The sequence below is a fragment of the Cydia fagiglandana genome, chromosome 7 (assembly GCF_963556715.1).
Source record: "Cydia fagiglandana chromosome 7, ilCydFagi1.1, whole genome shotgun sequence".
NCBI lineage: Eukaryota > Metazoa > Arthropoda > Insecta > Lepidoptera > Tortricidae > Cydia > Cydia fagiglandana.
The window spans coordinates 10250470-10687117 of NC_085938.1; the positions used below are offsets into that span (position 1 = coordinate 10250470).

Below are 436648 nucleotides of genomic sequence, written 5' to 3' on the forward strand. Positions count from 1 at the left end.
TTTACATTTACGCTAGTAACTTATTTTTATTCTATGTAAGTACGTAAAAAATAGTTTTACTAGAAATAAAATTTCTTCTTCTTTGTTTTCTAAGAGTAAAAAATCTTTTGTTGTTACTTACATACTCATATGTAGTAACATATGAGTATGTAAGTAACAACAGAAGTTTTTTAACTAAACTTAATATTTAAATTACGTTCTCCTCATACCAAATAGACTCTCTTAAAAAAATAGACTGGTCTCGAATAGATACAATATAAAAATAAATAATAGAAAATAAAAATTTAATAAATAATAAAACATCAAAGCTTTAACAAGCTGTGATTTCGCGACTAAAGCCTCGCTCGAACCGGTTACTCTTAAGGTCAGGTTCCGAGATCTAGCTAGATAATAACATTATACCTATCCACTTATGCGTATATATATTGTAATACGTTAGGCTATAAAATATTTTGAGCTTAGAATTTACTCTTTAGGCTATAAAACTCGTTATGTTGAACCAAATTGGGCTTAAGTATATTTCCACAAACGATGACGGTGGAACTACGTACCTAATAAAGAAGTAGGTATAAGTAACCTAGAAATCAACAAGAATATGCAATGATCGACAATGATAGAAAGAAGAGATAAGATATACCTACATTAAACGCACCTACTGAAAGATAGTTTATTATTCAAGTAGGCAATTACTAGGCATATTACAATGCGCTTATGAACGTCAAATAAAACTACACTGGCTCCAACCCAACACCTCTGCCTCGAGAAGATTTAAATCCCCCCTCAATTGGAGGAGGGTATCCCAATAAGGAACCGGCAACAAACTCGGCGGGACACATCTTTTCATAGCATTACAACGAGTAAATAAGAAAAAATACAATTTAAATTACTATAAAACTCATGATACATTAGACATTTATTAGGTCAACACCAGAGGGCTAGTTCTGTTTTTGTACGCTACAAATTACAACAAAATAGATCAGATCTCGACACGTAACGCCACAGGGCCAACTGCCTTAGCAGTGACATGACAATGTGTTTTTTGTCCATGACATTATTGCCTAAACGACCCATTATTCTATCATTCGCCAAAATTACTCGAACCGTGTGACCAGTCTGTAACTAAGTGTATGATTAGTACTTGTATTATTATTCATTATTTGGTAACAATTGCAGGTAGAGTAGAGCAGATCACTATGATGAATTAAAAAAAAGTCTTTTCGCTTTTTTTACATTAAGTTCATATCCGTTTTATAAGAGAAATAATAATAAATATAACGGCAATGCTTTTTTTAAGGTTTCTTTGGTTTAATATTGCTAGAAATATAGCGTAATTTAATAACCATTGTATTATGAATATTATGATTTATGATACTACCTAATAGGTCTGCAGTCTAATATATAGTGCAAAATTGATAGAACAGTGATGGAAATTCACTAAAACAAAAAATTAAAATTTTGTAATCATAACCGTGCACTAAAGTTAAATATGACCTAATCACTGATGAAATCTAAACCGGCCGTAAGTAAATACATTAGTCATCCATCTTAAACCTCAATAAGTTTTTGGCAAAAATTTCATTTTTGGTACTTACAAGCTTTTATCGCTGACTGTACTTTTCTTACGACAGACAACTATATAATACTCATCGAGACATTTCTAAAAACCCCTAACACAATTAGGTTACATTGTTTCATCACAGAGTTCCTATGGCCACCTCCTGTCTACATCATCAGATCAGCTCGATGGTACCATAATTTTGCATTGTCATCCGATTTATACATGCATGCAAAATTTCAGCTCAATCGGAAACCGGGAAGTGGATCAAATTTAACTTGCAAGTTTTGATTACACATAGACAGACAGACAACGGTCAGGTGAAACTAAATAAAAGCTTGTAAAAAGTATGTAAGTACGTGTAGCTTCATTGCGACTAGAAACAAGTGAAACTTAAGAAAATTGTAAACTCATTATTCCCTAACACAATCATTAAGGTAAAATGTTAGTACACGTATTGTGGTCTATAGAAAGGCTACCGACGTGGCTGCTGCAGACCGCAACAAGGAGAAAAGCGCAAGTGACCAATAGGTGCCCCTCTAGGTACAGTCGCCATCAGATATATCGGAGCAGCCAAGGTGTTCACAAATATCTGAATACGCCTCTATTGTCAAGGCATTAGAGTGCGCGTTCAGATATTGTGAACACCTTGGCCGCTCCGATATATCTGATGGCGACTGTACTAGCGCAATCTGTAAATTGTATTATTCAAATCTGCAGCAAAGTTCATAGATATGTACTTACAGTACAGTTTTCACTATTCCAAAGTCATATATACATATACCTATATTTTGTTGTACAAAATTTAAAAAAAAAACAACTGGTTGCACTCCGGGAGTGCCGGCAGAAGTGAAAACTCAACGACATTGTTAGAATTCAAAATAATCATAACAGCGCCATCTAGTGCAAAATGTCTGCAGCACTATGTACAATTGAGGTTCACGCCATCTAGCGTTATTTCGTCGCATTACTTGAAACCCCTAAGCACATCACTGTGAGTACTACAGTTATATTAATACCAGTTTGAGGGAAACTCACTAGATGGCATTAAAATAAAAAACAATGACATTGTCTGTCATACATGATGTCACGCAAGCGCCCTACGCCGCCTAAACGGAATAGCAGGCACAGCATACATTTTCGCCGCGCGGTAGAAAGAGAGGGTTACGCCTTACGCCTTACGCTGCTGTCTCGAGTTTAATATTTTTTCCCCACCCCAAAAAGTGCAGTAAAGAAGATTTCTCTTCAAAAGTTTTAGTTATTTGGATTTTAATTTTTCTAGACACCTTCCTTTAACAATCATAGTTGCCTGTTAGTTTTTTTTGTTACAAAATGTGACAAAGTAGCAGCATGTCGCAGTAACACCCGTCAGATTATGATTAGAGTGTTTTGTTTTTTGTTCAAGTTTTTACAGAGTTCACACATCATGGCACCTCATTAGTCACACGAATGACGCCCGAACCAGGCACACATATTTATGTTGTTAAATTTGTTTTCACACATGGCTGTTGTATTCTCCACTCTGTCTTATTATAGAACTGAGATGAGATGATATTTATCATATTACTAAGTGTCTGTTGGTTTAAAAGATACTATTTATACTTACTTAACATGTGATTTCAGTTCTTTTTTTTTTCAATAAAAGTGAACAGGGGTAGGGTAGGTGCCTCTATCTATCAAAGTGCAAAATAGGTATAGGTAAATATGTTATAACATATTTTTTCTATATTTACAAAATATCTGCCTCCTGATATACCGACCGATAGCTAAAACATTAACCAAAGTACTTCTTTTTATTTTATTGAGGAACTCGACTATCGTTACATTACACCTCTCGACGCGCAACCCAAATTTGAGTTAACTTGATTACAAGCATTTTGAATAGCGAGCATATCCGTTATTCGGCTAATGTGAAATAACCATTAACCCGACACAAATCTAAAACTAGTGCAGACATGAATGATTACCCCTCGAGACATGCCTTCCTATAGCTGCATCAATCAGCTACTTGCCCAAATGTACAGATGCTTATCTGTTACGTGATTTTATGATTTATAAGTGAATGTTTGCAGTTACCGTTTGCCAGCATATGACAGTCATACATGCAGGTTACGTTACGATTGCAACATTCAGTACGAAAAGTAATCATCAATTTGTCAATGATTTGTTAAGGTCTGAAAAAGTCTTGCGACGTGGTTCTTTATTTTCAATAGAGTCACGAGCGCGCTCTCTAAAAGGAGCCAGTAAAGGAAAATGTGCCTTGGTGCATTGTAATAGATGTGTAAGAAAGTAAAGCACGTCTGGGGCACGGGTCTCAGTGAAGTAATAGGCCCACGCTTGGCTTGGCGGCTTGGATTTCGGCTTGACATATTAGGTTACTGTGTTGATAAGATGTTTACAATAGGGTATCATTAGCCTTCTCTAATAGATAATTATGCTTTAAATATCGTCTTTAGACCAAGAAGGAGAGATTTGAAAGCTTATATGGAAGTTTGTGATAATTTATTCTTTTGTGAAAACATATGTATAATTACATATTATATTATATATACTAATACACTAAGTAAAGAATACAAACTTTTTATTATAGTGGTGAAGATAAATCAGTACGTAGACCGGTATATTGAATATAAATAGGTAGGTGCTTAAATGAGCTTCGCGTCGTTAGGAATCTTTGGTGTCAGAACGGTAACTAAGATATTGTACATTTTGAAATACATACTAATTATATCGTGTAAGTACCTACTCACATATAAAGTAATCGTCATCTTGAAAAGGCATAATCCGAATAATGTACCTACCTACCGGCAAATGCGGTTAATGCATAATATTAGCTGCAACTTCGCGACTCTGTGTCGCCCACGGAGTGTCGCCACCGTTTAACGGGGTTTGTATTGTACTGTAAGCAAATAAAAACAGTAGGTACCTACTTAATAAACTTACATATTCGGTAAAAACGTACAATTTTTTTTTGGCACACACTACGTGAACAAGATGCACTGACATTAAAAATTTTTTGGTACCACATTTAATAAATCTAAATATTTTTCAGAAGTACATTCAGGTTAAGGTCTTTGATTTCGCTTAGATCATCAATTTATCACAAGTAAATTCTGATCATCTGTTGTAGTGACTTTACAGATAATTCTGCATTATTTTTCTGGTTTTCGTGCTGTGGTAACAGAGGGGGAGTTAAAATGAAATTAAATTAATAAATACGAGTAGCACCCTAATGTTAAATAAATAGCCAATTAAGACCCTTTATTGTGTCTCCGGGACGCATCAAATAATTACTTTACCACACGCAACAAAAAATTACAAAATAAACTTAGTAACGCGGCGGCTACAGTCATATAAATTGAATGTACTCGTACTATTCCGCAGAACAGCCAATTAATTATTTTTTTCCACGGCCATTTCCAAATTAAATAAGTATTCAGAAGTAAGTAATTACTAATTATTTAGATAGATTCCATCTGAGGTCGAATCGTGTCCATAAATTATGTGTGTACAAAAAAACAGTAGCGTAAGACTTACACGCGAAACTAATTATTACTACCCATATACGTACGTTCAGTATCTTCTGCGATCTATTCTATTAGTGTAATGACTTTTATCTGTGGTGATCTAGTTTAAAAGTAAATATTTCGGTCAGTTCGTGTGGGATGCTCATTCTGGTTCAATGAGAGTTAAGGATAACGGATTAATTAAAAAGTTTATTCAGTACTCGTGTTTGCTATGTAAATAATTTTTGATACAATTATATTTTATGCATGTGTGATATCTGTAAGAATTATAAACACGCATCAAAATCAGTCAAATTACTCTTCTTGCGTAAAGAACGTACCTTAATCTGCTTTTCACGTTGATCAATTAAAATTGTATGTATTTATAAACTCTTTATTGTACAAAACACAAATTTATGGCACAGGATAGGCAGTAGGTACAAAGGCGAACTTATCCCTTTAAGGGATTTCTTCCAGTTAACCTTTGAGTAGATGAGAATTGAAGAAGAACGGTAGACAAATATAGCACTGAGTACAATAGACTAGAGGAAAGTCAATCAAATTATAAGAGGGCGAAAATAAATAATATAAGATAAAAATTAGAATTAACAATATAACAAATATATAGAATACCTACGTTAAATACGTTACATTGATTTCCGATCACTGTAGATAGTATCAAAAACGTTTATATATTCAGTTTATAGATACACTCGTACGTTTATATGAGTACTCTTATAAAGGTACCTACAATACCTACATGTTATATTTCTCTCCGCTAACCGCACTCAATAAATGCTAGATATTAGCCACTCTAGAAATCTGCAAAAACCAAACGTCTGCACGTCGCATAATGGAAGTGAAAATAGCTCAAACTTTCACTGAAATAGTTTTTTTATCCCGTTTCTTGTGAATGGATAATGCCTCCTTGTTTGGTAAGATCTAGATAGTGCTTGCAGCATTATAACAGACTATAGGACGTTAATTGTGTCTGATTCGGTCGATAGTGTGCAATAATGCGCCTTTGTATGAAAGCGGTATGATTGCTGGTTGATTTAGTGTACTGGATCGTCTTGTTTGTTAGTGAACTGCTAATAATCACGCTCTGATAGGTAAATCAATCTAAGGTTAAATGGTTAATATTTATGTAATTAGGATTTAATGTTATAATTGAAACGTAAAATTTCGCATTACTTCGTTTTAATGTTTGGTATGTCTGTATATATTATATGCTTTATTGTGCTTAGAAAATGAAACACCGTTACAGAGTTAATTGAATACAATAAAGGCGAATTTATTCGTGAATGGGATCTCTTCCAATTAACTTTAGAAGAAACGAAAGTTTTATACGAAAGGACACGCAAAAAATATACACAATTCAGATCACCGCAACATTGTTTAACTAAAAACTTTTTCTATGTAACATAAAAAAGGGCTCTTACGCTCCTAATTCTTTTTAAAAGTCGAAAATAAGGATTAAATTACCCACAAGCCTCTAAAGGGGATTCGTAAAAGGTAATCCCTTAAGGATTCCCTTTTACTCAGTCGCTTACCAACCGTAAATAACGAAACTGTATTTAAAAACCATATGAGGTTTATGGCTACATCTTCAGATATTGTTATATGGCGGGCCTTGTCGTGCCATTACGTACCAATCATGCGATTAAAGGGTTATCTTATTTCAATCACGTTTACGCAATTAATTTAAATCATTCGAATCGTTAGCCCGCGGAAGCTAACTAACCACTTTCGCGGTTGAAATGCTTAACAGCACGACATAGGAAGGATACGTATGTTTGTGAGTAACATAAAATTACCAAGATTTTACATACGTATGAGACTTCCCAACACCGAAGAGCCAATTGAGGAGAAAGTCTACGAGAATTTCAATTACTGAGGCAATTCTATCGATCTTGAGAATCTGGAATTCCGCGCTAACCACGCCGTAAATCAGTCGCGGACTGGGAAGCAATCAATACGATAAATCACGGGTCTAGTTGGCAATCATGCTCATCAGGACCATGACTGTCTACCGAGTCATACTATACGACTTACGAGAATAACCGTCGAGTCCGACCGAGTCCTTCCGGTCTATAATATATAAATACGTAGCAAATACGTAATTTTTTTTTGACCGGTAGGTACTGACATTTTATTTAACAATTAATTTTAATAGGTAACTAATTTATTAGATAAGTATCATTTAAATCCAAAAACATCGAATTAGCTCAAATACTGCTTGTCATAACGAAGCAGGTTTCGTCAATTCGTCAAGTGGTGATGCGGCTCAAGTATTAATTACTCCGTATAAATCAAGAGTTCAACATCCATAGACTAGGAATCCTCTAGACCGAGTTTAGAGCAATTATTTCATGCAAACGATGATGCCAAAAATGCGGGGGTGCGCGGGACGAGGTGAGCGAAATCCCGTGCCGTAATTGGTCCGTTCAAAGACACGGAGGTCACACAAAGACACTTTCGACTCGAACATGGAGTAAAATTACCATATGCGTGACAGAGGGGGTAGTGCGACTGTGCTCAGTCTGGAGGATGTTTTGTCTGTGTCAACATCAAAGGAGTTGCAAATCCTCAACGGCGTTGAGATCCTCAAGAGAGCTCATCTGTTAATAGGTTTGATAGCTATCACATATAGCCCATATAGGTATCACAAGTACCTCGATATATCGCCATCAGATATATCGGAGCTGCCAAGGTGATCACAAATATCTGAACAATGCCTCTATTATCAAGACGCCCAGTCCGATAAGTATATCTTCAATTCTTCAGGCGTATTATGAATGACTTTATCCACGTGATAAAATAAGTGTCACTTTTTAACATCATGCGATTGAAAGAGACAAGCACTGTCATGTCATATTCATACTGACTGTATAAACAACTATGAAACTATACACATTACATGTATAAAGGGTGACTAAAAAATAAGTGCATTTGACGACCGGCCTGGCCTAGTGGGTAGTGACCCTGCCTATGAAGCCGATGGTCCCGGGTTCGAATCCTGGTAAGGGCATTTATTTGTATGATGATACAGATATTTGTTCCTGAGTCATGGTTGTTTTCTATGTATTTAAGTATGTGTATACTCGTATTATATATATCGTAGTCTGAGTACCCACAACACAAGCCTTCTTGAGCTTACCGTGGTGGGGCTTTTAGTCAATTTGTGTAAAAAAGTCCTATAATATTTATTTATTTATTTATTTATTCCCGTTGCCAGGGAGGTTTTAATGGGACCAACCCCGAAATCCTCCCCGAAAATATTGAAGTTAGTACTCGTACCTAGTAGGAATAGGAATAGGGACGGACCAAGCTAACTCGACCTGCCATTAGGATTTACAGTCACCGTCAGATATATCCGACCGGCCAAGGTGTTCACATTATCTGAACACGCACTCTAACGCCTTGACAATAGAGGCGTGCTCAGATATTTGTGAGCACCTTGACCGCTCCGATATATCTGATGACGACTGTACAAAGTGTGGCAATGTCATCATTAAGTCATCAATATCAAATTTCTATGAAAATATGACGTTTTTAATGACACGTCCTCACTGATCTATTCAAATCGCTGCAAAGTTAGCTTAGACGGACTCTAACAGCATATTATCTTGATTAAGTAACTCACAATCACATCCTTACATAAGCAAGGATTGCTCGTTTAAGGCCCATTTGCTCCATTCCACTAACCCGGGGTTAAGCGGTTAAACTATTAACGTAGTGTCAAATTGTATGGCTAACCATGGCAACTCCTGGTTTAACCGGTTAGTGGAATGGTTGCAATTGGGCCTTAAGGAAACGAGCAATTCTTGTTTATGTATAATATATTTCGATGATCTCGGAAACGGCTCTAACGATTTCGATGAAATTTGCTATATGGGGGTGTTCGGGGGCGATAAATCAATCTAGCTAGGCTTTATCTCTGAGAAAAAGCGTATTTATGAGTTTTTATATATTTTTCGAGCAAAGCTCGGTCTCCCAGATATTTCTACCTCCTTCAATCTTTAATTGAATATTTACGCTCGACGCGTCTAATCATCATAGTGACCATTCAGGCATAAATAGTGATGTGTCATAGAGGAAGTGAGAGGCATGACACTGCGATGTGCAGGATGGCTTGATGGATTGGATGGCTTTGAATGCATGTAAAAAGCCTATGAATGTTTGAACGTGGACTTAGTTAGGTAGATTGCGTTGAAGCGGAGTGATTCAGCAAATGGATTGCCGTTTTATTATACATGTATTGCTTTTTTACCTTGGTGCTGGTACATCTTTGTGCAAAACATATTTAGTATACTTAGGTGAAATTCTAAAGGACTTTCCTGGAGCCTGTTGCAGCAGCTGTCTTTAGTTAAAATTATTTATTTGCTTAAAGATCTCATATATAATCTCAAATAAGAGTTAATAGTGATTTCTGAAATTGACCAAATGGTTCTTCTGAGAAATTGTAACAGATTTAGGTTTAAAATATCTATTGTTGCTTAATTATATAGTACCTAATGAAGTAATGAGAATTTCTGACTATGTCTAAGTAGTATTTTGCATGTAAATCCGTAGGTATCTATTAATTGGTTTGCCGTATTAAAATTACACTATATTTAATAAAATTACGTTATTGGTGTCAAAATTCATTATAACAATAAATTGTTACATCCCACTTTGTTCCGCTCCGTTTGCCGTGGCCAAAACACACTTTCGCTCTCGGCTGTTGTGTGTTAATTAGGTACCCACGCCGCACTCATTAATTGAAACTAAAGCTGTTTATTTGATTATGACATCACTCTCGGATGACAGAAAGGTACTTAACATAAAACAGACACTATTGATCAAACGAGACACGTATATATATACTACTTACATCAAAATCATCAAATACTCACTTAGTCAAGGTATAGCAAAATTACATTACACATGATTAAAAAAATGCTTTCGCATAAGAGTAAGAACTTACATATTTAATTGTTTTTCTAGTGCTGCAATCAAAATGTATATATGATGTTATCGATTACCATAGAAGAACGTAGTTTTACATAGTTTAGAGGTTCAAAACACTTATCATAAAATAGAATAGGTACCCCTAAAAATGAAATATTAAAAATTAACTTCGTCCTAAATTGTCAAAAAGGGTCACTGAAATAAGTTACGTGTGTTGATGAATATACTTACCTAAGTATACTTGGAACAAAAACAAAACATATCTTTATTACCTACATTAAAACACAGGACAAAGTTAGGAAAAATAAATCGACGTTAAAAACCTTTTTTTCGCTAAGTAACATAGATTAAAGCAGATGGGAGAATTTTATTAGGTTAAAACAATGGCGTGTCAGAGGCGTCGGGTCGTTTACTACTGTAGCTACATTGGTCTTATGGACATAAGAACTTCACGGTTCATACGCTGTTTAAACCCGAATCGAGCAATGGGGACGGATGGGCAGGACTACACTCGTATTTAGGTTAAATACGGTTGTAAATTTGGTGCGTGAGAACGGGAGGGATTTTAAGTATGCTAATATTTAAATCAGAGTGTGTTTGAAAAAAAAAAATACCGAAATAAACTGTCATAAAACACCATTTACTTCACAAATTGAATATTAAGTAAGTTAGCCAAACATATTTTAGAATTTTGATTTTTTTCATATTTTATTGATTTTCAGCAAATAAGGATAAGTAATCCAGGAGTCCAAAAGATCTACACACGGTTTGAAATATTGTGTTCATTAAAACATAGTTGTGTTCAGAATGTTCAGATTATTTTGGGCAACTCGTCCGCTTAGCTACAACTGCTACTGACTGCATGTTAATTGTGTTGATAGTCCTCATAGACCGCAATACTAATTGACGAAGCGCAGTTAAATATTCATAATTTTACCCGCGCTGCCCGCAATCTGCACGTCAACTGTAAATGCAACGCTTATCTACTGACTCGGTAACGATGCATTTCACATCGACCCACTTGCAATATTTGCAACATTGATTTTATTTTTATAATAATATCAGGATTACGAAGAAGTCGAAGAACACACTGGTAAAAGTTAACTGTAGATGTCGCGCTGGATGGAAACGTTTCTTCTTAAAAATTATACTCTCATAGTTTTAAGCAAAATCCTGGACCTATTCAGAGAGATGACGGCACCTGGAGGATCCGGAAAAATGCCGAGATCGAGGAGTTAGTGGCCGAACCCAATATCATCGGCGAAAAGAAAGCGCACAGACTTCGCTGGTTCGGTCACCTACTCAGAATGGAAGAGGATCGGGCTGTCAAGAAGGCGTTCTTGGGACGACCGACTGGTAGCCGTCCAGTGGGTCGGCCCAGGTATCGCTGGGAAGACAGTGTGGCGGCGGATCTGCTTCAGCTTCGCTTCAGTAACTGGCAGGAAGTTGCGCAGGATCGGGACAGGTGGCACGCTCTCGTTTCGGAGGCCAAGATTCTCTTTGGATCGCTGAGCCAAAATAGTTAGTTAGTTAGTTTTAAGCACGAATAGATAATAGAATCCAATACCATCCGTAACAGTATTATTGATATGGTGTATTCACTATTTAATACCTATCTATCTTCTCATTTCTATTGAGCGCTTCTACATTTATATATGTAGTTAAAATGTACAACTCAAATAGTTGTAGGAAGAAGTCAACACGCGGTACTCATAGCTATTCTGCACAATTTTAACGGGGCAACTCGCTCCTAGAAAACCAGAATACGTGTGAACCCTACTCCTAGGTAATTGTTACAATTATCGAGGTCTAGTTATATTTAAAGCGATCCAGGTTCCACAAGAGGTGTGAAAACAATAACCTGATTGCTGTAAACTTTTTCAACGGTGAATCACCTTTCAGGTCAACGGATTACCTGGTTCGTTTTAGTTCGGTTCGCACTCAATTATTAACCACTGTTTTGGTCTGAAGTCTTAGTAGGTAACCTCGATAGATATATCCTATGTCAGGGCTCGGCAAACTTTTTTAGAAGTTCATTCGGGTTCACAGACCTCTTTACAAATTACAAGCCAACTTTCCATTTATTTAAATTGTAATATATATTAACAAGTACAAATATAGATTTTATTTCAAAGCAAACATTTCTCCTAATTTTTTTCTTTAGGATAATTATTATGTGATAATTGAATTAAATATTACGGCACCTAAACCTTATATATATAATTTCCCATTTTAAATTTAAACAATACGAAATTTCTCTCTAATTTCTATAATTTACACCGTCCCGGTTCATGATAACCTCGAATCGTACGTGAAACTAGTAATTTCGCGTAATGCCCACAATTACCATCGTTTTGAACTCTTACCTTCGCCCTTCTTCGCGTCACGACCCAAACAAAACTACGCTCCAAATTGTGCTCGTGACCGCAGCGCCCTACTTTTTCTACCACCCTTCCGAAACACTTATCTCAATACAAATAAAAGCTAAAATCAAACAAACACATCTATAGAATTCCACAAAAATGTTATGCAGTTGTTTAAGTGGAATCGTAAAGGTAATCTTCAGGCCACAGTGGTCGGTGGAGTGTAATGGTAAAATGGTTCTCGGAGGTTCGGTACACCTGATCCTACCACGTAATGGTGCTTACATAAGTAATTTACATTGTTTCCGGGAGTTCGGGTGCAATGGGATTGTTATTTAGAAAGTGGAAAGAGAATGGATTAGATTTATGTGATGGAATGGAAGATGTCCGCAGGTCCCTGGTTTTAAGTTCCTTATGTAGGTAATTATCCCACCAGGCGAGAAATTCAGGTCATCGGCATCGGATACGCATACCATGTTGGGGACACAGTGTCAATATGATACCATAAATGAATTCACCCCCGATTTATACGATAATGATACCAAACACGGCCTAGCAGCTTCACTGATGTAGATATCAAGATAAAATTAAGATCTCTAAATAATCTTTCAAGAGCGGATATCTGAAAAACTATTCAAGATATCGAAAAAGTTGAGTAAATAAAACTTTTAACAAATTTTATCACCTTTCGGTTTGTCTAAGTAGTCATGTCGCTAAGGCGCAGAGTTTTCAAGATATAAGTGAAAAACCGAAAAATTAGACCTTCTTACCCCGCTTTACCCCCCAGCACCGGGGCTACGGCCGGGGACTTTTGATATGTTCACCTCCTAACCAGTCCAAACAAAGTTACGGAGTCAAAAATTGTGTGCCTAGCCTAGTGCGGGAAAATAGGGAAATCCCTCTACAACATTTTTTGAACATTCATTTCCTGACCTAATAAATAAAATACGGAAATACAAAACTTGGATGCGTTTTTGCGCCTAAATCGTGATCTTTTTTTAATCCACAGCCGCTGCCGTGAATATTAGAAAGCGTTAAATTGAACCTTTTTCAATATCCTTTGTCGCATTAGCTGCCATCCCATCGCCTGCCTACTACGCGTGAGCAACCTTACTAAGGTTACTTACCTTAGTCAAACCATTAGAAATTTGATCTCCAGATATACATATGTAGCTCTTACGGTTACGGGACTTCCCCAGTTATTCTAGTAACCCTTAGGAAATCGACAATGCTCGGTAAACTAATAATAAAGGTACAGAAAATTCTTATTCGGGCTATATTGTATCCATTTACATTTTACATTATACAGAGTTTACATTTACAACAAATATAACTTGCCTGAATCGGAAACCACTATTGGTTTTTGACGCGTATTTTATTGTTAAAGCGATTATAATAATTATAATAAAATATGTAGAATTTGAAAAAGATTCTTACCTTTATTTTAAATAGCAAGGATTTTTTTTAATAAAAAGGATATTGCCCTACTTTACAAACCTGTAACGTTTGTTTGTCAATTGTTCTCGCTAATAATGCTTAAAACACATAATATTATATTTCCAGTAAAGGCACAAATTGTACAAACTAAAATTGTGTAAGTAGGTAAGTGAATGGTGTCAAAATGCCATTGAAAAAATGGAAATAATGGTATCGTACGTAAAATTGCGGTTATTGACTACAAAGTTTTAAGGTTTACCGGTCTACATTTAAAAACGGCATTAGCTTGTAATGCTCAGGTTTCCAAACTGAAAAAGTGTTTAACAATAACAGCCGGACTGTGACCATTTTGCAAGCTGTCTGTTCAAACATTGCATAACGAAGAGAATTAAGTAAAAGGTAACCGTTTTGTTATCGATTTTATGCCGGTGTGCCTGGATTTACATTACAACAGCTCTTTTCATGATTATAATAAAATACCTAAATCTTTCAAATCATATACCTACCAAGTAAAATAATATCTGATATAATACAGTGTTCGTCAACTCTTTGTAGCGTCTCGTTATACACTACATCTTGCTTTTTAGGATCCCCAAGTACCCAAAGGGTAAAAACGGGACCCTATTACTAAGGCTCCGCTGTCCGTCTGCCTGTCTATCCGTCCGTCCGTCTGTCTGTCCACAGTCAGTCCACCGTGTTACTAGGTAGTTGAAATTTTCACATATGATCTATTTCTGTTGCCGCTATTATAACAACAAATACTCAAAACAAAATAAAATAAATATTTAAGTGGGGCTCCCATACAACAAGAGTGATTTTATTTGCCGTTTTTTTGCGTAATAGTACGGAACCCTTCGTACGCGAGTCCGACTCGCACTTAGCCGGGTTTTTTATTTCCTTTTTGCTAACGAGAGCAGACTAATTAACAAGAATAAATTTTCTTCTTTCAGCAAGGCTTCGAATTATTTTTTGGCAATACGAGAACCAAAGTCATTTTAATCAGGGCAGTGTTTCATAAAATATAAGGGCGAAACTAAATTAAATTGGAAAGTTATTGACTTTGGCTTAAATTACAGGCTCCGATCCAGTAACGGTTATTGTAATTTTAATGGTTATAAATTGCAAACTTGTTCAACAAACTTTGTAGGTACATTTTGTACTTAATACGTGAAGTATTTTCATGATGAAATATTTAATTTAATTTAAAGGACGGTCTACCGATAGCTAAATGTTTTAATTATAGAGTTGTGCCAAATGTTTGAAGTTTTTGAGTTACATACTTTTGTAATTTTGGTTTAACAAAGTTAATAGTCGATAAATTCGTTTAACAATATTAAAATGTAATGAATAACAAGAATAATAGAATGGGTAATAATTCGGCGAAGAAACCAAATAAAAATAACCGTTCCAAGTTGAACTAGGGCTACGTCGTTTGAGATTAGAAAAGGAAACTTAACTCTGAGGGAATGTGCAACGTGAGCCGCGTGTGTCGAGAACGAATTACAGCAACCCGACACGCGGGCGCAGCCGCCCCTCTCGTTTCTCTGTCTTTTATAATTACTTAAATCTAATAACTTCCTTAGAGTTAGACCCAGAAAAGTTTGCAGCGATTTTGATAGCCAACGCAGGGCAAGAGTTATTTATAAGTCATAATTTCATAGACGTTTGACGTTTAAAATGAAACTTACACTGCGTGGGCTACCAAAATCGCTGCAGACTTTTCTCGGTCTAACTCTATTTCATCTGTCACTGGAAAAGATGAGGGGTATAAAAGGGGGGAGCAGGCATAATAAACCTGAGCAAACTAAACTAACCCAAAAAACTACAAAAAACTGAAGATTGATAGGGTATCTACGATCTACGCAAAGAGGGGTTAAAGTAACCTGAATGGCGAAATTAAATAGAAATAGCCGTTATAGAACTGCAGACTCAATTTTTTTTCTACACATTATTTACATGAGGATTAATATTACGGATATCCTGTAGGTCACACGACTAATCATCGTCATCTATATTATCCAACACAACACTGATTGTTCTTCTGAAATGGCCTCCGACTGACCTTTGCAAGTGAAATGTGATGCGTTCAAAACGTTTGACCATGGACAAAATGTCACCAATTTGCCTGCGCGAGGTTACCTACACAGAAATCTAAATCGGGCTAAATTGACAGATGTCATAAAGCTACAGCGGAAAACACTTAGCTTGGATGTTTTTGCTTTGTAGTAATAAACGAATAAGTGTAAAATGAAGGGGTTATTCGAACATACGAGTAGCTAATTGTAATGGACGTATAGGTAATGCAATTTGGCGCAAAGTTAGGGTGATAATTTTGTTTATGCTACACTGTACCTTCACGGTACGGGCACTGTAGTGTATAATCACTTAATTAATGGTAGATATTGTTAGGTACCTATTTAAAGACCATTAATCAAGGTAAGGGATTAAAAAATGTCATCATAAATGTGGATTTTCGTGGGGAAGTATAAAAAAGACAAGTGTTTTCATAAGTTTCGTATCATAAACCCCTATGATAGATAGTGCGGGTAGCTTGCGTAAAAAAATATAATATTAATCGAACATAGCAGCAACACAACCATTAGTAACCCTGTCAGCCTGTCACATGTCACGAGAAATGGGTCAAGTGTACGAGGGTATGATAACAACCCTATAATAAACAGATAACTGAGGCCCTTATCTATATGCCAGGGGAATCAGGGCGAGCAGCGTAAAAGTTTAATAGGTTATGGTGGAATTGCCATCTCATGAATGTCGTGACAATAGAAAAACAGAGATTGAATTTTTTGATGTTGGTGGTAGGCCCTCGGGTTTTTTGGCAGGTGCGGTAAATGGTTATCTATTTCCCAAATAGGTTCAAGTCATAGTGTATTGTTTGTCCGAATTTTCGTTTGTCATAATTGTTTTTCCTCAGTAACGCGTAACTTTTCAGGATTGCCATATAACAAACCTAACCTAACCTATCTATAGAATAACCTTACGAAAATCCTGAAAAGTTAACGGTTTCAGTTTTATGACTAACGATAATATGACAAACAATACATATGACTTAATACTTTATGGGAAACAAAGGGACCCCGCGGTAAATGAGCAAGGCCGATAAATTGGGTTTTCTGCAGTACGGATATGATGGTCGTTCTTCTCTACGTGACAGCGTGATAAAACGGTGTCCCTCCCTTTCTATCCTACGGTGTTAAAAAGTGACAGTTATTTTATCACGTGGATAAAGATGGATAATCCTATCCATAATACGCCGGCAGGCCATATTTTTTACAGTGTGTTAAGCAACATTAACTAGTCCAAAAATAAAAGGCACTAAATAGCCGTCATTCCGTTGCAAGTGGAGAGCGAGCTAATTCCAACCTAGGTTATTGTTAGTAGGTATTCCTACTTGCTCGATTTCACTAGCACTAGCATGCTAATCGTAGATAGGTATCGGGTATTCTGAAGTAAAATTTCTATTTGTTACAGCAACAGAGACACGGGGCCCGATTCGGATTTTGAATTAGACATCTTTTAGACATCACCAAGATACGATAACGATAAGATCTAACCTGTCAAATTTGACATTTGCGCGATACTGGAGATACTCTTGAACGATTTCCACAGGATATGACTTAGATATCCAATTCACATCTAATAGATATCTTACTCTATCTAACGTAAAAGTGACATTGGTTGCCCGAATTGCGCTGCAAACTATACCGTATCTAGAATGGATCTAGTACGTGTCGTCTCTCGTGAATATATTGAAGTTCGAATACGGCAGACGGTCTTGGTGATTATTAGATAGATATATTTCAGATCACTTATTTTTATTGGCGTTAAATTATCTAGTACCTCTAATTAGTTATTTATTCATTAGAGAAAGGTTTTCGCTATATATATCCTTCAATGCTAATAGGACTACTCGCTTACGAAAAATACAGTAGGTACCACGATAAATGGGAAAACAAATTGTCTGATCAGGTACATATATATACCTATCAGTGCACCTATTCTATTCATGCCCCCCCCCCTCCTAAAATCATCCAAAAACCATGCTTCGAGTGACCCCGTTTCCTCCTACGTCCTGCTACAATCATCCGATGTCCAGACCCCCCCCTAATTTGAAATGACGTAATTTATGAATAGCCCCTAAGGGTTGTATAACCCACAGTTTAGTACATAAGTACCTATACAGACGTGTCTATACAACTCAATAAGGATAAAAGAAAACGCATTGACAAACGCAGCTTCCTAGCACAGTTATATAGCCTCACAAATGAGATAAGTAAAAAGCGAGTGGAACCTGATTGTGAGTCACCATGGCTCGATCGCCGGTCTAGCAATAGACTATAAGGCCACTTCGAACTTACATTCCGATATCTACTTAAATGATTTTATTTCGTTATCATGCGTCTCGCTCGACCCAATACACGTACGAACAAGAACGAGCGAGTGATAACACCTTGATATCGGAATGTTAGTTTCTAATTGCGGTCTATAGCTAAGTGCATCATGCGCGGGAGTAACGTCGCCGTGTCGCCGGGTGACTCATTGTGAAAAGGAGCTATTTACTCTAGTGCATTCCGGATTCTTTACGGTCTTTTTTTACAGCTGAAAGTCTTAAGCCAACAGGAGTGGTCATTTCTCCATACAAACGTACTCGACTGTTTCCTCCGTGGGTTTTGATGCTAGAGCAATGATTTTTTCAATACAGATTAATATTGTTAATATCTGTGTCGGACCGTTTTGCTTTTTTTTATATTTTTGTTTTTTAAGGCGCTAGAGCCCTTCAAAAACGGCCAAAATGGCCTCATTGACTATGCCGCAATGAGAGGCGTAGTATTTAAAACTGATATCAATTAGCCAAAAAGCAAAACGGTCCGACACAGATAATTTCATAATCATTTAGATTTCCAAATTTGGTTACGATTGGTTAAGTTTTGGAGGAGGAATCAGTCGAGTACGAAACCTCGATTTTTGAAATTTTTACGCAGAATTTTTCGCCTTGTCCTTATCGCACTAGTTTTAGGAGCCGCTTCCGTTAGCGAGACGGGTATATTTACCTAAAATATTGAAAACTCAGCTCCTGTTTCGTCTTAAGGAAGGCCCTGAGACTTAATAGAGCACTTACTAAACTAAAACGTTTTATTATGAACATAATGGAACATCTTAGCACTATTTATACTCCGTACATACCTATAGAAGTTTTTATTTTGTTTAACATTATTAATTTGGTCGATAGGAACATTAAGAACCTACTGTACCTACCTGCCTATTTAATATATTTTTGTGGACATTTCCCGCTACCAACGCTTTTTAGGCAATTCGTAACTATTCAGATTTTAAATAAATAATATATCTATAATTTTAATCTTATATTAATCTCCATAATAGGTAGGTACAATGTATCTGATACACCTCCGTTGCACTCATATACCTATCGGTACCAGAAGGACACATAAATAATAGTATTTTCAAAATTGGAATGCGTCTCCGGGTGACTCGCCTCGCCAACCGGTTACATTCTCTGCAACACATATTATACCATACAATACAGCATACACTAAAACTGCACTAAGATACCAACCAGGCTTTACCATCTAAGGCTTGCGGGCGGTCAAATCTCAAATTAAGATAACCAATACATATTTCGAATGTGTTTAGTAACTAGAGTCAAATTTGACTGTATGGTTATGTTTGTAAATGTTGGTGCAATCGTTTCCTTTTTGGGTGCTATTGTTTGGATTTTGTGATAAAGTGAGAATTTCTCTGCCGCCTTTGGGTATTAAAATGCTTTGTGTTGTAAGATACAATTTTACGACTTTAGTCGTTTCAATCGCAGAAAGTATGATTCTGCTCCCAAAATGGCTTGTAGGTCACTGATCGACCACATCGTAGTTCGACAATTAGATTGCACCATGGGGAAAGTAAATCAGTTCTTACCCTTATCTATCCGGGTGCTATTTAGTACTCCCTAGAGCACAATTAGGTATCCCTTCCTCGACGATACACAGTGTAGAAAATGATTCACAAGCGTGAAATTTCCTCGGATTTGTTACTCGTAATCAAATTGCAAAAATTGCCAATAAAATAAAGGTAGTAATTTCAAACATTCAACCAAATTGATAACCTCTTCCTTTTAAGTTTTATATAGTGGGTTAAAAACAAAGACTAATGTTAGTTATTCCTTTTTACAGTTCCGTGCCCGAAGGCAGTTAAATAAACACTACTAGCACTACTCAATAACAAAACAATATTTTGTATTTTCCTATTCTACTTGGTAATCTTGGTATCGATCGATATCAAACCTAATGTAAAAAAATACCCTTTCATGTACCTATTACAAATAATGAGATATAATTAAAAAAATGGTTATGGAGACTACGTAGATACGTAATACGGAACCCTTAGTGCAATTATACTGGCACTTAACCCAGGTTTTTTAAACGTTCTCGACCAATGTTTGTGTATCAAACAAGGCAAAATGCATTGCGAAGGCGGCGTGGGAGCAGAAAATAACACGATCCTTTTATAACACACAACATCCACCCAATATGGCTCATGACATAATATAATGCTGACTGCAGGAAGATTCACGAGAAAAACTCGTCTTTTCATTAAAAGCTAAAATCGGTTGCGTGAAGACCATAACAGTTAGGATAATATTAAATGATTATAGAGATGAAGTATTCAGGGATATTTTATAGATTCAATGACAGTCAATAAGTTATTGAAGTATGTAAGAAAAAAACAAATAGGTGGTAATTGTTTGTCGCAAAAGCAAGGTAATAAGGGGGTAAGCGACATGATATCTTCCCTTATTCATGAAAATAGTGATAATTGATAAATAGTTACTTATTTAATTTATTACATTACATTCATTAAAATCAATTACATACCTGCATCACATTACATGGTACGTATATTCAATTAGTTAATTGATACGAGTATTAATATATAGGTGCATTAAAATAATATGAGTCAAGGTATGCGACTTTCCCCTGGACAACATGAAATAAATGGACCCTAAAAGGCACGTCCCAACCTTTTACTTCTCTAAAGCTTTAATTATAAATACAAAACCTCAATAAAATATCCCCATTTCTCGTTAAATTATTGTCAACACGCCGGTTTTCCCGAACGTTTTCACTCAAATTAATTAAAATCAATTGCATTGACAAAACTAGAATGCAAGGGAAACGTCCGAGTTCTCATTACTGTCACAAATCGTCACTACTTTGAAAAAAAATGTATCTCGCACTGCTACTCAAAGTTAAAATGCAATAAATCTGTATGCATCCCATACGTAGTTACCACATTTTACTTTTGATTGACAGAACAGTCTTTTTTCAAAGTAGTTACGAAATGTCCCAATACGTGTCATCTTAAACTAAAAGATGTTCAGTTGTTCACCACTGACCTAACTCTCTTACTCCATATTTATCAAGCCTTATCAAGATAAACATCTTAAATCTACGATGATTCACTCTGAAAGCATTTCGAAACCCCAGAGGATGCAATCATATCTTTCAAAATGTTGTTTGTATGTCATCGATAAAGACATTGGTTTGTTTGAGTAAAGACGAAGTTAGACTAACTAGTTAGAGTTAATTTTAGACTTTTATTCGTCATGCTACAAAATCATAAGATAAGGACGTTGCATGTTATGTTCATAATTAAAGACAAATAAATATTAGATGCTAGGTACTCTACCCAGGCGTGTCTCACTCCGCGTTTTCTTCGCTTTGCTACAGGTAGCTAAAAGTACATCCGTTCGGCCCCAATTTTGGGGTTTGCCATAAGCCGCGCGTGGCGCTGTCGCCATCTAGCGGCCATATCTGTGCTGATCGTAACAGACGCGTTTTGTTAGAGAGTGAGTCTTCTGTACCTAGTACTATTACTTATTCCGTGCTCTACCTAACTTAAGAATGTGTCAAAGGTACAAAAGGGCATCAAAAAGGCCATAAACGTATTATACTAAAAAACCGGGCAAGTGCGAGTCGGACTCGCGCACGAAGGGTTCCGTACCATAATGCAAAAAAAAAAACAAAAAAAAAGCAAAAAAAAAACGGTCACCCATCCAAGTACTGACTGACCACTCCCGACGTTGCTTAACTTTGGTCAAAAATCACGTTTGTTGTATGGGAGCCCCATTTAAATCTTTATTTTATTCTGTTTTTAGTATTTGTTGTTATAGCGGCAACAGAAATACATCATCTGTGAAAATTTCAACTGTCTAGCTATCACGGTTCGTGAGATACAGCCTGGTGACAGACGGACGGACGGACGGACGGACGGACGGACGGACGGACGGACAGCGAAGTCTTAGTAATAGGGTCCCGTTTTACCCTTTGGGTACGGAACCCTAATTAGGTACATTTATATGTATAATTATTTATATTTTATTTCTGACTAAAATTCTTGTTTTCATGATTACAACTTAACGAGTCACTGTACCGATGTCGACGCTATACTTTACGTACATAATTGGCGAAGGTCAAAGGTTTTTTTTAAAGTTTTTTTAACGATTCCTACATTCAGCATTCACTCGACTTATAATTGGTAACAGTCAGACTTGGTACGGTTTCTCCGCTAGCATCGCAGACGTTCGCGAAGTTAACGCTCTCATTGTCTGGCGCAACAGAACCGGTCCGACCGTGCTCTTACCGCGGGACAAGGGAATTGATTTACAGATGTCTGCGATTGTAGGTTCGAACTAGCTTTTTGCAAGTATACATATAACTCCAGCTACCAATTCTTTGTCGTCATCTTAATTAACTTGGTCAACGGATGCTTCGAAAAAAAACCTTCTGTGAGACTATGATATTTTATATGTAGATAAGCCATACACTAACATATCAAGCGAAAAAAATGATGCCAACCAATGCTGCCAACGACACGGCAGCATTAGTTACAATTTGTTTACAACTTCATACGCAAATGCGTAAAAGAGACGGCACAATTAAAAGAATACCTAAGTAAAAAAGAGACGGCTAGTGTTTGTCACTTGCGCGTGAATTTGGTAAATCAGTGATACCACCATAACACGACGGCAAACAGTGAATATGGCGCGAAGCGTAAAACTTATTAAGAAAAAAAAATATCAAAGACTAAGATGTTTGACAGAAGGTGCAAATCATTTTAATGCAGTTTTATGTAGTAATGTACTCGCTACCGAAGTAAAAAGTTTTCATATTTAGTTATGTAAATAAAAGATATTATAAAATCTTTATTCATAATTTTTCTTATACTATAGAAACATTTTGACAAAAAGCAAACTCAATAACAACAAAATCCTTTATTTTACTAACAATTTTATGTTATTAATAATTGTTACTGTATGAGAAAATGAAATGCCTGACAATAAATACTAATTTTGTAGTAATCTTTGTATAAACAGCAATATACCTATTTACTTAGTTGACGCGACCCGGACAATAATATGGCCAATAATAATCTTTAATTTGCCAATTGTTGTACTTAAATACAAGAAAAAATGCGTTTAAGTAAAAAACTTCAATATTAAAGTTGAAATTTAAGTATATTTCTTTTATTTGTACGACAAGCACCAAACAATGAATGCAACTTACCATGACGCGTCTGCTATGATAATCTATGTACGCAGTTGGTGCGTCCTTGTCATTCTCGCTGATGAGAACATAAACTTATCTCGTTCTGTCAGCCGGCGAAAATGGCGGCTGGGTTTATTTAATTCAAGATTAAACCGAAGAAAAACGGGCTATTTCAGCTTTTACTTACCAATGATATGTGACGCCGTCAATTTTTTTCCGCTTCCGCGGATAATTTGAGCATTTCAAAATAACGCAGGTCGGCATTTTGTTGCTTAATACACGTTATTTGTGGAAAAGTATTAACCGGTGTACACCTTCGCGCTTGCGTCAGGCAGACTGAGACAAACTCGTACACATGACACGAGGTGAGTGCTTCAATTTTGGAACGTGTATAACACATCTACATATAAAATATCATAGCTGTGAGATACCACATCTATGAATGGCTTTGACAAACGGTTTTATCATTTCTCGCGAAAAATTCCAAATTTAAATTCAAACCCGGCTGAAAAGGCCCAAGCCAGACCGAGTCAGTGTTGCCAACTTGGCATAATTGATGCCAGATCTGGCATATTTTCACTTGCTTTGGCACCAAAATTTTCCATTTAGCACCTGGCATATTTTTTAGAATAATTTAGTCTAAGCCAAGTTTGCACCAACTTGGCAGCAACAATATGCGCCATCGCCTTATGTGGTTCATATTTTCATATGAATTTTGACTTTTTTGGACGGATGGACGTCGACGGACTATATAAAGTTGGTCAAGCAGATCTTGTCAGTAGAAAAAGGCGGCAAATTTGAAAAATGTATGTGTTTTAAGTATTTAATTTCAAGTTGACATTTTAGCATTTTTTTTAGCATATTACAATAAATTTGGCATAATTTTGGCATAATCTAGACATTAGTCTAGCATTTTTTCAAAATCCGAGTTGGCAACACTGGACCGAGTACGAGCGGAAAATTAGTTTCAACCGGCGCAGCTATGCGTCATTTGAAAGAGAGACCCTCATGTGATATGGGGGCGGATTTTTGTAGGATTTCCCTTAGACAGTTTTACAAATTGTTGGGGAAACTACGATTTATATTATGTCTCCCCCGTGATTCATGCGAGGTGTACTTAGTTGAGGCTGAATACGCTCTTTTGTTTTATAAAATAACATATGCTTTCAGGTTCAGTCTCGCGTTTCCATTTTTATTATTCTCTCTGTATTTGTGTCTTTTTAATTTTCTCGGAACTTCGTTTGTTATTTTCAATAGGAAGTAGGTATTCGAATAATTTTGAATATCCGGTTGACGTCATAACAACTAGGTTATGCTGTGCTATGCTGTGATATTGATATTAGGATATTACATGCTTTGAAAACAAAAACGAACGACACTAACAAGTGGGAACTCTGAGGAAAACTTCAAGATACACGTCGAATTTTTAAAACTGATGAAAGTTATGCACCATTCTGTAAACCAGGGGATTCGGGAGCTAAAGCCCCATTTACACGGTTCAATTAAGAATTTACATGCAATATTCGATTCATTGCTAACTACAGATACCAATAACTAATATATGTAAAAGTCAATGAGTACGATCAATCGATCCACCAAATACCGCAATGTAACGAAATACGCATGCAAGTTCTTGGACCGTCTAAATGGGGCTTAACAGAGGTGAAAAGGTAGGTGATTAGGTACAGTCAGCATTAATAGCGTATTAAACTATGCGTCAAATATATGTTTACCATTCTCTGACAGCTTAACAAAAAGAGATAATTCTCTATTTAATAGAACAATTAAACTGTTGCAGATGCCTTTCAACGCAAACTGTCGAGATATACGTTTATCTCTATGTAATTGGAAAGGTAATCGAGGGTGGGGTGGCAGATAATTTGATGCTGACTGTCGGCTCGATTCGGGAAATGAATTAGAGACTCACTAGATATGAAATAGTCAAAATATGTGACGTTCCACGGAAAAAGGTACCTTACTGGCGGCGCGATTCGGGAAATGAATTAGAGATTCACTAGATATGAAATAGTGAAGATATCTTTACTATATCGTATCTAGTTAATCTCTAATTCATTTCTAGAATAGCGCCGTGTCTACATTGCGCGTGATTGGTATCTGTCAAATATAAATTAGCCAATAAACGTCAGCAACCCGTTTGATCGCAAGTTAGCCAAACAGGCTGATTGCCAGCGTCAGCGACGTCAACGAACTAATTGTCAAACAAAGGGCGCGTCGTGCTTGCACGAACCTGCATCGCTGCATTTCATTGCACGCAAAAGGCTTGAGGCACTTTAGGGTTAGGTACTAACATAGTACGTACGTACGTACTTTACAGACAGCTAGCAGAGAGACGGGACTTGAAATAAATTTTAATAAGACAAAAATCATGACAAACAGCATAAAAGTTCCACTTATTATAGAAGGCATCGAAATAGAATACGTTAATGATTTCATATACATATCTTGGCAAACAAATTTCTTTCGACAGAAGCAACAATGAACGTGAAGTAGAGAGAAGGATAAAGATTGCGTGGAATAAATTTTGGAGTTATAAAGAAGTACTTAAGAATAAACACTTACCGATTAATTTTAAAAGGAAGATTATGGATTCGTGTCTGCTTCCATCACTTACATATGGCGCACAAACTTGGAAATTCTCGAATAATGTAAAAAACAAAATAAGGACATGTCAGAGAAGCATGGAACGCAGTATGTCAGAGAAGCATGCAAAAATCGCTGGACAAAAGTGGACTCTAACAGCACAAGACAGATCTAACTGGCACTCTCTGGAGGAGGCCTTTACCCGAGAAGGGGTTCTTGCTTCGTAGGAATATGCTTAGTGATATATTAGTTTAAATTTGAAATTTAATTTTGGTGAAAATAATGACATTACGAATTATTTTTTATTACTATTTTACTATCATACTTTTAAGGTTTATTCCTCTTTAAAACTAAGTTGACTTTGTAACTACTTGCAAGACCTTTTTTTTTCTTTTTTTTTTCTAACATAATCTGGATGGAGCTCTTTAAACAATCTACACTGAGTACTTAAGTAATAGCAGGTAGGTAAGTACAGTCATCAGCAATAGTATCTTACACAACTAGGGCCGCAAAAATATATGACGCGCTCTTATTGCGCTCCAAATAAGAACGTGTCACATATTTTTGCGGCCCTAGTTATTGCTGATGAATGTACCAGTGACGGAGCGTCCATGGAATATGAGACAAACCAACTAATCTGAGGCAGTTTTATCCTAGAAATCTTGATGAAAAAGCAAATTAAATAAGCGACGCTTTACCCAACGACTATTTGCTACACAATCGCGATATTAACTCGTTATCAAGATTATGGGGCCCGCTATATGTATAAGCTGTCATGTGACGAAACTTTTCTATTATGATGATAGTCAATGATGATTGGGTTGAATGTCATAACGTTGAGCGTGTCATGACTCATGCCGTGGCTAATATTTTCGAAAGAATTTAATTCATTGGTAGAGAGGGTAGAGATTTGATGACATCCTAATCATCTTAATGAACATAGGAGTAGATTCCAGCTCAATCATTTCATTCATCAGGCTTTTGAACTGTAGAAATAATAAATACGGCTCGATTCGGGAAATGAATTAGATCTCTACTAGACCTCAACTTACTTAAGATATCTGTAAGATAGATATGTCAAATTTGACGTTTCCGCGATTCTGGAGGTCCTCTTGAACGATTTCGACAAGTTATGACTTAGATATCCAAGTCACATCTAGTCGATATCTAATGTAAATCTAGTTGATCTCTATATCGTCTCTAGATCTTGTGATTATCTCGTTTCCCGAATACGCGTGATAGGCTTCTGCCTAAGCTTTTTGCATGCCATGAACTCTATGTTGTAAATGGCACTTTTGATACGGTGAGTACTTAAGAAGTAAAAAATGTACCTATCTCCTCATAATCAGCGTCATCTTTTGCAAGCATCTTATTACTTACATTATTATTTTGTTCACGTCCAACTTGTCATTGACTTCCAGGATATAGGTATATTTTACCTTAAGGTACGTGTTACCGAGCGCCAAGGCGATAACAACTTGATAAGAATAACCGAAGGTATTTTACATAGTATGGGTAGATATGACGTTAAACAGTTAAAGTTCTAATCGCTCAGTAGATTAATTACTATTTTATTGGTCTGTTTTCGATAGATTAGCATGTAATAAGGATTGCTACTTATAGTTGATAAAACAGTCAAAATCCTCGTAAGGTTCAATTAATTTAATATTCATCACTTAAACAGAGCGATTTCCATAAAATATCCATAAATCAATTTAATATCATCCTAAGTAACTATGACTTTGATGGATGTAAAATTCATCGGTTTAACTAGCCAAATAAATTTACAAAACATAGTAGGTAGGTAGCTTGTTTATGTAATTTAGTATACCTATAAAACTAGTATACTCATAAAAACATAATACTCGTTTTCATGTTAAATACGATTTGTTATTGTAAATCAGCATTACAAATATCAACACAAGCATTTCATTTGATATATTTTGTGAGGAGTTGTGTTGTGTGTGAAACAGTTTATCTTTGCTGCAGGGCCTGTAGGTAGACTTTTGAATATATTTTTATAATTGGTTCTATAGTAATGGTAGCTTATATTTTGGCGCAAAGGCCTCTCTCTCCCCCAATTTCTTCACTTATATCTATACTAATGAATCCAGTCCAGTTCATCCGGTCATCGCCGGCAGGATCTGCCAGATCCCCGATTCGAGTTTTCGGGCTCCCACTTCGTAATGGTAGATAAAGTATTTTTTTACTGTTCCTACTGTAAATATATTGCAAAGTTAAAGACCAACCCTCGTCAATCCGTAATCCCTGCCCCTGTCCCTTTTCCAGGCCTTCGAACTGCGGTCTGCACAGGAATTGATTCAAACCTCGAGCAAATAGGTTACGAGAGAAAGGATGTTGCCTTGAGAACGTTCCGAACTGCTGACTCTAGTTTTTGACGCTACCATCAGCGCCGGACAACGCTCAGCGTGAACACGACCGTAATGTCAGGGGCGTTAGACTGCGTTCTATACATTTAACGACCGCTTTGATATTTCGTGCTGAGGGGTTTCCATTCTTAAATAGTTGAATCTGAACTTCCAAGTTTGATGTGAACGCTTGGCATCTCAAAGAAGACAATTGTTGTAGTTATAGCGCACGGAGGCAACTTTTTAATACTAATACAGTATATTATGTTATTACTATCATTTAACGACACTGGCAACTTCTTAAAGAAAGGACAAATAAACAAACATAGTTCATATAGAAAACCGAAAAGGGTCACAAATAAGGAAGTAAAATGGAGAGTAAACGCACGTCCACCTGAATACTTAACGTATTTAAATTGGTATTTAATATTAATTCACCGCCCATTACCCCATCTGTAAGCAAGTCCTCTTCATAAATCCTCAAGGGTACCTTTTAGACCTCTCAGATTAATTAATATCCGGGCCAATGGTACCTTACTCGTAAGGGCCGTTTGAAGTTATTTACATTTAATTTCATTAACAGAACTTGAAATAGGTACCCGTTTAATAAAGGAAACTTCAAAAGATTTAAGGGTAACCCTCTAAGTTAAGCGTTTAATTCTTTAAGGAAAAATACTGTTTACTGTACCTTTTACCCTACGGTTTTCAACGTAGTTTTTGTCTTACACACGGTGTCAATATCTATGGTCAGATAATATAAGTATGTATTATATGCTATAGTAGAATCCGCAGCAGAAATACTTATAGCGGGTGCTTAAAATTCAGTATTATCTACCTATGTATATATAGGGTATAGGTAGAGTCGCATTTTGAGGACTTCGTTTGCGTAGTTATTTGAGCTGCTGACTAAAGACCTACCTAAGTCTATATGAGATCTATCTAATTCGATGACAAGTTTAAGTAAAATGCAATACGAATCTAGGATCACACAAATGTAAAACAAGCAAGTTCTTAAAGTAACCAATGCTGTGAACCTGAAAACCGCAATATCCGAAAACCTTCTCAATTTTCCCGTTTTAATTCGATAAGCAAGCTAACTGTAAGCCATCAACTGCGTAAAACGATAAAATCAGACATGGCAGTCACGTTTGCGAGGCAAAACAGGTGTTTGAATTGAAAAACACAGCTTCATCTCCGTACAATCCATGTTAAGCTGAGATTCATTCACCTCCTGACACGCACAGTACAGAAAACGTCTTAAATAACGTACCTTAGGGGATAATGACTTACAGGAGTGAAAATCCGATAGTTTTTATGTGATAAATTGGAACACAGCACGTTTTCTGATACAATTAGTAGGCACTGTACGCGCGCGTGCGGATAGCACGGAGAAGGCGAGAGGACTGAGGGCTGCCCTCTTTGAGAGGGCGGGAGGGGCGAGCCTCCATACCATGGGAGCATCGCAGATTACTTAGATTTGGTATACACTGATTGCTAACTTAGATGTTGGTGGCTAACTTAGCTATTTTATACTCTTATACAATTAGAAGAACTTTCATATAAGTACATATATTTTTATATGACTTAATGTAACTATTCATATGTAAGTCATAGAAATATATACGAGTATGCAAGTTCTTAATGTAAATTTAGGTAACCAGTGTAGACTGTAGGAACCTACAACTACATAACATAATTATATTAAACCCTTACCGGGTTTCTGGAAAGAAAACTACAAAACTTCAGCAGTAATCAAACATGAAAACGAAAACAGGATAGTATTTCTTAATGTCAATTTTTATTATACGATCAATCGATCATATAATACTATTTCCCGAATTTTTCACCATTTTATTAGCTAACGCAATTTTTCCTACACATAGTTTCACTCTGCATCATTTGAAGCAATTTTTATATAAGTGATATAATGATCTTACCCACAACTTTCCTAATAGCATATAAGAGCATCAATGTACAGCGTCCAACAACCAACATCCGCTCTCGCATTTCCTCGAATTATCTCTCACATAGTACAGGTGCGAGTGAGGTCGGCGACTCGCATCGTGCAGCGGTGCATCCCGGGCTGCAATCTGGAACACCCTGGTTTCTGCACCATTCGGCGGTCTGACAGACTTTCAATTGGGTCAATATGTAGGCTCAGACCTGTCGAGGCTTTTCAAGCTCTCCGTTGCACTTTGCGGATGAGCTTCTTGGTGATTTGGTAATGGAATGTCCGAATATTTGTAGTTCAATAGAAATAGTGCAGTAGAACAATCTGATACCTTGCACTAGTTGCACTAAACTTTATTGTTAAGTAGGGTAGTTAACTTTATCATTCTGAGATTTGATGACTAAATTTTTTTAGCGGCGGGACACAATATTAAAAGCAAGCCTAATCTATAACAGATTGAGTGTGTTTAAAAGGTTTAATAGACTGTAGCAATAATTGTTTCTTACACATTGGACTACAGTTGTTTATACCTACCTATCTCTCGTGCTTTTATTTAGGCCTGAGCAAGAGCATTCCAAATTGACTGCAGCGATGCATGCCGCGCTGCAAAATGGAACACCCTGGTTTCTACATCATTCACTCTGAGCCTGGCTTTGAATTGGGTCAATTCAATATGTATGTTGAGGATCTTTTCATGCTCTCCGGTGCACTTTCGGGGCGAGCGTCATCGGTAGGTAGGTAACTGAAATATTATTAATGTTATTTTTAGTAAAAATCTAGGCCTCTGTAGGTTACAGTCGCCATCAGATATATCGGAGCGGCCAAGGTGCTCACAAATATCTGAACACGCCTCTATTGTCAAGGCGTTAGAGTGCGTGTTCAGATATTGTGAACACCTTGGCCGCTCCGATATATCTGATGGCGACTGTACTTAATATTTCTTTTGTACTCAAAATTTCTTTCATATGTCCGGATGTTCTCCTCTGCAGACCGCTGAACCGAATAGAGATAGTTTGAGGCCCAAGGAAGAGACACAGGATAGGTAGTTGTTGTCAAACCACACCATCGTCATTCCACGCAGACGAAATCGCGGGCAAAAGCTAGTGTATAATATTTTAATATAGTCTACTTTTTCAACGTTGCGTTTCTGGTTGTCGACAAGCCCCATTAATCTCTGCCCACTCGTGACTTTGCTCGCGACTTAGCCTGGGAACACCGCATACGTAATTCGCTCTGACACTAAATGTTATTATTATCAGCTCCTAAAACAACTTAACCTCCTGAGTTCCCGAAGCAATTGTTTTGTTTTTTACTTTCGAAGTACCCATATACAGTAATAGTTTATACGTAGTAAAATGTTGAATAGGTTCCTATGTACATACCTACAATTTATTGTACATAAGAGTCTCACGAATTTATTTGTCGGTTTAACAAATACCTACTTTTCAATTCTCCATGAAGTATGTTGTCTAATGTCTAATATGTATATGTGGTACCTACTCGTACCTAAATTAGTTTAAATTGTATTACCTAAATAAAAACCGGACAAGTGCGAGTCGGACTCGCCCACCGGGGTTTCCATACGTTGTAGCGGCAACAGAACTACCTACATCATCTGTAAATATTTCCACTGTCTAGTTATCACGGTTCTTGAGATACAGACAGACAGACGGACAGTGGAATCTCAGTAATAGGGTCCCGTTTTTACCATTTGGGTACGGAACCCTAAATAGACCCACTTCGTATTGTACAATATTTAAAAAAATATGTTTTTAAACTTGTGATGCTATCGCAGATTAAAGTCATGGTCAACAGCCTAAAAAAACCGATGAATACATAACTTGAAAAGAAGCACACAGGTAGGTACCTATATACTTTAGTTTCTTAGTTTAGGAATTAAAATTATAATCGCCTACAGTGTAGGGTGTAGGTGTATACTATTTTTGTATAAAAAGATATTATGATGATATTTTTAGGTACCTCTTATACATTTATGAAACTGAAACGTTACATTATATTTTTTTTAAAAAGTTCTTTCTAGTTATAGATTGTTATTTGTTTTTGTTCTCTTAATGGTCGCTATATTAAAATCATGTCATTTAAACTTCGGCTAAATCCAATTGATAAATCTAAACGCATACACCAGCTAGACGGAAAATCTAAGCCAACCAGCAGCAGCAAACCTCTAATAATTCTTCTGTCAACAATACATATGTGCCAAAGACAGACCCAAAGCCTGCATTCCAAATGTTACCAACTTATCAAAACAACAGACCAGGAAGCTGAGACAATCTCTCGAAATACTAACAAAGGAACAATGAGTTAGCGCTTGTGGCTAACTTGAGGCACTAAACAACATTACATCATCCACATTTTCCATAGTTTCATCGTGATCCGCACGTTAGACGCTGTGTCGTTGATATATGGGTTTTAATCGCTTGGCAGGCAAATTCGAATCGGCGTGAGGAGTTCTGAGTTCACTGTAGCACAATTGAAATAGGATAGATAGTACATTGACTTGCTCCCGCATCAGTCTGTTTCCATGGTGGATGTGTGCCATAGACTTAATAATATATAAAGACGGTGTCTCAGCGAGCTGTCACTGTTGCCACTTTTGTTTAGTGTACGATTAACAATGACGCCCACGTTGCTGTAGCCATGTCGATAAAGTCATATCGATAAACTATCGACATTTCTTGCAATTTTAATTTTACTTCAAAGGCTTAACGATACCTAAAATGACCAAAAACGCTTTTATTCTTTATTGTGGTTATCAGATCACAATTTTATAGTCACGCCCCAGCAGGGAACCAAGGGAAAGTTCAGATATTTAATTAAAATACATAAATACCTCCTAAAATAGGTGTTCCGCAATAATTGAATTATATTATTATATTATAATATATTCATTATCCATTAGCATTTCAATTATGTTTATGTTTAACGAAGATATTGAAGCTTCAATTAATCGCTATTTCGTTCCGCTGTGTAGCGTTTATCGATATATAACATGATTAATATCGACTTTTCACATCCCTAAAAGAGCACACATATACGCTTTTACGCACACATACACAGCCTGGGCGCATCAAGAAAGGCAACACTTGATTTGAAGTCCACCTTGTCAACAGTATGGTTGTCCTTTTTTGACAAACGGCATTTTAAAAGAGCGAGGAGAGAGAAATGATACTAGTTGCTGCGTCGTGAAAGAGAACAGAAAAGGTTGGGCCCTTGATGTGTGCACTGCACACTGTGCAGTGGGCCCAGCCCAATCGAAACTTAAATGCATAATATATGATATGAAAGAAGCATCTGTCATTCCGATATATATATATACATACTTTTACACGACTGCCCAAAAATAAGTGTACAGCTACTTATTGTTTTCATCGTTCATGTTTGTATGTAGGTACCTATACTTTTCGTTTGGAGTTTGTCGATGTACGATTGTCATCCGTACTGTCATGATATCAGCCGAAAGACATCTTCACCCGATGCTTGGATGGGATTTGGGGTTTACTCTAGCTGGTCTTCCGGTAAAATAACTTAAATAAAGCAAGAGGCACATGAACTTACTATGTGTCCTAATAGTTCCTAGCAGATCAATGCAATACAAGCAATAGCAAAAAGTACGGCGCGGTAAAGACCCTCAGCCTGCTGGCTGACCGCGGCTCGAGGTGTTATTTCTACTGCGGTTGGCTCTTCATCTTCAAAGTTTCTGATATACCATATACCTACATAGCTAATAAGTTTGGTTTTAAGTAGTTGAATGAATTATAAAACTAATAATATCAACGGCGTCATGTAAGGGCGTCATTTAGACGATAGTTGGTCAAATCTACATACGATAAACTAGACCAGCGTTACACACTGATTTAAACTTTCACGATTATTTAACATTATGAAACTACACAACGGGACTTAATCGCGTATTTAAGATTTAAGATTTACCTCCGACGTTTCGAGGACGGCGTTGTCCCCGTGGTCTCGGAGAACTGGCTTATTAAGTTGACATCAACATCTTCTAGCCGCGCGAGTTTTTCGAACTACCCGCACTTGGTCTTGTTTATCAGTTTGAACGTTTTGCGCACTAGGGATGTCACTCTGTCGACACACAACACTAACGATATTTGATTTATCGACTGTCGATATTCTTTTCCGCTTACATTTACTAATGACTGGATTCCATGTGGATGAGATCTTAACCCGGACCCGGGTATGTCCTTAAACTACGTCCAAGACCACCGGTGGACGGGCAGCAGCGTTCCTCAAATTCGGTGTACTCGACTGCGATCGCCAACCCGCCTGCCAAGCGTGGCGATTATGGCATTCACCCCCCATAACAAGGGGGAGGCCTATGTTCAGCAGTGGACGTCTTATGGCTGAGATGATGATGATGATGATGAGATCTTAAAACCCTCGTCCCGATTAAAATTGCAATGTTTTTGATTTCAATCGCTTCTCGCACTTTTCTACTGTAGAAATGGCGATCTGTGGAAAGGATTTTAGGGTTATGCAGCTCAATCCAGTGGTTTGGTCCTGACTCCAGCAAATGCTCAGCCACGGCAGACTTGTTCACCTGACGATTTTTGACAGCTGCGATATGTTCCTTAACTCTTTCTGCTATGGTGCGCTTAGTTTCTCCGATATAGGAACTACCACAACTGCAATCTATTAAGCATTTATTATCTTATTTTAGTATTGAGTTAAGGAACATACTTATCGCAGCTGTCAAAAATCGTCAGGTGAACAAGTCTGCCGTGGCTGAGCATTTGCTGGAGTCAGGACCAAACCACTGGATTGAGCTGCATAACCCTAAAATCCTTTCCACAGATCGCCATTTCTAACTACAGTAGAAAAGTGCGAGAAGCGATTGAAATCAAAAAACATTGCAGTTTTAATCGGGACGAGGGTTTTAAGATCTCATCCACATGGAATCCAGTCATTAGTAAATGTAAGCGGAAAAGAATATCGACAGTCGATAAATCGAATATCGTTAGTGTTGTGTGTCGACAGAGTGACATCCCTAGTGCGCAAAACGTTCAAACTGATAAACAAGACCAAGTGCGGGTAGTTCGAAAAACTCGCGCGGCTAGAAGATGTTGATGTCAACTTAAGCCAGTCTTCTCCGAGACCACGGGGACAACGCCGTCCTCGAAACGTCGGGGGTAAATCTTAAATCTTAAATACGCGATTAAGTCCCGTTGTGTAGTTTCATAATGTTAGACCAGCGTTAATCACAAGTCAAGGTACTGATAAAAAATATATCGACCGTGCTATTGGAGACCTTGACAATTCCCCGTTGAACCGTGGCCGATGTGAAACAATTGCTTTCGTTTTGCCACCTTTCGATTATTTACGGTTTAATTGAGAGCAGTTTGCTCCGTCCATTTTTTTAAACCAACGTCATCGAATTTTCATTGCCATGTGCCATTTGCGACTTACCCTGCCTAGGTAATACCTATTCGAAAGTTTTTATTTCAATATCTTCCCAAGTAGCATTGCAAGCTGTATATAAGCTGTATTAAAGTTTATTTGTATACTATAAGCTGTACAGTTAGGCTGTACAAAGGCTGTATAAGCGCTTATACAGCCCTTATAAGTAAAAAAAGGGCCCAAATTATACAGCCTTTGGCGTTATTAGAGCTGTAGAGTAGCTGTATAAGCAATACATAAGCTGCATAATAGCTGCATTACAGCTATATTTCGGTGTAACAGGAAACCTTAACACTACAGATAATCTCTTATAAGTACGATATAAGAATATAAGTTTTAAATGAGTTATAAGAAAGAATTACAAGAGAATAATAATCATTTAAGAAACTAAAATGTCTTAATCTTGTTAATTCGTAATATAGTAATGGCGACAATAAAGTGTTATAGTGGATGGTAAAAGTAAAAGTAAATATTATACAGGACTTGAATGGAATATTACATTATTGGTAAGTGCCGATTATTATTTATTGTGAACCTGTGTATCTTTTCTGGCAAAATATTTACGCGCCTGCAAAATAACAAAGAGAAACCATAAGGAAAATATCAAAAATCGGTAAAGTTACTGTTTGTTTTTAAGGTTAGAGTATCAAAAATATTTATAAATATTAATTCTAAGGCTAAACAATTTATTTTAGCTGGTAATCATAACACGGCGTTAGTCTGCTAAATATTTGCAAGTATTTCTTTAATTATATTTACAAATACGTTTTTTTTTTATTGTAAAATGGCGACAATTTTTAAACAGCCTACAGGATAGTTGGAGAGCATTATAATCTTAGTAGCTGTGCTGTGTAATAAATGGAGTGTCTTTTACAGCTTTTGTAATTAAAACAGCTTTATAATAGAATATTTGTATTCGTTTGGCTGTATTTCGGTTCTCCGTACATAAGTTATAATTCTCTTTAGAGATCCGTATAACAAATAAAAAACCTGTACTGTAACTGTCATATATTCCTTTAGTGTTATAATACACTTATTTTCAGAAATTATTACACTACTATACTTATACGAGTGTAAAATTACGCCAAAAGATTGTTATAAGCGACTCTATTAGTAATACAGAAAAAAGCTGTACTATAGCTGCCATTTATTCATTTGGTTTTATAATACCCTTACAGACAGAAGTTATACAACTACTATTCTTATAGGAGAGTAAGATTACGCCATAAGAAATAGCTTTAAAACGGGGTTGACGGATACATTTGTACAGCTACAAGTGCCAAGTGATACTACAATACAGCCTGTATACAGCTTTTACGATAAAATTAGCTTGTAGTGTTTCACAACACTTAATGTTTTAAAACGGAGTTGACAGATACTTATGTACAGCTAAAAGTGCCAAGTGTTACTACAATACAGCCTGTATACAGCTTTTACGATAGAATTAGCTTGTAATCTCTCACAACACTTTTAGTTTTATAGTAGATTTTTTATATTCTGATAAAGCACCCCATGCTTCCGCAGAATCCTTTATAATGATTTTATACAGCTTGAGCTGTATAATGTCTGTAAAGTACCTTTTATACAGCTTAAATCTTTTCTGACACTCTTATACGTCCCTTAAATCACTGTAAGTTCTTAATTGGCTGCTATATTGATGTTGCCGACACTTCCATGCTACTTGGGTATGGTCCCGGATACACTAAATAGCAATCGGCTTGACCATACCTTGATTGAAACTAGAAGCGTAAACTAAGTTATTGAAATTGGTCTGACGTCTGTCTGTACGAAAAAATATATAATAAACTACTCGTATTAGGTAGGTACCCACACTTGATAAGAAGTGACAATATCGAAGTAAAAGTTAAGTATATATAACTAAAACTTAATTGCATCAGCGCCGGCCCTTCTACATATAAATACATACTTCTTCTTATTCCTCGATTCCTCATGACTGAGAGTCGCGACCACATGAGGTCGTTATTTTGTGCACCAAGGCTCTCCATTCTGCACGATTTTCCGATTTCCTAATAATAGGCGCCTGTGTAGATCCCTGGCAGGCCTTTTTTACAGTGTCCACCCAGCGGATTGGTGGATGTCCACTACCCCGTCTTCACCATGCCAACCATAATGCGCTTTTCAAGGTTGTCCGTTGTAAATACATACAGTAGTTTCCATATAGATAACAAAAAAAAATTCAGTAATCAACGTTTTTTTTTAATTCTTCATTCTGTAAGCAAATTATCCAGGCAGGTTAAGGTACTTACAGCCTATAAGTACGATTAAATTGATTTTTTTTTTAGATTTTCTATTTCTTAAGATTATTCGTTAAGTGCACCAGAAAATGTGCAGAATAGTTAATTTTAAACCAAATCCCCCCAGGGGCCAACCGGGACCCTCGGGTCTATTAAAGGCCTGCCCTAATCGTGTTATCTTCGATTTAGTTTCGATCAAGGGGCCATCCCCTTAATGGGATTGATATTATGGATTTCTGATCATTTTGAGAAGTTAGTGAGCAAGCCTGCAGAATTTATAATGTGTTTTATTTTTATTTTTGTAAAGGTACATAAATAAATATTTTATAGATTTTTCGGTTTCCTGTTTATTTTGAAAATGAATTGCCCATCATGTAGTTACCTAAGTTAAATAACGTTATTGTACCTAATCTTACGAGTATAGTGTTCAACTTTCTATACCTAAGCCTAGCCAAAAATACGGAAATAAATACTTTCTGCGTTACTAAAATCATTCCTATTAAGATTCAAGAATAGTTTGTAGGTAAAAAATTCAGCTGTTTTAACAGAACATTCAAGAATAGTTTTGATCTACGCGCTACGTATACCTTCCCTTCAGACAAAGTCCTTACGAAGACAGGGTAGTTTAGCCGTGACTTCACTTTTTTAGAGTTAAGCGCAATTAAACAGTTTTGGTAGGCCTGCCATAATGGGCTACATACCTAATACCTATAGTTGGTTTTTTTAGCATTACAAGGAAGGTAAGCGATCTTAACATGTCTTTTATTTGAAAAACGCTTTTTAAAAATCAGTAACTATTAGTTATGAAAGCAGAAGTATATAAATTGTCGTATTAGATTCATAATTCTTACATATTGCCGTGACTTATTTTTAAAGCGTGTTTATCAATTTAAAGACACCAAGATCCTTCGAGATTTACCTTTTATCTAATGCTAAAAAAAACGAACTACGTATATAATAGCGATAATAGCTTCACATAAAATGTTTAAACCGATCCGCCCCAGAGCACCGTACCTCGTCCTGTTCTAATCGTGTTAACATCGATTGGCCCTTGCTCCCCCACGACATGACATAAAACCCAAAGAAATGTAAAGAATGTTTACGACAGCCGACGTTAAATTTCCTTTGACAATTTGTCACGGGGTGGAAATATAAAAGCTTAATGGACCATGACGGAATTTGGGGGATGCGGACTCTGAGATGTATTGTAATTAGGTAGGTATACTTATTATTTTTAACATTATTTTGCAGCGATTAGGGATTAGTAAATCCCTCAATAGAGTAGTCAGCATTTTATAACACGAAAAACCGGGCAAGTGCGAGTCGGACTCGCGCACGAAGGGTTCCGTACCATAATGCAAAAAAAAAACAAAAAAATCAAAAAGAAAACGGTCACCCATCCAAGTACTGACCCCTCCCGACGTTGCTTAACTTTGGTCAAAAATCACGTTTGTTGTATGGGAGCCCCATTTAAATCTTTATTTTATTCTGTTTTTAGTATTTGTTGTTATAGCGGCAACAGAAATACATCATCTGTGAAAATTTCAACTGTCTAGCTATCACGGTTCGTGAGATACAGCCTGGTGACAGACGGACGGACGGACGGACGGACGGACGGACAGCGAAGTCTTAGTAATAGGGTCCCGTTTTACCCTTTGGGTACGGAACCCTAAAAAGTATCTGCCATCCTCTACAGTCCACCTAATAGTTTACCAAAAAGAGATAATTTAGGCAATTCTCGTTGAAAAGTATCTGCAACTGTATAGGTAATTGTTTCATATACATAGACTAAAAGAGACATAACATATCTCTTAGTTTAGCTATCAAAGAATTAATGAGATACTAATTAAGGCACTACTTTTAATGCTGACTGTACCTAGTTACTTAATTAAATTAAATACTTAGGTAAATAGAATTTTGGAGTTGTTGCCATACTGCAAAGTATTTTGGATCAGTCAAGTATATAAGTAAGTTAAAAAAAATGACGACAAGACAAATATATAACCCTTACCTACTTATTGCAAAGAAACATAACATGAAAGCCTTATGTGTAATACATATTTTATATGCACGTGTATTTGCAATGCCCTTGTAGGCATATATTGTAATCTTATTGTACTTTTAGAGTAAGATCAATATGTGAGCAATAAACTTATTCTTATTCTTATTCTCTATGAGTACGTAAATATAAAGTAGGTAACAGCGAGTTCGAAACTTAATCCCACACACACACGAATGTTTAAAATTATAAAATAGTGTAAATAAAACCGGGCAAGTGCGAGTCGGACTCGCGCACGAAGGATTCCGTACCATAATGCAAAAAAAAAACAAAAAAAAGCAAAAAGAAAACGGTCACCCATCCAAATACTGACCCCTCCCGACGTTGCTTAACTTTGGTCAAAAATCACGTTTGTTGTATGGGAGCCCCATTTAAATCTTTATTTTATTCTGTTTTTAGTATTTGTTGTTATAGCGGCAACAGAAATACATCATCTGTGAAAATTTCAACTGTCTAGCTATCACGGTTCGTGAGATACAGCCTGGTGACAGACGGACGGACGGACGGACGGACGGACAGCGAAGTCTTAGTAATAGGGTCCCGTTTTACCCTTTGGGTACGGAACCCTAAAAACTACTTAGACTAAGATTTTATATAAAAGAGCTTAAGCATTCCCGTCATTTTTGCGTTCAGTCTGATACCCGTATCAGTCGTCACCGGATTTCCGGCGAAATCGGGGTGGAATTTCATACAAATGTTGACGTTTTACGTTATCACCTTATACTACAAGTACCATTTTAAATCTGCAGCCCTCAAATTGCAATGCCAAGTAAAACTCAACTCTATTACGTTCGCTTAATGGGAATAACATACTGATGTTTTCATTTCAGCGGCGATATTTGGATAACATTAGCGGGGGTTGAAAACAGAGCCCAAGTGAGTCGTCAGAAAGCGTATTTACCGTTTGAGGTGTAAAGTTAAGTGTTTTGGTTGTAAAACGTTTGGGTGTTCGTAAATAATCGTTTTCAGTTATACTGGTGATGGAATGATCGTTTTTCTATCAGCAAATTAAGATTGTTCAATACGTGAGTACCTAAAGGCGATTAGAATGTGAGTAGACCGGTAGGGTATAGCTATTGGGATTACTATAACTAGTGCTTACTACTTTTTAGGATTCCGTACCAATAAGGTACAGAAGGAACCCTTATTTGATGTCATCATCATCATCATCTCAGCCATAAGACGTCCACTGCTGAACATAGGCCTCCCCCTTTGGGGGGTGAATGCCATAATCGCCACGCTTGGCAGGCGGGTTGGCGATCGCAGTCGAGTACACCGAATTTGAGGGACGCTGCTGCCCGTCCACCGGTGGTCTTGGACGTAGTTTAAGGACATACCCGGGTCCGGGTCGGGTTATTTGATGTGAATCAGAAATAATATTGGGAATGCATCAGGATTTTCAAGTATCATTGATGACGTTAAATAGATGAGATAAATGCATAATACCAAAGCATTGATATCCAAACGAACACACAGCAACTTAAAAAAAAAGTAGCTCGATGAAATTGTTCTACAATTTTAACTACTTAGTTCCTACAGTATCACAACAGCAAATTATCGTTTGGAAGTGTCATTATCGCCGAATGATAAATGAAGGCGTTATTGATAATGAATAAAACCGGGCAAGTGCGAGTCGGACTCGCGCACGAAGGGTTCCGTACCATAATAAAAAAAAAACAAAAAAAAAGCAAAAAAAAAACGGTCACCCATCCAAGTACTGACCCCTCCCGACGTTGCTTAACTTTGGTCAAAAATCACGTTTGTTGTATGGGAGCCCCATTTAAATCTTTATTTTATTCTGTTTTTAGTATTTGTTGTTATAGCGGCAACAGACATACATCATCTGTGAAAATTTCAACTGTCTAGCTATCACGGTTCGTGAGATACAGCCTGGTGACAGACGGACGGACGGACGGACGGACAGCGAAGCCTTAGTAATAGGGTCCCGTTTTACCCTTTGGGTACGGAACCCAAAAAATATTATGTATATTTATCGTAGCATAGCAAATGGAAATATATATTTATATCATACTAATTTGGCAAGCAGGTAAGCAATTTCCAACGAGTGGCGAACATTTGTAACCAAGATACCACCCACTTGACCAACCAGAATCTTCTGAATACAGCTTGTCTTATTCTCCAATCCGCTAACCTTAAGTACGTTTTGGTACATACTATATTCAAGCAGCCACTTCTGTGAAGCTCAATTGGTCACGTGTTTTTATGTTGTACATAATCTGACGCTTTCCTTTTACAATTTCTTAATAATTCGATTATATCTACCACGATTCATTTCATATATACTAATATTTCATAATTTAAACAAAAGTTGTTGGACTTCTTTAACAAAGTCTAAAAACCGCGTTATTTGATCAGGCTCACGTAGGGTTACCAGATGACAGGAATTTTCCTGACATGTCAGGAATTTTGGCCTTTTGTCAGGAATGGGGGCGGAACACGAAAATGTCAGGATTTTTGAATTGATAGATTTTTTTATAAAGTAGGTACCGTTTTATGTACTTAAATTAATACAAATCCATCCATCCAAGAGAAAAAATTATGGGATGTTACAAATTTGAGTTTTTCACACTGTTAATTAATCCCAATTTTAATTTAGGCTAGACACCCCCCCCCCCCCCGTCGTCGCCGTCGTCAAAAACAGGAATGTCAGGAAAAATATTCGGAAATCAGGAATTTTGTCAGGAAATTCTAAATTTGTATCTAGTAACCCTAGCCTCACGTCAGTTCATTCAGCTTTTATGACTTATGAAACAAAGTGTCAAGGAATGTTGTCTTCGTAGTTCGCAATACAATGACTATCTTTATGAAACCGTGAAATCGCACTTTTTACGCGTATCATTAACATGAATAGGTGAACAACAAAAAGTACACAGTGCCTAATTAAATTGACGTAGATAGGTAGCGTCTAGCTACATTCTCAGAAACCTGAAGTACAGTCAGTTACCTACTTACTGTAGTTTATACTATTGATATATGTTAAGATAGTCTTCCTTTTGTAGTTGTAAGCCAATATTCACCCACTGGGTAAGAATATGTATATACCGGGTGTGGCCTGTAACACGAACAAATAATTAAAACATAGATTGTACGCCTCAAACGGTGACACTTTTGTTCAACAACTTTTAAATATTATGAAATATTTAGACTCCCTATTTTTCATACAAAATAAATATTATCTTCAATGGACGCCATCGCCACGCCATATCATTGTGATTGACGTTGCTTGTCACGCCTTACATTGCGTCTTAGAATAAACTTCAAAGTGTATTAAAAATCAAACCACAAGTTATTTTTAAAAGTTGCTGAACAAATGTTGTCAGTATGAGTACAGCCTACAGTTTAATTTTTTGCTCGTATTACAGGCCACACCCGGTATAAAATGCTACACCCTAGTAGGGTCCATGTTTGTACTTATTAGACATTAAACACCTTTTGTAAAATACCATGGATTCATTGAATAAATGATTATGTTTATGATTATGATTATGCTTGCCTTACAATTCTGCTATATAAATAAGGCCAATGAATGCAGACATTCATATATGAACAGTCGCAAACATGAGGCATCAGTCGGTGTGGCTGCTCCTGGCTGTTTTTACTGTGGTAAATATCATTCATTTACTTTGATGACGTCTTTTGTAGACCGTTTACTTATTGCGACTTTGTTGTTTCAATTCAAACATTGTTTTATTTTATAGAATGAGTCCTTATGGTAACATTCCATTTCTAACCGCAGCTGCACTACCGGTACTGAACGCGTCGCTGTCATTGTCAATTTCCATAGTAAAATGAACAGTAATGCAGCTGTCGTTGGAAATGGACTGTCACCTTTACTCATTCATTTACTAATTTACTTGGCCCTAAGATCCCATTGTTATGTTTATTTTTATTATGAATTTGCAGTTTTGCTATTTCAGTTAGTCTCGGTACAAAAAGTACTGATGTTGACTGAAGCACCATGACAAATACTGACGTATCCGAGAAAATACGATGGAAAATAATTATGCACTATATGTGTATGTGTAGGTACCTACCTAATTCCTACGTATCTATTGACAACCCTTCGTAGTAGTTAGTAAAAAGTAGGCTTCTACTAATATGAACGGGATGAACTGTCGTAGACGAATCAAACTCACTTTTAAAACCTGTCACAATTCAGGGACTTAAATATTTTGTATATGTAACTAGAGTTAGACCAAGAAAAGTCTGTAGAGATCTTGATAGCCCACGCAGTGCAAGTGTTATTTTAAACGTCTAACTTCTATGAAATTATGACCTATGTATTTAAATAACACTTAACCTGGTGCGTTTGTTAGCTCGTAACTTAAACTAGCAAAACGACGATGTTCCAACTCTCCTCTGTCACAACTCACCTCGGTCTTCCCTACCAAATCTTGACATCCGCGGATGTGAGGGTTCAAATATCCGCACCCGCATCCGCATTCGCGGATGTCAAAAAATCTGCATCCGCAACATCCTTGGTAGGTATATGCTACCAATAAATCTCATAGATTCGTTCTGTAGATGGATAAATATGAAATCTACATAGGTAGGTGGTGTGCCTAAAATTTTAAAACACTGACACTAATTTTATCTTATTCACCGCCGTATGAATTACAATTCATAATACGATAATATGTGACTTTTATTATAATACGATGTTTATTTACAGGTCTTAACGTACGTAGCTGACAATGAAGGTTAGTAGATCTTATATTTTAAACTTAATCGTGATATAATAATGAAGACATAACGTATAGCATAATAATGAGCCACTTATTATCTAGTAGTATACCCTATAATGGACGTGGAACCAGTAATGGGACAAAAAACCACAATTCCTCTAAAATAAGTATCTAAAAGTAGTTTATAATCACTGGATATATTTTTATCATAAATAAGAGTCCTAGAGCTGTTTATGTTTGAATTTTCATTAAATTCGGTTATTTTTTAAGAAATTGGCGTCAATCCAAAAGTTGTCGTGTCACTGGAAAAAATATCACTATGAATTCTTAACAACTTCGCTAAGAGATGTGAGTTCATTTATTAAATTTTAATTAATTAATACTTGATGAAAACTAGAATGTGTTTTGTTAATTCCATTTACCATGAGATAAGGTATACAACACACTATGTTGTGACTCCACAGATGTAAAAAATAGTGGTATTTGGCCCAATCCCATTATAGGAGCTGTAAAACTGCATAGCTCCTATGATGGGACAATTGACATAATGATGCTTGCCATGCCATAATTTCATGTTTAAACAATACAGAAGTAAAATGTAGTTACGAAATATGTCAACCAGGAGGTATTCTCGGACTTCGGATAAATTAATATCGTTTTTCCAAACTTTTATTTAACTTGCCCTGTTAGTTAGTGTGGGTCAAATCTTGGTAGCTGAATATGAGCCACTTTTCGATTTCCGATTCAGTTGAAATTTTGTGTAAATACGTAATTAAGTATGCAAATCGGATGATAATGCAATATTATGATAACATGGACCTGATCTGATGATGGAGACAGGAGGTGGCCATGGGAACTTTATCGCAATAAACCCTAACTAATTGTGTTTGGGTAATTGTCTCGATCGATCTAATACAATAATAATTGGCTGTGGAAAGAAAAATACATTCAGCGATAAAACTCGTACCAAAAATTGATTTTTTTGCCATAACTTATTCCCCATTTCAATATTTTATACTGATAGAGCAATGTCCATTATAGGGGGCCCATTACTGGATCCACGTCCATTACTGGGGGCCCATTACTGGAGCTTTGGTGGCCATGACTGGAGAAAAAAAACATAGTTTTAATTTGTTAAGTATGTGGAAACTTTGGATCTTTGATACAACACGCCTAAAACATGAAAGACGGATGTCGGATAGGACTTTCATCTTTTAACACGCTAAGCGGTAGACCATTTACATGTATAAGGAAAATATCATAAATACTCCAAATTTTCTCTTAAATGTCCCATGACTGGTGCTGTTACTATATATATACATTTCATTTTCTAAGAGTTAACAAAAACTATTAAATACCTATTGAGAATCAAACGCAACTTACGTTAAACGCGCGTTGAATTCATTTGTTCTACAGGGTGGAATTTTCTAATACCACCAGGAGGGAAAGTACTACAGTCAGCAGCAGAAGTCGCTATACACTCCAGGTGCTCAAAGAGAGGTAAACGTTTAAACTGTCAAAAAGTTGTTGACTGTCATGGTAGTATTTACTTGTGAGCGCTCAACGTGTCACAAATATGTTAACAGTCGCTATTCATTAATTTCTACACTTACAACAAGTCATTGATACCTTAGCTGTCAAAAAACCTATGGTATCTAAGCGGTCAACGTGTCAAATATATCTGAACAATATGGAAAAATAGACTTTAAAGCATACAGGTATGGTCGAATATTGAATAAAAGATAGCCATGCTAATTTCAGGTAAAGCGTTTTGACAATCATCGAAAGCAGTACAGTCTTGTCATCACATACATCTATCTCACGTTTTGCCCTTCAACCATTTGACAGGAGCCTCTCGGTCAACTTACTGCAAACTATTTCTTTTAACATAATCGTCAAGACGAATGACACATAGCAAAAGCTAACTGAAGCCGAATTTAGAGCCAATTGTCAAGGCACGTCGTGGTTTCAGTAACAGGCGTTTGCTTTTCAAAGCAGAGACCGCGGGTTCAAATCTCAGTCGTACGCACCTATAGAGATCGAGCCAAAGTTAGTGCTCTATTTTCTGTTGAGATAATTATATGTCGATTATTATGTTGTTTTTAAGTTTCCCATTTTTCTTGCCTGTGGGAGGATGTTATGAAAACTGTGTTGAGTTGGCAACACTACTGTACTCGTTGAAAAAAAAAGTAAGAAGAGATTATTGTCTACGATTGTTTTGATACTGTTTGATACATTGGTGGCGTCCATTTATAAGATGTTGTGATATGCGTTTGTTAACCGTGCAAATTATAATTAACTATTTAACAGAAGATTGGTATTTCAATTTAGAGAAGATCCTTAACACTGTTAATCCCAATTTTAATTTAGGCTAGACACCCCGCCGTCGTCGCCGTCGTCAAAAACAGGAATGTCAGGAAAAATATTCGGAAATCAGGAATTTTGTCAGGAAATTCTAAATTTGTATCTAGTAACCCTAGGCTCACGTCAGTTCATTCAGCTTTTATGACTTATGAAACAAAGTGTCAAGGAACGTTCGTTGCTTATGATGAACAGTGGTACAGTCGACGTCAAAGAGAAATTTACAGCCAAAGTAACAAAAAAATGTTTACACGACCTAAATGCTATGACAATAAAGTCGTGTAAATAATTTTTTGTAACGTTAGTCGTAAAGATCTCTTTGACGTCGACTGTACAACTAAAAATGAAATGCTATTGCATTTAATATTCTATCTTTTACTGGTAAGATTTAAAGTCGAATGGCATTTCATTTTGTTTTGTGTCACTATTCATGATTTAAGCGTCGTGTTGTCTTCGTAGTTTGCAATACAATGACTAACTTTATGAAACCGTGAAATCGCACTTTACGCGTACATGAATAGGTGAACAACAAAAAGTACACAGTACCTAATTAAATTGACGTAGGTAGCGTCTAGCTACATTCTCAGAAACCTGAAGTACAGTCAGTTACCTTGTTACCTACTTACTGTAGTTTATACTATTGATATATGTTAAGATTTAGATAGTCTTCCTTTTGCAGTTATAAGCCAATATTCACCCACTGGGTAAGAATAATACCGGGTGTGGCCTGTAACACGAACAAATAATTAAAACATAGATTGTACGCCTCAAACGGTGACACTTTTGTTCAACAACTTTTAAAAATTATGAAATATTTAGACTCCCTATTTTTCATACAAAAATAAATATTATCTTCAATGGACGCCATCGCCACGCCATATCATTGTGATTGACGTTGCTTGTCACGCCTTAAACATAACAAAATTCGCAATACATTGCGTCTAACGCTACGTCTTACGTAGGCGAACAACGCGCGAACGCGGCGCGGCGCGGCGCGGCGAAAGCGGCCGCCGCCGCGCCGCCTGACATTCGCGTGCAAATCGCGCCGCACCGCGTTCGCAACGAGATCGCTTACGAGGACACTTCTATGGGCATCAAAGGATTGATTTCGCCGCGCCGCGCCGCGCCGCGTTCGCGCGTTGTTCGCCTACGTCAGACGTAGCGTTAGAATAAACTTTAAAGTGTATTAAAAATCAAACCACAAGTTATTTTTAAAAGTTGCTGAACAAATGTTGTCAGTATGAGTACAGCCTACAGTTTAATTTTTTGCTCGTATTACAGGCCACACCCGGTATAAAATGCTACACCCTAGTAGGGTCCATGTTTGTACTTATTAGACATTAAACACCTTTTGTAAAATACCATGGATCCATCGAATAAATGATTATGTTTATGATTATGATTATGCTTGCCTTACAATTCTGCTATATAAGTAAATAAGGCCAATGAATGCAGACATTCATATATGAACAGTCGCAAACATGAGGCATCAGTCGGTGTGGCTGCTCCTGGCTGTTTTTACTGTGGTAAATATCATTCATTTACTTTGATGACGTCTTTTGTAGACCGTTTACTTATTGCGACTTTGTTGTTTCAATTCAAATATTGTTTTATTTTATAGAATGAGTCCTTATGGTAACATTCCATTTCTAACCGCAGCTGCACTACCGGTACTGAACGCGTCGCTGTCATTGTCAATTTCCATAGTAAAATGAACAGTAATGCAGCTGTCGTTGGAAATGGACTGTCACCTTTACTCATTCATTTACTAATTTACTTGGCCCTAAGATCCCATTGTTATGTTTATTTTTATTATGAATTTGAAGTTTTGCTATTTCAGTTAGTCTCGGTACAAAAAGTACTGATGTTGACTGAAGCACCATGACAAATACTCACGTATCCGAGAAAATACGATGGAAAATAATTATGCACTATATGTTTATGTGTAGGTACCTACCTAATTCCTACGTATCTATTGACAACCCTTCGTAGTAGTTAGTAAAAAGTAGGCTTCTACTAATATGAACGGGATGAACTGTCGTAGACGAATCAAACTCACTTTTAAAACCTGTCACAATTCAGGGACTTAAATATTTTGTATATGTAACTAGAGTTAGACCAAGAAAAGTCTGTAGAGATCTTGATAGCCCACGCAGTGCAAGTGTTATTTTAAACGTCTAACTTCTATGAAATTATGACCTATGTATTTAAATAACACTTAACCTGGTGCGTTTGTTAGCTCGTAACTTAAACTAGCAAAACGACGATGTTCCAACTCTCCTCTGTCACAACTCACCTCGGTCTTCCCTACCAAATCTTGACATCCGCGGATGTGAGGGTTCAAATATCCGCACCCGCATCCGCATCCGCGGATGTCAAAAAATCTGCATCCGCAACATCCTTGGTAAGTATATGCTACCAACAAATCTCATAGATTCGTTCTGTAGATGGATAAATATGAAATCTACATAGGTGGTGTGCCTAAAATTTGAAAACACTTTAACAATAATTTTATCTTATTCACCGCCGTATGAATTACAATTTATAATACGATAATATGTGACTTTTATTATAATACGATGTTTATTTACAGGTGTTAACGTACGTAGCTGACAATGAAGGTTAGTAGATCTTATATTTTAAACTTAATCGTGATATATGTAATAATGAAGACATAACGTATAGCATAATAATGAGCCACTTATATACACATTTCATTTTCTAATAGTTAACAAAAACTATTAAATACCTATTGAGAATCAAACGCAACTTACGTTAAATGCGCGTTGAATTCATTTGTTCTACAGGGTGGAATTTTCTAATACCACCAGGAGGGAAAGTACCTAGTGTACCTACTCTATAAATAATGGAGATAGCAAATTTCACTTAAAATAAACATTCCTTTATTTTTAAAAAGAAATAGGTAAAATTACATTTTAATATTCTTAATATTTCAAAAATTACGCTTATCTAACCCGGGAATCGAACCGGCTAAAATTAAAAAAAAACACCCTGTATACTTTATATACAGGATGTTTTTTGGCACAAATCGATAAGGACAAACATAAGGATCGAATCACTCTAGCAAACATGGTAAATTAAATAAAAGGAAAATCATAAAATATATACATTCCCCCTTATTCATAAACGTTGACTAAAGTTCACAAGCCGATAATAATCGTTTGTCCCTTTCCGACGTATTGGTATGATGGAAAGGGACAAACGATTATTATCGGCCTGTTAACTTTGGTAAACGTTTATGAATAAGGGGGATAGTATTTACTTATCCATATATTACATGCCATCTATTTAAATAGGTATAGGTAGGTAGGAAGCAGTGGTAGCCGAGTGGATATGACGTCTGACTTTCAATCCGGAGGTCGCGGGTTCAAATCCTGGCTCGTACCAATGAGTTTTTCGGAACTTATGTACGAAATATCATTTGATATTTACCACTAGCTTTTCGGTGAAGGAAAACATCGTGAGGAAACCTGCATACGAAATTCAAAGGTGTATGTGAAGTCCCCAATCCGCATTGGGCTAGCGTGGGGACTATAGCCCAAGCCCTCTCGCGCATGAGAGGAGGCCTGTGCTCAGCAGTGGGACGTATATAGGCTGAAATGATGATGATGATGATGATTTAAATAGATAAATACATATTATCATATTGTCGGACATTTCCCACCACCTACCACATTTCTCACCAAGTATTTATTTAATTTCAGTAACAGCTGCGCCATGCGCACATCACGGCCGCCATCATCATCATCACCGGCCCAGATATGACGAAGACGATGATGATGATGACGACGAAGACAAGCCTAAGAAGCATAAGCACAAGGGTAAAGATGATAACAAGGGTAAAGATGATGACAAGGGTAAAGATGATGACAAAGGTAAAGATGACAAGGATAAAGATAAGAAAAAAGATAAGAAGAAAGATAAGAAGGACGATGATAAACTGAAGGAAAAACGCAAGAAGTTGCTTAAGGATGGACAAGGTACCTATATACTTAGGATCTTATTTAGCAATTAACTAAAATATATTATGCCTATAATAATAAAATTCACCTCAGCGCAGGCAGCCGATTTTTGAAATTCGATCGCTCGATTTCGTCACACGAAAATCGGTGAAAAACGGTGATCTAGGTATATACTAACTATTGAAATACGAGCGATAGAATTAGCCCCAGCTCGGAATTACTTATTGCAAACTTTATCTAAATTTAATAGTTCCTAATGGTTCCTAACATTTTACTTTACCTAGCTTCACATTTATTCTTTCAGACATCATAAAGGACATTGGTGAGTATGTTAAAAGTTTCATTTTTTATCGTAAGCATTATAAAATTATCTTTGAGTCCATTTTTTATTAGGGTCAAACTCATTTTATAAAAGGACACTTCTGAATACAATAAAACTTAATGACGTTTCTCTTATTTGCATCTCAAATACAGTCAGCAGCACAAGTTACTAAGCGGGCGAGGTGTTCAAAAATTACCTTGACACGCTTTTATTCTCTTAACAATAAAGTCGCGTCAAGATCATTTTGAACACCTGGCCCGCTTAGAATGTTCTGCTGCTGACTGTACCTACTGACAAAATATAAAATAGCAGTAGGTATATGTACCTATTACCTATTAAATTGTATTATTGGTACCTACGAATGTAATGCAACGACATTGCAAACATACGCACATGTTTTTATTATTTCAATTTTATTTAGTATCCATAGTCAATATAAACACCTTTTAAAACAAACAAACACTACTTTCAAAACGAAATTTTAATGTGAAAAACTTTCTTTTACAGAAGCCTTGATGAAGGATTTATTTTCGCGATAAAGGACGATAATGAAGCCCAGAGGTTAAATGGAATGGAAATGTATTAATAATGTAATTTAATTATTTATAATGATTATCAAATTATCATGTACGGCTACTCTTCTTCTCTTCTGTTTTCTCTCTTTCACACTTTTATTCCGTATGTTTTCACACGCATATAATTAATTCATAAGTACGAGTACATATGTACATAGGTACCTATTTTTATTATATGACTAACATATATAAGTATAGTTATATTTAATAGCCGCAACATATAGGCATTTCTCTACGATTTCCACGTTACAGGCTGCAGAGATGTGAAAAATACTTTATAAAAAGTATTTAAATGCAAAATACAAATACTTCTGTGATAATACTATTTCAAATGTAAAATACAAAATAGTTTTTGAATTTGTATTTAAATACAAAATACGAAATAGGTATTTTCAAAATACTTTTTTAAAATACAAATACTTTGCGATAAAAGGTACTCTCGAGTAGTGAATACCTAGTCTGAATTAAAAAGTATTACTAGGAATTTCCGAGTTGAAAAGACTCTCTTTAGTCTTTGAAATCAATTAATCCTCTATCTAAAGTGCAAATTTCTAGTTGTTTGCTCATATTAACCGGTAGGATGTAGGTATGGATGATGGTTTTTAACGGCCAACTTTTAAAGCATTCATTTGTTACGTTTTACAGCTAGTAGAATACCTCTCGTTAGTGTGATGAAAACGTCTCGTTTGTTTCACCAGGGCAGAAAAGTTTGTTCTCCTCTCGTGCCTTGAAACCCTCGCAACACTCAAGATTCTACTTTTTTAACCACTCGCTACGCTTGTGGTCATGTGCGACGTTACTAAACAGATTCAACAGTTCTATGTTAAAAGAATGAGAGAGTTGCCAGGATTGTAACATCAGAAGAGATTGTAACTCCTACCTACATTACCTACCTACTATAAAGTATTTTGTATTTTGAAAATAGAAAATAGGTCCTAAAAGCTATTTCAAATAAAATACAAAATAGTTTTCTTCAAAAGGTATTTAAATACAAAATACAAAATAGGTATTTTGCATTTTGTATTTGCATTTTAAATACAAGTATTTCAAATAAGTCACATCTCTGACAGGCTGAGAGCCTAGTGTGGGGATCACAATACTGCCTCTCTTGGAATGCTAATTTATTGAAATAAATAAATTTTGTCTCATATTATTTGTAGTTGTATTTTTTTCTCCCCGTAGTACTTTCTAGGCACATTTATTAATCTATATATATAAATGCAAGTGTCCTGACTGACTGATTCATCAACGCAGAGCCGAAACTACAAAAGCCAGAAAGTTGAAATTTGCACACCAGATTACATTTATAAAGTGTACAAGAGATAAGAAGCGATTTTGAAAAATTCAACCCCTAAGTAAGGGGGTTAAAAAGGGGATGAAAGTTTGTATGGGGTTAAAGTTTTCTTTTAAGCTACGAATTTGAAACTTCGTAAAAAGATATATTATTAAAATATAAGAAAACGAATTTCAGCGTTTTTGAAAATTCATCCCCTAAGGGGGTGAAATAATACTAGTATTATTATTTATTTTGTGCCCAAGGTGGGAAAATTCCCAATAATGTATTGGATTGGATTCACACTGCCGTATTCGAACTTCAAGATATTCACAAGATACCACATGTACTAGATCCATTCTAGATACGTTATAGTTTAGATATCAACTAGTTCTCTTTTGCAGCGCAATTCGGGCAACCAATGTCACTTTTACGTTAGATAGACTAAGATATCTATTAGATGTGAATTGGATCTCTAAGTCATATCCTGTGGAAATCGTTCAAGAGTATCTCCAGAATCGCGCAAATGTCAAATTTGACAGGTTAGATCTTAAACATATCGTTATCGTATCTTGGTGATGTCTAAAAGATATCTAATAGATGTCTATTTTAAAATCCGAATCGGGCCCACAGGGTAATATCACGGAACTATTGTGTTCCGGACATTTGGGAGGTAAGGCGCGCGTTGTGTGGAGGGAAAGCCAACACGAAGAGACCCTTCTGACAGTTTAATAAAATAGGATACGCAGGGCGGATGCTGCTGCAAGTAAGCCATAGGTTTTGTCAATATACATCAAATTAGGTATAAATATTTTCCAGAATGTCTATCAGAATGAGGAAATGGGAAAGCGTGTGTAACTGTGTATGGAGAAGCGGTCGTCGGGGTCGTCCCCTTTCCTATTAGCCCAACCAAAAGAGACTTGAAGAATATATGACTTAGCATTGCTTGCCTTTGTTTGACATACAGTGTATGACATACACGACTCTACATATACTTGTCGTCCCGCTTGCACATACCCAGCCTATGGAATCGCACGTCAATACAAGTCTTGCTTAGCAGTCTGATAGCCCTCTGCTCTGGGCTATAACCGCGAAAATCGAAGTTCGCAAATTGCGGGGATTTTTCTCTGTCACTCTAATTATAATTATGCCTTCGTTGGAGTAAAAGAGAAAGACCCCCGCAATTTGCGAATTTCGGTTTTCGCGGTAGCCGCTCTGCTATGAAGTCAGTCACGGCGCGATTCGGGAAATGAATTAGAGATTCACTAGATATGAAATAGTAAGGATATGTGACGTTCCACGGGAAAAAAGGTACCTTATGGCGTGGAACATCACATATCCTTACTATTTCATATCTAGTGAATCGCGCCGTCAGTCATGCGCAAATTTGTATGAACGTTATCTACTATCATTCACCTGTGTACGATCAAGTAGAGCTATATCGTCAGATGGACTTGTAGAATATACACGTGACTATGTCCGTAAAAAAGTAAAATAATTCCACTAATTAAGTCTTTTGTATGATATAATGATATTCCACGTTGTAGGTATGTACCTACGACCGTGTCCAAATATTGCTATATAAATTCCCTGGCATTGTCATGTTAAACCGTCAGACACAACAACAGGTCAGTATGAGAAGACATTCAATAGTGTTCGTCCTGGCGATATCCATTGCGGTAAGTATAATATTTATTGGTTATTTGTACAAGTACATTAAGTCAACATTCCTACCGCTGTCGAAGAAGCGACTAAGCAAGTAACATATATAAACTAGTGTCCGACCGAAACATGTTTTTTTGCCGAAACCGAAACCGAAACCGAATGTTCGGCTTTGGCTCTAGTTTCGGCCGAAACCGAAACCGAAACCGAATCTTTTGTAGACTTGTTAAAATCGTTGAAAAAATGTCATAAAACCGCTTTTACACACATATTATGGGGCTGTCAACACCCAATGCCCTTGAAATTGATGTTACTTAAACAGTTTTTTAAGAAAATTACTAGAGTTAGACCAAGATAATTCTGCAACGATCTTAATAACACACGCAGTGCAAGTGTTATTTTAAACGCCAAAACTTCTATGAAATTATGACGTTTAAATAACATTTGCACTAGTTGCACTGCGTATGCTATTAAAATAATTGCAGAATTTTCTTGGTCTAACTCTATTCATTCACCAGTCAAGCCAACATGATTGTAGATACAGGGTGAAACAAAAACGCGAGCGCAGCGAGCGCAAATTTTTTGTTGACAATATCGCAAGGCCGGGTACCGATCTTCACCTGGGCCTAAACGTCCGAAGTGCCCCAGTGAGGCGAACTTTCATGCGAAGTCAAAGCCGTGCTTCAGGCTTCAGGATAAGTAGTTGAGCACAGACTCCACCCATACAACCATTTCCAGTCGCCGTTACGACGCGGTGTAGACACATCTTGTGTCGACACCGTCTGTTTCGGTCACAATTCCAGTCGCAGAGTCGTCGCCGTGTCGACACAGTTACCAGAAATGGGGAAGGGTCGACACATGACACAAAGTGACATAAAGTGTGGTCGCCGTGTGCACACATTGTTTCGGGTTTGCGACTACTTTATGCCAAAATCATTCGTTCATTCGTTCATTTTGTTCCTGTCAAATGGAAACTGTCAGATGGAAAAATAGTTAAATAAAAATAAGTGACATTAATACGCCATCTCTAAAACGGATTACAAGATGTAATTATATATTGTTTGCATTTATATTAAAATAGGACTTAAATTATTATGGGGAATTAAACTGCTCGAGTGATTTGATAAACTAAGTGTAATATAATCAACGCGCCACCACATTGTTTTAGTTTAGCCGGAAATGAAATTGTTTACTTCTCAGTGCTTGTGTTCATAAATATATTATTTGATGCATTTTTAGTACTTCGATGCGTATACTATACTTAAATAACAGAAATAACGCTTTACATACTACGAAACTTGTTAATTATGATGTATAAATATGGTTTAAGGCTGAGAAATATTGCAGTCACAAAGTAGTCGCAAATGTTTCGACTTTGTGTCGACTCTGTGTAGACACATGACACGCGCTGTCAAAAGTAATAACAAAGTTACTGGATTTGCAAAATGGCTCCTTGTGTTCATTTGTTTTCAGATATTCTCAAAGTGTAAAAATGACGTGGTCAGAGATGGGACTTAATAGATTAACTGTTTATTCGACTAATTAATGGAATAAAAAAAGTTAATCCTCAAATTTTAATCACGATTACTTTAGTCGACCCAACATAGATTGAAATTGAATTAATCTGAACATTAATCGAATAAATTATCGATTAAATCTCGGTTGGAAGTTGACAGGGGGCCATTTTCGTACGTAAAAATAATAGAAATGTCTTGCATGCAGATGGTAGCCAAACACTTTGTCATAAAAGTCGAGATGGGTGTCGATTTATAGGTTTTAGGGAGTGCCGATTTCGAAAATGATGACCATTTTGGAATCCAAAATGGCGGCCATGCACTGTGTCATAAAAGTCGTCATGGATGTCGTTTTATACGTTTTAGGGGGCCCCAATTTTGAAAATAATGACCATTTTGGAATCCAAAATGGCGGCCATGCACTTTGCCATAAAAGTCGTCTGGGGTGTCGTTTTATAGGTTTTAGGAGGCGAGGATTTCAAAAATGATGACCATTTTGGATTCCAAGATGGCGGCCATGCACTATGTCATAAAAGTCGTCATGGGTGTCGTTTTATAGGTTTTGGGGGGCGCAGATTTAGAAAATGATGACCATTTTGGATTCCAAAATGGTGGCCATGCACTATGTCATAAAAGTCGTCATGGGTGTCGTTTTATAGGTTTTAAGGGGCGCAGATTTCGAAAACGATGACCATTTTGGATTCCAAGATGGCGGCCATGCACTATGTCATAAAAGTCGTCGTGGATGTCGTTTTATAGGTTTTAGGGGGCCCCGCTTTCGAAAATGATGACCATATTGGAATCCAGAATGGCGGCCATGCACTATGTCATAAAAGTCGTCATGGGTGTCGTTTTATAGGTTTTGGGGGGCGCAGATTTCGAAAATGATAACCATTTTCGATTCTAAAATGGCGGCCATGCACTATGTCATAAAAGTCGTCATGGATGTCGTTTTATGGGTTTTAGGGGGCCCCGATTTAGAAAATGATGACCATTTTGAAATCCAAAATGGCGGCCATGCACTATGTCGTAAAAGTCGTCATGGGTGTCGTTTTATAGGTTTTGGGGGGCGCAGATTTAGAAAACGATAACCATTTTCGATTCCAAAATGGCGGCCATGCACTATGTCATAAAAGTCGTCATGGATGTCGTTTTATAGGTTTTGGGGGGCGCAGATTTAGAAAATGATGACCATTTTGGATTCCAAAATGGTGGCCATGCACTATGTCATAAAAGTCGTCATGGGTGTCGTTTTATAGGTTTTAGGGGGCGCAGATTTCGAAAATGATGACCATTTTGGATTCCAAGATGGCGGCCATGCACTATGTTATAAAAGTCGTCATGGATGTCGTTTTATAGGTTTTAGGGGGCCCCGCTTTCGAAAATGATGACCATTTTGGAATCCAGAATGGCGTCCATGCACTATGTCATGAAAGTCGTCATGGGTGTCGTTTTATAGGTTTTGGGGGGCCCTGATTTCGAAAATGATGACCATTTTGGAATACAAAATGGCGGCCATGCAGTATGTCATTAAAGTCGTCATGGCTGTCGTTTTATAGGTTTTAGGGAGCGCAAATTTCGAAAATAATAACTATTTTGGAATCCAACTTCGAGAAGGAGGTCACCCGCCGAATCCAACTCGGTTGGGCAGCGTTCGGGAAACTACGTAATGTCTTTTCGTCCGACATACCTCAGTGCCTCAAGACGAAAGTCTTTAATCAATGTGTGTTACCAGCGATGACTTACGGCTCCGAAACGTGGTCTTTCACTATCGGCCTCATCTCAAAATTCAAAGTCGCTCAACGAGCTATGGAGAGGGCTATGCTCGGAGTTTCTCTGCGTGATCGAATCAGAAATGAGGAGATCCGTAGAAGAACTAAAGTCACCGACATAGCTCACCGGATTAGCAAGCTGAAGTGGCAATGGGCAGGCCACATTGCGCGCAGAGAAGATGGCCGATGGGGTCGAAAAGTGCTCGAGTGGAGACCACGGACTAGCAAACGCAGCGTAGGACGTCCACCCACAAGATGGACGGACGACCTTGTTAAAGCCGCCGGAAGACGCTGGATGCGGGTGGCTTCCAACCGGTACGAATGGAGGTCCAAGGGGGAGGCCTATGTTCAGCAGTGGACGTCTTATGGCTGAGATGATGATGATGATGATGGAATCCAAGATGGCGGCCATGCACTATGTTAAAAGTCGACATGGATGTCGTTTTGTTGGTCATGGTCATCATTTTCGAAATCTGCTCTTCCTAACACCTATAAATCAACATCTATGACGGCTTATATGACAAAGTGCACGGCAGACATCTTGGAATCCAAAATGGTCATCATTTTCGAATTCTGCACTGCCTAAAACCTATAAAACGATATCCATGACGACTTTTATGACAAAGTGCACGGCACACATCTTGGATTCCAAACTGGTCATCATTTTCGAAATCGGCACTTCCTAAAACCTATAGAACGATATTCATGACGACTTTTATGACAAAATACGTAGCCGCCATCTTGGATTATAAAATGATCATCGTTTTCGAATTCTGCACTCCCTAAAACCTATAAATCGACATCCGTGACGATGCAAGTTATCTTTATTTTCAGATCTAACAAATTGCTACAGAATACAAAGGACAAAAAAAGAAGCGAGGAGGTAATGAAACAAGCAAAAATACAGATGATTCCTCGACGCAATTGGATGCTTCTTAAATTGTGTCCAGATTTTTTTGTCATAAAAGTTTTTATTTTTCACGTATTACTCTCACAAGTTCCGTGACATTTCGACCTTGTAATTTTTTTAAGTAAATGTTTTTGTTTATCTGTGAGGATCTCACTAGAATAATATAATCAAGGTATGTTTATATTTGATGATTGAAATAGTAACGCAAAAAAAAAAAAATATTTGTGTCTTATATTCCTGCCGAAGACTTTTATTTTTCCTTTTCCTTCTACACAAGTTTCGTCAAGTAATAAGAATTTAGGGCTCTCAATTTTATTTTGACTTCTACAACAGTAAAGCTACGAGGCCATGTTTGGTATCGTTTTCGTATAAATTCGCAATACCAAATTTAGTTATGGTATCACATTGACACCATTCCAAAGTAAAAACATATAAACATACTTTCTTTTAAACTCCTCTTCACGCTTAAACTGCTGAACAGTTTTAATTTAAATTTAGTACACATATATTTTGAGTCCCGAGACAGGACATAATAAGTTATCTCAAAAATCATCCTTCAAAAGTGTGAAATGAGGTGTAGGGGGGAATTCAGAATTGACTTCTTGAAGTTAATACTGTTTAAGTTTAGGTTTGAAGTCATGTTTTATTTATCATTTTTAACTAAATCAAAGATGTAGACCATCCCAAATTTATTATAAATCGGTTCAGCGGTTATTGATTTCCCGTACAAATTTCCACGCCACTTTTCACACCTTCAAAAGATGATTTTGGTTATAAGATCTATCCTATGTCCTGTTCCGGGACGCAAACTATTTCTATACCAAATTTCAACGAAATCGGTTCAGCGGTTAAGCATCAAGAGGAGTTTAAAAAAAACCGACCAAGTGCGAGTCGAACTCGCGTATTAAGGGTTCCGTACATTAAGTCCGACTCGCGCTTGACTGCACATTTCTAATAGGTTTTCCTGTCATCTATAGGTAAAGAACTATTTTGTGTATTCAGACAGACAGACATACAGACGCACGAGTGATCCTATAAGGATTCCGTTTTTTGCTTTTGAGGTACGGAACCCTAAAAAGATTTTTTTTAATTTTGTGGAATGGTGTCAATGTGATACCTTAAATGGATTCAGCAACCCAGATTTATACGAAAACGATACCATACACGGCCTAGCACCTTCACTGATGTAGATATATCAAGATAAAATTGAGAGCCCTAAATAAACTTTCAAGAGCGGATATCTCAAAAACTATTCAACATATCGAAAAAATTGACGGAATAAACTTGTAACAAATTAAATTAACTTTCATTTTGTATAGTGGCCATGTCGCTAAGATGCATAGTTTCCGAGATATAATCGAAAAACCGGAAAATGGGACCTTCAAAGCCCCCTCTCTTCCCCCCGCTCAAGGGCTACGGCCGGGGACTTTTGATATGTTCACCTCCTAACTTGTCCAAATCAAGTTACAGAGTCAAAAATTGTGTTCCGAGCATTTCCCTCTACAACTTTTTTGAGCATTCGTTGGCTGACCTAAGTAGCTTATTGCATTTCTTTAAAAACTTTCCTGTAAAAGGTTGACGGGTGTTGGGTGTTTATATGGTTTTGGTCGATTATTATCATTTGCATCGCCCATGATGACTTACTAGAATTACTTACGAGCACACGAGACACTAATAGTAGTTTGACAAACCTTGGTTTTCAAGAGGTATTTTATATTGACATTTGCTGTCACAAATTTGCTGTCAGATTTAGTCGCAAACCGCACGCAAAGTGCACACAAATGTGTCGACACCTTGTTACGGAAAAGTGTACACACGGCGACGACACTTTGTTTCGAAACAATTCTAGACACATTGTGTGGACTCTGTTACGACACATCTGACATTTAGTTACCACTTTGATGATTCTGCGACTGGAATGGTTATATGGGCAAGCAATGTCCATTGTATTAAAAAGCGAGATATTTCCTTGAGCGCTGGGGGCCGATTTTTGAAATCCGATCGCTCGATTTCGGCACTCGTAAATCGGTGGAAAACGGAGAAATGCTATTTTTTGAAATACGAGCGATAGAACTTCGGAATCTAGTGATATTGACCACTCGTTTTCAATTCTATTAGTAGAATTTAAATGCCTAGTAGTGGAGATATTATTTAACGAAATTAACGAAATCGAGTGGTCGAAATTCAAAAATCGGCCCCCTGGTGCGACTTTCAATCCGAAGGTCGCAAGGTACAAACCCAGGCCACGTACTCTTGACGTACTCGTACCAATGAGTTTTTCGGAATTTTTATACTTTTTATACTAAATATAATTTTGATATTTACCTACTATTTGCATTTCGGTGAAGGAAAAACATCGTGAGGAAGCCGGACTAGTCCCGATAAGGCCTAGTTTACTCTCTGGGTTCGAAGATCAGTCTGATGGCGGTCGCTTTCTTAAAACTTAGTGCCTACGACAATTCTTGGGATTAGTTGTCAATTGGACCCCAGGCTCCCATGAGCCGTGCCAAAAATTCCGGGACTACGCGAGGAAGATGATGAGTTTTCTTATTATTCCTTTGCCCAGGCCCAGTAACATGCGACAGTGCTAATCTCATTTACTCCGATACAATTAGACAGTGTGCGCGTTATAGGTATTAACAGCCTCTTAAGTCTGCGTCAACCGTCTAGTGGCGCCCTCATTAGTGGAATTGTGTTTTATAATAAACCAATTAATTTCTGTACCTATACATGAATCAGTATATGTAGAGTACATCTTAATAAATATTGTTGTCTTACTTATTCCCCAACTTTTGGTCTTTGTCACATAGTTTAGTTTCATAGTACGAAGTACCATTTCGTAAGTTTCGGCCCGGCCGAAAGATTCGGCCGTTTTTTGGCCGAAACCGAAACTACAGCCGAAACATGATTTTTTGGCCGAAACTGGCCGAAACCGAAACCGAAACTGAACCTTCGGTCGGACACTAATATAAACCTAAAGTGTTGATAATTTAATTACATGTAATAATTAATAATGAAAACAATACATTCTTTGGGAATCGTTGAAAAAAAGGGCAATTTAGATACGTCCCACTGATGGGCTTCCTCTTATTATGCGCTATGGCTTCATTGGGCTCCACGCTGATCCAATGTGGGTTGGGGCTTCACATACAATTTATATTAATCTTAATTATTTCAGGTATTATCCTACGTCGTTGAAAATGAAGGTCAGTTTACTTAATTTAATAGAACAGGTATTTAAAGTTAAACCGAATTATTTACCGAGGCCTCTACAAACTTTGCCGATATTCGCATGCGATTTACGATACGTTGGGGCATTTGATCGATCGATTGTATATATATACCTAGTACTAGTATCTTATTAGTAGTTTGTGCCTACACAGTTGCATTAGGTAGATTACAAACCGACCGTTTCACATATTGTCATCGGCACATTTACCTCATCCTTTACTTAATAAAAAACCGGTTAAAAAATAAAATATCAATTGCAGTGACAGCAGCCGCTGCGCCAGAGCCATGTTTTTTCGACATCTTCCGGTTGCCCCGGCGCAGGAAACCCAAGGATGACGATGATGATGATGACGTTACACCAGCACCAGCAAACAAAGATAAAGAAAAGGAGAAATTGCGGAAGATACCTAAGAAAGTAATAGACCGTAAGTACCTTCACGCCAACAGGGTTTGTAAACGATTTGTGACGTTCCACGACAAAAGGTACCTTATGGCGGCTGGCGCTTACGTCGCATAGCGCCGCAATAATATTGGAGCGGCGTTAATAAGCTTAAGCACCAACCGCCATAAGGTACCTTTACACGTAGGACGTCACATTTGTTTTATTGTGGTTGTTGTGTTCTGGACGTATAGGTGTGTTCTACCCTCTATATGAAAACATAAGAGCCGTAACACACTACCGTATCGTACACATAATAGTGTAAGGCCTGAGTGGACGCTCGGAGCGGAGCGTTCGGCGGGCCGTGCAGCGTGAATGCAAACGTATAGGAGCGGCCTTAGTGCACGCTGCTCAAATCACTTGTGAGCCCGACGCCACGCTGCACGCCCCGCCGAACGCTCCGCTTCGAGCGTCCACTCAGACCTTACCTACACTTGAGTGTCCAAACTTGTCTTTTTGAATCCGAATGTTCAGACCATGGGTGATAGGTACTTTGATATTTTGATACTCCTGAAGTGATTTATTAGCTTTAAGTCATCGATAATTGATTTGCGATACATTGCTGATTACTGAGGTACAATCGAATTAGATCGATCAATCAAATGCCGCAATGTACTAAAAAGCACATACGACTTCGATGTGTAATTGTAAAGTGTAAAGACAATTCGGCGAAAGTAGCAACCAAAAATTAGGCTCCAGTGTCCGTAACTTTGGGGTGATCCATTAATTACATCACACGTTTAGGGGGAGGGAGGGGGTCAAGAAAATGTGACATATTGTGACATGGGGGAGGGGGGAGACACAAACTTTGTGACGACGTCGACGGCTGCTCTTCGGACCTCATGGCCATTGACGCCGGTGTTCCTCAGGGGTCTGTTCTCTCCGCAACCCTTTTCCTGCTCCACATTAACGACATGCTGCAACCCAGCATTGTAGGTTATGCAGATGACAGTACGGTTGTTGAGAGATATTTGGCTAGTGCAGGGGACAGCAGGGAGGATATACGTTCACAGAGAGAGGCCATGGTTGAGCGAATGAACTTGACCCTTAGTCTCGTTTCCCAGTGGGGTGATGACAATCTGGTCACGTTCAATGCCTCCAAAACGCAGGCGTGTCTATTTTCCGCAAAACGGAGTCCATTCGACCTGACTCCTTCTTTCCGGGGTGCATCTGTACCTATTACCGACAGCCTGGAACTCCTCGGCATGGAGCTGAGTTCAGTCCTCGGCTTCGGCAGCTTCATTGAGTCTAAAGCACAAACTGCGGCCAGAAAGCTGGGCGTCCTAAATAAGGTGAAGCGATACTTCACACCTGGACAGCTTCTAACACTTTACAAAGCTCAAGTCCGGTCGTGTATGGAGTATTGCAGCCACCTGTGGGATGGCTCAGCTAAATACCAACTCGCCGCTTTGGACTCAGTGGAGCGCAGAGCCAGGAGGATGATTGGCGACAAGAAGCTAACGGCTAAGCTTCAGACTTTGGCCCATCGGCGGAAAGTCGCCAGCCTGTCGGTATTCTACAGGTTGCACTTCGGGGAGTGTGCCCAAGAGCTACACGAGCTCATTCCACCGTCCCCATTCTACCATCGGACTTTTAGACGCACGGCCGGTTTCCATCCTTACTTGGTAGATATTCCGCCAATTCGCACTAAGCGCTTTGCTTCTACTTTCCTTATGCGCACTGCCAAGGAATGGAGTTCCTTGCCGGCGTCTATATTTCCGTGCTCTTATAACCCGGCAACCTTCAAGTCAAGAGTGAGCAGGCACCTTCTGGGCGAGCTCGCTCCATCGTAGGCCACGTCTGCGCCTCGGCTAGTCTGTGGCCATGAGTAAACCCATGCATAATAAAAAAAAAAAAAAAAACGTCACTTTAACTTCATCAGTAACCGAAAATTTATTTAAATTATTTTATTTGCTGTACATTTAAATAACAAGTTTTTAAAACGATAATCGTTTTTATTCGTTTAATTTTCTTTCCTAAGCAGTTTTGGGTTATAAAATTACTAATATTTATATCGTCAAAAATATTTTGATAAAATATTAATAATACTTAGGTACTTACTTAATTCGATTTGGCGATATCGTAGAAAAAAAATGTGACGTCACACCAGGGGGGTAGGGGTTTGCTAAATGTGACCAAGTGTGACAAGGAGGGGGGGAGGGGTCAAAAAACCTAGAAATTCGTGTGACGTAATTAATGGATGACCCCTTTCGGGTACCTACAGAATGGGCATTCTTTGTATGTCTTGCTATGTACATGACCGTATTGGGTACAAAAACTAACTTACGTACTTATTTAGGTAATTTACCTACGATTTACCTATTTTTATTACTTTGTTTCAGAACTCAGGAAGGATTTTAGTAAGTATTAAAGCTAATATGCTGTTTATTAAGTAATGTAACCAGATATACAATTTATCCGTTTAATCATTAATTAAGAAGTTTAATATTTGAAAATTTACCGAGCAGCAAGACATAGGAGGTTTTTATAGTAACTGCCATAAAGCGTTGACAGTTAATTTATAAAGCTCGTGTCTCGTAACTTATGTGTTGTTTTACATTGCGGGGGGAACTAGAATATTTTCATTGTATTTCTTAAGCAAAATGTGTCTCAACATAATTCTTAGGTCCTGTTTTTATTTTTCTTTTACAGATACACTGGTCTCACTATTTTAAGGAGACTGTCCTGGAAAGCGAAATCATAGATTTAAGCACCTATTGTTTTATGAAGCAAGGGAATTAAGAAATATATTGTTAACGCTTTAATCTTGTTTTTTTTTACTCAATTGCTACCAGGTATAAAATTGACATCCTATTGTAATAAAAAGCAACAAGCTTTAAAACTTTAAAAACTGAATCATTGTCAGTTAACACTAACCAATGGCCAATAAATGATAGCGTTGAAATTGATCATCCTGTCACTGTGTTGAGAATGCAAACATGCAATGGTATTTATAAGGTAAAAGCCCTAGTGTTCGACACCTAGGCCAATAGCGGACATCTTGACGTCACCTCTACACCTCTATTATCGACAGTTAAGGCCCCCCCCGCCCCCACATCTAGCGTCTTTCGAGCGTCGGCGTCTGGTCAGCGCTATGGAAAATGATGTCGCTGCGCAGTTGCGTCGAGCGCGGCCATACAGTTGTAGACGCCGACGCTCGAAAGACGCTAGATGTGGGGGGCCCTAAATTATGACAGCGGCGAGCACTCGCCGCAGGTATTGGAAACGTACAGACATGCTCGCAACACGCCGTTTACATATGGCTTTCCATGATCCTTATGCACATTAAGAAAGGCCCCTCCTTATGGATAGCCTGAATGACATATAGACATGAATCTGCCGGTCCCATTAAACAGAGAATTGTAAGTAGTGCTTGCAGTAACCAATTAAATACATACTATAACCAAATAAATACATGAGAAGTGAAAAACCCCTGGGACTCGGTAGGTGTCTGACGTTGCCTATGTCTGGGACTCGAGGGTTTAAGTGAGAACACAAAATCAATTTATATTATTTTTTTAATCAGACTCATTTCACAACATAACAAAACTCATACATCACTCGAGATTATTTTACAACATAGGCTTTACACTTACAAAATTAGGCTGCCGCCGTTGTAAAACCACTCACAGACGACACACAGTGTCGTAAATAAGACGACGCTGCGAACTTACTGAGACGACACTATACCAGACAGCCGTCGTCTCAGATAAGTCTGCAGTGCTTTAAAATGAGCGTGACTTATGTACACAAGTTGCAGGCAATAAATAGATACTTGTGGCGTTCAGATAGTTTCACACATTAACATATGTTGCTAAGGAACGTTAGGGCCCGCGCACACTGCGCACCGGGGCGCGGGCCCCACGTGCTGGAACGTTTCACTCACGGGTGTACCCGGCGGTACTAATGTCTTTACACTATTCACTACGCTTACAGCTCATCGTGCTCCTCCTGTGAACAAAGTAAAATTACGCTGGTAAATTGTGGGAAATTAATCCAACTAATAAAATAATCGGAAATGCTTGTCGCTGAAGATTTTGTCCATCAGTAAAATTGAAAGAGACTTGAAAGCTAATAACAAATAGGAATGCAGAATATTTTTATTCTTTCATCAAAAGTAAAAGGCGACACACGCTCACAATTTTAAGTGAATCTAGTTGATAAATTGTATTTGTGAGCTAACTGGGTTTAACTCACTCTCTCACTAGGCAAAATGTGACATGCAAACACACAAAGAAATCGGACAGGTGGAATACCACCCTAATGATTGAAATCCTTTTTTTATTGTATTATGTCCACCAGTTGCGTAGTACAATTCGGCTTTGTTTAATCTTCACGATATACTTATTTATGTGTTGAAATTGGCTACAGGCCAACATCCTTTGTTACATTTGTTCAGCTTCAGACGTGAAATCGGACCATATCCTTTGTCTTTTAAAGCAAATTAAAGATAAAGAAATATAAATATTTCAAATATAAACAATTACTCAGAACGATACGACTGTCCTACGTATTATTTACACGTCAGGCAAATTTCGAAACAACATTTGCATGACTGAGTATTGTCGTGATGAAATAAAAAGATTATCAGTCACCTATCTACATAAAAGAGAAAGTATCAAGTCTATGACTCAACTCAGAATTAGATATCTGGTTCGCAGCCTTAAGCTACCACAGTCATCAATTTTAATTGAGTATCATATAATGTAGATATGTACATACGAGAACATATCAAACAAGTCTCTGAAGATAAAAAATCGTTTACCCCGTGTATTACGTATTACTATACTATTTAATCTGCTTAAAAGTAAGAGGTTTACAACTTTAGACAACTTGTCACACTGTTAAAAATTTCACTGATTATGTTGTAATTAGAAATACATTATAATCCTAATCCCCCTCGCACTTGAGGCTTACTGTGTTCAAACTAGTCTAGTCTTACTTTATGGAAAATGAAGTGCCACTTACCACAGGCGCCGCTTCACCGGCCTCATCATCCAAGTCCTCATCATCCTCCTCATCGTCAGGTCTCTCAGCCTTCTCCTTCGCTCTCTCCGCCTCGTCCTGCTCAGTCTTCATCTTCTTCTCTCCCTCTTGCGTCTTCTTGATCGCCTCCCCACGCTCCTTGGCCAGTGCCACGTCGTCCGTGAACAGAATGTTGTCGAAGATGGTGCCGCTCTTGACCTGCCAGAGGTCGAGGCCGACGGTGCAGAGCTCGTCGCGCTTGTACAGGTTGGGGTCGGGAGTGTACTCCGGGTTGTCGATCTCGGGGTGGATCCAGGGGCCCTTGTAGGCGGGGTTGTCGATCTGTGGACGATTGAGAATCAAATTAGCAAAGGACTCTCATACTCAGATTACGTTTTTTATAGTCTGCCACAACACTCATTGAGGTGGGTAACGTTTATAGTTTATGACAGTGGAGTAAATGGCTTTTGTTGTGTTAGACTTTGGAGATAAAAGCTAAATATCACGCCTAAGGGCGCGGACTGCTCGTACGTGCGAGTGCCGGCCGAACAAAGTGTATACCCTTGAATGAACCTGTTGTGAACGACAGCGGCGGCCACTCCAGTCCTTATCTAATGTGAGTTGGAGTAGGCCACGTCCGGGTAGAGAATTCTGAGGCTTCTCCCAGTCTTGGGGCTTCAAACTTATGTGTAACCCTGGCTTACTAAACGACAATCCAATAATTACGGCCTACCTGCTTGGGTGCCCAGATGCCCTTGTACTCGGGGTTGTCGATCATGGGGGGCTCCCACTCGCCGTCCATCTCGTCGTCCCAGTCGTCGGGCTTGGCCGCGTCCGGGTCGGGGATGTGCTCGGGTTTCTCCCAGTCATCAGGCTTCTTGTCCTCGGGGTCGGGGATGGTGGCGCGGTCGTCCCAGTCTTCGGGCTTCTTGGCTTCGGGATCCTAGGATAACAATGTGAGTTAATTAACAAACTGTGAAGTAAAATACCAAATATGGGCTAAAGATATTTTTATAGACTATACAACATTGTTATTGCTGATTACTGCCAATACAACAAGATTAAAATCAAGGCTTATCAAGCTTTTGTAGCAAGATTCACGCCTCAACGTAAATTAAATTGTTTATTTTATAGGACGAAGATATTGCGGACCGAGTTTAGATACCGCTTGTTGTCTCTATTCATGATCTTTAATTTTTTTATTTGTCATCAGTGTATCCACATGAAGTTACAAATAATACTACATCCTATATCATCAAGTGTATTGGAGACAATCTGCAACTGTATAACCTATCACAATCCACTTCATTCATTCGACTATTCGCCTCTCTATCTCTAGAATATAAAAAAACGAAAGAAAGGCGCATTTTCTTTTTCGATTTTCGCGAACGGCTTTCTTTTGCTTGACTCTAGGTCTTTTAAATGTTTGACTCATTATTGGAATGGGGACTCTACGATAGGGTGTCTGATCGAAAATACCGTACCTTGATCTTCTTAGGCGGCAGGAAGTCCCAGTCAGCCTCCAGGTCCCCAGACTCGACCTTCTCATTGTCGATGAGCACCTCGTACGTGTTGTCCGGCCTCACGATCAGCGTGTACAGGTGGGTGTACACGTCGTCCTTGCAGCGGATGTCCTTCTTGATCAGGTGGTTCTTGCCCTTGTAGCTGAAGATCACGTGCACCTGAAATAGGGGATGAATGTATTATGAAGGCGATATTTGCTTGGGTAGGTTTGTTTGGACCTTATTATAAGTTTACGTGTTTCATACTGGTAATATTAATAAAGTATGTGGCGTGAGCGAAGCCGAGGACGATCTCCAACAAAATGGAGCGATCATCCTGTCCATCATGGGCCCCATCCTCAACCAACTTTTGCTCGGTTGTCAGAGACGCGATGAACAGGCACCGTTGGAGGCAGATCATAAAGACCAGGTGTGGAGCATCCACATCCACCGATGACCACAATCCTCAGTCATGAGGGAGCGACTACAGAGAGATGTGGCGTGAGACCTTTGAATTTGACCAATGGCACCAGAACCGATCGAAAAGTCTCTATCCCTGTTATACATTCTTGCGCTAGAGAAGCAGATAACAATTTTCGAGTTTCGTAAATCGAATCGGATTTCGATTTGATAAGTTCTCGAAGTAAACAGAATTTTTTATAAGATTATTTAATTCAAGCCCCTGTGTCCGAATAATATACTGCATAATGGAACAATAATTTGGTAACGTTTAACATTCAGCACCTATGACACGCCATCCGTGAAATTATTCATATCTATACTAAAATAGACCAGTCACGAATATGGTAATTTCCTATTGCTATTGTATAAACACTTTGATACTCAAGTTTTTTTCTATTGTTTCGTATCAATATCACCCTCTTAAATAGGTAATGTCAGCAAAATTGTTGAATGCGGGGATTAAATATTAATTATGCTATTTCGAATACCGTCTTCGACTTCGTTTTTGCCAAACTGGGTCATAAATTGTAACTAAATTAAAAGTTTTTTGGCACGTGTTCTCACAAAGAAAATCCAATTCACAGTGATGCTGTTTTGGCCATTGACCTGTGTGAATCAAGCGTCGATGAAATCTATGAAACGTATTTGGCAACTTGGTTAGCTCACGTCGCGTACCGTTAGCAGGCGACGCGGGTGAACGAACTGCGTTACTGTCATAAGTGTTAAAGTTAACATGCTTATCTTGCCTAACATGCCTATAATGGTCTCATCGGAAGATCAGCGCTGGAAGTCGTCAACAACATGATGAGATGGGGCCATTTCGTGACACTTTATTTTTCACTATGTTTTTTTCTATATATGTTTTTGTCTTTGTCTGTGTATTTACGAATAAAAAACTATTCTATTATTGTTGATTGAAAAAGACATCTCGCTAACCATATACATGTTAGTGACAGTGATTCTATAAAAAAATATGAAAATATTGTAATCGCTTTAGGTTTTTTTAAGCAATACATGTTACTGTTTCCAAGGTGCGATAAATGTTATTACCATATTCATATAACTCTGTTATTTAGGAAAAATGTTTCCCTTATCAACGATTCATGACAACAGTGCAAACCATAAAACTATATCGGACTTCGAAGATAAATACAACATATATCTACTACTAGCGATTGTGATAAATTGATAATACCGTTCACAGTCACGCGAAGGTCCTAAATAAATGTTAAATAGTATACCGATGGCGAAGTACCATGAAGTCCTAACTAACATTTTTAGTAATACACATTTTCATTCATTTAGTAAAAATAGCAGTTCATGGTACTTCGCCGTCAATACAAAATCTGAGGCCTTAGAGCCTTTAGAATCAAATTTAACACTAAAATAGAACATGCTACAATTTCGGTTTGAATTTCCACAAACGGTAATCTCTCAACTCAAACTATTGTTGCCAGCAAACTATTGTTGAATAATCCTTGAACCATTTTTTCTATACTATGGAATAAATTATACAAAACAATACTTTCAGTATGGGCTAAATAAGGCTCCAAAGCCTATGTATCACTGCAACCATCCCTGATCTTCCCTGAGCTTAGTTTCAATAAGTCTCACCTAAACGATTCATTGTTAAATAGTCAGTTCAACCAATCAATTAACGAACCGAAAAATTAAAATAGAAATCAAATGTAGTCACGTCCAGTCACGCATTTATCGTAAATATGTGATATTAGGAAAGTGTAGTGATAAGGTTGTTTCGCTCGATTAACGAGAACAATTAGGACCGAACCGACGTGTTGCAATTTCCTGTGCATTGATGCCGCAAGGAACAATGCAATTGTCTTACGCGATTATACAAACTGCTTTTTTAAAGTGAAATTGCGTTGCGCCTAAATATATGGGATGGGAGTCAGGGAGTTGAGAGACAATGATGTCTCTCATACTTTAGGTATCATGAGCAATATCATAAACTTTAAAGAATCAAATTAAACCTAGAGGCGAAAACTTTTCTGGGCGTCGCCTGCAGCAGAGGGGTCTCGACCTCCGCTCCCGGTCGTGCGCGCAGAGGTTGCTCCCTAGCGCAGAGGTTGTCTATCGCGATTCAACGCGGAAACGCTGCTAGCGTGATGGGCACCTTTTCGCCGGGAACGATGCGGGGTGGGTTGTTCTAGATAGTTAGTAGGCTTGGTATAAGTTAGTTTAGGTTTACATTTACTTATAGTTCTCTATAATATATAATGAAACCTTATGTTATCAACAAAATCATTACTGATGATAGTTCAGTAATGATATTTAAAACAATTTTAATATATCCATAATGTTATTGCTTATCAATGGTATCAATTAACTAATATTCTATTTATTAAATTACTTTCAATTATTTATTAGGCAATAAATAAACTTAATTCCTCAAGTTTTTTATTTAATCATTTACACTTTCACTTTTTATGTTATCTCTAGTTTAAGTTACTTTTAATTGTGATAGCAAAGAAAAGTACTAAAATGAAAGTTATTCAGTTTTAAAAATACATTAATATATGTCAAAAAGAATAGTTTGCTCATTAATATTTGAACAGATGGTAATGATCATGTATTCATGATCAAACATCTATGTATGTCATTAATGACCTATTAATGACATACATGGTATATTCGAAGGTCACTAGTATAATACCCTATAACTATACAAAACTGAGGGCAATTAAGTTACCTATATCATAAAATAATAATGTATTGATATTAGCACATTGGTCATTTTGTAGCATTTTGGCGGCAACAAAAGGAAATATACTTAGTTGTGAGCAATCCTGCATACGTCCACAAAGAAATTCAAAGGTGTATGTGAAGTCCCCAACCCACATTGGGCCAGCGTGGGTACTATAGCCCAAAACCCTCTCATGCTTGAGAGAAAGCCTGTGCCCAGCAGCGGAACGTATAATATAGGCTATTTTTTCTACGTTAGTTGAAAATATTGAAAAAAGTTTTAATAAACTTTAACTGCCTATCAGAAATGTACTAGGTACTTATAAACAAGTATTCAATTAAGTAGCTAAAGTTTATCAGAAAAAGGGTGAGTGATTATTTAGTATTTACCATCTATTATAGTTCTAGCAAAGGACTTACTAAAAGTAGTTGAAACAGAGTAAAAGACTTACATTTTCTTAGATTTTTTTGGTATGATGAATTGATCACATTGTTCTGTTTCAATCTAGATCAGTGGTGGGCAAACTTTCTTCATGAGGGACCAGAAAGTTTAGGAAATTGAAGTAGGGGGCCAGAATTGTAGCCAAAATTTTACTTTGCCCACCACTGATCTAGATGCTTTCAATATGATGGTGGTGGGTCCTAGTTTGCATATTTGGTCCATATTATTTTGTTATTCTTATGTGATTACAAATTTATAGAATAACAGTCCTCTTTTTACACAAGCTGTATATTATTCTCTGTAGATGATTGATATATTATGAATAGAATTAGGGAACGCTCCCAGGACTAAATTTGTATCACGCAAACTGGGAATCCCTGTTTAAGATATTAGAAAATTTGAGCTAGTAACACATACCTTCTTGGTACCGGGACCGCAGATGTCAGGGCCAAACATAATCTCGTAGGGGCTCTCGCCATGCATGTCCTTCTGATCCAGCTTGCAGTCAAACACCTTCAGGTAACCACCTCCGCAGTCAATGTCCTGTTCATGCTTGACCGAGAACTGAACCACCAGGGGCTTGTCCTTGTTCGAGAATGGCTTGAACTTCTTGGACAAGGCGTAGAAACGGGCATCTTCTGACGTTTGCAGACCTGTAGAGTACCAAGAACGCATAAGTATGTAGCCAACTTGGCACCTAGGTACATGGGCGGACACTTTAATTGGAAAAGAACGAAAGTGGGAGGAAATTATAGATTATCTAAACCAGCTTGGTTAACAATTAGATTGGTTTAATGAGTAAATAAGAACAGTTCCTGATATTCAAGCGATTGAACCAAGTAAAAAATGCTTACCTTTGTCGGCCTCCGCGTCATTGTAGAACTTTCCAGCAGTTAACTTAAACTTGCCGAATTCCTTGCCAGGGTGCTCACTATATATCCATTCTGACTCCCACTTGTCTGCAACGAGAAAACACAGCGAATTAACACCTATTTCCCTAAAATAACCGGCGACGGGACCCGCAGACAATCGATAGACGTAAGCACACGCGGCACCGGCGCGTCTCTACCAAATTATCGAATTTTTATATAAAAATAGATTCACTTACCATTTGGAAACGTTTCTTCATAATACACCTCACAATTTACAGAATAAATTGCCAGAAAACTGACAAACGCTAATACTAAAGACTTCATTTTGATTCACTATACCACCCGCACCGGCAAAGGACTGGCCACGAATAAAATGAAAAGTCGTCGAACCTCTGTTTTGTAATATCAACCGGATTGACACGACACGGACAACCGATTCAACCACGCCAATTCAAATTCCTTGAAGCTAAACGAGACGGCAATATGATATAGTGTCTGTACCTCCCAGTGACGATGCCTCAAAAAGAGAGAGACTACTTTTGTAATTTGTGTTTGTGTATAAGTGCGATAGAGAGGCAAACTCAATAACGCCGAAAATGACATTATACTACGCCAGACAGATGGAAGCGTGCTATTGGATGACGAGTAGCGAATAGGAACTGAACACACTGCTTCATAAATTGGCGGAAATTGCGGGAAAGTACAAATTGGTATGAACCTTATTTTATATTAATTTTTATAGTCGTTGCGTAAATAATTCATTTTTTTTTATTGTATGTATCCTAATAAATAGCATGTATTTAAAGATGTGTTTGCAATGCGACCTGTATTACTAACAAGAAAGCTAAACTTTGAGAAACTATAAAAACGACAACGGCTCTAAAACTGTACAAGGCTAATCTACGCTCGCCAATCGGCGATGCACATGGCATTAGAAAGAGACAAAGATATAATAACACATGAGTAAGAAAAGGTTCGAAAGACCCTAATGGCGTGTAATTAGGGTTGCCAGATCGAAAGCCGCTATTATCGGGAAACAATATCAATTTTTCGGGATTTTGGGACTTAAGTCGGGAAAAAAAATACATTCAAATTAAAGTAATTGTATTAAACACAACGATATTTTACATTATTGGCACTACGTCAGCTCGACGACAGTTCGGAACTTGAAATTATTGTTTTATAACGTGAAGCTGTTTTTCGGGACAGTTTATACTTTGTCGGGAATCGGGAACACATGCTAAAAATCGGGAGAATCCCGCCAAATCCCGACCATCTGGCAACCCTACGTGTAATGCAATTACGAATGGATTACGAAGATTATCATAATCATATATCAGAAACCATGCCTGCCACACGAGTACGAATGTAAAGTGACATAAGTAAAAGTAGTTGGGCATGGGTATAGTATCGTCATAACTACTTTTACTCCTTCGATTGAGCTTAATATACTTACCTACCTAAATGCTACTGGATATTTTAAGGTGTGGGTTATTAACTATTAGGTACATACCTACACTATGCATGTCCTATAGGTAGGTACTTTCCAATCCAATAATTGTAATTGTTTTATGGATCCCCAATTAAAAAAATTTTTTAGGTAGGTACACATGCGTTGTTCTAAATGTTTACAGCTGTCGGCCTAGCCAAGGTTACAATCGCTATCGCTTCGACAACGAAAAGCATTATGTCTCTCTATCACTCTTCTATATTAGTGCGACAGTGACAGTTGCGTTTCGATCGCTACGGAGCGTAAGCGATCGGCATCTTGGCTACGCGGCCTGCTCCGACTTTATTCGAAATTATACCTAACTCCAATAGGTAGGTACCTTCTATTCTACTTATTATTTACCTACCTACAGTACCAGTACCTATTCACTTAAAGCAGGCGTGGCTCACTCCGCGATTTCGTCGCTTTGCTACAGGTAGCTAAAAGTGCATCCATTCGGCCCCAATTTTGGGGTTTGCCATAAGCCGCGCTTGGCGCTGTCGCCACCTAGCTGCCATATCTGTGCTGATCGTAACAGACGCGTTTTGTTAGGGAGTGAGTCTTCTGTACCTAGTACTATTATTTATTCTGTGCTTGAAGGTACAGGTAGGTACTCTAAAATAAATATTTTCAAGTTTCATCTCTAGAGGTAGCTATAGGTAACCTACGTAGTTGAATATCAAATTTTAATTTTATTACTTCATTACATTAGTTATTTATCATATATATAGAATGATTCGGTCTATCCCCATTGGCCAGACTGAAAGCATACTTTTAACAACTGTTCAAACGTGTCGTGCCAACACTATCGTGGCTGTTATAATTTATTCGCTGATAAGCATCCAATCGTTATCATTTAACGCCTGCACGTTAACAACAATTCATTACTCAGAGTAGGTACATATTGTTGTTGTAGTAAAAAAAAACAATTAACATTGGGTCAAAAAATTGGTATCGTCTTGGGTCGTCCCATTCGTTTTTCGTCAAGTTCTTAAAACTAGTCCTATTCTGCTTTCGTCACTCATTCTACATTGAAAGCCACCGACGATTGTGACGAATGTAGAATGAGTGACGAAAGCAGAATAGGACTAATTTAAGAACTTGACGAAAAACGAATGGGACGACCCAAGACGATACCAAAAAATTGTCTTTATACAGTCACAAAGGCTAAAATAATGAAATTTTCTCTGAGTAGGGTAAACCCAATAATTGGCCATTTGATGTAATTGGCCCCTGTTTAGGTAGGAATGAGTTGTAGATTTGTCCAGCAGTGAGCGGTCTTTTGGCTGATTTAATGATGGGCATACCTATCTACACTACCTACAGTACCTACTTAATATTAATAATGCGAAAGTACCTTGTTGTTACCTCGTCACGCTTAAACAGCTAAACCACAGAATAAAATAATAGTACTAGGTACAGAAGACTCACTCTAACAAAACGCGTCTGTTACGATCAGCACAGATATGGCCGCTAGGTGGCGACAGCGCCACGCGCGGCTTATGGCAAACCCCAAAATTGGGGTCGATCAGATGTATTTTTAGCTACCTGTAGCAAAACGAAGAAATCGCGGAGTGAGCCACGCCTGGCTAAATAAGTATTTAGATAGATAGACAGATGTAAACCATTTATTCGCTTGCCACAATACACACATTAAGAGAAAATTTGATATCGATATAGTTTAATTCTCGGGGAAGGATAGTTGTTTTGTTTATCACAGATAAAAACATTTTACGAAGACGAAATCGCGGACAGAAGCATGTATAATAATATCGTCGGGTGACAAGCAAAAGTCACTAACTAACACCATTGAAATTATTGGACAATAAACCGTGTTACAAGCGTAATAAAGTGCATTGTTACTTTAATTTTTTGATAGTACTTAGAGACTTTTGCTTGTCACCCTCACCCGACGATATATATGGGGACTTAGATAGTGGAGGAAAACCGCATATTTTGGTATTAATTAGCTCTTTTATTAAAAGTCGCTTTTTTTAATCGAAAACAGGTTTAGACCCACCAAAACCCAACCTAATCGGGCGGATCGACTTAAACCCGCACGTGGCACGTGTAATAAACTGCATAAAATATTGCACCTTTGATGATGATGATGATATCCTGTTATCCCTCACCAGGGACTCTCAGAAAGGATTTCCATTCTTCGCGGTCCAGCGCGGCCTCCTTCAGCTCCGCCCAGCCGAGGCCAACTGATGCCGCCTCTTTTTCCACTGTGCGCCTCCAGGTGGTTCCAAAAAATAACAACTATGTACCAATTAAAATAATATGTATCTGATATTAAACCTGAAACACTCCGTTTGGAAGGAGCGGTACCTCCTAACACAAGTATTGCTATACTTAACAGGAGGTATCCATCATAAATTATTGTATAAATCCACCTAGATACCAAATAAATAATTTTGATTTTTTTTGAGGTGGTACGGTCAGCCAAGAAAGTGGTCTACCACTTTTCGACTCTATCAATCAGATAATAGAGTCGAAAAGTGGTAAACCACTTTCTTGGCTGACCGTACGTGGGCGACCTTGCCCTCTTTTTCCGGGAATTGTACCTTTACTAGAGCAAAATATTCATGCCAGTCGAAATATCGGGTCTCTATTGTTTCACATAGAGTTTTAAGTCATAATGTATTGTTTGTCCACATTTTCGTTAGTCATAATTTGGTTTTTCTCAGAAACGCTCAGAAACTTTTTAGGATTGCCATGAAACAAACCTAAACTAACCTAACGTATCTATAGGATAACCCTACGAAAATCCTGAAAAGTTAACGGTTTCAGAATTATGACTAATGGTAATCTGACAATCATTACATTATAACTTCCAATCATTATGTCAAACCGAAATATCTTATTATTACTTAGCTTGTGGGTAATAAATGCCATGCGATTTCATGGAATAAATATGTAAACTTACTGTGTATAATTCGATTTGTTTCGCCATTGACTAGAACAAATAATAAGACTAATATTTCTTCACATGTCGCCTACGATAATTCGTTATGGAATTAATTATTTTCAATGTGTCGGTTGAAATTGACTTTGAAAGAAATATAATCTAATCATGATTTTTATTTTCAAATTATATTTTTGTCCATCTATTTCTCCCAAGAAAGGGTAAAGAAGTTAAAAATGCGTAATTTGAATACAACTTTTATTCGAAGTAATTACATAGCAAAGTCCTCTTTAAAGTTATACTCGTCCTTTTTACTCGTATTTTTAAAAGACGTCAAGGTGACATTTTCCAGTACGCCCGCTAAATTCACTGCCACCTTTTCATTCCTCGCGTGTTTCTTTTTATCTTTCTTAAACTGTTGTTTTCTTAATTTGTTCAGCTTGGTGTTGCCCTCTAGGAGCATTTCGGGGTCGACCTTGGCACGCTTAGCTTCGGAATGGTCTTTGTTCAATTTGGACCTTATGTTGAGGGTCTTAGGAAGTAGACTCGATTCGTCCTCGTCGACTTGCATTTCGTCTAGCGCTTTGACTGGGCCAGTGCTGGTGATCTGTGGAAAATAAGAATTAATTGACTACTAAACTACTAATCTTAAAACACCTATTATAAGTGTTTTATATATGTCTGCTTAGATCATTGTTAAGATGCAAGGGTTCCACCTGTCCAATGTCATTGCCTCTCACTCTCTTATTAAAGCAAAACGTGAGGCGCAAGGCACATTGGGCAAAGAAATTGGATAGGTGGAATACAACCCATAGAAACCTTATGATTCTTATAATAATAATTTTTATTTTGCAGGATTATCACTGTTGTGTGTGAATATGCCTTACTAAATTCTATAGCGAGTCTATTGCTAAATCTCCATGGTTTTATAAGCGTTGACATCAAACTCATCCTATTCTTATTCCGATATAAAGACAGTGTTTTTCAGTTCGCAAAGTCCCAATAGTGTGAACTAACAATACAGCAATGTTTGACAATAGTGTTTCCATCGTTGAGTGCGTCCATAACTTCAGCGTCCATTGCTTTGAAGGCGCTTATATCGAACTCATCCTATTCTTAAACTTTACATAATATGTACAATGTTAATACCTTCAGTAGTGTTTCCATCGTTGAGCGCATCCATGACCTCGGTCTTCATAGCTTGGAAAGCGTTGATGCCGAACTCAGGATTCTAAACTTTATTCCAACATACACACAGTCCTTTTCAGCTCGCACAGTCCCACTGGTCAGAACTGATCGCACATAACGACTGAACGGATATAATTCTATGCTTTACATACAACATACATACAATAGGGTTGAATTTACCTTAATAGCCTCAGTAGTGTTTCCATCGTTGAGACCGTCCATGACTTCAAGCTACATGGATTCGAAGGTACCTATTGATGTCGAACGCATCCTATTCTAAACTTTTTTTCAACACATACACCGTTCTTTTCAGTTCGCGCTGTCCCACTGGTCTGAACTGGTAGTCACAGAATGACTGACTTGAACGCATGTAATTCTATACTTTATGTTAACATAATGGGGTCCAATTTACCTTAATAGCCTCAGTAGTGTTTCCATCGTTGAGAGCGTCCATGACCTCAGTCTCCATGGCTTCAAAGGCGTTGATGTCAAACTCCTCGCCGGCCGCTGATACGATTTTGGCGTCCACGTGGATTTCCGAGTCCATAGTCTCTGGAGGCTCGGTGTAGTAGCGGACCTGGAGGAAGGGTAGGTATCATAGATAATTGGGTAGTTTCCTATACTTAAAATAAATTATTTCACACTGTGCACGAAATAAACCACCAGATAATTATTACAAAAACATAGATAGCACTTATTTTTAAACATAATTTATAATTAATAAATAGGATGGAAGTATAAAAAGTAGGTGAGTTGACTGTGACGTCACTACACAAGTTTTCATATAAATTCTATAGTGCGTCAAGCAAATCTTGTCAGTAGCAATGTAAAGCAAACTAAAGTAGGGCAACACTCAAAGAGTAGTATTGCGCTAAGAAAAGCAGCAATGTACAATGTACATCGAAACAAAACTTTTTTTTCCGCTGAGCGCGCCTTGTCACGTACGTCAATTCAAATTGTCATTCGCGGATTCTCTATTGAAAATGTTTGAAATTGTTATTAATACGTATGGACGGACAATTTAAAAGCGGTGTGTGATGTTGATAAAAATGATTAACTAATTTGAAGATCTCAAAATAAAATTGTAAGTGGACTATGCCGTTAAACAAGAATGTATGAATAAAATCATTGCTTCAGCAGGTAGATGGCATACTGGATTTTCATATTTTATTAGATTTCTCAGTTGGCACTGTAGGCATTGTAGGCACCTTAGCTTTAATTAAGCACAGTCTTATTTAATATATTGGTATTTAATGGTGACACAGCAGAAATATCTCTTGAAATAGAATCGATTCAGAATGTAAACATTGTAAACCATTTGTAAACAAACAAGATGATGGCTGTCATTCGCGATCCACATTCCACAGATAAAACACAGATGACACGCGATTTTCGAATTATTAGAACACAGTGTTGCTAACCCGCGATTTTTCAAATTTGCCGCCGTTTGCTACTGACAAGATTTGCTTGACCCAGTATATATTAGCAAATCGTTTTGACAGTTCTAAAAAAGAAACTGATTTGACTAGTAGGAAAGTAGCCAATTATGTTAGGGTGGTATTCCACCTATCCAATTTCTTTGTACAATGTGTATTGCGTCTCACATTTTGCTTTAATGAGAGAGTGAGCCAATGACACTGGACAAAGGAATTGGACAGGTGGAATACCACCCTTAGCTAAGTATTTAGGGTGCTAGATAAATTGGTTGTTCAATACTTACGCTATAGGATTTCCAATTTACCAAGAACTCTAAATGGCATAACATTAGGGTATTTGACTACTAGTCAAATCAGTTTCATTTTTCGAGCTGTCAAAACGATTTTGCTACTTCTTCCTCGCGTTATCCCGGCATTTCGCCACGGCTCATGAGAGCCTGGGGTCCGCTTGACAACTAAAACGATTTTGCTACTATGGAATTTATATGAAACACTAACATGTGACGTCACAATAAAATTACCTACTCTTTATAGTTTTATACGGATTTAAAATATAAATTGTGTCTAAAAACTACTGCTGTCTATGTTTCTCTATTAATCTTCTGGTGCTTTATTTCATGCATGGTGTAAAATAATTTATTTCAAATACAGTCACATTTGACGTTGACGGTATTGAGCGCACTAACAATTTGCCTTCGGCAATTTGCAAACGGCGAAACGTTTGTAAAATGCCGACGCCGTTTGTAAACGACGGATTCTTACAAAATGCCTGCGACATATACGGTTGTACGTTGTACATGGCATAACTATATGGAAGGTAGTGGAACCCTAAAAAGTGATACAACGGTCATACCTTGCCAGTATTCCAGTCGTTGAGCAGGATCCTGGCGGCGGCGTCCTGGTCGGGCACGCCGCCCTTCTTGTAGCGGCCCATGCGTGACGCCACCGACGCGAAGAATTCCTGCGAATATCACCCATCTCAATATTAGAACATTCAAATGAAATTCAACTCAATCAAAATCTACTAAGAGTTGTTTGTAAGCTTCCTTAATATTGTGTGAAATAAACAGTCATAATAAAAAAAAAAACAGTATTAATTACTTGATAATTGGCAAAAGTAAGGAATTCGTACATATTTTGTCGGAAACAACCACTGTCGCCATTTAATAAAGTAAGGACCACTTGTACCATTCCACTAACCTGGGGTAAAGCAGTTAAACCGTTAACCCTGTGTCACATTGTACTGGTAACCATGGGGACTTTAGCTTTAACTGGTTAACCCCAGATTAGTAGAATGGTGCAAGTGGCGCTAAATGGTGCACATTATTATATTTATTAAATGTCCGACAAAAGCATAGATACCATACATTTCCAAGCTTGGAACTGAAAGTGTTTAACCTTTTCGCCACCACGTCAATGAAGGAATAAAGTCATCAACGCCATATCAAAAATTGCACGTAAACAATACGGATAACATATGATGTCGTGGCTTAGTGTGGGGCACGAAATGTAGTGACTATATATCAAGTCATTGGCGGCGTAAAGGTTAATGTGTAAAATGCATGTTGGTAAGAAAAGGCTTCTATGCTCCAACCGCCCAAAGACCTATAAAAAGGTCACCTCTTCCATTCTAATTTGAACTTTGTGTTGACAATATCAAATTTAATTTTGCTTGGCAAGGTTTGCCGTATGGGTGGCTAGAGGCTGTTGTAACATTGGTGGTAGAGCCGCATCTCTATGCTACCTATAAATATCCTTACTTGGGGCGTGCTGAACTCTGGTATCATATACAGATCAACAAGGGTAGCTTTGTTAGCACGCTGAAGTATGGCAGTCGCCGGGGTCACGGGATCTTTAAGGCTGCCCACTCGGATGGCGTTCTTGAGCGCCACGGAGGAGTCACTCTCCGCTCCGGCGGTGAACACTATGCCCGGGCTGTCGAGGATCTTGATCTTGGAGTCTAGTTGGACGGTCTGCATTTGCCTGTGAAAGATGATTTTATTTAGCCATTACATAATTAGGAGATTTACTGTATGTTGAAATACGTACCTGAAATGATACGTAAAGGTATACCTAATTAATTTATTTAGTGCATAAGGGTATAACATCTTTATACCCTTATGATAAACTGCAAAACAAAAAATTACTTACTTGGTGACTCCAGGAGTACTGCCCACATTGCATGCCTTGGAGCGGTTCAGACTGTTGATGATGGAGCTTTTCCCAACGTTGGGCAGCCCGACCACGCCAACTGTGATGGAAGTCTTGATGCCCTTGTTGCGGCAGTAGTTGCCCAGGAGGCTCATTAGCAACTCTGCGCCGACACACGCTCCTCCTGTGAAATAAAAATTTAATATATTTAGAAGAATTCAGAAAGCCGAAGACTAACCCGACTTGGTTTATTTCTGACTGAAAACCGGCAAGCTTTGGCCATAACCCTAAAAAGACACGCCTGGAAAAAATATTCGATTCTCGCTAATCTCTAGTCTAATTGCCAAATTGCATTTTTTTTTTCATGGAAACTTCAAAAAGTTTCTCCGTACAAACATAGTCCCCTTTTTCCTCTCTGGATATTGACATTATAGAAAATATTAGTATTATGTCAAAATATTTTCAAGAGAAAAATGAGAACTATGTTTGTATGACAAGACGATTTCGCGCGGATACTCCACTTTAGTCTTAAGCGCTGATGGCCTAACGGTAAGAGTGTGCAACTTTCAATCTGGAGGTCGCGGGTTCAAACCCCGGCTCGTACCCATGAGTTTTTCGGAACTTATGTGCGAAATATCATTTGATATTTACCAGTTGCTTTTCGGTGAAGGAAAACATAGTGCGGAAACCGGACTAATCCCAATAATGCCTAGTTTCCCCTCTGGGTTGGAAGGTCACATGGCAGTCGCTTTCGTAAAAACTAGTGCCTACGTCAAATCATGGGATTGTCAAGCGGACCCCAGGCTCCCATGAGCCGTGGCAAAATGCCGGGATAACGCGAGGAAAAAGAAAAAGTAGTCCACTTTCGTCTTAAGGGCAAAGTCTCATCAAAATCACTCAACTGATAAAAGTAAACCAAATTACCTTTCATCTCCTTCTCTTTAACAATATGTTTCATTTTCCTCCTCCCCAGATTATGCTGCTGGTCCTGTGTGGAAGCCTTAAAGGGCACGGCGGGCGCCGAGCGGCGGAGATACTTGAGCCAAGCAGACAGATTGGTGCGGGGCACTAAGTCTGCCTTGTTGAGGACTAGGACTAGACGTTTGCCGGCGTCTCTGACTGCCTCTTCTACTTGTGTGCAGCGGGTTCCTGGATAAAATGTGAATAAATTAAATCAAAAATTATTCGAGACTACTGTCTTTAAAAAAAATAATGACTTTATCGATAATTATAGGGACAACCTCTGCCCGCAATACCTCCTTCAGCTGATTTTAATAAAAAAAAAATATTTTGCATGAAGGCCAGTTACAATAATTGGTGTAACTTACCCAAAGGGTCTCGTGCATCAACCACTTCCAAAATGACCTCGGCCTCTGATATAACCTTCTTGAACTCTCTATAATAGGTCTTAAGTGAGTTCTCTTGTTTTCTGTCCTTGCCAAACTCCACATCATCATTTTCTTCACCACCTTTGAATGCATCATGGACTTTGCCACGGGCTTCGGCATTAGCTACCTGTGGAAAGAAATTTATTACAAATTGTTAAAGTAACATGGAAAAAATATAACTAAAATAAGTCATATAGTGCCACGAACGACTAATGGAGGTATGTCAGAACAATAGATCACCTTACAATGGATCAAAGGACACAGTGGATCCCGAGGTAACGACGCCGCGGACGAGCTCGCCAGACAAGGATCGGGTGCGGGGGCGATAGGCCCGGAACCGATCCTCCCGATACCGTTTAGTAAGGTACGCTCAATGCTGCTGGCACGTACAGGGAAACTACACACAGAACACTGGCTAAACCAAACTGGATGCAGACAGGCCAAGCAGGCCATGCCTAGCATGAACGGTAAGCTCACAAGGGCGCTCCTTCAACTAGGAAAGGTTCGACTGAGTATGGTAACCAGTGTCATAACAGGTCATGGACTTTTTAACAAACATCTTTTTATAACAGGTGTCACAGACAGTCCCCTATGCCGTGGATGCATGGAGGAAGAAGAAACAGCCTCTCACGTGGTGTTGGAATGCAGCGGATTGGCCCCATACAGGGCAAAACATCTCGGATCCCCGAGTGACCTCCCCGAGGTCCTACTCAACATCAAAGGTTTGATAGGATTCCTCGAGGAGCTGGGCTGGCAAGACTAGCCCACCCCCTATCACGCAAAATAGGCGCAAGACGTCGAGTTGCGGAAAATCGCCCGAGCTACAATACAATACAAGTCATATAGTGGTTACAGCCATTACAGGGTTGCATTTTATTCTATTGTAATTTAAAGTTATAGTAGGAAAAGATAGTTTTTTAGCAATAAGAGTGCCTATTGTTATCAAGTGTTGTAAATATATATTTTTTCCTCTGTATTATTAACTATAATGGTGCACAATAAAGAATTTGATTTGATTATTGTTTTGTGTTTACATTATCAAAAGGCAATGTCTGATTTCAGATGGTTTCAGTCAACAACATCATTTTTAGGGTTCCGTACCCAAAGGGTAAAAACGGCACCCTATTACTAAGACTCCACTGTCCGTCTGTCTGACAACAGGCTGTATCTCATGAACTGTGATAGCTTGACAGTTGAAATGTTCACAGGTTATGTATTTTTGTTGCCGCTATAACAACAAATACTAAAAACAAAATAAAATAAATATTTAAGTGGGGCTCCCATACAACAAAAATGATTTTTTTGCCGTTTTTTGCGTAATGGTACGGAACTCTTCGTGCACAAGTCCGAGTCGCACTTGGCCGGTTTTTAGATACACTTACTATTAACCTCCAAAGAGTTCCATCTTCTGGCAAAAAATACTCACCAAAGAATTCATGCTGACTTTGCTGTTTTGTTTTTCCTCCATTTTCTTTTGTTTCTCCAGCTTTGCCAACTCTTTCCTCTTCTGCCTCTCTTCTTCTTTGTGTTTCTTCACAGCTTCAACTTCTTTCAAGATATCTTCCTTGAACGGGCACACATTTGGAATCTGAACAGGTTTAGCCTTCTTGGATTTGTTGCTCTTCTTTGCCTCCTTTTTCAGTTTCCTATTGTGGTCTTTTACTTTTTTCTCTATTTTGTAGCGCAGGCGGGCTGGTTGCCTTTTGGAAGGCTTTTCTGTAACATTATTGCAATATTAATGATATTCTGTATTGAACATTATATTTTTTACTCTCTAAATTAAATCAGAATTACACAATCTAAGGGGTATTGTAGAAATAAATTACAAATTGCATACTGTGCAAGCTAACCTATAACTTCAGCATTAAAATTTATTAGGCTGCCTTAGACCATAATTCATAATATTCTACAATAAATGAACGATTTTACGAGTGTATTAACAAAGCCCCAAAAGATGATTTTGTAGTCATGTTAAAAGTGAAATAGTTATTGAATTTTAAAAGAATCAAACACATGAAATATGAATGAAATAGGATTTATTATAAATTTACTGCTGCTACTTACTCAATTTGAACTTTGCCATTATTATATACGAGTACTGATTTGCTTATTACTTAATAACTTAATAAAAGTAGTTAAATACTGAGGAATATTTTTTATTTATTCCATTCGGCAACTGACATTTTGCTAAAAGAAAGCATGTGAGCTGTCAGTGTCACACACCGAACGAACACTTGACAATTCTGAAGTGTATTTTTCGACTACTGTTATGAGTGTGTACATTTTGATATCTAAAAACATTCACTATCTTTTTATTTATTTTTCTTAATTTTGTTGTGATATATATAACATGAATATAAAAGTAAAATACAAAAACACATAAAAAACATAAAAATACATATTCACTTTGTCATTATTTATTTATTTTTCTTCTTAGGCTAGGTCATTTATAACATGAATATAAAAGTATATTCACTTTATTATTACAATGTTAAACACGATTTTTTTACGATTTAGGCAATAATGATGTTAAAATCCAGGGCTATAACCGCGAAAATCGAAGTTCGCTAATTGCGGGCATCTTTCTCTGTCACTCTAATTACGCCTTCATTGGAGTAAAAGAGAAAGATCCCCGCTATTTGCGAATTTCGGTTTTCGCGGTAGACCCCCAGATTATAATGGTTCCACTTCCAAAGTCAGTATACCAACAAATTTCTTGACACCATTGTTTACATGATGTATATATATACAGGGTGGAAAGATAAGTCGGGCTCTGGAGGGAAACTACCTTAAACCTTAAGCTGGCTCATTTTACTTAAAGGAGACATTCCTTTATTTTTAAAAAGAAACAAAACTGTATTCAAAGATTTTCTAAAACTCGCTTGCCTCGCCCGGGACTCGAACCGACTAAAAATTCCAAAAAATAAAAACTCGCAATTTTATTCTACTAGTCGATGCACAGTTAATGTTAATGATAACATTTCTCCACATTTCTCCAAGAAACATTAGGTCTTACACTCGTCTATCGTACAAAATATCCATAAAATCTAGTGTCCGACCGAAGGTTCGGTTTCGGTTTCGGTTTCGGCCAGTTTCGGCCAAAAAATCATGTTTCGGCTGTAGTTTCGGTTTCGGCCAAAAAACAGCCGAACCTTTCGGCCGAGCCGAAACTTACGAAATGGTACTTCGGAATAAGACCAAAAGTTGGGGAATACGTTACGAAATGGTACTTCGGAATAAGACCAAAAGTTGGGGAATAAGTAGGACAACATACATATTATACTGATTCATGTCTCTTCTTCTTCAATTTAAGAGGTATCCTCTTGTCGGTGGAGTCCACCGACTGATTCATGTATAGGTACAGAAATTAATTGGTTTATTATAAAACACAATTTCACTAATGAGGGCGCCACTGGACCGTCGACGCAGTCTTAAGAGGCTGTCAATACCTATAACGCGCACACTGTCTAATTGTATCGGAACGAATGAGTGATTTTACCTCAATTTACTATTGGTTTGTGTTCCACATGTCCTCTACGTCAGCTTAGCCTTTGGCCTCGCTGCGCCATGCTCGGCCTGCGGTGTCGCTTTTTAATACAATGGACATTGGTTGGAGTCTGTGCTAACTACTTATCCTGGAGCCTGAAGCACGGCTTTGACTTCGCATGAAAGTTCGCCTCACTGGGGTACTTCGGACTTTTAGGCCCAGCCCAGGAGAAGATTGGTACCCGGCCTTGCGATATTGTCAACAAAAAATTTCGCGCTCGCGTTTTTAGTTGGTTTTTTGGATGACCCTGTATCTACATGTTAACTTGACTGGTGAATGAATAGAGTTAGACCAAGAAAATTCTGCAATGACTTTGATAGCATACGCAGTGTAACTAGTGCAAATTTTATTTATACGTCATAGTTTCATAGATGTTTTGACGTTTAAAATAACACTTGCACTGCGTGTGTTATCAAAATCGTTGCAGATTTATCTTGGTCTAACTCTAGTAATTTTCTTAAAAAAACTGCTTAAGTAACATCCATTTCAAGGATATTGTTGACAGCCCCATAATATGTGTAAAAAAGTGGTTTTATGGCATTTTTTCAACGATTTTAACAAGTCTACAAAAGTTTCGGTTTCGGTTTCGGTTTCGGCCGAAACTAGAGTCAAAGCCGAACATTCGGTTTCGGTTTCGGTTTCGGCAAAAAAACATGTTTCGGTCGGACACTAATAAAATCTAATATTTAGTACAAGACTTTTTTTGACAAGCCAAATTGAAGAAAAAAAGAAAAATACTTTGAATGCAGTTTTGTTTCTTTTTAAAAATAAAGGAATGTCTCCTTTCAGTAAAATGAGCCAGCTTAAGGATTTAAGGTAGTTTCCCTCCAGGGCCCGACTTATCTTTCCACTGTAACCTGCGCAACATCAAAGAATATAATGCCCTAAGCTCAACATGTTCCGTGTGCAAGCATCAATAAACAAAATAGATGGAATAGTAATGAAATATAAGAAAAATACACTCGTCATATTTCATTTCTAGTGTTTTAAACACACATTTGACACATTTGACATTACTTTGATTTTAAACTTTTCAGTTAATAAATTATTACCTTCCATTCATTCAATTCAGTGTTTATTGAATATTGAATTATAGTATGGCCCAGTCAAAGAGATTTAAATTTCTAATTATAATACTTAGTGACAAATATACCTACCTACTTACCCAAAAACTTACTAAGTAATTTGATTGTCGTTACCATTACTGGCAGGATAAATCAAATATAACAGCCTAGCTTCAAATCTTCAATTTAACAGGACAAATAAGGAACTGATGAAAGTAGGTAAGTAAAAGTAAGATGCGAATCAAACACTAGGGAAGTAGGCTCACGTATTGCTTATCCTATTTTTAAAATCGGAAATGTTATTTTTAATACAGTTGCTCAAAAAGTGCTACTTTACGTAGCTGTTTAGCGTGCGGAAAGTTGGTTATCTCGAACTAGTGCTTTTCACTTTTCCAATTTTTTTAAATTTATACTTGTTCCAATTCACGACTACTTATTGATGAGTGTTAATATTAGGTTCCTTTAAACGTCGTAATCAGCATAAAAACCTACCGTTAATGTAAAAATACGAAAAATATTACATATTTCATATTTAATTACTTACCTCTTCATCATTATAACACGTTTATTTTTTAATATTCAATATTGAAAATTCCGTTCTTAATAAGTTGACTGAATGGAACGGAATAGCTGCCAAACGCCCATAGATATAATATACTTAAAGACGACGTCTAACCGAGCTGTCACTGTTACCACTTTTGTTTAGTGTACGATTAACAATGTTTTTCTTATTTTTTCGCAACTGTATTAAAAAACGTCGTTCGATACACGTGCGGAAATGTCATTCTTCACTCGTCCCGAGTCTTGCCACTCGCCTGCGGCTCGTGGCAAGATATCTCGGTACTCGTGAAGTAATGACATACCTTCCGCACTAGCATCGAAATGTACTATTAATTCTTCTTGTTAGTTAATTAAGGTTCTTTCTCCGTGTTCACGTTGAACCATATCAACGCGAGTGTTTATTATGAACCCGGTACCGGCAGGGACCAACCAACTTTATCACACATGTTTCAAGAGATATATATGTAAGTATGTACATACCTAGTTGCCTAGTTTTAACTTACTTAAATAAATATTTTGGGAAAAAGCTTGAGGTTACCTTTATCAGCATAAGTACTACCTCTACCCTGTATAGGAATAGTGCGACGACAGTCGGTCAAATTAAAACATTGTGTTCATTGGGAGACCCATTAATTATCACATGTACCCGGTCAACAATAAATCATTGTTGGCACCTACGTGATGCCAAACTTATAAGTAAACAAGCCACGTCTCAGCCCATTCATTGCGCGTTTCATTGAACGACTGCAGGGTAGGCTGCCATATGACGCGCTTTGTTCGTCACAGGCAGCTGCGTTCGCGAAGGGCCGTTTGTACCTGAGCAAGGTAACAGCAACAGGTCATTTCTCCGGGCGAGGGGAGCCACCGGCCTCGCCGTCTCGCGGCGCTTAGTCGCGAACCACCCGCCGCGCCGACCGCACGCCCGGCCACGCTCCGAATCGCAGACTTTCACGCGAACGACTCCAGCCACACCGAGTTATGTGCGCTAACGCACGCTCCGATAACCGTCGTGTTGGCTTACACTCGTGACGGCTCAAATGTCGCCCAGTCTAGAAGGGATCATGTTCAACAGGAACGCGAACCTGTCCGCGCGCCGGCCGCTGCTGGCGGAGCCGCAGAAGCCCTTAGTGGTCCCGCCACGCGCGCCGCCCCGCGACACCGGCCCGCAGCGGCCGCTACCTGCGCCTAGGAACCTGCCCAATCCCTACGAATACCGACCAGATTACTGGAAGCCCTCGAATGTCGAACTTGAACGCAGATTGCAGGAGACGAGGTCCCGGGAGAAAATCAGTTACTTCCAGGATAAGTTAACGCCACCGGAGCTGAGCTTAGATAGGAGAGAGGCGGAGCTGGTGTTCAGGTTCGATCCTCACGCGTCCGCGGAGTATTTATCGAACCAGTACCGCGCTCCCACAGTTCAGTACGCGAAGCCTACGCCTGCGAACGGGTTTTCTAACCGTCTGCCGGACCGCGACGGGCCCTTCGTATTCGGCGTCCACAATCCCAGCCAATTCCCGATCCCGCGAGATCGTCGCGACGATGACGACTACGACTACTCAGAAGTCGCCGAAGAGAATGGACGAGTTAAAGATGATGTGTCCGAAACGAACTGTTGTGATAAAGTGAACGAGTGGACGGCTCGGGACAAAAAGAAGAGTAGGACACTTAATCGGATGTTTCAGATTAAAGGAAAGGTGAAATGTGCGAAGAAGGAGAAGATTAAGTGTGTGTTGGTGGGGGACGGGGCGGTGGGTAAGAGCTCGCTGATCGCGGCGTACGCACAGGACGCCTTCCGGGAGGAGTACCAACCCACTGCCTACGACACATTCAAGGGTAAGCTTACTTTTAACTTACATTTAGGTACCTACGAGTATACCTACTTCGAGGAAGATACCTATAACTTATCCTCACTTGGCATCAGACAGGTCCAATGCAGACAAAACTGTCTAAAATGTAGGTCAGGATATATACGACAATTTGAACTATCCGAAACCACTTAATAGTTAGCAGTTATCGTATCGCTAATGACCTGATTTGCTGCAAGATAATAGATGCAATTATAATATGAATTAGGTACCATTTTCTAATCGATCATTGATAGTGACAAGACTTAATGTGTTGTCTAATGGCAGTAATGGCTTATATTAATAAAAGATAAAGTTAATATTTTTAATAACTTTAAACAAAGTACAAGATTATAAACTTTGTATAATGTAATTGCAATTAAGCTTATTAATAATAACAGTAAGTCAACGGCACGGACATTCTGTGGCCTTATCAACAAAAGAAACTTGTTTTAAACCATGCGTTTGTCGCTCACAAAGACTGCGGTCGGTTTCTTATTTAAAATTCTTGCTACGCTTTCTCATTTCATTTTATAATGAACGGGTGCAATGCAACTGAAAAGTTTGATTACGTAACGTAATTTAGATGTAGGCATAATATTGCGGAATTGCTACATTAAACCTAGTATTAATGTTAAAATTGCTACTCTTGGGCAACAAAAGAACATTGCATTTACAACTGGATGGAGTTTTGAAACTAACTTCAGCATGCAGATATTGCAGAGTTTATGCCGGCAGCAAATACTCCTGTGTTCATAGGTAATGGAGGCGGCAGCGAATTCCTCTTTGCTGGTTCAGTGTATAATTTATGCACGCAGTGTTTTGATCAAGATTTCCGCCCAGCGATGGAAATGCTCAAAACAAAACTGTAGCGAAGCGGTTGTAGTAACATGAGCATATCGGACGCAGTTTGGTATACAGTAACACATTAGGAGTCAATTTTTTATAACCAGATATTATGATGAATCTATAACTATGTAAACAAAAGGACGGATGAACCATATACATAATGGAAATTGTAAATACGAACGTAAAAGTCCTAAAATCGACGTCGACAGTATGAGGAAGCAAACCCTCGTCATTTACAAGGCATCTACATTTTTACAGCAAAATATTATCGATGTGGGCAACAGTCGAAAATTTTCCTCAGAAACATATGTAGTTTCCTTGAATGCAGTTATTATTGTTATCTAAGATAAGATTATAATACTAACTCAACAAGACGGTCATCATAGCGATATCTTTTCGCGAGTCGGTGCGAAGGCGCGTCATGATCGCGAAACGCGATAGCATTTGATAACATTATCAAACAAAACACAAAACACAAGGTAGAATTGTTCATTTCAAAATAATGAATTTTTATTAGAGACTAATTTTGTATTTGCAATTGAACATCGTCAAATAGGTACCTAAATTCTGAGCAGCAGCAGGCGTATGAACTCAAAAAAGATAGCAATCGAAATGTCCATACTCTCTACCGGAATTCAAAGTTTACTTGCGAACATAGTGGAGTTGGTGAAGGATGATTTAAAAAGCCTATTCACAGGAAAAATGAGATTCACTCGTTTAAAATCATCTTCTAAAATCATCAATGTTTTAGTGATTGGGTTCCATCCATGTACCTATATAGGAGAATAGGTTCACGTATGATCAAGAAATTAAGAAGACACAAATACATGTATAACAGAGTCTTTGACCTTTATCTTACCTTCCCTTAATGTTAGTCTCTGATGCATCCTCAATTCCTCACCTAAATACTGATTCGGGGTACTAATACTATTTTCGGCAATTCGGCATCTTCTGTTAGATTTTACTGTCCCATTCTAACTCTGCCTTTCCCACCTTAACATGTCTTACCCTGCAAGGTAAACCTTAACTGGAAGGTAAATAATCTATTAACCGAGTACCTACATCAATATGAGGACATTGTTTTAGAAACTTGTTCAAAGTAGGAGTACATCCATTCCATTCCACCTAATGTTCTATATTTTCTTCAGTGGTAAGACATATGAGTGTTGTGGTTGTGTTATAAAGGGGTTGAGGTGCTTCCATTCAGATTTCCTATCGAGGTTGCTTACCACAGTGACCACATTTTAATGGTTTCCACTAAAAATCATATCTATGCATTTTAGGTTACTCGCGGACACAGTCTCGACATGCTGAAGTTTCTACAATTTTATTATGATGACTTTTAACAAACTGGAACCCGGTGATCCCGGATACCTAATTGTTGTTTTTTCCTCTTATGTCTTTAGATTCTAAGATTTGTGATCGAGCATAAGAGGTTTAATTTCCACGAATATTCAATTACTTCGTTATCAATTTTCCGTGTGTATAATATCCGTCTCGCATTAATTAATATTCAATTAGCCTATACTATACGGAACATAATGTGTTCTATTTAAGTTTATTCAGTTCCAGAATTAAACATTTTTTAGGTATAAAGACTATAAAGACATCCAAGCAAGCATCTTAGATTCTTATCTGTACCAATCCTATGACAGCGTTCTAAAATACGGACAGAGGAGCCAATAAAGCTTTAACTAACTACGACGGCTGAATGTTAATGAACAAACTAAATCTAAAAACAAAAAATCTAAACATTTCCTCACGTTTCGTCTACGGGTCAAAGCACCTATTTAATATGGAGGCTGGATCCCGCAGACCAATTAATGGTACAGCCTTTGAAATTTAAATACATTCTCACAAGTTGTGTGATAATAAAACTACATTAATCATAACATCCATATGGACTCATAGTGGTCGGTATAAATATTAAAATTTTGAATTCAGCCACCAACTTTTGTATTTCGAACTTGATGTGAAGGGAAATGGAATGGTATTTAAAAAATAACTGACGTTTTGTTGTGCCAGTCGTTTCCGCAGTTATTTGTTTGAGTTACGAAAGTACTCAAAGCGCTTTATGTTGACGCACATTTTACGGTATTCTATTTGAAAAGCCATAAACAGGAAGATGTTAAACCTCAGTACTTGTAAAAAAACGAAAGTGGCGTCTAAGCCCCGACATCACTGCGATTATTTTGATGTAAATAGGTACCTAGTATAGGCAGTAATGAGAGTAATGAGTAAAGTTTTGTATTGAATGAAGTGTCTAATATGAGTAACTAGATGAAAACCCGGCTTCGCTCGGGTAAAATAAATTATAATAATAGGTACTAATTTTGAATTGAGTAATTATTATTTACTTTAAGACTTCAAACCTTCATCAAGGCGGTTACATACCTATCTCATCTCCGATAACTTTCAATCCATAACATACAGTATAACTCTAAACGTACTATTCCGATATATCTAAAAACAAATATGTAATAAAAAAACGTAATCTAACCCAGGTTAGGTTTTTTAATTACACTTTTCTGGTAGCAGTTCGGTTCTGTAAGGGTCGCAGTTCTAACCTAACCTAACCCACTTCTGGTTCCAGTTTGGTTCTATAAGGATCGCAGCTCTGATCTGACCCACTTTTCTGGTCGCAGATCGGTTCTGTAAAGCCCTTATTTATAACCCCCCCCCCCCCAAATCATCCAAAAATCATGCTTCGAATGACCCCGTTTCCTCCTACGTCATGCTACCATCGTCTGATGTCCGGACCCCCCCCCATTTGAAATGACGTAATTTATGAATAGCCCCAGAGGCGCGTTTTCCGGGCGGGGCGCGAGCGTTTAAATGAAAAAGCGGCGCGCCCCGCTCACGCGCCGCTTACAAAACGCGCCTGTGTGATGGGAGCCTTAAATGTTATATACTAAGAAAAACCGACCAAGTGCGAGTCGGACTCGCTCACGAAGAGTTCCATACTTTTTAGTTATAGCGGCAACAAAAATACATAATCTGTGAAAATTTCAGCTGCCTAGCTACTTACATATCACGGTTCATGAGATACAGCCTGGTGACAGACAGACAGACGAACAGTGAAGTAAACTGAAATAAATGTCATATACCTTCTAAGAAGGACCGGCCAAGTGCGAGTGGGACTCGCGCACGAAAGGTTTCTTGCCATTACGCACAAAACGGCAAAAAAATACGTTTGTTGCATGGGAGCCCCACTTTATTTATTTTATTCCGTTTTTAGTACTTATTTGTTGTTATAGCGGCAACAGAAATGAAATATCGGTGAAAATTTCAACTGTCTAGCTATCACGGTTTATGAGATACAACCTACAGACAGACAGACGGATAGAGGTGTCTTAGTAATAGAAGGGTCTTGTTTTTACCCTTCGGGTACGGAACCCTAATAAAGTGTATAGATTTGTAACCGGTTAGAGATGCAGAGAGAGATGCTTTCTAGTCACTAATAGCCTTGTATGCTTGTTTGCCACCAACATGGCATTTTAATAAAAACTTACTCATTTCATCGCTCATATCCAGCCTAGTATTGGCTTTAATATATATTGGGTCTTATATTTTTTTTATTAAATTTTTTAATATTTGTTGTTATAGCGGCAACAGAAAAACATCATTTGTGAAAAATTCAACTGTCTAGTTATCACGGTTCATAAGATCATGAAATACAGACAGACGGACAGGGGAGTCTTAGTAATAGGGTCCCGTTTTTACCCTTTGGGTATGGAACCCTAAAAAATGACCAAGGCCTCCAGTGCCCCAGGCTGGAATCGAAACAGCGTCCTCTAGCGGCTGGTGCCTGTGCCATTTGGCCACCGGACCCCAGCGGCATAGGTCGAATTTTTCCAAGTATATGCACTTCTTACTGAAGGCCCAGCGTTCCACCTGGCCACCCCTAAGGTAAAATTGAAATTATTTAGAATTGGGAATATGTAGAATTAAGCTTCTGTAAAATTGAAATTATGTAGAATTGGGAATCTGTAAAATTGAAAATCTGTAGAATTGGTAATCTGTGATAGGTATCTGTAGAAATGAGACTAAACCCTTAGTAATAGGGGTCCCGTTTTTACCCTTTGGGTGCAGAATCTAAAAATCAACCTTGTTTTGGTACTATGTACTAAGCTTCACTATGACTCTGAAATTGTAGCAGTAATTAATTTTGTTTTAGTTGTCACCTGACGATTTATTTAAGTCAAACTCTGAAGTTATTATTCACACTTTTATTTGAATCAGCATAAAATATATCTTTTTATACATACTATATTATATATATATATATATATTTTAATCTTATATTCAACTTACATTGATTCCGGAGATTACTTCTTCTTAAACCTTGCGTTTTCCCGGCCTAGCGCCGGGGTCTGCTTTCCTGCTCAGTCTTCTCCGCTGCCCGGTCTTCGGCATCCACTCACATCACTCAGATTCTTTGAAGTTAGTCTAAAGCACAAATATGTCCACCATACACTGTAGTTGTTCGCACTGGTTCACATCACACTGGATCATATAATCAGAGTGGAGTCAACTGATTCTTTAACTCAAGAGTTTCTTTGAATTACTTTTGTGACTTAACTTCACTTTCATCTCGCTTTAGTTTGTCAAGCACATTCCTTCAAGGTTCTTCCTTCCATTCTGAAATGTATAAATACAACTGAGTATACTGTATATAAAATTTGTGTCCCGTCTGGTCTAGTGGGTGGTGACCTTACCTATAAAGCCAAAGGTCTTGGGTTTGAATCCTGGTAAGCGCATTTATTTGTGTGATGAGCCGAGATATTTGTTACCGAGTCATGGATGTTTTCTATGTATTTAAGTACTTCCAAAGAGACGTTCAGCGCTATCAGCTATGAACTTTGTAACATGTAATGGGTCTCACATATGGAATACAATGGGAACTATTGTCATAAACCAACAATTGTGGCAAGGTTTGTCCAAGTAACAAAATTATGTGAGAAATTATGTATCAACAACAAAACAATAATGAAAGTTGAAACAATTATATGGTTTGAAGATACTCACGATTTTCGGCATAGGTTTATTTATATATTTGTTTTACGCGTTGGTGCCGTGTCATCGTTAGTATTGTAGTCACAAACATTTAAACTGAAAAATAAGTTTTCGTTTTTACCCGTCATTCCCATCAATAATGCATCTGTCATCTTACAGTTAGTGACAGTAGTCGTTTTTTTTTTAAATAGGCTTTCTACACGCTCGAACCAAACACCTTGTCGTATGTCACACGCATGCCGATCCAAAGGTAATTCAGAGTTTCCGAACGCACTTGTCAATGTCAACCAACATGGCCGACCTTTTGTTTGACATTGATATGGCATTGATTGTCGAAATTTTTTCACTTTTAAATGCAAAATACTCGACAATACGAATTTTGCGGATACATGTTCTCGATTCAAAAGTGATATTTTTTCAAGCTCTTTCGATTGAGCATAATTTCATTTAGGTCTACCGTTAAACCGGCTCGCGTTTATATATAAAGATATGTTCAAGCAAGATTAGACTATCGCTTTGTTGCTCAGCTATGATTTTATAATCTAAACTTATCTTTTTATTAAATTGATTTGAAAGACGTTGGAGATATCTACTTATGTTCAATTGTTTTATTGTGACGTTGCCAAAGAATATAGCGAGAAACTGTAAACAATTTATTTTTTAACTTTATAGTCGTTGCATCAGCGCGCAGTTGTCCTATTTTCAGTCGATAAACGTAGGATAAATGGGAATTCGTGTTGCAATCTATTCGGGTCACAAATTAACAAATTAGCTGCTCGGTAGTCTCGATTAGGGTTGCCAGATCTAATGGCGCTATTATCGGGAAAAAATATAAATATTTCGGGATTTTGGGACTTAAGTCAAGAAAAAGTAATTGTATTAAAAACAACGATATTTTACATTATTGGCACTACGTCAGCTACTCTGCCCATAGACGTTTTTATATAAAAATAGTATAAATTCTTTGAGATCTTGAACAGTCCCGCTCATCGCTCGACGCGGGTCGCTCGCTCGCTCGACGATAGTTCGGAACTTGAAATCATTGTTTTATAACGTGAAGCTGTTTTTCGGGACAGTTTTCACTTTGTCGGGAATCGGGAACACATGCTAAAAATCGGGAGAATCCCGCCAAATCCCGACCATCTGGCAACCCTAGTCTCGATACAAGAACATTCGTTCCATTTATTTATACATATTTCGATATTTGACCTGACTTTAAATTCGGAACAAGTGGCTCTTTGTATGAAATAAAAATTGGAGGTAAATATATAAGTAAACGATTTTAAGAAGTCGTTTATTAATTAAATGTCATAAGAAGTTTTACATTGTAGATGACTGATTGATTTAAAGAATTTACTAATGAGAGTAATAAGCAGTATAATTTTTCATTGTATGCCTAACATAACATACATTATACCCTTGTTAGTGTTCCAGATATTGCTAGTCTGAGTAATTGATAAAATAGGGTTTGTCCAATTTGTGTTGGACGTGCTCTGATTCCCAGCATCATTGATTCAAATCAAGTGATAATGGTTACTAAGCGAGTCAATCTGAGCCTAGATCCTAGGACTTCTATCATGTTTAGTATAGGTATAATATACCTATATTAGGGGCTGTTCATAAATTACGTCATCTATTTTTGATTTTTGACCCCCTTAAATCATCCAAAAATCATGCTTCGAATCACCCCGTTTCCTCCTACGTCACCCCGTTTCCTACTACCATCATCCGATGTCCAGAATTTAAATGCAAAATGCCACTTTTGACCAATTTTGGTATTGAACTCGGAAGAAACTTGTCCATAGGTATCTCTAGGTAGACACCGATATTAAAATTTCATGAGACATTGTTTACGAAACACATTTCATCTAACGATATTCTTTATTGCCAGGTGACATCAAAAAGTTTTGAAACGACTAAACTTTTCTTGCCTGCCAGCTGTATGCTCGTCCAGGCAGCTGGCTCAACTCTTTGTGCCTTCTTCTACGAAATTAAAAAAAAAGCCTGCGAGCGATTACCTTTTAAGGCGCCCGGTGCCTTTGGGATCTACCTTTACCTTCCATTTTTTATGAGCCTCCCCGAAAGCCCATTATGAACAACACATTAGATTTGGATTGGAACAAGTAACTAAAAAAAAAAAAGAACGTGGCATTACACTGAGATGGGCGTCACGATTCTGTTGGAAGGGAATTTAGAAACGTGCGTTGAACGCTGTTTACGTTATACTTATACCTACATAATTTCTTATCTGTTCTTTCCATGATTGTAGGTAAGTAATTAACGAAATAATGAGATAGGTTATATATATGTAGAGTAGAAATCCTAGGAAGGATTACGTACATATGTCTTATCAAAGTTTTTTTAGATACATTACATATAGTATCATCATTATCAATTAACATTAATAGAAAACGTGAATTTACACCTTTCTAATAATATTAGTCCAAAAATACCTACTCATTGCCTACTCTCACCCAAACTTCGATTAAATCGTCATTGAATTAGCTTTCTACAAACATCGTTTTACTAGAATCTTTTTAACAGAAGTGTACCAAGTCATCAATTTTAGTCATGAATAGATGAATGAGATTTAAGATTTTAAAATGATTTAAATTACCGCTACCGGCATGATGTTGATCATCATCATATCAAATAACGTAGCAACTTATAATAGGTTTGTAAAGAGATACATTATTCTACCTTAGCTTAATTTAAGTAGTTTCGAAAAATTACAAACAGAAATCTTCAAAGTTGCAGTTTTTCTTTTACTGATGTCAAATATCATTGTGACCGTTACAAGCTAAAATTGCTTTGCCGGTTTTACTTTTTGTAGTTTCTTTGATCTATTTAACTGATGCAAAGATAAACACAATCGTATAATGCCTGTCAGGTATCAGTTACAGTCCGAAATTAACTTAAACCGAAACGCTAAACGCTGTTACGATTTTGCAATTCGCCATGTCTGAGTCAGAGCGGTATGGACGGTATGGTACACAAAAAGTGGTAGTCAAATTACTTTCACATGTAATTATTTCTTTCAATCGGTGAAAGTTTGAGGGTATTCGTGATTTTAATAAATGTATGCTTCTGTACTTTCGGTGAGAATAATAATTTCATGATTCATCGTGACAATTTACTTTAATTGATGTGAAATGAGTTTATAAAGCTTAAAAAAATACTGTTAAAGATTTACCGTTACGACCTCCACGGTCAACATCTATTTTCCTTCCTATTGAAAATACCTCCAACCTCCAACATGTCTTCTATAGCTAAAATTCCCATAGTCGTAAATACTTATTCTTTTTTTTTCCTCAGTTGTCTATATTTCTGATCAAATTTAACAGACGTTTATGTACAAATAAACCACGTAAATCATTCCTTTGCCAAAGACCTTGTGTGGTTGTTAAAAAGTCTAATATTCTTTGACCTACACACTTTTTTCTGGCAACTCTGCGATTGCATAATACAAGTTATGCGGGCTCACGCATCTGTCCATCGACCGTTAGTTTTAATATTTATATCACTTATCAGCGATCAATGGTGTTTGCCGTCGCTAGGGATTTATCTTATGGCAATACATTATTTATCAATTGCAATATAGGTTGGTTTGAGTATATAAGTTACAATGATTTATTATTGGGTACTAATGTACCCAATAATAAACCATTACTATACTAATGTATTATACCTTGTATGCTGAAGTATCAGCAACAACCGCATATTTATTTTAAAATAATCAAATAACCCGATTAATAATTTGACCCCAATGCCTATTGAGATTGGAAATGAGGTTAGAATACATCTAGGATTTGGGTTTTGTGGCTAAGTCTGTTTTATTTCCGATAATTTTTATTTTTAGTCTCATTATAGGATCTGATACACTTTTTGCGCTATTTTAAACTAGTCTGCTATGTGATATATTATGCGTGTTTTACTTATCGACTGTTTCAAACAGAAATGCTAGCGTGCTAGCACTCATCTTGGCTATTAAACAGCATCCGCCTCTTATGTTACACTAAGGTAAAGTGTTCCTCGCATGCTCGGGAAGTTCCGATTGTATTTAATCTCACACTATTCTTGATGGTGGACTTCTGATGGATAGATGGTGCTGGCAGCATATATGTTGACCTGACGAGAGGGGTCTAAATCGTTACTTTACTGTTTTTGGCTTTCGCTGCTGCAAGTGTGAAGGAGAAGTTTAATGACGCTAATTTGGTCGATGGATACTATACAATTTATATCTTTACTTCTTTACCTACCTATCATGATGGTAGTATCACGATATCACTCTTCCCATTGAGTTAGCTATTCAATATTGAAATCACATTAGTTATGACCGATCGATCTTGATGAATGCGACCTAGAGTTATTTATTTCTGTTCTTCCTGATCACATTATTAATAGTACAATAGATTGTTTATTGCGAGTCGTCCATCTTCCGATGTTTTAATAACTAGGTAGATACTTATAGCGGAAGCAGTTATAAAGTTGACCCAAAAATTTTTTATTAAGCTATGAGCTTCATCACATATGTTCCTTGAGTAATTCTAAGCATTTCAAGCCTGGGAGGCAATAAGAAATGTGTGTCTACTCGGATTTGTAATGAATTCAAACTTTCAACCCCTTTTTAACCCTGTTAGGGGATGAATTTTACAAAACGCTGAAATTACTTTTCCTGTCTTTTAATAATATCCCCAAATACAAAGATTCAAGTCTCGCGTTCGAAATTTTTTTTGATATCCATACAAACTTTCAACTCCTTTTTCACCACCTTAGGGGATGAATTTTCAAAAACGCTGAAATTAGTTTTCTTGTATTTTAATAATATATCGTTTTACGAAGTTTCAAATTCCTAGCTTAAAATAAAACTTGAACCCCATACAAACTTTCATCCCCTTTTTAACCCCCTTAGGGGTTGAATTTCTCAAAATCGCTTTTTATCTCTGGTACACTTTATAAATGTAATCTAGTGTGCAAATTTCAACTTTCTATCTTTTGTAGTTTCGGCTCCGCGTAGCAAAAACCTCCAACCAAATTTTTCACCTTTTTACGTTTTTCTTGTAAATTTACTATGAAATTGAAAAAAACAAATATCAGCAATGAATTCTACGTCTTTGGTTTATACGAAAATGATACCAAACTTGCCCTAGTACCCACCAGGATCAGAGTAGATTTTTTTTAAAGATGACGGGTGGCGGCCGTCTTTGTACCCCACCGTCCCCCCCACTTCAGGCTAGAAATGCTTAGAATTACTCAAATATCAGATGTGATGAAGCTCATAGCTTAATAAAAAATTTTTGGGTCATGTATGGCAGCGTTACATAACTGACTCCAGTATTATGACAAGACCGAGTCTGCTCTTTCTGTGTTTCGAAACTTCACTACATTACAATACAGAGTGATAATTATTATCAACAGGATTATGATCTCTGGCCTCATAGCGTTGTCTCTTTTCTTTTTCGTCGTCTTAATTCTCTGAGTGTTGGGATGAGTGTCAAAGTATTTGACATAGCGTTAGGTGGACGCGTCGTCAAGTGGTTCGCGATTTCTATAATATGTATTTACTAAGGAAACAAACCCGTAATAAGTATATAGAACCATGACCAATGTTTATTAATCCGTATCGCCCACATAGTATTTCAATTTTTTGCCATCAGATCCGTTCGGTCTTTTTGTTTCTGAACCACTTTACTCCATTATCCTTTTATGGAATGTTGCGGTGCTCCGAGTCCGATCGCTTCACCCTGTCGGTCTACTTAGCTTTTTTATTGCTCCTGCCAGTGAGATCAATTGCTCGCCAACTTGCTCGAACTGCTTGAGCTAGGGTGCTTGTTTGCTGCGACGAAAGCGCCAGCTCAACAATGTATCTATAAAGCCGACCACTGACTAACAGGCCGCCGGACGATATCGGCCTGTCAGTTAGAACAAAAATTTGACAGTTCCGAACAACTGACCGGCCGATACCGTCCGGCGGACTGTTAGTCAGTGGTCGGCTTAATAAAGTACAGCCTAGGTGTCTTGGCTTGGAGTGACATCGTAAAAATGTGGTAATGTAGGTAATTATTTTACGTATATTATACAGCAGGCGTATTATGGATGGCTTTATCCATGTGATAAAATAACTGTCACTTTTTAACACCGTGGGATAGAAAGTGACGGACACCGTTTTATCACGCTGTCACATAGACAAGAACGACCCTCATATGACTCATATCACAGGATGCAACTTGAAGCCTATACATGTCGTGACAATGACATCTTAAATATGTAATACATGCTTCCATGTGGCTCACGGTCAAGGTGAAAAGCATTCTGACTTGAACCGCCCACCAGTCTGGCTAATCATATATGCAAACAAAACGCACCTACTTAAACAAATAAATCTACATACATTTTATTTCTAAGGTTTTCGCAGATTGATCTCTTGAATTCATCGTTTCGTTTAAAAAATTATCGTGAGGTAAACAGTTTAAAATGTCGCATTGGAAACTCTTCCGAGAAAATGGATGACTTGAGTTTTCCACGTACGATGACACTATTATCTGTATTAGGTAAAACAGTACATGGAAATGTATTGAATACAAGTAGTATTTATTTTATAACATGTGTTACCCCTTGGTGGATGACGTGGGTTGTTTCTAACCTAAATCAGGTAGGTACTAATGTGTCAAGAGTGTCGCAGTCGACAAGTGTTTACTCAGAAGTAGGGCTAATTAACACAAGTTAAACTTGATAATATGGACGAACGCAAAAAGTTTGCTAATTTCTTGAGTCATATTATTATTAAGCTTGACTATGGCGATACACACCAACTTGCATAATAAGGCTTTGCTGACCTTACGTTTAGTATGATTACGAATACTTAGATGATTCATCAACAATTTAAATTGACTAAATTTACGGCACATGAAGCCGAATTCAACAGTTTCCAAACTATGTAATCATCAGACGTTACGTTACGTTGCCAGGTTACTTTAGAACCAGTTCTGCACGTGTTGTCTCGAGATGCAATCGTGACTTCCACGTTATTGATTTTGTGTTAGGTGATAGTTTCTTCGATGTTTGGACAGAACTTAATTCTTACGTAACTTGATACCCCGCTGTGCTATTGAATACTATTGATGATCCGTGACGATGATTTTTTTCAAATTGTGACTAGGCGCTATAGGAGTTTGAGACTTTCTGACGTACATTAAAAGTACTTGGCCATAAACACTGCGGGATGATAGAAACATTTACATAATTCAGTATTATCTAACTAACCCATTGTGAGTTAAGCTAGGAAGCGTGTTATTAATAGACAAATGTTCTTCGAAACAATATTGGAGACTATTTGTGTTGCTATTGCGAAAACTGTCTTCAACTGTTAAACGAAGAGTCGTTAAATACGAGTTCAACAGCTATCTCGTATTAATCACAACTCGACTCGTTGATTCTTGTGGATTATTTTGCTAAACTTGTGAAAGTTTTTCTTTCTTTTTGGTACCAAAATACGGTATTAGCAAAAGTAATTAAACGAGTCGGCCAACTTAACCAAGTAGTACCTAAATAATATAATAAAAGACGAACGATTGCTGTTTACATAAACCTGTATCCGCCTCAAACCAATCAAGGATAATAATTCCATGTTATAAACCACACCAACGCAGTATGCCTCATCGCTATTATCTATCATCGATATCTTCAAGATAAGCGAGTCTAGAATAAACGCTCTTGAACTAAATTCGTAGACGATTTGTGTCAAACTTCAAAATTATAATTATAACGTTTTTTTGAACAATTGAAACCACAGAAGGGACGCTTATTTTTACTAGAGATAAGAGGAGAGATAATTGTCCTGACCTCAAAACACTGGAAGTGAGTGTATTCTTTGATTGTCTTAAAAACTTGGGTAAGATCTTGATACGACTCCCTATTCATCTTTCATTTCATTACCCATAAACAATATCAACAAGTAAATAGCGAGTTTTACCTTTAGAAATTATGGCCAGAATTGAATGTTAACCATTTCAGAGTACGAATTTCTCCTGGCCGCGGTGTCCCAGCTCCGCATACATAATTCATGACTTGATACATGTCATAAGCGCGTCGGGCAGATTGTTCCGTCCAGTCATTAAAGTTGAATTGCTTTACCGGGGTCAGTGTTATCGAATGGACTATAATATAGCAGCGACCAAACTGTGTCTTGTAAGTGCACGCAAAAAGTGACCTAGACCATTATTCAGCAAGGAGCAAAATCAAGTGATGGAATGTTGCAATAAAAGACAAAACTTATTGCGGCTGCTAGATTGTCGCTGGGAACATTGTTGATTAAATTAGGCGCGTGTTTGGGTTCAATTATTGTAGTTAAGGTTCGTGGGTTCATATTCTGATGCTTAATTAATTGATGATTTAAAATTTAAGGACTAATATATTAAGTTGAGAGAGAATTTTAACTAGATCACAAGGAGATCATTGGAGCACCATGGGTAGGAAGTGTAGCGAGCCAAGGGAAAGACGTGCTTTTAAACCAGTGGTCGCGAGTTCGTAACCCGTCCTAATACTCCTAATGAACCTCTAAGACGGCCGAAACTGAAGCAAATGTTTTGCATAATTGGATTTCTAATTGATCAAAGCCAAAATCAAATTCTTTTGCAACTCAAAATAAATTCCTCTTTCTTGTTAAAATCCCTAATACTTTACTGCTTGCGAAAACCGGTTGGTTTCAATAGCTAATAAGTACTTAATCATGCGACACTGACACCAAGTCGACGACAACCTATTAGTAAACATGATGTTCTATGGCTCCTGACTTCTGCGAACCATTGTCACAACCATCCACTTATGCCAATGTTATTTTTGCATTTCCGTTATTACCTGGAGCAACATTCTAACATTAAACATGAACTTGATCATTGGTTTGGTGTTGCTTGTGCTCCTAATTGGTTTTCGGCGTCCTCATGACTTTCCTTATTATCTTTTTACTTTTTGGTTTTTATTCCTATATAATTAATTCGTTACGATATATTGCTAGGAAACACAAAGTGTAAATAACTAGACATTTAACTGTTACATCTCCCTTATAAACATAAATCTTTTGTTGCCTTCCGAATTGAATCAGATGGCAGTAGCTTTCGTAAAATCTAGTATCCCTGTCAATTCTTGTGATAGCGTAATATACCAAGCTGTCACTGATGGAATGTTTGCCGGAATGCTTGTCGGATGCAATTTTGAAAGGGCTTTGATAAGGAAGCCACATTTCATGTCTCTGATCTTTTTAACTGACTGAATGAAAACATTCTCCTGGTTTACATATGCATTCATAAATTACATCTTAATATTCATAAGCTGTGTTTTGACGTCGCATCAACAACATTTCCGTATTTTGAAATCTATTAACACCTTGTCGTTTTTAGAGTGAGAATCCACGCTCATTCGCCCGCAATACAGAACATTTTCTAGCCGCCTGGAATCCCGAAAATAGATTTCTTGTTAAACCATAACCATTTAGTTAACTGTCTTTGAACTCAATTACTCCAAAAGATAAGCGAGAAAGAATTCTCGTTATGTAATGTAATTGTTATCGGCATAGTTCTTCGTGATAAAAGATGTACGTGCAAGAGAAAACAAAGGACGCGCGTATATGAATCATGCTTGTGTTCATACAAAACGTGCATATATATGTGTCTCGACCAAATATTTTGCTGTTTACTGGAGCCATAGTTTTCTTGTAACTGCGAATTTAATTTAAAACCGCAAACAGTTTTGAACTTAACTTAAACCTAACTTAAGATTATATAATTAGGTACACCTAACATTATTTTCCGTCAGGCCTTTAATATTACCTTGGGGATTAATGGTCAAAACTCAAAAATCCTTCTAAAGTTTTAAGCGTAATCATGTCTCGAGACATAATGGCACAAAATAACCAGTAAACATTTCTGTAATTAAAATTAATGAAGTCGTTAGTGTGGAAAGTGCAGGACTTTAGCAAGAATCATTCACTCGAGAAATTACTGTGACCCTGACCCGTTACTTTGACACCTGCACTTTATTAACTTAACACAGCAAATACGAAGTTGAAATGTTTAATTAGTCGTAACGTAACTTGAGTGTCTCTAGTTGATTTTGATGACATATATTACCTACATTTCTTTCTACGCTTACGATAGCCGACGCCGAAGGAAAGGATCCGACCAGACGCAAGCTGCGTGCGACCGGTCGCATTACATGCAGTTTACAGAAAAACGAAAATTATAGCGAGTAAAAACCATCCATTACATTAATGTTGTGGAACTTATAGCCTTAATGCGCATTAAGGCGATATCCTGCCAGAGTGCCTGCGTCCTGTCCTGTATTACAATTACTTGCAGAGTCTGGGTCAGGTCAGTCCAACACTGAAGCGAACCATTCTAACCGTCAACTTCGAGATCTATGATGTGACTGTCATTATCAAGCTTGTGACTTCACCAATGTTCGGTATAACATCGAAAGAATCCTTCGTGTAACAATCAAGGTATCGAGTTCCCGATGTACTCTTCTAAGATAAAATATGTACCTATATTTATTAGCAAGAAACCCGGCACTGATTCTGTGATTGACAATCTTACTCGAGAAACTCATGCGTTGTTGGATTTCGGCTACAATAATAACAAAAAGTAAAATACATATAAACAATTTCCAGAATTCTGAGATTCTGGTTCTAAAGTATTAAAAATTGTTTAATGTATTAAAATTTAAAAAGTTTAATTGTATTAAAAAATGCTAAAGACAATCAAGAACGCCGAAAATCCTATTTTTAGAGGACTTAGTTGAAAATTTGCTTTTTTATTAAGTTGTAAAAGCTACACCTTAAATCAAACTAATAGAGAATGGATGTGGCCGCCACCTGTTTTTTCAACAATAAAATGATTACTAACTAGCATCTGACACCGACCAGTCCCGTGCATGGAGCGTTGTGTTGGCAGCGAATGCCTTTGAATAAAACATGTCAGGTGCAGACCTCATTTGGCTAGTTGATCGATCAATATGGGCTTATTTACTGCTATTTTAAATGGCTTGTGGCCAGCTAATAATAGAATCCAGTACTCGTAAGTGTTGTCAGCTCGTACCTAATTTCAGAAGGGTGAACTGAAATAAGTTATGACACAGAGGCAGTTTGAGATGCTGAAGTACCAAGAAAGCCAAGAATAGTAATTTATTTTGTATTTATGAATTATTTTGATCTTTTATTGTGACCTGATTATGAAATTAAGCTATATGACGACAAAGAGAACAGATAGTATAGAGGGCTATTGCCAAAGTAAATTTTGTAGTCACGGTACATTTACTGCCCTCTATCGACACACGATTAAAACTTAAAATAAAATTGAAAATGTATAAATTAATCAAAATATATTTACGGATAAATGTTTTTTAATTTTTATTGTTCCATACTGACCCATGTTCTTTCACTGATATGTGTTAAAATTGTTAAATATCAAACGGTCGTCAACGCCATCTAGCCGAGAATAGGCCAAAGGTGTGTGCGCCATCTATTCGAGAATGACTTTTTCTTGATTTCCGAGGCACGTTTTTTTCTTAGACTTTATTTATCTTATACGGAGTTATATATATCTCTGATGACGATTAACGATTCATATTTTATAGGTACCTATAGTCCTGCACCTTCCTAAACCTTAACCTAAATCCTAAACCTTTTATAACGAGACGAGACGAGGCGTAGACTTAATAGTGAGTTTCTTCTTTGAATATCATGATTTTGAAGAATCTTTTACGTGAGGTAAATGTTAAATGATCAATATAGATTCGTCAACCTAAAGATCCACCCCTTTATAGAACAAGTTTATCGACTATTAATAGAACTGAAATGAAATGAACGTCTAATGTTCTACGTTTTATGCCACATACCTGTCCGAAAACTAAAGCAACTAAAGTCTAAAGCCGAGATGACCCCTTTCTTAAAGCACATTTACAATTGCCTTGCCCCGCAGTAGTTTATGGCAGTAATACTCGTTCAACGTCTATAAAGCTGCAATTTAATGCTTATATAAAGTTCACATACGCTCCAAAGAAACGTATTAAGAAAATTCTTTTAATCAATCAATAAATCATAACCGCTTATGGAGCACACTTTACAAAATTAACAATGCGTTCATCTCATGCGTATTACATGGGGATAACGTGTAAATCCAATTGTTTATGAAGATGGCAGAGTAACGGTGTAAGCCGGCGTGACGGGCAGTAAGCAGTAACGCAACATGCACTCAATGCATTCCTCAGTGCAAGTTCCAATCGTTTGATACGTAGCACGTACGGCTAACGAATCGCCTGCTTGCGCTACTTTCCCTGGTTTATGGCGTTCTTACCGGGAAGGAATTAATTCGGGTGCTTTATATGCTGACCCCCGTCGCGTCGGACTTTACGAATTGCTGACAACGAAATAAATTTAGTATTTATTACAGAACATAATTCTTAATGCTTCACCAGCCGTAAAAGGGCATTTATCTTCGTTATCATTAATTTTCATTATCGTATTCACGTTTGTCATACTTTACGATATGTATGTAGTAAGAAATATGTTTTGTTTTTAGAACCTTAGTTACCTACCTAATCTTAGCGCAAGACAGTAAGTAATCCCTTGTAACTTAAAACCTGCTCCAATCTTAGAGGGAACATAATTTTCTTACCAGGATTATTTCTGGCCTCGAAACCCAAGATCCCGAGATATCGTCACTACAAAAAGGGCTATCTGTTTTGTTCCGATTCTTGAGTCATTACTGTCCCTAAACAAGAAGACGCCAATTTGAGCGTGAAAATAAACTGCGGTGGCGCCGGCCGCGGCCCAGCTGCGATCGTAATGATCTTGCGCATTGCTTCTGTATTTGGACAATCAGGGTGCACGGGAGAGCACCGCCAAGCTCCTGATTTAGGAGACCTCCAATTTAGGTGAACAGCCAAAGTGTACGAAAGTCTGCAACTAAAACGTCATGTCCAATATCGCCTGTCACTCAAGTATTAGGAGTTCCAAAGGTGTACTTATTCACAATCCGCTAGTAAAGAGTCGGAAAAAACTTTCATCGAGCACTCCAGTAAAAAATTATGTAAGCAAGCATGAACGGAAGATAGATAAAAAGTTCTTGTAATAATAACCATAACCTAATTTTTTAGAGCAAATGAGATAACCTCACTCTCGGTCCAGATCGCGTCATCGACCGACATCGTCACCCAATTCAATTCGTTTTTTTTTTCACTGCTGACCGATGACTAACCTGGCGTCTAGTCATTGCCTTTGTTCTTTTACCCGATGTTTGTTATTGTTGTACCGTTAACCTTTACAATGCGTTATTTTTATAAACAAATTTATATATACATATATGCATATATGGTACGTACTATATGTATATATGTAATGTTTGATGCAGTTTGATTACGATAGGTAGTTTATCGTATTTTATGTCAGTTATGTGTCTTCGATAATTCATGGTATCAAACATGATGTCAAACTTTTATGACAAAAAAACATATTGAAATAAATCAAATTTAAGACAACATTCAGAATCACGGTCTTACTTTTTCCTAAAACAGTGGATTAAATGTACTGTTTCAAGGAAAGTCTTGGATGCTGGCATAGCGTTACGTTACGCCATTATTTCCCAGAAGTCGTTGGAAGAGCCCTGTTAACGTTGTATTGAGTGTTATCCGATTACGCCAAGGCGACAGGGAATTATGCTTTATTTAGAATAGTGTTATTTATGACGTTATATTGTAAAAGGTATTTATATCTATTAGATTACACAAGCACACTTTTTGTAAAAAAAAAAATATGACATCTTTATTTGAGCATATAACTTATCTTTATATTTTTAAAAGTGAACAACTATACATATACAGTATACTATGTTTATCAGACTAAGGTTAAAGAAAAAATTATAGGTACCCCAATAAAAAAGTGCACATGTTTTTACACTTGGACGAAAGCCTATGCCAAAGTAAATAAACATGACTTTAACTATTCATGTGGTTTAATCGGCCAGTTACCTTAGATTAGTAATTAATAATATATATTAGGAATTAATTAGAGCTGGGGTGGTTACAGTAGCGCTATATCTTTATATTTTTAAAAGTGAACAACTATACATATACAGTATACTATGTTTATCAGACTAAGGTTAAAGAAAAAATTATAGGTACCCCAATAAAAAAGTGCACATGTTTTTACACTTGGACGAAAGCCTATGCCAAAGTAAATAAACATGACTTTTACTATTCATGTGGTTTAATCGGCCAGTTACCTTAGATTAGTAATTAATAATATATATTAGGAATTAATTAGAGCTGGGGTGGTTACAGTAGCGCTATATCTTTATATTTTTAAAAGTGAACAACTATGCATATACGGTATACTATGTTTATCAGACTAAGGTTAAAGAAAAAATTATAGGTACCCCAATAAAAGAGTGCACATGTTTTTACACTTGGACGAAAGCCTATGCCAAAGTAAATAAACATGACTTTAACTATTCATGTGGTTTAATCGGCCAGTTACCTTAGATTAGTAATTAATAATATGTCGCAGACCGTCTATAATGAATGTATGACGGCTGCGTTTGATGGAATGTGGTTTTTCATTGGTGGTTTAGCCAGTGATGCAGATTGCGGGTTACGCAATATGTTGTGGTTTTTCATTGGTGGTTTAGCCAGTGATGCAGATTGCGGGTTACGCAATATGTTGTGGTTTTTCATTGGTGGTTTAGCCAATGATGCAGATTGCGGGTTACGCAATATGTTGTGGTTTTTCATTGGTGGTTTAGCCAATGATGCAGATTGCGGGTTACGCAATATGTTGTGGTTTTTCATTGGTGGTTTAGCCAGTGATGCAGATTGCGGGTTACGCCATATGTTGTGGTTTTTCATTGGTGGTTTAGCCAGTGATGCAGATTGCGGGTTACGCAATATGTTGTGGCTTTTCATTGGTGGTTTAGCCAGTGATGCAGATTGAGGGTTACGCAATATGTCGTGGTTATTTTATTGGTGGTTTAGGCAATGAAACAGATTGCGGGTTACGCAATATGTCGTGGTTTTTCATTGGTGGTTTAGCCAATGCAGATTGCGAGTTACGCAATATGTCGTGGTTTCTCATTGGTGGTTTAGCCAATGATGCAGACAGAATACTACTAGTTGAACAACCTGTTCCATTTTTGCTGATAATAAAGCCCTAAGCAAATAAGGTTATTGCGAACTTGCACTTGAACTTGTTTCGGCTTTGAAATTACTATATTCGTAAATAAAATTCGATTGAACTTGATCGAGCAAACGTATGTAAAGTCTGTTTGCACTTATGATTGTGGTCAGGATAGCCGAGTGGACTTGTTGTTCCTGTGGAGTTTAGACTTGCACAGTACTCTTCCCACGAGGACGTGCGAAAGGTCAGAATGGCCGTGTCGCAGACCGTCTATAATGAATGTATGACGGCTGCGTTTGATGGAATGTCAAGTATTGAAATAGTCTGATGCTTGAGTGTGTTTGACTGCGATACAGTAACTTTTATTTGAATGACCCGAACAGCTTCTTTAATGGATTGGTTCCTGGCTGATTCTGAGGACAGCCCGAAATGAGATGACATCCTGAGTGGAACCGTCAGTCAGATTTAAATTGGAAAAGGGTCGCAGTCAACCTCGCTACATTCCTATAATTAATATTTTATGAATTCTATCGTTTAGCTGTGCCGTTCATGGATTAACATTAATTTATCTGCTCCTCGTTAAATATATACATATTAGGAATTAATTAGAGCTGGGGTGGTTACAGTAGCGCTACCTCGTTTCACGCAAAATAGGCACAATGGTTGTCCATTTGCGGAAAATGCCCAGAAGCACTAACTAACTGCACTAGGTATTAGTTACTGACCTGCCCTATGCTAAAATAAGAACATACCTACCTAAATGCTTTGTACCGAACCAGCATTACTTATGTTCCAACGATATACACGGTGTAACATGAGTAAACCGAATAATTTTAACCATGCATTTCTGAGGTCAAAAGAAGTAAAAAATGTAATATGAGTTTAGGTCAATTTCGCCAAAAACAAAATGTTTTTTGTTTTTTAATTTTTGAATGTATATGTACATAAAAAATAAATTTTATTGGTAAACTTGTCACTTAAAATTGATTTAAATTTCTTTTTTCGTATAACCTACTTTTTGCAAAATGTTACTTGTCACTTTTTGACATCTATCAATAAGTAATTTAGACTACGTCCCATAGCAGCAACATCACCATCAAAAAGGCCTTTTACACTTTGTAACAATAAAAACTTGTTTTTTTTTAATTAATAATATCTCTGAAACTAGGCGAATTTCAAAATGTTTATATGACATTTTTGTCTCTAAATATGATCAGGAATACGCTGTTAAAATTATTCGGTTTACTCATGTTACACCGTGTATGTATTATTCTTGCCAGTATGACGCGTATCTACATTGCAGTTTGTTTGCATGACGTCAACTTCTCGAAAGCATTTAATGATGTGACATTATCAGTATTTACCTTATCGATCAGTCAGACCACTAGCTATTATGGTTTATAGTAAATTCATTATCATCTTTATGGCGTGATAACGCTCTGATATGATACTAAAATGATTTTTGATCGACGGTATCGAACAGCCAAACTTACTTATTAGATTAATCAAGAACTTTTGCACTCTTCTGAGATGTTCACTGTTCAGTCCACGAGGGGTTAAAATTCTTTCTATTAGTTAAAACAATTAATTATTTTCGGATGACATGTTGTTTGAATATTAAAATTTGTCATCGCATTCATCGCATTAGTATATGCCCGATACAGTTGAATTATCAATTGTGTATTGTGTTTTCGCGAACTTGGCTCCTTGTACTTCAGTTCAAAGACACACAAGAGTTTAACAACGTACAATTGATTATTTGCATTATTATTTGCTAGATTTACCAAACTCGTTTGACAGGAAACTACAGCTTTAACCCGTCATTCACCGATCAACGCAAATCACGCTAGACTGGACCTGTCAAACTTGTCACTGTCATAGAATACGGTATTCCAATGTCGAAACAGTCTATCAATCGTACCTACTTCTCATTTCGTTGAACAATAATAACAAAATGAATCATTGTTGTGTAAAAATACCTCTAAGTTTATTTGAGAAGCAATAAATAAATAATATTAACTCTTTCTTAGTGTAGTAATACTGATACTTATGTGCAAAGGAAAGCCGCAGGATAGAATGCCTATAATACTTACATTCTAGTGCTTAATGAAATACACCTAAAGGTCAATTAATGTTAAGCTGGAAACAAATTATCGGACGCGGCTGACGGGCGCGACATAAAAGTGTGCACAGTGTTCGGGACGTGGCTTTCGGCTGACAGGAACATCCAGCGCGCCAGATTTCTGTCGGATGTCCGAAGGCTCAAGGTCACGTCCACGGCTTACCTCCGATAGTTTGCACAGTTCAGTGTATATTCATTATCTAGATAGGTATAAGTCGCGGCTGTGAGCCGCGTCCGTCAGCCGCGTCCGATAATTTGTTTCCAGCTTTATGATGGATTTGTCATGTCTTGTCACGAATGACATGTAGGGTTTCTGCTCGAGAATTCCCGAGGCGAGAAATCTCGAGAAATTTGTCCTAAGTCGAGACGGGAAAAAAATATTCAATGCCTCGAGAACTCGAGAAATAAAACTCTTGTGATAAATAAAAAGAAAACACGCGTATAACACATGATGTGTCTATAGTAGTATACCCTATAATGGACGTGGAACCAGTAATGGGACAAAAAAACATAATTCCTCTAAAATAAGTATCTAAAAGTAGTTTATAAACACTGGCTGTATGTTATCATACATAAGAGTCCTAGAGCTGTCTCAGTTTGAAGTTTCATTAAATTTGGTTGTTTTTTAAGAAATTGGCGTCAACCCAAAAGTTGTCGTGTCACTGAAAAAAAATACCACTACGAATTTTTAACAACTTCGCTAAGAGAGGTGAGTTAATTTATTAAATTTTAATTAATTAATACTTGATGAAAACTAGAATGTGTTTTGTTAATTGCATTTACCATGAGATAAGGTATACAACACACTATGTTGTGACTCCACAGATGTAACAAAATAGTGGTATTTGGCCCAATCCCATTATAGGAGCTGTAAAACTGCGTACCTCCTATGATGGGACAATTGACAGAATGATGCTTGCCATGCCATAATTTCATGTTTAAACAATACAGAAGTAAAATGTAGTTACGAAATATGTTAATCAGGAGGTATTCTCGGACTTCGGATAAATTAATATCGTTTTTCCAAACTTTTATTTAACTTGCCCTGTTAGTTAGTGTGGGTCCAATCTTGGTAGCTGAATTTGAGCCACTTTTCGATTTCCGATTCAGTTGAAATTTTGTGTAAGTACGTAATTAAGTATGCAAATCGGATGATAATGCAATTATGATAACATCGACCTGATCTGATGACCCATTTCAATATTTTGGAGACAGGTGGCAATGGGAACTTTATCGCAATAAACCCTAACTAATTGTGTTTGGGTATATTAGAATTGTCTCGATGGATCTAATACCTACAATAATAATTGGCTGTGGTAAGAAAAATACATTCAGCGATTAAAGCTTATGCCAAAAATGGATTTTTTGCCGTAACTTATTCCCCATTTCAATATTTTATACTGATAGAGCAATGTCCATTATAGGGGGCCCATTACTGGATCCACGTCCATTACCGGGGGCCCATTACTGGAGCTTTAGTGTCCATGACTGGAGAAAAAAAGCATAGTTTTAATTTGTTAAATATGTGGAAACTAATTGCATTATCTTTGATACAACACGCCTAAAACATGAAAGACGGATAGGACTTTCATCTTTTAACACGCTAAGCGGTAGACCATTTACATGTATAAGGGAAATATCATAAATACTCCAAATTTCCTCTTAAATGTCCCATGACTGGTGCTGTTACTATATAATGTATTTCTTTAGGTAGTTAAATAAATATAAACAATGTTTTTTTTTTACATTTTCAGACAGGAACCTACTTAAAACAATTATTACCAACCAAATAAAAAACTACCTCGATCCGTCCCCTATCGTTTTAGCTTTAACCGAACCATGTTTTGAAACTTTTGAACTATCATGACATTCATGTAATGTATTTTTATTGAAAAACGCTTTAAAAAAAAATTGTAACGAATTATAGAACCATGTAATAAGTGTACTAACATAATTTTTAAGAAAAAAAAACCGACTTCTATGGGGCCCGGTGAAAGATTATGGTAGATGGTGCACTATGTAGAAAAGGAGGTAAAAACAGTACTTTCTAGTAGCATTTCGTGTCCGCAAGGGGCGTAGTTCTAGTCTAACCTAACCCACTTCTCTGATAGCAGTTCGGTTCTGTGAGGATCGCAGTTCGAGCCTAATCAAACCCATTTTTCTAGTAGCATTTCGTTTCTGTAAGGCTCGCAGTTCTAACCAAACCTAACCCACTTTTGTTCGGTTCTGTGAGGATCGCAGTTCAAACCTAACCTAACCCACTTAACGGCGCATGCGGTGCGGTGTACGGGGGTTTGAGAGGGAGGGGTTTGGCATCATCATACTTTATACCTACATTTTATGGTAGGTAATCATAGCGGTTTATTTAGTTTAGGTATCATAGGGGTTTTCCGGGTCAAGGTCCGGGTCTCTGAGTCAGAGTCCGGGTCCGAGTCCCGGTCCAAGTCCGGGTCCGAGTCCGGGTCCGAGTCCGGGTCCGAGTCCGGGTCCGAGTCCGGGTCCGAGTCCGGGTCCGAGTCCGGGTCCGAGTCCGAGTCCGAGTCCGGGTCCGAACCGGATCCGGGTATGAGTCCGGGTCCCAGTCCAAGTCAAAATCGAAATTCGAAATCACCAAACATGTACTATGCGTCGTTGAAGAGTTCTGTTCTGATCATCATCAGCAGTTCCACTTCATCAAATGCGACAGTTTTTAATGTAAATGCTTGATTTTATGATGAAAATACAAAAAATTCTATACGTATGCCTTTAAGATTTGAGGAGTTCCCTCGATTCCTTATGGATCCCATCATCAGAACTCGAGCTTGACAGAAATGTGGCTTAAAAACTAAACTTGCTTAACAAACATAACGAAGAGGACAAATCGCCAAACGTGAACTATGCGTCGTTGAAGAGTTCCGTTCTGATCATCATCAGCAGTTCCACTTCATCAAATGCGACAGTTTTTAATGAAAATGCTTGATTTTCTGATGAAAATACAAAAATCTCTATACGCATGCCTTTAAAATTTGAGGAGTTCCCTCGTTTTCTCATGGATCCCATCATCAGAACTCAAGCTTGATAAAATTGTGGCTTAAAAACTTAACTTGCTTAACAAACATAACGAAGAGGACAAATCGCCAAAGGTGAACTATGCGTCGTTGAAGAGTTCCGTTCTGATCATCATCAGCAGTTCCACTTCATCAAATGTCACGTTTTTGAATGTATATGCTTGATTTGTTGATAAAAATACAAAAATCACCATATGTATGCCTTTAAGATTTGAGGAGTTCCGTCGATTCCTCATGGATCCCATCATCAGAACTGGATTTTGACAAAAACGGGACCAATCTGTATGCATATACATACAATCAAAAAAATAATTTTCAAAATCGGTCCAGTAATGACGGAGATATGGAGTAACAAACATAAAAAATAAAAAAAAAAAATAAAAAAAAAAAAACATACAACCGAATTGATAACCTCCTCCTTTGGGATTTGGAAGTCGGTTAAAAACTAAATTGCTATTGATAAATCAAATCATCCCGATATATTCCTATCAGCAAAATATTTCAATTTTAGCAGCTTTATTGTTACGTTGAATAAGTACGAGTAATTAATATTACGTAGTAAAACTTCTGTAAGTTTTGTCACATCGAGTTAAATTGATTGACTTGAATATTGCTGCCTAATAAAATACCATATTGTAGTTTATATTTTGTTGAATACCTAAAGAAATACACTATAGCACAACATTAAGCATATATTAAGTGCAATTTATGGTGACTAAAAATGTACTATATGTTTGATTATTGATCTCACCTACGATTCCTACGAGTCTGATTTGTAAAAAAGCAAAAAAATTAAATAACATGGTGTTTTTTGGAGCTTTCAAAATTTCTCGAGATACTCGAGAAACTCGAGAAATCTTGGTCGAGAATTCCCGTGCCTCGAGAAATTAAAAAGGTCGAGAAACCAGAAACCCTAATGACATGACATGGCAACTTATGTCGTTAGGCACTTTTTTCTCGTATTTCCAGAAAATGATTAAGTAGGTACCTAAACCTAATTGATAAAATATCATTGTTTTATAAACGATAATCAATGTAATTAAAAGAACTAAATCGCTTACTTACCTATTAGTTTGTAGTTACATTAGTACGTAATAAAAGATAATTGATTGCGGTGGAAGTTTACCATGAAAAGAATTTCCGGGTCAGGTCAATAACTGACTTAAAAAACCGGGCAAGTGCGAGTCGGACTCGCGCACGAAGGGTTCCGTACCATAATGCAAAAAAAAAAGCAAAAAAAACGGTCACCCATCTAAGTAAGTACTGACCACTCCCGACGTTGCTTATCTTTGGTCAAAAATCACGTTTGTTGTATGGGAGCCCCATTTAAATCTTTATTTTATTCTGTTTTTAGTATTTGTTGTTATAGCGACAACAGAAATACATACATCATCTGTGAAAATTTCAACTGTCTAGCTATCACGGTTCGTGAGATACAGCCTGGTGACAGACGGACGGACGGACGGACAGCGAAGTCTTAGTAATAGGGTCCCGTTTTACCCTTTGGGTACGGAACCCTAAAAATGAAAACACTGAATTGTGTAAAGATCTTTCGTGATCTTTTAGACCGGTTCTGAATATCATGGCGCTGCAATTACTTTGGAATGAAAGAGAAATTCTGAAATTATGATAAATATGTAGCATGTTTATGTATAACCATAACCACATTGTTTTTGGGCTTTGGGCATTTTACATTGTACTTACGTACGTACGGTATCGTCTTGGGTCGTCCCATTCGTTTTTCGTCAAGTTTTTAAATTAGTCCTATTCTGCTTTCGTCACTCATTTTACATTCATCACAATCGTCGGTGGTTTTCAATGTATAATGAGTGACGAAAGCAGAATAGGACTAATTTAATAACATGACGAAAAACGAATGGGACGACCCAAGACGATACCGTAATACGTACCTACCTACATCGTGTTATAAATTCAGTGAGCAAGTAGAGTCCATGCATGTAAGCTAAATCTGCACAATGATTGACTGATATTGACTGACAATATTACAAAGAAGTGTGGATATTATTTATATGAATAGTTTGGTTAAGGCAAGTTATGAATTAGAACTATTTAATATGCATCCTTTGTGGTCTATGCCCATATCCAGCGGGTTGCTCTAGGTTCTTATTCTACAAGGAACGTGTCTACCATCTGTAACTAGTTGGTCCTTATATATCGAATTATAAAATCGTAATTAAAGCCTGACAACAGTTTATTTAACCCTGAGATAGTGTCGCTGCAAATTAGCTTACGTATGGCAATAATGTGCGTACGTCATGTATAGTCGGGGTAGTGGGCATTGGCTTCATGTTGATACTCGTATAATGTCAAAACATTGCTTACAGAGAATTCGGTCCTTTCAATTTACATATTCGTCAAAATCTGATACTAAATATTCAATATTTATATATTCCTCGTTTTCTGACTCTAACGAAGTCTGATTTTCATTAGATGTTGTGCCGCTTTCAGGACCACCAACCTCGATTATAAAACGTTCAGTCTCCAATTCGATTATAGGATTTTTCTCGTCGATCTAAATAAACCTTAAATGAAATATTAAAGTTTAAACCAAACAACTAACGAGTTCAATAAAACCGCACTATAAAATGTCAATACCGATCATGTCAACAACCAACTTTAAAACATTGTTTATTGGAATGCTATGTAATCCTTCGTCTTTTTTAAGCTGTAAGTATTTGATTGCATGCACTACAATTTTTTCGCATCTTTGGTAATTTTTTTTGGCTTTTTTGTAGTAAAACCGTTTATATTTGAATATATTCGTAGATATTTTCCGTTTGTTTACAACGGTGACATTCGATGACATCCAACGTTCGTTGTCAAAGAGTACTTGTTGCCAGTAAAATAAATTAGTACCATTGAAAATCCGCACAATGGCGAGGGTCAAATAAACTGTTGTCAGGCTTTACTAGTTTACGATCGAGGATTCCAATGCTGAAAACTAGGGTTATATTCCACCAGTTGCTGTAGGTATACATTTTAGCTGACAGATCTGTAGAAATTTGTAGCAAAGCTAAAGTGTAAGATGAAATGGTTTAAAGCTTTAAACAGTAATAGGTGCTTCTAATATTAAAATTAATAGTTGAAGGATTTACGCAGAATGATTAAACCTAGGGAGTTCTTGGATAGTAGGTAAAATAAAGCCTTTCTTTTGTATAATTTTATTTATAAATTAAAGACTTTGATCAGCTACGGCGCGGCTGGTATCTTATCAGTATCGATTGAACTCTCGCCAGCACCATTACTAAAATAATATCGTAATGTCTTTCTATACATTAGATTAAAGCCAATTATCTTCATAATCACAAAAATTACTGGCAAATCGTATTGATTGCATAAAATAACCTCACATTATATTATTTTCCTTTTAACAAGGCGCCGGTTAGGTAGGTACATGCTTATATTATTTTATTTATAGACTTCGCAAAATGAATCATAAAGACACCTACTCGGTTGATTAGTCATAAAACGACTCAATAAAATGACCATTAAAATCTTTGGAGATATAAATAAACACTATTAAACTAGACATCTGTTTGAGATAGTTGATGAGAATTGAGATACTATAAGTACACATACGAGGGTCGCACTGAAATATTCGGGAATGGGACACTTAGAAATAACATAATAGAATGAGGCATATAATTTATAAAAATGTAACTCTTTATAAAACTTTTAAGGTATATTCCATTTGGTTGTCATTTATATTTAAAAATTACTGACAATTTGAAAATAGTATGTCGAACATTATTTGAATTTTTGGCCAAGTGATTTTTCGGATCACATTTTTAAACGGTTTTCAATATGCCCTCAGCGAACAAATAAAAGTTACAATGGGCTTCTGTTATTTTTTTATGAACTAGAGTTCATCGTACGCTCGTTTGCAGTTAAAATTATATATGAAAGTCGCTTTCATTTTATCCCATGGGTGATCTTAAAGAAGCATGTCATTCCAAAGCGACGTCAAAATTTAAAATCGCATTTGTGTTGTTAATTAAAAAGACTGCCAAAAAAGTTGCATATCGGCAGATTTCGACATTCCTAAATATTCATATGACAACAGTAAAAAAATCTTTTATATATAGATATATGTAAAAAAAACTTCAATTCCGTTGGCTACTTTACGAATTTCATACAAAACCACTAAGGCCCCAAAATCGCCATACAAAAAGGACTTTGGGATTATGAGCCGTGTGCATTACAGAATGATTACTTTCAAAAGAAAATTTATATGCGTGGTCAGTTTGAGTTTAAGTATGCATTAAAATAAAGATTGACTGTCTAGATGCGACAGTTTTCTCTATTCCCGACATTTTCAGTGCAACCCTCGTACAAAAGGAGTGTAGTCACGAAACTTTTAAATACTTAAACACGAAAAGACGCAAAATTACAACACGTAATTATACTTTAACTAGAAAGCGATTTTCTATCGCATGGCAGCTGTAGATACTATATAGTAAATGCCATGTTTGATCATGATCATTTGTTTTCCAGCAACGACATTTTCCAAAGAAATTTACCTCGAGAAAATTCAACTTTTGCTTAGACACACAGCTTTTTCGTAATGAAAATATTAACCTGCGTGGAAAGTGCAAATAAACAGTCGACGGCCATGACATTTGCTGCGGAAACGGAAGTTCGGGCCGAATTCCAGAGACATAAATAACCGGAACTACATTTCTCACGTGACTACTACTAGTATGATCATAACATAAACTTATAAAGGTGCACCTTATATTCAATAGGTACATATAATTGTTATCAATACCTGAAAAGTCAGTGGAAAAAGCCGACAAACTTACGTACCTAGTAGTAGCGGTTATCCTGAAACGCTTTTTTAGTGTTCCGTACAAAACTTTGTTCACGGAACACTTATTCCTATATAGGACATGATTTTTGTATTAACTTTGGAACAGTTAAAATGAATGTACAATATGTCGTCAGCGAGACTCGTAAGTATGTTAGCATACACTGGCGCCTATTGAGCGGAAATTACAATTTTACTTCACGGGAATTATAAATAAATTATCACAACCTACGCTCAAATTATCCTCCGGCACCAGACAGACCATATCTGGCGTGTTACAATATGTATTGAATTGTAGATTTATTAACGGTCAAGACGTATGGGATCAAATATGGACACTAATCACTGCCCTGCGGACTACCTATCGACATACCTACCATTTACAAGTCAGAAGATATCACGATCATTTTGAAACAATATTTGTCTATAAGAGGAATGGCAAATTGCCATAGTAGTTAAAAGGTTAATTGCCATTGGCAATTATACCTATGTAAAACTACCAGAAATATTAATAGCACACTTTCAGAAACACTCTTGCTGTTCAAGATGCATGATTCATAGAAAACGGACAACACAAATGCAGATATGGCGACCTTCAGATGTACAGTCACCTGCAATAATATGTTACTCTTTGAAGGCCGCAAAAATATGTGACACGCTCTTGTGATCGTGTCAAATATTTTTGCGGTCTTTGTTGTGTATCATATTATTGCAGGTAACTGTAGGTACTCGTATTTATACCTACATAGTATTTATACAGAAGAAACACGATGGAACAAGCCGTCAAAATTCAATGTGGAATGGCGTCCTAAGTAGGTGTATGTAATGCAATGTCATGTTGTTAATGAGAGCTCACAAGACTTGTACGGTCGACGTCAAGGATATGTCAACAATCTTGGGCCTTAATCCTTTGTAATAAGGCGAAATATATATAGGTACCTAAGTTTCTTTGACGTTGACAGTACTATCGTAAATGTCATGGAAAGATAAATTGATTCTGAGGTATAAGAGAAATTGTCTTCATACTTTTGCAGAATACTACGTCACATACCTCAAGCTTATGTAAGAGTTGTAGGACGGATTATGTGAGGAGTAAATTACTCGAATTATATGTTAAATATGTACTTAGAGAATATACTTAACCTAACGGAGTACGGGCGTTCCCCTCTGTCGAAAATAGGCGGCCAATGGTCATCACAATGTACGAGTATGGACTGACGTTTATTTTCACATTTCACGTGCCCCTCCCCCGCAAAATTCGGCAGACTGTTTTGTACAGAAAATTACAGACAAAGGCGTCTCAGTTTGGTTATATCCTTCAAGGTTAAATATAATCGAATAGAACACGGCAGGAATATTACATTACGTCTCTCGTGAGGCAAATTCAATCCCAAGGAACATCAAATTGCATTACTTTTATTGCTGTGCTTACTAGAATCCGTCTGGTTATTGTCAGCTGCTAAAGATTCTGTGCACTTAAAACTTGACATCAATGCCATTGCATGATTGCACTGACAATGTTGTGGTCGCCGCGGCCGCCGCCGGTCGGTATCAAAATAGTATTGCGTTGTCCACGTGGATCATTCTGTATTGTAGCACTGGAACAGTTATAATTAAAAATATGCATTGTCAATTTTATTTAACCTACTATAAACGGACTACTTTACTTAATCTTAAAGTAGCAAGTGAGTTATTAGTAGGTAGGATTTTAGATTACAGACATTTTGGTAATTCTACACAAAACGTAGTATGTAGTTCTAATCTGATGCTTAACTAATCTAAGCATTAATTAAAGATACAACAGGTTTCCTAATAAGCTACCTTTATGTTGCAGCTTGTTAACCATGCTCCAAGTTTGTTTTATTCTAACCGCTAAGTCAGGAGCGAATAGCCTATTTTGTAAAGAATTTCTTTAAAATAAATTATAAACAAGACGAACGGTGGAGTAAGTGCGTTTTGGAGTGGAGACCCCGGCTAGGCAGAAGAAGTGTAGGCAGACCATCCGCCCGTTGGATAAGGGAGACCATTGAGACCAACAACCGCTCAAAATGGAGAGGCGCATGCCCAACGGTGGGCGAACACACGCTGAAGAAGAAGAAGATAATGTCAGAACGTCACTCAACTATTTAATGTAGCTCTATTCAGCTGTAACTAATCGCACTTATGTAATTTAAGGCAATGGTTTAGTTTTTGGCAGCTCATCATTACGGTTAGCACGATTTTCGATATCCACTATTTCGAGAGCTTCCCACTCGTACATACCTAACACTATTGATGAATCGCTATCGATTTACACTTCCACCATGTCTTATATGTCCAGACGCCATACACTGGCGTTTGCCCGTAAATGGCATCGTCGTAGGTGGCTATGAGCCCTTACCTAGCCCTAGTGGCCGTAAACCTGGAGACGACTGTGACTTAATAAAGACCTCCCCGCGGCACAGAATAAATAATAGTACTAGGTTAAGGTACCCGCGGGGAAATATACGGCGTTAATAGTCCAAGTCCTTAGATCATTCTCAATGGCCATAACTTTGATGGGCAATTCGTGTCTATGCGGCCCATTGAAGATAAACCTTCGTTTTAGCCTCGAGGATGTATTTTCATGTATTTTATTATATTATGAGTATATTTTGTGTTTTTGTATATTCAGCTCATTCAGCCATAAATATACGGTCTATCTTACATCTCTGTTAGAAAGCTTGAACCCCCTTAAGTCCCTAAACGGCCTCCGAAAACTTATGGCGGTATCCTGAGGAATCGACGGATGTCTTCAACCAGTCAGTTGAAAACCAGCCAGTCAGAAGAAAAGATAGTTATTATTTGATCAAAGATAATTAGGTACTATAAAATTTTACATTGTCTCAAAAAAGTACATATGAATATGCGAAAAGATCCAAGACACTAGTTAGGACCATGTATTTACTTAGAAAAATCCTCTTTATGGCAAAAGAACACGCAAACAAGGAGACCTGACCAAAAATAAAGGACAGGAAAATAAGTTTCTAAAGACTTAATTTGGTAGTTTTAATGCAACTGCAAAAATATGCCGGTAAACGGAGCCACCGTTTACTGGTCAGTAAGACTTGCTATCATTATCGTCATTCACCCAACAACTCTATTAATATGAATCCAGAACAGTGCGAGCAATAAGGGCAATTATCGCGACGTGTCAAAGGTCAGTGGACGACACAATTGATGCATTTTGCCAGCTATTGTAACAGGCCTTATTAGCATGGTCATAAGGCTCAAAGTTAAGTAGATGTGAAGCAGTGATGAACTTACCAAGTTAACCTGACAACTCATTACATATTAGTAACAGGCCACCCGTGATTTTACGTGGGATGCACTAAAAACAGATTCTAGAATACTCGGAAATATATTCTGACAGTTATTTCTTTTACCTACAAGGAAGCAAAGTTGTTGTTAACTCCTCGTGTTAATATTGATAAACGAGCAAGCGAAAGATTTCAAAATTGAACCATGAGCGTAGCGAACATCAGTGTTGCGAGGGTTTCAGGCGCGTGCCACCGGCAGGTTTAACAAACAATTCAAGGAACATAACTGTAAAACAGTACAAATCAAAAGAACTATAATAAATATTTATCATTCAAAATCATCACTTAAAAGTTAATTCTATACCAGCCAAAATAAGGAAACATCTCAGAATTTGCTTCTCATACAGATAAAATGCAGTTTTCTCGTCCTTTTTTGAAGAATAAAGAGAATTATAAAGAGACAGCCTTTATGAACTGATGTGGTAAAATTTTTTTTGTGATGTCTATCTATGTTCAAAGCGGGATCCTACAAAATCGTCGTATTTAAGAAAAACAAAACTTACTTGAAACTGTATTTCTTCAGTAAGTACCAAACACTGTGACCAAGCAAGAAGTAAACAACATTTGCTAATTCCTAATTACACGCATGTTGTTCCGTGGTAAACAAACCGCCAGACAATGACGATGCCGGTAAATAATGGCAATTGTTTGGGCTCCATCATTTCCACGGCCGGATGTAATGACGAATGACAAGCTCATGATTGCCATAATGCCATCTCGTGTTTACAGGACAGTACAAAATACAAATACACTTTATTTATTATGGACCACAGGCAAATTGTGTGAAATGGAGCTTATTGTGACAAATATTTGAAGTGAAGGGTTTTATTTTAAACGTTAATTTTCTACTTAACACTTGCACAGTCTGTGCTATCAAAATCGCTGCCAACTTATCTGGGTCCGACTCTATACTCGTTATAGGTTCATACTTTAAAAACGATGATATGACTGATTTTTTTTTTGTCACATTCGTTTAATTGGTATCGTCTTTGGTCGTCCCATTCGTTTTTCGTCAAGTTCTTAAATTAATCCTATTCTGCTTTCGTCACTCATTTTACATTCGTCATAATCGTCGGTGGCTTTCAATGTAGAATGAGTGACGAAAGCAGAATAGGACTAATTTAAGAACTTGACGAAAAACGAATGGGACGACCCAAGAGGATACCGTTTAATTTGCTGCACAGTGATTCATAATATAGGTACAGTCAGCATCAAATAGATAGTGACGGCTAAAGTAGCCAAATACACCGTGTTTTTTTTTTATTTCCGATAATTTCAAGGGTGCATTCCTGAGCTTAAATCAAGTAACTTTCTCAAAGATACCGATATTCTAATTAACTCCATTTGAGAGATAATCAATAATTTATTTTTTTCCTATAACGCCTCTAGAAGCGTGTACACTTGCCTTAGGGCCGGTATACATATTGATTAGTGTTTAGAATGAATTCATACATTTGCTACTAAACTTAAGTACAATCTCGATCGATCGATATTCGAAATGACATTGATATGTCAAAGATTTCAATTGTTTGGTTGAGTTAAATGTAATGCCCGTATTACAACTACGCTATATGCTACATTTAATTACTTTTTAAACTTAAATAATTTAAAAAAAAGCAAAAAAAATTTTTTTTTTTTTAAATTAACTGTGCCAATTAGTTCTCTTAAACGTACTTAACCATACCCCGAAGTTAACGGAATTCAATAAAAACACGGTGTATATCGGAACTATTCGGAACACATCCTTATTTCTATGGCAACAAAGTTATATACAGTGAAACCTGGATAAGTGTGATCTCAAGGGACGAGCAAATTTGTCTCACTTAAAGAGGTTTTCCACTTACCCAGGCTCCCAGTTAGCCAGGTACAAATAAATTTCTGTCTCATTTACAGAGGGTTCCATTAATAGAGGTGAGAATAGACCTCTATTTCAGTTATAGAGGTGGTTAATAAGGTATTTTGTAATTATCTTTAAAAATAAATAAGGTCAAATAAACCTTATCCCTAAATATTTTTTAAGTCTGTTTAAATATTTCTTTGAATTCATTTTGAATGATTCTCCAAAGGATAGATATTTTAAAATAAAATTAAATTTGATACGGACTTCATTGCGTCTTAGAAATTTATGAAATGAAAATTTGTTTATTCGTGTTACTTATCAAGATTTCGATAGACTCAACTACATAAAGTAACTAAATCAAACTTGAAGTCGTTTAGACACAATTAAGCACATGCCGAATTTGTGGATAGACTAAGAGTTAGTAAGAATACGGAAATTGATCAATAAAGTCCAAGTTAGAGAGGTCATAGATTGACGTTATCTCAGATACAGAGGTCAATTCCTAAAAAACAATTAGGAGAATGTAATCTTATAAATATAGTCTCAGTAAAAGAGGTAAAATACACTCTCTGTCTCAATTATAGAGGTAAATGTGACAATAAAATCACAGCGACTAATCCCAGTTATAGAGGTTCGTTTTATCTCACTAACAGAGATAATTCAGCGCCAAAGTGCCGGGACCGCACCATGAGTCCCAGCTATAGAGGTTTCTCACTTATCCAGGTCCCACTTAACCAGGTTTCACTGTATATTACGATATATTTGGCTACTTTAGCCGTCACTACGAGTATATATTTGATGCTAACTGTCCATTAAGAAATCGAACGATTTATTAACATTTAGTACCGCTTATTAAAACATGATATCGCGATGCAAGCTGCATATTTTTTGTTATCATCTGCATCTCTACGACCCAATTCCGAACTGGAGATATCGATTCCTTGTAATCGCATCGATTACCAATCGGGTAGTAATTTTAAAGTGTACCGAAGCAGTAAATTATCTTTAAGGCCTTTTTACCGTCGTTGTAACTAGTTGTAAGACAATATTGCTTAGCGACCTCATCCGGAATTCTTATCTGGTTTCAGAGAAATAATACGTAACAATGTGTAGCAATGGTAAATGTTGTGTTTCGTATTTTTTATGATTTCGCCTTATTGTTTATATAGTGAAAAGGCTCACTGTAAAATCGATCTACAAGGACTTAACTAGAAAAACTACATATTTCATGAAGAACCTAGCCTAGATTTGAAATCGTGATTGAATATCTGAAAACGGCTAATAGGTACTAACTAACGCTACGAAATAATAATAAATCACTCTACCTAAATCTGTTGCAGATTCATAAACAATTTTATTATTATAAGATATTCGTTCTGCATCGCGATTCAAGTGCCTAATAAATAATAAAGTATAGGATCTGCGCATAACTGGGTTAGCACTCTAAATATTCGCAAGGTCTGTTTGCTAAACCTACTTTCTTTTATAGGTCACTAAATTGGGGCTACGTCAGGTTTGGCGCCAGCTAGACGCACCTAAAGGTTGATTGGCCAAGGAGAAAAGGGTTATGAAAGGGCTTAATCCCCAGTCTTTGTACCATTGAAGTAATTCTCGAAATTCGACGCCCTTCACTAGGACGTCTTTTGTTTCACTATAGAGCCGTGTTATTTCACCAATTTCCCCGAAAATTTGCATATTTTTATTTTGTCGTTAGGACAAGGATAATATTTGCTTTAGATATTCCCTTTTGAGACTTAGAGATGAAATATTGTCTCGAACTAGAAATATTGATGTGGAACCACGCACTATAATACGAATACCTAACTGCTGCATAATTACATGTAGGTTTTCAACCATTAGGTGGCTGATTGTTACTTAAAACGTGGCTATTAACAATCTAACATTAAGTATTTTAGCGATGATGTTAATGAATGTGTGAAGTGAATAAGTAGCGTGGAAAAAGCTGTACAGAAAGGACACTTTATCTACTTAAAGAATGACTCACGCTAGACCGGGCCGGGATAGAGCCGGGGCGTCCGATATGTGTCATTTTCTATGACGGCTGATCGGTGATCACGTGGTGATTTCCATAGAAAATGAAGCGCCGGAACCTCCAGCCCGGCCCAGGGCCGGTCTAAGAGACATCCTTAATTCAAGCGGCTAAATGGAATAATGAATCCTTAGACATACATATTTTTGTAATAGAAACGTCTATTCAATATATTATACATTCATGAGGAAGAGCAGGGATGTTTTCCAATAAGAATATGAATGGTCTCTTACTTATGTCTGGGAAATATCGAACGGTTTCCAAACAAGTAGGTAAGGAATGTAAAGAAAAAAAACCGGGCAAGTGCGAGTTGGACTCGCGCACGAAGGGTTCCGTACCATAATGCAAAAAAAAAACGAAAAAAAAAGCAAAGAAAAACGGTCACCCATCCAAGTACTGACCACTCCCGACGATGCTTAACTTTGGTCAAAAATCACGTTTGTTGTATGGGAGCCCCATTTAAATCTTTATTTTATTCTATTTTTAGTATTTGTTGTTATAGCGGCAACAGAAATATATCATCTGTGAAAATTTCAACTGTCTAGCTATCACGGTTCGTGAGATACAGCCTGGTGACAGACGGACGGACGGACGGACGGACGGACAGCGAAGTCTTAGTAATAGGGTCCCGTTTTACCCTTTGGGTACGGAACCCTAAAAAGAGAACTCTTCTAGTACCTATTCAGTCATGTGTGAATTCAGTTAATAACACAATATAAAAGCCAATCTAGGAACAACTAACTGTCTTACTCGACTTTTTTAAACGATTTTATACTTAAGTCCTTACCGACATTGCAGAAACGAAATAGGTACTTACCTAAATAATAGTCCAAAAAGGCAGTCCTCGGCCACAATATAAGTATGTACGAGTAATAGTTTTCATAATTATAAGTAGAAATATGAGCAGATGCTGTTGGCAACAGAACGAAACTCTATTAATTCCTTTTTACACTCCTCGATGCTCTATGCTCTAGTTCTATTTGTGGAGGCTGTTACCATACGAAAACGAGAAACATACACTTCACATTTCCACCTAAAATATGTGCTAATTGTGCTTTTGAATAAATATAATTATTTTTACTTCTTCGCCCATACGGAACCAGCCCACTCCACCTCCACCGCTGAACATTGGTCCTTCGAGCCGTATAATTAATGATGTAATTTACGCACACTTGCCCGTTTTTTCTATTACTATAGGGAAGGTATTGCTGCGGCTGCGAACGGGTATTTATTTCAGTCTGAAGACCTAAGTCGCAGACAAAGAAGTTTCTATCTCGGGAAGGGTCTTGCGAAGCCATACAAAAGGTAATCTCTTTAGTAAAAGCTGTGCTAGGAAACTTGACGTTACACTGAAATTGGATATGTTCAGTGTGGTGACGGTGAGATGTTCACAAGGAACCCTCTACAACCGTGTTGTTTCATATTCAGTTTTTAAAGGCTTTTGTGTAGGGCCACGCCACGGGCCATGTAGCTTTCGTACGTAGGTATCTGAGTAATATGTATATTGCATAGAAGTAATAGTCTGATGAATAATTTTGCATAGTTATAGTCCGTTTTTAGTTTAACATTATAATTTAATGTCTTTTCTGGGCTATTCTTACAATCGACAACAAAACCTTATCAGAAAAAAAGCAGCGGCCACTGCAGCGCACGGATGTGATGCGCAGATTTTACCATTCGCTGGTCCATTCACGGTATGGCTACAGCAGGGAGTATCCGCCTTTAGTGTGATTATTGAGTCCATGATTGTTGATTTGTGTACTCTAGTATTAATAAATACCGCTACGTAAATAGCGCATAAATTATTGTTGCTTGCAACCTTATCATGTTACCTTAGTTAGGCCCTCGACGTGGTCAAGGAAACAAACTAGTTTTTTCTTTTCCTATTTAGAACCGCCTTGTAACGGTCATTGAAGCAAGCACCGTGATTCATGGTCACTCGGTTCTTAAGTCTTTCCATAGTAATGTTTTCGAAAACTATTCGTAAGTATGTGAAATCTATTATTACAATGCACGATTGTGAGTTTGGACCTTTTCAATCGTAGGTAAGAGAAAATGCAATACTTGCGACAAAGAGGAAATATAATTGAAAAATAAATACAATAGGAACCAAATATTTGGTTTCTACTGTCTCTAGGTCCGTAAAAGCTAACTTGTGATACCTAATATACCTATGTTTGAAAATTATGGCGGATTTAAACGGCCCGGCCGGCGATCTCGCATACGATTTTACACGGTTACCGGCTACGGCAACCGACCGATCAAAACCCGCAACGTAATGAAACTCGCATGCGAATTTTCGCATCGGCTAAATTATTTCCCTTAAGTATTTCAGTGGGTTAGGTATCTATTTCCGACTTCTAAAGACCTACCTACCGTTTTGTACGTTCGATGATTCAACTTCCTTTTACAACTACCAATATCCATATCTGAGGATATGACTGTACTCCACTTAAGTGATTAATCTATGAGTTGAGTATACGTATAAGGTTCTTCGCCTATCTTGCCCAGGTATTATTTTATGAGGCCAAGTTTTTTAAACAGCATTGAATTAATGATCTACGAGTATTAAGGTGAAACTGACCTAGTGGTTATTCGCAGAGTTGTCAAGTTAATTGTCATTTGTTTATACTTGTTACGATTAGGTAAATACGAGTTTCTTATGGCAAATTGAAAAGTTGATTAAAACATGACCTGTTTTGTTAGTTTTTTATTTCGACGCTGTTTATGAAACAAAATATACTAGTATAACTTAATGTAGGTAGGTATACTTTTTTAAATTACGCTAGAAATAGTAATTATACATGATGCTTAGCTTTTTTTTTCTGTAACCATGCACTACTATAGGTACTACGTAACTGTATGTCCGTCATGCGGGCTAACCGCGAACCTTGAAAATCGAAGCTATGTTTATTTGCCTCTTGGTCGCTTTTGCATATCCGAGCGATAGCGAAGAAAATAGACGAAACTTAGATTTTAAAGATTATACTACCAACAAGCCACAGGGGCTATTTAAACATTCTGTTTGACTTCGGAAATCAAAAATCTATGTATGTAAGTAATAATATATACCATCCTCGCTTTTGCCCGCGACTTCGTCTGCGTGGAATTAGTGACAGTAGCTAAAGTAGGTATAGCGCCTGGATAATGCTAATAGCAATCATTCAATTCGCGCATTGCTTACTTCAATTATTAGGCAATTCATTAACTCTTTCAATTCCACCTCCCTTTGCACTCTCTTCAGGGATGATTTCCGACATAAAAACTATCCTATGTCTTTCCCCGGGACTCAAACTATCTCTATACCATATTTCAACTAAATCGGTTTAGCGGCTTAAGCCTGAAGAGGTAACAGACAGACAGACACACTTTCGCCTTCATAATATTAAGTATGGACTAGAATACCGTATGGGTTCCTTTGTCCCGGTGTTTTATGGCACGAGCCGTCCGGACACGCAACAGCCCACTCGGACATCCTGCGCGTTGTCCTGAACCGGTGTGACCAGTGCAATTGTTTCGCGAGCAAGGACCATGACTGGGGCACTGTTGATGGGATAATGGGTACTTACATAGACCCTTTAATTAATAAAAAGTATTCAATTCACACTTATAAACTGAAATAAATGTCATATACTAAGAAAAAGTGATCAAGGCCTCCAGTACCCCAGGCTGGAATCGAACCACCGTTATCGCGGCGGTGTTTCTACTTGAAATAAAAACAAATTAAAATATTTTCTGAAAAATTATTTAATTTGTTCTAGCTAATAGTAAATTCACACTTGCTTGCAATTTGATGGATGTCGCCATTGCGGCTAAAGGTCAATTGGAAGAGCAATAGGCCCACCCGGACGGTCGACTGATCGGGTAGATTTAAAAAAATCATATGGATTTATTCAGCTACCTATGATTTTCGTTTTTAAAAGACTATATTATAATTGTATACGTATACTTTATATAATACATAGATTAAATGTCTAAGCACAGATCGATGTTAGTGCATAATTCTATCCGTATATTAAGAAAAACAATACAATCCTTTTAACCCGTATCTAAGGAATCCTTAAAGCTTCAGACATTCTTGAAAGTAGTTCTGTTACTGTTCGAAAAAGGCTCTTAATGCTCAAACATAGGATCCACGTTCTAATACAATAGAAGGGGTATAATCTACTGGTTGAAAGGTATTAACTCATTAAAGGCTACCATCGTTGTTAACGCTTGTCTGTAAGCTTTATTTCATTGGTCAGGCTGTTTATATTAAAACAATACGACAGGAGGACGTAGCTGCAAAAGGACGGAACAATCGCTTGGCTGTGAGACACGTATGACTCTTTTAATATAAGTATGTTCGTCGGAAGACGCTAGTATACGAAGGGCTTAATATATAGCGCAACAGTAAAGAATAGATAATTGCTAGCTCTACTTACTAGTCAGTCTAGTTATTAGCAGCACTGGTCTAAAAGACGAAAAAAAATAGAGACACTGTCTTCGAATTGAGATACGAACCCCGTATTTCAATACGAAGACAGTGTCTCTATGCTATATATTGATAAATACTCGTGGAATCAGTAATAAAAACTATTTATCTTCTGGAATAAGTAAGTTTTAATTTCGTATTTTACAAAAGCGTCGTTCAGTGTTTTATATAAAAAATTCAATTAGTTCCGTTTGACATAAGCGTTTTGTTCTTCCTCATACAATGGCGTTTTATTGTCAACGGTTTTAACTATGTTAAGATAAAATATTAAGAACATTACTAGTATTAATCAACTCTTAATTTTAACAATATTTATAACAAAGTTAATAATGTTTTATAACAATAAATTACCATAAACACAATAAACTCTTTAGGTGCATTGCAAACCTGCTCAACGTCAGAGAGCTATATATGTCTATCTCACTTTACTACCTTAGTGTCTTTCTTAAGCTTGCTGTAAGTTTACAGTACTAATAGAAATCAGTTTTTAGCAAATATCTATCAGTCGGCCTTCCTGATAAAAATTTGTTTGTCCCTAAACAAAATACTAAATATAAAATATCACTTTACAGTTTATAATTTTAGTTATAAAATTGTGAAACAATTTTTCACATTAATTAAGATATGAAATATGACAACCCATTTCTAGTTAATCACATTTCCCATTCTCTATATAAAGTTAATAATACTAATATCACATCATGGGATTCACCAGTTCACAATTGATCTGGCCACCCACAACTTCCAACTGCACCGTGGACTTCACCAGTTCACAATTGATCTGGCCACCCACGGCTTTCAGCTGCACCGTGGACTTCACCGGTTCACAATTGATCCGGCCACCCACGACTTCCAGCTGTACCGGTTCACAATTGATCCGGCCACCTACAACTTTCAGCTGCACCGTGGACTTCACCAGTTCACAATTGATCTGGCCACCCACGACTTCCAGCTGCACCGGTTCACAATTGATCCGGCCACCTTCAATATCCAGCTGCACCGCGGACTTCACCAGTTCACAATTGATCTGGTCACCCACGGCTTTCAGCTGCATTGTGAACTTCATCTGAAAGTTATAAGTAACACACAGCCATCACATTCTTTTTTTTTTTATATAAGTACTAATACCTTTAATACCTTTAGTAGTATTACCTTTTACAGTTAAAAGACATATTTAAGTATACCATTTGAAAGTATATGTTAAACATTTTCAATATTTCAATTGAATAATAACATTAATAACTCTAACAATTAAAGCTGATTTCAGACAACATTAATTAATTTAATCACACACAATTACTCCTTATCAGACTCACTATTTGTTTCCGAACTAGCATTTTGTATGTGTGCACTGATCCAGGGCTGTATCTGATCGACTGCCCATACATTACAATAATTCTTTTTCCCTATAGTTGAACCAGGAATACTAGACACTTCGTATCTATCATTTTCAAGAACTTTAGTTACTCTATAGGGACCTGAAAATAGAGGTAAGAGTTTTTTACTTTGGCCTTCACTTTGTGCAACTTGTTTTCTTATTTTTACTAAATCACCTACAGAATACGTATTTGGTTCTTTACGAGTCTTATCAAATCTTTTCTTTTGTTGTTCCTGATCTTTCTGTATATGTTTGCTAATGCCTTCCCTAACATCTCCAATGTCATCACACTGGGTTCTAGTATTTGCAAACACATCAACAAACATATTCTCACCGCCATGAAACATATTTTGTCCAAAAAGGGCTTCCGCCGGGGTTCTACCAATACCCTTATTTAAAGTATTGTTAAGACCCCATTGGATCTTACCTAATTCTATATCCCATTTGTTTTCTCCGTGAACCTCTGCATATGCACAGAGCGAACCTAACACTGTGCGATTATAACGCTCCACCTGTCCATTTGCACGAGGCGACGCGACTGCATTTAATATGTGCTTTATATTTTCCTTGTCACAAAACTTTCTGAATTCTTCAGAGGTAAAGGAAGTTCCCCTATCTGATATAAGTCTTTTAGGGTAACAAAAGGTCGTAAATATATCCTGCAACGCGGCAATAGTAGGCGCCGATTTTAGGTTACGCAAGGGTTTCAGAAAACAATACTTGGTGAATCCGTCTACTACCAAAAGTAAATAGCAATACCCGCGAGTACTTTTTACAAATGGGCCTAAGTGATCAATGTGCACTGTATGGAAGGGTTTTTCAATTTTAGGGATGGGATGAAGATATCCTTCTTTTTTTCCAGACGGGGCCTTTCCATAAGCACACGCGACACAAGATTTAACATATTTTGTCACAAATCTTTTCATTTTCGGGAACCAAAAATCCTTTTTAATTTTAGATAGTGTTTTCTCCACAGAAAAGTGACCTATGTCGTCGTGATTTTGTTTGCATATTTGCCACCGGGCTCCTTTTGGTACGACCCATTTCAATTCATTGTCACTAACTTTCCTGTATAATTTGTTGTCTTTGACAATGAAGTTTTGTTTGATATCGACAATATCATTATATTTTGCATCTTCTAAAACATCACGAATGTGACAGATCTTCGGGTCTGTTAATTGCAAACTTAAAAGCCAATCCTCGGTAGTAATAAATAATACTCGAGGAGCCTCGTACGAAACGTCAGATGAAGGATCTACATCAATAGGATTTCGACTAAGTGCGTCGACATGAGCCATAGAATGATTAGGACGATAGATGATGTCACAATCGTACTCTTGAAGAGTTAGCCACCAACGGGCTATTCGCGGCAAAATATCACGCTTAGTAAATGTTGCTCTTAACGCATTGCAATCAGTGACTATAGTAAATTTAGTTCCAAGAAGATAAACTCTGAACCTACTTAGTGATGTTACCACAGCCAGCGTTTCAAGATCATATGCATGAAATTTCTGTTCATCTATGGTAGTTTTTCTGCTATAATATGCTACAGGTTTAAAAGGAGCATCATCAGATTATTTTTGAAGCAGTATTCCTGCTAATCCGATTTTGCTCGCATCCGTGTGTAACTGAGTTTCACTTCTTGGATTATAAATTGCCAAAATTGGTCGTTCAACTAACTTTTCTTTTAATACATTAAACGCATCATTTTGGAGCTCTGTCCACTTCCACGAACAGTCTTTTCTCGTCAAGTCAGTCAATGGCTTAGCAATAAGAGAAAAGTCTTTTATAAATTTCCTGAAATAACTGGCTAAACCTAAACTGTCGAACTTCGTGAACATTTCTCGGAATTGGAAATTGTTCTACGGCCTGAATCTTGGATTTACCTGGTCTGACACCCTCACTCGAGATTTCATATCCTAGATATTCTATAGTCGTTTGAAAGAAACTACATTTTTTTGATATTAAGTGTGAAATTAGCTTCATCCATTAATTTAAATGTTGACTCTAGTTTATCAATTCCGTCCTTAAAATCTTTTGAAACTATTATGACATCATCCATGTATGCCAATGCTGGTTTGTTTCCAAGTTCACCGTTTGTACCAGATAACGCCAACGCTTTGGACATAGTCCGCTGAAAAATTGACGGTGCGTTTGCTAGGCCAAACGGCATCCTTTTAAATTGGAACAGCCCATCCGGGGTGACAAAAGCTGTTAAGTGTCTACAGTCGGGTTTAATAGGTATCTGATAATATCCACTCACCAGATCTAAGGTACAAAAATATCGACTACCGCTTAACTGATCAATTTGATCTTCAATGAGTGGCAGTGGAAAATGATCTTTTACGGTCCGTTTATTTAATGCTCGATAGTCAACACAAAGACGATGCCCACCCGTTTTTTTTGTCACTAATATTATTGGGCTAGCATAATCGGAAGTAGATTCTTCTACAATATCATTTTGAATGAGTTCGTTAACCATGGTTTGTACTGTTTCACGTTGTGTGCAACTCAACCTGTATGGTCTGTATACTACCGGTGTATTGTCAATAAGCTTGATATCCATTTCAGCTAAATTGGTACAACCTAGTTCGGAGAGGTTTTGAGCAAAAGTACCGCGATATTTCTGTATCAGATCATGAAGCAGATTTTTTTGTCTTTCGTCTAAGTCCGGATTAACATTTATTTCGTCGCGTTCGATTTGTTGGGAATCTACCCGAATTCTATAACACTTCACAGAATCATTATCCCTTGGCACCTCACTTTTACATAACTCAGCTCGGGCCAAAAGAGATCCCTTCTTCACAGGAAAACAATTAGAGGAAGGAGACACCAATATATTGCATTGATTGTTAAGTACATTATAAACACCCTCATGTATGTAATATTCGCTTCCAGGTCCGTTATATCGATAACGTCCTGACACAAATAAATCACCTTCTGTCAGATCACGCGTATTACATTTAATATTACCAGTTCCATTAAGTGTAATGTCATCGTTCGCATATAATTTTACAATGCAATTGATTTCATGATCAATTTTGGACAAATCTGATGGCATGTCACGGTTTAATAATTCCAGGGATGTGCTTGATTTTATGACTAATACGTGTGGTAATTCCGTAAAATCATGTCCTACTAGAATAGGCACATGTAACTCTTTTAGGGGCACTACTAATGCAGTAATTAATGCCTCAACTTGGTTAATTCTTAATAGGATTTTAGTTTTACCAATTACTGTTAAACGGGTCTCATCAACCCATTTTATGTTAGGAATGCAATCTTTTTCAACGACCAGATTGTGAGTGTCGACAAAGTCTTCTCTTATTAAAGTGCATTCACTGCCAAAATCAATAAAACACAAAGTGCCACTAGTAGAATTGTTGATGTGTGCCAATTTATAATATTTTGAACTAGTTTGAGAAGGTTTTGTCGACTCAACTGTGCATACCCGTTTATCTGAATTTGTTACATTTTTTGTTTTAGTACTTGAATAACAATCTTCAGTTTTATGACCAACTTTATTACATTTTTCACATTTGATCAATGTCTTTGGACACTTCATTATAACATGTCCTAGCTCTTTGCAATTAAAGCATCTTAACTTCTTTTTACACTGATTTGCATGATGACCCACTTGGTCACAATTTGCACATGTAACATTACTGCTGCTAGAAGGAACAGATTTGTTTTTAAATAACCTAGACTCCCTAGTGTCACGATTCATTTCTTTCAGGTATTTCAACAATTGCTCGGGTTGTGTAAACCGTGCTGAGGTAGCACTAGCCCGAATGGTCCTATCATCAAGTCCATGAATCAAACAATCCACAGCCTTTTTGTTTGTAATTTCACATGCATTTAATAGAGCCATTTTTGAATAATAATAATCATCTAATGTTTCAGTTGCCTTAAGCCTTCTATCTAACATTTCAGTCAATAGAGAACCATAATTAACATCAGACGGGAAAGCATTTTTAATTGTTGTTGCCACTCCGGCCAAGTATAATTTACTGTTAATAAAGTTTCATACCAAAGCTTAGCATGACCAACTAATCTAGGCAATGCGTAAAAGGAGGTTTGCCTATCAGACCAGCCATAAATCAGTGCACATTCATTAACTTTAGAAATCCAATTTTCTACTTTATGACTTTTAATAGAAGGATTAAATTCAGGAACTATATTTTTATCACATTGAATCTTATTTTGCTCTGGTTTTACGACATTGTTCATAAACTTCATAAAATCTTGGAAAGTAAACTGACCTGATGCATTTGGCACACTTTGCTCAGAATCGATGTTACTTCTACTTTCTTGGACAGCTTGATCCTGGTGCTCAGGTGCATAGATCGGCCATGCCGGTATAATAGCCTGTGTTGTTGAACCACTATCTACAAGCTGCATTGAGTGGTTTGTAGTCGACGATCCCAAAACCGGACATGTCATATCCTGCATACCTGATTGCCTTGATGTTACCTCTGGATATGTATGTTGAATTGTTGGTGGCGCTTGCATAGGTAAAGATGTCTCTTCTATGTTACTATGGTAACTTTCTGTAATTCTTTCAGGAACTGTAGAGTAGCCGCAGTTATTAGCAGATGCAAACTGAATATCTCTCGCAGTATATTGCTCCACACCTGGTGTTCTTAATTCTCTATCATGTGTATCTTCTCTATGTACTTGCACTTGAACAGTTTCACGACTCGGAGGGCTTCGAGTAGGTGTATGTAAAAACTTCAAGTTTGATGATCGCTGTCTTCGGGGTGTTTCACTCCTTTTCCGATTTCTTTGGTGTACTTTCTTAGTCTCTGATGTATTTTTATGTAGCTTCCTACCTGCTGTACGATAACGTGATCTACTTCTATACACAATTTCTTTCGACGAATCCGTATCCGAACTCGAACTAGTTCGATGTCTTTTACGATTCTTGTCAAACTTTTGACGAAATTTTCGACTTTCCGAAGTGATTCTTCGATCATATTTGGATGTAGAGCGTTTGCGTGAACGACTTCTTCGAGTTGAAGGCACATTTTCATCAGTAACATTGGATGTATTCGATTTAGATCTTGCTCGATTACGCTCACGTTTACGCCGCTTACGATCGCGTTTTTTCTTCATTTTTCAATGTTCTGACCACTTCTGATGATAAATACTCGTGGAATCAGTAATAAAAACTATTTATCTTCTGGAATAAGTAAGTTTTAATTTCGTATTTTACAAAAGCGTCGTTCAGTGTTTTATATAAAAAATTCAATTAGTTCCGTTTGACATAAGCGTTTTGTTCTTCCTCATACAATGGCGTTTTATTGTCAACGGTTTTAACTATGTTAAGATAAAATATTAAGAACATTACTAGTATTAATCAACTCTTAATTTTAACAATATTTATAACAAAGTTAATAATGTTTTATAACAATAAATTACCATAAACACAATAAACTCTTTAGGTGCATTGCAAACCTGCTCAACGTCAGAGAGCTATATATGTCTATCTCACTTTACTACCTTAGTGTCTTTCTTAAGCTTGCTGTAAGTTTACAGTACTAATAGAAATCAGTTTTTAGCAAATATCTATCAATATAAACTAAATGAAACTGAGAACCTGACCGAGGACCGCGAAAACTGGCGCATACTCCTTACCACCGACAAGAGCCATGCTCTTAAATTATGATGATGAAACTAAATGTCCTAGTGGTTCGTTCATACAAAAACTTCGATTTTAAGGTTTTGTTGTAGAAATATAATCGTACCTATTCATACCTATCTACCTATTGTAATTAACTGTTCATAAGAAAGGAGGTAGTCTGGTAATAATATTATTATTTAATTATTATATTTTTTACATAATCATTCCCTCCTTGGGTCATTTACGTTTTGGGTTAATATTAAACAATGAAACCAACTAGACTAGGTGATCTCGCTTTTACAGTTCTCGACCTTCTAGCACGCGTAGTTATTATTGCAACAAACTCTTGCCAAATACTTATGGTACGTACGTGATTTGAGCGCACCTACCCAGCTGAACAAAATCATCTAGTTAACACAGGTGTTGTGTAGTCATGTAGTGTAGGTAATATTCGTACTGACATTTAAATACCACTTTTCTGCCGTTCCAAATATGAATCCGTTGCGTAATAATGGCTGGCTTTGTCGTTGATAAAAAAAATAGAATCGCAATGCAACTTTTTTTATTTTTTTTATGGATGCGAATTATACAAATCGCTTTTTGTATTATTTCTCATAGGTTAGGTACCTATTACCTACCTAAACTCTTCGAGCAACACCGGCTTCCGACACGTCGGAAGGGAGGGGCCCAAGCGATATCTCGCCGTACAAATCTTTCTGCCATTTTTCGCGGGGGAAAGGTGCACACAGTCGCATTTCTCACACACTTACGTACAAAATCCAATCTGTAATGACGACACAAATACATAGAAAATGACACACGTCAAAGACAAATCTTGCAAACCTCGATCTCTTTTTATGTACGGACGAGTGACTAGTGTCACAACACGCACACTAACACATTTTCGTTGAAGTATGTCATTGTATTCTGAGAGATGAGAAGTCGGATTTGTCGCTCGACGGATCCGCAATTTGTACTGAGCGAGCAAAATCGATAAATCCAACAATTACTTGAGACTAAAATATAATAATTGTATTTAAATGTAATTTAACGTATGATGTGTAAAAAAAAATTACATGTGAAATGTAACACTTTCTTTTTGTAAATTTGATGTCCCCGACCTCTTTTTATAACAAAAAACCGAGCAAACAGGCATTTTTGTGCAGCAGTGTTCACGCGCGCGTCTGGACTCGGTCTAGTGAAAAATCCAAGTGCAACTAGTTTTATTACCCGCGCTAGATTATTTTGACGCGCTAATCTTGTACCTCGGCAGAGGGGAAATAGTGCGAATGCCGCCTCCCTTCCGTGTTGCTCGAAGCCTAAACTATGTCTACTATATGTATTAAGAAAATACATAGTTAATGCCACACTTCTGAATTCTGAGATGACCAATCTTAAGGGTAGCATACAGGTACCCATAGGAGGCTCTTTTTTTCATGTATTTAACATATTTTCTCTTTTGTTTACAGTTGTAGTGGACGTGGACGACCGACCGATCCGAGTTGAAATCTGTGATACTGCTGGCCAGGTAAGACATACATTATAAAAATGTTCATTTCATTTTATTATCCTTTTATAACTACAGCTTTCTCGAGTAATCTCCCGTCAACAAATGTATAAACACTGCTTAAAAAGCAAATGGCTGCTTGCAAAACACGTCATAAACTCTGTTTCATCTTAACCTCCTAGATTGTCCCTCCATAAAGTAGGTAGTAAACCATTAACACCAACGTAAAACTATTGTTATGTACAAATAATTATCCATAATGTATCTCTATAGTTCCTGGCGTCATAGAGTTGTAGTTTTAAGAATTTACTTACCTATTCTTTAATCATTAGACCGGACGGAAGGTATCCCAAGTCCCAAAGGTAAATAGGGTTAAAAAATTGCTACCTGAGTGTATCAGTTGTCGAAGGCTGAGTCTCGCTTGGGAGTTCGAGAGATCAAAAAACCCTCGCAAAACTAATGAAACATGACATTGACAGGGGTCTACATTATGTCCATTCTTCTTCTGTGGTCAGTAGTGTTCCTATGCTACGCTACGCTACCTACGCTATTTATGGTAAAGTAAGTTAGTATGCAGAAGTCCATACCTACTAAATAGTTTATAATAGTTTAACCAAACCCTCCTTAACCAAAGTATATATAGTTTGGTTAAGGAGGGTACTTTTTCACATCCTAAAATGCCCTAAAAGTGTTTTTTATGAGTCTCCGGCGCCTTTTGCACTCGATGATTTCAATAAGTTTCACTTTTATCTCCTCCAAACCTGTAAATTGCTCCCACTATAAAGGGCCAACAGTAGACGCACATGTTAAATGTCAGCGCGAGGCGAGGTCAACCAAATAAAAAGATATCGCAGATTGACTCACTCCTTTGAGGGAGCTAATTTAATTTCTCTGTGAACAAAGCGTATGAGATTGACTCATCATAAACTCGAATGAAAGAGAAACCAGCTATCTGAAATCAGTTTCTTGGGGCCTAGATTACTTTTCAATGATTACGTAATGTGAGAATTTATTTTTACTGCACATTGTTATAGAATGGGAAAGTTTTTGTTATTATATCCACATGGAACCACCGCGTAGCTCTTTACCCAACTAAATTGAAGTTAACTGTACTGATTGAAAAACGTGTGAAATGTTATTTTGCAGGTAAATGTCGTAGGAAGTTCTCACAGTAAAGTCGTTAATATGTTGCAGTTGTTGAATTGAGTATAGCAAATTCAATTGCCAATCTGACTATAGGTACTTAAGAAAAATACAGGCGGCATCTTGATCTGAATTCCTGGTTTAGCTGGTTTTGAAACGCTCTTACCGGCGTCAATCTGTAGGTATGGCCGTTAGCGCCATATTTCATTGGAAACGTAGACCTACGCGTAACAACAATAGTGCGATCGAGACAGACTGTCGAACATTTTTTTTTACGTAATCATTATTTATTATTCTTATTGTGGCGCAACCAGCGCTAAAATTCCCAAGCGAATAGCACGTGCACTTTATGAATGGCAACCGACAATGGACGCACTTCAGCGCGTTCACATGTCCCTTACCGGGCCGATTTCCTTTCGATTGTACACCGATTTGATCAAACAGTCCTGATTTTTTCCGCGTCGCTGAACAATGCCTACATCTTGCCGTTCTCCCACACTCTCTCTACCTGCGAGCTTAGTGTTGCCATTGTAGATAGAATGTTAGGGAAGTCTCACAGCCATTTCTGCACTGCTATTATCTTTATTTACCGAGCGCATCGGTATATGTGAACCAGTTTAAGAGAGGCTCCGTGATCCTAACAACTACGTATAATCGAAGGTCACAATTTATTGTGCTTGGCCTGAGGCGACGCATTTTGTAAGTGTTGGCAATAAGCGTCTGTTTTGATGCGTTTTCGTTATTGTGTTTTTCGCGCGACGCTAGTTTTACGACTTGCACGTATGGGAAGAAACCATTTTCTAGGTAGTTTAGCAGCTGCATACTAAACAGCTGGTTTACATTTGCAAAACTGTTTTAGAATTATTTGTTCTCGGGCCAAATATAGGTGTAAATAAATTATATTTCATTACTTCTTGTTATAAGTACAAGGTACCTACGGTTTGCGTGTGTGTCTGCTGAATAACTTTACTTAAATAACTACATAATTTGGTACCTACTTTGCCTGATCATTTTTAGGAAGTAAGATCCTGGAAGTTATTACTTCTTATACTTACATATAATATGATTGACCTGTTCTGATCACGAAGCTTACATAAACAATGTAGTGTACACAACGTCCGACCATAAAAATGCAGAAACGCTCCATGACAATGCTTTACGCCATGTCTCAGTAATAATACGTCGTCTAAAAAAAAATCTAAATTTATTTTTACATATAGTTACACACCTAATATTTATAATTATCACGTTCAGATTACCAACACATCAAAGCTAACTTATTGTGTGTGGGTTGACAGGAGGCAAATAGGTACTCGTCATACCTCCATTTTAATCACCACCCATAAAAAGGTGGAAAGCTACTTGTAGAAGGATATTATTTTCAATTATCGCTTTCTATAATCACTAGTCTTCAACAACCGATTCTTTGACATTAATAAATGAGCTCGGCTTATAATTACTTGTCATATTTGCATCCCGCAATCTTAGCTGTATAAGGCAAGAAGTTTCGAAATATAAAGTGCGATAGATGGTGGGTCGATAGAGCAATAGATTAGATGATGAACGATAGGCTAGGAGCTTTAAGGATTAGCGGCTAAACTTTGAGGTATCGTCTGATAAGGTTGATTGCATAGAATATCTCTTTTAAAATATTACAAGAAGCTTTTTTAAACTTTAAACCGTAAGGCGGTCTTATCGCAGAAAAGCTCCCAGACAACGTTCGATATCAGTGAAACTAATGATAACATTCCATTTCTAACCGCAGCTGCACTGCCGGTACTGAACGCGTCGCTGTCATTGTAAATTTCCATAGTAAAATGAACAGTAATGCAGCTGTCGTTGGAAATGGACTGCCACCTTTAGTAGTCATCTTAATAGGTATGTCAAACTAATTTACAACATCTAGTTACACGAGGTCGTGAAAATTTCTCGTCGGTCCCTTTGAAACTATAACCGTAGGGATGCCTTTTTACCTGAGCCTTGCCCTGACACCTGATTACATTATAACTGCCTCCCAACCAGGGAATATACGGTTTGCATTCAATAAATTATAACCATAAGGCCACAGTTATTAGAGAATATTTCGATTGTTGCAATAATAGTGTATAGTATATATATGATTTTTCTGTGTTATGAGCTTTTGGTCGGATTATTGTATAAGTGCCTACTGTGAAACAAAACGAATTAGTTATATTTTTTAAAAGTAGAAACACTACTAAATAAGATACTGGTTCAATGTCAGTCCTAGGCACTGGAGGCCCTTGTCACTTTCTTTTATGTACTTATAATACCTAGTTATAATGTATGACATCTGATTTAAGTAGGTACTTAGTAGAACTTCAGTTGAATGTGTCTTATGTGCCATAAATCGAACAAACTCTATTACCCATTGGATTTTCAATAGCAGACCCGGAGGAAAGGACCATAACCTAACCATTAGCAAATTCTGAATAGCCATAATAACACTAGGAAACTGCCATAACTACAGAAACGTGCATATTGCATATGTAATTTCACTTTCGCATTATCATGCATGGGACTGCAATACAATATATGCATTGCATAGTTAGTTGAGTAAAAGTCTATTTGAATGTAGTTTATACAATTTACATCGCTAGTTAAATAATAAAAACCGGACAAGTGCGAGTCGGACTCGCCTATCGAGGTTTCCGTGCTTTTTAATATTTGTTGTTATAGCGGCAACAGAAATACATCATCTGTGAAAATTTTAAACGTCTAGCAATCACGGTTCGTGAGATACAGCCTGGTGACAGACGGACGGACGGACGGACGGACGGACAGCGGAGTCTTAGTAATAGGGTCCCGTTTTACCCTTTGGGTACGGAACCCTAAAAAGGTACCTTCGGTACAGGACAGGTAGGTACGTACTGCTCTTCTGCTTGTACGTACATTAAAAGCATCCTACGTTGTAAAAAAACATATTACAAGCCAGTTACGCCTTGTGTCTTTATTGGTACCTAATTAGATCCACTGATATGTGATTTGATAAAAGCCTAAAACTAATAAGTAGTCCACTTAATATCACAATCACAAACTTTGTTGAGCTTAGTTGATACATAATAAGATTAATAAGTATTAATAGGCTTTTGAATCTTTTGATGTCTCAATATCGACATACTTACCAACAAGCCGATTCTCCGTTAATGTAATAGTTATGCCTGATCCTCGGTACAATCAGCTGCAAAATGGTTCACTATACATAAACGCCCACAACTTGATTCCAATGTTTTACTGTATGGGTCTCCTACAGTCGGTGTCAAAATATGTTTAGATACAGTCGGCAGCAGAAGTACTAATGTAGTTAAGTACCCAAGGAACTGATAAGAAAAGGATATAAAAAAAAGAAATAAAATATGAACGGATCATTCAGAATACCTACCTCCCTCGCTTAGTTACTTCTGCTGCTGACTGTGCGTTACTTATAATTATTTTTGCATCTGACTTTTGTCCTGACTTCTTGTAGCAACATCTCAGCACTCAGAACTTTCAAAAATCGATCGCGATCGCGAAGGGAGTTATCGAAATTGCGCAACGTTTTGATTTATTAGGCAACAGCATTGTCAGACTCTCAGGCGTTGAAAGTACACTTTCACCCGTAGCGTTTTGTATGAGCGCCTGATCGGAGGTGAAGTTTTATCGAAATTTTATTGTATGCGCACGTCTTTACGCGCTTATATAGTTAGTGTAATAATATAGGCTGATGAAATCTCTGTATTTAGTTATTCTTTCCTTTTCCAGGACTCAATGTCCGAGCTGCGCGAGCTGTGCTACCCAGGCACGGACGTGTTACTCCTCTGCTTCTCTGTAGTCCGGCCCGAGACCTTCCGCTCCGTAGCGGAGCGATGGACGCGCGCCGTCGCCGCCGTCAACGCCCCACTGCTGCTCATCGGCACGCAGAGCGATCTGGCGCTCGATCCGAGAGTCCTGCAGACTTTGAGGGTGAGTTTCATAGGAAAATATCTCAAAACTCATCAATCTGCCATAGCTGGGAAGCCGGCTGTCCGACACGGACGTGTACTCCTATGTTTCTCCATAGTCCGGCTCGAGACCTTCCGCTCCGTAGCGGAGCGGTGGACGCGCGCCGTCGTCACCGTCAACGCCCCACTGCATGCTGCTGATCAGCACTTATTTATTTATTATTTAAAAAAAACTCGAGAACCCATCCTCATTGTATACTTAGCGGGAAGCCCATAAGGGTGAAGTTAGGTCGAAGACGAAGGCGGTGTTTTATTCAGAAGTGTATGATGGATTTCTGCTGATCAGTTCCTGTTTAGCCGTGAAACAGGAAAATCGGGCACGGTGTTGAGTATGGCAGGTCATTAACATCTCTAAGAGATAGAATAAGGAAATGAAAAAAGAAAATGTACACTGCCAAACCCTCCAAAGCGGTTCCTCCAAAACACTTTATGTCAATTATGTCCTATGTAATTACTAGTATTTATAGTTTTATTTTTTGTATTTTCAGAGTCGGGGCGAGCACGTTGTTACGGATGCAGAAGCGAGGGCTTTAGCGGCGAAAATAAATGCGACATACATTGAAACTTCGGCCAAGACGCGCAAAAATTTGAAAGACGCCTTTGACGCCGCCATATTGGCGGGGTTGCCAGTACTTCAAAGCAAAAGACCCTTTTGGAAGAAACTGCTTTGTATAAATTGAATAGATATCTAAATAACTGTTGATTAATTCATTGTTAAAGACTATATTTGTATATCATGAGATGTGAATGAATTAATACGGAACAATGTGTGATTTTGCAAGGAGTATGATATGAAGATATCAATTGATATTTCTAATTAGTGTTCTGTTCCTAAATTATTATTTGTAACTAAATAATTAACGGACGTGCTAGGTGAACCTTTTCTTAAACCTTGTGGATGTAACTGCACGTAATTATGATTTAACGAACAAGTATTGTGATGAACAAAAACATTAATACAAGTGCCTTATGATTGTAAGAAATTCTATAGATATTATTTGTAAACTAGTTTTCAAAAGTAGTGCATAAATAGAACTAGAGCAGCTAAATCACTTCGTGGTAGAAACTGCTCTGTAACCACAATGCTTAAAGCGGCTACTATACCGATAAAAATGTATTTTATTTAAGTAATGTATTGTGGTTGCAATTAATGCAGATATTTGAAATTTATTCCAATAACTTTACGACTCTTCTAGGTATTACAAAGTTGTACAGTTGATTTATATAAAAGCAATTAAATATACCTGTGTTGCTATGCTAGGGATGTACATAGTTCACTTTCTGTATTAATGTTAATGTTGTTTTATACTCAACACGAACTGATAATTATATTTTTATTAGAACATAAATAATCCTGGTTTTATTTGCAAACATTCTTAGTAATTAATCAATTTCCAAACAAACATATTGAACACTCGAGTTACCGATTACGAGGTTTAGTTGAATCCAGTTTGTAAACTGCCATCGCGTGGGCATATTTGGAACTCCTTGAGATTTGAGTTATTATTACTGTACCTTTCGCATCCAATGATGGTCCCTATTAAAACGTAGTAGTTCTCTTTGGCTCCTATCCCTATGCGCCGTTCCTTGAAGTCTATTTTAGAGGGCTTAATTAAATAAAAACCGGCCAAGTGCGAGTCGGACTCGCGCAAACACAAATACATCATCTGTGAAAATTTCAATTGTCTAGCCTCCTATTTTACAGAAACGGAACTGGATGGCCTGATGACTATAGTTACAAACTTTTACAGATTACACTTGTTAGTATTGAAGTGGATGCCATGTGGCGATTTGGACCGTGAATGTTGATGCAGGACTGCAGTCCGCTATTTTGTTTACAATGAAAAACATGGGCTTAGCAGAAACACGAGCGTAGATCACTAGATAGTTTGAAAAACACTGTTCTAGTCTATGGCAAGAGCGATAGAGAGGCAGAAAGCGAAATTTCCTCTTACGTGGTAGGCTCCCCTCTGGTGATGGACGGCTAAGCAGTATAGTCTGTGAGCTATATTCTGCTCCTCAGTCCTGCGAGGCGGACTGCAAGGTAGGAATGTGAATGGAGGGCTTATGTCTGCTTACTACGGCTTAAGAGAAATCGGCCCTTAATTATTTGCGCAAGGTGAGTATAGTTGGAGCAAGTAAAATGGTCAAATAGGCACATTTGACAGTGCAAGCTGAATGCTCCGTGTGCAAGTACATAATGTAGATGTTGCCAACCTTAAAATCTAATGTTATTACAGGCAACAATGTAGCTGTCACTATCAGCTGTCAGTAGTGTCAATGTCATTCCTCTGAAGCAGTGTTGCCAGATGGTCACAAAAGTCACATTTTTCGTGAATTTTGGCCTTCTCATGTGACATGTGCGTGACTTTCGATCATGAGGCAATTTTTGTGACTTTAAGCTAGTCGAATTTTGGACAAGTTTAATTCTGCAATTCGTATTATTTAGGAATGCAGTGAACACACCCAAGTTGACACTTGCACTGGCACTTTGACGTTACATCCAAGGCCCCTACGCTTTCTGTTCTCTTTGACGGCGCAGCAACTAGTATAATTTCTCTCTCTTCGCTATTTTATTTGTCAAAAAAGGACAACCATACTGTTGACAAGGTGAACTTCAAATCAAGTGTTGCCTTTTTTGATGCATCCAGGCTGTGTATGAGTGCGTAAAAACGTGTATGTGTGCTCTTTTAGGGATGTGAAAAGTCGATTTTAATCATGTTATATATCGATAAACGCTACACAGCGGAACGAAATAACTATTAATTGAAGCTTCAATATCTTCGTTAAACATATACATAATTGAAATGCTAATGAATAGTAAATATATTAGAATATAATAAAATATTTCAATTATTGCGGAACACATATCTTAGTAGGTATTTATGTATTTTCATTAAATATCTGAACTTTCCCTTGGTTCTCTGCTGGGGCGTGACGATAAAATTGTGATCTGATAACCACAATAAAGAATAAAAGCGTTTTTGTTCATTTTAGATATCGTCAAACCTTTGAAGTAAAATTAAAATTGTAAGAAATGTCGATAGTTTATCGATATGACTTTATCGACATGGCTACAGCAAGGTGGTGTTAATTTGTTCCTCGTACACTAAACAAAAGTGGCAACAGTGACAGCTCGCTGAGACACCGTCTCTATATATTATAAGTCTATGGTTACATCCACCATCACGTTTATTATAAAGCGCCCTCCAGACTATGCGCGTGAATCGCGGGCGAAGCCGCGAACGCGAGTGTGGCGTCGATTTCGCAGATTGTTCACGCCTTCGCGCCATGTTCTCCGTTTTTTGTCGGTATTTCGGCCCGCGTCAAAGGAGACGCGAAGCGCGAACTTGCAAGACTCCACATTACACAATATTTTGGCTCCTCTGTGGCGAGATAAATACTAATTCTATTATGATTATATTGCAAAAAGAAAATACTGGCGTCACAAATTGGTATTCTTGCGCCCGTACTCCGTTTTATCGGTAATATCGGTCATAATCGGCGATTTAATTCGGTGAGCCAAATTGGCGTTTGCGTCCGCACGTCCTGATTCGATCGAGTAATTTAATCAGATTGGCGAAAAATTTACTAGTCTGGATACGCCTTAAAATTCATGAAATCGATCACAAATAGCATTAAGTATGAAAATGTGTGTTTCAAAAAGAAAAATCATACAAAGTTAGTAGATTTTTTGTGAAATATATTATTTTCTGAAACTGAAAATCGATTTAAAGTTGGTCAAGCAGATCTTGTCAGTAGAAAAAGGCGTCAAATTTGAAAAATGTAGGCGCAAAGGGATATCGTCTCATAGAAAAATTGAATTTCGCGGCTTTTTGTACTGACAAGATTTGCTTGACCAGCTATACCTACCCATACAATACAATAATATAAAAATGTGACTTAAGCAGCAAAAACGTGACTTTTAGGGAAACGAAACGTAACTTAGGACTCCAGAGCCCTGGCAACACTGCTCTGAAGTGATAGTGGGTAGAGTCTGTGCGGAAAGAGAAGAGTCGTGGCAGAAACGGGAACTAACATTTTAAATTTTATATGGCAATCAAACCTTTGACACCTTGTCATGTAAAAAGTAAACAAACTTCTGTCATTGTATATTTATTAACAAAAACCGCAAGTTTTATGTATAAAATATTTTCAAAACACGATAAAACCGTACATAAAACCACAAGGAAAATTATATTTAACATTGTTCGGTTTTGTCAGCGGGAAGAAAACGGCTAAAAGTCGACTATCGACTTACAAAAAGTCGCGGAACGTGTTTCCGCTATTCGCGGGTATTGATGTTGTATTTAATATTAAATAATTACCTATTTAATAAGCCCCCTCAGTAACTTGTCTCCGGTACATAATCCGTAAGTATATTCATTCAAAATATATTAATTTTCATAAATATGCAGGTCATTCATGGTCTTTAAAATAACTGACAAATAGTCTTGATACTTGCCATTTTATGCACATTTATATGTAATTTTTTTTTCAGGATTGTGTAAAAGTACCTACGGTATCTCGAATAAAAGACCGCTAAGTAGGTGATATGCAAGAATTCGTAATCTACGTGCCGGATTCAAGCACATCCAGTTCAGATGAAGATAGTTCTATGAGTGTCCCTGGTTGTTCTGAAGCTAGCTCAAACATAAGTGACATTGAATATTTTAATTCAGACTTCGATTACAAAGAATAAAACTTTTTCTAATAAAATATTTCTTTATTTGTAGGTTCTGTTAGTTACGATATTATATTTCATATTTAGCAGTGACTTTTCGGTGAAGTAAAATATCGTGAGATGAGAGAACCGGACATATCCCAATAAGGCCTACCTACTTAGGGGCCATCCATTAATTACGTCACACGATTAGGGGGTGCAAGGGGGTCAAGAAAATGTGACATGTTGTGACATAGGTGAGGGGGGAGTCATAAACATTGTGACGTCACTTTAACTTCATCGATATTCATCAGTAACCGAAAATTAATCTATATTTTTTTAATCGCTGTACATTTAAATAATGAGGTTTTGGAAGTAGGTAGGTAATTTTGGTTCCTAATTGGTTTTGCGTTATAAAATTACTAATTTCTTTTACCAAAAATATGTTTTTATAAAAAAAATAAAGCCGAGTTAGTATTGCCGATTTCGTTGAAAACAAAATTGCCTAAATGTGACGTCACACAAGGTGGGGAGGGATTTGCAAAATGTGACCAAGTGTGATAAGGAGGGGGGGAGAGGTCAAAAAACCTAGAAATTCGCGTGACGTAATTAATGGATGATCCCTTATGCACTATTTTTATTCATATCCATATTTATTATTAATAATGTACACATACATTACAAGTCAAGTTTACAATGGGTGAAATATATCCCAGATAAAATTACAGTTCTATTGCCCAATTTCTACCCGATCTACCCGGTTTTAATAACTGTTGGACTGCACAGATTAGGCAGTACATAAATGAGACTCTATCTTGTTTGGTACTAAAATTACAGTTGTATTGGGCAGATTCTTAACTAGTTTTAGCACTTTTAGCAGTTTTGTCAATCGCACTGTCACTTTTTAGTATCTGAGACATAAAAACAAGTGTGTTTTAAAAAGAAAACTAGTGCCTGCGCTAAATCAGGGGATTGAGTTGACGAGCCGACACCACCACCAGGCTCCGTTTAGTAAGCCGTGGTAATAAACCGGAACAAAAGGGATTCAAGTATCAAGACCTTTAGTGTCGTACTATAATCACGTGACCAGTGTTGTCAGCATAGCAAAAACCATAAAATAGCACTGGCGCGCCCTCAAATCCCACGACTCTTCTCTTTCCGCACAGACTCTAATAGCGCGCGATTCTTGTTTTCTTACCTATTTACTTTAAATTAAGTAAAATTATACGTCTACATTTATAAAGAACGATGACCGAAAGCGAGCATTACACCGATATCGACATATCAGACGTTATCGACGACACAGAACAGTATGCGGACACGGAACAATACATTGATACTGAAATAAACTCCGAACCCATCGAAAGTGAGATTCTGCAAGAATCTGAGCTAGTCAGCTCTGAAGAACATGTGGAAAAGAAGCCGCAGAGTGCAAGGAGTGAGGTTGTGAAGGCCACAAGGTTACCTATAGCGAGGATTAAGAATATAATGAGACAGGATCCAGACGTAAGCGTCATCAGTGCTGATGCTGCGTTCTTAGTTACGAAAGCAACGGTAAGAGATTAATTATATTTTTAAAATGTTTCTGTATGGTCTAGTGTACTATGTCTATGAAAAATGACATTCACATAACTACCTTTAGTTAATTGGTGACACTCAAAGTCATGGCTAACTTAGAGTTTTACTTACGCCTCCAATATCTTGCTTGTGTGGCCAGTGTCGTATTTTGAAATGTGGCGCCCCGGGTCAATATGTATCGCCGCCCCATAAGTCAAGGCAGAAAAACAAAATACAATCTGCCATGGGCTGCGTATGCATATCCGCCAGGGGTGGAGCCCCGGATGGTCCTAGTGTAAATACGCGCTTGTGAGTGGCTGTGCTTGATTCATATCTAATCCAGTATACCCCTAGGGGCCCCTTGATCTACTATCATTTACATTACCCTAGATATAAAATTGGGAAAAACAAAATGTTGTTTCTTTTGATCCTGAAAGTTACACAAAAAATTTATCCTATGACACATGGTGTCACTTACTATCCGCAATCATGTTAAGGATACTGCACCAGTTTATTGTTTTCAATTACAAGTTTTTTTATTAAAATGGCAGACATGTGCATAGTTATACAGCAATTCTTTTTTTATTTTTGATATTGATTTGAAAGTAATTTCATTTGTTCCAGGAGTTATTTCTAGAAACAATAGTCAAAGAAACATACAACACATCAACTAAGAAGAAAAAGATAATCACCAAGAAGGATTTAGACTATGTCATAAATATGGTGGACTGCTTGTGTTTCTTAGAGGGTGCTATGGATTTCTAATATCAGTCTATGACTTACTATAGCCAATGATGTTATTAAATGTACCTTATCATTTCCAAGGAAAGTATAGCTAGAATACTGTAAGTAATTGTTAAAAATAATTAAGGATTAAATTAAATCAAACTACAACTATTTGCTATAATTTTATTACTAGAATACCACAAAACTATCCTATTTAAGTGTAGGATATACATAATTTAGGTGTCTAATCTAATTGTATGACTAATTAATTTACGGGAACATATTTGATGAGAAGTAGCCAGGATGATGTTTATACAAGGATGTGTGGTACCCAGATGAGAGATTGGAGCGCCACGGCACTGTGAGGCGCCACGGTGAATCTGGACTTGACCACCTTTTGTCTGTAACAAATAATACGGAATTAGACTTTAAAATGATAAAAATGCTTGTAAATCAATAACATAAAAATCAGTTCTTATATAAATTACAGTAATTATGTATGCTACCATGCATAATTGTGTTATTACTAGTAAAGTTTTTAATAAACCTAACATGGCATCTATTGGTTAGAAGTTGATTTGCACTATTTTTGTAGTGAGTTGTAGATATTTTAGTGCCAGCTGTACACACTCGCTGAGTCTCAGCACCGCTCCAATCCAATCGAAGAAGCGCGAGACGAGATGAGAAAGATCGAAATGAGAAGTGAGCGGTCTGTCTTGGGGTCTGTCGATGAGTGTGTGCAGCCTGCATTACAGTTTGCGACTCACACAAATACAATGGTGTATTTGCCATGGGTTGCAATGAGATATCCCTGTTGTTTTTAGGGTTCCGTACCCAAAGGGTAAAACGGGACCCTATTACTAAGACTTCGCTGTCCGTCCGTCCGTCCGTCCGTCCGTCTGTCACCAGGCTGTATCTCACGAACCGTGATAGCTAGACAGTTGAAATTTTCACAGATGATGTATTACATTTCTGTTGCCGCTATAACAACAAATACTAAAAACAGAATAAAATAAAGATTTAAATGGGGCTCCCATACAACAAACGTGATTTTTGACCAAAGTTAAGCAACGTCGGGAGTGGTCAGTACTTGGATGGGTGACCGTTTCTTTTTTTGTTTTTTTTTTTGCATTATGGTACGGAACCCTTCGTGCGCGAGTCCGACTCGCACTTGCCCGGTTTTTTTTAAAAACCTAATGCCTTCACAACATATTGGGACTAAGTAAACTATCTTTAATTAAAAGCTAGGCTAGGAGCATTACCCTTTTTCCAGCGCACTGTTGACGCCTGAAGCCTTGACCTCCAGCAGCGATGGAAGGAGTCTGATCGACGACAGGTCCACGGCTTGCTCCTCATCTGACAGGTTCACTACACCCACCACCGCGCGGGAGCCGGCTTTCAGTCTGAAAGTTAAATTTGGTTAACTTTCTGAACGCCACAGACGGCAATTGACGTCAACGCAAAATCGTGACAACAACGCCAAAGACTGCATTTGACGTTGATCGTTTTTTGACCAAAACTGGAAAACACCCCACTTTTAGGCTGGCATTATTTATTTACAAAACTAAGCTTTACCCCCGGGGCGTCAGTGGCACGGCAAATGGATGCGATTTTTTACTCTTGTCAGCGGTATATTAAGAAAAAATATTTCTAATAGATGCAATAAACTGATAATTCGCGCATGGTGGGGAAAAAGAAGAAAAGACGCATTTGCCCCAAAACTTACGCAGGTAAAATTAGAGCAGAAAAAGATCTGCGTTCCACTGACGAATTTATAAAGGGTCACTTAAATGTTATGAAAACGCCTGGAATTTGAAGGTTGTTGATATTTTGATGTGGTGGGATTCAAATGGTGCATGTAAGGCAAGGTGCAAAGGGACAGGAAGTACCTGGCAACGACCAGCACGTGTTCGCCGAGCGCCCGGGTCTCCAGGTCTCCGGAGCGCACGGCTCTGGTCTTCTTCAGAGCCACCACGTCTTTGTAGAACTGCCACGAGAAAGAAATTAAAGCTATATTTGTTGAAAGGATAATTGAGCTTTTTAGCGGTGAACACTTTCAATAATAAATTGATAGTATTCTTGATATCCGACTTCACCTAAAAGTGCTAATTTAGGCATTGACTGGGCTAGTCTTTATCACCAATGCTTCTGAATTTAATCCTTTAAAGCGCATAAAGACCAAGATAGGCAGTGAGTTAAATCTTCCTTGACTAAATTCTAATGATTTTATTTAGGAAAAAAAAAATATCCTGGGGGCCTACCGCGAAAACCGAAATTTCGAACGAGGATCTTTCTCTTTTACTCCAATGAAGGTTTAATTAGGTTAACAGAGAAAGATGAGCGCAATTTGCGAACTTCGATTTTCGCGGTTACAGCCCTGATAGTATGTAATAAAAGTTTAATCGTCTGTCTAAGCAGTTTTACCTTATAATGGCTTTTGGGCTCTCTCATTTGCCTTTCCAAGTTAACCTCTCTATAGTTACTAGCTATAGGCAACCAAGTCTTGCCGTCAGTGTCAGAGAATCCTGCGTTCTTCCCGCCGTTCCAGTGGTACGGCGTACGGTTGGGGTCCCGAGAGTGGCTGGCGTAATTGATAGGGTCCTCGGTGTTGCAGGCCTGAGGGTCTACGGTGTCCTCCCATGAGACGTAGCCGTCTGTCATACCGATTTCTTCGCCCTTAAAGATTTATGAATACAGTTAGGTCAAAAACTAAACGGCTTACATAAAAAAAGAGATTGAGCTAAGGAATACCTAGATGCTTAAAGCAGTGCAGAAATATTGTAGCCGCAATTTTGATAGCTTAAATATATGGTGTTTGTACATAGAGCTAACTAGCATTTGATACCACACCTACGCGGCAAAGCGAGACGATGCATGCGATTTACCGTGAAATGAGCGGGGCTCCGCAGTGTCATACATATTTATATATTATTTAACTAAGCAGCGCGTTTTAATATTTATTATTTTGTGTGTGGGTGATCAACTTTGTAGGTGTACCTGGTAGGTGAGTGTGACTCCCGGCAGGATCAGCGCGAGAAGATTCATAGCGTCGATGCGATCTGTGCCCTGACGATTGGCTACACGGCTCTGGTCGTGATTCCCATTCTAAAAGAAAAACAATTAGGGTCGGTTGCACCAAACTGTTCGTATCGTTAAAGAGTTCGCTAAATTTTTATGTATGGAAAGTTTCATAGTAAAGTGCCGGGGCGCGCCGGCTGACGTTGATCAGTCTGTCAAATGTGGTTGGTGCAACTGGCCCTTAGTCTCTAACTTTGGGAGGAGGAGGAACACGGAACACAATAGATGGTGTAGGTCGGGGTTAAGGCAGACCGAAAAGGAGATGGCGGGACGACTTGGACGCATTCTACCTAGGTGGGTAAATGCCGATGACGGCCGAGTGGAGAAAACTAAGGGAGGTCTTTGCCCAGCAGTGGGACACCAAAGTAGGCTAAATTAAAAAAAAAAGCTTTGGGATGTTATCTAAACAATGGTTAGTGAATAAGAGGTTTTCTGGTGACTCAGGAACTTGCCGATCTATATTTTGCATCCCAGTTCCCCACAAGGCATTTCGTACACATCTACAGCAATAGAAGTTTAATAACTAAGGGGCTGTCCATAAATTACGTCATCGATTATTGACGATTTTTGACCCCCTCCCTAAAATCATCCAAAAATCATGCTTCGAATGACCCCGTTTCCTCCTACGTCATGCTACCATCATCCGATATCCCGACCCCCCCCCCCCCCCAATTTGAAATGACGTAATTTATGAATAGCCCCTAACTCACCACCCAGTTGGCAGGTTGTCCCGCAGGCATATACGTCATCCATTTATCAATGATCACTTTGATATCCTTAGCATTGGAAGTATTCTTAACATCGCCCAGAAAACTGAAATTGAAGGGGATAGAGCCGTTTCTCTGTCCATCGCCGTAATACCTAAAAAGATAAACAATTTATTTAATACTTATTAACTAACCTGCCGGGCACAGGCCTCCTCTCACTCGCAAGAGGGCTTGGACTATAGTCCCCACCTAAACCATCCCTACCATCATGTTTAAGGCATAACTATTTTTTATCATCATCATCATATCAGCCTTTGATCGCCCACTATTGAGCATAGGCCTGCCTTCTTTATTTTTTATTACCTCAGCATAAGATTCAAGTCGGCGTAGGCCTCCGTCATCATAATCTTGTACTCGCCATCGTTGTAGAAATATTCGTTGAGTACGTCACGCCAGTCGTACACCACGGTGTAGGTCTCATCCTGGTTCTGGGTGTAGATGTGGTTAAGGTAGCCGTAGTCGTCTGGGCCGGAGTTAGGGTCACCTGGAAATGGAATGTTAACCTTCTGAACGCCACAGACGGCAATCGACGCCAACGCAAAATCGTGACAACGACGCCAAAGACGGCATTTGACGTCGATCGTTTTTTTGATGAAAATATAACTGAAAAACATCCCACTTTTATGTTGGCATTATTTATTCACAAAACTAAATTTTACCCCCGTGGCGTCAGTGGCATGGCAAATGGATGCGCCGTTTGGCGGTCAAAAGGTTAATAGAAATACATTGATTTACCTTATGTAAAAATTGTATGCATTATGACTAATACAATGTTATAGATATGTTTTGAATATGTTTATTTATTTTGAATTACCTGAAAGCGGTTCGTCGGGGTACTGTCCGCCGAAATCAGCTGGATCTACTTCATACATCATGTTCACAGCGTCCACGCGGAAACCGGACACGCCCTTGTCGAGCCAGAACCGAAGCACATCCTGTAAGCAAAACAAACAAAAACGGTACTTAATCGATAGTGTTAACCTAGGTACGTAAGCATAATCTATAGATGCGTCTGCATCTTGCGAACGCGCTTCCAACAAGTATGCCATTCAAAATTCGTTCGCAAACTGCTATTACCTAACAAAATAACCATTATTTATCAAAATAATCTACCTGAGTAAAAATCTACACAGTATTTTGATAAGAAGCAAGCCTAATCATCCTTTTCTCTCTGCATAAAACTTATTTAAAATAAATTTTCACCACACCAGGTCGGAAAGGCTTACTTTGCTATTCAAAAACTGATAGCAAAGTTGCATATTATTCACATGTGAGGCAAAGTAATCAAATGCAAATTTATGACTTGTTTTCCTAAGTTTGCTGGTAGAATTGACTTTTAAATAATGATTTTGGATGATAAATATTTAATAACATTCATTTGGGTTTGATTTTGTTTGATATTTTACATTTAATATTTGCTTCGGGATGGTGTGGCGAAAAATTTTGTTTTTCACTCGGGGGCAAATTTTGTTTAACCCTCACAACGCTCAAGATTCCATTTTTCGAACCACTCGCTACGCTCGTGGTTCAATTTTGAAATCTTTCGCGTGCTGGGGTATCAATATTAGCACGAGCGGTTAATCAACAACTTTGACCGTTGTAAAACAAATAACTATTAACAATTTGTGCTAAGCCTTTTTACTTGACCAGTTATTTGATCATCCGTAAACCTTATTGTAACGAGATAAGGCCTACCTGCGATCAGTTAAGTGTTGATGTTAGTACCTTCATTTCCTCCCGGACCCTGTCGTCGCGGTAGTTTAGGTCGGGCTGGCCGACCACGAACTGGTGCAGGTAGAATTGCTGGCGGTCCTCGTTGTACTCCCAAGCGCTCTTGCGGAACACGCTGATCTGTAGGGTTATTAATTAGTTCATTACATAGGTCACTACATAAGTTTTGCAATAGACAAATATGAAACAAAGAGGCGGCCTATCACAAATACTTTTTAACCTTTTGAACGCCAAACGGCGCATCCATTTGCCGTGCCACTGACGCCACGGGGGTAAAGTTTAGTTTTGTGAATAAATAATGCCAACCTAAAAGTGGGGTGTTTTTCAATAGATTTTCATCAAAAAACGATCGACGTCAAATGCCGTCTGTTGCGTCGTCACGATTTTGCGTTGACGTCAATTGCCGTCTGTGGCGTTCAAAAGGTTAACCTTTTGGACGCCAATGACCGATATATCCGCACCGCAGGTCCAACGCCAAATACCGATTAGTCGGTCACAGACCACAGAGCAACATAGACCTACGTGCATATGCATAAAGTTCAATTTCAGTTTTGACACTTGGGTGACGTGGCGTCCGAGTGATAGCTTTTGTGTTTGACACGGCGTCAAAAAGGTATATTTCCATCGACAATTATTGGCCGGAAAATATTTACTTTTTAAATTTCCTTATTATGCCAGCTCCAACATTTATAGTAATTACGTGTAAATGAAATTCAAACCCAGTTATTCGGCGGCAGCGGGTGATCGGGATCGTCAGGGTTGGGCCTGCCATCAGCCCATATGTAGTAATTGTCGTAGCCGTCCTGCCGCTTGCAGGACTTGACGAACCACTCGCTCTCGTTGCCTGTGTGGTTGGGCACGTAGTCAAGGACTACTTTTATGCCTGAAACAAAAAAGTTAACTTTAGTATAGTATCCTACTCCTCAGTCGTTCACTCTTGACAGAGTGGTCGTTGTATGATCAGACGTATCTATCGTGGATAACGCAGCCCTCGCAATGCGCCTCCATTTGCCACAGTCTTCAGCGTTACGGGAACATTGGACTATGGTGGTTTGTGTCGCAGATTTTATCAGGTCTATCCAGCGCGTAGGTGACCGACCTCGTGACCGCTTGCCTTCCACTCGTCCTATAGTATAATATTACAATCTATTGAAAAGAAATGAAGTTGTAACGAGTCACAGTGCAATTTACTTAGTAGGTCATGTGACCGAAAAGCGAAAACGCAATCGGTATTAAACTAATCACGTAGTAGGTATAGGTACTTAGTCTAATTATAGGGTGACTATGTTATGTTGTTGCAAGAAACCTTAGGATATTTTTAGACGAGTTTTGCCGGTTGATCAGTTACGAATTCAATGGCAATTAATAGTCGCACGCCTTATGGAAAATGGTCCAAAACTAGTTCTGAAATTAAAATTCTAAACATACCTGACAGAACTAACCTAACACAGGCGAGAGTGAAAAAGCTAATGCATACCTACTAAACAAGTGACTAGCTACATCTTCAACCATAATAATTACTGCTGATCGTGGGAAACATGGGTAAGTTAAAAAAAAGATCATCATCATCATCATTTCAGCCTATATACGTCCCACTGCTGAGCACAGGCCTCCTCTCATGCGCGAGAGGGTTTGGGCTATAGTCCCCACGCTAGCCCAATGCGGATTGGGGACTTCACATACACCTTTGAATTTCTTCGCAGATGTATGCAGGTTTCCTCACGATGTTTTTCCTTCACCGAAAAGCTAGTGGTAAATATCAAATGATATTTCGTACATAAGTTCCGAAAAACTCATTGGTACGAGCCAGGATATGAACCCGCGACCTCCGGATTGAAAGTCAGGCGTCATATCCACTCGGCCACCACTGCTTCTAAAAAAAAAGATATAAGTAAGTAAAATCGCATACTTATAGTACATACAGATAATGAGACTACTCATTATAAGACCAGGCTGCGTAGCCAAGATGCCAATCGCTTACGCTTCGTAGCGATCGAAACGCAACTGTCACTGTCACACTAATATGGAAGAGTGATAGAGAGACATAATGCTTTTCGTTGTCGAAGCGATAGCGATTGTAACCTTGGCTAGGCCGGCAGGTGACTACCCTACAAAAAATAACAACATAAATCCAGTGAAGATTAGCTTTGTTTGTATTGTAGATCTACAATAGAGATGTCAGAAGATTGCTCAGCAAAACGATACGCGCCGGAAAACGCAGTTTAACCATGTTTAACTTAACGATGCGACACCTCGTAATGAGGTTTTTTACCCGCGGGACTGTTTGATTACATTTTCTTAACCTTGACCAACGAAGTAATGACTAGATTATCTGTTCCTATATCACACAACCTACAACAACCTTCGCTTTGAAGATGATTTTGTCTAGGTGTCCCTTACTTGCCGGCCTGCCGGGTGACAGTGTAGGGCAAAAAGTAATTGAATTACTAATTAACAATTGCAATTACAAAATGTAATTCCAACAAATAATTTCCATTACATGTGGAAAGTAATTAAAATTTTAATTACTAATTACAATTGCAAAATGTAATTAGTAATTAAACTAGTGGCTCTGTGAGCTGTAGACCTCGCGAGCTGAGCTTAAAACTGAGTAAATGTATGGCTTCGTTGTTTAGAAGAATTTAGAGAATCTAATTTGACAATTAAAACCTTAACTATCGAACCTGCTTACAAAATTCGGGAATTGGTTTAGAAATGCGACCAGTAGAGTAGAACAGATGGACATACGAAACAATTTTTGGCTAACAGGCCAATTCAAACGTACACTGATATCAGAATGACGTCTAACTGATGTCATTTAGTTATCGTGCATTTCGCTGGTTCTTGTCCGTACATGTATTGGCGCAAGCGAGACGCACGATGACTACTAAATAACATGATAAAAATATCATTCCGATGTCAGTGTACGGTCGGTGCCCCAACTTAAGTATCCACGTCGCCATACTAATTGTATAGAAAAGTGGATAGAGTTAGACCAAGAAAAGTCTGCAGAGATTTTGACAGCACACGCAGTGCCAATGTTATTTGTGCCAGTGTCAAAATCTCTGCAGACTTTTCTTGGTCTAACTCTACTTATGTTAGGGAACCAACATTACCTTTTAATTAGCCTGTAAACTGCAACTGAGAAGCTTCGTGCGCGTTTGGTTTGTGTAGCAGCATACGATTACTGGGGATGGAACCAGGGACCTCCCGATGCAAACAAAAAAAGCGAACGTTTGCAAAATGCGCCATGATAGTTCTTACTAAAGCTGACGAAATTTAGCTACTCATTCTCAAGTAAAAACGAAATATCTAAATACCGCCAAAACCAGCGATACAAATTTTCTGAATTTTTGGACATTTAATCTGAGCTGTAGACCTCGCGAGCAGAGCTTGAAATAACATGGTGCTAAGAGCTTTAAATACACCGTGTTTTTTTTTATTTCCGTTAATTTCAAGGGTGCATTCCTGAGCTTAAATCAAGTAACTTTCTCAAAGACACCGATGTTCTAATTAAGTCCATTTCGGAGATAATCCATAATTTATTTTTTTACTATAAGGCCTCTACAAGCGTGTACACTTGCCTTAGGGCCGGCTTACATATTGATTAGTGTTTAGAATGAGTTCATACATTTGCTACTAAACTTAAGTACAATCTCGGTCGATTGATGTACGAAATGACATTGATATGTTACAGATTTCAATTGTTTGGTTGAGTTAAATGTAATGCCCGTGTTACAACAACGCTATATGCTACATTTAATTACTTTTTAAACAAAAAAAAAAAACAAAAAAGAAAACAAAAAAAATTTTTTTTTTTGAAAATTAACTATGCCATTTAGTTCTTATAAACGTACTTAACTATACCCCGAAGTTAACGGAATTCAATAAAAACACGGTGTATAGTAAATTAAAGAAAAACAATACGAAATTTATGTGTAAAAAAATACAAAAAGTTATAATATCCCAGCATACAATTACTGGGGATCGAACCCAGACCCTCTGTGCAAACAGAAAAAGCGAACGTTTACAAACTGAGCCAAATAGTTCTTAGATGGGTTGACGAAATTTAGCTACTCCTTCTCAAATTAAAATTAGTTATAATTAAATATCTAAATACCGCCTAAACCAGCGATAATTTTTTTCTGCATTTTTTGCTATTAACTCTGTAAACATGTTTCAAAAAGAAAATAGGCTTATGATATCGATACGACTATTTGTTTAGGCGCCAGGTATCACGACTCCGCCATTTTTAAAAAATTCCAAAAACCGGATTGACAAAAAAATTTTATTTAGTCATAAAATTCGGTCACAAAATTTCACGAGAATCGGTTAAGAATTGCGACCTGTAGAGGAGAACATCCGGACATACGAAAGCAAAATGCCCGAGTCAAAACGTAGACCTTCGCTTCGCTTCGGTCAATTATTAATTACATTTTGTAATTAAAATTTGTAATTTAATTACTTTTTTGAATTACAATTACTTTTATAGAATGCAAGTTTTTGATCATCTTTATTTCCAAAATCAGATGAACATTTTGAATGGTTTTAAATTTGACTAAGCAACATTGTCAATGTTAACTTTGGTTGATTTGGTTGGACTGTAGCAAAGGGAGGGCTGGGACTTAGAATTTTTTTCTGATTAAGTGGTGTCATTATGATACTATTTTTAAATGATTGTAATGTGTAGATCACGTCAAAATAAGCATCTTATACTGAAAAAACTTTTCTCTAAAATAAAAAATGGCTGAGTTAGACGCCTCCAAAGATTGATGTTTTTAAAGGGAGCTGGGACTTAGAAAATTTTAATCGCGAGTGGTGTCATTATGACATATATTTTAAATGATTGTAACGTATAGAACACGTTAAAATAGGCTACTTTTACTTGAAAAACTTTTTTCTAAAATTGAAAATAGCGGACTGTATCAAAGGGGGGCCGTTTCTGGGACTTAGATTTTTTTTTGAGAAAATGATAAAAACAGGGGTTAAAACAGTTCTTAATAAAGTTTTAGAAAAAAGTTTTTCAAGTAAAAGTAGCTTATTTTGACGTGTTCTATAAGTTACAATCATTTAAAATATATGTCATAATGACACCACTCGCGATTAAAATTTTCTAAGTCCCAGCTCCCTTTAAAAACATCAATCTTTGGAGGCGTCTAACTCAGCCATTTTTTTATTTTAGAGAAAAGTTTTTTCAGTAAAAGATGCTTATTTTGACGTGATCTACACATTACAATCATTTAAAAATAGTGTCATAATGACACCACTTTGTCAAAAAAAATTCTAAGTCCCAGCCCCCCCTTTGCTACAGTCCAACCCGAAAGGCACCTTAGGTTGGCGCTTACGTCATTATTAGCGGCGCCCCAATACTAATGCGGTGCTACGCGACGTAAGCGCCGACCGCCATATTCAACGTGGTTTGTCACATAGTACCCTGTAAAGGTATGATTCCAGGGACAAAAAATATGTTATAACGTTATCCAGCGTATAATGGAATTCATAAAAGTTTTTCTTTATAATTACTCCAAGTAAATTTGTTCATATTTGCATATTATTAAAAAAATTAATGAAAAGTAATTGAGTAACTTAATTACTAATTAATGTAATTACAATTGCAAATTACACAGAAAATTTAATTACATGTAATTAAATTTTATGTAATTCAATTACATTGTAATTCAATTACATGTAATTAAATTAGTAATTAAATTACACGAGTAATTAATTACGCCCAACACTGCCGGGTGAAATAGTGGTAAAAAAAGAATGGAATCAAGCTAGCTTTTATAAAATCGTACAAAGTTTCTCAATAAGTAGCGAAGTTGAGTCATCTAGTTACTTACATCTTCCCATTTTTTACACAACACAGAATAACATGAAAACAGGTAACAGTTTATGGGGAAACATGCTTTTAAATACGCACCTAAACTTATAAAATAATCATGTAAGAAACACATGACTACTATGTGCTGTATAAATAGGTACTTGCGGCATTCCATGGGTACCCTTTTTGCGCAGGTACGACTAGGTAGGTACCTATAGGTAAGTATGCTACCTATGGGCAAAGCATAAAGTTATTCTGGCAAAGTTGTTTATGGTGCCGAACTAGAGAATCGAGCAATATTACTAAAGATTTCGTAGCCAAAGATACATTATAGATGGTCAAGCAAATCTTGTCAGTAGAAAAAGGCGTGAAATTCTAATTTTCTACGAGACGATATCCCTTCGCGCCTACATTTTTCGAATTTGCCGCCTGTTTCTACTGACAAGATCTGCTTGTCCAAGTATAACTCTAGAGACCGACGATTACTCGTATGTATGTACCTACGAGTAGACTTACCTTGCTCCTTAGTTTCTGCCATATAAGGTTGTCACATTGTTGAAGTATCTCATTTAACTTGGGCGTGATACATATTAACTCACATTTATAGACGGGTTTATCACGAATTCATTTTATTACCTTTATTTACCGACGTTTCGACACAGGTTTCACTGGTCGTGGTCGCGGTTAGCAGCGATAGACCCGTCTATAAATGTGAGTTAATATATGTTCAAAACGCGAAAGTTTTAAATATTATATTGGGCGTGACAGTTATCATAGGCATATTATACATGACTAACTAAGTAACTACTATAGACTGACGACTACTCGTATATATGTTGTTTTTTTTGTCATTTATTTTACTTTTACAAATGGCAATATGGTATTTAAACAGCTTTGTAAGATATTTCAAATGAAAAATTTAGATTTGTTTAACTGTTGCCGAGCAGTGGTTGCCGAGTGGATATGACGTCTGACTTTCAATCTGGAGGTCGCGGGTTCAAATCCTGGCTCGTACCAATGAGTTTTTCGAAACTTATGTACGAAATATCATTTGATATTTACCACTAGCTTTTCGGTGAAGGAAAACATCGTGAGGAAACCTGCATACATCTGCGAAGAAATTCAAAGGTGTATGTGAAGTCCCCAATCCGCATTGGGCTAGCGTGGGGACTATAGCCCAAGCCCTCTCGCGCATGAGAGGAGGCCTGTGCCCAGCAGTGGGACGTATATAGGCTGAGATGATGATGATGTTTAACTGTTCCATAAATTCACTAAAACGTGCTTTTCGGTAATTAATTAAGTATGTAATTTTTCATTACTTATGTCTCTTTCAGGTAATTTAATCACTACCCATTAATTTCACTCCGACTCTCGTGAGTATACCTATACGTTCAAACTAATCTAGTACCTTATGTTTTTGTTACTTTATTTTACAGACTGCAATTTATATATATAATAAGGAAACTCCAGGTCTTAATTTAAGAAATATTTTTGTAAACGACTGTTTGATTCTTCTTAAATAAAATAAATAAATAAAGTAAATTTTATTTCTAACTGGGACAAATGACAAAATTGATACCAATGACAGTTCCAATTCAAAGTGGCGATTCAATTTACCAATTTAAATATCTTAATAAGCCGTTGTAATATCCTAAATCCACTTATAAAAGTAAAGTAAATGACAAAAATAAACAAAAAATAAATTTTGTCTGATTTTAGTAAGAGTCTTCTTCTTAGTCGGTTCCTCAAGGCTGAGGGTCGTGACCATCAGGAGTGCAGTTCTTCACCACCGCTCTCCAAACCCCCCCGTCTTGGGCCAGCTGTATTGACCCCTGGATGTTGACGCCCGTAGCGTCGCGTATGGCATCAGACCACCGAGTTGGAGCCCTGCCTCTACTCCTTCTCCCTTAGTAAGAGTAGGGGCATTAAATTGCTCGTTGTTTATGGAGTTAGAAAAACATATTATGGTTCCCAATCACAACTTAAATGTCACTCTGTATATATTTAGGCTTACCTAGCTTTTTAGCCTCAGCCATGAGATTATCAAAGTCTTCCATAGTGCCGAACTCTGGTGCGATGGCGCGGTAGTCAGTGATGTCGTAGCCGAAATCGTACATGGGTGACTTGTAGATAGGCGACAGCCATATTGCGTCCACCCCGGTGTGGGCTAGGTAGCTCAACTTGGAGGTTATGCCTGGTGGAATAAAAATAAACTGGTTATCTTAGGTATAAATAAGTTTTTGGCAAAAATTACATTTTTGGTACAAGCTTTTATCGCTGACTGTACTTTTCTTTCCACAGGCAACTAATGCTCATCGAGACAATTCTAAAAACCCCAAACACAATTAGGTTTCGTTGTTTTATCACATAGTTCCTATGGCACCTCCGGTCTCCATCATCAGATCAGCTCGATGACACCATAATATTGCATTGTCACCCGACTTACGTATGTATGCTAAATTCCAGCTCGATCGGAAACGGGAAAGTGGATTAAATTTAACTTGCAAGATTTGATTACAGACAGACAACGCGACGGTCAGGTGAAACTAAAGAAAAGCTTGTAAAAGAAAAAAAAAGAAAAAGAGAAATAAAAAAAATAAAAAAGCTAAAAGAGGTTTTGCTTTTCTAAATAACATTTTCCTTGACACATTCGGTTAAATGGTTAGAAAATGAGACGTTTAAATTTTAAATCAATCAAACATTTAAATCCCAATACCATCGTCGACCTAAAACTGCGAGGGTAAATCTCATAAATCAGGGCGAACTCATGCCAGTAATCCGCATCCGACGCGGCAACCACCGCCAGCACGGCAACCAAAGCCACCGTAACCGCTTTCATCGTGTCTTGTACGCGTGGTAAATCCTGTTGGCCAAATTATAAACATAGTGTACAATATAAACAAAAACTCACCATTTAAATCACCAATCCCATCCCCGTCGCTATCTTTAAAGCTTCGAGGATAAATCTGATATATCAGGGCAGACTCATGCCAGTCCGCATCCGACGCGGCAACCACCGCCACCACGGCAACCAACACCAAAGTAACCGTTTTCATCGTGCCTCGTCTGCGGGCAGACTAAGTGAAGAGCCTTGCTCGCCGGCCGTTAAATATGCTCCTGTTGTAAACACTTCATGTTGTTTACTGCGGCACTCAAGTGTTTCGGTAGGTATGATTTCAATTGTTTCCTAGATTATAATCGAGATTTGAACTTGAGGTGGGTTATGTTTATGTCCCCCGTACAGTACTTTTTGCACGAAGTTGAACTCTATTGCTTAAAAATGTACTGCTCTATAGAACAATCAGGGATGTATGGGTATAATATAGGGCCCTTTTGTTTCTGCATTTTATTTTTATATGTATACACAAAACAAAACTACCTATACAATAAGTTACGGTACACATAACTTTAGGTAACCAGGCCCAAATATTTCGAATAAATAGATTCATGACAACAAACAAGTGCCATATTTAAAGTAGTGTATTAACTACAAATACCTATCAATGCAACATTGTTACACTTACCAAAACGAATGCACAAAGAGAAACAACATCTTAATATTTATTCATAAGTTATTGTCTCTGAAATTTAAATGTTACACCAATTTCATGGAAACACTACCAAAAAAATAAAAATATCCAAATTTACTTCGGTATTTTTCCTGTACGAAATAAAGATAAATATAAAAACACATATTCAGAATTCCACATTTATTATGCTGTCTTTTCTTTTAAGATTTTTTTAAAGAAAACAGTCAATGAAACAGTTAGTAGGTATTGATAACATTGAGATTTCATTTCAGAGCGATGGGAGTACACTGATGAAGTTTAAACTTGTCAGACAGAATATTACATTTATACACAACATTTAACACACTCAAGAAATTGAGCATAAATTATTATCGTGTTTTGTACTTCAATAGAAATAACTATCAATAACATAAATTTTATAAAAATAAAGAATACTTTAAATACTTCCTTAACCCACAACCGCACGATACCAGATTTATTTGCTATATTTATAATTTTTGCTATTTTTATGAATCGTTATCATTTAACATTAAGTAGAAATATTTATTAACATATTATTAATTAAATTTGACTAGGGTGATTAATATTAAAATTAGTGTAATAATAACTCAATAATCAAAACTACGTTATTTTATTATTGTAAGCGTGACCAATGTGACCTCGTTCCTGCTTTCGTCCAAAACTTGGATCGTGCGGTTAATGGTCATTCTATATTCTTCAGTTTTACTTTTTCTCACATTTATTATTATGAGGCAGACGAATATGTGGTTCAGTTGCCACAATAACGCTAAAGCACACTTTACGGTAATAAACATATGTACATGCATAAAATGTACACATATTTACGACCGAAACTGTAACACAAAAGTATGATTTGCTGTAAGGTTTACTATAAACAATGTTTGAATTACACAGAGCCTTGAACTTGTAAAAAATGTATTATCACAACACATTTGTAAATTCTCCTACGTTTTAGGCGTCTTAGTTAAAACACGAATGATATAAAATAACAAAAATATATGAACATGTATTAAAGCTCAGTCGCCTAAGGTTAAGAAGTAAGAAAATAATTTATCATAGCACGATATTGCTGCAATTGATTTAATTTTTGCACGTTTTGTCAAATATCTTGTTTTATTCGTCAAGATCGCGATAACAGTATGTACTAAAACTGTAGAAAGTGATGAGAACTAACAAATTTAGATCTTATTACAAGTAATTAAAGTCCATTTTTGGTCCATCATTTTAATGGACATCATCTACCATACGTTTAAAGTTACAACAAAATTGTTATCTTACGTACCACTGCAACATATACATAGTCATTCATATAAATATATACACTATGTACAATAGTACTATAACTTTATTCATAGCAGCTCTTACACCATTCTGAGTTTACTTACATGTACGGAAAGATTTTGTGTGGATTATTTGCTCAATTTGAAAAGAAAAGATGTCTATTGTCTTCCAGAGTGACTGCTACCGTTATTGACCCCTTCATAATAATTGGTAACTTTTAACAAATCAAAAAGAAGCAAGTCAAAAGAAGTCTTACTGTTAAGAGTGGCCTATTACTAATGAGTGGCCCATAACTAGAGGAGTCACCCTATTGAGATAGCTGGCTCAGTTGATGACTTATACATTAACTGTTAACATTGATTCTGATTCATTAACTATGTACACGATTGGCAACATTATAATATTTATATTAATCCATTTGAAAGGGAAGGTTGGCGGCAACTCTCGGCTTTTTCTTTCTTTGCGGTCGCTTGGACGAGTCGTCTTGCTGTCTGAACGTCTGCACAAACAAAAAAGTAATATAACATTCGAGGAGCCATTAATTTTTGTTTGTGCCATCGTTATTATACTTCGTTTTTTTTTAGCATTAGAAATGAGGTAAACAATCTTGATGTGTCTTTTAATTGAAAAACACATTTTAAAAATAAGTTACGGCAAATATGTAACAATTATGAATCTAATACGATCATTTATATTCTTCTGCTTTCATAAGTAATAGTTATTGATTTTTAACAATCGTTTTTCAATTAAAAGACATTCCAAGATCGCTTACCTTCTTTGAAGTTCTTTCTAATGCTAAAAAAAACGAACTATAATAAAAAAATGTATAGCTTGATTTACATTACCTAAACATTCGAAGTATACGCTTGCTTTGAAAAACGAACCTTACTAGGCGTATTTCAAGCGTTTAACCGTCCACTTTAGTTTTTAATACGGATATTAATCAATGGAAGGATACTGCAACAACTTTCATCAAATGCAAGTCTAGCATAGCAACTATAATTCGTTAACAGAAAAAGTGAACTCTAAAGCGCCTTAACACGGTCGGCAACTAGGATTCCGACCTCTGCGACCTTTGTAGGTATTGTATTGTATTGCCAGCCGATTAATTGGGGCTTTAATATCATATCTTAGTACAATATTTGTTGTTACAAAAAATGAGAAAAAATATGTTAAAAATGTAAATATGTCAAGTTTACTCCGTTGGGTATTTAAACAAAAACAGCGATTGTTGGGTTGGGTGTTGGATTGTGTGGGATAAATAGATAGACCGTGAAGAATAATTACCGAGTGTGAGGATGAGTGTCCCTGCACGGGCACGGGCTGCGGCGCCGGCAAGCCCTCGGCGCCGCGCCGCGGCGGCCCGGGGGGGTTGTGCACTCGCCTGTACAATAATAAGCATGTATGTATAATACCTATACATAGAACCACTAGTTTGTCTTTTAGGGTCGGTTGCACCAAACTGTTCGTATCGTTAAAGAGTTCGCTAAATTTTTATGTATGGAAAGTTTCATAGTAAAGCGCTGGGGCGCGCCGGCTGACGTTGATCATGATCAGTCTGTCAAATGTGGTTGGTGCACCTGGTCCTTAGTCAAACCAGTTTTTCCAGACGACAAAAATCAACTTTGGATATTAGTGATGCGTAATCTTTGTTAAATATTAATTTAATTAATTCAACTTAAGTGGCAGTGGGCGGGGCACATTGCCCGTAGAACCGATGGCCATTGGGGCGGAAAGGTCTCGAGTGGCGTCCACGTACCGGAAGTGGACTGACGACCTGGTAAATGTCGCGGGAGTCCGCTGGATGTAGGTGGCGCAAGACCGTTAATTGTTGGCACTCTTGGGCTCCCCCAATAACGGCGCGGCCTTGGGCAGCCAGATGATATGATGATGATGATGATGATAAATTTAATTAATTAACCCTTTGAACGGTTTACGTTGCCAAAGCCCCGGGTGCAAGCGAACTACTCGTAATGTAAACCTTACTAAATTGTGAAGGTTACTTTGACAGCGTAAGTACTAGTAGTACGTCATAACAGCTATTAGACTATTGGCAAATTAAACAAAAGTCGTCTCCTTCACGATTTTCGTCGACATCTCTTCTAAATACCTAAAACTGGTATGGATGTGTTCCTCGTGGTCTCTAGAATACGAATTGACCGGTTTTAGTTTATGGAGGGGGGGACGTGTCGAAAAAAAGGGGGGGGGGGGAAAGTGGGCGGCTGATCAGTGTTGATATTTGTTCACATCTTGAGTCCTATGGGACCGATCGTTTCGTGTGATGTGTCGTTTGAAAGAGTATTAAACGTGCTATTAGTGTTTCATAATAACTGTAGTCATAACTGTAGTCGTTTACAAAATATTTTAAAATATATGATTTTTTACCGTGCATGGATGGCATAAGTACTGACAAAACATGCGTCTAACTCAATAAATTATTACTTTACCGCAATTAATGTTATTAAAAAATATACAAGAAATTTCATTAGCTTTCCAAAAACATAAGTTTTATTGGTATATGATATTATATAACCGAGTAATGATGAATTTTGTTCAGCGTGGGTCACTACGCTACGCACCGTCACGTAGAGGGCGGGCGACCGACCTCAACTGTTTATTATCTCTCGTGTTCTATTCTACTGATCAATTGGTGATGGATACCATTAGAAAGGATATTAAATGTACTATAATTGGTTTCTAATAACCGTAGTCATAACTGTAGTCATTTACAAAATAATTGAAAATATATGTTTTTTAACGTGCATGGACATAAGTACTGGTAAAACATGCTTCTAACTCAATAGATTATAATATTACCGCAATAAATGTTTTCAAAATATACGGGAAATTTTATGAGCTACCCAAAAATATAAGTTTTATTGCTGTATAATGTTGTATAACTAAGTAATCATGAATTTTGTTCAGCATGGGTACTGTGCACCGTCACGTAAATGGAGCCCGGCCATCGTTGAGTTTTCATTATATTTCGGGTTCTATTTTTCTGATACTTGGTGGACACCATTCGCAAGCATATTAAATTTTCTGTGAATACTCGATTGTTTGAAATCTGAGGCCCAAAACTAACCATTTAAAAATATTAAAGAAAATGTTTAATTTTTACCTAAGAGGTTTGCTTAGTGACCGAAATAATTTGAGAAACAGATAATGTAGTAAATATAGCGTGAAATTTTTTGAATAAAATCAAAAAACTATTTATTAACTTTCCAAAAATATTGTTTAGTTACCGTACAACTATAAACATATATGTATGCCAGGACCAATTTCGCCAAGCAAGCAAACAAACACATTGCGCGGCGAGCGCCTGGTAGACCAGCAGCATTCTATTATTGTTTGAGTTTGAGTAGCAGCGTAGATCCACGATGGTTTCAGCTTTAGATGGTAAATTAGCATTTATGGTCAACATTTGTAATAGGTACTCAAGAAGGTAATTGCACATTATTTTCCTTTTCCACTATCTAAATACTTTTGTTGCATTTTTGTAAGCTTACAATCTGATAACTTGCAGTAAAATCTAATGGCGAGTAAATAAAAACAAGTAATTATTTTAGTGCCCTGATGCTGGCGTTATATGCGGATTTATGTTGGCGAAATTAATTATACTGTCAACAACTAGGTACATATATGTATTATTAAAACAAAATTTTAATGGCCCTCTGATTCTTTGCAAATTTATCTTAATTTATTTATTTATTTTTATTTGTGGTCTACCACATTTAATTTTGGAAACAGTGAACAATAACTATCCGTGAAGTCCGGTTTTAAGTATAGTAATAGTAAAATTAGGTCAATATTGAGTAAACTATCTATATTTATTTACTATTTTATTTTACGGTCTAGTTTATAGTTTTTGCTTACTTATTGATTCATTGGCGTTTGGCATTGTAGTTTTAGCTTGTAAGTATGACTCTATTGACAGTTATAAGACGTACTACGCTATTAAAATAACGCTCGTCTGTAACTACATGATCTTAGTAGATCTATAATAGCGACTCATAACTTCTCTGTTCGACTGTAAGTCATACAAGAGAGTTAAGTAGCGATTGCGATATAAAAAGCTATAAGTAGAAGACTTTATCACACGTTTAGAACCTTAAGTGCAAATTGCAGATTATTACTCATCATCATCTATATGCTATATTTTAAGGTTGTTCAATTTACTTTGAGCTATAAGCTATAACACTGCTAGTGCTTAACATGCATTATAGCGCCCAAAACAGCTACGTACTGTAGATCTTAAATCTTTAGATGAACCTTTTAAACACTTTTATATCACCAGAGCCTGTAAACTGTAAACTAAGACTAAATATGTAGCTATTTTAGAGCCAGGCTAATTGTTTGTTGGGATTTATATGATGGTGCGCAGTGATTTGAGATTTTTTTCCGTATGGGTATGCGGAAAAAAATCATTATTACTTTATTATAAAATATCATACACCAATAAAACTTATGTTTTTGGAAAGCTAATGAAATGTCTCGTATATTTTGTAATAACATTACTTGCGATAAAGTTATAATTTATTGAGTTAGAAGCATGTTTTAGCAGTACTTATGTGCATGCACGGTAAAAAATCATATGGTTTCAATTATTTTGAAAATTACTAAAGTTATGACTACAGTTATTGAAAACTTATTATAGTACGTTTAATATTCTTTCAAATGGTATCTATCACCAACTGATCAATAAAATAGAACCCGAGAAATAATGAAAAGTTAAGGCCGGTCGTCCGCCTTTTACGTGACAGCGCTTAGTGACCCATGCTGAACAAAATTTGTAATTACTTGGTTATATAATATCATACACCGATAAAAGTTATACTTTTGGAAAGCTAATGAAATTTCACGTACATTTTGTAAGAATTATTGGAGTAAAGTTATAATTTATCGAGTTAGACGCATATTTTATCAGTACTTATGCCATCCATGCACGGTAAAAAATCATATATTTTAAAATATTTTGTAAATGGCTAAAGTTATGACTACGGTTATTAGAAACCATTTATAGTACGTTTAATAACCTATCAAATGGTGCTTATCACCAATGGATCAATAAAATAGAACCCGAGAAATAATGAAAAGTTAACGTCGGTCGCCCGCCTTTTACGTGACGATGCCTAGTGACCCATGCTGAACAAAATTCGTTATTACTTGGTTATATAATATCATACACCAACAAAACTTATGCTTTTGCTAAGCTAATGAAACGTCCCGTATATTTTGTAATAAAATAATTGCGGTATAGTTATAATTTATTGAGTTAGACACATATTTAATCAGTACTTATGCCATCCATGCACGGTAAAAAATCAAATATTTTAAAATATTTTGTAAACGACTACAGTTATTATGAAATAATAATAGCACGTTTAATACTCTTTCCAACGACACCTCACACGAATCCCATAGGACTCAAGATGTGAACAAATATCAATGCTGATCGGCTGCCCACTTTCCTCCCCCTTTTTTTCGACACGTCCCCCCCTCCGTAAACTAAAACCGGTCAATTCGTATTCTAGAGACCACGAGGAACACATCCATACCAGTTTTAGGTATTTAGAAGAGATGTCGACGACTTTTCTCAACACAGGCCGGTTTCCTCCATACTATATAGTTACCCATGGCGCGGTGGGCACGACTAGTAACGACGACTTTAGGTGTTCTTGGCGTTCAAAAGGTTAAACTAACTTTTAATAGAATTATAGCAAATAGCCACCTAAAATGTACATACCTACATACCTATTGTTAATTCATAAGACCTCCCTGATAGTGATACAACTAGATTGATTTTAAGTGTGTGTTAATTTACAAGTAGTTTACAGCACTGGTACTTCAGATTACTGAAGCAGTGAGTGACTTGATCGAATAAATTGTTAGAAAATATTTTCACATTCAGACTATGAACTTTATGGCTTTATCATGAAAATGTGTAGTTTATTTATTGCCGTGACGTAATGGAATAAACATAGATACATTGTCATGTAATAATAACAATTTGTTTAACAACAAACGGTCGAATACTTGTTTCATTGGTTTTAGTTTCGCATTCAAAATGATTAGCTTACTTATTCACCAAAAAACAGTAGAACTTTGTTGAGTTTTTAAAAAAAGGTTAAAGAAAAAACTGGGCGCCTTAAGTCTTGCCAACAGAGTCCGAGAAAATGTATGTCTTCCCACCGGCACGCAAAAACCTATTGAAGTTTTTGATTTAACCATTTTGGCTGAATATATCGATTAACTTACCGTTGGCTGGTCTGTACTTGCAGCGGTACAAACGGGTTAGGTTTTTCGGTGTTGTGCGGGGCATTATGCGTGGGCGCCGACTGCACTTGGTTCTGTGGTGGATTCTGGAATAAAAAATAGATTTCCCTTACATAATAATAGACATATATATTGTGTAATACAGAAATTCGCTGTTTTTGTTCTGAAGAACTTTTGTATAACAAAAGACTGGTATAATTTGAAAAATGTTATAATTGATATTGAATTGTTACTCATAAGTTATAAACCACGCATTTTTAGGGTTCCGTACCCAAAGGGTAAAACGGGACCCTATTACTAAGACTTCGCTGTCCGTCCGCCCGTCTGTCCGTCTGTCTGTCACCAGGCTGTATCTCACGAACCGTGATAGCTAGACAGTTGAAATTTTCACAGATGATGTATTTCTGTTGCCGCTATAACAACAAATACTAAAAACAGAATAAAATAAAGATTTAAGTGGGGCTCCCATACAGCAAACGTGATTTTTGACCAAAGTTAAGCAACGTCGGGCGTGGTCAGTACTTGGATGGGTGACCGTTTTCTTTTTGCATTTTTTTCCGTTTTTTTTTTTTGCTTTATGGTACGGAACCCTTCGTGCTCGAGTCCGACTTGCACTTGCCCGGTTTTTTTTTGTTAGTACACTATAAAGTCAGAAAGTAGTTTTCCGATATATGTATAACTATTTAACCTAAAAATTTCAGAGGTGCCCAAAATAATTTGTAGTAAAAATATTTTTAAGTTACTCCACCTTATACTTCGTTTTTTTTAGCATTAGAAATTAGGTAAACAATCTTGATGTGTCTTTTAATTGACAAACACATTTTAAAAATAAGTTACGGCAAATATGTAACAATTATGAATCTAATACGATCATTTATATTCTTCTGCTTTCATAAGTAATAGTTTTATATTTTTATAAAGCGTTTTTCAATTATAAGACACGTCAAGATCGCTTACCTTCTTGCAAGTTCTTTCTAATGCTAAAAAAAACGAACTGTAGATTAACGAAACCAATCCGTCTCCAAACCATTTCCATTATAGAACAATTTGAACTGAGCAACTAGCCGTTTTTCACTCCATCATATTGCGTATACAGCAACCTCTCACTAGCGTCTTTTGAGCGTCGGCGTCGGCGTCTAGTCCGCGCTATAGAAAATGGCGTTGTCGCGCAGTTGCGTTAACGTTGCGTAGAGTAGCAGCCGTATAGACTAGGCGCCGACGCTCAGGAGACGCTAGTGTGGTGATCGATCACTGACCTTGTTCCAACTGGGCGCTAACGCCACTCCAGCGATGCTGGGCAGATGTTGCGGGAACTGCGGATGCGGATGCTGATTCTGCTGCTGCGGATGCGGATGCTGGTTCTGCGGGTGCGGCTGGTTCTGCGGATGCTGTCGCATCGCGTTGTGATTGCGTTGGAAGTGCGCGTTGTTGAATGCGGGGAACGGGATCTGGTTCGGACCCGGCCCTTGGAAGGGCTGCCCGAACGTCGGATACGGAGGCACTGGTGGTTGGTTCTGTATAAATATATAAAAAATTACCATTGAATCACACTGAACTTGACGTTCTGTGGTAACTGGATTGTTAAACGTCAACTTTTATACAGAGAAACTATAATATTCGGAATTATTTGGTTTGGTCGAAACTTGTCTCTTATTATTCAGTATTTTTAGGAAAGTACAAAAGGCAAAGTTTGATAATAAGTTACGTAACTTGAGTTAAGTAAATTTAAAATTTAAAATGAAGGGCATTTTATTTTATTATAATTATTGCGAAAATGAAAACTACGCAAATGCGATTCTATGCAGTTTTCGGTCGGTTCTAGTAAAAATTGTGATACATAAATCAAGTCTTTCTAAAGTGTATGAATTACTAATTTATTCGATTTTAGATATTCGCATGCAAATTTTAGAAAGTTTCTAATTTTATTTTAAATTCATTTGACTATTCTCATAATGATAATGAAACCGATGAGTTGATTTCAACACACTCGTGTACCTGAAATCGTCAGATTCATTTGAAAATACGTCTTACAAAACTTCCAAGCAGTTTAACGAAGCGAAACATCTGGAAAATTTCATTTATTGTATATTATTAACTGAAGTTGTAATGGAAAAATAAATGTTTACTAAACTACTTCAGAAATTGAATTGAACTTAAATTATAATAGTTTTTGATAAATATTATTTGAAGCGATTCATGATTGCCGTGTTAACAACTTTATAAATTCCACCGAAGTTTATCATTTATTAACAGTCTGAAGTGTCCTCTGGAAGAACGAATGAATTGTTCGTTTTCATTACGCGGTAAAAGATAACATAATATGTCCACACTGAGTTATATATTGCTGATTTAATATGGTAATTGTCAGAATCTTCATCTTTCACTTCGATTTGAAGCTTCAGCATTTAGTACTAATAGTCACTTAACAGTGTGAAAGATGGTATATTACCTTGAAAGACCTGTTAGTCCACTCCTGATACACTTGCGGCGGTGGCGCCCTGTTGAATGTGCCGTTCTGCTCTTTGCGCCAGTTTTGAGGCTGAGGCGGCTGCTGTTGTTGAGACCTATATTGAGAGCAATTCAAGAACCGTCATTAAACGTCTGTCAAATCTAAAATACCATTTATAATCGTTTGCCCTTATCCGCCATTTTGATAGTGGTATTTGTAAGAAAGAGACAAAATTTAAAGTTTTATGAATAAAGTATAAACGTTTTCATATAGGCACCTAGGTCATTTTACCATTTCATTGCCAATCGTAGGCAGTAACCGCATGTTCCGCTGCGCTTTAAATTTAACGTTAATTGTAAGGGCAAACGGTTCAATTTCAAATGAAAAGCTAAAATGTAACCGTACGCTAAACTTTTTCATTTACTAAATTGTCGTTTGAAGAGATTGAAACAAAATTTTCCTGAGTCAATGCTTACTTCCATTTATTTAAAACTGAACCTTTTACTTATACTATTAGGATTCAATCTATAGTTCTGCGGAACGTGCGAAGCTTGCAATCGCCAATAGAATAACACTTAAACGTACACTTCTTGCGTACTTTGCGTAGATTTTCATTATATTGAAGGAAGTTTTTTGGACACATCTTATCTCGTATTGAGTAATCTTACCTGGTAAATAATTTCCAAAATTCGCTAGTTTGGCTGCATGCAATAATGAATACTAGTATTGCATTATATGTTTAAACTATAGCATAGGCACTATACGACACTATCCATACTTAATATTAATACTTTAGCACTGATCAGTATCCCTCCCTACCTTCAACCTTAGCGTGGCAATATGTGACGTTATCTATGAAAAGGGACCTTATTGTCGATGGCGCTTACGCCATTATTAACGATGCTCCGATATAAATACAATGCCGCGCGACGCTGTGCGGCGTAAGCGTCATCGACAATAAGGTCCCTTTTCATAGATAATGTCCCATATTATGTTTACATTAGCATACGAAAGCATATACATATAGATAGTGTAGACAGGATAGTACAAAATACAATCTAGGACTTTTTTACCTGTTTGGTTGCTGTTGTTGTTGTTGCTGATTGTCGTTTTTCGATCGCCAACTTTGATTTTGATCTCGTGCGTTCTAAAATAATATTTATATGTAAACTATATGAAACCTTGGTCTAATAAAAATTGTATTCAACGGATGTTGTAATATGAACAGTACTTGTGTATACCATAAGAGGCTCAGGCCCAATTGCACCATCCCACAAACCCGGGGTTAAGCGGTTAAACCATTAACCTAATGTCAAATTGTACTGGTAACCATGGTGACTCTAGGTTTAACCGGTTAACCCCGTGTTAGTGAATGGTGCAAGTGGCCCTTAGCTGTCTAAAAATACAAATATCACTAACCTTGCCAGATTTTTTATTAGAATCTGCTTCTCCTTGACTAATGTTGAGGAGACTCCTTAGAAGCTGTGTAGCATTGTCCTAAAAGCACCACATTTAAATTAAATTACTTATTTTAATAACAAAATTTCCGTGAGACACAGACATATTAAATATATTAAGAACGGGTCACTCACGTATTTCAAGCTCCTGATGACACTCCTCGGTACGGAGTGAAACATGTCGAGCGTTTTTGGGGCATTCCACGAGACTTTCGCTTACATAACGCTTTTGACTTGTATGGCAGCTACCTCAATGAAATACGTGAATCTCGAGAATATACTGCCAATTTGTTAGCCAAGTCATGAAATATTACCTGACCCAATATCGCTTACTCAGCATTTCCAAAAGTATTAGAAGAATTGCGTTATGTAAGCGACAGTCTCGTGGAATGCCCCTTTTCTACTTAAAATACGTGAGTGACCCGTTCTTAATATTAATTGCTTATTTTTTACACAACATTCGTAATGTTTATCAAACAAAAAATCGAGTTAATTTTGTACTGCTTAATTTGTTTATTGGTGTATATTAATTGATACAAAATTATAATAAAGTGGGCTTACTTGTGGATTATCCGTGGAAGCACTTGCGGTATTGTTTCGGGTTTCACTTACTGGAGTCTTCTGATCTCTTGTTGGACTGTAAAAGTATGATTAGTTTATAGCAAAGACATATTATGTAACTTCGTATAAGCTGAATAAAGTCTAAGTCTATTCTTTTTGGTTTATAGTGTACATATCATGTAATATTTGACAGTTATTAATTGATCTTTATATTAAGCTAAGGCTAACTCAGTAAAAAGATAGGCCTTAGTTTCATATATATGTACGTACAAACGTTTTAAAAAGTATATGTGATAGGCCACCTGTTTGATTTATATTTATCCAATGCCAAACTTATCTAGTGACCAATGTATAGTACAAGGGTATTGATTATTTATACTGTGCTAGTATTAGTACGGAGAGTGTATTAATGCATTCGCTGCCAGTAACTGCCAATTTAATTTGAGCCTAAAGATGTGGTGGTACTTGACTAAATAAATAAGTTCATACCTATAGCTAGCGAACGCGGAGTTGTGTCCGTCATCTCTCCGCAGCAGATTGGGCGTCTTGTTCGTGCTCTGCGTCTCTTGGGCGCCGGCGACTGTCACAGCGTTCCTCAGTTTACGCCCGTACGATATATTCAGCATGTTTGTTGGTAACATCCTGTGGAAGATATGTACTAAACTGAAGTCGTTGTTGATAAAGTCGCGTGTCATGTCCGAATATCTTGGACCAGGACCAACAAGAAATGGAAAAAGACCCTAAAGCTATAATGGTAAAGTTAAAAATATCTCACCTATAGAACCTATGCTCTTCAAACAGCTCTTCAGGCGAGGCACCCGGGAACGGCTCATCAAACATGACTTGGTAAGTCGGCTCAGCATTCAACTTGTCAGCCAATCGCACGGTATTAGACTGCGGTGGTTGGTACACCGCGGTGATGCTGCCTTTGGCTCCTTAAGGACCAGGTTCCCCAAAAAAATGGAAAAAGAACTTTAAAGCTATAAAGGTAAAGCTCAAAATAACTTACCTATAGAACCTATGCTCATCAAACAGCTCTTCAGGCGAGGCACCCGGGAAAGGCTCATCAAACATGACTTGGTACGTTGGCTCAGCGTTCAACTTGTCAGCCAATCGCACGGTATTAGACTGCGGTGGTTGGTACACCGCGGTGATGGTGCCCTTGGCTCCGAACGGAGCCGTGATGCTGCGAGCCACGCAGACCACGCGGTCGTACATTTTGAAGTCCGCTTTGGGGTCCGGCTGGACGTTTCCTTCGTGGAGTTCCGGCTGTGAATGTGTTACGGTTTGGTACGATATAGCATAAATATTCTAGGTTGTTAAGTAAGTAATAAATATGTGTAAAAAACCGGGCAAGTGCGAGTCGGACTCGCGCACGAAGGGTTCCGTACCATAATGCAAAAAAAAAAAAACAAAAAAAAAGCAAAAAAAAAAAACGGTCACCCATCCAAGTACTGACCCCTCCCGACGTTGCTTAACTTTGGTCAAAAATCACGTTTGTTGTATGGGAGCCCCATTTAAATCTTTATTTTATTCTGTTTTTAGTATTTGTTGTTATAGCGGCAACAGAAATACATCATCTGTGAAAATTTCAACTGTCTAGCTATCACGGTTCGTGAGATACAGCCTGGTGACAGACGGACGGACGGACGGACGGACGGACGGACGGACAGCGAAGTCTTAGTAATAGGGTCCCGTTTTACCCTTTGGGTACGGAACCCTAAAAACATAATTTTCTATGGCTAGCTTTTTAAGAGGTTTTGATGGGATACGTCAAACATCGAATTCTGTATTATGTTTTTGAGATTACTAATCTCACATATGCGTCAGCCATCATATCATACAATACTTCTGTTCCGAGTACAATCCATACTTGGCCTTAACCTTTTTGAAGCCAATGACGGATATATCTGTCACTGACCACAGAGCAACATAGACCTACGACATAATATGCATAAAATACAACTTCGGTTTTGACACTTCGGTGACGTGGCGTCAGAGTGACAGTTTTCGTGTTTGACCCGGCGTCGTTCCTAATTCATATTTAGATTTCAACTCTCTCACCTTATACAGAAGGTTCCATTTCACATGAAGCGTGACCGTCTTCTCATTGCCTTTGAGTTCGTGCAGTTGCTTGTCTAAAGAGTTGAAGAGTGCCTTCATCTCTTCGGGTTCGAGAGCATCTGAGCCGCACTCACGCCGCGCGGCGCTCGAGTGGGGCTGGGCCTTCAGCCACGCTTGGACTTCTTGTGGCTTCTTCTCTCTAAAGAAGGAAACGGATCAGTTACACATTAATTATGTCTCAAATATTGCCTAATAACTTATTACAGATCATAGTCTAATAAAACATGGTCTTCTCTTCCCAGAGTGACACAAGCCTACGTCACAATAACATGGCCGCTGTATATAGTCGCATATTATCATATAGCGCTGTCGCATGATGACGTAGGCTTGTGTTAGTCAGGTGACCTAGAAAAGACGGGAAGAGAGTACCAGGCGGAGTATATTATTATACCATGTTACAGATGTAGTGAACAAACCTTTCCCACCGTGTTTTCACGGAAACGCACGAACGTGTTATGGAACTATTTCAGTCAGTCTCAGTACAAAAAGTACCGATTTAAGTACCTTTTGAATACACCAAACTAGTTTTTATGTTGTCGAATTCGATGATCTATGAACTCAAACCAAAACGGCCGTTTTAACTTGAGACGCATAGATTGACGAATCCAGCAACATGAAAACTAATTTGATGTATTCAAAAGGTACTTAAATACAAAATACAGTACGTTGCGGCCCCCTTTCTTACTTATCGTTAAATTTAAATAATCACGATTATTTAGCAGTGGCGCTAGTGTGCACGTTGATAGGCTCTTAAGGTAAAGGCAAACATACAGATTATTCATGTGATGGTGATGGTATAAACACACAACTTAGAATAATAGAATACAAACAAAAATAATAGAAGTCTGCAATGCTCACCCCACTTCGTTAGGCCAGATGTCGTTCTCAAAGAACAAAGATATCATTATACATGGACTCGGCTAGCTTGTCGAACAGCTCAGGGAACTGTTGCTCGTAGCTCTTGACCAGGTCGATGCAGCGCTGGGAGTACAGCCACGTGTTGGAGACGGGGCAGCGGCGAGTGTAGCCCGACACTTCTTGGTTCTAGAATAATGTGTCTAGAATAAAGTCTGCAATGCTCACCCCACTTCGTTCGGCCAGATGTCGCTCTCAAAGAAGATATCATTATACATGGACTCGGCTAGCTTGTCGAACAGCTCAGGGAACTGTTGCTCGTAACTCTTGACCTGGTCGATGCAGCGCTGGGAGTACAGCCACGTGTTGGAGACGGGGCAGCGGCGAGTGTAGCCCGACACTTCTTGGTTCTAGAATATTGTGTCTAGAATAGAAGTCTGCAATGCTCACCCCACTTCGTTAGGCCAGATGTCGCTCTCGAAGAAGATATCATTATACATGGACTCGGCTAGCTTGTCGAACAGCTCAGGGAACTGTTGCTCGTAACTCTTGACCAGGTCGATGCAGCGCTGGGAGTACAGCCACGTGTCGGAGACGGGGCAGCGGCGAGTGTAGCCCGACACTTCTTGGTTCTAGAATAATGTGTCTAGAATAAGTCTGCTATGCTCACCCCACTTCGTTCGGCCAGATGTCGCTCTCAAAGAAGATATCATTATACATGGACTCGGCTAGCTTGTCGAACAGCTCAGGGAACTGTTGCTCGTAACTCTTGACCTGGTCGATGCAGCGCTGGGAGTACAGCCACGTGTTGGAGACGGGGCAGCGGCGAGTGTAGCCCGATACTTCTTGGTTCTAGAATAATGTGTCTAGAATAAGTCTGCTATGCTCACCCCACTTCGTTCGGCCAGATGTCGCTCTCAAAGAAGATATCATTATACATGGACTCGGCTAGCTTGTCGAACAGCTCAGGGAACTGTTGCTCGTAACTCTTGACCAGGTCGATGCAGCGCTGGGAGTACAGCCACGTGTTGGAGACGGGGCAGCGGCGAGTGTAGCCAGACACTTCTTGGTTCTAGAATAATGTGTGTAATTTACGAACTGCGAAGTCGGCTGCCACGTCACAGGCTTAGCCTAGTGTGGGGCCACAGGATACCTATTGATATTTGTAAACAAGGTTCCTTTCAAATAAATATGATTCTTATTCTTTTAGTTTAGCAGGGAAAGCTCGATTTTCCTGGGATAGCGGTGCCGTCATATAGCGGCCATCTCCATACTAAATAATACGGCTAAATATGGATGTCGTAGTATTTTGTATGGAGACGGACGCTATATGACGACGCCGCTATCCTAGTAAAACCGAGCTTAAGTGACTATTACATAAATAAAGAAAAACTATTACTTGCTCATTACACAAACGAATGGCTAAAGGGATTCGAACCCAGTTTCTGAATTGGTGGTTAGTTGATGGTAGCGCAACTAAGCCACTGAAACCGATAGGGCGTACATATCCGTTTTCTTCAAATCGAATCGCTGAAGTAGTACAAAAAGGAAAATTACATAACACATAAAATAATAATTGGTGCTAAAAAGATATTTTTATATAAGGGAACCCACCATTGGGTAGTTTACCTTACGTTGTTAATTAGGTATATTATAATTCTTGTCACTACATTTTGTAAGCCTTACCTTCTTGTTGAACTTTAAATTGAGCCCGACGTTGACTTTGTTCTGTGTTTCGGTAGGCAGAGTGTTTCTTTGGCCAGACACCACCAGCACGGTCCCCGTTATTCTCGAAAGGAATTGAGGTGATATTCCTGCAAAGGGAATTGGTAATTTAAAGAAAAAAAAAAACCTTCTCATGAAGCAATTGCTCAGAAAATCTGTCAGTCTGTTCCAATAGTTCTATTTTGGTCCACTTTTCTGTCAAGAAGTTTAATTTTATTTGTTTAACCTATTATATCATTACATAAGTATTGTATGAATTTTGTCAAATGTTTTTACGCCGTAATCTATTAAATCTATTAAACAAAAGTAATTGTTTATTTTGTGCGAACGGTTAGCTCCCGTTTTGAGCGCGTGCCAAAGCAACAATGTCGTTTAAAAATCGGCTGTACCGTATTGGTTTTAAGGTTCAAATCTATGTAATAATATGAGCGCTCGCCTACATTGAAGTGGTCGATCGTACATTATCAAAACATGTTAAATGTACATAGACTTGAACCATAAAACAACCACGATACAGTTGCTCTTTGCACAAATGAAACAATGGCTTTTGTTTAACAGATTAGGGGCTATTTATAAATTACGTCATTTCAAATTAGCGGGGGGTCTGGACATCGGATGATGGTAGCATGACGTAGGAGGAAACGGGGTCATTCGGAGAATGATTTTTGGATGATTTTAGGGAGGGGGGGGGTGGGTCAAAAATCGATGACGTAGTTTATGGACAGCCCCTTAGGGTCTTCGGCGTTAAAATAATTTGAGAAAATTCATACTATAATAATTATAATATAATATTGGTTGAAGTTATTAACTGGCTTTTTACCACAGGAGGCGGCGGCGTGGTTGGCGCTGCGGTATGGGCAGATGTTGGCGTGAGCGACCGGCGTGGGCTCGGTCTGCTCCGTCACTTGCACCTTGATGCGCCCGCTGCGGACTGCCTCTGAATCTACCACCTGGAACACACGCTTTCGCTTAGCTCACTACTTTTACCAGCCTCGAAACTAGGCTATAACCGCGAAAATAGAAGTTCGCAAATTGCGAGCATCTCCCTCTGTCACTCTAAGTTCCGTCACACAGGCGCGTTTTCAGAGCGGGGCGTGAGCGTTTTATGTATATGTAAAAGCGGCGCGCCCCGCTCACGCTCCGCCCGGAAAACGCGCCTGTTTGACGAAGCCGTAAAATTATGCCTTTATTGGAGTAAAAGAGAAAGATCACCGCAATTTGCGAATTTCGGTTTTCGCGATAGGCCCAGGGGTAAACGGATCGACTTTTTATTAATAAGAATCTTTTGCAAGTGGAAATATGAGCTCCCCCCGGAGGTTAGAGGTGGCAAAATATTGACAAAATATTATTTATGATGACATAGATAAAAGTTTTGTGGCTGGCGTTACAGTCATGGCCCTGCGTGACAAAGCGTCGAACTGCAAAAGTCCATATCCACTTTATGAATGGAACTTTTGCAGCTGGGTGTACGTTTGCTGATATCGTGTATATCGTGCTGAACCACTATAAGTATGTATTCTTAACGTGGCTATGCATCCGTAGTACTGCCCTGCGTCAGCAAAAATACCTTCGAACCCACCGCATAGGCCTCTTGTGGCGTCGAAAACTTGCCGGCCTCCAGCATAAAGACTCGAAACACTATAAGTATGAACATATTATCTTACCGTGGCCATGTATCCGTAGTAGTAGTGTATTGTGTGAGCAGGAACACCTTCGAGCCCACCCGATAGGCCTCTGGTAGAGTCGAGAACTTGCCGGCCTCCTGCATAAAGTCTCGAACCACTATAAATATGCATTATCTTACCGTGGCCATGCACCCGTAGTACTGCCCCTGCGTGAGCAGAAACACGTTTGAGCCCACTGGATAGGCCTCCTGCGGCGTCGAGAACTTGCCGGCCTCCTGAATGACATGTTCGGACACGTCCCGGACCACGGCTTGGTACGCATAACCGCATGCTACGGAGCACCATTCCGGCTCGAATACCATTTGGGTGTTGTCTTGGATTAAGTATTTGTAGCCTGAGAACAAAAAAATATTAGTAGAGTATTTCTCATACTGCTTGCTGTATGAATGGATCGTAGACTACGATCGCAGATAATTAAATAACATCACTATCAGTTTCTAGTTTCTACATTTAACTACTAACATTAATACTGAAAAAAACCGGGCAAGTGCGAGTCACCATAATGCAAGAAAAAAAAACAAAAAAAAAGCAAAAAAAAAACGGTCACCCATCCAAGTACTGACCACTCCCGACGTTGCTTAACTTTGGTCAAAAATCACGTTTGTTGTATGGGAGCCCCATTTAAATCTTTATTTTATTCTGTTTTTAGTATTTGTTGTTATAGCGGCAACAGATATACATCATCTGTGAAAATTTCAACTGTCAGACAGACGGACGGACGGACGCACGGACGGACAGCGAAGTTTTAGTAATAGGGTCCCGTTTTACCCTTTGGGTACGGAACCCTAAAAAACACAAGAACACCATTTGGCCGAGTTACAACGCGAAGAAAACAGGAAAATAATACAAAAAAAGGAAATGAATCAAAAAAGTAATTATAGGTACACATAACATGTACTAAGTGAAATAAATTTTATATGTTTAGCACTACATATTAGACATTTAAGTTAAGAAGGTAAAAGGAAGATAGACTTAATAATAAACATATTTTACCCACCTTTTAAATTAACAGCGTGAATTATAACATTTACATTGCCCAGTTCAATTCCTAGTCGGTTCTGATTACTGAAAACAAAAGAAAACATGTAATTTAAAATTTAATTGGTCACAACACAGAGATTCCACACCAATAAAAAATACATACTCGTAAGTACTATAAATGACGTATCGCGTATGCGTTGCGGTCTTGTCAAACATTACTGTGTAACAAGTGTGTCTACTTCTTTCATGCAGCTTAGTGGCCTATCCTAAATTTCGTTGCACAGAATCTATAAGTATAGGATGACTTCCCTCGAATTTTTTTTACGTTTTTATGTCGTACGCAAGGCTTGGTGTGCCGTTCTTAAATATAGCTTATTAGGCTTATTGTATTTACTATTTACGCTTGTCGTCTATAAGTCACTTTCTAACACCACGCGATTGGTCAAGACACGACTATTTATTTCGCTTCACGTCAATGCTGAACTACTCAATAAGGTGTTTCAAGCCGAAAGTCGCGGTTTTGAACGCTCGTACCAACCAGTGAATTTCTCGAAACTTGTGTACCTAAGTACCAAATATCATTTAATATTAACAAATCGTTTTCCAGTGAAGGAAAACATTACAAAGAAACCGAACTAGTCCCAATAAGGCTTCTCAGGTCTTGGTTGGAAGATCAGATATGGCAGTCGCTTTAGTAAAAACTAGTACCCATATCAATTAGTTTAGGGTTACACCAGGCGGACCCCAGGCTCTCCAAGTGAGCCGTGGCAAAACACCGGACAATGCTAGGAGGATGAGAACTTACTGTTCTATGATCGTAGAACGTTCCGATATCCACTGCTTATGCAAGTGTCCGAAGTTGGACTCGGTGGTGTAGCTCGGCGTGCCGTTCACGTTGTTGTTCTGATGGTCGACGTGGTGGAGCCGCGTCTTCTCGTTTGATACCGAAGTCACCCTAAATCTGAACTACTTACTGTTCTATGATCGTAGAACGTTCCGATATCCACTGTTTATGCAAGTTTCCGAAGTTGGACTCGGTGGTGTAGCTCAGCGTGCCGTTCACGTTGTTGTTCTGATGGTCGACGTGGTGGAGCCGCGACTTCTCGTTTGACACCGAAATCATTATACTGAACTACTTACTGTTCTATGATCGTAGAACGTTCCGATATCCACTGCTTATGCAAGTTTCCGAAGTTGGACTCGGTGGTGTAGCTCGGCGTGCCGTTCACGTTGTTGTTCTGATGGTCGACGTGGTGGAGCCGCGTCTTCTCGTTTGACACCGAAATTACCCTAAAATATGAAGGTTTTAGACCATGTTTATTTTCAATATAATTTTATAATTAACTTTTTACCTCTGGAATTACGCATTGAAAATTTAATTTTTTTTATAAATATTAATAGCGAGAAATAGTAGTTGTTTATTTAGGTATTTAAAAGTTGGATGTTTATAATCCAATTGATTTGTACCCTAACACAAACATAATAAACACAATATAGAACACGACGTTCGATCGTATGGAAAATATATTGGAGCATTCCACGGGCTGTCCCGTACAAACGCATTGTATTTCCTGTGTTGCAACTTTTTTCTCGGCATTTAAAGCAGGCGATTATTTTTCTGTGCATATTTTTGACCATTTGTCATAGAAAAGGAAACTCTTATACCTTTAAATCTTCAGAAACTTCGCGTTTGTACGGGACAACGGTAGACAATTTCATGGAATGTTCCTATTACGGATTTTATGACTATCGTATCCTAACTCCCTTAGGGCCACTTGCACCAATCACTAACCCAGGGTTAACCGATTAAACCTGGAGTTACCATGGTTACCAGTACAATTTGACACTGGGTTAACGGTTTAGCCGGTTAATCCTGGGTTACAGGGATGGTGCAAGTGGCACTTATTCATAAAATGCAACTTGCCCGTGACAAGTCACAAGAGACATGAGATACGAATAACCGCATTTCCGCCAAGAGTACAATGATAAAGAAAGAATTAAACTCACTTAGCCTTAGTAAGATGAGGCCACCCCACCCAGATGACCTTTCCTAAGAAGTCCTGGGCGATTTTCTCCAACTGCGGCTCAGTGTTGGACTCCCTGATCAGTTCCACCATCATGTTTTCGTTGCGGGACGGCTGGTCGAATACCTTCACCTTACATTTCTTCAGGGTCGTCTGTGACAAACAATAATTATCATAGCCATCGAATAAATAATAGTACTGAGTACAGAACATTCACTCTCTAACAATACGAGTCTGTTACGATTAGGACAGATATGACCGCTAGGTGACGCAAGCGCCACGCGCGGCCTATGGCTAGCCACCAGAATTGGTGTGGGACGTATGTACTTGTGGCTTCTTGTTGCGACGCGACAAAATCACGGAGTGAGCCACGCCTGTCATAGGGCGGTATTCCATCTGTCCAATGTCTATATAAGTCCAATGTGTATTGCGTCTGATATTAAGCTTAAAAGAAAGACGCAATGATATTGGACGAAAAGAAATTGGTCAGGAATACCACCCATAGCCATAGTAACATTTTATTATACATAATTAGAAAGATTACGTTTAAAATCTAGGAATGATTTACTGAATCCCCGCTTGTTCCGCGCTAACCTGGCTTATAAGCTATCGGGCTTTTCACTAAAACCAACCAACTGTCAATTTTGAAAAGGGAAATTCACTTCATTTCATGGTGTCATTTGGGTCGAGTATACTGGCGCGCACTCTATTAATACCAAAGGTACCTTGTACTTCAAGTGCCTCATGGTGGGGAAGCCGGGGTACATCATGTCCCGCTTGGCGTTCGGCAGCATGCCTCGCTTCAGCACGTGCTCTGGCACGTTTAGTTCCTTGCGGTACACTTTCTCTACGGCGTGACAGTCTTTTGTTTTATAGGCACCTGGTGTTATCCCAGATGTATATACTGACCTTGTACTTCAAGTGCCTCATGGTGGGGAAGCCGGGGTACATCATGTCCCGCTTGGCGTTCGGCAGCATGCCTCGCTTCAGCACGTGCTCTGGCACGTCTAGTTCCTTGCGGTACACTTTCTTCTCTACGGCGTGGCAGTCTTTTGTTTTATAGGCACCTGGTGTTATCCCAGAGGTATATACTGACCTTGTACTTCAAGTGCCTCATGGTGGGGAAGCCGGGATACATCATGTCCCGCTTGGCGTTCGGCAGCATGCCTCTCTTCAGCACGTGCTCTGGCACGTCTAGTTCCTTGCGGTACACTTTCTTCTCTACGGCATGGCAGTCTTGAATAGCTGGGAAGTATTCTGGGGCTTCTACGGTACCTGTAGAAATTTAAGATCGTATTAGTGTGTGATACTTGTAAGTACCGGTCTAGCGAAACAGAGAATTAGATGGAGTAAAGTTATTTAGAGATTTTTACGAAAAATATAAGTGGGAAAATGCTGAAAGTGAAAGTAAAGGTAAGTTGCTTTCATAAAAAGCGCAAGATTACAGTGATTAAATTGCTTATATGAAAGCGATAGCGTAATTATTATTGATACTTACTTGTTTACATGAAATCATAAAATGTGACACATTAAAAACGAACGGCGGGGTAGAATTTGAAAGTGATGACTTTTTTATAAACTCACCTAAACTTTCTTTGGTCCAGTTATAGACAAGCATTGGCCCATGAGTATTTCTATTCAACTCCTCCTCAGTCAGTCTTTGGTAGCATGGTGTCATGGCTGACAAAAGATTTACCTGCAACGAAATACGCATTAACAAATTCACTGCCCTCGATGCACATGTGCGTTCACCGTCATACAAGTTTGTTCCTAGGCCACGCCCCCTGGCAGTGAATGCGTTAACAAATTTGAAAGTAACACAGCAGTGAACCATGGAATGGATGAGAATTCATCCGTCATTACACCTTAAGCAAATTCAAATCAGACTAAAATTTGACTGGACTAATCAACGGAATATAAGCAGCCTGTACTTTTGGCCGTTGAGATACGCCTCGAAGTTCGTGTAGCAAGAGTAGATTATTCTTGCATTATTCGTCTTTAGGCCACTGTGATAAGATACAAAATTGACTGACCTCATCAATAAAGGGTATAAGTAAGGGTGTAAATAAGCACTACCGCCTCCCAATCGTTCCTCTTGCCGTTGCGATCCGTCTCGAAGTTGATAGGATAATAGTGGACTACGGCGGAATTCTCATGTCCTACAGTTCGTTTTTTTTAGCATTAGAAATAAGGTAAACAATCTTGATGTGTCTTTTAATTGAAAAACACTTTTTAAAAATAAGTTACGGCAAATATGTAACAATTATAAATATAAATACGATAATTTATATTATTCTGCTTTCATAAGTAATAGTTACTGATTTTTAAAAAGCGTTTTTCAATTAAAAGACATGTCAAGATCGCTTACCTTCTTGCAAGTTCTTTCTAATGCTAAAAAAAACGAACTATAGGGTTCTTTCACATTATTCGACCTTAAGCAATAGTGATAAGATTCAAAATCGACTAACCTCATCTATAAAGGGTATAAGCACTACCGCCTCCCAATCGTTCCTCTTGCCGTTGAGATCTGTCTCGAAGTTGATGGGATAATAGTGGACTATGGGGGAATCCTCATCCGTCATCAGGTCATGGAACGGTGCAGGTAGGAGGTGTTTACTGGCTGATGGCAATACGGCTAGAAGCTGCAATAAAAATGACATTAATCAATGTTGTCATTGGAATTCACATTATGAGCAGGAAAATAGTTTTTGGTAAGACCCACCAATGCAAAAACATGCACACATGTTTCATTTGTAACATCTCTCACAAGTGAAACATGTGTATCTGTGTGTCTGTCTGTGGCATCTCTTCTGCTTTATAGATGGTAGCTCCCAAACGGATGGATCGACCTGAGTGTAGGTTTTCTTTAAATAATTTGTTATAGAACAGCAATGGTTCTTAAATAAGTTTTTCACTGGCACTTTTATAATTGTGTCGAGTTATATATAGGACAATGAGTTCCTAGATGCTAAAAGCCGGTATAAAATGAAACATACCAATTAAAAAGGCTTATAATCTTCCTACCTAATAAAAAGGATCTTAATCCTTGAACCCCGTTATATCGGATAAGTAGGGTGCGTAGTGGTGCGTAGCGGGTAGTACTAACACCAGGACAGGCAGCCTTTGTAGTAGTAGAACAATGTCCATTGGATCGTTTTTAGTTCAATATTCTGTGGGTCTTACCTGCTCAAAAGGCTTGAAAGGCTCCCCCAACTCGAACTCGATCTTCAGATCCTTGAAGCCCTTTATATCTGATATATACGGCGCGTAATGGTGCGGGTAGTACCAACACCAGGACGGGCAGCCTTTGTAGTAGTAGAATAAATTCCATTGGATCGCTCGCACGTAGCCTTCCGCTTGGTCCGCTAATACTTCTCTGGAGAATTATTGATGTGGTTAAATATTGCAAGGGGTAATACAGCTAGGTTTTAAGACGAGGATAATATGTCTATTTATATCAATCTCGATTCAAGAATGCAATATAAAATATGGAATAGTGGAACCATACAAAATGATCGTATATTGTTTATAGTCATTAAGACTAAAGGGGCTTACTTTAAAGAGGAGTTTAATACTTTTAGACGGAAAATAGTTCGAGAATTGCATTTATAAGCCACAACAAAAAATGTATTTTGAAATAAGTATTTGTAAATATATAGCTGTATAGCTATTCAGATGTAGTTAGGGTTGCCAGATCGAAAGGCGCTATTATCGGGAAAAAATAAAAAAATTTCGGAATTTTGGGACTTGAGTCGGGAAAAAGATACTTTCAAATTAAAGTAATTGTATTAAAAACAACGATATTTTACATTATTGGCACTACGTTAGCTGCGCGCTCGACGCTGGTCGCTCGCTCGCTCGACGACAGTTCGGAACATGAAATTATTGTTTTATAACGTGAAGCTGTTTTTCGGGACAATTTTCACTTCGTCGGGAATCGGGAACACGTGCTAGAAATCGGGAGAATCCCGCCAAATCCCGACCATCTGGCAACCCTAGATGTAGTGCATAAATTGTTATCCATCGTATTTGTCTTGTCTTGCTGCTTTAGTCAACCTCATTACTTTTTATGCCGAGACTGATTGAAATAGCAAGACACGTTCGTACGTTTCCGTGAAAATACGATGAAAAATAATTATGCACTACATCTGTACCTTTTTATTATTATAATAGAAAATATTCAGATACACTCACGCAGTTACAGCTGAATAATCTAACTTATTCATATAATAATCCTTCTTGTGAAGCTTGAATTCCATCTCGAAAGTGGCTTCCTCTGAAAAAATATCGAATTTATTTTGATAAAGTCTGCAACAACTTGGCAAACGATATGTCTGCCTGCATCATGATCAATATTTTCGAAGCACATAATAAAACAATAATAGTTACCATCACTAGTTTCTTCGTATTCTTCGTCTTCTTCATTGTCAACGTCATCAAAATACTATGAAACAAAAAAAAATTTAGTAGCCATGGCATAACATAGTAACTTTTAATGACGCCGTAAATATTGTAACTCTGGTCGACCCCTGTAAATTATCAACGAAAGCACAGAAAATTGCTTGTTTTGAAGTCACACTTAAGCACCCCCTATCTCTAAACCTCTCTCTTTTTCTCTATCTTTAAACCTGAGATAGGAGGACATATTCGTAAATAAATATATTGAATTATTTATTTTTAATTACAAGATATGTCAGGTGAAGGAAATAAATTGACTTACCATTTCTTGAGTACGGTTGATCAACGCCTGCAAAGCGTCGTCGGGCGCATTCGCCTTTATGTCATCCACATTCACATTGAACGTGTCGTCATTGTTAGGTTTGTACTGGAACAAGCAATTTTAATGTTTATGCCGTTTATGGTACTGGGCTATAACCGCGAAAAACGAAGTTCGCAAATTGCGGGCATATTTCTCTGTCATTCTAATTACGCCTTCATTGGAGTAAAAGAGAAACATCCCTGCAATTTGCAAATTTCGGTATCCGCGGTAGGCCCCCTGTATAAGCATATCAGACATTCTCAAAAAGTAAAGTCATATCACTGAAGTAAATACACCTTTGAACGCCAAGAATCTAAATGGGTACAGTGTTTTGAAAGCCGTTAATCTTATGCCAATGGGACAAACAATTTAATATATCGTAGCTTTATTTATTTTATAGCGTAGTCCACGCCACAGTATATGGTGCAGTCTATCGACGACGTGGCGTTTTACTAAACAATAGACAAAGGATTAGCCGCTGGGGGCCAGCTACAAATCGAACGACTATACTAGGCCTTGTGCGGTCAACGGTTTCAAACTTTATTATGATGGTGTGATATAAAGTGTAACTAAAATAAATTGTTTGTTAGAAAGAGACGAAATTTAACAGTTTTACTAAGTTTTACGAACAAGGAGGTAAAAATTTACATTTTTGCCACTTCGAATGAGATTATCGCTTCGCTAAAAAACAATATTTCATCGCCCACACTATTAACTGACAGTTCGTAAACCTTATTACAAGAGGCATAAGGTCCACCAATGGACAGTTTAAAGTATTACTGTTTGTACTACATGTGCAAATAAATTAAATACTGAATAGAATCAGGCGTTACTTTGCGGAAATCCATATTAATTAAAACCAAAAATATTACCACAGTACACTAAGAACAGTAGTGAATCTAAGGCCGCTCGGCAAGTTATTTGCCTACTCTTGCGTTGGCGCTTAGGGTTGTCACTACTTTTATTGTACCTTCATACTGATACGCGACCCGGCCGCCGCGCCCCGCGCCCCACGGCGGGTTGGTCAACGACACCTTCTCGTAACTCATGAGGCCCTGGTACTTGTGCAGCGCTAAATTCAATTTTTAAAGAGTTTATTTTCTCGATTTTAGCCACCGTAGCCTATGGAGACTAACAAGTAACGCTAAGCGGTATTCGTAGGCAATGGATGTTACAATACAATACGACCGCGGCGAGCTGTACTGAGGCCTTTTTTTTTTTTTTTTTTTGACGGAGTGGGAATGCATTTACGCACAGTGTGTGGGACTCGCCGCTCCTTATCCCTCTCTTAGCGAGAGGGAGGGAGGATTTGGCCCTACCCACTAAACCCACTCCGGCGTTTCACCCTCTTTGCCGTTCGTGAGGGCGCACTGGGATCGAGGTCATTCCACCACAGCGCCCTCCGGCAGCCCCGGCTTGTCGCCAGGGCACCCTCACAATGCAGGGGGGGACCAGAAACGCTTGATCCCCACCCCTACGACGTGTGTGGGGCCGATGCGATGCGGGTTCGGTACCCACTGGCCCCACTAGGGCTCGAGGCGAGCATACGCTCCTCGCCTTCGACCCTGCCGCCTGCGTCGGAGAGGAAGCGCGTCAGCCGCCGCTTCTCGCTCCCTCTCCGCCTCCTCCTTCTGCGACATTACTTCTTCGCAGAAGGAGGCCACCGCTTCCCATTTCCTCTCGCTACCCAGCATCGCCGCTATTATGCTGTGTAGCGAGCAGTGTTGGCAAAATATCAATTCGAATTGACGATTGACGATTGAGGATTGACCGATCAATTCGAATTGACGATTGACGATTGACGAAACTAATTCTAAATCTACTGATTGAAGATTGACGATTACTAATCGTTAATTCGAATTGACCGGTCAATCCTCAATCCTCAATCGTCAATTCGGATTGACGATTACTTTGTATGTACACCTAATGTCCTTTTTATTTAGGCCATTTTATGAAACTGACCAAATGCGTTCCGAAGCGGTGTCCGAGTTTACCAAAGGTTCCGAAATATGTTTCTGACGGCATTATGAAGGATGTCCTTTTTGGAACATTTTCGGGACTTTCCTTGAAATTAACCGATAGCGTTCAAAATCGATATATGAGGTGCCCAAAGGTTTCGAAACTTGTTTCCGAGGGAAATATTGAGAGATGCCCTTTTTTGGGACATTTCTAGAAATTACCCGATTGCGTTTAAAATCGATATCTGAGGTAGCCAGAGGTTTCTAAACATCTTTTCGACTGCAATATTGAAAGGTGTCCTGTTTCGGGACATTTTAGTGACATTTTTTTAAAGTGACTGCTTGCATTCAAAATCGATATCTGAGGTGCAAAACATGGTTTCAATGGCAATATTTAGATTCTACCAGGGACAGGAACCGGTTACCTTAACCGGGGTTTTTCATAGAGTTATTTTAGAAGCCGTTGTAAAAACCCCTACCATAACGGTAACCGTCTGATAAGGTAACACTTTGATTCGGTAACCGTATCAGATACGGTTAACCTCTGTTACCGGTAACCGAAATAAAAACCAAGTCTATTCAGTTACCTCATTATAAAGTTTTTGACCAGTTCAAACGATTGTAATCTTTACGCACACTTAAATTCAAGTTGTTATTGAATAACCGAGGTTGGCATGAGCGATCTATGAAGCCTCCAGCATAAACAAGTTTTTTTGCCGTTCCTCTGTTTATCTTTATATCTACCTGTGTGGTGTGTTCTTATTATAAATCTTATTATATTATAAATAAAATAATTAAAATAAATAAAGTAAAAGAAATAAATAATGTAAATAAAATAAATAAAAGTAAATAAATAATATAAATAAAATACAAAATAAATAAATAAAATACAAAATAAATAAAATAAATAAAATAAATAAAATAAATAAAATAAATAAAATAAATAAAATAAATAAAATAAATAAAATAAATAAAATAAATAAAATAAATAAAATAAATAAAATAAATAAAATAAATAAAATAAATAAAATAAATAAAATAAATAAAATAAATAAAATAAATAAAATAAATAAAATAAATAAAATAAATAAAATAAATAAAATAAATAAAATAAATAAAATAAATAAAATAAATAAAATAAATAAAATAAATAAAATAAATAAAATAAATAAAATAAATAAAATAAATAAAATAAATAAAATAAATAAAATAAATAAAATAAATAAAATAAATAAAATAAATAAAATAAATAAAATAAATAAAATAAATAAAATAAATAAAATAAATAAAATAAATAAAATAAATAAAATAAATAAAATAAATAAAATAAATAAAATAAATAAAATAAATAAAATAAATAAAATAAATAAAATAAATAAAATAAATAAAATAAATAAAATAAATAAAATAAATAAAATAAATAAAATAAAGAAAATAAATAAAATAAATAAAATAAATAAAATAAATAAAATAAATAAAATAAATAAAATAAATAAAATAAATAAAATAAATAAAATAAATAAAATAAATAAAATAAATAAAATAAATAAAATAAATAAAATAAATAAAATAAATAAAATAAATAAAATAAATAAAATAAATAAAATAAATAAAATAAATAAAATAAATAAAATAAATAAAATAAATAAAATAAATAAAATAAATAAAATAAATAAAATAAATAAAATAAATAAAATAAATAAAATAAATAAAATAAATAAAATAAATAAAATAAATAAAATAAATAAAATAAATAAAATAAATAAAATAAATAAAATAAATAAAATAAATAAAATAAATAAAATAAATAAAATAAATAAAATAAATAAAATAAATAAAATAAATAAAATAAATAAAATAAATAAAATAAATAAAATAAATAAAATAAATAAAATAAATAAAATAAATAAAATAAATAAAATAAATAAAATAAATAAAATAAATAAAATAAATAAAATAAATAAAATAAATAAAATAAATAAAATAAATAAAATAAATAAAATAAATAAAATAAATAAAATAAATAAAATAAATAAAATAAATAAAATAAATAAAATAAATAAAATAAATAAAATAAATAAAATAAATAAAATAAATAAAATAAATCAATACTGACATCAGGAACATGTTTTCGAACCTCTGGGAACCTCAGATATCGAATTTAAGTCCAGTAAGTAAGTCCCAAAAACTTACACCTTTGAAAAGTAATCTTAGGGACTATGGTTAATCTAGATTGAGAATTGATTTAATCCGAATTGAGGATTGATGCGTTAATTCAAATTGATTCAATCGGATTGACGCGTCAATCAGAATTGATTCAATGCGAATTGATCAATCCGGATTGATCAATTCGGATTGACGCGTCAATTCGATTGATCAATCCGGATTGATTTAGTTCAGATTGATGCCAACACTGGTAGCGAGAGATCCGCCACCCCCGTCGCTGCCCTGAGGGAAGCTCTTTCCACGGCCCAGCGATTACACTCTTCCAGAGTGTGCTGAGCCGTATCATCCGCCGCGCCACATTCGTGGCACTGAGGCCCCGGCTCCCTCTGTATTTTGTGCAGGTAGTGTCCGAAACAGCCGTGTCCGGACACCACCTGCGTCACCCTAAAGGTCAGGGCCCCCCTGCCCCGATCCACCCACTCGTCCATTACCGGGAGAATAGCCCCTATGGTTCGGGTTCCATAGTGGCTATCCTCCAAGGCCTCCCGCCACCTCTCTCGTAGGCGCTCCGCGGCTCCCCGCATCACCCTCTCAACCTCCTCCGCGTCTGGGAGCTCCCCACGCCCCCTGGCTTCCGCCCTCAGTCGGTACCTGTCCGCCAGCACCCCCGCTTCCAGCTCCCAAGGCGGGGTGCCAGCAAGGAGGCAGAGCTGTACTGAGGCCTACCGAGAGCAGACAAATGCGAGCGGGTGGGCAGCGTATTTACTCGAATGCACGCGATCACAGTCTCGGTACAGCCCACACTGCCGCCACCGTATTCCCCCGTATTTTATGCTAATGTGTGCGTGGCAGCGCGTGCGTACACGGCGTCCGGCGCGCACGCACACATTCAAGCCGGCAGCGGCACATTTCTATGAAGATTCACTACTGTTCTTGTACTGTGATATTACTTTGCTAATCCGCGTAAAAGATAACGTGCTAACCCGTTATACTTACTTGTGTATTTTTTACATGCAATTAATGTTCCCACCCTCCCACTGCAAGAATAAATACACAAATAAATATGTATATGTATAACAAACCACCACCAAAAGAACAATACTCGACACGTGTTTCGCCTCTCTACTAGGGAATGCAAATCGGTTATTTTCGGTTATTTTTTGTATGGAAATAATCGGTTATTAACCGAAACCGCGGTTATTTCCATACAAAAAATAACCGATTTGCATTCCCTACTCTCTACGAGGCATCCTCAGGAGATGTTGATGTTGAGTTTAAAGTGTTTCTGTACTAATGTCCGTTTTTTTTTAGCATTAGAAAGAACTTCGCAGAAGTTTGCTTGTGGTTCTAAATCTGGCACTTTTAGCGGTAACAATTTGAAGTAAATTATATGTATTGACCATGCTACATTAGATAATTCAATAATTATTAACAATTAACAAGCCTGATAAAAACTGCACGCTTGCTTCTGCGGAGTTCTTTCTAATGCTAAAAAAAACGAACTATACATGTGCAATAAATTAAATACCTCTCTCCTCTCATTAGCGTTGGGCCGCCTGCCGGTTTTTCCCTCGAAGTACTTGAGATCAGCGTACGTGTCTTGGAACTTTTCTTTGTCGATCTTGGCTAATTCTTGCATGAAGGCTTCGAACCTGGCCAAGTTTAAGTCACCCGCCTCATTTATGTAACCTGCCCAAATTATTACAGAATTAGTAAATACATATATGTGTCGTTCCACATTATTAATATGTATAAGACGTATAAGTATAATGTCAGTATAAAGACAGTTCATGAATTCACCAACAGAAAAAGAAACAGAGGTCATATTATTCGTATTTGCTTTGAATAAATCACCTACGGATGGCTTTATTTAGGGAAAACAAAATATGTATAGTACAATTCGAAACAAAATAATACACACTCATCGTCTTAAACTTGCAAACGATTACTGTCGACGTTTTTATTTTATTTCTAGTTTTAACTTTAGTTTTAATATTGTATCCAATATAAGTATTTTCTTTATCAAATATATGTTAAAGTAACATCCTGTGTGTAAACGATTATTAGTTATCAATAGACGATAAAATAAAATGTACAAGTTATCAATTACTCACCATCTAAAGTAGGCAAAACCGTCATATAAGTCTTATATAGCACCGGCAAGGCATCATTACTTATATGCATATTAGGCAAGTTGGGAATAAAATCGTTCCCCACCAAAAACCCCATGAGCACCCAGTCGTCGACAATTTTCTCTATGTCGTAGGGGAATGGTAGTTTATCTTTTATTTCTATGAACTCTTGTTCTAAGTATTCTCTTAGTAATGATAGATGGAGTAAGTAGAAGTTGGTTTCTTCAGGGCTGGTCGCACGTTGGGTAGTTTTTCCGAATTTTACCTGTGAAAATAACGCGAAGGTTACTCATTCTAACATTACTTACTAAGGAAAATAACGCGAAGGTTAGTCATTCTAACATTACTTACTATTGGATCGAGGAAACGAAGAATGACTAACTCGGCGGAGGCACTGCCGTGCCCAGATTTCTTGCATAGAGATAGAACATGCAAAAAGGTACTAAAGAAAACCGCGCAAGTGCGAGTCGGACTCGCGCACGAAGGGTTCCGTACCATAAAGCAAAAAAAACGGAAAAAATGCAAAAAGAAAACGGTCACCCATCCAAGTACTGACCACGCCCGACGTTGCTTAACTTTGGTCAAAAATCACGTTTGCTGTATGGGAGTCCCACTTAAATCTTTATTTTATTCTGTTTTTAGTATTTGTTGTTATAGCGGCAACAGAAATACATCATCTGTGAAAATTTCAACTGTCTAGCTATCACGGTTCGTGAGATACACCCTGGTGACAGACAGACGGACGGACGGACGGACGGACGGACGGACGGACGGACGGACAGCGAAGTCTTAGTAATAGGGTCCCGTTTTACCCTTTGGGTACGGAACCCTAAAAAGACGCTTACTACAAGCTTACTACCTGATGTAGGACATGTGTGAACATGTCAGATATAACTGACCTCTTCCCTGAGCAGTGCGAAGTGCGGCTCGTGGGTGCACATGCCCAGCATGATGAGGTCGGCGTCGAGCCCGTACAGGCAATGACGGGTGTTCGGGTCGTAGTCGACCTGATGTAGGACATGTGTGAACATGTCAGATACTGACCTCTTCCCTTAGCAGTGCGAAGTGCGGCTCGTGGGTGCACATGCCCAGCATGATGAGGTCGGCGTCGAGCCCGTACAGGCAGTGACGGGTGTTCGGGTCGTAGTCGACCTGATGTAGGACATGTGTGAACATGTCAGATACTGACCTCTTCCCTTAGCAGTGCGAAGTGCGGCTCGTGGGTGCACATGCCCAGCATGATGAGGTCGGCGTCGAGCCCGTACAGGCAGTGACGGGTGTTCGGGTCGTAGTCGACCTGATGTAGGACATGTGTGAACATGTCAGATACTGACCTCTTCCCTTAGCAGTGCGAAGTGCGGCTCGTGGGTGCACATGCCCAGCATGATGAGGTCGGCGTCGAGCCCGTACAGGCAGTGACGGGTGTTCGGGTCGTAGTCGACCTGATGTAGGACATGTGTGAACATGACAGATACTGACCTCTTCCCTAAGCAGTGCGAAGTGCGGCTCGTGGGTGCACATGCCCAGCATGATGAGGTCGGCGTCGAGCCCGTACAGGCAGTGACGGGTGTTCGGGTCGTAGTCGACCTGATGTAGGACATGTGTGAACATGTCAGATATAACTGACCTCTTCCCTGAGCAGTGCGAAGTGCGGCTCGTGGGTGCACATGCCCAGCATGATGAGGTCGGCGTCGAGCCCGTACAGGCAATGACGGGTGTTCGGGTCGTAGTCGACCTGATGTAGGACATGTGCGAACATGTCAGATACTGACCTCTTCCCTTAGCAGTGCGAAGTGCGGCTCGTGGGTGCACATGCCCAGCATGATGAGGTCGGCGTCGAGCCCGTACAGGCAATGACGGGTGTTCGGGTCGTAGTCGACCTGATGTAGGACATGTGTGAACATGTCAGATACTGACCTCTTCCCTTAGCAGTGCGAAGTGCGGCTCGTGGGTGCACATGCCCAGCATGATGAGGTCGGCGTCGAGCCCGTACAGGCAGTGACGGGTGTTCGGGTCGTAGTCGACCTGATGTAGGACATGTGTGAACATGTCAGATACTGACCTCTTCCCTTAGCAGTGCGAAGTGCGGCTCGTGGGTGCACATGCCCAGCATGATGAGGTCGGCGTCGAGCCCGTACAGGCAGTGACGGGTGTTCGGGTCGTAGTCGACCTGATGTAGGACATGTGTGAACATGTCAGATACTGACCTCTTCCCTTAGCAGTGCGAAGTGCGGCTCGTGGGTGCACATGCCCAGCATGATGAGGTCGGCGTCGAGCCCGTACAGGCAGTGACGGGTGTTCGGGTCGTAGTCGACCTGATGTAGGACATGTGTGAACATGACAGATACTGACCTCTTCCCTAACTGCGATCATATATAACCATGGATACCGCCTTTAGGAACATTACCGTTCAAATTCTCGGGCCAAATTAGCACACATACACAATTACGCCTACATTCAAATAAGACGACGCGTTTACAGAGCCTGTAATCAAAGCTGGTAAACGAAATAATAGTCATCTTTATTACACTAATGGTACATAGCTAAGTGTAGATGAAATGCATATAATGTCAATAACTACCAATCAGCGACATTAATCCGCTAATAACCTTCTTGCTGTACGTACTGGCCGCTGAGAGTTCGCGGTCCATATTTGATTAGAATATGACTTAAACAGGGACAGGTTTATGCCATACATTGAAGAACCAGTCAAATAATTCACGTATAATAATTTAATGCAGATTAAAAGATAACTAGTTAAAATGTTGTTATGAAATGACAGACTAACTCAACATAAGTAAATATAATCATTGTTGTATAAATGTATTCCGCTATAATAAGTATTTTGTATATTTTATTATCAATCTGTATGGCAGTGCGAATTCACGTTCAGGTATAAGCAGTGAACGCATATATTTAGTATGGAAACCGCCTTTAGGAACATTACCGTTCAAATTCTCGGGCCAAATTAGCACACACACACAATTACGCCTACATTCAAATAGGACGACGCGTTTACAGAGCCTGTAATCAAAGCTGCCGGCCTAGCCAAGGTTGCAATCGCTATCGCTTCGAAAGCGAAAAACTTTATGTCTCTCTATCTCTCTTCCATATTAGTGCGACAGTGACAGTTGCGTATCGATCGCTACGGAGCGTTAGCGATTGGCGTCTTGGCTACGCGGCCTGGTAAACAAAATAAGAGTCATCTTTATTACTCTAATGGTACATAGCTAAGTGTAGATGAAATGCATATAATGTCAATAACTACCAATCAGCGACATTAATCCTCTAATAACCTTCTTGCTGTATGTACTGGCCGCTTAGAGTTCGCGGTTCATATTTGATTAGAATATGACTTGGACAGGGATAGGTTTATGCCATACAGTGAAGAACCAGTCAAATAATTCACGTATAATAATTTAATGCAGATTAAAAGATAACTAGTTAAAATGTTGTTATGACACGACAGACTAACTCAACATAAGTAAATATATATCATTGTTGTATAAATGTATTCCGCTATAATAAGTATTTTGTATATTTTATTATCTATCTGTATGGCAGTGCGAAGTCACGTTCAGGTATAGTCTGTCCGTTTTTCTAAGATCAAGTACGCCACAGTAAATGTATGGCGAACTTGATCTTAGAAATCGGACTGGCTATAGAGTCTGCAAAATTTACATGAGTACAAGAATCGGGTCAAAAATATTTGAACAGGCGGAGTCACAATAAATCCCCACTTTCAGTTCCGAATATTTTATATGTATAAAGCCGGTCAAGCAAGTTTGTCAGTAGAAAAAGGTACAAAATGAAAATTTTGTATGGGACCTTTTCTGTGTGCATTTGTTAAATTAATTCAGTGAAAGCATGATAGGAAAAATGTATCTACATATAGGAGACCGGGTATGATTATCTCACGGGTTATATCTCATGAATAGAACATATTCTAGATGGACATATACTAACGAATGGCCCAAAAACGTTTCCCAAAGTATCACATCCCAAACTATGTTTCCCAAATTATCATTTCCCAAAAAAATGTTCGGCAAAACAACTTATCGCATATTTTCAGGTAGCAATAGTCTTTTTTGGCAAGTTATTGTTTAGCAAATAATTACTTGGACAAGTTTCATTTTACCAAATATTATTTAGTCAAATGTATCATTAAACTGTATAACTTACATGTCCCAAAATATTGCATGGCATACAATTTACATAGGTACCAATAGAGAGGAGGCTGCGGAATTTATTTGTCTGGTATTTAGCTGATCATTACATATATGTACATAGTAAAATGTAACGTCAAAAAAACATTCCTCAAAAATATGTAGTAAATTATCACTAAAATTAAAACTCCATTTTAATATAAAATGATAACCAAATTTGTTACATCTTGCTATTCTATTAAAGCAAATAACACCAAAGTAATAATTGTAACCCAAAAATTGTAAATAACTACCAATTTTTAAACCACATTTTAGTCTAAAATGACATGCAATTTTTTTTACATCTCGTTATTCTATTAAATTAATTAATCCACTTCGATTACCTTTTTCTAGTACACAGTATTTCGTTTCTGTATGGACGGCAGTTCTAACCTAACCCACTTTTCTAATAGCATTTCGATTTTGTGAGGGTCACAGTTCTACTAACCTAACCCACTTTTCTGATAGTGGTTCCGTTTTGTGAGGATCGCAGTTCAAACCTAACCCAACCCACCCAAATTATGTAGAATTTAACGTACATATATTAACATAACAAAAATTACTTTATATAGATATGCTTATTTGTCAAATTTGCGAAGTGACAATTTTGACCAAACATCTTTTTGGAATATAATCATCAACTGAAAAATAATAAATAATTATAATTATAACCAAATAAATTATATGCGAAGTGTAACTTTGCTAAAGGTTTCTTTGGGAAATGAAACTATTGCGATAAGTTTGTTAGGAAGTTAAATTTGGCGAAATGTATTTGGCCCAAACGAAAGTATCTGAGCCAGGCATCCACTCAATTTCATGTCTCTCTAATTGGACGCTTTTTTCCATAGTTCTCTGCGAATAGCATCTTGTGGGAATCTGAATGAAAAGTAATGTAAAATGGCAATACCGAATTTGATTATTAATTTGAAATAACTAGGTAGTTTTTTTATAGCTCCATCTCATGAAATAAAAAAGTAAAATACAAATCTGTAAGAAGGAATTTATTTATAATTATATAAAAAATACCTAAACCAAACACAAGTTAATAAAATAGTCTACTTCATTTGGCATAACACCATCCCTATTATCCTCGCAATTTAAAAAGTCGTATGTTGTTATGAAAGTCGTATGCAGTTGTTACGTTTTAGCTTAGCACGGTAGTATTGAAAACAAATCGTCATGTTTTTTCCAAATTTTACTGAAGCTATCTGTTTACTACAAGTGAAAAGTGATTCCATTGTCCTTGGTATGAACTAAAATAACTTCTGCACCACTTCACGACACATGAATATAATTTAATTACAAAAACGTTGTTTTTATAAATCAATTTAGCCATTTGTCACTGACTGTCATCTCGGTCGCGTACTGAGATTGCCAATCGAGCAGTTTGTAAGTACCGCCTATCGCGGGGTAGTTTGCGTTGGGTCATAATTGAGCGGACAGAATACTTCCATGTATATCATTTCGCTGTTCCCTAAGCAGTGCGAAGTGCGGCTCGTGGGTGCACATGCCCAGCATGATGAGGTCGGCGTCGAGCCCGTACAGGCAGTGACGGGTGTTCGGGTCGTAGTCGACCTGATGTAGGACATGTGTGAACATGTCAGATACTGACCTCTTCCCTGAGCAGTGCGAAGTGCGGCTCGTGGGTGCACATGCCCAGCATGATGAGGTCGGCGTCGAGCCCGTACAGGCAGTGACGGGTGTTCGGGTCGTAGTCGACCTGATGTAGGACATGTGTGAACATGTCAGATACTGACCTCTTCCCTGAGCAGTGCGAAGTGCGGCTCGTGGGTGCACATGCCCAGCATGATGAGGTCGGCGTCGAGCCCGTACAGGCAGTGACGGGTGTTCGGGTCGTAGTCGACCTGATGTAGGACATGTGTGAACATGTCAGATACTGACCTCTTCCCTGAGCAGTGCGAAGTGCGGCTCGTGGGTGCACATGCCCAGCATGATGAGGTCGGCGTCGAGCCCGTACAGGCAGTGACGGGTGTTCGGGTCGTAGTCGACCTGATGTAGGACATGTGTGAACATGTCAGATACTGACCTCTTCCCTGAGCAGTGCGAAGTGCGGCTCGTGGGTGCACATGCCCAGCATGATGAGGTCGGCGTCGAGCCCGTACAGGCAGTGACGGGTGTTCGGGTCGTAGTCGACCTGATGTAGGACATGTGCGAACATGTCAGATACTGACCTCTTCCCTGAGCAGTGCGAAGTGCGGCTCGTGGGTGCACATGCCCAGCATGATGAGGTCGGCGTCGAGCCCGTACAGGCAGTGACGGGTGTTCGGGTCGTAGTCGACCTGATGTAGGACATGTGTAAACATGTCAGATATAACTGACCTCTTCCCTGAGCAGTGCGAAGTGCGGCTCGTGGGTGCACATGCCCAGCATGATGAGGTCGGCGTCGAGCCCGTACAGGCAGTGACGGGTGTTCGGGTCGTAGTCGGGCTGCGAGCGCGACCATCTGATGTAGTCCATGATTTTGTGCTCGCCTTCACCTGGGGTCTGAAATGCATATTATTGTTAATATTCCTATCTGACATTGAGCCTATAATTATTACGTTTGTACCGCCAACAGATTTTTTTGTCCAAATTTCCAGCATTTGAAACACTGACTGAAATATAATAAACATATTACGTCACTAGTCGTTTTGTGTTACCAAAAACTGAATTGACAAAATATTTTATACAATTATGAACTTGCTCATAAAATTTCACGAGAATCTGTTGAGATATGCGACCTACGCGCTCGCTCGGTCAATAATGGTGTTTTTTCACTGTTGCTACTGGTGTTATTTATTCACTGTTTTGTCCTTACCTCATGCCCTGACAAAATAACTTTCACTTTTGTCCACAGAGGATCGGTGGACATCTTATGCTTCACAAAGTACTTAAGCTGCTCGTGCAGACGCGCCATGAACACAGTCCCTGGCGTAATACAGTTACTGTCGAACCGCTTTTCCGTGGGTAGGACCTCACCTATAAACAATGGCATAGTTTAGTTTGGAATTTTTTATCCTTGAAAATATTTCTGAAGATAAATTTTGTATTCCGTACCAGATGGACTATGTTACGCTAGGACTTCGCCCGAGTAGGATAGATAGCGGTTTCAGGTTTCAATGCATAGACAATTGTCTAACTTACCCTTAGACTTTGCTTCTTCTTCTAATTTCTCTGCTTCCCTGGCAGATCTGAATCTATAGAGAAGACAATGATGATATATAATTATTATAGTCAAAGTAGTCAAACCAAAACTCTGATTTAAACTTTTACAATTTTTACCTAAAAGTCCTGTTTTCCTTAATATTCATGTGTAATTTTTTTTACACATTAATATTTAGGAAAACTGGGCTTGCAGTCGGGACTTAGTCAAACCAAAACTGTCACATAAACTTTGCACCATCCCACTAACCCAGGGTTAAGCGGTTTAACCATCAACCCAATGTCAAATAGTAACCATGGTAACTCCAGGTTTAACCAGTTAACTTCGGGTTAGTGGAATGGTGCAAGTGGGCCTGAATCAATTATTTAAAAAAATTGTAATGTACTTTAAAAGTGCAACTACAGATGACTTTAACAAGATTCTAGATATGATGCAAAGCAGCTATAATAATGCATAATTTATTGCCAGAGAATACAGAGAATGCTTACATATTCACAATATGTATAAATAAAGTTTTGATGGATGTCAGTTCTTTTTGATTTAGTTTTGTATAGTGTCCGACCGAAACATGTTTTTTTGCCGAAACCGAAACCGAATGTTCGGCTTTGGCTCTAGTTTCGGCCGAAACCGAACCTTTTGTAGACTTGTTAAAATCGTTGAAAAAATGTCATAAAACCGCTTTTACACACATATTATGGGGCTGTCAACACCCAATGCCCTTGAAATTGATGTTACTTAAACAGTTTTTTAAGAAAATTACTAGAGTTAGACCAAGATAATTCTGCAACGATCTTAATAACACACGCAGTGCAAGTGTTATTTTAAACGCCAAAACTTCTATGAAATTATGACGTTTAAATAACATTTGCACTAGTTGCACTGCGTATGCTATCAAAATAATTGCAGAATTTTCTTGGTCTAACTCTATTCATTCACCAGTCAAGCCAACATGATTGTAGATACAGGGTGAAACAAAAAACGCGAGCGCAGCGAGCGCAAATTTTTTGTTGACAATATCGCAAGGCCGGGTACCGATCTTCACCTGGGCCTAAACGTCCGAAGTGCCCCAGTGAGGCGAACTTTCATGCGAAGTCAAAGCCGTGCTTCAAGCTTCAGGATAAGTAGTTGAGCACAGACTCCAAGCAATGTCCATTGTATTAAAAAGCGAGATATTTCCTTGAGCGCTGGTGCGACTTTCAATCCGAAGGTCGCAAGGTACAAACCCAGGCCACGTACTCTTGACGTACTCGTACCAATGAGTTTTTCGGAATTTTTATACTTTTTATACTAAATATAATTTTGATATTTACCTACTATTTGCATTTCGGTGAAGGAAAAACATCGTGAGGAAGCCGGACTAGTCCCGATAAGGCCTAGTTTACTCTCTGGGTTCGAAGATCAGTCTGATGGCGGTCGCTTTCTTAAAAACTAGTGCCTACGACAATTCTTGGGATTAGTTGTCAATTGGACCCCAGGCTCCCATGAGCCGTGCCAAAAATTCCGGGACTACGCGAGGAAGATGATGAGTTTTCTTATTATTCCTTTGCCCAGGCCCAGTAACATGCGACAGTGCTAATCTCATTTACTCCGATACAATTAGACAGTGTGCGCGTTATAGGTATTAACAGCCTCTTAAGTCTGCGTCAACCGTCTAGTGGCGCCCTCATTAGTGGAATTGTGTTTTATAATAAACCAATTAATTTCTGTACCTATACATGAATCAGTATATGTAGAGTACATCTTAATAAATATTGTTGTCTTACTTATTCCCCAACTTTTGGTCTTTGTCACATAGTTTAGTTTCATAGTACGAAGTACCATTTCGTAAGTTTCGGCCCGGCCGAAAGGTTCGGCCGTTTTTTGGCCGAAACCGAAACTACAGCCGAAACATGATTTTTTGGCCGAAACTGGCCGAAACCGAAACCGAAACCGAACCTTCGGTCGGACACTAGTTTTGTAGTTATATCATTTATCATTTTAGCATTGCAATCATGTACAACATTATAAGTATACAAGTTACACACATATGTGAACATGAACCCGGACAGGGTATAGCAATTAGTTTTAATCTTATACTATAGTTATAGTCTGTCAAGCCATTTCCGTCAGTAGAAAAAAGCGGCACACACGAACGGTAATCGTCTCCATAGAAAATTTAAATTTCACGCACTTTGCTACTGACAAACTTGTTTGACCGGCTATAGTTATTTTTACAGTTCTCACATACCTCCTGCCTCTTTGCTGGTTCATCTTAGCTCTTGGAGCGACACCATCAATAGCCATAAAAAATAGTTTCTTCGGCTTAATGATTTGGAACAGTATGCCCAAATAATGGAAGATGTCTTGGAAGATTTTCTCTTCCGTTATACGGAAGTGAGGGTTGGAGTCGTCCGGATGTGAGCAGTTGTGGATGATACCATTCATGTCGAGGTACATGTTGTCAAAGTCTGGTATCTGGAATATTTTTTATCTATAAGCAGAGTACAAACTGCAACACTCCTGACCTGGACCTTATTACAAAAGGCATAAGGTCCATGAATGTATAGTTAACAGTGTGAGTGATGGTACTAGGACTAAAGTTGGACATTTTAGAATTAATGTTAAATGTTCAAGGTATATTCTGCCAGAATGACAAAGGGCATCTACAGTATGATTCACTTTCATTCATAAATAACTTGTACAATACATATGGTGCTACTGTTCCGCACTAGTGAGTGAATATTTAAGCACTTTCTGTGCCTATGTCAAAATTTTAATAAATATAGTCAATATGTATTCACAGCTCGTGTTTTATTTTATCACCACTCATTGTGAATTTCCCACTTTCAGCACTTATTTTATTAATTTTACAGAAAAGTACAAAAGGCTTAATGCATCAAGGATATTTCTAGCATCAATATAACAGAAACTACTAACAAAAATTTAGACATTTTCAAAGTAATTTTCTGTTGTAATAAATAGTGACATGTAACAAATAAAAATTATTGTTAGCAATGTTAGCACAAAATAAATGTAGGCGTTCCTCTCGGCAAGTGCGCACTTAGTAAAGCACAATGTCTTTGCAATTATAGTGTTAGCACCTTGTACAGTCATCAGCAATAGTATCTTACACAACTAGGGCCGCAAAAATATGTGACACATTCTTATTTGGTGCGCAATAAGAGCGCGTCATATATTTTTGCGGCCCTAGTTGTGTAAGATACTATTGCTGATGACTGTGCTAAAAATAAATGCTTAAGAATAGTAATTGTTGTTGTTTTCATTTGCTATGCGAGTAAAAGTAGTAATACAAGCCAATAAATTTATAGAATGACATTTTAATGTACACATGTACATTTCTTGGCAGCATATGGCATTGCACCGCTTCTCTTATAGAAGAAACAATTAGAAATTAGTAATTATTGATTATTAGAATTCCATTTTTATTAATAATTCTGCCCTGCTAAGCCTAGTGGTGCTATCTCAAAAGAAAATCCATTGCTAATTTTATACTTGTTTCTATAACTGAGAATTCCATTTTCAAAATCATTTGTTTTTGAGATAGCGATTTTCGGCTTAGCAGGGCAGAATTGTCTCATAAGGATTTAATTTGCTGCTGGCGGTTGTCATTTAATATCAAAATCATACCAAAAAGTTGAAATATATTACATTCTGCTAGTGAAATAGTAAGTATAAATAGTATCTTATGATTAATTGTATTTTATACAACAATAAGATAAGGACAACTCATGTTTATCAACAGTATTAAAAACAATAAATAAATTAAATCTCACCTGATATTGTTTGACAAGCTCATTGAGGCAGGGATACCTCTCACTAGTATACCTGAAGAACTTAGGAACTCCCATGTTGATAGGTTATTATCAGCAAAAAATCTTTTTGCTTATTATGTAGTTTGTATTCATATAGTGATTCAAGAGGTATATAACCTATATAACAATCACATATTTAAATTGGCACAGCTGCAGCAATAAACTTCCAAGATCTTATTGATAGCCCTTAGAGTTTCTGTAGAATAGAAATTCAGGTGTTTTCGGCCAAAACTTTATTCCACAGTAGTCAAAGTCGCTGACCTGAAATGCAAACAGTACGTACAGTTATTATGTTTAAAACTGTATACCTATTTATGAAATTTTTAAAAGAATCAATGAATAAAATAAACTATTGCACACTGAGTATAATATAAGCTAATATATTTAATATATAAGTACTTTGATTGATTATGCCGTGACGAAAAACTGGCTTGGTTATTTTAGGGTATTTGGTTGGATTGGATAGTTTTTGATGGTTGCCTGGTTGGTATTGGAAAAAATTATATCATCTGTACCTTAATATCTTCTAGTCATTAATGATTTTGTGGTTTCAACGTTGCAATGAATGGAGAAGCCAGTAAAATCTCATGAAACAGAATAAAAAATGTGAAATTGTGACAGTTCTTGACATGTTCTTGACTGAGCATTTTTTCAGAAACATAGACTTACAATATATAGAGACGGGGTCTCAGCGAGCTGTCACTGTTGCCACTTTTGTTTAGTGTACGATTAACAATTTAACACCACCTTGCTGTAGCCATGTCGATAAAGTCATATCGATAAACTATCGACATTTCTTACAATTTTAATTTTACTTCAAAGGTTTGACGATATCTAAAATGAACAAAAACGCTTTTATTCTTTATTGTGGTTATCAGATCACAATTTTATCGTCACGCTCCAGCAGGGAACCAAGGGAAAGTTCAGATATTTAATTAAAATACATAAACACCTACTAAGATATGTGTTCCGCAATAATTGAAATATTTTATTATATTCTAATATATTTATTATTCATTAGCATTTCAATTATGTATATGTTTAACAAAGATATTGAAGCTTCAATTAATTGCTATTTCGTTCCACTGTGTAGCATTTATCGATATATAACATGATTAAAATCGACTTTTCACATCCCTAAAAGAGCACACATACACGTTTTTACGCACTCATACACAGCCTGGATGCATCAAAAAAGGCAACACTTGATTTGAAGTTCACCTTGTCAACAGTATGGTTGTCCTTTTTTGACAAATGGCATTTTAAAAGAGCGAGGAGAGAGGCCTTGTTCAGAAATTATGATAATCTGTGGCATGTGTGGCAGGGTTAAGACAAATGTTACCAACGATATAAACCTATATAAATGTTTTTATATCTTTATTTATTGTAAATTATAATATATCGTCTTAAAAATAAACAATATTAAGTTAAAATACAATTTCAGTTAGGCCTTAGCTTAGGCAATCCCTCTACAATGCATAGAGAGTATTTTTCTTGGGCTTTTTCACCTGGGTCCGAATCAAACTTTAAAGACAGTCGTAAATACTAGTTCAAGGTAAGCGCTCATATACGTTATAGTTACGGGCTACTTATACATATAAATAGATAATTAGATGCGTATATAGACATCACTAACATCCTTAACGGACTAGGCTAGACTAGGAGATCGACTATATCAGTCGAACTTGGACAAACAAACTATGTTGTCCTAAGTAAAATACGCTTTGATTTTGTCAAACGTAAGCTGTCAAACAACTAACTGTCACTCAATTGTTTAGGTTGTGATGAGGTTGTGCTTGTGCGTACTACGTTGCGTCGAGTCACAGATTTCGAGTAAATTCTTTTAATCGGTTATGTTTGGGGTAGAACCTCTAATTGAAGTGCTATCTCAGCCGCCGTGGGATAATCTTTGGCTGCTTCTGTTCTGCAGTTTGATCGACGGCATAGCGCCAGCGGTGTTGATGTTTTGGGTCTAACCTCTGCATCATTTTATCAGAACATGGAGGGTGACGAACTCGGCAATGAACTCGTCCGATTAGACGGAGGCTTCTTGGTCGACGAAGAGACTTACGTTGTTAATTCAGACGATGTACTCGGTAAGCGTGGCTATTACAACAGTTAAGAGTACGGTTAACCTCCTAAGACCCTGCGTACAATTTTTTGTACATATTCCTCAATATATTTTGAACTTTAATTATGTAAATAACGGTTCCAAATATAAAATCAAAACAACTCCTTCTGGGTTATTGAGTTTATTGATAAACATTATGCTTCTGTTTAATTAAGTTTAATCAAGTTCACTTAGCATGAATACCTATCCAATTTTATTATTCCACCTATCCAATTTTTTTGTCCAATGTGTATCGCGTCTCACATTTTGTTTTAATGAGAGACACACTGACATTGGACAAAGAAATTGGACAGGTGGAACACCACCCTAAGCTATTGATCATGATTTTGTAGATACAAACCCCCTTATTCATAAATGTTTACTAAAGTTGACAAGCCGATAATTGTTTGTCCCTTTTCGACATATTGGTATGATGGAAAGGGACAAACAAATATTATCGGCTTGTCAACTTTAGTAAATGTTAAGAATAAGGGGGATAATCTCTATTGTTCCTGTTTCAGATCAAGAAGAGAATAATTCTGACTCTTGCATGGGCAAACATGCACCACTTAGGGAACAGGACAGATTTTTACCCATAGCCAACATTGCCAAAATTATGAAGAGGGCCATTCCGGAAAATGGCAAGGTAATGTTTACTAAAGATCTAAAATCTGAGATAGTCTCCCATATACAGTTTATAAACTTAAATGTTAAAATTAGTGTGCCTAATGTCATATCTATTTAAACAGACTATGAAGACAATTGTTTCAATTGTATTTCAGATAGCTAAAGATGCCCGGGAATGTGTTCAAGAATGCATCTCCGAGTTCATTTCATTTGTCACAAGTGAGGCCAGTGACCGGTGCCAGGTGGAGAAGAGAAAGACCATCAATGGAGAGGATGTTCTGTTTGCTATGAATACACTGGGTTTTGACAACTATGTGGAACCCTTGAAGCTGTATTTGAAGAAATATAGAGAGATTGTCCTTTCCCCTGTAAGTGAAAATATGCACGGGATTTAATTTTTATTCCCTTGTAGCGCAGTAACATTCAATGTTATATCCCCATAGCAATTATTTCATGCAACCGATGATGCCAAAAATGTGGGGGTGCGCGGGACGAGGTGAGCGATGTGCCGTGCCGTAATTGGTCCGTTCAAAGACACTGACGTCACACAAAGACACTTTCCACTCGAACATGGAGTAAAATTACCATATGCGTGGCAGAGGGGGTAGCGCGACTATGCTCAGTCTGGAGGATGTTTTGTCTGTGGATATCCCTTAGGGATTTCAAGTTATTGACACAAAAACTCATTAAATGTACAAACTATTTACTCGATGAATCATAGCTTATCGTTTTATCGTCTAAATAGTGTTTAGTTTTAAGTTTATAAAATACATATGTATGTTAGTCTTTAAGGTATTTGTAATATGGGCCTTGTTGCCTGAATTAAATTTCTAAATAAATAAATAAATAGCTATGTTGATTGTTGCTGAGAATGCTTGGAATAGCTGTTCTTTTTGTTATCTGGGCTAAACCACTTATATAAATATATGTATAGAGCATTTTTTGTATAAGTATTATTATATAAGTTTGGTAAAACTGCAACCTTGGGAATATTTACATGATAATTTATTTTTACAGGTAACAATTCAGAAAATCAACAAAACAATAGTGCTGTATGAAGGTAAGAAATCTGTTACACATGTGAAACACATTCAAAAAATTCTAGTTTTCACTATTGAAATAATTTGTTGCTTATATTTATTTAAAATTATTTCTTCCCAGATGGAATACCGGACCAGGCCGAGAATGACAATGAGACACAGACTGAGACCACAGTCATATACACGTCATACCCTAAAGGCATGGACGAGTTTACACTGGGATGAAATATAAAACTCAACTTATCAAGTTAGCTAAAGACCGTGCAGACATTGTTAATATTGAGTGTACACCACACAAGTGCTAGTTTTAAATTTAACCATTTGAACGTCATGCTCATGCCTATCGCGTTCGGCGCTTCACCTTGACGGAATGCACGTAGGCTATATCGCGCGCATCAACTGACGTTTTAGCGGTCAAAGGGTTAATAAGGTGTTATAAAAGTAACTAGATGAAAAGTAGCATTGAAATCCATAAGACTATCACACATACTTAATGATATCAGATGATTATCTAAAACAGCGGTCGGCAACCTTATAGCAGCCAAGGGCCACATAGCAGTTAACGAAGTGGACGCGGGCCGCACTTTGTTAATATTTATGACTTTACCAGACATTGTCGTTTGTCAATATTACATTACAAAATAATTCCAAATAGCCAGGGAGGCACGCGGGCCGCAAGTGAGAGTTTCGCGGGCCGCGCGGGCCGCTGGTTGCCGACCGCTGATCTAAAAGCATTGTCAACTGAGATATTTTCAAAATTATTTCTTTTATATTTTTCATCATTACAGGTTAAGTGAAACTTTGTTAATGATTGATCATCGATGTAAAGATGATTTTGATTAAACATAGTATTCAGAAAAATAATATGGGTAAGTCAATTTTTTATTCTTTTTTGCTGTTTGTTGTAGCATATATTCAAAAAAACGTGGATCATGTTTTTTGTGACGAATATAAAATTTAAGTTGTAAACGATATACTAGTTTAATTCATATAAGTATATGTAAGATGCAGTCAACTAAAAATATTATAACTGAGACAACACACTAAGAGTAGATATAAATATTTACGACGTTGTATTCAACCTTTTGATCGCCAAACGGCGCCGGCGCATCCATTTGCCGTGCCACTGACGCCACGGGGGTAAAATTTAGTTTTGTGAATAAATAATGCCAACCTAAAAGCAGGTAAATGCTGTACTTACTAAACATTTGATATTTCTTAGTTTCTGATTATTCTTGTGAAATAGAAGCTTGAAAGCTTTTTTTACCTAAACTAAAACTGTAAACATAGACGAACCCGAGACGCGGGGAACGGAGTAATTTTCTAATTTTACTTTGCGAGAGTATGCAAAAGCAAACAAACAGAAAGAGCGTTTATCAGTTTTATGAGTTTATCATTTTGGAGCAATATGAATTAAATAATATCATTTAATTTATTTATATTGAAATCAAATGCTAACACGTAAATTTCACTGTATTTATTCAATTCACTGATGATTTTAAGACACTTATATGACATGACCAGCAACAATATCGCAAGTGTATCGATACCGTATCGCGGCTGCGTCGCTGTTGAATCGCTGTGTGTTAGGTACCTCCCTTAAGAAACAAACGAAACTACTTGGTAATACACCGAGTCTGTATTTTTGCCTGTCCAGATTAGCATGGTCTTACTTGTACAACTTGTACAACTTACACAACTGCAACTACTAGGAAGATCTGCGTCATTAGTGGAAATAGCGACAAGCATACGCGAAGTTTAATAACGACAAACTTTGATGCAGAACAAGCCTGCCATTATATCATAAACGGAGGAAACATCAACGCATTACTTAATGGACTAGAAAATAAATTAACAGACTTCACACGGAATGACTATTGCATATTATTCATAGGCGACTCGGATTTTGAAACTACACAGAACTACAAATGCATAATTGAAAACTTGAGAAACAAATTAGAAACCGTACAGCATACAAATATTATTGTATGCCTCCCTATATTTAAAACAAACAGATTTGCGAACATATTTAACAAACGCATTGAGGCATTCAATAATCTATTGTATCTGGACAATCGTGTATACCAGTATGCTTACATATTAGATAGCAATAAGAATCTGAACTATTCACAGGAAATGTTTTCGGTGGTCTCAGGGAAAGTAAATAAACGCGGAATAACAACAATAATAGCTAATCTGAATACACTTATTGCAGAAATAGATTATTTCGTGTCTAATCATCACAGCTCGAGAAAACATATTGAGGGAAAAAAGGTGTTAGTGACTGAAAACCTAAAAGACGCACGCGTCATCGTCACTAAACAAAATTTGAATCAAAACACACAAGGGCTAAATAACAATGGTTTTTTTCGTTCCTAAAAATCAACGTGCAAGTTTTATATTACTTCATCAAAACATAGCCAGTATATTACAGAAACGCGAAATACTAGAAATAACCCTGTCTGAGATGCGAGATGAGGGGAATGACCCCGATGTAATTTGTTTTTCGGAAACATTTGTAAAAAAAGGATGTGAATCTAATATTAGGTTAAAAGGTTATAAATTAGCCTCTAATTTTTCAAGGGAAAAAAACAGGGGGGGTGTTTGTATTCTAACCAAAATAGGACTAGAATTTAGAGAATTATCGGTTATCAATAATCATGCACGTGAAAATAGTTTTGAATGTTGTGCAATCGAGATAACCCACAGTAAACTAATTATAATTGCCCTATACCGTACTCCAAACTCAGATGTTAATATATTCTTTGAAGAACTGGACGAAATTTTAACCCACTTAACCAGAAAAAAGGATAAAAATATAGTGTTGACCGGGGACTTTAACATAAACACAATTATACAAAATAAAATATCCACTCAACTCAATGACCTTATAAAATTGTATAACCTCAAGAGTCACATTTCTAAGCCTACGCGGTCAAAATCATGTATAGATCATGTTATCAGCAACATCGAAAACGCAGAAGGTGAACTTCTTTCGTTAGGGCTATCGGACCACGAAACAGCTCAAATCCTGAATATTCCAATAAAGAAAAAAGTTCTACAACCAAATGTAACATACATATCTAAAAGAGACTACAGCGCTGATAACGTACGTAAATACCGCGAATGTCTAAATTCTTTAACTTTTTCTGAAACGTTTAATTCATCAAACTTGAATGAGGCTTTTAATTCATTTCACGACATTACACGCTTATTTTACGACCTCTGTTTTCCATTTATCAGATGTAAAGTCTCAACCAATCATAAAACACAAAAATGGATATCAAGAGGTCTTAAACTAAGTTGTAAATTCAAACGCACCCTACGATTTCAATATTATAAAGACAAAACTCCAGAAAGTAGACTCAAATACAAGTCATACTCTAAAATACTGGCTAATTGTATAAATGCCTCCCAAAAATTACACAATCACAATTTTATACAGAAGTCTACAAGTAAAAGCAAAGCATGTTGGAAGATTATTAAAGACGACCCAAATCAACACCTTAAAAATAATCATATCACTGAAATAAATAAAGACGGTATTAGTATTGAAAATCCTACTCAAATAGCACATGAATTTAATAATTACTTTATTCAACGAACAAGTAACAACGCAAGTTCTACCATAAAGAACACTAACACGAAATATATAAACAATACTATTTTCCTAACCCCTGTGAACCAAAATGAAATAAAAAGCATAATACAGTCACTCAAAAACACAAATTCTACAGGCTATGACGGAATATCTACCAAAATTTTAAAAGCTTGTGTTGATGAATTAGTGCCTGTTATTACCCGTCTAGTCAATTTGTCCTTTGAAGTAGGCTGCTTCCCAGATACTCTAAAGTTATCCATAATCACACCACTGTTCAAAAAAGGAGACAAATCTGCGATTACTAATTATCGACCAATAACGTTGATACCTATTATTTCCAAAATATTTGAGCGGGCTATTCACACACGTATCATGTCTTTTCTAGAAAAATATCAAATACTTAAAAAGGAACAGAATGGATTTCAAAAAAATAAAAGCACTACACTTGCTACATTCAATCTAATAAACGATGTTGTTCGAAGTATTGATAAAAAGAAGCCAACAGTTGTAGTGTTCTTTGATATGTCTATGGCATTCGATTTTGTGTCTCATGAGCTATTAATTCAAAAACTTCACAATCTTGGGATACGAGGACCTACATTAGAATGGCTTAAATCGTACTTAGCAAACAGACGACAATGTGTTGAAATAGGAAGCTCTAAAGACTCAACTATAATCCGTCATAGATCCTCATACATGGAAAACAGATTAGGTGTCCCACAAGGTAGTGTACTAGGACCACTACTTTTCTTAATTTATATTAATGACCTGCCAGATATCACTACCCACCAATGTACACTTTTTGCTGATGATGTATCAATTTTAATTACATGTGAAGATGAAGAACATTACAATACTGATATTAATAATACAATTAAAACAGTAATAGAATGGCTTAAACTCAATAATTTATCGGTTAACCTTAATAAAACTCAATACATCCAATTTCATAACGCACAAAATAAAGGTAAAAAGTTAAACGTCGCTTATAATGAATCACAAATTAATGAAGTAGATACAGCTAAATTTTTAGGTATTACTGTTGATAAAAACTGTAATTGGAAAAACCAAGTAGATACTGTGTGTGAAAAACTTATCAAATTCGCATATGTTTTGAGAAGATTGCGTAGCATTTCAGCTTGGAGTACAGAACTGATGGCGTATCACGGATGTATTGCGTCAAATTTAAGGTATGGCCTTCTTTTATGGGGTAACTGCAGTGACATAAACAGGGCATTTATAGCCCAAAAAAAATGTATAAGAGCAATGTGTGGGGTAGGTCAACGGGAATCATGTAAACCGTTATTCGAAAAACATGAAATTTTGACACTACCTTGCATGTACATTTTTGAGGCAGCAGTTTTTGTAAAAAAATATCCAGATCTATTCAAAAAGGCCAAAGATGTATACAATAGAAACACGAGATATCCCAATAAACTTGTATTAGATTTTATTCCGAATAGTTCCCTTTTTATGAAAAATAGTTATTATTTATGTATGAAAATATTTAATGCCCTTCCGGAAAACATCAAACCCCTGCCTCTAAACCCGTTTAAAGCACAGCTGTATCGTTGGCTCAAAAAACAGGTGTTTTACTCTGTAAGTGAGTTGTTCGGTATGTAATTTAGTTTTAAGTTAACAATGTACCTACCTATTAGATTAATAGTGTAAGAGTAAAAACACCAGGGCACCACTTTTAACAATATTTATTAGGGAATCACATATATGAGAGTATAGATCTGAAAATAATATGCGAGGACGCTCTCGCGTAAAACCAATCTAAGATGGACGACCACCTCTAGTGATGTGACCTTGCCGGTTATCGTAGTGATGTCAAACACCGATGAAATGACGACCCCACCGTTTAGCTCGGCCATCTTCTGACCCGACCTACGTCCCGTCAGGTCACCGTTATCAAGGCCGCCACTGAAGACTACCGCAGCCAACGCAGTCGCAGCAAACTGGGCCTTCACCAGGTGGCGGTGGTTGGCTCCTCCGTTGAGTTGGCTCCTCAACTGGTGGGAGGCTAACGTGGGACACGTCTCATGCTTGTGCATAGGTGCCCTCCAATACAGCACATGTAAACAGTACAAACTCTTATTCACGAAACTCTATAACATACATGTGAAAAGCCTCAGTTCCTTAATATAACAAGGCGTTATAATTCACCCTAGCGCCATCGACAGGCTTTGACATTAGCATACCACAATGTTGTTCAAAATAATCATGATAAGGTTTCGACGATATATTAATGCGCAAATGGCACAGTTAGACCCTTTGATCACAGGTCCGGCTTGATAGCCATAAAATTATACCGTAATAACCATCACAGTCAAAAGTACATGAGAAAGATGCAGTTATGATTGGACAGAACTCATGAGCACTCTTTAGCAACATTGTTAATAAATTACATAATCACCCTTAATGGCGACGTAATCAAGTAGGTACTTCATGTCACCGCTTCCTAGCATCGTGACTAATGGCATATAACCACAGATTTGATTATTGGACAAAAAGAAAACATTACCGTGTTAAAATACCACATGCAGGCTAGAATATCACTGCCATTGTAGGGGCAACGACCGTAGAAGTCAGCCCTTCACGATAAGGCTGTCACGGAGCCCATTGCACGCACTCGTTCTACTGGGCATCTTGAACAGGCACAACCTCAACGTTTACTGGATCCGGAACTGCGCCAGCGATCTCTAGAAGGTATTAGTGCAAGCAACCCTTTCAAGGTAACCTTGAGATCATCAGTCTTAAGGTCATTTAAATATCCTTTTGTAAACAAAGTCTCAAGCCAACCTCTCAAGGTCAACAACAAATAGTACGATATAGATAAAACAGTTATCGGTAGTAGAAATAATGGTCCTCTTAAGGATAATCTCATATCACATACAATGGACCGCCTCTTAAGGCCTACACTGCAGATACCAGGAACAAACTAGCATCTTAAGAATAGTACTATGTTATAAGCAATGGACCGCCTCTTAAGGCCTACACTGCGGAAACCAAAAACAACTAGCCTCTTAAGGATAGTATTGTCATCAGCAATGGACCGCCTCTTAAGGCCTACACTGCAGAAACCAAAAACAACTAGCCTCTTAAGGATAGTTAATACTATGACATAATTGTCATCAGCTATGGACCGCCTCTTAAGGCCTACACTGCAGAAACCAAAAACAACTAGCCTCTTAAGGATAGTTAATACTATGACATAATTGTCATCAGCAATGGACCGCCTCTTAAGGCCTACACTGCAGAAACCAAAAGCAACTAGCCTCTTAAGGATAGTTAATACTATGACATAATTGTCATCAGCAATGGACCGCCTCTTAAGGCCTACACTGCAGAAACCAAAAACAACTAGCCTCTTAAGGATAGTAATGTCATCAGCAATGGACCGCCTCTTAAGGCCTACACTGCAGAAACCAAAAACAACTAGCCTCTTAAGGATAGTTAATACTATGACATAATTGTCATCAGCAATGGACCGCCTCTTAAGGCCTACACTGCAGAAACCAAAAACAACTAGCCTCTTAAGGTTAGTATTATATCATCAGCAATGGACCGCCTCTTAAGGCCTACACTGCAGAAACCAAAAACAACTAGCCTCTTAAGGTTAGTATTATATCATCAGCAATGGACCGCCTTTTAAGGCCTACACTGCAGAAACCAAAAACTACTAGCCTCTTAAGGTTAGTATTATGTCATCAGCAATGGACCGCCTCTTAAGGCCTACACTGCAGAAACCAATAACAGATAGTGACAAGCAACAGACCGCTCCTTCAAGCCTTTGTTGCGATTACCGGCGCCAGGAATTAGCCTCTTAAGGATAGCATCCCTTGCCAAGACAAAAGTAACAGCCTTTCTTAAAGAGCACACAATAATTAAAGCTCTATAGCAGACATTGAAGCAACCGGTAGAATTATGAACCAGCCTTTAGAGTAAAATGGTTAACAGTGAGGTGGCATAAAATAACATATCGCAAGCATTACCATGGTTACTACAATATTTAATCAAGCACAATGTGTTTATTTTCTAGGTTTTGTCGGCAAACCCGTTAACAAAACACATTAGTATGACAACAGTAACCCAGTTCTAAATCTGGAATAAAACAAAATCACAACTCGGTTCCTAATCCGAGAGTATGAAATATAAATAATAACTCAGTTCTTAATCCGAGTGTTCAATAAAAGTATAACTCAGTCTTAGTCTGAAAATATAGCCAGTTCTTAATCTGAAAACGGTACCTGAAATAACAGCATTTGCCTTCATTAGTCGGCAAACCCGTTAACAAAACACATTAGTATGACAACAGTAACACAGTTCTAAATCTGAAATTAAAACAAAGTCACAACTCGGTTCCTAATCCGAGAGTAAGTAATATAAATAAAATAATAACTCAGTTCTCAATCCGAGTGTCTAATAAAATTATATCTCAGTTCTTAATCTGAGAATATACTTGTCGTCAGTTCTTAATCTGAAAACGGTACCTGAAATAGCAGCATTTGGCGTTAATATGGAAAATATAGGATAATAAGCAGTTGCTACTATGCAACCAATGTAAATGATCATGTGCAACTTGGCGTGCCTCTTCCGTGCCCCTAAATAAAGGCAACACTCTTACTATACCACGGTTGAACTACAGTAGAGCCTGAACAGAAGTTCATGTTATCGAGGTTCCTCTGTTACCCAGGTTCGCCTTACCGAGGTTTCACAAATTTGTATTTTCAACCATCATGAAAGTGTATATTGATAATGATCAATCAGCTGAATCAATGGCACATATGCTTAAACCATAAAGCTTTCAATCCCAAGACACATGGTTGATTTTCTTCAGCTGTATATGTGCATTTTATGTGTAGGTAACTCATCACATCATCTTATACCTGCACAAAACTAAATAATTTTGTTAAATGCCATGCAAGCACACATTTAAAGGTAAATGAGTTCATAACATAATAAACCACAGTTTATGCAGTTTGCAAAACAAGAAACATTATAATTATTATTGTTTAATTTTTTTTTTTAACTTCTGATTTATGAAACCCAGAAGCAATAAGTGTACTGTTTTATAATGCAAACAGTACCATAACACACTACAAGTTCAGACGAAAACCATTAATAACTTCAAACAGTAACTCATGATGACATGATATCCTTCGGTCAATGTTCAGCAGCAGTGAACGGGTTAAAATAGTTACTTAGAAAGCTTTAACCAAGCTATTTACCTTCGTTTGATATTCATCCATTTAACATTTAACTGACCGGTACGTTTAGAGTCCAGTAGCAATTGTATGTAAAAGACATGTACATCATGTAGACCGTCAAAGTCTATATTGACTCCTGAAAGAATTCACCTTGCTTACCATTAGCATCAACTGGCTTTACCAGTGTCATATTCAGCTCAGTAAATAAATATCTAGTTCAATATGTCCATCTCTTCGATAAGATTTAAACATTGGAATCTCCTGTAATCATAATTCATAAGTGCAAGTATATGATTACAACTTATGGTCAAAACTTCACCAGCAATCAAGTTTTGTTATAAGGAAATGCATCTGAAAAATACTGCTAGAACACCAAAGATAATCATTGTCAATAACTCAAACACTTGACAATGTCATAGCAATAACATTCTCTTTATTTGGTAAGTCTGTTTAAATATATGTCTTTGGTACATTTTATAACATGACATTTTGTGAAAAATATTTGCATTGCAAACATAAACCAACATCCCTATGAACAAAACAATCACAACACAACATACTAGTTGTATGCAACGGTTGGATAAACATTTTATTCATAATTAATAAAATAATATGTACAGACAGAAATTATCCTTGTTAATTTTCTTGACAGTTCTACTGAGATACTACCTTATAATATATATCAGTATGTCTCCAACTTAATATGAATCGCAAGGATGTATGAGGTTATATGAGATATGAAACATCTTTTACAATATTCAGCCCGAGGAGGCTCCGGAAACATGGAGCGACTAAACCTGTCACAGACAATACTAACCAGCTACAAATAGATGCCAATAACTCCTTTTGCTTATTCACAAAGCGCATTTTACCAACCCAGTCCATGTAACACATACTAACCATTAGTATCCATGTAAAACATGAACAATCATTTTATTTCTAAATAAATACCTCATTTTCCATGACATCAGAGATTAGTCACTTATCAACATTTTCTGCATATAATGAATTACCTGAACATAATATAACTGGCATCCATAACCAACTAACTTTGAAATATTATCCATGGCGATTTGGGTTCATTATAGAGGTCTGAGCTGATAGGCGCTTTAATGCCTTCAACGGTATGGTAATTCACTTCAAGAATCATTGCTGTCAAATTTCTGGAAATTACACAACTCAAAAACATACTAACAAAGCATTATTTCAGTTGCAATAAGCACACACACACACACACACATATGTGAAACAACAATTCACTTTCCTTACCGGTTTGTATTTTGAAAACTTGGAATCTATTTTAATTTGACTGTAAAGGGAAAGTATTAAGTAGCGCCCATTGTTAATTGTGAAAGCATAATATTACCATACACATAGTATCAATCAAGGCTAAATTTATATTACCAAATTTGTTTTGTATGACTTTTACTTGAATATAATTCTCACACCGGAATACAAATCTTAGAAAATGATTATAGCATTGTGTTAATGTGTCAGGTGTATATAATCACATTATGTTATGTATCTGAAAGCACATGAATCACAAAAATAACACAACATATAAGAGAGGCAGTGAATATTTTACCACTTTGGCCCCGGAGCATTCTTAGGTGTTGGATCAACGACTGCTTACCTGAGTCAACTTTAATTCTTACTTTGTAATCCCAAGGATTTATTTTGTTATACATTACACCATACTGTCAGTCTATGTCTTGTAAACTTCTGCTGTGAATATTGTAATCTCCATCATCATCATTCATCATCATCTTGGAGTCAGCTGTATACTCTCCATATGTATTTTTTTTTTGACAGTCATGATGCAACGTAAACACATACACTGCAATATAACTGCAATAGGTATCTGAAAGTAAACACAAACACAACACAAGGAAAGATAGGCGGCAGTAGTTTAGTAGGTTCGCTTAGTTAGGTTAGTTTTGTAAGTTTATCCTTGTAGGTCTTAGACGGTAAGACCTTGTATATTTTAATCCCTAACTGATGAGTGGTGTTGATGCGTTTACTCATTACAATCAGAGTAATTATTTTATATAACGATAACGTTCACAACAATGAAACAAGGAATGACTTTTCCAACAAATCATATCATAGTAGGCGAGGAATCACTATCGCACTTCTGAAGCTGTAAGAGTAAAAACACCAGGGCACCACTTTTAACAATATTTATTAGGGAATCACATATATGAGAGTATAGATCTGAAAATAATATGCGAGGACGCTCTCGCGTAAAACCAATCTTAAACGTCAAACACACTATCGCACCGCACCAAGGTCATTGAGGGACGCACCCATAAGTAAGAGGGAGAAAGAGATATCGCTTTCTTCCTCTTACTTATGGGTGCGTCCCTCAATGACCTTGGTGCGGTGCGATAGTGTGTAAGCTACTTAAGATGGACGACCACCTCTAGTGATGTGACCTTGCCGGTTATCGTAGTGATGTCAAACACCGATGAAATGACGACCCCACCGTTTAATAGCTTCAAGATAATATTTGCATGCTTAACCAGCAAAATATGTTTCTGTACGGGAATATATTTCCAATAACACCTTGTTATACCATATTTTATGCAAATAAAGAATTTTCATTTTCATTTTCATTTTTCATTTACTGTAATTTATATTTGTGTGTAAACTGACTATTTTTATTTACAGAAGTAATTTATAATAAGATCTAATTTAAGTATTCTTTCTTATAGAAATAGACATTGTATTGTGGCTTCAGGAGTTTTCTTAATTCCCAATAACTTATTAACTTAAATCAATATCAGGTAACAACTTATTTGTTATAATATATAACTAGCAATAGAATATTAAATAGGTACCTAATGCAGGATATTAATCAACAAAGACCATAATTCATACAATTTAATTAATCACATAACAGTATAATTGGACGGATAAAATTAACATATTAATTATTAATACTTACATATACATATAAATATAAAATCATTCTCTAAACTTATCTTTAATATAGCTAGGCAACGGCATCAAATACAAAAACTTATTCAGCAGCATAATGCCAACACTGAAAGCAAAACTGATTCCCAAATTGAATTCCATGTTCATATCTCCCGTTTGATAAATATCGCCGGTAAAACTCCTTGACGTGAACCTTTCGGCTAGGAACGCTTTTCCGCTAGCGTACCGACAGTTCGCGTTTGAGTTCGTGTTCAAACTTGAAGAGGTCTGGATGAGGTTGGTGATGGCTGTGCAGTTTTCCGAGTCGCTGTAGGGGAGAATGTTGAAGTGCGGCTGTTTGAACACGTTCCGGTGAAGGAAGATGGACGCGTAGCGCGTGTGAGTTATGTAGGTTAGGTAGTAGAGCCAATCTTCGAAGCCTTTGTAGGATCTGAGAAAAGAAAATTTATCAATCCTTAGATAGGTAGGTACATTGGTTTGTCATTAGTGTGATATCGGAATTCCGAGTTTGTACTGCCAAGTATCCGCATTCAGATTCAGGGTCAAACAGTAGAAAATGACGGTAGGTAGGTACCATTTGGATGGCGTAGCGTCACTATCTTGTACTTGCATAGGATTAGAAATCCTTACCTATTCTTGTCTCCGATTGGTCACTTTTTAGATACTTACCATAAAGGGTCTAGCCGTACTTTTATATTTATATGTATATGTAATGTATGAACAGACACAACCGGGAGAACTCTAACTTAATTTCGTGACGCGACGACAATCAAGCCGCATACAGCCAATAATAATATAGTCCATTTTAGCAATTTGTTACGTTCGAAATTCAAATTCGTACAGAGCGGCGCGGTGGTCGATATGGGACCGGGAGTTCTTCCGGTTGTGTCTGTTCATACATTACATACATACATACAGTGCGTGAGATCTTAGAAGAACCTTCGTAATTTAGAAAAAGACTTCGGTTATCGGCGGTAACGTACGAAGGTGATACTGCTGTTCTGCTTTCTTAATAGCTGATAAAACTTTTTGAAGTTATCGTAAAAAGTTAAGTGGACAATTAGCATCAACATAAAATAAACTCTAATCTAAAGGCACTTAAATTAAATTTCGCTAGATAACTATATTGCGATTAGACTTATTGTCATAATTTAAATAAAATGGAATCAGAATTTGAATTTCGACCGGAGGTAAATTTGAAAACAGAATGTCATCTCACCATGTATCGCTTCTGGAAGAAATTATATAGAGCTGAGAATATCTATCGCATATTGGATTTTCTTCGATCATACAAACAGACGTGGCACGCACACGCATTAAAAGACGTGCTTGGAGTGTCGATGGACGAATGAGTAGAGGGCGTGCACCCAGAAGATGGACAGATATGGTCCAAGACGTTACCAGGACTTCACTCCAGGCAACTATACAAATGGCTGAAGATCGAACGGCCTGGAGAGCAGTGACAGAAAGAATAGCCCAATAAAGTCACGTCCCTCAGTCATGAGGTCACGACCAAGAAGAAGGAGAAGTAGATTTGAATTTATAATATAAAAGTAAAACTTCAAGATTAGAAAATTGCGTTAATATTACCATTTTTAATGCTATGGTGTGAGCCTATCATCATCACTATCGGAGTCATGTGTATCAATTATAAATTGGTCACTGTAGTTATCAATTCTATTTTCGTATTTACGGAAATTTTCTTCACATTTAACTGCGTGCTGACAAACTTTTCGCCAGTCTTCCGGACCGATCATATTAACCTTTTCTTGGAAAAGATTCCTGATGCTTGTCATGTTCATATCAACATTACGCTGGGCTACATATTGTTTTATTTGAGCCCATATATTTTCGGTAGGGTTAAAATCTGGGTGATACGGAGGTAACCGCAGAACAGAATGACCATGTTCAGCCATTATTTTATCTATTGAATATTGAATATGTTCTGGTTTGTGTTTTGAGATAATTTCGTAAATATCGGGTTTTAGTCGGGTGTTTACTGGAATGTTGCGAGTTTTCAACCAATCTATCATATCTTGTTTCCGGGTATTAGAATTTGGCATCTTTTCGGTATGTTTGTTGTGATATGGGGCATTATCAACTACTAGCACGGAGTTTTGCGGCAAATTTGGAATGAGCTGATTTTTAAGCCATTTCTCGTAGTTTTCGCTGTTCATCTCCTTATGATAATCTCCCGTTGTGTCCGTAGATTTGTATATAAGCAACGCACCAGGTATAAAACCATTTTCACTGCCGGCATGAGCTATAATAAGACGTTGCCCTTTGGAAATTGGTTTTTTAATCCCTGCGTTGCTAGAGTCTGACCAGCCTTTGCCATTAACGTGCGAGGTGTGTATGTACGATTCATCCATATATACTATTTCTTTTCCTTCTTCTCTACATTTTTTTATTTTAGATAAAAATTGTGTCCTTTTAAGTCGCACATCATGTTTTTCCATTAAAGTTTTTCGGTTATCTTTGGTTTTGCAATACCGAAATCCCAATTTTCGTAAAATTTTTCGTAGCGTGAACGTAGAACCCTTGAAATTTATCGCTTCTATTAATTTCAATCGCAAATTTTTCAAATTAGGGAGTTCTTTGAATCTATAATGAAAGTCATATACCATTCTCCTGATTACGTCGTAATCAAAACTATCTAAATTTAATAAATAATCTTTTTTCGGTCTCTTTCTCTGTGGCGTTTCAAAAGGCATAGATGGAGATTTTTGGTTGGCTTCGTTTAAAATTCTTTTTAAAGTACTTTTGGAAATGCCTGTTGCTTCTATCACCCGGTCTTGAAGTTTATTAAAATATTTACAATTATCGCTCTTCTTAAAAGTTGCCGCTTCCTTCGCAAAATATTTATATACATTATATACAATTTCCCGCGATTGACTATTTACAGATATACCCTTTTTGAAACGTGTCTCCATTAAAATCAATTTTTTAAAATATCTAATGAAATAATAACGAATATTTTATGGTGGTATTAACTGCTCTATATAGTTCAAGACGAGAAAAACGACAGCACTCTTTGGGTGTTCGACTGCCACTAATTCGTCAACCAAAGTAATTGAAACTGTCATTTTCTATTACACGATTACGTCCGATTATAGCCGAGACCCGAAGGTTCTTCTAAGATCTCACGGACTGTACGGTATTTTATCCTGTTGAGCCAAATGAATATTTTTGAAAAAAATATATGTTATAGAACATTAATTTATACATAAAATTAATTATTAATTATTAATTAATTTATACAGACGACCGGTCTGGCCTAGTGGGTAGTGACCCTGCCTGCGAAGCCGATGGTCCTGGGTTCGAATCCCAGTAAGGGCATTTATTTGTATGATGATACAGATATTTGTTCCTGAGTCATGGGTGTTTTCTATGTATTTAAGTATTTGTATATTATATATATCGTTGTCTGAGTACCCACAACACAAGCCTTCTTGAGCTTACTGTGGGACTTAGTCAATCTGTGTAAGAATGTCCTATAATATTTATTTATTTATTTATTTATTTATTTATAAAATATCCAAAATTGGTGGTTGTCCCTATTACGGAAATATAAAAAAAATTTTTTGAAAAATTAAAAATGAAAATATTACTAATTATAAGGATATTTGAAACTCCATTTTTTTTAAAATAATTCATCTAAATTACTTACATAATGTGTATAAGTTACAAAAAAATCGGTTCAGTAGTTTAGATAAAAAAAATGAAAACCAATTTTCTTTTTTTTTAATTTTCTCAAAAACCTGCAGCATTTTAGGGTTATTTTTTTGGTGAAATAGCATCTTACATCTAAAGTAAAGTAAAGTAAAGTAAAGTAAATTCTTTATTTGCATTCTTTATCTAGCCTAATAAATTGGCAAAACGGCAATCAATTTGGCTTCTGGGGCCGATGCCCCATACAAACACGGCTAGACCCTTTCTGACTTGGTGTTAGCTCGGATCCGGCGTTCCCATATCGCATCAGCCAGTGTATCGGTATCGGGCCAGTTATGCTTTAGGTATTTAGGTGTAGGTAGGGTTTAGGTAAGTTTGTAGGTGTTGTAGGTAGGTGTTAGTAAATATTTGAGGTGTGCATTAAAGAGTATTGTAATGTACCTATTTATAATTCATAAAAAATTACCTGAGCACTCCGCTAGCCAGCATAACGTAGACGCAGGTGATGTAAACGTTGACGATGGCGGCGATCAGACCGTTCCGCACAAACATCATGACCGCCATGGCTTGCTGCTCGGCGTACACGTAGCACGACCACAACACCAGCGAGAAGTACAGGTAGTCCAAGCCTTCTGTTAGGTCGGCTAGGATACTGAAGACAGAAAAACAAGCGATAAACATCAACATACCGACACAAACTCTAAACAACAGGTATCACATACAAACCATATAATGCCATGGCTAACCGTGGCGCTGGGTTTTGTGAGGATCTAAATTTACGTATGTAACAATCATATACCTATGAACAGGAAACAATTTATTTAGATAAGTAGCTCGCAATATTTTTCGCCTACATGATCAGTATAATCACTTGTTTCTTGCATGAGCTCATTATAGTCATATTCATCAACAATATCTGTTTATCTGATCACGTTAATTGGAAAGTTGCTATTCTGTTACAGATTACGAGTTGGTCTGTAAAGAGCTTGTACTCACACCCACACTCATACCATTCTCATTGCTTCAAGAAAAGTTTTTTACTTACGGATAATTTACGAATGAACTTGCACGAGAACTATTTAATAACGACACCAATAACATCACAAGACTCAAAAGGTGGCAGATCTTGGAACTAGACCAGAGAGTATAATCCACCCTCTCTCTTCACGTAAAAGGAATGGTGGTTAATGAACCACCACCTTCCAAAAGAAATGTATAGATACATACAATCTGATTATGGCTAAGAAAGCCGATGGCAGATGAAAGTAAAGAAAAAAAAAACTTACGGATAAATGATGGCAGCGGACGCGAAAGTGCTGATAAAGGAGAAGGGTAAGGAGACCAGGTTGCAGGACAACAGCAAGCTGGCCCCGCTATACAGTCCCTCCTGAGACTCCTGGTAGTAACGCGTTCTGTAGGGACCGTCTGCAATAATTCGTATTAAATATTTAATCTTTTGGACGCCAATGACCGATATATACGCACCGCAGGTCCAACGCCAAAGACGGATTAAATGGTCACAGACCACAGATCAACATAGACCTACGTGCATATTCATAAAGTTCAATTTCAGTTTTGACACTTCGGTGACGTGGCGTCCGAGTGACAGCTTTTGTGTTTGACCCGGCGTCGAAAAGGTTCATCATCATCTCAGTCATAAGACGTCCACTGCTGAACATAGGCCTCCCCCTTTTTTGGGGGGTGAATGCCATAAGCGCCACGCTTGGCAGGCGGGTTCGCGATCGCAGTCGAGTACACCGAATTTGAGGGACGCTGCTGCCCGCCCACCGTTGGTCTTGGACGTGGTTTAAGGACATACCCGGTACCCGGGTCCTGGACGTAGTTTTAGGACATACCCGGGTCCCGAAAAGGTTAAATGGGTAAAAAAAAACTGCGAGTTGGCGTGCAGATTCTGTCAGTAAAGAGAATAGGCAGAATTCACTTTCTTTATATTCCTGCGGAACACTAAATTACCCTCAACAAGAATTTATCTTTTAATTTTCTTAACGAATAGAAAAACATCGAAAGGGAAAAACTTACATAAGCAAATGGTGTTCATAATGCTGATGAAGTAAGTTCCAACCATCGCGTTGAATATTAGTCCGCTCTTTGTAATGAAGGCCCTTTGATAATCCTGCAATACCAACAAATATGTAATTTTTATTTACTTTGTGTGAGAGTGTGTTGGAGGCCAAGACACATTTTGGGTTACCGCGCCAGCCAAGTAAGTAAGTATTTACTTTAAATAATTGGTCCTTCGAACCGGATTCTTAGGTTAGATCCAGCATTTACAATATTACCTTCGCTTCAAAGTAGAAAGCCCATAATATCAAGAAATACAAGGGCAAGGAGAATAGTCGCATGAACATTTGCTTCAATCCGTTTTTCTTTAAGTTAAATATCGAAGCCAGCATTCTCCTGAAAAGAAAGAACAAAAAGGATTAGGTGACTACGTCACAGCCTTCAGCGTTACATATTACCACAATAACTACATGATTAGGAAGGTACTTACACATACAACATCCATATAACCTTGGCGCCGCTAGGTTTGCCATATCCCAGCTGCATCTTATTGGGGTTGATGATCCTATGCTCATTGACATTGCCCTGCATGATGGCCTGGCCTTCCAGTTTGAACTTCTCGACTAGGGCTGCGATCTGGTGGTTGGACTCTATGAAGCGTTCACGAGAGCGTCTGTCTACAGTTGATAGGCATACTGAAAAAAAAATGTATTGAAGGCTGGTCAACTATGAACGTGACGCGTCTATATTAATAAAAGATCATTGGTTGAAGGTGTCTGTCCACAGTTGAAATGAAAGGAATGGGCACTGAAAAAAATGTGCTGAAGATAAAAGTCAAAGGGATGCTGTCCAGAAGAATGAATGAGTCGTCTGCAACTCCGAACCTATCGGTGTTCTACAATCTACAGGGAAGTTTAGGATAGTTTGGGACAGGATGAGTTTATGCCCCAAAATCGCCATTCTGCTATCATGGAACAAAGCAGAATTTGAAGTAAGTAACATCTAGCTTCTCTTACAACTAAACAGAACAATAATTTGGGCCTTTTCATATATAAGGTAGGACTTTATTCAAATACCAACGTAAATTTCTTCTTATATCTCCTTGAAGCATTGTTTCAGCTACTTACAATAATACATCAGTGGGTTCTCGAGCTGCGGGCAAGGGAATCCAATGCTGCCAAAGTAGTCGAGCAGGTTTCTTGTGGGTCCAGCGTACACCACGTCGCCCAGGCACAGGTATACCACGCGATCCAAGAATGGGAACACGTCTATAACAAAAAAGGAGTTTATGTTGAGTGTACACCGCTACATAGAAGTTTGTATGCAGGGGTGGTACCTTTTCTCTGCAGTTGACTGTACCCAGTTTTGATGTGGTAATACGAAGCATAGGGGCTATTCATAAATGTCATTTCAAATTAGGGGGGGGGGGGGGGCTGGCCATCGGATGATGGTAGCATGATGTAGGAGGAAACGGGGTTATTCGAAGCATGATTTTTGGTTGATTTTAGGGGGGGGGATTTTATCTGAAAAATCGTCAAAAAACAATGACGTAATTTAAGGCCAGTGGGTCACTGGAGTGCAATAATAGTTGAATACTATTGTCTAATAGTAACGTTGGTGATGCAAGTATCTATCAATGGTTGTTGTCTAGGTACCTAGTTAGTTCCTGTCATTGATTGTCAAAATTTAGCTTTTCTTACCAGATCTCGGCTTCTCCATAGTAAGTATGATGGCTGTGGAGTATTTCTTGGCTGCATTAGACAATATCGAGATCACCAGGTATGTGTTCAGGGGATCCAGGTCCCAAGTCGGTTCGTCCAGTAGCAGTATCACTGAAATATAGACATATCGAACGCTACAGTTAATGTTGATACCTATACGTAACTAACTCATAATCTTCCTCGCGTTGTCCCGGCATTTTGCCACGGCTCTTGAGAGCCTGGGGTCCGCTTAACAACTAATCCCCAGAATTAGCGTAGGCACTAGTTTTTACGAAAGCGACTGCCATCTGACCTTCCAACCTAGGGGGTAAACTAGGCCTTAATGGGGTTAGTCCGGTTTCCTCACGATGTTTTCCTTCACCTGCCTACGTAACTACTCTTATTCGAAGAGGATAAAAGACTCAAGTTTGCGACGTGTGCCCAAATGCACATATAACTCAAATGGGCTATGATAAATGGTGCCATAATTGGCTTATTAATTGATAAGTATAATGGGGGCTACACATACATGGATCCCGAATTAGTTGCACGCCGATAACCAGTCGCCTGTATTCGCTTTTTGTTAGGGTAGTCACGCATTTGTGTGCCACCTGCGATAATGCCAAGTCCGCCATGACTTGCTTTACTTTAGATGACTTTAGATATCCGGAAACCTAGAAGAAAATAATAATTTAGGGCTAATTACATCAAAGCAGCTGCATCGGAACATTGCACCAACTAAGAAAGTAAATTATGAAACTCCGAAAAAATTACGAACGTTGTAACAATGACAGCCGGCTATTTAGATACACCGGTTATATAGATATAATTGATTGTATGTACTCTCAGGCGTGGCTCACTCCGCGATTTCGTCGCTTTGCTACAGGTAGCTAAAAGTACATCTGTTCGGCCCCAATTTTGGGGTTTGTCATAAGCCGCGCGTGGCGCTGTCGCCACCTAGCGGCCATATCTGTGCTGATCGTAACAGACGCGTTTTGTTAGGGAGTGATCGAGTCTTCTGTACCTAGTACTATTATTTATTCTGTGGTACTCTGAAGAATTAAGAAGAAAGTTTTGAATGGCGGACCAGAGTTCAGCAGCTTTTAAACTGCTTCTATTTTAGAGACAGTCTTAAAAAATAAAAGGATGTGGCCTTTACCAGGCGTGGCTCACTCCGCGAGTTCGTCGCTTTTCTACAGGTAGCTAAAAGTACATCCGTTCCACACCTATTTTGGTGGCTACAGCCATAAGCCGCACGTGGCGCTGTCGCCACCTAGCGGCCATATCTGTCCTGATCGTAACAGACGCGTTTTGTTAGAGCGTGTCTTCTGTACCTAGTACTATTATTTATTTTGTGGCTTTACCTTAGTCAGTGACAAAGCGAGAGTTTGCTGAACGCTAAGCCCAGGCAGCAGCCTTGTCGAGTGGCGGACAAGAGCGCAGCAACTCTTGAACTGTTCCTCTTCTAGAGGCACTCCTTCTAGAAGAATGTGGCCTTTCGAGGCCACTCGTCGGGCGATCACATCGAGGAGGGCGCGTTTGCCGCTGCCTAAAAAATTGTAAGGAGTTGAAGAGCTCTGAAGAACAAAACAAAAGAAGTGCCTATATTGATAATTAGGTATTTAATTGACAAATCTTGTACTGTTGATGAATGAATATGATGATGAATGGAGCCACAGGTATAGTCATCAGACTACAGACAAATCTCGTGAGCTAGGATACGAGTCTGAATCTGCCATTGGTATCAGTCAATAGGTATTTATATGCTGATCTGGCATTTGGCAACTTAGTGTTAGCGCCATGTTGTTATTCAAGCGCCAAAAGGGGCTGTAGAACGTCGCGGTTAAAGGCCAGTGCACACCGGCGGCGTGTGCGTGACGTGTACGTGCGCGTGCAGCGTTGTAGTATACAGATCCTTATGAGAGACGGTACACCGCTTGCGTGACGTGTGCGTGTGCGGCTCCAACATTATAGCGCACGCGCGCGTGCACGTCATGCACACGCAAGCCGGTGTGCACAGCCCTTAAATCCGTAAGTGCCGTAGCGATCACCTTTCCAGGAGACGACGTACTTACCTAGCAGTAGATCAGCAGAATTATTTTGGGACTCTAACAGCCCACAAGTTAGTATATTATACCTTTGGAGCCAAGTATCGCGGTGACTTCCCCGCTGTGAGTGGTGAAGGAGACATCCTTGAGAATGATTCCGGTCTTCACCCCGCCCGTGATGCGTTGGAATAAGCTGCCGGGTTCCACCTAACATATGTAGGTATATCAGCTTTGTTATAATATAATCTATAAATAAGTACCTATTGCTTATATTATACAAAAAATAATATAAGTAAGTAATATACTTAAACATCCAAACAAAACAATCTCGCTAAGAGTTGAGTTTTATTATTTTTACTTTATCTTGTTCAACAATATATATAATAGTTACCTAAGTAATGCTCCTAAGTATGTAAACTGAAAAGACACGATAACACTACTTTAAATACAATTTAAGTAGGTATTCGAAAATTCCAATAAGTTTCGAATATTGGTACAAAAACAAACTGATACCCTACCGCGCGTGTTCCGTGGAGTGACGATCGCGCTCCTATACAAAAGATATCAACGAGCTGTTCCTTGTAAGAAAACTATTATTGGGTCGTAAAGTAAGAACCTGAAAATGTTCGTGTACCTAAATTTACAGTAATTATAGCAACTTATATACTTAAGTAGGTACAATACTTATGTTATGAAGAGGTAATTAATAATTGAACACCTGTAAAAAATAATCTTACCCATGTTTTATATGCTCTAGTTGTATGGGTAGGTAAATTGAAAAACAAAAACAAAGTTAATCAGGTTTTCTAATCAATAATTTAGAATTAACCACTTAGTCGTGTCAAAATCATATTTTACATCAAGTATCGCATTGTGAAACGAAAGGCCACCAACACACACAAAACTAATCAAATTATTAAAATAACATTTCAACAAACTTACTTGTCCTGAGTGAAACACATTATACAACTGCAACATATAGTTCCCCCCTGCCATTTTATATCACTTTAATATTAAATTAAAGCTTTAAATAATCGAAAAACATTTACAAATGCATTTTAAAGCGACACACCCGTCCCCTAGTTAAGAATTAGCAAACTAAGCTTATGTGATTAACTTCAAAGTTAACTTTTCGTTAAGCGACGTTGCCAGTTACACCTGTGACTAACTTCTGTTCACTAACTGTACTTCATTTTTATAGTACGGCGGCAACACGCGATTTTAGACTGCATTCGGTTGATTCTAAGTTGGTTTTGCTACAGAGTAGTTTGGTGAGTTAGTTAAGGGGAAGTGAGTGCTAGTTGCTAGATATGCTTTCTTTGACGGGAGGGTATTTTAATATTTTTTCAGTTGTTTATCTATATTATTCAGTTTTAACAAAATTTACCAACAACAGATGTTTAATTTGTATCTAAGTACCACAATATTAATGAATAGAGATTTCAAAGAAATCTGGGCAGATAGGAATATAATAAACTAAAAATATCGCACCTCTTAAAATTAACGTGCATGAATGTCTATTTCTAACAAACTAATGCAGTTTTAATCAACATTTTTCTATAGAAAAAATATTATTTTCTTTTGAGATTGGAATTGTATAGATTCCAATTTATAGGCACGATTTAGAAGTTGTGACATAATCATAAGACCGTTTATACTCATTTTATAAAAGTCCATGAGTTTTCACTATTTTGGCTGGTTAGACAAAAGTAGATGCTCCCCCTTAACGCCTCATTTTCCGCACATTTCCAATGCGTCGTTGCCAATAAGGCTTTCTGTCTCCTTTCCTTGCACCACACAACCATCGAACGCCCACACATATCCAACCAGCTTATACCCATGAATTCCAATGATAAGTCTTCTCCCTCACTCCCATACACCAAGTCTTAGATAGAGAGGGAAGGCGCCATGCGCAGTGTCACTGACTGCTCAGTCAAACTCGGACGCAGCAAACGGCAGCATGGTAAAAGAATAACAATCTTTAAAATCGAAACTAACGAATTCTTGAACTGAAAGGTTATTTTCAAAGTTTTTAAAGAAACTCTGGACGTGTTTGAGTGCTTGGTAGTTTGGCCGGTCGGTGTGTAAAGTGGGTTTCAGTGAAGTTTTTGTATTTCTGTGGAGTACCGTTCGTCTTATTATTGGGTAAGTTGACACTGTTATATCTATGGGTGTTTTGACTTTGAATATTAATAGACATATTTTATGGGTACCGGTTATCGGTGGGTTTAGTTTTCTCTTGATATCAAATCTTAAATGAATACCGATTTATCATTTTGACCTGTTCATAAGAAATTTCTATTTTTTTTTGTATATGTTATTTTTGTATATTATAACACATTTAAAATTGTTTACCGTCCAATTAATCGTCCGTTAAATCGAAAGCAGTGATTTTAGTAGGTATAAATGGTATAATACGATTGACCCCGTCGCAGGTCAGCTGAGTCATATCGGTTTAACTAATGAGTTTGCGCTGCAAATCGTGACTTTTGCAGGAAGCTAAAAGCGCCGGCTCAGCGATAATTATAGGGGGTAATTTATAAATCTTACGTAGGTACATTAAGTACCTACAGCCCAATACCATAAAATAAATAAAACGAGGCGAGTAAAAGATACGAGTATGGAGTATCTAATGCAAAAACACCAATAACATGTGGTGTGGTGACCCCACTATGAAATATATTATATACTTTTTAAACTTCTTACTAATCTTTGTGTCGAAATGTATGAGTTTCACATTGACATTCATCATAAAAACTGATTATGAAGGCCTCTAATCAGTAACGACTAACGAACTACCCATTAAAATGTAATGACATTGCCGCTACATTTAAAAATAACTGATTTGCAAGACCGAAGTGATCCCATAAGTGTTCCGTAAACAAAGTTTTGTACGGAACACTAAAAAACAAAACTATACAAAAAATCATATTAAATTAGCGGTAAACTCAAAGTCGCGATCAACACATTGAAATCGGAAATAAAATTGTCGATTGCAAGATTAGAAGAACTATGTACAACAAGGGATCATCATCATCAATCAAATCCTGCAACATCAATGGACATCATCTGCGTCAACGTTGCAGGACTAATGTTGCAAAAATGCAACATTGTCGGCCTGCCACCTATGTAACCTTAAATTTCACATCGTCTATTTACTGTAGGGGTGGTTTAATTACCCTTGACCAAACCAAGTTTATTGGCCTTACAAGAAAATTGCTCAAATTGCGGAAAATACGATGATATGACAAAAATAAGACAATACAAATGTTATCGAACTCCTTCAGGATGTGACTCAGGACTCAGAGCCTCGAAGCCAAGAGTCAGTGGAGCGAAATAAAAATCTGCCATGTAGGCACGTAATTTACTTGCAAAGAGTACCATTAGGTACCCACGTATATGTATCTAGATATGTAAAGGTTTTTACAATGAGCACACACAATATATTAATTTACTAAACCTTTAATAACAGTCCCATCTAAAATATTTAAATTTTTTGTCTTCTTAAAATTAAATGCCTACTTAATTCTATGTAATTTGACCTCACATTCTAAACTGACTTAAATTCAATCAGATTATCAGTACGAGCGCGCAAATGAAGCAATAGGTACGTTTCAATCTCATATTGTGGAGGGTACTTGAGGGTACGCTATGCATATAAAGATGGTTCCTGTGTAATGAAGTTTTATAATTCTGTAAAGTATGACAATAAAGTTTAACTGCTTGATGATTCAAGATCTATTGAAGTTCCTTGATTAAGTGATTAAGCTGTTGCTAATTGTGCAGGCGAGACTTCGGTCTTTTGACCTTACTAAAGAGCATACAACCAGTGAACCATGTCATGACTAGACCCACTGCTGTGGTGTGTTCTACGCAGTAGGTATTTTAACTTAGTTTCATCGTTACTTATAGTTATCGCGTTGTCGGTGAATTTTGTTACGACCTATGTTTATAGCGTTACGATTTAGAATATTTAGATCCACTCATATTTTTGCTTGTACCTTAAAGCTCCTGAATGGACGGAATGGTTTTTTTAAGGAATATTCCGTGACCATAGCTTCTGGTGCTTAATTTGAGCTCTGGTGTGGTGCGCCTTAGGAATTAACCAAGTCGTAACATTGTTGATAGCTGGCTGGCCGGCGATGTCATAAAGATTAATGAAAAGTTAAAGCAAAGCACTAAAATGCTCATATATTTTAATTGGCATACCTATTGTTGATAGGCAGGGAGCTGTACAACTCATAAAATTTTCTCATTAGCCTGTCTAATTGGCTTGACGCCATTTAGACACCTGACCCCGCCGAGACCATGGTTCTGATGAACCGTGACGTTTTAAGTAAGGCTGTAGAAACGTGTCTCAATACCTTTTTTTTAGCCTATTTGAATGTCCCACTGCTGGGCAAAGGCCTCTGCCCTTAATTTGCACGACTTCCGATTTGGTGTTTCCTCCGGCCAGTTGTTCAGGAAGCTGTCAATACCTTAGTCGGTAATAATGTGAACCTGAAGTTTTATGCATCAGCCTTAGTAAAACTAGTAAACACATTGACTTATACATAAGTCAATGATTTGCGAAATGAATAAGTACCTAGGCATTTTAATTGATATACCTACTTAAGTAACGCTTATGCTAAATAAGTACCTGCATATAAATAATTTTTAGATTTCATTTTGCACCCTATATCCAACGTCTTTGTAACTGGAATATATGAAAAAATAGAATAGAATATAAAAACGCTTATTGCAAAAACCAGCACCATAATAAAATTTAAAGAAAGAAGACTAAACATTTAATACTACTTGTAGCTTCTGTACTAACATGCAATAATTACAGTATTGAAATATGGAGATATTGCTTTGTTTCTAATTGTCGTGAATATTATCGATGTAAAAAAATAAATTATAGGGAATTTTTTAACCTTTTCGTCTTTAACCGCTCGTGCTTTTTTTAAAAAGATGTTTTATGGAAAAGCGTCTTCTCCAACTGAGAATTGTCTAATTATGCCTTCTTAGTGCTCATGTGCAGCGTATTCTCGGTCTGTTTGCTACAGTGGCGCCCAATTAAATATGTTTGACCCGCCCGCAGACCGTGAATTTGTAGAAAATCATATTGCTATATTATATTTCTAGACTTTTGTTTACGTTGGCATCTTCGTTTTGTCTATTTGAAATACTACTGGCTATCAATAAGTACTCGTTAGAGTTAGAGGTCGCAGTTGATACGTTATAATAATGTACTCGTAGTTTTTCTAGTGTCAGTGTAACTTGAAATCAAATGTTTAATAAACAAATTAATGGCTACACTCTCTCTACCGGTTTTTACCTACCTAGGTATTTTTGAAAAGAGCCTATTTATTATAAGAATAGTTAATCTACGAACCTACAAATGCAGTAACCAGATTTTTCCAAATTACAATGCGATTCTAGAGTCATGTCTAACTAACCGATCGATTGCAGATTTTTTTTTATCTGATTTTTATAGAGGCTTTAGGACACTCTAGGTGAACATGTCAGCCTCATTGCATATTTTCAAATCTAATAAAAAACCATTATTGATACAATACCTAATGGCAGACCGAGCTATGCTCGGAAAACATAAAGTCTCAAAAATTTTGCGTTTTTCCAGAGATAAGACCTAGCAAGATACATTTTTCGCCCCCGTAAACCCCTCGACCTCCCAATCGAAATCATTAGAGCCATTTCCAAGGTCCCCGAAATATATATAAATCAATTAATATACAAGAATTGCTCGTTTAAAGGTATAAGTATTGCTATTTATGTGAATCGAGATTAGAACAAAAATACGTCAATCATATCGTTAACACACGTGCATGGACACATTAGAGTTACGGTACCCGCCACGCTCTCTGGAGCGTTGAACTTGCTCAGACTCACGCTCTTGTGGTCACTCGCTTCTTTTTGGTTATGAATATTGACGCCATAAAAATGTTCTCGTTTCGATAACTGTAGATCTTAGACGTAGGCTCTTGTTCCGTGTGGTTCGAGTATGTTAAGTCTGACTCAGTATTTTTATTCTACCATCTCTTCTTCAGTCAGTCCCTCAATACTGAGGATCGAGACATCATGAAGACCAGGTTCCTCCATAAGCTCTTATTTCTCGTCAAGCACATGGCCTCGTGCAGTTTTAATTGCATATAACCACATTTATTTTACCTAACTGATACTGGGGTAGCACCAGCCCGGAGATTCTGCAGCAAAGGCTAAGGAAGAAGAGACTACAAGGCGGAGGCGAAGTTGAGGCAAAATAGCAATGGGAGCTCGCATGACTCTGGTGAGAGGCAGTGTCAGCGTCACATCACACCCAAATGCCTATCATCTTTATTTTACCTAACGTACTTAAACGATTTGTATCATGTAATTCAAACATAGGAAGGTATTTATATTTATATAAACAATAAAAAATCTGTTTGACACATAATATTATGACACATATTATTTATTTAAATCAATTCTTACGCAAAAAGCTATAAAAGGCGGTTATTAAACCCACGCACTTTTATTAGTTTAATCTTCTGTAGGAAAACTAAGGCGGACGTTATAAATTATAACGACCAAATAAATTACTCAGAAAATCATGTAACTTAATTATAATGCATGATTTTCTAAGTGGTTTGAATCTTATCGCTTTAAATTACACCTTATTGTACATGACAATGCAATGTTGAATAAATGACTAAAATTGACATATAATTTCTTCACCTTAGCACCTTACACAGAAGACCTAGATTTACGCATGGAGTGCGGTAACTAAACAAATATTACCTCAGACTGTTTGGCTTACCATAGTAATTCGCAAATATTGACCTTGCTCAACATTTGTGGACTATTCATTAAACTAGATTAAGTGGTGAGCTTACAATTGAGTTTGCTCAGGTAGCGTTTGCGAAACATTATGCTGTAATGAGCGGGTACGCAGTGATTAGTGGCGCGTAAGTTAATAGATATACGGGCAAATTATAACATGTCTAATATATACTTGCATTATCTTTCCCACTGAAGGACTTGAACATAGAATACCTAGTAGCTATCTTAGACTTGAGTTACCAATTTAAATTATGAATTTATGATGCAAAATTTAATATTTACCTACGAATATTTGGTTCCGAGAGTGTGTTTGGACACCTTTGATGGAGACGTTAACCACCTACCCAAACCCCCATGCCTATTTTTTAATAAGTATCGTTAGTATCTTCATGTATTACAAACTAATTTAGAAATATGTAGGTATAATTCTGAGAATATAATCTTCCTACGTGCAACAAACGTGCAATCGTTGCGCTATCAAATTATCAATTTTAAATAAAATAAATTATGTATGATGTAAGCTGTAGGCCAAACGAATCGGACAAAAATATTGCAATGCTTAGGGGGAAGCGGGGCAGCTTGGTACACCTTTTTTTGAAATCGATTTTAGGCCCCAAAATGAACTAAAAATACATTTTTTTTGTACTTACTAGATGACAAATTTACTAAGGTATAAAAAGTGTATCATTTTTTGTTAAATTTATGGCCAGTAAAAGAGATATATGGATTTTAACAAAAAATGGGATTTGTTCAATTGTGCCCCACCTGCAGGGCACTTTGATACATTACATGGGACACTTTGATACATCATTTTGGGGTACTTTGGCACGTGAATCAAAGTGCCCGGTAAGTGTTTCAAACTGCCCCCCAGAGCACACTTTACAGACCAACTCGGTTAGCTGACCAGTAGTAAACTTTTTCAACATTATAAAACGTCTATTAAGTGCGGTGCTATTAGAACATACTACAGTTATTAAGCAGCAGCTGCATTAACACTACAAAAAACAACTTTTAATGAATTCAGTGTCAGATTTTGACAAAAAGCTACTTTGGTTGTTTTAACTTTTCTTTGTTAATTTTCTTTCTCTTTGTACGTAAAAAAAATACTACACAGTAAAAAAAATCACAACAAAAACTGGCAGGGGCACTTAGATACACTAGAGGGGCACTTTGATATGTTCAAAACTGCCCCAATCTTTATTGTACCAAAGTACCCCAATGGTCAAAAAAATTAAAAATAATTTATTAAAAATATACTATTAAGTATTACTTTAAAATAATAAGCTAACACTATTACTGAATAAACGTACTAAGTGCTCATTATGATGTTCATCCGGTAAAGTCTAAAATTTCGCACCACAACTCGATAAAAAACACCTAATTTATTTACTATGCGACCGCGGAAACACGTTTTCAGGCACCAAGCGGCAACGGCTGTCAGGAGAGATGTGCCGAAGCTCGTACCTCACTCACACATACAAAGCCACGTTTTAGTGTTGCAAAAGGTGAACATAAGTTTTTAGTTAAGGAATTAGTGTGGGTGTTCAAAACTGCCCCTTGTGCCTATCTACCCCGCTTCCCCCTACTAATTATTCGCAACTTACTTACAAGTTTGTGCAATTTGCTAACGTTTACATCAGTCTTTATTTGCTGGATCATACAAAGTGATCACTATGACCAGTTATAATTAAGTGTTATTGGAGTGATGTTAAATTACATAGTAAAGAAATGAATGTGGGAAGGATTTTATGGGAAGAAAATTGAAATCTTTGCGGTACGATTTTCGACCCAATACAACGACCAACTCACATGACGAACTGTGAGCTTTCGTATTGTATTGTATGTGTTTTCTTTTAACAAACATTGTGAATTCTTGCCAGATAACTACTTAATGATTTTCGTGACCATAAATGTTAAGTCTCTTATAATAAGCCAACTAGGAAACCTACTTATCTATTCTAGAGCTCGGATAAGATAATCGTGACTTTGGGATTTTATCCCGTTGGGCTCTTTCCAATATTCGTGTCTGTCGGCTTGTGGACTAAAAGTAACCCACTGATTAAGTACCTAATTACTTCGTCAGTCATTGACCTGCTTAAGACTATAATGAACAATTACAGTAATACATTATTTATGATTGATCGTTTGGCAGATTGGTTGTTTTGGTGGCAGTGGGTTATGTTTGTTTAGTGAAGTCTTGTTTATATACTATCGTTTCAATTTACATACATGTTATTTGATGTCATACAGACTTATGTAAGGTCAACAGATGTGTTAAAATGACGACTTGTAAAATTGACGAAAAGCGAAGCAATTGGTCTTAAATTAGAAAACCAGCCAAGAACCAAGTTCTAAGGATCCCCTATGCATATGCATGAGGCACTAACATGCTTCATGCATATTCCAAACCAGAGTACAGGGCCTAAAGCTATAACCGAAATTTGCAAATTGCGGGATCTTCCTATTTTACTCCAATGAAGGCGTACCTAATTAAAGTGACAGAGAAAGATGTCCGCAATATGCGAACTTCGATTTTCGCGGTTATAGTCCAGAGAAACCTATCCTCTGACCTTCCTGGCGCGAACACGTCGCCTCAAACAATGCAGCTATTAATGCGTACGCGCACCATTGGCTGCATTGCCTTCACGCTACTTAGTATTGGCCGTTCGGACAATTTTCAGGGTCTCATCCTACATTCAAGCCATCTGCAGGCATTGGCGTAGGTTATACGGAGTTGGGTATGTTTGGGCGCGTTAATTAATATTTAGTAGGCTTTTCTTGTTTTACATAACTGACGTATATTACGTCAACTATCTGATTAGTCATTATGCGTGGTGCACACAACTAGTATAAATATAAAGTATGGCAGTTAAATCCCTGAGGCTTAGATGCTGCATCGTATTGCTCACTTATTGCACATGTATATGTAGAAGAATTACTATAGACTTCGTTTAATGGTAAAGTGAGCGTTTAGTAAGCGAACGAATAAATTCTAAATAAAGGTTGTGTAAGTAAATATGTTATAGGTATAGTTCGTAGTTTTGGAACTGAGCCCGAGCTAATCCTATTGTCTATTGTTAAGTAAAACCGCTCGTGCCACGTGCCACAACCACCTGCATAAAAACCTGCGTAATTCGGTTACTGAGTGCCGGCGAGTCGAACGCTACAGAACCAGTCTAAAATGTGTCATCGAGATGCGTAACAAAGGCGCGTTATCGAAGAGCGCACCTACACTGGTTTTTTTAGCGTTGGACTAGCCCGCGCTCAGGTGCCAAATAGAATGAGTATGACCGTTTTTTGCAGGTAAGTAGCACGTGCGGTTTTACTTAACAATAGACAATAGGATTAGCCGCCGGGCTCTGTTACAAAACAAGGAACTATAGGTATGTACCTAAGTACAATACTAAAATAGTGGTTGACGAGCTTCATGACACAAGTTAATATGCGATCAAGTTCATAGGAAAATCGTGACATACACATGAATAAAATGTGATTATAAACAAGTAGCAATTGTATGGTTTGAAAGATTAATGAGCGCACAAAAATATAGCTGAGCTTGTGCGCAAGAGATAATATTTAAAATCAATTGATATTGATAATAAGTATTTACTTATGTATTAATTTGTTTTGATCACTTAAAAAGTTATCAAATACATACCTACTTTTTATACATTTGCACTATTTTAATCATTAAGTACATAATTATTTTTTCATTGAAAGTTAACTTAGGGTCGGTTGCACCAAACTGTTTGTATCGTTAAAGAGTTCGCTAAATTTTTATGTATGGAAAGTCATAGTAAGGCGTCGGGGCGCGCCGGCCGACGTTAATCAGTCTGTCAAATGTGGTTGGTGCAACTGGCCCTTAGATAGGTGTTTGTAATATGTGCGGGTTAAGGGTGATTATTTATTACTTTAAAATGATCGAACATTGACACAGAAAATAAGCGACCGTTGACCCAAAAATTCCTTTTTTAATACAGTTGCTCAAAAAGTGCTACTTTACGTAGCTGTTTAGCGTGCGGAAAGTTGGTTATCTCGAACTAGTGCTTTTTACTTTTCCAATTTTTTTAAATTTATACTTGTTCCAATTCACGACTACTTATTGATGAGTGTTAATATTAGTTTCCTTTAAACGTCGTAATCAGCATAAAAACCTACCGTTAATGTAAGAATACGAAAAATATTACATATTTCATATTTAATTACTTACCTCTTCATCATTATAACACGTTTATTTTTTAATATTCAATATTGAAAATTCCGTTCTTAATAAGTTGACTGAATGGAACGGAATAGCTGCCAAACGCCCATAGATATAATATACTTAAAGACGACGTCTAACCGAGCTGTCACTGTTACCACTTTTGTTTAGTGTACGATTAACAATGTTTTTCTTATTTTTTCGCAACTGTATTAAAAAACGTCGTTCGATACACGTGCGGAAATGTCATTCTTCACTCGTCCCGAGTCTTGCCACTCGCCTGCGGCTCGTGGCAAGATATCTCGGTACTCGTGAAGTAATGACATACCTTCCGCACTAGCATCGAAATGTACTATTTTACATATCAACAAAATTTTTACGTATTCTGCGTTCCATGAAATCGTGGAATTAACCAAAGGGATTTCGGATTAACCGGTCAGACCAAAATGATGTCAGTATGTACGTACATTATTGTCTAATGATGTCATGTCATCACATCATCTAACCGCAGTAATAATATTAACGAAAACATATGGTAATTAATAATTATGTATGCACGACTTTTATGCGAAAAAAGAGATTCATCATAGATTAGAACTTGCAAAACTGTTTCAATGCGAAGTAATAGCGAGGTTGCGCTTCAGGACTCATATGCTATTTGTTTGAGCAATAATAGGTAATGAATGCATATATTAACTGCATGAAGTAATAATTCAATTTTATAAGCAGTGAATTCTACTAGAAGGTAAGAGGTAACACACTCATATTGTCACCGCGTGTCTATAATAAATGCGGTAAAGATAATGTGAAGGTATGTAGGTACTTATATGACTTATTTTGAAGAATATTATTATCGTTAATAAAAATTTTACCTAGTTAATTATTGGCAAAACACTACCCACTTAAAGAAATCCGATAATATTAAACGTTCCATTATTATATAAAATTTTGTTTGCATTTACAGACGCAATTTTTTATTCAAACGAATACCAATGTGTCCCAGTGATCGGCATCGGAAACCAAAACGGAAACAGGGAATCCCATAATGTTCGAGCTTCCGGTGTATGGCTATTGATTGTCTATGATTTGATAACTCGTAATGAGGACGTTTTTATTTAATTTGAATGAATTTAACGGTCCATTGGCTGGTCGCATATTGAATAGCTTTCCAAGTGGAATATTAGAATTATTTCGAAACTCTGAGTTTTATTTGGAACTGTTACTATTTGGCGTGAATTTTCTGACAGCAAATATACAACTAAACTAAAGTGACTTTCAGCTCTTCAAGAAACTACTAATACAAACTACGTAAATACCATCAATTACTTTAAATATTCCTTAATGTACAGTACAGTCAGCATGAAAAGTAACGGATGAAACAAGGCTCCAAAAGTACATGCAATCCTGGATTTTTTCTTAATATAAATAGATATATCTCTACAGTTCGTGTTATAAAATATCCGTCACAGTCTATATAATTGTTTTACATAATTATAAAGACATTTAGGCAGTTATTAGAGAATGATGGTGGATACTTTTAACGCGTAGTCTGAATGGTTACTTTTGTTTCTGACGTACAATATAGCACTATGTAGCTAGAAACTAAAAACTATGACAAACCAAATAACATAACAGCAACTATTTACCGCTGTCAACTGTCGGGTTAATCTCAACAACACCGTTAAATGACCGAACGGGAAATGTATGAAAACAATTCTCAAAATTCACAATTTTCTCAGGGTCCGAATGTCGACTGGACCGTTGTTTAATCTTCATTTGTTTGGCAAAACAAACTCGCACGATTTGCAACTGTACCTATAACAATAGACGATAAAGGTGATTAAGAGCCAACAGGAGTTGTCATTTCTCCATACAAACGTAGTCCTCGTTTTCCTCCGTGGTTTTTGAAGCTAGAGCAATGATTTTTTCAACACAGATTAATATTGTCAATATCTGTGTCGGACCGTTTTGCTTTTTTTTTATATTTTTGTTTTTTAAGGCGCTAGAGCCCTTCAAAAATGGCCAAAATGGCCTAATTGACTATGCCGCAATGAGAGGCGTGGTATTCAAAACTGATATCAATTAGCCAAAAAAGCAAAACGGTCCGACACAGATAATTTCATAATCATTTAGATTTCCAAATTTGGTTACGATTGGTTAAGTTTTGGAGGAGGAAAAAGAGGACTACGAAACCTCGATTTTTGTCATTTTTACGCAGGATTTTTCGCCTCAGTTGCAGTTGTCCCTATCGCACTAATTTTAGGGGCGGAGTCAAGTTTCTAAATACGTACACAGCCAGAAAAGTGATGGGCAATAGTCGACATTTAATGTCGATAATCTAGTGATGTAAGAAGTTATCGATAAACCGTCTTGTGTGAAAATATCTAGATCCTCCTAAGACACAAGGGGTTTTGCGTTGAGAGGGAACAATTTTTGTAGTTACATAGGTACAAACTATTTTTAACTTTTTGATTCTAATATTTCAAATTAGAAATCAAAATCAAAAATATTTTATTGCATGGTTATGGGTTTACAAAATTTTTAGGTACAGTCACGCTCCGTAATTGTCGAGCAATTTAAGGTCCTAGCTAGGGAATGCAATCTCGCACCAAGATTGGCGATTCGAGATCTCGCACGAAAAATTTGAATCGAGATTGGGTGTTTCGAGATCTCGACAGTCAGATTTTCGGGATCGAGATTAATATCTCGACGAGATCGAATTTGACAAAGTAACTAAAAATGTGTTATTTTAATCAATAATCTCTAAGAATTCCATAGATATATAGACATCGTAAAATCGGGCGTATCGAGATATTCCTAGGAATATAATGAAACGCCGACATTTCATGACCTGCCTAGCGAACACCAGCCATTTTGCGCAAACCTCAAGGTGTGATATTCTGATATTCCTATAGTCTATACGCAAATTAAACAAAAGTCGTCTCCTTCACGATTTTCGTCGACATCTCTTCTAAATACCTAAAACTGGTATGGACGTGTTCCTCGTGGTCTCCAGAATATGAATAAACCGGTTTTTATTTTATGGAGGGGGGGGGGGGGACGTGTCGAAAAAAAGGAAGGAAAAAGTGGGCGGCCGACCAGCATTGATATTTGTTCACGTCTTTAGTCCTATGGGACCGATCGGTTCGTGTGAGATGTCGTTTGAAAGAGTATTAAACGTGCAATTATTGTTTTATAATAACCGTAGTCATAACTGTAGTCATTTACAAAACATTTAAAATAATCGATATTAAACTTTCGTGAGACATATTTTAAATTGTTTATACGACAACGGTTTCACTCACTTGAATTTTTAGTCGCTATTGGCGACATGTTTCGGGCCCGTCGGGGGTCCTTCCTCAGGCTCGAGTGCTCGCGGCGGCTGCGAGGCGATTGAAATTGGACGCCGCCCTAATTTCAATCGAGACGGAGGCTGGATGTTGCCACCTGCATGGAAGCCTATAATACCTGGTATTAGGCGGGATGTGCGTTGTGACGATCGCGTGGACATAGTGAGTGCAGTGTGCTTGATGCCAGCCGATGCAGCCGCCCTACCAGACCTTGACCTGACAACTCCGGCTGCGGAGTGCACCGCGCCCCCCGCCCCCGCTCTGTCAGCGCGCGCGCAACGAGCGACGAGGCGAGCGGCGCGATCAGTGCACGAGTTGCAGCCGCCGCGAGCACTCGAGCCTGAGGAAGGACCCCCGACGGGCCCGAAACATGTCGCCAATAGCGACTAAAAATTCAAGTGAGTGAAACCGTTGTCGTATAAACATTTAAAATATATGATTTTTTACCGTGCATGGATGGCATAAGTACTGACAAAACATGCGTCTAACTCAATAAATTATAACTTTACCGCAATTAATGTTATATAAAATATACGAAAAATTTCATTAGCTTTCCAAAAACAGAAGTTTTATTGCTGTATGATATTATATAACAAAGTAATGATGAATTTTGTTCCGTCACGTAAATGGCGGGCGACCGACCTCAACTGATCATTATTTCTCGGGTTCTATTTTACTGATCAATTGGTGATGCATACCATTAGAAAGAATATTAAACATACTATAATTGGTTTCTAATAACCGTAGTCATAACTGTAGTCATTTACAAAATCATTGAAAATATGTATATGATTTCTCGATCAATTATTTTACAATGCGCCCGCTATGAAGCTAGGAATATCAAAGAATGCATTGCTCTGATGGATCTGCCGTCTCTTTCATAAGGAAGATCGTGATATGCCTGGGTTAATATTAGATCAGGAAATGGTGGCGTTTCATGATACGCCAAGGATTACGATTTTTCGATATGCCGCCGACATACTACTTATTTAAGGTACCTCATGTTATATTTTGAAAATAACAACAACAAATTAAATATTTAACATAAAATCAATTTAAATTTTTACTTTACTTCTATGAAATGCTATCGATGTTAAACCACTATTTACCTTTACTTAGAAACTGCGTAACAATAATAGAGCTAAAGCCGGACACATAATAGCACTGCCTGAACAACATGAATCTAAGGTCATATATTACTTAAAACAAAGTATTTCACTTTCAGTCTTGTTCGAGATCTCGAATATATTAATCGAGATCTCGACCAAGATTGCATATATCGAGATTTCCTGTCAACTAGGTTAAATTTCGAAAATACATGCGAGATCTAGCGAGATCTCGAAATTGCGAGATCTAGATAGCATTCCCTAGTCCTAGCTGAATTGGTTGTTTCATACACTTACTCTTACTCTATAGAATGTCCAATCCTGCCTTACAAAGACGTTAATATTTATATTTGTCATGTCTATACTTCGTTTCTGAGCATTATTGAAAAAAAAAACTTACTTGATACTAGTATTAACCACTAAGCTAAGTACATAAATAGGGTAATTCGCCAGTAACAGGCCACTATTAGTAACTGGCCACGCCAAACCAAAAATGAATTCTATTCACCTATAAATAGAATTCATTTTAGTATAAGGTGGCCAGTTATTGAAACCTTATACCTACTAAAATGAATTCTGTATAGAGGTGAATAGAATTCATTTTTAGGGTTCCGTACCCAAAGGGTAAAACGGGACCCTATTACTAAGACTTCGCTGTCCGTCCATCCGTCCGTCCGTCCGTCCGTCTGTCCGTCCGTCCGTCCGTCTGTCTGTCCGTCCGTCCGTCCGTCCGTCCGTCCGTCTGTCACCAGGCTGTATCTCACGAACCGTGATAGCTAGACAGTTGAAATTTTCACAGATGATGTATTTCTGTTGCCGCTATAACAACAAATACTAAAAACAGAATAAAATAAAGATTTAAATGGGGCTCCTATACAACAAACGTGATTTTTGACCAAAGTTAAGCAACGTCGGGAGGGGTCAGTACTTGGATGGGTGACCGTTTTCTTTTTTGCTTTTTTTTTGTTTTTTTTTTTGCATTATGGTACGGAACCCTTCGTGCGCGAGTCCGACTCGCACTTGCCCGGTTTTTAGTTTAGGGCGGCCAGTTACTGGCGAATTACCCTATTCGATATCGAGTTCCGTAAACGTAAGCCGGGTAAGTAAAAAAGTTCAATCGCAATAGGGTAATTCGTCAGTGGCCACCCCAAACCAAAAAGTAATTATATTCACCTATAAATAGAATTAATTTTAGTATAAAGTGGCCAGTTATTGAAACCTTATTACTAAAATGAATTCTGTTTATAGGTGAATAGGATTCATTTTTAGTTTAGGGCGGCCAGTTATTAAAAGTGGCCAGTTACTGGCGAATTACCCTACTTAGTAGTAGCAGTAACAAAAAGTGGCAATGCAAATTGCAATCACTGAGGTGCGCGCCAGCGCGAGTACGCGCGCACCGCACGCGTCTGTGTGCGTGCATTACACACACAAATACAGTCTCTCACGGCGCGGTTACGCCCCGTCAGAGCGACGGGTATATTCAGCTTGAAATCTCAAAATTGACTTTTAGCTCAGCTCCCGTTTCGTCTTAAGTAACGATGTCATTTATACGCGTTACTTTTATGGGCACCGATATAAATAACCTGTTAATTATGTAGGCAGTTAGCTATTTTTAAATAGTTGTGTGACAAGGATGAAGTAATATAATTGATATAAATTACATACTAAATTGTGAAATAGAATATTTTTCAGGAACGGTATAAACATAGCCAAAAACATGCATTTTTTTCTTCCTCAAAGTGAAACCTTCCTCTAGAATATGATGTCCACATTTTCCACCGCAATATAATAAAAAATGGTAAAGATATAAATTAATAGTTAAATTCATTAGTTAGTGCGTATCAGACTTCCATTGGAGAAAATCTGTAAACATCTTCCGGTAATCTTCTCGGGTTTTATTTTCTAACTTTTCCATAAACTTCCTTCTAGGAATAATTATACCACTTAAAAGACATGAATGAAAGTCGCGGTAAGTGGAACAGATAAATGGAATAGTTAAACTATCCCTAGCATTCCGCTCATCAATTACTATAATAAAGATCTCTTATCTCTTATCTTATCTCTTATCTCTTAATTCGCTGGTGCAACAGGGTTTCCTAGGCACGCGCGCAATGCTGGTGCGCCATTCCCGTGTACGTAGCCTTCGCTTCTGAGGAGACAGTATAGTACGATCTCTGGCTTCGCACAGTTGTGATGGGCAGTTGTGTGGGTTCGCACATTAAAACTGGTACTGAAGCAATGAGGTAAGTGATGAGAATGCAGAGCCTACGCAAGAGTCGCCAGCGGAACGAGCTCTATTGTTTCACATCACTATCATCACTCAGAACTAAAACGACGTTAGTCTATATGAAGTTTAAAGACGCTTACGACAGTTTAGTTTGGACAGGTGGTGTTATCTCTGGATCGTACAGATTAGTGTCGATGGTGAGCCGATGCCCGGCTTTCGCTTTTCAACGTGTTTAGCCAATTAGGATGTTTTGTGTGTTGCATGAGAGCGACGGGCCTTTCGTCGTCCTTGATAACGGGTTCATGTTTACATTGTTAAATTGTTAATATGGTAACTGTATGGCTAAAGTGATAAGTTTAGACAATTTTTTCTAGTCTACCTCCAAACGTTATCTGCCGGCCTAGCCAAGAGTACAATCGCTATCGCTTCGACAACGAAAAGTATTAAGTCTCTCTATCACTCTTCCGTATTAGCGCGACAGTGACAGTTGTGTTTCGATCGCTACGAAGCGTAAGCGATTAGCATCTTATCTTGGCTACGCGGCCGATCATTTTTAATCATAACAGTTGTCTCATATTCCACTTTTTCTTTTCGTACGCCGTTTTTATTCATCGTTTCCGCTCTCCACTCCAAATATCTACCAAATGTACCACAAATAATTAATAATTTACCGCGTTATGTACTTCGTTGACGTTATAATAAATATAAACGATACAGCCTAAGTATCTTTGTAGAATATTTTACAATTTTTGGTCATCACTTTTATTTCTGCTGAATACGTAAATGTAGGTAAATTAAATTAACACGTGTTGTCTAAATCTAGAATAAAATGTAAACGGCGGAAATCTCAAACTTAAATACAAGTCACAAACTGAAAAGTATTGTCACAGTCCAGTATATCTAGTCAAACGGTGGGAAATCTTCAAAAACCAGAACATAGGGTTGGAACAACGGCACTGCTGCTCGATCGTATCAAGTGTCAACCCACGTGTCCACCAGTCTCGAGTGTCCAATGTCAGTGTCAGCATTCTGTGTCAGTCATTACCACTCGAATTTCAGCTTTCCTGCAATTTCACACCTGCTATCTAGATCGAGATCGTGAGACTTCGCTATTTCTTTGAAAACAAAATGGCTTTTTTACTGTGCTAGAGTTCTATGTTAGGCTATATATTTCTATCCACCTATATGTAGGTACCTACCAGATAATGCGAACGAAACATAATGGATTGGATATTAGGTACTTACGTACGACGTACTTAAATGACTACACGGAAAGCAATTTCACGAGCAGTGTTTTGCCTCCATTAAATTTTTAGGTACCTCCTACCTAATGTAGGTAAGTAGGTATATTTTGAATTAGTAAAACTTGTGCAATATTTATAGAGATGTGGTATTATATAGATTTCTATAAGTATAGTAAGTATGTATGTATCTACTCGCTTTTATGCTTACTCCGAGTCTCTAAATCACTTTGCTCCTACAGTTGCCAGCAGATATATCGGCACGCCCAAAGTGTTATACATATGTTCACAATATGCTGCCGACTTGACAATACATTAATATCAGTTAACACAGGCATGACCTAAGTCAATGCCGACGCCGCGGCCACCAATAGTGCTAATAAATATTCCAACAATGTCCGCATCATATTTTATTATACCGGGTGTGGCCTGTAATATGAGCAAAAAACTAAACTGTAGGCTTTACTCCTCATACTGACCAACATTTGTTCAGCGACTTTTAAAAATAACTTGTGGTTTGATTTTTAATACACTTTAAAGTTTATTCTAAGACGCAATGTATTGCGAATTTTATTATGTTTAAGGCGTGACAAGCAACGTCAATCACAATGATATGGCGTGGCGATGGCGTCCATTGAAGATAATATTTATTTTGTATGAAACATAGGAAGTCTGAATACTTCATAATTTTTAAAAGTTGTTGAACAAAAGTGTCACCGTTTGAGTAGTACAATCTATGTTTTAATTATTTGCTCATGTTACCGGCCACACCCGGTAGAACGTTATGCAGAGTACATATCCACCTATTTTACCAGAGTATAAAAATAGGTACGATAAAAAAGAGTATTTTGAACCAGGAATCTTGCATACCTTAAAATATACAGGGTGAATTATGATTCGATCCTGATGTTCCTTGAAAGAGGTTATAGCTAATAAATTATTGTTATAGGCGTTGTACCTAGTTAATTTGCAATCAGTTTGATTCACAACCCACATGCTAACAGAGGATTTTTTAAGAGAAACTGAACTCCTAAGTACATATTGCTTTATTTTATTACCTATTTAAATAATATATGTTATTGCACGGATAGCAATAAGTAAAATGGAACATTTTTATTATGAAATTTATGAAATATATATCCTGCTTGGCTCAAGACACTTTACTTAATTCAAACCTCTTTTATCTGTGCACTTTAATCTTTCTAGGCAACTTAGTACCGCAACTGTCTGACGAAACCCGCGACCTTGCAAATAATACATGGAACATAATACGGCAATAAAAAAATGTAACATCCCGCAGACCGATATAAACCATAATCAAGACGGAAACACGCTCGATAGATTGACCATGCATTGTTCTGAGATAAAAATATGACTCTTATCTGATGTCCAAGCCGCAGACATGTACATCTAACTTACAAAGTAGTAAGTAGACCACGCAACGCACATTTCGCATGCCAACGACCATGCTCTTCAAATTAGAATTCAATATTTTAAAGCGTAACGCAGATGGCGCTGCAATCGTTTACAAACAACAAGCACACCATTAGATAAGCCAAATCAAAAGAAAAATAAACCATAGACGAAAATCTTCTTACTTTTTGTTCCAGTTGAAACCATTATAGTCTGTGGCTTTTTTACCTCATTGGCGCTCTGTGTTATTATAAAAAACGCGTCAACATCGAAGTTTACGCAGATATATATCCATGGCCCGTTTCGAAATATCGAATATCTTCGGCATCGCAGTAACGGTAGTCTGTGCATCTAACGGATCGGTTAGATGACGTTACGAAACCAGTGCACTTGTGAATGAACGGTTATGTTAGCAGCAACAGTTTTTACATTGATTAGAAGGGCATAATAATGCTTAATAGTATTAGGTACTACTGAAATATTGTACAGTCATCAGCAATAGTATCTTACACAACTAGGGCCGCAAAAATATATGACGTGCTCTTAATGCGCTCCAAATAAGAACGTGTCACATATTTTTGCGGCCCTAGTTGTGAAAGATACTATTGCTGATGACTGTACGTATGATGGTGCGTGAAATATTATGTGTTGTGGGCATCTCAGTACCTAAAATTTTTACTGTTTCTAGTTTTTACTATCACGTACAATATAATAATTGCGACTCTTTATAGGTTTGCAATCTAATTCTAGCATAGCATTGGCTTATGCGAGAATTGATCCGCATTTATCTTCGAGCAACACCGGCTTCCGACACGTCGGAAGGGAGGGGCCCAAGCGATATCTCACCGTACAAATCATTCTGCCATTTTTCGCATTTTTTGTATTATGTGTAGAGTTAAAGGTGACTCAGCTCAGGTAAGAAAGCACATCAAATTGTATGAAAGCATCTCATAACAATCAGTTAGATTCATATAATATGTATTCTCATTTCTTTTATTGATTTTATTTTCTTTTCCTTTTGTAAGATTTGATTTGTTTTCTGAAAGAGCTACGTATTTGTGATTTCATGTGCATATATTTTTATTTTTTATATCAAATTCTATAAAGTTATGTACTCACTGAGTATAATTGCATGAATTCTATAGTAATTTAAATTGTATTAATTACTCGTAATGCATGTTAATTATAAGATGTAATAATGTTTTGAAAAGATGTGTCCCGCCGAGTTTGTTGCCGGTCCCATATTGGGATACCCTCCTCCAATTGAGGGGGGATTTAAATCTTCTCGGGGCAGAGGTGTACGGTTGGAGCCGGTAAATTTATTTGACGTTCATAAGCGCATTGTAATATGCCTACTTGAATAAACTATTTTTTATCTTTATCTTTATCTTATCTTCGCGGGGGGAAGGTGCACACAGTCGCACTTCTCACACACTTACATACAAAATCCAATCAAAGGCCCTACCGCGAACCACGTTCGACGTGTTGCCTCTCTATGGCACTTTTAAATTCATACGTAAGTGTGACAGGGAGGCAACACGTCGAACGTGGTTTGCGGTAGGCCCTCTGTAATGACGACACAAATACATAGAAAATGACACACGTCAAAGACAAATCTTGCAAACCTCGATCTCTTTTTGTGTACGGACGAGTGACTAGTGTCACAACACGTACACTAACACATTTTCTTTGAAGTATGTCATTGTATTCTGAGAGATGAGAAGTCGGATTTGTCGCTCGACCGATCCGCAATTTGTACTGAGCGAGTAAAATCGATAAATCCAACAATTACTTGAGACTAAAATATAATAATTGTATTTAAATGTAATTAAACGTATGATATGTAAAAAAAATATTACATGTGAAAATGTAACACTTTCTTTTTGTAAATTTGATGTCCCCGACCTCTTTTTATAGCAAAAAACCGAGCAAACAGGCATTTTTGTGCAGCAGTGTTCACGCGCGCGTCTGGACTCGGTCTAGTGAAAAATCCAAGTGCAACAAGTTTTATTACCCGCGCTAGATTAAATTGACGCGAGAATCTTGTACCTCGGCAGAGGGGAAATAGTGCGAATGCCGCCTCCCTTCCGTGTTGCTCGAAGGCATTTATACATATATTTGCATAAAATACTCCACTCGCGAAAAGCACGCATCTTCTTACAAACGCGAAATGACAAATGACAGAAGACGAAAGCAAAAACAAAGCGCTATGTACCGTGAAAACGATCACGGCCGTCGTTAATGGAGCAGATGTAGCGTAATTTTAGGGTTCCGTACCCGAATGTGGCCAACTGAATCCTGTTACTGTAAATTACTAAACGGTCAGCTACTTATTGTCATTCCTGTGGACGGTAGTTAACAGCTTGTATGTATGTTAAGTTAATAGCGAGTTTACCACACAGGTTAATAGAAAAGGAGTTCTTATGGGTTTTATAGCCCTTAACTTTAGGCATGTGGATGTGCACAGTAGAGACGTGAATCTGTTTGTGGCACTAAAAAGTTCGAAAAGTTTAGGAAAACTTCTGGAAATTACTATCAAAATCAAACGAAATTTTCATTTATGAAATGTTACTAGGAAATTTCAAAAGATTTCTTGAATTTTCTGTCAGCACATCTGTAAGCCTACATCGTCTGTCTGTCTGAACTTTAAAGATTATTTGATGTTACAGAACCCTCGATGGGCGAGTTTGTTTCGCGCTTACCGAATTATTTATGAATGTAGGTGCTATTAGGTATTATAAGTAGGTGTCGTGCGTGCGCTTTCCGCTTAGGAAACGGAGTCTATATGGTCGCATCATTTAGCTCTGGTAATGTGAAAATTAATTGGTTTGTCACTTGAACGAACATTGATTTAAAACCAATTCTTTGCAGCTGCTCATTGATTAACTCGTGGTTCGCTTCGGCGATTTACATTTAGATATATGTATATGTACCTATTGTAAGTTTTGTTTTACCTTTGGCACAGAATAAATAATAGTACTAGGTACAGAAGACTCACTCTCTAACAAAACGTGTCTGTCACGATCAGCACAGATATGGCCGCTAGGTGGCGGCAGCGCCACGCGCGGCTTATGGCAAACCCCAAAATTGGGGTCGAACGGATGTACTTTTAGCTAACTGTAGCAAAGCGACGAAATCGCGGAGTGAGCCACGCCTGTCTTTGGAAATCACTTTACTGAAATTATAATCATATAATGCAACCTAAGGATTTAGACGACTTCGCTTTCCTATAAAACTACCCTGAATTCTGTTACTGCTCGTATCATATCAGATCATTCAATGACAAAATATATGTAAGTCATATTTTGATCGGTATCGTGATCTATGCTTCAATAAAATGCCAGAATTACCCGTCCGCGTTCAGATCTCAGAACGCTGAATCGCTTTAACCAGTAGTTAACTAGTAAATACTTGATTGTTATATCATAACTCAACAATGAAAAGCCTAAAAGGAAGTTACACGAAATAGGAAATGTCAAGGATATTGTAGGCATGATCGCTAGCCAATGAGTTATGACGATTACTCGGCTTGTTTGAAACGTTAACGCTTTTATTATACGTAATCGACGATTTAGGAGATGTGTAATGTAGCGTCACGAGTTCCGAGTTATTTGTAAGAAAAATGCCGGCTAAAGAAGTCTAAACATAGGCTTGCCGTGTGTATCATGTATTTGAATCGAACGTAATTCTAACTTAATAGCTAACTAGATTAAAAAATGTATGAACTTATCACCAAGCTTACACAAGCAAGAATGTCTGAGGCAAAAGTGGCTACCTATCTAATATTAAATTTAATATTCTCAGGTGTGTATGCATAAAAGATGAGAATAATTTCTTAATCACATCAAAATATTATATATTTAATCGGGTTAAAATCTTCATGCTTATTATGTGAAAATATCCTACGTTCATATATTTTGTAGGCATTGTATACCTATCCCTCATATCTGATTAAGTATGGAACAAGTCTTACAAGTCCATCAAAATTAAAATCGTACACAAATGTGGATATTCTCTTGTCTACTCTACGAGTAGATAACAATCATCTAAATAAAATAATACAATAAACAAATGGCAACCGTGACCAACCCACAATCCTTTTACTTTTCAAATTCCGAACATTGTTTCGATTTAGTTTCAAACGAGTTTTGTTTTCTCGTAGCTAGGTATATTACGAGTGTATACATATACATTTGGTAAATAAAACAGCGCTTTCTTCGAATCAAATCAAGGTTACATATGTAACTCTCACCCGAGCCATAGATTAAATAAGAATTATTACGTGCTGTGCAATCTGCCTGATGAGGTATCTTCGACTTTCGAATGACACTCTAACCATATTGTGTGCTCTCTTACTTTCTGAAGTTATTGTATCAGTATATATGTAAGGTGTACTTTGCTTTTGAATCAGCTAAATTTCACAGGCACCACTTATCTAGGGATTAGAGGGATTGAAGGACATTTTTAGCCCGGAGTACGCCATTATTAATATCAACGTCAATTCGCGAAATAAGTTAGATTATGGTTCCTTCTATATGTACCCACTAAATACCTGATTCAAGGCCCTCAAAACAAATACTGCACCAAGGATAGTCTCTCAGTATAGCTTCCTAATGTGAACAAGCCGAAAAACATGAACTTTTTACATAATACCGACTTGTACAAGCATGCGGTTAAAACTGTACCTACCATAAACAAAAATAGTAATCTAAACTCTCCCGTTACCAATGAGCGGTCGAACGGTTACGGTAACCGTTTCGCCGCTGTCGCACTCCACATGGCAAGGATTACATGTTGCCAACCAGCAGATTATAGGATGGTTGTTGCAAATTGTTGGTCTGTGGTGACGGTGAGCGGTTCGGAAAGTTGAACTGCGTATTACGCATAAGTAGCTCATGATAATTGGTGACGAGAAGTTTATTTTAATGGGGTACGTTTTGTGTTAAATGGTTGATAGGTTAATTATCGCTAGGTTGGATTGGATGATACCGGTTTTATTAGTACTATTTAAAACTATACTTTGCTTTTTGTGCAGTCTTCGTCTAAAATGACTTGGATTTCATGCCCTGTCTTCTTCCTGAATTTAGAAAAATACCAAAATTTATTTAAATTAACGATAGTATTTATAATAATGTATTGAAATAAACGAGTTTGAAGAAAAAATGTAAAAAAATCTGTGTTTAAGTCTGCGATAAAAGACATCAACGGGCGTTTGTTATAATACTAAAATTATTATGTTGGTGGATTGCACTTGGACCACGACGAGTTATTCAAATATATTGAAAGCAAAGCACTTTACTGAAGGTGACATTCTGATGGCAACAGCAGAAGCTGTATTGCAGTTCCTGCTGCGGCCGCTGTATGTGTCAATTTGCTTGATAAAATAATGAAAGACGTTCACTGACGCATTATTTTAAAATGCAGCTGAATCAGAAGGATATATTATTGAGCCTGCCGTAAAACCCACCACAAAACGTTTCTATTGTTAGTATTGTTACCCACCTGTCATTTAAATAACTGACAGAAACATTCACAAAGGCCTATGACAGCATAGACAGAGGTACTCTATACTCCATTCTTATTCATTTTAACATCCCCAAAAAACTAGTTGCCATAATTACTGCAGCAACTAAAGAGAGCAGAATGCGAGTCAGAGTAGGGGGTGAGCTGTCTGAAGAATTCACGGTTATGACCGGCCTAAAGCAAGGGGATGCCCTATCGCCTGTGCTCTTCAATCTAGCCCTAGAATATGTTGTCCGGAAAGTTTTAGTGTTGGACATAGGGGTAGAGCTGAACGGCAGGCACAAGGTGGTGGGGTACGCAGATGACCTGGCTTTATTAGGGGAGAGCCGTGAACAGGTAGCGGAGGCAGCTAGTGTCCTGGAACGAGAGGCCTCTAGTTTAGGTCTCAGGATCAACCAGGCAAAAACTGAATACCTCCACATGAAACGTTACAAGAATACACGCATCCAGCGTGATAGTCTTCATGTTGGGGGTACCGTCTACCGTGGAGTTGAGAAGTTTCGGTACCTGGGATGCACTGTTACCGACACAAACACCAGAGAGGAGGAGATCAACATACGCATCCAAAACGCCCTGCGGTGCAGTGCAGCCCTCCACAAAGTGTTGGTGTCCAGGCTTCTCAGCAAACATACAAAGTTACGGATATATAAAACCGTTATACGGCCTATCCTAATGTATGGCTGTGAGGCCTGGTCCCTAACACTAAAAGAAGAAGGTCAGCTCCTGGTAGCAGAGAGAAAAGTTTTTCGCAAGATCCTGGGACCTATTCAGAGAGATGACGGCACCTGGAGGATCCGGAAAAATGCCGAGATCGAGGAGTTAGTGGCCGAACCCAATATCATCGGCGAAACGAAAGCGCACAGACTTCGCTGGTTCGGTCACCTACTCAGAATGGGAGAGGATCGGGCTGTCAAGAAGGCGTTCTTGGGACGACCGACTGGTAGCCGTCCAGTGGGTCGGCCCAGGTATCGCTGGGAAGACAGTGTGGCGGCGGATCTGCTTCAGCTTCGCGTCAGTAACTGGCAGGAAGTTGCACAGGATCGGGACAGGTGGCACGCTCTCGTTTCGGAGGCCAAGATTCTCTTTGGATCGCTGAGCCAAAATAGTTAGTTGGTTAGTTACGTTTTGTGTTAAATGGTTGATAGGTTAATTATCGCTAGGTTGGATTGGATGATACCGGTTTTATTAGTACTATTTAAAACTATACTTTGCTTTTTGTGCAGTCTTCGTCTAAAATGACTTGGATTTCATGCCCTGTCTTCTTCCTGAATTTAGAAAAATACCAAAATTTATTTAAATTAACGATAGTATTTATAATAATGTATTGAAATAAACGAGTTTGAAGAAAAAATGTAAAAAAATCTGTGTTTAAGTCTGCGATAAAAGACATCAACGGGCGTTTGTTATAATACTAAAATTATTATGTTGGTGGATTGCACTTGGACCACGACGAGTTATTCAAATATATTGAAAGCAAAGCACTTTACTGAAGGTGACATTCTGATGGCAACAGCAGAAGCTGTATTGCAGTTCCTGCTGCGGCCGCTGTATGTGTCAATTTGCTTGATAAAATAATGAAAGACGTTCACTGACGCATTATTTTAAAATGCAGCTGAATCAGAAGGATATATTATTGAGCCTGCCGTAAAACCCACCACAAAACGTTTCTATTGTTAGTATTGTTACCCACCTGTCATTTAAATAACTGACAGAAAATATAGTAACATGACAGGTCTCGAAATTGATTTCCACATAACATAATGTAGTGTAGGTGAGCTGTGGGCTATAGCTAAAGTAACAAACATGTGTATATACCAATCAAGACACTATCGCAAGTTTTTTCACACGTTATATGGCGCCTGCCCGTCATATAGCCAACTGGCATAGTTTGCATACATAATAGACCGCTATTATAATTCAAAACTAAGTATTTAAGAAACAGTTACCGTAATATAACGGCTGGTTAACTTTTTAATTTTGTGGTTGCGTGACGAATTAAGTAGCGATCGTGGTTTTGTGCTTTTTTGACATGGTTTTTCAATATTTTTCTTTTATGCCTCTTTACCCAATTACTGCAGTTTTCTTGCTCGGTACCTTAAGCTTGTTAAGGTCGCCGGAAGACGCTGGATGCGGGTCGCTTCCAACCGGCACGTATGGAGGTCCAAGGGGGAGGCCTATGTTCAGCAGTGGACGTCTTATGACTGAGATGATGATGATGATGATGACCTTAAGCAAAAATATATCAACGTAATACTCCTTATCAACATACTTATGTAGGTAGGTACTTAATTGTTTCTAATTGCATAAAATCATAATAAGCTATTTGCCAAAATTTCATTTTCTCGCTTTCTCGCCGACTGTTTTAGAGTACGTACCTAACATTGCATTGTCTTTCGATTTACTGTATGCAAAATTTCAGCTCAATCGAAAATCGGGAAGTGGGTCAAATACCGCTTCCAAGATTTGACCCGCACTAACTAACAATACATACTTACATAACAGGGCAATGTTAACTGTCCATGTTTGTATTATGTTAAGTATGTAAAATGTCTTAGTATATTAATTACTTTTATTCCCAAAACTCAGCTATCTTCTACTAGAATAGAATATTACCGCGCAACTTTTTTACCAACCGTCTAGGGGCCCACTGATTAACAGTCCGCCGGACGGTATCGGCCTGTCAGTTGTTCGGAACTGTCAAAATTTTGTTCTAACTGACAGGCCGATATCGTCCGGCGGACTGTTAATCAGTGGGCCCCTAGATAAGTATTTAGTAAACCTACAGTTTAGTAAATTTATAAATACAGTATTTACGAGTATATTCAAATGAATTAAATCTTCATTCACGTCGCTCATTATCACAGCTTGATGCAACTCTCCCATGGCAACTGTGTCACTTCTCGCGGCTCTCAGCCTTTCGCTCGATGCCAACCGGATGCTCATCCAATATCATCACAGCCAATGTAACAATGGTTCTCCCACATATTAGCCTTTTCCTATTTGCATTCTAAATGTGCCCTTCGTTTGACTATCTAAACATAAAGGCGTAGGCGCTGTTCGTTACAACCGTCTGTCTAAAAGGGCCCACTGATTACCAGTTAGTTCGCCGGACGATATCAGCCTGTCAGTTAAACCAGGCGTGTCTCACTCCGCGATTTCGTCGCTTTGCTACAGGTAGCTAAAAGTACATCCGTTCGACCCCAATTTTGGGGTTTGCCATAAGCCGCGCGTGGCGCTGTCGCCACCTAGCGGCCATATCTGTCCTGATCGTAACAGACGCGTTTTGTTAGAGAGTGAGTCTTCTGTACCAAGTACTATTATTTATTCTGTGGTTAAACGCAAAATGACAAGCTGACATCCTTCGGCGAACTGGTAATCAGTAGGCCCCTTCATGCCCGCAACTGCAGTCTTAACAAATTCAAATTCAAAATATTTTTCTGAATTTAGTGCTGCCAGTTTTCTGCATGTGTATCTATTTGTTCAGCGAAAAATTACAAATATATTCTGTACATTACCATGGAAAACAATTGATTCATAATTCTTAATTGCAAGTTGCAACCGTGATACAGTATAGATGTCAAATATAATATAATAATATAATATGTACAATTCTCACATGAACCCTATAAGGGGACAGCATAGCTTACTTATAACATATTATTATTTTATATTTTTAGTTACGAGACTGGACTTGAACTCACGCAAGGCTGAATGACCTGAACCACTCGGTACTTTTTTGCGCCTTAGTATCTCATCTTTGCTTTCAAACCCGACAAAACAGGATGTGCACTATGTGCATACGCATACAGCCAGTGCGATAACGATGTTGACAAGAAAACGAGCGATAAGCTTGTTTGAAAAAGTTTGCGGTAAACAACAGCGAACATTGTAAACAGTCCTTTACAGCGGCCCATTTTAAGGTTACTTGCAACTTTTTTTTAGACAGTGAGTGGAAATCGTATAAAAAATAGCTGTTTTCTTCTACTTTTTCAACCCAGCGTTTTCCCGGCCTAGCGCCAGCGCCGCTTTCCTACTCAAAAAAATTTGCTGTTTTTTAATAAGAAAAATTAGAAAACACTACTTAAGGGAAATTTATAATATTAATTAGTTGTGCTTAAATTTTAACGTTAAGTTTTTTGCTTTGAAAACGAGTATGCTGAATTTTAATAAGACAGACAACAATAATTTTATTTAATAATTTTGCAAATGTGAATAATTACAGAAAATATTTACCTTATACTAACTTCCAAATTTATACACTCCTGATACATTAGGCGTTCATACCATGAAATAACAGTTAGGTATAAGTAAAATAAACTAATTTGCCAAGCAGACTCGTGAGAAAGATGATTATTAATTGTATGATGGCGGGTCACACGCGGTCACGGTAATTGTGTCATCAAGACATCGGAGAATGATTTAGAGCTAAAAAGAATTTAAGTCACCGAATTAAATATATCATGGATTTGATATCACCGTAACGTGATGTATGATTTACATGTAGGTACATACCTATATGTATGTACAGTGAGCTTCAAAATTGCATGAACATTTAAGAATGGAATTCATTCAAAACATGGTTATGCACTTTTGCAGCTGGGTGTATTATTCTTTATTGCACACCAAAATAAAACATAAAACTTAAGCAGTAAAGAAACTGCATGTGGACAGGCAGGCTAGTAAAAAAAAATGCAGCTCGTGAGTCTTGACTGTAAATATTGTAAGTAATGTAGATATGTACATTACTGTCTTCAATCTCAAACATTACATTTTCATCGTAAGATTCGTGGCGAAGGAAGGCACGAAACGAAGTCTTTGTAAAATAAGATATCGATAAGATTTCAGTTATACATGTTAGCAAGTTATTTACTAGGATCAAACCGTAAAGCCATGTTTAGTGATCAAAAGCGCCTCATAAATTTAATAATCCAGCCTCACCGAAGTATGTATAAATGTGCGTTATCAACTTATCAGACGCTGTAAAATACGTTGGCCTCTTTACGTCGCTCCCGCAGTACGAACAGCTAATCAAATAACTGTGCCAGGTAGGTCAGTAACGTTTGTCTTAGCCTGTGCAAACAGCCTGATTAGAATGTGTTACAAACTATGCTAAACGGATATTGAGCGAAATACGTTAATAATTAACACGTTGAAGAAACTTTTCGGTCTCCGACAAAAGGGGTACCTATACCTACTGAATATAGATACCGCGTGCTGAATAGATGCCAGCTATTTTGTCGAAATTCAACGCAACCAATAGCTTTTTCTCAAAAATGGACGGCAAAGTCGACTTTGCCGTCTAAAAAATAGGTCGCGAAGCGCGTAGTTTATGGTCAGTCAAAAATTAAAAAAGTTAAAAACATTGCAGTCTCGATTTTGGGACTGCAATGTTGCATACAAATTCCATTATTTGTCGAGTTCCAAACTTTTTAAAAGTTGAAATGGCCATATCAAATGAAGGCACAGGCCCATTAAACAGCCAAACAGATGATTAGTACCGCGACTATTTAGCTGTCTCAAATAGGTTGGCGTATTTTCGGCAGAAAAATACACTTCTATTTTTTTATTAAAAAAACAAAAAGGCGGCAAGGGCTTTTTTCTGTGAAAATATATGCGTAAGAACGTTGCTTTTGTAAAATATTTCTATGATATTTATGTTTCTTGCGCCATTTTTGAGAAAAGCACTATATATGACTCGGCTGGAAGGCTACTTGCTGGCTTCGGATTCAATTAAACGGACTCCCAAGGTCGTCCGTTTAAAACGAATCCTCAGCCTGCAAGTAGCTACTTCCGAGCCTCGACAATAATGTACTATTATGTACCTATTTTAGTAGGCTATTATTAGGCTCTATTGACCTCTATCTTTAAAAGTTAATGTCTACAAAATAAATAAGGTAGATATTTATAAAATTGCGTAGGTATCTCTCAAGTCTTCAATTGTAATATAATTCATAATGGACAATAAAAGTAAAGAAACAAGTGGTGTGAATAATAAAATTTCAACTTTTTGTGCAAGAAATACTGAACAAAGATAAGATACCTAACTATGTACCATGCTATTTATATATTGCTCGTAAACATTATGCAAACCTACATGTGTTTATGTTCGTTTCCACGCTTCACCGGCTGACTGATAACTATCACTTTTATGCAGATATCCTCGTACGAAATCCCACTGTTTGCTTGAAAGAAGTGGGCGTTTCGTTTATTTACTTAGATCATTACTATCGTTCATTCATGAGTAACCAGTTGTTATGAAACAATTGGTAAAAAGTTTCATTTTATTGCGATGGTTTAAGTAAAAAAGTTGTTCGATAAATTGCGATCGTCTGTCTGTCTGTATGTTCGCGATAAACTCATAAACTAAGTACTAAACGGAATTTTCATGCGATTTTCACATGTAAATAGAGACAATAGAGTCATTTTTGGGGAAGGTTTAGGTGTAAAATTTGTTAACGTTTGCCCATGCGAAGCCGGGGCGGGTTTTTATTTTTGTCAACCCTAAGTATAAAGGTTGCCTTATTATGTATATACGGTTTGCGTAAATAAATACAAATTTATGCATACTTGTATATTTTATCTCTGAGTCAAATCTTACACTGTCACTAGCAATTCCAAAATCAAGCGTCCATTTACGAGACAAAGCAATGCAAGGCGTTGCTCTTGACCCACATCCGCTGCTGGAAAAAAGCCAATTTTAATTGTGCATTATTAATTTACATCATATTATTATAATGAATGGGATTGATTAAACATGTGTTTTTATTCGAAAAGCTGCGGTACCTGCGGCCAGTTCAAAAGAAACGGTTTGTTATTTACGTAGGTATATGTAAATACTGTAAATAGATACATAATTATTGTGTTTGCTAAAGCTGTCTCTTTTTGATTTCAACCATTTCAATAGATTAAGATCGTGAGTGATCAAACACATAGCCTTTAGATGTAGATATAGGTATATATATATACCTAATTAAAATAAAACTAATATTAGTTGTTACTGACGTTTGTAAACATTCTAAATACTTATTTAAAACATTAATTAAGTAAATGCTACATTCTAAAGTAGCTACCGATAATTTCGTTACAGATTGGCTTCCGATAATTAGTGCATGTGTTAGTGCGTGTCGGTAATACTAGGTTACGTATATGTATACTTTGCAATCTTTCCATTACGATATTACTTAACTAGATTTACGGCAAATTGTATGCGGTACGCTGGAAAGCGGGGAAAATTTAATATGTGTGAAACTAAAGCAAGTATACATTGTCTGCATATGATATGAAGGCCAAATATTATCTTTAAAGGAAGTCTACTGCGTAATTATAATTACACTATTTATTTACGAGTAAAGAAAGCACATATAGCTATAAATAAGCTCGCTCAAATCTCGACATATGAATTACATTCTCGTATTGTAACACACCTATATAGTTCTTGTACGTTAGAGAGTTAGTTTTTCATTAGCGCTATATACTTAGGTAGGTACTTATTTATCTGTTCAAATAAATTAATTACAAAGCAATTTTTCTACGCGACAACGTTATTGTCTATAAATCATTGCTTTATTAAGGTAACTCTCTCCGTTACCTTAATAAAGCAATGTTAGATTTATAGACACCCTCTCCGTTACCTTAATAAAGCAATGTTAGATTTATAGACAATAACGTTGTCGCGTAGAAAAATTGCTTTCCAGTGAGCTTCGCTGGAGTAGGTATGTATATATATAATTATAGCCGCAACACGTCGATATTGTCGATAACGACAAAATAGAGCGTTTGTAGAACGGCGTCAGAAAGTGTCGTGTAAGTACATACTTGCGTATTCTATTTTGCTTACGTTAATTGTCGTTTTTGACTTGATACATGCGTACATAATAATAAACCTAGCCCTAGGAATTTTTTATAACACAATTACCATAAAACATTAAATAAGTTTAAAAATAAGAATACAAACTGTCTATAAATAAACTTAAAATAAAGCTTAGCCCTAGGTACTAATGTTAATTCTCGATAATACGTACAAGTAGATACGTGATGACTAATGAGGTTTCGAGACCGTAGGTGTCAAAGCATATGTAACATTTCATAACGATATACATCATAGGTATTCGCTCAGAATCCGACACTATAAATCACATAGCAGCAATGACAACCAGAAGTCGTTTGCGAAACCAAATTACTTGTCCATCTGGTATGTAGCCTATGTAGCAAGAAACAATAACTAAATGCAGTATCGTGGGATCAGTTAGTCAATGAGATGATTAACTGCATTGGTGGAGACTCGTTAGGCGATTTGTCATGTTTGCAATTGTTTTATTATTGGTTCGTGCCACGGTGAACTTCTTTTCATAGTAGGAATGAGTGCCAAGTAAACCTGCCGGCGTTTTATGGATTGCTTTATCCATCTTTATCCACGTGATAAAATAACTGTCACTTTTTAACACCGTGGGATAGAAAGCGAACGGACACCGTTTTATCACGCTGTCACGTAGACAAGAACGACCATCATATCCGTACTGATTACAATTAAGGTAGAAGTACTAGTTTCTACCTTATTTGACTACCTACTCGTGTACCTCTCGCGTCAAATGATGGTCCCTATATGACAATTCACTTTTCACCACACTAGCTCGGAAAGGCTTACTTTGCAATTCAAAAACTAATAGCAAAGTTGCATTTTATTCACAAGTGAGGCAAAGTAATCAAATGCAAATTTTGAGTTATTTTCTTATGTTTACTGGTAGAATTGACTTTCAAATGATGATTATGGATGATAAATATTTAATAACATTCATTTGGATTTGATTTGGTTTGTTTTTGTTTGATATTTTACATTTAATATTGGCTTCGGGTTGATGTGGTGAAAAATTTTGTGTTTCACTCGGGGGCAAATTTTGTTTAACCCTCGTGCTTTGAAACCCTCGCAACGCTCAAGATTCCATTTTTCGAACCACGAGCGTAGCGAGTGGTTCAATTTTGGAATCTTTCGCTTGCTCGGGTATCAATATTAGCACAAAAACTTTGCCCCCTTGTAAAACAAATAACTATTTATATGGAGGAGCAGTCACGTAAAACGTTTGTAGAATACTTACATAGAATACATTTTTGGAAGTTTAGCACATTAATTTCTTTAGAAATGCAATACTTAGGTATGTACGTTAAAAACATGTTTCTTCAATTAATTTTTACCTTGGAGGTTATCTCTATGTTTGGGGCCCTACAATTCGACCCAAAGGGTTTTGTGTAACCTGCTGGTAAATACAGGAGCAGTGTGTTCAGGTGTATCAATACATGCTTAGCATAGTTTTAACGTCGTGGCGTGGCGTGGCGGTGCTAATTTCACAATCTACGACATATCATACTATCGGAATGTAATACTTTAAATTCTCGGTACTACTTACGCACGTGCCATATTAAGAAATTTAATGTTTTTATTACGAATGCACGACAGTGCTAATGCTAATAGTAGCACACTGGCCATTTACGGTGCTCTAATTCCAACCTCACCTAGGTACATAGAAACAAATGTCATGGATATCTATGCTTTGAAACAATTGATATTTGATATTGCTGATATTGATATTTATTGAAAACAAATTTTACAGCATTACAGCTAACACCAATGCACTGTAAAATTAAGTAGTAAAATTAAGTACCTAAGTAATAATAAAGCGATTAATAAGCTACTTATTGCATGTTTGATTCGCAAAAACGTAAAAAATCTTTAATCTTTAACTTTATCTTTAGGTCACAATGTAGGTACCTAAATGTTTGAGTCAAGGGTACCTACCATAAATAGTATTTTAGAATAGAATAGAATAGAATATTCTTTATTTGCTTAAAATATGGTACAATGAGTTGGTAAGGATAACATATATCTGTGCTTAAACATATTTTGCTAGTTTAGCATGCAAATGTACACTTAAACTAAACTTAACTAAATACCTATTTAACTTACATTTTTAAATACAAAACAGTGCAGTAGTGGGTACCGTAGCTATTTTAGGGGGTTAGTCGATCAAAGGAACATTCTAACTTATGGCTTATTCTATATTATTATATTCAATACGATTAAGCAAACATTATGTAGGTATAACTTATAGTTTTACCCCTTTTGGTGTAGAAACACTCGGCCCGTGGGGTCCCGGTGCTCTGAAATTTTTCGGCGCGTTAGCAAAGACCGTGGGGCTGGCAGCTTCCTCGCACAAGTCGCACAGCGCATAAGCATTGCAATTCAGCGAGGTAATGCTGCCAGCGTCTACGGAACCTTGCCGAGGGGCGATTTTTTTATTGTAGTTTAGGTTTTATTTTTATTAATTTAGTATTATTTTATTTGGTTTTTTATTTTGTGGTTTCATATTTTAAATAAACTGTTTTGGTACCATATCAATTATATGTTAATGGACATAGAAATCTGTATTCTGAGATAGGTATTATCTCTCTGTTAAACAGGCATCATGATTTGTAGGTATGTTATTAGGTATATTATTCATATAATCATAACATTCTATCCCATTAAACAGCTGAACCACCAAGACCACGTTGAACACAAAACAAAACACAAACAGCTAACACGGTCATCTCGGTCCCGATTGTCCGTTATATTTCTCAACTACTACCGCTGCAAGATATGCCAGATTATCCAAGATATGACGAAGTTCTTATTTCAACGACATAAAGATTACAATTGTTTATCTTTGTTCGCTGGTGGCTAAGATTTGTCCTGCTTTGCGCTAATCATCTGGGTATAATTTGCCTCGTTCACGATAATTCTATTTGATGAACGTGACCGTCTATTGCTTAATCTGATACCGACGTGATACTAATCTGAAGGTTTTTTAAGACTGGAAAAGTAACAGGAAAAGTTAGTTACGCCAGTTTATGTAAGGTTGTTCCAACGTAGGTAGTTTTTGGGAGTGACAAAATAATTGTTTTAAAAACTTTTGGGTAAATAAACGAAAAATGTGAACACTATTTAAATAATCAGTTTATTGTATACATTGGACCTTGGTGATTGCTAAACAGATATTAAAAAATATTTTTAGATTCGCTATGTCTAACTACTTCAAGGAATGTAGTAGTTATTTAAATGCGTTTTATAAATGAGAAGGATACACATACATACATACATGCTATTTTTATCAGGTAGCCCATTTCATTTCCCAAAGAACCAGGCCGCTTAGCCAACATGCCAATCGCTTACGCTCCGTAGCGGTCGAAACACAACTTTACTGTCACTGCCGCACTACGGCACTAATAAATGGAAGAGTGATAGAGAGACACAAAGCGTTTCGTTGTCGTAGCGATAGCGATTGTCACCTTGGATGGATAGGCCGGCAGGCTACTTACATAGAATGTTTTTTCGGGTAAGCCGATTGGAAATAAGACGGGAAGGGACTTAGGTTTGGTTGGGTAATTCGAAACTGTCTATCACGCACGTCTGCATTTTCGCCTGTTAACCCATCAGATGTCACGTAATGCTTTCATCATTGCGACAATACTACATTCAGCCCAACGTAACAGCTTTCTTCTTATGTGTTCCACGTTTAATCCCATTCAATTTGTAACCTTATGGTTTTTCGATTAGGTTCCAATCTTGTTTGATGGTGGGGGGTAATTTGTGGCAGCATGCGTGGAATTGGCTCGTACGTAGATAATCGAGAAGACGCGGGTTCAAGAGCGTTGCGAATGTTAAGTGTTATTATAGGTAGCTTTCACAAAAACAAAAGACGGTGTTAGCTAGTACACTGCTTGGGTGTATGGCGTTTGTCACGTAGATAAAAACATCAGAACTTTAGCTGCACAAATGTCTCTAGCCCTAGTGCGACCGAACCTGTTGTGAATGTGAATTTAGATGTTAGAATGAATGAATAACAGCTCTAATCAACGCAAAATTATAATTATGTATAAGAATACAACCTGCAACATTTTTGCAGTTCAGATGTTGTCAAAGAGAAGTTTTATATACCATCAGGCACCCACATCCGAATTTATAGATAAATTACTGAAACAAATTTTGAAAACATCTTAATTTATCGAAAAACATTCTAAAAGTACTTATTTATTAAAGATTTCAAAAAGATTAACCGACTTCACTGGTGAGTTGGTGACCGAAGAGCTGACAGCTTTCTTGCAAAACGTATTAGCATCGCAATACAGCGAGGAAATGCTGCCAGCGTCCTCGGCACCATGCCAAAGGGGCCCAATTTCTTAGAAGTATTTTAATTTTATTTAGTATTAGTTTTTAGTTTTATTTTATAGATACCTACGTTAGTTTATTTTTCCATTTTAAGGTATCTACCATCTACCTGAAACTGAAAATAAATATATGTACCTTTATACTTTAAAGTACCTATTACTTCCATTCAAACTAACCTAACCTAACTTTGTAATTGTTGTTACAGGAAACTCACGATCTGCAACGACCGGCTTCAGGTAATTTGAGATTTACATTTCGTGACCGTATCATTATGGCGATGGCGCCTGCACCTGTCACGTACGATTAAGTGCAATGATAATAATATCAACGTGTACTGTACATTAGGGTGAGTTAGGGGAGAATGCTGCATTAAATATAGTACATTATTGTCGAGGCTCGGAAGTAGCTACTTGCAGGCTGAGGATTCGTTTTAAACGGACGACCTTGGGAGTCCGTTTAATTGAATCCGAAGCCAGCAAGTAGCCTTCCAGCCGAGTCATATATAGTGCTTTTCTCAAAAATGGTGCAAGAAATATAAATATCATAGAAATATTTTACAAAAGCAACGTTCTTACATATATATTTTGACAGAAAAAAACCCTTGCCGCCTTTTTATTTTTTTTAATAAAAAACTAGAAGTGTATTTTTCTGCCAAAAATACGCCAACCTATTTGAGACATCTAAATAGTCGCGGTACTATTCATCTGTTTGGCTGTTTAATGGGCCTGTGCCTTCATTTGATATGGTAATTTCAACTTTTAAAAAGTTTGGAACTCGACAAATAATGGAATTTGTATGCAACATTGCAGTCCCAAAATCGAGACTGCAATGTTTTTAACTTTTTAATTTTTGTCTGACCATAAACTACGCGCTTCGCGACCAATTTTTTAGACGGCAAAGTCGACTTTGCCGTCCATTTTTGAGAAAAATAAATTTGTTATGGCAGCAGCTTTGTGCTTTGTTCCATCCACTTGGATAATGTTGATGTGAATAATAAATCGATACTATCGTATAAGTAAGTTACAATATCTTCAACAAGGTTGATCTCCCATAAGGATGGTTACCTAAATCTATATGAATGCTAAATCTTATATGAAATGCAATTCTATCCTTTCCTCTTGACGGTATAGTACATTTTTACTTGTTACGTTACGGTCAATGTCAAATCCCATACGTTTTGTTAGGAAAGTAACGGTTAGACGTTACTGAAACACGACTTAAGTCGTGCTTTAAAGTACAAGTTAAAATGAAAATAGCCTATATCGCTACATATTAAAGAAACCATTATTTTGTCGAATTATTGCTTATGGCGCAAAATCTCATGAGACAGGTGGTTATACTATAATCACATAATTGAATGAGAAAGCTCTTAGGTACGTTGGCAGCTTATTTGCAGCATTTTAGAAAAGTGGGACAAGCTTTAATGCGGAATTCCACTTCCTTGGCAGCAAATTATGTAGAAAGTACCTAAAACAATGGAGAAGAGACTTTTCAAAAGGCCTTATTTTTCTATGATCATCATATAAAAATAAACCCTTATGGAAAAGACACTCCTCAATGGGATATAAATTATATAATGGAAGACCCTGTCTTCTTCAAAACAATACATATATTTAAGCACAACACTATACCTAATATGACCTGGTTATTATGATATGACAAGCATACTTAAAACTCCATGCGGGCTTCGTATGACATTCAGTTAAAAAAGGCATTTAAAATTGATTGTTTGTTGATCAAGAAAATTTGAAGCTGGGGGCTATAAAGAAATGGTTGTTGGGGTTTTTCAGTCGATTTTGGCGGAACCCCTATCTAAAACTGCAAAATTAGTGTACCATTTTTTTGATAACTAGTATAACATTTATTGAAACTAGATAATGTAATGTAATGTGTGTGTGATGTAGGTAATGTAGAGGCCCAACGGAGCCGACATGTCCCGTTTGATAAAGGTTCCCTTTAAAATACGAAGATAAAAAAAAAAACATTGAAAGACTTTTGATTAACTCCTCACAGTCGTGCGTGCGTGATATGTGACCGTAAGGTGCAGGTCCAATTTGACTTGAGAAAGTGGCAGAAGGTGATGTGGCCACCATTTCGATATTTATAACTTGCAATGTCACGGCCGAACTAATTCTAAAGATGGCAGCTTATGGAATTAAATATATAGCAAGTGAAATAAAGATATATTAGTTACCTATTGCTACCATAGGCACTCCTACTTTGCAAGGTTCTCCCCATATCACTTTGACAATTTCTTTAATGCATGGTTTCTCGAATGGCGTGTGCCTTCGATTGTATCGTATGATTTGATAAGATTTCCTATAGAGATACCCTTACAAATCTTATCAATAAAACATCGTCATTACCGTTTCCGCCCACGAATAGCCATGTTATCCTCGCCGTCTCAATTGGCTACAATATTTGAAATTGAACAACACGATAGCTATCTGATGCCGAGACACGAACCGTGGTTGTCTGTGGCATAAATTGAACATTTAAATCAGAATATGCAAAGTGAGAAACGTTGGAGAGTGATTTTGAAAGCATGTTTAACTCTCACGCATCTAATCTACTTACTGATTTGTTTAACATGTAGAAATTGTAGAAATTGCAATAATATTTTTGTCTTTTATTAGGTGCTAACTTAAAGTGCCAAATAAAGACGTAAAAACAATAAAAAAAAACACCGAATTTCTTCTGAATTTAGAATTGAGGTTAAAGGCTGATATTTTTTAATGTCAAGGTATTGTGTGTATATTATTGTGTTTTAAAGTCGCGTCTTGTATACATACTTAATTAAAGCTGAATATTATAGATACCTACCTAAGAAAAAAATAAGTAAGTATCCCTTACGAGTATTGATTACGATTTGTTGAAAGTTAACTCTATTTTAATGTGTAGGTATCAAATCAAGGTAATGTTTTAAACAATACGCATTGAGATGTTGCAAACGAAGACACGATTGTTACTTTAACCCATCATTAACGCGTCAGCGTGCTAAAGATCCGCTTAAGTGCAAACCAACCAACAATAATGAATTAACGATACTATCATTATCATTATTTAATTCAATCGCTTTGTTCATTAGCGTTCGTGTCGACGCGTCGAGTCGATAGACGCGCACACGCGTCTTACAAGAATTGCAATCGCTAAATTACTGTTACAACGAGGAAGGAAAACGATTAGGCGGTAAATGCGAAAATTATATAAATGGTAATGATATTACGATGGCTTTCTTTTAAGAAATTCACTACTAGCAATTTCACACGTAATCATTACATGACAAACGTGGTGATAAGGTAATTTTGCTCCGTAGCTTGTTTCGTAATTCCGTGATTAAGCATTAAAGGAGTAGAACTAAAATGCAAGCTTTCTTACGTCGACGAAAACAGTCTTAAAACACTCAAAATTCTAGATCAAAGATAATATTCCGAAAAAGCCAGCTTTATTCGGAACTTTTAAATGTTTTCTCCTTTTTAGGCGCCGCTTATCAATAAAGCGAAAGTGGGACCGTTTATGAATAAAAATCGCCGTATCTCGTGTCCGAAACTCCGAATTTGCAGATAAAAACCCGTTGGCCCACTGCGTATTGCACCGAAAAAGGAAGGTTGGACCACTTGCAAGGACGTTAAAATATATATGTATACCTACACAGGCAAAACTGTGAAGTGAACGCAATATTTTTGTAAGTATGTAGATACTAGAGATACCTTAAGAGCATTTGGTGTTATTGTGTTGCCATGCGAGATGGTGCAGCTTACTATTACCGATAAAATTGAAAAAGGATTATTATAATCCATTCAAAAAATTGAACACTAAAAAAGGAATGAATTATTAAAAATTTTAAGCCTTTTGAAGTAGAGTAGAGACTATATTTTTGATACTGTACAATAAAGCTTACTCTATGAAGTAATAGCTTTCGAAATCATAATCAAAGTAAATACAGTGTTATTCTAAACGAGATATTAGGATTCCTAACAGTAGCGTAACATTAAAATATTAGCTCACTCTAGGGCCAGTTACTTATATCAAAGTAACTTAAGGATCAATTTCGTAATATCTCTAATACCTAGGATGTCCAAAGTTAGTGGTGACTCATGCTACCGGTAGCGTGAGAGGCAAGTAATGGTCATCTGTGGCGAAATCCACTGATACATTGACGGCAGGTATTTCGGATCAGACTGCTTTTAATACCTTGTTTGGGCCAGTTGAAGCAATACCCTTTGCCTAATCTGTAAGTACTTACGATCTTTGCTGTGTGAATTTAAGACGTATCAGCAGCGTCCCTTCTCAGATTTCAGAATTTTAGGTAAATATCTCCGTAGTGCTGACGGGGACGACTTCTAAGAATGCAATAAGGGCAACTGCAGTTCAAGCAAAGAAGTAGCATATTTAAAAAAAAAAACGAAGTTTGTCCTCGACATTTTCCTCCTTCAAAACTAAACAAATCGTAACGAAATATTGCAAACGGAATGAGAAAGAAATTATGTATGTTAGTTATCTTATAAAAACAAGAATATCAATAAAGCAAAACGTTACCTATTACATACATACTTAGCTATTGAATAACTACTGGAAGACGAAATCGGGGTGGTGGGATCAAACTTTTGGTCCCTAGTACTACTTTTGTTCGAACATTAGAAAACACAATAAATAGGTAATAGATTATATCCATGTAAACAACTTGTATGCCTAGTTTTCATTATGACCAATTGATACATTACGTTAATTACGTACTTTTTGAGTAGAGTCTAAGAAATTGATCTCTATTAAAAACTAGTTTGTAATTACATTTTGAACTTGAACTAGAACTTGAATTAAGCTAGTTTCCGTTCATAATTATTTTAAGCATGCGATTTATAAATGTGTAAAAATTATAAATCGATTACAATCAAAAGAAGACATAGGTTCAAACGAACTTACTTAATCGAACGTAAACTTACGAAATAGTTTACAAGGCGGCTTGTCGCAACTGAGACCTTAGATTACAAGATTCTAATACAAAGCCAAGTATATGCACTTACCAGGAAATTACGGTTCCGCGGTCCATAATTTTCCAGTAAATTGGAATTTAAAGACACGGCTCTACACGTCCGGTTGTGGCTTTGGGCTGCATTCCGATATCGTGAACAATATTTTACGCAACCCGTGTATTCATTCACTGACTAACGACAAACTAACTGCAGCTGTATAAGTATACCCTGCCCCTGGGTAGGAATATTAAATTATGTGACGTTAGATTAGTTAAGCAATGTGGCTAAAATTGCCCAACACAATAAGAAATATAGAGAAATTAAACCCCTTCATATCAAATCTAAAATCACTTCTTATAAGGAAAGCATACTATTCCATACAAAAATTTATGGAAGATAGCTCTACTTAGTTTGTAATAAGTTAAATAGTAATAAGTTAATTATAAGTAGGTATAAAATACATCCTAACTTTGATCTCCCTCGTAGGTTTAAGTATAAATAAAATGTAGCCAAGCCGCAAAAACCTAACTGTGGCTAAAACAATCTACGTTCCTGCCTAATGGCAATGTGTAAAAACAAAAAAATAATAACATTATGCTACTATACAAAGTAGTCCTACCTAGCTATAAGAATACTTGCTATACCCTTTATAGGGTGCCATGTGATTCTATTTTTATTGTACCACCTATGTACCATGGTTTGCAAATAAACGATTTCTATTTCTATCTGTCAACTAGCGTTTTTCTCGAACAACGAATGAAATTGATAATTTCATGGGCAAAGCAGCGATTATTGCTTTTAGTTTCAGCAATCAAAAGCAAATGGTTTTTTTCCTATGATTGAAAATCAAAGAAACACACGTTCGTGGACGGAATAGGCCCTATGAGTATGACGGAATTAGCCACATTGACTTTATTATTGCTTTTTACAGGGTGTGCCAAGTGTCTTTATTCCTTAAACTTTATAAGTTCGCTCTCGACTGTGTTACTCGTATGTACTTGATTTCTGCAATCAATTATTACTAATACTACTCCTAAACGACTACTAGGAGATACTAAAAGCGAAAGCTTTTTGTTTCATCTGTCCTTTCTAAGAAACGATGACCTGAATGACTGCAAACACGAGATGCATGCAGCGAATGGTAGATTTACGAGCGTAACATTTCCAAGAAATGCATGTGTCACTTTTGTTTCATTTCTGTTATGGGCAAGTTAAATGTCAGATGAAACATGCTAAATAACGAAATGACCATTAGGGACTAAGTATTATGCATTTTTGTAAACACGAAATTGGCTATTCATCTTGATTTTCCTTTTTGCGCAGAACACGTTTCGTTACTTTCGACGGTGAGATTCTGCGTCCGGCCGGTTATATGACCTATGCATGCCTACAATGCGACCTACCTATACATATAGCACTTTTTGACGTGATAACGTCTTAAAAATCGATGAATACCGGTAGCATGCACGAAAAAGTGTCACGTTGTGGGCAAATTTCCATGGTAACGTTGTGGGCAGATCTCCATTTTTCTTGAGATCTTCAGTTTTCTTATGACGTGATCACGCAAAATTGTCGTCCGTAAACCGACTTTACAGACAACCATTATTTTTAATTGGGTAATAAAATATGTTAATGACACGTTTATGAAGAAAGCATCTCCCATCAGTGAAGATGACATGACCTTGTTCGGGTCATGTCAGCTTCACTTTGATATTAAACAACCACTATCTACTAAGATACAAATACCAGCGCCAATTTTCATTTGTTTGTCTAGGGGAGGGTTCCATCAACCTCACAAGACGTCGTTGTCTAGTTAGTTATGTTGTCACCTATATAATTATTTTACAATGTCATCTTGTTTGTCTATTGTAGTGTGTGAAAGGATAACAATGGTTAATGCCAGTAGTCAGTAGGACTAGTCGGAAGCATATAAATTACATAATTGAAGAACACTCAGCGCAGCGGTCATAGTAGAGATCGTAGTAGAGCCATACTACCGGAAGACTAACATCAATGAGTTTTACGTATACAGGTGCCCATTTCACGAACGGTATACTTAAATATACCTAAACGTACCTACTTCTATTGGACTGATAGAAAGTTCACCAACTTGCCTTTTGAAAAAGCCTCGAGGTCGCAAGCTTTTTTTAAATTTGTAACTGACAAATTATGCGTGTTACCATAACATACTAAAAATATTAGTCTAATACTACCTATAATCTCCAAAAAAAAAACTGTAAAAGATTATATAATAGATAAGTTGGTGTACAATTAGGTAGTATGGACAAACCGGTAAAATGAAGTCATCTCGGCGAATTGTAATTTCAATCATAATGTAGCTCTAAATTACAAATAATTGATCTCGAATAACGGCAACAATTCGTAACGGAATTCTTCGATTAACCGCTTTATTATTTTTGCAATGAAGAAACGTTTTAGTGTTGTAGTTTCCTCCACTTTCATTCACTGAGGAATTTATTAATGAAAACATCTTACTAAGATTTACTCGTAGTCCCAAGCTTATCTTATCTTATCTTATAACATGCATACTACATAAAAATAACCTGTTTGTATGGGATTAGAACTCAGAAGCTTACCGTACCTCTACCAGTGGGTACTCAGCAGTGCAATGTAAGGACATTAAATTACATATATGTACCTATGTAGAAGTATGCATACTTACGTACAAAGCGAACTTAACTACTTCTTTGTTCTTTAAGTTTATACTCCATTCCTTGCTTCGCTGACCTTTTAAATAACTCAAAATGTGTCGTCATCGCGGCCTACACACGTAAATTTACATATATATTAAATTGTATACGCGTTCCTATCGCTGCTTACTTTAACCGCTTTAATTAAAGAATGGATTAGTAGTAGGGTCAGTAAGGAACACAAATGTATGGAAGTGCATGCACTTTAGTCTCAGGCGATGCCGCTTGGCACGATTGTTCCTTAGGTCAAACAAAGTTGATCTGGCCCGGTAGCCAGGAGATCGTACCATGCAGACCCCCCAAGAAGGGGGGGGGGGAAGGGTCGGCTCCCCAGGTCCAATCTATGCTATATTCCTTCCTAGTCTTAGCAACTAGGGCAAGTTATATATCATTTTCGTATAAATTAGGGACGAGGAATTCATTTCTGAAATAATTATTATGCCTTTCCATACAAAAAAAAAGATTTTTGTACAAAACATGAAAAAGTTATGTCATTTTTTGTGACAATTTTGGATGTTACAATCACAGTGTGGCGATTTGCACTAAATAAAAAATTGTACGATGTAGCCCATGTATTCTTTATTCTGGAAAATATCACTTTATAGTAGGCATTCATACATTATTTTGTAATAAAAAAATAATTTATAGCGCGTGGCGGTAACAATTTCCATACAAATGGAACTATGCCCAAAATCAAAGATTAAAAATGTTTACTAAAACACTGAATTTGACATTTTAAAAGTTTAAATATAATGTTTTAATAATTTTTCCATGCGTTTTGCCCTTTTTTGGTACAAATTTGTTGTTTTTATTTATCTCCTGTCTACCGGGCCAGATCAACTTTGTTTGACCTAAGGAACAATCATGCCAAGCGGCATCGCCTGTGACTAAAGTGCATGCTAAATGACCTTACTGACCCTACTATAGCTGCAATTGTACAAAACTGTTATGTCGTAATTGTTATCGTAACGCTGGGCAAAAAATCGGAAACATTTTAGCGTAAAAGCTGATAGCGTAACGGTTCTCACAACCTTTGGCTAGGCGTGCGGCAACATTGTGCATGTTCAGTTGTGCAGTACAGTTTGCGTGTGCTGCGAAGGAAATGCACTGCACAAGTGCACATAATGCATGATTGGGAAGGTTGGGGTTTGATCGATATTATGGGAAATATCATCACATTGTTAGAGGAGATTCTTAATTATTATCGGAGCCAAGTAATTTTCGTCTAACAAGCTTCCGCTATCGCTAGGTTTGTTGTTCAAAGAAAATTTATAGTAAATCTGTAAAATCTAGGGTTCGGAACAAATGAGTGAACATATTCTAACAGTTTTGAGAAAGTATCTAGTGAAACTCCTGTTTTCCTCACATATTTTTAGTGTTCCGTACAAAACTTTGTTTACGGAACACTTATTTGACCTCAGGTTAAACTTTACTCTCATCAAGAGTCACACTTTACTCTCTCTTCTATAAGAGATACTGTCAACATATTCCAGGAGTTAATCTATCTATATATATAAATGCAAGTGTCCTGACTGACTGACTGACTGACTGATTCATCAACGCAGAGCCGAAACTACAAAAGCCAGAGAGTTGAAATTTGCACGCCAGATTGCATTTATAAAGTGTACAAGAGATAAGAAGCGATTTTGAGAAATTCAACCCCTAAGGGGGTTAAAAAGGGGATGAAAGTTTGTATGGGGTTAATTTTTTTTTTTAAGCTAGGAATTTGAAATGTCGTAAAAAGATATATTATTAAAATACAAGAAAACTAATTTCAGCGTTTTTGAAAATTTGTCCCCTAAGGTGGTGAAAAAGGGGTTGAAAGTTTGTATGGATATCAAAAAATTTTCAAGTGGTGGACTTGAATCTTTGTATTTAGGGATATTATTAGAAGACAGGAAAAGTAATTTCAGCGTTTTGTAAAATTCATCCCCTAACAGGGTTAAAAAGGGGTTGAAAATTTTAATCCATTACAAATGCTTTGAAACTTCGTAGAAAGGCATAATAGCCGATTACAAAAAAAGTGATTGCAACGTTTTTGGAAATTCAACCCCTAAGGGGGTTAAAAAGGGGATGAAAGTTCGTCTTCGGGTGCAAATTTTATTTTAAGCTAGGAACTTGAAACTTTGTAAATAAGTATCAAATTCAAATACAAGAAAACTAATTTCAGCGTTTTAGAAAATTCATCCCCCAAGGTGGTGAAAAAGGGGTTGAAAGTTTGTATGGATATCAAAAAATTTTTCAAGCGCGGGAGGTCAATCTTTGTATTTGGGGATATTATTAGAAGACAATAAAAGTAATTTCAGCGTTTTGTAAAATTCATCCCCTAATAGGGTTAAAAAGGGGATGAAAGTTTGTATGGGGTTAAAGTTTTCTTTTGAGCTACGAATTTGAAACTTCGTTAAAAGATGTATTATTAAAATACAAGAAAACTAATTTCAGCGTTTTTGAAAATTCAACCCCTAAGGTGGTGAAAAAGGGGTTGTAAGTTTGTATGGATATCAAACATTTTTTCGAGTGTGGGACTTGAATCTTTGTATTTAGGGATATTATTAGAAGACAGGAAAAGTAATTTCAGCGTTTTGTAAAATTCATCCCCTAACAGGGTTAAAAAGGGGTAGAAAGTTTGAATCCATTACAAATGCTTTGAAACTTCTTAGAAAGACATAATAGTCGATTACAAAAAAAAGTAATTGCAACGTTTTTGGAAATTCAATCCCTAAGGGGGCTAAAAAGGGGATGAAAATTCGTCTTGGGATGTAAATTTAATTTTAAGCTAGGAACTTTAACTTTTTAGAAAAAAAAAGGTAATAAATTAATAAACATGAAAACTAATTCAAGCATTTTTGAAAATCATCCCCCAAGGTGGTGAGAAAGGGGTTGAAAGTTTGTATGGAGATCAGATATTTTGTGAGTGCGGAATGCGGAACTTGAATCTTTGTGTAAGGGCATAGGTACCTATTATGAGAATACAAGAAAAGTAATTTCAGCAACCAACATCAAAATCCACTTGACTTAAAACTTCATACAGTTTGCTAAAAAAGAAAAGTACTTAATTTCAACATTGCTTGGATATGAAAATTATAGGTACTAAAGATGTAAAATGTTGAAGATAAGATTCCACGCGGACGAAGTCGCGGGCAACAGCTAGTTATTTTATATTTATATTCATATGAAAACCAGTAATCCTGCATCTTATATGGCAGGCAGTAAGCCTTAATAGTCACCTGCGTGGGTAACCAACTGTCATTACAATCAAACAGACAAAGGGACTTTTTGTCCTTGCTCGTGCTAAATTCCTTTGGGTTGACGCAGCATATTTTGCGCTTGGTTATTTGGCTGTCAGGTGCAACGATTTGTACTTAATTAAGTAACAACTACCTAATTACGACATGCTTATATGTCAAGCAAAGAGTAAATTAAGTTCTTTTCCGCATATTACAACTACAAGTGACATGTTATTTCTTTGTTCATTTTGAAACCTGTTCTTAGTTATTAAAATACTGGGTAATGCGCCTACAATTATGCCATCAACAACAAGAAATTAGTTAATAGTTACTGATTAACTAACTAGTGTTAGTTTGTTTTATCCCTTAATCAAGTGGAAATGCACCAGGGAAGACGATTAAGACATAACCTAAAACCAGTGGGGAGACACTCCTGACTCTGTTACGTTCGGCTCAGCATTGCTCCGAGCAATTATTAGGGTTGGCACCACTTAACTTCCATTTGCGTGCACGACCACAGATAGGATACTATACTATCACTTGAATTTTGACAACCCTAAATAGCCGAAAGGGATAGTGCCATATATTAGAAAGGGATAGCATAATTCGACCCTGAACCGTTGTCAAACTTCGGGTTTGCAGGAAGTGTCCTTTCAGTACGGTAGTAGGTACGTAGGTTGTTCCATAAGTCTTGCAAAAGTGTAACTTCTTATTAAGCTTTTTCAAAATAAAAACCATCACTGTTAATACACTTATGCATGCGTTCCAACCATGTATCAAACATTACCTTCCACCGCTCCTTTGTGACAGTGGCGCTGGCTTCATCCCATGCACTCACTAGCTCGTCATCAGTTGCAAACCGTCGTCCTTTTAATTGGCTCCCCAAGTAGCACAGATTAGCTGTATAGCAGCCGCATAATGAAGTACGAATACGCTTGAAGCTGGAATAAAAAAGCTGCATAAGAGCTGTATAAGCCTCTTTTCAGCTTTTATAACTCTTAAATGGGCACAAATTATGCAGCCTTAAGTTCACATAGCTGTTTAAGAGCAGTGTAGCAGCAATTTAATGGAATTATAAGGGGTAACAGGAGTTATAAGAGGTGTATGTTGACTGGGTAAGAGACCACCAGTTACCCTTTATTCAGTTAATACCTATGTCACATGTGCGCCCTAATACCGGGAAAGATTGACGTTGGGCTGAATAAAAGATAATTATTAACATACTTTTACACTTCTGCCTTAAAAAACATATTTATATTGAAGCAAAAACCTTTAGCGCAACAACACCATAAGTCATTTTGTTAAAGAGTTTAGTTAAATGTTAGTACATGATCTTTTATATATTAATGTGAGAAAGATGTTTGGGAATGCAAGTTTATTGACATTATATATATACATTATCTAAGAAAATTTCAATGCGCCACGAGAATAATCAGGATTTATTTAAATTAATGATATAAATAAGCTATTGTGTAAAAACTACTTTAGTGGTTTGGACGGAATTATGAGATAAAAAGTTAATAATACGTTATAGGAAGTGCTAAACTAGTGATTTAGGTTAAGAACTCATGCACAAAACGTTATTGTTGCCCTTAAAAGTTGGAAAAGTAATTTAAATTTTGTAGGTTATATACAATAAAATGGCGGTCAATGTTAAAAAGCAACGTGAACCGTTAAAATTCTAATATGCAGCATACGACTGTTATATATCTGATTAAGATACTTAAGTGAACCACTATAAAGTCCAAGTCGTTCTTTCGATACACTAGTGAACCTCTAAACAGTTATAAGGCATCTTGTGAACGTTTAAATAGCCGCTATACACACAGTCTCAATGGTAGTATAATAGGCTGCTTAGCGGTAAACATGTTCAGCGCTAAGCCGTATTATGCGCCACATGTGTTCGATTATACGTCTATTGGTTTCATAACAGTTCACTCGTTCTCCCTTATAATAAGTCAGCAAAATAAAAGCTGCTTTAGCGGTAAACATCTTCAGTGATAAGCAGTATTATGCGCCACATGTGTTTCATTTATAGGTCTATTGGCTTCATATTAGTTCACTCGTGCTCGCTTAAAAGTCAGCGTAATAAAAGCTGCTTAGCGGTAAACATGTTCAGCGATAAGCTGTATTATGCGCCACGTATGTTCCATTTCCATTATACGTCTATTGGCTTCATAATAGTTCATTCGTGCTTCCTTAAAAAGTCAGCGTAATAAAAGCTGCTTAGCGGTAAACACGTTCAGCGATAAGCTGTATTATGCGCCACAGGTGTTCCATTATGCGTCTATTGGCTTCATATTAGTTCACTCGTGGTCCCTTAAAAGTCAGCGTAATAAAAGCTGCTTAGCGGTAAACATGTTAAGCGAAAAGCTGTATAATGTGCCACATGTTTTCCATTATACATCTATTAGCTTCATAATAGTTCACTTGTGCTCCCTTAATAAGTCAACGTAATAAAAGTCCACAATTACCTCCTTATACAGCACATGGCGTAATTTTATCCACTAAACAGACCTTATAACGGTTAAAGCATTTGATAACCCTTAAAGCTGTATAGGTTCGTAGCAAATATACCTTTAGAATAGAATAGAATAGAAAGAATAGAAATAATTTTATTCGTAAGCACAAACACAAAATAAAAACTTATACTAAACAGAGAAACATAAAAAAGAGAAAGTGCCACGAAATGGTCTCACCTCAGCATGTTGCTGGCGACTTCCAGCGCTGATCTTCCGATAAGACCATCCGGTGAAACAATCACGACAGGTAACATGAATAACAAGAGAATTAACAACAAAATTAATACATACACAAGACAAAGATAGTAATAAGAATACAAAAGACAAAGATAGCAATTAGTCAAGAATACATTACAATAAATTACTATGTATAGTTTTACTACGTACAATACAGCTGTTACATTATCAGGTCAAACTCATCTTGGCCGTACATTACGCCTGACATTACATCTAGCGCCATGCGGCAGCTGCGCAAACTAAACTAAAATGACAAATAAAACAGGTCGATTTGTTACGAACAAAAGCAGTTTAAGCAATATTTTATCGATCTTACAGATTTAACTACATATAGAGAGTCACAAGAGGGCGAGAATAACATTTTTAAAAGTAATGTGCCATGGCAATGCAGAGGGAACGTAATCTAAGTGGTAAGTAAAAGCAGAAACTACAGGCAGCTTGTATCGTGTAAGCAGGTTTCCTGGCTAAGTTGGTGGCTAAGCATGTACTGTTTAAGCTTCGTTTTAAAAGTATGAATACTTTGCAGGTTCCTCATTGGCGGTGGCACGTTATTCCAACATTTTGAGGCAGTATAGCGATAGCTGCCCCGGAAAGCTGCCGATGCGTGGCGTGGCGTCAACAATTGAATCCCACATTTACGGCGGTCGCGGAGCGTGATGCAAGATAACTTGTTAAAAAGATATGCAGGGGTTTTATACTTCAGAACTCCGAAGAGCAAACAAGCCAAATGAAGTTTACGACGGTGCTGCATTTTGAGGATCTTATGACTATTAAGAAACGGAGTGACGTGGGCTCTCAAAGGAATATTAAAACAGAAGCGAGCACAGGCATTTTGAACACGTTGTATGAGTCTTTTTGTTTTGGCAAGTAGCCTAGGCCCAGTTACAACATCCATATAATTAAGTTTTGATAGTACAAGTGACTCGATCAGTTGAATGCGCAAGGTTTCGCTTAGGTATGACCGAATTTTATATAGCACCTTAAGCTTATAGAAGCAACTTCTTACAGCCTCTGCGGTATGCTTTTCATACCGAAGTCCACAATCCATTAATAGGCCCAGGTTTCGCGCTTCATACACCCTCTCAATTGGTTCATTCAATAACATAACATCTACTGAATTACTGACACCAGCCAGTTGGTGCTTGCTGCCAAAGACAAGGTACTTTGTTTTATTCGGGTTAAGCAGTAGGCAATTTTTTGTAGCCCAGGTTGCTATACTTGTGAGGTCTTGATTAAGTTTCTCTATGGCAGTGTCAACTTCCGATGGCTTACATGATATGTAGACCTGTATGTCGTCTGCATATATGTGGTATTTGCAGTGCTTAATGTGAGACACAATATCAGCAGAATAAAGTATAAAAAGGAGCGGGCCAAGTACCGATCCTTGAGGGACTCCTCTAGTAAGCTCGGCTTTTTCTGAAAAAAGGGAGGAACCATCATCAAGGCACACTTTAACTATCTGCGACCGATTGCTGAGGTAACTTTGGAACCACTTTATAGTTTTCTGGTCAAAACCATAGTAGGTTAACTTAGATAATAGTAGATTTATATTTAAGCAATCGAAAGCCCTCGAGAAATCAAGGAGCACTAAAAGAGTGCACATGCCTTTATCCTGAGCATCCAAAATGTTGTCAGAAACATCAAGTAAAGCGGTTGTAGTGCTACGTCCTTTCCGAAAACCCGATTGGACATCCGGCAAAATGTTGTTGGTTTCTAGGTAGGTGGTCAACTGAGCACAGACAACTTTCTCCATTATTTTAGACATACTTTATATCACTCTTTGCGTATTAATGGTAGTTTTCAGAGCCGTAATGCAGCTTTTAATCAGCCCTAAGCTATATAAATATCACTGAAATCTATTACAGCTGTAGGACCACGAGTGTGCTGTTATAAGTGTCTTAATACGCACAGAGCGTTAGATAGAACATAGAACTAAAAGTGAGTAGTTATAGAGCTATCTGTGCTACTTGGGTCTTGATCAGCAGGAAGAGACCAAAATCGCACGGTGCAAGGTCGGGGTTATAAGACGGATGGTACAGCACAGTAAGCCCCGATTGCTCCAAAAACTCCCGAGTTCTAATCGCACGATGAGCAGGAGCGTTATGATGATGGAGGTGCTAACTGCCCAGATGAGGGATCCAGAGAGAACATAACTTTTTAACTTGTAGGTCTTCGTGTAAAATTGAATTAAGTGTTGATGCACTAATGTGGAGAAGTCCTCAATCTGCCTGCACGTAATTCGCCTATTAATAGTTAGGTATCAGTTTTCTAACAGCGTCTATGTTTTCTTGGGTCCTGCTTGTAAAGGGTCGGCCCGGTCTTTCGTCGTCGTCTAAATTATAGTTGCCTCTTTGAAATTCCTTGTACCACCTGAATACGGTAGAAAGGGAAGGGCACTCTTTACCAAAGGCACCGAACATTTCCCTCGTGGCACTCTTGGTAAAATAATCCACGTTTGAAATTATAATAGAAAATCACTCTGTACTCGCGGTTACCCTTTTTCACAATTGTTTCGATCTATTTACCGACTATCCCTGCTGGCAGGCTCAACAAACACATCATGTAAGAACTTGTAATTAGTGGCAGATAACCATACGCTCAGTCATACATTTCAAAGCTTGTTAGATTCCTTCCATTGCAAGACTTATGGAACAGCCTACGTACTATTATTTCTTCTGTGCTAAAACTATTGCTTTGACTAGCATGGATACTGCTGAAGAGTTGATCGCAGGTTAGTTAGCACTAGTTAGCAGTACCTTACCCACAATATTTTTTTTGTCAGTACCTCTCTATTGCAAATTAAATAAAATAAGCACGTATTGTAGAATCTGTTGCTATTTTTTGTTTTTTCTTATTATGTCAATTATACTATCGTGAATATCGTGATCGTCGTAAGTAGGCAGGTATTATCCATTTAATTATTTAACAATGCCAATTTTTGCCAAGGTTCATTGGTTCATAACAATAATAATAAGGTTCGTTATTAAGTACTTAGTTGAAGATGAATCATGTACCCAATAAAAGTATCTTTAACGAATATTCTTCATAAAACCTTTAAAATTTTCAGCACACGTCCCTGCACTATCACCAAAAAGAATAGATAGTATAGAGGGGTCCTGTCATAGTAAATGTTGTAGTCACTATTAATTTACTGCCATCTATCGAGTATCGACACATGACTATAACTCAAAATAAGCACGTATATAATTATCAAAAAAATTAATATAAGTATATGGATAAATGATTTTATTATATTTATATCATTTTGACCCATGTTCATTCACTGATATCGGTGTTAAAAAATTTAAATATGAAACGGTGTCGTCACGCCATCTAGCCGAGAATAGGCTAAAGGTGTGTGCGCCATCCGCCATCTATCCGAGAATGACTTTTTCTTGATTTCCGAGGCACGTGTAAATTTCTTAGACTTTATTCATCTTATACGAAGTTACATATGTCTTTGCTATCACCAAACCACAAAGTCAATGAAAGTGGTATATAAATATTTACTGAGCAATCGGTTCTATGCTAATATTCTAAGCATAATGTTTCTAAGCAGAATATATTGAATTTAACCGCCGCATCGTAGAAGAAATATCAAGTAACAAATAGCCTAGCCTAGCCTAGAGTGGGGCCACAGAATACCTATTGATATTTCAAGGTTCTTTTCAAATAAATATTATTCTATTCTAAATAACACCCGCAATGTTGACCACTAGCCGATTCGCACAAATCTCCACGAGCCTATCACAAATGCATTAAAGGGCTGGCAATTCAAAGTGCATTATCCCTAGTCCTTACAATGGGCCGGGGTCAATGGCCAGAGGGCGCCGGCCGCATACCGTCCCGGGTAAAAATAGCCTGCGAGATGCAGCCTGCACCGCCCGAGACATTTTCAAGGAAAGCTAAGCATAATATATTGTGAATAAATTTTCTCTCTCCCACGTGTCACTCTTTATTGCCTAATCACTAATTATCGGAGCGCCTACCGCCAACATAGATGATTCTCGTATCTGGCTCTTCTACCTTATTTCTTATTTAGAAAGGTAAATTAGTTCAGGTAAACTCTTAAATAAAATGTTGAGCTAACTGACCTAACTGGTCACGCAAATCACAGAAACGATTAGTTAAACGAAGCACAATTTATTTACAGGAAAAATTTACAATAATAGGTGTTGGATTGATGAGGATGTTTTTTAGGCTGACATGGCAACGTATTATTCAAAATATAAACCTATGTGAACCTCTTTACAGTTACACCAGAATACGTCACATTGGCTTTGTATACTATATAGGTATATACATATATATGTAATAGTAATTCGCGTTAATCCGCGTTTTTTTTATCGAATCCTTACATGATCATTAAAAAGCCCGGTCATATTTACGCATCACTAGTCACTACACATTATATAAAATAAAGTCCCCCGCTGCGTCTGTCTGTTTGTGTGCTTGTTTGTACCATACAAATTGTATGTTCGCGATAAACTCAAAAACTACTGAACGGATTTTCATGCAGATTTCACCTATCAATAAAGTGATTCTTGAGGAAGGTTTAGGTGTATAATTTGTTAACCCGTGCGAAGCCGGGGTGGGTCGCTAGTACATAATGTGAGTATCTATAATACATAATTTACATGCTAACTGAATTCACGTCAGTAAGGAACAAGTGAAATATGTAGAAATGTAAATAGGTATACGTAGGCATTAAGACGCGGAATTATTTGTACTTAACAACCTCCTGTAATGAACAAACTGCAGGTACATATATACTTATTTATTAATTGCAAATTTCTTTGTTAATACGACCTATTATTAAGTTCCTTGGGTTTTTATAACTAATATTTATTATTTAAATAAATTTATGGTAAACTTGCAAAACTCCAAAATTAATTATCTTAACTACAAGTTATTTCAATTTATAAACCGGTAACTGTGTCAAATCTAAACTGAAAACTAATTGACATTCATTCATCATCACAAACTTTCACGTTAACTTATTAATTAAGTTAAAATATGTATTAGACGTTAGGATAGCATTATTTTCGAATTTTTATTTCTACAAAGAAATAGTCTAGCTAGACATCATTAATAACATTCCATAACAAACATATTTGACAAGCTAAACTTCGAGACAAGGTTTCCAAGCAGGTACTAATTCATCAAGCACGCGTGTAGGTTCAGAGGAGGAATTTGGAGGACGCGCTTGCATAAACCGAGGTGCGCCTGCGCATATAGATATTAACCAGAGACGAGTAAATGTTAAACACTTTATCTGCAGAACTCTAATCTAACAGACATCGTAAATTTTATAGCATTTTTGGTGCAGCGGAGTGGTGTTAACGGAATTGGTTCGAATGAGTATAGACAATTCCAACTGAAATGGTAAATTAAGGTTAATATTAACGTAATTAACGCTAATTAATCATTAGGGTTGAAATTGTTTATACCTACCAATTCCGTTAGCACCACTCCGCTACACCGAAAATGCTATAAAATGCTAAAAATGATGTCTGCTAACAGCCTTATTCCGTCAGCTAATTAAAAGATGTGGGGTGCCAACCTATAGGCACAATATATGTTTCACATTTCTTGCTATGCTGGGCCAAGATAGAAGATATTTCAAGGATTTTCACTTAAGGTGGTCCCTGGTGACGTATGAAAGTCGGTGAGAACTGTGACTCGTGTGGGTAATGTGTAATTAGTGATTTACATACAAAGGCGCCCACGGGACTTATGTAACCAAGGCGTCACGACTCGAACATCGGATCATTTCGTGAAGGAAATAAATTAATATTCCGAAGGGCGCCTAGTCCTAAGGGCATGATCATGGTATGGTTACTTATCTGTTTCCGCTTCTAGCTATGCGCATGAAACAGGGAGTTTTGCCTACAAATTTACGATTATAAATCCTTATTAAGGATCCGTAGACATGTGAATGAAAAGGCGCTATGTATGCTCATTATGAGTCTGACCAAAAATTTAATTTTAAAACCTTTAACTTTGGCGAGTAACAAGAGAAAAATGTGAACTTAAAACCCTGGCCTGTTAACTATAGCTATTTTATGTACTAAGGTACGGTAGGTACTGCTCTTTTACTTTAACTTATTATTATTAAAAAGCTTGTGCTGGCGATAAATTAGGTAGGTACATGCCTAACGCCCGCGTCTAAAAGGTATTGACATATGAAATTACTTAAACTTTCTCGATACCTACTATTAGCTCGTAAATGCTAAACCATGTAGGTAGCTACCTACAAAGCTTTCGAATTAAACCTTATACAAACATAACGTACCGTTAAACACCCTTTATAATTACCATAATTTCAACACACCTTGACTGTACGAACCGGTAATGTTACCGGTAAAACAAGTGTCAAGTATGAATACCTGAATGGGGTGAGGGTCTGCAAGTGGCCTCAGGAAAAGCAAGTTAAAGTACCTACCTACTTTAGGTCCGCATAGCCATTTTGCATTGTAATGTGCAATACATGCCAATCAGATGACATCTGTAGATGAACTGGAAATACCGGTTGTTTAGCTTATTTATTTATCTAGTATGGTGGACAACTGGACATCCCAAGACTCGCAAGAGTTTGATGATAGTTTCTAAATAAAGCATAGTTTGCAAATTCGGCTAATCTGTTATGAATTAGTTTTATTTTGTATTGAATCGCTTTTTTTAAGCAACGTGCGGCAATTTTAGTTAAAGTAAAATACTGACATTCGTCGAAGCATTTCTCACATCACGTACCTAACTATCTAATTTCCTACGCGAAAAACGTCGTTTAAAAAAATACGCGTAAGTAAGTATCGTATCGGGGGGCACGGCAGTGCCCCCGCCAAGTCGAGCGCGAAGCAAACACTGCCGTACCATCCTTTACTGGAACCATTTCGCCGCATTTTCAGGCCCCTATTTGAGAACCTCTGGATAAGACCAGAACGCAGAAATTTTGGTCATCCAGTAAGCTATAATCACATACTTAAAATCCAAAATTTCAAGTCTGTAGGTCATTTAGTTCCGAAGTTAAGCGAAAGCAAAGATTCGCATTTATGAAACTCACTCATGATCATCAGAATAGAACTAGTACTTCCCATAAACTCAGAGAGCTTAAATTTGGTACAGAGTTAGGGTTTAATGGCCACATAAAGGGAAAACCTAAAAATGTTGCAATATCAGTCACGTTTTAAAGATCTAAGAACTGCATAAGTAAGTTTGTAATCCCATATAAATACATGATATTACAAAGTTACTGTTGCAGTTCCTACAAATAGTAGGTAAAGTAAAGTAAAGGTACACTACGATGTACGATGTGAGTATGAATGAAGATATGTTTAGTTATGATATGTGTATACATAGTATGGGTATGAGTACCCGAAAAGAAGGACTGCCTACAAAAAGAGATGAGATCCCATCAAAAACATTATTAGATTTAATGAATGGGCAATACGAAAAACTGTTGCTACTGTACAAGAATCAGAACCGGAAAAAAAGAAAAGGAAGATTTGTAATAATAAAAAAACTACTCCTAAAAAGAAAAAAAATTTGTTAAATAAGAAAATCTAATAAAATAAATCAATATGCCCACGTTTCTACAAAAAGAAGTGAAATCCCACCAAAAACATTCTGTAAAAAACTAGCCAAGTCTCGATGGAGCTGCTTGTTTATCTCTAAAAAGTAATGAAATTTAGACAAAGTCGTGTCAAGTCTAAGGTTCCTTACTGCGATTTCTTTATTATTATAGTTAATGTTGTGTGACTTGGCCGTTGAAGGGTACACAAGGGTACAAAACCAGGTGCTCCATGACACCATTGCACCAATCTGCCATTGCACCAAAAAGAAGTGTTTGTTTCAGGCTCGCCCATACATAAGTATTATTGAAATACGCAGCTTTATCAAGCCTACAATTGACTGGTTATTGAATCAACGTTTTCCAAGTGGCAATTTTCCATCGTCAATGGGTAGCGGTTCTGGCGACAGATTGGTGCAATGGTGTCATGGAGCACCTGGTTTTGTACCCTTGTGTACCCTTCAACGGCCAAGTCACACAACATTAACTATAATAATAAAGAAATCGCAGTAAGGAACCTTAGACTTGGCACGACTTTGTCTAAATTTCATTACTTTTTAGAGATAAACAAGCAGCTCCATCGAGACTTGGCTAGTTTTTTACAGAATGTTTTTGGTGGGATTATAGTTACGGCAATTGATGATGATGTCAATTACTTACATCGAAGCATTTCTCACATCACGTACCTAATTACGCGAAAAAACAAGACATCCCTATGAATAAGCAAAATACGATCTATTCACAATGATTCACAGTTTCGCAGCAATTTAAGTATAACACGCATCAGACATAGGTGGTAATCTAACTTTTCTTTGCAACAACCATGCGAAGACTTTATTACCTAAGTAATTAGGTTGGTTTTAGATGCATAGAAGTGCAACAAGTGAAGAAATTTAACACAATGAGTCTGAGTCCCACGGAAGTAGGTATAATGTGGAGGTCTAGTTCAAGAATTTTATGACAAGCAAATAGAGGCGTTTCTAGGCTATTGTGCTCGTGTGTCGTTCCGACGTTACCGAGGTTAGATTTCACACCCTCACCTCGGAAGTATGTCCGATATCTAGTGATATAGAGGGTCTCATAGTGATATACTCGTATTTGCACGTGATGTTCAATATGGATATGAGTAGTTCAATATGAACAAGTTTGCAGATCCTTGGGTGAATTTTTGTTTAGTGTGAGTTAAGGTTAATGCGTCTCTCCTGTGTTAGTATAAAACAAATGGACTTCTATTTCTTACAAGCTACACGATGAAGGCCTTACAAGTCAATTGTATAAGTATTATTCTTAAATTTCATAATGTACAAAGAAAAACGCCGGTTTTCTCAAACGTTTTTGACCCTTTCATACTCGCCAATAATTGAGGAGCTTATATTCAAAACCTGTGTCAAAATCAAACAGACTGCGTGAAAATAATATTAATTTGTCCCGATTTTGAGAGGCCTTGCTTAAGAAAAACACATCAATTTAATGTCGTGCTTTAGAGATAATACACGAAAAGCATTGCTCTCCATTGTAGGGCAGTTGGGTAAAAATAGAAACGTCGTTGACCTCTTATTAATATGCAATTACTTATGTACCCTCAGTATGTCTTCTTACAATGTGACATTAAGTAACATTCATTTGTTTTCTTATTTATGCAAATATTGTTAGTTAAGACGAGCACGCGGCTACAGTTAAATAACAAATAGCAGTTATTTAACATCAAATGCATGACATGGGATCCCATTTTAGAAATAATAATATCAATATAGGCCATTCAAAAAAGCATTGTAATAAATATTTTTACACGATACAATTACTCTTTCTTTCTTATAATATTAATTGTATTAATTAGCTACTGTACTGTATTGTCTACATGCGGAAAAGTAATAGGGAAAATTGTAAATTCAGACTAGTTTTTTCAGACGTATCAATTACCTATTAGGAATTAGGACAAAGCGTTCTAACGAAAGTATACTCGACATTGTCAACATAGATAATAACTCCTTCGTATGACTTAAAGCATACCTAAATATTCAAGTTTTCTAATAATAAATACACAGATCATCTTATTGTGTGTGTACGTACATACGCAAAACCGCTATCCGTAAGCGTAAACGTTTAATATGAAGTCAATAAACTGGTATTCAAATTATGCCCCTACAACACAACGCAGAAGACCGTGGCATAACCCATAGTGCTACTGACACACATGCGATTTGCGTAACAACAACAATGAGATCTAGCGATTGGTGTGACGATCGTCGCGGTGGCGTCCGGTGACGCAACACGGCCTCAACAATTCGACATCGGTTCCGACAAACTTTTTTATAGGATGTGACCAATGTGTCGATGGTATCTATTAATTTAATAAGCTGTGGATAAGGTCACTGTCGTCGGTGACATTGATAGGCAGGTCAATGCTTCGGAATCCAACGATGGGACGTGCCAGATATGGCCTTTCGTGCAGGCTTTCCTGCAAGAGTTGTATTGTATTACCCGGAACGTTTTACGAATAAGATGTTTACTTGCATAAGAATGAATCAGTAGGGTCAGACAATACTTTCCTGTTATTATTTATTACTAAGTAGTTGTACCCACTTGACCCATGGGTCTGGGGATGGAAATGGCGTGCACGCCACGGCTCCGACCACTTTTATATCGCCTCTTCCTTTCGCAACGTTTTACACGAAGAATGTCCCATAGACCTAAAGTTCTGCATGCCAAATTGTTTAGCCGAGAAAAAATAACAGGCAGATAAGTAGGTACCTACTTTTCGGTTTCTTCTAAATCTTCATATACCTACTTATACATGACATGCGTTACTTAAATATTTTTCTCTCCTTTTGCGGGATCCGCTTTCCTGTATCGTTTCGAATATATGTTACTTACTTCTAAATAATATGGTTCTAATAGACGTGTCTACTTGTTACAGATGATCGAAACTGGCCATGCGTAATCTGAAGAGTTCCGTTTGCTGCAGTACTCCTCGGGGATGACACGGGTAATCTGATTATTGATGTTAAGCTATTATACTATTTTGCTAACTTTCCTTTACTATGAGTATGTATCATGGGACATTATAGCTCAGTCGTCCTAGCCATCTATGCTACATATCTAGCATCTAAAAGTAATTATACCTATATATACCTTTCTTCTTTAATATCTCGTTAACTATAACCAAACTATAACTGACATTCAAATTAAAATTTACTAAAAAACATCCTTATTCAACCGTCACCCGTATCAAATGCGATTTGCGTAACACATGTACAAAATAGCACCCTCACAAAACATCACAAATATTTATCATAAGATTAAAAAAGAAATCTAAATAGTATTGGTCGTTTCAGGATCTCATCAGCCTTGGCTCATGATGTCCCAGTCGGCGCTGGGGCTCGGCGGCGAGCGGCGCTACTCCGTGCCCTCCAACCCGCTCGTCCACGACCCGCGCGGCATGCACTCAGAGGACCTGCACGCGTGGTCCATCTACAGGTACACTATCCTCCATATATAGTCCAGCTGTAGGTCTGTCTAATAGGGATCCATGATATCCCTATAAAATCTAGTAAAATTAATTGACATCGCTGTACTGGGAGTGATTCGTTGCGTTATTCATGAATGTTCTTCTTGCCTTTTGCCTTTTGCAGCTATTAATCTCCTGCCCTTTCACTGTCACCATTGATATGGCTATTTTGGCATTTAATCTGTGAAATATTATTTGGTGTTTCCTAGTTATAAATATTCATATCGATCTAAGGATCTTCACATGTCATTATTATCATTTAAATGTTATTTTTCGCAGGCAAAATCTGAACTCTGATTTCACGGACAGCGCGCTGGGGAGCACCGACAAGAGCCCTTTGCCTTATGGAAACTTCCAGCTGAGAGATACCACTGTCCAGTCCATCCTATCGCATCCCAGATATGGACCCAAGTAAGACCAAGATCTTTTCTACTCTGTGTTCTACTACCTACATATATTAACAGGATAGACAAACGCACTGACGAACACTTGCTTCCATGCATGTACAATTTTAAAGATTCGATTGTAAAGATTTATAAGCTAGGCCCGAGGGACAGAGGTCTCCAGCATATATGTCCGCGCATAATTCCTACTATTCATTCACCAGGGGCAAACACATCTGCCAGAAAGAACTGACGGACAGTCAGGACCAAGCTAAGGTTGACTTTTGCTTTATTGAAAAGCTATAACTTGATACTTGCTTCACCGATACCTTACAAAAAACTTATTATTCTGTTCCTCAGATCAGCGCTTGGTTCGAACATGTACACGTATCTCAAATTCGGGCTGCCGCGAGTGTTTCCGCCGAACCACAACGGCTCACAGCGCTCTGGGACGCCGAAACCCAAGACCTCGATTGGCAGTGGAATGAAACCGGTACCCAGGTAATACCAATAATTTTAGGTGGGTAATTCTAGACCCATATTTCCCCCAATCATGAAGAAAATATCCCTGTGGTTATTGGCTTCTGTTCAGGCCTTTCTTTTACCCACAACGGATAGAGACGGTATTATGCATTATGGGAAGTTTATTCAACCCCAATACTCGTACTCGTATATTCATAAATTACTCGTGTGTTCTTTCCAGTATTTAAGTATATTTTAATAAATATTAACAGGATCCAAAGGCAAAGCAGAGGAATACGCGAGACATCATCAGGCTACGACAGTTCCGACAACGAAACCTCTACGAACTACAAATATAGCCGCAAATACCGTTCGGATCCTGATTTTAGAATGCAACACTTGCACACATCCTATCAAGTAAGCTAACTATAAATTAGGTATAATTGCCTTACGATACATTTGAAGAATTATAAGAAAGGGGTGAATGAAGCTGATGAAGCCCACAGCTGTTTTATATAATATTAATTTTCTAGACTCTAGGGTTCGTTAATTTTCTTGTACGACCGCAAGAGCGTATTTTGACATTCCGTTGAGCGTTTTCACCAGCGAATGAATCGCTGGTTTTCACATGGTTCGATCTGATCCAATTACCCTATGGAGAAAAGCAGCTGCTAGATAATGCATTATGGAGTCAAATCCTTTTATTTTTGCTTTAACGCTTTCTTTTGCACAACAATAAAAATTGAAGGCATTTTTTTTACATTGAATAATTTTACGGTTTAGACTCACTTGTTTTTATTCACTCAATCAATGTTATTAATTATTCAATGTTATAGTATGTCTCACAACAGTTTAAATTCGAGCATTTTTTTTACTTTTCTGCTTATTTGTAGTCGTATTCAACATCCATTTTTTTGTAATTTAACAGAGTTCTGATGATTACTTGTAATCTTGTTTTTGTAATTTATTACCAGCCTCAAGGCGGCCCCGGCGTGCCACTAGTAGCCATGCAGCAGGCGGGCCTCAGAAATGAGCCCCACTGGACCAACTCGAGGCATAAGTCCGTGAGCGAGGCCAATCTGCTTGGCATAGAGGCCCGACCACACCGCCCCTCTTACAGCCATCGGAGGAACAGTGTAGCCGACTTCGTGCCTGATAATGACCATCAGAGGTAATTTCTTGACTAAGGGTACTGTGCTGGGAATAGAGGCTTTGGTATGGCTCCGTTGACCCTTAATCTCCACACCTTTGCAGCAGGCGGGTTGTAAAAGAACATCGATTGAAAAATACCTACAAGACAAATTGTCTCATCGTTACCCGGAAGTTAGGATCCTGGAGCCTAATTTCTGCTTATGACTTGCATCGACCAAAGTAGTTTTGGGGTCTTACAAAATAGTGGCCATTTCGTTTCACCAAAGTTTTTAAAGTTTATGAAATTACAACCTAAGTCTGTGTATGACCCGTAAACATGTGTTTGACATTTCAATGTCGTTGTTTTACATCGCTTGTCATCGTGGGTATTTACTCGTATTGTACTTAGTTTACCTATTGTTTTAACAATGGCTGCGGGGGCATCGCGGCATTTTGACAATGGCAAGCCGGTCGAGTTAGTGCAAAAAAATTAGATTTGGGCCATTGTTGTTGGATTCAACACTTCACATGTGCTGTATTTTTTTTTGCGCTGTTTTATTAAATAAATAACCAAGATAACGGTATTAGCTAATCGTAAAGTAGCCTCTGTTAACTGCAGCTGAGTAGAATAAATTGCAGCGGTGAAAGGACAAGTATATGTACAAGTTTACCTCAAGAAAATTATTTCATAAAATACGTAGATACCTATACCTATCTCGCTTGATTCTGTTGTCGCTTGATGCGTCATGCTACCAAAATCTGATACGAAGATAGCATTTCTCGCTTGATAATCACATTGAATTTACCACCTTAGAAAAACATCTAACCTTCATTTGTTTCAGTTACCTGATGGCGGCATCTCACCTTGGAGGTCGAATGTCGAAAGCCGGCAGTCATATGTCTTTGGCGCAGTCCAGAAAACAGTCCACCCTACGGCCCGGGGACCACTTAGATGGATATACGCATTCCGCTTACATTTACCCTAACTATTATGTGAGTATAAGTAGCCTTGATTGTAAATTGTTACGGGAACTCTGCCTCTATGCCACTTCGTGTTGCACAAAGTGAGTAGGCAAAAGTGCCCATCGAGTAATGATAACCTACTACTTAGTTTGTTTTGTACTTGCATCACAGAGTGTTTAGGTACAACATGCGTATGAGCGGTGTAAATAAGTACTTATTTATACTTTCAGGTTAATAGTTTAGAAATAACTGCGCCGGACAACAAATCTGCGCTGCTAGTGTCGGGGCTCAGCTTCGAGGTGAAGTCTGGCGAGATCCTCGCGGTGTTGGCCACGTCGCAGCACGAGGCCACGGGCCTGTTGGATGTCTTGGCTGGCGTTAGGAAGGTTAGTTAGTTTTCTAGGTATTTGCTGCAAGTCGACAACATACATATACATCTATATATGTACATCTACACGACAGCGCTGTATGATAAGTCATCAGGGACATTTGTAGTTTAAGGCGTTGTATGCAGCACGCAGCATACTGCATATCTCGGAGGCAAACTCCATAAATGCTACCTACATAATTCTGCCTTTCTTGTCTTGGAATATGCAAGTTGTCGAATCACCTAAATCTTTCAAAGCGGGAGGGTTTTATGTTAGTTATTCTAAAATCTCCGAACTAGAAAAACATTTCTTTTTGCAGAAACTAACAGGTGATATAGTCCTCAACGGGCAGCCTGTGGCGTCATCGACGCTTCGTAAAGTAGCAGCCTACGTGCGAAAAGACACGTCTCTCTGTCCCTCCATGACGGTGGAACACACACTGCGGTTTCACGCGGCGCTGCGGCGGCCGAGGAGTAATCAGCACCAGGTCAAGATGGATGATAGAGATCGGGTAAGTTCTGAATTTTGATCCTATGGTGTTATAACACTAGGAATAGGAATTAAAAGCCTTTAAATTATATTGAATGAAATATTTCTAATCGCGCGGTTCCTTGAGTTCCCTCATCATCATCATCTCAGCCTATATATGTCCCACTGCTGAGCACAGGCCTCCTCTCGAGCGCGAGAGGGCTTTTTTTTTTTTTTATTGTGAATCAAGAAACAAACGGTCATTTACATTAATGCGTAATGGTTTAACATTGCATCTTAAGGTTAGACCTACAGTTTCCTTAATTGAATATAATCGTGCTAAATTTTTATACACTATGGTTTTTGTTTTACATTTTTATTGCTACAGAAAATACAGAGCGACTGGTAAATATCAAATGATATTTCGTACATAAGTTCCGAAAAACTCATTGGTACGAGCCGGGGTTTGAACCCGCGACCTCCGGATTGCAAGTCGCACGCTCTTACCGCTAGGCCACCAGCGCTTTTTCCCTCATACGTTGATCCTAATTAAGGCCAAATATCGCTCAACATTTGATTGTTTCGATTCATTACGAATCAGAATCGATTCGTCAGTTTCGCTCCGGGCGGCTCGTTTAATTTTCATAATAGTAAGATTACTATTCGGTTTCGGAGATCCGAATCATTAAGCTTTCTTCTGTACTTTTTGTCTCCATCATCCCCAAAAAATCCTTTGCAGTACTATTCTACTGCTCATTCTATAACGCAATCATGTCAGATAATTCAATATCACAACTAAGTACATTCATTTGTTCCAGATAAATTGGCTAATAGAAGAGCTAGGTCTCGACCAAGTACGAGACACGAACGTGGCCCGTCTAACAAGATCCGAGATCAGGCGGCTCAACGTCGCCTGCCAGTTGTTGCTCGACACGGCCATCCTGATCCTGGACCAGCCCACGAAGGAGATGGACATCTTCGACACCTTCTTCCTGGTGGAGTATTTGAGGAACTGGGCGAGCGGCGGGCGCGTTGTGATCATGTCGTTACACCCGCCGACTTATGAGATCTTTGCTATGCTTACTAAGGTAAGGCACAAAAGATGAGTGTCGGACTGTGGACAGAACCCTTCCGATTCTTTACGTTGGTCGAATATAACTGTTTAAGTTCGATAGTCACTTCGTCATATTTCTTTGAATTTAATTTAATATTATGTGTATTTTTTTCAAATTGGTCCTTCGAGCCGGATAATACCTACTGATTTATATTTTTCAGGTGGTCTTAATATCCGCCGGTAGAACGATGTTCAGCGGGTACAGAAGAGACATGTTGCCATATTTCGCTTCTATCGACTATCCTTGTCCCGCCTTCAAAAATCCTTCTGATTATTATTGTAAGTACAAACATTATCATCATTGGTCTTTGCGTCTATTACGATTTATAAAAATTATAAATTATAAATTTATAAACTATGCCCGTGTACATTTCTGGTGTACAAACACCGAAACATATGAAACATAGGTGTGATATTTAGTTACTTTTGTGATGATGCTATGCAAATCACAAAAAACTCGATGTCTAATAAAGGTTTCGTTTCCAGTGGACCTGGTGACCCTCGACGACCTGTCGGCGGCGGCCATGCTGGAGTCGTCGGGGCGCATCGAGGCGCTGGCCGGGCTGTTCGCGGGCGCGCAGGCGCCGCCCGAGCCGCCGCCCCCCGTGCCGCTGCCCGCGCCCGTCGCCCGCCCCAACGTCGCCGTACAAGCCTTCGCTCTTATAGAGTGAGTCTTCCTACAAAACCGAAGTTTGACAGCGGTTCAAGGTCGAATCATGCTGCCCCTTTCTAAAATATGGCACTATCCCTTTTGGCTATCTAAGGTTGTCAAAATTCAAGCCATTATCTTATCTGTGGTCGTGCACGCAAAGGGACATCAAGTCGTGTCAACCCTAATAATTGCTCGGAGCGATGCTGAACCGAGCGGAGCCGAGTTTGGCCGAAGGCAGGAGTTTCGCACCCCTGGTAATGTCTGATGAATGATGATGGTTTCTGACAAGCTTCATTCTTTTCTTGAAGCATTGCAAGTATTGCAACTATACTGGGTCAAGCAAATCTTGTCAGTAGCAAACGGCGGCAAATTTGAAAAATCGCGGGTTAGCAACACTGTGTTCGAATAATTCGAAAATCGCGTGTCATCTGTGTTTTATCTGTGGAATGTGGATCGTGAATGACAGCCATCATCTTCTTTGTTTACAAATGGTTTACAATGTTTACATTCTGAATCGATTCTATTTCAAGAGATATTTCTGCTGTGTCACCATTAAATACCAATATATTAAACAAGACTGTGCTTAATTAAAGCTAAGGTGCCTACAATGCCTACAGTGCCAACTGAGAAATCTAATAAAATATGAAAATCCAGTATGACATCTACCTGCTGAAGCAATGATTTTATTCATACATTCTTGTTTTAACGGCATAGTCCACTTACAATTTTATTTTGAGATCTTCAAATTAGTTAATCATTTTTATCAACATCACACACCGCTTTTAAATTGTCCGTCCATACGTATTAATAACTAATAACAATTTCAAACATTTTCAATAGAGAATCCGCGAGTGACAATTTGAATTAACGAACGTGACAAGTCGCGCTCAGCGGAAAAAAAAAGTTTTGGTTTGATGTACATTGTACATTGCTGCTTTTCTTAGCGCAATACTACCCTTTTGAGTGTTGCCCTACTTTAGTTTGCTTTACATTGCTACTGACAAGATTTGCTTGACGCACTAGTTGCATGCATAAAACTCGATGGGATGACATGGTCATTTTTAAGTAGGCATTTATCAAATTCCTGAGGAAACCTTTGGGTTCGATCATAAGACCAGTTTCATGATTGTATAAATAAGTAAACGTAAGCTGCTTGAGTTAGCTTTTCATGTTTAAATCGATTTTTTCCAGAAAAAGTTTGGTGTTCACACAAATGACGACGCTGTCCAACGTGGTGACACGGGTCCTCATTGCAGCCATCATGTCGCTCATCACGGGAACCATCTTTTGGGACCTACCCACCACTGACGCCAAGGTGAGAGCCGGTACACTCCTGTGTTAACATTGTGCTGGTCTGAACGGCTTGTTTTGTATCCTTAACCTGTTTTTTTTATCTGGGTAGGAAAGAATCCCAAATCAATGAAGTAGGTAACAAAGAATCCATATTTTTGTCTTATGCTAGGAGTTTTCAAAAAAACTCGAAGATATTCAAGGCATTTCAGTTAGAGACCACTTAGTGTTCACTCGTCACTGTCTCCCATGATGATTAACTATTAAAATAAACTCATTAATCATTCTACTGAATTATTTACTTGTTTCAGTTAACCCAAAACGACCGAGTCGGATACCACTACTCTGTGATGTGCCTAAGCCTGTGTCCACTGCTCATGTGGCTGACGGCGCGGGAAGCTAGCTCTATGAGAAGGCACGTAGAGAGAGACGTTGCTGTACCATTGTACTCTCGCACCGTATTTATACTTTATGATGTAAGTAGCAAGGTCCTTTTTTACTTGTTATAAAGATCCACTTGGTTTCCACTACTCCATGGTGTGCCGGACTATGGGCCAATTGCACCAACCACATTTGACAGACTGATCAACGTCAGCCGGCGCGTCCCGGCGCTTTACTATGAAACTTTCCATACATAACCATTTAGCGAACTCTTTAACAATACGAACAGTTTGGTGCAACCGACCCTATGTCCATTCCTAATGTGGCTGACCGCGCGGCAAGCTAGCTCTATATATAAGAAGACACGTTGAAAAAGATATTGTTGTACCGTAAAGTTGCACTCCCGCTTTGTATTCATGCTTCCCAAATAACTCAGTATTGTGTATCAAAAGCGCATTCGAAAGTGCAAAACTTGACGACATGCGCTATAACAGAGCGTGTAGAAAAATATTGAACCATATTTTATGTCTTTAGAATAATGCTCAGATCCACTCCTTTCTTCAGTGTTCTGTTTTAAAGCTCATCCAGGTTTTTTTTTTAATTATGAATGGGCTTACTCATGGCCACAGACTAGCAGAGGCGTAGACGTGGCCTACGATGGATGGATGGATGGTTAATCAAATACCTACCTCACTATTCCGTGTCAAATTGATTTCATCCTACTGCTTTCTTCCAGCAATTCCTGGAGCTATGGTCGGCTGTGCTGACATGGTTCGCGTACCTCGTGCCGAGCTACGCCATGAGCGGTCTCTACGCCCAGACTCCGGGGTCTTTCGACGGATTCTATATCTATTTAGGTGAGGATTGGTATTTCATTAAGCCAGCTGAAGAAGTCGATTAATAATTTCAGTCGTCTCATTATTTAGGTAGAGATTAAACTTTTAGTGTTTCTTTCACACTGCAAATATAATAGTTTAATGTATGGGTAGGTATTAAAAAGGATGCCACTCACCAGGGATGTTATCATGGGTTCTTTTCCTGTACTCATCATATGATTCTCCAGAATGGAGCTCGTCCCGTAGCCGGAGTGTTCATGCAAGGAAGTCCTATTTCTATCTTCCGTGTATTTCTTGGGATTAGGAGACCGCCATCGCGCGTTTCCATTTTGGTTAACTGAAACTAACTTTATTCCTTTAACGCATTCTCTGCCAGGGGGCGAGGCCTAAAAGGAACAAACTTGTATGACGGTGAAAGCATATGTGCGTCGGGGGCAGTGAATGTGTTAAGTTTTTTTTCCACCGAAGCGAAGACGAACGGAGAAGAGGAGAATCATCAATAGCATTGGTTGTAGTTGTAGGTAATCCACATCTTTTCTCCGCTGGATTACAAACAATGCTATTGGACGATTCCTCTCATCTCCGCTCAGCGGAAAGGCAGTCTCAGGCCATACTGCTAAGCAAGAAACTCTACAGTCTGAATTCCTTTCAGGTTACACCGCGCTCTATCTAATAGCAACCCAGATGATGTTCCGAGCCTTCGTCTTCCTCGTACCGATGGAGAAGACGGCCACTATCCTGGCAGGCTTCTGTTTCTTGCTCAGCACATTCGCCAACGGGGTGATGCTGCACCAGCAGGACTTGCCGCAGTACTGGCGCTGGCTGGAGTACGTGTCGCCCTCGAGGTGGACGCTGCCAGAGATCCTGATGAAGGAGTTGAGCGAAACTGCCTTGAGGACGAGTATTAGTAAGGAGATGAGGTGTACTAATAAACAGGTATGTTAATCATCTTCTTCTTTAATTCATTGGTTATTTTGCATGAATTTATTTGAGTGTAAAGTCTAAGTCTAAGAAAAAAAGCTAAGCAGATGGCGCTGTAAGACCTCATATATTTTATTAGTAACTGAATTGTCAAACGTGCAGTAACTGCATAATCTATAGAGCTGTATAGCGCCATCTATATTGTATAGGTTAGGCACCAGAATTATTACTGCCACATAAAGTACGGGGATGTACCTACAGCGACATCTGCTTCAGCTTTTTTCCTATCAGCTGTAAAACTCGAAGCACAATTTTATTTTTCGAATTTATATTCTCTACTACAATCAACCAGGGGATATGGGATACTTAAAATGGACATGGCCTCCATGGGCAAAAGCTGAATCAACAAAGAAAAATCTTAATAAGATATCGGGCAGATATACGAAAGAATACTTGCTCAAGCTGGAAACTTTCACTTTGCTCAGCCTTTACTGTATATAATAATCAATCTTAAATGTTCTTATTCTTTCAGAGACCGTATAACGACATCATAGTACAATCACAATGCCCACCGCCAAACGGCACCCAAGTCCTCTCCAACTACGAGTACCTCCGCGCCGACCACATCTGGGAGTGGTCACAAGAAAGCTTCCTAATAGCTCTGGCCATCTTTTACGCGGTTTTCGCTGTGATCGCCCTTTTGGCTTTCGTGTGCGACTGCACCAAGTACGTTAGGAGAAAGGAACGAAACAGCTTGAAAGGACACAAGGTTACGGTTAATACTCCTTGAAAATAATACTTTGACCTCCATGTAACGAGAAATTTTCGAAGAACATTCGTTTTCGACTTATAGTCGAATTGATAGATTACTAATTATTATATCTGAACAACACAGGTTGTAATTGTACAAGAATGTGATTATAAACTTGTGTCAGTAATCAAGATATCTCATCATTATCATCATCATCTCAGCCATAAGACGTCCACTGCTGAACATAGGCCTCCCCCTTGGACCTCCATTCAGATATCTAAATCAACTAATTCACTATGTAACAAAACAAAAAATATGGGATACTTTGTTATTCGAGTGAAAACATTGAGAATTATACCTTGTAAGTCGGATAATATACGGTTAATTCAATTTGTTAGGTCATTTTCTGTAAAAGCTGGACTAAAAATGTTGATCTTATACTAATAAAAGCTGATCTGGAAATTAGATAATTTATAATCTGTTCAATGTATCGCTAGGAATTAAGTAAATAAATGAATGTACAAAGAAATTATAACTAAATTAGTATATGTAATAGATTTTTAATAACTAAATGCGAAAGGCTGACTGTATACCGTCTTCCGTCCTTGAATGCATGAATATTGTATAATAAAATGTGCCGAATGCATGTATTAGGTAAATTAGACACATATCACAAGTTTATCTTAGTCACTACTTTTCGTTCTTCACATGTTTTGTTAAAAACGTGATGTCTATGAAACTATATACTATTATCGATAGAGTAAATAAAAAGAACAGAGCGACAATGTCAAAACAACGCGTCTTCGTTTTCTTTTTACCTGTATGAAGGGCGTTTTTTTTGCGTATTCTCGGAACAAGGTTGGATATTGTTGTTGGAAGCTGTGATTCTGTTCCATTTCTTTACTCTTGAACTATCTAGCTTTCTCTTTTCTACTTCTGTAGAAAAGTCCTTCAAGCACTATATGATTTTGATTGTGAATGTGCATGTGCTCAATGCAATAGTGTATGAAATAATTAATGAAAATTGCCATTTTCGCAAATCCCTTCTCAAAGGCTCAGGTAGACGGCGCGCGAACTCACAATGGAATTACGTTATATTGCCGAAAACGGAGATACAACGAATTCAATTGACCGCTCTAATATTGCAATGTAACATAACTAGCAAGCACCGTCTAGATGAGTCTTAAATCTAAATGAATTATCATATACTCTTCTACGGCAAAAAACAGTATTAGGTACATAAGTAAGTACAACGTTTAACCTACTGCCAAATGTTGACTAGTACATCCAATTTTCATTCTTCTTCTTTATTTTGATAGGTATAGTTTATTAAATTTTAAGTAGTTTAAAGGAATAAAAGTGGAGCCATATCAATTAGATAATTATTTAATAATTGATAAGTTACCTTACTTTCGGCATAATAAAAATAAATTAAAAATGATGTGTGTTTTGTTTTATTTCATGATTCGCACTTATGTACACAAAATTTGTAAAAAATAATACAACAATAAAATTTCAATCTTAAATAAATACTTACAGGCAGTTTTATGAACAATATTAAATATTGTAACAGGTACTTACGAAGGGGCAAATACATTTTGTATCTTATGATAATGTGTATACAACTTATTTATGGTTATCACGAAACTTGTATATCCGAGTCCGCGTGAAATAATTCGTGATATCGTTTACAGATTTCGCAGACGCAAAATTTGCTTTCATCGTATGCTTTTGTATGGCTTGTAGTTTGTATGTCTTCGTACTCGCGAGTGTGTCTCTCATCCACATCTACGTATCGGCTCTCAAGTACTATTTTTTTGTCTTCGCTATTAGCCGCGCGTGGCTTACTCCTGGAAGATCATTAAAAAAAATACTTTCGCTAAACAGATTACTTACTGATTTTATTCCATTACATATAATATACCACGTGTCCCAAAATTCAACGATAAGCTGGCACCAGAAGATGGACCTGCTCATGACAACTCGAGGAAAAAAAAGAAAAAAAAATATATCAATTTATCATGTAATTACAAAAAAATATGAAAATCGACACCCCTGGTGGTATTTTCAACGACCATGTCTACAATTTTTCAATATTTTTTTTTCTATTTTTTTATTTTTTTCCTCGAGTAGTCATGAGCAGGCCAATCTTCTGGTGCCAGCTTATCGTTGAATTTTGGGACAGGTTGTATATTAAATAACATCACTATTCTTGATTCTTAAGTCAATATGTGATGTGAGTGAAATAGAATAAAAGAGGAACAGAACTAGAAATAGGCTATTTTAATGCCCCTCCGCCGTCCCACGTGTACTCCAGCAGCGTCAGGGTATACACACGTGAAACTAACAGAGAAATGGTCAGGAATAAGGACCACTGTCATTTACCTTCCAACATCAGCATCATAGTTGCCCGCCGCGGCACTGTTCCAGCTGTCGTCCGGGGCTACGTTCACTTTGAACACGCAATAGTCTCGCTGCCGCTTGCATGCGGGATTAGAGCAGGGTAAGGAATAAGGATGCCACCTACCGTTCAACATCAGCATCATAGTTGCCCGCCGCGGCACTGTTCCAGCTGTCGTCCGGGGCTAGGTTCACTTTGAACACGCAATAGTCTCGCTGCCGCTTGCATGCGGGACTAGAGTAGGGTAAGGAATAAGGATGCCACCTACCGTTCAACATCAGCATCATAGTTGCCCGCCGCGGCACTGTTCCAGCTGTCGGCCGGGGCTACGTTCACTTTGAACACGCAATAGTCTCGCTGCCGCTTGCATGCGGGACTAGAGCGGGGTAAGGAATAAGGATGCCACCTACCCTTCAACATCAGCAAGCATCATAGTTGCCCGCCGCGGCACAGTACCAGCTGTCGTCCGGGGCTACGTTCACGTTGAACACGCAATAGTCTCGCTGCCGCTTGCATGCGGGACTAGAACGGGGTAAGATAAGGATGTCACCTACCTTTTAACATCAGCATCATAGTTGCCCGCCGCGGCACATTTCCAGCTGTCATCCGGAGCTACGTTCACGTTGAACACGCAGTAGTCTCCCTGCCGCTTGCATGCGGGACTAGAGCGGGTAAGATAAGGATGTCACCTACCTTTCAACATCAGCATCATAGTTGCCCGCCGCGGCACATTTCCAGCTGTCGCCCGGGGCTACGTTCACGTTGAACACGCAATAGTCTCGCCGCGGAACCTGCGCGGACGTCGGCCGCTTGCATGTGGGACTAGGGGAACAGTGTAAGGAATAAGGAAAGAGGTATAGGTAAGGATTTCTAAAGTTTTAATGAAGAAATTTGAAGCAAAAAGCAAGTCAGGGAATGGATCAAGTAAAGGAAAAAACGTAAGAATCGTTCGAATATGCAGGAGTGATAGAGAGGCAGATGACTCAATTAAAAATTTTCTATTTTCGCAAGATATGTAAATTACTTACTCAGAATATGCACAGCGGAATTTTTCTTGGCTGCGACAGACAGTGCTACCGGAGCCCCCGGACCGCGATCTCGACCTCGTCCGGCACTTAGTGCCCGGTATGCTAGTATGACATTTGTTTCTGGAATGATTGAATACCAATTAGAGTCTAGAATACATTTCATAGGCACTAATATCGTGCATGGACTGTGGGGGGCAGTACAGGAGCACCCTGTTTATTGGTGCGAAGTATAAGTGTAAGCTTCCAATTTAGCCCACAAGATGGCAGAACCCGCAATGCACACCACTTGCTTTGGTGTGAAGTGTCAATGTACAGTTTATGTTTCCAATTCAGGCCACAGGCGCTCGGCCCCTCCAGAACAATAATACCTAAACAGGTTAAAATCTTTAACGTTCCTATTACCCCCGCGGAATGTTCCAATAACATTTTGGGTAAGATGGAACTCCACAATGATTTGGCAACAAACGTACATTAGTAATTTAACAACATTTGATTTAGAGGGTAGGGTAGGGTAGGGTAATAGGGAAGAGGAAGAAGCCCTATGCGATGGACTGATCAAATCAGTGACAACTCCGGCAAGAAAGTTCACGAGGCCATTCACACTGCCAAAGACCGAAACACGTGAAAAGCAATCGTTCGAAAAGTAATTTATAGAGGTCACGACCCTCAGCTATGAGGAATACGACTCAAGGGGGAGGAGGATTTAAATGGTTCCCTTTTTACGGTTCCGTACCTCAAAAGGAAAAAACGGAACCCTTATAGGATCGGTCGTGCGTCTGTCTGTCTGTCCGTCTGTCACAGCCTATTTTCTCGGAAACTATTGGGCCAATTAAGTAGAAATTTGGTACACATATGTAAATTAGTGACCCAAAGATGGACATATTTTTTTTTATAATTTTAAAATACAAAGGTTCGAAGTTATTTAAGAAAATAGCCAAAAAATGACCACTCCCCCCCTCTTTATCTCCGAAACTACTGGGTCTAAAATTTTGAAAAAAATACACAAAATAGTTCTTTACCTATAGATGACAGGAAAACCTATTAGAAATGTGCAGTCAAGCGTGAGTCGGACTTATGTACGGAACCCTAGAAACGCGAGTCCGACTCGCACTTGGCCGGTTTTTTGGTATACCTCGGAGACTGCGTGTGTTATCTTAACAAATTTTAATCAAAACAAATACATTAACTGTCGACCTATTCTAATAACGATAATAATTAATTTTATCTACTCATTTAGGTCAAAGCCCTATGTACTCACTATGTTGAAGGCATTATATTGATTAAAAAAATACTAATTAATTTAATTAGGCAATAATACCACCAAAATAAATGAGCGAGGTTCCGACTTTGGGAGTCATTTTGCAATCGTGCACCACGAATTAACCATGTACCGTGTACTCGTGCTAATAGTTTTTATTACAATTTCTGTATTTTACCAAGTTACCAACGGCTCCAGTAAGTATCATCCATACAATTAACAGCACAGGTATTTCTACTGTCTACTCCGACTGTGCACGTGTTTTCTTTTACACAGTGGGACATCATATTGGCCCACTAAGCTGGGCCAGCGAGTAGAGACAGTAGTGGTATCGGATAGCATATGGCCCGGCGGGATGGCGATGGAATGGCCGCGGTGTCGGTTTTTCGTCCGCACGTCTATATGTGGCCCATTCCATAGTGCGTGCTCTCAACCATCGCATGGCCATGTAGCTGTTCCAGCGCTGGGCCATCATGTAGACGAGCCATTACCAGGCGTAGCACACTCCGCATTTTACCCTAAGTTAGCGAAGGCTAAGGTGAAACTATTTGTACTGATCCTGTGATATTAGTTTTAGGGTCGAACACGTTACGTAGAGAAATACTGCAGCAATGGCGTGAGGAGAATACGACAGGGTACGTCACTATATCTACGTTTATATATTATTATTAGGTAACTATTTTTGGCATTGACTGACGACACCATTGACGTATTATATCTAAGATGAGATGCAGACGGACAGTGGATTCTTAGTAATAGGGTCCCGTTTTTGCCTTGTGGGTACAGAACCCTAATAAAAAACGAAGTTTTATTTTTCCAAAACGTCCGGGTTCGATTCCCGTCCCGAGCTGAGTACCTACACATTTTTTGTATGAATGCAGTTTTTCTTATTACTAATAAAATCGTGACCGAACTAAATGGGCCACCCTGTATAAGAACTGTGACCTAATGTGATGTTGGTTATGATAAAGACAATATTCGTAGCTAGGTCCTCGCGCACAAAACGGCCAGTGTAAGTAGACTTGCCTCGCGCGAACATGCTCGCTCTGTGTGGACCTAGCTACGAGTATTGCCTTGCCAGGTGCCTCGCGCGTATACTTACCTACTCGCTCTGTGTGGACCGACTAATGAATAATCTTAATTCACAGGAATGTCGTTCCGTCTGTGCGTGGCATTATAAATCTATTCAGCATGATCGAGTGCGCGACCGACTGTAATCCGTGGCATTTAAAATACTATGGAAACTACTGCGGCTTGGGTGGTTCCGGTACTCCTATAAATGATATTGACAGGTGACTTGATTTTTTCAAGGTTTTACAGTCTAAACTAAGGGCTGATTTAGAGGGTGCGCGAACTCGCATGCGATTTTAGTTACATTGCGGACTGTTGGTGACATCCAATTCAGCCGACCAAAAAAAAAAAAATTCAGATAAATATTCAGATTATAAAATATGTTGTGGTTTTGCTATTGAAACTACTGATATGAACGTATCAATCAACCCTCGTAACATTCTAGAATCCACTTTATCTTTTTTAGGATCTGTCTCTTACACTGGTCTAAATAGAATAGGTATTAGGCAGAGAGAGAGTATTTTATACATAAACATACATGGACCCTGAAACGGGTGTTGTAAAACAGGAAGTTTATGACATCACAAGTTCACTTATTGGCTCCTCTACACGATGGGCCAACGCCGGCCACTCCACGGGACGCAGCCATGCGGTAGAATGAGATAGCAATATCACTTGCTCCTTCTAACGCATAAATGCGTCCCTTGGAGTGAAAGGCGTTGGCCCATCGTATAGAGGAGCCATATTATGAGGGGAGAGGGGTACTCGTAAATACTCGTAACAACTTTGCTCCCTTGTTTTAACAACTACTTAATACGTGTACTTGTTTTAATAGTTGTTTACAAATTACAACTATTAATTTACAGTTGTTGCGAACAACACGACGCGTGTTACGACGACAACAAAGAGTTGTACGGCTGCTCGAGCAGCATGTACGTGTCACCGTACGAATGGAGCTGCAACGACGGCTACCCGTCCTGCCACGACGGGCGCGACAGGTGCGGGTTGTGGACTTGCGTGTGCGACAAGGCCATGATGGAGTGCTTGAATGACGCCGGGTGCCCTTAGTTTCCAACGGTAGGGGTACAAATCGCTTGCTAAGCCCCCATTCGCGCAACAGCATTTTCAATGCGCTTTAATAAAGCGCTTGAATCTGTCCACACTCTAAATTCGACTTAACAACCAAGACTCAAAAAGTCGAAAATCCAACAAAGCTTGATAAAAAGCGCCACCGCTGTCGTGTGAATAGATACATGGTTATCCATTAGGTAGTGTCATTCAAACGCTTAACATGGTTATTATATATATTGTGTCATTCAGACGTTTTTTTAACGCGCGTTGAAAAAGCTGCCGTGCGAATGGGGGCTTAGTGTAATAAAGAGTTTTCAAAAGTGTTGTTTCTTTTCCGGATAATCCTATCCTGGGTCAGGACAAATAGTAGTCCAATAGTACATTACGATACAAGTGCGCGAAGTAGGAAGTTCGCAAAGAGTCGCGAATTACCTTTTCGCACTTGTATTGTACAACGTTATACAGTACTTACAATTTAAATGGCACCAGGGCGGAAAAAAGCCCATATTATGTACTGTAAAAAATATGTTTAACTTAGTTTTGCAGAAATAGAGTTGCAGTCTAAAAATAATCATGTCCAAGGGCCTGACAGTGGAGTAGAACTAGTAGAAGGCGCTGTACGTCGCCATACGTTTTGTGGTTAGCCGCGTTGACGTTTGACTTGAATGCGTGGTCACGTTACGACAAACTGAACGTTATAGGGAGCAAAACATATTCCCAATTCTTGACTGCGAAGATCACGAACACACAGTCCCTGTTTAAGAACAGCAATGTGTCTAATGGGAGGGTATCTGTTCGCAAGCGTAGTTTCATCAATAGTCGTTTCTCTGCCCCGATGCTTCGTGCAGCGAGTATAAGAGATACAGCGTACAACGACTGAAAACCTCCGTGACTTCCATGATAGGGCTTTAAAAGCCGCACTTAGCATACCCGTTCATTTAAGGCTCCGTCACACAGGGGTGCTTTGCGGGCAGCGCTTGAGCGGGGCGCGCCGCTTTTACATGTAAAACGCTCACGCCCCGCCCGGAAAATAAAATACGCCTGTGTGACGGAACATTTAGGTGGTAAAACACCCATTTGTGTAGTAAATTGTAGTACCTACCTACACACACGCATCTATTTTTCTAGGTGAAATCTAACTGGCGTGTCCAAGTGTCCATGAGTGTATCTACGCAGAGATCTAGAGCACTGAGTGTATGCTTTTGAAGTTATTTGGACATATTTTAATACTAACAAATTCACCTGTGGTACTCTGGAGTGTGGCAGACGGTCTTCTGCCTCGAGTGCCTTGGCCCTGCACGAGGCATACAGTTGCAATCGACGATATTTTTCACGGTCTGAATGTTCGCATTTAAATGCTCGGTATTGTTGTCCCAAACTTCATCTATGCGGACTTTTGTAGCTATCTCGATCTTTGGCGAAAGAATACCCTAAAAATAATTTAAATGCAGGTATTAATAGTTTACAGTTCAGCCTAATATTACTAGTCAAGTTATTACAGGTAAGACACAACAGTTCAAAAATTAGTTGGTTAGATCAGCAGAGAAATACGGTTTGAACACGAAGGACGTGAGTCTGTGGCCTTGGCCTGAAAATGACGATTTGATAATCCGAATCTTGAGTTGGCATACACAGTTTGCTATTATGCACACACATTGATATACAATTGTATACTGTGTATACAGTGGCGGATTTGCAGTCTTTGCCGCCCTAGGCCCCAGGCCCTGTAGCCGCCCTTTTCAAGGCACCCATAATATTGACGACATTTTGAGTTATTTCTTGTTACCATCAGCGAATTTTTTGTCACAATTTGCCGCCCCTAAATATCTTGCCACCCTAGGCCCGGGCCTACTGTGCCTTAGGGCAAATCCGCCACTGTGTGTATACTGTCCTTAACAAACAAAGATAAAAATCGAGACAAGTTAGGGTTGGATTTACTTTATTTCTGATTACAAAGCATAAAGAACTAATACCATTGTGTTCTGTTATATTTTACAAGGACCTATGAGGCAGACTTCATGTTCCTACTCAAACAAAAAGCAAAGTGGACGCGTTTAGATTTGTTAATAGGGCCGTGTTGCACGGTTGCGTTCGTGGCCCACAAAATGGTCTCGCCGGAAGATTAGTGCTGACTTTCGGGTCAGTATTATGCTGAGGCGAGCCCATTTTCGTAAACTTTAACGCTTACCAATTTTATTAATATCTGTAGTTTTTAGTTATACTTTTGTATGTAATCTTAGCTTTAAGTTTACCACGAATAAAATGCTTGATTGATTGAAAAATATGTGCCAAGCAGTCTTCCAATATATCTATGTATAGTTTTACCAGAGACTGTCTTATTTTAAACATAGATACAGAGCATCATACTGTCTTTATCTTACACTAGTTTACGCTATTTACTGACGAATTGGGTTTGCCAGACTATAGCTCTTAATTTTTTTTATTGTAAATGCAATTTTTTAAGTGAATGAAGTACTCACAGGATACTTCTTAGACCTCCTCATGAGCAAGTCCACTCCGTCACTGCAACACGTCTTCGGTGGGAACAGAACATCACTCAGGGAGCCGAGGTACTGGGCAAGAATATTGCATTCACCAGAATCACAGTTCTGACTCCATTGCACCAGCTCACAGTATAAGGTTTCATCTTCTGCAATTTAAAATGTAATACTTATTTATTTCCTATACTATACAACATTAATCTCTAGCACAGGATTTCCCAACCAGTCAGTCGTGGCCCACGTGGCCCACATGGGGAGCGTAGAGGAATTTCCAACAAAAGTGCAGCGGACAACTTCAGGACCCTCCTTATTCATAAAAGTTTGCAAGCCGCAATTCATTGGGGATAGTGCAAATCCACATAACTAGCACTGGTAAATACTGCGCATCTACACAACAACAAGTTTTACAGGCAAAGCTTAAAACATAACTTTATTATTGTGAAGCCTAATTTTCCCTTTTTACCTGATAAATGCTTGTAGAATACATGATTCAATAAATTCTGTGTAAAACAGGAAAACGTATTTACTAGTGCTAGTTCTATCCGCGGACTATCCCCCTTACTCTCCATTACGGTCTCTAGAGTCTCTAGGGGGGCGTAGTATTTTAGCTTAATGTTGGGTGATGCGCAGAGGGTAAAAAGTTGGAGCAGGGGCTCTAGCATCCCATGGTTGTAATGTAATCCTAATACAAACACAAATTATCACCAATAAAACTTAAATAAAAATGAAAACGGGGAAAAAAAAATGCCAAATTGTAAACTGAGTAACTTACTCAATAAACAACAGATGTTACTCAGTGCGCAGGTCTCTTGGAACCTCTTCCGGAAGTACAATCTGTCCTTGAAGTCAAGGGGAAAGGTGGGTGGTAGAGTACAGGTTTCATAGTTTGTGCCCAGAGAGGACACGATGAGCGACACACTGCCATCTTGACACAGCCACACGCCTGGACAGGAAACCTGGGAAAAATGGGAAGTTATAGAAAATTTAATTCTTGTACTTGAATTTAAAGTTAGGCAATTACAGTTATGAATCTAGTTTATGCGGGTTGTACAAGCCACTAAAAACTGTTTCTTTCACTTCTAATATAAGCTGATGTTTAGATAAAAGGAGAAAAACACTAAACTTCTGTCAAGAAATTAAAACAACAATGCAAAACTTACTCTCTGCACAACAATTTCAACGGTGAGTTCGATAGTTTTGGGCATTTCGCAGAATTTTGTTAACTGTCCATGCCGAATTCAAATAACTGTTCTAAAAATTAATTAAACCATGATTCTGAAGTAAATAAACTTTCAATTTGTTCTCAATAGTACCACATAGTACTGTCACTGGTGACATTGACATTAAGAATTTGTTACTATGGTAACGATTCGTACACAACATACGGACTTTACACTCGCGTTCGCGGCTACGCGCCGCGATGGGCGCGATTCGACAATTGACAATATGTACTAGGCTTTAGTTAAGCCCCCTCCACACTCGTGCGCTAATCGCGGTGCGAATTCGCGGATGGCCGAAATCATCCAGATATAACATCGGCGCGAAATTGCACTTTTTTTTCTTCAAATGTCAAACAAACAAAATACAAAGTATCATAATCACCATAATTATAATTTTATTTTGTACCATGCTTTACCCGTTCTTCAGTCAATTTTATTTATTTTCTATTCTTAATTGAATTATTTAAGGAGAAGAAAATGTAATCTTATGAATACTTGTCACATGAATTTCAAGTTTACTGCAAGACAATAAGAGCATCCTCAAGGTCTTCACTAAACAAGCGAAGTTATAATGTAAGTGATGGTTATTGTTAGAAAATTGTATAGGTACTTAAAAGCTTTTGTTTTACTAACTATATATTTTAATTAATTGCAGCACAGGTACACATTTTGACGTGTTACATTGCATGTTGAGATCGATTCAAAGTATGGCAGGAACAGCTACATTACCGTCTGTTATACACTGGTTCCGTCTGGATTTACGTGTACACGACAACCTTGCCCTACGAAATGCAATAAACGAGGTAAGATAGCTAAACGACACTTAATTACAATGATAGTTTCCCTCATTAAAATTCACAGTTTAGCCCAATGGGAGCCGTGCCTTCTCTAAGCTCAATTGAAAAAAAATCCAAGAACTGGATCTTCAAATAGGTGTTAGAGATATTTCCAACTCGCCAATAAGCAGTTCATAGTTAGTGGTGTGTAATTTACATGGCTGATCAGTCCTTTATACTGTGTTTAAAATATTTCCATTTCAAAAATGAGGTGATTAGCCATTTGTTTTATTTCAGGCAGAAAACCGGCAATACTACCTCAGACCAATTTACATCATAGATCCTGACATCAAACATAAAGTTGGAGTAAACAGGCTGCGCTTCCTGGTACAAAGCTTACAAGATCTGGATGCCAGCTTAAAGAAACTTAATACTCGTTTGTACATCATAAAAGGGAAAGCAGAAGAGAAACTACCAGAGCTGTTTGACAAATGGCAAGTGAAAAATTTAACTTTACAACTTGACATTGATCCTGAACTTGTGAGGCAAGACGAGATAATTGAGGAAATTGCTGAGAAAAAAAATATATTTGTTGTTAAGAGAGTCCAACACACAGTTTATGATTGTAATAGTGTGTTAAAGAAAAACAATGGAATTGTACCCATGACATACCAGAAGTTTCTCTCCTTAGCATCGGAGCAATCTGTCAAAGCATGTATAGAAATAAATAAACAGATATCTGATAGTTGCCGTCCATCTGATCACGATTCCCAGGAGTATGATGTCCCAAATTTAAGTGACTTGGGTATTGATGAATCCACACTTAATCCTTGTAAATATGTTGGTGGTGAAACAGAAGGTTTAAAAAGACTTGACATGTACATGGCTAGAAAAGAGTGGGTGTGTAAGTTTGAGAAGCCTAATTCTTTTCCAAACAGCCTAGAACCAAGCACTACAGTATTAAGCCCCTATATTAGCCATGGCTGTGTATCTGCAAAGTTGTTCTACCATAAGCTTAAAGAAGTTGAAAATGGCAGGAGACACACAGACCCACCGGTATCATTAATGGGTCAACTCATGTGGAGAGAATTTTACTATACCGCTGGAACGGGCACTGAAAACTTTGACAAAATGGTTGGTAACCCTTTATGCATTCAAATTCCTTGGGGTAAAAATGAGGCCCATCTGAAAGCATGGGCTGAAGGTCGTACTGGATTTCCATTTGTTGATGCCATAATGCGCCAGTTAAAGCAAGAGGGCTGGATACATCATTTAGCCCGACACATGGTAGCTTGTTTCTTAACCAGAGGAGACTTGTGGATATCTTGGGAAGAAGGAGCCAAAGTATTTGAGGATTATTTACTGGATTATGACTGGTCTCTCAATGCTGGTAATTGGATGTGGCTGTCAGCTTCTGCTTTCTTCTATAAATACTTCAGAGTTTATAGCCCTGTGGCTTTTGGCAAAAAAACCGATAAGGAAGGTGAATACATCAAGAAGTATGTCCCAGAATTAGCTAAATACCCTGCAGCATTTATTTATGAACCTTGGAAGGCACCAAAAGAAGTACAATGCAGAGCTGGTTGTGTGGTTGGTCAAGGCTATCCTAAAAGAATTGTTGAACATGACAAGATTCACAAAGATAATATGGCAAAAATGAATGCTGCTTATAAAGCAAATAAAGAGAAAAAAGAAAAGAAATCTTTGAAGAGAAGAGAATAGTTGTGGATTGTATTGGGCCCCATACATTCCCCAACTCTTCTCTTTCCGCACAAACACTAACATTTAATGTAGCATTTAAAAATCAAGTACAAATTATTTTTATAAGAATGTGTGTTAGCTTTTTAAGTACAATATTAGTTTTTTTTATTAAATAAGTAGTAATGTGTTTTGTATGTTTAATTTGTTATATATGTATTATCATCTATGATGTTCCTACAATCAACATATTAAACTCATTTAAACTTTGCAGTTTAGATTTTCTTCTGATGTTAAGCTAAAGAACTTTACATAGAAGGCCTTTGTGATGTTCCGCTGTTGCTCACGCACGCGATGGACCAAATAATCAAAATTATAAATGGCAAAGCAACGTAGGATCTTCCATAGAAAATTAGAATTTCGCGGCTTTTTCTACTGACAAGTTAGGTGTGTTTGAATATCTTCTTTTCGAAATCGCCCTACGCGACAACATTACCATCTCCTAGTGAGTATTATATTCTTTGATTACCATCTTCACCAATTGGATGGTTGGCAGTCCTCAATTGTGCGTTTCTCCAGAAACTTCCTGCCTCGTACAGCTAAACTGGAATGAACTGTAGCAGTTTCCGGAAATACTGCAGTTTCCGGACCGATTACTTAATTCGATTTGGCGATTTCGTAGAAAAAATGTGACGTCACACTAGGGGGGAGGGGTTTGCCAAACGTGACCAAGTGTGACAAGGAGGGGGGGAGGGGTCAAAAAACCTAGAAATTCGTGTGACGTAATTAATGGATGACCCCAAAGAGTACTCCCATCGTAAAAAGGCCGGTAAAGCACTTACAACCCTTCCGGTGTTTCGGGTGTCCATGGGCGGCGGTAATCGCTTACTATCAGGTGATCCGTCTGCTCGTTTGCCTCCAATATTATTAAAAAAAAAAACTATTTTACCGGAAAAGGGCAGTATGGCCTAATGGTCTAAGCCTGTCTAGAAACACAAAAAAAGTACTTGTCATCGTCAAAATTGTCAATGTCAGTGTCAAAGTTCGATGTGCCGAAATTTTACGCTATCGGTCTATATAATTATCTTAAAATCCGTTTTATATCCGGAAATATTACATAAAATGTGATCATAAACCGATTAGTGTTCGAAATAACAATTCCAAAAACTCTAATGCCACCTGAACGAGGCTGTGACGTCTGAAAATCCATTATGCCGTGACACGAATTGTTATGGTAGGTAGCATTCTAGCATTTTTAGATTATATCACTATTATTATGTGCAAAAACTTCATATGTTTGGCTTTAGATGCGTATAAAAGTTAGCAGTTAATATTGTTGACACATTTTCTTCGCAATTATATAATAAAGCAAATATTTTTTTACCGGTGAAACGCCCATTGCTATTATGGGTTTTACTAGCAAATTTGACTTTCGTATGCCGTGTCTCGTATCGTCCTACACAATTTGGACTGTAATTTACAATTTCAAGGATAGGTATTAATTCAGTAGCAAATTTTTGACAAAGGCATATGAAGGGTTAGTGCAGTTAGTACTTTCATCATACTAATTTAGATTCGTACTCGGAGTAAATATCTATGGAGTAGAGACGCGCACTAATTTCTATCTGAAAAATTCTGTCGTTTTTGGCGCGGGGGACGAGGTAACGCACACAAATAATGTTAACACTAATGCATTTTTAGCATACGTCGCTACACACGCACACGACAAAATTATCAAACACTAGCAAAAACTATATTCACACAAGTACAAGAACAAACACAGACAACCCTGTCCGTGAACGGGATGACGTCAGTTCTAAGTAAACCTAGATAGTGCGAGGGACGCGTCGATAATATTGTCGATAAAATTTCTGCTTTTATCAATTATAATAATAATACAATATCAAGTCTTTGTACCAGCATTTTACTAACTTTCAATTTTTGTATTGTTTAGATGTTATTTCTAATAGTTTGTCAATTTGTTTAGGGCCAATCTTGCAAGCTGATATAGAATGATTTTTTATTATCAGTTCATTAGTTAATATTTTACACGTTGGTTTACTTCTGAAAGCAATGCAATATACTATCGAACATGCAGATCTGCATGATGATAGAGATGGAACGTGGCCATAGGATGTCATTGAAGGGATATTGAGTAGGGGATAATTAGTATATATATCGGCGGTAGATCGTAAAATCGGGCATATCGAGATATTCCTAGGCATATCATGAAACGCCGCCATTTAATAATCTGCCTTTTGCCTTTTTTGCCACTGCTAGTGCTGCATTCTATGTGGCATTTGGAGCAGAATGCGTAGATACTAGGTAGGTACTAAAATCATACGCTACCCAAACACGTACTATAAGTAGGATGTCAAGCCATTTCAATGGTTATCATTTGCTAAAATTTAGGACATCCTACTTATTCGATATGCCTAAATGTTGAGGTTTGAACGGTATGGCTGGTGGTCACTAGTCAGATCATGACATGCCGGCGTTTCATGATCTGCTTAGGAATATCACACCTTGAAGTTAGCACGATATGGCTGGTGGTCACTGGGCAGATCATCATCTGCCTAGGAATATCACACCTTGAGGTTTGTACGATATGTCTGGTGTTCGCTAGTCATCATGACCATCTGTGTATTTGTATTATGTTTATATCGATTTTACCGATATTGGTTTTTATGGTGTCCCATCACTAATATTGGTACGGTCATACCAGAGTAATAAATTAAAAGTGCCTATTTATGGAAAGTGACAGCCGGAAATACCTTAAATTAATAATATATTTGACATGTTAAATAAAAATATATAGCTGGTCAAGCAAATCTTGTCAGTAAAAAAGGCGCGAAATTCTAATTTTCTATAGGACGATATCCCTTCCCGCCTACATTTTTCAAATTTGCCGCCTTTTTCTACTGACAAGATCTGCTTGACCAGCTATATGTAGAAACTAAAGGAAAAAATAATTTTCAAAAAATAGTCTATCGGTAATTTTACGTTATTTAGGGGTTGTGCACAAATCACGCGAGATGTTTTCGACTACTTTTTGATCCCCCGTCCCCCTTTTCTTTATTCTTATAGATCTATTAATTTGATTAAATAGATTAGGTTGATATGAAACTAAGGTGTTATATAAAAATAATGTGTTACATAAATTATATAACAAAAAGCATAGCAAATAGGGCATATTACTGCAATGTTCTGCCGCCAGAGTGTAGCACTAAGCTAGCTAGTAAATTTTCTCTTTTCTCTTTATCGCTCAAATATGCAATAGTGATAGAGAGGTTAGATAACGAAATTTAAATTTTCTTGTTCCGCGGCGGACCCCCAGATTGTGATGGATTGTGGTAGTCGCGCCCCCTACGCAGAGTCTCGCATAATATTTCCTATTATAAATTCTACTCGTACCTAATTAATATTTAGAAAGTCTTCTTTAGAATTACCCTAAATTAGATCTAATATCATATCACTGGTATCACTGTCAGATTGACAATGTTTTTTAGTTATTTGCAAAATTAATGCACTATTTGATAATATTTAGATGTAATAGTACTTAAATATGATTAGAAACGTGTTCTTTTTGTAGACTAGACGTTTCCGATCTCATTTTGCATGAGAAAACGCTGCAATTCGGCATTTTCGGCTCCTATCATTCCGCTTAGACTGACGTTTGCTGAATGGCGTATGACGTGTGGCAACTAGTTTTATATAACCTCCTTGACCGGCGGCCGCGATCTTTTTGCAGAGGGGATCGCCTGTTAATGGCCGCTCCATAGATATTTACTCCGAGGATTCGTATAACCTAATATTCAACAAAATCATTCCAGAGCAAGGATTTTAGTATGATGTCAGAGGATGCTTACTCAAGGATTGGTGCATTGGCATAAATAAAGCCTACACTCATAAACTTTAAATAAGCTTAACAGAATTAATGTATGATTGGCATAAAAACAATTTGAAATTCGAGGCACTTAACATTTAATAGCAACATAATTTTTAATATGTTCATTAATCTTTATGAACAGTAATGGCATTATAAATGTGGCATTATCAGTTTTACATACACATGTCTGCGATTAGTCCAGTGGCACATAATAGTGGGTCCTTAATAAACCAGTCAACTGTATGGCCAATTAAATAAGTTAAACTTATTTAAAATGAACTTTGTACTATACTTTATGGGTTTGATATGTTTTTTATGAATGATATGTTTTGATAAGAATTTAAATTATCAAACCATGCAGTAAAAAGTACAGTTTAATAAAGTGTTCCATTACATTTTTTTTTTATCTTTGCCATTATTACAAAACTTCAAATTGGGTTAACCTTTCATATACCCAAGTATATGAAACCTTTCATTTAAGTACTTGGGGTAATATTTAATTCAACTATTGGGACTTTAAATCTTCAAGGTCATTGAATCAATAGCATATTTTAACAATGGCATATAAAAGGTTAAGGACAGAATATATATCAGGAAAAAACAAACTAGTCACTGTTAACTTTTAGTGAAATAGTTTTACTTGAAAATTCAAACATTTCAAATTTAAGAATAAAAAAAAACTTGCTTGACTTTATTTTCCCCGCACTGAGATCTATTTCAAACTTCTAGAAAATAGAATCTTAGGTACCTACTCTCTTTTACCTAGGTTAAATAGCAAAGAGTGCATTCACTGGAGTGTCACACCTGTCTGACCAGTATTTTCACTTAAGTTTCAACTTTGTGCATAGCTGGTAGTATCAGTTTAACTTTCTATTGGATCTTTACATGTCTAAAATATTTATGAGCCTAACTGTTGTTGATTGCTTGATATTCAATAACTTTGTATTACATAGATGGTCACGCGTCACGCAGATCTTGTCAGTAGAAAAAGGCGGCAAATTTGAAAAATGTGGGCGCGAAGTGATATCATCTCATAGCAAATTTAAATATCGCGCCATTTTCTACTGACAAGATTTGCTTGACCATCTATAAGTATGAAACTATATCAGTAACAGTAATTCCACCAAAAACATTTTCATGTAAAATGTTGCCAAGACGAAACCATAAGGCTCGCACTGACAAAAAGTTATCAGATCTCTTGTAGAGCCAAGCTTCTAATTCTACAAGCCCTAACTTCACAAAGTCTACACCTTAGTCAAAATATGTGGCTTGACCGTTTCGTTACTCCAAGAAAATTTTAGCGCATTCGCCACGTGCACGTCTACCCACACGCAGTCGTTGCACGTTGTGCACTAGCCTTAAAATAGCGCAGCGCTTGCGAGGTCTACAGCTCACAGACCCAATAGTATTGGTGCAGATTAAGCCTTTGTACATGCAATTGCGAATCCTCAAATTCTTTGGACACATCACTCGTAATGAGGAGTCCATGGAACGCTTGGTGGTGCAAGGGAGAGTCGAAGGCAAAAGATCTCGTGGCCGCTCCCCAACACGATGGACAGACCTCATTAAGTCCATCACAGGAAATTCAGTCAACGATTGCTCCCACTCCACCAAAAACAGAGCCACATGGCGACGGATCGCAAGAGCTGCGTTGGCGCAGAAATCGACCGTGACATGACCACGACCACTCTGTCAAGAGTGCACGACTAAGAAGAGACATGTACTTCTGTTAATAAACTACTACTACTACTAATAACCCCTGAGACTAGTTAAAAAGCGCTGATGGCCTAGGGGTAAGAACACTACTCGTAAGAGCGTGTGACTTGCAATCCGGATGTCGCGGGTTCAAACCCTAGCTCGTACCAATGAGTTTTTCGGAACTTATGTACAAAATATCATTTGATATTTATTTTACTAGTGGCTTTTCGGTGAAGGAAAACATCGAGAGGAAACCGGACTAATCCCAATAAGGCCTAGTTTCCCCTCTGGGTTGAAGGTCAAATGGCAGTCGCTTTCGTAAAAACTAATGCTTACGTCAATTCTTGGGATTAGTTGTCAAGCGGACCCCAGGCTCCCATGAGCCGTGGCAAAATGCCGGGATAACGCGAGGAAGAGGAAGAAGAGTTCCTGAGCATAGTTGGTTGTTTGGGATAAAATAAGTTGAAGTAAAACCAGCCCTTTTTTTCTTACAAGAAAATGTGAAACTATTTATTTAGAAATTTAAACCTGATTTGTGCTGTTAATTACTTATTCCTGTTACACCATTATAAATCAGTTGCAATAAACTGAATGTCAACCATAGATTAACCTGTTCATTGTTTTCTATGTAGGTTATACTTCGTTTTAGAATACGAGTACACATTACCTACCATGTAACATGCTTACATACCTAATTATTTGGTCTCGGTTTTTTTAAGCGGCTCGATACCAGACTGTATTTTAATGTTTACTACGACGCTTTCTTTTTTTTGCTGTAGTGTTTTATATAGGTATGTACTTATACATAGATACATAATAACGAATTGTATAAAGGGGTCATCCATTAATTACATCACACGTTTATTTAGGGGGAGGGAGGGGGGTCAAGAAAATGTGACATATTGTGACATGGGGGAGGGGGGAGACACAAACTTTGTCACGTCACTTTAACTTCATCAGTAACCGAAAATTTTTTTCGCTTTTTTAGTCGCTGTACATTTAAATAACAAGTTTTTAAAACGATAATCGTTTTTATTCGTTTAATTTTCTTTCCTAAGCAGTTTTGGGTTATAAAATTACTAATATTTATATTGTCAAAAATATTTCGATAAAATATTGATAATACTTAGGTACTTACTTAATTCGATTTGGCGATTTCGCAGAAAAAATGTGACGTCACACTAGGGGGGAGGGGTTTGCCAAATGTGACCAAGTGTGACAAGGAGGGGTCAAAAAACCTAGAAATTCGTGTGACGTAATTAATGGATGACCCCAAAGTGCACTTTAATAGTTTGAGCGTTTTTTCCCCAAGACGTGAAAGATCCAAGTCCCGCCAACTCTAATCTAAACTCTCTATGTTAGGAGTGGTTATGTACACTGTTATGTTTAAATCTATTTAAATGTATAAGAAACTTGTTTTAAGTATATTTTCAAGTAAATCAATTGGGAAAGTGACTTCCCTTGCATAGCATTTGGACGTAGGTTTGAGGTTAGCTACACTAATTTAAACTTTCAAATTAACGCCGGCAATTGTGTCAGCGCGCGAGATAGACTACCCGACTTTTTCTAAATTTATGACGATAAGACCGCTGTAGATGCAGAATTTGAGATATATAACTATAGTATAACTACACTACGTTACGGATTTCGATATCTCCTTATTTTTAGATTGAAATTCTTGACTGTTTTGCGTAATATCCCCTTATCGCACGATACTGTCGCATGCATTGGTGCCGATTGGTGAAATAGCGGTACAATTGTCCAATTGCTATACCGAACTCTAATCTATACGCTAATGGGATAACTCCTTCCTGTTTGCCATTGGTCAGTGCTGATATAGGATTATTGAGATCAGTGACTACCTACTTATACTTTATAAGAGGGCTATTAGGTCAAAGGGTGTTGTTATTTTCAAATAAAAAGTAAAAACTTAGGATAGCAGGTGAATGTAACGATGGGAGCTTGCATTCGATCTGAGACTAATAGCTATCCAATAGTTTAACAGTTGTATAACCCTTAACACATTAATTGCCAAGTACACGTGTGTGTGTTCATTTCGTACTGGAAACGGGGCGCCCGGCACCGAAAGTGTTAACCCTCCATAGAGTATGCTGAAGTAACGTTGCTTTCTTAATAGCTGTCTTAAATTCAAGTCCTGCGTTACTAAGTACAACTTTCTGCTGCATACACATGTAAATTATAAGCGAATTATTCGCATATCTATTCATTTTCTATTATTTTTTCTTTCAGATAAGCCATGATCGGCGAACAACGACACACTGAGCACAGCAGCGTCAGCAATGGGAACGGCTGACTAAATACTCGTATATGGTACGTTATTTTCGATATAATTTGGTCCTTCGAACCGGATACACTGAACTAAAATTCATAACGTGTCTAATGCAAATTTGCAGCTCGCTGTATCTGCGATTATCTTACACGATAACGAGCGCAAAAATGTATGAAACGCTTTTTGGGGCCCTGTCTTATACAAAATATTAGTGCGTGATTTCGAAAAACATTGCTTATAAGCATGATACGATAAATTATTGCGCTATTTTGAGAACGTTTTTAAAGTTATAAGTAATCATTGAGTAGTGCCATTTGACCCCGTTTTTATAATGGCACTACACACGGCACGAAAAGCAGCATCAATTGATAAAGATGATATATTATCAGGAGCTATCGACATGCCCTTGACACCCATTTGTATGGAGCAATGATCTCGAAGTATTTATTCTCGGGGTGATTGTACGTAATATTACTAATAAATGTTTATTATAACTAGTTCGCAAATGTATATTGAGCGTTTTGGCAAATCTCTAAGAATGCTCGGCGGGATGGCCACACTAAAAGGCGTTGTAAAAAATATAGGCTCCCCCAAAGAAAATATTGAGGTTTAAGTCTGGTATTTTTCATGAATTCTGATATATTCACTTCGAAAAGTACAGTCGTGGACCAAATGTTTCAATCTATTGTTTTTCATCACTGACGCATTTAAAAAACACGATAAGCATAATCTGTTATCGTATATGATGCATTCATAAAAGGAAGAATTATATAGTTAAGTACATAATTAATCAAAATTTATCGCAATATTGATTATCTTAATAAGGGGATTTAACTGAGAGCACGTAAATACCGGCAACGCACCACTTTTACTTAAATTTGATAAGTTTATGACGATACTGCACAAATGTACTATGATTATACCTAAACATGTGTAAGGTTGGCAAGTTTTTTTGCCGCCTACTGGTACGAGTGTGTAATTAGCTTTTTTTAGGGCAGTCCAGACGGGAACTATTTTCGACAATCTGATTAAATTGTCCGATCAAATCAGGTGGTGCTGCACCTCCATTTTATCGGTAATATCGGTCATAATCGGCGGTCGAATTCGGCGAGCCAAATTGGCGTTTGCGTCCGTTCCGTACTGCGTGATTTGATCGGACAGTTCAGTCAGATTGGCGAAAAATTGTCCCCGTCTGGAATGGGCTTTTGCCTGATCCCTTCAGGTGGACAAGGTAACTAAAACTAGTTGATAAACTTTAACTAACTACTGCATCGAAGTCAAGATAGAGTTCATATATTCGTTTTCAAAAATAACTAATTAGATCAATAGATAAAATATTGAATTATCTATCAACAATCTCTTGTTTGCAACAGAGAGTAACAGAAGTTGATGTCATTGTAAACAAATTTACACTTAATGTTACATAATACAGGACTACAATGAATAGTGATTAACATTTGAACAAGTTTTAATAAATTTATAACTCATAATAATAAATAAATAAAATCATTTATTTCAGGTTACCAGGACCCATATTACATTTACAAAAAATAATTAAATTAAATTACATTAAATACATTTACAAACTATGTACGCTACAAACATTTACAAATAACAAACAACATACAATACAAATTACACATTATTAGCGACACTGGGTAAAAATCATCACTTTGTCTGGCCAGTGATGATTTCTACCCAGTGCTTTGTCATGGGGCAGTCCAAGCGCTCAGCGAACATGCTCAGGATGGTGTTGGAGCTGCCGCGCACTCTGTTCAGCAGAGACGCTACTCTCTTCCTTCTGACGGCGTGGAAGCCATCAGTGCGCGCCTCTGCGAACATACCTGACGCACTGCAGCGTCGCGGCAGCTTCATCAGCATCCTGAATATGTTATTGTACTGTACCCTGAGCGCATTGTATGTGCGCTGTGTATGACTCACCCACACTCATAGCATACAGTCACATCACAATCGGTTTTATGGAATGCTTAGGCATTATGAAGAGTATGAAGTCACAGACACAACGTCACTCCTACAACTACCTAAATAGAACAGAAAACCCACAGAGTACTCGTAATAAGTAGGCTTTATTGGGATTAGTCCAGTTTGGTATTATTTAATGCTTTGGTTTTCCTCCACCGAAGAGCAACTGGCAAACACCATATAAGTACGAACCTACGATCCCCGCTTTGGAAGCCGCAATCTTTATCGTTACAAGTTCCCTTCATTTATGTGATATTCATTAATTCATAAACAATCAGCTAGGCTTTTGTCAAATAATTTAACAAAAATACTCTTGTTGCCGAATGTTCTTTACGCTACGCCCTAACTAATACCTACTGGACTCGTCCAAAATCTTAAGACTTAAGTAGTCTAAGAGTCTAACCTCCTTATTCATAAACGCACCACAAACCTCAATTAGCTAATAATCGTTTGTCTTTATCTTGATCATTTTGACTTATGTATTTGTAAGAAAGGGATAAAACATAATTGAACTAAAGGAGGCCCATAAAGTTTTATGAATAAGGGGGTAAGTGTTTACTACTAGCCACCGAAAGTAAAACGACACTTATTTACTCTTATGTCTGGTTCACTGCAATAACTAATCAACATGTTTTATTGGTACAGTTACAAGGAGCAGTTAGTTAAACAAATGTACTATAATACAAATGACGCACGGTGCACTTTCTTTCAGTTGCGCACGCGCCGATGACGTGCTCGTGACAATACGCCGAAGCCAGTATGTGCTTTTCAATAACCACAGATACTAGAGTCTAGTCTAGGCGACTTAACGTTATCAGCATCACGCACCCTTGTTTAATGTAAGACAGCGCGACCGATCATTTTATTTTTGTCTATATACTTTCAACGAATGTACCTCTGGAGTCTGGTCCGTTAAAGGTTGTGTTCTGAACCTTTAAATGAATGGGATAGACGAACCGGCCGACTCAATTCAAAGAAAACACGTTTGTGCGACATGTTATCATAACAGCTACAGCTGTTACATTGTTGTTCATAAATTTCATTTCGGGTTAAAGTTTACTGGTAAAGTAAGCGATGTGTTTGAACTGCTTGAAGTACTGCAATATCACGGTTGTTAAATGGTTTTCATCCGTGTGACACGGACCGTGTCTGTATCTGATGACTAGGTGGCACCAGGTTTCAGTCATTGTACCTATTCTAGAAAACTGAATTGAATAAGACTCATGATGATTTGTCGAAATGGAGTTAAAATACAAAACGCCGTTCATGTTATTCATACTTAGTCATTAAAAGGTTGCGAATTAATAGGTACTACTAAATTAATAGTCACCATCCGTCCGATAAAAAATATGGAGTGGAAATTTGAGATCTTCTATATTAAATATATTTTTGTGGATCGCAGCATTCGCAGCAGCTTCGAAATGTGCATATTACCAACATATACTTAATATACGATGTATTTTGTTTGTAACAAATACTGTACTTATACTTGGTCAAGCAGATCTTGTCAGTAGAAAAAGGCGGCAAATTTGAAAAATGTAGGCGAGAAGGGATAGCATCTCATAGAAAATTTGAATTTCGCGCCTTTTTCTACTGACAAGATTTGCTTGACCATCTATACATAGTCAATTACTACCCAACTTCCCCGTTCCGTTTCAACGTAACTGCATATCAATCTACTTGTATAGTATATGATGTTGATGTATGAGACATTTCACAGTTGTGCGAAGATTGATATCTTTGTGTATAATTTTCTACTTTCCGTTACCTTTTTATTTCCACATATTGTCAGTTGTTTATAGCTAGAATATTCTGGCTTTTCAACCGCGACAGTGTAATAAATAATACCCATCTTCTTTGCTAGAATGACGTAGGTGATCGAAGGTACGGTAACGGTATGGTTTTTTTTATCGAATTAATGAACAATGTTAAAGGCAGAAAACGCCTAATGAAATATTATGCATGCCTTTTGCACATTAAGTTTACTTTTGTGAAGTAAAGTTGAAATTTATCAATAAATAAATCTTTTTAAGCTTGTCTATTTGGCCTACGCTCTACAGGTCATGTGGCCATATGACTTATTGCGTGTTTAATACTTATACATATATATTCGTTAGCTTCGATTTGTATAAGCTTAGTCGGGAATTTTGTTAATCACAAAAATATATCACGAAATTACCAATGTTTATTTATTTTATACAATAATAATTTTTTGTTCTCAATCACGCGTTTTTTCATCATTCTTCTTTGATGCTTCGCCTTCTCTTTTTATGTGTGTAAGCAAACCTTTTTCAATTCACAGTTGAACCAACCTAACATGCTCCTCGCTTCGCCCGTCGTCACATCTAACTATGGGGCTTTAAATAAACAAATACATACATATATATGCCCTTACCAGGATTTGAACCTGGGGCCTCGTTCGCAAGCAGGATCACTGCGTCACTGCCGGTGTCGACTAGGCTAGGAGGCTATCAAGGAGCTTTGAAGAAGTTACTTACATTTTGAAATGTCCAATGTTCTGAAATTTTAAAGTAAGTATATTATAACCAAAAAATTAAGTGCAATGACGACCGAAGCGAGGACGAGCGGTAGGTTTAAGATTGACCAAAACACGCACGATAGAAGCTAGTGTACTACCATGGAACCGCGACAGCGGCCGGCGAGTGCCAAAAGCCACCTAAGCCTATGCATTTTCACTTTAGATGTATTTATACAACGCGTTACATCAGCCACTGAAACTGGGGTGGGTACTCGTTGTATAAGTCATACTGAGCATCTTTTATTATGGGACTTACCCCGAAATTGCGATCAAAAAATTTACACTCCCATAGAAGATATCAACATCAGCCAGCCAAAATGTATGGGAGAGTCAAATTTTTTTCGCGATTTCGGGGTTAGTTCCATAGCAAAAGTTGCTCAGTATGACCCATACAACGTGTGCCCATCCCACTTTCAGTGGCTGGTGTAACACCTTATGTATGTACCCATAATTGAATTATTTTTTTCCATACCAAACAATTTGCTGCCATATTTAATTTATTTTAATTACAATACATATCTAGGAATTTTACATCTTAAAGCGTGCTTTTACAAAGAAAGCAACTATTAGTCAAACCCGTTCTTTATCGCTTCCGGTGCAAAAGTGCCCATAATACGGACAGCATTACTCCGCTGGATGGCTATGGACAGCCTCTGCACCGGAAACGATTCGGAGCGGAGATCCTCTCGCTTTTGCCTAAATCGACGGCCTATGTCACGCACAAATTGTTTCGCGTCAGCACCGCAGCAGCCCGTCGTTTCCACCGCAAAAGGGATGAAAATATACCCCGAGCCCAAGGGAACATACTTCTGGCGCTTCACCGCCGCCTGAAAGTTGCTGCCTATTTCACAACGTATGAAATCTAGAAAAACTGCTGTATCATTCAATTTATTCAGAATGAAGCCTCTATTAACTCTAGAAGATGTGACGTCAACGTTATGTTTGCATCTTAGAGTTTAGGCACGCAATATGCCAAGTCATTCTGCAATAATGACATCATTGTCTCACTTGTCCCGTTACAATTATTATAAGCAGTAGTTACTTAACCTGTAATTGTCACTGCAAAGGGAAAGAAATTCGAACCAGTTATCCAAATTATGGCAGTTGAAGTATGAATAAAGTGGTGAGGTTATTGCGTCAGTATAATTAAGAATTTTGGTATCATATTTTTACAAAAAAATTGCCCCAAAAATTTAAAACTACTTTAATAACACTACTAAGCCCGCGAATATGTTTTCACCGGCATCTGTCTGTATTCTGTATCTTCAGCCGGCCTAGCCAAGGATACAATCGCTATCGCTTCGACATCGAAAAGCATTGTGTCTCTCTATCACTCTTCCATATTAGCGCGACAGTGACAGTTGCGTTTCGATCGCTACGGAGCGTAAGCGATTGGCATCTTGGCTACGCGGCCTGATCTTACTGTTTCCTGTTCCAAAAACAATAGAAATACAAACTTTACCAAATGCATTCTGTTACAGATTCGGATATTTTATCAAATCGTTACGTCGCAAAATATTGATTAAATCAAACAATGAATTGCTACGGAAAAGATAAGAGCATTTAACCGAATGACGTTACCTACATGTTACTCATTGTTGATTGTCTATCAGATCCCTTGAAACAGATTTACCAGTATCACTGTGTTGTCGGATTAGTCAATATTAGTCATTCTGCCGATGTCGTAAGGGTCCAATTGTATTTGCCTACGATAAGTTGGTAGACCAGGCAGCGCACGTTACCTGAAATCAAACAGATATACACCGTTGTGGCTGACTGTTATCATTCGACGGAGCGACGTAGCCGCAAACGCACGCGGCGCGAATAAAAAAATCATTCGATTTTTAAATCGCTTCGTTCAGTTGCATATTTAATCAAGTTGGATTGAGTTGTGTTAGTGAATTTTTTGAATTAAGTGAGTAAATATGTTTAAGTATTTTTCTTGTTTTGTTAGAACTAAAAGGTAAAAGTAAAGTTAATACCATTTACAGTGTGCGCAGATTTTAATAATTTGATAGTGTTCAAATTGAAAACAATTAAGCATTTTGCAAACAAGATGTAGTTATAAAAAGTGCTATACCTGATCAATTTTATAATATATAAATCGATTGCATGATTTATGAGTAGGGAGCTCCTACGATTTCGTGACAATAAGCAAAATACTTATCTAAGTTACATCTTCACTAGGTACTATTTAGGTAAATTAATATAATTTAAGAACTTAGTTAATTTATTACTGCACGGTATTTAAATTCTTTAGCTTTTTAATATTTCTATAATTAAATGATTTCCAACCGCAATTCTATATGCAGATGTTTTTTGACACGCTTTTACTTAGCTTCAGTCTGCACATTTATATTCATGGCCTGTTTACGAACTTTGATTAAATCTTGTAAGTTGAAGCACTTTCCGAAGTAGTTTCGATTTTGGTCCAATATTTTCGTATTGAGCCGACCTGATGATGCACTTGGGAGGTAGCTACCTAAATGTATTTATTCCTCGTCGTGTTTGGGCTCGAGAGAAAGCAGGATTTGACAAAGGACACGAGGTGCACTCAACAAGCCGCGATTCTCTCCCTCCATCTAAAAAGAAGTATGAAAAGAGTATTCAAAATTTGCGACGGCAATATTGATTACTGGCATAACAAATTTCGTCATTATCAGTTCTAGATATGGTTATTTATTTACGCTGATAAAGATAAGTAATACATTAGACATATGTATATCAAATATCAATAGCATACCTACTAACAATAGTATGAATGTCGGTAATCTTATAGACTGCAACTGTATATGACATATATTAAGAAATCAAGTGTAAGTCAAGACATTGCGCTCGAGTTTCGTTATTGATATCTTTTGGTTACGGTCTGTAGTTAGTCTATTACTCATATTACTTAGTCTATGAAACTAGTCTAGACACTTTCCATGTTAAAGGATATCCTGTAGGAAATCGTTGTAACATATCATTACACAACGTACCATTATATATTTTCCCCTATGTACTATGTATATATATTTATGATTAGTTTTGTTATTGTTAACACAAATGATAGAAATGTTATTTTATTTTTGATTACTGGTTACTGATTACATTGTATCTAAATTTTGGACAGATACTCCTACTTACTACTACTTATATATACAGATACTTCACACAACACATTTTTCTTAAAAAAATGATCACTTCGCGCGATTCAATGGCAATAAACAGTTTAATTTCTTTATGATTTAGCACCTGAATATTGAACACCGATTTATAATCAATTAACACAACCTAATTAAAAAATTACGCATTGTTCCTGATTCATTGTTTAGTGGCTATATGCGATTTCGACTATTGTAGATAATTCTATTAATAACCGAAGGTATTCTTCTAATTATAACGATATCGAGGACTCAATATAAATCAGTGGTATTGAAAATTTGTAGGTATTTTAGCTATTTAGGTACATATAAATAGTAACAATGGAATCTTGTGGTTTAAATTATCCATATTCCCTTGCATTCGATTTGACCGTTAGGTATGTTAAAACAGGTAGGTAAGATATTATTTTATGATCTTCCTTAACAAGTTTTAGTGCTACCTGCTGCTGTGTGCATACACAGTTATATCTAAACATATTATGCGCCAAATCTCATTGATCGATCTTTTTCCTCAAGCCTTAACCTGAGTATTCTGATAAATGTTTACTCTCAAATTGGCATGACTTAAAATTTCCATATTTTTAGGTTTTTATACTTATTAAGAGGAAAGTGGACCACCGCTTTTTCATACAAACGTAGTACCTACCTACTTTTTAATCATTTATCATTTATTGTCTGTATGTGTAAATTATAAACAATGTGTGTTTTAAAAATTACAATGCAATTAACACAAATCCATTATTTTGCTATTTATTATAACCTGATTTGTTATCTTTTTTAAGTCCCACATACCGATTAGGTCGCGCTCAAATTAAGTAAATTAATCATTTTTTAATTTCATTGAATGGATAAGTTCGGGCATTAATTTTCTACCTTATAATGCTGCAAGGTTAGGATATCGATTTGAAATTATTTCTAGGTCATGCATGTCATGATACTCTATACTATAGTCTGTATCTTTAGGTATTTAAATAAAAGTAAACAAACGATTTGTACATATTCGGGTAGTTATAACATTTATTGGTTAACCAACCAAATACAAGACCGCGTGGATCAGTTACTGTACGACCTGACTTTAACCTACCTTAGGTATTTGATCATGTAATGTTTTCATCTACCCTCAACTGGCATAAGGAGCTATTTGAGGATAGGTTTTGTTCAATTTTATTTAAATACCTAAATATACAGAGTATAGTCTATGCAAACGTCAAATCGTTAACCACGTGTCCTCTCACTCAACTTCAATGGTATTAATAGATGCATCTAGAAATTATGCGTTTCTCCGAGAGTTAGCACTTAAAAGCTTACAGTGTTTGAAATGGGTGCATAAATAATCCCGAAATATAGAATCTGTGGTTTCGAAACATGCGAACTGAAATATCTCGTTAGTATATTATTTTGTTTACAAGGTTTGTTGCACAAGTCGAGTCGTAAAAGTCGCATAGTTACAATTTACAAAGCTTGAGGATTATTGGCAACATTTACAAAATTTTATAGCAAACAGTGTTAAATAAAAACTAGGTACCATCCTTTCACAGTTTCCACACCTTTCCACTGTATGAGATTGACACAACGATCCTAAAGTTAGTTATAGAAACTTGACTAATTGAAATAAGAAATCAAGTAACTAATCAAAAGATAAAAGAAAAAACCGGGCAAGTGCGAGTCGGACTCGCGCACGAAGGGTTCCGTACCACAATGCAAAAAAAAAACAAGCAAAAAAAAAACGGTCACCCATCCAAGTACTGACCCCTTCCGACGTTGCTTAACTTTGGTCAAAAATCACGTTTGTTGTATGGGAGCCCCATTTAAATCTTTATTTTATTCTGTTTTTAGTATTTGTTGTTATAGCGGCAACAGAAATACATCATCTGTGAAAATTTCAACTGTCTAGCTATCACGGTTCGTGAGATACAGCCTGGTGACAGACGGACGGACGGACGGACGGACGGACGGACGGACAGCGAAGTCTTAGTAATAGGGTCCCGTTTTACCCTTTGGGTACGGAACCCTAAAAACAAATTCTTTATGTAGGTAGTTAATAAGAAAATTAAATCAAGCAGCAACAATAGGCTTTTGTAAACTGATTTAATCTTTTTAAAGGATAGCTACATAATATATTTGTGACAATAGTTAATTTACTGTTTATGAACTCATTTGCGCCGCTAGTATTTATTAGCTAGTCGCTAGTCAATTGTAATAGCAAAATCGCACTTAAAAATTTATGTTTAGTAATCAATCAAATACAAATTCTCAAAACGGTTATTTATTGTTAACTAAAGGACGTGCTAGTCATAATGGTGTTATTGTTATAGTTTTTTTTCGGTCAATGATTTGTGGCTTGACATTGTTGTTAGTTGCGGTCAACAGCGTTTCAACCAGATAAATCAGTTAAAGATGACTCTGGCAATGAACGTACTCTACTCTGATTAGGTTGCGGGGCGTGTGTCTACGTCATTAGTGCCCTTACCTATACAATCCAGCCGTATTTTATATGACTTAGTATATAACTTAGCTATTATATTACTGTGACGCATTATGTATTTGTTAATTAAGAATAGCACTGTAAAGGATGACATAAAAGTAATAATATGAGACGACGTTAAAGAAATATTTTATTTTATGTATGGGTACTGATTTTGTTACTGATTTTGAAGCAAAATGGTCTTCTAACTTTAAATTCCTTCTTTTAGTCAATCAACGTTTATACGGCAGTTGATTCTTGCTTTCAGTAAAGCAGAGGAGACAGGAAAATTGTAGAAAGTTACGAGTAGTTTTACATATTATCATGTAAGTGTTAAATGGCTTTTGCATACTTGTGTTTATATCCATTTATAACGCATTTTCATCGTTCCGCGGATCGTTAACGCCACGCATTGTCTAGTGTAATACACCTGGTAGATTTCTCATTCTTCGTATCTTTATTATGGTATTTTTATTGTAATACAAATTTTAGTTACAACACACACGTATGTACCTGTAACATCGACAAATGTGCGCCATATCAAACACGTGTCTCGCTTCGAGGAAATTAGCGTTTACCTTGCCTCTAGTATACCGACCACGATGAACTCTACTTGCTCTAAATCTTCGAGCCTTAAACATACTTCCTTAAGGCCCACTATAGTCAACATCCAAGATTTGAGCAGCACTATTGGCTGGCGCTAGACGTGAACTGTTTCTGTTATGTAAATTGCTACGTCCTTTTCCTTCGGTATTTGGAAACATCGATTTGTTATGGAGAGCCATTGATAAATTATGTTAATGAGTGTGCTATAAATACCTAAATCGACTGGACATGGCGGTTAGGTATCATGTTTTATATTTTTCATACCGGTTTGATGCTGACATCACTCTTTTCATGCCATGTATAAGTGGTTGTATGCTTATTGTTCATCGACCTTGCCTGCCGCTGATTTTTTTTAGAAAAAAATGACTCATTAGCATTTATTTCGATAACCTGTTATTGAAATGATAGTTAGATTGGAAGTTTTTGTCAGACTGGTAATTTACCTACTTAAAATGTCTCTGTAATGCTGTCTAATAAGTAGGTAGGTACACAATGTGTTCCTAATTCCTATGTATGTGTAAACATTTAAACATGGTTCGTCATGTTTCGTACATGGTAGTTGTAATTATCGCCAAAAAGTCTTAGTCCAAGTAAGCCATATCATTATCAGCTTTGGTTACTGGTAGGTCCGTTCCAATCGTAGGCCCATGACTCCTATCGAGTTAGGTTGAGAGAGATTGGGTATGCATGTACCTAAATAAAACTGAGTTAGGTACGCGAACTGCGAGACGAATTATTTGAGGATGTGTTTCATTAAAGTTATAATCTCTTATGATGTAAATGTTACATTGCCGTCACGTTTACAATGCATGCACTGATTTAAATGTAAAAAAAACGACGCAATCGACATATTCAAACATTTACATCTATTATCATATAATCTAAATACTTTTCTTTGTCACGGAAGAGGTGATAACCTGTTGGATACTTTTAAATTGTTTGAGAGGTGGGTTTAAATTTGGTTCAATAGGATTCATCTTCATTTACATAAGAAAATACAATAAATAAATAAATATTAGGACAAATCATAAATGCTATGCTATACCAAAGTATGTGTGATATAACCATTTGAGAATAATTTTGAGATATGCGAAACTTAAAGAATTCTGCCAAGATCTGTTTCTTTTGTATTCGAAGGTTTCTGTCTCCATTACAAAAATGTAATTGAGCCGTTGATTTCGTACTCTCCGCCATAAATTATCACTTACATTTTACCTGTCTTTACCATGTTGAGGTGTTCTGGTTTCAAAAGCAACGTGGTCAAATACCTTGCATTCCCTCAAACGTTAAATTAACTGAAATAAGTTTATTACACATTTATGACTTCCAGCTTCCAATGTTAGCTAACGTAGTATAAATAATTAGATTCGTCTGCCAAAGGTTACTAGCAAATATGCGAAAATGATTCAGACAGATACTGTAGTATTTATAGTGCAAAATGTTTCATGATAATCATGATGTTCACTGTTTAATTCAGTTTTTTATCAATAACCTTATTTAAATGTAATGTCAGTGATAAACATTTATGTAATTGGCATAGTTATCTTCCAATTCATGGTCGTCCTTCGCTATAAGACAAGTAGCTTGTTATTTTACTTAAACGCTTACTTTTTTTGCTCAATCACACGTAGGTGACGTAGGCCTTCAATCTCCGGTTGACGCTTCCCGATGCATCAAATGATACTGTTTTCCCATTCGTTCCAAAAAGTATGCGCCATATATGCATCGATTTGCACTTAAAGAAACGCAAGCAAGGCGTTGACCTCAAGGGACTAGATGTCGCGAAAGCGTTCGGACCGCTTTCATTCAAGATGACCGTGTCACCGCATGCGTCTCGTGTTTATGTTTTCTATTCCACGTATGTTAACTTAGGAACGCAGGATCCATTTTACCTTTTATTGACAAATCGTACAGCTTTTTTAAAGAACTTAACCTTATGATGCAGACGCTTTCCTTTAATCTACTCTGCTGTACATTAAATATCGAGCGAAGAATATGATGACTTTCCTATCTTGGAATATACGCTGTTAATGACTGCAATTTTCCATACTTTCCTATATAAATTATCACGTTAATTTGCAAAGTTGCAAATTGATCAGAATTGGCATGTTCAATTGTTCATGCATGAATACGATTACGTTAATTCATGCTCAAGACTGAGTGACTGAGTTAGTTTGAAATTAATTATGTGTAGCCGAGTGTCATGTAACTCGTGTAGTGATTCATCATGTGAAAGCACGTGAATTACCTATCTGGCGTTAGGTTTCTTTTATAATAACTTCTATTTTATGATATATATTGTAGGTACTAATGATGATAAACTACTGGACTGTTTCTAACCTTATTGATTACCCAGTGCTGTTTCTTGAAGAACTTCAGTGAAACAACGTACTTAATTATTGCGTGTTGTTTATTTATTTCAGTTTTTTTTTAAACGCCATATTCATCATATTTTTATACAAATTGCTTGAGTTATTAACGCCGTAGATGTTGGTTTGACTTAAATGACTCAGATGTGGTCATGCTTAGGGATTGCATGGTAGTTAGTGGTTGCCTGTAACATGGCAAGCTCGTTTCGGTTGAATGAACTTGCTATTATTATGTATCATTCATTCATTGTCTAGGCCTCCGTTCTACATTCTTAAATTGATTGTCTGCCTTATGTCTAGTTCATGCAGCTAAGTCTAGAGTAGGAACAAGATTGCTTCTCCAATGTAAGCGAAGCGAGCAAAATATCCGAGACAATTACAATTTTCGTTCCATAATATTTCAAGATTATTCGATCTTACGATTACACGTCATATATCAGAATCAACCATTGACATGAAACTGTCAGCGCCTTTTTATAGTTATAATTCTTATCTTCGTATTATTATTTTTATCTGTGTGTAAAGCCATCTATCATTCAAGCCTTTCGCGTCCTTAATAGCAAGACTTTTATCAGCGGTTAAATCCGTTAGTTCTCCACACGATAGACTGTGATTAATGTTACATTACAAGTTGTTAACTCAATAGACAGTCGCATCTAATCACTGAATGGCATAGATACGGCGTCACGCGCTCGCTGTTAGCACGAGGGATTAGTGGTGAATACCGGAACGGCTGTTTACTGTTGTAAGTAGCCGCACGCGCCGATTGCTGATAACACTATCCCACAAGCGCGGGAGGTGCGATGACGTTACCGGTTTTATTTACAAAATTAGTCTCGTAACCAGGATTCCCGGTTCGCCCCATACAAATCACGTCCCATATATTTCCTAGCTCATATCATCCTCCATAAACATTGACCCCCTTATTCATAAACGTTTACTAAAGTTGATAAGCCGATAATAATCGTTTGTCCCTTTCCATCATACCAATTCGTCGGAAAGGGACAAACGATTATTATCGGCTTGTCAACTTTAGTAAACGTTTATGAATAAGGGGGTTAAACATTCAGTGGCCAAATGGGATCAATTTATGAATTAAATAGTTATTTAGGATACAAGTGCGAAATAGAGGAAATTCGAAAGGAGTGGCGATAAATTAAAACACGACCGAAGGGAGTGTTTTAAATCGACACGAGTTGCGAATTACCTATTCGCACGTGTACCGTACAACGTTTTACAGTACATATGGCCCTTTAAACTTTTGACATCGTACGAAAAGTGTTATTTTACGCACTAGTGCGGGAAAATAGGACCATGAACTGTAATAGTACATTTCGATGCTAGTGCGGAAGGTATAGGCACGTGTATCGAACGACGTTTTTTAATACAGTTGCGAAAAAATAAGAAAAACATTGTTAATCGTACACTAAACAAAAGTGGTAACAGTGACAGCTCGGTTAGACGTCGTCTTTAAGTATATTATATCTATGGGCGTTTGGCACCTATTCCGTTCCATTCAGTCAACTTATTAAGAACGGAATTTTCAATATTGAATATTAAAAAATAAACGTGTTATAATGATGAAGAGGTAAGTAATTAAATATGAAATTGTAATATTTTTCGTATTCTTACATTAACGGTAGGTTTTTATGCTGATTACGACGTTTAAAGGAAACTAATATTAACACTCATCAATAAGTAGTCGTGAATTGGAACAAGTATAAATTTAAAAAAATTGGAAAAGTAAAAAGCACTAGTTCGAGATAACCAACTTTCCGCACGCTAAACAGCTACGTAAAGTAGCACTTTTTGAGCAACTGTATTAAAAAAATAGTTTTCTGTAAGCAGTTAGTCTGATGTTGTCTGTTGTAAGTAGCGCCTACTTACACGCACACACACGTCGATTGATAGAAGATTATTTAATTATTTAAGAAGTCTTTCTAGGCAATAGCATATATGACATATCATAAGGTTTTATACAATACCTATAATTCTAATCTAACAAGGCTTTCAAGTGACACACTTAAACGTGTCTTCGGAGTTCGGTGGTGTGAAATCATCAATCGGTCTTTAGACTGCTATCGATGTAATTTTAAAATATTCTAATCCAGTTACATACCTGGGAGGGATTCAAGTGGATAATTAACGACACGCACAGATGAAGATGCTCTTCAGTTCTTTATTGAAGCAGAAATTCCCCTTTACCAACTACCGCGTTTAGTTTTTCATCATTACTGGGTTATTAGGTGCTAGATATTTTGTAACATACCTGCTATCTCCACTATGATAAACTACGTCAGGCTTATTTGTGATGGCCATAGAATTATGCGACCGCTATCTAAGCTTAGGAAGATAAAAGGTAATATCCTTGTTTTGTACTTATAACTAGGTACCTGTAATATGTCAGTACATATACTTATCCTTAAGTTTGTTTTTCCTTGAATCCAATAGACAGATCCACTGTCAGTATCACCCAAGCGTTTGCAAAGTAGCTATTTGATTAATTTTAAAACTTGCACCGCGTGCAAGGAATACGAAAAACAACGTAGGTCCTTTATACGCTTCTGTGCACGCACATTTTTTTGGCAGAACTCTAAATAAATAACAGTACCTGACATGTAGCCTGTAAGCAATCGTTGTCCCCGTGAGAACATGTACTGCATTTAACATACCATTTGGAGCCTGTACGAATACGGCCTTTATACCTTTGTGTTAAGGTCCACAAGGCACCATCAGCTACGCTTGCATAATTATGATATCGACCTCGTATCTCCGCTCTGTCGGTTGTATAGGATGACCAGTTTTTGTCCTCTTGTTCCACAAACTGGCATAAGTGTACCGTACAAATGAGGTGACTATACTGGTTTGGTTCATTAACGATTATGGCGATAATGAGCAGTAACTGATACTTGGTTATTCACTTGAGAAACTCAATATACATAATAGCTCCTTGTTGCATTGTCGTCAGTAAAGTTAACGGTAACCTTAATAAGTATCTTGTTTTACACCGGTTTCCTGGGAAAAATTACAGATTTCTATTTGCAAAATCTTTGTAGTGTATCTACTATTAAGTCCACATTTCGATACTGTCGGAAAATTTTAAGAATCTTCTTACTAATTCATAATTTCACTCATTGCATTTCATCAATCCATCCTATAATCAATTCGATTCCAAACTTCAATTTTGTTTTTAAACATCTGTTTATACTAAGGTGCCTGAATCAATATGAATGTAATTTGTCCTCCAAGGTTGGCTAGTTGCTTAATACAAGTACCTGTGTAAATACTGTCCTAGCACTTAACGGTGAATAATAATGAAGTAGCGCGTTTTAAAGTCTTACTATAAATATATTGAAAATATAACAGGACACACCCAACACTACTTTTACGGTACCAGTAGCCTACACTTTAAATTAATTGTTTCACAGCATCCATGAAACCAGTTTTACGAAATACTCGGAAAAACGGGGCTTATTTGGCGTTTTAAAATTAGCAAATTTTCATATAAGTGAGGTGGATTCATTCATCAATCATCACAGTATAGGTTTCTCCTTTTCTCCTTCCTTTCTATAAGTTTCTTAAGGAGCAGCAGATTTACTTATATGATAACTGTAATTAAAATTTAACAATCCCAAGAGTGTTAGTTTTCTTGATGGTTAGTCGATGAATTGCAAGGTACAGTCAACAATAAAAGTTTTTAACAGGAATATATAAAATGTCGACAGAAGCAAGTTGTAGTTGCCATAGCTTATCAAGGTAATTTCAGATATTTAAACGTTGACTTGGTAAATTAAAAATAGGTATGTAACTATTTATCGGTTAAGGTTAAGTGACTGGGTGCCATACATGATAGTCACTTACCTTAGCGGGCAATGGCATTGGGTCTTGTATCAGCTTGTATTGGAGCTTGTATCAGATTTAGGACGTAAATGAATGGAGCTGGAATGGATCCCAAACCGAGCCTAAATAACATTAATATTAAGTGTAGGTTTTTTGCTCTGTAGTAAAGTGAACACTTGCACTAGATAAGACATGAATTCTTGTGTTCTTAGTTCTGAGTCATTTTATTTTTATAGTTTATTACCTAGGCAGAAATAACTTAAAAAACCGCAACCAATAGTGCACTTAACACAATAGTTTATTATGAACCATTGAGCTGTCATATTTCTTTCGGTTATTATTACTGCTTTGTCGTTGTAGAATCAATCAGACATCGTAAATTTTATAGCATTTTCGGTGCAGCGGAGTGGTGTCAACGAATTGGTATAAACAATTTCAATCCTAATGATTAAGTAGCGTTATTACGTTAATGTTAACCTTAATTTACCATTTCAGTTGGAATTATTTATACCAATTCCGTTAACACCACTCCGCTGCACCAAAAATGCTATAAAATTTACGATGTCTGCTAATGATACGAGTATTAATTCATAATATATACTAACACTTATTTTTAATTTACTGAGGTCTAGATTAATGAAAAGAAATATTAAATCAATTATAACTACAAGGCCTTATGAAACCAGAATAATTATGGTCATTTAGCGACACTAGCATATTCATTACTTACCACTATAAATGAGATGGTAACTGTGTAGGTAACTACACTGCATGACTTTATGCAGTTTTTGCGGGTCGCGTCGTGCGCTGGCATTGACAATGAAATCGCAAAAGGTCGTTGGTCGTGGAACATTGCACTTGTTGGTATAAGACACCATCTCAATGGAGTGTTTTTAACGAAACGATTATACAGTATAGTATAGATAGACAGTTTTCTTTCAGGCTTGTCTTTTCTTGATAAACTTTGTGAAATTGTCATATTTTCTCACGACCTCTAGTGCAAGAGTTCTCACTAAAAGAACATGTTTGTGTTTTTAAAACAGTACAACTGTAGTCCCGTTGATGACATTTATACGGGATGATTGTGTTACAGGTAGGATTAAATACGGTCTATGCACTTTATGAAATATTTTATAACAATGTAGCAATATTATTTTCAGTTCTGAATACAAACATTCATCCGCCCATATAATTACATAGACTTAGTACGTAGTGGTTACACGGTTGTAGAAGTATAAAATGCCTCGTAAATCTTACGCTATGCAACATTATATCGTTTTGCCTAACCTATGTTTGTTTCTTTTATCGTTATCGCTCCATACGGTATTGCATAATAAGAAACAGCACAATTTTAAAATACGCTAATTCAGGGTCTACGATAAACCGTGCAACTATTGTGTGGAAAGACATTTTGAATTTAGACTTTGTTACGCGAGAATAAGGTTAACAATTGAGTATTGGATGACTTTTCCAAGGCTTTACGGATGATATGCGTGATATTTAAATACCGCATTTGTCACCTTCCATCTACTAGCTAAAAATCCGGGAAATATTTCCTTATCATACGTTACAAATGTTACAATACATGTTGTTCTATATTCTACCTAAACTCATTAATGATGTACAATAACTACATTGACGAGGCAACTCCTTACATTTTTATTGTTCGCTACCAAAAGCTGGATGCTTGGGATCACTTCGGTGACTGTCCGTCGTTGACTGTCACTATGACTGGCGTTTTTTACCTTTTGTTTTAACCTGGGAAACCCCACTACTTAGGAGTTTATCGCCTTATTGTATAATAAATATATTAAATAGTTTTCCCGTTATTATTCACGTATTTAATTGGACACAATGATTCAATAAAATCATTCATGCTTCAAACTGCATACAAGCTAAGCTAGTCATTTTGATGTGGTAATAAAATCATATTTTATTTGTGTTGTTACAGAAAGGAACAAATACTTAGAAAGCAGTAAAAATGGCGCGCGGTAGTGTGTTCGGATGTGCATCTTCTAGTCATAGCGTAATGTTTGTTAAAGTTGCTATTGCAGTATTGTTCTTAGGTAAGTACCTACAACATTTTGTTAAATTTAAGTGTTTGTTAATTCACATTTATAGACCGGTATATAGCGAATTTATTTTATTACCTTTTCGACACAGATTTTACGTTTAAGTGTCTGTTGTTTATTTTTCACTGGCTGACAATGTGTAGCAAGAGGTAGGTCGTTTCAAAATCATGAGATAAGATTTTATACAATAACACTACATATATAATTTGTTATGTTTCAGGATTACCATGTGCACAATCGCAAGTAGAAAAAATGTATGTCGACGTCACAGAAGTCAACCTCTTGGTGGACGAGACGCGACTCTTCAAATTGATTCAAATGTAAGTTACCTAAGTAAATATATATCATGATATATCTGTAGAGGTACATACTTGTAAATCGCGACGGTATCGACCATTTTTGACTAGACACATTGTACATTCAACGCTGTAATCCGTCCGAGAAAATAGAAGATATAAAGCAACCTTTTTGCAATTTAATTTCGCTTTTTAATTCAACTGAAATTAAGCAAAAGTTTTGTAAAAGAACAGTCTGCGACAAAATTCGCGAAAATGCTTTTATCGAAAAAGTAATTTTCACATAAACTTTGCTCTAACTTTTTCAATTTACAGCGGCGAATACAACGAAACCATAGACGTGACAATACAAGCCCAGCACTCAGACATCGTCCAGTTCTCACCGTCTCACGTCTTGATACCAGGCGTGGAGAGTCCTAATACCACAGTCGAGATATCATATGATATCAGCGCGCATGGGAAGAGTCCGGGGCATTCCGATGTTTCATTCAACGTCACGCCGAGTGGCATCGTCAAGTGAGTACCATGAAGTAACCTTAAAAATCTGTCTACTTTCACCATCGGTGTTAATTGGTACAGGTGGTGAGAGCCCCAATAAGACAGATATATCTATGATATCAGCGACAGCAACGTTGTAAAAGCAAAGAACGCAATAAATATTCAGTGTCCTTTTTGTTCCACTACTGCTTAGACAGTAAGAGGGCCACTGCAGACGGGATCCTATCTCATCGCATAAGTAATTGATTGTCATAATGTAATGTTACGCATCAATCTCTTTTCGCATATTTTTTCTCCAGCTGAAACATAAAGTATTTTCGAAAATATTTTGCATGGGTTGTGTAGAATAGGGTAGGTTAGGTTAGGTTTGTGTTATAATTTTTCAGAAATGTTAATATTTCCAGCACAATAACAATTATGCGAAATGAGTTTTATGCGTAACATTACATTAGGACAATCAATTATTATGCGACCCAATATGGACCCATTTATTTCGATTGTTTATTGGCTCTGATAAATTCTAATCTGATGTTCACGGAATTGAGTTTTCCATCAAGTAAATTTGGATTTATTTATAATGATGTGCATTAGCTCTCTGTCTCTGAAACAGCAGACAATCAGCGTCTAAATTCCGCTGTGTCTGCAGTGGGTCCGTGAACATCAGATTAGAATTTATCAGAGCCAATAAACAATCGAAATAAATAGAATACAATAAATGTATAACTTCTGTCCCTTACAGTATGGACACAGTATTCATCCTCGTGACCGTAATGCACTCCAACGCCATCTACATAATCTCGTACATCATGGGCTGGGTGTACTTCGCGGCGTGGTCGGTGTCTTTCTACCCGCAGATCTACACCAACTTTAAAAGGAAAAGCGTCGTGGGCCTCAACTTCGATTTCCTCGCGCTCAATCTCATGGGCTTCACCATGTATTCGCTGTTCAATTGCGGCCTATATTTCTCTAGCGAAATACAAGTAAGTTGCTATGCAGTTATTTCTTGCATCAATGCATGCGATATTTATTTTCAGCCGTTACTCTATGGGGGTTCTAAAAGGAATGATATCTTAAAGTAAAAATTTAAAATCTTTATCCCGGCTGCTAATTCTTTTCGAGCGTACGTTGAACCTTCTCCCTTTTGGAAAGTTTATAAATTAAAATTAAAATTAAGCTTATTAATTTTTAAATTCATAATTATGTCTTATCCATTTTTTGATTTTGATTTGAATATACCTGGTGTTTTGATAATACCTGGGGGCACGATACCTTTACTTTAAGGTGGGATCAGACGGTTCATTTTTTGTTCATTTTCTAGTTTCATTATTCATCTTTCACTCAAAATGACACGTCTGAACACAAAATGAACCAAATGTGAAAAATGAATTCATTAGTGAAAGAATCCAACAATGTTGGAACTTTTCATTCGGCATCTTTCACTCGCACTCCGAATGAACAAAAAATGAACAGTGTGAACACAGAAATGAACGTTCATTCGGATTATGTATATTTTTCTGGAATCCTGTGGGTATACTACTATCAATAAAATGGGGTTCAAGTGGAACGAACAAAATACTCTTTTATTTTTGGAGCATTTTAAAAATAACCAATGCCTCTGGAACCGCAAATGATGAGTTTAAAGATAGAACATCCGGGCATATTCTATAAAATCTCTAATTAGTGATTTAAACTTAGAGGTTAGTGAAGAAGAAATTAAACTTAAAATAAAGACGATACGATTATTATATGATCAATTGACCACAAATTAAACTTATACCGAGACGCACAACTTCTTTCGACGCCATAGTGAAACAAAAGAAAAAAATGAATAATCTTTCCAGCAGCCGTCTGAACGTGGAATGAAAGGAAAATGAAACATTCACTCAAGTGAACATTCATCCGAGTGAACCGTTTGATCCCACCTTTAAAAACTGTCAAAGAACGCTATCACACTGGCGATTTGCGAGCGAGTTGAAAGCGAGGCGCGGCGAATTCGCTACGAGCCCAAAGAGTGAAGCGTGCCTCTTATTTTATAAACTTTCCGTTTCTTTGTAGGTGTATAATCATCACCAGTCCCTATTCTTAAAGTATTGTTTAAAAAGTAAGTTTGGTTGTTTTCATAATAAATGATGGCAACGACCTCGCTTCGCTTGTAAACATAAACCGAATTTATCGAATGAACGTGTATTAAATTAAATGAATCGTTTCATATTCATTTATACGCCCCCGTCAGGTTTTTGTCAGTGCCAAAAACAGATATTTTATGCAGGTATTTTAAGCGTCACCAACCAAAAATATCAACTGTCAATATAATTATCAATGAACAATTATAACTTTCCGTACACTTCTGGGGTAAGTAACGAAGGCGCCAAGCGTCAATGTTTACTTGTTAGACTAGCAAAATCTAAGGTGAATTTTGGAACTATCGGCATGGCACTGCAAGGGAATTTTGGCATATTCGACATGCCTGAGGACACGCCTCGGCATGCCTGAGGAGTGAAAATGCCTAGGCAATATGCCGAAGGATTGTTCCTTCGTTTTCTATATTGTTTAATACAACTAATTGTCAATTTGTGTTTATATATGAAATCACATACATACCTGCGTAAGATTGCACCTGGCATCATTGTTTATATACATATTTTGAGTCACGTTTGACAAAAGCGTGATCAATTATTTTGCACGATTTTCTCCTATCATGATTATGTATTATACATTATTATCAACAGTGATGCACAATACGACTTCTTCTTAAAGTATAAATTATAAAAGGATATTACGTATTGTGAGAATACACGACGTGTTGGTCATACATACCTATAGATAATGATTGGTTTGAAATGATTTGTTCAAAATTCTAAGTAAACTGTCATTACCTAATTTGGTTTTATAAAATTTCAGGCAGAATACTTCGCTCGACACCCGAAGAGTTTGAATCCAGTGCAGCTGAATGACGTCTTCTTCTCCCTCCACGCTGTATTCGCTACCCTCATTACGATAATTCAGTGCTTCCTATATGAGGTAACTATATAGATTTGAACCTTAAAATAACTACGATACAGCCGCTTTTTAAACGCCATTGTTGCTTTGCCACGCGCCCAATACGGAAGCCGACCGATCGCACAAAAGAAACGATGTTAAAATTCATACTATACCTATAAAGTAGTTATGTAATTGTGTACTTTGTGTTCATGGAAAAAGGTCTATATTTTCGCACAACTTTGAAATCTATTTTAAACAAATACGGCTGTTATACTTAGTTCGGACAGGTTTACAGCGATGACCGATCGTTATTTTTATTTTGCCAGTTTTGACACCAACATGATTCAGAGTGACTCCTTCAATTTGAATGCAACGTCCTTGCTGTTTTTGACTTATTTTACTGCGAGGCTTCTTAAATATTTTTTTTATTTTGTACCTTAAGTCGTCAACACGCACTTTATTTATTTATTTACATAAGGAGATCCAACAGCTAACTAAATGACAATGGAATCATAAATAGATATATAGAGCCAATTACAGGAACTCGCAAATAGATATGTAGTAAAAACATATACTTAAGTAACACGCATCACACACACACACACACACACACACACACACACACACACACATCGCACACATGAAAGAGATAAGACTCAAACCAAAACTAACAACATTCGCTTACATAATCAAAGCCTACTACCGGTGACAGGACACCAATTAAATAGTGTAAAAACAAAGAAAAAAAAAACTGAAAAACTAAGAACAAAATAAAGTGTTATGTTATAACTTAGATACTACATATACAAAGCACTCACTTACGAGATAAATAAAAAGTGCTTAATTGAAACACATTTCCGTCAATTTACGCCTCACGGAGGGAATGTCGCAATTAAATATATCAATGTCAAGCTCTTTCGTTAGCTTATTCAAATTACGGCTCGCACGGTTAAGAAAACTATTACGTCTGTAGTTGGATGATGTTCGCTTTAATGAGATAGGAGGAAAGTGTCACCAGTTATGATTTTAAGGAGGAATATAACATCAGCAATTTCACGTCGTTCGAATAATGGTACCAGATGCTGTTTCCTACAAGTAACTAAGTAATCAGTTCGATTAGAGGGGCACTTAAGTTTATGGCTCAAATACTTTAGAAACTTTTTCTGCACACGTTCTATCCTATCTATGTACGTATTATAGCAGGGGTTCCAGATTTGGGATGCGTATTCAAGTTTACTTCGAACTAGAGAGCAAAACAAGATTTTAAGTGTTTTAGCCTGAGTAAAATAAATGGAACTGCGCATTATAAAGCCTAGCGTTTTCAGGGCACTACTTACAATACCGTCAATATGAGTATCAAATAGAAGTTTAAAATCATGTACCACTCCCAAATCTCTCATAGATTGGACCTTATTCAATAATTGGCCTTTGAGTTTATATGTGGTAGGAATTATGTTATGTTTACGCGAAAATGTCAGGAAGGAACATTTCGATGGATTCAAATCTAATTTATTATTTAAACAATATTCGTCGAGTCGCGTGAGGTCAGATTGAATCAGCAGTGAGTCATAGGTCGTATTCACTTTCCCAAAGATCTTCATGTCATCAGCAAAACAGAGTAGTTTAGAATGTATGAAGCACTTACTGATGTCGTTAATAAAAATGTTAAAAAGCAGTGGTCCGAGCAGTGAACCCTGGGGGACGCCACTAGGAATAGTCACCCACCCTGAGATGTAATTATTCAGCACAACTGCCTGGGACCTATTGTCGATATAAGAAGAGAACCATCTCAGTAAGTCGCCACAGATTCCGATGTCATACAACTTGGATATCAGGATAGCATGGTCAATACGATCAAAAGCCTTGCTGTAATCCGTGTAAATGACATCAACCTGGGTGCCATTATCCATCGCACCAGTAACATACTCATTGAGAAGGACGAGGTTGGATACTGTCGATCTGCGCTGCAAAAAGCCATGTTGGTTCGGGCTAAAAGAACTTTTCAAGGAAGAATAGACTTGGTTATATACAATTTTTTCTAAAACTTTCGATAGTATACATAATTTGGAAATAGGTCTATAATTTTTGATGTCAGTTTTAGGTCCTTTTTTATGTACTGGTGTGATGAAGGCCGACTTCCACAATGGCGGGACAATACCCTCTGCGAGTGAGCGCTTAAATAACAAGGAAATGGGAACCGCCAAGCTATCAGCACAATTTATCAGGAACTGGGCAGGTAGATCATCGGGGCCAGCTGACTTAGACGGGTCTAGTTTAAGTAGCATGTTTCTGACTATACCAGAGCTTACACCAATACGCGTCAAGATAGCTGTAGAATTAACAACATTACTAGGATTAGGAACAGTGTTATTGGAATTTGATGTTGAAAAAGACGATAAGAAATAATCTGAGAAAGCCCTGCATATATCTGGTCCAGTGTTAACTAAGTCACCATCATAATTTAAACTATTAGGTATGCCATGTGATTTAGACCGCGATTTGACAAATGACCAGAAATGTTTAGGGTTTTTACATATATTACTCTCGACATTACAAATATAATTAGTAAAACACTGTTGCTCCAGCCTTCGTACTCTGTCCCGCTGTACAGTAAACGATACCAAATCAGATTTATTCCTATATTTTTTATATTTTTTCAAATATTTAAATTTTTCCTTAATAGCATATTTCAAAGGACGTGAGAACCACGATGGAAACGAATCAACTTTAATTTTTTTACTTGGAACAAATTTGTGCCTCAGTTGTTCATAGTTTTCGTAAAAGAAATTGAGAGAATTAACTAACGAACGCGTAGAAAACTCCGCCTCCCAGTTTATGGATGAAAATTCACTATTTATGGACGCGTAGTCACCCTTGTTATAAAAATATTTCACGCGAGAGTCGGATCGCAACAAGTCAATAAAAGTGAAATTAACCTCAATTACTAAAGCTTTGTGGTACGGGTCAATCGGTACCAATGGATTCAGACATTCGCACACACTTACAACATCGTTCGATAGAACGAGATCCAACAGCTTCCCGAAATTATTTAAGACGTCATTATACTGGCAAAGACCGTGTGTAAACAAATCATCTACTAAACTGCATTCATCACTACTTACGTAATTAGACGGAACTAACGAGGAATCCCGGGGCGTTCATAAAATATTACTCATGTTGAAGTCACCGACTACTAAAAACTTATCGTTAGGATTACTTAAAATGTTATCACCTAAACGGCTCAAAAAATTGGATAACTGCTGCGAGAAAGAGTGGCCCTGAGATTGCTTACACAGGTATAATACACAAATATGAAGTTTGACCGAATGTTTGTTACCGTCATTAAGTGTTAAAGTGACCCATAAGTCCTCAGCAGAAGACTGGTAAGTTGGCTGCGGTGTTACTGTCAACTGCCTACGATATATTATACTTAAATATAACAGCCAAGTGTGTTGTATTATAAATCAATAACTTAAATGTTTGATATCGGTCCCCTGTGGATTACATCTAAATCTATTGTTGATTCAAATATTGAAGTAACGGTCAAAATACAGGTTTTATATAATCACTAATTTATGCTTGTTATTGTTTCGCAGCGCGAGGAGCAACGTGTTTCGCTGGCGGGTCGCGGGATCCTAGGCGTCTTTGGTCTCGTAGTGATAGTGACGGCCATCTTGGGTGGCGTCGGCACCGTGGCGTGGCTCGACTTCCTATACTACTGCAGCTACATCAAACTTGCCATCACGCTTATCAAATATGTTCCTCAGGTACCTATAAAATAGTTCTTAGTAGAGCGAAGAACAGCGAGGCTCATCAAATATGTCACGTGACTATAATATCCATACATTATTTCAGTTTCGCTTAGTATTTTCTATCAACGAATGCCATCTTGGCTAGGCCTAACCTCCCAGGTAATATTTGTTGTTATACCTATCGCCAGTTCAGGCACAATAATCTGTAATCGCACTGCACCTTCAGTGAACTCTCGACGAACATTTTTTGAATTGCCAAAACACAAAGTGCATTCTGTTTTAATTTATCGCCACTCGGTGCGAATTTCTTATTTTTCGCACTTGTATCGTAATGTTAGTACATTCATTCACAAGTGTCGTTATCGTAATAAAATTATAATAACTAATAACTTAATAAGCGAAACTGAAATGAAAGTGAGCGATTAGCTATGCTCAATTTATACTTGAGCGCTTGTGTGGTAACCTCGATTGTCCTATGTGCTTACACGGAGCACGGTGGTCTGTGTACTCAATGAATCATTGCTAATACTGAAGCATCATCATCATCATCTCAACCATAAGACGTCCACTGCTGAACATAAGCCTCCTCCTTAATGGGGGGTGAATGCCATAATCGCAACGCTTGGCAGGCGGGTTGGCGATCGCAGTCGAGTACACCGAATTTGAGGGACGCTGCTGCCCGTCCACCGGTGGTCTTGGACGTAGTTTAAGGACATACCCGGGTCCTAATAATACTGAATACTGATGACATATCCTTGTATTCCAGGCGTACATGAACTACAAGCGGAAATCCACTGTCGGTTGGAGCATCGGCAACATCTTCCTCGACTTCACCGGCGGGTTCCTCTCCATCTTCCAGATGGTCCTGAACGCGTACAACTACAACGACTGGATCTCCTTCTTCGGCGACGCCACCAAGTTCGGCCTCGGCCTGTTCTCGCTCGTGTTCGATGTCTTCTTCATTCTGCAACACTATGTGTTCTACAGGTCAGTTGGTGTGGGTGGTAGAGTTGCCAGGGGCGGAGTGGTTGGGACTAAAATTATGTTAAAAATAAAAGATTTAAGTATTAGAGTAGTAAACCTAAATAAACGACTGTCAAGCGAATATAAACTGATATACCTACTTAGGTATTTTAACATACAGTTTATATCAAATGATTCGGACATCAAGTCATTAAGGGAAATTGAGGTGTTAAAATTTTTCTCAACTTTTGTTCCTAGTGGAATAACAGTATATAATATTATTATTTTAATGTTAGAAAGACTTTTTGAATTTAAATGACTTTGCTTTTTTAGTATCGCATATATCAATATAAAATCACATTATTTATTTATTTATTTATTTTAAACTTTATTGCACATACAAAAAGTACAACAGGCGGACTTAATGCCGGTATAGGCATTCTCTACCAGTCAACCATAGGGCGAAACAGAAAAGCGTCCATGTGGGTGCAGTGAGAAATAAACAGAAAAAAAAACGTAACTTACCAAATAAGTCTTTAATATTTTACGGTATGATTTACCTCGAAAATAAATTTTATTTTATACCCATTCCAACCTGGCAACTTATATTACTTCGTGTGTTGATTGCTTACTCTGTGAAAAGTGGACGTTTTGCCCTATTTTCTAATTTAAATCCACTTTTCATTTTTCGGTGTCGGGCCTCCTAACATAGACGTAAAACGCTCTATTAACACACTACTTACTAAACTCTACTTACTATAATAAATCATTAAGTAACGGATTCCGAACTGCGATGAAGTCACAAGGAACATGGAACTGGGATACAAATATCTATCCACGACTTAACCGATTCAGCCCTTAACATGAAAACAACGTTATACCTTAGAGAGCCAGCATGGTGAACGCCACTTGGCGGTATATGACAATAAAACGCCAAAACTAAAAGAAGTTTAGTTGTTACGTTGAGCACAGAATAAATAATAGTACTAGCGTGCAGAAAGGAAACTTCCTACAAAACTTAAGCGGTTCAGGTTCGAATCATGTTGTCCATTTCTAATATATGGCACTATCCCTTTCGGCTATTTAGGGTTGTCAAAATTCAAGCCATTATCTTATCTGTGGTCGCGCACGCAAAGGGACATCAAGTTGTTTCAACCCTAATAATTGCTCGGAGCAATGCTGAGCCGAGCGGAGCCGAGTTTGGCCGAAGTCAGGAGTCACCCCTGCGTTGAGTTACGTTGCTCAATGACGTACATGCTGCGCCTTACATCTCCAGGCAGTATGATATTAAGTGGAACGAGAGACGCAAGATGCTACAAGATGCACTAACCAGTGAATGGACAAACCGCTGATGTTAACAAGAAAATATACAATTGAGAGGCTCAAAGTTGGATCATAAGACAAAACGGATCGAGCGAAATGCACTTAAAGAGCACAAAGGTGGATATATAAGAGAGAGTTTATGCAACAATTACACCAGACATTGGTCACTACACACATTTCACACAATCCGAGGAATATTGTTTGTCATTTTACTAATTTCACAATGAAATCATAAACAATATTTCCACACGGGAACACAACCATCAAGCACGTGACACTCTGCTTCGCTTTTAGAACCGAAAAATTGGGGATATAAAGTTTTTTTTTTAATGAAGATAAAAGAAATGTGTTTTTGTGATTGATATTTCAGAGAGAACAACGATTTTGATGTAGTAGACAGTAACAGTAGTGACGAGTCGAGTCAAGGGGAAACGCGGAGTGGTGACGGGCGGGAGTACTTTTTATTGGTCGATAATTGGTATGTATCAGGCTTTGGTATTTCTACGGTAATCCTGGATTAAACCATGTTCCGTATTCTTTACTAACCTAACAATAAGTTCTTGTTTTAGTTTAAAATAACAATTTGACTTGATGCCTGAGCACAGTAAAATATTATTATTTAAGTTACTTGTCTTTTTGGCATAACATCGTCCATTGAAGTTCACTGTAAATTGGATCTTATTATTATTTTCACAAATTGTTATTTTTTTTGTAATACATATTACATTCTGAGTGCTCATGTTTCTGGTCATTAGTTTAAAATGAGTATTGTATTTTAATTGTTTGTTTATATTTTAGGAATGCCGATGAAAAGAAGTACGATCTCAATGGCAAAGCGTGATGAAGGCTGGGGGCAGCTCAAACCGATCCTGCAGCAATAACATTAGGTTATTTATTGTGGTTGATAGCTTTATCGCGATGCCATACACTGACTTATCCGCCCACAATTGTCTACCTAGAATAATGTCTATATTGCTCAAGAAAAAACCTATAAAGATATTTTACATCTTCCCTATTTGTAACTAAGATTTATATTTTTAGACTTTCGTAGTCATGTATTGTTGAGTTTAATATAATTTTACAGGGACCAATTCAAAATTGAATGTTCTAGAAATCTAGATAAATAATTGACTGTATTAGACTGTATTTTAGGTAGGTACTAGAGAAATTTTAAAGCAAGAGTAATATCATATATTTGTGTTGTTAAATTGTTTGTTGTTGAATGACACAGTCGTTCGTTTCGAAAAGATCTGTGATGACATTATATTGAATGACGCATTTTATATTAAAATGTGTACAATTCGACATCATTTTATTTTATTTTTCAACTCAAAATATGACCACTTATATACGAGAAGCCCATCCTTTTCCCGCACGCCACTTATAAATTAGGTCTTTAATTATGTACAATTTTATTTAGATCAATTAACATAGAAATAAGACAAATGCTGTAACTTTCTTGTTTATTAATAAACGAATTTTGGCTTTGCTGGGTTTTCGTCCACCCTTGATACTCGCCAAGTAACATTGCCATCAACCTTTTTTACACGGAATCCTAGTAAGGATGTTTCCTAGGAAGCTTAGAAAGTTTAAGTTATTATTAGACAATTACATAATTGTATATTACCTCTTTCACTATGTCATGAGGTGATCAATTCTAAAATGGCATTTCATGTAATAATCAAAATCTATTATCTGGCCACGGCATATAATATATTACATAACAAAAAACAACATTCTTACGAAATATGGAACGCTTTTTTGAAATCGATATATGCTATATCGACTTGTCTGCCTGGTCGGCCCAGTTCATAAGAGACTCCGTGCTGCAACTGAGGGAATACGGTGGCGTGCATTTTCGAGAACCTCTGCAAACGTCGATAGAGCAGCGACGGCTCGGAATTCGGTCACATTCTGCTCCATGTCTCTTAGGTTATGATATTTCACCTGTCTAGTTTCTTGGTCCAACGTGTATTGCGTCTCACATTTTGCTTAATGAGAGAGTGAGTTGTAATGACATTGGACAGGCAGAATATCACCCTTAGCTTTGAAAGCGTCACTCGGATAGTCTTCCAACATTCCGGATAAACATTTATCGAGGCATCCGATATCCGAGTGCTCCGCCAGCTCGATAAACCTGTCCGTGAAACGTAAGAATAAATGTTTGACAGTTTAACTGATTACTGATAGTCAATGGGAATATTACCTACGCAAAACTGCGTAGAGGGCGTCACTAGCACAATCTCAGGGCCTACCGCGAAACACAAAATCGAATGTTCGGTTTCTGCCTCTCTATCACTCTTGCCTATTCGATCGATAAAGTACCAGATAATGAAATTTCGATTTTCGCGTTTCGCGGTAAACAAACCGCCTTGATGCAGGAACGTCATAGTCAAAACTTGTCAATAAACTGTTTAAGGCCTAGTATGTATAAGTTACTCCATTGTTTAGGTATTATGTGCACTAGAACATTGCAGTAATACTTCCTTTTCATATCTGTCAACAAACTAATTCTTCTTATGTTACTCCGACTGTAACGATGTATGGTGGTATGCCATCAGGGGCGGCGGATGGCTTGGATTTAAGATTAAGGCAGGCAGGCAGCATACGGCACTCACGCGCACGTCTCGACGAGGCTCTATATCACTCTACACAGACTGATTCATTTTTTCTCTTGGTAAATGTTACTGAATCTCATCACCTTTCACGTAAATAGGTATCGATGTAAATGCAAGTATAAATTGGTAGTTAGCAATGGTAGGTATTTACTTAGCGTATTTAGTACTTTCGGGACGAATATAGACTACTACTCTTCTCTTTCCGCACATGCAGACTCTAACCGTAACATGGAGCCGTACAGCGACATCTACTCCAGTTGTCTAATTAGAGACACACGAATTAAGAACTATGGGACATATTTTTGAGAACTTATATGCACCTATATTTTGACACTCGACTGTATTTACACATAATACGTATTCCTGCTTGTACAAGGCGAAAACATCTAGGTACCTATTTATTACAAACAAGAGAAATATATACTATACCATCTCACGATAGCTGCACACGACTCTTCTTCGACTGCAAAAAGGACCATGAATAGGTACTAGGTATTACGTAAGTATAGACTCAAAGAGAAAGGGGGTGAATTAAATATATATACCTGCTGGTTACATACTGGTTAGGTACCTACTCACTCATATTCTAAAGTCGATACGCTAAGCACGAATATAATATTGTACATTTACACGCCATATCCTATCTCTATCCGATCCAATCGCCGTTATACGCGCCACCAGCATGTGTATCCGAGGCACACGACACCGGTTTAAGTCCACCGCCAGTGGCCTATTTTATAAAGCTACAAGTTACAATTTACAAGCGGAAGTCTCTTTCTAACCCTATGTGTTAGAACGAGACTTCCGCTTGTAAATTGTAACTTGTAGCTTTATAAAATAGGCCACTGGTGGCTTGGGTTCGACAACGGTGCCGCCCTTCCACACATCGACTGAAACCCCTTTTCTACCCTACCCACATATGTATTACCTAACCCTTTGCCTATGTATTACTTATGATTGTTGTAATAAATGCTTTTATTGTTGACATGTAAGATACCTACTTTGTTTTATCAATAAAAGTTTGTTTGTTAAACTAAATAAATCGGAGAATCGCGAGAAGAGAAGGGAGCAGCGTGTAGGTAGGTACACACTTGTGGTCTCTCGCATTAAGTAAACTTCTGAACATTTGTGAAATCTAACATTTAATACAGACACAATCACCTTATTGCTGACAAATAAATATTAAATGAACATATTTATTTAGAGTTCATTAACCTTAAAACCTTTGACGAATTGTGTAGGAAGGTAATGTACCTAAACAGATAATCTTGAAACAAATATCCATCTTGTTCAGTGTAAAAAAAAACATCTTCATGTTTTTGTCAAGTGCTGATTTGAGACTGTATCAATATTTTCGAGACTACTTTCCATCTTATCTATGTGTAAATAACCCATTATTTAATTCTCCCTTGTTAGTGTTTAGTAAGTAATTAATTTGATACTAGCTTTCTATGTAGATAGTAACAACAACACGGTAACCGCGTTATTTTAATACTAGATATACATTTTTAATCAACATTTATGAATCTTCTTCTTTCCATCCTGTTACCCCTGCTGGGGTGTAGGGCTCGAATCTTTTTCTTCCACCGACTCCGGTCCTGGGCAGCTTGGGTAGCCTCCTCCCACCCGATCCCAATACACCCAGCTCTTGCTCCACAGAACGGCGCCAAGTCGATTTAGGGCGACCATGTTTCCGTTTGCCGGGCATCTTCCAGGTCATGGCCACTTTGGATAGGTAACATTTATGAATAGGTACTCTTAATTCAAAGTTTAAAAATCCTCGACGAAAAATAGCATCGCTAGGGGTCATCCATTAATTACGTCACACGAATTTCTAGGTTTTTTGACCCCTCCCCCCCCTCCTTGTCACACTTGGTCACATTTGGTAAACCCCTCCCCCCCTAGTGTGACGTCACATTTATTCTACGAAATCGCCAAATCGAATTAAGTAAGTACCTAAGTATTATTAATATTTTATCGAAATATTTTTGACGATATAAATATTAGTAATTTTATAACCCAAAACTGCTTAGGAAAGAAAATTAAACGAATAAAAACGATTATCGTTTTAAAAACTTGTTATTTAAATGTACAGCGAATAAAATATTTTAAACAAATTTTCGGTTACTGATGAAGTTAAAGTGACGTCACAAAGTTAGTGTCTCCCCCCTCCCCCATGTCACAATATGTCACATTTTCTTGACGCCCTCCCTCCCCCTAAACGTGTGACGTAATTAATGGATGACCCCCTATCTGTCTATACCTATAGTTAAAACCTATTTAAGAACCAATAATGACTCATCATAAATCATCAGAAACATATTGGTGAATGTGAATTGGAGGTTAATTGGTATATTTGTTTGTGAACAAACACACGAACAATTTTCTACCCTAAACGTATCATTTAATCGAATTTAACGCATTTAGCGCTACGAGCGTAGCGGATAACATGGGCAAAACCGTATGTAGCGAAAAGTGCCTACTAACAGACGATCCGCCTGGCAGTGAATACGAGTATGTTAAGTACCGTCTCAGATTTACCACAGTGGATAAAAAGGTCAAAATAGAACAAAACGAAAGCGGTTATCCAAAAAATGTATCGGGATGTCAGATAGATGCTACGAAAAGCACGTGACTTTCCCCTATGGCGTTTATTTATTGAGGCAACTAGGTATGTATGTATAGGTACTATGGCACCATCACGTATGCCTTAATCATTCAGCCAACCATCCTAACGTTTTGTGCCTGTGGTACTATCACATTGCCCGAATAACCGTGTTGGTTTTATTTGCCTTTTTTCTATAATGTAGGTACAATCATCAACAGAAGTAGCTAAGCGGTTCCAACACTTTTATAACTATATATTATACTTATATACACTTTAATTATGCTCTTTATACTAAAGTTGTCTCCAGTTCATTTTTGATTTTTTTGCTGACTGTACCAAGTTGGAAAAATATTGACAGCTCGCCCAAGCACTCTTATCTAAAGACAGTTATTGCTTTAGGTATTATTGCAAGTATCTTCCGATGTCGAGCTTCAATGGACAAGCAACCAACCTTCAATTCAAGTTGCTCCGAAAACAAAGATAGGAGGCCCAAACGTATGTGTTTTTTACTTATTGCAATGACTGGTTTAACCCTTTCACAGCGCATTTTTTACTGCGATCGATCGCTACGCCGAGTTTTCGCTACGAAATGGGAAAAATTTCGCTACGCGACGTCGTAGCCCTGCGGACCAATGTACCTAACTCATTTAGTTAGGTACATTGCGAAGGCGGATTCAAAATATAAAAATATGATACCGGTAATACCGGTATCATATTAATCTTGGCGAACTCTCTTTAACAAATATCGAGTGCAAAGTGAATTGCCACGCGCTGTGGTATGATACTTTTCACCACACCAGCTCGGAAAGAATTACTTTGCACTTCAAAAACGAATAGCAAAGTTGCATTTTATCCACATGTGAGGCAAAGTAATCAACTGCAAATTTTGAGTTGTTTTCTTATGTTTGCTGGTAGAATTGACTTTTAAATGATGATTTTGGATGATAAATATTTAATAACATTCATTTGGATTTCATTTGGTTTGATTTTGTTTGATATTTTACATTACACTGCGATATGCTGCCGTATTCGAACTTCAAGATATTTACAAGAGATAACACGTACTAGATACATTCTAGATACGTTCTAGTTTAGATATCAACTAGTTCTCTTTTGCAGCGCAATTCGGGCAACCAATGTCACTTTTACGTTAGATAGAGTAAGATATATATTAGATGTGAATTAGATCTCTAAGTCATATCCTGTGGAAATCGTTCAAGAGTATCTCCAGAATCGCGCAAATGTCAAATTTGACAGGTTAGATCTTAAACATATCGTTATCGTGTCTTGGTGATGTCTAAAAGATGTCTAATAGATCCTCCTATTTCATAATCTGAATCGGGCCCATGATATCAAAATGTAATGCGCCGTTTATACTTTGCTTATGCTACTACCGCGCGCGGCTTGTCGCCGGAAATGTTGCCGCGCCATGACCGATGGAGGGAGTGTCTGCTACGTGAAGTATCAACTCATTACTCATACCACTGCTCCTAATGCTGGCTGTACACATTCGTCGAGAGCCTCTGGCTGAGAGTCTCAGGCCGCCTAGCCAAGGTTACAATCGCTATCGCTTCGACAACGAAAAGCATTATGTATCTCTATCACTCTTCCCCATTAGTGTGACAGTGACAGTTGCTTTTCGATCGCTACGGAGCGTTAGCGATTGGCATCTTGGCTACGCGGCCTGCACCGCTCCGACCCTATCGGAGACGCGCGAGACTAGACGAGAAAGGAACAGGCCGCGTAGCCAACATGCCAATCGCTTACGCTTCGTGGCGATCGAAACGCAACTGTCACTGTCGCACTAATATGAAAGTGTGATAGAGAGACACAAAGTGTTTCGTTGTCGAAGCGATAGCGATTGTCACCTTGGCTAGGCCGGCAGGTACTTACCGACCTAATGTTGACGAAATATAAAGTGAGCCGATCTTGTTCAAACTTGTTCGAGAGATCGGCTTACTTTATATTTCGTCAACCACACTCGTTCTCGGCGTCTCGTGGTCTAGAGTGTGTACAGCCCGCATAACACAGCCTATTGAATGCCGAAAAACAGCATGGTCACGAGCCACAAGGCATTTAAATGAAGTCCCTACCCCTTGGATTGTTCATAGCGGCAAAATGTTCACGGCGCATAAAATGGTGTTGCTACTACGTTACATAATGACATGGGTATTATCACATTTATGACATATTTAGTACGATATAGTGCCTATACATTATGCATCATCCTTAGCCGGTTTGTTGCGTTTTCCATTTTCGAAAATTTTGGCTGTGGCGGCGAATAATTATTTCATGACGCCGCAGGCGTGCCTTACTCCATAGAATATGATCATTGATGGCACGCCTGTCGTGTCATACGCCACACGTTAAAACATTGATGACACGCCTGTCGTGCCATCCGCACTCCGCACCGAAACGGTTAACATGCTCACTGGGGTAGGTACCTACTCAGCCGAAAGACCGGATATAAAGTATGGTAATTACGACTTACACTACGACGAACGTGTTAATTCTAAATTTGAATATTAGGGATTTAAATTAGTTGGCCAAAAAACACCTTAAGTATTAGAAATGAATTAGGATTTTCATTGTACAAATGTGATATCACTGATATCGCGTCCGTGGGTCCCGAGGAATTGGTTTTATAGGGATCCGTACCTCAAAAGGAAAAACTGAACTTTGTTGTCCGTTTTATAACATTTTAACGCCACTCTTCTCTTCACAGGGACGCGCGTTACATCCTTCTTCCCGGGACTTCAAACGAAGACCAAGAAAATGCGGACAGCCCGTCGGACCACGAGTACTCGCAGGCCGAATCCTACCAGGGTGCCCCGACCGACGCATAATGAACGTTATTGCAACACTATTAGAACTCAATTTCATTTGAATGGTGATTAGTAGATGATTCATGAAAAAACTTTACACCAATTAATATGATTGTAAGTGCAGAAAACTCTATGTAGGTATAGTCACCATCAGATATATCGGAGCGGCCAAGGTGTTCACAATATCTGAACACGCGCTCTAACGTCTTGACAATAGAGGCGTGTTCAGATATTTGTGAGCGCCTTGGCCGCTCCGATACATCTGATGGCGACTGTACCTAATAAATAGTGTGTGTATCTAATCATGATGGTACATAACGGCTTAAGTACTTGTTTTATGTGGATATAAATAAGATTATAAACAAAGTGAGTGCGGTGAAAAACAAAACAGTTTTGTATCAGACCTAAGTGCAATAAAAGTATTAAGATAGTATTCAAGTGGTCGAGATGAAAAGTGCAATTGACAAGAAAAGAATTGTTATCAGACATCAGTGATAGTGGATGTGACGACAGAGCTCGTGACAAAGGACAAATAAAAAAAGAAGACTGAAGATTACAGCTTGGAGGGCTTAAGTTTTGCTTACTCTAGGTAAAGTCGCCATCAGATACATCGGAGCGGCCAAGGTGCACACAAATATCTGAACACGCCTCTATTGTCAACTCTAGAGTTTTTGTTAAGATATTTTTGAGCTCCTCGACCTGTGCCAAAATACCAACCATTACGCGCTTCTTCATACAAACGCAGTCCCGATTTTCTTTCCTGGATATTAACTTTATGGACAATATTTTTATTTTACACATTTTATTATATAGGCACTCGTCTTTACCATAACTAAGGGGCATAGTTCGACTTTATTCGAGTTCTTCATTAGATATTATAAAAGTTTTATGAGCGAAAAACCAATTTCATACATTTTAGTAAATCTATTTTCTAATATAGAGAGGAAAACGGAGGCTCTGAGGGCCTACCGCGAACCACGTTCGACGTATTGCCTCCTTGTCACACTTACGTATCAATTTCCAAGTGCGACAGAGAGGCAGCACGTCGGACGTGGTTCGCGGTAGGCCCTGTGTTTATATGGACGTCGGTGACGTGAATATATCCCATATGCTCGTCGTCTCTCCCTCTCTCTCTGTCGCTCAAATATGCAATAGCGAGAGTATCCACAAGTGCACCTCTTAAATGCTCAGCGTCACCATACAGACATTCAATGTGCATTTTGTTACACAAGTAAATGATGTAAATAACTCGACACTTTATATGATTAGTTTAAAAAATTTAATTGGATTGTGTGTATATCAAAAAGAATAGATAGTATCCTGTCTGATAGGGGTCCTGTCATAGTAAATTTTGTAGTCACAGTGAATTTACTGCCATTTATCGACACACGACTAAAACTCAAAACGAAAACGTATAAAATTATCAAAAAAATGTATGTATATGGATAAATGATTTTATTATTTTTATATCATTTTGATCCATGTTCACTCACTGATATCCATGTGTTAAAATTGTTAAATATGAAACGGTGTCGTCACGCCATCTAGCCGAGCATAGGCTAAAGGTGTGTGCGGCATCTATCCGAAAATGACTTTTTCTTGATTTCCGAGGCACGTTTTTTCCTTAGACTTTATTCATCTTATACGAAGTTACATATGTCTTTGGTGTATATCAAACAGAATCGTTTTAAGTAGGTGGGTATAAGGCGTCCAATTATTGGAAGGTGGCCAGTAATAGACGATTTATCCTACATCTGACCTATTTATTTTCTGCATCATGTAAGAACCAAAATGGTTGGTATTTTGATACCATAATTCTGCCCTGCTAAGCCAATTAGCGGTATCTCAAATAAAAATTTAATGCAAACATATACCTTACATTCTTTACCTGAAAATTCAATTTTCAACTTCATTTGTTTTTGAGATGCCGCTATTCGGCTTAAGAGGGCAGAATTAATGTAACAATGTCTCAGTAGGTATACATAAACTAAGATTTTTAGCTAGCACATTGTAATGTTTGTAACAAAAAGGGTAAATTTAATAAAGTACGTATTACTTAGCATAATTTTAACTTAGAATGAATTGTAAATCAAAACGAAAAATTTAATTTAATTGGGTTTTTTACACACTTTTATTTTATTCACATGCACATATCTCGCTGATCTTACAGACTGTAAGTTACAGTGTGCTTGTAGACCCATTTTTGGGTGTTTTTGGGTGTATGCCCATTGTCGATTTGTCTCCGCCCCACGGGCCTATTGCACAAATGGGAATACACCCTCAAATAAAGGGAGCGCCTTTATTTTACATAAAGTGTTATGTCATAATGTATTTTTTGTCATATTATCATTAGTCATAAAACTGAAACCGTTAACTTTTCAGGATTTCCCTAAGGTTATCCTATCCTCATGCCGCCCACCATACAAAATTATAGCTAAGGAAATTAATCTTTTTGAATTGGGTTGAATTTCATTTGTTCGAAATTTTTACGAGATAAATGAAACGCTGCCTAATTTGTTTTTTATTAAGATTGACATTCCATCGAAACTGAGTGTACATCCTAATGTACATTGGGCGGCACGAGGCTATAGATTAGGTTAGGTTAGGTTTATTTAACGCTGCCTAATTTGTTTTTTATTAAGGTTGACATTCCATCGAAACTGAGTGTACATCCTAATGTACATTGGGCGGCACGAGGCTATAGATTAGGTTAGGTTAGGTTTATTTAATGGCAATCCTGAAAAGTTACGCGTTTCTGAACCAAACCAATTATAAGTAACGAAAATGCGGACTAACAATACATTATGACTTAAAACGTTAGGGAAACAATAGAGACCCGGGAATACACCATTTACCTACATAATGCAAGCTCTACAATTACTCGGAGGTCGTGCGCAGACTGTAGATACAATATATGTATAATGTAAAATGATATACCGGGTGTGGCCTGTAACGTGAGCAAAAAATTTTACTGTAGGCTGTACTCCTCATACTGATCAACATTTGTTCAGCGACTTTTAAAAATAACTTGTGTTTTGATTTTTAATACACTTTAAAGGTTATTCAAAGACGCAATGTATTGCGAATTTTGTTATATTTAAGGCTTGACAAGCAACGTCAATCACAATGATATGGCGTGGCGATGGCGTCTATTGAAGATAATATTTATTTTGTATGAAAAATAGGGAGTCTAAATAATTCATAATTTTTAAAAGTTGTTGAACAAAAGTGTCACCGTTTGAGGAGTACAATCTATGTTTTAATTATTTGGTCATGTTACAGGCCACACCCGGTATGCATTTTTTCTAATAACGTCACAGTTTTTATAGTTAAACATAAAATGTTAAGCACGTGATATTTAACTATTTTATTTCATTGTACTTCGTTATTATTAAGTGATTATTTTATGTATTTCTCGATCTTGAAGGTCTTATTAATTATTCTCAAACATCATTCCATACAAATGATCTAAATATGTAAAAGACGAATCTCAGTATTGTATACCTATGTGTACCAGTTATTGTGGTCCTTATTAAAGTTTCATGGTGTTAAAATTACTTTTAATCGTTTGTCTTAATCGGTCATTTTTATTTGAGTGTTTGTAAGAAAGGGATAAAGCATAAATTAACTAAGGCTTCTAAAATTTTATGAATAAAGGGGTCAGTTGTTTACAAAACGACCTTAGTATTAAGTAAGTTATTATATCAATTGACACGAAAAACATTACCTATCCATTATTTTTCTCTCAACAGCAATATTCTTAAGAGGATAGTCGACGACCGAATCTCTCTATGCAAACACATTCCTAATTTTTTAATGAACACAAATAGATTTTTTTTACGTGAGGAATGAGCTGAACGATTAGTACACGAAAGCCTTATTTTAGATAACAAAGTAGGAGAATCGATTAGATTATTTATAATTTTAAATAAAATTGTTGCATCAGTCAAATTGCGTCTGTTTTCTAAAGATAGAAGTTGGTAGTGTTGTAGTGATTCCTAGTAACTTGAGTTAATACGAAAATTGCGATAGTTGACTATTTTAATTTTTGTTGGACATTCTTTATTCTAGATTTATGGCACTGGAAGTAAGGGCTCCATACAACACTACTGAAGTCTAATATAGATCTTACAAACGAGAAGTAAAAAAAATTGATTGTTTTGTTGGTTTTAAAGGGTTTACTGATTCTATTGATGAGGCCCATTTGAACTATTTTGTCTATAGGTATGTGCAATGATACCATTAATCTATCATAATACCTAAATTTCTAATACTAGTAACACGTTTAAGTGTATTATAATATCACAAAGGATACTTGAATATTATTGTATTTATTTCGCGGGTATAACAGAGCACTTATCGGCATTTAAAAATAATTGATTTTGTAAACAGTATGACGACAAAGTTCTAATCATTGATTGAGGCACTTAACTATTTTAAATAGCTTCGTGGCGTCAACATATAACAAGTGATTGGAGTTATTAACTGTTGGGCCAATAGCATTGATATAAATTGTAAACAAAAGGGGCCCCAGATGGGATCCCTGAGGAATACCAGAAGGCACGCTAAGATAATTAGAACGGTACCTTTTAACACATACGGCTTGACTACGGTTACGTATATAATGTGTGGATCCATTTCAGAAGGCTGCCGTGCACACCGGCGTTCAAAAGCTAGTTTATGAGCATATCGGCCGAAATTATCGACCAATTCAGGGCCCCCCCACATCTGGCGTCTTTCGAGCGTCGGCGTCTGTCGGCGTCGGTCCAGCGCTATGGAAAATGACGTCGCTGCGCAGTTGCGTCGACGCTGCGTCGGCCATAGAATTGTAGACGCCGAAGCTCGAAAGACGTCAGATGTGGGGGGGCCCTTACTGTAAAACGTTGTACGATACCTATACATGTGCGAATAGGTAATTCGCAACTCATGTCGATTTAAAACCTTCGGTCGTGTTTTAATGTATCGCCACTCGTTGCGAATTTCCTATTTTTGGCACTTGTATCGTAATGTACAGTCAGCCAAGAAAGTGGTCTACCACTTTTCGACTCTATCATCTGATTGATAGAGTCGAAAAGAGGTAGACCACTTTCTTGGCTGACCGTACTATTGTTATGTTAATATCTAGAGAGGAAAATTAGGGCTAGGTACGTTTCTATGGAGAAGCGGCTGTCTACTTTCCTCTTAACATATTATGGGTGGGTAGATCTGAAATATGTGACGTTCCACGGTAAAAGGTACCTTATGGCGGCTGGCGCTTACGTCGCATAGCGCCGCAATAATATTGGAGCGGCGTTAATAATAGCCTAAGCGCCAACCGCCATAAAGTACATACTAGGGAATGCAAATCGGTTATTTTTTGTATGGAAATAACCGCGGTTTCGGTTAATAACCGATTATTTCCATACAAAAAATAACCGAAAATAACCGATTTGCATTCCCTAGTACCTTTACCCGTGGGACGTCACATATGTGCTTGTAATGAATAATTATATACTTCATTAGTTTACAGTGTAGACGATGGTACTGTAAAAAAATGATATGTTCATATCCCTATAATTATCCAAACATAAACATTCGATAAATACCTACGTTACTTGTGTGACCTACACAGGTAATGTATTTTATGGAATAATACTTATTAAAATAATTGTACTCGTACTGTTACAATTTGCACAATGAATGTAAAGTCAAAGATATATTTACACTTTTGCATCTTACTTCTTTGTAATAAGGCGAAATATGTAAACATATCTTTGTCGTCGATATTTTAGTTTTGTTGCGAAAGTAATTATATCATTATATTCATTATTATGAGTTTTATGAAATAAAATAAAGACTGTCGTGAAATTTCTCGTATCATTTTCTTATACCATTATATTTATACACCTACAAATAATTAATGATTCTTGAAAAAAAAAAATATTTTATGAACGGTAAGATTTTTGCAACAAATTATCTTAAAGTAGAATATACTATTATAATACATTTATTTGTGACTCAAAAAGGTCTTCATAAATAAATAGAACTCTGTGCTTTGCATATTGGCGTACAAAATTAGTATTTCTTTAACTAACTTAATACTAATTAAGTAATTAGCACAATTCCATATTGACGGGTCATGCTACAAAGGCCTAAATCAAACATTTTTACAAACTATTACCTATTCCTGGATGCTTAAAAATAAAGGAAAAATGGAAAAAACTCACTGACTCGGGTGAGACTGGAACTCGTAACTCCTGGATACCCAGCGCTCTGCTAACTGAACAACCTAACCCATACAAAATTAATTTAGTTAACTAGTAGTTCGCCCCGAACTGTGAACTCGCGGTTCGCCAAAAAGATCAATTGAATGCAGTGCTACTTAGTCCGAGATGGGCATTTCGTAATTGATTCCTAATTCCACGATTACTTGAAATTACTTATTCTAATCGGTAATCTGATTACCGATTCCCAGATTACTTTGTAATCTAACAATACCGAATTACTAAGTACAATTCCATTTGAGGAATCAGGAATCAATTTTCGAATACTACAATTACTAGTAATTGGAATCAATGTAGATTCCTCATTACGGGAATATATTACTTGACTCCTTTCAGATTACATTTCGTACTACTATCAAAAGTACAATTCGATAGTAGATATAGATGTTGTTGACTTACTAGGATGCATCTACCTATACCTTATTTGAAACAGGTGTGTAGATTTCGAAAATGATGATCATGACCAATAAAACGACATCCATGACGACTTTTATGACATACTGCATGGCCGTCATTTTGGATTCCAATATGATCATCATTTTCGAAATCAGGGACCCCTAAAACCTACAAAGTGACATCCATGACGACTTTTATGACATAGTGCATGGCCGCCATCTAGGATTCCAAAATAGTCATCATTTTCGAAATCTGCGCCTCCTAAAACCTATAAAACGATATCCATGACGACTTTTATGACATACTGCATGGCGGCCATTTTGGATTCCAGAATAGTTATCATTTTCGAAATCTGTGCCCCCTAAAACCTATAAAACGACACCCATGACGACTTTTATGACATAGTGCATGGCCGCCATTTTGCAATCCAAAATGGTCATCATTTTCAAAATCTGCGCCCCCCAAAACCTATAAAACGACATCCATGACGACTTTTATGACATAGTGCATGGCCGCCATTTTGGAATCCAAAATGGTCATCATTTTCGAAATCTGTGCCCCCTAAAACCTATAAAACGACACCCATGACGACTTTTATGACATAGTGCATGACCACCATTTTGGAATCTAAAATGGTCATCATTATCGAAATCTGCGCCCCCCAAAACCTATAAAACAACATCCATGACGACTTTTATGACATAGTGCATGACCGCCATCTTGGAATCCAAAATGGTCATCATTATCGAAATCTGCGCCCCCCAAAACCTATAAAACGACATCCATGACGACTTTTATAACATAGTGCATGACCGCCATCTTGGAATCCAAAATGGTCATCATTTTCGAAATCTGTGGCCCCTAAAACCTATAAAACGACACCCATGACGACTTTTATGACATAGTGCATGGCCGCCATTTTGGATTCCAAAATGGTAATCTCTTTCGAAATCGGGGCCCCCTAAAACCTATAAAACGTCATCCATGACGACTTTTATGACATAGTGGATGGCCGCCATGATGGATTTCAAAATAATCATCATTTTCGAAATCTGCGCCCCCCAAAACCTAAAAAACGACATCCATGACGATTTTTATGACAGTGCATGGCCGCCATCTTCATCTATATTTTGTTGCATACTTACCTTAGCCGCAGACGTTCGGAATTTTCATTCAGTTTCCGTACGGAATGACAGGTAGGAACGGGACGTCGCTCTACAAATGTCATTCCGTTCGGAAAATGGGGTTGGCCGGTCGAAGTATTTTGAAGATGGCGCCAGCATAGCTTGCCCTGTCAATCCCTAGAATTGTGTCAATTTTATTTTTTAATGAATATACATGTCCTTGATACCAGTCATTTAAGCCAAATCTCATAGACAAAGAGGCAAGCTATGATGGTGCCATCTATGCAAACCTTTGACAGTTGCCAACCCCATTCCGAACGTCTGTGGCCTTGTGGCCAGGCTAAAGTCGACAATGGATTGAAAACGCGTGCGAATATAGTTGTCAAATCAAATTTGTCAGTAATTATTTACTTGTTCTTATGAACAAAAAAACTATACTCGTCCTTTTCTTTTCGGGTGCTAGTACTGGTGTAAGACAAAGATAATATGATTCTCTCTGTCTGTGTTTGAAACGAGACAGTCCTTTGACAAACTATAACTGTAAGCTCTGTGGAGCCTTTAACTGAGTCACCATAGAGATTAAAATAAACTGTATCTGTGGTAAGCCGTAATATTTCTTGTAAGTACCTATGGAGTGTAGAACCTCTACCTTCCATAGTTTCTTGCCAAATGTCAAATACCTATACTATGTTTATTTTTATCTTGCTAATTATTTCAAAATGGTAAATTTAAAGACGATATTATAAAAGTGCAAGCCGAGCGCTTTCATTTGATACCAAACTCGACCATACTTTCTTACAAAAAAGATGACCAGAAATGCATGACCCCTCACAATAGCTTTTTAGCATTTTAAGCTCTTCTAGCTTAATAACCTCTTCATAAAGCCTACTCATAATTTAATGACTAAAATTTACTGCCCTCAACTACACGTTTACCCAATTTCATTTAAATTAGGACAAATTTACTTAAGTTCTTGAGTATCAAACTATCTTCTGACAGTTCAGCTTAAAAACATCGAAATGCCGGGACGTGCCGCTAGCCGGCCGCGTGTCCGAAGTCGAATGTAAGAACTTCGCTTCGCTTCGCTCGCTCGTTCGACTAGCTAGCTAAATTAATATAGTGTGTGGTAACACTTCGTTACTGGTGAATTCCCAATATGACTTAGAACTCCTGTAGCACTTACACTCTTGTTACTTCGGTAGATGTCGCTAGCTGCCACCCTATGACGCATGTGAAGGATATCGTAGAAATATTCGCTGTCAATGGGTAAGTCTCGGTAGCTTAGTAGGTACAGCGCCGGGCTGGTACCCCGGTTGTTTCTTAGAGCGGCATGCTTGTCAATGCTGGTATCGCGAGTCCGAAGTTCGCCTGAGACAGCGAGCTTTTCCACTTTTTATTTATTTCTAAAGGGGCCCACAGAATATCAGTTATCAGCCTGTCAGTTATTCGCCACTATTACCTTTTGCGATCAACTGACAGGCTGATATCGTCCAGCAAAATGGTAATCTGTGGGCCCCTTAAGCATTGCGGTTGTTTGCAGACGTTTCCGCTTAATACTAAATGAATTGATTACCAGATCTGGAAAGTCATTTTCTTGGTTTTTGAATAAAATCATATCCTTCCTTGACTTGGCGGGGTATTCCCTGGTCCCCTTAGATTACTTGTCAACCGTTATCCGCGTATTATTAGAGGAATGGCGCAAGATGTGATTACTCGATAAAGTCTTTCAGATGTTTACCAAGCACGTGTGCTTGCATGAAACCAACGCGTGAAGTACGTACTCTGGAACCGTAAAAGTTGATAAAAGGATTTAGGTTTTATTTGTATTGCACGAGAATACATAAAGAAAATGTTGGTAAGTTCTTGTAAATAGATTACAATGACATACACTTTTTTAAAGATTTTTCTGAAATATCAGTCCAGATCATTTCAGCCACATTTAAAATTTATTCACAGATTTGAGATTACCTACTCAAAAATATTTTTGTTTAGGTACTAAGAGAGTAATGTCGAGGTTTACCTCTCGTATAAATATATTGATACCAAATTTCAAAAAATGAACAAATTTTACTCTTAAGGGAACCCTTTAATTAAGTATATGAACATACCTAACCTAATATCAACAACTAAGGTAAATGTACGCTTCACCGAATGCTTAAGCCCTAGACTTACGTTTAATTTTTTTATTCGTTCTGATATTTTCTTACGAATATGTTCAATACTAAAATAGAAACATAGATAAATTTGTCCTCATTTAAACATACCTATAAATTACTGAAATGATTGGACGTGTATTAAAAACATTTTTAAAGTCATTTCTTCCAATTTCCTTGTTTGTACCGTTTACCGAACTAAGAAACGTGATTTGCACATTATACCGAATAGGGAGCCCGCATTACCGAACTAGGAAATAATTGTATGAAAATATGGTGTTGAGTGGTGCTCAAACTTCAGTAGTTCACTATTAAATCCCTACTATGCTTCGTTTTTTAGCATTATAAAGATGGTAAGCGATCTTGACGTGTCTTTTTTATTGAAATAATTCTTTTGAAAAATAAGTCAGTAAGTAAGGTACGCAACAATTATAAAACATGTACGCATAAGGACTGTATCGTTTATTATAAATACAGATAAAACCTGGTCTAACTGTTGACGTGTGTATTATTTTGTATAACTATGTTCTTAAGGTATAATCTGGGGTATTTTTAAGCCATATCTGATATAAGAAGGTTTTACATTTATATAGTTACTCGTAGTTACTCGGGAGGATTAGCTAAATATTGTCCAAACCATATGCTTTACGTGATCTCCCAGGACGAAATGTTACTTATTATTAAAGCACTAATTAAACTATATGTGTAATTTTTTAATAAAAATATAATACCAGAAAAAACGGCTAAGTAAAGTTGTATTCATAATAAACGATACAGTCCTTATGTATAAAATAATTTGGCTGTTTCATAAATTTTGGCTGGTCCATTTTCTATGGAAGGGTAAATTTTTTTTCACGATTTCGGAGTTGGTCCCATAGTAAAAGTTGCTCAGTATAATCCCAAAACCTCCCTGGGAATGGGAATGTAGTTAATTTTTAGCCACCCTGTATGTGAACCCCGGAATTTCATAACAAAAGATAAAAGTTTAAAAAATCACAATCGCCCACGACGAGAGGAATCTAAAAAAATTTTTTGAACATCATGCTTCATTATTTTTATTATCCTATTCAGTTTTTTTGTCCACATTCCAAGACTATTATCAGGCGTCCAATAAGTATGTCTAAAGTTTGAAAAGCGCTGGCATTGAAATAACGGTCGCAAAAAATAAACATATAAATATCGACCTAGCCGTTATCGTAATAAGGATGATATTCTCATGAACGTCGAATAGAAACATGGCCAACGCAAACATGAGTTCGGTAGCAGAGACCATGGGTACCTATCACCGAACGGCCGTTCGGTGAACGAAACATGGAAAATAAGGACTGTTCAGTTTACTAAGCGGACACTCTTACACCTCTTTTAATCGGCGAATTTAAAATCAATTGACGTACAGCTCATAACAATATAATTAACAATCCCTTATTTATCAATTGCTACATATTTGTTCCCATAATAGTCAAATATTTTTCCCGAAGGACCGAACAAATTTGGAACATAGCAAGTTAGTTCTGCAATAAGGATGCACAGGCTAGTATTCACTGCGAAAAATCGTAAATATGTACAAATTTTCCAAGTTAAACGTGAATAAAATTATTAAAACATTTGCAGAGCATCATATGCTTGAAGATTTTACAAAATCCCGGCACAGAAGCGGCCCGGCCAATCCAGAAACAAAAGTATTGTCATGCGGCTGTTAAAATCAATAAATTACTTATCGGTTCGCGAAATTCCTAAGACAGCAGGCGTTAGAGTAGGCACAGATTAAAATATAAGAAGTATGTACAATAAATGGACCCATAGAAAGAAAAAAATGGACAAAATAATTACAGAGCAGCGAAAGCAATCGAAAAAAAGAAGCGTCAAACTGTACTACATTTTACATTAAGATAAATTTCGTAGCATTTTAATGGACAACGGAAAATGCGTAAAATGTTGCTGTAGTACGTTACCAATGGCCCTGATGCTACCATGCCGTTGTAGAAGATCATATATTCGACGAGGAGAGTAACATCAAAATTAACCAATTCATGAAGAAAGTCCTTGTCTGGCAGGCAATTGGTTCCTGTGGCCTTAAAAAGTTTGTTCTATTTTGCGACATGAACTTTGGTTGCGACATTTACAGAAAATAATGCATCTAATAACGAGTACTTTCCGTCTATCAGACGCATAATGTCACCTCTTCATTTCGGCCTGATTTGGCAAGTGCCCACTATGCTGGTCAGAAAGTAAAGCTACTGAATTTGAAAAACATTGATTTCGTTCAAAAACAAGTCAACTCATCTAATTGCCCGGAGCTCCACTCCATCGAGTGACACTAGACCAATGTGAAGATGCACTTAAAAAAGGGTAGATGAGAAGCTAAAACATTGAAAGAATTCAAACGAATGTTGTTTACAACTTGTCAAAAAGTGTCAAAAATTGATGTGCAGGCACTTGAACGGCGCAACCGTGTAAAAGTACGAAAATCTTACCGATGTTATTATATTATACTATATTTACATTAAAATGTTTTGCGTTGGTTTCCGTTTTTATTATATTTATCTAAATAAAGCGATTCCAGAATTAGAAAAATGTAATTTATACTTTTTTGTGTGTCCGCTTAATAAAATGAACAGTCCTTATGTGGAACCTATTTCGCGAACGGATTTTGAAAATAGTATTTTAATCGTAATCAATGTAGTATAACTACAAATCTATCATTAAATTTAATACTTGAATCCATTACAAAACCGTACATGTATAAAGTTCTTGTTAATACTGACGTAAAATATCTAAAATTATTATTTGATAATAGTCTTGCCAAAAACCTTATTTTGATGCCAAAAAGTCGTAAAACATGAACATTTCAAACGCAGTTTTATAATAATCTATATAGGTTATTGTTGTTCGGCAATTACTCATAAAATTACAAATACATTAAGTTATTTGTGAAACTAGGTAGTTAATCTAAATAGTTCGTAATCAACCATTAAAAAAATAATTTCAAAAACATACGCTTTCCCTGATTTCGGACGCTGTTCGATAATACCTTCCAATCAAATTGTCGATGTACTCATCAGCGAACTCACATTAAGCTTAATTTCTGATAATATGACTGCACTAAATTAATTAAATTTACTAAAATACACAAACTAATTAAGTAGTCACACTGAAAAACCATACTTTGAAACACAGAAATAAATTTAAAAGGTTTTATGACCTTAAGAAATATACGCAACTTCTTACCGATTTCTTTAAGGTTGCCCATACAAAGTGGCAATCGGGAGCAACGATCCGTTTCGATCAGTTGCCACGTCCCAACTGCGGGACAAATTGGCCGACTCTGAGGCATAGTTGAAGGGATAGGTATTTAACTCGTGGAAAAAAAATACGCAAGTAAATATCAGCTGTAAATAATCGACTTATAGCCTAAAATAGAAGAAATTCGGTGATACGGACGGATATTGAGCGTTCGGTGGAGCGTACTTTTACCTTAATGTCTTGTATTCGGTTATTATAAAGTATAGCTGATTTATTTCTAGCTAGGTAACTAATACTTTAATTACTCTTCGACTAGATTAGTAAAGACATTTTGCACAGCATACTCGTACTTGTAAATTGGCATATTTCCTACATATTTCACACCACTGCCAAAACTGCATTTCAAGAATGTATGACTGTCTGTATTTTTAAGACCTAAAAATGTTCGCTAACCTCAACAAGATTACAACTATTACAAGGCACCATTTATATTCATGTTAAGTTTATTGAGTTTTATCCGCCAATTTCTTTGAAGGGCGCCCGTTTCCAGTACAAAATGAACATACAGTACATAATACATACTTACTTTATAAATGTTCTTGGCAGTGAATGTGTTAACTTTTTAAGTTAACCTTTCATTGTTCTTTTGTCAATAATATCCTGATGGCGTTTTAAAATCCAATCCTTGTATCTTAAAATTAACTAGGTAGGTATAGGTATGTATAAAATACTACGTAGATAATATTGTCAAATTGCTAACTCGCAAAAATTAGAATGGATCATAATAATTTACACTTTTATACAATATACTCATAGAACGTGTTATTCCACTTATCTAGTTCTACCTATTTAATTTATTGTATACAAACCACGCTGTACATTCCAGCATCAACACCCTTATTGTATTGAATGTAAAGCCTACATTTGCATTTTTGTTCGTGATCATAAACATACATGTTTAGGTAGGTAGCTACTTTACCATGTTGTGTTAACTTATTGTGGAGATTCACGTGCCTGTTCCAAAATAGATCAACTACTCGTACACTCACGAGCAATGTAAGAGATCACTTTGTATGGAAGATTCTATAGAAAATGTCCCATCTTCTTTGCCGGCCAGTCTAGACTCTAGAAGTCTAGATATTGAATCCTACAAGAACAAAATTTAAGATCAAGCGAGTACCTACTATAATAAAACATTTGCGTGCGTTTCGGAATAATATAACTAGTTTCTTAGGGCAGTCAGTTGAAAATAATTATATTGGCATCAAAAATAGCCAGATTTAAAAAAACAACGGGTTGCACTCCGGGAGTGCTTGCAGAAGTTAAAACTCAATGCCATAGCAGAGATATATATAACTCCGTATAAGATAAATAAAGTCTAAGAAAAAAACGTGCCTCGGATGTCAAGCAAAAGTCACTGTCGAATAGATGGCGCCATATACCTTTGGCCTATTGTCGTTTAGATGGCGTTGGCGACACTGTTTGATATTTAACAATTTTAACACGTATCAGTGAAAGAACATGGGTCATTGTGGAACAATAAAAATTAATAATCATATATCCGTAAACATATTTTAATTCATTTATACATTTTCAATTTTATTTTAAGTTTTAATCGTGTGTCGATAGATGGCAGTAAATGTACCGTGACTACAAAATTTACTTTGACAGGACCCCTCTATAATATCTATTCTTTTTGGCCATAGTAACAGTTTTTCGATCGTCACGTGTCCGTCTTACGAACTTTCAATCTGTCGAATCTGTCGGTCACGTGACCTGTAGCGAGTTTAACATTTTTCCCCCATCACAAAAAGTTCACAGCGCCGCTAAAGAAGTTTTCTCTTCAAAAATAACTCTAATAAAAAAATCTTAAGTCTTGTTACATTTGCATATAAAAATTACTAACTAGGTATAATATTCATATACCTACCTAATTGGGTAGTAAGTTCGATCACGTAAAGAAGGAGCGTAATTTTACTCGTAATAAAATTACTTTTTTTAAATAAATACACTTTTACTGAAGAACCCATAGACACGATCAGTAGGTACCTAAACAAAAATAAAATGTAGACTTCTACAATAAAAATAAGATAATGACTACCAAAAATAACCCTGAATGACAAAGCCTAAATAAATAGTGACCTGATTACAATACTTAACTTCATTTTTACAACACATGTAAAATATATTTTCTCAAAAATGGACGGCAAAGTCGACCTTGCCGTCTAAAAAATAGGTCGCGAAGCGCGTAGTTTATGGTCAGTCAAAATTTAAAAAGTTAAAAACATTGCAGTCTCGATTTTGGGACTGCAATGTTGCATACAAATTCCATTATTTGTCGTGTTCCAAACTTTTTAAAAGTTCTAATGGCCATATCAAATAAAGGCACCGGCCCATTAAACAGCCAAACAGATGATAAGTACAGCGACTATTTAGCTGTCTCAAATAGGTTGGCGTATTTTTGGCAGAAAAATACACTTCTATTTTTTTATTAAAAAAATAAAAAGGCGGCAAGGGCTTTTTTCTGTGAAAATATATACGTAAGAACGTTGCTTTTGTAAAATATTTCTATGATATTTATGTTTCTTGCACCATTTTTGAGAAAAGCACTATATATGACTCGGCTGGAAGGCTACTTGCTGGCTTCGGATTCAATTAAACGGACTCCCAAGGTCGTCCGTTTAAAACGAATCCTCAGCCTGCAAGTAGCTACTTCCGAGCCTCGACAATAATGTACTATTATGTACCTATGTGTGGGAGGCCTGTGCCCAGCAGTGGGACGTATACAGGCTGAATTATTTAAATTATTACTATATATTTATGTTTACTCGTCTATTACTCGAAATAAAAGATGAATCCATACTACGAGTAAGATCATTGTCACTGAATGCCCGTGAAAGATTGGCATTGGCCCTGTCCTGCAAATTTATGAGTAATAACATATTGCTCAGTCAAAAAAGCACACAAGAGTTGACCTGCTTATTCGCACTTTCGACCTAATTTAGCTTCCCTTACAGTCGAAATTGAAGTGTTGTTATAATTGTTATTATAGCATTTTAGTTTTGGCACGACCATTTTCCCGCCATCTGCGAAAACCATATATGCATGAAAACAGCGCTTATCACCGCAGTCCGCGCTCTACCGCCGGAACAACCGCGCTGTGCCTCATGTATCTACATAACGTTATAAAGTTCACATAAAGTGACATTAAATAATGTGATATTACTATAAGAAAACCCTGTGATATTGCTTTAATTTTTAACTTTATAAAAGTGAATGTTCAGTCATAAAATGGCTAAGGAGGCGTGAGTAAACTTTTAAACCTAGCTTTTTGTTTAATTATAAGTAGAATATTAACAATCCTAAGGTTAAATTAAACACCAATAATCTGCAAATGTAAACAAACACATTATCATCATGACCTGATTAAGGGCCGGTACAGACGGACTGCAACACGACTGCTATTTGTATGGGAACTGCAGGCCGGCGTGCAGTTCCCATTCCCATACAAGTTGCAGTCGGGTAACACTCCATCTGTACCGGCCCTTAGAGTTTATTTAACTGTGGTTTACATTAAGCTCTACCAACCCCGTTGTGGGGTAACACGGTATATATTGTATATATTGCATGTGTAAAACTCGCGATTAATATTTTGGCACCGGCTATGCACGTAGTACTTCCTACGCAAATTTTATTATTGTTGTGTGCATTATCTCTTCATTATCATTACATATCCTATGCTAATGTTGGACGTAGAGACATTTTGCATTTTATTTGGTTACTACGTGTTATTGTCTGAAGATTCGAGTCCCCATTTATGAGTACTAGGTCGTATTTATGAGGTACTAGTACCAAAACAACACTTAGTATATTTTTATGGGTCATTATTTCGATTAACATTGACGATTAAACTCACACAGTTATTATTCAATATCTAGCCAATCGTATCTATAAAAAGTTTGATGTTCTAAACAAAAAATAAACCCAATCCTTCCTGTTTTAAATATAGTAGGTAACAAACACTTTACCTTTCAGTAACGATGTACGAGTAGTGACGCCTGTTTACATTATTCATTAGTAGCTTCTATGGTGTAATGCTGATGATATCGTGTTCAAATTTAATTATTCCGATTCGCACATTGTCATTTGGTTAATTACTGCGTGTTTTGCGTAGTTCGTTCTACTCGTAGCATATATTCTTTAAATTATCTAAGTTTTTTTTCGATTGAAATTTATTAAACGATGTCAAAGTTTACAATACAATTCAAATCTTACAATTTAAAATACAATACAATACAAACAATACTATACAATACAAGGCAATACAATACAATACAATACAATTCAATGCAAATCCAAAAAACACAAATTTCTTAACCTAAACTAACAACTAATAAAACTATTCACAAAATTCTTTTCCGAGTCCCTCCAGATGCAAAGGAGCCCATCACGCTCGCCGCGTTGCCACGTTGAACCGCGATGGACAACCTTTGCATAAGGAACGACCCGGAGCGGGGGTCATGACCACCCTCTCTCAAACATTACTATTTCAATTTCAATTTAAATTTCTTTCAATTATTACTAAATTCGAGACTGGGCATACAATTTATTATGTAAAACGCGCATGCAAGATCGTAGGATTTTATTTGCACATAATTTTTACCTAACATTTAAAATGGTAATTTGTCATCGCATTGTCTACATGAGAAAACCCTAACGAGTTGACAACCACCACCACCACCACCACCACCACCAGTTTAAATAACCACTTTCTATCTTACTTTAATAATATTGGCGACCTACCTCTGAAACACTACATGTTGAAGTTGCCTGAAAAATCAAGATACTAAATACTAAATTATTTTCTTTTAAAAAATCGAAACCATACTTAATTATAACTGAATTGAGCAACGATTAAGTAAAATTGGTCGCACATTAGGTAAGAGCACTCGAGAGACGTGATGTGACTGACTAATAAGATACCAAAACTGAGTCTTATTTTTGCCTACCTTGTCGATTTTACCTGACCGACCCGATTCCATATGATTGTATAATTCTTAAGCAAGCACTAGGTAATGCCTAAAACTAATTTTCAGAATTTCACAGTGCAAGGTGTCGTAGCATTCAACTCGTAGTAATCTAGCCCGTACCATTTTCTTTCTCTTAACTCGTTTACTAAAAGATCCTTTGTCAATAAAGGACAGGGAAGGAAAAGTTGAGTTTTCCGAGTCATTTCCACAAAGGTACTCGACAGGCGTATCATGTGCGAAGGGTAAGGTCGCGAGGCTGGCCGCGCGCCAGCGCTCAACCTTTGCGTCTTCAGGTCAGAACGATGTCAATAACCTTCTGGGGATTGTTTGGAAACAAAAGGAAATCAGTATTAACTGTGTCAAATATACTAAATAATTGTGTAAATACTTAGTAAGTATTGCAGACAGAAGGCAAAAGAAGGTATAAGGTGGGGTAAGACTGTCACCGGGGTAAGACTAGCACTTGTATGGAATCTTCATACTGTATGTCTTGCCCCGAGCAAAATAATCTATGTTAGTCTTACCCCACCTTACCTCACGTAGTATCTTGTAAATCTTGTTATTCGTTTGGTTAATACGTAGGTAACTAGTCATCGTATTTTTACTATTGTTTACAAAGCTTTTCGCATAATATTCCATTTATGTACGAGTACTTATTTTCGTGCAAATAGACGTATGTAGAAAAAAAAATGACGTAAGTATAAATGTATAACCTGCAAAAAATTTGTAAAATAAGGGTCGATTAATTTACAAAATGATGTATAAGAATTATATAAGTAGGTATATCCAAAAACAATTCCAACTACCGTTCATAATTCGTCATAATTGAAGTACCTACGTGAAATCAAACTCGGTCATTTATAAGATGGACGAATTAAGATTTCCCTCGCAAAAGAACCCGAGTTTCGCATAATGCGCGAGTTCAAAGTCCCAATGGTCCCTGCGGCTGCCAAATTCTCGGGATAATTATATCGGCCCTGCACGCGTCTGTCGCGTGTCTCTATGCGACGCCGAGGAGTGTATTTCACTAAAACAATCTAATTATAATATTTGTTTATAAAGGTAATTGTTAATTAATTTACTTTAATAGCTACTTAAAAGTACCTAATACTTTTTTTATTGTATTGATATAAATTGAAAACATTCATCATCATCATCATCATCTCAGCCATAAGACGTCCACTGCTGAACATAGGCCTCCCCCTTATGGGGGGTGAATGCCATAATCGCCACGCTTGGCAGGCGGGTTGGCGATCGCAGTCGAGTACACCGAATTTGAGGGACGCTGCTGCCCGTCCACCGGTGGTCTTGGACGTAGTTTAAGGACATACCCGGGTCCATTGAAAACATTAAGTATGTAGATTTATTGTAATTTGAATTGGCGACCTAATTATAGATATTTGCCTAAATAACGAACTACTGCATCGGTGTTTCGATTACCCCTATTTAGTGAGAGGCTTCACATTGGTAGGGCCTTATAAATGATAAAAGGACATATTAAGTAGTAGTAATACCTACCTCCAATAGGAAACTAATATTAAGTATATACAGAATTCAAGAATAAATATTTTTTAAAGCAGATAAGCGAGTAATGCGGCAATATCATTAACCATGCCTACGAATGATTATTGGCATTATTTCATTTACCACGCGGTATAGGTATTGGGGCTTCCCAATGTGTCATGTGGTTTAAAAAAACAGCCCTAATCTTTACAGTAATATTCGAGACGATATGTAGCATATAAATGCCTCGCACATCCTGATTCATCATTTATATTTTATACCGAGAGGTCAAAGTGTCTATTCGGAATTCTAATAAAATTCCACATTCAACTATTGAACTCGAGCGAATAAACATAATTTAACAGATTATACCTACAATTTCTTATACAAGTTGGTATGTTTAAATATTTAATGATTCCGCAGCTGTTTAAAACTCAGGCCGGTCACATGACTTCAGTAAATTATTATAATGGATTGTAAAACATGTGTTTGGCTGGTTTTTTAAAATAATGTGTTACGTAATGTGCTAGGAAATACTTAATAGGCCAATTCGAGTTTTAGTTATTAAATCTACTGTAAAAGTCTGAGTCTGTCTATAATAGTATGATACTGATCTCCAGTGTCAAAAGTGTCGAATTTTAGTTATTATTTAAGTTAAGTATATGCACAAAAGTATATAGACCTATTGGTTACTTTACGTAACATAATTTTTAAGAAAAAAAAACCGACTTCTATGGGGCCCGGTGAAAGATTATGGTAAATGGTGCACTATGTAGAAAAGGAGGTAAAACCAGTACTTTATAGTAGCATTTAGTTTCCGTAAGGGTCGTAGTTCTAGCCTAACCTAACCCACTTCTCTGGTTGCAGTTCGGTTCTGTGAGGATCGTAGTTCGAACCTAATCAAACACACTTTTCTAGTAGCATTTCGTTTCTGTAAAGCCCGCAGTTCTAACCAAACCTAACCCACTTTTGTTTGGTCTGTGAGGATCGCAGTTCAAACCTAACCTAACCTACTTAACGGCGCATGCCGTGCGGTGTACTTACGGGGGTTTGAGCGGGAGGGGTTTGGCATCATCATACTATATACCTACATTTTATGGTAGGTAATCATAGCGGTTTATTTAGTTTAGGTATCATAGTGATTTTTCGGGTCAAGGTCCAGGTCTCTGAGTCCGAGTCCGGGTCCGAGTCTGGGTCCGAGTCCGGGTCCGAGTCCGGGTCCGAGTCCGGGTCCGAGTCCGGGTCCGAGTCCGGGTCCGAGTCCGGGTCAGAGTCTGGGTCCGAGTCCGAGTCCGGGTCCAAGTCCGAGTCCGAGTCCAGGTCCAGGTTCGGTTCCGAACCGGATCCGGGTACGAGTCCGGGTCCCAGTCCAAGTCTTTAAGTAAATTCGAAATCACCAAACGTGTACTATGCGTCGTTGAAGAGTTCTGTTCTGATCATCATCAGCAGTTCCACTTCATCAAATGCGACAGTTTTTAATGTAAATGCTTGATTTTATGATGAAAATACAGAAAATTCTATACGTATGCCTTTAAGATTTGAGGAGTTCCTTCGATTCCTTATGGATCCCATCATCAGAACTCGAGCTTGACAGAAATGTGGCTTAAAAACTAAACTTGCTTAACAAACATAACGAAGAGGACAAATCGCCAAACGTGAACTATGCGTCGTTGAAGAGTTCCGTTCTGATAATCATCAGCAGTTCCACTCCATCAAATGCGACAGTTTTGAATGAAAATGCTTGATTTTCTGATGAAAATACAAAAACCTCTATACGCATACGCATGCCTTTAAAATTTGAGGAGTTCCCTCGATTTCTCATGGATCCCATCATCAGAATTCAAGCTTGACAAAAATGTTGCTTAAAAACTTAACTTGCTTAACAAACATAAGGAAGAGGACAAATCGCCAAAGGTGAACTATGCGTCGTTGAAGAGTTCCGTTCTGATCATCATCAGCAGTTCCACTTCATCAAATGTCACGTTTTTGAATGTATATGCTTGATTTGTTGATAAAAACACAAAAATCACTATATGCATGCCTTTAAGATTTGAGGAGTTCCGTCGATTCCTCATGGATCCCATCATCAGAACTGAATTTTGACAAAAACGGGACCAATCTGTATGCATATACATGCAATCAAAAAAAGAATTTTTAAAATCGGTCCAGTAATGACGGAGATATGGAGTAACAAACATAGAAAAAAAAAAACATACAACCGAATTGATAACCTCCTCCTTTGGGATTTGGAAGTCGGTTAAAAAAATGAATCAATTAACTTAAGACTAATCACAGTAATCACTGCTTCTTAACTTAATGATGTAGGTACCTACAACAGTCTCGGTTTCTAAGATATAAACTTATAGCATAATTTTCTTCAGATATTAGATGTTTTATTGCATTCGCTCGAATGCCTTACGTATTTAATCATTGCAAATGCCTAACCTACTTGTAGAAAAATATTTCCAAGTATGACTTAATGGACCTTTTACCCACGCACTTATGAGTCCCGCCAGTCTCGCCTTACGAGCTATACTTAATTTATTCATAATCATGTATTATGTCATGATCTAGATCCCTAAATCACCTATCCAGGTATGGGGGCATGGTAATGAAAAATGAAAAAATGAAAATGAAAAATGAAAAAATGTTTATTGTGTTAAACAGTACAATTTGAATACAATTCGTTTTGAGTCCTCCTTGTAAGTATATGTATACCTGTATCAGGAGAACCCGTTCTGTATTAATGTATGTAGGTACATAATATTAATTCAGTTAGTTATGCTATATTTTTAATTAATCATTAAATATTAAATATATTTATTGTTGTTTAATATCAACTATACGATAGTGTGTATGCGTGTGTGTTTGTATGTATGTGTATGTGTGTGTGTGTGTGTGTGTGTGTGTGCGTGTGTGTGTGTGTGTTTCAGTTTATAAGTAATTCAGTTTCATTATAATTAAGGGATTCTAACCATCTTTTTACAGTCATTTTACATTTGGTTAGCGGTAAGTGATAAATTGATAGTTTATTGTTTATTGTATTATATAAGTGAGCAGATTGTGCCGTGTTTTGTCTTTTGGCAAACAAAGATCTTACGTATGGTGCAGGGACAGCATTATGCTTTCGCCGACGGAATGAAAGTTGTGGTTTGTATGTAAGTGTTTTATGCAGTTTTAAGATAGAATTTAGGATGTATAGTTTTCTAACAGTGAGTTTATTCGAGATTTTATATAGTTCATAAGTTGGGAATCGGTACGGTTTGGAGTACATGACTTTAAGTAGGCACCTTTGTCCTCGTTCTGCCTGTAGAATTTTCGTTTTGTTAGCTCCTCCCCAGACCGTGATGCAGTACGTTATGATAGATTGAGCAAGTGCGGTATAAATTTGACTTAGTAAGGGTTTAGAGGCGATGTATCTTAGTTTTTTAAAAATCCAGACCAATTTTCTAACCCTGGAATTAATGTGTTCAATATATTTATGCCACGAGAGTCGCTGATCCAGTATTATTCCAAGGTATTTGGTAGAAGTGACTTTGTTGATTTTTAAGCAGTTACATTGCTGATTATTACTAATTGGGTTGCATGTGTGAATATTTATTTTTAGGTGATCGGGGGGCTGCGAGGTGGTATATTTGGAAAAGCACATGTAATTTGTTTTGGAGATATTTAACGTCAGAAGGTTATTGTTAAGCCAAGAGGTGATATAATTAAGGCCTATTTCAGATCTTTTGTAGGTAGATTCCCATGTGCTACCATGGAAAACAATCACGGTGTCGTCCGCATATGAGAAAACACGGCTATCTTCAATGGTAAGATTTGTTAAATCATTGATGTACGCCAGGAATAAGGTAGGGCCAAGAACACTACCTTGAGGCACTCCAAAGGATATCTGAGTTGCTTGACTAATGTGACTACCAACCTTCACCTTCTGAGAACGGTTATGTAAATAGTCTTTCATCAACTCTAATGGTTTACCCCTAATACCCATGGATTCAAGTTTGTGTATAAGTGTGGAGTGAGAAACGGTGTCAAATGCCTTTTTTAAGTCAAGGAACACTGCCAGACATTTATTTCCGTTATCAACATGTTCAGTTATTGTTTTAGTAAGTGCCAATACTGCATCTTCGGTAGAGCGACCCTTTCGAAAACCAAACTGTGAATTTGAGATGATATTATACTTTTCGAGATAATTGATGAGCCTATTGTTAATTAGTTTTTCCATAATTTTTGAGATAGCTGGTAATACTGAAATAGGGCGGTAGTTATTGACATCGTCTCTCTCTCCACTCTTATACACAGGCGTAACTATTGATTGTTTAAGCATATTTGGGAAAACTCCTTTGGAAAAACAGAGGTTGGCAAGGTGGCATATGATAGGTACAACTATAGTTCTAGCGAGTTTTAGAAATTTTGTGGGAATACCGTCACAACCGGGAGCACTGTCCGACTTCAGGCCCATGAGAGTACTGTGAATTTCCTGTTCGTCAGTGTCGAGGAGAGCAAAGGATGATGGGTTATTATATATTGTTGAAAGGGTATTATTTTGAGAATTGTTGTTACTAACAAGTATATCATCAGCTAGTTTCTGTCCAATACTGGCAAAGAAGGTATTAGTGAAATTAACAGATGCTATTGGCGTTTCTTTAGAGGTAAGCAGTTCATGATTATCAGTATTTGGCGGTTTATAGTTAGTTATTGATTTTATGGTACTCCATAGAGTTTTAGGATGGCTAGTAGATTTGGCTAATAGATCACTCTCATATTTCCTTTTTAGTTTTTTAATTAAATTATTGCAATAATTTCTGTACCGCCTGTACGTGATCTTTAGCACATCATTGTGAGGGTCAGCACGTAGTTTTAGTTGCATTCTGTTTCTATTTTGTATACAACGTAATATACCAGCAGTGATCCAGGGTTTTATAGTGCGTTTAGTTCTTGGAATATGTTTAACAGATTTACTTTCATCTAGGGATTCTTTTAATTTATGTGTAAGTTGTGCAATAATATAGTCAGGATCATTACTCATAAGAAGGGAGTTAACGTTCTTGAGTAGAAGGTTATTAAGTGCCTGGTCATAATCGGTAATTTCCAAAGTTTTAGGATGTAATTATTTTACTACACAGTTGGTTAAGGTTAGAAATATAGTTAGGTGGTCGGTTATAGATGTATTTATAACGGCAGAAAAGGCAGCTGTTTTATTAGTGTTTATTTTAACCATGAAGTGATCTAGACAACTGTTTTCTCTGGTGGGTAGCGTATGAGCTGGTAGTATACCGTAAGTAGCAAGCATGTTAAGATAATTATGTCTATTAAGGCTTTCATGGGTTGGTTCGTGATTACGGGGAATAAGGTTTATATTAATGTCACCTGTTATTATTATGTTATTGTATGATCTGATGGTATCCAGGTGATTACACAAAGAAGCTATAAAATTTGCAGCATTTGAGTTTGAAGGGGATCTATATATGCCTAAAATAATAGTATTATCAAATTTTATCTGTAGACAAGTCGCCTGATCAAGCTTGACTTCTTCTGTGTGAGATTTTAGATGATTTGCTGTGTAGCTAACTACTCCGTCGTTTTGATTTAAATTATTGTTTGTAGAAGATGGAGTGTAATTTAAAATATGGGGCATATAATTGCAAGATTTTAGTCTACACTCAGTTAGGATTATAACATCTACAGCGGTGTTAAATTGAGAGAGGGTTATTTGGAAATCATCAATATTACTGTTCACACTTCTAATATTCTGTGAGACTACAGTTAGGTATTTGTTATTTAATGGAATATGTGTTGAAAGTTCCTTCATATCGCATTGTATTGAGCGAGCAATTTCTGTATTGTCTATTTCGCTAATAGTGGTAAGCTGACTATCCATAATGAATGAGTGAGTGTATGAATGCAACGGTAAATATACATGGGTCTAGATTTTTAGGAAATATAGTGATAATTATTTTCAATTTATTTTGCAAGTGTGAGTGTATGTGAGCAAGTAATAGTCGGGTAGAGCTGTGTATAAAAGATTTTGAGTTGTTGTAATGTTTAGGTGGTAAGTTTTTATGAATTAAATTACAGTTGTATGAGTGTGAGTGATCATGAAACTGAACAAAGTTGTGGTATAGAGTGATAATACTTAATGGTATTAAGAAATAACACTTATAGACTATTTCAAAATTACACTGATAACTATTACATAACAGCGTATTAACAATTAAGACTAGCACTAGTCATTGTTCTTGCAATAATTTGTGTACTTGCGCCTCGTTATTTATCGGGATAACAGGGGAGGTTTCATTTCTTCTTACGAAGACTCGGCCTAGGTGGGTCCAACAGAAAGAGTATCCCTTTGATTTGGTCAAGTCGCTTGCCAGGAATCGCAAGCGAGCTGATTTATAGCTGATTTATATTAATAGGTGTGTGTTTTACAAAACTCAACATATCAAACTTGGACTGACCTCTTAGCACTGTACGCGTTAAGGGGCACACACATTACCAGTTTGCCGGACGATATCAGCCTGTCAGTTGTTCGGAACTGTCACCTTTTGCTATTAACTGACAGGCTGATATCATCCGGCGAACTGTTGATCTGTGGGACCCTTTAGTATTAATTAAGTATTATGTAAATTGAGATACCTACTATCCGTACGCCCTTGTTGATCTATAAGTACGAGTATGTATACTTAAATCTTAAACGTTATTAAAAAAATAACTTAATTGTTTGTCCTATCTTGACTCATTCAACCTGTCATAACTCTAATCTAATTCATAACAAACACATTATTTGCTTTTTTATCTATCACGCCTCACAAATACACGCCTCGTGGGAGTGAAACTGTACTCGTACTAACAGCAATAAGTCTTAGCATACAAATTAAAACTCCAATATTTGCTAGGGAATTTTTCGTTATTGTAGTGTGTGTTATTGTTAGTGTAGTATAATGAACGACACAAAACAAATGCAATTTTCTTGTATATAATTTAAATTTCATCGAACTGAATAAGTAGGTATCTTCGTAGGTTTCCGCGTACTTGTACAACTAGGTACAGAGAAAAAAAGAGTTATGAACTCTTATAGAAATAAAAGAAAGTTCAAAATTCAAAAGCGCAAAAATTGCATTGGGTCTTACGTGGGTAGGTCGGACCGTACTTACCATCGGTGTGCCTTATTTCTCGGCAATATGGTTTGCAAATTATCAGTCAACAGTGTCAACAATGGTCGATAGTCATATGACGGTAGATTGGTTGTCGTTCACATTTTTATCACAAAGATAACAGTTGTGACGGGAATGCAATCACACTCACGGGCAGTAGTAGTGTTTTTATATGTTTATTTGAGTAGTCGTGTTGAAATTATAGGAGTTATTAATAGGAAAAATAGTGATAGTAAAATTCAGAATTATTCCTTTTTGGATACAATGTAAGTAGTTATTTGACTGATATTTTTATGTTGATTATCTTTATTGTTTGTTTGTTACCCGACTGCCTATTACGGGAGGTAATTTTTTTTAAATAATGTGTTTATATGTAAGAACCTTTAAGAAACCTGTGTTAATATTTACTTACGGTTCCTTTCGGAATAATGCTTCTTCTTATATATCAATTGAGAACCAGTAACCTCAATTTTGTTATTAGTCTACTATCATATGGTTTGTATCTAAAATTCGCAATTTTCTAATATACTTAAATAAAAATGCCGGTTTAAACTGGGTGTGGTTACAAGATAGGAGATATTACTGTACCTACAAGTGTAATGCATTTCCGTTTGGAAACTAGTTAGCCCATAATTAATCCGTCAAGTAAACTTTAATTAAGCTAAAAATCGCTACACATTCATTAGTTTTAAACTACCTGTTAACTTAGGTTGGGCCTATTTATTTATTTAAAATATACCTAGGATAAATATCGCATTAAGTTCGGTAAAATCGGATATGCAAAATCATATTTTCAGAAGATCCAAACTACCTATAAAATTGACAAATTGTTTAACTGGAGCTGGAACTAAACAGATTATTTTTGTCTTCATATTGGGCATGGCCTTTATTTGGTGCAGGAACTCCCGGTGGGTGACAGGCGGGCCGTCGATCCCTTATTGCATTCATTCTACCCAATATTTTAATTCATAACCTAACTAACTTAGTTTACTTATTGTCTTTTTTGGCATGGCCTAATTTTAATAGTCGATGACATAAAATTATTATTTCATACTCTAGGTAGCTAATCCAATATTAATAATTTAATGTCATAATGTGTTATCATCGATGTGCGTAATTAAATCTGAGGGATAATCAATCATGTATGTATATAGTCTGCTGAAAGGTTATCTCGAGTGCTCTGCCAACATTGCATATTTTTGGAGATTGAACAGAACCTACTCAAACATGTTTGATGTCCACAATGATGTTTTGTTCAATTCAGTTAAAACTAATCGAAATGAAAACAGACGACGTGCTCAGTACTGGAGTCAGTTATGTAACGCTGCCATACATGACCCAAAAATTTTTTATTAAGCTATGAGCTTCATCACATCTGATATTTGAGTAATTCTAAGCATTTCTAGCCTGAAGTGGGGGGGAAGGTGGGGTACAAAGACGGCCGCCATCCGTCATCTTTAAAAAAAATCTACTCTGATCCTGGTGGGTACTAGGGCAAGTTTGGTATCATTTTCGTATAAACCAAAGACGTAGAATTCATTGCTGATATTTGTTTTTTCAATTTCATAGTAATTTTACAAGAAAAACGTAAAAAGGTGAAAAATTTGGTTGGAGATTTTTGCTACGCGGAGCCGAAACTACAAAAGATAGAAAGTTGAAATTTGCACACTAGATTACATTTATAAAGTGTACAAGAGATAAGAAGCGATTTTGAGAAATTCAACCCCTAAGGGGGTTAAAAAGGGGATGAAAGTTTGTATGGGGTTCAAGTTTTATTTTAAGCTAGGAATTTGAAACTCCGTAAAACGATATATTATTAAAATACAAGAAAACTAATTTCAGCGTTTTTGAAAATTCATCCCCTAAGGTGGTGAAAAAGGAGTTGAAACTTTGTATGGATATCAAAAAAATTTTCAAACGCGGGACTTGAATCTTTGTATTTGGGGATATTATTAAAAGACAGGAAAAGTAATTTCAGCGTTTTCTAAAATTCATCCCGTAACAGGGTTAAAAAGGGGTTGAAAGTTTGAATCCATTACAAATCCGAGTAGACACACATTTCTTATTGCCTCCCAGGCTTGAAATGCTTAGAATTACTCAAGGAACATATGTGATGAGGCTCATAGCTTAATAAAAAATTTTTGGGTCAACTTTATAACTGCTATACAGGGGAGGGATCTTTTTACGTATTTTTTTAAAGACACCCTTTAAATTAACGGTTACAGGCACATCACTAATGAACTGGATATTTTTATATTACCTTAAGTAGGTACCTACCTAACCCGTAAGCAGCATTTGGGGAAGTAGTAGGTACCGCTGAAGCAGACCATAATGTCCATAATCAATGTACCTGTGTAATAAAACACCGTGTCCTAGCCTTATCAGATTAATTGTAATATTATGAGATGCATTATCGAGGGCTATTGATTTTCAGTCAGCCATATCTCCTCCACTTTCTTAGAGGTTCTTCATTGAGTCCTTCATATCAGTTAAAACTGTTCAAACTACGGTCGATGCAAAATTAAGAGGTTAATAATAAAATAAAAAAACTGGTCAAGTGCGAGTTCGGACTCGCGTTTCTAGGGTTCCGTACATCACACAATTTTCAACAATTTTTTTTGTACATGAAACGTCTTGAAAAACCCAAATGGGTCAATCAAAAACCAGATGTTATATGAACTTTTCTGGCGTGGTGGCTTATATCTCTGCAACTATGCAAAGTAGCTTAGATAGGAAGATTAAATGCCGAACAGTAGTACAAGTGTCCAAATGCGAAGACTGAAGACCGAGCTCCGCCTAGGTACGTTAGTACTCTTTATTATACTGTGGCCTAGGGCTGATAGCTCGGAGCGTCCGACGGGTCGCGCTTCCTACAATTTCCGCATGTGTTTTAAAAGCGAAGGCCGAAGAGAGATAATACCTACAGGGTGGCCAAAAAATAAGTGCATTCCCGTAGCCGGGGAGGTTTTCGGATTATACTGAGCTTTACAACTTTTACTATGGGACCAACCCCGAAATCGCGAAAAAAAAATGTATCCTCGCATAGAAAAGGAACCAGCCAAAATATATGAAACAGCCAAATTTTTAGTTAATTTTTTGGCCACCCTGTATAGTGCTTTTTAAAACACGTAACAATAGTAACCTAATCAATCAGTACTACACTTGTACCAATGCGGCTGTGTGCCAGATATAGCCTAGTCGCATTTTTTGTCGTCAATCCGACTCACGCTTGAAGCTAAAGGCTCGCCTCTTCGGGACACTTCGGGCCTTCGGCCTTATGCGGATATCGGCCTAGTAGGGCCTTCGTAATAGCTGTCTACATAACGTTTCACTTAAACCATTGCGGCTGTCCCTAAAAAACCTAAACCGCATTTTTGTTCTTAAATCCGACTCACGCTTGACTATAAATTTCTAATAGGTTTTCCTGTCATCTTTAGGTAAAGGACTATTTTGTGTATTTTTTTCAGAATTTTAGACCCTGTAGTTTCGGAGATAGAGGGGGGGGGGGGGGGGAATGGTAACTTTTTTGTCTATTTTCTTGAATAACTTCTAAAGTTTTTATCGTAAATTTATAAAAAAAATATATTTGATATTCTCACAATGAGCTCTTTCGTTTGATATGTAACACGATATAGTTTGCAAAACTTTGTTTTTAAATTTTATCTTTTACCCCCCAAAAGTAGCCCTTATGTTTAAAATTCATTTGTTGACGTTACATATCCATCTTTGGGTCACAGACTTACATATGTGTACCAAATTTCAACTTAATTGGTCCAGTAGTTTCGGAGCAAATTGGCTGTGACAGACGGACGGACAGACAGACGCACGAGTGATCCTATAAGGGTTCCGTTTTTTCCTTTTGAGGTACGGAACCCTAAAAAGAGGTTAATAATGAATTATATAATATCTGTATCTGTGCTGATAACCTTTTTACCAGTTTATCTAAAACATAGATAGTTTTAATTAACAACATAACATATATCTATAGGTACGATATCTATTATGTATAACAAATAATTTGGCCAAGTCCGAGATAGCTCGAGGCATTTAGTGTTCCGTACGGCTACCATCAGTTTGGCATTGACATAAACGATATCGTGAACGTAATTTACTTCCTATAGGTATATCTCTTTCGCACTAATATATCAGTACGAGCGAGATGCATAGAAAGTAAATTACGTTCACGCCCACGGTAGCGTTTATGTCAATGCCAAACTGATGGTAGCCGTACCGCTCGCATCATTACATTTTACTGAGGTTGTTTGCCTGTTTTTAGGATACCGTATTCAACTACACACACAGAACAATAGTACAAAGTGTCTAAGTGCGAAGGCCGAAGGCCGAGCTTTAGCAAAATGTCATCGCTTTAGCACAGAGCAATAGTACAAGTGTCTAAATGTGAAGGCCAAAGGCCGACCTCCGCGTAGCCCGAAGGCCCGAAGCGTCCAGGATGTCAGTGCTTTAATACAGAACAATAGTACAAGTGTCTAAATGCGAAGGCCGAAGGCCGAGCTCCGCGTAGGGCCGAAGGCCCGAAGCGTCCAGGCTGTCAGTTCTGTGTATAACCACTGACATCTTGCAGGCTTCAGGCCTTCGGCCCTACGCGGAGCTCGGCCTCCAGCCTTCGCATTTAGACACTTGTATTAATTACCTGTGTTTAGAACTGACCTCCTGGATGCTTCGGGCTTTCGGCCCAATGCGACTTCAGCCTTTGGATCTTGCGACTTAAACACTTATACTTAAAAATACTTGGAAAAGTTACGGGAGGCGCGCGTCTGTCGGACGCTTCGGATCTTCGAATCGCTCCTTCGGCCTTTGCATTTAGTTAGATTCTTGTACTATTGCTTTGTGTTTGAATACCGAAGTCGAGCATCTCGCGAATGCTTGATGTATTATAATAATTTAGAGTAAGGCCAAGCGCGCACCACGATTTTTTGTCCTGCGATAATTTTGTCGCAAAAATGCAACGTATGTGTTTATATGTTAGTGCGCGCATATGCGACAAAAAAATCGCAGCGATTTTAAAATTGTGATTTGTCACATTTTTCCGCGATTGTTCGCGACGCGATTGTCGCAAAGTGAATTGCAGCATGCGGAGTTGTATGGCCCCGCGCGCACTATGATAATAAAATCGCACCCCGGCCGGACCTCAGTCGGCATTTCGCTCTCCAAACCCCAACATCATCTCAAAATGAGACGCTAGATGTTGACCATTTAATTATGGAAATAGACGGGGATCACCTTTGTGTTGTAAATGCTCAAAGTCATACAGCAATCGCATATTAAAGACACGTTTCATGACAAGCGACTGGTACGAAATCCATGTTGAGAATGAACAAATCGTCGACTTTTTTATCGCAGTGCGCGCAGTGAATTTTCTGCGATATATTTCAGTGCGATTCTAAAATCGTGTCGCAAAAATTAATATCGTGGTGCGCGCTTGGCCTATAATACCTTAAATGTATACTCCTTCAATTTGAATTTAGAACTCATTATTATTTTTTATTTGATTTTGTTTCTAGTTCTATGCCATATATATAGACTTTAATATTATTTAGAACTGCTAAGAAACAAGATCGGCTTACTTTAAATATTTCGTCAATTTTACCTTTGTTTCTAAAAACTGTGATATTTAACTGTCATAAACTATTAATGTCTTCCAAAATTATTTTTTCGTAACAGGACTGAGGGGCTACCGCGAAAACCGAAATTCGCAATTTGCGGGGATCTTTCTCTTTTACTCCAATGAAGGCGTAATTAGAGTGACAGAGAAAAATGCTCGCAATTTGCGAACTTCTATTTTCGCGGTTATAGCCCTGAATCTTGTTGCTCACCGATCCGTTCAAAAATATACATAAGTACTGAATATAATTAATAGATATTATAATTATACAATTAATACAGAAATGTAATGGTACTTAATGAAAAGGAATATTGTGTATATTGTTTCGACGAATCAGATACTCTCTATAAAATCTATACATGAGGCCAAAGCTGTTCATAAATATTAAATGACTTTATTATCTCTATACGCCTTACTAACTCTATGTGTCCTATTGTGGAAAAAAAAACACAACGACAGTCAAGAACGGAATTCTTAATTTGAATTTTTCACATTTTTGAGATGCCTAGTCCATTGGTTGGAAAGCCCGTTCGAAATTGAAACTTATTTGCAATATAATAAGGTCGTATTTTGTAGATCTCTCTCATACTTATAGTAGGCTATTGAGATAAAATTAAATATCCCACAAAAATAAGCAAGCAGAATTAAACTTTTGTGTCAAAGACATAAGTCATAAATTTCAATGCCAAAGTTTTAACTAAGGATGTTTCTCGCCTAATATGAATTGACCAGTGTAAGCATCAGTTAGCTAGCCCTAAGCAACCAAAGGTCAAGCTGCAGTTGAAAAACTAATAAAGATAAAGTTAAGCTGATAATTTTCCCGCCGTCTCCATGCTTCTTTAAGTTGGGTATTGACTGGTCAGCTGCCTGTTAGCTATAGTTTTCGCGAAAATCGCCAGGACAGAGGTGAAAATTTTTGTATGAAAACTTGCAACTTTAAATGCATTTTTTGACGAAACTATTGCAGTCTAAAATGAAGTCAAAATCAGTCCATCGCCTCAATTTTTTGCAAGCTTTCTAATGGTACCCCACACGATTCTTACAAATGAAAAAAGTTTCAGCCTACCCCTCTCAACCCCCTAAATTTCCCCCTTTAATAAGAAATAAGCAGTTTTGACTTATTTACAATATGAGTGGTGGTAATTGCTATAACTGTTCCAAATTTTAGGTATCTATGTCAAACGGTCTCTGAAAAAAACGTATTTAACTGATTTGCAAGACCGAAGTGATCCCATAAGTGTTCCGTAAACAAAGTTTTGTACGGAACACTAAAAACTACTATTTTGTATATAATAGTAGCCTTGAAATGGAGGAAATCTGCATAGTAAGAGAGCGATATATCATACGAGAAAAAACTGTAGGTACTTATGTGGCAAAAAAACTGTCTAAGCAATACGCCACCATATCCATCAAGTGCGGACAGAATAATTACCTTATATCAATCGTCACAATGTCATTTGTCCCGATTTAAAGTTTTGCATCGTATTAAAACAAAACATAAGTTAAATATTTTTAAATATGTAGTAGTATAATTATCTTAAATATTAAAGTATTACATTTATAACAGACAAAAAGGCAATTTGAATGACAACCTGTAGGGCTAACATGGTCGGCTCTTTATCATTTGTCACCATGCCTGTCACGTTCTAACAAATATGTAAGCGCAAAAATGACGCATGGCATAACAGGTGATAAAAATGCGGCCATGATACCGCTTCAGCACGTCAGGAAGCTTCGTAGATCGTTCACCTGAGCATGTGATTCAAGAGTCACATGCTACGTGAAATTTACATGTCCCTGAAATCATGTGATCAACTCATTAATTACAATAATCGGTTTTTATATTTCAAAACATGTATTTTATTGCGATAGCCGTAGGCGATGGTAATGATATTGGTTGGTACTTACTATTATTTAATTTGACATTATATTCATCAGATTTTTGCGCTATAAGTATATATCCAGCCAGTTAACTGTTTTTATATATATAGGTAAGGTCGGTAGTTACGTAAACTAGCCGAGAAACAAATTCTTTTATTGAATATCATCACATTATTTCCTCAATAGTTTGCCAGAAGCCATTAGATGCGAATAGAATAGAAACATATTTAAGATTTAGATACAATGATTTTTTAAATGTTGATCTACTATTTAATTTCTGCTATATTTTATGTAGCTATATTTGTAGCATTAGAAAAATGGTAAACATTCTTGACGTCCGTGTTTATTGAAAACGCTTTTTAAGAAAGGGAAATACTAATTGTTACATTGTTAATTTTTGTATTTTGCTGTGACTTCATTTTCAATAGTTTTTTTTCAATGAAAAGAAACGTCAAGATCGCTTACCTTTTTTCTAATGTTAAAAATATACCTTTTATATGAATATATATTATCATATAAATATATATTAAGTAATTTAGGTAATTATTTAACATGAGACTTAATAAATACAAAGTTATTAGTAAAAAAAACCTACAAATCAAATACACGAGTCCTCTTTCTTGGGTAGTCGGGTAACAATAAAATATATACACGTGCAATGAAAGTCAATGTAACGATAGCACGATATCAGTTTCTCAACAACTATTATGATCACGTGTCACGTGTTATAAAATAATAAATGTCATGATAAATTTATGGAGCGTTTATAAAGGATTATTGTCCTTTTAACAATGTGTATACCTAAAATGGTTTAATATATCAAAGCAAAAAATCCTGTCGGATATCTCAATTTTTATCCTTTTTCTTGCTCGCCTGTTGATAGGAATATACAGTATGTATCGAAATGAAAGAGACCCATTAATTAGGTCATACTGACCAACTTTTACTATGGGACCAACCCTGAAAACGCGGAAAATTGGATGTTTCATACATTTTGTTGGCCTGATGCTGAAATTTCCTATGGGAGAGTCATCTTTTTTCCGCGTTTTCGGGGTTGGTCCCATAGTAAAAGTTGCTCAGTATGGCCTAAACATTAATGGGTCTCTTTCTTGGCCTTTCATTCTGATACATACTGTATTATAGGTATAGTATGTAGCTTTGGCGCATTAGGATTTTTAATGCAAGCCATATATATTTGATGATTTTTTAATATACCTATTACATACCCACACAATCCTGCGTTGAATGTATTTATGACATAATGTTCTACTTTTCTCCGTGAACGTAAAGTTTTCCATTTCCACTTTTTCTTAATTCTGTCTTCTTGACTAACTGCCAGGTGGAGCCAGAAATCGTCACTGCCTTCTTATGGTTCCTTGGAGTAAGTGCTTATACCTACTTATATTTTGTTTTGGGTCTGTGTTCGTAGTTTTATGTCGGTGTTGGAATGGACGAAGTAAGAAGTTTATTCACTTACGGTGACGATCATCATGATCAGCTATTAGAACACGTACACGTAGCAAAAATTTTCACAAAGAGCCTCATATAACATATAACGGTTTCCTGCGTTCTTGACCATATCGTACCTAGGTCTACTTCGTTGGGGGCTTTCCTGCGCTCTATGGTATTTTATTTGCATGTTGGGTTGTTTGGTTATTTGTTTATTTCGTAAGTGTCCGCTAATATCCCTTTGATGTTAATATTTTCAAGGAATATTACCCATTCGATAGGTATTTATAAGCTTCGGTGTAAGAAACTGGACTTATCTTCTATTTGGGATTAGTCTCTAGTTTTTGCACAATAATTATCACAATATGACAGTCACTTTCGTAGAATCCAATTTTAGGATAAGGTTGCCTTAGCAGACTCCCAGGCTCCCAGACTCGTATCGCTTCGCTATAAAATATGTTTGCATGCGTAATATAACAGTTATTTTAGAATAGCTACATATTTAGATAGAGTTAAATTTTATTATAGGTACTATCCATATATCTTCCTATTCTAGTTTAGCTCTAGTCTAGCTCTTATCTATTTGGAATAGATAATCTATTCCATATTAGCTCGTAACTTCGTTTGCGTGGAATTGATAAAAACTATCCCGTCCTTCCCCGGGCCTCATCTATTTCTATACACATCTAAATCGGTTCAGCAGTTTAAGCGTGAAGAGATAACGGACAAACAGAGTTACTTTCGTATTTATAATATTAGATATTAGTAGGGTAGGAATATTGACATTTTACAGGACCTGTTGAGCAGATTAGTATCAAATCAACAGACATTTTGGATTGAGTTAAAAACACTTAAGAATGTATGATTACGAAATTTAGCCGCATGATCAGGATTTTAAAACTAGACGTAACCGGATTGGTTCAGTTTTAGTATTCCTAATGGGCGAGTTACGGTAATTGGAAATAATGACAGCTTCGGAATTTCATGTCCTTCATACAGAAGTGGTCAATTTGATCATGCTGGTACTTAGGTGCCTGACATAGTTTTCAATGCAGATGGTATTTGTTTCGAGGAGTATACACGGTGTTTCCTGTAACAGAAGCAATAAATTAAACTGCAGGCTGTACTCTTCAAACCGACCAACATTTGTTCAGCAACTTTACATTACAAAATAACTCATGTTTTGATTTTTATTACACTTTAAAGTTTATTTTAAGACGAAATGTATTGCAAATTTTGTTATGTTAAAAGCGTGACAAGTAACGTCAAACATACTGATGTCAGCGTACATTGAAGGCAATATTTATTTTGTATGAAAAAGAGGAAGTCTAAAGAATTCATAATTTTTAATAAGTTGCTGAACAAATGTTGGTCAGTTTGAGGAGCACTTTATTGCTCCTGTTACAGGAAGCAACCCTGTATATTAAAAACAAAATTTTCTACCTGCTCTTTAATAACGTAGGGTATGTTGCTAACAATTTTCGAAATCGTATCACATTATGATATCCCAAAAAAATATAAAATTAACAAAATGTGTAGATATCGCGGGCAGTGCATTATTTAAGGTGATTATATACATATATACAAATTTAATTAAAAAATATCTGGGTTATCTATGCCATCGATTGTTGCTGAAATGGGGATTTATTTATTTTATTTAATCGTATTAAATAATAGTAAAATAAATGAAATGGGGATAATTCATTATTACCAAATTACCTTCAAAGTCATGACAAAAACTATAGAAATACCTATTTTGCTTTGTAGCAGTGCGTGACATTTGTGCAAAACAATTACAACGAATTCCCATGAATTAACCCTGCCTCTTAATGGAAGTGTACCTATATCCTCATTTATTGAATTATTTAAGTAAATAGTTTACAGAAACTCGATATTTTAGATACTTGTATATTTATAAACAATATTTTACTTTTCTCTCTACTTTAATAAATAAATAAATATTATAAGTAGGACAAACGTCGCATTACACATTACAGTACACAAATTGACGCTTTTTTTAATGGTAATGTTGAGCAATAAATGTGGCCTTATGACGAATTGGAAACAGCCAACTTGTAAATAGATTAGAGAGTAAACAAAATTACCATAAAATAATGACTCGACGGGAATATTCCGATAAAGTGTGCCACGGTCAAAATTTAATTAAGCAAATAGTGACTGATAAGAAATTGAATTATGCATTTAGATACTTACATTATTGTCAGTTATAGAAAGTTCTATGGCATATAAATTGGTGCAGGTATATATGTAGTTATAATTAAAGTTAGTTTTACTGCTGTTCACAGTCACGCGAGGCTACTTTCGTTCTAGTAATGAACTAATGAGATAGTAGAAGAGATGTCAAATCTAAGGAAAATTCGAATTTGACAAGTAGATGTCGCTGCACAGTCCCGTACATTATGCGGTAACTTTAGTTTTTTTCATAGAGTTCTAATCAATCAATCGTTGGCTCTCGCTATAAACTCGTTTTTAAAAAGATTACCTAAAGAAATATCAATTCAGGCTCGGATTAAGTTCTTTCTGTTTTGTCATTAGAATTTCAATTTCGAACTGACAATAAGTCATATGCGCTATACCCGTAGTACCCGTAGTGTTGCCTTTGTTTTAAAATATTAAATAAAATTTAATATTATGTTACCTCGAGTGATTGACCCTTTCAATAGTTTTTTGGCTTAATAACCCAAAAAAATAGGCTCCAATATGATTCTAATTTAAATGGAGTACCTTATACGTAATAGTCAGTTCCAATCAATTTAATGACAATAAAATACCCTTAATCCTTGATTAGATTTTATACGGCAAAAATGATCACCCTATACCTATACTCTGTATTTTTAGGTAATTAAATAAATGTAAACAAATAATTTGTACATTTTCGGGTAGTTCACAGTGACGGATTCGTAGTCTTTGCTGCCCTAGACCCCAGGCCCTGTAGCCGCCCCTTTCTCAGCACCCATCATATTGACCCTTCGTTTGAGTTATTTTTTGTGATCATCAGCGAATTTTTGTCACAATTTGCCGCCCCTAATATCTTGCCGCCCTAAGGGCAAATCCGCCACTGGGCATTCAAGAGCTTTTTTTTATACCTAAATTTTTTTTATACCTACATTCAAGAGTTGATGAGGCTTGAATTTGAAACGTAAATTTTTAAATCTGGCCGATTAAAGGGTTAAAGTAAATTTAGGTAAATTTCTCATATGTAGGTTATCTACTTATTCGCAAAGTGGCCACATCATTGTAAACAGTAGGTACCCAACGCCCCATTATTTTTAATAACATAAGTATGTTTATTTAAAATAATGAGCGGTATCTTAAATACAAGTGTGTACCTACAACAATACTGAAAATACGTCAATGGCCATATAGATAAAACTCGCTGGGTGGTGCCGCACATTTGAGTCACGAGACTATCGTTTATGACCTATCAATATGCCCCAAATGGTGCCAATGGCATACGTTACATAATAAATATTATTGTTCATAAGAGGTTACATGATAGCTATTATTTATTATTACTTAGCGTTGTTTTTTTTCTAGGGAGCTTTGAAAACCACCTGAACTTTTAAATGTATTTTCTTTATAGAACTATGAATTTTATTTGATTGTGCATCCGTCTTTCTGCTACAAAATTAATACATTGTAACTAAGCTTCGTTAAAATGACGAAAATCTCACAGCTATTCTGGGTATTTTGAAAACCTCAAGGTGGTTCAACAACATTTTGTTTTACCGACATGTGACTGCAAGGTTTGCAAAATTAACGACTTGTTTTAGATAAGTATATTTATTAGATTTGCTTTCTTAAAGGCCACACACACACACACACACACACATAGCGTGATATAACGCGATTGTAAAGTTATTTACGTTACGAGTAAGATATAGGTAAATAAAATTATATTATATTTGTTATATTTAAACGTGTACGAGTACATGCAGGAAACTCGATTATTTAAATACGAATATATGTCTCCATAAAATACGAATAACAGTAGAAAACGGTTACTTAAGTATTATGGATAATATCGGTAAATATTTCCTTGAGGCCATCATCAAGAAGCATCTTTCTTGGTTTATATTATCTTGTTTACTTCAAGTGAAGGAAATATACTTAGTCTACTAAGTTATGTTCCGTTGTAGAGGTGAATTAGACCATAATAGAAAACATAACAGAAAACCTAGGTCATATGGAAACGATATGTATTTAATATGTATTTACCCGTAGACTTTAACTATGCAATGTCACTAATTGGTAATTACTTGTCAATAGTTCATCTGTGTACAACAACGGCTGTTTTTTAAAGAGACAAGTAAGGTCATTTTGGCTATGCGGGGATATCCATGAACTCTTGTCCATTACGGTTTTCATATGCAGCTCCATTTCACCAAATGGTGCTTTCCGAGAGCAAATACGAGTTACTGAAAAAGTACCTAAATTACCCATTTAAAAGCAAAGGTCCCCAGTGGTGGATTTGCAGCGTTGGCCGCCCTAGGCCCCAGGCCTAATAGTCCGGGAGCCGGCTGCATGAAACAAACCTCATCAAAAAATAGAATATACCTACCCTGTAGAGGTACCTGACATTTAGTAGATTCCAACGCACTTGGTCGGCCTAGGCTTAACCTGGCAGATTTTGTACAAATGGCAAAAACGTTGGACAAAAATTCATCAAAAAAAACCTCATCGAAAAATAGAATGAAACTTGTATGGTAGGATACCTGACCTTGAGGACAGTAAAAAAAAAGTGGTCGGCCTCACCTTAGCCTGGCAGTTTTTGCAGTCCGACCAGATTTATTGGGTCACGTGAGAGCTACAATTTACCTCATCGAAAAATAGAATAAAACAAACGGATTATAATAGCTAAAATAAGCCTGTCGACGTATGTCTTGGTCGGCCTCACCTTAACCTGGCAGTTTTTGCAGTCCGACCAAATTTATGAAAAAATCATCAAAATTTTTTTATCGAAAAATCGTATGAAACTTGTATGGTACGATAGCTGCCTTTGAGGCCAGTAATAAAAAAATGGTCGGCCAAATCCTGTGTTTGCAGGTTCCTGTGTCCGACCAATTTTGTGGTACCACGTGAGAGCTACAATTTACCTCATCGAAAAATAGAATGAAACAGACGGATTATAATAGCTAAAATAAGCCTGTTGACGTATGTCTTGGTCGGCCTCACCTTAACCTGGCAGTTTTTGCAGTCCGACCAAATTTATAAAAAAAACATCAAAAAATTTTTATCGAAAAATCGTATGAAACTTGTATGGTAAGATAGCTGCCTTTGAGGACAGTAAAAAAAAAGTGGTCGGCCAAATCCTTTGTTGGCAGGTTCCTGTGTCCGACCAATTTTGTGGTACCACGTGAGAGCTACAATTTACCTCATCGAAAAATAGAATGAAACAAACGGATTATAATAGCTAAAATAAACCTGTTGACGTATGGCTTGGTCGGCCTCACCGTAGCCTGGCAGTTTTTGCAGTCCGACCAAATTTGTGATACCACGTGACAGCTAGAATAGGACCACACATGCTGTATTCCATACGCATCATGACTTTGTGGACCTATCTGATGGGCGGGCGTATATGAAACGCCTTCTTGTACGTGCAGGTGATCCAGGTATACACCAAAGCTTAGTTTTCAATCGAACACTTGTAATATAAGAGGAAAAACTGCACGTGATCCTTCCAAAATTTAAATAAATGGTAAAATGTTCCTCCACGATGTTCTCAACGGGCATCTAGACTGCGTTGGATTGCTGTCACAGTTAGGGCTCCGCGCTCCCACGCGCCGAACTCGTCACACCACACTATTCCATATTCCCTGTCATCGTACCAATTATGGCAAAAATTCTATTCTATTAAATTCTGAGTAGAATCGCACGTACCTATAATAAATCGTTCCAAAACATTGACCCTTTCTTCTCCTCCAGACGTGTTTTCAAATCACAAATTGCAAAGCAACTTTCCTGGTAGTCACGCACTATCACACCCACTTACACACATACACCCACCCACCCACACACACACACACACATACACACACACACACACACGAACACATAAATTCCAATAAATGCATACAAACTAATAGATTCGCTCGTTTATGTAGGTACTGTATGTATTTTTATTTTACTATTTTTTATTTATTTTTTACGCAAAATTAGAGCTATACCTACTATTTTAGGATTTTTTTTCCAGTTTACAGTTATTATTAATTTTTTCTCTTTTTCCTTGTACCTTAAAGACTTACAAATTAAGTTATATTTACGATTCTTGTACAGCACAAGTTACAAGTCTACCCACAGATGATTTTTTATTATGTATAAATTACAGGAAGTTCTGTTATTGGCTATGCTATAAGTTCTCATGTTTTTTGTATATTATTTAATGTAAACGCTGTTGAACTTCTCAATAAATATAAATAAATAAAAATACACAAGATAACCTCACATATATTAAGTGATTATCTTATTGTTATTTCTTCGACTCGCAAAGGCGTTATGTGTCCTTCAAACCATTTGATCTTATACATTTCATCTCTTAATGTCCAGCCACAATGTGTTGCATCAAATTTGATGCAAGTGGATTCTGCCGCACACTGCCACATTGAATTTATGAAAGCCGCCCGTAACAAGCCATACGTCAACAGGGTTATTTTAGCTATTATAATCCGTTTGTTTCATTCTATTTTTCGATGTGGTAAATTGTAACACTCACGTGGTACCACAAAATTGGTCGGAGACAGGAACCTGCCAACACAGGATTTGGCCGACCATTTTTTTTTACTGTCCTCAAAGGCAGCTATCGTACCATACAAGTTTCATACGATTTTTCGATATAAATTTTTTGATGATTTTTTCATAAATTTGGTCGGACTGCAAAAACTGCCAGGTTAAGGTAAGGCCGACCAAGACATACGTCAACAGGCTTATTTTAGCTATTATAATCCGTTTGTTTCATTCTATTTTTCGATGAGGTAAATTGTAGCTCTCACGTGGTACCACAAAATTGGTCGGACACAGGAACCTGCAAACACAGGATTTGGCCGACCATTTTTTTATTACTGTCCTCAAAGGCAGCTATCGTACCATACAAGTTTCATACGATTTTTCGATAAAATTTTTTTGATGTTTTTTTTATAAATTTGGTCGGACTGCAAAATCTGCCAGGTTAAGGTGAGGCCGACCAAGACATACGTCAACAGGCTTATTTAAGCTATTATAATCCGTTTGTTTCATTCTATTTTTCGATGAGGTAAATTGTAGCTCTCACGTGGTACCACAAAATTGGTCGGACACAGGAACCTGCAAACACAGGATTTGGCCGACCATTTTTTTTTACTGTCCTCAAAGGCAGCTATCGTACCATACAAGTTTCATACGATTTATCGATAAAAAATTTTTGATAATTTTTTTATAAATCTGGTCGGACTGCAAAAACTGCCAGGTTAAGGTGAGGCCGACCAAGACATACGGCAACAGGCTTATTTTAGCTATTATAATCCGTTTGTTTCATTCTATTTTTCGATGAGGTAAATTGTAGCTCTCACGTGGTACCACAAAATTGGTCGGACACAGGAACCTGCAAACACAGGATTTGGCCGACCATTTTTTTATTACTGGCCTCAAAGGCAGCTATCGTACCATACAAGTTTCATACGATTTTTCGATAAAAAATTTTTGATGATTTTTCATAAATTTGGTCGGACTGCAAAAACTGCCAGGTTAAGGTGAGGCCGACCAAGACATACGTCAACAGGCTTATTTTAGCTATTATAATCCGTTTGTTTCATTCTATTTTTCGATGAGGTAAATTGTAGCTCTCACGTGGTACCACAAAATTGGTCGGACACAGGAACCTGCAAACACAGGATTTGGCCGACCATTTTTTTTTTACTGTCCTCAAAGGCAGCTATCGTACCATACAAGTTTCATACGATTTATCGATAAAAATTTTTTGATGATTTTTTTATAAATCTGGTCGGACTGCAAAAACTGCCAGGTTAAGGTGAGGCCGACCAAGACATACGTCAACAGGCTTATTTTAGCTATTATAATCCGTTTGTTTCATTCTATTTTTCGATGAGGTAAATTGTAGCTCTCACGTGACCCAATAAATCTGGTCGGACTGCAAAAACTGCCAGGCTAAGGTGAGGCCGACCACTTTTTTTTTACTGTCCTCAAGGTCAGGTATCCTACCATACAACTTTCATTCTATTTTTCGATGAGGTTTTTTTTGATGAATTTTTGTCCATCGTTTTTGCCATTTGTACAAAATCTGCCAGGTTAAGCCTAGGCCGACCAAGTGCGTTGGAATCTACTAAATGTCAGGTACCTCTACAGGGTAGGTATATTCTATTTTTTGATGAGGTTTGTTTCATGCAGCCGGCTCCCGGACTATAAGTAAGTAGTAAGTATAGCCGCCCCTTTCTCAGCACCCATCATATAGGTATAATGCCGAGTGCTGCCACAAATATCTCGCCGCTCTAGGCCCGGGCTTACTAGGCCTTAGGGTAAATCCGCCACTGAAGGTCACTTGATTTTTGCAGGGTCCCACTATCAGATCCTGACCTGATGACATTGGGTGTAACTGAACCTATACACTTATACAGTTACAATTAAGAATTTTTCCAAATCGAATTTTAAAAACCATTAGAGCATACCTAGTTTTACTTAACTATTATGTCTTAAGAATTAATTAACTTCCTATCTGGTAACTTACGATGGTGATATTGTTGATCCTTTCAAAATACTGATTATAAACCATTTTTAATAATTAATAAAACCACATTTTAATACATATGCTAAGTACACACACAACCATACATATACCTAGTATTATAATTTAAATCTTATTTCAGCGTTTTTACCTATCCCAATACAAATACAGACACTCTTATCAAGCTATTGTAGTCTGGTCCTACGTTGTTTATACCGGAATATGAAAGGAGAGGAACGTAACGTTTTCGAGTGTAAAATTGTAAATATACTAAATATTCATAATTACTTTTTATGGTCATGTGAGTTATATTATATCGTTAATGTTTATGCCACTGCTGCACTGCTGGCGTGTTTCAAGCAAATATTAAATTAAGTAATTATTTACATAATTAATTAATTTAAAATAATTAGTAATTTTTAATTAATTTAAATAATTAATAATTAATTTATAACATTAATAATTTTTAATTAAATTAAATAATTATTAATTAATCATTAATTTATATTATATTTCAATTTAATGCGACGAGTGATGCCGCTATGGATTGATTGAACACCTTTTGCGCCTACCACTGCCGGTCCTTCGACTACCGCCCAAAAAACAGCTTCTGAAGCCAAACTGGGACAGCGGCATAAGCAAGGAGTCGTTTACAAAATTTTACGAAATAAATGTTCACCTCTACCGTAGGATTCTTTAAGAATATTTTATGTATACAGTCTGCTTCTAAAACTCGATTTCTTTCATTGCAGAAACGACACCACGCCATTTGTTTACAATGGCACAACCACGCCCGTTATCTCCAAAACCCCGTTACCTCAGAAGCCCAACAACAGCAAAGCTGGTAGGGGCAAAGCCCTTAGACAAATCCTAGCGTCTTTAGTGGCGAATTTGGGAACTATCAATACTGGCATGGCATTTGGGTTCTCCGCTACGGTGCTGCCGCAGTTAAAGAGCAATGAATCTAGTATACATATCACAGAAACTGAAGCCAGTTGGATTGGTAAGTTTATTATTTAGTATTTACTCTCATTTTCACAACTCCTTAGGGGTGTAAGTTCCAAGAAATGCTTTGTAGTATTAGTTATGGCATTCGATTTGTTAGCTACGCCCACGCAATATGGGGCGGTGGGAAATCTAATAATAGTAGGTACAACCACGGGGAAATTATATTAAGCCATGAACTGGTAATTGGCTTCAATATACGATGCAGAAGTCAGAGAAACGTACTAAAACTTTCACATAAAGCCCTTTATTCTGGAGTTATTTTTATCGCTCCTAAACTGGGCTGCAAGTAAATGAAGACAATACATTTGATATTTCTCTTTAGAATTTTGAGAGAAAGTTTTCATCTATGTTTTCTTATATGGCTGGTTATGTGATGGTAATATTTCTTACGATATGTCCAACTGCTATTTCAGTTAATATTAAATTTTAGCCCTTATAACACCCCTTTATAAGACGATTAATACCTTAGATAGTAAGATTGACGAGTCATTGAGTAATATTTATTCTAATTAAAAACTTTCATAATAAGCTAGGGTATTTTTTTTCTAGCCAGTCTCAGCGCGGCCGGCACGCCTGTGGGCTGCCTTCTCAGCGGCTACCTTATGGATGTGATCGGCCGCCGCCTGACGCTCTTGATCACAGAAGTGCCGCTGATCCTCGGGTGGCTGCTCATCGCTTTTGCTTGCAATATCCCCATGATCTATGTCGGTAAGTGTCGGTAAGCTCAGTTAATACCTATGTATTGTCGATAAGTCCCCATCAGGTTATTAAATAGGTACCTACACTGCCTTTTGCCACATTTGTAGCTACTATCCCAGTTTCGTCACGCAGGATTTAATTAATTTGTAATGGACGGCAGTAAGTATAAAAATAGTTCACGAAAACAAAGTACCTATCCTATTTTTGTATGAGAGTGGCGTAGGTATTTCGCTCCGCTTTATTATCGATTCGTAGCATAGAGCCGATAATGCAATGAAAGCCAAATCATTTCAAGTTTATTTAACCAGGATTTATTGCATGTCGATTGGACTTATCGGATTTGAGGAAGTTATATTCACGTTTAACCTTGTAAAGCTTACGTAGACAACATCGCAAATAAAGTCTGGCAAGGGTTCTCATTGGGTCTAACAGTTACAGGTGTTAAGGAAAGTTCGGTGTACACCTATGAAATTATATATAATTACCTACGCAGGAAATCAGATACTTACTGTTTCTGAGTTGCCTGAATTGAGATTGCATCCGGCCATAATAGGCTATGCAATTTTCATCGCGACATAACTTTTCTAAAAACTTGTTAAATAATGGTACCAAAAGGAAATTCGCACTCAGGAGGGGCAAAAAAAGGCTGAGGGAAGGGTTGTTGGAGATGCGTTCATCTGTGTTTACAGCGTACCCGCTTATAGTCAGACCGTAAAAAGTCTGCAGCGATTTTGATAGCCCACGCAGTGCAAGTGTCATTTTAAACGTCAAACTTCTATATGAAATTATGACGTATACATAACACTTACACTGCGTGGGCTATCAAATCCGCTGCAGACTTTGTTTGGTGCGACTATACATACGGCCCGATTCCAACTTTAAGATACGTCAGTTAATAGATCTAGAAAAGATATGGATTAGATATGTCAGTGTCAAACGTGACGTTTTTTCAAACAAAAAAATCACTTTTAACACTGACACATCTAATATAATGGATCACATAATGGGCAGATAATGGATCACATGGCAGAGAAAGGGAAAAAGGGTAAATTCAAGGCAATAGAACTAAACGATGTTTTAAATTCCAGGTAGACTGATGATAGGACTCGGGTCCGGAATGGTGGGTGCTCCGGCCCGCGTTTACACTTGCGAAGTATCCCAACCGCATCTACGAGGCATGCTGGGTGCATTGGCCTCTGTCGGGGTCTCCACGGGTGTTTTAATATCGGTAGGTTGCTATTTTTTTTCTAATACTTAAAGTTAAAAATATACTAAAGTGTGCAGCTTCGCTCCACACGCACGACTAGCAAAAAATTATTCCGCAGAAGAGTGTTCTATTGGGGGTAGATTCAGCGGACTAAGAATCAATGCATGAAAGTTTATTTCATATAGGTAGAGTAACTTTTTCCTAACGGTAAATGATTTCCCTTTTAATAAATATAACTGGGATCCTAATAACTGCTTAAAAAGAGCAAATACAACGATATTCCTTAATTTAAAATATACCTTTGCCTATTTGCAGATCCACAAGATAAATATTAATCCTTTTTTTTTGCGACATGAACGGAATTCGGCTTGTTTGCGTACTCTTAGATTTAAAAATATGGAGCAAGCAAATACACGTGCATTTCCTAACAACAGTTGTCTTTCTGTTTCACACTAAGCATCATAAGACAAATAAACGCTTTCATAACATTATGTATTAATTATGCAATGACCGATGTTTACCACCACTATCGAATAATGAACACCCCATACAAACCGATCGTGATCTCGAACAAAAACGTCACAGTAATGCTAATTGACCAACAAGCTACGTCTGTCTTAATCGCGTCGACATTATGCACAATAGACACGCCCACAAAACGGCTTTGTAATAGTTAGGTATATGCTAATGAAAAAATACAACGCTTGAATGTAGATCATCTTCGTAACGATGTGGTTAATAAACTTGTCGGTTCCATTGAAACACTGATATTTCTGCCTTATGCTATTGACATAGGCTTTCTTTCTGCATACTCTTGAGTAGGTAATTTCCTAACGCTACGTCTTACGTAGGCGAACAACGCGCGAACGCGGCGCGGCGCGGCGCGGCGAAAGCGGCCGCCGCCGCGCCGCGCCGCGCCGCGCCGCCTGACATTCGCGTGCAAATCGCGCCGCACCGCGTTCGCAACGAGATCGCTTACGTAGGACACTTCTATGGGCATCAAAGGATTGATTTCGCCGCGCCGCGCCGCGCCGCGTTCGCGCGTTGTTCGCCTACGTAAGACGTAGCGTTACATTTTTGACTATCATTTCGACGAAGGCTAAGCCTCCACAATAGGCTATGAAAGAATGAGTGACGCGACACAACAGTAATGACCAATTTTTCACGCTTTTAGGTAGGTACATGGTTGGGTGTTTCTTAAAGTTAAAACTTTCAGTTTAATAGGTTTGTTTCTAGGGGTTTGTTTGAGTAAAGGTGTCCTGTCAAAGTGTTTTAATATAAATGACAGCTGACCATTTTGTTTGAATGACAGTTGATACATTGCTAACGACAGAGTCCACAAAATACAGTCGATCGCCCAAATCAAATACCGCAATGTAACGAAAACCGCATGCCACATCCTGATCCGTCTAATCTTAGATCTCATTGCGCTACCAGTGATTTGAATTTTTTTGGTTGTATTTTTGGCAAAGATAAGGTACCGAAACCACGACGAAACCTTAGAAACGTAGTATATACATGTTGTTTACAACTTTCGCTCCAAGTCACAGGTACCTTATATAACCCAGCAATCGAACGGTTTTAAGCCCATCCATTACATTGTCATCATATTGTTGTTTCAAGGAACACTTCGTTACCTTAAAATTAGAATTCACGATCAAGGTCGATGCTACGCTTCCGTAACAAAATTATACGTAATATTTTACAGCTCAGCAACTCACAAGTACCTACTTTTTTGCTAGATAATAAATTTTCCGTACACCGCGCAGAGAGGGAACGTCACTTAAGTATTATTTTACGCGGCTTGTCAAATTAATAATAAGCTTATAAATTTAATGTTGCGTTATTTAAAACTTATAAGAGTAAAGTTAAAGGCTTCTTTTACCTAGCTAGAGTAGTACGAGTAGTTATGTGCCTCGTGCCTTTCAGTCCCATGGTATGCGCATGCCCAAGATACTACTTAGGTTAGGTACTTGAACAGGTAGCATTGTTGCTTTACGGCAAAAGTTTGACGGCCTTTAGTTTTAATGTGAATGACTTTGGTCTTAAGGATGAACAGTTTTAAAGGTTTCTTTTAAAATATCTGATGGATGATGAATCTGATAAATTCATTTTTTTTACTGTAAATGCGAATTTGAGTAAATTAGTAAGCAGCAATACCATGTATGTAGCAGAGTACCTATTATAGTGTGTATTATTTACAAGACTTATGACTATTTTACGATATTATTAGAATTGCGAGCAAGACGTACTTACTATGTTTATATTGAGGCAAAGCAATACATATGTATTTTCATCACGATATTCCATTCACGAGGAACTTGCTAATTTCCTTAGTTGTTACGCTCTAAGTAGGTATATTCTAAATATATATATAGGTGTAACTATCTGGGGAATAATAAAGAAATAAAGAAGAAATAATTTTTTATTTGTTGTAAATTAATCCAAACATGCTTAAACTTAAATAATAGGTTGGTATTTAAAGGGATCAAACAGAATAGATACTGTTGTCAAGTATATTATTTACAGTTCTACTGTGTTATCTTCTGTGAAATGACAAGGATATCTCGGTAATAAAACTAGTAAAGTATACAGTACTAAGTTCTCGTTTTCATTCAAATCTTCAGGGCATCTATGATTCAATTAGGTTTCTATGATTCGATGTTATACGATGTTTTTTTTTTAATTTATATGTAAGTAATAAATTGCACCTTCTAATTTATCTTTGGAGAATAAAAAAATCTAAATACTTATATATACTTATGTATTCTGGTATCTCCGCTTGTAAATCTTACCCTGTGCAATCGCTGGTATAACAACTAGGTATGTAGCATATTATCAGACACTAAACAGAACCCAACGTTACATATTTAATTTAATGCTAATTGAATGTCAACGCAAGATTTAGTATAGACGTGGTATAGACCTATAAAATAAAATTTGTCGCACACGTAAGCAAACAAAATCATGTAAATGTTGTTGCTGAACTGTGCAAACAGGATATTCGTGATAACAACATTATATGCTTATATTGGTGGTGATTACAAAAATATATATTCTTATTAACAAGTCAGCCCGACAGCAACTTACTTATACAGTTTAATACGTACTGTTTATATTCAAGAAACTTAAATTCGCACACCTCCGATAAGGTACCCAATCCGGTTATTGGAGATATCGTGATGGTTTATCAATAAAATAACATATTTGTAGTTTCTAAGTATATTTTATACTCAAAAGGCAAACTATCAGAACAGAATTGTCTTGATGATAAGCTGATGAAAATTTAAGTAAACCGTTTTTCTGGTATCTATGGCTTTCCCGCCTTATTTACGATGTGATAAGGTACACATGCCTGTCATCAACCTTGCTTACTTAGGTTGGTACTTTCAGCTTCGGGTGGTATTCCACTTGTCCAATTTCTTTGTCCAATGTGAATTTTGTCTCACATTTTGCTTAATGAGAGAGTGAGACGCATTGACATTAGACCAAAATTTGGACAGATGAATACCACCCTCAGGTGCTTGTCATATAATGTGCCATGTCCTCATATCATATTGGTAAAAATGAGCAAACGCTCTGTACTTATACATATGTTTCGCATTTTCTCAAAGGTTAGCTGGAAGAGATCCCTTTTAGGGATAAGTTCGCCTTTGTACATAACATTTTTATTTTTGTTTTGTTTTTGTCCATTTTATGTAAGGCACTGGTCCCACCGCGAGCTAGTAAGCTATCGGCTATAAACACGAACAAAAGATAAGCACTCCCGTGTAAATAAAAGAGACACGGCGATATTTATAGTTACTCGCCCAGCGGTGAGCTATAAATATCGCCGTGTCTCTTTTGCTTATCTTTTGTTCGTGTTTATAGCCGATAGCTCATAGCTTACTAGCTCGCGGTGGGACCAGTGCCTAAACCTGTTTATGTGCAATAAAGTGACATACATACGTACATACATACATATGTACGCTAAATTAACAAAACTATAAATACTGTCGATAGCAGACTCATTGACGCTATAAAGAGGCCATATAATGGAAATGAAGCGTAGTTCATGATTGTTACCAGCCTCTTTAATCAAACTGCCAAGGTCATGGCGTAGAAGCCTGTTACTACACATAAAACGATGATTTTGCCAATACCCTACTTCTTTTACTATGTATTTTTTACTACTTCTTCATATTTTATTACACAATTTCATATTTTATCTGGTTTATATGCGCCGTTATACTTTTTCTCTTGATGGTAAATTATTGAGAAGCTTTGTATATTAATGTAAAGTTTAAACAACAATTACAGTATTTTATTATCATAATTAAAACTAATGGTATTGTCTTTTCGTGTCTTCTTTCGTACTTTTAGTATAGGTTGTAAATTTTATTTAGTATATCGTTATATTATATCGTTGAAATCTATCTAATCTAATACCTTTAAACGAGCAATTCTTGTTTTTTATTATACTTATATATTTTGGGGATCTCGGAAACGATTTCGATGAAATTTGCTATATGGGGGTTTTCAGGGGCGATAAGTCGATCTAGCTAGTTCTTAGCCCTGGAAAAACGCGCAAATTTGAGTTTTTATATGTTATCCGAGCAAACCTCGGTCTCCCAGATATTACACATTAGACAGACAACATTATTAAACCTACACCTTGCATCATTCCAGTACGTGATCGGCAGCATGACAGCATGGAACATCCTAGCCGGCGTGAGCGCCATCGTCCCCATGCTGTCACTCCTCGGTATGCTGCTGCTGCCAGAAACGCCCAACTACCTGCTGTCCCATGGCAAGCGAGACCGCGCCGAGAGCTCGCTAGTGAAGCTGCGAGGGTCCACCTGCGACATCGACGAGGAGATACAGAGGATGATCACCTTCAAGGAGAAGAACCATGTAGAACCGTGAGTGTTTCTTAAGAGTTTAACCATGGTACAGCTGACAGAAACGCCCAACTATCTGCTGCTGCACGTGGCAAGTTAGACGGCGCCGGGAGCAAACCATGATAGAATAAACCATGTCGAATGGTAACTCTTGAATCGCGGGGAAGTCCGTGTAGCGAGTAGAATTGAAAATAATTAATAAGGCTTTACAATCTTTACATTTATAATGTAGATACGAGGGGTAGGTAATAAAAAGGACCCTTTCTTTGAAATGACAAACCTGATGCACATTGATAGAAATGCAAGAATTATGCTCACAAATTTCTAACAGCAAATTAAGTATGATTGTTCAAATTGCTAATAATAATTTACAATTTATTAAGGGGAAAACAAATGTATAAATTAATAAAGGAACACCTTTCTTTATTAATTCGCTATGATCATAACATTCATAACTGTAACCATGAAACGAAATGTGATTGTCGTGTCTTCATGGCACGTTATCAGTTGGCTTCGTGTTGTATAATTTATGTACACACCGGACACTTGTGTAAATATGAGACGATCTATGAAATTGTGTGAATGTTAACTCACAGAAAATTTAATATGCTTATCGTAGTAGGTACCTATCAAACTTAACCAAAACGTGTCACTAAAACTTTCTGACTCCATTAATGCTGATGCTGGGACAACCTAATGTAAGGTATTATGCAAAATTTAACCATCACTTTAAAACAAAGTTTGAAATGATGTGGGAAATATATTCCCTTTGCTCTAAAGCAGCGGTCGGCAACCAGCGGGCCGCGGGCCGCATGCGGCCCGCGAAATTCTCACTTGTGGCCCGCGAGCCTCCCTCTGGCTATTTTGTATGTAATATCGACAAATGACTCATACATATTAACAAAGTGCGGCCCGCGTCAACTTCGTTAACTGCTATGTGGTCCTAGGCTGCTAAAAGGTTGCCGACCGCTGCTCTAAAGGATCTTAGAGCATTTAGTGACTGGAGATGTCATCGCTGTCATTTTCTTTACGAAACAGTCTACTGATTTTTGCGAGGCAGGGGACGTCAAATGTATTGCTATTCCTACATGATTTGTACGTAACGTACAAATAGCCATGTCAGTCGTTACAAAAGATTGCACAATTGTGCAAGTTTTTCGGCAGAGGGGTAAGCTCTCAATGGTTACTCCAGTTATTAAATGATCTAAGCTACGGATACACATTGATTTAAATTTTCAATCCAACCTTTTTTAAAATTTTCTACCCCATCATGGTCACAATTTTTTTACTGTAAGCTTCCCAGACGTGCCATCTAGAGAAGGATCTCTTTGAAGAGTACTTTTTAATTAGTACCTATAAGTAGTCCGTTTTTTTTTAGCATTAGAAAGAACTTCGCAGAAGTAAGCTTGTGGTTCCAAATCCGGCACTTTTAGCGGTAATAATTTGAAGTAAATTATATGTATTGACCATGCTACATTAGATAATCCAATAATTATTAACAATTAAAGAGCCTGATAAAAACTGCACGCTTGCTTCTGTGGAGTTCTTTCTAATGCTAAAAAAACGAACTATATTTATTTATACCCAAGATTTGACTAAAATTGACGCACAGATCTCAAGGTATGAAATTTGACTAAAATCAAAATACGTTGATTGTTCCAGGTTGTCGAGTGTGAAAGATTACATCAAGGCGCTGCTGTCCCCGTCTGCGTTGAAGCCGTTTGCTATCCTGGCTGTGTACTTCTTCATCTACCAGTGGTGCGGCGTCAACACCATCACCTTCTTCGCCGTTGAAGTCTTTAGGGTAACTATTTAAACATACTAATCTTGTCGACTTTGAAGTCTGTTTAAGTTAACTCTGCACCGATTTGACAAGAGACAAAGAGTGGAATAGCCAGAAGTCAAATTCCTATAATAATATGAGGTTTATAGTGGCGCTGGCATCCTTTGTCTCTGCGAAGATGGTACAGAGCTAGCTTAGGCGGACTCTATTGTATTCCACACTTCCACAGTGCTCTGGTTAAAAATTAACACAAAATAATTCTAGTCAGACCTATAAAGTATAAAAAAGAATTATTACTATTTTATGATGCAATTCCGTTTGACTGTTGCCCGTTAATGCGTCACCATATAAACGTGTCTAAAGGGCTAACGGCGTAGTAGGTATGTATAGGTATACTCCTCCATTGAGATCTAGTCACCCCTTTGAGTTGATAGTCTTAATATGGCGGTTGATACCTCCGTAGAATCGAATACCTGCTTATACCAAAAATTATGATTGCAGGCCTCAGGCGCAACCAAGGAGAACCAATATTGGTTGACAATAGCAATGGGCATAGTGCGGCTCATATTTACGGTGGTCGGGTGCATACTGTGCCGGCGCTGCGGACGGCGGCCGCTTACATTCGTCTCAGGTAAGAAAAATGGAACTGAGGGTTGCCGTGAATTTTTGATATAAAATTATAAAGGATGACTCACGTTAGACCCGGCCGTGTCCGGGCCGGAGCTTTCGGCGCATCGTTTTCTATGGAAAGCATCACGTGATCGTATGTCATGTCATAGAAAAATAAGCGCTAGAAGCTCCGGCCCAGTCTAACGTGAGCCAGCCTTAATGGGTTAAGTAAATCCGTGATTATTTTTTAAAAATTGTCAGGTAAATCGCATTTTAAGTTTTGTCCCTATGGCTGTCAGCAAAATAATATAATCGGCGCGTGTGGATAATATTCCTCTAAAGTCCCCATTCACTTCAACCATCCCTATTCACCCCGCGGTTAACCGTATAAGTATCGTAATATTTTGTTTTTATTTAGCGGTGGGCTGTGGCTCGACGATGATCGTACTGGCGGTCTACATGTACTTCGTAGAGCAGTGGACGCAGGCCGGCGTCGCGCCGATGTACGCCTGGATCCCCGTGGCGGCCATCTTCATATTCATGATATCCTGTACCCTCGGGTACCTCATCGTGCCTTGGATCATGATTGGCGAGGTGTATCCCACGCAGGTGAGCGCTCGGACACAGTGTTACGCTGCGTCTTACGTAAGCGAACAACTCACGAACGCGAGCGGCGCGGCGCGGCGGGCCCAAGGCGTTCGCGTTCGCAACAAGATCGCCCACGTAGAACACTTCTATAGGTATCAAAGGATTGATTCACCCCGCGCCGCATCGCTTCGCTTCGCGTTCGCGTGTTGTTCGCCTACGTAGTACGCTGCATTACTTGTGTCTAGTTATAATAATAATATAGCCGTTTATTTCCAATAGAAAACGATACATGCTTGATTCATTATAAAGAACATTAAGTAATTACATTTTCAGTAACTTAATCTAATTATAATCTAGTGTTATGAAAACATATTATTTAAAATTCTATTTTTGCGATTTTATTATTATATTGTGTTTTTTTGTCTTGTGTCTAGTTACCTCGGAGTAATTAACAATGGAGCCGCCATTAACAGGCGTTCCCCTCTGTCGAAAATAGGCGGCCAATGGTCAACCTCATGTCAACCATATGTATGGACTGACGTTTATCTGACATGACGTACCTATACATTTGATGTGCCCCTCCCCCGCAAAAAACGGCAGACTGTTTTGTACCGAAAATTTTAGACATGGCGTCTCCGTTGGTTATATCCTCCAAGCTAGTTACCTACGTAAGGTAAGAGGAACAGTTTACTTGGCCCGGAGCGGAGTAAGAGGAATAACATGAGAATTGTTTCTACAAGTGTTTCTCTCGTCCCAATGTTTTCTTTTTCCCTATCTTACCTTATATAGAATTAAGTAATAATAATTTTGTTCTTCGAACCGGATCCTCCTTTATTTGTATCGTCTAGTTTTGTTCTAGAGTTTCTAGACCCTCGAGTAAGTACAGAAGCTCCAAACTTTACCTACTTGTTGTATCATTTAGCGTGGCGGATTCTTACCGAGCACAAAGATACTTTTTTTATTAGAGTAATTTATTTGAGCCGATTGGTCCTCGCTAGAAATACGGTCGGCCGTTTGCTCTTTGTTACAGTAAGAGCTGTATTGGTAGTGGATTGCGGTGTCTGTTTAGTGGTTTTGGGCAGCACAAAAATACTGGCTTAGTTGGTAGCTGGGTATTTTATTCAACTACCCGATAATATCTTTGTATTTATTGCAGGTTCGTGGCATAGTGGGGGGCATGACGACGACAGCTGCCCATCTCTCTGTATTCTCTGTCGTCAAGACATTCCCCTTCCTCAAGGATGCGCTTAACTATTATGGCGCCTTCGCCGTTTACGGTGCCATGTCTATTGGTGGTGAGTTTTACTATTTAGATACAATATTCCCAGTAGGACCTAGATGGACCCTCTCTAATTGATACTGTTAGAAAAAGACGGGTAGTCTATCTCGCGGTTGAGATACTTAAGATATTTAACGCCTACAGACGTGCCCACAGCGCATCATGCGTTTAAAAACAATGCCCAATGCGACCTACGACTAACGGCCCGATTCTAACTTTAAGATGCGTCAATTAATAGATCCAGAAAAGATTTGGATTAGATATGTCAGTGTCAAACAAGTGTCAAAATTGACGTTTCTTCAAACAAAAACGTCACTTTTGACACTTGTTTGGCACTGACATATCCAATCCATATCGTTTCAATATCTAGTATTTGACGTATCTCATTGTTCGAATACGGTTGTAAGCTATCGTAGAATGTCTGTGCATCGAAAAATTTAAACGGAAAGTATATGTAGAAGCCAAATTACTTAGGTATTTACCTATAACGTGGCCGGTCATAAAAGGACTTAACTTTTAATATAATGAGCTTTATTAAACTTTTCTAAGTGATTAACATAAACTTTTCTAAAACCCAGCCGTTCCATTTAGTTTACTTTACTGCTGAAAAAAATATGGCAGTTTGTTAGAAAATATCATCTAATTTCACGTTATGCTGCAGATCACGATGTAAAATAACTGGATTAATGAATATAATATATGTGTGTATTATACGTGGAGTACACAATCCTCGGTGTACAGCAAAATGTTTTTCCAATAAACAACGTAAATGTATTAAACTTTTTATCTTTACTAGATACTTGATTATGTAGTATTTATCCTGTGTTGTTTGTTTTCCAGGCATAGCCTTCTTCTACATATTCCTACCTGAAACCAAAGGCCGTACACTACAGGAAATCGAAGACTACTTCTGCGGCAGAACTAAAACTCTCAAGCAACCCAACAAGACAGAGGGCGCGTTATCAACGTAGTACAAATTTTCTATTTTAAATTGCATTTCGTGCGTTTCAGTGAGACGTTTTGTATGTTATGTTGTCGAGGTAAGGAACTTTTCGTAGACTTGATGTTTTTCTATGCATTTGATAAACGATTTAAATGCTAAGATATTTAGCACAAAAGGTATACTATATTTCAGTTATTTATTGTAAAAAATCTATCAATAGTTGAAATATTTTAGAACTACAACTACGGAACCACTTAATCTCAGAAAACAACAATTTTATAAATACGTATGATCACGCTTTCTTTGTGATGTACCTACAATGTAAAGTATGTTACCTACGTCAGTGACTCAGTAAATATTTTAAATGAATGCATGTATAAGTACGAATGAAAGTTTCGCTCTACCTTTAACACAAATGAAAATAAATGCCTTACATACGTAAAGTACGTCTACTTAACCTTTATATTGTAGGTAAGGATCGTGTAGAAAATAAAGAGATTTAAACTAAACAAGTATTATAAAAAATATTCCTACGTTTAAGTAGTCACTAGTCTACTGGTACATCTTGTATAGAGTTAGCAAAAATGTGCCATTAAACAAATAATTTAAGATTTTGTTATACTTACAGTGTGTATTTGATTTGATATGAACACTTGAAGTTTGTAGTTTTTGTCCTATCCGATTACAGCAATGGCAGTTGTTGGAATCATCTAAAAATTATGGCTAAATATCAAAATACACGCTGTATAGTTATTAGCGAGTTATTTAATTTTACACCAGTCCATGCAGTGTACAGTAAAGAATTAAGGAATTCCCTCTTTAATTAGGTAAAACATTCAACATTTAAAATAAACTTGAATATTGCTTTTATATACCTCTTTTAATTAAAGACATTTTTGTGAAGGAAAGAATCGTCAGCAGGCGCATATCGAATATTGGAAAATTTTAATATGCTGAAGCTTGAAAATGATATAGCTACTTAGATGGAAAGTTATTTCAGTTAATATTTCTCGAACAAGCCCAGTCATATTTTTTAATTAGATATTTACTATACTTAAGTAATGCCAAAAATAGAACAACTTTCCTACTCGTACAAATTAAAAGTCATTGTTCCTTGTTTTATTCACCAGAACTTGAAAATTAGTACTTACACCATAAATATTACATGTACATGGTGCGTACATTTTTAATACAAGAATACCTATTCAGACACGGTGCTTAAAATGTTGTTAGTAAATGCATTTTGTTGTAAATAAGAGCTTCAAAAGTATTTTGTGATAACTATACAAGTATACATAATAGGTAGTTAATTAATTGTAAATAAATTATTGTTATATTTAAAGAACGATTATTGTATTATTTTAACTCCTAAAGCGTTTAATTAACTGATTATGTTAATAAAAACACATTATTTTCGAGGCGAGAAAGGACTCACGCAATAGCTGGCTAACTGTCCGATTCGAATTTTAAGATACGTCAATTAATAGATCTAGAAACTATATGGATTAGATGTGTCAGTGTCAAAAGTGACATTATTGTTTAAAGAAACGTCACATTTAAAACTGACGTGTCTAATCCATATCGTTTCTAGATCTATTAATTGACGTAACTTAAAGTTCGAATCGGGGGGCCACGTGACCTCGAGTACCGAAAAGGATTTCGAGTGTATTCGTTTCAATTGTTAGGCATATCAAATTATTTGTTACACTTTTTCATAACTGCCCACTTAAGCAGTATCTCGCAGTACTATGGCTTATACTATAGTCGTACTGAAAAACAACGGTGCATTACCTACCTGCACCTCAGTACACATTGTACCTAGTTTGAGCAAACACTGCCGTTACAAACAACTCCCTTATCAGTAGTTGACGGAAAGCACCATTGTTCACATGGGGCTATACTCTTACTGTTTACTAGTCCTCACATGGACGATGGCCTGTGCTAGAGTGCCGTTGTATTTGAAAGATCTAAATGTTAACCCAGGGTATAAATCAGGTAAGTCTTTATGGATAAATTGTGGACAGCATAACTCATTTATTAAGTGTTGATTAAAATCTGCTAGAGAAGATTTATTGAGAGGTAGGTATTAGCGAAAGTCCTCTCGCTAAAATCTGGATTAGAGCCCAATGGAAAGTCCAACTTAAATCATATGTCTATAATATAAATAATTTATAATAAGATATCGAGTCAGATATGTTGTCTGTAATAAAATGTCCAATACCTAGTCAAGAATTAGTAGTAGTACGAGTAGAAGCTTCCAATTTAGTTCAAATACGAGTACCTATGGGGAAGTCCACTTTCAGTCTACTGTGGGCTCAAACATATTATACTTTCCCAGAATGGAAACCGAACATCGGCCAAAGGAACCCGACAGGCATAGAGTTCGGTGAAATTTCCCGCGGCTCGCTGCTGAAAATAATGGCAGAATTCGCGCAGAACGTGGAGCAGCGGCTGCGCCCGCGCATGCAGAGCGCGCGCTTCGATGCGCACTTCGCCAACAACAAGTACACCCGGCCCTACATATACCCAAAGTTTGGCAGGAACAGCATAAACTAGGAGTTCGTTTCAACTACTATGTTTTACCCCAGCACCGTTAAAACTAATCAACTAGACCGAATGTCTATTAAATATTATTTTTATCTAAACTACCTTTCTGCCTGATTTAAGGACATCTTTCAGATATTCCAGTTAACCTAATCTGTGGGTATATCATACCTGGTACGCGTAGTGTGTGTTTGAACTGTTTTAAAGTGGTTATTGTATGAAAAGTGTAGTGAAGTGTAACAAGAAACCGGGAATTAAAGCTCGGCTTAGTCTTAAAATCTCTTCAAGGCTAAATATTTAGAGCAAATCTTAAGAAGTAGTTTAGGTAGTGCGACTACAGTGACTAACTTATTCAGTAGAACTAACTGAAAGAAAGGTATTTTTTTATAATTTTAATTGAACATAAATAAGTAAGTATTTGGTGTCTCGGTATTTTCCTTATTAACAAATAACAAAACGGTCGCGCGCCGAATGTAGAGTATAGAAAAAACAATGAGCCCAAATGGCGCGCCAGTATTACACATAAGTATTATTTATCCCTAAATGTTAGCAACAGCTTCTACCACCTTCTCCATAATATCAATCCCTTGTCGGAACACATCAACATGGATCCTCTCATCATGGGCATGGAGCAGAATGGGCGAGTTGAGTATCGGCGAGAAGTTGATGACGGGTACGCCCTGCTGACGCACGAAGCGCGCGTCCGTGGTGCCGGGGCATACGTTGCAGAAGATATCGAAGCCCCTGGAATGAATGCCGGTGTCATATCCCTTGAAGTGGCAAAAACCGCCACGCGGACAATTTACGTCATTTAAAATTGATTCGTAATTCCAAAAACTCAAAAATGACGTAATCCACTTTAAAGGATATTAAAATAATTAAAAGAAAGGGTTTTATTTCAATGTTTAGAATCATATTCTTTTAGTAAAAATATGTTATACCTACTAAACTCCTTTTACGAAGAGACCAATGGTAACCCCGGCGATATCGCTAAACTAGGCAAATATAATAGCCACATCTCTTTTATTCCAGGGGAAAGCCCCTGGGTAAAAAAAAAACTCGACAAGATACTAAACTCAATATCGAAACAAAGGATGACAAGCAGAGTGCTGCATGTTTTTCGGTAGGACATAGTTACCTATGCCTCACAATAATTTACTAAAAAAGTACCTACCTACCTACTTAAAAATACGGAAATATGGTACACGGATTAGATAACTTACATTTCTTTAACTGCACGGAGAAGAGCTGTCCAAAACTGATTGCTCTCGTCGATATTTGTGATCTTGACTGGGGGATTATTCCAAATGTACTCGAATGTCACATCTTCACCTGCTTCAGTACACCATTTCCTGATCTGTTTATTGTAAAAACGTGAACATTTACAATCGCAGTCATAAAAACATTTTATAAATTTTATGGACCATATGTTGTCTTTAATAAATAATTTATAATTTAATTTATGTCTATCTTTTCACTCTTGTCGTAATCGAGTGGGAACGAAGTTAGACATAGTTATAGTCACAGATGTATTATATAATTACCTTAGACACCTAAAGAATTAGAATGGGTCATAAGAATCTTCTATTTATATAAAACAGTTCCGAATAGGCAGACAAAATAACACTGTTCATCAGTTAAGGTCGTAAAAGCCTAAAGCTTGAAACTAGAAACTATTTTTTAATGTTAGAGAGCTCTATTAAGAAAGGATTTTTCATAATTCAAGTATCTCTGGAGTAAATATGGGGTTAAAAAAATTTAAGGACTTCGTCGCGGACTAAGGCGTGGGCATACGTTAGTATTATAATTAGATACCATGTCATCAAAAGCGTCGTGATCAAGTGTGGGTGGTATCCTGATGTCAAAATAGACAGTAAGGCTATCGGGTACCACGTTGATTTGAACTCCGCCCTGAAAAAGAAAGGTACTCTGGATATATGAAACTTCAACTAAATTATATTTGCACGTTACTCGAACTTTATTTTTATATACCAATTTTAGACGGATTAAAGAATTTAAATAAAATGGCGAATTTATAAATAGTAAAAAATGTGTAAGGTACGGAACCCTTAGAGCGCAAGCCCAACTTGTAGTTGGCCAGATTTTTAATAAAGCGCCTAGTGACAATAGTTGAAATTTTCGCAGTGTTCCTAGCAGTTACAAACTTTCGTAAGGCGTAAAATATCGTTTCGGTAAATTATAACTAGGGGCCTTATTCGACATGCCACTTTTGACGTCACAATCATGTTGAACTTCCGTTGAATCGAATCATTACTTGTCAAAATTTGACATTAGCAACAGTTAGGTGACAACCAAACCAAACCATTATAAACCTGAAAGTAATAATAAAACAAAGTTGTTTTTTGTTAAATTATTGGTTGTACCAAATGAACTATCCGCACTTGATGAACTTCAACTGTTGAATTGAAATTGACGCGAAATTCGACAGTTGTACATGTCGAATAAGGCCCTAGGTGACAGATAATGTAATAATGGAAACGAAATTTTGTCAAGAATGAAAGCTGTATTATTGCTCGTTAATAAGTAAGTAAGTAAGTAAGTAAGTAAATATTCTTAATAAAAAATAAATAAATAAATATTCTTAATAATAATAGTAAATATTCTTAATAATAGTAATAGTAGGTAGGATAAAAATAACGAGACGGCATTGAAATGAGCCTTGAAAGATAAGAGTGGTCTGCGAGGCAAAGTTAACCCCAGACATGTATGTACCGAAGCTATCACGAAGCTCTAGTCATAGATACATATTTACATAGGTAGGTGTTGTAATGGTATAGTCACACATATTTTAATCTCACCTCGATCTGTGTTAAATTGATTGAGACCAAGTCGCCAACCCACGTGCCTTGGGCTTGCTTTTCCACCTCTCCTGCCCTGTATTTCATAAATTTATCCAATATGTAATGAAGCTAAAAGAAAAAAAAACATTACTAGGTTTTAATACCTACTAGGCATTGCATTCCTGTATGTTTAGGAATATAGCCATCCCACACTAGAAAAAATACTTTATTCAAGTAGCCCTTTCGAATAGTCGTTTACAAATTATATTATTTTAAGCTACATATGTATCTAACTAAAGGAGCTCGGGGTAATATGGACAACATAATCTATACTCTGTATCTTTAGGTACCTATTTAAATATAAATAAACAAACACCAAAATAAAAAACAAAAAATTGTTTGTTTACTTTTGTACATTTTCGGGTAGTTGTAACAATTATTGGTTAACCAACCAAATACAAAACCGCCTGGATCTGTTACTGAAAGACCTGACTTTATCCTACATTATTTGATTATGTAATCTTTTCATCTACCCTCACCTGGCTTAAGGTGCCATTTGAGGGTAAATTTTGTTTTATTTAAATATCTAAAGATACAGACTATAAGCCATTAAGCAATATAATATTTTTAACCAATTAGGTACCTAGATGTTCTTAATAGATGACTCTTATGGGTCTGGACTCTGGCTTCTCTTAACTAGGTTTTATTATTACTGTATTTTTTTTTAGTATACCTTTTCCCCTGCCGTGTTAGACAAAAGCAAAGAACCATGTCCGGGGTTTCCTCTGCAAGTCACTTTTAACTCTGAAATGTCAGGAAAGTATTTTTTTTATTACCTTGTATAGGTATATATCTGGCCTAACGGAAGAAAAAATGTCTCAATACACTATATCTGTATCGAGTGTGGCACTGACATATGCTTATAATAGCAATTTGTTATTATTTGATAAGGATTAAATAAGTACATTTTATTGTTATCAAATAATAAAAAATTGCTATTCCTAATCAACAAAGGAAACCGTAGATTAAGTCGACATAGGTATCTTAAAACAAGTCATAAAGTATTTTACGAACCAAGTAGGTAAAGTTTCACAACATTTGCTGCAAAACTGACAAAAAAGCGCAAAGTGACATTTTCTACCTACCTGCAATTCACTAATGTTGAAGATTATCATAAACCTACTTCCACGTGGATTAACATCTGGACACCGTCGCGCCGACCAATCTAGACCTTTTCATTGCTAAGTGCAATACTTTTATCTAGATCTTACTCATAGTTGGGCATATTATTTCCCAAGTTTTGTCAGCACAGTGACGTGTCAACACCGCCATATAACAAGTAGGTACCCTCGTGTAGTGCAACAGCAAAAATGTTAGGGACTTCAGTACTATGTCATAATAAAATTTAATGCAGGCCAGATGTGGTCCGCGGACTGCAGGTTTGGCAAACGCAGTTCCTATTTCACAAGTAATATATTTGAAAACATTTACGTTACTACTTACTTACTACTTTTCCAAGTTGGTTGAAATGTAGCATACGTACAATATTGTACAGTAAGCAACAGAAGTTGCTAAGCGGGCGAGGTGTTCAAAATTACCTTGACACGCACAATAAAGTCGCGTCAAGGTCATTTTGAACACTTGGCCCGCTTAGCAACTAACATAAATATGCTAAAAGAAAAAAAAACATTACTAAATAAAGTGGGTGATAAATATGTCACCCACTTTATTAAATAAGGTATATTGAACATAAATATATAAATAGACTTCAAAAACTATAACCCTTCCCGTTTTAAACCTCGATAAAATTTAATTTTTACATGTGAAAACTGAATGGCGTAGGTATATAATAAGTGGTTCGGACGTTTGTATTTTAGTTTGTATTTTATTTTGGGTAGTTCCATTTCATAACTTTGACGATAAAGAGAAAAACCCACCTCACCCCGTAGTGCCTCGTATTTGGGGTGAGAGGGTTTTTCATACAAACGTGATTTTGGAAGATTGTTGGATCGATTTTTTTTATTATGCGTATTACTATAGCTCCATTTTAAATTGGAATACATTATTTTTGTAGCAGTAGCCTTAAAAACCCTTCTCACCCCCTTCTCAAACCTTCTCTCCCCATTCATAACCCACCTCTCCCCGCGAAACCTACTCACCCCGTTTTACGGTACTCAGAAAAAAAAGGTTCTAATACAAAAACAATTTCGGCCCAAACACCTTAAATTAAAACCAAAACTAATGAGTGATGTGATTCCTACATCTTAGGCTTTACTTACGTCGGTTAGTTTTTTCTCCATTGAAAGCCCTAATGACCTTCGTGCTTATAGCAGGACAGCTTTCGTCGAGTCCAAAACCCACGTTCATGGCTCTGAACTGCTCAGACTGAGCAAACGCTTGCATCCCATGCTCTCCACCAATCTCTTCGTCTAAAAAACGAAAGAAAATACCTACTTAAAATAATTCCGATGATGCCAATGTTAAACTCATTCTTTATTCTTATTCTCTTCTTCTTCTTATTCTTTGTTTTTCGAATTGGTTAGGTAATGTTAATAACTTGTTATGGAATAAATCGAATTGAATTCTCCCTTAATTATAATTATGGTAAGGGCAATTAAATGCAAAAAAGTCACAGTTTTCTTAATGTCTTCAAACTGATCACGCATAATTTTCCTTAGGAATTTTTCTTTTTTCTTCTCACCGGGAACAAAGGACACATGGACAGTTCTCTTCAATCTGACACCAGCCGCCTTCAGTCTTCTCACGGCCTCCAAGTGGAACATACCGACACTCTTCATATCCTGAGTGCCGCGAGCATAAATGTAGCCGTCTTCAGATATTTTAGCTTCAAAGGGTGGATGTGTCCAAAACTCCTAAAAAAAGGATTTATCCCAAATCGGTACGTAACGTAATTATGATTGTACCTAAAAGCAAAAATTTTACAAATTTATCATTATTATCAGTCCTCCCCTCAAGAATAGTAATCAAACCATGATGTCCTCCTGTTGAATTTGAGGTACCTAGTCTTCCTTCACAGGCTTTTGCCGCCTTTGCCAAGAAACAGGTACGATCTATACGTGTAAGTTGAGCACTATGGCTATACGGGAGCTGTGGCCCTGTGATCACCGCGGGATTCTTCAAAGATTTTACTGATTGAGTCCTATATCATAATCAGATACGATATCCATGGGGTAGGAGTTGAGTAGGTTGTATATAGGTACCCAGTTGATCCCTACTACAGGTAACAGGTTTGCTTTATTATGATTAATACGGTCCACAGGCACCACGTTCAAGTTGAGTTGAGTATTATGCCTGGAAGCTATAGCTGTACCCATCCATGTGACCGCCGCCAAGGATTTACTCTAGTGATTAATAAGCTCCTACCTCATAAACAGGCACGACGTCCATATGTGAGTTAAGCAGTATGGCCGGGAGCTGTGGTTCCTTGCCCTCCCAGGTGATGACCACGACGGGCTTCCCCGGTATTAATTCATGAACTTTCACGGGCACTTGCAGCTCACTGGCTTGGCGTTTCAGAAATTCCACACACTCATCTGCGAAAGCCAAATAACTATTTAAGTTAGTAGGCAAAGATTTCTTAGTTTCGGCGTAGAGTAGAATACCCATATTAACCTATTTACTAGTTTTGCATTATAGATATAAATATCACTAAGGTGTCTGCACTAACTGTCACCCTAGTACTATTTACATTTAAATGTTTACTAGCTCACAAATTGTTTCAATCTCATTTGACTCACCTATGGATACCTATTCGTAGTCTTATAATTAATAAATTAATCTTTTAATATGAAGCACAAGTATTATCACGTATATAAAGTATACTTACTGAAACATGAATTTAATTTAATTATTCATTTGGAATATTTGGATAGGGACTATCTTTACATGCGTTTTCCGATTTTTTTCCGATTAATGTTACTCACCGTAGTTCACATCCGGGTGCACACTGGGTATCCTCAAATATTCCCTGAATCGTTGTATAACTTCATCGTTTTCCCACGAATCCATTGCTTATTCAATATGTACGTGCGCTCTGTATCCTAGCCTTTCGCCCAGTAAACAACTGATCAACCAACACTATCATATTAATGCATGCAGCCGATTCTGTTTTAACAATTTGATATGGCATTCATCTTACTTTGATACGACCTTGACCGTGAGCACCAATCAGGTGCAGACGAAATGCAATCAGGGCTATAACCGCGAAAATCGAAGCTCGCAAATTGCGGGCATCTATCTCTGTCACTCTAATTACGCCTTTATTGGAGTAAAAGAGAAAGATCTCCTCAATTGGTGTATTTCGGTTTTCCCGGTAGGCCCTCAGAAGACGTCTCATACATAAGGCATTTCGCTCTCACATATTGGTACGTGCGCGTGACATTCGTGATAACACGACTAAAGGTCGTATCAAAGTGATAATACATCCTTATCAAAATGTTAAAAAAGAATAGCCTCCATGTTTGTTTACCATCGTTGTCTACATTTTCACTAACAGTTATATTTAGCTACTTATCAGTCGACAAACGAAATTACCGGAATGTTAGTGATAAGACATTTATCTTGTTTATTACCTGATATTTAACATTTACCTGCAGTACAATTCGAAATAAGGATCATATACACCGTGTTTTTATTGAATTCCGTTAACTTCGGGGTATGGTTAAGTACGTTTAAGATAAATAAATGGCATAGTTATTTTGAAAAAAAAATTTGTTTTTTTTTACAAAAAAAATAACTTTAAAAAGTAATTAAATGTAGCATATAGCGTTGTTCTAACACGGGCATTACATTTAACTCAACCAAACAATTGAAATCTATGACATATCAATGTCATTTCGAACATTGATCGACCGAGATTGTACTTAAGTTTAGTAGCAAATGTATGAACTCATTCTAAACACGAATCAATATGTAAACCGGCCCTAAGACAAGTGTACACGCTTGTAGAGGCCTTATAAGAAAAAAATAAATTATTGATTATCTCCGAAATGGAGTTAATTAGAATATCGGTGTCTTTGAGAAAGTTACTTGATTTAAGGTCAGGAAGGCACCCTTGAAATTAACGGAAATAAAAAAAAACACGGTGTATATAAATGGTTCAAGGTAAGCACTATTTACTTTTTTATAATTTATGAGTATATTATATATTTAACATATCTAGGTGTATGTTTGTGTATGTACAGTCTCATAAAATTGTGTATATTAA

The 436648-nt window shown here is 37.4% G+C and overlaps 16 protein-coding genes and 1 long non-coding RNA gene across 26 annotated transcripts; 10 read left to right on the forward strand and 7 right to left on the reverse strand.

Annotated features, from left to right (window-relative positions):
• Window positions 1-66311: 66311 nt before the first annotated feature.
• On the reverse strand, window positions 66312-74148 carry LOC134665813 (calreticulin). Its single transcript, XM_063522799.1, has 7 exons — window positions 73994-74148; window positions 73740-73844; window positions 73303-73538; window positions 69261-69458; window positions 68510-68719; window positions 67780-68118; window positions 66312-66762 (listed from the first exon to the last, which is right to left on the reverse strand). The coding sequence occupies exons 1-7, from the start codon at window positions 74079-74081 to the stop codon at window positions 66742-66744; spliced, it is 1197 nt and encodes a 398-aa protein (XP_063378869.1). The 5' UTR covers window positions 74082-74148; the 3' UTR covers window positions 66312-66741.
• A 4250-nt stretch (window positions 74149-78398) lies between these two features.
• LOC134665814 (guanine nucleotide-binding protein-like 3 homolog) lies at window positions 78399-86519 on the reverse strand. Of its 3 annotated transcripts, none has more exons than XM_063522801.1 (9): window positions 86382-86519; window positions 85744-86033; window positions 84258-84444; window positions 83854-84078; window positions 82930-83113; window positions 82539-82761; window positions 81632-81739; window positions 79755-79919; window positions 78399-78761 (listed from the first exon to the last, which is right to left on the reverse strand). In XM_063522801.1, the coding sequence occupies exons 1-9, from the start codon at window positions 86398-86400 to the stop codon at window positions 78426-78428; spliced, it is 1737 nt and encodes a 578-aa protein (XP_063378871.1). In that variant the 5' UTR covers window positions 86401-86519; the 3' UTR covers window positions 78399-78425. The 3 variants fall into 3 exon arrangements, with proteins under 3 accessions (XP_063378871.1, XP_063378870.1, XP_063378872.1); XM_063522800.1 differs by having other exon boundaries at window positions 84258-84440; window positions 85740-86033; XM_063522802.1 differs by lacking the exon at window positions 78399-78761 and adding an exon at window positions 79263-79340 and having other exon boundaries at window positions 79800-79919; window positions 84258-84440; window positions 85740-86033.
• A 3726-nt stretch (window positions 86520-90245) lies between these two features.
• LOC134665844 (uncharacterized) lies at window positions 90246-148389 on the forward strand. Its single transcript, XM_063522872.1, has 4 exons — window positions 90246-91322; window positions 142531-142589; window positions 147471-147671; window positions 148198-148389. Exons 1-4 carry the CDS (start codon window positions 90527-90529, stop codon window positions 148387-148389), a joined length of 1248 nt encoding a protein of 415 aa, XP_063378942.1. The 5' UTR covers window positions 90246-90526.
• LOC134665840 (cystinosin homolog) lies at window positions 140717-371826 on the forward strand. 6 transcript variants are annotated; one of them, XM_063522865.1, is made up of 11 exons: window positions 324854-325000; window positions 331604-331684; window positions 350546-350656; window positions 350883-350982; window positions 351274-351474; window positions 352196-352436; window positions 354358-354477; window positions 358035-358205; window positions 358957-359177; window positions 360847-360954; window positions 361275-361963. In XM_063522865.1, exons 3-11 carry the CDS (start codon window positions 350572-350574, stop codon window positions 361315-361317), a joined length of 1290 nt encoding a protein of 429 aa, XP_063378935.1. In that variant the 5' UTR covers window positions 324854-325000; window positions 331604-331684; window positions 350546-350571; the 3' UTR covers window positions 361318-361963. The 6 variants fall into 6 exon arrangements, with proteins under 6 accessions (XP_063378938.1, XP_063378935.1, XP_063378936.1 ...); XM_063522863.1 differs by lacking the exons at window positions 324854-325000; window positions 331604-331684 and adding an exon at window positions 337940-338080; XM_063522864.1 differs by lacking the exons at window positions 324854-325000; window positions 331604-331684 and adding an exon at window positions 337941-338080 and having other exon boundaries at window positions 350542-350656.
• LOC134666315 (DNA polymerase epsilon subunit 4) lies at window positions 153546-154823 on the forward strand. Its single transcript, XM_063523463.1, has 2 exons — window positions 153546-153926; window positions 154554-154823. The coding sequence occupies exons 1-2, from the start codon at window positions 153621-153623 to the stop codon at window positions 154692-154694; spliced, it is 447 nt and encodes a 148-aa protein (XP_063379533.1). The 5' UTR covers window positions 153546-153620; the 3' UTR covers window positions 154695-154823.
• On the reverse strand, window positions 154897-169143 carry LOC134665833 (maltase A1-like). Its single transcript, XM_063522847.1, has 12 exons — window positions 168967-169143; window positions 168070-168249; window positions 160951-161114; window positions 160226-160351; window positions 159315-159435; window positions 158804-158984; window positions 158444-158594; window positions 157653-157760; window positions 157080-157331; window positions 156545-156642; window positions 155918-156058; window positions 154897-155056 (listed from the first exon to the last, which is right to left on the reverse strand). The coding sequence occupies exons 1-12, from the start codon at window positions 169109-169111 to the stop codon at window positions 154966-154968; spliced, it is 1758 nt and encodes a 585-aa protein (XP_063378917.1). The 5' UTR covers window positions 169112-169143; the 3' UTR covers window positions 154897-154965.
• On the reverse strand, window positions 169751-213701 carry LOC134665861 (5'-3' exoribonuclease 1). The gene is made up of 34 exons (XM_063522894.1): window positions 213619-213701; window positions 213181-213480; window positions 211635-211861; window positions 209389-209441; window positions 209063-209223; window positions 208585-208749; window positions 202022-202304; window positions 201436-201596; window positions 195745-195849; window positions 195414-195468; window positions 195219-195300; window positions 194208-194400; window positions 193493-193666; window positions 192609-192720; window positions 192121-192299; window positions 191008-191177; window positions 190141-190290; window positions 189017-189084; window positions 188139-188353; window positions 187155-187284; window positions 186296-186423; window positions 185500-185681; window positions 183695-183893; window positions 182640-182899; window positions 182120-182272; window positions 181631-181706; window positions 181032-181109; window positions 180686-180759; window positions 180281-180313; window positions 179613-179727; window positions 178420-178677; window positions 177146-177249; window positions 172175-172271; window positions 169751-171386 (listed from the first exon to the last, which is right to left on the reverse strand). The coding sequence occupies exons 2-34, from the start codon at window positions 213253-213255 to the stop codon at window positions 171297-171299; spliced, it is 4605 nt and encodes a 1534-aa protein (XP_063378964.1). The 5' UTR covers window positions 213256-213480; window positions 213619-213701; the 3' UTR covers window positions 169751-171296.
• On the forward strand, window positions 214996-217664 carry LOC134665816 (uncharacterized). The gene is made up of 5 exons (XM_063522803.1): window positions 214996-215315; window positions 215851-215975; window positions 216112-216324; window positions 216974-217016; window positions 217118-217664. Exons 1-5 carry the CDS (start codon window positions 215219-215221, stop codon window positions 217219-217221), a joined length of 582 nt encoding a protein of 193 aa, XP_063378873.1. The 5' UTR covers window positions 214996-215218; the 3' UTR covers window positions 217222-217664.
• LOC134665817 (ATP-binding cassette sub-family G member 5) lies at window positions 228683-239296 on the reverse strand. The gene is made up of 12 exons (XM_063522804.1): window positions 239135-239296; window positions 238282-238399; window positions 237509-237693; window positions 236674-236818; window positions 236145-236276; window positions 235572-235712; window positions 234935-235139; window positions 234723-234840; window positions 234463-234556; window positions 233709-233847; window positions 232889-233074; window positions 228683-229180 (listed from the first exon to the last, which is right to left on the reverse strand). The coding sequence occupies exons 1-12, from the start codon at window positions 239186-239188 to the stop codon at window positions 228778-228780; spliced, it is 1920 nt and encodes a 639-aa protein (XP_063378874.1). The 5' UTR covers window positions 239189-239296; the 3' UTR covers window positions 228683-228777.
• On the forward strand, window positions 239859-300501 carry LOC134666316 (uncharacterized). Its single transcript, XR_010098480.1, has 3 exons — window positions 239859-240337; window positions 276480-276510; window positions 300432-300501. It is a non-coding gene; the product is annotated as an uncharacterized LOC134666316 (long non-coding RNA).
• Window positions 300862-312178, forward strand: LOC134665818 (ATP-binding cassette sub-family G member 8). Its single transcript, XM_063522806.1, has 16 exons — window positions 300862-300991; window positions 301302-301433; window positions 301766-301906; window positions 302140-302284; window positions 302842-303038; window positions 303841-303991; window positions 304192-304347; window positions 304649-304840; window positions 305616-305885; window positions 306073-306190; window positions 306398-306578; window positions 307755-307878; window positions 308165-308329; window positions 308971-309091; window positions 309723-310006; window positions 310524-312178. Exons 1-16 carry the CDS (start codon window positions 300870-300872, stop codon window positions 310779-310781), a joined length of 2757 nt encoding a protein of 918 aa, XP_063378876.1. The 5' UTR covers window positions 300862-300869; the 3' UTR covers window positions 310782-312178.
• Window positions 312113-321386, reverse strand: LOC134665819 (spermatogenesis-associated protein 6). 2 transcript variants are annotated; one of them, XM_063522807.1, is made up of 7 exons: window positions 321233-321386; window positions 320845-321028; window positions 320052-320221; window positions 318814-319001; window positions 314172-314291; window positions 313837-313965; window positions 312113-312592 (listed from the first exon to the last, which is right to left on the reverse strand). In XM_063522807.1, the coding sequence occupies exons 1-7, from the start codon at window positions 321275-321277 to the stop codon at window positions 312382-312384; spliced, it is 1047 nt and encodes a 348-aa protein (XP_063378877.1). In that variant the 5' UTR covers window positions 321278-321386; the 3' UTR covers window positions 312113-312381. The 2 variants fall into 2 exon arrangements, with proteins under 2 accessions (XP_063378877.1, XP_063378878.1); XM_063522808.1 differs by lacking the exon at window positions 313837-313965.
• LOC134666318 (acidic phospholipase A2 2-like) lies at window positions 315680-317606 on the forward strand. Its single transcript, XM_063523464.1, has 3 exons — window positions 315680-316064; window positions 316578-316721; window positions 317367-317606. Exons 2-3 carry the CDS (start codon window positions 316621-316623, stop codon window positions 317566-317568), a joined length of 303 nt encoding a protein of 100 aa, XP_063379534.1. The 5' UTR covers window positions 315680-316064; window positions 316578-316620; the 3' UTR covers window positions 317569-317606.
• On the forward strand, window positions 321637-324036 carry LOC134665820 (cryptochrome-1). Its single transcript, XM_063522809.1, has 3 exons — window positions 321637-321865; window positions 321948-322095; window positions 322366-324036. Exons 2-3 carry the CDS (start codon window positions 321979-321981, stop codon window positions 323788-323790), a joined length of 1542 nt encoding a protein of 513 aa, XP_063378879.1. The 5' UTR covers window positions 321637-321865; window positions 321948-321978; the 3' UTR covers window positions 323791-324036.
• A 12992-nt stretch (window positions 371827-384818) lies between the features above and the next one.
• Window positions 384819-427422, forward strand: LOC134665837 (facilitated trehalose transporter Tret1-like). Of its 2 annotated transcripts, XM_063522858.1 has the most exons (11): window positions 395567-395659; window positions 404237-404278; window positions 413833-414083; window positions 414638-414796; window positions 415876-416015; window positions 420663-420895; window positions 422537-422678; window positions 423159-423288; window positions 423685-423875; window positions 425011-425149; window positions 425974-427422. In XM_063522858.1, coding segments are annotated over exons 1-11 (1560 nt in total). In that variant the 5' UTR covers window positions 395567-395657; the 3' UTR covers window positions 426105-427422. The 2 variants fall into 2 exon arrangements, with proteins under 2 accessions (XP_063378929.1, XP_063378928.1); XM_063522859.1 differs by lacking the exons at window positions 395567-395659; window positions 404237-404278 and adding an exon at window positions 384819-385011.
• A 416-nt stretch (window positions 427423-427838) lies between these two features.
• LOC134666319 (uncharacterized) lies at window positions 427839-428799 on the forward strand. Its single transcript, XM_063523465.1, has 2 exons — window positions 427839-428071; window positions 428415-428799. The coding sequence occupies exons 1-2, from the start codon at window positions 427966-427968 to the stop codon at window positions 428630-428632; spliced, it is 324 nt and encodes a 107-aa protein (XP_063379535.1). The 5' UTR covers window positions 427839-427965; the 3' UTR covers window positions 428633-428799.
• Window positions 428800-429118: 319 nt separating this feature from the next.
• LOC134666320 (aminoacylase-1-like) lies at window positions 429119-435609 on the reverse strand. Its single transcript, XM_063523466.1, has 9 exons — window positions 435366-435609; window positions 434806-434975; window positions 434123-434294; window positions 433701-433850; window positions 432155-432225; window positions 431440-431550; window positions 430436-430531; window positions 429844-429977; window positions 429119-429364 (listed from the first exon to the last, which is right to left on the reverse strand). The coding sequence occupies exons 1-9, from the start codon at window positions 435448-435450 to the stop codon at window positions 429160-429162; spliced, it is 1194 nt and encodes a 397-aa protein (XP_063379536.1). The 5' UTR covers window positions 435451-435609; the 3' UTR covers window positions 429119-429159.
• Between the last annotated feature and the right edge of the window lie 1039 nt (window positions 435610-436648).

Excerpts from the sequence above, each read along its gene's own strand:
- LOC134665820 (XM_063522809.1), top strand. The coding sequence starts at position 321,979 with ATGTTGAGATCGATTCAAAGTATGGCAGGAACAGCTACATTACCGTCT. Across the intron at positions 322,096-322,365 it reads TACGAAATGCAATAAACGAG|GCAGAAAACCGGCAATACTA; the intron begins GTAAGATAGCTA and ends GTTTTATTTCAG.
- LOC134665818 (XM_063522806.1), top strand. The coding sequence starts at position 300,870 with ATGATGTCCCAGTCGGCGCTGGGGCTCGGCGGCGAGCGGCGCTACTCC. Across the intron at positions 303,039-303,840 it reads CCTGATAATGACCATCAGAG|TTACCTGATGGCGGCATCTC; the intron begins GTAATTTCTTGA and ends CATTTGTTTCAG. Across the intron at positions 309,092-309,722 it reads CGGATTCTATATCTATTTAG|GTTACACCGCGCTCTATCTA; the intron begins GTGAGGATTGGT and ends AATTCCTTTCAG.
- LOC134665813 (XM_063522799.1), bottom strand. The coding sequence starts at position 74,081 with ATGAAGTCTTTAGTATTAGCGTTTGTCAGTTTTCTGGCAATTTATTCT. Across the intron at positions 73,845-73,993 it reads TGAAGAAACGTTTCCAAATG|ACAAGTGGGAGTCAGAATGG; the intron begins GTAAGTGAATCT and ends TTCTCGTTGCAG. Across the intron at positions 69,459-73,302 it reads GCGGTCCCGGTACCAAGAAG|GTGCACGTGATCTTCAGCTA; the intron begins GTATGTGTTACT and ends CCCCTATTTCAG.
- LOC134665861 (XM_063522894.1), bottom strand. The coding sequence starts at position 213,255 with ATGGGAGTTCCTAAGTTCTTCAGGTATACTAGTGAGAGGTATCCCTGC. Across the intron at positions 191,178-192,120 it reads TGAGGCACTTGAAGTACAAG|ACGACCCTGAAGAAATGTAA; the intron begins GTCAGTATATAC and ends TGTTTGTCACAG. Across the intron at positions 171,387-172,174 it reads GACACTCATCCTCACACTCG|ACGTTCAGACAGCAAGACGA; the intron begins GTAATTATTCTT and ends TTGTTTGTGCAG.
- LOC134665814 (XM_063522801.1), bottom strand. Across the intron at positions 84,079-84,257 it reads TGATGCACGAGACCCTTTGG|GAACCCGCTGCACACAAGTA; the intron begins GTAAGTTACACC and ends CATTTTATCCAG. Across the intron at positions 78,762-79,754 it reads ACACTACTGAGGCTATTAAG|ATCACCAGCACTGGCCCAGT; the intron begins GTAAATTGGACC and ends TATTTTCCACAG.
- LOC134665837 (XM_063522858.1), top strand. Across the intron at positions 423,289-423,684 it reads GCCGCTTACATTCGTCTCAG|CGGTGGGCTGTGGCTCGACG; the intron begins GTAAGAAAAATG and ends GTTTTTATTTAG. Across the intron at positions 425,150-425,973 it reads CGGTGCCATGTCTATTGGTG|GCATAGCCTTCTTCTACATA; the intron begins GTGAGTTTTACT and ends TTTGTTTTCCAG.
- LOC134665833 (XM_063522847.1), bottom strand. The coding sequence starts at position 169,111 with ATGAAAACGGTTACTTTGGTGTTGGTTGCCGTGGTGGCGGTGGTTGCC. Across the intron at positions 156,643-157,079 it reads AGCCCAAAAGCCATTATAAG|TTCTACAAAGACGTGGTGGC; the intron begins GTAAAACTGCTT and ends TTCTCGTGGCAG. Across the intron at positions 156,059-156,544 it reads CACGTGCTGGTCGTTGCCAG|ACTGAAAGCCGGCTCCCGCG; the intron begins GTACTTCCTGTC and ends TTTAACTTTCAG.
- LOC134665844 (XM_063522872.1), top strand. The coding sequence starts at position 90,527 with ATGTCGCCCAGTCTAGAAGGGATCATGTTCAACAGGAACGCGAACCTG. Across the intron at positions 91,323-142,530 it reads TGCCTACGACACATTCAAGG|TTGTAGTGGACGTGGACGAC; the intron begins GTAAGCTTACTT and ends TTTTGTTTACAG. Across the intron at positions 142,590-147,470 it reads TCTGTGATACTGCTGGCCAG|GACTCAATGTCCGAGCTGCG; the intron begins GTAAGACATACA and ends TTCCTTTTCCAG.
- LOC134666320 (XM_063523466.1), bottom strand. The coding sequence starts at position 435,450 with ATGGATTCGTGGGAAAACGATGAAGTTATACAACGATTCAGGGAATAT. Across the intron at positions 434,976-435,365 it reads GCACCCGGATGTGAACTACG|ATGAGTGTGTGGAATTTCTG; the intron begins GTGAGTAACATT and ends TGGCTTTCGCAG. Across the intron at positions 432,226-433,700 it reads TGGAGAAAAAACTAACCGAC|AGTTAAAAGTGACTTGCAGA; the intron begins GTAAGTAAAGCC and ends CTGACATTTCAG.
- LOC134666318 (XM_063523464.1), top strand. The coding sequence starts at position 316,621 with ATGATCGAGTGCGCGACCGACTGTAATCCGTGGCATTTAAAATACTAT. Across the intron at positions 316,722-317,366 it reads CCTATAAATGATATTGACAG|TTGTTGCGAACAACACGACG; the intron begins GTGACTTGATTT and ends ATTAATTTACAG.
- LOC134665819 (XM_063522807.1), bottom strand. The coding sequence starts at position 321,277 with ATGCCCAAAACTATCGAACTCACCGTTGAAATTGTTGTGCAGAGA. Across the intron at positions 319,002-320,051 it reads GGAGGTCTAAGAAGTATCCT|GGTATTCTTTCGCCAAAGAT; the intron begins GTGAGTACTTCA and ends AATTATTTTTAG. Across the intron at positions 312,593-313,836 it reads TATGATGCTGATGTTGAAAG|GAGTAAGCCACGCGCGGCTA; the intron begins GTAGGTGACATC and ends ATGATCTTCCAG.
- LOC134665817 (XM_063522804.1), bottom strand. The coding sequence starts at position 239,188 with ATGGCAGGGGGGAACTATATGTTGCAGTTGTATAATGTGTTTCACTCA. Across the intron at positions 237,694-238,281 it reads CGCGATACTTGGCTCCAAAG|GCAGCGGCAAACGCGCCCTC; the intron begins GTATAATATACT and ends ACAATTTTTTAG. Across the intron at positions 233,848-234,462 it reads TATGAACACCATTTGCTTAT|ACGGTCCCTACAGAACGCGT; the intron begins GTAAGTTTTTCC and ends GAATTATTGCAG.
- LOC134666315 (XM_063523463.1), top strand. The coding sequence starts at position 153,621 with ATGACCGAAAGCGAGCATTACACCGATATCGACATATCAGACGTTATC. Across the intron at positions 153,927-154,553 it reads TCTTAGTTACGAAAGCAACG|GAGTTATTTCTAGAAACAAT; the intron begins GTAAGAGATTAA and ends CATTTGTTCCAG.
- LOC134666319 (XM_063523465.1), top strand. The coding sequence starts at position 427,966 with ATGGGGCTATACTCTTACTGTTTACTAGTCCTCACATGGACGATGGCC. Across the intron at positions 428,072-428,414 it reads TAACCCAGGGTATAAATCAG|AATGGAAACCGAACATCGGC; the intron begins GTAAGTCTTTAT and ends ATACTTTCCCAG.
- LOC134665816 (XM_063522803.1), top strand. The coding sequence starts at position 215,219 with ATGGAGGGTGACGAACTCGGCAATGAACTCGTCCGATTAGACGGAGGC. Across the intron at positions 215,316-215,850 it reads TAATTCAGACGATGTACTCG|ATCAAGAAGAGAATAATTCT; the intron begins GTAAGCGTGGCT and ends TTCCTGTTTCAG. Across the intron at positions 215,976-216,111 it reads CCATTCCGGAAAATGGCAAG|ATAGCTAAAGATGCCCGGGA; the intron begins GTAATGTTTACT and ends ATTGTATTTCAG.
- LOC134665840 (XM_063522865.1), top strand. The coding sequence starts at position 350,572 with ATGGCGCGCGGTAGTGTGTTCGGATGTGCATCTTCTAGTCATAGCGTA. Across the intron at positions 350,983-351,273 it reads CTCTTCAAATTGATTCAAAT|CGGCGAATACAACGAAACCA; the intron begins GTAAGTTACCTA and ends TTCAATTTACAG. Across the intron at positions 359,178-360,846 it reads CAACACTATGTGTTCTACAG|AGAGAACAACGATTTTGATG; the intron begins GTCAGTTGGTGT and ends TTGATATTTCAG.